Consider the following 558,550-nt stretch of genomic DNA (forward strand, 5'->3'; position numbering starts at 1 on the left):
GATATATTTGAGGTTCGATAACAACGGGTGCCATAACGATTGCTCAAATTACATTATAATCTAAATTACCGACACTGTATGGATTTGAATTCGTTGTTTTATTTGTACTTTATATAGTCTTCAAAGCGGTGTTCCAACAGCTTCACTCAATCACTCACTCGCCGATATGACATGTGAGTCATTGCTGATGCTTTCAGTCACTGGGCTCACCTTAATCCCCTGGATCACGTGGGCTAACACCAGGCGGAGTCGGTATTGTAACAAAACAAAACGATCGATATGAATCGTCTTTTTCTAAGAAAACTTGTTCGAATTATGTGGCCGATGTGCGTTTTTAGTAAAATCATGCAGTATCCCTACTTCATTGCTTCACGAGGTATTGTAGGTGACGGAATAAGCCGAATGGACCCGAATGTCAGCCTCAGTGCACGACAGCAGTCGTAACAAAATCGCAGTCTTGTGAAATCCCAGTGTCTTCGTCTATTTATTACTTAGCCACATTTATTTGACCCTGAGTTTACTTTGGATTGTTTTCTTATTTGGCATCTGCTGGGGTTTGCATTTTGCAAATGTCAAACTGTATTGAGGATAGTGTTATGCTATTTAGATTTCTGTAGCGTCATTTAGGAAAGTGTGGTGGCTCGTGTTTCAATATGGCGTTGCAATCCAAAGAGCAAACAAGCTAAAATGTTTCACAGTAATATTGACCAGAGACCGTATAGGTGTACAGAACCTGGGGAGTATCGGCCATTGAATACCCTGGTGTGGTGTGGTGTGGTGATGGGGTGTTATTTTTTTATCACTGCTTCAAGTAGACTTTTTTTCCCGAAAGGCGGGGCTAAGCAAATAACATGTACTTGGACCCACAACACCTTGACTTCAGGACATTTAGTGAGTGAGTTGGGTTTAACGCTGCTTTGGGCAATATCTCGTCTGTAACATGGCGAGTCAGCTTAATGTGGGAGGAAATCCCTTGGTGTTGCAGGTCTCAGACGTTTACCCCTTTGGTGAAACCCACGAGCACGGGTGCTGACAAACATAGAAACATAATCGGGGCCAAACGAAAATCGAACGCCCAATCATAGGGTTCTGGCGTGCCCAGGGGACGCAACTCTGCCAAGCGAATTGAGGCGGCTTGAACAACTTGACTACCCGTGCCCACGGGCGTTGGAGAGAGTTGATGTCGCGATAACGTACTGCCTAACCTGATTAACACAGACGTTCATCGTTCTTGCAAAGTTGATAAAAAATGTTGTTGTTTTCCAAAGCACAGTGAATGTCTCTCGGAATAAAGTCGATTCTAATGTTGAAGGTTGGTCTAATGAAAAACGAGCAGTGGCTACACTGGAACGTTTTGGTACGTCGATACCGTATCAACCAAGTGAGCGAGCCTGGCCACCCGATCCATTTAGTCGCCTCCTACGACCAACATAAATAGCTGGGGCCCAAATTCTAATGGGTACTAATTTAGTCGAATCTTGTCTCTTGGGACACATTCTACCCAGGGTCCCCATAGAATGAACGTTAGTATGAACATGGCAACACCAAACATCTCAAAGTCGATTCGATCCTGCCAAAGTCGCATCTCGGGCAAATTATCAAGAAGGCATTACAAATGGTTTAGAGTTACCGCCCTTTAAGCACGTGCTGTCCGTGCATGGTGCATTGTCAGTTGAGATGAGCAGAAGACGGCGATGTAACATATTCGTCAGTACCCTCAGTCGCTTTCAATTTTGGACACCTTCGAGGTATGCCAAACTCAATATGGTGAGATTGTATTTCAATGGAACGTGCACATTGTCGATTTCTAGCAATGAATTTCTTCCAAACAAACTGATAAAATGCTTCGTCATCATGACCGATCTGTGAATATCTTCTCAACGCATTAAATAGATTTCAAGCCAAATTAAGAATGTCTTAAAACATACAGCGTTTATCCGTACTTTATTCTGGAGCAAGTCAAGCAATAAATGATACCGGTGACACATACATTCAAGTGTTAACATTTTACGTCTTAGTTTTTTTTTTTAAAAATGCGTTCAAGGCTTCTTTAGGTATAAATATTCTGGAATCTTGATGGTGTCCTGGTTTATTTACGCTTAGGGGTCGTAGCTAACAAGTTCTCTGCATTTATTGTCAAACATAAGGTTTTCTAGCAGTAAACTAAGTGTATTTAGGCCCCAGGTGGTGTAGGGTCTCCAGCCAACTACACAAGGCAATGTTTCTAGTCATCTACACAAGGCAGTAGATCTAGTCATCTACACAAGGCAGTGTATCTAGTCAACTACACAGGGCAGTGTATCTAGTCAACTACACAGGGCAGTGTACCTAGTGAACTACACAAGGCAGTGTATCTAGTCAACTACACAGGGCAGTGTTTCTAGTCAACTACACAAGGCAGTGTTTCTAGTCAACTACACAAGATGGGGTCTCTAGTCAACTACACAAGTTGGGGTCTCTAACCATCCACACAAGGCAGTGTATCAAGTCAACTGCACAGGGCAGTGTTTCTGGTCATCTACACAAGGCAGTGTTTCTAGTCAACTACACAAGATGGGGTCTCTAGTCAACTATAGAGGGCAGTGTTTCTAGTCAACTACACAAGGCAGTGTTTCTAGTCAACTACACAGGGCAGTGTATCTAGTCAACTATAGAGGGCAGTGTTTCTAGTCAACTACACAAGGCAGTGTTTCTAGTCAACTATACAAGGCAGTGTTTCTAGTCAACTACACAAGGCAGTGATCAAGTCAACTACACAAGGTGGGGTGTCCAGTTGACAACACAAGGTGTGTGTGTGTGTGTCTGTCATTTAAACCCTTTTATGGTTGATCCATAATTTCTCTATGATTTTGCATAATGACCGACAGTTGCATCAATTTTACTTGTTTAAATGCATGTTCAGTGAATTCCTGACTTACAATCAACTGCACAAACAATAGCATGACATAAAAATAATAATAATAAAAAAATAAAAAAATATAGTCCTTTTTGGCACTAATGTGATTAACAAGATTGAGGAAAAACATGGCAAATATGCAGACCTCGCTTTCGAAAAGTCACGCTTGCATCCCAAGTACCAAGTTGTCCGACTCCCCATTGTTCTTGGTGCCTTAGGTTTGGTACCTCCCAATCTGTTGGCTGACATTGGGAGAGTACCCAGGTTTGCTACCAGGAATACAGCCCTTCTGACAATCTGGGTAATGCAGAAGGCTGCAATGTTGGGGAGTCTTCACATTCTCCGAAAAGTTCTAGGTGGGTTTGACTAGGTTTGACTGAGAGAAGTCCCATTCGCTGTCTGGGCTGCGTGTAGAGGGGGCAAGGGCCCTGAGCTGAAGATGAGCCTAACCAGCCTGACTGTACGTGCCAGGATCACCCAAACTCTCATTGCTGCATTTTTTATTTTTAATCTGTAAATAATAATTATAATAATAATAATAATAATAATAATAATAATTTTTGCTTCATCACTTTGCTGTGATAACTTTAGAACTGTCTTTTGAATGTTCATTTCTTGTGCATTTCATACAATGAACTTTGTCAATTTCAATCATTTCTGCAATTCTACACATACTATCAAACCAATTTGAAAAAAAAATAATTCAGAACTGTTAGTCAAGTCATAAATGTAGAAAAGTTTCTGAAAGCATTGAAGCCAACACACTTCCTAGTCTGCTTCCTGAACGGCTGCTGTGATGAGACATTGATGTGACATTTACATGCAAGGAGGCAGATCAATTGCAGTCGATCACTGTCATTAACTCACAATAAACTGCTGATATTCATTTCAAAGTGCAGAAGATGTGTTTAATGACAACGCGTCAATTGTCTATAAATTATACTCTTCAAAAAAAGAAACTTGACACTGACTTTCAAAAAGTAATATAATGCGATTGTTTCAAAATAGGACACAGAAACCATAATTGAATGTCACAGGGGTACAGAAAATGTCAGTATTGGTTGTGTCCACCACGTGCATCAATCACCGCTTGACACCGACCGACCCATAGATGCAATCAAGTTGTCAATAACACGCTGTTGGATGTGCTGCCATTCATGCTGAAGTGCATCAAGAAGCACCGGAAGTGTTTGGGGCGGTGAATTCCTTCTGCGAACGCGTCGATCCAACTCGTCCCACAGATGCTCAATCGGGGACAAATCTGGTGACCGGGCTGGCCAAGGTAATGTCTGGATGTTGTTGTGCTATAAGAAGTCCTGACAAACACGTGCAATATGCGGTCGAGTGTTGTCCTGCTGGAATTGTCCGCCATGAACGTTGACGTGAGGAAGAACGTAAGGCTGTAGGATCAAGTCTCTGTAACGCACACCTGTCAATGCACCTGCCACATGTGTGAGAGGCGTCCTACCCACCGTGATGAATTCCGGCCTATACCATGACACTCTCCGCCGCCAAATGGGACAACCTGCTGCACACAGATGGGGGCATAACGTTCACCCCGACGTCTGTAGACACGTGCGCGCCCATCAGCACGTGTGAGTAGGAAACGGGACTTGTCAGTAAACAGTACATTTCTCCACCTTGCACGTGCCCATCTAACCCTCTGTTGGCACCAAAGCAGACGGTCCGCCAGATGACGTGGGGTCAATACATGACGTCGAACAGGTCTTCGTGCAAAAAGTCTAGCCTCCCTCAGTTTGTGCGTACCGTTTAATCTGATATTCTGCGTACCCCAGGGATCTGTGTGGTTGTAGACGTGGCTGTGGTAGTGCGGTCTCGGAGGTGTCGCAGCCGGATGTATCGATCTTGTGCTTGGGTTGTCACCCTTGGTCTTCCTGACGTTGGTCTGTCGTCAACTCTGTTGGTGTTGTTGTATCGGGTCCACAGTGCAGAGATTGTCTGTCTGGATACTCCAAAGTGCCTGGCCACTTCTTGCTGAGTTGCTCCAGCTTGTAATCTCCCAATGGCATTGTTCCGTTGAGCTGCATTCAGTCTTGGCATTCTGTCACCGCCTCTACTGCCGTTATAAGGACTGTATGAACAGCCGTTGATGTGGATTTTTATACTCATTCAGCAGGGGGGCCTAAATGCAGGATCCTGTGCTGCACATTTTTTACAGGCTGTTGCGTTTCGATGAAGCTGTAAAATTGATCCCCAAACGCTACGTTTATGTGCTTTGCATGTGTTTTCGCGAATTATAGACACATCATCTTTCTGTTTGACTTATTTGGTTCTCATTTAATGTAATTATTTTAGATATTTGGCAAAAAGTGGTTTTACATCTATGTTAAGTTTCTTTTTTTGAAGAGTATATTAATGAATAAAAGGCATAAACATTTGTAATAAGAGGATATGCAGTTCTATTGGAATAGCAACTCTGCATAACATATGAAGACATTTTAATATCATTTTTCAACATTGAAATGACTCTTTGAAATGTGAGTTTTTAAAGACCTAGTACTAAGGCATTTTAAACTATGAATGACAATGAACTAATGTATTGTGTATAATGCTTAAATGTACTGGACATATAATCAGACTGAGACATGGCCAAAATTCCATTCTGAAAGTCTGAGGTTCCAAAATTTGCTATACCTGGAGTTGCACCCTTTAACTGCTTGATCTGATGGTTTGTATATTCCAATCCCAGTATGCCTAGACGATGATACTTGTTTTGCCAGGGTTTCACCGACGTGGTAAACGTCTACAACCTGAATCACTGGGCGTCCCCCAACATGACGCTGAACATACAGTAACTGAAGAAATCAAAAACTGTGTGTGTAAGTGATAGTATGATATAATATTGGTGCACAGTCCACAGACCCTGAAAGTGGAAACAAAGATAAAATCAGTAAAGCACAAATTATATCAATGTCTAAATAATGTACTTCTCAGAAAAAGTTAAGTACCACACGATTATTTCATATCACTATAGCTTATCTGTCATTGCATGAGAGATTAGCTATTTAAATATAGAAGAATTAGTTGGTCCTTAACTTGGTGTACATGAAACTGGAAGGCTGGTGAGGCCAGCATAAAGGAACACACACACAGCAATATATTCAGAAAATCATTTGCAGAACAAGGTCAGAATCTGCAATTTCTTTATCATATCAGAGTAATTGATCTGATTTACATGACACTGAATTCTGATATATTGTTGTACTCAGATGCATTATGTCATGTATATAGTCAAACAAACTATGCAGAGATGCCACCAAGCCCCAAATATGTTTCCAGCTTGTTCTTCATTGTCATGGGAGTGGTGAAAGTATCCCCTCATAATGCTGAGCATGTGGATCTAATTTGCCACATTGACAAGATGTTTTGTGGCCCATTGCTTGTTTCTCCTATGAAGATAGATTGTTGCTAGAATCACCCCCAAACCCTATAGACTCACTCCCTTCTTCACTCACTCTCTCTATATTTATGTATATATATATACTAGCCACATAAAGAAACTGTGCACGGAGAAAATATAGATATAAGGGCACACTGTCCATATATGAAAGATAGGTTTGAACACAGCAATTATTGGAGACATTCAAACGCTCATGCACGTGCCATGCGATATGATGGGGGCCTATGGACGTGCAATGTGTTACTGCACGTGCATCCCGTGCAGCTGTACACAGCATGTGCAACTCAAAATTCGCTGTCACTTTGGAAAGCATGATCTGTGGTCATTCAAAAATTCAAAACTTCTCAGGCGCAGACACAAGCATACACAAGCAAATCATGCCAAGATTAACAGCTGCACAGCGTCATGAAGCCATTGGAATGATCCGAGCGAGAATGAGGCAACAACAGGTGGCAACACATTTCCAATGCCATCGTAACACGATATCGGCATTGGTGAGGCGTTATCAGAACACAAATGACATTGCCGACCACCCACGTTCAGGACGTCCCAGAGTAACGACGCCAAGACAGGACAGATGGATTTGAGTTACACATCTCCGACACAGGTTCCAAACGGCAGTAACGACGTCCCCAACAATTCCTGTACTGCACCGTATCCAACCCAACACTGTCAGGAATCGTTTACGTCAGTACGGGATTCGACCACGACGCCCTGTCATACGTCCCATCCTGACACACCGTCATCAAGTCAACCATCTAAGATGGTATCGAAATCATGTTCGCCAACCTCGAATATGGTGGAGAAATGTTGTCTTTACAGATGAATCGAGGTTCAACATTTCCCACAGTGACGGGCACCAACGTGTCTACCGGCGTTTGGGAGAACATTATGCACGTAACTGTATTGTGGAGAGGAATCGTTTTGGAGGTGGCTCTGTGATGATTTGGGGTGGGATAACAGCACGGCACCGAACCCCTTTGGTGGTTGTTCAGGGCAATCTCACCGGTGTTGGCTACAGAGATCAGATTCTGAGGCCTGTGGTCATTCCTTTCCTGCAACGTCATGGCCCGGGATTGACATTTCAACAGGACAACGCTCGTCCTCACACGGCTAGGGTCGCAATGAATTTCCTTCACCATAACAATGTCATGTTACTGCCATGGCCTGCAATTTCTCCAGATCTCTCCCCAATAGAGCATGTGTGGGATGAAATGGAGCGCCGTCTGCGTCGTCTTCCACATCCTCCAGATAACGTCCGTGACTTGGCACATTTGAGGAGGATATGGCAGGCCATTCCCCAGGCCTTCCATGCCCATTTGGTGGACTCCATGCGTCGCCGATGCACTGCTGTGATTCACGCACAGGGTGGTCATACCCGTTATTGACTTTGTGACTTTGTCGTTTGACCCCCTACTCCATTTTGATCTTCTGACGTCATCGTAACAGATGTTGTTCAGGTCCCGTTGACATTTTCTTATGGTCCGATCATTCAGCTGCTACAGTGTCTGCATCATTTTGTTCTTGCTGTGTTGTATTTCAATCCAGAATATATTTTCTCCGTGCACAGTTTCTTTATGTGGCTAGTATATATATATACATTGTATATATATACATTATCTAGGTTTGCAATATCAATTATCTTTGTGATTTGGATTGAAATTAGCAATTTTGTAAACCATAAAACAGCAACATGATCTGTTTTTGAAACTTTAATCTGAAAAACTTAACTTGAATATAATCAAGTTAAACTAGACAAAAAGTACTAATATTTGTAAGATTTGACATTTTGAGAGTATTGACAAGAGCCGCAGGTTTGATATAAGAAGCTTTGCAATATGATTTTGAACATTATGTGCATCATAAATTTTAAGTGTTGTAATGTCAAAGAATTTAAACAAAATTCATTTTGAGTTTCAACTGATATAAACATGTAGTAATTGAGGAAAAGTTCAATTATATTCCAATATTAGGTCTGATGTATAAATTTCAAAGACTTTAATTATTTATTGGTCTACTCCCAAACACCTCAAGGCATGTCCATTATTATTATTGTTGATTTCATATAAAATATATAAGATTTCAACATAAATGGATTTAATTAGGCCCAGCCACATGAAAATAGAGGAATAGAATGAACTTCCTTCCCTATAATCCCTTATTTCCGAATGTGTTGGTTGCGAGGCATCGTTGTCACACTAATGCTCCCAATGTTCTGTCTCACTCAAGGCAGCCAATCACTCAAACATAATTGGCTTTGGTTGAAGGGTATTTCAGGCATTTATGTAATTCTGACATGAATGCATTTATGCCAAGTCTTTTGTGCAGTTTGTAATGTCCATTTCATCTCGTAGACATATATATTAGACCCATCATTTTGTGTGTCCCATGTCTGGGGGGATAGCTTCAGAGTGCATTATTAGTCTGTTTCAGTGGCAGGTACTTGTTGATACCCTAGGACAAAGGTGCCCCTCAGTGTGTACATCATTGTGTGAATTCTGTGTCAGTTTTGTAAGTTTTTGGTACTTGACCAATAAGTTTTAAACCTCACATTTCCAAACATTGTGTTATATATCTTGTGACAGGAATCCAATATGGCTGCCAAATAAATGAATAGTTTTATTGCCTCTTTTCTTTTTCCCTTTGAACTCTCTTGACTTTATTTTCATTCTCTGTGCTTCTCATGTGACAGAACAAATATCTAATACAAGATGACAGAGAGGTCACAGCTTCATTGTCTAACACTAACGTCAAATACATTTTGTTTGTATATTCTTAGCTAATATATGCAAGGGAAAAACTAAGAAAACTGTCAGCTGCTATACAGATAGTTCTGATTTAACATCGCTTGCTTGCTGTCAGCAGCTATACAGATAGTTCTGATTGAACAGTGCTTGCTGTCAGCAGCTATACAGATAGTTCTGATTGAACAGTGCTTGCTGTCAGCTGCTATACAGATAGTTCTGATTTAACAGTGCTTGCTGTCAGCTGCTATACAGATAGTTCTGATTTAACAATGCTTGCTTGCTGTCAGCTGCTATACAGATAGTTCTGATTTAACAGTGCTTGCTGTTAGCTGCTATACAGATAGTTCTGATTTAACAGTGCTTGCTGTCAGCTGCTATACAGATAGTTCTGATTTAACAGTGCTTGCTGTCAGCTGCTATACAGATAGTTCTGATTTAACAATGCTTGCTTGCTGTCAGCTGCTATACAGATAGTTCTGATTTAACAATGCTTGCTGTTAGCTGCTATACAGATAGTTCTGATTTAACAGTGCTTGCTGTCAGCTGCTATACAGATAGTTCTGATTTAACAATGCTTGCTTGCTGTCAGCTGCTATAGAGATAGTTCTGATTTAACAGTGCTTGCTGTTAGCTGCTATACAGATAGTTCTGATTTAACAATGCTTGCTTGCTGTCAGCTGCTATACAGATAGTTCTGATTTAACAGTGCTTGCTGTTAGCTGCTATACAGATAGTTCTGATTGAACAGTGCTTGCTGTCAGCTGCTATACAGATAGTTCTGATTTAACAGTGCTTGCTGTCAGCTGCTATACAGATAGTTCTGATTTAACAATGCTTGCTTGCTGTCAGCTGCTATACAGATAGTTCTGATTTAACAGTGCTTGCTGTTAGCTGCTATACAGATAGTTCTGATTTAACAGTGCTTGCTGTCAGCTGCTATACAGATAGTTCTGATTTAACAGTGCTTGCTTGCTGTCAGCTGCTATACAGATTGTTCTGATTTAACAGTGCTTGCTGTCAGCAGCTATACAGATAGTTCTGATTTAACAGTGCTTGCTGTTAGCTGCTATACAGATAGTTCTGATTTAACAGTGCTTGCTGTCAGCTGCTATACAGATAGTTCTGATTTAACAATGCATGCTTGCTGTCAGCTGCTATACAGATAGTTCTGATTTAACAGTGCTTGCTGTTAGCTGCTATACAGATAGTTCTGATTTAACAATGCTTGCTTGCTGTCAGCTGCTATACAGATAGTTCTGATTTAACAGTGCTTGCTGTTAGCTGCTATACAGATAGTTCTGATTTAACAGTGCTTGCTGTCAGCTGCTATACAGATAGTTCTGATTTAACAGTGCTTGCTGTCAGCTGCTATACAGATAGTTCTGATTTAACAATGCTTGCTTGCTGTCAGCTGCTATACAGATAGTTCTGATTTAACAGTGCTTGCTGTTAGCTGCTATACAGATAGTTCTGATTTAACAGTGCTTGCTGTCAGCTGCTATACAGATAGTTCTGATTTAACAGTGCTTGCTTGCTGTCAGCTGCTATACAGATAGTTCTGATTTAACATCGCTTGCTTGCTGTCAGCTGCTATACAGATTGTTCTGATTTAACAGTGCTTGCTGTCAGCAGCTATACAGATAGTTCTGATTGAACAGTGCTTGCTGTTAGCTGCTATACAGATAGTTCTGATTTAACAGTGCTTGCTGTCAGCTGCTATACAGATAGTTCTGATTTAACAGTGCTTGCTTGCTGTCAGCTGCTATACAGATAGTTCTGATTTAACATAGCTTGCTTGCTGTCAGCTGCTATACAGATTGTTCTGATTTAACAGTGCTTGCTGTCAGCAGCTATACAGATAGTTCTGATTGAACAGGGCTTGCTGTCAGCTGCTTTACAGATAGGTCTGATTTACCAGTGCTTGATGTCAGCTGCTATAGAGATAGTTCTGATTTAACAGTGCTTGCTGTCAGCTGCTATAGAGATAGTTCTGATTTAACAGTGCTTGCTGTCAGCTGCTATACAGATAGTTCTGATTGAACAGTGCTTGCTGTCAGCTGCTATACAGATAGTTCTGATTTAACATTGCTTGCTGTCAGCTGCTTTACAGATAGTTCTGATTTAACAGTGCTTGCTTGCTGTCAGCTGCTATACAGATAGTTCTGATTTAACATCGCTTGCTTGCTGTCAGCAGCTATACAGATAGTTCTGATTTAACAGTGCTTGCTGTCAGCTGCTATACAGATAGTTCTGATTTAACAGTGCTTGCTGTCAGCTGCTATACAGATAGTTCTGATTTAACATCGCTTGCTTGCTGTCAGCTGCTATGCAGATAGTTCTGATTTAACATCACTTGCTTGCTGTCAGCTGCTATACAGATCGTTCTGATTTAAAAGTACTTGCTGTCAGCTGCTATACAGATAGTTCTGATTTAAGAGGGCTTGCTGGCAGCTGCTATACAGATAGTTCTGATTTAACAGTGCTTGCTGTCAGCTGCTATGCAGATAGTTCTGATTTAACAGGGCTTGCTGTCAGCTGCTATAGAGATAGTTCTGATTTAACAGTGCTTGCTGTCAGCTGCTATACAGATAGTTCTGATTTAACAGTGCTTGCTGTCAGCTGCTATACAGATAGTTCTGATTTAACATTGCTTGCTGTCAGCTGCTATACAGATAGTTCTGATTTAACAGTGCTTGCTGTCAGCTGCTATAGAGATAGTTCTGATTTAACAGTGCTTGCTGTCAGCTGCTCTACAGATAGTTCTGATTTAACATTGCTTGCTGTCAGCTGCTATACAGATAGTTCTGATTTAACATCGCTTGCTTGCTGTCAGCTGCTATACAGATAGTTCTGATTTAACATCGCTTGCTTGCTGTCAGCAGCTATACAGATAGTTCTGATTTAACAGTGCTTGCTGTCAGCTGCTATACAGATAGTTCTGATTTAACAGTGCTTGCTTGCTGTCAGCTGCTATACAGATCGTTCTGATTTAAAAGTACTTGCTGTCAGCTGCTATACAGATCGTTCTGATTTAAGAGGGCTTGCTGGCAGCTGCTATACAGTTAGTTCTGATTTAACAGTGCTTGCTGTCAGCTGCTATGCAGATAGTTCTGATTTAACAGGGCTTGCTGTCAGCTGCTATAGAGATAGTTCTGATTTAACAGTGCTTGCTGTCAGCTGCTATACAGATAATTCTGATTGAACAGTGCTTGCTGTCAGCTGCTCTACAGATCGTTCTGATTTAACATTGCTTGCTGTCAGCTGCTATACAGATAGTTCTGATTTAACATCGCTTGCTTGCTGTCAGCAGCTATACAGATAGTTCTGATTTAACATCGCTTGCTTGCTGTCAGCTGCTATACAGATAGTTCTGATTTAACAATGCTTGCTTGCTCTCAGCTGCTATACAGATAGTTCTGATTTAACAATGCTCTCTTGCTGTCAGCTGCTATACAGATAATTCTGATTTAACATCGCTTGCTTGCTGTCAGCAGCTATACAGATAGTTCTGATTTAACAGTGCTTGCTGTCAGCTGCTATACAGATAGTTCTGATTTAACAATGCTTGCTGCACTGTTGTAACATTATCTTTATATTTTCAATTTAAATGAAAAATTACTTTTTTCTGCAAGTAGTAATATTTAGATTAAATAGACCTTGACAAGGTCTCATAAAGCTCCAACAGTCTGTACAATTCTTTTGTATTTGTAGATAGGATCAGTGCTAAATGGCATTATCTGTAGTTACTTTGAGGGACTCTTTGAAAGTGAATTTGTAATAATTAATTTCAGGACAGGTTGCACAGTCAGAAGCTGCTGTTCGAGTACTCCTGAAGATGTGTGATTGTATATTAAGCTCCAAACTGTATTAATGCCAGTGTCATACTCAATGAAATGTTGAACTGGTGTATATTTGGATAAAATCAACACAAAGTTATTATCTTACAAAGAGTGGTGAATAAGCAATATTCTTATTGTTATTCTCAATAAGTTGGGGGTACGGGTGGCCCAGTTGTCTGAGGCACTGCATTTCACTGTGCAGGGTTGAGTCCCTTGGGCATGTCAGAAACCTATGGTTGTGGGTTCGAATCCCGGTTTGCCCCGATTATGTTTCTAGGTTTGTCACTCACTCTCAATAATGTCATTGATGATTCTTACTTAGTTAATTCTGTGTCATTGATGATTCTGGTCTTGTCAGATTTATGAACTTTTGTTGTTGTTTTTTTCAGGTAAGTGAGCCATGTTTAGGTGTATGCAGATGTAGGTGACAAGAAAAGTAAGTTCACCTTCTCTTATTCACAAGTACATCTTCCTGAAGAACACATTCAAACATACTTTGACTGGATTCACTGGGTAACCTGGACATAAGGTCACGACATCAATCCAAACAGTTGTCCAACAAATGAGACAGCAAATGTATTATATTATACACTTAGAACAAAATTTGTGTGATCCAGTAAAACTTGCATTTTACCAGTGAAAGCTGGTAATTTAACCATGACTGAAATCTGTTGCAATGAAGATGCTGCCTGACTACAGATGCTGAATCCTACGGTGGCCAGGAAGGACCAGGACATAGACTTCCTTTACATATATTCATCCTCCCCTGTTCTGTCTTAAGAATATGAACTGAAAATCTAAATTTTACACAAGGTCTTTCAATATGTAAACTTATCAATACACAATATACATTTTTCTGTTAAAATATCCAATTTAATATGTCTATAAAAATCAAGCTAAGGAAAATATGTAGTATTATCATTCCGGGCTTGGGCATCTTTTATTTGTAAATCTTGAATTTGCTGCTTTTATGTCTTTGACGATATTGAAATGTTATGGATCGGTGGATGTTGGTAGACATTGAGGTTCATGTTCCAACATTTCAATGGTTTGCCAGTAGGTATTTTCCGATCTGTGACAAGTTCAACAAGTGTTTTTCTGATACTCAATGAATCGACGGGACTCATATTCAATAGGGCCATTACAATAAGAAATGTCTTTAGTGTTTAATAAAACAAGTTTGTATGCAACTCATGGCAACATAACTTGTGATTGATCAGTCTCCAGTGATACAAGATCAAATCCAAGAAGCAATCCCAAATAAAATACTTTGCAAAACATGGCATCACAGAAGCGTTTGTCTTTGAGTTTCAGCAAATATCACCTGTCAACATGAAGAAGTTGAGTTTTAGAAATATTCAGATCACATAGAGGAAATGGCACATTGTATTTGATCTTGGTGATCTTCAAAAGTGGATAGAAGCCACTAAACAACCATCTGCCCAAGGCAAGGGTGTTAACTGACTATAAAATATATTGCCAACTAGGCGTCGACAGATATTTTGCAGATATTTTGCAAATCTTTTCATGTTTTTAATCAAGCTACTCAAGTGATTTGATGCACTTTGTGAGATAAGTCCCATTTTACTACAATATAGATCTTGATTGCCGATCAGATCATCTTTACTGACTGCCGACATGTTGTTTCAAGAATTTGTAAGTGATATGAGAGACGGAATCTGATTGGTCAGTAAGAGGGACATAGTAGGGACATAACTTGTAATAGCCACTGGTGGCGCTACGATTGAGTCTGGAAATTTCAGCCTAATTTGGCAAGGGTGGAAACTGGACTTTTATATTAGGTTAACGCCCTGGCCTCGGGAAGATGCTCAACACCTGAGATATGGTGCTGTACCACCAGAGGTCAAAGAGCCATGTGGTTCCAGACCAATTTTAATTGAACTTATTCCTTAGATTTGTTGGAGAGATATGAGGCCAATTTTGAGATAAGGCAACAACCAGGGGAGATAATACAGTCCTCTGTGAGGTCATTGGTGCACAAGTTAGTGGTACCACAAGAAATCAGTACCACCGTCTTCAGCCTCAATATATTATATGTCCATATTCTGACTAAGAGGGGAGCACTGGTATTCCAGGCATTCAAAGTTGCCACATTTGGATCTGTAGAGTTGCCTCTTGAGGCATTCAAGCTGCTGCTGATGGTGGTTTGAATCCGGGTTATGACTTTGTTATGTGAAGCTCATGCATGTGTTTTAGCAACGTGGTAAACATTTTGGATTAACATCGCTCAGACTGTTCTTCAACATCAAGCTAACATGCTGGGTTAAAACTGAAATGTTTTAAAGTGATGTTTAATTCAATCACTTTAAGAAAAAGGTGTCTGCAATCATATAAATTTCATAAGTGCTTAACAAAACATTGTGAATCAGTGTATCCTAAGAAGATCAAGTGCAAAAAGGTTTCAATGTTATAATTATTCAATATTGTCAAGTCCCATGCAGACAAACACCTGTCTTTCACTTGTCAATCACTGGTCACGCACAAGTCATTCAGTGATAAACCATTCATCTGTCATTCATCTGACACACAGCAATATGCCAGCTTTATGCCAGTTGTGTGTAAATAATTGAGGCTGGACCAAACAATCTAGTGATTGACGTCTTGAGCATTGATCCACACATCTGGGATACGATGACTTGCATCAACCAATGTAGCGAGCCTGACCTCCCGGTCACGTTAGTTGCCTCTTTCAACAAGCATGAGTTGCTGAAGACCTTTTCTGACACGGATCTTCACAGGTCACCAAAGTGGTATACATCTGAGACCTGCATCCTGTCATGGTATGGTACAACTGGAATATTATTCAAAGCAGTGTTAAACCCAACTCACTCTCTCATCAACATTCTCTTAAAGAAGGTTAAAGAAGAAATGTCAATGTCTACAATGAAAACCATGCTGGTTTACACCAGATATTCTGGTCAGGACTCCATGATGTGCAATCATTACAGATTATTACAGAATAATATAATGTAATGTAATGTAATGTAATGTAATGTAATGTAATGTACAATACAATACAATACAATACAATACAATACAATACAATACAATACAATACAATACAATACAATACAAAAGGCGACTATGCTTGTCGTAAGAGGCAACTAATGGATGGGGTGGTCAGACTCGCTGACTTGGTTGATGCATGTCATTGTATCCCAATTGCGTGGATCGATGCTCATGATGTCAATAACTGGATTACCTGGTCCAGACTCGATTATTTTCAGACCGCTGTCATATAGCTGGAATATTGCTGAGTGTGGCGTTGAACAACAACAACAACAACAACAAACAAACAAAGAAACAAGTCCTATGGATATATAACCTGAGCTCCAGGTGTAGGGAGCCCTCTTCCTTACAACATTTAACCCTCTAATAATACTGACATTGTCAAAATCAGTCTCATTCAATTGGTCTCAGCTTGCTTTTCAAGATAACCATAAATACCTACCCATGGTCATTCTGCTACCTGGCAATATGTAGCACCATAGCATGCTTTTGGACAAGGATATGGCACATTATTATTGTTGTTGTTAAAATGGCTCACTGAGTGTCATTGTACCTTAAAGCCATGGGTTGTTGCTCATTCTTTCAACCTCTGGTCTACCTGACCCTGACATAACCATGCTATATCAGGAATATTTTTAACTTTTGTGCAATACAATGTTCACTCATGTTGAACTCTGTTTCAGTGTAAGAAATTTCATGATTGAGTTGAAAATTGACTTTCAACAATATTTTGAATTTAGTACATGATAATCCGAATGATGAATTCATCTTGTGTTTCATTGTTTATGCAATTAGTAATATAGAAAAAGGCAACATTTGAGTGAAACCATTAATTTGCTGTAAAGCTTGATGATGTGATGATTTAGGTAAATATTGTTCCACCAGACTGATAATATTATCCCCAAAAGATGAGGGGTATCAGCAATTAACGTTTTGATATAAAATTAATGACATATCATTGAATTGGAAAACTATATGTTTTTGATGCATAAAGAAATAATGGAAGTTGATGGGATATTGATGGTTAATATTCTAATTTCAGAAGATGAGACTTTATTTTAGAAGTCTCTACATGCAATCCTTGCTCTGAAACTCTAACACAAGCTTAGAGCATTTATTTTTTAAACCTTTATTGATATGTTGGCATTAAACATTTTCTGTCTATTTAACAGTAATTAAGTTGCTCAGAAAGGTACTCTTTAACGCATTATCTCATCAACTCTTCATAAAAAGATACAAACTTGGTGTCATTTGATATTAAGATGCCAAGAGATCAAAGTCCTAATGCTGATGTTTATAAACTCATCCACAATTTCATGCCATATAACACTGATTTAGGGGGATGTTTCTATTTCATTATCTGCTAATCAAACTGAAATGAACAAACATATCATCAATATAGTCCTAAGTTTATGTGCATTATATCCTTCTCTTAATGATTACACTTGACAGATTGGCCATATGGCAATTGAGAGTGCACTGAGCCACGTTTCCATAGAAATATGAAGTGGGTGTTTGAAGTCGTGTGCTATTTCAATCCAACTTTGGTCGACCTCCCACAAATAGACTCCCACAAAGAATAAGGCATTGTTTAGCTTTTATCTCTGTGAATAGGTTGTCTGGAAAACAACATGATGCATCAACTTTTATTAAGATTTTCAGGTCATGTCCTGAAGAAATCAATCATCAAGTACTACAGCGTTGACAGGATCAAAGATCACAGGCTTTCTGAGATAATTCCTCTTTCGATCAATGAAGATCTCCTATCTGACATGAGGAGGGTATTGTGTGGATAGCATGATGGGGCAGCATGTCGTTATGGCTTGTTAATGTCATCCAGGGTTTATAAACCTTATGCATGTTTATTCATGAATGATGGTCAATGACGAAACTGACGTGATATATGTATTCCTGTACATCATTTGAGATTAGTTTTCAGCTAATGGCCTCTTCGTCAGGGATGTTTTGTTGTTTTCTGTATTTGCAGAATGTGCCACTAATCAACATACTGTAACTGAAAACTTAAGTTTAGAATCATGTTCCATGTTTCATCATATCTTGAAAATCTGATGAAAATTTTGGTACTGATACAATTTTATTACACCAGTTAAAGCCTGGGGGCCTAGTAAGGTCTGTTGAGACATTGTGACCTTCTGAGCTTCAAGGTCTTCTGTCAAGGCCCAACATTCGGTCAGGGCCTTCAGTCAAGACCCAACATTCCATCCAAATCTTCTGTCAAGGCCCAACATTCAGTAAAGGTCTTCAGTCATGGGCCCAATGTTCCGTCAAGGCCCAACATTCCATCAAGGCCTTAAGTCAAGACCCAAAATTTGGTCAAGGTCTTCAGTCAAGGCCCAACATTCCATCAAGGCCTTCAGTCAAGACCCAACATTCCATCCAAGTCTTCTGTCAAGGCCTAACATTCGGTAAAGGTCTTCAGTCAAGGCCCAATGTTCCGTCAAAGTCTTCAGTCAAGGCCCAACATTCCATCAAGGCCTTTAGTCAAGGCCCAACATTTGGTAAAGGTCTTCAGTCAAGGCCCAATGTTCCGTCAAGGTCTTCAGTCAAGGCCCAACATTCGGTAAAGGTCTTCAGTCAAAGCCCAATGTTCCATCAAGGCCTTAAGTCAAGACCCAACATTCGGTAAAGGTCTTCAGTCAAGGCCCAATGTTCCGTTAAGGTCTTAAGTCAAGGCCCAACATTCCATCAAGGCCTTTAGTCAAGGCCCAACATTCCATCAAGGCCTTTAGTCAAGACCCAACATTTGGTCAAGGTCTTCCGTCAAGGCCCAACATTCGGTCCAGATCATTACTCAAGGCCCAACATTCTGTCAAGGTCTTCAGTGAAGACACAACATTCCGTCAAGGCCTTCAGTGAAGAACCAATATTCCAAGACATGCTATTGTCAGTGTCATTATTGATTTAAACTGAAAAGCCAGAACATTCAGAACCCACCATACCCTGACGTTTGTAGGGGATCTGACATTCAATTACAGGTATCACATGATACGTAGCCAGGGTTATCTGAGTTTCAATGTATGCCAGTTATACATTTTCAGTTTAGTTGGTAAATGAATTGCTTCTTTTATGCTTTTTTTTACAGCAGCATTCATTGCCTTTTTGTCATCAGTACTTACTGAGTTTAGATATTCCTATTACAACATTTTAGACAGTTCCACATTTTACTGCTATTGATTCTCAATTAACACCGTATTTTGCAACAGTCTTTGTTGCTCAGCAAACAATGAGCCAGGCATTAGAAATTTGAGGAGCAAATGGCTACATAAGTAATCTGACACGAGTCCTATTAAGGTATTATCTCAATAATCTAGAGTGGCAAGTAACTTGTTTCTGACTGCTTGCTGGATTCCCCTAGTCTCAGGTCAAAGCTATCTGGGTACATTGTGTCCATTGGAAGGAGTTTGTGTGGTTTTGTGCTGTGTTCGGTGATATTAAAAGCTTAGGGCCCTTTCAACAATATGTGTGCTTCCTATTTCAGCACATCTCAAAAACAGAGTAGATAGGTCTCATATGTTTTGTGTGTGCCAGGAACCTATGATAAAGGGTTCAGACCCCAGATTCATGCTCAAGTGTTTCATGTTTGTCAGCACCGTACCCATGGTGCTTGTGTTCATCAGAGTGGTAAACATCTAGCACCTGCTGCTGTATCACTTTCCTCCCTCGTCAAGCTGACATACAGTGATGTAACTGTAATACTGTTTCCTGCAGTGTTAAACAAAGCTCTCTCACTCAAAATGCTGGCAATATTGTCACCTGCAATCGAAATAAGAGCATCCATTAACTGCACATGATTCCCAGCCTGATTCCCATTACAAAAGACACATTGCTTAAATTATTTAGCCAACAATTCCACAGAGAATCCTTCCATGTTCTATCAGAAGACCTGTTGTGATTATGACATTGATCACTTCTCACTGCATCTGGACTGCAATTAGCATGAAATACCTGTCCATGTCATCAGTAATAAGCATGAAATACCTGTCTGTGTCACCTGCAATCAGCATGAAATAAATTTTTGCATTCAGCATGAAATATCTGTCCATGTCACCTGCAATCAGCATGAAATACCTGTCTGTATTGGCTGCAATCAGCATGAAATACCTGTCTATGTCACCTGCAATCAGCATGAAATACCTGTCCATGTCACCTGCAGTCAGCATGAAATACCTGTCCATGTCACCTGCAATCAGCATGAAAAACCTGTCCATGTCGCCTGCAGTCAGCATGAAACACCTGTCTGTGTCACCTGCAGTCAGCATGAAATACCTATACATGTCTGCAATGAACATGAAATACCTGTCCATGTCTGCAATCAGCATGAAATACCTGTCCATGTCACCTGCAGTCAGCATGAAATACCTGTCTGTATTGGCTGCAATCAGCATGAAATACCTGTCCATGTCACCTACAATCAGCATGAAATACCTGTCCATGTCACCTGCAATCAGCATGAAATACCTGTCCATGTCGGCTGCAGTCAGCATGAAATACCTGTCCATGTCACCTGCAATCAGCATGAAACACCTGTCCATGTCACCAGCAATCAGCATGAAACACCTGTCTGTGTCACCAGCAATCAGCATGAAATACCTGTCCATGTCACCAGCAATCAGCATGAAACACCTGTCCATGTCGCCTGCAGTCAGCATGAAATACCTGTATGTGTCGCCTGCAGTCAGCATGAAATACCTGTCCATGTCTGCAATCAGCATGAAATACCTGTCCATGTTGCCTGAAATCAGCATGAAATACCTGTCTGCGTCACCTGCAATCAGCATGAAATACCTGTCTGTGTTACCTGAAATCAGCATGCATTACCTGTCTGTGTCTCCTACCATCAGCATGAAATACCTCCCTGTGTCACCTGCAGTTAGCATGAAATACATTAATGCTGTGAACCTGTTAATAGCATTGTAATGATGCTTTAACACCTAGGTAACAGTTTTGTATTTCCTCTATTAGTGAGTGAGTGAGTATGGTTTTACGCCGCTTTTAGCAATATTCCAGCAATATCACGGCGGGGGACACCAGAAATGGGCTTCACACATTGTACCCATGTCGGGAATCGAACCCGGGTCTTCTGCGTGACAAGCGAACGCTTTAACCACTAGGCTACCCGACCGCCCCATTTCCTCTATTAAGTGCCGGGGGCACGAGTGGCCCAGTTGTCTGAGGCATTGCCATTAGGTGAGCCAGAAGCCTATTAACGTTGGTTTGAATCCAAGATTCCACCTGATCTGATGTTTTTTGGTTTGTCAACACCATACCATACATGAGGGTTTCAACAAAAGTGGTAATCTAATAACACTATCATAACTTTGGACTTTGCTCCCACATGAAGCTGACACACAACTTAAGCACTCAGCAATATTCCAGCCATATGATGGTTAACTAATTGAGCCTGAACCAGACAATCCAGTGATTGATATTATGAGCAACGATCCACAGCATCTGGGTACAATGAAACCAAGTCACCAAGTATGACCACTTTGAAGTCACCTCAGACAACAAACATAGGTTACTAAGTACATAGTTTTCAGCTCTAACTGGTCTCCCGATGGGGTGCTGCTGATTAGGCCCAATCCTATTTAAAACTCATTAAAACCTCTATGCATGCTGATCTGAAGACACCTCTATAGGAGGTCATGTCAGGTGAACTTTCAAATCGGCCAATCAGCATTAGAGATCCTAAGAATATGAGTAACAGAAGCATTCAGAGAAGCATATCTGATTTCTGTATCTCCAAAAGATCTGATTTTAAGGAGATCGGGCCAGGTGAGTGACAGTTAATGATATCTCCTTATTATGTATGAAAACCATACAGTTTACTAAGCTAAGCCGTCCCCTCTCATCCCAGAATGAGGGTGGGCATCTAATGAGAGCTCTTCTCTTATGTGGCCCTGGTTTACAAGTAATCTAAGTTTATAAGGACCGGCGTCTAACAGAGAAAATATGGTATTTTTCTGCTTTTGAGGAATCCTATTGAAAGTCAATCCAGCCTTTCACCACAGTAAGGATATTCAGATTAGGTGTTCTTAATTACATTAGATATGGTCCCCATAGACCCGACAGCCAAATTTGTCTGATTTTCAGCAGCTTTAAGGCTAAACGTGACTCCTGTAGCTTCCATTAATGAGATTGATGACGCAGAGGGCTTATAAGCTATTCTGAGATGAATTGGGAGAGTCGTTTTACATCCATGTCATTTAATTGTTAATATCTGAGAAGCATCATATATTTCACTGTACAATAATGAGGATAATCACCTTTCTGAAGTGTGCTATATTGAAAATGGGTGATTGACACATCAATGCTGTGAAAGAAATGATTGATTTTGAATTTGGTGAAAGTTTACATTTGTAGTTTGTCAGCAACTCTTGGAGCCGAATCTACCATAGGTGTTAATAGTGAATGTGATATGGACGATTAAAGATGAGTTTTGTTGATTGCATCTGACAGGTGACCTCTGCTTGCTTCTACTTGTTAAAGTTCCACTCAAATGACAGATTGTGTACATGTCCACTCTCGTCAGTTTGCAAGGCGATTTGTAGAGACCCTTGGTCTTCTTGTCATCACCCCCTTTAATCTCCCAGCCCACATGTGGAGTGCTGTGTCGACAGATTTAGGCTCAGATCAGTGTAAGGGAGCAACTCACCTTGCATCACAATCTCTTTTTGAGGGATAAATAATGAATTAGTTTCCACATCATACATTTACAAATGTGAACTCAAATAAAAGCGACCAAAACCCTTTCCATAATCAAGAAATTTGTCCATTGTCCATTGTACGATTCCAACTATATAAAGAGCATGTATTTAAGTGATGATACCAGGTGTTCAGAAAAAGGTAGGTGTATCCTGCCCAACTGGTGGCACCCATCACAAACACATGAAAAGGCAAGGCAATTCATCTGAAAAAGCATAGGAACAATTGCAGAAGTCAAAATAGTGAATTGGATGGGACATCATTTTTGTCACTGATGTGTCAAATTTGAAAATACCCTTGGCTTTTTATGATGCCTTGAATGTTGATCATATAACATTTATGCAGGAGCTGAAGCTGCAAGAATATTGCTCCACATAGAGGGAAAGTTTACAATTGAGAAGTTGAAGTTTCACCCTTGTCATACAAACTTGTGGATATTTCTTTAGTTACTCTTATTTCCTTTATGCATAGATCTAAATATTAAACAGATGAGGCAGTTTCACTGGTCACTTTTATTTTGCTCAGATGGGTAAATCAGTGGAAGGGAATTAGCGATTTGACCATTATTAAACAATATCAGTTCGATATGCCTGAAGCTTAAGTTAAACCTTTTGGCCATCACCTTTGTTTTGGTTTTGCTAATCAGAAAAGAAATTCTGAACTGTATGCAGAAAGAAACAGATCAGCAGGGGAGCACAAGTGGTGCCCATGACAAGACTGAGTTGACAATAACATACAGTTGAAAATGATGACATTTATCACAGATAATATGAATGTAAGATTGTGTATAAGGACAACTACCGGTATGTACAATCTACAGTACAGGACCAGTGACAGTACTTTATTGGGTGTTTGTCAAGGTGCAGTCAAGGACCAGTGACAGGACTTTATCGGGGTGGGGTTTCTTAAGGTACAGTTATAACAACAAAGCCAATTGCTCTCACAGATATTCCCACAAAGTACTATCAAGTGTAATCTACATAACTTTGCGCTCAGCCAAATTCTTGATTTCTTGAAATAGCAAAAATGTGTATCTGATGAATAACCTTCACTCAAATCCACAGTTAAGGTGTCTATCTTGATGTACATATGTAAGAGTGAATATTATCCTACCCTATTTTTATCCCGGGGATGAAATTCTCTAGTGTCAGGATGATTCTCCCCAGTGAATTTGAACCCATACCAGTGTGTTTAATCCTATGCTATACTATACTCTAGAGTAAAACTTCCCCCAGGATAATATTTAGCTAGGACATAATCCTTGCTTATGCATACAGCTAGAGCAGCACTGATGTGTGAAGTGTATTGGTTGGATTATTGGAATATAACTGCGAGGAACCCAAATGAATATATAAAGCTGATAAACCAAATCAATTTTAATTTTCATCAACAACCCACTCACTGATCTTCCTATCAGTCTACGTACTAAGTATAGTACTAAATGTTGATCATGTTGAGTATTTTAGACCACTCGGACCCAGTGTCTAATTGTTGAAATGGTTAATTAAACCACGAGGCACGCAGCACCAAGTTGATTAATCATCCATTTCAACTATTAGACACTGGGGTCCGAGTGGTCTAAAATACTTAAACCATGTTCAACATTTATAGCACCTAAAATGCTTAAATAACATTGTTTTGTTCAAGGTATTTTGAAAGATATTTAGGAACACTATGCTAAACTATGAGAACACGGTGTGAGTCCTTGCACCCCCCACTCTGTCAATTTGGGTTTAGAAATGCATATCCAGGGGCAAGTATACCATTAATTTTGGACCAACTCGAGCACTTTTATCAATCACCTAAATATTACTTGCAAATTTGATGGGTCTATTATGAGCAAACATAGCCCTGATCAAGATAAAAGTAATTTTGTTTCTATCTGTTAGTTTTGTTGAACGAAAAGCTACCAAATCACAAGTACTGTACAAATACTAGAATGCATAGAGTAACATACTGGATAAAAATTGTATAAAACATATTTCGCAGTTCATAAACAGATAAGCTATTGGTCCTGATGTAAGTAAATATTTAGTTGTTAATTTCACACAATTTTTCCCATGTTGGCGTTGCAGAAAACAACATTTGTTATCCTTCTATGCGGACTTCGAGGGTTTGAATCCCGCTGGCGACAAATGTTTTTCATGAATTTGTTTTTATCATCAAGATAAATGATAGGGGAAAAAACGAGAAGTTCTATCATTGCCAAGTGGTGTTTCACTAACAATTCAGTTAGTTAGACCACTGTCAAAGACAAAGGAGCCATGGTTTAAGGGTTGGCGTGATAGCTTTGTGATTAAAGTATTGGCTCCTGACATGCCAAAGAGCAAGAATTGATTTCCCACATTGGTACAGCTTATGATATTTCTTGAATACTGCTAAAAGTGTTGTAAAACCATACTATCTCACTCACTTTCTAGCAATTGTTCTTATTGATCCTGTCATGATGAAGTACTTTCACTCATTCATCGACACACACATCTGACACCAAAATACTGTGTTGTAAAACACAAGTCACTCATTCAGTATGTGTAGCATCAGCAGTTAACCAGAGGTGCATGTAGTCCTCCATTGAGGAGTAGGAAGGGAATATCACATTGATGTGTAGTGTAATAGCTGAAACCACACTGTGAGGCTGGCAATATTATGAAATAGACCATACCCCAGCTGGTCGGTCCGAGGCTTTCCTTTGTATTGTCTTATATGAAGATTACAGGAACTATTGCCATTAGTCCCAATCATTTGTCATCATTCATTGGTGATGAAAGTGATTACTTCCTGCTGACTACACATTCACAAATCGCTGGAGGTTATTTCTCGGAATTATTGGAAGTTGTAATTAGTAGCAGTATGAAATACAATTCACGTGCATGTGCACATAAACATGAAGGATTATCATACTAAGTTAGATTCAGTTGCACAATGATCATATTGCTTTGTTGAATATTGCCCAATATGCATGGGGGTCCATGTTGTCTTTATTGTTGCTGTATATTGACAGTATTGTGGGATATACACTAAGCTGTATGTTGACAATATTTCAGGATATATATGTGAGCTGTATGTTGACAATATTGCAGGATAGATGCACTGAGCTGTATGTTGACAATATTGCAGGTTAGATGCACTGAGCTGTATATTGTCTATGTTGTGAGATATATACACTAAGCTGTATGTTGACAATATTGCAGGATATATACACTGAGCTATATAAACATTTAGTCGCTAGTACTAAATGTAATTATTGCAGGATATTACAGCGATGGCCCACCTCCCTGAGGAAGGTGGGCTATGTTGAAAGAATGACAAAGACGCAACAGTGGATTTAATGGCCGAGGGTGTGGAGGTTCTAAAGGGCTACCCCAATTTAGAAATGGAATAAATAGTATTTATGTGGCGACTTGAGTCGCCAAACATATTTGTTAATATATAATTAATGGTAAGGCCCAAATGGCGGAAACGTCACAACCCGACCACAGCTGCGGGTCTAAATGGGAGCGAACGCCGCCAGGCCAAATTTAATTGTTAATATATACTTAATGCTACGGCCCAAATGACGGAAACGACGCAACCCGACCAACGCTGCGGGTCTAAATGGGAGCGAACGCCGCCAGGCCCAGCTATGTGGCAACTTGCGTTGCCAAATATAATTGTTACTAGATTCCCGAGTGAAAACCCGGGAAAGACTGGGTTCCAACTGGTAAGAAGGTAACCCAGTCTGGGTTCCCGCTGGAAAGCAGGTAACCGGAAACCCTAATTAGTATATATATCAATATAAATTATGATGATATAGGAGGTAGCCCAGAAGAACCACGCCACTCCACGACTTGTTTTATTCACATTGTCAAGATATGTACAATATTAGAGAGATATATAATTAGATATGTACAATTTGTTGTGCCTGGTACCTGTCATAGACAATAAAATTGATGTACAATGGAAATGAGATAGATGGAGGCAAACAGGGCGGGCGGGTGGGAAAGCGGAGAGTGACAATGCGATGTACCACGGATTGACAGCTGAGCGAAAGTGAAGAGTAGAGACGGTTACGTAATGAAAAACCCAGTGATTACGTCACCACGAGATGGTTACGTAACTTCCGAGGACACGCGCGTGCGATGACGTAGCAGGAAGTAAGTAAAATTGTAAACATAAGATGATATACCTGCAATAAGTTGACAATATTGCAGGATAAATGCACTGACCTGTATGTTGTCTATATTGTGAGATATATACATTAAGCTGTATGTTGACAATATTGCAGGATAGATGCACTGAGCTGTATATTGTCTATATTGTGAGATATATACACTGAGCTGTATGTTGACAATATTGCAGGATAAATGCACTGACCTGTATGTTGTCTATATTGTGAAATATATACACTAAGCTGTATGTTGACAATATTGCAGGATAAATACACTAAGCTGTATGTTGACAATATTGCAGGATATATACACTGAGCTGTATGTTGACAATATTGCAGGTTAGATGCACTGAGCTGTATGTTGTCTATATTGTTTGATATATACATTAAGCTGTATGTTGACAATATTGCAGGATAGATGCACTGAGCTGTATGTTGACTATATTGTGAGATATATACACTAAGCTGTATGTTGACAATATTGCAGGATATATACACTGAGCTGTATGTTGTCTATATTGTGAGGATATATACTGTGCTGTTTGTTATCATTATTGCAGGATACATACACTGTGCTGTATATTGATAATATTGAAGGATATATACACTATGCTGTATGTTGACAATATTACGGGATATATACAATGAGCTGTATGCTGTCAACATTGCAAGATATTTACACTGCTGTATGCTGTCAACATTGCAAGATATTTACACTGCTGTATGCTGTCAACATTGCAAGATATTTACACTGCTGTATGCTGTCAACATTGCAAGATATTTACACTGCTGTATGCTGTCAACATTGCAGGATATTTACACTGCTGTATGTTGTCAACATTGCGTGGTATACAAGGTGCTGTATGTTGTCAACTTTGCGTGATATACAAGGTGTCCTAACTCATCAAAGATGTTACTTATTAATAACATGGTGTGCAAATTGAACATGTATGCTTTTTTTACAATTTTTAGGTATTTTTGGATCTTCAATATTTCAGTTCTATCACATGATCACGATCACAGCTTTGAAGACATTAAGGCACCAGATATGGATATGGTTGATAATAGATGCCAGTCTATTTGCAACTTCAAAGACTTTGATTTTTGGCCATTTTTCCTGTTGGATTCCTGTCTAATGATTTTAAAATGGCCACAGTGATCAAATGGAAGTGCTGATCTTCCTGACAGGATCATGAATAATTAATTCTCACATCATATCAATCGATATGTATCAGATTTTTGTTTTAATAAATATGATTCTTGTTGCTGTAATTGATATTAAAGGATTAGGATTAGGATAGAGACAAGACTGACATCCGTTGTCATAGCATATATGAACCATGTACATATACATACATATATATTACACACACACACACATACTCAGTGTAGTTATTGAGGGGGAGGCCATGTAGCTTTGTGGTAAAGCGTTCGCTCATCACGCTGAAGGCCCGGGTTCGATTGCCAACATGGGTACAATGTGTGAAGCCCATTTCTGGTGTTCCCTGCCATGATATTGCTGGAATATTGCTAAAAGCGGTGTAAAACAGTACTCACTCTGATGTAATGAACTACACTGACATTGGTATGATATGAAACAAAATATGTAAGCGGATAATTTCACTGATGATAACATGTAGAGGATTGAAATCTCACTCACTCACTCACTCACTCACTCACTCACTCACTCGTTATTGGGGGTCACACAGATAATTAGAGATGAAATGTTGCATTTTCAACTTCCATGAGTATAATAGTTCATTTGCAATTGGAATTGGAATGAATCATTTTATACCCACATTGACTGTAACATAATATTCTTGTTATGTATTGCATGTGCTTGGGCAAAACCACTAGTTGCGTTGAGGCATGTTTTTACCTTCCATCTTGCACTTCAATGTTTTTCATTTTTAATCCAATCAGTGTGAGGCAGGCATATACAAGGTGTTCTTCAACTGTAAAGCATGTTGACAACACTCTCAGAGCTATTGACCGTTGTTGTACATTTAAGCTTGATGCCTTTACAGACCTAGGTGACCCTTCAATAATGACGTTGAGTATACTTAAAATTGTGACACACAATGAGGTGAGTTGTGTTTTATGGTGCTTCGAAGAGCTATATGAATTATATCACAGTGTGCCAGTATTTGGGGAAGCTTATATAAGCCTGAAGTGATGTTGATGATTTATCAGCCTAGTGAAGTTGTTCATGTTTTATCATGTGTACAACTTTGGAGAAACCCATGAGTATGGGTATAGCAGTATACAGACCAAGGGTAATTAGCAGAGCAAATCAAGAAGTTCCAGCAGACACAGCGAGAATTGTGTCACCTCTGGAGATTGGGCCAACCGTGACCCCAAGAAAAAATTAACATTAAAACGATGTGAATGTCGTGTCAAGTTTGGATCTGGATTTTACCATGAAAATCTCCCAGGATCCTGACTTGCTATGCTTGTCGATCCTGTCCACTGCATGAGGAGGGTCACACGGGGGGTCAGGACGACTCATTCATTGACTTCCATGACAGAGGTTAAGATTTTAGTGAAGCTGGTAAGTGGATGATTGTACAAGGAGGGGTGTAATTTACAGATGATAGGCTGGCTGGGATAATGTTGTGTGTTTGAGCTCTTGTACATGTTACAGTTGATGTGTTGCTAGGCTGGCTGGGATAATGTTGTGTGTTTGAGCTCTTGTACATGTTACAGTTGATGTGTTGCTAGGCTGGCTGGGATAATGTTGTGTGTTTGAGCTCTTGTACATGTTACAGTTGATGTGTTGCTAGGCTGGCTGGGATAATGTTGTGTGTTTGAGCTCTTGTACATGTTACAGTTGATGTGTTGCTAGGCTGGCTGGGATAATGTTGTGTGTTTGAGCTCTTGTACATGTTACAGTTGATGTGTTGCTAGGCTGGCTGGGGTAGTGTAGTTGTGTGTTTGAGCTCTTGTACATGTTACAGTTGATGTGTTGCTAGGCTGGCTGGGATAATGTTGTGTGTTTGAGCTCTTGTACATGTTACAGTTGATGTGTTGCTAGGCTGGCTGGGGTAGTGTAGTTGTGTGTTTGAGCTCTTGTACATGTTACAATTGATGTGTTGCTAGGCTGGCTGGGGTAGTGTAGTTGTGTGTTTGAGCTCTTGTACATGTTACAATTGATGTGTTGCTAGGCTGGCTGGGGTAGTGTAGTTGTGTGTTTGAGCTCTTGTACATGTTACAATTGATGTGTTGCTAGGCTGGCTGGGGTAGTGTAGTTGTGTGTTTGAGCTCTTGTACATGTTACAATTGATGTGTTGCTAGGCTGGCTGGGGTAGTGTAGTTGTGTGTTTGAGCTCTTGTACATGTTACAATTGATGTGTTGCTAGGCTGGCTGGGGTAGTGTAGTTGTGTGTTTGAGCTCTTGTACATGTTACAATTGATGTGTTGCTAGGCAGGCTGGGGTAGTGTAGTTGTGTGTTTGAGCTCTTGTACATGTTACAATTGATGTGTTGCTAGGCTGGCTGGGGTAGTGTAGTTGTGTGTTTGAGCTCTTGTACATGTTACAATTGATGCGTTGCTAGGCTGGCTGGGTTAGTGTAGTTGTGTGTTTGAGCTCTTGTACATGTTACAATTGATGCGTTGCTAGGCTGGCTGGGATAATGTTGTGTGTTTGAGCTCTTGTACATGTTACAATTGATGTGTTGCTAGGCTGGCTGGGGTAGTGTAGTTGTGTGTTTGAGCTCTTGAACATGTTCCAATTGATGTGTTGCTAGGCTGGCTGGGGTAGTGTAGTTGTGTGTTAGAGCTCTTGTACATGTTACAATTGATGTGTTGCTAGGCTGGCTGGGGTAGTGTAGTTGTGTGTTTGAGCTCTTGTACATGTTACAATTGATGTGTTGCTAGGCTGGCTGGGATAATGTTGTGTGTTTGAGCTCTTGTACATGTTACAATTGATGTGTTGCTAGGCTGGCTGGGGTAGTGTAGTTGTGTGTTTGAGCTCTTGTACATGTTACAGTTGATGTGTTGCTAGGCTGGCTGGGGTAGTGTAGTTGTGTGTTTGAGCTCTTGTACATGTTACAATTGATGTGTTGCTAGGCTGGCTGGGGTAGTGTTTCTCTAGCCTAGACTGTACTATTTACAGACTGCTTAAATATTGCTGACTGCAGCATAAATAGCATCTACTCTGTCATTCACTGACTAACAACAGACCGAGTTAAGGCTAGACCAACATTTGATCCAAGAAATAAAGCTATCTTATTTAAAACTATATATCCACAAAATCCAAATGGAGCCCAGAAATATGCTTAATGTCTGGAACTGAGGCAATCTATACTTGCCAAATCATTCTAGATTTGAGTTGGATTCAAGTTTAATTTCTTCTCTAGTGACTGGGAGATACTAGATACTAAGGAAATACTATCCTCCCTCATGGTGCATGTATTTGTGCCTTGACGAATTGATAGCCATTGAAAATAGACTATAAACCATCATGTATTTATACATGTGTGAATACCCTATGAAAAATGTATTAGTGTTTATCTGACTTATAAAGTAAACACAATGATTTCCTCCTTACATTGACAATCTTGTTTATACAAACAAGGATAAAGTTTGATGTTGATTTGGGACATTTGCTGTAATGGTCAAAATTTGTTCTTATGAAGTTTATCAGAAACATATTGACTTGACTTAGAGGTGTACAACTGAGATTTCTTGGGTCTATTTGTTACTGGAAAACAAACATCCATTTGTGACGATTCAGGGAGGTGAGCAGGTGGGGGTAAATCTTTTAACATTTGATTGCATTTTAAGCAATTTCGTGCAGTTTGGACAATATTCACAACAAGAAATGTAATAAGTCAATGGCAAAAGTCAATGGCAAATAAACAAAGATGGTGGATGCTGTAAAATTTTGAAGTTAAATCAGTAATTTTAAAAGATCGGCCATAGCTTCTGCGCACCTGCCTAACTGCCGGGTCTGGGAGCAATACTGCCATAAACTTCATCCCCCATCCCCCAGACACAGGGACAACTGTCACAAGCATGTCTGACCCTTTCCCCATGTTGAAGCATATTGAAAAAAACTTACCTTGTACTCACTTACCTTCTGTTGAAAAAAGCAAAACAAAGAAAAAAGTTAAACACACCCTAATATATTTCATTATTGTTTGGTCCAAATATTTGTAACAGTCATGAAAGATATAATTACGGGAAAAATTATGTTTTCTCGAGATGATGTAATCAATCAGTCATGCATGACGAAAGCCCACGTGCCTTTCAGTAAAAAGCAGTATATCAAAACATTAAAATTGCTTTCTTAAGCTCGGTTTTAAACAGTTATTCCGTGACATTGTGTGACCATGGCATGAAGGCGATTATCAAATGCCACAAGATGGCAAATAATCGGCATGCATATAACACAGGAATGTCTTGTAATGCCATTGGTCGGAATTTGGGTATCATTACACTGTCGTATGCCGTTTAGTCGAGAAACATGCTCAGACCAGTGATGTACAGGACTGTCCCAGATCCAGAAGACCTCCTGTGACGACACATCGTGAAGACAAGGACCTTCTTCGTCTCATACGCCGAGAACCCTTTTAACAAGTACTCATCTGAAACAGCTGTGGTTGCCCATGCAATTGTCGTTTAAGCACCAGAACCGTCAGGAACCGGATGAAAGCAGCAGGACTGAGGGCTAGAGAGTCATAAAGCGTCCCTTGTTGAGAGATCACCACAAGGCTGCTTGTTTAGCATGGTGTATTGCGCGACAGAACTGGAATCTGAGAACTTGGAGATGGATCCATTGGTCCGACGAAAGTCGCTTTCTGCTCCACGTCACTGATGGAAGAACGAGAGTTTGGAGGCACCGGAACACGGCCTACACCCCCAGGAACATTGCACCGACAGTTGCATACGGCAGGGGCTTGGTAATGGTTTGGGGGTGTATCTCTCATGAATGCAGGTTGGATTTGGTCACAATAAGGGGCAACTTAATAGGGGCTCAGTACATCTTGGATGTCTTGAGGCCAGTTGTTGTTCCTCATTTTGACAACCACCCTCTTGCTACTCGACCTCAGTACATGGATGACAATGCCAGGCCTCATCGTTCTCATGCAGTCGTGGATTACATGAGGGCCAATGCAATTAAACGACTCTACCCTGGCCAGCAATGAGTCCAGATTTGAACCCCCTTGAACATGTTTAGGATATTCTGGGGCCGCGCATACAGGCACGGGATCCTCCTGTACAAGAATTAAGACAGTTGGAAGCAGCACCAGGAGTGGTTGTTGTTGACCCATCAACAGATCCAATGTCTCACTGGAGGCATGAGACATAGTGTAGAATGCGTCATCCGGGCATGTTGAGGTTATACCCGCTATTTATCTGTTTCACGTGTCATGTCAAGTAGAGACTTTAAGGAATATTTTCACATGAAACATCAAACGTAACTCGTTTACTTAATCCTGCAGCTGCATACTTTTTTTAGGTTTTGTCTAAGGTCAAAACAGTACCTGTGTCACCATGATGTTTTTGTCAGTAAATTTCAGTCACAACTCAACAATATCTTCTTTATTTGTTGTCAAATGTGTGTTCTATCCGATGACATGGGTATCGCCCAGCTCCTGGGGTCAGTCACCCATGCCATGATTTTTGCCATTGACGATTAAAACAGTGTCATGCAGTGTGCACTCCCAACAAGTTAATACTAAGTTCCATCCCTTAGTGTGTAACACCTTAACTATGTTGTCAGTGAAGGCAGGAGCTTGGCACTACTGTGTGGAGCTTATAGAAATGTATGTGCACTATTAATGTTATATCACAATGATTTTTGATCAGTTGATATATATTAGTTTTTGAGGGCTTTTATATCTAACATCAAATATTGCCAAAGAATTTTGTACAATCTTTTAAAATCATAACTCTCATATTGAATAATGAACACAAAAGCAGCAGCATTAGTTATGATTTTTTCAGATATGTAATGTATGGGCGGCCATTTGGTAAAAAAATACAAAGTTGAAATAAAGGTCAAAAGTACGCAATAATAGTCAAATGTTACAAATAAAGTATTAAATGTTACTAATATAGGTCAAAATACAAAACAAACAGATGCCAGTTAAAAAATACAAAGGTAAAATAAAGGTAAAAAAGTATGCAATATGATAGTGAAATGTTACGAAAAGACGTCACATGAAAAGAAAGAACAATGTGTACTAGAGACTGTCAGTGCCCATGAAAGGACATTGACAATACAAAACAGCAGATGGCGCTACAATTTGTAAAATTTTCTGAGTTATCGGCTTGTTCCACTGTGTATATGATAACTGCACAAATATAACGTCATTTTCATCTGAAAAGTGAACGCTGTGCGAAAATTGCTGCCCATAGTTATGACCATGGTGTAAAAATATTAAGAAAGTCAATATTAACAATGAACTGTGAGAAAAAATAATTTGCTTCTCTTTCAATAATCTCTTGGGGAGCATTATCAGCAACATGTATTTATTGAGTCTTGAAATGTTCCGCTAGTCTTTTGACAACTGTCAGATCATGGCTTACGCATTGATTACAAAGACAAACATTGAGAACGGTTGATATCCATTGAAACCTCAGTTACTGTTCAAGGTGAACAGAAGAATCTGCTTTAGTTGTGCTATCAGCATTAATAATTCCTACTCACCTCTGATATATGGCACTTGACATTTACAACATAGGTGAAATAGATTTTCCAGAAACTGACTATATTGTGCATGTTGTCGTGCCCAAGTGTTGATAAGTGAGGTAAGGGGTTACCATAATACTAGTGGGTCCAGCACAATTAACAAGCACTGCCTGATAATATTCACAAACATTTTATAATGGTACTGATGGACTTGGCAGTATCAGCACTTAGTGGCTGTGATGTGTCAGTTGATCGTGGCTGGCTGGTGGAGGGGATTGATCGACAGTGCTAGGCAGTGATCAGGGGAACAGGTGGGTTACACAGCAGACAGGTGTAGCATACAGCGAAATACACAAGCATTCTGCCAGGCTGCAACACAGGCAGGAAAACCTCCAAGTGAAATTGACAAGGCTGGTGGTGATATTGACAACATTGCAAGTGAAATTGATCCTATTTTGAAAGTATTTATATGGGAAAGTATGTTGTGGATTGATTCTGATGGATGAAGGATTCAGGTAAACTAGTTGTTTATACATATATTAGTTTCATTTTCAATAAGAATTGCTATATTTGAAACTTTAATACAGATTGATTTTGTTTCACTTTTTAGTGGTTTAAAAAAAGTTCATTTGTTTTTAAAATATATCTAAATAAATATTATTTGTAAATTAAAGAACCCATCAATAGTTTTCTTAGGTGTAAAAGGTAATTAAATAGTGAGGCAGGATAGAATTTTAAAAAAGAATCCATACTTGTGAAATAGCCATTTTGAATAAAATGTCCTTTAATTAAGAAGGCAAATAGTCAAGAGTTGAGACAATTGCCTGCCACAAGGTATAAATACTGCTTGCTCTTCTAATCCCACCATAGTTAACTCAGGTAAGTAGTGCCTGATAAGAATAAAACAGGGCTGTCACTACAACCAATCACAAGCTCTGACACAACCCATGTTTCTTGTGTGGCGACATGGAAGAGTCTGGGGCTGATTATGATCGTACCTGTGTGTTAGGCTTTGTTCCTGGAGAACACTACCAGTGATGACTGTAATTTGGAGTTAGCTGTTCTACCACCAGAACGACAATCCCATTTGGTCCATTAACCAAAAGGGCTAAAACATCGGAACAGGTTTCAGTGTCAGATATTTCACGGTAATTGACATGATGAGGAAGTGACATATTGACTTTTTGACATAAGGAATAATGTTTCGGTAAGGTAATATAATGTATATAAGGTATTTAGTGAAAAGAAAAGCTTGATGCATGTTATGTTTGCATCTAGATTATCATTAATGCCAAATTTCAAGAATTGATATTTGATGATATGAATGGATTTTTCAGTAGTTTCTGTAAATGTAGCTGCTTACTGATGATTGTTTTTGAAAATGAGATAGAAATTTTATTCAAACTTGATTAAAATGAAAATCAATCAATAGACATTGTAAATGTTATCTGACTCATTATTACTGTCAACGACTAGCAGAAGATATCTGTTGTGTTTAGAATGTAAATTTTCCTGACAAATACATTGCTGTTGCGATAACAAGAGTTGAATAAGCTGACCTGACTTGTACATGCAGTGTTGAAAGACAAACTACTTGAGTGGTAACATTTGAATAGATGTGCATTTGATGACAGAGATGTCACAACACGCTGTCTATTTCACAAGGTAGTCTATATCATGTACTGAAACTTCACTCTTTCTATTTAATTGGTGGTAGTTAGTTTGAAGCAGCATACAACGTTATAAAAATCATCACTGTTGTACAGTGTTAATTTGACTGGAAGTAATATAGGTGATAAGTAAAAAAAATAAAACTCTAAAGGATTTTCAAATTCATTTAACAAAAATTTAGTTTAATTCTGTTCTACACCATTTTATTTTCTTCTATTTTTTTTTAACCATGTTTATATACCTGTGTCAAATAATCTATGGAACCACAAGGACAACTAGAAATCTTTGAATAAGATGAATGAGACAAACGTGAAGGTAATCAATGTTTATGATGAAAACTCTGACACTAATTATCAAAGAATTGGAAATGGATATTTTGAATTACATCTAAACATGTGTTCAGAACCTAAATAACAGAAGAGTTGATTTAGTCATGTTACAATGACAAAGTAACGAACATATTGATTGAACATACTACAAAGTTGACAGCAAGTTCATCTAAAATAGGACGTAAAAGTTGGCGCCTGTCGGACAATTCTAACATTTCGTTCTGTTGCACAGCTACTACCAAAGAGATATGCTAACAACAAATTGAAAAGAGCGAGATATTAGATGACAAAGGTACTTGTGTTATAGGCTGAGTTTATTGCTATTTTGTTCGCTGTAGAGGAAATCAGTGGTTATGCCCAGGAATAAAGCAAGAGAGGTGAATAGACCCATCAAGGTACACATAGAACCATAAGTGGATTTCTATTTGACTGTCAGCGCTGTTTGGCAGAAGGATACCGTTGGATTACATTCAAGGATACACCTCTGTACATTTGTGACTTTGGCAGTCTGGGATTACTAGTGTCCGAGATACAGATGGCTGAAGAAGAGCCACCCAAACTGAAGCAGACTCAGCCCCCGCGGGAGCACCCGAGACACATCAAGAAGTGCAAGAGTGCAACCTTCACCCTTGATGGCACTCTCTACACAATACGTAAGTCCCAAACAGTTGGATCATGTTATTATTCTGTTATGAAGTTCAGGAAATGTTTTTTTCACTCTTGACTCTTGAATATTGTTTAGAGAAATTGGTGGTGATGCATAGACATGTTATTGTTTATCTGAAATGGTTACTTGACTTAAAGACACTTGCTTTGTATTCTGCTCCAACAGGTTCATGTATATAGTCACATGATTTCCTCTTTAAGCTGTTCTCTCACAAAGGTCAGGGTCCATATTTGCTTAGAAGTATTCCACATTGGGTACTAGAAAGGCGTGCTTCATTATTCAATGCAATTAATGGCCTGTTACCTACCTGACTTGTTCATCGCAAGCTGACTTAAACAGGGCAGATTAAGTTGCCTACAGCAGGCAAGACAGTTAGATCAGAGTCAACTTTCTGCATGAATACACATGACTAGATTTCACTTACACAAGGAGACATTATCTGTCAGGGTTCCTTGAAGTATCTCTTTAAGATAGGGATTGTGCAGGATGGTGCCCTCAACCATTCATCCCTCCAGTTCCTGTTTGGCTATGTGGGTGGGTATTGTTCTTAGACTGTCTGAGTAGTCCTTAAATTCTATCTCAGATGATGCTGACTGTACATGTTAAATCTGTTTATCAGATAGTAAACGTGTCGATTTATTAACCAGTATGTACTGTCCAAAACAATGTCTAATGTTAATTATTAAACCTACCATCGTGAAGCTGTAGTATTTGAACCTCCTTGTATGGAAGTCTTTGAAAGGCATTTGAAAGTGATATACAGAGAATTAATGGATGTCGACTTCTTTATTATGAGAAACACAACATTTCAGAGTATATACTTACTCCTTTATTAGTTGAAAAATTTGTTTCTTGTATGGAAAAACAGATCATCTGTGTTTGTGTACTTGAGTAGCACTTAAACTGTAAAAAACTGGCAACTTGCAGACCTGAAACCAAGAAATCTGAGAATTGAATCCCAGCAGTTTACAGATTTGAACCCCAGCAGCTGGTAGATGTTCACCCGAGCAGCATGCAGACTTGAACTCTTGCAGTGTATAGCCCAGAACCCAAGAAGGCTACAGACTTGAACCCTAGCAACCGTGAAACTTACTCTCAGCAGCTGCAGGCTCACACTTTTGGCTTCTTGGACTTGACCCAAGAACTTGTAATATCTCAGAGAAATAGTCGCTATTGACAATGTCGGCAAGCTGTGAGGAGACCTGCCATATGGACTTAGGAAGGATTCTTGAAGGGTGCTTCCAGACAATGTCTGACCACTTGGATACATGAATCACAGTGATGGCTCTGAGACTGAGGCAAACATTTTCTATATATTCTTAAAAGGAAATCATCTGGTTGAATTACTTCCACACATTTAATATTGTGATGACACTCTGGGAGACACTCACCCAGACAGATTTTATTCAGAGAACTCCAAAGTATTACTTCTATGGTTCTTTCCTTTGAAATCCTGGAGTAGTCTTACACATGCAATGCCCAATCAGCTATGGTGTGAAGTATTGACCAGATCTGCAGCTGGAATCACTGGTACAGGCCACAATATTCTGTCAAAGCCATGTCAGTCCTCACATTCCTTGGAGGAAATATGATCTCAATTAGTTTCAAGATGTTGACAAGAATTAGTGAAGGTGAACTGCAGAGACGAGGGGGACAAAACCTAGTTCGTTTGTGGAAATCTTGCCTAAGGGAAAGCTACTGAAATACCATTCAGCATACTCAGACACTGTAAAATTGAAAATCCTGTTCTTTTTGTTACATCTTTGTAGAGTTTGTGATCTCGCAGATCCACCAACCAGGCTAAATGTCAGTAAATGTTATGACCTGTTTTATTTTATGTCATAGAATATATTGATCGTACAGGATTTCATTTACATTCTTAAATTATCTTAATAGGTGATACCCCAGTTCCAGGCGCTGTCCATAACCCGCCCTTTGGATTTTTCGCTCTTTTTAAAAAATAATAATTTTGGTTTACATATTTGAACAGTATAGGGAAGAGTATCCTCCATTGAGCCACTAGTGTTTTGTATGGTCCTCATAATTTAAGTGAGGCAATATGAATAAATTTGTTGGTGTAAATTTGGTGTACAACTCTTGGTTGCTGATGGCATTGGTGTCATACCAACATATTGAGTTTCATTGATACCAGATCTTGGCTAGACTGTTGAATAGTTGAACTGAAATATCAGTTTACATTTCAATCTGTAAGGTGAAGCAGCTCCTGGGCCCCGTTCCACAAAGCCATCTTAGCACAAAGGTGATTATTAGTCCCAGTCGTAGCGCTAAGATCGCTTTATGGAGCGGTGCCCTGATAGGAATGTGTCAGGGCGGTTCAGTGGTTAGTACACTTTCCTGTCATACAGGGGACCTAGGCTGCTTGCTTACAGTTGTACAATGTGTACAATTCATATTTGGCATTTATTTGAGATGTAAGTGGCCAAATGGTCTGAGGCAATGCAATGAGATGTTGCATTTCATTGTCGCCAGTGTATGTGCCAGACTAAGATCAGCACGATCAGCATATGCTCATTTGTTTCACTTCAACATGCATGATCTGAGTCACTTTGAGCTGCACTTCATGTTCTTCATAACCACCATTCATCATCTTCATCATCATTTTACCTTCTCACAATGTCTGTCGAATTATGGAAATAGTAAAATCAGTAATACATCTTCTTAATGCTTGTATAAAAATACAATCAACACTAGCCTATGTTTAATTTATAATAAAAACGTCATCAGGTCTAGATTTTTACACAATAGTAAAGCATAGATTTTATCCATTCAGATTTCTAAGTAAGGTGTTCACACACTACACAGATATGAAGCAAGAACTTCAAACCAAGCAATAGCCTTCAGATGTATGTTGCATGGAAAAACAAAATTAGTAAAGTGTTTGATGAGCATTAAGCTATCCAGGATGTTCTTTGGTAATAGAACTTTTGGAGGGAACTCAGTCCCCTTTCAGGCATTTCCTGTTTTTAATCTATTTACAGAGAATGGTGAGGGTTGAAATAGCATCTGAGTAGAATGAAGGGAAGTTCGGCTATTATTTGGAACAGCAGGGGGATAAAAATAGGAGGGATATTTCTTGACGGTTTCATTACTGGATTAAATTTATTTATTGAAAGTTAGGGGATTGGCTTTTAGCTAAGAAGGACCCTGGCTGAAAGCACTTAAACTATCAAGTCCAATGAGCATGCATTATAATAGGGGATATGGAAACTCCTATTTTTGAATGAATTGTTTATTGAACATCTTCTTTCAGACAAATTGATGTGAAATGGGAAATGGGGAATAGGATATGAATTTGTTGTGAGACCATCATTGTGGAATGATGGCAGGCGGTTGGTTGAGTGGTCCAATGAGCGTGGTGGAGTGAGTGTGTGAGTGAGCGACTGATTGGTGGAATGAGTATTGTCACATGAGCAATTTGTCACCTGAAATGAATTGGTGTGTGAGTGACTGGCTCTGTTTGCAATGTCCAAACTGTGCATCTGCTTCAGATATGTCCCTGCTGTACATCTATACATGAGAGAGAGAGAGAGAGAGAGAGAGAGAGGGAGAGAGGGAGAGGAAAAGAGAGAGAGAGAGAATGTCCCTGCTGTACATCTATACATGAGAGAGAGAGAGAGAGAGAGAGGGAGAGAGGGAGAGGAAAAGAGAGAGAGAGAGAATGTCCCTGCTGTACATCTATACATGAGAGAGAGAGAGAGAGAGAGGGAGAGGAAAAGAGAGAGGGAGAGAATGTCCCTGCTGTACATCTATACATGAGAGAGAGAGAGAGAGAGAGAGAGGGAGAGGAAAAGAGAGAGGGAGAGAATGTCCCTGCTGTACATCTATACATGAGAGAGAGAGAGAGAGAGAGGGAGAGGAAAAGAGAGAGAGAGTGAATGTCCCTGCTGTACATCTATACATGAGAGAGAGAGAGAGGGAGAGGGAGAGGAAAAGAGAGAGAGAGAGAATGTCCCTGCTGTACATCTATACATGAGAGAGAGAGAGAGAGAGAGAGAGGGAGAGGAAAAGAGAGAGAGGAAAAGAGAGAGAGAGAGAATGTCCCTGCTGTACATCTATACATCAGAGAGAGAATGAGAATGCCACTTCCCTTCAAACTGTTGTACATCAGGACTTGAAAATAACCACACATATAACCCACGTGTTTGTTCACACCACAACAGTTCCTAAACAGCAGGTTAATTTCAAATGTTAAAATTAGTTTGTATCTATGCATTTTCTATAATTACTTTGTTTCTTACACAGTCGACTTCAAGCCAACTTAACTCAAGTACAGTTTAAATCTTTGAAGAAAACAAATATTATTTTGAATCTTGTGTTTCTTAAAATCCCATTATGATGAATAAGCATGTATGTTCCACTAGTAGATCAGTTGATGTTGGTCAGCCTGAGGCCATCACCTGTGCAGTATACAGAAATAGTATCTTCCCATCAGTAACAACATATACTATTGTCATATTACTGGGTTGTGCTACTCACAATGTATCATCCAGCTTTTATTAACTTATTTAGTACAAGAAAAATGAAGTATACGGCAGTTGAAAGATCTTCATTACTTCTTATTAGAAATGTCAACCAAGATTAGAAAGATGAATGATCTCCGAGGGATGCATGTCTTTGAGGTCATGTTTTTCTATTTTCACTTCACATAAACTTAATGTTAGGCTACTGCTACTGAAAAAACATATTTTTTCTAATTAAGTACTCAACACACAGGACTTTGAGAAAAGGTTACACACCAAAATTGGATTATCCTTCCAATCTTTTGTTCAGCCTGCAAATTCTGCTGTGTTTGCTACCACAACTGATGCTGTTGAGCAGACTTGGAAATAGTGTTAATTTTTCCCGAGGTGTATTACATGCCAGGTGAAGTGTATACATTTTTCATTTTCTTTTCTATTTTATCAATCCTCAACTGCAAATCCAAGTATAATAAACACTTCTGTGGAAAAAAAAGAATGCCCTCTTTAAACACTGCCTACTCTCTGTCACACATACATCTGTTGTTTGTGGGGATGTTGACGATATACCATGGTAACTGATTTAGACACTAATAGTACATTCTTGCAGGATTTTTTAAATTACCATGACATTTGACAAAACATTGACCCTATCAACTGTTGTCCCCAAGTTACTGAAACTCTTGTAGTGTGAACCAGAGTTTCAAGGGAATACTGTCGCAACTGGTAGACATTTCCAGCTTGTCTGACCTGAATCCATAACTAATATGCTATGACGCAGGGAGAAAGCGTTTTCAAGGCACAATTAAATATGTTCCCAACAGTAAAGTGTAGTCGCAGTCATTTGTGCATTGTATTGTTGTATCTATGGTAACAAGCTAAGTGTTCTAGTGGGTAGAGTGTTCTTATTGGTAAATGTACTGTATTGCAGTTTGAGATGCAACATTTGTAAGGATGAAGGGTTTGTTTGGGTTGGGATATGCAAGGATGGGGCTGTTGTAAGGGCTTGGTTTAGTTTTTCAAATGCCTGTTGGCAGTTGTTGGACCATTCCAAAGGAGCCTCTTTTTCCCGAAAGTTGTATAGAGGGGAGGGATGCCAGAAAAGTTTGCTACAAATTTGTGATAATACAAGGCCAAACCTAAGAAATGATGCACGTCATGGAGATTTTAAGGGGTGGGATCTGTGTGACTGAATCTATTTTTGAAGGATTGGCATAGATGCCATCTTCGCTGAGGGTATGCCCTAAGTTGGTGACTTGTTTTGTCGCAGATTTACATTTGCTTGGTTTTGGAGTGAGTCCTGCTTCTTTTATCTTTTGGAATACTGACTTGAGGGGATTAAAATGTTCTAAAAACGTTTAAGAAAATATTATGATTTTATCTACATATATCAGTATTTAATGCCAATTCTTTTAGTGCCTCTGAAATGGTTTGCTGAAATGCCATAGGAGCATTTTTGAGGCCGAAAGGAAGGCGATTCCTTTATAAAACACAATTGGGTGTTATGAAGGCCGACATGTATGCAGTGGTATTTGCCAAAAGCCACTGGCAGGGACACTAAAAATTTTGGCATGGCTGTTGCCTGTAGCATCAACAGCATCTTTAGACATGGAAGAGGTAAAAATTGGTAACTGCATTGAGGTGTCTATAATCTACAGCAAGATGACAAGAGCTATCACATTTTTTAACCATGAAAATGGGAGAGTGCCATTCAGAAGAACTGGGCTGAATGATATTGGCTTGTAACATTTCTTGCACCTGTCTGAAACATTATTTCTTAATGGCTGCATTTTGCCTATAAAAAGGGAGTCTCATGGGTCTGGCATTGCCTGTTTCTATTTGGTGATGATGTGAGTGTGTCCTAATTATGACCAATCTGAGGCTAAAACATATTTTTAGAACAGTCTTGGGGACAAAAGCTCCACATCATTCAGAGGTATTGTTATGGTGCAAACCGCTTCAATAGGTTTCTTTAAAACTTCATTTATCCAAAATACCTAATTGTTTCAATATGTTTCCAGAGTGCACCAAACTTCTATCTCCTTTGTCTGTTTAATGTATACAGCAAACATTTGGTGTATCCCCTCTAATCATAAACCTCCTCCGGGCGGGACCTTAAATCCCCAGCACTATCAAAAATGTTAATAAACACCCCTTAATGTCAACAGAGCTTATGTATGTACATGTATGTGGGTCACTGGCCTTGCACCACACCATCCACAAGCTTTATAATTAAAAAGTACATTCCTCCAGGAGTTAGGAGTACAAACATGTCAAGTTGACAGTTTTATGTCAATTTGGAAAAAACTTCACACTTGATTTTGCTACACATCGTGATAAAAAAATGGTCTTATATTATATAAAAATGCTTTATTATATTGCTATTTTCATTTTTCCGATGTAAAATCACAGACATCTGTACAATTATGTTTTAGTGTATAGTGAGAAAATTTTAACATTCTCTTCATAAGTTATATTTGAAATGTGCCGTAAAAAAATTGAAAATCTCAGCTCTTTTTTAAAGAGAAAAAAAGATCTCAGCCCCTAAAAATGAATTACAAAAATACATGACTCCACCTCAAAACCCTGCCCCCTCTACATATCAAATTGTCCACCTCTAGAGTGTTCTCATGGATGGATTATCCAATGGGTAAAGTGTTAAAACATTTGCTCAGGGTCCTCCTGGCAACCACCCAAGGAGGAATTGTCTTCATGCTGAGATTTATCAGATCAACCCAGAAGATCTGGCTTTAATGACACTGGGCTGATGGTTTACCTGCTTCGGGTAAGGAGATGTATGTACATGCAGATCTGTTCGTTACTAGACAGTCTACGTCATTTCATGTTAGAAATATTTAGTTTTCTTGTTCAAATTAAGTACTGTTACATTTAAGTATTAACATCATGTTGCAGTTTCAAACCTAAGGACATTGCTATATTACTGATTATATATTATTTATTATTTTATTAAAGTTGGTGAATATTGGAATGGACTGCCAGGAAACATGATCCCAGAGTCTTTTGAAATGTTGGTCTCTGTCCAATTGACAACAATAATATAAGGCATGTGTTTCCTGCAAACATATTGTAAACTAGCATTATCATTATGATTTGTATGTATCAGCTGACTGCTATTTAATTATTACAGTTGCGTGAGGTCAAACTTGAAGTTCAAGGCCATATTTGCATTGACCTTGAGTAAACATGAAGTGATATGAACATTGAAATGGACATGACATGTACATCATCATCAGCTGTGCTGCATATGCTACACATAACAAAACCTGGTGCTATTGATTACCTAGAGGAATCCAATAGGACCTGAATAGTCTCTTGTCAGTTTGTATTGAAATATAGGGAGACATTTTGTAATTGTCCCTGCATTCAGTCCAGAGTATATATACGTTAAAAAAAAAAAGCATCACCATCTGTGACATAATTGTTTATCCAAAATATATTTTTAGATATCTATAAGGGTTCTTGGGAGAAAATAGACATCCCGGTACCTCTGTGGTCATAGATTGGTGTCATGTGTATCGCTTAGCTGAAAGAGTATGGGGTTAGTATTAGATGGATGAAAAACTGTGAAAACCATTGCCTGGCATGTGTGGTGAAGGATGTTACCCAATGGATGGATGCTCTTTCTATCAACAACTTTGTTCACCCTTAGTGAATAATTATTTAGGATGATATAGTCTAAAACCTAATTGGGTTCCATACCCATGTTTTTTTTAAATCTCTGTCCTTGCCTATTAGTCTCTGTGTTCGTTTGTTGTTTAACACTGCACTCAGCATGTGACAGTGGTCTGTAAATAATTAAGTGTGGATTAGAATCCAGTGAATGACATCATTAGCATCAATCCACACAAATGGGATACGAAGACATGTATGAACCAAGTCAGCGAACCTGATCACCCGTTAGTCGCCTCTTATGGCAAGCATTGGTTGCTGAAGATCAATTCTAACCCAGATCTTCATGGGTCACAGTCTCTGTGAAATGGATTAACATGACTGGCTTATGTTTGTTATATTTAATAACAGTTGGATTCTGTACATATTGTTGCACAGTGGAAGGCAACATTCACGTGTCTACCTTTCAACTTTTTTACTCCACTTGAAATTATTTGATTAATGGGGATCGATCTAAACGTGATTCTCTTCCTATGAATATGGGGAACTAAACGTGATTCTCTTCTTATGACATATGGGAAACTAAACATGATTCTCTTCTTATGACATATGGGAAACTAAACATGATTCTCTTCCTATGAATATGGGGAACTAAACGTGATTCTCTTCTTATGACATATGGGAAACTAAACATGATTCTCTTCTTATGACATATGGGAAACTAAACATGATTCTCTTCTTAATGAAACATAAAGAAACTATGGAAGGTCCATGACCATGAATGTAGGAATTTAGTTTTCTTGTTCCAATTAAGTACTGTTACATTTAAATATTAACATCATGTTGCAGTTTCAAACCTAAGAACATTGCTATATTACTGATTATTTTATTAAAGTCTATTAAAGAATGAATAATTAACTATAGGAGCAAGTACACACTTTACGTTTCTCAGGACCACGAATATTGGTCCATCTAGATTCTATACAGGCCACGAATATTGGTCTACGACGGTAAAATATATCTTGCCCCAACGAAAGAAAAGCCTACACTGTCGATTGCAATGCATCACGTGTTAGCATTCATTTTCTGCACGTGAAACAAATGCCATGATCTGATTTCCGCGAAGCATGTGGCGTTTATGCTAAATGTTCATGAAACATAAACCGAAACAATGTATATTTTGTTTTTATTAGTTTCTCTCCTCAACACATATAGTGTTTAGTGTGTTATGTGAGGCAGCAGAAACATATCAAAGCAGTCTTTGGTATGGTGTGTTGTGCAAAGATGGAATACCACTGTAATACATAAAGTCATGTGATACTACAGGTCTGAGAATCTTTTGGTAGAGCTTGATGATGACCTTTAGGGCAAGTTTTCACTTCTCTTACATTTTCTTGTCAATATCTCTAAACTGAAAGTGTTGTATTAGTGTGTTGTTAGAGTGTTTACAGGACACACCTTCTCCTTTCTAAGTCAACAAAAAGTGGTGATTATTATCTCGATACATCTGCAGCCATGCAGTGGTGTGAGTAGTGTCAGCATGTGGTTTGATTGTCTTAAGTTGTGTGGGTGTGAGACATCCACACCAGTACCGGTCACAGAATATGAGACAGCTGGTTAATGGTAACATGGTGTACATGCAAACGACACACCAGTGACATGTTTAATTTGTATAAGTGTTCTGTGTGACATGAGGACATTGATGATATTGGTTACCCCTCACTGTGTAAACTCATTCATTTTCCTTCAAAACAATCCATCAAAATGGTTTCATACAATGTTTTGGAAAAATAAGATACATTATAACATTTATTTTAAGATGAATGACAACAGATTTAAAAAATAAAGTTGTTGGACAGAAGATGTATTGTGACCTTGCCCTAAAACAGGCTTCCTGACCAAGTGAATTATATGCACATATATATAGTGCTTGGCAGTCACTAGATATTTGTCATTGTGATTCATAAGTTTAAAAAACCCAAGGCCATCATACATTTCTAGTTTCCATCATTGGTTTACTCAATTCTGAAACAAGAAAATCTCCTTTGTGTTTCTGAAACAGAGCAGGCCATTTGTCATGTAATATGTTTGTAACCTGGACGATCTATGACATGTCTCAAATGGCACTGGTAATTTGAGAACATATAATTTTGAAAATCCATTTTTAAATTAGAATAATATCTAATACATGTTTTCTGTAATAATGCATGGTTGCTAATGTTGACAATGTGCTGAAACAGTGTTTAACAATCTGCTCTCGTGTTTGGTACTGAGTTGCAGGAATAATAGCAAAATTAGACCAATTCTTCCTTTTCACTTTGCTCTCTTGTAGAGGTATTGCTCCACTGTGGACTAGACAAGGGTCACCTGGCTGTGTGACACCCACAAGTGCTTGACGAAGCGCCACCACCACCACAAAACTCTCTCGGCTTGTCATATACATTACACAAGCAATTTATTAAGTCACCCAGCTTAATTGGAACAGCATAACAAAATACATAAAACTGGGACGTTTCATATCTGATATGTCAGAAAGGTGCTTCATTGAAGATTTTCTGTTTTCCCAATGCAAAATGTGTCAATATGCCACCTTCTTTCAACATAGACCCCCATGCAACACTCTTTCAACATAGACCCCCATGCGACACTCTTTCAACATAGACCCCCATGCCACACTCTTTCAACATAGACCCCCATGCCACCCTCTTTCAACATAGACCCCCATGCCACCCTCTTTCAACATAGACGCCATGCCACCCTCTTTCAACATAGACCCCATGCCACCCTCTTTCAACATAGACCCCCATGCCACACTCTTTCAACATAGACCCCCGTGCCACCCTCTTTCAACATAGACCCCCATGCCACACTCTTTCAACATAGACCCCATGCCACCCTCTTTCAACATAGACCCCATGCCACCCTCTTTCAACATAGACCCCATGCCACCCTCTTTCAACATAGACCCCCATGCCACCCTCTTTCAACATAGACCCCCATGCCACCCTCTTTCAACATAGACCCCCATGCCACACTCTTTCAACATAGACCCCCATGCCACACTCTTTCAACATAGACCCCCATGCCACCCTCTTTCAACATAGACCCCATGCCACCCTCTTTCAACATAGACCTCCATGCCACACTCTTTCAACATAGACCCCCATGCCACCCTCTTTCAACATAGACCACCATGCCACACTCTTTCAACATAGACCCCCCATGCCACACTCTTTCAACATAGACCCCCATGCCACCCTCTTTCAACATAGACCACCATGCCACCCTCTTTCAACATAGACCACCATGCCACCCTCTTTCAACATAGACCCCATGCCAACCTCTTTCAACATAGACCTCCATGCCACACTCTTTCAACATAGACCCCCATGCCACACTCTTTCAACATAGACCCCCCATGCCACACTCTTTCAAAGAACACCATGCAAGGACCCCCAGTACATCACTTTTCTTCAATGTGTGTTTAGGTAAGGTGGCATGACCCCATGCCACCCTCTTTCAACATAGACCCCCATGCCACACTCTTTCAACATAGACCCCCATGCCACCCTCTTTCAACATAGACCACCATGCCACACTCTTTCAACATAGACCCCCCATGCCACACTCTTTCAACATAGACCCCCATGCCACCCTCTTTCAACATAGACCACCATGCCACACTCTTTCAACATAGACCCCCCATGCCACACTCTTTCAAAGAACACCATGCAAGGACCCCCAGTACATCACTTTTCTTCAATGTGTGTTTAGGTAAGGTCCTTCATGGTGCTAATGGTGTGAGTTTGTTGCAGTTGGAGGTGAGCCCGAAGTGCCTACAAACTCACAGCCGACAGAAGCAACCTAGATGGGCATTTTTCATGGTTATAATATCGAGTTCGGTTCAGACATTTTATACAATAGATCATCTGAAATCACAGTCATGAAATCATGTGACAACCCTGTTCTGACCACATAGCCATGAAACAACACAGCCATGAAACAACACTGCCATGAAACAACATAAACATGGTGAGAACCCTGTTCTGAGCACACAGCCATGAAACAACAAAGCCATGAAACACCACTACCATGAAACAACACCGCCATGAAACACCACCACCATGAAACAACACCGCCATGAAATAACATAAACATGGTGAGAACCCTGTTCTGAGCACACAGCCATGAAACAACAAAGCCATGAAACACCACTACCATGAAACAACAACGCCATGAAACACCACCACCATGAAACAACACCGCCATGAAATAACATAAACATGGTGAGAACCCAGTTCGGTCACCACACAGCCATGAAACAACACAAGCATTAAGGGAACCCAGTTCTGTCCATACAGTGATGAAATAACACAAACATGGTAACAACCCAGTTCTGACCACACAGTGATAAAACAACACAAACATGGTGGCAACCTAGTTCTGACCACACAGTGATAAAACAACACAGTGATAAAACAACACAAACATGGTGGCAACCTAGTTCTGACCACACAGTGATAAAACAACACAGTGATAAAACAACACAAACATGGTGGCAACCCAGTTCTGACCACACAGTGATAAAACAACACAAACATGGTGGCAGCTCAGTTCTGACCACACAGTGATGAAACAACACAAACATGGTGGCAACCCAGTTCTGACCACACAGTGATAAAACAACACAAACATGATGACAACCCAGTTCTGACCACACAGTGATAAAACAACACAAACATGGTGGCAACCCTGTTCTGACCACACAGTGATAAAACAACACAAACATGGTGGCAACCCAGTTCTGACCACACAGTGATAAAACAACACAAACATGGTGGCAACCCTGTTCTGACCACACAGTGATAAAACAACACAAACATGTTGGCAACCCAGTTCTGACCACACAGTAATAAAACAACACAAACATGGCGGCAACCCAGTTCTGACCACACAGTGATAAAACAACACAGTGATAAAACAACACAAACATGGTGGCAACCTAGTTCTGACCACACAGTGATAAAACAACACAAACATGGTGGCACCTCAGTTCTGACCACACAGTGATGAAACAACACAAACATGGTGGCAACCCATTTTTGACCCCATAGTGATGAAACAACACAGTGATAAAACAACACAAACATGGTGGCAACCCAGTTCTGACCACACAGTGATAAAACAACACAAACATGGTGACAACCCAGTTCTGACCACACAATGATAAAACAACAAAAACATGGTGGCAACCCAGTTCTGACCACACAGTGATAAAACAACACAAACATGGTGGCAGCTCAGTTCTGACCACACAGTGATAAAACAACAGAAAAATGGTAACAACCCAGTTCTGACCACACAGTGATAAAACAACACAAACATGGTGGCAACCCAGTTCTGACCACACAGTGATAAAACAACACAAACATGGTGACAACCCAGTTCTGACCACACAGTGATAAAACAACACAGTGATAAAACAACACAAACATAGTGACAACCCAGTTCTGACCACACAGTGATAAAACAACACAGTGATAAAACAACACAAACATAGTGACAACCCAGTTCTGACCACACAGTGATAAAACAACACAAACATGGTGGCAACCTAGTTCTGACCACACAGTGATAAAACAACACAGTGATAAAACAACACAAACATAGTGATAACCCAGTTCTGACCACACAGTGATAAAACAACACAAACATGGTGGCAGCTCAGTTCTGACCACACAGTGATGAAACAACACAAACATGGTGGCAACCCAGTTCTGACCACACAGTGATAAAACAACACAAACATGATGACAACCCAGTTCTGACCACACAGTGATAAAACAACACAAACATGGTGGCAACCCAGTTCTGACCACACAGTGATAAAACAACACAGTGATAAAACAACACAAACATGGTGGCAACCCAGTTCTGACCACACAGTGATAAAACAACACAAACATGGTGGCAACCCTGTTCTGACCACACAGTGATGAAACAACACAAACATGGTGGCAACCCAGTTCTGACCACACAATGATAAAACAACACAAACATGGTGACAACCCAGTTCTGACCACACAGTGATAAAACAACACAAACATGGTGGCAACCCAGTTCTGACCACACAGTGATAAAACAACACAGTGATAAAACAACACAAACATGGTGGCAACCCAGTTCTGACCACACAGTGATAAAACAACACAAACATGGTGGCAACCCATTTTTGACCCCATAGTGATAAAACAACACAAACATGGTGGCAACCCAGTTCTGACCACACCGTGATAAAACAACACAGTAATAAAACAACACAAACATGGTGGCAGCTCAGTTCTGACCACACAGTGATAAAACAACACAAACATGGTGGCAACCTAGTTCTGACCACACAGTGATAAAACAACACAAACATGGTGGCAACCCAGTTCTGACCACACAGTGATAAAACAACACAAACGGGCTGGCAACCCAGTTCTGACCACACAGTTATAAAACAACACAAACATGGTGGCAACCCATTTTTGACCCCATAGTGATGAAACAACACAGTGATAAAACAACACAAACATGGTGGCAACCCAGTTCTGACCACACAGTGATATAACAACACAAACGTGGTGGGAACCCAGTTATGACCACACAGTGATAAAACAACACAAACATGGTGGCAACCCATTTTTGACCCCATAGTGATGAAACAACACAGTGTTAAAACAACACAAACATGGTGGCAACCCAGTTCTGACCACACAGTGATAAAACAACACAAACATGGTGACAACCCAGTTCTGACCACACAGTGATAAAACAACAAAACATGGTGGCAACCCAGTTCTGACCACACAGTGATAAAACAACACAAACATGGTGGCAGCTCAGTTCTGACCACACAGTGATAAAACAACACAAACATGGTGGCAACCCAGTTCTGACCACACAGTGATAAAACAACACAAACATGGTGGCAACCTAGTTCTGACCACACAGTGATAAAACAACACAAACATGGTGGCAACCCAGTTCTGACCACACAGTGATAAAACAACACAGTGATAAAACAACACAAACATGGTGGCAACCCAGTTCTGACCACACAGTGATAAAACAACACAGTGATAAAACAACACAAACATGGTGGCAACCCAGTTCTGACCACACAGTGATAAAACAACACAAACATGGTGGCAACCCAGTTCTGACCACACAGTGATAAAACAACACAAACATGGTGGCAACCCAGTTCTGACCACACAGTGATAAAACAACACAAACATGGTGGCAACCCAGTTCTGACCACACAGTGATAAAACATCACAAACATGGTGGCAACCCAGTTCTGACCACACAGTGATAAAACAACACAATGATAAAACAACACAAACATAGTGACAACCCAGTTCTGACCACACCGTGATAAAACAACACAAACATGGTAACAACCCAGTTCTGACCACACAGTGATAAAACAACACAAACATGGTGGCAACCCAGTTCTGACCACACAGTGATAAAACATCACAAACATGGTGGCAACCCAGTTCTGAGCACACAGTGATAAAACAACACAATGATAAAACAACACAAACATAGTGACAACCCAGTTCTGACCACACCGTGATAAAACAACACAGTGATAAAACAACACAAACATGGTGGCAACCCAGTTCTGACCACACAGTGATAAAACAACACAAACATGGTGACAACCTAGTTCTGACCACACAGTGATAAAACAACACAGTGATAAAACAACACAAACATGGTGGCAACCCAGTTCTGACCACACAGTGATAAAACAACACAAACATGGTGGCAACCCAGTTCTGACCACACAGTGATAAAACAACACAAACATGGTGGCAACCCAGTTCTGACCACACAGTGATAAAACAACACAAACATGGTGGCAACCCAGTTCTGACCACACAGTGATAAAACAACACAAACATGGTGACAACCTAGTTCTGACCACACAGTGATAAAACAACACAAACATGGTGGCAACCCAGTTCTGACCACACAGTGATAAAATAACACAAACATGGTGGCAACCTAGTTCTGACCACACAGTGATAAAACAACACAGTAATAAAACAACACAAACATGGTGGCAACCCAGTTCTGACCACACAGTGATAAAACAACACAAACATCGTGGCAGCTCAGTTCTGACCACACAGTGATAAAACAACACAAACATGGTGGCAATCTAGTTCTGACCACACAGTGATAAAACAACACAAACATGGTGGCAACCCAGTTCTGACCACACAGTGATGAAACAACACAAACATGGTGGCAACCCAGTTCTGACCACACAATGATAAAACAACACAAACATGGTGACAACCCAGTTCTGACCACACAGTGATAAAACAACACAAACATGGTGGCAACCCAGTTCTGACCACACAGTGATAAAACAACACAGTGATAAAACAACACAAACATGGTGGCAACCCAGTTCTGACCACACAGTGATAAAACAACACAAACATGGTGGCAACCCATTTTTGACCCCATAGTGATAAAACAACACAAACATGGTGGCAACCCAGTTCTGACCACAGAGTGATAAAACAACACAGTAATAAAACAACACAAACATGGTGGCAGCTCAGTTCTGACCACACAGTGATAAAACAACACAAACATGGTGGCAACCTAGTTCTAACCACACAGTGATAAAACAACACAAACATGGTGGCAACCCTGTTCTGACCACACAGTGATAAAACAACACAAACGGGCTGGCAACCCAGTTCTGACCACACAGTTATAAAACAACACAAACATGGTGGCAACCCATTTTTGACCCCATAGTGATGAAACAACACAGTGATAAAACAACACAAACATGGTGGCAACCTAGTTCTGACCACACAGTGATATAACAACACAAACGTGGTGGGAACCCAGTTCTGACCACACAGTGATAAAACAACACAAACATGGTGGCAACCCATTTTTGACCCCATAGTGATGAAACAACACAGTGTTAAAACAACACAAACATGGTGGCAACCCAGTTCTGACCACACAGTGATAAAACAACACAAACATGGTGACAACCCAGTTCTGACCACACAGTGATAAAACAACAAAACATGGTGGCAACCCAGTTCTGACCACACAGTGATAAAACAACACAAACATGGTGGCAACCCAGTTCTGACCACACAGTGATAAAACAACACAAACATGGTGGCAACCCACTTCTGACCACACAGTGATAAAACAACACAAACATGGTGGCAACCCAGTTCTGACCACACAGTGATAAAACAACACAAACATGGTGACAACCTAGTTCTGACCACACAGTGATAAAACAACACAAACATGGTGGCAACCCAGTTCTGACCACACAGTGATAAAATAACACAAACATGGTGGCAACCTAGTTCTGACCACACAGTGATAAAACAACACAGTAATAAAACAACACAAACATGGTGGCAACCCAGTTCTGACCACACAGTGATAAAACAACACAAACATCGTGGCAGCTCAGTTCTGACCACACAGTGATAAAACAACACAAACATGGTGGCAATCTAGTTCTGACCACACAGTGATAAAACAACACAAACATGGTGGCAACCCAGTTCTGACCACACAGTGATGAAACAACACAAACATGGTGGCAACCCAGTTCTGACCACACAATGATAAAACAACACAAACATGGTGGCAACCCAGTTCTGACCACACAGTGATAAAACAACACAGTGATAAAACAACACAAACATGGTGGCAACCCAGTTCTGACCACACAGTGATAAAACAACACAAACATGGTGGCAACCCATTTTTGACCCCATAGTGATAAAACAACACAAACATGGTGGCAACCCAGTTCTGACCACACAGTGATAAAACAACACAGTAATAAAACAACACAAACATGGTGGCAGCTCAGTTCTGACCACACAGTGATAAAACAACACAAACATGGTGGCAACCTAGTTCTGACCACACAGTGATAAAACAACACAAACATGGTGGCAACCCAGTTCTGACCACACAGTGATAAAACAACACAAACGGGCTGGCAACCCAGTTCTGACCACACAGTTATAAAACAACACAAACATGGTGGCAACCCATTTTTGACCCCATAGTGATGAAACAACACAGTGATAAAACAACACAAACATGGTGGCAACCCAGTTCTGACCACACAGTGATATAACAACACAAACGTGGTGGGAACCCAGTTATGACCACACAGTGATAAAACAACACAAACATGGTGGCAACCCATTTTTGACCCCATAGTGATGAAACAACACAGTGTTAAAACAACACAAACATGGTGGCAACCCAGTTCTGACCACACAGTGATAAAACAACACAAACATGGTGACAACCCAGTTCTGACCACACAGTGATAAAACAACAAAACATGGTGGCAACCCAGTTCTGACCACACAGTGATAAAACAACACAAACATGGTGGCAGCTCAGTTCTGACCACACAGTGATAAAACAACACAAACATGGTGGCAACCCAGTTCTGACCACACAGTGATAAAACAACACAAACATGGTGGCAACCTAGTTCTGACCACACAGTGATAAAACAACACAAACATGGTGGCAACCCAGTTCTGACCACACAGTGATAAAACAACACAGTGATAAAACAACACAAACATGGTGGCAACCCAGTTCTGACCACACAGTGATAAAACAACACAGTGATAAAAGAACACAAACATGGTGGCAACCCAGTTCTGACCACACAGTGATAAAACAACACAAACATGGTGGCAACCCAGTTCTGACCACACAGTGATAAAACAACACAAACATGGTGGCAACCCAGTTCTGACCACACAGTGATAAAACAACACAAACATGGTGGCAACCCAGTTCTGACCACACAGTGATAAAACATCACAAACATGGTGGCAACCCAGTTCTGACCACACAGTGATAAAACAACACAATGATAAAACAACACAAACATAGTGACAACCCAGTTCTGACCACACAGTGATAAAACAACACAAACATGGTGGCAACCCAGTTCTGACCACACAGTGATAAAACAACACAAACATGGTGGCAACCCAGTTCTGACCACACAGTGATAAAACATCACAAACATGGTGGCAACCCAGTTCTGACCACACAGTGATAAAACAACACAATGATAAAACAACACAAACATAGTGACAACCCAGTTCTGACCACACCGTGATAAAACAACACAGTGATAAAACAACACAAACATGGTGGCAACCCAGTTCTGACCACACAGTGATAAAACAACACAAACATGGTGACAACCTAGTTCTGACCACACAGTGATAAAACAACACAGTGATAAAACAACACAAACATGGTGGCAACCCAGTTCTGACCACACAGTGATAAAACAACACAAACATGGTGGCAACCCAGTTCTGACCACACAGTGATAAAACAACACAAACATGGTGGCAACCCACTTCTGACCACACAGTGATAAAACAACACAAACATGGTGGCAACCCAGTTCTGACCACACAGTGATAAAACAACACAAACATGGTGACAACCTAGTTCTGACCACACAGTGATAAAACAACACAAACATGGTGGCAACCCAGTTCTGACCACACAGTGATAAAATAACACAAACATGGTGGCAACCTAGTTCTGACCACACAGTGATAAAACAACACAGTAATAAAACAACACAAACATGGTGGCAACCCAGTTCTGACCACACAGTGATAAAACAACACAAACATCGTGGCAGCTCAGTTCTGACCACACAGTGATAAAACAACACAAACATGGTGGCAATCTAGTTCTGACCACACAGTGATAAAACAACACAAACATGGTGGCAACCCAGTTCTGACCACACAGTGATGAAACAACACAAACATGGTGGCAACCCAGTTCTGACCACACAGTGATAAAACAACACAAACATGGTGGCAACCCAGTTCTGACCACACAATGATAAAACAACACAAACATGGTGACAACCCAGTTCTGACCACACAGTGATAAAACAACACAAACATGGTGGCAACCCAGTTCTGACCACACAGTGATAAAACAACACAGTGATAAAACAACACAAACATGGTGGCAACCCAGTTCTGACCACACAGTGATAAAACAACACAAACATGGTGGCAACCCAGTTCTGACCACAGAGTGATAAAACAACACAGTAATAAAACAACACAAACATGGTGGCAGCTCAGTTCTGACCACACAGTGATAAAACAACACAAACATGGTGGCAACCCAGTTCTGACCACACAGTGATAAAACAACACAGTGATAAAACAACACAAACATGGTGGCAACCCAGTTCTGACCACACAGTGATAAAACAACACAAACATGGTGGCAACCCAGTTCTGACCACAGAGTGATAAAACAACACAGTAATAAAACAACACAAACATGGTGGCAGCTCAGTTCTGACCACACAGTGATAAAACAACACAAACATGGTGGCAACCTAGTTCTAACCACACAGTGATAAAACAACACAAACATGGTGGCAACCCTGTTCTGACCACACAGTGATAAAACAACACAAACGGGCTGGCAACCCAGTTCTGACCACACAGTTATAAAACAACACAAACATGGTGGCAACCCATTTTTGACCCCATAGTGATGAAACAACACAGTGATAAAACAACACAAACATGGTGGCAACCCAGTTCTGACCACACAGTGATATAACAACACAAACGTGGTGGGAACCCAGTTCTGACCACACAGTGATAAAACAACACAAACATGGTGACAACCCAGTTCTGACCACACAGTGATAAAACAACAAAACATGGTGGCAACCCAGTTCTGACCACACAGTGATAAAACAACACAAACATGGTGGCAGCTCAGTTCTGACCACACAGTGATAAAACAACACAAACATGGTGGCAACCCAGTTCTGACCACACAGTGATAAAACAACACAAACATGGTGGCAACCTAGTTCTGACCACACAGTGATAAAACAACACAAACATGGTGGCAACCCAGTTCTGACCACACAGTGATAAAACAACACAGTGATAAAACAACACAAACATGGTGGCAACCCAGTTCTGACCACACAGTGATAAAACAACACAGTGATAAAACAACACAAACATGGTGGCAACCCAGTTCTGACCACACAGTGATAAAACAACACAAACATGGTGGCAACCCAGTTCTGACCACACAGTGATAAAACAACACAAACATGGTGGCAACCCAGTTCTGACCACACAGTGATAAAACAACACAAACATGGTGGCAACCCAGTTCTGACCACACAGTGATAAAACATCACAAACATGGTGGCAACCCAGTTCTGACCACACAGTGATAAAACAACACAGTGATAAAACAACACAAACATAGTGACAACCCAGTTCTGACCACACCGTGATAAAACAACACAAACATGGTGGCAACCCAGTTCTGACCACACAGTGATAAAACAACACAAACATGGTGGCAACCCAGTTCTGACCACACAGTGATAAAACATCACAAACATGGTGGCAACCCAGTTCTGACCACACAGTGATAAAACAACACAATGATAAAACAACACAAACATAGTGACAACCCAGTTCTGACCACACCGTGATAAAACAACACAGTGATAAAACAACACAAACATGGTGGCAACCCAGTTCTGACCACACAGTGATAAAACAACACAAACATGGTGACAACCTAGTTCTGACCACACAGTGATAAAACAACACAGTGATAAAACAACACAAACATGGTGGCAACCCAGTTCTGACCACACAGTGATAAAACAACACAATGATAAAACAACACAAACATAGTGACAACCCAGTTCTGACCACACAGTGATAAAACAACACAAACATGGTGGCAACCTAGTTCTGACCACACAGTGATAAAAGAACACAGTGATAAAACAACACAAACATAGTGACAACCCAGTTCTGACCACACAGTGATAAAACAACATAAACATGGTGGCAACCCTGTTCTGACCACACAGTGATAAAACAACACAAACATGGTGGCAGCTCAGTTCTGACCACACAGTGATGAAACAACACAAACATGGTGGCAACCCAGTTCTGACCACACAGTGATAAAACAACACAAACATGGTGGCAACCCAGTTCTGACCACACAGTGATAAAACAACACAAACATGATGACAACCCAGTTCTGACCACACAGTGATAAAACAACACAAACATGGTGGCAACCCAGTTCTGACCACACAGTGATAAAACAACACAAACATGGTGGCAACCCAGTTCTGACCACACAGTGATAAAACAACACAAACATGGTGGCAACCCAGTTCTGACCACACAGTGATAAAACAACACAAACATGGTGACAACCTAGTTCTGACCACACAGTGATAAAACAACACAAACATGGTGGCAACCCAGTTCTGACCACACAGTGATAAAATAACACAAACATGGTGGCAACCTAGTTCTGACCACACAGTGATAAAACAACACAGTAATAAAACAACACAAACATGGTGGCAACCCAGTTCTGACCACACAGTGATAAAACAACACAAACATCGTGGCAGCTCAGTTCTGACCACACAGTGATAAAACAACACAAACATGGTGGCAATCTAGTTCTGACCACACAGTGATAAAACAACACAAACATGGTGGCAACCCAGTTCTGACCACACAGTGATGAAACAACACAAACATGGTGGCAACCCAGTTCTGACCACACAATGATAAAACAACACAAACATGGTGACAACCCAGTTCTGACCACACAGTGATAAAACAACACAAACATGGTGGCAACCCAGTTCTGACCACACAGTGATAAAACAACACAGTGATAAAACAACACAAACATGGTGGCAACCCAGTTCTGACCACACAGTGATAAAACAACACAAACATGGTGGCAACCCATTTTTGACCCCATAGTGATGAAACAACACAAACATGGTGGCAACCCAGTTCTGACCACAGAGTGATAAAACAACACAGTAATAAAACAACACAAACATGGTGGCAGCTCAGTTCTGACCACACAGTGATAAAACAACACAAACATGGTGGCAACCTAGTTCTGACCACACAGTGATAAAACAACACAAACATGGTGGCAACCCAGTTCTGACCACACAGTGATAAAACAACACAAACGGGCTGGCAACCCAGTTCTGACCACACAGTTATAAAACAACACAAACATGGTGGCAACCCATTTTTGACCCCATAGTGATGAAACAACACAGTGATAAAACAACACAAACATGGTGGCAACCCAGTTCTGACCACACAGTGATATAACAACACAAACGTGGTGGGAACCCAGTTCTGACCACACAGTGATAAAACAACACAAACATGGTGGCAACCCATTTTTGACCCCATAGTGATGAAACAACACAGTGTTAAAACAACACAAACATGGTGGTAACCCAGTTCTGACCACACAGTGATAAAACAACACAAACATGGTGACAACCCAGTTCTGACCACACAGTGATAAAACAACAAAACATGGTGGCAACCCAGTTCTGACCACACAGTGATAAAACAACACAAACATGGTGGCAGCTCAGTTCTGACCACACAGTGATAAAACAACACAAACATGGTGGCAACCCAGTTCTGACCACACAGTGATAAAACAACACAAACATGGTGGCAACCTAGTTCTGACCACACAGTGATAAAACAACACAAACATGGTGGCAACCCAGTTCTGACCACACAGTGATAAAACAACACAGTGATAAAACAACACAAACATGGTGGCAACCCAGTTCTGACCACACAGTGATAAAACAACACAGTGATAAAACAACACAAACATGGTGGCAACCAAGTTCTGACCACACAGTGATAAAACAACACAAACATGGTGGCAACCCAGTTCTGACCACACAGTGATAAAACAACACAAACATGGTGGCAACCCAGTTCTGACCACACAGTGATAAAACAACACAAACATGGTGGCAACCCAGTTCTGACCACACAGTGATAAAACATCACAAACATGGTGGCAACCCAGTTCTGACCACACAGTGATGAAACAACACAGTGATAAAACAACACAAACATGGTGGCAACCCAGTTCTGACCACAGAGTGATAAAACAACACAGTGATAAAACAACATAAACATAGTGACAACACAGTTCTGACCACACAGTGATAAAACAACACAAACATGGTGGCAACCCAGTTCTGACCACACAGTGATAAAACAGCAAAGTGATAAAACAACACAAACATGGTGGCAACCCAGTTCTGACCACACCGTGATAAAACAACACAGTGATAAAACAACACAAACATGGTGGCAACCCAGTTCTGACCACACAGTGATAAAACAACACAAACATGGTGGCAACCTAGTTCTGACCACACAGTGATAAAACAACACAGTGATAAAACAACACAAACATGGTGGCAACCAAGTTCTGACCACAGAGTGATAAAACAACACAGTGATAAAACAACATAAACATAGTGACAACACAGTTCTGACCACACAGTGATAAAACAACACAAACATGGTGGCAGCTCAGTTCTGACCACACAGTGATGAAACAACACAAACATGGTGGCAACCCAGTTCTGACCACACAGTGATAAAACAACACAAACATGGTGGCAACCCAGTTCTGACCACACAGTGATAAAACAACACAAACATGATGACAACCCAGTTCTGACCACACAGTGATAAAACAACACAAACATGGTGGGAACCCAGTTCTGACCACACAGTGATAAAATAACACAAACATGGTGGCAACCTAGTTCTGACCACACAGTGATAAAACAACACAGTAATAAAACAACACAAACATGGTGGCAACCCAGTTCTGACCACACAGTGATAAAACAACACAAACATCGTGGCAGCTCAGTTCTGACCACACAGTGATAAAACAACACAAACATGGTGGCAATCTAGTTCTGACCACACAGTGATAAAACAACACAAACATGGTGGCAATCCAGTTCTGACCACACAGTGATGAAACAACACAAACATGGTGGCAACCCAGTTCTGACCACACAGTGATAAAACAACACAAACATGGTGACAACCCAGTTCTGACCACACAGTGATAAAACAACACAAACATGGTGGCAACCCAGTTCTGACCACACAGTGATAAAACAACACAAACATGGTGACAACCTAGTTCTGACCACACAGTGATAAAACAACACAAACATGGTGGCAACCCAGTTCTGACCACACAGTGATAAAATAACACAAACATGGTGGCAACCTAGTTCTGACCACACAGTGATAAAACAACACAGTAATAAAACAACACAAACATGGTGGCAAGCCAGTTCTGACCACACAGTGATAAAACAACACAAACATCGTGGCAGCTCAGTTCTGACCACACAGTGATAAAACAACACAAACATGGTGGCAATCTAGTTCTGACCACACAGTGATAAAACAACACAAACATGGTGGCAACCCAGTTCTGACCACACAGTGATGAAACAACACAAACATGGTGGCAACCCAGTTGTGACCACACAATGATAAAACAACACAAACATGGTGACAACCCAGTTCTGACCACACAGTGATAAAACAACACAAACATGGTGGCAACCCAGTTCTGACCACACAGTGATAAAACAACACAGTGATAAAACAACACAAACATGGTGGCAACCCAGTTCTGACCACACAGTGATAAAACAACACAAACATGGTGGCAACCCATTTTTGACCCCATAGTGATGAAACAACACAGTAATAAAACAACACAAACATGGTGGCAACCCAGTTCTGACCACAGAGTGATAAAACAACACAGTAATAAAACAACACAAACATGGTGGCAGCTCAGTTCTGACCACACAGTGATAAAACAACACAACCATGGTGGCAACCTAGTTCTGACCACACAGTGATAAAACAACACAAACATGGTGGCAACCCAGTTCTGACCACACAGTGATAAAACAACACAAACGTGGTGGCAACCCAGTTCTGACCACACAGTGATAAAACAACACAAACATGGTGGCAACCCATTTTTGACCCCATAGTGATGAAACAACACAGTGATAAAACAACACAAACATGGTGGCAACCCAGTTCTGACCACACAGTGATAAAACAACACAAACGTGGTGGGAACCCAGTTCTGACCACACAGTGATAAAACAACACAAACATGGTGGCAACCCATTTTTGACCCCATAGTGATGAAACAACACAGTGTTAAAACAACACAAACATGGTGGCAACCCAGTTCTGACCACACAGTGATAAAACAACACAAACATGGTGACAACCCAGTTCTGACCACACAGTGATAAAACAACAAAAACATGGTGGCAACCCAGTTCTGACCACACAGTGATAAAACAACACAAACATGGTGGCAACCCAGTTCTGACCACACAGTGATAAAACAACACAAACATGGTGGCAACCCATTTTTGACCCCATAGTGATGAAACAACACAGTAATAAAACAACACAAACATGGTGGCAACCCAGTTCTGACCACAGAGTGATAAAACAACACAGTAATAAAACAACACAAACATGGTGGCAGCTCAGTTCTGACCACACAGTGATAAAACAACACAACCATGGTGGCAACCTAGTTCTGACCACACAGTGATAAAACAACACAAACATGGTGGCAACCCAGTTCTGACCACACAGTGATAAAACAACACAAACGTGGTGGCAACCCAGTTCTGACCACACAGTGATAAAACAACACAAACATGGTGGCAACCCATTTTTGACCCCATAGTGATGAAACAACACAGTGATAAAACAACACAAACATGGTGGCAACCCAGATCTGACCACACAGTGATAAAACAACACAAACGTGGTGGGAACCCAGTTCTGACCACACAGTGATAAAACAACACAAACATGGTGGGAACCCATTTTTGACCCCATAGTGATGAAACAACACAGTGTTAAAACAACACAAAAATGGTGGCAACCCAGTTCTGACCACACAGTGATAAAACAACACAAACATGGTGACAACCCAGTTCTGACCACACAGTGATAAAACAACAAAAACATGGTGGCAACCCAGTTCTGACCACACAGTGATAAAACAACACAAACATGGTGGCAGCTCAGTTCTGACCACACAGTGATAAAACAACACAGTGATAAAACAACACAAACATGGTGGCAACCCAGTTCTGACCACACAGTGATAAAACAACACAAACATGGTGGCAACCCAGTTCTGACCACACAGTGATAAAACAACACAAACATGGTGACAACCCAGTTCTGACCACACAGTGATGAAATAACACAAACATGGTGGCAACCCAGTTCTGACCACACAGTAATGATAGGTTAATGATAGGAAATGATATAATAGGTGGTTGTAGTGATTCATTTTTTATTAAATATGAAGAATTGGTCCCTGCAGCCTAGGTGGGATCTATCGGAAACAAAACCAAAAACCATCAGAGTTAAAATTGAGCTGGAAGCATGAACTAAAAATCTCAGGAAATTGAACTACCAAACAGAAATCAACTTGTATTGTCAGTCTGAAAGACTGCTTAGTTGATGCACATTTTTCAAAATATTTATCACATAATCATTTATGTCAACCTTGATAAGATCTTCAAGTGATATCCGTTCCTCCTATTTGAAAGGCAGATCTGAAGGACTGTCGTCTTATTAATAGAACAGAGAAAAACTGTGATTGAGTTTGAGTTTTTTTACGGCATGTAAAGATAGCATTTTATTAGAGATTACAGTTTGTAAACTTGGATGCCTTGTGCCATCACAAATCACTCCCAAACATTCGATCGAATCTGACAGATGCTGATTGCCAATATCACATGGGTTTTACATCCAGTGCATACAGTCCCTAGTTATCCAGTTTGTCCCGGTATTCTTGCACAGATTATATTCATTGCAGCTGCATGAATTGATATAAAAAACTTAGAATAATTCCTATTTGGAAGATTCATGACTTGATTATCCCTTGTATCACATCTTCATTCCATTGTGATATACATCCTGGACTCATTCACCTGTATACTAAAAAAGTCTTCAGCAACCCATGCTTGCCGTAAAAAGCGACTGTATTTCGTAAGAGGTGACTAACAGGAATCGGGTGGTCAGACTCACTGACTTGGTTGATGCATGTCATTGTTTCCCAATTATGTGGATCGATGCCCATGATGTCAATCACTGGACTGTCTGGTCCAGCTTTGATTTTTTACAGACTGCCGTCATATAGCCGGAATATTGCTGAGTGCATGTTAAACAACAGACAAACAACTTACTGACAAGGGGATCACTGGGCATACTGTCCACTACTGGTCTGTCTGTATTAGGGATGGGTATCAAGGAAAGAATGAACCTCAATTTACCGATATACCGGTAATACTTCGCACCCTTAGTCTGTATCAGACTTGATTATATTCTGTGACAAAAAAGATTGCATATTGTTGACTTGGGTATTAACACCATTCACTGATATATTAGTAAAACAATCTATTCATTTTAAAAAAAAGTTCATCCAAAATATCATTATTACATTGTAATAGGATGTAATAAATTTCCTGCAGATTTCAGCGTCTTCAGTGACTCATATCACCCATAGGTTGAGTAATAAGGCTTGATTGTTGGTTAGAAACAAGAGAATAAGTGCAATGTGTTCAGTCCATTTCTAGTGTCCCCTGCCATAATATCATTTGATTATTTGCAAAATCCACAACACCCAACTCACTCACTCTCTCATGGAATTGCAGGACAGAGAAGCAGACAAACTATTTCAAAGGGACATGAATCCGAAAGTGTGTTTGTCTTTGTACCAATCTTCCAGTTGGTCTAAGGTCAGTTGGTACAATTTATATTTCTGGTTGGCATTTATAATACAGTATGTCAGGCATTGAGAAAAACATGTGCACATAAAAATAAATCAAGGTCTCTTGCAGAACAAAAAGGAACAAATAAACAATCCCATATAAAGGGTTTATGCCAAGTCAGCACCTATTGCCTCTGTTCTATGCTGAAGCCATATTGCCACAATAAGTCAATAACTATGTCAATTTTATTTCAACAGCTTTGCCCAAGGTCGTGGATTAGCTGTACAACTCATATAGTCGATGTTTAATGTGTCTGGTAAGGCCGATTAGACCAACCAAGGCGTGTAATTTACTGATTCCATTAAAACTTGCCTGTCTGTCAAGATCATAGACCTCAAGAAATCAGGTCCAGCTTCTAATAGTATGACTGTCAACATAGTTTAATATTGACTTCTGGTCAAGATTAGATAGATGGGTTCCATGACACTCACTGACATTTTCGAGCACAGAAGAAGACAATATATGGGTTTGCCTTGGTTATAATATCACCCCAGCACTCTTTTGCAGGTCGTAAAATCTGGATTGAACCTTGGTTCCCGAGAGTGCTTTGACCATTAGGCTGACATACTGCCCTTGGCAGAATTAAGCGGTATCATATTATTATATAATGGCAGTCTGTATGTAGCACATGTAGGTTTTCCCAGATTGGTATTCTATGTCATTTTTAATCTTCTAAGGGCTGCCTTCTCCCTGCAAGGTTTGATTGTACAATAAACAACTCCCTCTCACCGTTGATGTTTAATATGAGATAACAGGATTATGTACAGCCACTTAAGGATGTTAATGAAATTTGCAAGCTTTATTAATATTTACCTGTATTTAAATAATGTTGACTCCCTGAATGCAATCTGATCTTGGTGATGTCAGACACGTCGATTTTATGTTTCTTTCCTCCCATTATAGTTTGCCATATCTCACCCAATTTTGGATGCGATCACTCAGCTATTGCGTTTATTTGTATTGCCCAGCCACATCTAAGGGGAACAACTAACTACCCTCTCAGTTTACGACATCTTCAACTTGCAAGTGTATGTTCAAATCTCCAGAAATGGCGTCATGATAGAACAATGTGTTATCGAGAAATGGGCCACACCTCGTTCTTCATTGTTCTGTGCAATTTATTACATAGCTCTCTAATATTATAACAATAAGAAGTAAAAGAAGAAGAAGAGGAATATTTCAGGGTGATTCTTTTAGTCCTTTGCTTTTCTGTCTACATGGATAAAATTAAACTTCTTAAAGGAGAATCCACTCTAAAAAAAACATTCTCATTGTCGAGTCCTTTTCTAATGGTATTGGTATGTCCTTTGGACTTGACAAATGCAGCATTCTTCATCTGAAATGTGGCAAGGAAGAAGAGAGAGGAGTTGTTGACCATCTCAGGGATGGTCAGTCCTACACTACTAAGGGATGCAGGTATGTTGAAAACAAGGCATTCCACAGTTTTCTTAAATGAGCCAAGGATGTGGGACATAATCTCAATGTGGATTTTGTTGATGGTTCTTTACTGCTGGAAATGAGTGTCAGCCAAGCGAAGTGCCATAACAAATCAACCCAGATTCAGTTTTTCAAGGAGAGCTGTCTGAACGACCACTGCATCGAGTTTATGTGCAGTGTGTTGACAAGTTGAGCAACTCTGCAGCATCCTTCGTTTGGATTAAGTCAGTTGGGATTAAAAGTGAAACAGAAGGCTTTCTGTTTGCTGCTCGGGACCAGTCACTTTCCTCTCGAAACCGTCAATGTGAGATTTTGCATCAAAATGTAAATATAAAATGTAGATCATACAATAATATAATGAGACTGTCCAACACATTGTCAGTGGATGCCCTGCTTTGGCATTTAATGGTGGTCAGGCTAGGGGACTTGGTAGATTGCATGTTGTCATGGGGTATAATAGGTTTTCTACAACCCAAGCTTGCCATAAAAGGCGACGATGCTTATCTAACGGCGACTAACAGGATTGGGTGGTCAGGCTAGCTGTCATCGTAACCCAATTGCGTGGATCAATGCTCATGATGTCAATCACTGAATTGTCTGGTCAAGACTTGATTATTTACAGACAACCATCATATATCTGGAATATTGCTGAGTGCACGTTAAACAACAGACAAACAACCTACTGACAAGGGGATCACTGGGCATACTGTCCACTACTGGTCTGTCTGTATTACGGATGGGTATTGGAGGTTTTAAGTTTGTCACAATATTTTGGGATGCACAAGGCCATATTGCAATACGTATCACGATATAATGTATAATTCCAAATTTTGAATTCAGGAAAATCTGAAACATCAATGTGTGGGCAGCAAAGGTATTTGGTAAATGTATAACATGAAACACATGATAACAGTCGCTATTTCAAATCACCCGATATACTGAGCATGAAAAAAGTATATTGTGATACGTATCGAGGAAAGAATGTACCTTGATGCTCATGATTGTCTGGTCCAGATTTGATTCTTTTTCAGACTGCGACATATAGCAGGAATATTGATACGTATCAAGGAAAGAATGTACCTTGATGCTCATGATTGTCTGGTCCAGATTTGATTCTTTTTCAGATTGCGTCATATAGCAGGAATATTGATACATATCGAGGAAAGAATGTACCTTGATGCTCATGATTGTCTGGTCCAGATTTGATTCTTTTTCAGACTGCCGTCATATAGCAGGAATATTACTGATATTAAACAACAGGCACTTCAACAAACAAAGCATGTTATCATATCCCACCAGAGTGGATCATAATATCAATCACTGGATTGTCTTGCCCAGACTTGATTATTTAGAGGCCTCTGTCATTTAGCTGAAATATTTCTGAGTGCAGCATAAAACAAAAAAAACAGCAACAGAGATCTCTATATATGGGTGTGTAAATAAAATTTCAGGTTTCTCATGGCACAACAGCTTGGTTTTGGTGGAAAGCCTGAATTGATACAGATTAAGCCCACAAGCATATGTGCGCATGATGCTGACAAAGCATGGCTCACAGTCAGGATAAATGCAGGATGAAAGCTATGATCCCTGGACCCTTGTTTGGATTGGGGATGCTATATACCAGAAACACAATTAGGATCTTACAAAAATAATCTCACTTACAATATAGTATGTGTTTATTAAATTATTCAGGTGAATTTGGAGCAAAGTATGAATGCCTTCTGTACAGTAATGCATGTTATATGCAATTTGCATGGTATATGCAATTTACAAGATTTCATCAATCTGGACACACAGTCTAAACACAATGAAAAACTCATAAGCTCCAGGTATAAAAGGTTCAGTGCTAACCATAAATATGTAAATGACTGCCATGCAATTAAGTGAATCCAAGTGTAATCCTATACAATCCTATACATCCTATAGTGAAGGTACAGGCAGCTAGGCCTAATGACTTCACATTAGTTGTACTCTTCCACTCAGTTGCACACAACACTTACATAACACAAAAAGTGTGCCTAAATCAATGACAAACATCGATCTCTCCTGAAAAATCCATTATTCTGCCATTTTAGGCATAGTTACAATTTCTGTCTGAAGGACATTGATTGGATTAAAACTAGTATGTGTGAATTTCTAAGGCTGTGAACATGCATTTGTGGGTGGACATGGTGCAGTTGAAATGCCTATTATTGTTATTATTGCTGTTATCATTTGTAGAGGTTTGTCAGGCAGCTTCTGACACATACAGCACTTATTGCATATGCTGAGGGGGATGTATATAGATAAAGCCTAAAGAGGGTGTATGTGGGTAAATCCTGAAGGATATATTTTTGGTTTAAGCCTGAAAGGGATAGTTTGATAAAGGGTGATATGATTGAAATCAATCTTATGGTGATTCACAAAAGCCTAAGGGAGATATGATTGATACAAAACTGAGGGTTTTATATACAAGCTGAAAACTGTTCCTATGAATCACTACCATGGGAAATAAAGATAAAAGCAAACAGAACTATTTTGCAACAAAACAATATACTGATGTCCATAACACTTGAATTCATCATGACAGTGACAACAAATGTCCTCTGTACAGGTCTTCTCAATTGTCAGTTCACAGTCAGTATCAGGTTTGACCACCATTAGCTGTGACACAAGCTTGGGCGACGGATCTGACAAAACAGCATGGCAAGGGAGTGTAGGAATGTTCTGTTGTCCAAGAAGTCTGTGACCACACGTACAATGTGAGGACATACATTGTCCTGGACCCGGGAAGATCCGGGGTAGATTAGGTCTTCAGCAACCCATGCTTGTCGTAAAAGGCGACTGTGCTTGTTGTAAGAGGCGAATAATGGGATCGGATGGTCAGGCTCGCTGACTTGGTTGATGCATGTCATCATATCCCAATTGCGTGGATCGATGCTCATGATGTCAATCACTGGATTGTCTGGTCTAGACTCCATTATTTACAGACCGCCGTCATATAGCTGGGATATTGCTGAGTGTAACAAACAAACAAACATTGTCCTGCTGTAAAGTGATGTGACGTTCATGAGTCTGAAGGAACGGGAGGATGTGAAGAAAGATTACTTCGTCACAGTACCATACACCTGTCAAGTTGCCATCGATCACCACTAGAGTAGGCCCTGTGATGTGCAGTGATGCCTCCCAACACCATGCCGCTCCCACCACCAAATGCAGAAGGTTGAACAACACATGTGTCAGCATAACATTTCATCTGACGTTGATTAACATGCTGACGGCCGGCCATCACTGCTGTCAAGATGAAGCCTCCACTCATCTGTGAACAGCACCAACCTCCAGTCCTGTAACCGGAACCTCAGTTGTTGTCTTGACCATGCCAGGTGTGCAGTTCAATGACATGGCAGCATAATTGGACAACTGGACGTTATGCTCACATAATCGATTCTTTACAGTTCTTGCACTAATATGATGTAAGCCTGGGATGCTGTCAAAGCTGCAGTCTGAAACTGATTTCGTGGGTGAACAAGATGGATATGATTTTCTTACCGACATGACGTCACTTGTGGATGTCCAGAACATAGTCGGTTCCTGGTGTTGCAGGTGTCTTCGTGGCAACCCCAGAGTGACTGTGATATAACTATGAATACCAAAACACCATGCTACCACTTTTTCAGATAGTTGTTGCATAACGGTCTGTCAACAAAGTTACTTTTCATAGTTAATACATTTTAACTATTCAGTCTGTGATTGAATTGATTCAGTGCCATGTGTACTGTGAATGTGAGACAAAATTTCTTACTCATGCAATTTTATGCAAGCAACGACAGGGATACACATACAGTTTCAGGGTCATCATGGCTAATCATGACAAAGCGCTTGTACATCTGATTATCATGCATGATTCTGAAAATTCTGTGATTTGTTGTGGTGCACAGGATTCCCCCCTGCTAGTATAAATGGATTAGCCTGAGTCTGAGGGTGATATGTGTGGATTAAAGCATGAGGGAGATAGGTGTGGATAAAAATCTGTGCAGGTCATCCACAGCAAAAAACAACTGAACAAATAACAGTTATGTTGCTTTACTAAGAAATAGATGCAAAAAGGGGTTGTATCCTCATCACATGGTCGGTTTGGGTAATTATGATGGAAGGACTCCCACTTCTTCAGTGTGGGTGGGGGAGGCATTGCACTAGGGATTGGCTGGTTAAAATGGCTGCCAATATAGTTAGCACTCGATCTAACAGACATAATATGCTGGAGTAAGATCTTTTGTGGCAAAAAAAGAGAAAAATAAATATGAAGCCAGCCAGGACCTGCAGCTCACTTGACTTTGTCCAGATAAGACAAAGATAAACAAGGATTTGCAACCATAAGTAATAGAAGATTTTTTGCAACAAACTTCCACACTGCTTGCATAAAATTAAGCTTTTGTCCTGATAAATACTTCTGCTGAGATTTTTATTGTGTGGCAAGGGGGATGTAGTTTTATGTTTGATATATTCATTTGAGGGGTCATTAATCACTGATACGTCGCACATGATTCATGGTGATATAAACAATACTAAAATACTGTAAACAGCTTGCACATCTAATAAAAACATATGATGTATGTGAAAATGATATGTGTCTCATGTGTGATATATTCATGATACAGGGTTAGTTAAAAAGTCAACATTTTGCAGTGAGAACCCAATCATGATGAAAACTCAATGCATTAGGCCCATATGATTGGCCCACTTAATTGGCCCACTTGGAGTTCCAATGGAAAATCTTGTACAAGATTTTGACGCTTTTCTGCATCTCATAGGGATGCTGGAGTAGGCCCAGTGTGTCCTGAGTTCACCATGTGTGTGGCTGTCTGTAAGAGATGGCTACAAGGGGATAAGAAGGTAATAATAGTCACTTTGATCATCCTATCAAGAAATATGTTTTTTTTTATGAAGGCTGTTAATTTCTGCCATAATGTGTGCAAAAGTTGAGGCCCAATGCTGATAATGCTTTTGTGATGTTTTAGATTATGTCTGCCTGACATTAAAAGCAGCTGTTGCAGATGTATGGTGACTTGATCTCACAGTGTCATTGACAATACTAACAAAATCCTCTGTGGAATAAATGAAAGTGTGGCAAAGTTGGTCTTCCAAAATTGGCTGGTGAACAATCAAAGTCCAGTGAATGTATTATGATGAGGGAGTGAAGGAAGGCCAAAAATAGGCAATAAGAATGGAGAAATGAAGGGACACTATGCACCTCTTTTCTCCCTGATCACACACAGGTCACAAACAGTCACATGTTGATCAAACACAGGTCACACACATCCTGATTACGCCCTGCTCACACACAGATCACACATAGATTACTCTCTGATCACACGCAGGTCACATCTTGATCACAAACAGATTACACACATCTCACACCTTATTCATGCACATATCACACACAGATCACACCATGATCTCACTCAGGTCACACACAGATCACATTATGCTCTTACACAGGTCCTACAGAAATTACACCCTGATCTCACACAGGTCACACACAGATCAGACCTTGATCTCACACAGGCCACACACAGATCACACCTTGATCTCACACAGGTCACACACAGGTCACACACAGATCACACCATGATCTCACTCAGGTCACACACAGATCACATTATGCTCTTACACAGGTCCTACAGAAATTACACCCAGATCTCACACAGGTCACACACAGATCAGACCTTGATCTCACACAGGTCACACACAGATCACACCTTGTTTTCACACAGGTCACACAGAGATCACACCATGATCTCACTCAGGTCACACACAGATCACATTATGCTCTTACACAGGTCCTACAAAAATTACACCCTGATCTCACACAGGTCACACACAGATCACACCCTGATCTCTCACAGGTCACACACAGATCACACCATGATCTCACTCAGGTCACACACAGATCACATTATGCTCTTACACAGGTCCTACAGAACTTACACCCTGATCTCACACAGGCCACACACAGATCACACCCTGATCTCACTCAGGTTACACACAGATCACACCCTGATCTCACACAGGTCACACTCAGATCACACCTTGATCTCACACAGGTCACACAGAAATTACACTGATCTCACTCAGGTCACACACAGATCACATTATGCGCCTACACAGGTCCTACAGAAATTACACCCTGATCTCACACAGGTCACGCACAGATCACACCTTGATCTCACACAGGTCACACACAGGTCACACACAGATCACACACAGATCACACCCTGATCTCACACAGATCACACCATGATCTCACACAGGTCACACACAGATCACACCTTGATCTCACACAGGTCACACACAGATCACAACCTGATCTCACACAGATCACACACAGATCACACCTTGATCTCACACAGGTCACACACAGAACTCACACCCTGATCTCACACAGGTCACACTCAGATCACACCCTGATCTCATTCAGGTTACACACAGATCACACCCTGATCTCACACAGGCCACGCATAAATTACACCCTGATCTCACACAGGTCACACATAAATTACACCCTGATCTCACCCGCCGTGATGTTGCTGGAATATTGCTAAAAGCGGCGTAAAACCATACTCACTCACTCACTCACACAAGTCACATATAAATTACAGCCTGATCTCACTGAGGGCAAACATATGTTTCACCCTAATCACACACAGGTCACACATATATAACACCCTGATCTCACACAGGTCCCACATCAGTTACACCCTAATCACACACAAGTCACACATCAGTTACACCCTAACCACACATAAATCACACATCAGTTACACCCTAATCACATGTCACACACAGATCACACCATGAACTTGTTATTATCACCCGTCACGAAGTGGGTCGAGGGATATAGGAACAGTCTGTCTGTCCTGTCCATCCGTCTGCTTCTCAAAGGGGACGGGGTGGTCGGGTAGCCTAGTGGTTAAAGCGTTTGCTTGTCACGCCGAATACCCGGGTTCGATTCCCGACATGGGCATAATTTCTGGTGACCCCTGCCGTGCTATTGCTGGAATATTGCTAAAAGAGGCGTAAAACCATGCTCGCTCACTCACTCACTCACTCACTCACTCTCAAAGGGGACAAATGTTCTTAAATGTTTTCTTCACTGAAGTTAGCTTATCTAAGCGATACTTATCAAGACTGAGTTATTTTTCCAGAGAAGGGGCCTTTTGTGTGCATTAATGACATAAAGCAGCCCAAGTGGCTGTGTCTTCTTAGGGCTTTATGGGACTCTATTTTACAGTTTATATTCACTACTTTATGAAGAAACAAAATTCTAATGTGCTGCAAGGCGGGTGATAGTGATAACACTGATTTCTTGTTTAAATCTGAAGCCCTGAAAATATGGTTGAACTAATGTAACACATCTTTCGAGATAGACTGAAAGATATCATGCATGTGTGCTGCAGGAGGGAATTGAGATGATGGTTACATTAAACATTAACATTAATGAACATTAACACAGCACAAACCTGAAACAGCTTGCACACCAGTGGACACATGATTTATGTCTATTGCCTGAAGAACTTAAATATTATTACCTATACACAACATGACAACTAGACATGTTATCAAGCTAAGTCCAAGAGACTGATGATAATGGTAGTTGAAGAGTCTTTGGCCATACAAATTACTGGTAGGATGAACAAGTCAAAGGTTGAGCATTCCGATAAATATCATGAGGTAGAGAAATTATTTTTAACATACCACATACCACTTCCGAGGGTTTTTATGATATATAAAACCTGATCTGCGGGATAAAACTGAGGGACATCAGGCCCCAGGTTTTTTCCCAAGGATAAGGGTTTTAAATATCATAAAAACCTGAGTGGAAGTGTTTTACCTAACTTACAAACTGAAATAAGAAAATTGAAACAACATTTATCAACATTTTGTTTCAAACATACTTTCCATGAACCATAGGAAACGGGTGTATAATATATGTTGCTGGCGTATAGGACTTCAAAAAGACATTCTTAAAGGCATTGTGATTTATTAGCATCTCTGTTGCCTAGTCCAGGTACACTAGAAGGTTGCATGTTCGATCCTTGGGAATATATAGAAAACATTTGTCATTTGATTTTACATTTCATTACATTGTGTTAAAATGCACAACAAATATCTCGTGAGAAACATTTGTATGTTACAATCTAAACAGAAGTTGTATTAATAAAATCCCTGGGATATTACATAAAATCCTGAGGATATTATAAGATCCCAGTTTGAGATTTAACCCTACTGGAGAAAAATAGAATTATGTCACTGGAGGTTTATAGAAGCAACTATAAATAAATGGCCATACCCTTTGGTTTTTATGTGAATATATACCTCGAACTGAAAAGAGGAATACATTACACACGATTTGCTATCTTTTTCACATCTCAGATACTGGTAGTTACAATATTATATTACTTTCATATTCATTAAGCATTGATTATGAGTATAAAGTAATCAAACCTAATCCACAATGTAATATTAAATACAAGATCTTCTGTATATCCAATGAGGATGAGAAACATGATATGATTAATTTAGAACCTTAAAGAGGACAAAGTAAATGTTGACCTTCAATTTTAATTGGAATTCATCTCAGACACTGGAAGGCAGTTTTAGTTCTGGAATGACAATGTCGCACATAATAATAAATAACCGTGGCATAAGCAGCGGTTTGAAACAGTATTGACGTGTTCCAAAGCAAACATTTTTCTTTACTTACGACAAAGTGACATACATTGCTGAACAATACCCACTACAGAGTGTTTGTATTAATGATTAAACAATATCTCATCAGCTCAGAGGTAGGAGATTAAAGGGAGGTAATTCTGCAAGGATTCACAACCTGTCGGCCACAAGAAGAAATAAATCAAACACTGATGTAAAAACCATTATGTATCCAGACTCTGTCTGACCTGTTGGTGATGGAGAGGATTTAATGATGTCTTATGTGTTCTTCTTTCTTTTAAATCTTGCAGGTTTGGGAAAGTAGTGGATATTTTACATTAATAACTGATATTTGTCCTTTGTTTAAATGTTTGTTATTGATAGGATGGAAAATATTATGTATACATAAATAACTGATTTTTTCCATTTGTTTAAATTTGAAGAGATTATTATACAATCATGAGTGTCATATTGATTTTACAAAATGGGTGCCAGAATGTTTGTCTTTCTCGAGCGAGAGCAATTAGGGTACTTCATAAATTCTTACACAAATTTGAGCTCTCCTTTTGAAAAATACACTGCTCATGACCTTTGTCTTAGAAAACTACCACAATTGTTGAATGACGTCAACAATCTTCAGCTATGATGTCGTCTCAAACGTGACGTCATTTTGACCGTCGTCACAATAAGATTCGAATGACGTTAACAGTGCCGTGCAGATGACGTAAACAATACATTAGTGCGCATGAAGTGTTATTTGCACTTGTGCAATTACAATTTTTATTGACTTTGTTAATTCTAACTCTAAGGCAGATAGATGTTGTGACTTAGATGAATATCATATAAATAATATATATACATAAATAACTGAATTGTTTCACTTCTTTTAAATATGTTATTGATTAGATGATGTATACATATAAATAATTTATACACATGAAGAATATGCACATAGATAACTGATTTGTTTCACTTCTTAAAATATATGTTACTGATTAGATGATGAATACATATAAATAATGTATACACATAAAGAATATAAACATAAATAACTGAATTGTTTCACTTCTTAAAATATATGTTATTGATAAGATGATATTTTTAATTAGAAATAATATGTATGTAGCAGAATGTAAATATTGTGTATTTTAACTTATGTATCATAAACTTAGGTAAATAACTGAGTTAAGTATGGTAGTAGCTCCTTAAAATAACCTGAGCACTCTCTACTAATCCTTAGGTAAAGTAGGGGTTTAGTAATGTAAGGTCTTCAGCAGGGGTCCGGAAACTGTCATATGCGCCGGACATGTCCGATTGGGAATCTCAAATGTCCGGTTTAAAATATTGCTTACCGGACATTTTAAAAAGTATTGTCCGGACATTCTTAAATTTTGACCGGACATGATCAACAGTTAGGACTGAGGCTTTGCAGATTTTATTGTTTTCAGTAGCTAGTCGTATATTGAATCTTGATTTGACCCCCTTTTTGCTTTCTGTGACGATCGATATCAAATTTTTTTATGGTCAATAATTAAGTACAGATGAAAAAAATATTCAAATAACTATTGCTTTCAACGATATTTTAGTATTTGTGATTATATTATCTGTCTTGTTTTTAAATAATCTGTAGTTTAAAAAAACACTTTTCCCGTGAGGTCATGTGATAACCAATATGGGATAATAGTCTTGATCCAAATGTTACAACACGTACACTTGAGCAGACTCATGAATATAACTCATGAATATTAATTAGACCGTTCACTACGTTAACAGATCGTTATTATAACAGAAACAAACTTATGTTTTCCATGTATATCTAAAATGATATTATTTGTTATTAATTGTCCGGTGAATTAAACAATTTAAATTGAAACAATTCATAATTCATCATATTATGAATACGTAACAACTTGTAATGTGTGTGAAAAGTTGTACTAAAATACGCTATTTGAAGGGGGCGTGGCCTAAATGCAAATGTCCGATTGGGATTTTAAATTTTTCGGACCTGGTCTTCAGTGATATGGTCAAGCCACAGCATGGCCAGTGATTGCCTATTCCATTGTTTCTGTAGCATGTGACCAGGTTTTTAGCTTTAAACACTTCAATATTTCTCTTCTCTGGTCACTGCTGCGTTACAACTCTGCACAGCACTGCACTAATTCGGGTAAGTTAGTTTAGACTTCTTTAATATTTATATTTATCATAAGGAGGTTAGGATCTGATATTTTAGTGTTGTTGAGTACATTTTAATTGCATATTTGTTATATAGTATAATTTGCAGTATCATCCACATGATACGCAATGTTTTAAATATATTACTTATTCTTCAAAGTCATGATACATTTGTGTGTATTGTGATAGTAAGTCATTACTAGACTAACCAATTAGAATATAATGTAATTAGTGTTAAGCGACCATATTGTTATAAGGTGCTTTCAGTAATTTGTATAGTTTATAGCTTGTAGCTGTATCTGTTAGAATACATTTATCACTAGCAATAATTTATAGCTTACAGCTATAAATGTCAATAATATATTGTATAGTATTTTAGTACACTAAGTCTTGTATGAGTTAGTTGATGATTATGTGCATAGATAGAGCATGTATGTGTGCGTATTATATACATTTTACTTAATTGTGTCATTTTATTATCAGGCATAAGAGGCACATATAAAGCCATACTGTTGGCTTTGACGTGATGAGCCTGCGTCCCTGAGACGAGGTTGGTATTTACGTGCTAATAGTTGAATGTATATATTGTTATATTTTGATGTGTATTGTATCATATAAATGGGATTTGTAGCGGTAATACTATACTGATGGTTGTTCTGATAATATATGCTAAAATTCATGCTCATGGAATACAGTAAATGTAATAATGATTGTTTAATTATACATTCTTGTAACTGTATATTACTAATTCAACCTTATCATATTATGTTTTAGGGAATTATTATCTGTATCCATATCGTGGAAGGATCTCCATATCCCCAATCCCGGAACAGACGGAATAAATCCCATGAACCCAAAACAAATATCCGTCGTCATTCCACATTGACGTGATACCACTGTTACATATACTTTATACATCGGAATTGTTGATTGTGATAAAATTAAGAATCATTTCTTAAATCCAACCCTTGTCTTAAAAGTTTTCAACCTTAAGGATGTGTCTCAGAATAAAGTTCTTTCATTTTGTATAAACTGTCAAACAGCTATAATTCCTGCGAATCCTCTACCTCTATTACATCATAACCATAAATCCTGTATTTTGGCTGCATACACACTAAAACTAAATCTTCAGAAGTCCTCTTCACTGTCAACTACACACAACTAGTTGTTCCCCTAATAGCACATGTAGCTCTTCAGCTTTTCTGTGCAAAAAGGCAGGAAAAACATAATTTCTTTCCTGTGTGTTCTAGAGCCAACACCTGTTTTTTGTTTTCACTCTAGCACTTGGTATAGGTAGTCACACTGTTTAATTATTTTCTTCAGAAATATTATACTATTTGGTTACAATCTGGCTGGATATTTAAGTATACTGGGGTTGTTCTTTTGTGTATTATCACTTATTATGACATCCTCCACTTCCCTTCTGACCTGTGTCAGTTTATGGTTACTGGCGATCTACACTACTTCTGCTGGAAGTGCAGAGAGGCCTCATGTACGGTAGAGTCAAGGTGCGACCTGTGCTCTCCACTATCCAAGTCTTTCTTCATGAAGCTAGTCAAGGCTAAGAAGAAAGTCGACTCTATATCTTATCGGCCACAAAGGAGACCATCTCTACGCCATCGACCCCTTCGACACCACAACAAGATCCAGCCTAGGGGTTTCAGATCAGTGCTCTGGAGAAGCTATTCGCCCTACAGCAGATCTCCATGGAAGAGTTGATCAACACCCATCTAGCGGCCATCACTTCAGAAGTTGATAAACTGAAGAAGTTGCAGGCTCAGAAGTCTTCCCCTCCCAAGAGGCCAAACAGGGTTAAGCAGTCGTCAGAGCCTAAGTCATCAGCATTGAAGTCCAGCATGCTCTGATCACGACTTCTAGACGATCACCAGGGTAATGGCAAGCATGCCTTACCCCCTCAGAGCCGACCAGCCGAGCCGCCGAAGATACCGTACGGCTCCTGTACGGACTGCACGGGCCGATCCGAAACTTCTCCGGACCCAATGAATGAAACATTGCAGAAGCTCCCTCAGGATGACCGGCTTCCCCTGCCGACTATGAGGAAGAAATTATATCGCCGTTTCCGGAGACGAAGTCACTGGATGATGAGTTCAGCAAGTTGGTAAAGAATCCTAACAGCAAACTCACTCTCCTGGCTAGCCAAGTTAAGGATTTAGCTTTGGTCAAAAAGTATTCCATGGACATTGGCACATATCTAAATTGGTTCATCGCCAGAATCTGACATGCAATGCCACCTCTACCAACGTCTTTTGATGTTGTCCCGGCAGAAACACTGATGTCCATCCGAATGGACCAAGTGGGGCTCATATACAGATGCGATTTTCTGTATGCAGGAGGACATGTTATCTATGCAGGTCTGGACTGCCTCCCAGCTCCTGTGGCTTCAGCGACAACAACTACTGTCTCAAGTCAGATCAAGGGCTGTCTCCAAGCTTGCCAAACAGACAGTTATGTCACAGCCAGTCACATCATTGACGCTCTTTAATAACAAGCTGAGCACGATCCTGCATGAAGTCAGACAGGACATGACAGAGAGATTCCAAGTGTCTACGATCAACCTTGCAGTCAAGGCACATGGATTGCAGTTCCATCCTAAACGAGCACGGGAACTGGCCAGGGATTCCTCCTTCCACGAACCACCCCGGAAGAAGTACATCCCATCAGGAAAAGAATCCTACCAGGCATCCCGGAGTTACGACAAGCCATCTTCAGAATCTTTCCCTAACACCAAATGCGGTGGATCTGGCCATAGAGGTTTCAAGTCCGGAGGTCGCGGGGTAGAAGATGACTTGTTTCTCCCCCCTCCAAGCATCGCAGATCCTATTGAACTGGCTTTGTCTACAGATTATGATACACAACTTCCACCATTCAACATAGCACCGTCTCAGGGTCCAGTGGGAGGGCGTCTTTTGTCATACGCCGAAAATTGGATGTACATTACGAACAACCACTGGATTTTAGACGTTATCCATCACAGGTACAAGTTACATTTTCACAAGCGCCCTCAACTTGTATCCCGCCCAGTGGGACGCAAATTTCACCTGAAGGGTGCCAAACTGGATGCAGCCGACCTTGCCATCAAGACCCTTCTCACCAAACGGGCCATTCAGAGATTGCAGGATACCAACAAAACTCCGGGGTTCTACTCCCCGGTGTTTTTAGTAACAAAAAAGAACTCCACAGTGTTGAGAATGGTCATCAATCTCAAAACTCTCAACTAGAAGTACTTGGTCACGCCTCCAAGATTTCAGATGGAATCAGTCAGGAAACTACGTTCATCACTCGACCATCAGGATGCATATCTCCATTTGCCAATCCATCGCACGTCACAAAAGTACCTCCGTTTCACAGTAAACAACCAAGGCTTTGTTTATTTACTGTCATTGTACCCTGAAGTGTCGTGGCTCCTTATGTTAGTCACTGGTTTGTCTGGTCCAGACTTAATATGGCTTGAATGTTGCAAACTCCAATGTAAAACAACACTCACTCACTTATACAATGAATTGTTTTCTTATTGACATACCTTTTGTAGGTCCTATATTTCTGCTCTGCTATAAATACAAAGCATAGGGTGATAACAAGATGGCAAATTGTCATGTCACATTGAATTCAATTAGCAAGTGAGTTGATGCCAGGAGGGAGGTCCAGTGACACTATTATAAATTTGGTGGAGGAGTTTTGCAAGCTGGTCAGGGCTACTTGTTACTGGTGCTTGTATGTGCTTGATCCTCCCAGTAATCACAAGAGCATGTGTGTGTTTTTTCCTCAATCATTCATTTATTTATAGTCCAAATTACTTGAACACTAGTGTAAAATTGCATTTGTGTCTTCTAGGAGGTCTTTTGTTGGAAAGGATAAAAGAATTTGCGAACTTTTGCAATCTGCTAGAGAGAATTTGAGACAAAATCTGAAACCTGAAAATTCAATTGTGAGTTTTTTCTGATTTTCTCTTACATTGCCGTAATAAGATTTTGCTTTGATGCGTCTCCAAAATTTTTTCAGATTTCAGAGCACTTGTTGGCAACTGAAATTCAACTTTACCCTGAACCGAACTGAAGCCTTACTGATGTTATACTTTACTGCCATTTGACACACTGAGTATACAGGACAAATATAATATCAGGTGACACTACGCTGTGTACACAGTGACTTTGATAGCTTCACACTACCAGATACTTGTTCTCCAGTCAGGACACTTTGGCAGGTTAGGTCTCCAGTCTATATTCTTGTCACCCTGCAGAGATTCAGGTCAGACAAGGTCCCCAGTTTAAATGCTTGTCCCCCTGCAGAGATTCAGGTCAGACAAAGTCCCCAGTTTAAATGCTTGTCCCCCTGCAGAGATTCAGGTCAGACAAGGTCCCCAGTTTAAATGCTTGTCCCCCTGCAGAGATTCAGGTCAGACAAAGTCCCCAGTTTAAATGCTTGTCCCCCTGCAGAGATTCAGGTCAGACAAGGTCCCCAGTTTAAATGCTTGTCCCCCTGCAGAGATTCAGGTCAGACAAAGTCCCCAGTTTAAATGCTTGTCCCCCTGCAGAGATTCAGGTCAGACAAAGTCCCCAGTTTAAATGCTTGTCCCCCTGCAGAGATTCAGGTCAGACAAAGTCCCCAGTTTAAATGCTTGTCCCCCCTGCAGAGATTCAGGTCAGACAAGGTCCCCAGTTTAAATGCTTGTCCCCCTGCAGAGATTCAGGTCAGACAAAGTCCCCAGTTTAAATGCTTGTCACCCTGCAGAGATTCAGGTCAGACAAAGTCCCCAGTTTAAATGCTTGTCACCCTGCAGAGATTCAGGTCAGACAAGGTCCCGAGGCTAAATGCTTGTCCCCCTGCAGAGTCAGGTCAGACAAGGTCCCGAGGCTAAATGCTTGTCCCCCTGCAGAGTCAGGTCAGACAAGGTCCCGAGGCTAAATGCTTGTTCCCCTGCAGAGATTTAGGTCAGACAAGGTCCCGAGGCTAAATGCTTGTCCCCCTGCAGAGGCTTGGGGTAGACTGGGCCCCCAATCTGTATGCTTGTCCGCCTGCAGTGATTCAGGTATGATATTACTGAAGCGGTGTTAAACCCAGCTCACTCACAGACCCATTAAGTTAGATAGCATCGGATTTCATTACACAAACATCTCCCATATAACTATTTCATCTCCAAACCAAACCTTCCTTTGGATTTGTTTTATTCATGACCTGAAGGGCATAATGCTGTAGTTCAACAATTTAATATTTCTATTAAAAAATTATGAGAGTTTTCCTGAAGGCTGGGAGTAAATTCATTATCCTGTCATACCCAGACAGCTTATAAAAGAGGAAAACAATGGTATAATTTTGATTGACCTTGAGTGACTTTCTTGATGCATTTTTATCTCCAGTTTGTCCACCAGAAAATCAATAGTAATGTGTTATTGATATGATGGTTTCTGAGGATGTGACACGATTGCATGCACATACGTAATCCATTATTGTATGAGGGTAACCCTATCTTGTATTTTGTTGTCTTTCAGTGATTCTGTTTATTCAACTGTAGTTGTGTGGAGACATTGATGAGTGATGGTCTTTAGGAGATAGGGGCTTTATATGGGGAGGTTGATGAAAAGATTATTTTTTAATTTGATAGACAGAGGGTATACAATCAGGCTTTGTTCATCCATGCATTTGTCTGTCTGCATTTGTTTGTGTGTTCATCAGCTGGTTCTTTTGTCCATCTCTCTATGCTGTGGTCAGTGTGACCATTTGGTCATCATGTTTAGATTACAGAAGTTTTACAAAAGATGAGACTGCCAATCCAGCTTTGAGATTTCATGTTAGAATTGGTCCCCAGCTGATGCAACTTCATGAATCAGGGTAATTTGTTAATAGCTTGTCAGTGTACCATGACAGCTGGGACCATGGCTCATAATATCAATCACTGGTTTGTCAGATCCAAATTTGATTGTTTACAGGCTGGTGTCATATAGTTGTGTAAATAAACATCAGCCAATTGGTCAAGTGGTGCATTTCAATGTAATGAATTTGTCATATGCATGCTGCACTTGTGTTTCCATGGAAACCACATCAAGTTTTACTGTTACTATAGTGTTAGCAATATGTTAGTTAGGTTTATTTCTAAAGCCTGTCTAAAACAATGTTGAAGATATGGACACTCTTTGAAACTTTAATAATAGAGTATGGTTGTGCCTTTTGGCATTAACAGTTTTTGTATCTTTTTATGCATGTTTCCATGGAAACAACATCTCGCAATACTGGTTGCATGGTAATCTTTGTTTCACAAGATATCAAAAACATGTCTGGTCTTTTAGGTGCAAAATCAAATTCAACATTAATCATGTATATATTTAGCTAACCTGAACCACTGGAAACCATATTGAAAAGGTAGTGACATAATAATTTCCAAATATTGCATCCAAAGTGTTGCAGAATATCATTATTTAGGTTAGAGACTGGAAATTTGTTATTTTAAATATTTTGTCAACCACTGTTTTTTTGGTTACAACCACAAAGGATATTTGGTGTTCAAATAGGCAGATTAAACCACCAGTGCTAAATTAGTTTGTCACATGCTGCATATAGACTGGTTTTTGACTTTCCACTTGTTTTTTCTGTAAGGGTTACATTCCATAGAAGTGCCAGAATCCACTGATTAATTGTCAGTTTCTCCCTGATGATCTTCTCTATGCTTGTAGGTTTCGCCAAAGTGATAAATGTCTATGATCTGTCTCACTTTGGGCAAAATGGAAGGAGACCCAATGCACTCACTGATGCATTACTTATGAATCTGTCAAATTAATGTTTATTAAACCCTGTTTAATCTAATGTTCTAGATTCCAATACCAATAAATGGTGGCTATATTTTATTACATCATGACAAGATATGTATGCGAGACAACAACTGAATAACTTCTCAAGTCTTGAATCTATTACATTAGTAGATGCTAGAAATGACTAGTTTCTGGTTTACATATGAACTGTGATGAAACTATAGCTGTATGGATTGGATCAATAATGAACAACTCTATTCTCTACATTGGCGAAAGAACCAGTCAAACCATTCTTGAGTACAAAATGTAATGTTTTCAATTCAACTTCAAAAAATGATTTTACTAAATTTTGAAACAAACAAATCACTTGTGCACACTAGTCCACATTCTTTCTCTGTAGCCTTTCACTTGTGCACACCTTTCCACATTCTTTCTCTGCAGCCTTTTACTTGTGCACACCTTTCCACATTCTTTCTCTGCAGCCTTTTACATGTGCACACTTTTCCACATTCTTTCTCTGTAGCCTTTCACTTGTGCACACTATTCCACATTCTTTCTCTGCACTCTATAACATTTGTAGTACAATTATATCTAAATGTTAAAATATAACTGTTGCCCAAACCAATTCTCACCCTCCCACTTTATGTAAATTCATGGCTCTATGCTTTTCTTTAAAAGATTATACTAAAAAATTATTTAAAAATACCCCCAAAATCTAGTTTAAATTATACATCCCCAAAGTTGAGTTGAAATTAGAAATGACTATTATGGGTGAAATATTAATAATAAGGTAATTTAAAGTCAGCCATTTGCGACTGCTCTTGCAGACTACGTGAAAAGTGAGTGAAATTTCAGACAATTAATCCTGACATGTGGAGATTAGCATTGTAAATACTATCCAAGACGATCAGTGTATGCTCTTGGTCTATTGGTTCCTGGCAATGAGCATTGTCTATTTCGCAATGAACGAACATCAATCACTCATAATCTCTGGTGTGGATTTTTGTTCCTATAAATGACTCTCAACAAGTGCTGTCAACCCTAGTTTCACATAGCATTGCTGAGTCATGTTCTTTCATTAGTGAAAGCTATTAATTGAAGTCCTATGAAAAGGAGAACTTTCTATTATCTTTGGAACACTGCAAAACAGTGTTGGCTAATTTCACAGGGGACAGTTGGATCGAAATTATTCATTATAGAGTGCAACTCTCACTGTTGATAGCATCAATGTAGTATAGGAGGTCCATCATCTGCATACCAAATGGCCCGTCATGCTGAGATTGCTTCTACCAAAGATTTCAGGCCTGGCGCCATCCAAACATCAGGAACTTGGTTGTGGAGAATCCCGAAAGGTTATAGTTTGACCATATTTCAACCTCCATCTTCTGTCACTATGAATACACAACACCTTTGACACCAATGGGAATAAACATACCCAGTGCTATCGGGAGCCATCATGGCGCCTCTGTTCCTAATTCCTTGGTTCAGACCCTCAGGACACAATGCTGTCCTGCTCTTTAGAATAGGTGATTTCAAAAATTCAGACAAGGCATATGGTTCCAGAAATTCTGCTTGAAAATAGAATGGTGAAAAAAAGAAGGGTTTGTGCCAGTGCACTTATATAGGCTCTCAGGGATGTGGTGGCATAGATGTTAAAGTCAGTGCTGGTTTATTACCAGGTAGATGATTCACGGAACTGATATTACTTCATAAATCTGACAGAATGTATGTATGGGTATTTCAGTGGTTTAGCTGATCTACAGTGACATATTCCCCAAATATATTCTCAGTTTTGAAAGGGGTATAGAAAATTTGAGGAGCTTAGTCTTAGGTTGCAATGAGCACATATAGCAATGAACTATGATATTTCTCAACATCTTAACCTTTTCCACTTATGGCATTGATATCTATTTATAGATTGACCCACATTTTGCAATCAGTGGCACTGACATGAATCTACATGAAATCTATATGGAAATGGATGTCACTGACACTGTGGATGATTGTAGCACATCTTCACTGCTGATGGTGCATTGATGCTATGTGACAGCTTAACCTGTAGCCTTTGACCTTTAACCTTTACATTAATGACTATCAAGTTTTGAGACAGGTATGTTTAAATGTTCAGATTCTTAAATATGATTCAATAATCCTTTGAAAGTTTGACACTGACATGGATATGTTTGTCACAGAGGTGTTACAAATTAGCTCCTTAATGTACGAAATACAGTTTTGATACATCAACATAATAACCTTCAGAAGCATGATAAGTCAGCAAGGTCTGAAGTGCTGAATGAAATCCATGCCAGTTAATTTCTGTTATGTGTCACTTGCCAAGTTCAAGATCAAACAGAAAGTGGTGTTTATTTCATATCAACACCATAAACTTTCTGACAAGTATCAGGTATAGAAATTCATCCATTTAGAAAATAACAGTTATATCTTGTCATTACATTATAATGACATTATCATTATCTTGTCATTATATCTTACATCTGTAACTACTTCATTGCGTTATGTGACGACTTTTTTACACTGCATTGATCATTCACACCAGTCAAGATGTAATGTTTTTTGTAAAATATGGATATGTGAACCCCACTTGTTCATATGTTAACACAGCTAGGTCTGTGTCAAGACATTAATGGAATCTCATAGGTGGGCCGAAATAAGACGATATTTCTGAGATCATGACCTCAATATGGCAGACCTGATTAGTCTTTGGAAATACACACATATTGCCAGACCATATTTCACCTCAAAAGCAATTTGAGGAGAAGCACTATTGATCAAAAGTTTGCTGGTGTGACGAGGGGACTGTATTTGATAGCTAAGTAAGAAACTGGAAATGTTAGCCCTGTCAGTTGTCTTTGATGATGATTTGATTCTATTTGTAAATGACAAATCTGGGTTATTGATGGTGTTATTGGCATGAGAAAATAGGTGAAGTTTGTGGTATGTATTTTGGATGTAATAGATGATAATCAGTCAATTGAAGACAAAACAGGAGATTTTTTTGGAGGGGCTCTTACCCTTATACAACTTTCAGCATTAAGACACCTGTCATGTATTATAGTTGGGCAGATGGGTGGTGTTTTCTGGACAGGAATTTTTGTAATTGGATATGAAATTTATAGTGAGACTGATTAAAAAAATTGATTTTAATCTTATGGTTCAATTATAAAATGTGAATCTGAAAAAGCATGTGATAGGGGTTGGTCATAAAAAAATGCTATACAGTTTATGAGGGTCATATTTTTTTTTATTGTCATGAGTAAATAATGTGAATGCCACTATCATCAATCATCAAACATGCAACTTTTCTTTCATAAGGTGAATTAGTTTGTTTCATATCAAATTACTCAAAACTATGATACAAAGATGGATTTAGTTTGCAGTTTTTCTGTGGGAATGAGATAAAGTATAAGTCCTCCATTCCCTTGGTCTGAGATGATGGGGATTGGGTGTCCACAATGGTGCTAGTCATTAGATTGATGTCACTTTGGAAGGAAAGTATCAGCTGGCAGGTAATTATAGGTGTCATTGTACCCTAAATGCATGGCTTGGTGCTCCCACTATTGACAACTGGGTTCTCTACTCTAGATGGTATCTGACAGGACTGTCGTGCTTGCTGTGTTATAACACTCACTCAGCTTTACATGTTTAATGGGTGGACATTTGGAAAACAGAAATTGTATATTTCAATGTGTCGTTATATAAATATATTATGTCAATGCCAGAATATAACCAGTCTTGATTATCTGCCAAAACAGATTCCATTGGGTGTAAAAGGCAAAACACCATTAAAAATTATTTGAAAGTTTGTGAGTATGCAGGTTTTGTGCCGTCTTATGGTACAGTAAACTATGGTTATAACAAACTCAAAGGGACCACTAAGTTTAGTTCATGTAACCGATGTTCATTATGCGCATATATACAGCATATATACAGCAAATGCATGTGACAAAAGAAACACTTCATTTTATCTGTCAGTTCATTAGAAGTGTGTTTGTTATAAACATATGGTGTACTGTACTTGGAAACTACCAGCTGTGTTATACCTACACAACAGCCATTGTGACCACCTGATTCCCAGTTTATTCAGCAAGCATATGGCACCAGGAATCTACTTAGCCTAAAACTCAAGGAGTGGAGTTTAACCCTGGGTGATGGTACAATCAAGCTGCCATTAACAGAACAGGTGAGACTATGCCTGAAATTGACAACAGAAATGAACACGAGCATGAAATTGACATCAGTTGGCATAAGGCCTGTCCATCAACAGCAGCCACCTACAGATGCAATCAGTGTCACAAATAGCAGCAATAGATGTGGGCAATCGCCTCTGCGTGTCGACTAACTGCTGAAACTGATGACTCAGGGGTCATGACCTTGTGTATATATCAGTTTGATATGTACGAAATACGGATCAGTCGGAAAGCGCACGTTAAATCTCCAAAGTAAGTAAGTAAGTAAGTACTGATGGAGGACTGTGCCATAAGATGAAGATTGAAATAGTGTGTCAACAGATTTAACTGAGAAAAGGAATAAATATTACATGAAATTCAAATGACATTTATCTACATATATTTCAGTAATGTGTGTCACTTCGAGTTTCTGCTTCCATTATGCTGACAAGTTGTCAACCAACTGAAATACCATTGTTCAATGGGGTATTAAAACCCCGACTCATTCTTTGCATTATCAAAATAGAAAATTCAGTCACAGATGAAAATTTAAAATAAAAATTAGAAATTCAAATTCAAAAATGAATAAAAGATTAAGTTTGAAATTGTCAAATCAGTATAAATTCTTTACTACCCATTGACATTGTTCTCTACTTCCCTCATAGATGTATGACCATCAAATGCTCTGTAGAAAAACTGATTTGTAAATGAAACTAAAAACAATATAACAAGAATAAAATGTGAAGAAAAAACAATTTGAATGTATCAAATCAGTGAAGTGTGCATCCTTCACCACCTGCTGACATTTCTCTCTTGTGCTGATAGATGTATGGCCATCAAATGCTTTGTGCACATTGATGGTTGCCCGGTGCAAAAAGTGAAGTACATGGAAGTTTGAGGAAGTGGTGCAGTGCGCGTCACTTGACACAGATGAGCCAGCATAGTTCCACACTGATCCCATGCTTTTCTGGTATTGATCACTGTAGGAAAACATCAAATGCTTGACAGTCCTAGAAAGTCGCCCATCTAAAATGCCAAAACATGAGCAGCATCTGTAATTTTGATTGACAACATGGATTGCAGAGACCAAATTCAAACTGATTAGCTTTTTCAGAAACAGATAGTCTCCAGCTTGGTCTTCCCTCCTGCATGACCTCATTCCTTCTCTTTATTCAACAAGGTGGTAGATTTCATGGAAAATTGAATTTTGTCTGTCTGACCTTGTGTTTGTTTGTTTTGGACTCAAGCTTGAATGCATGCAAATTGAAATATATGTCAGCAATAGTGTTTGATAGCCATTCAAGTCTTGGAAGACATGCCACAGTGGCACATGATTGACACACTTCAGCATAGTGTAATTGAGTAGGTGAGGATCAGTGTTTTGGGGGAGGATCTGATGCTATTTTCCACTATTCATGTCACGGAGGATAATTTGGAGGAAATGTACAACTGTTTTGGCAGAAGAATAAGTGTTTGGATTCCAGATTTTTGATGTTATGCTGGTTGACATTTCAGTCAGTTTGATAGATGGTTGAAATTGATTGCAGGCTTTGATTGCATGTGAATGTACCGACCGAAAATTGCATGTTTTATGTGAGTAGGATGTGAACATGCAAAACATTAATATATACAAGTGGCACATCACTATATTTATATAGAAGTGGCACATTGATATACACAAGTGGCACATTAATAGACACAGCTGGCATATAAACCATATTTATATACATGTGGCACATTGATTAATACTAGTGGTACATCAAAGTGACTAATCAATATAGACAAGTGGTACATCCATTTATGCAGCTGGCACATCAATATGAACAGATGCTCATGATGTCAATCACTGGATTGTCTGGTCAAGACTTGATTATTTACAGACCGCCATCATATAGCTGGAATATTGCTGAGTGTGGTGTTAAACAACAAACAAACACCAATCCATACAGCTGGCACATCAATATGTACAAGTGGTACATCATTTAAAAGTTGCTGGCACATCAATAAAAACAGCTCACACATCAATATACAAGTAGCACCTACTTCCAATTGTCAAATCAGCTCAATATTCCTTTCATACTTTGAGATGACATTCATTTTGAACCAGTAAAAGTAATTTAAGTCACTTGTAGTCTCCATTGCTGTTTTATGGGTTAATAAAGACAATATGTATGTATGTCCCATACAACTGTTGTAATGTGTAGGTGACCCCTAGTGTGCATGGCAATGTATCACATAGAAACATGCAGGGTGAGATGCTCCAATGATGGAGTTACTAGCCTTGACTGATTCACATGTACCCCGTTTTTCGACAGTGCCATGTGTACTTACAGGTCTAAATAAAGTGATAATTGGGTGGTGAGTGGATGAATTGTTTTTAAGGTTACAATAACATTCATATTCCAGAACATGACTGTCAGTCTTGCCTTTGTGTCAGTTTACCTTTGCATGTGCAGTGAATAATATGTGGTTGGTAGAGGGGGAGGCATGGTGAATTGCATTCACAAGTGTTCTCAAGAAAAATCCTTCACATAAAGTATGGCCTTTTGGAGGTCACCCAGGTCAATTGTTTTATGGCCAGTTATTAAACCCTTGTACCAAATGAAGAAAACTCAAGGAAAAAGAAACATGTTTTCACCTTATTAACTTTCTTTCAGTAGTGCAACATCTCAGCATGACCTTTAGATTCTTCAAAGACAAAAGGAGGAGGCTTCAGTTCCATCAAACAAATCCCAGGTCCAAATTAAGAACAGAAGCATTTGGCTACATCTGGCTGACCCTCCCTTCTAAATCTAGATTACCACAAAGCACCAACCTACAGTGAAATAAAGCACTTACTAACAAATCCCTGTCATTGCTATCCCTCGTCCAGCAGTGCTATGTACATGCTCATGAAGCAACCAACATGATGTAGATGAGCTATCCACCAGCTTCTACTTCATCCAACATCGCTATGCCACAATCTGTTCCTTCGACTTGCATTTGTCTTTATTTGTGTCACTGTGGCCATCAGGCTTCAGAGACAGTTTTCTTGATATACATACGTCTTGTCATCAGCGGTGTCAAGTTTCACAAGTGCACCTAGAGTGTGCCTTCATGGCACCTCTTGCAGCTGGTGAAAGGTCAGGTTGTGTGCAATATGATTTTTTACAGTATCTTAACAACCTTTTCATCTGGCCGACATTTCATGTTTTACTTGCCTTTTAAAGATTGTTTTATTAACTTGACATGTACATTCACCTGCGAATATATTCAATTTGAAGTTCTGGGTGACATTTTCAAATTATTTTAAATTAGGAAGTAATGTATTAATGAATTCTTGTCTGGAGGGAGGTGTGGGGGAGGTGGAAGTAAACCAAGGTTGTTTCAGTCTTAAGATAGTTCTCTGGCAGGAAGTGTATTGACAAACAAATTGTTCTTGATATGATCATACATCAAAGAATGACGAAACTTTGATAACCCTGAGGCTTAGACACTTTTAATAATGTTGTAAGAATTAGTTTTTCATTTCTTTGATTAAATCTTTAAGTTCTACAGCTATCTGTGTTCAACAGAGCATCAGTTTATTTGTAGAATGTAAAAAATGGCAATTCCACTGTACAAATTACCAGCTACATGAAGTCAAAACATAAATTTAGTTCTGAAAGACATTGATATTTTTGTTTACCAGACTGCTCATTGCCAAGGATGTGAACACTTTGTTCGGCACACTCACCCATTCCTGGAAAAGCACTTGGAATTTCCTGGATCCAAAAACTACAGAAAACTTGTACATGAATTATTAGACTCTTAGGACATTGTGTATGTAGAGCAATGTCTGTGATGAAATGTAACAATCCACATGTGGGAAAGCATGCCACCACAATCTTTGTCAACATGAGATTCTGCAGCCTCTTACCACAGATCGGGTAAAGGCCTTGCAAGAACCCCTTCTCAGTAGTGTTCAAGACTATTAGGCCTATGTAATTAGTTAATCAGCAGAGAGAGACCCTCTTAGGTGCCTGTATGTGATGGACAAATTCAGCATGGTACAGAGTTCTTGATTAACAGTTAATCAACACAGTTTCAGTCAAAGTACTATGAAACATGATCGCAATGAAACCATTTAATAGTCATTTCAATGTTATGTACATTGAGACTGTGAAGCTGTGTGACAAGATATATTTAAACCATAAAGAATTATTTCTTTATTCGGTGTTGGGTCAAAAATGAGAAGTTTAAGAACACATTTTATAAGTATTTTACAGTTATGGAAACTGAAAAATTCTCTTTGATGTAACTTGTTAATTGTATCTTGAACTATTGTGTTATTGTTAATTGTAACCTAACATTAAGAATGACAAACATAAATAAATATATCTGATTAGCAAACTTTATTTTATTCAGCCTAAGACCAAAAACATTGTGCATACAAGGGGGTAAATTGCATGGTAAATACCATGGTAATAAGGAGACAAGCTCAACTAACACACATGGATACGTTTTCCGATAACTTTCAATACCAACTCTGAAATATCTCATTTATGTTAAATCAAAGTTCCACATACCAACCTGGATTTTCAGGAAATAAATCAAATCTTGCCTGAGGTAAATCGAGTTCTTTCCTTTTTCATAAAAAGATCAATATATTGAAATATAGAGATTCAGATACAGTATGAGCTTGTTTGGGGGAGAGGGAGGGAACAATTATACCCATTCATTAATACAATTCCAGGATACTGCAGCCATAGTAAATGCAGAGCTGGTATTTTTTAGGTACCTGTGGATCAGGCATCTCTTGTATGTATGAGGATGTATGTATTATTAGCAACATGTGGCTATGGGTGTGCCAATGTACAGCTTAAGTGTACACAAGACACATGTAGCTCCATGGTGATTGATTTGTCCATTAGTGTCATGTGAAATGTGACCTTTCAAGACAACCATGCTTCAGCATCTGTATGATTTCTATATTGTCAAATAGAACCACATTCTTTTGACCCACAATAAATTTAGCACGTATCAGAACTAAATGAATGAATCTTTGTCACTGAAAACCATGAATCTTTAAGAGGAAAAAACTGTATGCTCAATGAATATTACTTAAGATTCCTTTGTGTGAGCAGAATAATAAAAAGAAGACAAGATGGAGGGGATCAAAGCCAGATGAAGAGAGCTTGAGATCTCAGAATATGTGGCAAGTCACCGATGGGGCCACAAAAACACACAGAATGAAAATGTCGGGTTCCTTTATTGAAAAGAATTGTGTACAGATCTCTAATGACTGGCTCTCGATCCTACCAAGAAGTGGTAAAGTAACACAGTACAAAGGCTGCTTTGAAGCAATACTGAAGAAGTTTAAAGTTGACATTTGGAATATACTTGAAGTGGGATTATTAAGATAGATTGAAAGAAAGAAAATTGGTTCAAAGCGTTTATCTGCGGTTTTCTGTGTATTAATGGCATTGTAGAATTATAGTACCTAACATGATAGATTCTATTGCCTTGTCCACTAAGGAGAGGATATTTTCTGCATCATCTACCCTTGGGTTTAAAAGGTCAATCTGACAATCTGCATTTTACTTGTAGACTGCAATAGTGAATTGGAACTGAATGTACAGCAAGATGTTTCAAATGTTAAATTTAAATCAGTCAAATAGACAGGTTACATTAATCTAAGTTGAAAGCCCAACATGTTTATCTCCATTTTACCATGATATAATTAAAGCTCTTCGGTGCAACCAAAGATTTAAGGAAACGGTTATTATCCCCTGTAATATATGTCACTACATATATATACTCAGTCATTTTAACCTTAGTTTATCTTACTTATAATATATATACTATAGAGGCAAATGTGCCAAAGAGTAGTATCAGTTGAAAAATTTTCAGGTTAAGACTTGCATTTCTTGCAAAATAATTGAGGTCTTGAACCAGTCAGCTGTCTCTTGTCATGTCGAGTGTTTTTGACGATCTTGGCTATAAATAATTGCTTGAAATATGGAAAAATGTGGTGGAGCATCTGATTTAACCAACATCATGCGGCACTATCCTCATTAGATGTTAGAAAAACAATCCCTGTTTAAGAAAGCCAAGTTTGAAACTAGACTGTATGGATTGTAATTGAAACAGGTTGAGTTTAAGCCAAGAACCCTGTATTTTATCTGTCAGAGCTGTCTTTTGTAAATATTTACTTGCTACAGACTGTAAGTATAGGTTAGTTGAGTTTGAACTTAGACCAGATAGGAAATTGCTGGTTACAAGAGAAAGCTTTCTATTGACTTTATTGTCTGTGTTTTTGTTTGGCTCTTGAGGAAGATATGCAATTGAGGAAACATGGATTCCTCCAAACCAAACCAGATTGATCAAGTGTGATAAGTTTTGTTTGTTTAGTGGTCTACTGCCATGAACAAATGTATAAAGTGACTGATAAGAGAAGACTTCATTGTAGACATTGTTTGTGGATTCCACCGAATCTAAAAAAAAGGTTTGAGGTGGTCTGAAAAGCATTATTCATCCTGCATAAAGAACAACAAACAAATGAACTATATATAGGTAAAACTGCAAGACAATAGGGTACAGTAGGATTAATGATGAGGCAAATATAATTCAATGTGCACACATGGCAACATTTTCATAACATTGGCAGATATTGTGACTTGTTATCCCCCACCACAAAGTTCCGGGAGTTCGTCCTTCAGTCTTTATATCTGTCCTCCGTCTGCCCTCAAAGGAGACAGATTTTCTCAAAAACTATTTAAGTTAGAGAAATGACAATTTTATCTTATCCTTACTCATACTTATTACTCATTTGTATGAGTCAGGATAAGTATAAATGATATCTTTACTCTAAAAAATACATTTTTATATGCTGATCTAACTGGTCATGATTTTAAGTGTGTGATAAAATTGCTGTCCTAAATTCATTTTATACAGAGTTATGGCCCTTGCTCTGTGCTTTTCAACTTTGTGCATACTGCAGGAAATGGGGACAGGTTTTCTCAGAAACTACTAAGTTCCATGAATGAAAGTTTGCATGCGTATCAAAGAGATACTTGTCAAGACTGAGATAAAAAATTGGTACCGTAAAAGATTTTTTGACGGAGTTATGCCCCTTGCTGCATATTTTTAGATTTTGTGCATAGTTACAGACCTTGATCCATGTTATTTTTTTGTTTAGTGCATAGTGTCTGCAATAGAGAAAGTAAAATCAGATTTCCTCATGACATAAAGCCACCTCTCTTTTAAAAAAACAACCCATGAAATATACTTCATAATGCAATTGATAATGACTCTATGTATGTTATCTATTGCATTGATTTTATTTATTTATTTAAAGGTGATACTTAAAATCTAATAAGGTCATTTTAGTTAAATACAAATTTACAGGTTCACAACAAGTTTGTTTACAGACAGTATTTAAATGGCAAGAGTCATGCTTACCTTAGATTGCTTGCATTGCAAAATATGAAGATAACGTTTGGAAGAAGAACATAAAATCAGAAATGTCATTATCCTAGTACCAACAAGGATTTTTCACAAACAATTGATTAACCAAGAAATATATAAATATTAACGAAAAATATATATATACTGATTTATTGGAGTTCTTTTTGGTTTCGAAGCTGTCTGAAAACTTCAAATTAACTGAAATTGACTCCTGAGCCATTCAATGTTGAGGGATAGTAACCTTCGGTCATTGATGATTACAATGAATGCTAGCTGGTCACAACTAGAATTTACTCATCTTGGATAGGGATTAGAGTTCTTGGGGCTATCATCAAATGTCCGGCATTGGACATGAAGGCATGTAAAGTGTGAGACCGGACTTCATTAGGGGCTAATCAATGACAGTGGGAAGGAGTATGTTTCCTACAGACCGAAATGTGTTTGAGACATGGGTCCTAGAATAGTAGCATTCAGCTCTCGATCCACAGTGCAATATACATCACATCTGTCACGTGAATTTCACTATGCTTAACAGTACTTGACTCCTGACCTTTATATAATGGGATGTTTAGTCTTGTGATATTTCTATGAGACTCCATTGAACATGGCATTGTTTGCAAACTGTATATTACCTGCTGATGTCTTGTTAAACATGTCTCATAGATTTCGCTTTATGACTGTCTGGAGTGGATCACGTCGCTTTGTGCAGTTAATGTCAGGTGTTGCGATCAGTCAGTGTTAAACATTCATACAACTCTGAAATTGATGGTTGTTGTCTGTGTAGGAGAAGTCAGACAGTATGACAATGATGTAAATCCCACAGATACTTTTGGTTTGATGAGTATGCAGCTGTAAACCAGGAAGTGTCTGTCGTGTTATCTTCTAGGGCTGTTAATTGTAACTTAACATTATTTTTACATAAGGATTTAAAATGTTAAAAGTTACCCTTGTGACTATGATGGAACAGGTGGGACAATCTGTTATCTTGTTTTTCTCACTCTATTTGTTAATTGAGACTTTGGAGACAAGATAAACAAAAGGATTGTCAGGGTTAATATGGTTGGTTATTTCCTGTATAAAATTGGAAATAGAAATTAAACTGTATCAAGATATGTAAAACAGCATATCTTAAGAAAAACACAGCATTCTTACTTTGTAGCTCACCTGACTGAATGTCAAGTGACATTATGTCTTGGCCTGTTTGTCCGACATCCATTGTCAGTTGTGTGTCTTGCGTGGTCTGTCATGCTTTGTTAACATGGCAGAATTAATTGAAAAAACGTTTTGTAGCCATTACTCAGTCTTTTTTGTGCAACAATGTAATGAAATGTGGTATGTGTTTGCTAATTGTGGATTACCATGTTTGTTACATTGTTTGCAATATATTAAATGTTGACCTTTTTATGACCATAATCTTGCATTCTCTCAAAATGCACATTTGACGCTATAAACCTTTTCTCTGAAATTGCCAGACAGAAGAAGTTGGACTTTGACATGTATGAATCTGTATGGACATCATTCTTTATTCAAATCATCAGATTTTAGTGTTTGTTTTTCACCCTCAATATCTATGAAGAAAATACTTTTAAAGAAGTTAACTTTGTTGACTTTTTAAACTGTTGACTACATATAAAGGTGAGCTACGGTGCCTTGACATACCTTTTCACTTTTAAGATATTCATTGCTGGTACATCTATAAACTAAAAAAAGGGCTGGCCTTGGTGCAGAACCAGTCCTACCAGGCATCAAGTATATTTGAATGATACAATCTTTCTTTTGTATGAAGGCAGTGGACAAGGTGTTATTGAAAGGAAATTTTGTAATAGGGGTGGGTTGGTATAAGCATTAGAAAAGGTGGCAGTTTTTAGATTTTATTTCAGCTTGATGCATATGATGTGACTGATACAAGAATGACACATGCAAAATTAGAATGAAAATACTTTAAATCTATATATATTTGTACTTACTCTAGCTTTGATGGATTAAAAACAAATACAACAATAAGAAGTATTACATTTATACATGATTATGGATCAAAGGTATATATAGTGTTTGGCCATGGCAAACACCTGGAAACCTTCTCTAGCAGAAGTAAATCAATATCTATTTTAGCTGCTAAAATATTCAACATCTTGCTCTATACACAGGATTAACATTTACTGCCCCCTCAGAACTGATCTACCAAAAGAACTTAATTAAATTGTATTAAAAATATTAAGATGCATACATAAGCTCTTTTTTGTATTTTCATTTCGTTCTACCCAAATTAATTGGTCAGAATGACATTTGTAAGCCATGAAATAAGATATGTTGACCAGAGTATGTCACAGATAATGAGGACGGTCATGTTGAGATGTCTTCATGAGAGATAATTTATGGATTTAAAAAATGCTCAGTTTTCATACTTTCTAATCATGAAAAGAAAATTGAAATGAGAAATACCTTCAAAAATGGCAACAGCAAGAGCGTCCAATGATGGCTATCTTTAAATGGACAAAACCAAATGAAATAGATACATGAAAAAGGCAGCATGAACATATTCATTTCTATGACTAGTACAAGCAATACTTTGTGAAACCTAGGCACTTGCTGAAAAGGCAACTTCAATAAATGCAGCGCTCGAATGGCTTTATGGAACGAGGCAGTGCTCTCATTAGTGTATGTTTTTATCCCATAAACATTCATTTGTAACTTATGAGTGAGCGTGAGTGAATGTTGTTTTATGCATCAGGCAGCAATATCCACACTATATCACACCAGCCTGTAATTATTCAAATCTAGACCAGACAAACTAGTGGTTCATGATAGAAGCACCATTCCAAGCCACCAGGGTATGGTGAAACAGCCAGGTGACACATTGTCACCTACTGACCATCATAAAGCAGGGTGTACCGTTTAACAATACGCTGTTTCACAATACACAGGGATGCATGCAAGTTATCACCTGGATATATTAGTTTGTTTTTATCCTTTAGCAGCAACAAATGAGATGTAATAGCATACCAGTAACTGAAATCTTCAACTGTCTGTATCAGATAAATGCTATTCATGTCATTGTGTAAAGGTTGTTAATTGCAGAAATTCTGTGTGGACATCATTAAGCAAAGTTGTTCTTATCCCCACACTGTGGAGACATGTAATGATGTTAGAGAATACATTTTGTTTTTTTCTCACCTGACATGTCTTAAAAAAAGGAAGCAGTCATATGTTTCTACCCCTATTTGCATGTTGGAGGTTATATTTGTTGTGTCTTCCACGTTCCCATTTCACAGATAATTCTTCAGTTTTTGTTAATGCTGTTACAAAGACTGACGATCAAAGTCTGAAAACATAGAGCATACTCCTTCCATTGTTAAGAAGCCCAAGACCAAGCCGGCTTCCCTCCACCATTCCCTTTGTAAAATTATCTACGGCTTCTACTTTACCCAACAGTGCTTAAACGAACTCTCCACATGGGAACGCAACACCGAGCACATGGACTTGTACCCTTCTTTGCGCAGATACTCAGATTTTTTTATCTGGACTCTTGCTATATGGGCATGTACCGCTGAGGTTTATCTGACCATTGTCGCCAGGATAACCCTCACTGAGTTACAACTTGGTGTTAGTCACCCACTGGCATTTACTCATGAAACTTTAACCCCCTTGTCGATTTCTGCATATGTTGTTCTTCACGGATCTGCAGCTGCTGTTTCCCCTAACAACTGTTTGGTGGATCAGTGTGTCAATGCATCGTTCAAGAATTCTGTACTATCCAGCCCCGTCTCCCTCATAACCGTCCCTCTCTCATCTTTCTCCCAGACTACATCATCAACCATTACTTCCCTTTTCATTCTGCACAGCCACTATTTCCCGCCTTTACAATGACCATAACTTGTGTGCGCAAGGCCACACATTCGCCTTCTACAGTCGTACTGTATTCAGCCGACATCCACCCGTATTGTATAATGTTTGGTTATTTCTACTGCATGCACATATTTGCTGCAAGCAATGTATAACTATACTCGCTCGCTCACTCACTCATTCATTTACCTGATCATCGCTTGGATTTGATTAACTATGTTTGAAGGCGTTTTAAAATCTAAATAACCCTCCCTTACCTACCTCAAAGTTTCACCGGACTCAACGTTTTCCTTTCATCTGTTGCTCAAGAAGATTGCCTACTTATTAACGAACAAGATCAGCAGTTGTACCCCTTTCAAGATAGACATTATCAAGGGAATGCAGATCATTTGACTTTTGCATGAAATCATGTGTGAAGTGATCAGTAGATTGCACTGAGTATATCTTACAGCAACCACGGTCAGATTACCGCTATTGATGCCATGAAACGAACTTTAATAGACAGAGAATGGATACATATCTTGTAAATGCCATACTTTGACTCTTTAAAAGTCATATTTGTTGTAGTTTGACTATTATATGTCATCAAAGTTCTTGCAATCATGATCTCGATCGCGGGAGCCTCAACAGTGACTGGTCAAATTGTTCCCTACATACCCTTATGGTTATTATTATTTTAAATATACTTAGTAAAAGCTGCAACTAAAATAACACGATATTGGAATATGTTATTCCTGATAAAATAAGTGTTTCAGATACAATTATTCTGATCATTGCATCAAAATTCTTTAAAATAATATTATTAGGTAAGTTTTAACCGAATCACTGGTAGATTCCAAGAATATGTGTGTACAGCTGATTGCCATTTCTGGGTTAGTTTACGAGAAAGTACATATGGTAATCTTAATCTCTGCTTGTAAAACAATGCCTAGCAGAACAGGAAATACAATTTGAACTTTAAATCCACATGTCTAGTGATTTTTTAATGTGAAATTTCAACATCTGTGAGTTGGATGAGCATGGTTAACCAACTGTATTGAATGAAATTTTGAATAACATAATCATAATACATGTAGATTACAAACAAAAGTCCAGATATACAATGAATGCATTTCGTTTATATACCAGATGATAGAGAGGTTGTACGACTGAATCATTAGATTGGAGTCGCGAAGAACTGGCGCCCAATGAGAAACTGCGAAGAAGACTACTTTGAACTCTTGGTTGTTGATGTCTTTGTAGTTTAATGCCACAATCAGCAATATTCCATCTATATGATGGCAGTCTGTAAATATTCGAGTCTGGACAAGACAATCCAGTGATTGACATCATGAGTATCGATCCTCACAATTGGGATACGATGACATGCATCAACCAAGTCAGCAAGCCTGACCACCCGATTCCGTTAGATGCCTCTTACGACATGCATGAGCTACTGAAAACCTATTCTAACCCTGATCTTCACAGGTAGGTTGTTGATGTGAAACTTCGGGGGACCCCCGCCCTGCCACATGTACTGTATTGAGTATAGGGTATAGGGGATTCAGTATTTTGAAAAGAAGAAGATTTTTTGAATGTTATGCGCAAAAAAAAATTACACCTTACCCCTTCAGCAAATTCAGGTAAATGAATGGGTGATGACTTAACTTGCTCAATACAATGAAGGTTTTATCATTTACCTCTAAGGGTCGACCTTCTTCTTCAACTTCACTCTCAGTTGCTTCATCCGTCGCTCAACACCCTCAATCTGTTCATTTGGTGCATTTACAGAAATCATTTGTTGCATAGGGTAGCCAAATCCATCTCAGTCTGGGGCTCGCCTGTCGTAAACCAAGTCATTATACGACCAAGTCATGAGACCCACTGTCACACACATGGCATTTCTAAACCCACTACTGCTTCTCCACAACAGAATATACTGTCCACTTCTCCACTGCTGAATATCTTCACCATCTCTAGTTGTCCCATAAGCTTAAGGGTTCTACCTTAGCTACGTATTTGGCTGCAATTAATTCTGTCGTCTTGACTACAAGAGGCACAAAGGTCTCCTTGGTGGCCGAATTACAATTTTGTTTGGTCATACAGTTCGGCAGACCAGTCTTCTTGATTTTGTCCCCTGACATGGGACCTTAACGTCATACTTTGTCATCTCACTTCAGCTGATTACGAAGCACTTGCTGAGAGAGGTTGAGAGGTTGAGCGTATAACGTTGAAAACGGTCTTTCTTTTGGACTCGCGAAGGGTGCTTCAGTGAGCAAGATTCATGCATTAGACATCAGAGTTCGTTTTGAACGTATTCTAGATGGTATTCCGTACCACGATTTTGTTTGGGATTCATTCGGTCATTTCCTGAGCGTATACCTCTGCTGGTCATCCTGCTCAGGTCACCTCCAATCCTCGCAGATCATGGATACGTCATGTTTTTCTCTAGTTACACTAAACCTTGAACTTGTTTTCCTTGAGTTTTCAGGTTCCCAGACTGAGTATCCAGTTGGAGAATGTTGTTCACTCATCTGTAGAGACTTCGGTCTTCATCACAAAGTCGCCATGTGGCATGGACGGTTACCAGTGTCCCAATCTCTGCTTTGGGCATTTGTTGTTGGGTAATGGATCGTCTATCATTTTGTGGATGTAGTCGATTGATCCTCTTCCTGTTCGAACCTATCGATCCAACCCCTGCATGGATTTGAGGGTTCGTTGAAGCATTAAAAGAGATGCCAAGCGGGAGATAAGACCCCAGTCTTGTAGAATTGATTGGCTGGATCTCATTCCAAATCAGCTGTAAGTCATGCATTGTATTGTTTGGCTTTACGATTACGCTATCCTACAATGAACATGTTACATATATGGTACACGACTTTATGTTTTTCCTCTGTTCATGTCTCAGGGTCACAACACTCTTTGGGAGAGTTTCATCTCTAGCCACGAGCTTAGTGTTATGACACAAGTCAGTGTTACTTAACATGGTTTTGTATTAATGATTTGCTCTTGTATGTCCTACGGTTTTTGCCTTTATAGAATTGTGCCCCACCTTCCAACCGTGGGATATATGCATAGTGTGAGATAGGATAAGTTTCAAAATTTGTAAACTTTTTTATATTAATAATACTTATCCTATCTCACATGCTATATGCCCACCCATCCATCCCTGCATAGTAATTCCTCTTGCCGATTAAGCGCCAGAAAGAGAATGAGTAGGCTGGGGAAAACCATGTGTTCAGCCCGTGTAACGTCAACTGGCATGTTCATATTGAGAAATAATGAAATTATGCTGGTCCAGTCATCTAAGTTGCAAGAATTTGCTCTGCATAGTTGCCTCCCTTTGGCCAGGATCTCAAGATTCAAGATTCCCCCTCCTCATGACTCTTTGTGATATGTCATGATGTCATGATGTCTCCTCCCACCCCCGAACAGAACAATATAAAACACTTTGCATGATCTGTTCTGTATGTATGTTTTCATAGTAAAAATCAATCGGGTTTGGATTTTGCTGGTGTCAGCATCTCATTGAACTCACGAATTTGTGGCAATATGAAATTGGCCTTTTTTTCAGGAAATTGAGATTATGTAATTCTAAATCCAATTGCACTGACATTTACTGGAAATGTTTAAGAAAGGTTACCAAATGTCAGTACAAATGGTGCTCAGACTGAAATTCTTGGCAAGGAGAAACATCTTTTATATCTTCCCATCTTTTCAAACAAGTGTCTGTGAGATAGTTGGACATTTATTGGATTTGGTGTAAGCCAGTGATCTCCAAATTGTTCAGAACTATGTTCCAACTCTATCAATTCTTTAGCGGCAAAATCATGTATTTGGTAAATCTTTAGAAACAGTCTTTTATCCCTTTCTGGGAAAGAAAATGGTTCTTCAGTATCACTGAAGTGCTCTGAAAGCACTGCAGATTTGGTAAATGTTCTGTCGCTGATTATCAGATGGTGAAGGAAGTCTAGCGAGATTGTTGTTGGATTGATCCAACATTTCTCCCATCCATGCAGCTCCAGAGGGACATATGATAGTGGATGATGATGCCATCAGTGAATATCATAATTGAAAACTAAATTGAGAAGAGGGCGGTTTATGTTCCCTGCTTGTTCTTGAGGGCTTTTAAATGGTTTCCATTGTGCTGTGATCTCATCAGTAAAGAGAGGAGACAGACAGCGACATGGGCACTACATTGTGTAACAAAGCACTTCAAGCTTTTTATTCTAAATTCATGAATACACTTTGGTATGATACGATAATTATTTGGAGACACATTTATCCTATTCTTTGAGATTTGTAATACTCTTAAAGAACATGATAACTTAATGTTTTACATTATTGCAAATTTCATTTGGTTACCCTCTTGTGGATTACTGGGCAGAATAGGTCCCTGGTGCCTCATGCTTGTTGAATTTGAGGATGTAATGATTAGGATCCGATAGTCACAATGGGTGATCAGTAAAATTAATGTTTTGAAGTATCACCACAGGGAGGACGTAATCTCAGTTGGCCCTGGCTGCTTTTGTGTGCTCATACTATTGACCACTAGTTTTCCATGTCCAGACCTTGCCTCAATAAGCTTCAATACTGCTGATCACAACACAAGTAAATCAATCATAACTAATATTTTCAATGTTGGGGGGGGGGATACATTACCAGATTGAAAGTTTGCAATTGGTATTAGGATGGGCATTTAGTTTTCTAGGAAAACTAAGCCTTCAGACTAATTTGTTATCAACTTACATGTATCATTTTTATTTGTAAAGGAAAATATGGATAGGATTATTATAACCTTTAAGGTGGGGTGAGGTGAAATGGGGTTTAATGTCGCGTCCAAGATTATTGCACTTATATAGCGACGTGCATGTACGTGTGTGTGTTTGTGTGGCTGCTTGTACTAGTCCGTACTGATGCCGATTTATAGTGCTAGCTCACTGAGATACCATGTCACAGTTTAACATGAACACCCCACTCAGACACAGTATACTGACTCCAAGCCGACCAGTCCTTGTTCTGACAAGACAAGCAGTACAGTCTCATTAAAATCAGATCTTATTTTTGGCTACCGCTAAACAAAGATCTGAGGACAACCTATTATGGGTCACGCAGGGGTCCGGAAAATTTAAAATCCCAATCGGACATTTGCATTTAGGCCACGCCCCCTTCAAATAGCGTATTTTAGTACGACTTTTCACACACATTACAAGTTTACGTATTCATAATATGATGAATTATGAATTGTTTCAATTTAAATTGTTTAATTCACCGGACAATTAATTACAAATAATATCATTTTAGATATACATGGAAAACATACGTTTGTTTCTGTTATAATAACGGGGGCACGGGTGGCCCAGTCGTCTAAGGCGCAGCGATTCGCTGTGCAGAGTTGCGTCCCTTGGGCACGCCAGAAACCTATGATTGTGGGTTCGAATCACGGTTCGCCCCAATTATGTTTCTAGGTTTGTCAGCACCATACCCGTGCTCGTGGGTTTCACCGAAGTGGTAAACGTCTGAGGCCTGCATCACTTCAGGCTTTCCTCCCACATTAAGCTGACACGCCGTGATATAACTGGAATAATGTTAAAAGCTGCGTTAAACCCAACTCACTCACACACTGTTATAATAACGATCTGTTAACGTAGTGAACGGTCTAATTAATATTCATGAGTTATATTCATGAGTCTGCTCAAGTGTACGCATTGTAACATTTGGATCGAGACTATTATCCCATATTTGGTTATCACATGACCTCATGGGAAAAGTGTTTTTTTAAACTAAAGATTTTTTTAAAAACAAGACAGATAATTTAATCAACAATACTAAAATATCGTTGATAGCAATACTTATTTGAATACTTTTTTCATCTGTACTTAATTATTGACCATAAAAAAATTTGATATCGATCGTCCGAGAAAGCAAAATGGCGGTCAATCAAGATTCAATATACGACTAGCTACTGAAAACAATAAAATCTGCAAATCCTCATTGTATGTCAACCAAGTGAAAGTCGTTAGCCACGACTTACAAAATGATCGTCCAGACTTTGAGGGTTTGGCAGATCCGCTCGACTGATCTGCATCGGTCGACTGGCTGTCGTCACGCTTTCGCTTCTTGTCTGAGGTTACATATCGTAGCATTGTGAGGATAATGAGGTACATCGATGATGCAAGGTATTAATGTACAGTTGTAAACACCTTTCACTCAAATTAACAAGATGTTCTCAGTAATTAATCCTCGGTTAATCAGTGTCAACTCAGTTTATTGCCTATTACAGTGATTGACCGATTGGACTATCATGTAGGTATGATGTATTTACAGCAATCAAAACAAACAAAGCTTGTCAGTGTAGTTAATCTTCATTGTGTTGCAACTGCAGACAGAAACTGCTCAGTCTTAACTGTTGATCATGTCCGGTCAAAATTTAAGAATGTCCGGACAATACTTTTTAAAATGTCCGGTAAGCAATATTTTAAAACGGACATTTGAGATTCCCAATCGGACATGTCCGGCGCATATGACGGTTTCCGGACCCCTGGGGTCACGTCAGAATGACCTTTCATCCAACCAATCAGAGCATCGTTTACCAGATCATGAAAGTGACTGTCTGAATGTGTTTTCTAATCATGCAACCACGAAATATTTAACACTGGGTATTCCGAACGACAGCTACGGGTTTTATGATTATATCCATACAATCTAGGCCAACTATAAGCAATTCCAGAATGTTCTTATCAGTTTTAATTTTTTTTAATTGAGAATACGTCAAAATATGTTTCGAACTGTAGTCGCCAGTTTGAAACTAGTGTCTAAAAGCTCGAGAAAGCTGCCTTCTGATTAGCTAATGTCGATTTCTTGTCAGTCATTTCATTGGTCGGTCAAAATTCGCGAAAGGTCGTTCTGACATGACTCTTAAACTGGCGACTACGGTTCGAAACATTTTGACGTATTTTGATCTGATTTTTATGAGATTGGACAAGCAGTACAAATATATGTAGCTACATTCTACTGGAAAACTAAAAGTGTCCTTTAAAACCTTGCCATGGCCTTGAACATGGTCAATGTGTTTTGAAATGAACCTTGAAATTCTTGAACAGATTGTTGCATCTACAGAACTGCTTGATTTGCTTCGTGATGAAGTACTAGTCACCTGTCACTGATTCAGTCAACAGTGCTTTATCTAACTAACAACTCACTCCTGATTTGCAATAAAAGCACCATCCCCGACCTTGTTTTGTACCTGATTGCAAATAACACCAACCATACACAACAGTTATCTTGTACTTTTTCTGACTTTGATGTTTTGCCATTATTCAAAATAGCCCATTATCATTTGCAGTTCGTGATGAGGAATGCATGATTAAACCCAAGCAATCCATATTCACCACGAAGTGGAAGAACTCTTTCCAAGAAATTGGACACTGGCGCTTGTGCATGTAACTTCTGATGCAGCAAGAGTTTTAGCATATAATATTGTCACATGAATTTCCCCCACATTTGTGTGGATCGTTACCGTGAACGTTATTGGTTTAAATAAAACTGCACATGCTGTAGGCACCAGACTCCTTCGTGATGCAATGTGATTATTTCTGCCTCTTGACATGGTGAGTGCTTACTGCAATAGAGGTCCATCCTAGCAATTCTTCAATTTTATGATTCCCTGGGCAAAGCACCTCACATCAAATGTTTTGTGCTGCAGCGTTTGTGGTTTTGCCGTTTAACCTTTGTCTATGTCAATAATTCACTGCACTTGCAGATGAGATTACAGGGCCATGGTATTGTCAATTACGATATTGACAACGTATATGACTCGACAATGCATTAGTTACTGGTCTCTCCTGTATGCTCTTTCCCATTATCATGACATTTCGCAGTGACAGTTTCCCAGTCCTAGTAGCACATTGAACAATTACTCATCGAATTATTCAGCTCTGTCTCAAAATCTTAAAGTTCACGAATAACATATGCAAAACATACATTGCCTTGTAAATTGGAAATCATGCAGTTTGGATTTGTATTTATTCATAGACCATTCCAAACTGTCTTTCTTCCACAATGTATGCCATGGTGGTGATATGTAAGAAGCAAAGAAGCTTGTATTGTATGTTATTGTTCCTTTCACATAATTTGATATTCATTAACATTTCAAGGTCATCAATTTCATGTTGTGTATTTCTGATTTGTTTTCTGTCTGTTTGATATTAATTTTTTAAATACAGACATTGAGCATTTCCAGTTTATTGATCATGAAATGAACATTTCTAAAGAACAGCTGCTAGCAACAGGCGACATGAGCTACGTGTGTTCACATACATCATGTCAACACTATAATACATAGACTGTCTGAAATATTGTCAATAGCAACCCCCCTAGGGATGGATTTCACACTGGGATGGCACCATGGCAGTTCGTATTGAAATATTATAGCCTTTTTTTAATTTGATGATTCTGTTGTTGGCATGGGCATAATTATGGGATGTAGAAATGGACAGGGCATGCATTTTTTCAGAGAAGCAGATAGTTTATTATGAATTCTCCAACATTTTGTGTGAGTTATTAGCTGGTTTTAGTAGTGAAGCACTTGTGACTAAGAATTGGGTTTTTATTTTATGTAGGAATCAGATCTATAGTGGGTCTCTAATCGAATGGTATTACCGGGTACCATGGTTCTGGAGGGGAGGCAAAGTAGTAAAACACTTGAGTGAGGGAGTGAGGTTGTATGCAGCTTTTAGTGATATCCCTGCTGCCTTCATCAGTATCATGGTTTGGGACTCCAGAAATTGGCTTCACTCACTGTTACTATATGGGGAATTAAAAACAGGTCTTCAGCTCGACAAGAAAACTGTTTTACTACAACGACCTAAACAGAAAGCTGCTGAGAAAAGGACAATTGTAAAACTTTCGAGATTATGACAAAATGAATCTTTTGGACTACTTTTAGGTTTACTGTTTACAATATCTTAAATTGTGTGACAGGAATTTGTAGCTGTACTTTAAGTGTCAATTTTCACAACCCATGTATCATATGAGGCTTGATGTATGAGGCGATTATGTGATCAGATGGTCGAGCTTGGTGACTAGATTGATGCATGTCATCGTATCCCAATTGCGTAGATCGATGCTCATCATGTCAATCACTGGTTGGCTGTTCCAGACTCTACTATTTACAGAGCACCCATTATACAACTGGAATATCGCTGAGTGCAGCATTAAAAAACAAACAAAAAACATGTATGATGGGAATTGAACTTAGATGTTCAACATGACAAGCAACACCACACGAACTCGACCACTCAACCACCCCTGTGAACAATAACACCATTATCACCAGGGTATTGGTTATCACAATATCAGATGCTTTAATAGTTCTGAGGCCGCCTCCGTGGTCTAGTGGTAGAGTGTCCGCCCGGAGAGCGGAAGGTCCGGGGTTCGATCCCCAGCCGCGTCATACCAAAAGACGTTAAAAGATGGTACTTGTTGTTACCCTGTCTGGCACTCGGCATTAAGGGGCTAAAACAAGGACTGGTCGGCTTGGAGTCAGTATACTGTGTCTGAGTGGGGTATTCATGTTAAACTGCTGCATGGTATCTCAGTGAGCTAGTACTATAAATCGGCATTAGTCCGGACTAGTACAAGCAGCCACACGCACACTCATGTGCATGCACATCGCTGTATAAGTGCAATAATCTTGGACGCGACGTTAAACCCAATTTCACCTCACTAATAGTTTTGAAAATAGATATGTGAGTATTATATACTCACCGACAAAAGAAATGCAAATACCATACATGTTGGTTATTATATGAAGAATTTCTCATTCAAGAGATTTTAGATTGGTTTGATGCACCAACTAACATACTGTTATGGTATGAGAACCAACACTCATGAATGCATCACATGTGACGTCATAGATACATGACTCGAAATGCATCATTTGTCTCATGCAGGATTAGCATGTAAAGTTTGGAAGTTACATGCAGCATACTGTGATAAGAATAAAGACACTTAGTTTTGTCATTAAGTGGTACACATTTGCAACATCTCTTCTTAAAGTATATACTACTCTATATGTTTCTATGGTTTGCGTTTCTTTTGGTAGTGATTATATTTGCATCATTAAGTACCTGTAATTGATATGTATTTATGTGTTCATATACAACAGATGGAAACATATTTACAGGTTGGTGTATAATGCTTGTATTTTTCTCTTCTGCAGTCATTTCCAGATGCCATGAAATATACATGTTATTGACAAGCCAAGTTCATTTCAATACTATTCATCATGACAAATTGAATTCTGTCGACTGTCAGCACAACATAATTCAATAATTTCATTGATGAGTTCTTCGCATAGGTGATTGCTCTCACAGGGTATATATTTTTAAGCGACTAATTGCTCAATCAAGGAAAATGTATGTCCAGTAATGATGCTGAACTTTGTGAGTGGCTTTTATTTCATTGATGACAATGTTTAAAAGTCGAACATAGTTTTTGTGTATGCATATTGCCTACATAACCCAATATGGTGATTAGCATATATATGTCAATAGTGCTGTTGATATAGTGATGATATTAGAATGTTATGCTCTTGCCCTTGTAACACGATCAATGTCAAGAAGCCATTTAAAACCACCACAACAAAATTAAAGTCAAAAGTTTGGTTCAGAGTTGAAGATTTCATTATGTTTCATCATATGGGGTCTTTATATGATGTCGAATCAAACTTTAAATTTGAGTTCTTTTTGTAATTACAAATTTTGTTGAATCTTCATCCCAAGTACTACAACAAAATGTGGAAAGTCTCGACAGAATGAAGTTGGAGGTGTTCAAGTATGTTTTTGAAATTTACAGTTGTCCTATATAACTGGATTTGCAAAAACTCAGTTAACTGGGGTATTATCTTCATATAGGAAAATGGGATCTGGAAATAGGATGTGATGTTTGATTTATCCTGATTTACCTTGATTTACCCCGGTTTACCCTGATTTATCCTGGTTTACCTAATAAATGATATGTATGAAAAATCAGAATTCATTAATTTCATGACTCACAGAAACAATGAAGTAATTCAACTCAAATCCACCCAGTGGATCTATGACAAAGCATAACAGAGTTCGACCCAGTTTTGTTAAAAAACATGAAAACCATGTTGCTGAATTATTCCTACATTCTCTCATGTCCTGACTTGGCTTTGATGAGAGGCAAGGAAGAAAGCAAAGACACATTATTGGTAAACTGTTGCTGTTGAAAATTCATACTTTCAGACGTCTGTTTCCACAGTATTGTTTTTCATAGAAACCAAACACAAACCCAGGGCATGTTCCAGAGATGAATTGCAGGCATCAACTTTGCCCTTACAGGGATGACTGTGTTTCCATTAACCCAATATTTACAGGATGAAATGGCATTAATATCACTTGTTATGGGAAATGACCCTTCACTGATAAACCGCACATAAGTTTATGGCTTAATATAATGGAGGTATTTGTTACATATTCTGCACAGAAGTATATGACAATAAGGTTGATCAAGACATGCTGTGAAGAGCCCCTCCCCTGGTCGCCACTGGCGTTATTGACGAGATAGGGCACAATTCATTCACTCGTTCATTTCATACACGTACACGTTGGTAGCAGACTGGTGTGTATTTCGGGGATGGCGGCTACCTTTGCCTGGATTGGCTAACACTCTGCTTGCTGCTGCCCATTACTACAGTATTACACAAGATAGTAATCCATTTCACTGGCTCGAAATCCGATTGCAAATTTGGAATGGGGATTTACTTTAGCTGAGAGAGATAAATGATCTCGGAGGACGTCGATTTCATGGGAATGTCTGTAGTGGATGGTGTACAGCTGTGAAGGATGTGGTGAAGTGATATCTGTATCATCGAGGAGACAGAGTTCATAACTGTGGGGATGTGGTTTATATGATGAAATGGAAGTGTGAAAGTGATTTCATTGATCTGTGACTTGTTATGGAGTAATGATGTCATCGATTGCAATTGATGGAGATAAGTGATACTTTTCATCTAGTCACCAGGTTTTATCACACTGCTCCCTTTGTTCCAGTGAAGTTCTTTAAAGATTAATTAAACCCTTTAATTATTGATAAAGATTTTTAATATCCACTAATTGTTTTATCACTGATTTAACAATAAATACGAACAAATATCTAAACAGTTGTAAATTTCAAACTGTATAAGACCACATCTATGCAATTTTCTATAACTCATAGTAAAAACGAAATCCCACAGTCCTTGTCAAATATGACAATAATTTGATTGTTTCTTCATGTAATTGAATAAACCAGAAGTTGGGTTGTCAATAACGAACATGGATGTGTAATTACTATTGAAATTGACAACTACCTGTGAAACACTGACCTTTTTGGTTGTCTGGTGAGTGCGAGAGTGGAATTTCTCCATGTATTTGTCGTTTTCAATATTTTGGAAAACAACAGTTGGAGGTACTCTCATATGCCATTTTCTTATTAACGATACAGATGTATACAGAGCACTCTTTGGTAGGGAGAAATCAATTTTGCTGGTGTAACTCCTCTGTGTTAGGCTTCAGCATTGGAGGGTCTCCACTGAAGACACATTTGCATTAAATGATCTGTTCATTTGATCGCATATGTCATACTGTTCAATGGGGATTTACCTAGCTTGCCCCTCCACTCAGACTGACATGAGCCGTTGACGATTGGCGTGTTTACGGGTACCTATGGGGACACCATGTTGGAACGAGAAGGCTTGCACTGTGAAGGAAAGGATAGAGTTTTACAATAGACTACCTCAAATGCTCAATCGAGCCCAGCTTTGTTCAATGGATGAAAATCAGGAAGACGCTCCTACTGTGACAATTACTGCAGAGACTAATGCGTCAGCACTTCTACGACAAAATAGTCTTGGATGTGGATTTTCTCGACGGAAATGTGTGGTTCGTCTTGATGGCCACAGATACACAATAGGTAGGATTAAAAATTCAACACTTTTCAAACTTTATTTAAGTCTTCCAATTTTGTCATATTTTTGCACAAGACTTATGTTTTAAGACATTTTCATTATTTTAGTGTGTTGAAATTTAAGGTGCTTCTTTATTGCATGTAGAAATGAATGTGTCGATGTGTTTGTTAAATCTGTTGACTTGAGTCATGTGCATAGATGTATATACATATATGCACATAGAGATGGACAATATGCATTTGTTTTGAGATGTATATATATGATGGCGGAGGCTGTAACTGACAGAATGAACACTGAGTTCTACCATCTGCCCTCTGCATGATGCTGGGACTCCATATCAGTGATGTCAGTGATTTATGAGTAGCACAATCAATTTTATTCATGTTTGATAGTTGCAAGTACTTTCACAACTGAGTTACCTCTTTACACCTGTTGCTTTGATTAAGCCAAGACTCTTACAACACAACTTCACACTGCAGCAGTATGCGGTTACGACCTGTCGCAGTTTTGTCTCCCCTTGCTGAAATGTGCATGATCTCTATACATAAAACTTTATTATCCTTCCGTCCTTCCGTCCGGCCGTCCTTCCGTCCGTCCGTCACATTTCGTTTCCGGAGCAGATCCTGAAAACCGTACCATATTTCTTCATCAAACTTGGCACATAGATAGGTCTAGTGGTGAACTGGTGCCTTTTGATAGTTTGGGATTTAAAAAAAATTTTTTTTTCGAGTTTCCATGGCAACGACTTTGATTTAGACTGAAAATGGTGGTAGTCCTCGTTTCCGGAGCAGATCTTGAAAACCGTACTATATTTCTTCACCATACTTGGCACATAGATAGGTCTAGTTGTGAACTGGTGCCTTTTGATAGTTTGGGATTTTAAAAAAAATTATTTTTCGAGTTTCCATGGCAATGACTTTGATTTAAACTGAAAATGGTTGTAGTCCTTGTTTCCGGAGCAGATCTTGAAAACCGTACCATTTTTCTTCACCATATTTTGCACATTGATAGGTCTAGTGGTGAACTGGTGCCTTTTGATAGTTTGGGATTTAAATTGTTTTTATTTTTCAAGTTTCCATGGCAACGACTTTGATTTAGACTGAAAATGGTGGTAGTCCTCGTTTCCGGAGCAGATCATGAAAACCATACCATATTTCTTCACCAAACTTGGCACATTGATAGGTCTAGTGGTGAACTGGTGCCTTTTGATAGTTTGGGATTTTTTTTAAAAGTTATTTTTCGAGTTTCCATGGCAACGACTTTGACTTAGACTTAAAATGGCTGTAGTCCTTGTTTCTGGAGCAGATCTTGAAAAACGTACTATATTTCTTTACCAAACTTGGCACATAATGTCATCTCACAGTATTGAATACATTTCCTTTCTTGTTGGTAAGTTCTGCATTGCTTGAGTGTATGTTCCTCCAAAAGTGTCATGGACACAGTTGCTGCATTCACTGACTAACTTCATACAGAAACACAACTCATTACAAATACAACAGTGTAACTGATCTTAAACCTACTCAACTGTATAAATAATATATATTCTTGTCAACCATACTCTGTACTTCACTTGCTTGATAATGGTGTTAGAACCTACACCGAAACCATCGCTCCTAATTGTAATAAAGAAGTTGTTCGTCCATATGTCTCATCCTTACTCATTACAAATTCAGTAACATATTCTATCATAAACTGCAGATGGAAAAACAACACCAGTAATAACTTTTTTAAGTGCTGCAATTAGGCCATTTACAAAAAGGCCCAGTGAACATAGTTCACAGGAGCTAATGCATTGCACACATCCGACATGTCATATTGGCGGGGGATATGAGTATTTCATGCTTGTTTCTAGATGCAGTTAAAGAGAATGTCGCTTTACGCCACAGTCGTAAATTCCAGCAATGACATGACAGCCTGAAATTAATTGAGCCTGGCCAAGTCAAAGCAGTGATTGGCTGTATTGATGAATCAACCCATGCTATGTTATAATGTAAAAATGGTCCCCCTACATTTCGTCATGGGGTATTGAGGGCTTACATATATTTCTGCTCAAACCCACATGGGAAGACAAGCATGAGGTACTTGAGAATATTCAGTCCCCAAATACTCTGGGGAAGACAAGCATGTGGTACTATGGAAAATTCCCCCCCCCCCCCCAAATTCCCCGGGGGAAGACAAGGCTCAGGCGCTTGAGAATATTCAGCCCCAAAATAACCCTTGAAAGACAAGCATGAGGTATTAGGGAATATTCAGCCCCCAAATAACTCTTGAAAGACAAGCATGAGGTATTAGGGAATATTCAGCCCCAAAATAACCCTTGAAAGACAAGCATGAGATACTTGGGGAATATTCAGCTACCAAATAACTCTTGAAAGACAAGCTTGATGTATAAGGGAATATTCAGCCACCAAATAACTCTTGAAAGACAAGCATGAGGTATAAGGGAATATTCAGCCCCAAAATAACTCTTGAAAGACAAGCATGAGGTATTAGTGAATATTCAGCCCCCAAATCGGCCTTGTAAGACATGCATGAGGTATTAGGGAATATTCAGCCACCAAATACCCAGGGGGAAGACAAGCATGTGGTATTAGGAAATATTCAGCCCCGAAATATCCCGGGGGAAGACAAGCATGAGGTATTAGGAAATATTCAGCCCCGAAATATACCGGGGGGAAGACAAGCATGAGGTATTAGGAAATATTCAGCCCCGAAATATCCTGGGGGAAGACAAGCATGAGGTATTAGGAAATATTCCGCCACCAAATACCCAGGGGGAAGACAAGCATGTGGTATTAGGAAATATTCCACCACCAAATATCCCGGGGGGAAGACAAGCATGTGGTATTAGGAAATATTCAGCCACCAAATACCCAGGGGGAAGACAAGCATGTGGTATTAGGAAATATTCAGCCACCAAATACCCAGGGGGAAGACAAGCATGAGGTACTTTGGAATATTCAGCCTCCAAATATCTCGGGGTAAGACAAGCATAAGATACTTGAAAATATTCAGCCCCAAAATACCCTAGAGAAGACAAACATGAGGTATTAGAGAATATTCATCCCCCAAATACCCTGGGGGAAGACAAGTATTAGGTACTTGAGAATATTCAGGCTCCAAATACCCTTGGAAAGACAAGCATGAGGTGTTTGGGAATATTCAGCCCCCAAATATCCTGGGGAGACAAGCATGAGATACTTGAGAATATTCAGCCCCCAAATACCCCTGGGAAGACAAGTAGGAGGTGTTGGGGAATATTCAACCTCCAAATACTTTGGGGGAAGACAAGCATGAGGTACTTTGGAATATTCAGCCCCCAAATATCCCGGGGGAAGACAAGCATAAGATACTTGAAAATATTCAGCCCCAAAATACACTAGAGAAGACAAACATGAGGTACAGTGTCCCCTCGTTATTGCGCCCTTCAATATAGCGCTAACTCGGTTATAGTGCGTGGTAAAGCATGGCTCCCCATATTTACAAACATTTTCAATAAACTTTTCAATGACACAATGTTTTCCCCCATCTCAGAAAACATTATCAGCTGATCACCGCGATCACGTAACACCAGAAATACCAATCAACAAATCCTAACTGAAGTACGCAATTTAATCCTATTATTATAATATCTGGTAATAAAAAAAATTGTTCATTGTTTATCTGGACTAATGTTTGCAATATATATGTTTTAGTCTGTTTTCAGTCGTACAAATGGGTATCTCATACCTCTAGTCGCACGTTAAAAGGAAGCCAGAAGCTGGAATGTAAACAATAAACTTGTTTCCGTCCGGTTGCGCATGCACCTCCCTATGATATGCCACAAATCTCGCAGCGCGCCTCTGAGCTGGTCGCTCGAGAAGGACTTTCGCGATAGACTGCTAGTTTGTATTCTACTAGTACTTATCGCGTGTCTACAGTTGTTGTTCTAATACAGTAATAATAATATGTCTTACCTGTAGACTCCTGGAATGTAATCCTTGGTAATCCATTGTTTGTGTTCAACACGTGTTTCACTGTTTGACTTGATTATACACGTGGCAACATGTCGGGCTTTTCTGCCGCATGTCAAAGTATACTGTCTAAAGTAGATCCTCACAAGTATTGTCCTTCATGCATAATTAAGGATGGATTTTCAACGTGTTCGTGGGATAAACGTAAAGAATGTGATCACTTTAATTGGTATCTTCGTGCGTTGGCGAAGCAGGCTACTGACCAGCGCTACAAGCAGAGTAGGTCATCGGGTGGATCCCTGGACTCTGGCCCTGGGGGTGGAGCGTCGGCCACACCCTAGAAATCAGTTGATAACGACCCGCCCCAGTCAACTTATGTTTTGGACAAGACACGTGACCGTTCGCCTGCTGATGATACTACCCGCACGACAGATCTTTGTCAATTGGTTGATCGAGAGCATCACTCAGCCACCCCCGTTACGACGGAACCGGCTCGTGACGAGGACCTTGAGGGGACTACAGTCCCAAGTCGCTCCGTCTCTCGTCCTACCAACGACGATAGGGGGACAGTGAACATGGATCCCACTCTACAAGTCGTTCCCGCCCCGGGAGGACAGGTCGAGTGCCTTGTCGAGAGACAGTTAACGACACGAGGACGTTCGTCGCCATCGAGGTTGTCTGGCGTTCGATTTGGACGATAACTACGATGGGGATCGTAGTACTTCTACAGTTAGAGATCGTAGCCCTCGTCCCCACGGGGACGTGCGACGCTCTCGAAGGGAGTTTTTGGGAGATCATCGTCGTAGAGATAATGATCGATCGTCACCCTCGTCGCACTTTCATATCGACCCGGCTTTGATAGGCCAGATGACGGTGGCGGTACTCGCCTTGACGGCGTCGACCGAGAAGGGTTTGACTGCGTCGACTACGTCAGAGGTCCATCGTCCTGTACACCGGTTCCTTCATCTACGCCTACACAATCGACGTCGACGATGGATTGTGACAACAGCGTCGTAGATATAATGACCGATCGACACCCTCGTCTCACTTTCATATCGACCTGGCCCAGATCACGACGGCGGTACTCGCCTCGACGGCGTCGACCAAGAAGGATTAGACTACGTCGGAGGTCCATGGACCATCGACCAGTACACCAGTACCTTCATCTACATCTACACAATCGACGTCGACAATGGATTGTGACGACAGCCTGGCTATGGTATGGCTATGGTATCTCACTTTTCTGCCTGACTTATCAAAAGATGATGACAAACCAACGTGTGCTGGCTTTAAGGTTGGAGATACGCCGCAGTCTCTTCAGTCTTCTCCTCCCGATGTCTTCAGAGCCATGGCTCACGATATGGACCAGAACTTGCCTCTGCTCTGCCGGGGCAGAGTTTCAGCAAACCACCTGTTCGATCGCGTTACCCGATCTCTGGCATGCCGTTTTCGTCACCCAGGAGTAGGGACTTGGATTGGGGGCTACTCTTCAAGAAACCAGCTCCCTCCAAGATTCTTGTAGTAGACAGGCATTGGGGATCCATGGACACTGCTTTTCGTCACCAGCTACACCAGCTATGCTGTCCACAGCGAGCCAGCGGGGGAGGTAGTGAGGTCCCTTCCCCCACCGTCACCGTCGTCGGAGTCTACTACCTTTAGACGAGCTACCGGTAGGGGGAAGACTTCATCACACGGATCATGAAGACGGTCGTAGAATGGCTCCATCGGCAGGCGATCAGGGTCGCCTTCTACCTGGACGCTCATCAATTATTTGGACCCCGAAGGTAGCGTTGTAGCGAGGGATCACTGTATTAGTGAATATTCAGCCCCCCAAATACCCCTGGGAAGATAAGCATAAGGTGTTGGGGAATATTCAGCCCCCAAATACCTTGTGGGAAGACAAGCATGAGGTATTAGGGAATATTCAACCCCAAAATGCCCCAGGGAGGAGAAGCATGAGGTATTATGGAATATTCAGCCTCCAAATATCCTGGGGAAGACCTGCATGAGGTGTCGGGGAATATTCAGCCCACAAATACCTGAAGGAAGACAAACATGAGGCATTAGGGAATATTCAACCCCCAAATACCCTGGGGAAGACCTGCATGAGGTGTTGGGGAATATTCAGCCCTACCCTGGGGGACAACAAGCATGAGGTATTAGGGAATATTCAACCCTCAAATACCCTGGGGAAGACTAGCATGAGGTGTTGGGGAATATTCAGCCCCCAGATACCCTGGGGAAGACCTGCATGAGGTGTTGGGGAATATTCAGCCCCTAAATACCCGAAAGAAGACAAACATGAGGCATTAGGGAATATTCAACCCCAAATACCCAGGGGAAGACCTGCATGAGGTGTTGGGGAATATTCAGCCCTACCCTGGGGGACAACAAGCATGAGGTATTAGGGAATATTCAACCCCCAAATACCCTGGGGAAGACTAGCATGAGGTGTTGGGGAATATTCAGCTCCCAAATACCCTGGGGGACGATAAGCATATTTTGAATACCAAATGTCGCCATCGCAACAGTACTGTGTGACAGTACTCCTGGGTCTGAGTATCAGTAATACTGGATCTGGGTGGCAGTACTACTGGATCTTGATGGCAGTACTACTGGATCTGGATGGCAGTACTACTGGATCTGACGGTCAATCTCATTAAAATCAGATCTCAGTTCTTGCTGCTAAACAAAGATCTGAGGACATCCCATTACAGGTCACGTCAGACCGACCTTGTGTGAACTTTGACCGACCAATAGAATGACCAATCAGAAGGCAGCTTTCTCGTGCTTTACGGCACTAATTTCAAATTGGCGACCACGCTTCGAAACATATTTTGACAAATTCTCGATTACAAATTTGAAACCTAAACAAAAGAACATTCTGGAATGGCTAAAAGATAGTCTAGATTATATGGATTCAGTCATTAAACCCGTAACTATTGTTCGGAGTTAAAGTTTTCGAGGTTGCATGATTAGAAATCACATTCCGACTGTCACTTTCACAATCTGGTAAGCGATGCTCTGATTGGTCAGATGAAAGGTCGTTCTGACGTGACCCCTAATGGGATGTCCTCAGATCTTTGTTTAGTGGTAGTGAGAATTGAGGTCTGATTTTAATGAGATTGTCTGACGGTACACCTGGATCTGAAAGTACTACTTGATCTGGATGACAGTACTACTGGATCTGACGGTACAACTGGATCTGACAGTACTACTGCATCTGAGTGGCAGTACTACTGGATCTGACAGTACTACTGGATCTGGGAGGCAGTACTACTGGACCTTAGTGGCAGTACTACTGGATCTGAGTGACAGTACTACTGGATCTGGGAGGCAGTACTACTGGATCTGACGGTACAACTGGACCTGACAGTACTACTGGATCTGACAGTACTACTGCATCTGAGTGGCAGTACTACTGGATCTGAGTGGCAGTACTACTGGATCTGGGTGACAGTAATACTGGATCTGACAGTACTAATGGATCTGGGAGGCAGTACTACTGGATCTAGCAGGCAGTACTACTCGATCTGACAGTACTACTGGATCTGAGTGGCAGTACTACTGGATCTGGATGGCAGTACTTCTGGATTTGACAGTACTACTGGCTCTGACAGTACTACTGGATCTGAGTGGCAGTAGTACTGGATCTGGATGACAGTACTACTGGATCTGGATGGCAGTACTACTGGATCTGACAGTACTACTGGATCTGGATGGCAGTACTACTGGATCTGAGTGGCAGTACTTCTGGATTTGACAGTACTACTGGATCTGGGAGGCAGTACTACTGGATCTGACAGTACTACTAGATCTGAGTGATAGTACTACTGGATCTGGGAGGCAGTACTACTGGATCTGACAGTACTACTGGATCTGAGTGGCAGTACTTCTGGATTTGACAGTACTACTGGATCTGGGAGGCAGTACTACTGGATCTGACAGTACTACTAGATCTGAGTGACAGTACTACTGGATCTGGGAGGCAGTACTACTGGATCTGACAGTACTACTGGATCTGAGTGGCAGTACTTCTGGATTTGGCAGTACTACTGGATCTGACAGTAGTACTGGATCTGGATGACAGTACTACTGGATCTGGATGGCAGTACTACTGGATCTGAGTGGCAGTACTACTGGATCTGACAGTACTACTAGATCTGAGTGATAGTACTACTGGATCTGAGTGACAGTACTTCTGGATTTGACAGTACTACTCGATCTGGGAGGCAGTACTACTGGATCTAGGCAACAGTACCAGAGGAAATGGTGTTTTGATGCTTAGTGTGCAGTCCTATGTTTTAAACCCAGCTAACAGTACCCAGGTGACACAATGTGAGATGCCTGTGACTCCATGACCTACTTCATAACTGCCATTAGTCACAAAAAAATGTTGTTTTTGTATTTAATTATTTTCTCTCAGTTGTGAGATTAAATGTTATGAAACCAAATCCTAGGACAGTTTCTACTAAAAAAGTTAAAAGGACATGAGAAATAATTATTTCAGTAAACTTGAATCAATGGTCCCTAACTTGTACAAGTGCTTCCTTCAAGTGTCATGGCACATTCCGTTCCTCGTGGTCCCTGGTGTTTATGTTGAATGTGGCTGCTGGGAATGTTAACGTGTATAACAAGTTCCTTGTCTATCACTTTACTTGTAGTTATCACCCATTAGCTCAAGAGGTTTATGTTCTCTATTTATTTACATTTGATCTTCTGTCTTTTTTTTTGCCCTGAAAACTGTAGCTCCCTGAAGTATCTGCTCTGTACAGGTATGCACTACACTGTACATAACACACAGTATCAGTTTGACACAGGCACTACTTACACATCTTGACTAGAAATGGGCCTCCAGACATTAAGCATAGTCATTCTTTGGCTGTGGTGTATAAATAGAACTTGGACGAGTGACCACTAAAAATATCAAAAATCTCAGCTGTGGAAGTGTGATTGCATGTCTGGATGTTTGTTCATACTATCAGCCACTTAGTTTGTAGTGCCAGGCTTTGTTATAAGACAGGCCTCCATATACAACAGCTAAATTATTGCTGTAAGATATTTACATTGACAAAAACTCTCACCGTTTTGGTGTCAACAGTAATTGCAATTTAAGCCATCTGAGAGCTCCAACCATGTTGAGTCTGTGTTAAGCAGGGTTCTGATTGTCATAGTGATGAACTAGTTCATGGAACAAAGCTGCAATGTGCTGCTTTCCATCAACAGCTTCACAAAGTTTACTCAATGCAGGTGGCTCGGGCACAAAAGCTGGTGCTTAGGTTGCACAAGCATCCTTGAAAATTTAATGTTACTCTCACTTGCTTGCATGGGATTAATTAAAAATGTAAACAAAAAACTTCAGATGAACTTGGGAGGCTGATAGTAATGTTGCTGGGCTTCACATGATGAGATAATCATGTAGTAAGTACATCCTCTCATCACTACAAACTGCCTCTGTGCTGTTATGGCTAGAGCATCTGGGAGACCAGATGGTTGCTGGGTTGATCTGGATGCGTCGTAACAAATAAATATTAAAATATGGTACTTCTTGTTAACTTGCCTTAACTTCAAGAGATAAGGCAAGGACTGGCCAGCTCAGAGTCAGTTTTATGTGTCTGAATGGGGTATCCATGTTACCCTTTGGCATAATATCTTAGTGGGCTGGCACTATAAAATCGGCAGTAGTCCGACAAGTACAAGCAGGCACACATAATACATAAACATGCACCTCACTGTAATCAGGGAAATAATTAAGAATTGACTTACACTTTGTGCGAGTTCATTTGGAGGATGATCCTTCATAGAGTGAGGGCCAAACTGTATGAATGTCAGACCTTGCAATGACGTTCATACAATGTTCGGCCATGCATCACTATGAAAGTTCATACACCAATGAACTCACACAAAGTGAAAGTCAATTCTTATAATTTTTTATAACACTATTTATTACCTAAAGGGAGTAGTTCTATGCAAATTATTTTTAGTACGTGTGACTCCATGTTTACACTGACAGCCATTCAACAACCAGCTGTATTGCGGAAAAAAGATAGTTCCTCAAAATGAGAGATGAACAACTTTTGAAGTTTCTTTATATTAAAAGTATTCAAATAATATAGGTCTGTTAAGAACTATTTCAGTAAGTCAGTCTCAACAATAGGGCGTCATAATACATTTACATCAAGTGCAAGACATCAAAATGGACAATGGACACGACAAACATGACGGGAGAGATACTCGAAGTTGTTCATGAACCTGTGGCTATCACAAGTGTTAATCATCACTGATCTATTGGCCAATCACTGAAAGGTGATTGTAAAGATTTGTCCAATAGATAGGTAAATTCAGAGATTACCGTAGACTGCCCCTGTTGTCTAGACACGGATTGAGGCGTGACTGCGATAGTTTGGATGTGGTTTTCTAAGTTTTGTTCTCTAGCATGGGTTTTAGTGAGGATATCCTTGAGCGAACATGCAATCAAACTCCTATCCCAATGTATACTAGGCTAAAATGCTAAGTTCAAGATTAAAGGGTCTAAATGATGAGAAACAACTCTTCTGTATTCATTTATGCTTGGGAATTCCCAGGGGTATCCCCAGGAATGTGGAAATAGTCTGTCAGTGTTTACGTCATTTCGAGAACACAGTCTCGTGCAAAACGTATGAATGTCAAAATGTGTTGTTCAAACACTTATGAACTTCAGTTTTGCAGTCATGTGATTGACCTTTTGTTCAATGGAAAAGCAGTATATTGTGTAAAATCACATAAAAAATAAGATGTTTAACACCATTTCACATCACCACACCTCACATCACATCACCACACCTCATATCCCTCACACCACCACACCTCACATCACACCACTACACCTCAGTACGCCTCACATCACCACACATCACCACACCTCACATCACCACACATCATACAACATCACATCACACCACCACACCTCACCATGCCTCAAATCACCACACATCACCACACATCACCACACAACCACACATCACATCACCACACCTCACATCACATCACCACACCTCACATCACATGACCACACCTCATATCCCTCACACCACCACACATCACATCACACCACCACACCTCACCACGCCTCACATCACCACACCTCACTTCACATCACCACACATCACATCACATCACCACACATCACATCACCACACCACACCTCACATCACATCACCACACATCACATCACCACACCTCACATCACATCACCACACATCACATCACCACACATCACATCACCACACATCACATCACCACACATCACCTCACCACACCTCACATCACCACACATCACATCACATCACCACACATCACCACACATCACCTCACCACACCTCACATCACATCACATCACCACACATCACCACACCTCACATCACCACACATCACACCACCACACTTCACCTGACATTACCACACACATCACAACACCACACCTGACGTCATCACACCTCACCTCACATCACCACACCTCACATCACATCACCACACATCACATCACCACACATCACATCACCACACCTCACATCACCACACCTCACATCACCACACATCACACCACCACACTTCACCTGACATTACCACACACCTAACAACACCACACCTGACGTCATCACACCTCACCTCGTTATTGCTCAACAAAGATCGGAAGACATCCCATTACGGGTCACGTCAGAACGACCTTTCATCCGACCAATCAAAGCGTCGCTTACCAGATCATGAAAGTGACAGTCAAAATGTGTTTTCTAATTATGCAACCTCGAAAACGTTAAAACGGGGTATTCAGAACGACAGTTACGGCCCGTACGACTGATTCCTTCAAAATTATTGTCTATCTCTCGCTTCCATGGGATAAACATATGAACGGAGGAGGGGTTGCACAGTACGTGGGAAGCACTGCCATACAATTGCAACTATATATTAGACATTCATGAATGTTCATTTGTTCAGTTTTCAAAATTTTAATCGAGGACTGTGTCAACATATTTTTCAAGCGTAGTCTGAAATGGAAGTCGCCAGGTTGAAACGAGTGCCATAAAGCTCGGGAAAGCTGCTTTCTCATTGGCTGATATCGACTTCATGTTATTCGTTTCAGTGGTCGGTCAAAGATCGCGAAGGTCGTTCTGACGTGATCCGTAATGGGAGGTCATCAGATCTTTGTTTAGTGGAAGCAAGAACTTAGGATCTGATTTAAATGAGATTGCACATCACCACCTCTCACCTCACATCACCACACCTCACTTCACTTCACATCACTACACCACACCTCACCTCACCTCACCTCACCTCACCTCGCCTCGCATCGCCACACCTCACCACACCTCACCTGACCTCACCACACTTCACCACACCTCACATCACCACACCTCACCACACCTCACCACACCTCACCACACCTCACCTCACATCACCTCACCACACCTCATGATTTATGATTCCTGCTTTCCAAATTGTAGTTTTCAAAAAGCATGGGTTTTATGGTGAAATAAAAATGTTATAATTGCAGCCAAACAATTCTCAATGTTTGAGGAACACATTATTTTTAATAATGTTTTATTATGTTATGCAAATCTGATATTGACTTAACATTTCGGAGTTGTCAAAATTGCTTCCATGAAATACGCTCTTTTTAGGTTTCATTAAATGTTTCGCTAATCTGTGCACTCAAACTGTTATCTTTTTGGCAAATTGCCACTGAGAACTAAAAACCAGGTTATGTCAAAGATTCTGTCAAAGAATTTGGTGGAACAACCCCTATTCCTGATGTGGTATTCAGAAATGTCAAACTTTTGGACTTTAAGGGAACAAAAAGAGTTTCATCACAAAAGAGTTCTTGTACTGTAAAAAAAATGTCAGAATCTTTGTGGGAACCATGGAGAGTGTGAAAATGGCTCCAAATTAGAGCAACATGGAGCCATAAAGATCATTTCCAGGAACTCAAGCGGAAAGAGTTCTTGCAGTTCTGTTTGGCTAAAGTGGTGGTTCATGTAAATGCTAGCGGAAGCTTCAACACAACTGCAGTTTTTCTTGAAAGTCCATTTACTCTTCTTGTAGGCTGGCTCGGCATGATGGCTACTGAAATTGGGTAATTTTTAGAACATTTATCAGAATGGCTGTGTGCACATGATAAAGGTCAAACCACAAACTACATTGAGCAAAAACGCAAATATAAAGTTACTTTTCTGCAGAATATGGAGTACATAAGAAGTTGATTTCTCACACATAGTACATTCCCAGTCCCTCACAAGATGTAGACATTGGTTTTGATATTGGAATTTTGAAAGGGTTCCATATGAAAATACATTTTGTATATGTGACAGCTGCTGATGTTTGTTGATTTTCATCTTGTTATGTTTGTAACAAACCAAAGATTCTATTTAGGAAAAAAAAGTAGGAAAAGAATAGAAATAGGAACAATACCATTAATGGATCTTTGGAAAGCTCTGTAACATGCCACATGTAATGTGGATGCTTGATGACCATTTGATGACCATTTTGTAAAAGCTGTTTCAAAATACAGGTAGTCACATTTTTCTTCACAAACGGAAATGTGCAGTCATCATATTTGTATCAGTTACCAGGGAGTACTGGAGTTTTAGAAATTTATAGAGAATACTATTTCATTTCTCAGATGTGTATGAAAACCTAATGGTGAAAGATCAGTCTGGGTTGAAAATAAATGCCCTTACATACAGGATCTTCAACTTTGAAAATGTCTGTTTAGTTTTACACTAAGTTATTAACATATCCTATAAAAATAACATTTGGGCACACAAACAACTTATAGACACAGGTTTGATGTATGAATAGTCAACCAGTCAAACAGTCAACCAGAATCTTTTACTGCACCACACTGAGTTCCCAGAGACTGTGGTGATGAGATGAAGCCTACATTTATCAAGGAAATAATCAAACATCTTTGCTTCTTGCTACATGTCATACACCATTTGAAAGGTCTAATCCTACTGTTTATAAATATGAAAGTTGTGTTTATCACATTATTTAAATACATCATTTATAACTTAATTAAGTTTGTTAATTGAAGCTAACACATTCATAGCGTCCAGATTAAGCATCAAGGAATTATGGCGATTATTTTTGGCAATTTTAAGATTTCACAATAGAGCTATCCACTAACTTATTTCTTTTTTATATTCTTTGTTAAAGTAATTGGAAAATGGTGTTAAAAAGAATTTTAAAGTATGCTCTATCATCACATATTTTCTGATAATAGTGACTTTCTGCTTGGTGACATGAGAAAATACTGAGAAATACCTTTGTTTTCAAAGCTTTGTAAAAATAACAGTGCGAAGGTTCTTTTTGATGTTTGGTATCATTAGACAGCTTTGATCATCAATAATATTACAGTGACCTCGCCAAGAGTATTTTTCGTAGTTGCAACATTTTATCGAATAGAAATCGGTTTCTAATGACACTTTTGCTGTAATCTAATATGAAGATCATGATTGGTCAAAATCAAGCACATGACCTAAGGCAGCCAATCAATTACAGCAATGGATACCGTCTTCATGTATAGAACTCAGATGTAGATGAAAGGTTAAATGTTTTAAGCTGGAAATCGCAACCTAAAAGTATGGAACTTTGTGGACATATGGTGCTAGGTTACGTCCTGTTGACAAAGATTTCTCATGCATATATTTTGGCATTGAACATTGTGTCTGAGTCTAACAATTGACAAATGCTGAGATTTCATTTGACTTACATTACACGATTGCATGAAAGATGGAAATAGTAACTTAGATGTAAGTTCAACAATTTTTAGAAATATATGTTTGTTGATTTTATTTTATTTTATTTACGATTTGCTTGAAACATCTGTATATTACTCTTTGACATGTTTGATATGGACCCATTGTCAAAGCATGTATCCCAGAATAACATTGCGGGAAATAGTTCATAATTTTATGTCTATTGATAAAATATGATAAATTGAAATAAAATATGTATCTTAGACTGAGAAAAGTTATAGATATAATAAATAAATGATATGATTCGTAGGTTCATGAAACTTCATATCAGTTTCAGGGCCAATGTCTATTTCGAACACATCATACAGTATCACTTATATAGAGAAGTATTTCAACCAGTATATGTTTAGATAACCAGAGTATCAAGATGAAGTGGAGCTAATTGTATTTATTCTCGTAGAAAAAAACCTAATACAATTGATTAATGGAATAAATATAACTGCTTCTTTTTGAATGTTTATTTCATCTTTCTTTGACAACAATTACAATAATGCTGTTGATAATTAACTGATAATTAGGATGAAAGTAGTCTGAATTTTCATTCAATCATTGAATGAGGTCGCCATTTTAATATGCCTCACAAATTTGGAAAATGTAAAGATTGTAACTTAAACCATAAAGAAAATGAGTATAATCTTTTATTATTTGTCCAGCTTATAGTCTTCTCAGGCAAATCTACATAAAACCTGAATTTTAGATCTTTCCAAATATTCTGAAGTATTAATACACTACTGTCATCGCAAGAGCCGATCATCAATATCAATTCAGCAAAGTACTTGTTTCATGCCAATGCTGTTACAACACAAATACTCAAGCTTTGATAACATGCAATTATGTTAAAACTGCCATTGTCAAAACATATGTTGTTGGCACCTAAATTGCATTTTGTTTGTACAAAAAGTCCAATGGTCTACAAGTACTGAATAAAGTTTGATTGTCATAAATATTTACTGATCTTTCATAATGCACCAACTACACCCCAGGGATATAATGTAATTGAGGTGTGTGCCATTTTATTGCCAGGGTCAGTGTATCAGTGAGCACTCATATTACGTTCTCAGCTCCTTGAGGCAGTGTATGTCTCAAGGTGCATGTGAGGAGCTAGAAGGTTAGTAATCACATCACATCTCATCTTTCTGGGTACCCCTTACACAAGATGAATGTGCAAAAAGCGACCATGCAGCCTGATGCTTACCATGCTAAATCTTGTGAGGCTTGACAATGACTGACACATAATGATGGCAGGATGCTGATACAGATTAATATTGCAGGTGTGGATTAGTACTTAGCTGCAACAATTGAGTGAATCATACCAGATAGCTGCAGGGGTGTTTATCTCTTTGGAAATAAATATTTAAATGGATGATAGTTATTATGAAGATTATTGTGATATCCGTGTAAGACAAAGTGCAAACAGGAGGTCGCTGGTACAGACAAGTCAGAGCTGGCAGTGGCGACCCTTGTCACCAATGTGACATGTGGATTGATATGTTTGTCTTTACATAAGGATCATTGCAGGAGCTGAACTCAGAGATGCTTGATAATGTAATAGTTAACGACTTGTGGAAAAGAGTAATGATTTCGTAGTCATGTGTCTGTCATTGATTATGTGGAACCAGGACTTATGATTTATGTACTTTATTGATTAATTGAGGAGTTATTAACACTGTCATCAGTATTCCTTTGATGTAGGTCCTTCCTTGAAATAATTTGTAGATATAATGATGTGTCAGTAGGCAGGGATGAGGTATTGGGCTCTATCTGCCGGCACTTGGGAGATGTAGACATGTACTCTGACATTACTTTATGTCACTCCTGCCTTGACCAGGCTTTGTTCCCTATCCTGCCTTGACCAGGCTTTGTTCCCTATCCTGCCTTGACCAGGCTTTGTTCCCTATCCTGCCTTGACAAGGCTTTGTTCCCCATCCTGCCTTGACCAGGCTTTGTTCCCCATCCTGCCTTGACCAGGCTTTGTTCCCTATCCTGCCTTGACCAGGCTTTGTTCCCTATCCTGCCTTGACCAGGCTTTGTTCCCTATCCTGCCTTGACCAGGCTTTGTTCCCTATGCTGCCTTGACCAGGCTTTGTTTCCTATCCTGCCTTGACCAGGCTTTGTTTCCTATCCTGCCTTGACCAGGCTTTGTTCCCTATCCTGCCTTGACCAGGCTTTGTTCCCTATCCTGCCTTGACCAGGCTTTGTTCCCTATCCTGCCTTGACCAGGCTTTGTTCCTTACCCTGCCTTGGCCAGGCTTTGTTTCCTATCCTGCCTTGACAAGGCTTTGTTCCCTATCCTGCCTTGACCAGGCTTTGTTCCCTATCCTGCCTTGACCAGGCGTTGTTCCCTATCCTGCCTTGACCAGGCTTTGTTCCCTATCCTGCCTTGACCAGGCTTTGTTCCCTATCCTGCCTTGACCAGGCTTTGTTTCCTATCCTGCCTTGACCAGGCTTTGTTCCCTATCCTGCCTTGACCAGGCTTTGTTCCCTATCCTGCCTTGACCAGGCTTTGTTCCCTATCCTGCCTTGACCAGGCGTTGTTCCCTATCCTGCCTTGACCAGGCTTTGTTCCCTATCCTGCCTTGACCAGGCTTTGTTCCCTATCCTGCCTTGACCAGGCTTTGTTCCCTATCCTGCCTTGACCAGGCTTTGTTTCCTATCCTGCCTTGACCAGGCTTTGTTCCCTATCCTGCCTTGACCAGGCTTTGTTCCCTATCCTGCCTTGACCAGGCTTTGTTTCCTATCCTGCCTTGACCAGGCTTTGTTCCCTATCCTGCCTTGACCAGGCTTTGTTCCCTATCCTGCCTTGACCAGGCTTTGTTCCCCATCCTGCCTTGACCAGGCTTTGTTCCCCATCCTGCCTTGACCAGGCTTTGTTCCCTATCCTGCCTTGACCAGGCTTTGTTTCCTATCCTGCCTTGACCAGGCTTTGCTCCTGCTCCAGTCCTGCCTTATCTATATTTTTCTCCCACTCCTGCCTTCTTTGTGCTTTTCTCCCATCCCTTTAGAGATGCTGAAACTGGAATCTACCTCACAAGTGGAAGGAAATGCTATAAGTAGGAGGTCATTTGCACCAGCACTGATTGCTCAAGCAAGCTCGCTCAAACCTAGGGTGGCATGATATATGGTTATGGAATCATTCTTTGGTTGGGGATGCCAGTATCAAATCTATATTTGACCACACATTTTATTGGAGAAGTATCTCTTGTACTGTTAGAATAAGTAACAAGCAGCTCATTTAGTGTTTCAATTGCCATGCAAGAACAGAAGCAATCAGACATTTATTCCCAAGAGTCACTACAGTGCCATAGAGAAAGGTTACATTGATGAGTATATTTGCATTCATATAGAAGTACATGCATTCATGTATATTGTCCTGAATGTTAGATAGTGCTCTACGCAGACTAATCAGGCATGCAAAGTATGAAGTGGAATACACAGGAAATAAATATTAACTAATACACTTACACCAACTGTACACGTGTGACAGCTATACCAGTTACAATACCTAAAGACTGAAATTGGATTGCCTCATTGATATGCCATATTGATGAAATCACTATAGTATTAAAGTTTATGTACAACTTTTGAAATGATGGGCTATGAATTATTCCTGAATTATTACATGAAAGTTGATGTAACAAATTGTAACAAATTAAAAGAAAATCAGACTCATTATCAATTGCATTTGTACATTGCCAAAATTGGATTCTGTTGAAACACTTTGGCTGTCTAGCAGGCAATGCTACTTAAGCATTTCTTTATTCACAGTGTGCATAGTTTCCTTGGTTATTGGTTGAGTTGCCAGTGTTGGGTGCAGGGAGCAGGAACACAAACTGAGGGTCAACTCTCCTCATACGCATGGTCATGAAATATACATAACTTTCTTCCGTTGTGGCAAATCAATGATTGAGGAGAATTTTATGCTGTCCTTTGTAATATTGGCAGAAGTATCCAGTGGAACACCAAGTTCAGGCATCTATTGAGGCAGTCCAAAACACTGCTGCTGTTCTCGTACAATTGTAGGTCACAAGTGAAACTTCTTGGATGTAGATTTAGTATGATGATGGTCATGGTTTGAATAGATATACATATCTTATATAGGTTAAAACGTATATTACAGTACCTTCTGAAGTTGTTACTTTTCAACAATTAAAAAATCTGCCACAACTTCAGAAACTATTAACACTATTGATGTCTACTATTGAGGTTAAACTTGACAACAGTGAAGTGCTACCAGCCATGGGCGATTGCAATGCATCAATAGGTGGATCAGTGGCTGCATCCTCAAGGCAAGGCACAAGCATTGCATAATATTACCAAAACAGGACTTGAACATTGGTCTGATGCTTCCTGAGCAAACATACTTGGCATGTCAAGGAATGACTGGAACATTTATTGTTTTCAGAGATAAGAAGAAATGACCTGAGTATATATTGTAATGGATGACCCACGTGTCTGAGACACTGTATTTCACTGACCAGAGTTGCAACATTAGCTAGGATCCACTGGTTCAAATTCAAGACTTCTCCTCATTATGATCCTTGATCTGTCAGTGCCATTACTACCATGCTTTTCAATTTCTCACATGGGATAAATGCCTGCACTACAATAAGTCATTTTGAGCTTTCCCCCTGTGTTGGCACAATGATCTAAGCGAACCAATGCTCTCATTCAGCAGTGACAGTTACTGTCTGGAACATTTTTACTAAAAAAAGAAAACAATAATAAGAAATCAATTTTTTATCAATTTGTCAAATCCATCAACCAAGTGTTTGTCAGTCCAAAGGTCGAAAGTTCAACCTTCCTCGATAAGACACTTGTTGCCGGCCGGTAACATGACATATGGCGTCTGTCATCATCAGATTTCTTGAATAACAAAAAAGATAATCAATGTCAGGATTTCTGAATTAAAACCTTTGACTGATGAGGTTGTGCTGTAACAAATGATAGAGCATCATAGGAACAACAGGTCAGAGACAATGAGGTTTCCTTCCTATGGGAATTCCACACAGAATATGTCCCTACTGCCCCCATGCCTGTTGGAGGAGCCTGGTAACATGGGAATTCCACACAGAATATGTCCCTACTACTCCCATGCCTGTTAAAGGAGCCTGGTGACATGGGAATTCCACACAGAATATGTCCCTACTGCCCCCATGCCTGTTGAAGGAGCCTGGTAACATGGGAATTCCACACAGAATATGTCCCTACTGCCCCCATGCCTGTTGGAGGAGCCTGGTAACATGGGAATTCCACACAGAATATGTCCCTACTGCCCCCATGCCTGTTGAAGGAGCCTGGTAACATGGAAATTCCACACAGAATATGCCCCTACTACCCCCATGCCTGTTGAAGGAGCCTGGTAACATGGCAGTTCCACACAGAATATGTCCCTACTTCCCCCATGCCTGTTGAAGGAGCCTGGTAACATGGGAATTCCACACAGAATATGTCCCTATTACTCCCATGCCTGTTGAAGGAGCCTGGTAACATGGGAATTCCACACAGGATATGTCCCTACTGCCCCCATGCCTGTTGGAGGAGCCTGGTAACATGGGAATTCCACACAGAATATGTCCCTACTACCCCCATGCCTGTTGGAGGAGCCTGGTAACATGGTTGGATAGACTAGCTGTTGTGGCATGGCTGAGTGTATCCTAACACCATAACAGCATGGATCCCTGTTCAGGCTGTCAAACAGACCACTGCCACATAGCTTGACTATGATTGCTTTGTTTATGACTGATGTGGACAACATTCACTGCTGTTTTTCCAGTGTAAAGCTAATTATGAAGCTGGACTGTCTGATGAATTATTTCCAGTGGTGCAGTGATTTGATGCATACAGGTTGGTTGTCCACACTTCGGTGCACAGCTGAATTCCCTGAGATAATTCTTGCCACCAGTCCTCTTTACTTTCCCCATCTTCAGTGTGTTCCTTGGCATGAAATGACATACAGTGGCCCATGTGTTATTTGTAGGTGAGAGGTGATGGACAGACAGCGATATTGACATTGTTGACAGGCACATCCATGTGAAATCAACATCACTGAGATTATGCACATCAAGGCTAGCTTTTGTTTTCTACTGGTACAATTTGTGATAGGTTGGTAATGGTAATGTTGGAATCTGGTGACCATTGTTGATAACAATCATGCAAATGGATGTTGGTTATTTCCAAGGCTTAGATGTTGCTTGACAGTTGGATATTACTGAAATTTACAACCAACCCTGCTGAAGCAGGTCTGTGTCTCCAACACAAGAGATGGGTCATTTGTGGTTGTGTTGCCTGTTCAAGATAATGACTTGCTGCTGTGATTTATAGGAACTTAAACACATAGCATATCAATTTCTGCTTGAATGTTGAAACTCTATACTTTGTGTTGCCTTTGTTGGACGGTAAGAATAGCATTCACTGAATAAACATGAGTCTCTCAGAAGAAACATGGTATTGGAGGAGACATGAGAGGGCAAGGGGAGGAAGGGCAATAGTGGGGAGAGGCTTTGGAGTGACGTGGTAATATGGGAGTTTAATGGTAGGAGAGATGGACTTATGTGATGGTGTGGGACGATACTGGGGACAAGGTGGGCTGATGTCGTGATGGGGTGGGTTGATGTGGTGATGGGTTAGGCTAATGTGATGGGGTGGGCTAATGTTGTGATGGGTAGTTTCTTATGTGGTGATGGGGTGGGCTGCTTGGGTGGGATGATGTGGTGATGTGGATGGTTAATGTGGTGATTGGGTGGGCTGATGTGGTGATTGGGTGGGCTGATGTGGTGATGGGGCTGGCTGATGTGATGGGGTGGGCTGATATTGTGAAGGGTAGTGGCTTATGAGTTATGAGATGGGCTGATGTGGTGATGGAGTGGGCTGCTTGGGTGGGATGATGTTGTGATGTGGAAGGCTAATGTGGTGATTGGGTGGGCTGATGTGGTAATTGGGTGGGCTGATGTGGTGGGCTTATGTAGGGATGGGGTGGGCTGATGTGGTGGACTTATGTGGTGATGTGGTGGGCTGATGTGGTGGACTTATGTGGTGATGGGGTGGGCTTATGTGGTGATGGGGTGGGCTGATGTGGTGGGCTTATGTGGGGATGGGGTGGGCTAATGTGGTGATTGGGTGGGCTGATGTGGTGATTGGGTGGGCTGATGTGGTAATGGGGCTGGCTGATGTGGTGATGGAGCTGGCTGATGTTGTGGGCTTATGTGGTGTTGGGGTGGGCTAATGTGGTGATTGGGTGGGCTGATGTGGTGATTGGGTGGGCTGATGTGGTGATTGGGTGGGCAAATGTGGTGATGGGGCTGGCTGATGTGGTGATGGAGCTGGCTGATGTTGTGGGCTTATGTGGTGTTGGGGTGGGCTAATGTGGTGATTGGGTGGGCTGATGTGGTGATGGGGTGGGCTGATATGGTGGGCTTATGTGGGGATGGGGTGGGCTGATGTGGTGGGCTTATGTGGGGATGGGGTGGGCTGATGTGGTGGGCTTATGTGGGGATGGGGTGGGCTGATGTGGTGGGCTTATGTCGGAATGGGGTGGGCTGATGTGGTGGGCTTATGTGGGGATGGGGTGGGCTGATTGGGTGGGCTAATGTGGTGATTGGGTGGGCTGATGTGGTGATGGGGCTGGCTGATGTGGTGCTCGTGGGTTTCACCGAAGTGGTAAACGTCTGAGACCTGCATCACTTGGGGCTTTCCTCCCACATTAAGGTGACACGCCGTGATATAACTGGAATACTGTTAAAAGCGGCGTAAAACCCAACTCTCACACACACACACACACACTCTCACCTGTAGTCTGTCTGAGTGTGGTTTCTGGTAACCCTGTGAACCATTGCTTACACTTTTTGTTGTAGCACTATATGTAGGAAAAAACAGGTAATTATAATATTGGGAACAACTATGAATACTTAGAAATTATTCATTTATATTCACTTTTGAAAATATGTGATTCTGATTGGTGAATTAGAGGTTTTAAATCACAATAGCATCCTCTGATTGAAACTGGAGGTTTTTGTTGTCACATCTCAGTAGCTAATATTTATAGAAAAGTACTTCATTCTCAATCTTTGTTGTAGGCATTTTTGAAATAAGTATATGTACAATAATAGGTTATGAGTTGTTGTGACTGCATTGTTCAAAGTATGTGTTGCAATACTTTTGGGCAGAAAACATGACAGGAATCAATTTAGGGAGTGTATTTCATATTTAAGGACAACAGAAGGCCTTTCTGTATCCGACTCATGTGATGTCATGTCACTTGCATCACAAAGAGCTGTCAAATCTTGTGAATATCTGGAAAATATGTAACTCAATAGCATAAGGGTTTTTGTTATATTCAGCAAGAGTGCCGTACCTGTGGCTGACCTGCCATGATAAAACTGAACTACTTTTCAAAGTTACAACTCACGCACACACGCATCCACCCACTGGCTATGCTTTGCTATGCTATGCTATGCTATGCTATGAAAGACTTAGCTAATTAAGTCATGGTAAAATTGAGATAAGTTCAATTTTCAAACCCTACGCTGATGTGTCAAATGAAATTTGTCAATACCAAATAAACTCTAAATCTGGAAATTGAAATCATAAACTAATTTCGGTTTTCATGACAAAAGTGCTACTAACTGCATCTGTGTATTAGCACCCCTCCGTAGTCCATTTCAATTCTTGCAAGTGGAAATTTCATACTGAAAAGACCCTGCTTACCATTTACTGTTAACTGCACATTAATGATGTTGCTGGTTCTTGCAACACCTGTGATTAGATTGTCGACAGTGCTTGACGCTCATACAAACAGCTGGTGTTGCCTCCTGCACAAGTGACGAGCTATTGACAAGGCAGGTTATTGACGAGATATTGATGGCTATCAGTGGTCACACCTGTCATACATGTCAAGGTGAATTGGGTTTCAAATAAAACTTCCAAATGAATTTGATTTGCAAGTCTTTATTATTTTATATGAAATATTTTCTTATTCAGGATATTGAAAGTACACCAACCAATGGAATGTGGACCAAAAGATGTTGATGTAGTAGCATTAAAGAGATCATGATTACTGGTTTGAGGCACTGAGAAAGATTTAATGCGGCAAGTTGTCTCCATTGGTACATGGCTTTATCTTCAAGCTGACCTACATCTCATGTAACTCCATTATAGAGCACAGTATCAAAGGCATCTAAGAATATTCATAGTGCTAACTTTAGCAAGTTTACAAATTATATTAGTTTAAGTATTCTTGAAAGTCATTTTTATGACATCTGTTCAGAATGTGCTGAGATCCTGCAGTAATCTCAGTGTTGTAATCAAAATAAGTGTTAAGTTACCCTGGCTATTCCTGGCTATTCCTGGCTAATCCTGGCTATTCTCCACCAATCAGGAACTGACCAATCCCCATTTTAGTGTCTATGCTTGATCTATGTCCAGACACCCATAGTTTTTGAAGTGTCACATATTTACATTTATTGTTTTCAGCTACCTATTAATCAAAAGGGACTATTTTCTGTGTACAATTATTGTATATGAACCAGCTGACCATGAAAACTGTGTTTTGGCCAACCATGAATTTAATGGTTGTGACACTATTTTGTAAGAAATAGGAGATATTCATCGGAGAGACCTGTTCAGGCTGTATATATACACTGTTCCTATATATGTACTAATAGGATATGATAGCTTTCTAATTGAGAATCTGACAACAGGATGTGTTAGGTGAACTTCCTAATCAGCCAATCACAATCAAAGATAACTATATGCGATTTCAGTAACTCAAAATATGATCTCAAACAGACATTTCCAAATATAAATTAAGACTGAGTCATTATAATGATGTGAATATTTCATACACCCTGTCGTTTCTGTGTGCTGTTGCATCTAAAGACAACATGGAGTGTCATCAAAGGAATATTTGTGTTGTTTGGGGGGGGTTTCTTTTGTTAAAATAAAATATTCTGAATCAAAGTGTTGAAGAAATTGATGCTGAATAATATTAGAAAGCTGACTTCTGCTTGGCTAAAGAATCCACACACCTTAATTTGATTGGTGGTCTAAGTTTGCTCAGATGTTTCTGTTCTTTGAAAATATGGTAGTTTATTATTTGCTTGTTGAAGATTAGTTATTATTTGTATTATTATTGTTGATAACTATTTAGTAGTCATGTGACATTGCCATATCCAATAGTAAAGCCACCCTAAAATATTTCTGTACTTCAACATTCAGGCTTTGGCACCCTCCCAAGTGGCCATATCAACCAAACTAGTTAACTGCCTTACATTTGCTCACCGGTTTTCCATAAACATTTTATTCTGAAATGTCATTTTCAGGTGCATGTTGCTGAAATTTTCTGCTGTTTTATTTATGAGGTTAGATATTGATCACACCATCAACTCAGCCATGTTTCCTCTGAACCAGGATATTTGCAAAAGGTCATTTTATGACAGAAGAAAAAATCCAGTGTTGACATTTTCAATATCATGTACCAAGGTACCAAGATGTAGGGTGATAAATTTCTTCATAAACGTAAATCTTTGTTAATAAGAACTTTGCAGAGGCCCATGCTTGGTTGTAAATATCTTCAATTTTTCCACAAGGTTTAATCCCTCAGTCCAGAGGGTCTTCCCAACAGCTGTTGATGGTGTCGGAAACTAGGTGCTTATTACGTCAATATGTGATGAAGTTTCAGCACAATACGAGATGGATTTTGTGAAATGTGGCCTGCAAAAGCAATTTCCTTCATATGGAAGGCCTTGCTGAACCATCAAAATCTCTTGAAAGTGACTTGATTTGTTTGATTTGATCATTCAATAGTGAAGTGTAATTAAAGTGGTATTTGCATGACCTTTGAAAGGAATATGTTTTGTAACCAACTCCTGATGGGACTTGGTACAGGCCGACATAAAAGATCGGAATTATAGACCTATGTTACAGCTAGACCTGTGTTATGGATCAACATTACAGGCCTGAGTTATTGACCTATATTACAGACCTGAGTTATTAACCTACATTATAGATCTGAGTAGTTATCCCCCGCCATGAAGTGGAAGGGGGATATAGGAATGGGTGCCATCCTTCCGTCCATCCGTCTGTCTATCCGTCTGTCTGTCCGTCCATCACATTTCGTTCCCGGAACAGATCTTGATAACCGTACCATATTTCTTCACCAAACTTAGCATATAGATAGGTCTAGTGGTGAACTGGTGCCTTTTGATAGTTTGGGATTTAAAAAAAAATTATTTTTCCATTTCCATGGCAACAACTTTGACTTAGACTGAAAATGGCGGTAGTCCACGTTTCCGGAGCAGATCTTGAAAACCGTACCATATTTCTTCACCAAACTTGGCACATAATGTCATCTCGCTGTATTGAATACATTTCCTTACTTGTTGGTAAGTTCTGCATTGCTTGTGTGTATGCATGTTCCTCCAAAAGTGTCATGGACACGGTTGTTGCATTCACAGAAGCTAATGCATTGCACACAACCGGACATGTCAAATTGGTGGGGGATATGAGTATTTCATGCCTGTTGACCTATATTACAGACCTGAGTTATGGATCAACATTACAGACCTGTGCTATTGACCTAGGTTATTAACCTATGTTGAAGACCTGAATTACGGATCCAAAGACCTGATTTATGGATCTGCAGACCTGAGTTAAAGATCTATGTCATAGACGTGAGTTATTATCCCCCCCGGCATATAATGCGGGGGGATATAGCGATCAGCCAGTCTGTCTGTCCGTCCGTCTGTCCATCCGTCTGTCCGTCCATAATCATTTCCTTTTCCGGGGCAGAATTCAAAAAACCATTCAGTGTATTTGATCGAAACTTGGCAAAGCTATCAGGCACATACTGAAGTGGTGCCTTTTGATATTTTGGGATTTTTCTAATTTTTATTTTTTACAATTTTTATTGAATGAAGTTGGTCATAGACTCAATTGGGAAGAGGTTCGTTTCCGGGGCAGAATTCGAAAACCATTCAGTGTATTTGATCGAAACTTGCCAAAGTTATCAGGCACATACTGAAGTGGTGCCTTTTGATATTTATTTTTTTTATGAATTTTTATTTTTTTACAATTTTTATGGAAAGAAGTTGGACCTAGAATCCATTGGGGAACGGGTTCATTTCCGGTCCAGAATTCGAAAACCATTCAGTGGGTAAACAATGTATGCTTCTTAAAGAACATTCAACTGTTGACTCATTACATAGAGAATTGCACATTTACTAGTGGTAACTTTACAGACAGCTGCCGGGGGGATATGTCATCTTTCTGATGACTCTTGTTGACCTACATTACAGACTTGAGTAATTGACCTACATTACAGACCTGAGTAATTGACCTGCATTACAGACCTGAGTAATTGACCTGCATTACAGACCTGAGTTACTGACCTACATTATAGACCTGAGTTATGGATCAACATTACAGACCTGTGCTATTGACCTAGGTTATTAACCTATGTTGAAGACCTGAGTTACGGATCCAAAGACCTGATTTATGGATCTGCAGACCTGAGTTAAAGATCTATGTCCTAGACCTAAGTTATGAAGTTGTTCTTGTTATAACTACAGCCCAATAACATGACAATGTCTCACTGTATATGTGTACTGTCATCTAGACACAGCAAGATCACGTCAACCTACTCAGACCCAATGTCTTTTTTTCAGAGATAAATCATATGATTTTCAATGATAGATATATCACTTTCAACGTCATCCCCACTGAAATAAGAACTTAACCTCTTTGCCAATGCCTGTTGCAGCCATTCATGGAATATATTGCATGTTGAACAGGTAGCATCTCCAATACTCCACTGAATTTTGCTTCCTATCTGCACTGACCAACATGCCCCAACACTCAGCATGAAGCCAGCAACAAACACACATTGTAAAATTAATGGAAGTGTGTGCTGCAATCTAACTTTCTGCAACAGGTGAATGTTTTTAAACAAAAGATCTGTTATTTTCTCAAACCCCAATATATTTTTGTGCTCAAAATGAATTTAACATTAATTAAGTATTATGCTTTATCAATACTTATCAGAAGAACTTTGCTTTGTTTTTTCCCCACGTTCTGTACTTGAGGCAGGTTCAGTTATAAGGGCATAGCATTCTAGAGTGACATCTCCCAACTGTGTGGTCAAGGGTAGAGAGCCAGTGCGTACTGGTAACGTTTGTACTGTGCAAATTCAATAAACATGTGTTTTTCAGATTTGTGGAAACTCTGTTTGAATTCTAACATTTGAAATCTCCAGCTAATGCTGTTGGTACCAAATGAAATTCTTCTAAGTCTTAAAATGACTGGTTTATCAAAAGTGGCGCACACAAAAAATTATGCAAGTGGCATAAAATACAGAAAATACGTGGATGGCGATAAAAGCTGTGGTACAACTCAAGAAAAAACACAAAAATGTGATTGGGATTCTAACATTTCTTTTAGCCCAACCAACATGCATTACCGTATTCGGCGTAATAAGCGCCCACGGCGACATTTGCTAAGATATTGGCTGGTGAACATTCCCAATTAGCACCCCTTCCACTGATCAAAGTACACAAGACTTATTTATTCATGTATAATACTCTCTCGTGTGTTATATGCACCCTTAATCATGGGCATTTAATTTGGGAAAAATATATCTGTTGTACATAAACAGTTCAGGCTGTCAGCATAAACCACAAAATTTATCTTTCAACTTTGTTTTTTTTCACCAAAATAATATTCTAATAAGAGCCCCCTATTTCTAATTTTGAGAGCACCCTGGGCACTTATTACATCGAATACGGTAACTGTTTTTAAGCCATCCCAAAATATCACAGTCCCAACATGACTTGGACACTTTAGCCATACCATTTTGTATACTGGTACTTTTCTTTGGACGCATGGACAGTTTCTGAGACATGTATTTCATCTTTGTCTTTGGCTCTACCTTGTCTGACCAACCTCATAACATGAATGTGGAGCCAAGCATTATGACACAGTGGATATATGCACAGACAGTGTCTGTCACTTATTCAGGAGACCATTAGGAAAATTTCTATTGGCATTAAACATATTCACATAGTGGCCTGAAACATGCGTTCCCAGGCATAGGACAAACTGCATATACTACACAACTGCCTGATTGACAAATTATTCAATAGCACAATTTCTGGAAAGTTGATTACTCTGCACCACAAGATCTCTGCATGTTGGAATCCATGTATGATGTGGTTATTGATATGGGTGCAGTGCAGCACATTACTGTTGGAACGTTGCTATATAACCAATTATTCATAGGATGCGGAACATCAAGATAAACACTCCCAGGAGACTTTAAGGCTTTAAGGCAGTGTGTGTCTCTTCAAGAAACAATTGGGGGCCACGGGTGGCCGAGTCATCTCAGGCGCCGCAATTCGCTGTGCAGAGTTGCGCACCTTGGGCACGCCAGAAACCTGTGATTGTGGGTTCAAATCTTCGTTCACCCTGATTATGTTTCTAGGTTTGTCAGCACCATACCCATTCTCATGGGTTTCACCGAAGTGGTAAACGTCTGAGACCTGCATCACTTGGGGCTTTCCTCCCACATTAAGGTGACACGCCGTGATATAACTGGAATACTGTTAAAAGTGGCGTTAAACCAAACTCACTCATCAGCAGCTAAGGTTAAATGTTAAATGTGATTTCTGTACTACGATCAGAACCTGTAGCTATTGTGTGGACGATGAGACTAAATGTTGTTTTAGTTCTACGATCAGAACCTGTAGCTATTGTGTGGACACTGAGGCTAAATGTGGTTCCTGTGTGCATGAGTTAGAATATGTGACCTAAACAGTGCATGAGTCACTCAGTAGAACAGCTTGCAATGCTGGATTTGAACTTGTAGCATCTTATGGCTTTCTAACATGAATTATGACAAGATTGACCTTTTGTAGCAGAGTGGTGATTGAAATACCAAGGGAGTGTAAACCATCGTCCAAATATTTAATATCATGGCAGACTAAATGGTGGTTAGTCTGTAAACACTGACCAAGAATTTCCATATTTTTCTCTTAAACATCCTCAAGTAGAAAGGAGAGGCTTCTAACAGGCACCTGAGTCAACTGATGATCATACACATATATGGCTGAAGATATACAGGACCACAGGAAGGCAGCTAAGAGTTATAAAGCCTTCATCAATGTTTGATTTTAATCTCAAATGTAAATCATTGAAAAAAACTTGTTTGATTGAAAAATATTTTTCTTTAATATTTGATGGTATACTTTTTTCAATATGCCAAGATGCTGGAAAGACAAATACAAAATAATTGGAAAATAGCAGGATTTATTTGAGGTTCATTAATCAAAATACTTGAGGGTGAACAAGACACAAACCTATATATATATGTGTGTGTTCTTGTTTCTATTGAAAAAAATAGTGTAGAATCATAAAAACACATCGTGTCAGACCATCTTATCCATCCTGTCATTTTTTTACATTTATTGAGGTATAAACATAAAAAATGGCATGCACACTTTGTGTAAATCAGGATGTTGTTATGCACACTGTGTCAATCTGAATGCATTGCAGATTTTCACAAAATCACATTGAAGACAATTCTTATCAATAATATGCCAACAATAATAAATTCACAGACTACCAATTTAATCATTAAAAACACACAAATATGAAATCAATGAAATTGTTCAGTGCAATATAAGCCCCATTCCGTTATCAGCCAATCAGGAAACAGTACTCTGTTTGTGGGCTTGTCCAAATGAGTTTTTATGTGAACATAAATGCAAAGAATTTGCTTGGTTAGCAAATCAGATGCTACTGAATCACTTGCAATATATTTATATGGAATCAGATTCAATGTTGAGTATTTTCATGGACAAATGTCCACATGGGAGAATCTCTGGTGGAAATTGGTTGTCTGTGTTGTGTCTCTGCTGAAACCTGTGGCCTCTGTTTTCCTAGCTGTTTTAGGCCCAGTTACATTGTAGTGACTGCTTTGATAAAAATGATGCTGGTTAAAACACATGCCTTCCTAGATATGATGGTCCATGTTCTGCAGCAATGCTGCAGATCCGTCCCCACTAGAATAGCATGACAGGCTCCCCTAGCTTGTCTCCTTTGCAGTGATATTGCTGGATAATCACTCTTCAGAGTGACCCAGTAACCTGGTGTTGTCTTGTCACCCAAAGAGCTTGTGTTTGATCCGCAGATAGTCAGCTTTTTAATGTGGCTTCAAGGTGGAAAAAACATTAACTCACACACTCATGCAATTTGAATGTAATCCAAGTTTCTGGGTAAAAATGTAAATTTTCATTATCGAAATTCATTTGTACTGATTCTTATTTTGAAATCTGTGAGACATGAAAAGAAATAGTTTTCAAAGAGCCTGCCTGTATAATGACTGTATTCTCATACAAGGGAGTTGAAAATAAATTGAGTAAATTATTCCATAGCATGACAGTCAAATCTTATTTATGTCATGTATATAGGCAGCATGTTGCTGTGTTGTGTTCCCCTTTGGGAAGGTACAAAAAGAAAAGAAAGAAAATTATTTTCAAATGTCAAAAGTGGGTGGTGACATCAAACTAATGCACAAAGAGGTCAGTAACCTCCAAAGAATACTTGATTTTCTATTATGGAATTTTGTGTTGGACTTGTGTGCTGGATGATGCAATAATTGAACAATAATTCATGTAAATGTTGGAAAGACATTCTCTGGATTCATTGGAGATTCAATAAATTGATGGAGATAGAGATATAAAATTAGGTTGATGGAACTGCCTCTTTTGACCTGATATCTTCAATCGCTCAACACTGTTCTCCTAAAAAACATCTTCACATGCACCACACTGGAAGATCTCACGGATCACTGACAATCACTCGTAAATAGTTTGTCTCAGTTGAGGATATGTGCAGGTCTCAGGCAGTGATTGGATGCTGAAAATGGCTGGCTGCAATTAATGTGTTTGGGACATGCAGCCTGTGGGTGAGAAGCATCCAGCTTATGAGAAGCATCCTTCAGCCTACAGTGCACCATACTCTGGGTAGCAAGATGTATGGGCTTTGAACAGAAGGATTTTATGGTCATGTCAAATATTAAATGGTTGGTGTGCATGAATACGAATCTGGACACTGCTGTTAGAACAGATGGTGAGGAGTCTGTGTTTCTAAAGATATGGGTTTAGATTTGTGTTTTTTGTTTTCATATTTTCTGATGGGAATATCAATTTGGCAAGGAGGCGAGAAGATAATGTCTAAGGACAAGCTGAGATGAAATGGGGTTTAACGTTGCGTCCAAGATTATTGCACTTATATAGCATTGTGCGTGCATGCATGTGTGTGTGGCTGCTTGTACTTGTCCGGACTGATGCCGAATGATAGTGCTAGCCATAGAGATACCATGCCGCAATTTAACAATATACTGACTCTGAGCCAACCAGTCCTTGTTTTAGCCCCATAATGCCGAGCGCCAGACAGGGTAACAACAGGTACCATCTTTTCATGTCTTTTGGTATGACACGGCGGGAATCGAACCCTGGACCTTCTGCTCTATGGGAGGACGCCCTACAACTAGACCATGTCTGAGGACAAGAGGACATTAGGAGACATATGGGGACAAAGGAGACATTAAGGACTGGATTTTAAGAACAAAAATGCAAAGAATATGTATACAATTTTTCAGAGACTTTATTTTAAACATGATGTAATGAACTACACTGACATTGGTATGATATGAAACAAAATATGTAAGCGGATAATTTCACTGATGATAACATGTAGAGGATTGAAATCTCTCTCACTCACTCACTCATTCACTCCCCTCACTCACTACCTCGCTCGCTCGCTCGCCCGCCCGCCCGCCCACTGAACTCCTGCCCACCGAACGCCCGTCCACTCACTCACTCACTCACTCACTCACTCACTCACTCACTCTATGACCTATCTGGACATGCCATTGGACAAGTAGTACCATATTGAACTGTGTGATGATTTGCATATAGTGCATGGTGAACTGTGTGGTGATTGGTGTATAGTGCCTGGCGAAGTGTGTGATGATTGGTGTATAATGCATGGTGAACCATGTGATGATTGGTGTATAGTGCACAGTGAACTCTGTGATGATTGGTGTATAGTGCATGGTGAACCGTGTGATGATTAGTGTATAGTGCACAGTGAACTTATGATGATTGATGTAGGTTGCATGGTGAACTGTTTGATGGTCAATATGGGTCACAGCGAACTGTTTGATGGTCAGTGTGAGTCACAGCAAACTGTTTGATGGTCAGTGTGGGTCACAGCGAACTGTGCGATGGTCAGTGTCGGTCACAGCAAACTGTTTGATGGTCAATGTGAGTCACAGCAAACTGACGGTCAGTGTGGATCACAGCGAACTGTTTGATGGTCAGTGTGAGTCACAGCAAAATGTTTGATGGTCAGTGTGGGTCACAGCAAACTGTGATGGTCAGTGTGGATCACAGCGAACTGTTTGATGGTCAGTGTGAGTCACAGCAAAATGTTTCATGGTCAGTGTGGGTCACAGCAAACTGTGTGATGGTCAGTGTGGGTCACAGTGATCTGTTTGATGGTCAGTGTGAGTCACAGCGAACTGTGTGATGGTCAGTGTGGATCACAGCGAACTGTGTGATGGTTAGTGTGAGTCACAGCGAACTGTGTGATGGTCAGTGTGAGTCACAGTGAACTGTTTAAAGGTCAGTGTGAGTCACAGGGAACTGTGTGATGGTCAGTGTGAGTCACAGCGAACTGTGTGATGGTCAGTGTGAGTCACAGCGAAATGTGTGATGGTCAGTGTGAGTCACAGTGAACTGTTTAAAGGTCAGTGTGAGTCACAGCGAACTGTGTGATGGTCAGTGTGAGTCACAGCGAACTGTGTGATGGTCAGTGTGAGTCACAGTGATCTGTTTGATGGTCAGTGTGAGTCACAGCGAACTGTGTGATGGTCAGTGTGGATCACAGCGAACTGTTTGATGGTCAGTGTGAGTCACAGCAAAATGTTTCATGGTCAGTGTGGGTCACAGCAAACTGTGTGATGGTCAGTGTGGGTCACAGTGATCTGTTTGATGGTCAGTGTGAGTCACAGTGATCTGTTTGATGGTCAGTGTGAGTCACAGCGAACTGTGTGATGGTCAGTGTGGATCACAGCGAACTGTGTGATGGTCAGTGTGAGTCACAGTGAACTGTTTAAAGGTCAGCCTTAATTGGTTAGATGGGAAACTGATCATTTTCAAAGACATGGCATATTGAATTTGATGATTTGCTTTGAAGGAAATGATTGTGAATTGAAAGAGAAATTTGATCAGCTGGAAGATCAAATATGAATGTTTAGACAACTGATGGGTTGAAGAACAAATTAACATTTATGGACAGGAATATAAGTCAGCAAATCAGCTGAACTGTGAGAGGTATTTCTCATCTGGTTGATTGTGTAACACAGAGTACTATATATTGTATTTTACTGTTGATAATTACATCAAGCATAGGAAATGAAATGAAAAGTGAATTTAAGCATACAACTTAACTATAGAAACTTAACGTATGCCTCACATTCAATTCCCTATTCAGGGCCTTTTTTCATTCCTTTTGCATGAATACAGAACTAATCACTGATTGAACAATTCTATGCACCAATCTCTAGTGTCAGTTTCAATTTGTAAGTGAAGTGTGAGAAAATTTCGTTCTTAAATTTCCAGATTAACCTTTCTTGTTTTCTTATTTCCATTTTCAGTCAGAAGATTTGCTTAAAGGTTAACAAAGTTATCACACAATTTAAGTGCAGTTTTCATTGAGGTCAATTGGAGATATCACATCAGCCACCTCCCAACTGAAGTTTGATTCATGAAGGTTCAATCGTGATGGGAATGCCTGGAAGCGAGATGACCAATGACTGCTGTATCATAAACTCTTGTCATGATGGTGTTATGTGGCAAGAGACATTATAAGTTTATTTTTGATGATTGTTTGTGGCAGCAGATGAAACACTCATAAAATGTCATTTGCTGTTGTAGCTTGGTTTAGTTTTAGTGGCATCCCCATGGTAGCTTAAGTTGAGAGTTACCTTCCCTCGTAGTCCTGCATCATGACTGTGGAATTTATATTTTGAAGGTATTTGTTTTTGCTAAAAGCCTAGGCAAGTCTAGATCAAACTAACCAAGTTTGCTTGATTGAGACAGCAGAAGAGGAAAAGTTCTTTCAAAGAAAAAAATAAAATTTTAAAGACATGTTTTCATTGACTTGTTAGTCGACTTCCCTCAGTTCTTGTTGATAAACAAGACTACAGCATTTTGTGAGGCTGGCTGTACCTATAAGAGCGAGACAAGGGTGAATCAAAGCCTCCTGTGACCAGTGTCTTTTGGCTTGTCTACTTGCCTAGTGCAGACAGGATACATATCTGCAAACATTGACTTCCTGTCAGATTCCAACACTGAAAACAGTGGATATGCAAGAACAGAGCTTGTCTCTTTCAAGATTTTCAACTTTGACAAATTCTTGACATTTGTGAGTGCACTGACATTAATATAGGGCATATTATTTATTGCTGGTGCCACAAGATTGACCCAATGTATTGCCTTTTGTGTATCATGTATCTTTCAATATAATCTGTTAATTATTCATTGATCTTGTTTGGTTATTTACTGATGTCACAATTTCTGGGTTAACCTTTTTGTTTCAGCTAAGAAATCTCATAACCTCAGGCCAATGACTAAAATTGGTTTGAAACTTGAGGACTTGGTTTGTGAGCTTGATGGTTGTGTATCCCCACACCCAATGGTGTGACACATTCCTGCCATCAATGACGGATTAATTATGGGCTATTGCAACAAAGCTGCAATATTGCTGACTTCAGCATGGAACAACATTCACTGTCGCTTCCGCTTGTTGTCCAAGGCACTGCTGTTTGATGTGAAGATGTGTGTGTTCCCTAGCTGAGCCAGAATCATATGATGAGTTTGAATCCTTTATTCTGATTGTTTTTTCACAATCATAGCAACACTTGTAGGTTTTACCATAATCATAATTGTCTAAGACCTGCATCTCTTTGGCTTTTCCTGATATGTCAGGTTGACTTGGTGGGATGTAACTAAAATACCAATACTGTTCAAAGCAACAGAATACCAAACTCACAAGAGATCTCCTTGAAATTTAGATATGTGACTGCAGCTCAACATTCTCACCTACCTTAAATTCCATTTCTTTCATTTATTCACAATCTCTCTCTCCATTTCTTGGTAGAAGCAGCTAATATATTTTTCACTATTAAACCATATTTGTCCAGTGTGAATGGCGCCATTTCAGTTTAGTGCGACCCACTATTCTGTCTTCTCTGCACTACTTGTAAGTCTGCAAATAGCCAATTATGTATTGTGTGTCACCGATGTGTCAAGTTCTTGATTAGTTTAAGGGTGCCAATTACAGTCCTTATAATGGGATCCACGCTTTGAACAACTTTCATGTGTCCAAGTACTCAGGTCCTTGGTCTAGCGGATAGAACATCTGCCGGGAGAACGGAAGGTCAGTTGTTCGCTCCCTGGACGCATCATACCAAACGAGGTAAAATGATGGGCCTTGTTGGATAAAATAAGGAGTGGCCAGCTAGGGGTCAGTACAATGAGTCCTGTGGGGTGGGGTGTCCATGTAACTCATTGGGACAGGACCATAAAACGGGCAGATGTCTTTACGACTACGAGCAGCCACACACACATCTCTATGTTTGTGAAATAATCTTGATTGCTATGTTGAACCCCATTTCACATCACCTCATCTTTGGTAAACAGTGTTAACTCTTCCACCTTCAAAGTTGCTGGTTGTATTCTGTCACTCACTCACACATGCACTCACACATGCACTCGCTCACTCACTAACTCACTCACTCACTCACTCTGAATGCTGCAATTAAGCCATCAGAGTTCCAACTTTAGCCATCATTGGTGCAGTTCGATTATGCTGTTCAAACTCACATGTGCACAGTAAACACTAATTAGGTTTTCAATCAAACTTCCCTGGAAGTTTCCAAAAATAGGTACAAGTTTTCATTAGAACCAGGCGAGCAGTCTTCAACTCACTTCCATTTAGGGGTGCCGACTGTTAATAAGGTAATTGTTTATAAAGTAATTGACTAGTGAAATAATGTTCCGTTACATCCTTATTGTGATACTACGTCCATAATAGACTGTCTCTGTGGTCTGGTGGTGGAGTGTCTGCCTGAAGAGCTGCAGCTACGTCATACAAAAATATGTAAAAAGATGGTACTTGTTACCCTTCCTGGCACTCAGCATTAAGGGACTAAAGTAAGGACTGGTCGCACAGAGTAGGTGTACTGTGTCTGTGTGGGGTATTCATGCTAAACTGCAGCATGTTATCTCTGTGGGCTAGTAATATAACATCAACATTAGTCTGGACTAGTTCAAGAACAAGCACGCACGCACGCACGCACGCACGCACGCACGCACACACGATTTGAATCAAACCTGCAACCTCACATATCATGTTTAGTATTGTAACCCACTGTTTTCTCACCTTGGCCACTGGGACAGGTGATAAAAGGGTGTTTTATCTTACATGTCATGACTTCAGTTGTCTGCTTGCTGCACATGGTCTTTCCCAGTTGTCATCAAATTCGCTACTACTTTGTTTCACTGTAAGATACCCGGTATCCTGATGTTTTATTCTTTCTGGTATTTCTTGTTTTTAGATGGTTCAAAAGTTACTAAAATCACTCCTCCTCAGTTTTAGATGAAAATGTGAAAACTTTAGCTCAAGAAAAGCCTGACTACCTAACTTGCTCGTGGTTTTAAATTTTCAACAAACACCTTGGAGTCATGTTTTAACTATATTGTCATATCTTCATGCAGGGAGGTACTGTGTCAAATTATTGACCTATCACGGATAATTACCATTGTTTTGGACGTTACATGTTTCTTCGTAGTAACCACTGAAGGTGTTTGACTTTTTCTTCATAAGACCTATCCTGGTATGAGGTACAATTTAGATTATAATCTAATATATATATATATATATATATATATATATATATATATATATATATATATATATATATATATATTAATATATATATATTAATATATATATATTAATATATATATATACAATACTATTGTCATGGCAAAGTAATAAAATCAGCTTAAGTCTGAAAAATGCTTTATTAAGATGTCCAAAGAAATATTTACAAGATGAATAAATCACTCAACAATTTCATTAAGTTTTGAACAAGAAAAGGATCATAACTACATCTATATTTAAACACATGACATGATGGCACAGAGAGTGTGGATGTCACAACCCAATCAGTAACAAAGGCACAAGAAATCATCCTCCTGTTCAGTGAGGAGTAATTCTAGGTTTAAAAGGTTTAGTCTGCAGAAAAGATTGATAAAATACTCCCTCATCTGGGGAGAACATCTGTAAGTAACAAAAGTCCTTTCAACACACGACTGGACATCCTTTTAGACCACTCACAACATTAATGCTTCAAGCCTAAGAGTGGCTAATCATTCCCTTTGAATATCCTGCATGGAGTGGGGCTGTTTGAAGTGCATGTCTGCATCTGATGCAACCTGGAATCAATGCCGGGAGTAGATATCAAGCTACGCTGCCATTGTGGAACTTCTGAGGCAGAGCTTATAGAACCCTATTGCATGCAACAAATGACCGATTAAAAATAAATGTAATTGCTCTCAACATTCTTTGAGAACCATTACATATGTTATTCCAAAGATTTATGGATTAACATGTTCACAAGTTGCATTGGTATGTCTGTCTCTTATGATAATCTGACACACGGTCAAGGGCCAAATAGGAGTTTGAATAGATGCCATTTTTAGATCACTTTAATTCCTGTAGTTTCTTTGTATAAGAGCTTGCAAGTTGGGAATAAATGTTGGTTGTGTGAGACATGGTTTGCTTGGAGGTCTGGGACTTGTTTTTGCTCAAAGTAAGTATCTATTTGAAAACATGTTTCTTAAAGTCTTAATGTTTCCTTAAATGATGAAAATTACATTGCATGGTTATTTAGGCATTTCAGTATTTGAATGAACTTTCTTGCCAAAAAATGGACCATAAGAGAAAAGGAACCTGTTGAATGTATTTCAGACAGGGTTAGGTCAGTGCTTAATGTTGTCATTGGTCATGTTTGTAGAATGCACAAACTTAAAAAGAGGACACAGAATTGGAAAAGACCCATTCCGTCCCAGGCAGCTGTCATCCAAACTCTGGCTGCCCTACATGAAATGTCTGTACTTCTTCCCACTGACAAGGCCTGAAATAACATAACCATTATATTATGTAAGCATCACTGCATTAATGGTTTGATCAAGGAACTTGGTATAAGGTACATAACAAATAATGCCACATCTCAATCCTTCATACAATCAAGGTAGGACTGTCATAATATTCAGTGTATTTGATACAAGTGGAATTAATACCATGTAAATTCTTAAAAACTCAAAAGATTTGCTTGACTTTGTGTAGTCTCAGAAAAGAACAAAGTTCAATTCTGTCAAAACATTTGATTTTTCAACTTTGTACACCATTATCCCACATGACAAGTGTAGCGGCCATAAAATGTACACAAGCTACACAAGCTTAAAGAGAAACTTCTTTCCTTGATCCATGGGGCTTTCTTACAAATCATGGTGACCAAAGATACAGTTACATATCTATCTTCAGAGGTACAGGACAATTTGTCAAAAATGAAAGCAAATGTCATCTGAAGTTTACTGAGACAAAAATTGATGACACAAATGTAAAATTTGTGTATAAGACATTAGGCAAGAAGTAGGCATCCCCATGGGCACCAATTGTGCTCCTCTTCATGCAGATCTGTTTCTTTATGCACATGAATCGGAATTTCTGCTTGGGTTGTCAAAGTCAAAACTAGGTAATCTGGCTAAGAAGTTTAACTTAAGCTTTAGGTATACTGGTTATCTAATATCGTTCAATAATCATCAAATAGCCAATTCCCTTCCACTGATTTACCCACCTGAACTAGAAATATAGGAGATCAGTGAGACCACCTCATTCGCTTTGTATTTAGATCTCTGCGTAAAGATTCAGAGTGACAAAACACTCTCCACAAGACTGTATGATGAGAGAAATGTCTTCACCTTCAAATATGCAACTTTCCCTTCATGTAAAGCAAATATTCCTGCACCTCCAGCCTTTGGTATTTACATTTCACAATGCAATCAAGACGCAATCAAGCATTGCCTTTCTACCAAGATATAAAAGAGTACTATTCGACTCGTGCTCAGAAGTTGTTTGATCAAGGTTGCAAGATTCAAGGCCTCTTTCAAAACATTTTATGGTGATTCATCAGTGACAAAAATAATTCCTCATTTTGTTTTGAACCATATGTTCCCCTTGATTTTTTCATGTGAACAGTTGACTTGCCGTTGCATGTGTTTGTGATGGGTGCTACCAGTTGGGCAGGATACACTCACCTATTAGCGAATACGGGTATCATCACTATTGGATAGTGATTCATAAACACATGCTCATCCTATGGTCAGATCTGTAAATCTACTCTGGATTTTGAGACTTCTTATGAATATGAAAGGCTTTTGTCACTTTTGTTTACTACCTGTGTGAAATAAGCTGCTGATGGTGATGTACTAGGAATGTGACATCCCATGTCTGTCGGAACAAGCATGCCCAAATATAGACAGAGGTGTTTGTGGACCAAAGAAAAACCGCAAGCCCACTTGACCACTGAAACAATGTCGAGTAAACATGTAAACAATACTTCGTGAACCCTGTGACCATTGTCAACAATGAAAAGTGTAACTTGACCATTGTAAGCAATAACTAGTGTAACTTGTGACCATTGTAAGCAATAACTAGTGTAACTTGTGACCATTGTAAGCAATAACTAGTGTAACTTGCGACCATTGTAAGGAATGGCTAGAGTTACTTGTGACCATTGTAAGGAATGGCTAGAGTTACTTGTGATCATTGTAAGCAATAACTAGTGTAACTTGTGATCATTGTAAGCAAAAACTAGTGTAACTTGTGATCATTGTAAGGAATGGCTAGAGTTACTTGTGACCATTGTAAGGAATGGCTAGAGTTACTTGTGACCATTGTAAGGAATGGCTAGAGTTACTTGTGACCATTGTAAGCAAAAACTAGTGTAACTTGTGACCATTGTTAGGTATGACCAGTGTGAGGAATTGTATGCTCTATGACTGATGTAGGTATGAGCTTATGAATGACCTATGTCTACTATAAATAGACAGTGGCTATTGTGACCAAAGACTGCTGAGGATGTGACCATTGTGACAATGCAATGACCTCAAGAAACAATGTCACCATCCCTTTTACCACACCTCTACAAAATAAGACCATTTTAACAAGTGAGCAGTGCACACTGTCACTGCAATGGCAACACTGGACAGTAAAGCACATGTGTAACACTGAAGGAAAGAATCTCATGAAAGAAACTTGAAATAGGCTCCAAAGTGTGACATGAACTAAAAACCTATTCCTGCAGGCTAAAAGCCCATGTTCAGCAAAGGAATTGAAATTTCTGATTCAATCAATATTTTGGCATTTAAATTGAAGCCAATTGACCTTTCCAGGGAAAGTAACTGCGCCTGCTTGTTCAAGAAGAATGAAAAGGTTGCAATATTGACAAGAATCATAATTTAAACCTGAGGATGGTGGGTTTCAGTGGGTTGCTGTGTTCAGTGTGTTGGTTAACAGTTCTAACTATCCTACCTGTCCAAACTGACCTCACTGGCTATGTCATGTCATCTTGTGAACATCACAAATATGAAGCTTTGTTAATCAACCTTTCAAGCAGCACCTATACATTCTTTTGATTTAGACTATTTGTGTGGTGTCAGATACAGGCTTAACATAGTTTAATTCAAAAGATATTAACCACAAATATTGCTGGCATATATATCACATGATATCTAGCACAATCGATGAAGTTCAGTAAGCTGCAAGTGAGGTAAAAGCAATTACTACCAGTCATTCATGTCACTCAGAAAGTCGAGAGAAGTGCAAATATTTTGGTATCTCTCGCCTGTCTTGTGATATCTAATCCTGACAGCATAATCTCCACCACCCTATAACCAATCCATTAGTTAAATGAAATCGCAGGGCGGGTTTGGGTGTTGTGAATCAATACAATATGGTACGGTTATGAATCTCGTAGTTGACAGTGGTCTGGTGAGATTAGGGGCCATCTTGTTTTCTGGCTATGAATGGTATTTGCTGAAAATTATGAGAGAAATGGCAGATTAGCAATCTTATTTGATCCTCCCATCTGTTGGTTATATTGGTCAGATATTGTTCTGCCAAATGTGTTCAGAAGATATCAACACAATGTCACTGTATGAGACGAGTTTCATAAGAGGTTCTTGATTACTAAGCAAGGCTCCTTTGGTGTTTGTGGTTTCATAATGTAATGCAATGGAAGAGTAATTTATTGGTCATTGTTTGGTCATAATACAATTTATGGCTGTTGAACTACCTTTTTGGGTGATTGGAATGAAACTAAATTTACTAGAAATACATGTACTTCAAATTAATTTCTTTTGTAATCCATTGAGTATATGAAGAAAATCTCCTTCTGAATGTGAAATTGAAGGCTGTCAATGTTAAACAATATGGTGTAGCACAGCTGTATGTGTTTATTATTCCCAGCCCAACAAAGTTGTCGGGGGATATTGAAATGGGTCCCGTCCATCCATGAGTCAGTGTTTATGTGCATCCCGCACTCATAGAGTGTCTTTTGCTATTTAGGAATTTTATACATTTTTATTTTTTATGTTTCCATGGCAACAAGTTGTATTTAAGTTTTAATACAGGGTGGGTTCACTTATGGAGTATAACAAATAAACTGTTAAATATTTCCTTGCCAAACATTGCATGTCTATATAAAGCACATACTGAACTGGTGCCATTTGATATTAAGGAGTTTAAGAAATGTTATTTTAGAATTTCCATTGCAGCTATTTTGACGTGGGCTAAGAGAAATGTTGGGTCAGTTACCTGGTTTAGGACCATAAAATGGGCGGGGGATATAGATGACTTTGTAGACTATACGCTTGTTTCTCATGCACGTGATCTGTGTTCAGTTCCCTCAATTAGATACAAGGTTAAATCCTCATTTTATAATTTTGTTCTTTGAAGCCACTGTCAACCTGTAAATAATAGAGGCTTGGCCAGACAAACAGTGGTTGATTTTTATCAGCAATGTTCCATGTCGGGTTCAAGGACACATCCACTAACAACCAAGTCAATGAGCCTGACCATCTGACCCTGGCTAATCATCTGGAGACAGTTCTTGGTTGTGTCATAAACTGTACACCTATGATTTTCTTTTAAAATTTCTTGAACAAGATTATTTCATTCAGAAAAGTCCCCAACGCATTGCAATGCAATGCAATGCATCACACTAATCAGAATAGATAAGCTGCCCCCTCACAATAATAATTACTGGGGCTACAAGGGAGGATCCTCAAAACAGTTTATGCCCATTGGCAGAGGGCCTTTAAGAATGGATGGACAGCTTTCAGTGTTTCATTAATGTAGATATCATGCGTTGGATAGTGTAACTACAAGACCCTCTAACCTATTCAGTAATTCTCAATGTATTCTGACAGGTAAAAGGCTCACAGTTCTGTACTTCTGTTACTATTTTGCTGCTTGTTATTAAAGGAACATATGTATGCAGATTGCCCAAATCAAAGTCTCATCAATTCTGTAACTAACGATGTATATATCAATTGATTGATTGCTGTTAGCTGATGTTTGAGATGATTGATGGCATGTAATGGTTTCAAGTTCACTGGTCATGCTGGCTGGTGAGAAGCAGTTTGGCTGATCAGGTACAGGGGATTTGGTGTAGGGAGAGATGGATGGTTGTATGTACTGTGCATATACTCATCAACAAAAGTTAACATCATGCTGTTCTTATATTCATCATAATAGGATTAACTTTAATGTACTCTTTCTCATGGGTGTGTGGACCCCCTCTAAGCTAAGTGCCTGCTTTCTCTGTACAGAATTGCAACCCTTGTGTAGGACAATCAGTTTTGTACATCTTAAACTTATACTGAAGAGGGACTGTAATAAAAACAATGCATTTAGTCACCATCTTTATATATACACTGTGCATGTGTATACACTTGACAGCTAGCGCCGTGCACTGACTGACACAATTATGTTACAACGGCCAGTTTGTGTTAGTCGCATGAACAACATTGTTAATTACCAACGGTCAGGGTTCAGATATTGTTTCTCCTTATCAACACATTCTCAACATGTTTGAGATAACATATTGATGATAAGTGTGTGAAACACTTACAGGTACACTCCCAACTTCAACCATCCATGTGTCAACTGATCCAGTTACCGAAGCACTCACTCTCGCCTTCCCAACCATTCACTGAAACATTCATCTAATCACTATCAAACTTTCCACCAAATATTCACTTATTCAATCATTCACTCATATGTACACTTGTCCACTATTCCACTCACATAATTATTCACCCACCCATCCAACCATTCACTGATATGTCCACCCACTCACACAGCCAACTGTCCAATCACCAACTCATCACCTTATCTGCACACTATTTCATTAACTGGGATCATATCAACATCCTGATACTGCTTTGTTGAAAATGTTAATAATAATTATGATACAGACCATATGGTTTTACAGTTGATAAATGTTCTAACTGTGAATGCTTCAAATCAGTTGTCAAGACTGACCAGCTTAGAATCGTGCCATTTCAATGCACATCAGGATTAAACAGAATCCTTCTTTCCCTTTCACACTTCTGTTCACCTCTTACAGATGATATAAATAACCACACATTTCAACACAACTTGTATAAACTTGATGTATGCAGAACTTGAAACTGAATCTGTTTAATTCTATTATAGCAGACTTAAAAGAATTTTAAAACCTCACTTCAACCCATTTCAACACCAGTGTATTTTTAAAGAAAAAGAGTGAGTACAGTTTTACACCTCTTTTAGCACATGTCCAGCAATTTGAAGTGGGCTTCACATATTGCACCCATGTGGGGTGTGGAACCCTGGCCTTCGGTGTGATGACTGAATGCTTGCACCACTAGGCTACCCCATCGCAGCCTTGCGTAATGTGGTGCTATAAGTTTATAGCATGCTTTCTTGGGAGTACAATTTTCAGTACATCATTACTTGACTTGGAAACATACAAAAGGGCAACCTGGCTTCTGTTCAACACAACATTAAGCAGCCTCTATATGCAAAGTTCCTGAAACACACAACAGAACTGATCATCCATCTGAGAATCTATGCTGTCTCCTGCCGTCTCCCGGAGGCAGGATGGAGACACAGCCTCGACTATCTATCAATCTGTGCCCCGCTAACCTTTACATCCTCTGCGCCTTCCTCCCGCCCCTCTGACAAACCGCCAATTACCTCAGCTGTGTGTGCTCTGCATGCTACATTGAAATGTACGACTTCATCTCTGATCACCGATTTCTTTTGCTTGTGCCTTTCGTTTGTTTCCTTCTAAGATCAAGATTGCAGATGGGTAGATGTTTGAGATAATTTGTGTTAGCTGCTCTGGAATTGGATACTTAAACCGTTGTTGTCAGTGTCTGAAATTGACAATTCAGGAAATGTTCGTCAACCCAGATTTAGAGGTTTCCTTACAAACTTAATTGCTTCTTGCTTCTGGTGTTGGCAATGAAACACCTGAGCTTATAAATAATCATTCATGCATCCATTTCTGGTTCAAAGAGTTGTTTGATTCAAACAGTTATTAAAATTCTTTTAAGTGGGAAAACAGGAATTGCTCATAATGACCTTGTGGGTCCTTCTTTCAGTGGATATTGATTTACTGTTATCATCACTATTTGATAGTGATTCCTAAATACATGGTTATGATACAGTAGAAATTGTCCACCCGACTTCATTGTTGCAGAGATTTCTTGTAAATATGGAATGAGTTTTGTCATTTTTATTAATATGTTTTAGCCAATGCTACAGACTGATTTTGTACCTTGAGTAGTATATTGGAAATTAGGAGTGATACACAACAGTCCACACCACACCATCAGCTAGGTCACACATTGTGTCAACCCTGGTTCACACCACACCATAAGCTAGGTCACACATTGTGTCAACCCTGGTCCTCACCACACCATCAGCTAGGTCACACATTGGGTCAACCCCACCATCAGCTAGGTCACACATTGTGTCAACCCCACCATCAGCTAGGTCACACATTGTCAACCCTGGTCCACACCACACCATCAGCTAGGTCACACATTGTGTCAACCCTGGTCCTCACCACACCATAAACTAGGTCACACATTGTGTCAACCCTGGTCCACACCACACCATCAGCTAGGTCACACATTGTGTCAACCCTGGTCCACACCACACCATCAGCTAGGTCACACATTGTGTCAACCCTGATCCACACCACACCATCAGCTACATAACACATTGTGTCAACCCTGGTCCACACCACACCATCAGCTAGGTCACACATTGTGTCAACCCTGGTCCTCACCACACCATCAGCTAGGTCACACATTGTGTCAACTCTGATCCTCACCACACCATCAGCTAGGTCACACATTGTGTCAACCCTGGTCCACACCACACCATCAGCTAGGTCACACATTGTGTCAACCCTGATCCACACCACACCATCAGCTACATCACACATTGTGTCAACCCTGATCCACACAACACCATCAGCTAGGTCACACATTGTGTCAACCCTGGTCCACACCACACCATCAGCTACGTCACACATTGTGTCAACCCTGGTCCACACCACACCATCAGCTAGGTCAAACATTGTGTCAACCCTCGTCCACACCACACCATCAGCTAGGTCACACATTGTGTCAACCCTGGTCCACACCACACCATCAGCTAGGTCACAAATTGTGTCAACCCTGGTCCACACCACACCATAAACTAGGTCAAACATTGTGTCAACCCTGGTCCACACCACACCATAAACTAGGTCACAAATTGTGTCAACCCTGGTCCACACCACACCATAAACTAGGTCACACATTGTGTCAACCCTGGTCCACACCACGCCATCAGCTAGGTCAAACATTGTGTCAACCCTGATCCACACCACACCATCAGCTAGGTCACACATTGTGTCAACCCTGGTCCACACCACACCATCAGCTAGGTCACACATTGTGTCAACCCCACCATCAGCTAGGTCACACATTGTGTCAACCCTGGTCCACACCACACCATCAGCTAGGTCACACATTGTGTCAACCCCACCATCAGCTAGGTCACACATTGTGTCAACCCTGGTCCACACCACACCATCAGCTAGGTCACAAATTGTGTCAACCCTGATCCACACAACACCATCAGCTAGGTCACACATTGTGTCAACCCTGATCCACACAACACCATCAGCTAGGTCACACATTGTGTCAACCCTGGTCCACACCACACCATCAGCTACGTCACACATTGTGTCAACCCTGGTCCACACCACACCATCAGCTAGGTCACACATTGTGTCAACCCTGATCCACACCACACCATAAACTAGGTCACACATTGTGTCAACCCTGGTCCACACCACACCATAAACTAGGTCACACATTGTCAACCCTGGTCCACACCACACCATCAGCTAGGTCACACATTGGGTCAACCCTGGTCCACACCACACCATAAACTAGGTCACACATTGTCAACCCTGGTCCACACCACACCATCAGCTAGGTCACACATTGTCAACCCTGGTCCACACCACACCATCAGCTAGGTCACACATTGTGTCAACCCTGGTCCTCACCACACCATCAGCTACATCACACATTGTGTCAACCCTGATCCACACCACACCATCAGCTACATCACACATTGTGTCAACCCTGGTCCACACCACACCATCAGCTAGGTCACACATTGGGTCAACCCTGGTCCACACCACACCATCAGCTAGGTCACACATTGTGACCTTACTTTGGACTTCTAACCTAACAGCTCCACTAAGTTGAGTGATTGCAGGCTGGCCACACACACACTGAGTGCATTTCTATCCAGATAAATATGTTGCAGATATCCTACATTCTGGGCAGTGAGCATGGTGTTTTCAGTGGTTTATTGTATTTACGGGTGCTGTAAGTAAGATGTATGAGCTATTACAGTATACTTACAGAAATGACACATAAAATAAATGTTCAGCTAATCGTTACATGCTTTCCAGAAGCAGTGCCTCTGTACCCTTATAATATACTATCACTTGGGATCTATCTATTATCTGACATTGACAAGATTACTAAAAATAATGCAAGGTAAAAAATATTAGATTGAAATTGCTATCGTCTTGACAGTGTAAAGTTCATTTTCTATCAACACATGAAACCCTGTCTCTCAGGACAATTGTTATATAGTATAAGTGATATACTGTGTTATGTGCTGACATGGGAACATCGTGGTTAGCTTTCTCTGTTCATGGTTGAAATATTGGAAGATATATATCATTTATATTTTGACCAAACATTCTATGAAAAATGTTATTCAGGGTTAAAAATATTAGATTGAAATTGCTGTCTTCTTGACATAGACAGCTGAAAGTTTTTTTTTATCAACAAATGTAACCGTTTTTCAGGACAACTTTTTCAAGGGATATACCACATTATGTGCTCATGTAGGAATATTGTGGTTAACTTTTTCTGGTCATGGATTAATACCCAATTCTTAAATAATTAAATATAGTATAGATATCTTCAAAATGTATTTTTGTGAATGAATCCCTTTTTGAAACAGTGAAAATAATAATTCTTTAACAAATGAATATTCACATTGCAGAACACTAAAACCATGTCAAAAGACAGTAATGTGCTGGCAAAGCATGTCTTTAACTGACAAATTTGGCAGTAGTGGGGTAGCCTTATGGTTACAGTGCTCACTTGTTATGCTGAAGACATAGGTGTGAATTCCCATATGAGTACATGATGTATGAAACTCATTGCTGGTGTCCCCTATTGTCTCATTGCTGAAATATTGCCACAAAGGATATAAAATCATACTTACTTTGAACACAGAAAATAACATACAAACTAGTAGGTGTTTTTTGTTGGTAAAGTTGCTTTGAATTTTGTGCTGCTGGTCTAGCTGTTACAACAGGAATACACATTTGAACCTTGTTGCTAGTCTGTCTCACAGTCCCTGAACTATATTGTTTTCTCTTCCGCCGAGTCCTTATTGTAATGCCATAGCCCAAACTGAAGCAAGTATAGATTTCCCACTGGTAGTTGCTTGTTTCTTTCAATTCTATATTTCCAGGGACTAAGCATCATCTACCTTGTGCTTGCTGCTCATATGCTTACTTGTTTCTTTAAGTGACCAAGGTGATGCTTCTTGAAAGCTCAGTAACCTGAAACTTAAGTGTGTTATATCATAAAGATTCATACTTGTTTGTTTCCTTTTGGCAATAAGCTGGAACAAATTTAACTGTTTCATATTTGTGGCTGCTGTTTAACAATAAAAATATCCCTGTTTGTTCTCAAAGGTCAAGGAGGGTTAAGTCGCTTACCAAGATAAGCTAGTGAAATGTCATGGAAATATTCGCCAGTTATATCTGTGATCATTCCTTGATGCTATGAAGTTAATGGTTTTATGTCTTCTTCATCACTCCAGGAATAAATAGTTGAAAATAACACAACAATATTACACAAAATAATCCCCACTTCCTAACAATATTGCTGCTAGCCTCTCTCCGCTTCAACACTGAGTCCTTGAGAGAAAGGTTTTAAACAGTTTTTAGAAAGTTATCGCTAAGGTTATGGACATGCTCGCTCCTGCGATGACATGTTGTAAAGGTCAGGTACGAATCTTTTTCAGCATGGGGACTCAGTCCCTTGACACAAGGTGAGATAGGAAAGAAAAGCTGTTCCTGGAGATTAATAGACCTAAATAGCATAGTTAATTCCATCCTTCATTGGTCTGATTTGATTTGGTGCCTATTTAAGCCAGTACACTTCAGAGGCATGTAAATAGACCTCAATCAATGTCATTAGCGAGGCATCAAGGGGCACATAGTGGACTTCAACGGTGACGACAAGGTTGGTCTCATGTCTCTCTCAGGGTCCAGCAGGAGAGGACTGGCACTCTTTACTTGTTTTAAATTATTAAAGTCAAATATTGCATTTTGTCGATGTGTTGCCATTGATTCTGTGATGCCATTGTATTTGGTGGGAAGGTCTTGGTGGACCACCAGCAGATTTGATCAGTAAACACGAAGTCAATCTCGTGTCAATTTCTGTGGGGATCAGGCACAAATGCCACACTGTTCTTGACTTATCTCGACCTGTAGATCCCAGATATATGAGTGTCAATTTCAGGGAAGGCTGAAGACTTGACTTGTAGGCTACAAAAAATCACTTCTTTAAATATGTTGAGAAAACATGTCATGATTTTATCTTGACTGCTTTAATGGTATTAATTTTATTCAGAAGAAAATTCAGCATTTAATTATTTTTTTCAAAAATAGATTTTTTCAATGTTTAAAAGTTTCAATAGTAATCTGAAATTTACAAGAATCAGTTTCATGGAATACTTTTAGAATGAGTGAGTTGGGTTTTATGCTGCTTTCACAATGCGTACTTAAGGCTGAAGGTTGTTTCTTGGAGGTGTCAGGAAATCATTTTATCATTTTTATCATTTTTTTTTTTTTCTATATAATTCATCAAATGGAATGACACATTTTCTTGTAAATACAAAATTCACTTTTTTCCAACCATCTTGTGGGTTAAGTTCACTTTTCATTTCTAACTATGTTGCTTAACACAACATTTCTTTTTGACAATAATTATTTTTACCAACAGTGTCCCATCATCCAAACATATGTTAGACACATGTTGTCACATTAGTTTAACTCAACAGTTGAGCATGTGGTGTTCAAACGCTTTTGTTGCGGCAGAAACTCATGTTTCTCAGACCGAATAAAATGTGCTATGGTTCATTTGGGCGCTGCCATGATCTTTGGTTGTTTGGTGACACAATATTAAGTATGTCCATCTGTCCATCAGATGTTCTTTTTCCTCATGTCAGTTATACATTCAAATTAGGAATGTACAAGCACCTTTTTCTGATGTCGTTTCAGGCAATTTGGGTGCCATTCTGACTCCGTCATTTTTGTCTGATCCCAAGTGTGCACATGAAGGTAGAGATGCCAAGATGACCTTCTGAATTAGTTCACTTTTTTTCTGAATCAATCTCAGTACGCACACATTTAGAACCTTGTTTTATTTTTGGAACGAAGATCAGGAAGCAAACTTGATAGATTGATTTCCTCTTGACCAGTTGTTGATACAATCTGTCATTGCCATGTTGATGATGTTGTTGAACATCAACTATGCAAAAAACGAAATGGGGATATCTTTTAATCAGATTGCCGCCTAGCTCTCCCTCTGTGCCCAGAATTGATCATACATACATCCCTCTGACCAGTCTCAGACCATTGTGTTTGACCCTTGCTTGACCCTCAAGAATGATTCTAGCCTAGTTGACTATTTGACTAGGAAGATGGAATCAGAAAATGAATAAGTGTATGATGTAATATTAACATGCACTGAAAAAAATCACTGTACTTTGCGTGATTAGATTGGATTAGATATGCAAGAAATGAGTTCGTTATTGAGAGTTGACTTCTTGGCTCCAGGCTTAAGCTTAAAGCATATGGTCTGTAGTCTGGAGCACAGTCCCAGCCAACGTTGAGATGTTTGTGTCCAGTGCTAGGGATAAAGTTAATACATTAACTGGATGTATGTAATGAATGTAGTCATTAACTGCTTGATTGATCAAAATCTTTGATTTAGCAGATATCAACGAAGTAGTGTTTATGCTAGTGAGGATGGGGGTGGGAATCAGCAAGTTTCAAACGATCATTTCCACCTATAAATAATCAACCTGCCAAATCAGCGACTGAGAGCATGAGCAACTAGCTATGCCATATGATCATGAAGACACACCAGTCAAGTCACCAAGCTTTACCACGTTATATAGTGTGCATTGCATGTCCAAGCACAAGAGTGTATGGTCAAGTCTGGTGTGCCTTGCATGTTAATATACATTGATTTCATTGTGGTATGCGGGGATATGTTTGATTTTCTGCTGATGTGTAGATACCACCACTCATGCTGGTTTTTACCATGGTACTTTGTAGGGGTGTTTATTATAGCGTATCAAATGCACAGACATCGGTCGTTAACAGCCCAGCAAGAGAGATATGCTGATCAGTTTCTTTCAGCAATGAGGGTTGTACATTGCACCAACTTCCGAGACCAAATGGTAATGATTGATGAGATGTGTATAACAGTAATATTCATTACTGGCGTTTGATCAGGAACCAAGTCCACCAAACAGGATGGATTTGGCTTGGGAGGGATATCAATAATGTCTAATTGCTTATGATATCAGTGTCCGCAGTGACTCTCCTCAGTGGAGCTCATATGGTGACAGTTGATGACTTAAACAGATCAGGACATGAGTGAGTTAGGTTGAATGCTGCATTAGGGTATTACAGTTATGTCATATGGTAGGAGGGCAGTTTGATGACAAACTATTTGGTACTTTTGCTATTACTATTGTAATATAGGTAGAACTATCACCGGTGTGATATGTCCCTCCACCTTAATATCATGTATGTTTCCATGCACTCTTCGACTAGATGACAAGCCTAACAGGTCCAAAACGTCCAAGAATCTAACCCACACTGCCAGAGTGAGGCACCAAATCGCCAGCACACAAAGTCAGCGATCTAACCCACTCAGCCACCGAGGCTTCCACAAAAATGAAAGTCTGACAACTGGTAGTCAAGATCATGTACTTTGTGTACCCCTCTGACACGTGTAAATTGGCGCGGCTCCCATTGTCGAAAGCTATGAACTCACAATGCAATTTAGAAAGTGGTCAAATGTAACAAATGTTATATTTGGGATAACACTTTCTGAGTGTGATACGAGAATATATTCTTTACTCAGAAAGTGTTATCCCAAATACAACATTTGTTACATTTGACCACTTTCTAAATGGCATTGTGTCCATACTCAAAGTATGTTTTAAAGGCCCCAGCTTCAGCCAAAAACGATAAAATGAGGATTGACTGGTTACAACAGTCTGTTCAGGATGGATAATATTGTGAGGGAAGAGCAGACGTTTTTACTAATTTAATCATATCTATCATTGATTGTGTGACATTGTATCCTATGAGACGTAATCTGGGCATCAACATGATTCTCATTTGTCAGAAGTTTTACCAGGAGTTACCCGTAAGGTCACTGAGATGTGATACTTCGTTCAACTTAATGTCCTTATGTTCTCTTTCAGTAAAATATTTAAAAAGGACAGGGATGTTAATATATTCTATGATTTGAGACTTTTTTGTCAGATCTACCAGCAAAGGTTGCATAATAGAAAAAGCCAAGTGAGTGAGAGAATGGTTGTTTAGACCAGTCAGCAATATTCCAGCTTTTTCATGAGAACTAGTTAATGAAAGCACATGGGCAACAGTCCAATCACAGAGGTACAATGACCACTCAGTCCCCATGTTAATGGGCTGTTGTGATGATCAGGAGATGCTGGAATTCCATCAATGAACCAACATATATAGGTCACATATGTTTTAAGAATTGCAATTGATATACATCACAGGACATGCAATTTTCAAGATTGGTTGAATCCCAATTTCCATATTCAGGATTATAAGATGAAATGTGCAGTGGTAGAATATTTGCACCTGCCATGGTTTGAGTAGGATCTACAGCTCTGATGTTTGTAAGTGGTGAAATGGACTGGAGAGTCAGTGTGTGCTTGACATTTCCCTGACACAGAGGGAGAGTGCTTGACCTGTCTTGTCATAACTGAAAGGGACAAGATGCATTACCTCTAATTGGTACTCTAGATCTGCACTTTGTTTTTACAAGAAATACGACCTGACCTCGTTCAGAAGCTGGATCTTGTGTACTATAGTGTGTGTATTGTACAGTTGATCATAAATTTGGAACTATGTAGATGAAGAGGACGTGTTGATATTGAAGTACTGTAAATCTTGAAATTAATGTGTCTCCAAATTAATACGACTGCTGTCCCCAAGCCAAAAATGCGACTCAATATCAATGCTACTCCCCCCACCCCTTCCCCAGTGGAATGATAATATCCTTACCTTAATCCAACTTTAAATTTATCCAAATAGCCCCGCTTATTAGTGCTGAGTAGAGCATTTCTATAAAAACAGTTTACAGTGTTTTCCTAAAAACAATACACAGTTTATATTTTTATTCTGTTGACTGCCATTAAGGAAGCTTAAAGGCAATAAAATAATTGAAGCAACAACAGTTGGCTGATTGGTATGTGGAGAAGCTAGGTGTCAACAGACTTGAAGGCAGATGACAATTTTAAGACAAAGTCTGTAGATCTAAGGAGTGTGATGAAGGCTATCGGTACGTGTTGGGTCGTGTCGGCCTTTGAAGGAATGTTGTGTGGTAGGTGTCTGTCTGGACTGCTGGTGTGGTCAATGATGCCTAGTTTGAAATGAGTAGGTAGAATTCTTGACCCCAGAAACGATTAGTCACCTGATGCCTATGGAGTAATTCCTATTCTTTGAATGACATTGTCATTGTCATACTGCTGCTCAATAAACTGTGTTTGTGTTTATATTCAAGTTGGTATTTCTGCTATCCAAAGTGTGCAGTGAGGCTGTCATTTTGGAGACATAAATGTGAAGTTCCATAAATGCGAACAAAGACTACTAGCAGTTTTCGCATTTAATTCACGGTCACGTTAATTTCAAGATTTACAGTATTTGTTATGTACACAAAATAAAATGTGAATTTTTTTAAAGGGGTTTCATAGTAAATTTGATTATACTGTTACCTTTAATTCAAATATTTTAAATAGTCAAGATGTCTGTATCTGGGAAATTGTTTCTGTCACATACTGTTTAAGAACATACAATTTCATTTGGTGACCTTACCACCTTGTTTTCCAGTGAACAAGACCAAATTACTTTTTACCAGTAAAAGCTAAAACAAGCTTTCAATAGTTGTTAAATTCAGAATTAATTATTAGCAACACCATAACCTAATAGCCATGTTGCACCAGGAGGCATGGGTGCATGGCCTTGTCTTGGGAGCCACAAATTGTTGAGCAGAGTTGTGTCCCCTAGGTGTGCCTGAAACCTGTGATTGTGGGTTCGAATATGAGATTCACCCTGATTATGTTTCTAGGTTAGTCAGCACCATACTCAGGGCTTCCATAGACCTCTCTCCTCACACGAAGATGACATTCTAGGACATGACTGAAACATATCTCAAGTCCCTCACTCCTCATGCTGAACCAACTGACACTAATTCCATGACATTAAAAGGAAGCTGGAACATTTGTTTTGCATTAATTTAACTCTATTTAACTTTTATTATGAATGCAAATGAGAAATGTCATTGATCATTGTATGTTAATTTTTTTTACAGTTTTACTATTTGCATTTATATATGTATGTGAATATTTTGTTTTACAAAATAATAGCTTTTCTTCCTCTGTTTTTTCAGGTAAGTACATGCTTTGCACTGAATGAAGATGTCGCTGTAAGTAAAAATTCTTTTTAAACAAATATAAACTGTCAAACAACTAGCCTGCTACTATACGTACGATGAATTGAGTTGACCGAGGAACTCTTCTCAGGCCTCAAACCAAATATCTTCCATGGAACCATATTTCATCAGCTCTTTTGAATTTTGGGAGCCACTATGCCAAGGATAATACATACAGTTTAAGTTGTATAGTTACAAGTTAGTGTTTTGTATATTCATGTATGTCCATGTACTGGTCAAGAGTATGGATTTTCAATTATGTTCAAATATATATTCAGTATACATGTATAGTTTCGGTTGCCATATTTATATTATTGCAGTCACAGCTTAGATGTACCGGTAACTTCTTTGCACAGATGTGTGCTGGCAGTCTGTCATATTTTTTCTTAGCGGCACAGTTGGGTCAAAGATGGGTCAAAGATGCTGTGATTTACTGCAGAGTTGCAAACCTTAGCTGTGCCTGACTTGACTGATCATTTGTTGGAATCCTGATTGCAAGTGTCTTGTGACTGTCAGCACCATACCCATGGATTGCACCAAGGTGGTTTATGACCTACAGCACATTAGGCTTGTACGTTCCTGCAGTGAGCTGACACACTGATATAGACTGGTCCTCTCACCCATGGTGATGCTATTCACCATGTACATCAGGTGTGCCAGGCACCTACGAGTGTGCAATCAAATACTAGATTCACCATGATAATGTTTCAAGGGTCATCATCATCATACCCCAGCTTGTATGTTTTGACATAAGTAATAGACATCTGAGTCCTGCATCACTTTACGTTTTCCTCCCAAATAAAGCCAGTGCCGTAGCCAGCCGGGGGGCAGGGGGGCAGAGGGGCAGAGGGACAGGGGGGGCAGTTTTTTAAATCATGAAAATACAAGTTGGGGACAAGTGATACTTGTTGAAATATTTGCCCTCCCTGTCAAAAAAAGTTAACTACGGCCTTGAAAGCTGACATACTTTGATATAACTGAAATACCCATGGAGATCTGGGTTAGAATAAATCTTCATCAACCTTTGCTTCTTGTAAGAGGCAACAAACAAGATCATCATCAGTGGTCAGTCTTGCTTACTTGGTGGATGTCATTGTATTTCTTCTTCTAGAGGCAAGGGAATAAACTGACTTTAAAAGTCCAGTTTCCACCCTTGCCAGACTTGACTGGAATTTCCACCAGAGGCTCTATCGAGTTATGTCCCTTCTGTATCACTGTTATTGACCAATCAGATTCCACCTATCATATTATTTGTATCAGCTTCAAAGAAAATGGCAGAGCCCAGTCAAGATGATCTGATAGATAATGAATATCAATATTGTAATAAAATGGGACTTGCCTCGCGAAGTCAATCAAATTATCAGAGCACCTTGGTATAAAACATGAAAAGATTTGGAAAAGATCTATAGATGCCCAGTTGACTGTAAACATTCGTTGCAAATCCTGCAGTGGACCTAAATCTGCACAGCAGTTTACGAACTGGATGTTGATTTTGTTACGCTATTTTGATTGGATTATGCATAGACTCGTTAGTCCATCCAAAACATAGCTCCGAAATTCCAGCCTAGTTCAGCAAGGGTGGAAACTGGACTTTTATAGTCAGTTTACTCACTTGCCAACATGATGATGTATCCCAATTGCTTAGATCGATGCTCATGATGTCAATCACTGGATTGTCTGGCCCAGACTCAATTACTTACAGACCACTGTTATATAGCTGGAATATTGCTGAGTGCAGCATTAAACAAACACACAAACTTGTCAAAAAGGGATTACACCCAACTCGCTCACTCATATTTTTCTTCTCACCCCAATATGAAAACAATGATCTATTCCAGGCAGAACTGTGTGACTGTAGGGAGGGTTATATCGTGCAGGGAGTAACAGGGTAGCCTTGGGATTTAAGTGTTGGCTCTCTCACACATTCACAGTACCGGTAGTGTTAGTATGTGTTTTCCATGGCCAACCCTGTTGCCCCAGACCAACTGGGTCTCTTGCAGGTTCATGCATGGCTCATCATCTTATGAAGGCAAGATTAGCTGTAAGCCCTGTGAGTTTCCTGAAACTGACGACACTGCTGTCTCAGCTGGTCTGTCTCACGGAATTGAGGACTGCAAACACTTGTGAGGGTCACTTCTCCGGTGTGCTCTTAAATAACTTACTCAAGTTGCAAAAAAATAATTGAGATCTATGAAGTGTTTCGCTGTAGTTCTTTTACGGTGCTAGTGTGGAAACGTCCATGACAAACTTGTTTCAAACTATCATGGATAAGAGACTAAGGAAGAGTGTTGTTGAATTTCTTTCTTGGTTTTAGTCCTGAAGATTGTGAGACTGCTTGGTTCTGAACTCCCACACAATATCTACCACAGTTTGTCGTGTTCATGCTTAATTTGTTTTTAGATATGCAGCAGTTTAAATATCCTCAGCCTTTATTTGTTCAAACTTTCAAAAGACAAAACAAAAGATACATCAGAAGCCTGCACACGATTGCACAAGAATGTAAAATGTAAGTACTTGATAAGAATTAAGGTTATCAGTATTTTGTATAGATTTATTACCAATCTTTTTTTAGAAGTGGAATAAAGTACAGTGAATTAAGCCACATCATCCACTAACCATTAAAGGGGCACTAATCTCTGGCTTCTTCCCAGGCTGTCTAACACTGCCAGTATAAAGGCACTAGATGACAACAATACATTTAGATCTATAGTTCCTTACTTTTGGCTTATATATATGAACACATCCTTCCAGATAAAACAAATTACATTTTATATATAGTTAATCATGCACAATTATTAAAATATAAATAGCATACCTTGTCTCAGGGATGCAGGCTGGAACCTCCCTTATTGATGTACAGTGAATAGCCCTGCACAAATAAGTGTGCTACATGTCCACATGCAGGTACACTAGCATGTATGGAATACAAGCATTATAAACTCTACAAAAAACTATACATATAGACACGATACATATACAAATATCACTTCTAATCAGTTTATATCTATTTTATAAAATGTACACTTGGCTAATACCTCAGTCAAATACATTGTTAAGTTGAATTAAGAATGCATTACAATGTCATAATACAATGCTAGCTAAAATACTATATACAACAACAATGCTTAAAATACATAGTAACCTAAGCTTCCAGATAAATAAAGTAATAATTGAATGAACTAGCTTACCCTATATGATACAGTGAAGAGAGCGTGCTGAGAATTATGTGCTGACTGACCAGCAGAAGTTGTGATCAGGGTATCCACATGATGGCAGAGAACATGCAAAAAGCTAAAACAATAAGCACCTAATAACAGGTCAAGCCTGAGACCAACCCAGTGACAATAGCCATGAACCTAAGAAAGAAATGGTTGAACTACCCAAGCTATATACAGAAACTAGCTTACCTGTGAATTTGTAGGTTTGTGCAAGTGCTGAAGTAAACACAAGTATTTAGGAAAATAAATGTTAAATATGTAGGTTAGCTTATTAATATAATTCATGTTTGGTTACTATAATGATACTTCAAAATCTAACAATATTCTATTTACAAGCATACTGCTACATAGATAATACGATTACTACTCCCTTGTTGTCATCCATGTTTCCTGGTATAACCCGACACCTGTGTATTTGTCATCATTCACTTGATGCTCAGTTAATGAAATTATTACAGGTATAATTAGTGGCAGCACCACTCAGAATACCTGACAAAGGTTCCCATTTGGCATTTCTTGTGTGTGGGGTAATTCTTCAATCTAACCCCAGGTCTGAAGTTGGGTGAAATGTGTGTACATGCACTTGACAACAAAGCAAGAGATGAATGATCAGTTGAGTTACAAAGAAAAACATCCATCAAAGGATTAACAGAAAATATGTTGATTGATTAATCACTTTTATCTTGCATAGTGAATTTGTCAGAAATAGGTGTTTACATGTGTATGTTTACTAAAGCTGACGGAATACACCCATATCTGGGCGTGAAGTGCCCATGTAAAGACAACATACATGTTCAGATGATTAATCAATAATACGTTGATTGATTGCTCATTTTTATCTAAGTCAATGGATTGTTTCAAAGAACCATGAAGCTTTGTAAAGCTGCCGACGTATGGGATACTGTTCCTTTATATTGATATTTATGGATACCTTCCTCAAACAAGGTAACTGCCTAATATTATACATATAACTTTGGTCAGTTTTAATTATGAAATATGTGCATTTTTTTTCATTCATTTGCTGTAGCAAATCATTGTTGTTCCTCTACATTTTCGTTGGGTAGTTCTTCAATGCAAGGCCAACACTAATCGTTGTTTTCACAAGTCTTTTCGTTTGTAGGTGTGTATATGTTAGTCAGTGTGAAAAAAAGTGATTCACTCAGGCAATTTATATAATGTCTAAATATTTCAGTCATTTTACAATTGACTAAAAAATCTGTCCATATAATTAACGGGTTGACTAAATATTTTAAAGGGCTTACAAACATCACAATATACGAATTATGCTACGATTACATGCCAAAAAATTGAGAAATGTACTTGACTTTCTTTTTTCTTTTCATCCTGTCGTTTCAGGCACTGGGTGATGCAATTAAGCATAAAAATGTTTGGAATTTGTTATCATAATGAAATAAATGGACAGATTTTTCCATCAATTTGTAAAATAACTAAATATTAAGGTGCTTTATAAATTGCCGAAGTAAAATGTTTAGTCATTTTACACATTGACTAGAACATATACACACAATAAAATAAACAATGTTCAGGTGAAGTATTTGTGCTACAAGTCAAAATAATGTAAACAAAAATTGCACAATACCAAGCATGTGACTTATCAAATACATCAACAATACCAGTGCTTTCCCCAAAGATACCTACATTTCCTTATTTTTTCCGAAACAAAACTGTATTTCATTTTATATACAATGTGACGATACACCCCAATACTATCAATAAATGCAACAAATGCACTTAGGGTTGGCGCAGCACAGGTCGCAAACTAGTCAAGATTTCTGGGATATCATCTGGGTATCCATGGGAAAATCACAAAAGCAAAGGCAACAACCAGTCCCAGTAAACTGTGTCAGAGATCAGTGCCCCTAATAGTTCTTCTGACCATTTGGAAAATGTATTTAGTCACCTGTAGTTTAAGACAAGCAAATTGAGTGGCGACCTTATATCAACAATATAACTGAGATCATAGATTTATAGTGTCTGTACGGAGTGTACAGTGTGAGTTTGCACGTGTTAGATACATGGTAAAGAAATGAGAATTATAGAAGTTATAAGGCAATAGTTCTTATGAGGATCAGTTTGGAAAGCAGTAGGCCGATGGATTGTTGGAGAACCGCTGTGTTGAGACAATTGTTCATTTTATATGATATTGGAAGGCAATTGTTTATTTGATATATTGGAGAGCAATTGTTCCTTTCGTATCATATTGGGAGTAATTTGCTTTTTTGTATCATAATGGGTGGCAATTGTTCATTTGATGTCATATTAGCAAACATTTTTTCTTTTTTCATATCTTGATGGATAGTGATTGTTCATTTGATGTATAATTATTGTGGAGATAATAACAGATGAGAACAGATGAAACATCGCAAAACCCTTTTGAAGCCAAATAAAGATGAAATACCTACACAAGGATGCATGTATTGAAATGCTTAGAAATGCAATGCACAAACATTGCATGTTTTGTATCATAATCCCATTGTGTATTGGATTTATTTTATCGCAATCTGTTTTTGTGAATTGACCAATTTCAACTAAAAAGTACTGAAGAATGTTGTGATGTAAGAGCATTCCTTTTGGTATATGGTTGTAAAAACATAGTTTTCATCAGTAAAACACAAAGTGATAAGATTTTCAGTCTGAAATAAACCAGCAGACAATATTGGTTTGGATCATACCGGTAAATAAAATCATTTTGAATTGTGCTTCGAAATGTCTTGACACATAATGCATTGAAGTTTGTCCTTTGTTTACAGTGCTGTGGTGCTTGGTGGTATGGTTGTGTGGTGTTTACTGGTATGGTTGTGTGGTGTTTACTGGTGCAGTGTTTAATGTGGTGTTTAGTGATGTGTCAGGGTGATGGTAATGGTGTGTAGTGGTGCCATGTGGTGTGTAGTGGTGTGGTGTGTAGTGGTGTGGTGTGTAGTGGTGTGGTGTGGTGTGGTGTGTGGCGGTGTGTGGCGTGGTGCGGCGTGGTGCGGCGTGGTGCGGTGTGGTGCGGTGTAGTGTGTTGCAGTGCAGTTTACAGTGCTGTTACAGTGCTGTTGTGCTTGGTGGTTTGGTTGTGTGGTGTTTACTGGTGCAGTGTTTAATGTGGTGTTTGGTGATGTGTCAGGGTGATGGTAATGGTGTGTAGTGGTGCCATGTGGTGTGTAGTGGTGTGGTGTGTAGTGGTGTGGTGTGTAGTGTAGTGGTGTGTAGTGGTGTGGTGCAGTGCGGTGTGGTGTGTTGCAGTGCGGTGTGGTGTGTGTAGTGCAGTTTACAGTGCTGTTACAGTGCTGTTGTGCTTGGTGGTTTTGTTGTGTGGTGTGGTGTGGTGTGGTGTGGTGTGGTGCGGTGTGGTGTGTTGCAGTGCGGTGTGGTGTGTGTAGTGCAGTTTACAGTGCTGTTACAGTGCTGTTGTGCTTGGTGGTTTGGTGGTGTGGTGTTTACTGGTATGGTTGTGTGGTGTTTACTGGTATGGTTGTGTGGTGTTTACTGGTGCAGTGTTTAATGTGGTGTTTAGTGATGTGTCAGGGTGATGGTAATGGTGTGTAGTGGTGCCATGTGGGGTGGTGTTTAGTGGTGTGGTGTTTAGTGGTGTGGTGCCATGTGGTGTGGTGCCATGTGGTGTGGTGTGGTGCGGTGTGCGGTGCGGTGTGGTGTGTGTAGTGCAGTGTGATATGTGTGTTATGTACTGAAGGATATATATAGTTTTTTTTAAATCTTTGTAAAAAAATGATAAAAATTGTTGCCAAAGCAGACAAAGGTGATTCAATGATTCTTGATCAGAGGACTTTAGACAGGCAATGTAAAATCTGTGTGGAAGATTGTAGGGCCTCTTGCTTCACTTAAAGGACCAAACTGACTCAGTGTTCAACTGTGTTTGAGCACTGCAAACTTTATATGTATACATGGTATATAACCTGTCTGGAAAATTATAACTCATGGTTTGCTCTTTTTGGACTAAAACTTGTCAACTAGCCACCCCTTCTTCCGAACCTCCTTCCACCCATTCACTGACCCTTCAATCTGCTTAGCCACCCGTCAGATCAGCCACTCATCCACTCATCCACTCAGCCACCCAGCCACCCGTCAGATCAGCCACTCATCCACTCAGCCACCCAACAGATCGGCCACTCATCCACTCAGCCACCCAACAGATCAGCCACTCATCCACTCAGCCACCAAACAGATCAGCCACTCATCCACTCATCCACCCGTCAGATCAGCCACTCATCCACTCAGCCACCCAACAGATCAGCCACTCATCCACTCAGCCACCCAACAGATCAGCCACTCATCCACTCATCCACCCGTCAGATCAGCCACTCATCCACTCAGCCACCCAACAGATCAGCCACTCATCCACTCAGCCACCCAACAGATCATCCACTCATCCACTCATCCACTCAGCCACCCAACAGATCAGCCACTCATCCACTCATCCACCCGTCAGATCATCCACTCATCCACCCGTCAGATCATCCACTCATCCACCCGTCAGATCATCCACTCATCCACTCATCCACTCATCCATCCGTCAGATCAGCCACTCATCCACTCAGCCACCCAACAGATCATCCACTCATCCACTCAGCCACCCGTCAGATCATCCACTCATCCACTCATCCACCCGTCAGATCATCCACTCATCCACTCATCCATCCGTCAGATCATCCACTCATCCACTCAGCCACTCAGCCACCCCTCAGATCAGCCACTCATCCACTCAGCCACCCGTCAGATCAGCCACTCATCCACTCAGCCACTGAGCCACCCGTCAGATCAGCCACTCATCCACTCATCCACTCAGCCACCCATCAGATCAGCCACTCATCCACCCGTCAGATCATCCGCTCAGCCACCTGTCAGATCAGCCACTCAGCAACCCGTCAGATCAGCCACTCATCCACTCAGCCACCCGTCAGATCAGCCACTCAGCCACCCGTCAGATCAGCCACTCATCCACTCATCAAACCATCAGATCAGCCACTCATCCACTCATTGAACCATCAGATCAGCCACTCATCCACTCATCCACCCGTCAGATCAGCCGCTCATCCACTCAGCTACCCGTCAGATCAGCCACTCATCAACTCATCCACCTGTCAGATCAGCCACTCAGCCACTCAGCTACCCGCCAGATCAGCCACTCATCCACTCAACAGATCAGCCACTCATCCACTCAACCACCTGTCAGATCAGCCGCTCATCCACTCAGCTACCCGTCAGATCAGCCAATAATCCACTGAGCCACCTGTCAGATCAGCCAATGATCCACTCAGCCGCCCATCAGATCAGCCACTCAGCCACCCGTCAGATCAGCCACTCATCCACTCAACCACCTGTCAGATCAGCCACTCATCCACTCAGCCACCCGTCAGATCAGCCACTCAGCCACCCCTCAGATCAGCCACTCAGCCACCCGTCAGATCAGCCACTCATCCACTGAGCCACCTGTCAGATCAGCCTCTCATCCACTCAGCCTACCAACAGATCAGCCACCCGTCAGATCAGCCGCTCATCCACTCAGCCACCTGTCAGATCAGCCACTCAGCCACCCGTCAGATCAGCCACTCAGCCACCCGTCAGATCAGCCACTCAGCCACCTGTTAGATCAGCCACTCATCCACTCAGCCACCTGTCAGATCAGCCACTCATCCACTCAGCCACCCGTCAGATCAGCCACTCATCCACACAGCCACTCAGCCATCCGTCAGATCAGCCACTCATCCACTCATCCACTCAGCCACTCAGCAACCTGTCAGATCAGCCACTCATCCACTCAGCAACCCGTCAGATCAGCCACTCATCCACTAATCCACTCAGCCACCTGTCAGATCAGCCACTCATCCACTCAGCCACCCGTCAGATCAGCCACTTATCCACTCAGCCACTCAGCCACCCGTCAGATCATCCACTCATCCACTCAGCCACCCGTCAGATCATCCACTCAGCCACCTGTCAAATCATCCACTCAGCCACCTGTCAAATCATCCACTCAGCCACCTGTCAGATCAGCCACTCATCCACTAATCCACTCAGCCACCCGTCAGATCAGCCACTCATCCACTCAGCCACCCGTCAGATCAGCCACTTATCCACTCAGCCACCCGTCAGATCATCCACTCAGCCACCTGTCAAATCATCCACTCAGCCACCTGTCAGATCAGCCACTCAGCCACTCAGCCACTCAGCCACCCGTCAGATCAGCCACTCATCCACTCAGCCACCCGTCAGATCAGCCACTCATCCACACAGCCACTCAGCCATCCGTCAGATCAGCCACTCAACCACTCATCCACTCAGCCACTCAGCAACCTGTCAGATCAGCCACTCATCCACTCAGCAACCAGTCAGATCAGCCACTCATCCACTAATCCACTCAGCCACCTGTCAGATCAGCCACTCATCCACTCAGCCACCCGTCAGATCAGCCACTTATCCACTCAGCCACTCAGCCACCCGTCAGATCATCCACTCATCCACTCAGCCACCCGTCAGATCATCCACTCAGCCACCTGTCAAATCATCCACTCAGCCACCTGTCAAATCATCCACTCAGCCACCTGTCAGATCAGCCACTCATCCACTAATCCACTCAGCCACCCGTCAGATCAGCCACTCATCCACTCAGCCACCCGTCAGATCAGCCACTTATCCACTCAGCCACTCAGCCACCCGTCAGATCATCCACTCATCCACTCAGCCACCCGTCAGATCATCCACTCAGCCACCTGTCAAATCATCCACTCAGCCACCTGTCAGATCAGCCACTCATCCACTCAGCCACCCGTCAGATCAGCCACTCATCCACTCAGCCACTCAGCCACCCATCAGATCAGCCACTCATCCACTCATCCACTGAGCCACCCGTCAGATCAGCCACTCATCCACTCAGCCACCCGTCAGATCAGCCACTCATCCACTCAGCCACTCAGCCACCCGTCAGATCAGCCACTCATCCACTCAGCCACCCGTCAGATCAGCCACTCATCCACTCAGCCACTCAGCCACCCAACAGATCAGCCACTCATCCACTCAGCCACCCGTCAGATCAGCCACTCATCCACTCAGCCAATCGTCAGATCAGCCACTCATCCACTCATCCACTCAGCCACCCGTCAGATTAGCCACTCATCCACTCAGCCACCCATCAGATCAGCCACTCATCCACTCATCCACTCAGCCACCCGTCAGATCAGCCACTCATCCACTCAGCCACTCAGCCACCCAACATATCAGCCACTCATCCACTCAGCCACCCGTCAGATCAGCCACTCATCCACCCGTCAGATCATCCGCTCAGCCACCTGTCAGATCAGCCACTCAGCCACCTGTCAGATCAGCCACTCATCCACTCAGCCACCCGTCAGATCAGCCACTCAGCCACCCGTCAGATCAGCCACTCATCCACTCATCAAACCATCAGATCAGCCACTCATCCACTCATTGAACCATCAGATCAGCCACTCATTCACTCATCCACCCGTCAGATCAGCCGCTCATCCACTCACCTACCCGTCAGATCAGCCACTCATCAACTCATCCACCTGTCAGATCAGCCACTCAGCCACTCAGCAACCCGCCAGATCAGCCACTCATCCACTCAACAGATCAGCCACTCATCCACTCAACCACCTGTCAGATCAGCCGCTCATCCACTCAGCTACCCGTCAGATCAGCCACTAATCCACTGAGCCACCTGTCAGATCAGCCAATGATCCACTCAGCCACCCATCAGATCAGCCACTCAGCCACCCGTCAGATCAGCCACTCATCCACTCAGCCACCCGTCAGATCAGCCACTCATCCACTCATCCACTCAGCCACCCGTCAGATCAGCCACTCATCCACTCATCCACTCAGCCACCCAACATATAAGCCACTCATCCACTGAGCCACCTGTCAGATCAGCCTCTCATCCACTCAGCCTACCAACAGATCAGCCACCCGTCAGATCAGCCGCTCATCCACTCATCCACTCAGCCACCCGTCAGATCAGCCACTCATCCACTCATCCACTCAGCCACCCGTCAGATCAGCCACTCATCCACTCATCCACTCAGCCACCCAACATATAAGCCACTCATCCACTGAGCCACCTGTCAGATCAGCCAATGATCCACTCAGCCACCCATCAGATCAGCCACTCAGCCACCCGTCAGATCAGCCACTCATCCACTCAACCACCTGTCAGATCAGCCACTCAGCCACCCGTCAGATCAGCCACTCAGCCACCCGTCAGATCAGCCACTCAGCCACCCGTCAGATCAGCCACTCATCCACTCAGCCACCTGTCAGATCAGCCTCTCATCCACTCAGCCTACCAACAGATCAGCCATCCGTCAGATCAGCCGCTCATCCACTCAGCCACCTGTCAGATCAGCCACTCAGCCACCCGTCAGATCAGCCACCCGTCAGATCAGCCACTCAGCCACCTGTTAGATCAGCCACTCATCCACTCAGCCACCTGTCAGATCAGCCACTCATCCACTCAGCCACCCGTCAGATCAGCCACTCATCCACACAGCCACTCAGCCATCCGTCAGATCATCCACTCATCCACTCAGCCACCCAACATATCAGCCACTCATCCACTCAGCCACCCGTCAGATCAGCCACTCATCCACCCGTCAGATCATCCGCTCAGCCACCTGTCAGATCAGCCACTCAGCCACCCGTCAGATCAGCCACTCATCCACTCAGCCACCCGTCAGATCAGCCACTCATCCACACAGTCACTCAGCCATCCGTCAGATCAGCCACTCATCCACTCATCCACTCAGCCACCCGTCAGATCAGCCACTCATCCACTCAGCCACCTGTCAGATCAGCCTCTCATCCACTCAGCCTACCAACAGATCAGCCACCCGTCAGATCAGCCGCTCATCCACTCAGCCACCTGTCAGATCAGCCACTCAGCCACCCGTCAGATCAGCCACTCAGCTACCCGTCAGATCAGCCACTCAGCCACCTGTTAGATCAGCCACTCATCCACTCAGCCACCCGTCAGATCAGCCACTTATCCACTCAGCCACTCAGCCACCCGTCAGATCAGCCACTCATCCACTCAGCCACCCGTCAGATCAGCCACTCATCCACACAGCCACTCAGCCATCCGTCAGATCAGCCACTCATCCACTCAGACACCCATCAGATCAGCCACTTATCCACTCAGCCACTCAGCCACCCGTCAGATCAGCCACTCATCCACTCAGCCACCCGTCAGATCAGCCACTCAGCCACTCAGCCACCCGTCAGATCATCCACTCATCCACTCATCCACTCAGCCACCCGTCAGATCAGCCACTCATCCACTCAGCCACCCGTCAGATCAGCCACTCATCCACTCAGCCACTCAGCCACCCGTCAGATCAGCCACTCATCCACTCAGCCACCCGTCAGATCAGCCACTCATCCACTCAGCCACCCAACAGATCAGCCACTCATCCACTCAGCCACCCGTCAGATCAGCCACTCATCCACTCAGCCACTCGTCAGATCAGCCACTCATCCACTCAGCCACCTGTCAGATCAGCCACTCAGCCACATAATTAACTGAACTCAATGTTGACTGCTGCCAACTTCAAACTACGTTTGTTGTTAAGCAACCAGAAAGTTCCTCCAGGATGACACATGCATGCAGACACATTGAATGAGAAATTTTTACCAGAAAATGAACTCATTTAAAATCTTGTCATAACAGGGCAAATAAAGCTAAAAAATGGTTTTAATTCTATAAGAAACTGCTTCTTTGATTCTTTCAGTTGCCCCGTTTTTGTTTGTATTCAAACCCCAAACTCAGAAATATACACTGACATTAAGAGAAATCATGGAAAGGTAAAAAATATCCTTATAAAAAAGGAGTAGTATATTTCTTCAATGTGTCATATACAAGAAGATTATTCTTGTGTTTGTTTTCTTAATTCAGTAATTTGTTAATTGCAGTTGTTTTTAGATTGCCTCATGTAAGGCTGTTTTGTTTCAAAGCCCTTTTTATCCCCCTGGTTTGAAAAACGGGAATATAGCAATCATCATGTCCGTCCATCCATCTGTTTTCTGTTTCTGGAGCAGAACTCTAAAACCATATAATATTTCTTGCTTAAACATTATATAATTATCAGTCTAGTGGGAACTGGTGCCTTTTGATGACTTGGGATTTTTGTTCTTTTTATTTTGTTTTGTTTTCATGATTTGTCATGATGAAAACAAGTTGTTTTCTGTTTCCAGAGAACTCCAAAACGATTGAATATTTCTGGTTGAAACTAACTGTAATTACAGATCAGTCTAGTAGTGAACTGGAGCCTTTTGATGATTTCAGATTTGTATTTTTAATTTTTTTTTTAATTTTCATGACGACAAGTTGGACTTTACTGAAAATGGGAGTAGTGTTTGTTTCCAGAGCAGAATTCCAAAACCGTTGAATATTCCTGGATGAAACTTTCTATACAGATCAGTCTAGTGGTGAACTGGAGCCTTTTGATAAGTTGGGATTTTGAAAAATACTGAACAGCGTTTTTTGTTTTCTTCACGAACTGAAGGTATCCAATGGAAATGAACCAAAAGTGGGCTATAACAAATAAGTAGCCAAACTCTGTTTCCGAATTGCATCAAGGTGGGGGATATGTCATCTCCTGATGACTCTTGTTTCTCATACAACAGCAAATGTTGATGTTTAGTTGTCAAGCCAACACATTGGGTTTGATTCACGCATGGGCATGTCGTACACAGCAATCTCACATACATGTCTCAAAAGACACTTGGAGCACAGGACCAACTATTCTACCTTTTGGGTATTCCATGGTCTAGGTGTGCAGTTCCCAGTGCTTGTGGTGTGACTGGTGAGATTGTCTGTCACAGTGTGTGACCTGGCTGATTGTGTGTCACTGTGCCCCAATAAGGTGGATGCTAACAACCCAGTGTTTGTCTGACCCAGACTTCATTATGTACAGGCAGCCATTATATAGCTGGAATATTGCGGACCAGAATAACATTCACTCAGTAATGACAATTCTGCTACCCGTTGGACCTCTCAAAATGTAACCAAAATTTGAAGTCTGTTGTTTGTAAACAAAACCCAAAGGATCCTACACAATGTGGACTAAACTTGAAATCAGTGGTTTGTAGTTAACTGTAGCATATTCTCTGTGATGAGAAAACACTGAAGGATATCTCCATATCTGCTGCTCTTTGAATCTGATTTGTGGGACTTTTTTTATTTGATTATACAGTGATCCCTCGCTACAACACTACCTTCGGGGTCCAAATAATTGATGAGCGTTATAGATGATAAGCAGTTTAAGGTGGTAGATGACCAACAAAACAGTATACATGCTCTGCCTACCTAACACGATCTACCTTGCACGTTTCAGGTTTTCAAAAAAGATTAGAATAGAAGTTATTTATGATTCATAGTGTAGAAAAAGATTTATCGAGTATTAATATGCGCTTTCAAATAAACAACACATCGTATCCCTTCAGGTGAATAAACAGGTAGATCTATAACAAACTTGGTCAATAAAAGTATGAAATTTGATATAAAACATCACTAGTTATGATGATTTACCATTTAAAATGCATGTATTTCCTGCTCTCTAAGGTATTCTTTTATATGCAGAGATTAAGATTACCGTGTGTATTTTCTCGTAAACTAAGCCGGAAATAGCAATCAGCACGCGTTTCCTCCCAATCTACCGGTGATTCAGTTAAAACGTACCCAGTGATACCACTTTAAAGAAATTTGATGCAATGGTCGGAAGAAATTGTATCTGATATTATTATTTTATCAGGAATAATATATTCCAATATCGTGTTATTTTAGTTGCAGCTTCCACCATATATACTTAAAATTATAAGAACGACAAGCGTAGCACTTTGGTACAGATTGTATGCAGGATATTTTTTGATGTATGAAACAATTTTGACCAGTCACCGTAGGGACTTCCCGCGCTATATGTATTTCGATTGCGAAAACGTTATGTTAACATTTAATAGTCAAACTGCCTCAAATATGACTATTAGCGAGGCATTTATGATATGTGTATCCATTCTCTTGCAACTAAAGTTCATTTCAAGGCGTCAGTAGTGATAATCTGACCGTGGTTGCTGTTAATAACGGTGAGTTGTGCGATCTACCGATCACTTCGCATATGATTTCGCCGAAATTATTGTAAACATTATTATAGAATCTAATAATTGAATGAAATATAATTAATATATATATATATTGCAACATTAGTCCAGATAAACAATGAACATTTTTTTTTTATTACCAGACATTATAATAATAGGATTAAATTGCGTACTTCGGTTCGGATTTGTTGACTGGTATTTCCGGTGTTACGTGATCGCGGTGATCAGCTTATAAAATGTTTTCTGAGATGGGGGGAAAACATTGTGTCATTGGAAAACTGGAGTTTATTGAAAATGTTAGTAAATTTTGGGAGCCATGCTTTACCACGCGCTATAACCGAGTTAGCGCTATATTGAAGGGCGCAATAACGAGGGAACACTGTAGTGCTGTTTTCATCCCAAATATTGACATATATGGAACATTTATATGATTTATCACAAATCATAATAATAATGTGTTAAAGAGTTCAAAGAATCCCTGTCCTGAAAGAGCAATATTTGGTCAATATTTAGAACTGATATATCTCCTTTCAACAAATCGTCCAAATAATTCCCTCCATAACATTAATTTGCCCTGATCATATACCTCAAGTGACTCTTTTATCTTGCCAAATGGTTTTCTACTTTAAATATGCCTTTAAGTCTAATGTCGAAACTTAACCTTTGAAAGTCTTTCGGAAGGACATTAACCATGTCAATTTCTGAACTTAATGATCCTTATTAAGGAGGTTGTCACTGTAACACCTCGCTCATTTCACTCTAGTCAGTAGATAATGGTAGCCTTCTTTATTTCACATTGCTTACCACAGACCTGAATGCACCTAATTTCATCTTCTAGTATTTAGCTCTCCACAACTTTGAAAAGTCTTTCTCTTTTTCACTTGAATAGGCTTAATTTGTGTCCCTCCAGGGGTGGCTAAATATAGATTGTAAATTGTCATCTGGGACGAAGAATGGGGGAATGGAAATGGCAGGTGATCGGCTTGGCAGAGTTGGTAATCGTTTTGTACGATTAATTGCGCTTCAAGCCGATTTCCTATTGTAAGGATGTGATTGTGGGGTCTGGTTGCGCAGAAGTTTTTACATACCTCATTTAGTCTTTCTCTAATGGGGCCGTTATATGCCTTACATATTAAAACTACATTAAATCTCTTTATCATGGTAAGTGGCTTTTTTAAAAGCATAAATTAAAGTCAATTTATTTAGGCCATACCATTTTGTTTTATGGGTTTTATATGGATTTTCTTGGTCAAGTTGCTGGAAGCAAAATTTAGGGAAGTTTTAAAGATTTTACAGTTGATTTGAAATAAACTTTGTAATGAAACTTTTAATGGAATGTTCTGTGTGAAGATATAACATGTGAATACAAAATATCCATGCACTGTGTGAAGAAATGTGCAAATACAAAATACCCATGCTCTGTGTAAAAATATGACACGTGAATACAAAATACCCATGCTCTGTGTGAAGATAAAACATGTGAATACAAAATACCCATGCTCTGTTTGAAGATATGTGCAAATACAAAATACCCATGCTCAGTGTGAAGATATGACACATGAATACAATATACCCATGCTCTGTTTGAAGATATGACACATGAATACAATATACCCATGCTCTGTGTGAAGATATGTGCAAATACAAAATACCCATGCTCAGTGTGAAGATATGACACGTGAATACAAAATACCGATGCTCTGTGTAAAGTTATAACATGTGAATACAATGTACCCATGCTTTGTGTGAAGATATGTGTGAATACAGTATACCCATGCTCTGTGTGAAAATGTGTAATGTGTATAAAAGGGTACTCTTTATCTGACTCTGAATAAATGGGGAAAAGTATCTAACAAATGGATGTGTAGACAAAAAAATTACAATAAAGTCAAGAGGCTACAGAAAAGAAAAAGGATGTCTGATCTTGCATCTTTAGCAGTACAATTCAGCATGATTTTAGCTTTCTTCTCAGGAGTAATCATCCAATGCTTTTTGTCTAAATTCAGTTAAACCTCATTGAACAACAAAATCAGTTGTAGACACAGCTTGGTGACATGATGCAAGCAAATTGGACAGTAATCCATAGAGGATGTTCAGAAAAAGGCACAAGATATTGATTGTTGAGCCATGAGACAGAAACAGACAAAGGGAGGCAACTCTATAAAACTTTACGTATGATTTAATGAAGTCAGGAAAACAGACTATTCATAGGTATTTAACAACAGTGGGAATGATGGGGGTAGGGGTGGGAGGGTGTAAAGTGGATTAAAGATTGAACATTTGTAAAAATTGTTTTGGAATTTATGAAATTTTGAATGGGTGGGCAGGTTGAGTTTTCAGTAAAAATGATTTGCTGTCACAATAATTTCAGATGATAATTTAGGGTCAGTTGGGTTGCTTTTCTTGTAGTTCTTGTTTAACAATTTAATCAGTTTGATCTGTTGAAAGATATTTATTGTGATTATGGAATATTTTAAACCTTCGCAAGACATACAATTCATCGATGGAGAACTTTTTGACTGTTATTGTATCTTAATGCCTTTGTTGAATTTTGTTACTATTTTCCTGAATTAATTATCAAGTATTTGAACATCACTGAGGTGTTTCAATTGCTTCCCTCTATCCACATGACTTGGGTTGTAAAGAGCAAGTGAACAGAAGTACATATGTCATTGCTTATGCCAATATCATCTTGCAGTAAAAGAAATAAAAAACATGTCTAAATTTAAGCATGTTATATTGTCATCCCAGAAGACCATCCTATTACAATATATTTTCTTCCTTGTTTTAAAGATTTTCAATGTCAACATGCAGAGATTCAGATAGCACAATACAATAGGATTTAGGTTGTTTTGAAGCAGACCAAGCTGATTTTGTTGAGCAATTTGTAGTCATGGATGTCTTGGGTTCACCAGTATCAGCCAGAGACTAAACAACAGTGAAAGCAGTGAAAACATTTAATGTTTCCTCCTACAAAGAAAAAGGCAAAGTGTGTTCCATCCTACTGGTGGAATACCTCCTGATTGGTCAGACCATTAATGGCCAACATTATGCTAATCTTCTGATGAAGCTGCATGAGAATATCAAGGCTAAACATCATGGTAAACGCACCAAAGGTGTGTTGTTCCACCAGGGCAAAGCACCTGTGCACAGGTCTGTTATCACCATGTCTGCATTACCTGACTGAGGCTTTGAACTAATTGAACATCATCCGTATTCACCAGAATGTGAAGAGATGGAAATCTGACTGTGCCCAAACTTGAAGATTGAACTGTCTGGAAATGTTTAAGCAAATGATGATGACCTCATTTTTGCAGTGAAGGACTGCACCACCAGTAGCAACCCTTCAACACCAGTGGGATCCAGGCACTCCGGCATAGATGGCTGAAGCATCTGGACCATGGAGGGGATTATGATGGAAAATCCATCAATGCAGTCCATCATAGATAGGCTCAGAACCTTTCAGCCACCTCTCGTCAGACCTTAGAAGGAAAACAAATCTACCTCATTCCTTTAAAGATTGACCATTGTTCTTATAAGAACTTCTCCTGTTTGAAGTTCATGGCAACCTTGAACAGACTTTTTGCTAGGTCATCACACAAGTAAAGAAAAAAGGATATTTTTACAATTAAAAAAATAAATGATCAGTTGACCTTGTTTATCCTGACTCTGTAATTTGACATATCCATCCATAGATTTCATTATTCCTTCACATCCAATTCATTTTTGGTGCATCCATGTCAACTTTTGGCATTTGTCAGCCATGATACCCAATGACAAATGCGATTTAGTTGTTGGTCGAAAGAATCACAAGCAATGCAATTTCTCTTGGATTATAGCTCAAAGGAAAGGGGTTATTTGATTACATATTTCATCAGCTGTTCAGGCGCCGATTGCCTGAAGCAGCTTCCTTTTCTCATTTTGTTATGTATTGGGAGCGGGACTTGTCGCTGTGCTTGCCTCAAGCTTATACACCCACAGACAAAATGTATGCAGATCAAGGAAGGATCGATACGAATTAATTACATCAGTTGCTTTTCTGTATTCTAAGGTTAATGGGTATGTGGACCTCATTCAGGGGATTGCTTGTTGGATATGTGAAATCAGAGGAAGAGTGAGAAGATGTGAATATGTGTCAGGTCATTATGATTATGGTACCAGTCCTGTTGCTTCAGATGACATGTGAAAACAAAATATTCCAGTGGGACCTTCTTGTTTTAAACTTCAATATTATGTATATGTATAATGTTTATTTGAATGTTAGCTTTTATGGTGGAGCATAAGTGGTTCAGTGGTCTAAGGGCTCACCATTCACTCAGTGGAGTCCTTTTAGTTGAACAGGGATATGTTGATCATAATATAACCCCAGATTTGACTGGTTGTGATCCTTTGTTACACAGCACCATGTATGTCATTATCTGTGCTTGTGGGTTTGAAGTGTTGTCATACCTCAGTTGGTTTTGTCTAATGAGCTAGGGGCAGTCGGGTAGCCTAGTGGTTAAAGCTTTCGCTCGTCACGCTGAAGACCTGGGTTCGATTCCCGACATGGGTACAATGTGTGAAGCCCATTTCTGGTGTCCCCCGCCATGATGTTGCTGGAATATTGCTAAAAGCGGCGTAAAACCATAATCACTCACTCTAATGAGCTAGTTGTTTGATTTCTTCATTAAATCTCTTGATCATGAGTGACTTTTTTTAAACGTCTTAATGCTAAAAAGAGATAGTGAGCATACATAGGTCCTACATTGTTGTGGACATAAAAGGAATCATTGAGTTAAACTGGGGCAGTTTCTGTTGTCATCTTTTAATACGTGTTGATCTGTTATGAGTTACTAGAGATCATCACATAAAACTTTCATATGTAATACTGTTGCCATGGTTACTGAAAGAAATACTGTTGAACATTTTTATCAGAATGTTCATTTCACTGTCTATTGTTAATGTTAAGAGGTACTCAAGGTGTCCTGTGATTGTTGACCATTTTCTAAAGGGAAAAAAATTGATAAGATATAAATGGGTGTAAAATTTAATTTAATATTTCTAATAAAAGAAAAAGATTCTGTTTTGTTTCATTAATTACAGGAAGAAAAGTATGAACTACTTCAAAAGGCAAATGATATTTTGGCATTATAACCAAGAACTATAGCTTACAATTTCTACACAGGTTATATATAATTAGAGTGGTCAAATGCTACCAAAAATATTTTTTGAAGAAAGATTGGATCACTGACTGTTATCCCCAATAAATTAATTCAAACACACATTGTATGAGGAAATAGTTTTTTACTTCAGAATATTTTCACGTACCATGGTTTGTCCAGTAAATCTTAAAAAATTGGAGACAGACTTTTTAAACCTCTTTCACTAACATTTAGGGCACCAAATATACAACTGTTTCTATGAAATCATTTGTTTCATGAAGCAGTGAAATAAGATTGTGCCATAACGAAGTGAACAGTCTAGTAAGCACCATTTTATAGGCCCTGTGTTTCATTCATCCCTTCAAAACATTTGCTGGTTAACATTATAAGGAAATGAAATACTTGAATTTGAAAAAGGAAATAAAGAAGCATGGTTTAGATATTTGTTTCCTACATTACATTGTCTAACCCAGACAACCATGCCAAATTGGCATTTAATAGAAAATGTCTGCACCTTATCAATACATCATAAGTAATTCAACTGTTTAATTATGTATGTGGTACAAATATAATGGCAAATATTTGAATAAATGTGAGTACATGTGTACTCTGTATGGCATATTGATGTACTGTTTTAAAAAAAATATAGTGTCTCACAGGCATATTTGACCATGGAAAACAGTGCAAGGCCTAAAAAATCTGTTCTCCCCTACCCTGCATGAAATATCATGACAGATCGGATTCAATATTAGTGATAAATGTTATAGCAGTTCAGGAAGCAAGAAATTATTAGCCCTCGCTGATTTATAATCAGCCTTACTTTAGTCAAAAACTATGTAATAATAAATGGAAAATCATTAAACATGGTTGACAAATAGTAGATAATCATATTTTCTAGAATTGAGGCTGTGCATGTGAGTTATAGACTTTCCTGAGAATCGTGCACTTTGGTAGATATTCAGAGAGACGCCATAGCTGCACTCGCCCTCTATTAACGAGTTTACGTCTCGGGGGGCATTTGATGATTGATTGACAGATAAGAGGGTCAATAACAACACACGAGGAAATACTGGGTTGGGACACCGCTTGAAGGGTTGACTTGCTGGAAGCTTGCATACCCAGTTGAGGGAGAGAGGACGCGAACGATATAACATAATTGGGCATAAAACATAGGTGGCCTTTTGGGATTAGGAAATTCTTGTTTAGATGGAATCAAATATTTCCAAAGCTCATTCTGCCATAATGATGACCTGATTTGCATTTAATATTTGTTGGTTAAGAGGTAAAAGGAAAATTGATGGAACAATCTCCTATTGATTAACGATACAAAGTACAATATTTACTGGGGTCATATTTTTAGGAATTACATTTGTGAGTGCTTTGTTTGAGGCAAAAGGTTGAATTATTTTAGATGAAATGAACTGCTTTGAAATATGTTTAACAATTAGACAGTTATATTGAACTGAGCCAAATTGTTTTGCCCAAATTGTATTTGTTCAGTTTGAGTTCAACAAAGGTTTGCTAGATGGATATATGACCAACACTTATTCATTCACCACTTGTGTTTGGAGGTCAAGGTCATGTGGAGCTGTGTCCAGATTCTGATGTTTTTGCAATATTTTTCTTGTGTTAAGAAGCAGTACTGATATTATCCTGTTGGCAGGAGGAATGGAAGGTGGGGTGATCAGTTGAACATCACTGTACAATCAACAGGTAGCTGAAAATGAAATTTGAGTGTCCACTGATTCAATTCAGCAACACAATCTAATACCTGAACACAACTAGCCTGGTTTGTTTGTTGGTTAAAGCCACATTCAGCAAAATTCCAGGTATATGACAGCTGCCAGTTAGGATATTGCGATCATCTATCCATGCTCTCAGGGTACAATGACACAATCAACCGATCCATCTGGTAAAATCTTATGACCTACATAGGTTTCTGGGGGCCAATTCTAAACCAGAATCCCAACAACTAGCATGAGTCTTTGATATATAACAGTCATACTTCTGTGAGATCACATCTTGATGTGACCTTTCTCAACATTTTCTTAATGTTTGAAGGTGAACTTCCCTTACTTCTTGAGATTGTGTGCAAACTCAGCATTTCTTTCAATATTTCATTACAATCATAAGAAAGGACTACAATCCTGGTTTGAAAAAGTATTTTAAGTTTCAAATAGCTATGTAACTTATTTATTCATTGGTCTTGTACAGTTTGGACAAATGTGATGTTTACATCTTTTATTAAAGTCTTGGTGGACTTTCAAGCAGATTGTTTAACCTTTCCACAAGGTGAAAACAAAAGAAATAGATGAAAATGGTCACATGTAAGAGACATATTTATCCTTGATGTGGAATCCCCATCTGCTTCTGAACGTAATAAAACTTGATTGAAACTGAAGGAATTTCTGACATCTTGGCTAGAACACAGCTCTGAGAATACTATCAAATCTAGATCGGCTCCATGAATCTCTGCTTGATGCTCTAAGGATTCACAGGACAGTGCTATCCATCTTTCGTCTCCGTTTTCTGCCTCTCTGCACGGCCCTGCAGCTTCCGACAAACACGCTGGCCTAAAATCACACCACATTTTTAGCTGATTACATGTCAATGCCGACTCTTTGGCTCGTTCATCATTGTCTTTCCGAATTTTGATGTCAATAATATAGAAGATCACTTACACCAAAGAGCATGTTATTCTCAAGTTTTCCTCTCAGCTGGGGAACTGTGTATAAAGTCCTCATGTAACATGCGTGGGTAGTGCTTGCTGCTATCAAGGATTCTGGCTAATAGCATGTCAATTTCTCTTTGGTAGGGCCTCATTTTGAAAATTGGTTTACAAATAACAATATTTGTCACACACGTCATGTTGATTGTGTGATTAATGACTATGTACCTCGCTGTTCAGAGTATTTTTAGTGGATCCTATAAGTTGATAAAATGGTGTCTTTTTGTGAAATTCTCCAGAGTTTGATAAGTCACACTGGGATAACTAAAAAATTGAAAAGAAAACCATTTTAATCTTTTGATTGAATTTTTCAGTGCTGAAGGATTTTCACCATTTGAATGACACCAGTGTCTTATGATGCCTCAATGAGGGGGGAAGAGGGAGAGGCGGCTTTCTGAGATGCCAATGTGCAGAGATGCATCCCTTAGGCATGTCAGAAACCATGCAAGGACTATGGGTTTGAATTCACCAAAGTGGTAAACATCATTGTAAGGTGTAGTGGCCGAATCTTTACCACCTCAGGTAAATTTAACCTTTGATTGGGGGAGGGGGGGATCTGGCCAGAGGTGGGTAAGAACTGGCCTTATAATAATGCCAAACCTACCTGGGGAAGAACTGGCTTGGGGAAGGTTAGCCTTATACACCAGGTTTAGATTCCCCACATGGGTACAATGTGTGAAGCCTATTTCCGGTGTTCCCTGCCTTGATATTGCTTGAATATGGCTAAAAGCAGTGTAAAACCCTACTCACTAACTCATGGTAAGATGTGCCAGAAACTTATAATAATAGGTTTGAATACCCCCTTGATATTGTTTCTAAGTTTGTCAGCAATATACCCATGCTTGTGGGTTTCTCCAAAGCAGCATGAGACGGTTGGGTAGCCTAGTGGTTAAAGCGTTCGCTTGTCACACCAAAGACCAAGGTTCGATTTTAATGTTTTGAGTCAAAGGTCAGTTATCATGGTTACCAGAAATATGTTGTAAGTTTAACATCCCTGTTGTCTGGCCATTACACTTTCTCATGTTTTCAACCAGTAGTTAGTTAAGGTGGTTTTATGCTTAGGTTTCATCTATCTGATCTGATATGTATGTCAGCCTCTTGACCAAATGATTCCAGGTTATAGTAAACCCCCAGCAACCTAGGCTTATCATACAAGGGGACTAATTGGATAGAGTGCTCAGTCATCATATACTGATGTTGTGGGGTGTTGTTCATAATATCATCACTGGTTTGTCTGGTCCAGCCTCGACAATTTGAGGATGCCATTATATATTGAATGTTTCAGTGTGTAGTGTTAACCAACAAAAAAAGAAAGAAACAAACAAAATCCTTCAACAGGCATATTGTAAATGCAGCGTAAATCATCCTTGACTTACTTTCTATTATAAGAATCAAATCGGTCACAGCATCATTTCTGGTGGCACCCTGTCATAATTCATACTCAGCAGGAAATGTGTCTGTCCAGCCCCCAGTCCAGCTTGCTCATAAAACAGCATTGGCTACACAAGTTCCAACAGGATCAGCACAGTTTTGAATGGTGGCAAATTTTTGTCTTCTTGCATTTAATTGCCTTACATTGACAGTAAACTGATTTGCTACAATGCCCCAGTGAGACAAAATCTTGACACAGATGTGTGTACAATCTATTTGTGTCACATGTCATGAGCTTTTATCTTTGTGCAGCTCATCTGAACATGACCAATCTTTTGTCCATTGTGAATTTTGGTATTTTCAGTATTTTCAAATTTGGATGCCATCCCAAGTTTCATTCCCAGACTGGCCGCTGTGTGCACTGTGAGGAGGAGGACTACTCGGTCATTTCTTACTGATACATGTGGGAAGAAGTAATTCCAGGGACTCCACTTTTACACTCATTAAAATGCCCATCTGAAGGTGTTTTAGTCCAACTCTATAGGAATTAAGCTACAAAGAGCACTCAAAACAATCCTTGTGCAACAACTTTTTTATGAATGCAGTAACACCTCATTTTTCTGAGTGGTACCAACTCTCCCAATGAAATTTGTCTTGATTAACACATATTGGATTAACAAGTAATGGGTACTGAGTAAGTTTCCTCTGTGATGAAAACTGGGGTTATTTTTGGTGATGGGGGATTCTGTATGCATGAAGATTAAAGCACTTCCTCTTGAGAAAAAGTGCCTCTTTTTAAGATGTGTAAGATAAATGAATTGTTAAATAGATACAGTTTTTCTTTTCAGAATGGTACAAATGCTTCCATCAGATAGGTGAAACCTTTGCTGTGTTGTGGGTAGAACATGAAGCTAGATTACATCCGACAAGTTGGCAGCAGTTGTTCCTACAACATCTAAGCATTTCCTTCAAGTTGACTAGAGCATTTCTTTGAAGGCCGTAAGAGCATTTCCTTCAAGGTAGTAGGAGCATTTCCTTCAAGGTAGTAGGAGCATTTCCTTCAAGGTAGTAGGAGCATTTCCTTCAAGGTAGTAGGAGCATTTCCTTCAAGGTTGTAGGAGCATTTCCTTCAAGGTAGTAGGAGCATTTCCTTCAAGGTAGTAGGAGCATTTCCTTCAAGGTTGTAGGAGCATTTCCTTCAAGGTTGTAGGAGCATTTTCTTCAAAGCAGTAAGAGTATTTCCAGCATTGTGGTGAGAGCATTGTAAGCTTCATCTTCAAAGAGGTTAGAGCATTTCTCCTGCAAGTAGCCTGGTATCATTGCTATAAGTATTTCCCACAGTTAGACAAAAACATGTCCTCCAACATGACCAGAAGAGATTATAATCCATCTTCATAAAGTAATTGTACTGTGTGCTGCAGATGCTCTACTTCAAAAGAAGATTGCCAATGAAACAGTTAGTATTTCCAACAACTACATCAGTAGTATGCATTTGTTGATCCTCTGAGATGGTTCAATGTAACTAAGGCTGACATCTATGTATGGCAAACTATATTTATGGCAGACACTGATGTAACAAAGAAAGCTAATGATAGCCTAGACCCCACCTGCCCTGCCTACAAAACCACCATGTCACTGTTGCCATGCCTCTACTTTAGAGTTGGGCCTGATCATTAACGCTGTATGTTATCATACAACATTTGAGGCATATAAAGAAACTGGGATGTCCAACCATTTAATCTAGTCACAACTGACATATATTAATAAATTTGTCAATTTTCATATAGGAATGATTGTTTTGGTATTCAGATGCAAAATAGGAATGAAGAAACAAGGGTTTGATAAGCATGTCTTCATTTGAATCTGAATGATGTCAATCAGGCGAAGATAATCCCAAATGTCTGACAGAATGAACTATTGATATAGCAGTCTACAGCAACTGTATGCACCTGCGTATGTTTGAGTCAGGCAAATAGACTTAGAAATAGAGGCATTCTATTGTCTGTATGTGTGAAAGTACAGTAAACTACGAGTTATAACGAACATGCTTATAACGAACTGACGGATATAACGAACTTACTTTTTGGTCCCGACTATTTGCTTTAGTTATGCTGTATATATGCTTATAATGAACTACGGTTATAACGAACTAAATTTAGTAGTCCCTTTGAGTTCGTTATAACCGTACTTTACTGTATAGCCATTTCAAGACCTGTGTCATAGACACCCTATTATAAACTTTTTACCAACCCCACTCATAGAGGTACACTAAAAACCTCAAGTACTTTACAAAAGAATCATGTGGCCAGGTGTCTTTGTAAAGAAACATATATTTACAAATTTATTGTTTACCCTGTGAACCAACTATTGTTGTGGATTTGTCTATTTGCCAACCTTCAATTTATTATTCATTCCTTTTCATTGAATATCTGGGCATTTCATAAGTAAAAGCTTAGTCAAATGTAGTGAGGGGATACATTTTTTTAATTGGATTACAAATTTGTCAACAGTTAAAAAATGAAACATTTGAAACAATGCAAATATGAAAAGATAAAACAATTTATACATTCAAATGCTTTGCCATGGTCCCATGAACTGTGGTTATATATGAAGACAAGATCAGACACATGATAAAATTGTGGATTGTTGCCATGGCAATGCACTGGCCCATTGTACCGATGGGAGAGCAGACCTTTTCTCAGCTTACGAAATCTCATAGTCTTAACATCATCCAGTAATTGCTCCAAAAATGTAGCATAAAATGCTCCATTTATTATGTGGCCTTTCAGAAGATAGTCAACCAAGGTGACAACCCTGGCATCCCAGAACATGGAGGCCATAACATAACCAGCTGAGTGGTGGTGAATTTAAAGGCTTTCACAAGTTTGATCGTTGTTTGGACTCAGGTGGTGAACCCAGGTTACATCCATAGTCACAATCATTGCAAGAATCTTTCTGGATCAGCTTAGGACAGTTAGGTTAGCGTGAGACATGTTGTCCTTGGTGCATTTTTTTTATCAAATGTCAGAAATTTTTGCAACCAAAGAGCTGATACGGCTTTCATTGCCAAAGTTTCTGTGAAAATGCCTACTGATCTAGCAGTATGACACTCAATCATTTGCTGATCAGTCATGTTCATAAAGTGGATTCTTTGGATCATTTATGGTGTTGCTGATGCCACCGGCCTTGCAGGAGGTAGCTTCCCAATGTGCCTACAGTCCAGGACAACATGACATGGTCTAATGGTGAGGACATAGTATAAAACTTTGGACCCATTTTACCCATAATTAATGAACTTGTCGTCCATCAACCAAAGTGGAGGCAATCTGGGAAATGGATAAAAATAGAGAACAATGTCAAAGTCCTTTTTTATGTTTTATTCATCGATCTTTTTAGTTTTTGGTACAAAATGATCAGTGAATGATCAATATGAACTTGTGAATGGCAATTTGAAATATTTAAATTAATGTAATTGATGAAACTTACAGCGATCAGGAATGTTCCGTTATTCTGAAATATAATGTCTTCCACTTCATGTAATTAATGATACTTACAGCGATCAGGTAGGTTCCTTTATTCTGAGATATATTGTCTTCCACTTCATGTAATTGATGATACTTTCAGCGATCAGGGAGGTTCCGTTTTTATGAGAAATAATGTCTTCCACTTCATGTAATTGATGATACTTTCAGCGATCAGGGAGGTTCCGTTTTTATGAGAAATAATGTCTTCTGCTTCATGTAATTAATGATACTTACAGTGATCAGGTAGGTTCCGTTATTCTGAGATATAATGTCTTCCACTTTCTGTAATTAATGATACTTACAGCGATCAGGGATGTTCCGTTATTCTGAAATATAATGTCTTCCACTTCATGTAATTGATAATACTTACAGCGATCAGGAATTTTCCGTTATTCTGAAATATAATGTCTTCCACTTCATGTAATTGATGATACTTTCAGCGATCAGGGAGGTTCCATTTTTCTGAGAAATTATGTCTTCCGCTTCATGTAATTGATGTTCCGTTATCCTAAGAGGGGAGAAAATCATATCCCATGTGCCTACACCTACTTTCTGTAGGCACATTGGGACCGCTTTTGTGGATATACCTCTATGACATAATGTAATGCCCACAAAAAAAGAGGGGGCACAGGTGGCCCAGTTGTCTAAGGCGCCGCTATTTGCTGTGCAGAGTTGCGTCCCTTGGGCATGCCAGAAACCTATGATCGTGGGTTCGAATCCCGGTTCGCCCCGATTATGTTTCTAGATTTGTCAGCACCATGGGTTTCACTGAAGTGGTAAATGTCCGAGATCTGCATCACTTCGGGCTTTCCTCCCACATTAAGCTGACAAGCCATGATATTACTGGAATACTGTTAGGAGCAGCGTTAAACCCAACTCACTCACTCACTCACTCACTCACTCACTCACAAAAAATGATCATACTGTTACACGCCTCCTTCTATGTGAGTTCTAGAACTTATCAATCAACCCTTGTATTGTGAAAACTGTGAACAATACTAAATGTAATTGCCTTTCTTATTGTTTTATCTATACACTACTAAGCCCTAAACACTGGAGATGTTGGTGTATGAGAAGGACGTGATTTGGGCGTACAAATAGGATGTGATTTGGATGTATGAATGGGATGCGATTTGGATGTATGAATGGGATGCGATTTGGGTGTATGAATAGGATGCGATTTGGGTGTACGAATAGGATGTGATTTTTGGGTGTACGAATAGGATGACATTTGGGCAAGTAACTGATGCATGTTAATCTTAACTTCAAGTAATAATAAACAAAAATGAACTGGGGAGCATGCATGCAAAGTTTTAGAAGATTTCCGCAATATTGCAATAGGTATTGCATGCTTAAACAATGAATGGGAAATGAAGTTAATCTTTGTTGCATTCATGCCAAACTCACTTGAATGCATGAATCTGAACAATGTCACTCAACTCTTGATAGGGAAACTGTCCAATCGCACGCTATGATGAAAGTCAGGAGACAAAAGCATATATGAATGGTTACCTCTGTTTTTTTTATCTAATGAAACTTAACATCCATCAGATCCACCCACCATTCTATATGTACGACACCTCTAAACATCCTGTCAGAATTGTCTCCTACCTGGACACTCAGAATGTCCCTATCAAATGTTGAGTTGTATATCATCTATTTACAATAGCTGTGATGACAACATTATGGAAAGATTACAAATATAAATAGCATGAGCATATTTGTTTCACTTAATAATACATTTCATATAACTAACATCAATAAAAGACAGTGTACACAAAAATCAATACTATCCACAGATACATTCAGAACAAAAACATCAGTTACACACACACACTGACACTTTGCGAATATCATGTATGATGATGACAACGTATTCATGGATCTCAGTGGCCCTTTATGCATCCATTTGAAATTAAACCATCCCTTAATGTAAATAATCTATTTATCCAATTCCCAGCTTATGACATTAAGGCAATTCTATGGTAACAACACTAAGTGATGTAAGATAGTAGGGTCATAAAGATTTCTACCGATACAGTCGCCATTTACATGCATAATAATACCAGCTTACCGTATACGAGCACTGAAGTTCATTCCCCATAATGAAGTGTTATAAGCAATTCCTGTGACACTTAGCTGAGTTCACACGACTGAATTCTCGTAAGTGAGTCGCAAGCCTTGAGCAATTCAGTTAACGATTATCAAGTGTACTGGCTAGCAATATATAAACAAAAGGCCTGTGCTGTAATTATTTAGTATGCAGTGCATGGTTCGCTGGTAGTGTATGTTAAATCAGTTTGTTTGGTGATATTGACGACTTAAAGCTGTGGAGAGGGTAAAATATACGAGGAATATGTCTACTGGGAGCTATATCTGCAGTAGTTGAGTGGAAAGGGAGATCTCAGTGTGAGGATTGCATTGCTTGGGACGGAGTGGCAGTTGGGATGTGCAGCAATCCCTTGTTTGTGTTCATTGTTTGTATATATCAAACGGGTGTCAATTGCATGTTTGCACAGATTAAGTGATGCATATTTCATGTGCATTTCAATTTGGTTGGATTGGATTTCAGAAATGTTGTGCTTTTTCTGAGAGAGGACCAAGTTATGGCTTGTGAGTGTCGATCGCTTGTGCACCTAAAGTGCCCATTCTGTTTGGTGGCGGTTATAGCAGTGCTTGAAATTTATCTTTATACTCAAGTGATTTTTCAGTTGATCTGTGTGGGTTCTTGAAGTCAAGATCGCCTTGGTCACTGTGGATGTCCTTCTCTGCCATGTGTATATTTCACTTATTGAATGTTATGTTTCACTGTTATTCAACATGGATAGTGTACATTTCACATCAATTTCTATTTGGAGTCTGGATTTTGGAATGTGAAGTGGTGTTGTCAGGATATACATAACAAGTGTTGACAGATTCTGTTGGTTTCGTATGGATTGTAGATTCTGTGGTATTGATTCAGGAATCTTCAGGTGATGTCTATTTGTTGCAGATGTTTTGTTCATATCAGTAAGTTCCAGTTTCTGACAATTTCTGCTGTACATTTTGTATGTGTTGGAACTATTTGAAGTATAATATCGTGCAGGAGTCGTCCTTTTGTCCTGCTCTTGCAGGACATCATGGTTTAGTGATTTTGCTGAAGATGAAGGTTTTTGTTTTGTCACATGCATTAATTGAAAGCTTGAGTTGACTGCTCAACTCTAAGGTGTACCCCACACTTAGTTATAAACTGTTGTTACTATTGAACTCAAGATAGCATTAGCAATGAAATTATGTGTTTATGAAACGACAAACATTTTTGTTTTTAGAGATGTATATTGTGAAGATAAATATTATTTTAAAAATCAAATCAGTATTTGCATGGGATGAGACCAACGTTGTTATCTATTCATTTACAATTTTAAAAATAGATTTGAAAGTTCAATGTGATTTTCCCTAAAAATTTCCATGAAGCTGCAACATTGATCAAATCAATGGTATATTAATAAAAATGGGTATAATGATTACTTTAGATCTGTATTAGTCAATAAATCTGAAAATCTGAATAGTGTTGGCCCAGTGGTTCATGGGAGCCTGTCCTGCTTTCATGTTCAACTCCCATTGGTTTCAGCATATTTTATTTCATAAATGACATCCAGATTGGTAAAGAAGCAAAACATTGCAGATATAAATACTGCTCTGAGAGAAATAGATATCAGTTAGGGAATTTATATAAACATGTTCATATCAAATATACATGTTCAATTGAGGTAGCTAAGTGGTTAAAGCCTCAGCTTATTTGACCAAATATCAAATTTCTGTATCCAATTAGGTACAATCTTCTCTTCTTAAAAGATTCTTAAATGGGATGTAAACTATAATATGTGAGTATAAACAAGATCCTGGACAATATTATTATTTAGTATTACTGACAATAGTGTTGGACAGCACCTATACTCGTTCACCCCCTATATGCTTGTTGTAAGAGGCGACTAACTGGATTGGGTGGTCAGACTCGCTGACTTGGTTGATGCATGTCATCAATCCCAGTTGCGTGGATCGATGCTCATGATATCAATCACTGGATTGTCTGGTCCAGACTCGATTATTTACAGACCGCCGTCATATAGCTGGAATATTGCTGAGTGCGGTGTTAAACAAACAAACAAACAAACAAACAAATGTTCACCCACTGAACAACTGAACATAAAGTCGGGCCTTCTCATACTTCAAGTAGTAAACTATTCATGTTATGGGAAGAGAGCACTTAAGGTCACCGGCCTGAGCTGTATGTTTGATAATGTGGCAATTACAGCAGCAAGCTGATGATGAAATACCACTGTCTGTAGATGCAATGTTAGGTTCATGCTCTTTAATGATTGACATTTGAGTAAAGAGCAAAATCTTTCTTTTGTGGTTGAAACAGTATAAGATTCTCAATCATGTTTATATCCAGCTTTTTTCATGTTCAATGGAAAGATCACAGTATCTAGACTTATTGTCTGAAAATGACACATAATCATCAACACCGATACCGGCCACCCAATGGGAATGTCAGGAAAAATAGGTCCCCAGTATCCCATACTTGTTGAAAGGGTTGACTAGAGTGACAGACTGGTCAGGCTGTGAGGTTTGGCTGATAGCGTGTCCTTATGTGGACTGTAGCTCATGCTTTCAGTCAGTGGGTGGTAAAGCTTCATATTGATGACTGCGCCTTTAAATACATTGATCTTTCTGTTTACAAATTTTCCAAACTTAACACAGCAATATCTCATTTCTTCACAGACCTTGGACATCAAAATTATATAATGTACACCATTTTAAAAAGTTATGCACAACACTGGGTAGAAGGTAGGCGACTATAATGACTGCTTGATGAACTTGACACATGGAATCTCGCCCTTACTTTGCAACGTGTGAGCTTTATGTATGTCAGTGTTTCGGCCCATGTGTAGTGAACCTGACATGACTATAAACTCCAATATGCTGTGATAAAATTATGTCACTTTAGTAATGTGAGCAAGACATTCACATTTTTCATATTAATTTCATTAATTTCATGATTTACAGTATATTACTGTATAATTATCTTGGCTGAGTCAAAATAAAAATTAAATAGTAATTCTAAAAAAGGTTTATATTTACATCTGTCCGAGGAAGCTTCTGTTGATAGTTTGCTGTGACCAGAAACTTTATAAAATTCATTTGACTCAATATTATTTATGAAACTAACAGATAACAAATTTTCCGATTTCATGAGTTGTTTATTTCATTAATCAGTCAAAGGTCAGACAAATAAAAAATATTCTATTATTATATCGTTTGGTCCTGGACAGTTGAATCCATAAACTGAAAAGGAAAAAGAGAATGTGTTACCTAATGGTGAGCAGCAGCTCCTTCTGCATTTCATGTTGAAGAAGAATTTGATAGGGTTAAAGAAGTATTTGGAGTCATGTTACAATGTTCTTGCATTTAATTATTTTTATGCTTGTCAGTTGGTTAATATCATACAGTAGATAGAACATGGCAGAAACCTAAGACTGCAAGATCTCAATGCATGTTTTCTCCACATACTATTCCTAGATTTCATCTTGGGTAATTACCCTGCCACAGCTGTGGATTACAAATTATCTTCCTTCGGGAACTAATGGGACAATTCCTTGACAACATTTATTCCAAATTGCAGAGGGGATATACGTATGAAGTAATACCTCATAGCTTGGTGATAGTTATCAGAGACTGTCAGTTGTTAGTTGGTGTAGGACACGAGCTTGCACATGGTGCAACATTTCTTGCACAATAGAATATTGGCAGCTCCAGCAGCCTTACCAAATGTTTCAGCCTCAGTACAAGTGAGTCATAAGCAGCTGTATGATGTTGATTGTATCCTGAACATAGCTAACCCAAATCTATTCCAACCAATGCAGGATGTAAAAAGATTGAAGTAATCCCGTCTAAACACAATTTAAATGATTGAAGTCATTATGTACGTTTTAAATTCTTCCATTTCTACATTCTTGTTATTGGCAAAAGTTTTTCACACCACTTGCAATTATCAAAATTATACTGTTGGTATATTCTCATAGAAAATGTGTCTGAATGTATTGATCTAAGGCCTGACTGTCTGTAGAGCTATACTTACACTCCTGGCTACGACTCAGACAGTTTTCAATTTGTCTGGCACTGGAATTGTCGATGAAGTCTTGTAACTTGTAGAAAGTTGGTATGAATGTGCTGTAGAAGTTCTGGGTCAATAAGAGTAAAAGTCTTTTCTCATTCTTCACCTGTGGGGGTGGCTATTGCAATAGTTTTTTCTATGATGAGTATAGAATGGTAACATCCCTTGCATCGTTCCACACGATGACGAAGCTTGTCTCCCACGTACCACAGCTGCAGCTCCACCGTATCCATCAAGTGCTCATTTCACAAATGGCTTCTCTAGGCTGTGTAACAAAAACACAGGGCACTATACAATGTTTACCCAATTAATTACTTGTTTTGTGAGAAACATTTAATCAGGATTAATCTTCTGATGTGTGCAGAAAAGTAATTTGATTATGATGTATTCAGGCCACAGGTTCAGGTTAATGCAGCCCTTGGTGTGACGCCGTGACTATCTGTAATTGAAGCTTCTCTGATTATTATTATCAAATCTAAATTTATGAACATATTGCGAAGAAATACCACTTACATATTTTCGCAAAACTTTTTGTATTCACAATGAATGAAACGTTAAGAATTTATCATATATGTGTATTTTTACATTTCTCAATACTATTGATGGTGTAGAGCTATATTGATGTATTTGTATCAGGACATGGACCTAGTGAATGCGTTGAGAGTTCGTTCAGTTGTTACACCCTTATGCACCTGCCCCTAAAATGTGCCCCTAAGTCTCAGTTTATGTTCATGCAATAGATTAGCCAGTATGTTATTCGTCCTCATAAGACAAGCACAATTAAAGGCTGAACACTATTTCACACATAGCCATGTCAAGAATAATAAATATAATCAAATTTCTGGCATTTTATCTGTTATGAAAGGGATACATTTTTCCTAAGATGATACAATGTGAAAGAAATATCAGAAGTAATATCAATTAAGAGCAAATATTACCACGCAACAAATATAAATTGAGAGCTCGTAAGCACATCACTCCATATATGTGCCTTAAAGTAGAGTTCGATATATAGCATTGCTAATGCTGGTTCCCTCAGTAGGTAGACAGTTCAAATAAAAATATCCTGCTCCCCTCAGGGTTGGATATGATGCATGTTTCTGTTATTCAGGATTAGTTCATCATCAGCAAACAGATTCTAAAAATATATATGTCACAAACGAAGGTTAAGCACTAGCTCATTAAGTGCTGAATATAAAATTTAACTACTGTGAATAGTTTGTGGTCAGAGACAAAATAGGTCAAATTATACTAAATATTCGTTTTCACGGATAAACTTGATTCTAATATCAGTATAATGTAAAATTAGTTTCCTAAAAGATTGAGAACAAAGACACACACACACTCACACTCACACTCACACTCACACTCACACTCACATTTATTCATTATTTGACTTCTTTATTGACTGACTTGATTTTTATTTTGTGTTTATGAAAGTATGAACATAAAAACCAAAGTGCACACTGTGTCAATCCTGCGTCCAACTGTGCAGTTCCTGCATGTGAGGCCATACTTTCGCCATAAGTCCAGCCTCACTCCCTTACTCACTGGTGAGATAATGAATGTATTTACTTGATTATCTGATTAACAACAATTGCCAACTGACAACCCAGTGGTAGATTTGGCCAGGCCAGTGTCTATAGCTTACAGATAAGAATAATCAATGATTTATATCAAAGAAGACTATCCTGGCCTGTGAAACTGTATATGACCTTTCTGGGAAATTGAGATTGGCTACTGTGAATGTAGTTCAGGAACTGGTGATGAATGGTTTTCTTGAAATTTCCAGTTTCCTTATGTTAATCTATGACAACAGAAAATGAAATCAATGATCACTTGATTTTGTTACCAGTGAGGTTTCTGATGCATTCTTCCTTCTGTTCAATTCCATCTTTCTGATATATACTGCTCAAAAGAAGTTAAAGGAAACACTTGTCTGGCTACATCTGGGAGGCCAAGAGTACGTTCTCAGGATTATATTATTATATTACACCTATCGTTATGCAATGAAGGTCTATCTAATAAAATATAAATCAATAGTAGTATGTCAAATCAATAATGTGAATAACTAAATAATACTAATTGGGGGCATGGGTGGCTCGAAGGCATGTGATACTTCTTCCAACATCCTCACACAGACAACCTTTACTGGATGCTTGTATGACTGAAATCAGGAAACACTTTTCTACCCTATTGAATGAGTTATGTAGTGAAACTTGGTTTCAAATATTTTCTTAAAACTTTTTAATGTTGATTTAAAGATGTAATTGGTGTAAGTCATTTCTTGGGGTGAAAATTCTATATGCCTAGTTTGATAGAAATGTTATATTACAAATTGATGATTTCATGTTTTGAATTTGAATTTGAATTTTAGTCTCTGTGGTACCCTTAAATGGTAGCTTACTTTATCAACTTCAGTATTCTTGTTGTCAACTTCAGTATTCTTATAGACCTCAGTATTCTTGTTATCAACTTCAGTATTCTTTTTATCAACTTTAGTATTCTTTTTATCAACTTCAGTATTCTTTTTATCAACTTTAGTATTCTTGTTATCAACTTCAGTATTCTTATCAAATTTAGTATTCTTGTTATCAACTTTAGTATTATTGTTATCAACCTCAGTATTCTTGTTATCAACTTCAGTATTCTTGTTATCAACTGTAGTATTCTTGTTATCAACTTCAGTATTCTTGTTATCAACTTCAGTATTCTTTTTATCAACTTCAGTATTCTTTTTATCAACCTCAGTATTCTTGTTATCAACTTCAGTATTCTTATCAACTTCAGTATTCTTTTTATCAACTTCTGTATTCTTTTTATCAACCTCAGTATATTCTTGTTATCAACTTCAGTATTCTTGTTATCAACTTCAGTATTCTTGTTATCAACTTTAGTATTCTTGTTCCAACTTCAGTACTCTTGTTATCAAATTTAGTATTGATAATGTCAACTTTAGTATTGACAATAATGTCAGTACTGGAATTATCTATTGACGATAACGTCTTCTGTATTGGTGATAACTTCTTTATGGGTGAGCAACTTATGAGGGATGTCTGGAAGAGATTTTATTCAATATGTTTTTGTTTTTTGCCAAATGTTACATTATCTTAATAGATTCATAATATTCAAGATTAAGTCTATATTGGTATTTATATCTATGGTAAATATTATTCTGTGCACCCTCTATCTTGGAGATATCAGGCTGCCATTGTTGATGATGCCTCATGCAATGAACGTATTTGATGCCAGGCCTTTATACTGCCATCACCGAATCTGATGTTCAGTTTACTACGTAATAAACAGCATGTGTTCCGCTCTCCAAATTACTCTGGAAAATGTTGCACAAAAAATCCATCATGACTCCGAGCTATTTGCAATAATTGTAAGGTTTAAACTATGAACATTCTAAAATCTGTCATCATATCAGAAACACACGCCTAATGAAAATAACTAAAATAACAGGAAAATGATATGAAGTGCATGGTACGGTTATCTGCTGGAAACCTGTCTGTGTAGAGAGTGTTTGGGAATTCAAACTTTGTTTACAGTTTGAAGATTTCCAATTTTCTTTTCACAAGGGTTCTTTTTCTTCTATCTGGAGATGTAGCACATGGTGTCTATTTGTTGCCTCGCTGTTTGGCGTTTTATTGTTCCTGATATCATGACATGGTGCCAGATTCCAGTTTGTCTACCTGATAACATGCATGGACATGTTTATGAAACTAGTTTGCTTATCTCTTCAGAATGATGATTTGTATGCTGCTGGAGACGTATTATTTTATCCATCACTTAAAGTAACTTAAAAAATGAATTTGTCCTCATAGTTATAAGAGTTCAGAGATTAAGGTCATTTTGTCAAAATTGGTAGGAGGTAATCTTTTTACAGGCAATGCATGGTGTACAATTGTTCCCATTTTGCATACGACCCATGAAGTTCTAGGGTAGAATAGGTCTTCAGCAACCCATGCTTGATGTAAAAGGCGACTATGCTTGTCTTAAAAGGCGACTCAAGGGATCGAATGGTCAGGCTCGCTGACATGGTTGATGCATGTCATCGGTCCCAATTGCGTAGATCGATGCTCATGATGTCAATCACTGGATTGTCTGGTCCAGACTCTTAAAAAACCAAACAAACAAACCCATTTTGCATACATCTGTAATTAACTTTATGTCCAAGGTCACAATGTCATGGGAACTTCAACTTTAAGGTGAAATGATTTTGAAGTAATTATTTCCCAGTGTCCAATGCCACATGTCCTAATTAACTACAACCTTCACCTGAATGTCATCTTGGATAATATAAATCTTAAGCTACTCATGTAAACCTTTAATTAACCATCATGAGTTTATGATATACTGCCATATTATCAAGGCTTAATTGGGACTTACAACATTAATTAAGTTGAGAAAGCCTCATGGCTTGTGTGTTATCTGTGTCTTAACTGTAGGCCTTTTGAACAGGGGCTATGTTAATGAAATACTTGGACTGTGAAGTGCTTTTATTTAATTAAAAACTTGTAAATTCTTAAATAATGATGACATTACCATAAGTAAATAAACTACTATTCAATGATAGCATTTGATTGAAAATATTCTCCTGTAAGAATTATCTTAAATGACAATAATGCTCCCTTATAATGATGTCCTTTGATTGAAGAATCATTCTTTTTCAGCAATAGATCGATGAAGTGACATTTTACTATTTGACCTGTCTCAAACACACTTGTTATTTTCAGTATCTATGGATTATTATTATTATTATTATTATTATTATTATTATTATTATTAAAATTAAAATTAAAAAATGCAGCAAAGAGGGTTTGGGTGATCCTGGCACAGTCAGGCTGGTTAGGCTAATCGTCAACTCAGGGCCCTCGCCCCCTCTACACGCAGCCCAGACAGCGAATGGGACTTCTCCCAGGAAGCGCTGCCTAGTCAAACCCACCCAGAACTTTTCGGAGTCTCCCCAACACTGCAGCCTTCTGCATTACCCAGATTGTATTCCTGGTAGCAAACCTGGGTATTCTCCCAATGTCAGTCAACAGATTGGGAGGTACCAAACCTAAGGCACCGAGAACAAAGGGGAGTCGGACAACTTGGTACTTGGGATGCAAGCGTGACATTTCGAAAGCGAGGTCTGCATATTTGCCATGTTTTCCCCTAATCTTGTCAATCACATTAGTGTCAAAAGGGACAGAAAATGCAATGATATAAATGAGTTCATTGGATTTATCAAAAAGGACAAGATCAGGAATTTTATATTTATCATTTTCCATGACGCCCTCTACATATTCCAGGTCGTACCATGGGTGGACCTCTGTGTCAAAACCACAAGCATGTCGAAGAAGAACAGTAATAAAATGATCGCGCTACACCATCATGTCGTTTAAAATACTGCGTTTGTGCCAAAGCTGGGCATCCACTAACAATGTGTTGGACAGTCTCATTAAATTCATTAGATAATCTTGTTTGTTTTTTTTGTTTGTTTTTATTATTATTATTATTATTATTATTATTAAACATGTGTAATGGAGCTGCAACTGTTTCCTTATATCAAACCTTTAGGGTAAGACTGATGTTAAGTTCCAGAAATATAGTTTTCTTATTTAAAAATTAGTATCTGCAAAAAAAGAAAAATATCCAAATGGAGCCCAGATCAATGCTTAATTTCAGAGGTGAGACAAATTAAACAAGACTTGCCAAATAATTCTGGACTTTGTTTGACTTATTTTTCAATTTATTCTCCAGGTCTTGAAGACAGATTACTTTGGGATGTGTCCAGTTACTTAGTTTCAGGTTGCTTTGCATGGCACAGTTATGTAATGTAGAAGCACAAGTGATGTAATTGTTAATGACATGTACTTGTTGGCGTACATTTCACACTGACAGCAGGAGATTTAAACACTAACAGTGTTGTAATGACTTCATAACTGCATGTCCAACTAAATTAACATGTTTTTGTATAGTGTTGTTTAATTATTTTGTCATTTCCAGTGCTTCTGTTGTCAGTGTGAGGAGTTCATTGTTTCTGTTTTGATGGTGTTTACAGAGTTGTCCAAGTTGTGCTGTGTTGATCACATTTGCTGGTTTTGGATAGTTTGAAGGTCTCTTCATTAATAACATACTTGTATTGGTTGAGTGACGGTTGTGAGGAGGTTGTGTTGTTCATCAGTCTGTAAATGGATCAGATGGTAGATATGTGGAATCTGAAGACGTTTCATGGACATAATGTTCCATGTAATGTGTTCTCCATGCTGGAATGTACACCTTACAAGATTGAAGTAGCTAGCTTGTCAGTGTCATGAAAATTACATTAGAAGCCCTGGTGTAGAGTTTGTTCTTGTTGCAGGAAGTGTGCAATTATAATTGGAAGGCTTGAGACATATACATTGTTTTGAAGCTGCAGAACAGATGGAAACTGGATCAGATGATTTGTGAAATACGTCTGTCAGTCATCATATATTTTGTACATATATCTATGCAAGAAATGACCTGCTAAACTCAAAGGACTGTGATTGAGAAACAGAGAACTATTTTGAGGATGAACAACAGTCAGTCTTTGACAGACTTACCCACCGTGACGGTGACGGATGTGGATGACCTCCCACACCACTCGATGTCGGACATTGGGGCTGATGGTCAGTTTCACTCCCGGTCACATCCGGGGTCACCGGAATCAAAGAGGAAAGCCTTCTCAACATGGATTGGAGGCACCCAGTATATCATTGGTAAGCATTAATGGATATCATTGGAATGTGAGAATGTATATCACTTAAAGAATTGTCAGACATTTTCATAAATCTACAATGATGTATTAAAAAACAAAACATTGCAAAAGTATGTGTTCATATAGAATCTTCCTTTCACTTATCTAACTGTGATAAAAAACACTCAATATATTTGTTCACCTAAAGGTAAAAAAACAAACCAATAAATTTCCAACACAGTCCTTGCCACCTGTAATGGAACTGTGGAAGTAAAGGAAAGCAACTTGCACTGGAGGCTGTATGTTATGCAGCGCTATCAAGGTTGTTTAATTGGGGGACTACTGGTTACCTAACCTGAGTCAAGGTCAAAGCCAATAAATGGGGGTCTTCCTATTGAATACCTAATTCTGTCACAGCTTCAAGCCACTTAGCCATAAAAGCTTACAGACCTTGACTGCAACCACTCATGTTTATTCATTTAATCCTTCCTGGACACAACAGGCCTGCTATTTTGTAGAGGGGCTCTACTGAGCTTGGCACCTCATGCATATGCATTACGTCTATAACTGTGTGGTCAATGCATATTTCATTGATCCTTCTGATTGCCAAGTATGACATTTTCTTCCAAACCTTATATACTCCTCATACTTGGCTGTTTATTCTTTACAATTTCTTTTAAGAAGAAAATAATGTGTTTTATGTGGGAAACATTTCTGAGTAAAAGGGGTCAGTGGTAATCCAGGGTTATTATGACTTGACCTGAAATGGGGAATTGATTGGTCGCAATGGCTGCTGATGTATGTGTCTCACATGTGGAAATTGTAAACATCTATGCTCTGCCTCTTGTTTGCCTTTCTCCATGACATCATATTACTGAAATACTGTTATTGTTATCCAATGTGGCTCAGTAGTAAACATTGCTGCAATTTGCTGAGCAGAGTTACACCCCTTAGCTGTGCAAGGATCCACTGGTTGTTGGTTTGAATCCAAGATTCTCTCCTCTAAACATCCTTGGTTTTAGCACCATGCTCAGAAGTCAAACCAAAGTGTCCCATTGGGCAATCTTCCAGATAGTATGATTGAAAGGCATTTCAAATCACATTTATTCAATCCATCACTGTCGGGGTACATGTGGCCTAGGCATCTCGGATGCATGATATTTACTGTGGAGAGTTGCGACTCTGAGCCGTGCCTTCTTTTAGCTTTTGAAACAAAATTCATCCTAATTATTATTTTTGGTTTGTCACAACCGTGCCTATACTTGTGGGTTTTACCAAAGTTGTAAATGTTTTAAGACCTGCATCACTTCAAGCTTTCCTCCCACATATAGCTGCCACATCATGATATAACTGAAATACTGTCCAAAGCAGTGTTAAACCAAACTCAATCACTCACTGAATGACATATTTTCAATAATTCTCTAATGTTGTGTTTCAGATGCAACACATTTAAAATCAATTTGAAAGTATTCACATGTAAGTGAGGCAGGTCAAGACTTAAAACCAATGTCATAGTTAGTTTTAGGAAGGTGCCAGTACAAAGTGATATAGTAATGTAATATTCCAGTTAATGGCTGGCAGCAGAGCCCTGTGAATTTCCATCACTTTGACTCCAGATTGCACACTCACTAATCAAACATGGTGATAGGTCTGTCCTATTCTAATGTTTTGAGTCAAAGGTCAGTTACCATGGTTACCAGAAATATAGACTGGCCACTACACTTTCATGTTGTTTCAACCAGTAGTTAGTTAAGGTGGTTTTATGCTCAGATTAGGTCTATCTAAGTTGTATTTCAGTGGCCTGATATGTATGTAAGCCTTGACCAAATGATTCCAGGTTACACCTTCACCAGCCTAGTCTTATTTTAGAAGGTGACTAATTGGATAGTGCGATGATTTGGTTGATTGCCTGTCATCATTTCCTTATCACTCAATCATACATTTTTATCACTCTTTCTATCTCTCTATTATCAAATCATATGTCATTATGAAATACTTTCTGAAACATTCTTGATTGCATATTCCAGTCAACATTTCTTGAAATTTATTTTTGAAACCAAATTCAGAACTAAATTATTACCTCAGAACAAAGCAAACAGTGTGCCAACAGTACCAACATCCCATTCTATTCTCTTAGTAGAGGCAGACATCAGATGGTGTAGCTGGTTGGGCGACATGTTAATTCTGTATGCCATTGGATCTGTCAGCAGCAACCAAGAACATTTATACAACATATATCTGTTCTTTAAGCCACAATAAACATTTAACACTAAACCTGACTTCCATAAATTGTGTATCTTTCTTTGTCAGAGATGTAACAGTGCAATGATGTGGGCATGGTGTATGTTAAATCTTCCTGACTTTGCCTGCGCTTAATGGCTGAATATTTCCATAGATAATTCTAGACTTTGTCTTTGACCTCATAGCTTCATCGATCATACCAAATCTGTAATTTGTATATTTCATGTTTATGATGCCCAGACTATTCCTTCCACTGGTTCCTGCTTGTATAGGATTGCCAGAGATTAAGAGATATGATATTGACATTAATCAGCTGGTAGATACAGGCCACATGTTGGGGAATGCACACTCCTCAATCCCTGGTTGATTGATCTTTGGGGAAAATCTTCCAAGAGGTTAATTACCGATTTATTCCCAGTCGGCATCTATTGTATGTGAACGACAGTGTCTATGTGAAATGTACACAACTGGGTGATTGGCATGGGATGTTTACAAAAAATAGATTTGGCCCAAGTTGGATTCTTAGGTATTTGTTTACGATAACACAAGAAAAAACTATCAGACATATTTATGTTACAATATCAAGGATAAAAAAAGGATGGGTAAAACTTAACCTATATGTCTAGTGCAACAAACATGATGAAAAAAACTGCCTTTATGCTTTTAGGTTTCAAATCAACACTTTCACATGAGTCAGCTTGAACCTTTCATATTTGTATTTTAAAACAAAAATTGGTAATGTCAACACCATTATACAGAGGAAGAACACAATTATTTTTTTGCTATTTGATTTGAATAACTGATGAATATGTATCATCCGTACACAAATAACTGATATAATAATTGTTAAACGAGCATCCTTGGTGGCAATTAACTAGCTTCTGGTAACAACCATTGGTTTATCTGGATTGAGTGAAACACTGAATGTAATACCATATTCGACGTAATAAGCACCAAGGGCGCTCTCAAAATTATAAATAGGGGGCTCTTATTAGAATATTGTTTTGATGAAAAAAACAGAGTTGAGAGATAAATTTCGTGGTTTATGTTGACAGCCTGAAATGTTTATGTACGACAGATATATTTTTCCAGAATTTAATTGCCCATGAGTGTGTGTTATACGCGAATAAATAAGTCTTCTGTACATTGATCAATCAGAAGGGGTGCTAACTGGGATTGTTCACTAGCCAATATATCAGCAAATATCACCGTGGGCGCTTATTAGAGAGGGGCACTTATTACGTCGAATACGGTAATACTATGTGAGTTGTGAGGTGCAGTTTATTTACTTTCAGCATTAACCAGATTCATCTCTGACTACGTTGAATTCTAAAACCTATATATTTGTTTTCTGTCTACATTACAATATTTGTCTTGTTTGTATGATTGAATATGACAAGGGCATGTAACTCTAAATGTTATGTGATAATAAACAAAAAGTAATACTGAAGAAATTCAGTCTTGCTATATTGACCTGTTGTGAGGAGAAATCCAATTTGAGCAGTTTGATGTCTAAATATTGTTTCATAAGTCAATCTGTATCTCTTTGAAGTTTCAGATGAGTGTTTTATCGAAGCATTTAAGTCTTGCTTTGAGCATTTGCAGAAAAAGCTGGGTCATTAGATTCAAACATTGCTTTTGAAAATATTGGTAATTGATTGGGTACTGCCCAACCAAGTTTGCCCTTTGATCTGCCTGTGTGACTGACACGTTTAGAAATATATTTCATTATTCGTGTTTTATGGCAAATAAGTCTGACAAAAATCTTGTGACTGTAATTTTCTTGTAATTCCTTTTGTTTTTAATAGATATTGATCCTCACTTTATCAGCAAAGATAATATAAAGAGATGCTTGTACCATGTCAATTATACAAAATGGATATTTGATTTTAAATATTTACGACCAAGAGAGTAAAATTAAATGTGATCCAGTGAAAACCTGGCTAATCTGGGAGGGACCATTCCAAGAGACAAATTTCCAGAGAAAGCCATAAAAAAAGTAATTATTAACCCTGCATGCCTCACTATGCAACAATCTTATTTATTGTGGTCTTAACATAGTATGTGTAATGTCCTTTGTGTATATACCAGTAAAGAAAAGTTAAAGACCATGCCATTTCAGATTAACTATAATAATAAGAAGAAAGAATCAGGTGGTCCTCAACATCTTTTGGTAGTATAGGTAGCCATTCCTGACGGTAGCTGTCTGGGAAGGAGCGTATCTGGTCCAGCAGGGTCCAGATTAATGAGGTTTCACTGTACAAACATGTGAAGTAGGGCCTGTAAGCTTGTAGAGATTCATCAACCATCATCTGTCTTGGGATGCTATTCAACATCAGCAGCTTTTCCTTACATATTGAACTCCTTCTGTGTGTGTCCACTGTAACTGCGAAATGTGGACCCTAATACAGACATGTTCAGTTCATCTCTTGTGATGTTGGTGCCAATCCATCATCCAGTATTGAATTCTATATAATGAAATTCTTCTCTGGAACCATCGGGCAATCAAGCTGAAACTTGGCATGGATGATTCCACTAACACTCCCTTTACGCTTGACTTCATGTTTATCCATAGTTTAGTCTTGTTTCTATGGCAACCAATTTAAACAAAAACTATTTTGGCCTTTATTGACATAATGTGGCTAGTATGTAAGTTTCAACACTGTGGCATGTTTTCCCCACATCTTTTTTAACCAATTGCATTGATTGTTGTTCCTCTTGATGAAGAGAGGTGAGCTACAGAGCCCTTGGCTGTTTATCTGTGTTTTTTAGACCAACATGTGGTTCTTTAGTGCTACTAATTATGAAGAACATCAATTTGTTAACATGCATTTGGGAAAATGAAGTGGATATCACAGTGTAGGAGTCTTGCTGACATAATTCAAACATCTTGTTTTGTTTGAACCGACTGCATGGTCTAGTGGATAGAACGTCTACCAGGAGAGCGGAAGGTTAGTGGTTCAATTCCCAGCCACGTCATACCAAAAGACATAAAAAGATGGTACTTGCTGTTACGCTGCCTGGCTCCCAGTTTAACTTTAAAGTGAAGGGAATAGACTGAAGTTGAATTTCATCAAAAATGTTAGCTCTTATCTTCCATTCTCCATTGGCATGGATGATGCAGTCATCTATTGTTGAACAATTCATTTTCAGATTGATGTCCAAATATAAGCTAATCACTGATTATCATCCTTGGTTTGTCAGCAACATACTCGTTGGTTTCACAAAAGGGATCAATGTCAATCTAAAACCTGAATCACTTTGGGCTTTCCTCCACCATTAAACTGACATGCAGTGATATAAATGAGATACTGTTCAAATCTGTGTAACAGCTAGCTTGCTGACTCATTCACTCTCCAGTATGAAGATAACAGAGGGATTAGCAGAAAAGGTCACTGTTTGCTTTCACTCAAAATTAAATAAACTGGAAATTTGGCGCCCACAATGGCTGCGAAGTTATGCATGGAATCAATCTAAGAAATCAATCACTGAATGACAACAGGTTTATGAATCGCAAACCATCATAATGAAATGTATCCCAGTTGTAAACAGTAGAGCTGGTCTAATCATGGACATTTTCCAATATCCTCCACTGATATTAGTGTAATCTACAAGGGTTTGGATATCAGCCTTGCTGACACTGATGTTAATAGGCTGTATATATACACCGATGAATGTGGTAATAAGGCTAGTACCGTTTATGCAAGTTTTCAGCATACTGTTATCATTATGGACATCAGGGTTACAGGATTGGCAGGATTTGGCTTCAGATAGGTTACAAACATTGTCTGTTACACGCTTGCATGCAGTTTCCAACATTGTTGTCAGGTCTTCAATATCTACAATATTCCTGTGTAAGGCGTAGTGTGCTGCAGGCACTTGCTGGATCAAACAATAATATGTCAATTTCATGCACACAAGACACTAGCATGCTCCTGTGTTGTATATTGCATACATGGTGGAAGGTGTCTGTAACATGTGTCAGTGTCCTGCACTATAGACATCGACATGCTCCTGTGTTGTATATTGCATACAGGGTGTTTGTAACACTTGTCAGTGTCATGCACACAAGACACTGACATGCTCCTGTGTTGTATATTGCATACAGGGTGTTTGTAACACTTGTCAGTGTCATGTACACAAGACACTGACATGCTCCTGTGTTGTATATTGCATACATGGTGGAAGGTGTCTGTAACATGTGTCAGTGTCCTGCACTATAGACATCGACATGCTCCTGTGTTGTATATTGCATACAGGGTGTTTGTAACACTTGTCAGTGTCATGTACACAAGACACTGACATGCTCCTGTGTTGTATATTGCATACATGGTGGAAGGTGTTTGTAACACGTGTCAGAGTCCTGCACACAAGACACTGACATGCTCCTGTGTTGTATATTGCATACATGGTGGAAGGTGTTTGTAACACGTGTCAGTGTCCTGCACACAAGACATGCATCAAAAGATATACTAGGTTCTTGAGACCGCCTCCGTGGTCTGGTGGTAGAGCACCTGCCCGGAGAGCTAAAGGCCCTCGGCTCTATCCCCTGGCTGCATCATACCAAAAGGTATACTTGGTACTTGAGACCGCCTCCGTGGTCTGGTGGTAGAGCACCTGCCCGGAGAGCTAAAGGCCCTCAGCTCTATCCCCTGGCTGCATCATACCAAAAGGTATACTTGGTACTTGAGACCGCCTCCGTGGTCTGGTGGTAGAGCACCTGCCCGGAGAGCTAAAGGCCATCGGCTCTATCCCCTGGCTGCATCATACCAAAAGGTATACTTGGTACTTGAACTTCTTTTTACCCTTCCTGGCCCTCACCATTAAGGGCATACATCAAGTACTGGTCGGATTAGAATCGGTAGAATATGTGTGAGTGGGGTATCCATGTTAAACTGTGGCACGGCAGCTCAGTGGGCTAGCACTATAAAGTCTGGATTACACACCAAATTCCAGATGAAGATTGGACTATTGTTCTCCATGTTCATCATACACAACCTAATAAACAAACTCCCTCCTTGACCTTTTAACAAAATCTTCCAACTTAACACCTCAGACAGTGGCTATTCGTGACAAAAACATTCAGAAAAGTTTTATGAATCTATGAAAACTGTAACTACAGTGGCATCAACAAATCCTAATCTACATGACAGGAACTATGTGTTTTATGAAGGAGATAACTGTACAATTATTAGCACATAACATATACAATCTATATATGGTAATTCCCTCCCATAGATTCCATGCTAGTTCTCCACCAGTGCCAAGAAGCAGTCAAGACTTTTATCTTTGTAGGTAGCGCTGGTTAAGTTCCCTTCTCATTATTCATACAGACCTCCAAGGTTCAAATACTGGGCCTGAATTGCCCAACAAAGACTCCTGAAAGACCCTCTATCACGACTTGGTTGTCTGGTGTGGAATTTGCAAGTTTGATGGCCTGTATGTGATAATTAAATGAGTAATTGGTTGCCTGTTTCTGACTGCGGCATGGTAATGGTGTTCTTCTTTGACTGTTGTTTACTCTGGTTTTAACTTGGCTGACGTTATAGTAAGCCTCATCAAGGGCAATCCTTGCATGTCCAGCTACAGATTTTCTCAGCTGATTGAGTGTTTTTTGTGGCATGGAAGTTTGAAGTGAATTTGCACAATTTGCTATTTTTGTTTTATAGAAACATTTTGATACAAAAAACGGATGTTTAGATAATGTGTAATGTTCTATTGGGAATCAGTGTGTTAAACTTTTGTTGTTTTGGTCCTTGATTAATGAAGCTATTGACATTTAAGATTACCTGCCTTGTTTACACTTCTGTAGGATTTCACGTTTAAAACCACCGGCTCTGTTTACCCCACTGTATACTGAAATGTTTAAAATCCCCCCACCCTGTTTAAAATCACCCGCGCTGCTGAAATTTAACAAGCAGGTTGGCTAAGTAGTATGCAAGAACTGCATCAGATTATAGGTTGATGAAAGTTGAATGAAATACATCTGTGTGAAGTGTTTCTTGCAGCTAAATAGAAAGGCCAAGGTCAGATAAGGAACCTATTTGATCCACTGAAAATGTTGATGTTAAGTTTAGGAAAAGTTTGAAATCTGGACATGAAATAATCAGACATGGTTGGTCATATGGCTGACAACTTGCCTTTTTTCTGTGGTCAGGACAGTGTTAGTGTGTTCAAGGAATGAAATATGTTTTAAGTGATAGCTTAAAAAAACACACATTTTGTTCATGTCAACTTGAGCTCGCATACAGCTGATTGTACCTTTAATCTGATTTGGAGATGTGGAGAGGTGTAATTGTTAGATGTCGAGAGGTGTAATTGTTGGATGTGGAGAGGTGTAATTGTTAGGTGTGGAGAGGTGTAATTGTTAGATGTGGAGAGGTGTAATTGTTAGATGTGGAGAGGTGTAATTGTTGGATGTGGAGAGGTGTAATTGTTGGATGTGGAGAGGTGTAATTGTTAGATGTGGAGAGGTGTAATTGTTAGATGTGGAGAGGTGTAATTGTTAGATGTCGAGAGGTGTAATTGTTGGATGTGGAGAGGTGTAATTGTTGGATGTGGAGAGGTGTAATTGTTAGATGTGGAGAGGTGTAATTGTTAGATGTGGAGAGGTGTAATTGTTGGATGTGGAGAGGTGTAATTGTTAGATGTCGAGAGGTGTAATTGTTAGATGTGGAGAGGTGTAATTGTTGGATGTGGAGAGGTGTAATTGTTAGATGTCGAGAGGTGTAATTGTTGGATGTGGAGAGGTGTAATTGTTAGGTGTGGAGAGGTGTAATTGTTAGATGTGGAGAGGTGTAATTGTTGGATGTGGAGAGGTGTAATTGTTGGATGTGGAGAGGTGTAATTGATAGATGTGGAGAGGTGTAATTGTTAGATGTGGAGAGGTGTAATTGTTAGATGTGGAGAGGTGTAATTGTTAGATGTCGAGAGGTGTAATTGTTGGATGTGGAGAGGTGTAATTGTTGGATGTGGAGAGGTGTAATTGTTAGATGTGGAGAGGTGTAATTGTTAGATGTGGAGAGGTGTAATTGTTAGATGTGGAGAGGTGTAATTGTTAGATGTGGAAAGTGTGTAATTGTTAGATGTGGAGAGTGTGTAATTGTTAGATGTGGAGAGGTGTAATTGTTAGATGTGGAAAGTGTGTAATTGTTAGATGTGGAGAGTGTGTAATTGTTAGATGTGGAGAGGTGTAATTGTTGGACGTGGAGAGTGTGTACTTGTTAGATGTGGAGAGGTGTAATTGTTAGATGTGGAGAGGTGTAATTGTTAGATGTGGAGAGTGTGTAATTGATAGATGTGGAGAGGTGTAATTGTTAGATGTGGAGAGTGTTTAATTCACCATGACATTCAAGGTGATGTCGCTACTCTCCATCATTAGACCCTGGGATGACGGCAGACAGAGATCTTAAGGAGGAATATGCATTCAGAATCGTTGTTGGGGTTGTGATGTTTTGGTATTCAGGTAAAAAAATTGTCCAATGTAAGTATGTGTGGATATGAATGGAGACACTAGTTAGTATGTTTCATGAATAAGGCCACAATAAATTATTAGATTTTCATCCTAATTTAATATTTAGAAAAAAGAAGAAGTTTTTATTACAAACTGGTCACTGATGATTGTCATTTCTACCCTTTTGTGTACATAGCAGGCTTCTCCACTCCTGTATAACACCATCTGATATCTACTCTACTGCATAAACATTGCCTCCTACCTGTAGATATACTTGTCAACCATACTCTGTATATCACTTGCTTGATAACGGTGTTAGAACCTACACCAAAACGTCTCTTTAATTGTAATAAGAAGTAGTTCATCCATATATCCTATCCTTACTTTGTTCTCCAACTTCTAAATGCCTATCAAAGAAGTTAAAGTGATTAAGGCCTAAACTGTCCATGGAAGTGATTCACTGTGAGGATGGATGTAGGTAGGATGGTAGGACTGTGTGTTGGTTGTGTACAGTGAAGTAGGGAAGGAAGGAAACATGTTGAGCCCTTCTTTATCTACATATCTGTTTGGTCCTGTGAAGATTATGGGTTAGTAAGGTCTTCAGCAACCCATGCTTGGCGTCGGAGGCGACTAATGGGATCGGGTGATCAGACTCACTGACTTGGTTGATGCATATCATCGTATCCCAAGTGCGAAGATTGATGCTCATGATGTAAATCACTGGATTGTCTCGTCCAGATACAATTATTTACAGACCGCCGTCATATGATTGGAATATAGCTGAGTACGACGTTAAACAACAAACAGAACATAGTACAATTCATTTCAGTCAACCTGAAACTCCAGTCTCATTTTTCAGTCAATATATACAGTGCCTGAGTGAATCAGTTAATATACATATTGCCTGATTATAAACATTCACTGTAACATATATATCTACATATACTGCGTCTCTGCTTTCCCACATATTTAAGACCGCCACCGCGGTTGACAGGTAGAGCGTCCGCCCGGAGAGCAGAAGGTCCGGGGTTCCATCCCCGACCGCGTCATACCAATAGACGTTAAAAGATGGTACTTGTTGTTATCCTGTCTGGCGCTCGGCATTAAGGGGCTAAAACAAGGCCTGGTCACCTCTGAGTCAGTATACTGTGTCTGAGTGGGGTATTCATGTTAAACTGCGGCATGGTATCTCAGTGAGCTAGCACTATAAATCGGCATCAGTCCGATCTAGTAAAAGCAACCACACAAACACGCACACATACATGCACGTCGCTATATAAGTGCAATAATCTTGGACGCGACGTAAAACCCAATTTCACCTCACCTCACCTAAATTTTGAATTAATTCTGAAGCTTCAACTGCTTTAAGGCCTTGTATGTGTTGTTAGTTCGGTTTATAAATATTTTGGCCCAATATTCAATGTAGGTGGTTGAATCTCTGCATGTATACACCCACAAATAATTACAGTGAAAAGACTATTTTCTAAATTCAGTGGGTTTTGGGTTTGTTTTATAAACCAACCATAATAATAAGTAAGAGGATTATAATGTGCTCTACCACTGAACATTTTCATCTCCCTCTTGCATGTCTCTAGATGCAGTTGCAGCAGAGAAAATAGATTTTACTGGTGCATCTATCAGTTCAGAGCAGTCTATTTTCTGAGTGAAGTTTTGCATCTACCACAGTGAGAAAAATAGTTTTGTTGCTCTCAGTGAGCTGTGTCGGGTTAAATGTGAGATGCTTATAGAGAGTTGAGTGCAGTAGGAGCTATTTACTGGATGTAAATATCAGTCACATGTTGAAATATAGTTGCCAAACAGTTGAATGATATCAGGTTAAATTCATGAGATTGAAGAATCTGGGAAAAAATGAGGGAAGCTTAAGTTGTAGGAGGTTTGCACGCATATTGACACCCAACTTGCTGATATAATCGCCTAAATCCACAACGCCCATTGGAGGAGAAGTTAACATTATATTTTATGTGAATGCTAAACTTCAGATAGGTTCTATAAAACTACCAAGCTGATTTTGGTAGTCACTTTGTGTCAACATTGAACTTCTGAGAATAAATCCCTTTTACCTTGCCATGAAGAAAACAGACTGCTCACAGATTTATGAGCTGGAGACTTAATCACTTGCTCCCCACTACAAAGGTAAAAGCTGCAAGTTGTTTACAAGTCAATGAAAATTAATCTCAGCTCAATAGCACAGCTGCTTTCTATTAATTTTCAATTTGTCTTAATTCTTTTACAATGGCAGATTGAAACATGTCGGCAAGATGAATGTGTTGTAGCAGTATCACAAGGGGTGTACGCGGTATGTGATTTTATGCGTAGCTTGTTAGGTTTTATTCCACGACTTATAATATCATATATACAAGTATAGCTGAGCATGATAAAGCAATACTAAGAAATGCTTCATTCATTCATGCTAACCTTCATTCTTTCTTCACATGCATGTTTGCTGAACCTAACCGCTTGTAGCATGTGTGAGCTATGGTAAATTTCTTATATCACATTTAGTTTAATGTTTATAATTATGAATTTATGATTATTAATTGATTGTTTGAAGAAATTAAATAGGAATCACAAATCCACAGTCGTGTGTATTCACGTTTAAACACTCATTTTAGTACTTGTTGTTACCCTGCCTGACTCTTGGCATTAAGGGGCTAAAACAAGGACTGGTCAGTACACTGTGTCTGAGTGGCGTATTCATGTTAAACTGCGGCATGGTATCTCAGTGAGCTAGCACTATAAATCGGCATCAGAATGACAAGCAAGCACGCACGCACACCAATAAGTGTAATATAAGTGTAATCCCCATTTCACCTCACCCAAGACATTCTGAAGTGTCCATTGTACAGCTCGGCTAAATACCCAAAATAGCCATTTAAAGACAAAAGGGTTTGAGTTGGGAAAGTGATTAGGCTATTGTGTTAGACAGGGCCTAGAGTGTGAATTTTACAAACTAATCATGCAGTAAACATGCTTATAGTGAAGGGACTGTGACTATTTGTAATTGTTTGAAGTAGGCTGAGCAATAAGATAAAATAAGATGAGTAAAACTGATTGAAAGAGCATTCTTTTATTATTTATTTACATCATACTAGCTCAAATCCTTAAAAGTAATAAAACTAAAATACTTAATATGTCAAATACAAGATATATGTAAAATCTGTTACTGTCAGGGACAATTGCACATCATCAGATCAATCCTCATGATATCAGTCACAGACTGCCGTCATTTAGATGGAATATTGCTGAGTGTGGCATTAAACAAACAAACACAAACAAACAAACAAGAAAGTTTGAGATTGCATTGGCACAAAATTACATGGATTTATCTTGAGTTCAAGAAGTCTGAGTAGATGGATGCATTGAATAACAAAAGATGAATTTCATGACAATGAATTAATGAAGCATTCAACATATTGGCTACATGTTTAATTTTATTAAAAAAAGTAATTTTGAGCTTTCATTATGAGTTATGTCTGCAAGAGTCAATATGAAATGCTATTGAAAGAAGCACCCATAAGATATTTTGTAGAGGGCAGGGGAGACAACTGTTACAGGACTACTTACACATTTGACACATGTTTGGCTGCATAAGAGGCATTTGAGAACAATAATCAGATACTTTCTGTATATTTTGTTTTTTCTTATATTTTGTTGTTTCTGGAAGTTTCTGGAAGTTTGTTTTGTCATTTGGTCCATTTGATTTTCAAAAGGAGTGGAGGGTGGGGGTAGGGGTAGGTATCTCAACACATTTTGTTTACCAGTTGATTTGCTATTAATTTCATAAATTTGTAGTTTTTTTATGCATCTAAAGATGGGAAACATTAATAATTATTATTTTTATGCAATTTTGAATTACCTATAGTTTTCCAACCAACAGCATATTTTATTTAAGAGGATTTGACTGTATTCCATCATTCTGATGAAATTGAAAGCTGTCAGTTTTCTCCCTCTATAGTCCTATTGTGAAGTGTATTGACCTCCACTCACCTGCTTCATGCCCACTCCCATTAATCCAGCCATTAATCCACGGCTGTATCAGCTGTTGCTGCTAATCAACTTACCTGGTCAGGGGCCATTACAGCCTGTACAATAGTTTCGTCCTTCATCCAGTCGCCATTTATGGTTTCTGGATAATAACTGCAATAAATATGAATTGATTTTTTAGCAAATTTGATTTATTGTCTCTCTTAAGAGACAGGTTCAGTTACCAGCAAAATTGGTCATTTTGAAGTTCAAAGGTCATATCACAAGATATACTGAAATATGGTTTAGATCAGACAGAGTTGTCACAACAAAGGTGAAAGTTCACAGGTGATGGGCACCACCTATACCCACAGTGGAGCACAAACCAAAAGAATTCTTCTTTTTATAGTTTGTACTGTTACCTGCAGAGAAGTTGTATTTCCAGCTATTGGAGGGGCACAGGTGGCCCAGTCATCCATTGTCCTCACCACTTGAAATAGAAACCCAAAATATCACGATGATTAGTTAATGAAGATAATTGGATGTGTGCTCCTAAAATAAAGGAAAAACAAGCCATTCTGGTGATAAGGAATATTACAAACAGTAACGACAAAAATTGTAAAGTGTGCTTTTCAAGAACTGTCCATCGTGCTAGCGATGAACATCATCATTGAGTTTTGATCACATGGTCACGATTGGGTAAGATTTGGCAGTCAGGTGACTGTGAGCAGTTATATGTAGCAGTAAACTTGGTCAATAGTGCTTTAAATACTATGTACACCTGATAATGATAGTTAAGGTTTGGTAACATCTCACAACAGAAAACAAATATACCTTTACAGTTTGTATTTGAATGGGCTATCCAAATGAGAATAAAACCACACATTTAAGATCTATTTTATGTGTTTCAATGTGGTGACTAGGTAGAGTTTAATTACACCATAGATTTAGCACAAATCAGGTGAATCATTCAAATGACCAGTAGACTGTAGCAGAACATATAAAACAATCTATCCTCACCAGTTATTCTTCCCTAATCTCTGTGGGGGAGTTAGCCACCTTTGTGGCAAATGTTTGTTATTTTATTTTATTGTCTGATCTGCTCATGCGTTCCTTAAGAAATCCCACAAAGACAGAGTTACATCCCTTGATGGAACTGTGTCTGATTGTTATGTCCCTTGATGGGTCTGTGTCTGATTGTTATGTCCCTTGATGGGGCTGTGTCTGATTGTTATGTCCCTTGATGGGACTGTGTCTGATTGTTATGTCCCTTGATGGGACTGTGTCTGATTGTTATGTCCCTTGATGGGGCTGTGTCTGATTGTTATGTCCCTTGATGGGGCTGTGTCTCATTGTTACATCCCTTGATGGGTCTGTGTCTGATTGTTACATCCCTTGATGGGACTGTGTCTGATTGTTATGTCCCTTGATGGGACTATGTCTCATTGTTACATCCCTTGATGGGACTGTGTCTGATTGTTATGTCCCTTGATGGGACTGTGTCTGATTGTTATGTCCCTTGATGGGACTGTGTCTGATTGTTATGTCCCTTGATGGGGCTGTGTCTGATTGTTATGTCCCTTGCTGGGGCTGTGTCTCATTGTTACATCCCTTGATGGGTCTGTGTCTGATTGTTACATCCCTTGATGGGACTGTGTCTGATTGTTATGTCCCTTGATGGGACTGTGTCTGATTGTTATGTCCCTTGATGGGACTGTGTCTGATTGTTATGTCCCTTGATGGGGCTGTGTCTCATTGTTACATCCCTTGATGGGTCTGTGTCTGATTGTTATGTCCCTTGATGGGAATATGTCTGATTGTTATGTTCCTTTATGGGACTGTGTCTGATTGTTATGTCCCTTGATGGGACTGTCTGATTGTTATATCCCTTGATGGGTCTGTGTCTAATTGTTATGTCCCTTGATGGGAATATGTCTGATTGTTATGTTCCTTTATGGGACTGTGTCTGATTGTTACATCCCTTGATGGGACTGTCTGATTGTTATGTCCCTTGATGGGTCTGTGTCTGATTGTTATGTCCCTTGATGGGACTGTGTCTGATTGTTATGTCCCTTGATGGGACTGTGTCTGATAGTTATGTCCCTTGATGGGTCTGTGTCTGATTGTTATGTCCCTTGATGGGAATATGTCTCATTGTTGTGTCCCTTGATGGGACTGTGTCTGATTGTTATGTCCCTTGATGGGACTGTGTCTGATTGTTATGTCCCTTGATGGGAATATGTCTCATTGTTGTGTCCCTTGATGGGGCTGTGTCTGATTGTTATGTCCCTTGATGGGACTGTGTCTGATTGTTATGTCCCTTGATGGGGCTGTGTCTGATTGTTATGTCCCTTGATGGGAATATGTCTCATTGTTGTGTCCCTTGATGGGACTGTGTCTGATTGTTGTGTCCCTTGATGGGACTGTGTCTGATTGTTGTGTCCCTTGATGGGACTGTGTCTGATTGTTATGTCCCTTGATGGGGCTGTGTCTGATTGTTGTGTCCCTTGATGGGACTGTGTCTGATTGTTGTGTCCCTTGATGGGACTGTGTCTGATTGTTGTGTCCCTTGATGGGACTGTGTCTGATTGTTATGTCCCTTGATGGGACTGTGTCTGATTGTTATGTCCCTTGATGGGGCTGTGTCTGATTGTTGTGTCCCTTGATGGGACTGTGTCTGATTGTTGTGTCCCTTGATGGGACTGTGTCTGATTGTTATGTCCCTTGATGGAACTGTGTCTGATTGTTATGTCCCTTGATGGGGCTGTCTCATTGTTACATCCCTTGATGGGTCTGTGTCTGATTGTTGTGTCCCTTGATGGGACTGTGTCTGATTGTTGTGTCCCTTGATGGGAATATGTCTCATTGTTATGTCCCTTGATGGGAATATGTCTGATTGTTATGTCCCTTGATGGGGCTGTGTCTGATTGTTATGTCCCTTGATGGGGCTGTATCTGATTGTTATGTCCCTTGATGGGGCTGTGTCTCATTGTTATTTCCTTTGATGGGGCTGTGTCTGATTGTTGTGTCCCTTGATGGGGCTGTGTCTGATTTTATGTCCTACTTTGTGTCACAAATGTGGAAAAAGATCAAGGGTAAACTATTATTTTATAATATATATTTTTCCCCTACCACCAGGATTTTGAACTTGTCTGTATGTAAAACCCAAACACAAATATTGTTGCCCACAAGCTACTAACCTTTTTTAGTGTGTGATCAATCGTTTGTGGGTGAGGATGGCATGGTGAGGGGGTGGTAAAGAATGAGCTCAATTAGATTCTGTCCCAAGACGAAAGCAAAAGATCATAGGAAGGTATATATAAGAAATACTTATTATGGACAGACATAAATAGTTATGCTCAGACAAAGAAAGAGAATATGCTAAATAATATATTCCTATTTTTGTGGAATTATTGAATTATTAAGCTTTTTTATTTACTGTAAGTATGTTTGAAGAAATTTGAAAACAATTTTGTAATGTATGTTTTGCAATCATGTCAGGTTGTTTTGTTCGAACAGTTTCTTTACAGATGCAATTGGCAAACATATGGTCATATTAAATAAATTCGTAGATTTTCATTTACAATTGTTTTTTTTTTTAGATATTTCTATCTCAAACAAACTGAGTGTACATTAACTGGATACTTGTGATTCACGTGAAGCATTAACTTTTGGTAGGACAACATACCTATGTATTTAAGCAAGTCAAGAAAGTAATACACACCACCATTTTCATTGTAGGTATCCAGGGACAACAAAATTATGTGTGTTTGCTAGTGAGGCAGGATGAAAATCTGAATAAAAACATATGTTCATTGGAGAATAATTAATTACATGTTTCTTATGTATTAATTACAATTCTGGACAATTGAAAAAAGAATAAATGTATCCAACAAGGAAATTACTAAGACAGTACATTCACATGACCAGATTTATCCAGAATTCTACCACGAATTTGGAATTTACTCGATTCTGATTGGTCATCAGAGGCTTTTAAATCACAATAAACCCCCCTCTGATTGAAACAGCTGGTTTGACGGCCGCATCACCGCGGAAGCTAATATTCATAGAATAGTACTTTTTTCAGTCATTTTCGGTAGGCATATTTAAATAATTATATCTACAATTACAGGTTACAAAATGCACAGATGCGGTTACTACAATATTCAAAGGACGTGTGGCAATACATCTCGCGCAGAAAACACGACATAAATCTACAAAGGGAATGTATTTACGTTTTGGAGACAACACAGAGGTTGGAATTTTGCCGCTTTTCTATATACCACTGTGACGTCATATCTTTTGCGTCACAATGAGTGATATGACATCATAATGGTGACGCGCGATGTAGAGCGAAAGCCTTGCAAAGCTGGCTTTGTTTTCTTTAGGGATGCCCACCTCATGTTAGCTTACCAAGTTGCCGAGCTTATATGCTTTCAATGCCTGTCATATGTTCGAGTGAAGTATTACAGTGTAAACAAACTGCTTGAGTATATAAAGCAACATATTTTGTTCGGTGATTCCGTAATTCAGATCGATAACCCACTCAAAACACTGGACTCAACCCATGCCACTTCACTCAGTATATTTGTTAACACCAAAGAGTTCGCGTTTTATTTAGTCATGGTAGAATGGAGATAAACATAATACTGTGTTTTCAATCTAGAGCTAGGTTACCTGTACATGTACACCTGTAGGAATGCTGCGCGTTCAGTTCCAAATTCAATTTAGCGCAGTTAAATCTACAGGTAACCTAGCTCTACATTGTAAACATAGTATGCTTATCTTCTAAATATATTCCATCATACCTGTTAGACAATCCAGTGTTCTGTATATTTCACACAGATAGCAATAAGATAGGCAAACATAATCAGGTGTATATCTTTTGTTTGGTGTGTATTTCAAAAGTGACATGTTAAAAAATCCCTGGTCTATGCATTTCAATCAAGATTGTAATTTGTACTTTTACCAAAATTGACATTCTGTTAAGTATCAAAATAAGCGCAGTTGTTGTACATTGCGGTGCAGTGGTGACATGTACACGATAATGATGTGATGGTCATCGGGTGATCCACCATTTGGTAATGTACTACAGGAGTGAGTCAGAGAACAGGGTAATTAAGCTCGCCAAATTTGTATCAATGTCGATGCCGATGCCGATTTCACATAAGTGTTGCTGATAGACACGGACATTCTGACACAATACCAAATGAGATAGGACATCAAAATGGAATTTCTCTGACTTTGCCCTCAAAATCATATTCGGCGAAGAGTCAATTTATAAATATGGATCTGCAGCGTATTATAGACAAAGCTGATTGGTCGTTTGCGGGAGATTCCAGCCGTCGCCCAGGTTAGATTGCAACTGGTTGAGGTGTCACCATCGAAATGAGATAATTAGTCCTAAGATAATTTTTGTCTTCAGAGAAATCTGTCATTTGTTAAAAGCAGAAACTAATAGATACAATTTGTACTGGTATGAAAGTGGGCCCACTGCATGTGTGAAGTCTGGAACAAGTTCTTCTTGACATGCCAGGCGCACATGCAGAGAGTAATTCTATCCGGCATTACCATTATTCGGGGATTTTGTGTTTTCCAAACTCAGGAAATTTATGCAAACGTCGACAAAGAAAAGCGTCAATCAGGCGGCAGATTGCTAAAATAGCGATCAAGTGATTGTCCACACTTTAAGCCAACGAACGGCGGGCTTGTTTGCCAAATAAAGGTTGCGCTATCTCTATGGTAATTCTCCAATTGAACAATCATATCATGCAATCAATTACAACGGATGATTTCAGTTCCCAATTTTTTGTCCGATTTTGTCTGAGAATAGGGCTTTGGATCTAATGAATACTGCCCTTGCTTGTTTCACGACCCTGCACTCTCATCATTGGACCTGACATATCATAGCATGAGCAAGTAATGGGTCATTTTGTTATAGTTTTGAGGGGTGTCAGGTGTGGTCAAGCTTGCCCAATATTCTCTAGCCCATTCACAGGTTAAGATATAAAGTGGCAAAGACCAAGGAAGCTTTGGTCAATAATGATATTTTATGTGAAAACATACCTGTTGAGAAATATTTTTAATTATCTTTATATTTTATTTTGCTGGGTCCATGTGATATTTTAGAAAATGGAACAACTTATAATCTTTGATTATTTATGTTTGGGGATTGAGGGTAATATTTTTCAGTAATATTTTATCATTTAGAAAATATTACCCAATTTACAAACTGATTGGATGTAATCTATTCTGTTTCAAATGTAATTGGGAAATACCATCATGCTGAGAAGGATGGGAATTATGAGAGGAATTTTAGATAAATTTACCGCCTACTTTTCAAGTAACATTTTGCTGGAATTAATGGATTTGTTTGCATGTCAATCAAGTCTGTATAATCATATTGATTGGTTAAGTCACATTACCATATAATATTTTTTTATTATATATATCCAAACTAAAAATAATTGTCACTTTTTCTTGACGTTTTGATTATCACAGAAAATTGTTGAATATAATGAAGCACTGACATGATGCAAAACTATGTATAATGCAGTTTGCCATTTCAGTGATGGTGCTGCTTAACAAATCTGATTCAAATCATGGAATTTGATTCATATCCTTGAAAAATAAATTTGAACAATTCAGAATATATTCCTGCTGTATTTTCATTAGATGGAATTTCAGTGTACTTGGAAGACCATATGAAGGGTGATTTGTTTGTGAGATAGTTTTGACATGACACTGCACTATATCTTGTTTCATCCCTGCTGTATTTAGAAGGTTTACTGTATTATATTGATTTTTTGATACTGAATCAGCGTTGACCTTTAGCTAGGTCTTCTCTCGCTATGTATGGTGTACATTAATTGAAACAAGGAACCAAGTCGGCCATATTGATTGTGGAGGTATCGGCTAAAAATATGTGCACAATAATGAAAATGTCGGAAATATTCAAAATAAACTATAGGCTTGATGACCAATGAGAAGGGGTTGTTATTTCAGGCCTCATTATCTTTGGACCAAAATTTGCGATCTTTGCCTCATTAACCACCTGCCTTTGTCATATTTTCCAATTTATGAAGAACATCTTGTATGATTGGTTTGGGTTGATCGTTATGGTATGACAGATACAGCTGCGAAGTGGAGATGATGGTGTTCACTTTTTAGTATGATATCCTTTGATATACCTTTCAAAATTGGGAAATAGTTTTATTGTTTAAAGTCGAACAACTTTGCTTTAAGACTTCAGCAGTGAAGATGACTTTGCAAGGGCAAACTTCAAGGTGAATGATGCTGATGCTGAGTTTTGGAATAAAGCTATCATAGAATATCATGACAGCATTGTTTTATATATTTAGGGATTGACCATTTGATATTTGCAGGGCCTGGGATTTTAGTGAAAAAATTGAATTGTCCATGAAAATTCTTGAAAAATAAGATTGTTTCAGACCTCTTACAAAAATAAATAAATTGCCTGCCACAAAATTACATTGTTGCAAAGTGTTTTTCTTCAAGAAAATTCAGGCTCATAGTTTTAAATAAAAACATATCTGGTTTTGTGGCTGAAGCTGAAAAAATATCTTATCTCGATACAAAATATCAAATTGTCAGTCCTTTATACTGTGTAAGTCAGAAATGATTAAATATGATATACTGCAACTAAAACTATAAATACTACTGACGCTGACCATGAACACTAGAATATTAGAGTCCATGAGCTGACCAAACAAGAGATATGAGCATGTTATGAGCAAATCTTTTTTAGCTTCTTCATTTCAAACATCCTTTGCAATATTCAGTCTGAAACTGATAATAGTGTTATTTAGAAATGCTTCTCAGGACTTTAATCAAAGCATCCAAATAAAGACTGAAATCACCTGTCTGACATTGATCATCCAAGCAAATTGGTGTCATCCAGTAATTGCTCTCAGAAGTTTGAGGACATTTTTAACATAACGTCTATGCCATCATATATTGAAAACTGTATTTTGACCCAAGCATATTTAGACTTCCATGCTGTGGCACTGATTCTTGGTTCAATGCCAGCATCAGCCCAGGTTGGACCATGATTGTGGTTTCACCAAAGTGTTAAACATCGATGACCTGCATCAGTTTGAGATTTCCTCTTGGGATCATTATCGTTTTTTTGAAGCAACAAGAAATCTGTTATTGCAACTAATATCATTATTACTACTAATCTCATTGTGACAATTTGTCATTGTCTCTAATGCTAGTATTAGCTTATTGAATGATTTAAGAAGATAACAAATATTGCTTTAAGCATTGCTATATACACACAGATGTGTGAGTTAAGTGGTATTAATATGCTAGAAACAGCCAACTCAGATGGCATTAGCAGTGCTAATAGATATATCACCATAGGCTAAGTGTTGTTTTCTTTCCCTTTCAATACGAATGAGTTGTCATGACTGGTTTGTATATACATAAGGATGGGATATATGTGGAAAATAAAGACAGTATTGTTGTAAGAATAGCTAGCCCAAGAGGCATATAACATTGTCATGCACATACATGACTTGTCACCATAGAAACTTCCCTCTGGAACCATATATCTAAAGATTGCCTCAGTATGTATAGAGACAAAGTGGAAAAAGAATTCTGCTCATATGCCAAAGACCATGTACAATTCCTTTTTGATTGGCACTTGTCTTGTTTTCCCATGTTGGGATATTAATTGTTGGAGTAAATGTGAAATAATTTTAAACATACCGTCTCAAAAGTCAAATCTTTCTACTTCTGATATGATTAATGGGCATGATACATACTTCAGGGTTCTTTCTTAACAAGTGAACTTTGCCTTAGTGGTTTTAGCCAGTCTCAGCACAAAACGATGTCCACACAAAGTCATCTTAGCACAATGCACCTCATAGTCTTGGTTTTCAAAGCACGGAGTGACCCCAGCCTTAGTAATCTTATACTTGATAATCTTATACTTAGCAATTATACCACAAAGCAACCTCCGCTTTGGAATCTTTGCCTTAGTGTTCTTAGCACCAAGCAGTCTTTGCGTTAGCAATCTTAGTACAGGAATTATAAGAACAGTGATAGAATCACAGAATATTGTGGTGATTAATTAACAAAGATTGCAGCATGTGTGCTTATAGTTCAAAGTGAAAACAACCTATTCCGCTATTAAGGAATATTACTTAATGCAATGGCCTTTTCCTAGCAATATATACCATCATTGAGTTTTGATCATGTGGTTACAATCTCCTTAAGAAATGAGAACAGATGACTGCGTGCAGTTATATTTTAGCAGTGACCTTGGTCAATAGCGCTATAAATACACATCTGCACATATATTTCTTTCAGTTTGTGCTTGTAATGTACACACACTGCTAAATATAGTCACTCACAGTCACCTGACTGCTGATCCTCAGTCAGATTGTAAGCACATGATCAAAATTCAGTGATGTTTAGCAAAATGGACATTTCTTGAAAAGCTCACTTTGCAAATTTTGTCATTACTGTAAGTAATATTCTTTTTCGGCAGAATGGCTTGTTTTCCTTTTATAATTATTAGCACCAATGCAGTTATCTTCGTTACTTAATCATCGCACTGTTTCATTATTCTATTTCAAATGGCAAGGTCTAAAATATCTTTCTGTGGAATAGGACTTAGAACCTATGTCAAAACACTTTCCACCATAACTTATCAATTATTCCTGTTGTGTTTCCAGAAATAGGCATACTTTGGTATGCATACTAAAACCATCCATGGTGTTAGTTTCTCGCCAGGCTGACAGTTCATGGGTATGGTCAAATACATTAACTGTGCAAGGTGATAATGGTCAGTTAAAGATCTTGGTGAATGCCCACGTCATTCTCTGTGACAGCCAGACCCACGTATATAGCCAGTGTTTGGGAATGAATGGGAAGTTTCCAAATTATTGGCGTATATAGCAGCCCTCCTTTCAGGTGCAGGTCATACCCTGTGCTTTGTAATAGATCCATGTTTTCATAAGTATACCAATAATGATAAGCCTGTTTGTGTATCAACCCCATGCTTCTGTGGTTGTTGTCACAAGCAAGTTCAGTAACAATATTGCTGTGGAATTGATAGCAGGGTCATAAACACAGTTGGTCGTCAATTTCGGAAGACATGTACATGGCGATGAAACTGTCAGGTATATTTCATTTTTGTTTGTTAAATCTGTCAGCTGGTTCTGTCATGAAACTTTTTTTGTTTTGATGAAAGAACAAGTGATAGATTCATGTTTATTTACACTTAAAGGTAAATGTGACAGGCTGTACAGGTTTTCATGGAACCTTTTGTAACTGACTTGTTTTGAAGATCGATATTTCAGATGACATCAAGCCTTTATTTAATCACACTGAAAATTTACTTTCTGAGGTAATATTAAGCTTTCATAGCAGATTGGAGCCGTTGAAAGAAATTTTATCATGATCATATGTTACCTGTACCAAGTATTATCATAATCATGTTGATGTTTACATTGTTTTCTTATCTTTTTCAGGTAAGTAACATCAATTAATGGTCTTTCCTCCTGTCAACAAGAATCATGTATGTATTTGTTTTTATTATCTATAGATAGGAATATAAGAGAGATCACGTTTCTTAGATTCAGGGTCCTTCCTGCCCCCTCAAACACCATGGAACTGAGGGTGCCTCAAAGAATTCCCTTGGGGTTCTAAAACTATGTTCAGAAATGACATAACCAAACAGTTCTTTACAGTCTTTACTCTTCTTCACACACGTACACCCAGACTTACTCATTGTCTCTTGTATTCCTATTGACCTTGTATACAGACTGCAACATTGCACCAAATTAAGTTTATTTTGTTCAGCCAGGCCAATATTATTTATTGTTAGACATATTTTCTAGGTAATAGCATTAGAGTCAATTACAAAATAATTTAAATACTGTTCAAAGGGGCATTAAACCCATCTTATTTGTTCCAACATGGCATGTAGACAAAACATGTATTCATTTGAATCTACATCATTGAAATGAAAAACTATGGTGAGACCTTCGAACATTGTATGATGAGAAACTATGATACATGACAAAGATGGAAGTAAGCAGTCTGAAGAAAGCAGTCAGTAAGAAGTCTGTTGAAATGCATTTATATCTGTGTGCATGATGTGATTGTCTCAGTTTCCTGAGCCTACATTTATAGTAGAAACTACTTGGTAGTAAGTTTGCATGATGTGACTACCAGATATAGGGATTATTAAAGTGCAAAGTGCAAGTATAATCTAATCTCGACGTCCTTATCAACTTTTATTACCACGTGAGGCCGAGAGGTGATACAGCAGCAGTGGTAGAGTTGCCACTAGGAAATGGGTCATGCTGCCGGTGCAGCAGCCATGTTTTACCTGCACATCCATGTGGCAGAGTTCCACAGTGGCGGCCATCAAGGAAGTTGTAAAACATATTTGGAAGAGTGGGTACTGCTTCAGTGGATTTTGAAGGCTTCAGAGAGCTTGTGATTCCAAATTTTTTATCTTTGGAATAAACTTTACAGATGTTTGGGAAATAATTATGACAGAATTTGATTTTTCTGCTTTGAAATGTTTTCGTGCCAAAACAATATTTAAACATTTTTTTATTGTTTAATTGCATATTTCAGTTAATGGTTTTCTCAAAAGGGTGTTAATTCAAATGATTTTCTTGTTAAAGGAGCCTCCTGATTTTGATGTTTTCAGAACAGAAATTCCTGCAATTAGTCATACTACATGCTGTAGTATTGCAGATTACTGAACCAGTTAGTGTGCTTACAGCTAATGCAGTTAAAGCAGATAACTATCTAAGAAATATGAAGCTTACCAGTTAGTATTATGAGTCCATTAACCAGTTCATGATAATTCATTTAACCACAAAGATAATTAGATAACTGCAGTAAAACGTACCTACCTGAGACAAAATGTCCTTAACTAGTTTGTAATGAATCAGGTAACATTGTATGTGGAATATGTAACAGTTTGTACTTGAAGTGTCAACAGATTTGTTTATTATGAACCTTATAGAATGTTTGTTAGTCCTGCACATAGGTTTTTTACACTAGAAGCCCAGGCAAGTCTAGATCAAACAAACCAAGTCTAATTTGCTTGATTCCACAAACAGTGAAAACAGCAGAAGAGGAAAGGTTCTTTCGAAGAAATAGTTTTATTTTTTTAAAGACATGTTTTCATTGACTAAGTGTTAGTCTAAATGTCAGTCTATATCTTCAGGATCATACATCATTAAAAATATATTTTCTTTCAGAAACTTTGATAATATTAATGAATCACTATTCATGTTTTTTCTGTATATCAAATTTCTGCTTTAAATGTCATGATGTATCTTCCATTTATTGATTTATGATATTTCTTAAACTCATATTCTGTAAGACAAATGAAGAAATTGATGATGCAATCTTTGCCCTCTTGGCAATTTGTGGGAGCACTGAAGCCCTTTTGTAAGACTTCATCTATTGAGAGGCAGACAGAATGATCGACAGAGAAAAACGTTTCCTGAGTAACATGTTTACGATGATCATGTTGCCCTCTATATTTTCATCATTTTGCAGCTATGTGAAGGACTGATAATTATCCTGCAAAAAGTGCCTTGGTGCTATGGCTGTGTTAATTGCAAATCAATAAGGGCTGTTTGGATATCAAGATCGGGCTGTTCGGAGCCATAGAGGAAATATAGCCCCCATCGTCAACCTCTAAACAATGATATCTAGTAAAATGGCGTCGTGTTGAGTACGAATCGGCAGTGATCATGTGTTTGTTGAACACAAGATGCTTTTGTCAATACAAAGACACCGAAGAAGTTGACAAGTGTCTTAGAAGTTGCAAATTTCAACAGCGACAATTGTTGGACACGGACATTTGAATCAGATACTGTTTGCCTGAAGCTTCTCAACATTTGTGAATTATCGCCCTCTGAATTGACAGATATAGTTAGCGGAATGTTATACCATTTGAGTGATAATTAACTGAAGGCTGTGTTTATCGATTTAGAAAGTGTTGAGTAAAGAATACTTGTAACAGGTACCATGCTTTATCATTTGTTTCATAGTATGTTTGTATGGTTTCCATATATGTTTATAAATAATCCTGAAACAAACTTCACCTGTGAAGATCTTGGTTAGAATAGGTCTTCAGCAAACCGTAAAAAGTGACTATGCTTGTCGTAAGAGGTGACTTACGGTATCAGGTGGTCAGGATGTTGTTGATGCATGTCACCATATCCCAAATCAGTAGATCGATGCTCATGATGTCAATTACTGGATTGTCTGGTACAGACTCAATTATTATAGAATGCTGTCACATAGCTTGAACATTGCTGAGTGCGGCGTTAAACAACAAACAAACAAACAAAAAGAAACAAAATTCACATAATACACATTTGTCATTATTAAATGTTATTCTTAGTTTGAACAAATATTTTTAATGAATTTAAATGTCAATTTTAGATTTCAATGATAAATAATACACTTACAGGAATTTTTTTTAAATTAAGAAAAATGAACACTTGAGCACCATCAATGGTTCATCCTAGTTCCCCTCATCAGTATCATTCTCATCATGCTTTGAGCCTCGTCCTTCAGAAACCCTACTTGACCATGTACTGGTAATGCCAACACAAATAGTCTTTTTCCAAGCAAGGCCCTATTATACAATGGTTAGTATCAACATGAAGCTGAATACGCCTCGCAATCACCTTCGTAGTTCTCTTCAGTCCTACTTAATCTGTAGAAAATGGATGTACAATCTTGTTGAGGCTTGCATCATTGATTTTGAATTCATCGAGCACCAAACAGTTATTTTATGGCCGCCTCTGGCTCCATTTGGGAAATCAGATGATCACCCTTGACGTTACGAATATTAACCTCGTCTAAATATAGTCCTCCGTCCATAAGATTTACTGCTTTCGTAAATCTGGATACCATTTGGTAATGATCTTGTTGTGTTTAATCCATCTTTAAGAAGTATTTCGGTGCTAAAGTTGTATAACAGTATTGAGATGTATTGTGATAGTGAAGAAATACTTATTTAGCATCAGGACAGATCTTGATTTACATTACTTGATTTAGATAGCTTTGAACTCCCAGCGTGCTTTGATGTTGGTCCACATTGTTATATGATTCTATTATTGAGTAATGCCTCGAGAACCATTTACTTGGATCTGTTTTGTTGGTGTTCTTGACTGCTGGTCCTTAGTGTGTATTGTGAGACAGAATATCTGCATCATTCCCTTGTGGGTGCCAGGACAAGCAACTGAAATGTGGAACAGTAGGTGGCCACAATAACTCTGTGACCTGACTGTGTGTCATTGATTGTTGCCTGACACATGGAGCAGTGCTTGCTTGCATTGTTGACCTCAAGTTTCAGATTCGCTTGCTGCTGTAATACTCACTGTTACAAGGTGTTATCTGGCTGAATGTGTGGCATCACACACTGACCGTGTGGATAAATGCTCATTCTATTTTGTCTGGTCCTCGTTATTCGTTTGCTGTTGTAATATCTCTGTCTATGGTGTCCACTTACAGACACCTTGCATGCAGGAAAGATTATTGTAAGCAGCAATAATATAACAACCATGTAACTGTAGTTTGTAAATAAGCTAAATCAATAATCAGACAAACATCATGACCAACAACACATGCCATTGATATACGATGGCACACATTAAGCCCCAAAACATATTTTAACACTTCATCTCTATTTTATCTGATTTCAGCCAAGCATGGGATATTTAGGACCTGAAAAGTTCAGCTGAAAAGTTCTGAGCCAAACTACAAAGGATATATAGTATACCCTTAACAGTTTGCATGTATCAAAAACTATTTTTTCCATGCTTACAAGCTGCATTGAAACCAAATACACAAACAGGCAGCATATGTCTGATGGCATCAAATAAGTTATTCTCTGTTGATGGAAATGGACAAATTGGCTTCTGCACTGTCATCAAGAATCTCTTGATTGAAAGGACTAACTCTAACAACCATTCATGATGAAATGGTGTCAAATTTAGGGGATGATGCTCTTCTTTGCTACTGCAAAGAAGTGGGCAGCAGAGTTCAAAGGGGAAAAAAGAACCTCAAAGATGATCCAAGATCAGAAAGACCTTCCACTACCTCCACAAAGTAAAATTTTGATGAAATACACGATATGATTGTGAATGATCGCCGACTCAACATATGTCACATGGCAAACACAATAGGCATCTCTCATGAGAGAGAGTAGAGAACACTGGTTTCAGCATGCTGAGTTCCAAGACTTCTGACACCTGATCAGAAACACTTCAGGTTTATCATCTCTCATCAGAATTTACATAATTTAGAAACAGATCAAGATGATTTTGTTGAGCGATGTGTAACCATGGCAATGTGACAGCTTCGGTTTTCAGGGATTCCAAAAGAATCCTACTGGTAGACTACCTCTCACAAGGTCACACCTTAATGGACAATATTAGGCTGATGAGTTTAGGCAACTCAATATCAAGATTAAACATCCACCAGAACCTGTGCACAGGTCTGTTGGCACCATGGCTACAAATTGTATGTCATTGTCGCTTTGTACTCATTTGAACTCAACCTTCCTATTGACCAGAATTGGCACCATTAGATTTCCACCTCTTTCTAAACTTGAAAAAAGAAAGGTCTGGCAAGCAACATGCAAATCTGTAGAGGACTTTTTACACCACCAGGAGGAAACCTTCTACACCAGTAGGATCCAGGCATTATTGGAAGAAGCAGTGGACCTCAGAGGGGATTATGTTGAAAAATAATCAGCAACCAACTCCATCAATGTAGGCCATCATAGTTAGGTTCAGAATTTTAAGCCACACCTCGTATGTTGCCCAATTCTGCTTTGAATGGAACCTCCAGATGATACAATCTACTATATTCCTCTGATGACATAATGATAATAATACTTAATTGAAAGTGACAAAACCCTTTCCATAATCATAAGAAATCTCTACTAAAAGCAGAGTTCATTGTGCAATTCCGACTATATCATAAACATGTGTGTATGAATCACTATCAGGTATTTTTACAAAAAGGTGAGAGTGCCCTGCTCCACTGGTGGCACCACACAAAACTAAAGAGGATTGGGTGATCAGACGTGGTGACTTGGATGAATGTCATACTCTGATGGTACGGAAGCTGCACCCTAATAGTGTGGAAAATGCACATGCTTTCGGTCACTGGTTCTCCTAGTCCAGATTTGATTATTCACAGACCACTGTGATGTAGCTGAAATTTTGCTGACTGCACACTTAACCATACCCTTGCAACTATATTTCTTAGTTGATGTGACAAAGGTGCCTATAGTTGTCATTTGTGAAGAACAATTCTGCAGGTGCACTGTTCTGTCAGGATATTTAACTCTTGAGATCCTTCTGAAAACAGTAGCATGGCCAAGCAATCAGCCACTGTCCTGAAAAAAAAACCCATCTTAATGAAGGCACATTGACCAAAATGACCTTCTCTCCACTTCAACCAAAGCAAGCAAACCTTGTTTCCAGAAGCATGGACAATGGCGCTTTAAATATTGCATCGTGTAGCAATTAAGTGTCCAGTGTCGCTTTGCAAGATGGGCTGATTTAGAAGCTAACACATCTGCTAGCCAGCGAGACTATGCAGTCAACAGCTGCCCCAATAGTCCTCAGCTTTTAACAAGCTTGCCATTGATCAGCAGAAGTCTATGGCGGCCATTTTGTCGCGAACAGACGACACTGGTTGTGAAGCAGATGACACATTGAGCAGACAGATTGAGTTTCCTCTGAGCCAATAGAGGCACCTGAAAGGTGGAAGCAGTGGGAATGGTGACAATATCTATCATTGTCCTCAACAAATAGATGTTCCCATTTGATTTCATCTCCTTTCAGGTACCTGCTATTGAAGGCTATACAGAAGTGGAAACAATGATAACATTCAAGATGTAAGTGTATGAAATACACCACATTTGTAACAATCTGCGAGATGGGAACATTTGTCTGAACAACAACTTCAACACTAACTAAATTGAAGGTTATATGAACAGGAACACCATTAGTCAAAACAAAACATGAAGGTTTTGGCAATAAGATAATATAAGATAAGATTTTCTTTCCATGATCGCTCCACGTAAAAAAAACCTGACATCACATCACTCCTTCTTGACCTGTAAAATGGTCAAATTTATAGAAAAATGAGATCTAGAAAATGTTATGTTAACTGCCTCAAATTTTATACATATGCAAAAATTCTTATGTAAATCTAATAAACCAAAGGCTTATGTCTATATAATGTCTTTAATTTGACCTGTTTTAAGGTTTATTTTACCATTATAGAGGGGTATTTGTAAAGACATCTGTTATGTAGTTTTGTTTGTACTATTAATTTCAGCCTTAAAACAGAAAAATTGTAGTGAACATAAACATGGCTTTTACATGTATTAAATATTTTTTTAGATGAATAATGTAGAGATGGAAAAGTCTTAAAAACTTATGAATAGTTCCATGAATAAATATAAATTGATTGATGAATTTACAGAAATGAATCTGATTTTTTACTGATGAAAGTTTTTACATAGAAAAGACAAATGAAAGAGTGACTTTGACAAATCTATATTCTGTTATTTATGTTCTTTTAAAGAAGACAAACAGGAATAATTGAATATGAAGCTTTGTCTAGTGATTAAGGCAAGCAACTTGAAACCAGTAACTGGACAAAACATTCACTGTCAAACGTTGATGAATTGTGTCAGGTTCTGGGAACAAAATCATTTCTCAGCTGTTAAAAGAACACTTATTGAATTTGTAAAAACTCAACTTTCCTTCCAAAAACTTTTTTCTGTTTTCTGCTTTTCTATCAACTTTATAAGAATGGCCAACTCCTTTATCAAATTTTCAGTATGTCCAAGACGGTTTTTGTTTATGGTATGATGCAAAGATGATAAATATATAACATTGTGTTTTTGTACCGTTGAGGAAGAATGCATGGAAAATGTTACTAAATTTGAACAGGTTCTCTTTTCAATAGCGTGCTTAAGATTGATGTTTACTTTGATATGTTTTGTTTAATCTTCCATTGTCTTTGTGGGGTCGTACTGTATTTGTTAAGTTAACAACACATCTCAATGTGTTTAAAGTATCACAAGTGGTGTACATAAGCTTACTAACTTCTTATTTAGATTTTTGTTACTTTGCAGGCTGATGCAGATGTAAGAGGTCACAGTTTCAGTGCTAAGGGAATAATAATGATCACAAAGATAACACCAACAATAATCAATTTTTGTAATATTTTCTGCTTTTCAGTGCAACAAAGAAAAAACCATGAGACTGTTGTACTTGTCAGTTGACGAAAAATGTGTACATAGGTACATGTACTTTGTTAATTGTATATTAATCTTTCTTGATGTGCTTCAGAAGGAGGTAAAGTAAGATGAAATATAGTTCAAACTGCAATTCAGGAAAATATACAGAAGAGTTGAATATTTATTAGTATTGGATTTATAGTACCAGCCAAATGAGATATACAAGTCCACAGTTTAACATGTACACCCCATGTATACTGACTCCGATTCGACCAGCAACTGGGGATCGAACCGCTGCCCTTTTGCTGTCCAGGCAGACACTCTATCCTCTAGGTCACGGAGACAGTCAAATCACTGTGGGAAGCACATTAGATGTCTTTGGTGCTGCCAATCGCTGTTACATTCCAAGGTTGCCCGAAACCTTGATCTGACTTAAATCTCAGATTTGCCCTGATAATGTTTCTCAGGTTTGTCACAATGCTCCTGGATTTCAGTAAAGTGGTAGATGTCTCTGTAATACCACAATAACTTGCACAAGCTACTCACTCATAATGTCATCTTATGCATATTCCGTAAAGAAATCCTGCTTTTGAAGCCCACTCTTCTGATCTTCAGACATGAATCAATAAAACTTAAGAATGAGTTTATTTCAGCTGTCAACCACAAATAATTCACAACTAATTTCATTGTAAAAGTTGTTGAAAACACTTATTGAAACATTATTTACCAATATGTTATCAAAATTAAAATGTCATTTACTTTGATTATTTAGGTAAAACGAAATAAGAAATATCACTTCCTTATATTTTATAACAATCCATATCTTGCAGCGTAAAGACATTTCAGAGAATGACCTTGACATTGTTATCGAAAGGCTGTTTCTATAGCATCCTATGGCTTCAGCTATTTGATGGCATTTTTTTGGTCAACGAGATCAGTTAATTCCGTGACTGGCTGTTGAGCTTTTCCCTGTTGAATGTTATCATTACTCCAAGAATGGGAGCAATTTTCTATAAGTGAACCTAAGAATGAGAAAATCAATATATGATATTCAACATTGTCCGATGAAAAAAAAGGTGATAGTGTGTTTCTGAAAGTTAGAAGTTTCCTGTAGTGTTTCAACAGGCAAATTTTATGTTTCATATATGAAATATATATACTTGTATATTAGATTTACCAAGGTTTTACTTAACTGAATATGTCTAAATAGGGAGGAGCAACACTCTGTGTTTTTTAGATTATGGATCAAGTAAAAATAACTTAAATTTGTGTTTATTTCCCCAATCACACTATATTTGATAGATTAGGAAAATAAAAAGATATACCCACCAAGATCTAACAAAAAGGAGCTTTTATGTGATAAGCTGTCAAATACAATGTATATATCTTTCTGGTCTCAACAAACCTCATATTCAGATTTAAGCCATAGTCATGATGTGTTTTGTATTATCTTGTCTGAATGTTAAGCACAGGTTTAATTCCAGCTGTAGATTTGCTCACCTCCTTTCTGGGTCAGTCCACCCTCAAGGTGGCTTATATAATAGTTTTTAATGTCCAATGCAACTTTGAGTCATTTTGGATTACTGCTCTTAAGAAAACATCATAGAATATTTCACATTGAAACAAAATTGCATAAATGCCAGTTACATTTGTGGTATTTGTAGTGGCTAGCTTCTTTTATTGGCTTCTCATAATAGCACAAAACTGACTTTATTGACCAAGTTTGAATATTGCAGAAATAACCCAATACTCATCAATACTTCATGTCATTGCAAACCTGGCATGCATTGTACATTGTGAAGTTATGCATGCTCAATCAGACAGATTTATGAGGCTGTTTTTGTGTTAACTCTGGACAGTTTCAAATTGTGTCAGACAGTCTGTCTGGTAATAAAACTACTTCTCTGCAAAATAACTATTGACAGACTTTAATTCAGTACAATTTTCTAACCCTAGTCTTTTGTACAGACCGTGGAGCCAACATTTTCCCTGTAAGTCTAGATGTCTTCAGTGCTAACAATGAATTGAATACTTGGCTCCTTCCTCACTATAAGACAATTTAACAAAAAGTGTTTCAAATATTTTTATTTCAGAGAATGGGAAAATTTAGTTCATCAATACTCTACAACAAACAGAATAAGATAGTATGAGGGAATGAAGGCTGTCAATTTAATATTTTAGGGTTGACTTAACACAATATTTTCATGCTTATGTATTTGCTTTACCAGAAATTATTTGTGCCAATTATGTTCTGATTGGGCAGGCAATATAAGAGACAAAATAAACATTAATTTCTAATGGCCAAGCCAGGCTTGAACCAGTTGAGCGGTGCCCCACCTCACAGCTTGTATCATCAGGGACATACTCCTCAATCACATCAGCAGGACTTATCCTACATGTCTTGCTACTTGTCTTGAAAAATTATTATATTGTTTTTTATCATAAAAAATTGGAAATGATAGATTTGCACTCCAATTCCTGATGTCTTTGCATAATCATATACCAGCGATGGCGCACAGGCAGATATTCATATATTGGTTCACAATTTATTTCACTGTTGAAATTTTGACTGAAAAAAAAACAATTCAAATTTTGAAGGCCATGATTCCATTTTGTCTTTGTGTGTGCATCACAATGTTGGACCAGGCCATACTTATTGTAACAGCAAGTGCAAGTGGCCTTACTTATTGCACACTGGGAACTAAGTCCAGAGCAGGCATAAAGTCTCTTGCATAACATGAATTTATTTAGGACATTATTTGTTTGAATAAATATTTATAATAATGTTTGTTTATTTCCGTAATTGCCTTGAATTAAAAATGACGAATAAGAAACAGTAGTACTAACAAGAACAAAATAGGTCAGGTTTAACTGTAACAAATATAAATGATATAAATCTTACTTGAGTACACCTTTAAAATGATCTTAGATATACAACGGTAAATTATATAAGATATGATAATGTATGCATATATATCATTTAAGAAATATATTTATACGTATATGTGGGTTGGGAAAGTACAGCGTGACTACAAGCTGTTGGGTGGCATGTCTCCTGAAGCTCAGAGTCTGTGAGTTCCTGCAGCGACAAAGCAAGATCAAATTAGCCGATGCTTTTTCTAGAAGGAAAGAGACGTCAAACTTCACCTCATCTGTGTTGCTATGTCCAATTTTCGTTACCACGCCAACCTAGGGAAGACAAGATAGCTAACGGATTGCTGTCCAGTGCTCTAATTACCCCATCTTCCACAATACATACCTCCAATAAATTGACTCGTGCTGACCAGTTGCATAGAAAATGTGAGACGAAAATAGTTCATTCCATCAGCTGAAGTAAGCGCCAGCATGCATGTCATGACAGCTACGATTCCAGCATGTGATATTAATATGAATTTGATTAAGAAAATGTGTTTTTTATTTCATAGTTGGCGACTTTGAAAGATGTGTTGCAGTGTTTATTTTGCAAACTGAGACATTTTGGTCGAAGATATTCTAGGAAGATATTGTCTTCAACTATAAACTAACAGAGTTGGTTGTCATGGGCACTGCAATTTACATAAAAGCATGCAGGCAGCAGTATTGAATGATTCCAAACTGTAAATGTGTGGAAGGTTGTGGAATGGTTTGGGTTAAAGGCTCAGGTAATGTTAATATTTACATCAGTGGTGTATATGTTAGTGAAGAAACTAAGGACTTCAATTGACACACAGTCCAAACAGCAAAAAGTCAGTCATGATGGGGGTTCAAATTTATTAAAAACATCAAGATTTTTCTTTGAGTCATGTCCATTGTTTTTAATGGTGAGCCTGACTGCACGGTCCTTCAGTTTACAATAGTAAACACAAAATAAGAAACATGGTTTGTTTGGTTAGAAGAATGCTTATTTCAGTATTGTAATAAAGGACAAGTGACTGTTGATCATCGGAAGATAAAGGTACAGCCACTGAAAAAATGCCAAATGCAAAGTAGAGCACTATTTTCAGATCCATTGTACAATTCCAACTCTATCATGGGCATGAATCACTTTCAAAATAGACCCGTGAAGATTAGAATAGGTCTTCAGAAAACCATGCTTTCTGTAACAGGCGACTATGCTTGTTGTGAGAGGCAACTAATGGGATTGGGTGGTCAGGCTTGTTGACTTGGTTGATGCATGTCATCTTATCCCAATTGCGTAGATCGATGTTCATGATGTAAATCACTCTGATCCAGACTTGATTACTTACAGACCACCGTCATATAGCTGGAATATTGCTGAGTGCGTTGTTAAACAACAAACAAACCATGAAAGTAGTGATGACACCAGGAGTTCACAACAAAGTGAGTGTATCCTGCCTGTGTATCCAAACCCGTGGAACCATCACAAACACATGCAAAGGCACGTCTATTGTTCACCTGAAGAAACACGGGAACATATGGTACAAGTTCAACTGGGGAAATGCATCTGACATTCTTTTTGTCAATGATACATCAAGCACCACTATGACTATAATGGGTTTCTTGAAATGCATGTACAGTACACATGCAGTTCATATATGCTATATGAATCATGCAGTGACTGCAGCACATGCATCAGAATACAAATGTACTTATCAGTATCAAATGGCAAGGACAGGATCCCACCAGCTGGTCTTTAAGTATTTCATTTCAAGAAACCCTATACTCTAATGCACCTTGACAACATCTTTTCTTTCACCTCCTGCATTACATGTTGACCAAGAAAACACATCAACAAGAAAATACATTGGTCTGGCTTGTATTGAAAGACTTTTTTCAAATTTAACAAAATATTTACAGATCCAATCTCCCCCAAGCCAAGACTCAGATAACTGAAACTTTGTATGAAGGAATACCACCATAAGAAGTTCCATTTTTTTAATATGTTGTCTTAAGCATCAATCACACACTAGTCAATTGAGGATGTTTCGCAAAAACAAAATTTCAACTAACATAAGAAAACCATGTCTCCTTGAAAATCATTAAGTTGAAATATTGTTGAAGACAATGTAACCCTGTGTCTCTAGCAGAATCCTCATCTCTCTGTAGCCTTGGCAATCCCATTTGGGATAACTTGAGAATACATACTTTATGGACAGCAACTTCTGGTTTATTGGAATCAGCAATGTTTCGATATAGATTATTACACCATTATCAAGCTGGAGAGGGGCACACCTACCTCATGACGCAATATTTATCATGATACTTAGTCATGTTATTCATAGCATAATACAGTGGAACCCCATTTATCCAGACAGTAGCGTTCCTTGTTTAATTGCTCAAATTACCTTTTGTCCAAACTAATGAATCATAGGTACGGAGTCATCTCTATGTACATGTTTACTACAAGTGTTCCTAGCAGTAATCGTCTGGAAGGCGAGGTTTCCTGGATAAAATGGTGTCTGGTCACTGTACTTTTGTTTTCGGCATGAATATCTGTGCTTAGTGTTCTATGTTCTGATTTTGGCTAAGGTACATTTCTGAATACCCGGGTACCCAAAAGTGCCTAGAGGTGCATGTGTCAAGGATAAAAAACAACACCAAGGTTTTGGTTGACATAGGTGTACCTGAGGGAAGCAATGATTGAGCTCATCAAACTGATGGCATACTTAAACCCAAAATACTACCAGTGAGGTCACTGCTGCCTGAAGGTTTTACTTTGTCAACTAAAACAGAAAAAGTGGTTTTTTTTCGACTTATGAACCATCAAAACAACATTTAGCAAAATTTGTTTAATGTTATGTAGAAATGTGTTCAACATGGTACCTTCTGATGACCCACATATCCTCAACCAGTTCTGAGGTCTAATGGTAAGTGTGCCTGACTACAGATCAGAAGGTTGTGGGTTTGATTCCTGTCTTCCATAATGAAAATGTTTAAATTCTTGTCTTTGATTTTTTTACATTGGACGTTTTTAAATCCTAAGTCCAAACTTCATCTGCTTCTCTAATCATAACTTTTTACCTGAAAAAAAATCATTTGGTCTTACCAGTAAACAGTAAAACCTCACACCCAGATTGGGGCATACTAAGAAACAGTAAAACTTTCAAACAGGTTATTTCGAAAAAACAAGTACCGGGTAACATCCAAATCAATGGTCAATATCCGTGATAGGTTTATAACTGTTGTACCCACACAGACGACCCCTTCAGCTATAGTTTCAGTGTCAAGCATTTGTCCATGAGTCTTACACACCCTATCTGTTTGATAGGGCAGTTAACTTTGACCAGATGTGGATTAGGATTATCTGCACCTAGCAGGTTATCTCCATATTTGAGGAGATAAGACCATGCTGACATTAACCTCCTGTACTCCAAGGTTAATCAGCTTTCCTTAGTGGAGCGGTGTGGTGTGTAATCTGATTCTCTGTTTGCACATATGGAATGTTTGGGGCTTATACACAGAAGGGATTGACCATTGGCACTTTTGACCATTACAGAACATTAGTTTTGTTGTAAATACCAGTGGTCTTAGGCACTCCAAGTTGTGTCCCTAATCGCTGTCAGGATCCAATGATTTGAATGACAGATTTGATCTGTGTGTAATCCTTGTTAGTGCCATACCCATGGTTTTCACCAAAGTCATCAACACTGATCTGCCATATTTGGAACTTTCCCCCCACATCTTGCTGACACACCATTACATGTGACTTAAATACCAACAAGGGATATCCATGCTAGCATGCGTGACAGTAGTCATCAGAGTGACTATGGTATTCTTGTATGCACTATATAACAGCTGTGTTGTTGCCATGTTCTAATAGAGTGACTACGGTATTCTTGTATGCACTATATAACAGCTGTGTTGTTGCCTTGTTCTAATAGAGTGACTACGGTATTCTTGTATGCACTATATAACAGCTGTGTTGTTGCCATGTTCTAATAGAGTGACTACGGTATTCTTGTATGCACTATATAACAGCTGTGTTGTTGCCATGTTCTAATAGAGTGACTACGGTATTCTTGTATGCACTATATAACAGCTGTGTTGTTACCTTGTTCTAATAGAGTGACTACGGTATTCTTGTATGCACTATATAACAGCTGTGTTGTTGCCTTGTTCTAATAGAGTAACTACGGTATTCTTGTATGCACTATATAACAGCTGTGTTGAGGGGGTGCGCATAATACATGCCTTGTTGAGTTTTGATGGGGTTTTCCTGATGCAAATACGTTAGGCCTACCATGAGCATGTATAAAAGGAAATACCTTGTCAAAAAAACCATATTGAATTTTGCAATTTTATCCTGTTATTACTCTATCTGGTTATATATTAGTGTTTGTTGTACAACTGGACTTACATTTATAATCTATGTAATTTAAAAAAAAAATTAATTCACTATTGTTTACATAAATTTCTGTGAAATCATGTGTTAACCAATGAGGTCACACCAACTCATTGTTACTGCTATTGATGCCTTGAATTGAACCTATGTGGACAGAGAATGGATACATATGTCATAAAATGTCATAGTTTTGACTTGTTAAAAGTCATGTTTGTTGTAGTTTGACTAGTAAATGTCAACATAATGTTTTTTTATGATTGGAATAGCAAGACAGTGGAAAGCCTCTGCGGTGATTGGTCAAAATATTCCATCCATAAAAAATAACCGGCAACAGCAATCAGCTATACCAAAGTATTACGCTTATTATTTTAAATATCTACAGTAAAAGCTGCATCTAAGATAAAACGATATTAGAATATGATAATGGTAAATAATAATAATTTCAGTTTCCTTTAATGTATAGTAAATACATTTAAAATTGTAAATCGTCATGTTTAGCGATGTCATATCACAAATTTCACATTTTTGTTAACTAAGTTTGTTTTCTGATGTTCGTTCACCTGAAGCAACTCGATGTAGTTTTTTACTATGCTTATTACTTAAAAAAAAAGGGGCGGTGGGGTAGCCTAGTGGTTAAAGCGTTAGCTCGTCACGCCGAAGACCCGGGTTCGATTCCCGACATGGGTACAATGTGTGAAGCCCATTTCTGGTGTCCCCCGCCGTGATATTGCTGGAATATTGATAAAAGCAGCGTAAAACCTCACTCACTCACTCACTCACTTCAAAAAAAAAAATCAGTTGCAGGAGTTTGTGAAACATTCATTGAAAGCAGTATATGTTGAGCTGAGAGAGGACTATGATGGGTTGATAATCATCTGTGGCGGGCAGATGTTGCTTGAAGATGACAGATGGTCAGTGAACTAGCTACAATTCCCTCCCTTGCATGTTTATCATTCAGTCATTATTGTACTATTTATAGAACACCACATCTTTGCAGTACAACAGTAATTCATCAAAATATGTTTTGTCATCCCAAATACAATCGCTCCCAATCTAGCCATGCATATATCCAGTGTTCAACATCCATCAGTAACTACCATCTACGGACTTAATCCCAGCATCCTTCCCTTACTCCAAGGCATGCCATTCCACAATTTTACAGTGTTCCAAATTTCAGCAGCAGTATATAATAAAAGCAGCTTATGATTCTTTATCTGGGCAGTACAGCAGATTATGATCCCTACATCTGTCCAGTACAGCAGTTTATGATCCCAGTATCTGGGCAGTACAACAGTTTATGATCCCTCCATCTGTGCTGTACAACAGTTTATGATCCCCCTATCAGTGCAGTACAACAGTTTATGATCCCTCCATCTGTGCAGTACAACAGTTTATGATCCCTCCATCTGTGTAGTACAACAGTTTATGATCCCTCCATCTGTGCATTACAACAGTTTATGATCCCTCCATCTGTGTAGTACAACAGTTTATGATCCCTCCATCTGTGCAGTACAACAGTTTATGATCCCTCCATCTGTGCAGTACAACAGTTTATGATCCCTCCATCTGTGCAGTACAACAGTTTATGATCCCTCCATCTGTGCAGTACAACAGTTTATGATCCCTCCATCTGTGTAGTACAACAGTTTATGATCCCTCCATCTGTGCAGTACAACAGTTTATGATCCCCCCCTTTCTATCCAGTACAACAGTTCATGATCCCTCTATCTGTGCAGTACAACAGTTTATGATCCCCCTATCAGTGCAGTACAACAGTTTATGATCCCTCCATCTGTGCATTACAACAGTTTATGATCCCTCCATCTGTCAAGTACAACAGTTTATGATCCCTCCATCTGTGCAGTACAACAGTTTATGATCCCTCCATCCGTGCAGTACAACAGTTTATGATCCCTCCATCTGTGCAGTACAACAGTTTATGATCCCTCCATCTGTGTGAACAACAGTAATTCATCTATATATGTTTTGTGTCCATAAAAATATTGTCGCTCCCAATCTAGCCATGCATATATTCAGTGTTCAACATCCATCCGTAACTACCATCTATGGACTTAATCCCAGCATCCTTCCCTTACTCCCAGGCATTGCCATTCCACAGTTTTACAGTTTGTTCCAAATTTCAGCAGCAGTATATAAAATGGCTTGAGAAACATTCCTATCCATGTGGATGATATGGAACAATTAGGGAGGGCCGGTGGCGCCCTTGATCTGCCTGGGAACATTGTATCCGTAATCTACATCATGTATATGAATGTTTACAATAGCCAGGTTCATTGTATAACATCTTGGAGTAAACATGTTGAGATGGCCAATAGCTTCCATCTGCTCTCTGCCCTACAAACCTGCCACCAGCTCAAATCTATTAAGTCCACAGCCATCATGTTTGCACGGACGATAAGGGTTCAGAAGTTGGCGGGAAGAAGAGAAAATAAAGGGGGAAACTACATGTTGCCATATTAGGGATAATACCTGGGAAATTCTATTGATTGGGAAATCCTATTTTTGTTGCATCATGATTGACACAGTTAGTTATGATTCCATTGGAATTTGAGTAAATGTTTAAATTGCCATGACAGGTGAGCTGATTGGCTCAACTGGCTGTAGATCAGTAGAGCTTTTCAAATTAAGCATGATTTGTCCAACCCATGGTCAAGTCATGTTCCCTTTTATCTCTTGGCTGCTTGATGATCAGTAGAGCGTTGCATGGTGCATGGCTATTAACACAGTTGTCGATTTTTTACACTGTCACACAGCCTGGTAATATATTTGGTTTCCAGGTGATAACTTGAATAAATATTGATATGATTAGACCAAATTTGTTCATGTAAATGAACCTTACATATAACAGAGCCTGTGTTGAACCTAGCTTTTAGGTTAAAAGAGAACCGTGTTATAACTTGTGAAAAATATGAAAGGCAAATTTATTATTTCCTGATTTCCTTTCAAGAAATCTATTAAAGTAGATCTCTAAAACTGTAACCTTTTTATTTCCATGGTCCTTCCATGAACTCATTCAATGTAACTTAGTGTAAAGTTAATATTAATGTGTGTTTGAGGCTAGGTCATATTGTAGTCAACGAAAATAATTCCTGTATGCTACCCACTCTACCTCAACATTGTCTCCCACACCCACTTTCTCTCCCTCTCCACACCCTCTCCCCTTTCCTCTCCCTCACCACCCCCCCTTCCTTTCCCTCTCCCTCACCACACCCCCTTCCTCTCCCTCTCCCTCACCACACACCCTTCCTTTCCCTCTCTTCACCCTCACCCACCTTTCGTCATCTCCAACTACCTCTCAAATATCCACCCGACCCTACATCATCTCCTACACCCTCTCCCTCACCCACCCCCTCAACCACCCCACGCCCACTGCTGTGCCCTCACCTTGACACCACTCCAATCCCTCTCCCTCACCACACCCCCTTCTTTTCCCTCTCTTCACCCTCGTCCACCCTTCGTCAGTCTCTCCCTCACCCAGCCCACGCCAACTGCTGTGTCCTCACCTTGACACCACTCCAATCCCTCTCCCTCACCACCCCCCCTTCTTTTCCCTCTCTTCACCCTCGTCCACCCTTCGTCAGTCTCTCCCTCACCCAGCCCACGCCCACTGCCATGCCCTCTCCTTCACACCACTGCAATATCCACCCACCCTGACCCTACATCATGTCCTACACCCTCTCCCTCACCCACCCCATGCCCACTGCCATGCCCACTGCCATGCCCTCTCCTTCACACCACTCCAATATCCACCCACCCTGACCCTACATCATGTCCTACACCCTCCCCCTCACCCACCCCATGCCCACTGCCATGCCCTCTCCTTCACACCACTCCAATATCCACCCACCCCGACCCTACATCATGTCCTACACCCTCTCCCTTACCCACCCCCTCACCCACCCCGAGCCGACTGCCACGCCCACTGCCATGCCCTCTGCCATGCCCTCTCCTTCACACCACTCCAATATCCACCCACCCCGACCCTACATCATCTCCTACACCCTCTCCCTCACCCACCCACGCCCACTGCTATGCCCTCACCTTGACACCAATACCTCTCCCTCACCACACCCCGTTCCTTTCCCTCTCTTCACCCTCGTCCACCCTTCGTCACCCTCTCCCTGACTCCAACCCCATGCCCACTGCCATGCCCTCTCCTTCACACCACTCCAATATCCACCCACCCCGACCCTACATCATGTCCTACACCCTCTCCCTCACCCACCCCCTCACCCACCCCGAGCCGACTGCCACGCCCACTGCCATGCCCTCGCCTTGACACCACTCCAATACCTCTCCCTCACCACACCCCCTTCCTTTCCCTCGCTTCACCCTCACCCACCCTTCGTCACCCTCTCCCTGACTCCCACCCCATGCCCACTGCCGTGCCCTCACCTTTACACCACTCCAATATCCACCCACCCCAACCTGACCTGACCCTACATCATGTCCTACACCCTCTCCCTCACCCACCCCATGCCGACAGCCATGCCCTCTCCCTCACACCACTCCATTAGCTACCCACCCCGACCCTACATCATGTCCTACACCCTCTCCCTCACCCACCCCATGCCCACTGCCATGCCCTCTCCCTCACACCACTCCATTAGCTACCCACCCCGACCCTACATCATCTCCTACACCCTCTCCTTGACTCCGACCCCATGCCCACTGCCATGCCCTCTCCTTCACACCACTCCAATATCCACCCACCCCGACCCTACATCATCTCCTACACCCTCTCCCTCACCCACCCCATGCCCACTGCCATGCCCACTGCCATGCCCTCTCCTTCACACCACTCCATTAGCTACCCACCCCGACCCTACACCCTCTCCCTCACCCACCCCATGCCCACTGCCATGCCCACTGCCATGCCCTCTCCTTCACACCACTCCATTAGCTACCCACCCCGACCCTACATCATCTCCTACACCCTCTCCCTCACCCACCCCATGCCCACTGCCATGCCCACTGCCATGCCCTCTCCTTTACACCACTCCATTAGCTACCCACCCCGACCCTACATCATCTCCTACACCCTCTCCCTCACCCACCCCATGCCCACTGCCATGCCCACTGCCATGCCCTCTCCTTCACACCACTCCATTAGCTACCCACCCCGACCCTACACCCTCTCCCTCACCCACCCCATGCCCACTGCCATGCCCACTGCCATGCCCTCTCCTTCACACCACTCCATTAGCTACCCACCCCGACCCTACATCATGTCCTACACCCTCTCCCTCACCCACCCCATGCCCACTGCCATGCCCTCTCCCTCACACCACTCCATTAGCTACCCACCCCGACCCTACATCATCTCCTACACCCTCTCCTTGACTCCGACCCCATGCCCACTGCCATGCCCTCTCCTTCACACCACTCCATTAGCTACCCACCCCGACCCTACACCCTCTCCCTCACCCACCCCATGCCCACTGCCATGCCCACTGCCATGCCCTCTCCTTCACACCACTCCATTAGCTACCCACCCCGACCCTACATCATCTCCTACACCCTCTCCCTCACCCACCCCATGCCCACTGCCATGCCCACTGCCATGCCCTCTCCTTCACACCACTCCATTAGCTACCCACCCCGACCCTACATCATCTCCTACACCCTCTCCTTGACTCCGACCCCATGCCCACTGCCATGCCCACTGCCATGCCCTCTCCTTCACACCACTCCATTAGCTACCCACCCCGACCCTACATCATCTCCTACACCCTCTCCCTCCCCCATCCCATGCCCACTGCCGTGCCCTCGCCTTCACACCACTCCAATATCCACCCACCCCAACCTGACCCGACCCTACATCATCTCCTACACCCTCTCCCTCACCCACCCCATGCCGACAGCCATGCCCTCTCCCTCACACCACTCCATTATCCACCCACCCCAACCCAACATCATCTCCTACACCCTCTCCCTCACCCACCCCCTCACCCACCCCCTCACCCACCCCATGCCCACTGCCATGCCCTCTCCTTCACACCACTCCATTAGCTACCCACCCCGACCCTACATCATCTCCTACACCCTCTCCCTCACCCATGCCATGCCCACTGCTGGGCCCTCACCTTGACACCACTCCATTAGCCACCCACCCCGACCCAACATCATCTCCTACACCCTCTCCCTCACCCATGCCATGCCCACTGCTGGGCCCTCACCTTGACACCACTCCATTAGCTACCCACCCCGACCCAACATCATCTCCTACACCCTCTCCCTCACCCACCCCCTCACCCACCCCATGCCCACTGCCATGCCCTCTCCCTCACACCACTCCATTAGCTACCCACCCCGACCCTACATCATCTCCTACACCCTCTCCCTCACCCACCCCCTCACCCACCCCCTCACCCACCCCATGCCCACTGCCATGCCCTCTCCTTCACACCACTCCATTAGCTACCCACCCCGACCCTACATCATGTCCTACACCCTCTCCCTCACCCACCCCATGCCCACTGCCATGCCCTCTCCTTCACACCACTCCATTAGCTACCCACCCCGACCCTACATCATCTCCTACACCCACCCACTCACCCACCCCATGCCCACTGCTGTGCCCTCTCCTTCACACCACTCCATTATCCACCCACCCCGACCCTACATCATCTCCTACACCCTCTCCTTGACTCCGACCCCATGCCCACTGCCATGCCCTCTCCTTCACACCACTCCATTAGCTACCCACCCCGACCCTACATCATGTTCTACACCCTCAACCTCACCCACCCCATGCCCACTGCCATGCCCTCTCCTTCACACCACTCCAATATCCACCCACCCCGACCCAACATCATCTCCTACCGATATCCACCCCAAGCGATGTTTATGATGTAGACATTGTCTGTTAAGTAGCTGTGAACATAGGCAGTATTCTTTCACTCTGTCAGTGTGATTGACAGGCCATCAGCTGAACCTGGTGTTTATAGAATTACACTAATTATTCATAAGTTTTCACACCAAGGGGCCAGCATCATATACATATCTGTTTCAGGCTTTATCATGGAATACAATCCTTTCTACTCGGCACTATAACAGATGAACAATCTTCTATATTCCGAGTTTTGGGGTTGATATTGAGTTTTGTATTTGTTACATGATCTGTTCAGTCTCAGATGTGTTTTCTTGCTTTCTATTTAATAAATTGTTGAAATCTTTCTTTCTCTGACAGACCTTGTCTTAGTTTTGGATAGATAAAACTTTAGTTTGATATTTTGATAATTGTTTATTGTACTTATTTAGTTGTGATAAAAAGTATATTGTGAAGCTGCAGAATAAGACACTATTGTATAGATCCCCACAGAGAAGTCATTTATTTGCCATACCTGTAAGGGAAAAACAAACACAATGGTTTTTAACAAAATAATAAATATGAAAATCACTCTGCAAATAAAATAAAACATCCTTCTGAGTAAATAACTTACTAATTTTAAATTCCTATTTCTCAAATACTATCAAATGTTTTGCAATATGATAGTAATAACTTTGATAAACATGCTTGAGATCCATATCAATATCGCACTTCAGTTATATCAACTTGAAGTAACAAAACCGGTCAAGGTAACTGAAGTAAATATTTACAATAACTTGATTGACAACAAACCAGATCAAAGTCTAGATCACCTGCCATTTCAAAAACTCCTATGAACTTCGTAAACCGCAACTGTGTTAAATATGCCACTGTACACTCTGGGCCACTTGTGTGAATCCATTACCCCAGCTGTGTTAGAAAAGACTATGAGGATAAGCAGTGTGCCATTTGTGATAACATGGAGCTGTTCCTGCTAAACTGGGAGCTAGTAAACGCTACACTAAGCACAAGGCACTAGGCCATTGGTGACCAGCCCTACAGTCAGTCGGCTATACAGCTTGGGTTGGTATTGATGATCGGCAATACATCTCGGTGTGTATATACACAAACATGGGATAAAGGAATTCTCTATGTGTGTCTCACGACAGAGTCAGTGACTATAGAAATCGGGCCGTCATATCGTCTCAGAACTCCCATGCTGCTTTTCTTAATTGGCCAACATTGGATAATGCCCACGGAACCGTCGAAATAGCAACTAGCTTGGTTTCAACTGAATACATACACAGAGGCGGCTAGGCCGCAACAAGCGTACTCACTAACTCACCAGCCTTGCGGTCCCTCCACTGTGAGCTCTACTGTAATGCAAGCTTAGAAAATTAACAGACGGATTTCACGTCTGCTGTTGTTATAGGGAGAGACCGTCAGCCATGATTCCTTGGACATTGGGGAAATATTTGAAGAGGAAACACGGATAGTGTGATGGAGACAGCAATTCCATTACCAAAATGAGAAAAATCATCGAGAGTTTTAAGGATGTGCTGCTTTTGGGTGCTCATTAAATTCGTCGGCCACATGTTTCATAGAGGGTAGGATTATCCTTGTGGATATTTTATATTTGGATATTGTTTCTCCCCCACGAACTCTGAAGTGTTCCCAGCACACCTGAGAGTATGCTGCTTCCTTGGTAATTAACATGTGTGCTCCCCTCAGGGATAGATTAGTGAATTCGAGGGCTCATTTTCATTTGGGCTGGCTTTAGCCATATCTGACTTGTTTACTACCTGGAGACTATTGGGAGATATATTCTCTATATTTCTCGGTAATTAATGTGAGTTTGGTGTCAGTGAGGGGTTGGTGTGCTTGCGGACCTCAGAGGGTGATTTGAGGCCAGGAAGAACAAGACATATGGCTGAGATTGGTGTAGAGGTGTAGTGCTTGCCATACGGAACATGTCTCCTTTAGTCGAGGGAGGATGTTGCTAGGATTATACTGCCTCAAAGATGGTCGCACCTAGCAGTAGATATAGCCAATGTATCTGTCCTTTAAGCCAAGCTAGGAGAGCTGAAACCTCCCCCACTGACTGTTTATCTGGATTTTTTTGTCCATTCTATTCGATAAGGAGAGACACCACTGGCAATATGACAACTATGGATATAGATATTGTTGGGGAATCCTGAATCACTGAGTACTACGCTGGTGTTTCAGGGGAAAGTATTGTATTGTGTACGGAGGATAACGGTTGTGGAGAATTAATGCCACTCAGCCTGTGGTGTTGTTTTTTCATGAAGGATCAAGGAATATACTAAGAAACAATCATGTCTGACATGGATCTGAAACCACGGCCTGACCGTCCCAGGATTTACATGTCCAGTAAAACACACAAGGTGGTTGTCGTATTTCCTAATGGAGAGGTGGTTGAAGGTAGGAGTTATTGGAACTGACATGCTTGTTGACGAAATTAACATGTTGTTGATGAAATTAACATGTGACATATGTCCCTCTTTCTATGTTTCTGAGAGTGTTGAAGCTGTCAAATTGACAGTGTTTATATCTATGTGCTTGTTGTGTGTTGAAATCAACACTATTGGTGTAGATGTCTGTTATAGATTATTCAAGGAAAAAACATCCTTACCTAAGAGAATATTGTGTTTCAGAGTTCGAGCTGAAAAATACAAGTAAACTGATATGTGGGACTGAATTAATATATATGACTAAATTGATGTGTAGGTGTGTTGTCAATAGTGCATGGTATAAGTATATTAAATTTGATGTTAATATGAACCAGAAATTTGTATAAATATAAAATTACATCATATTGAATTCAGATCATATTGACATGTGTATGATCTAATTTTAGAAATAATTGCTTACAACTGTCCACTGCTGTCATTTTACAATTGAGTTTTTCAGCATGTTATTCATCCTACTGAAAAACCTGATGCATATGTAATGGTATTGTTGATTGCATAGTGAAACAGACATGTGATGTCATGGTCTATATTATAATGGAGGTACCCAACAAACAATAGGGCATGCTAAGATTGTTGCTGAATGATGACAGAAGTAGGGCAGATGATGAAATAAACCTCATCTTCCTTTATATATCACATCTCAGATAGATGCTTCCCTAATTATATATCATGAACACAATATTTATTTTATTAAAAAAAGACACTGTTTTTCGAGACTGAATTATCCTCTTTTTATGAATTGGTTGTACGTTTCAGTTTGGACAGTGTTGATATTGTATGCATTATGTATATTAGTTGTAAATAAGTATTACATAAAGCTGAAAATATGAGGGTTTAAAGTATTGTATATATGATGAATATAATCATAAGTGGTTTCTATTGCATATAGCTAAATAAGACAGTCTTGATACTTACTTTATTATGCGTATCATTACATCTTTGTATGGCTGCTGTAGGGGGTTTTAGTTTTAGCATGGAATGTAGGTCATTAACAGGGTGGGATGTGTGTAACATCATACTGGATTATGTCTGTAGGATTGAGAGGGTGGGATGCATGTTTTATCAAACTGGATATACCTGTATGGCAGATAGGATAGGTTATATTTTGTATCATACTTGATTGACAATATGTGATACAGTTCAGCGGGCACAGGTGGCCCAGTCGTATAAGGCGCCACAATTCGCTGTGCAGAGTTGCGTCCCTTGGGCACGCCAGAAACCTAGATTGTGGGTTTGAATCCCGGTTCGCCCCGATTATGTTTCTAGGTTTGTCAGCACCATACCCGTGCTCGTGGGTTTCACCGAAGTGGTAAACGTCTGAGATCTGCATCACTTTGGGCTTTCCTCCCACATTAAGCTGACACGCCGCGATATAACTGGAATATTGTTAAACCCAACTCAGTCAGTGATACAGTTCATACCATACTTGTTTGACAATATGTGATACAGTTCATACCATACTTGTTTGACAATATGTGATACAGTTCATACCATACTTGTTTGACAATATGTGATACAGTTCATACCATACTTGTTTGACAATATGTGATACAGTTCATACCATACTTGATTGACAATATGTGATACAGTTCATCCCATACTTGATTGACAATATGTGATACAGTTCATACCATACTTGTTTGACAATATGTGATACAGTTCATTACTTAATTGACAATATGTATATAAGATTGACAAGATGGTATACATTTCATAACACACTTGAGTTGTACTTTATATGAATGAAAATTAGACATGGTATGGTTGACATGGCTGAGTACATTTAACACTGTGGAAGATTAATATGACTATAGATTATTTTTGACAGAGAAGGTATATAGACCATGATTGACAAGATTGGATATAGACTATTATTGACCAGATGGGATATGGACTATGATTGACAATATAGGGAATAGAATATGATTGATAAAATGGGATATAGATGAAGCAAAATTGAAGCAAAATAGTAACTTATCACATCTGGACCATGAATATGTATCAATTATAACACAGTAGGATCTTATATTGTTAAAGCACTTCCAGTGTTGTAATGTACCTTATAGCTTTGGAATATAGTACTATTATCCCTGTTTGTCCTATTTAAAAAAATTTAATGTTGTGTCATGCATTCCCTTACCATACTTGAAACAAAGGTTTTCAATGTTGTGTCACATTCCCTTACCATACTTGAAACAAAGGTTTTCAATGTTGTGTCATATTCCCTTACCATCCTGGAAACAAATGTTTTCAATGTTGTGTCACACACCCCCTTACCATCCTGGAAACAAAGGTTTTCAATGTTGTGTCACATTCCCTTACCATCCTGGAAACAAAGGTTTTCAATGTTGTGTCACATTCCCTTACCATCCTGGAAACAAAGGTTTTCAATGTTGTGTCACACACTCCCTTACCATCCTGGAAACAAATGTTTTCAATGTTGTGTCACACACCCCCTTACCATCCTGGAAACAAAGGTTTTCAATGTTGTGTCACATTCCCTTACCATCCTGGAAACAAAGGTTTTCAATGTTGTGTCACATTCCCTTACCATCCTGGAAACAAAGGTTTTCAATGTTGTGTCACACACTCCCTTACCATCCTGGAAACAAAGGTTTTCAATGTTGTGTCACACACCCCCTTACCATCCTGGAAACAAAGGTTTTCAATGTTGTGTCACACACACCCTTACTTTCCTGGAAACATAGGTTTTCAATGCTGTGTCACACACTCCCTTACTATCCTGGAAACAAAGGTTTTCAATGTTGTGTCACATTCCCTTACTATCCTGGAAACAAAGGTTTTCAATGTTGTGTCACATTCCCTTACCATCCTGGAAACAAAGGTTTTCAATGTTGTGTCACATTCCCTTACCATCCTGGAAACAAAGGTTTTCAATGCTGTATCACACACTCCCTTACCATCCTGGAAACAAAGGTTTTCAATGTTGTGTCACACACCCCCTTACTTTCCTGGAAACATAGGTTTTCAATGCTGTGTCACACACTCCCTTACTATCCTGGAAACAAAGGTTTCAATGTTGTGTCACATTCCCTTACTATCCTGGAAACAAAGGATTTCAATGTTGTGTCACACACCCTCTTACCATCCTGAAAACAAAGGTTTTCAATGCTGTGTCACACACACCCTTACCATCCTGGAAACAAAGGTTTTCAATGTTGTGTCACATTCCCTTACCATACTTGAAACAAAGGTTTTCAATGTTGTGTCATATTCCCTTACCATCCTGGAAACAAATGTTTTCAATGTTGTGTCACACACCCCCTTACCATCCTGGAAACATAGGTTTTCAATGTTGTGTCACATTCCCTTACCATCCTGGAAACAAAGGTTTTCAATGTTGTGTCACATTCCCTTACCATCCTGGAAACAAAGGTTTTTAATGTTGTGTCACACACTCCCTTACCATCCTGGAAACAAAGGTTTTCAATGTTGTGTCACACACCCCCTTACCATCCTGGAAACAAAGGTTTTCAATGTTGTGTCACACACACCCTTACTTTCCTGGAAACATAGGTTTTCAATGCTGTGTCACACACTCCCTTACTATCCTGGAAACAAAGGTTTTCAATGTTGTGTCACACACCCCCTTACTTTCCTGGAAACATAGGTGTTCAATGCTGTGTCACACACTCCCTTACTATCCTGGAAACAAAGGTTTCAATGTTGTGTCACATTCCCTTACTATCCTGGAAACAAAGGTTTTCTAAGTTGTGTCACACACCCTCTTACCATCCTGGAAACAAAGGTTTTCAATGCTGTGTCACACACACCCTTACCATCCTGGAAACAAAGGTTTTCAATGTTGTGTCACATTCCCTTTCTATCCTGGAAACAAAGGTTTTCAATGTTGTGTCACATTCCCTTACTATCCTGGAAACAAATGTTTTCAATGTTGTGTCACATTCCCTTACCATCCTGGAAACAAAGGTTTTCAATGTTGTGTCACACACCCCCTTACTTTCCTGGAAACATAGGTTTTCAATGTTGTGTCACATTCCCTTACCATCCTGGAAACAAAGGTTTTTAATGTTGTGTCACACACTCCCTTACCATCCTGGAAACAAAGGTTTTCAATGTTGTGTCACATTCCCTTACCATCCTGGAAACAAAGGTTTTTAATGTTGTGTCACACACTCCCTTACCATCCTGGAAACATAGGTTTTCAATGTTGTGTCACATTCCCTTACCATCCTGGAAACAAAGGTTTTTAATGCTGTATCACACACTCCCTTACCATCCTGGAAACAAAGGTTTTCAATGTTGTGTCACATTCCCTTACCATCCTGGAAACAAAGGTTTTTAATGTTGTGTCACACACTCCCTTACCATCCTGGAAACAAAGGTTTTCAATGTTGTGTCACACACCCCCTTACCATCCTGGAAACAAAGGTTTTCAATGTTGTGTCACACACACCCTTACTTTCCTGGAAACATAGGTTTTCAATGCTGTGTCACACACTCCCTTACTATCCTGGAAACAAAGGTTTTCAATGTTGTGTCACACACCCCCTTACTTTCCTGGAAACATAGGTGTTCAATGCTGTGTCACACACTCCCTTACTATCCTGGAAACAAAGGTTTCAATGTTGTGTCACATTCCCTTACTATCCTGGAAACAAAGGTTTTCAATGTTGTGTCACACACCCTCTTACCATCCTGGAAACAAAGGTTTTCAATGCTGTGTCACACACACCCTTACCATCCTGGAAACAAAGGTTTTCAATGTTGTGTCACATTCCCTTTCTATCCTGGAAACAAAGGTTTTCAATGTTGTGTCACATTCCCTTACTATCCTGGAAACAAATGTTTTCAATGTTGTGTCACACACTCCCTTACCATCCTGGAAACAAAGGTTTTTTCAATGTTGTGTCACACACCCCCTTACCATCCTCGAAACAAAGGTTTTCAATGCTGTGTCACACACACCCTTACCATCCTGGAAACAAAGGTTTTCAATGTTGTGTCACATTCCCTTACTATCCTGGAAACAAAGGTTTTCAATGTTGTGTTACACACCCCCTTACCATCCTGGAAACAAAGGTTTTTAATGTTGTGTCACACACACCCTTACCATCCTGGAAACAAAGGTTTTCAATGTTGTGTCACACACCCCTTACCATCCTGGAAACAAAGGTTTTCATTGTTGTGTCACACACTCCCTTACCATCCTGGAAACAAAGGTTTTCAATGTTGTGTCACACACCCCCTTACCATCCTGGAAACAAAGGTTTTCAATGTTGTGTCACAAACCCCCTTACCATCCTGGAAACATAGGTTTTCAATGCTGTGTCACACACTCCCTTACCATCCTGGAAACAAAGGTTTTCAAAGTTGTGTCACACCCCCCCTTACCATCATGGAAACAAAGGTTTTCTAAGTTGTGTCACACACCCCCTTACCATCTTGGAAACAAAGGTTTTCAATGTTGTGTCACACACCCCCTTACCATCCTTGAAACAAAGGTTTTCAATGTTGTGTCACACATACATTGTGGGAACCTCATTAACAAATATCAGATTTGCTAGAACAGCTTGTTATATTTATCAATCCGATAACCAGTTATGGATAGATTGTAGAACCAATCATCTCACTCCTATCATAATGCTTATTAAAGAGTGACTGCAACATACAATCACAATTCAGGTGACAAATATATAAGTGAATGACCTGAACATGCAATTTATATGACATAAGGAGTGACAAAGTGAGTCTATAATTATTGGGTGTTAGTGTTAGTGCTGAGTGCTGATTAGAGTGAGCAGTGTTGAATGAACAATGAATGCCTGCTCTACTAATGTAATGTTCTCAATGAGGCCATTCTAGCAGTAGTCTTCTGCAGGTATAATACCCACTATTATGTAAACACAATCAACTCCAATGTTGACCGTAAGAAATAAATAGCTGTAACAAAGTCACCTGATGCAGTCAGCAGTGTTAATCGTCTTTACTGTTTATTTGAATAGTCACTTTTCAGATATTATCAATTGATTTTGAATGTCCTTTGGTGATTGTTCTGTGTTGAATGGACAACAGTGTATTTACATCACATCAAATCATAAATCAATATGTGAACAAAGATTCGTGTGTGGATTCTGGGTTAGAATTTGTCCCCAGCAACTTATGCTGGATGCAAGAGGTGACTATATAAATTGTGGGGGCAGGCTTAGTGACAAGGATGATTGAATGTTATTGTAGCCCAAGGGTTCGACGTTGTTCATAATGTCAGTCACTGGTATATCTGGTCCAGACGCGATTATTTACAGACCGTTGTCATGTACCTGGAATATTGCTGAGTGCAGCGTTAAACAGCAACGAGTAGACTGACTTTTAGTCTCAGAAATAAGTTATCTTATTTAAAAATATAAATCTATAAAATCAAATAAACAAATATCCAAATATCCAAATGAATCCCAGAACAATCCTTAATTTCAGAGCTGAGGTGATCTAGACTTGCCAAATCATTCCAGACTTGAGTTGGACTTCTGTTTTAACTGTTTTGACTTCTCTAAGGTCTGGGACAGACTAAGCAAAGAGGAGTGAGAAGTTCTTTTTTACTGCAGTATGCAGGCTTCATTACCATGGCCTGCTATTCCAGTCTGGGACAAAGCAATGGTCAATGGCATGAGTACACATACTTCTGCTGCTACACGTAAACAGGGAAGCTGGGGACCTGTCCCGAAATCTCTGTAGCATGTCACGGATTCCATTTTTTACATATTTAGCTGTCTGTGATATATTTCATATTCAAAAAATGGGGAATAATGGCAACATGTGAAATATTTCAAATATCAGGTAAATGTGTATTAGTCAAGAAACTCGCATTTCAGTAACTTGTAGGGATGGGTATTGAAGGATTAAAGCATATCACAACATTGTATGATGCACAAGCCCGTATTGCGATACGTATCAAGATATATTGTGTCATTCTAAATTTGAAATTCAGAAGCATATTGAATGTATGAATTGAAGTTCATAAATGGAACAAAACAAGATCAGCGCTGGTAACACATAATGTTTATTCATTCGATAAATACACACGTATGTACGTTCCGGATGCACGCTCCGGGTATGTAGCAGAGTGTAACATTACACATGATAAAAATAGCTATTTGAAATCCGTCAAAATACTGAGCATTAAAAAATGATATTGTGATACATATCATGGAAAGAATGAACTTCAATTTACAGATATACCGGTAATAGCTCGCACCCTAAGTAACTTGATATATTTCCAAGGAGAATGTTTAACTTTATGCTTCCAGTAGTAACCTGCTTTATATATGATGTTTGATTTCGTGCAAATAGCATGGCATCCGATGAAGGTCTCCAGAATGAAACCATACATAGTCAGTGTGTGTCATTGTCAAGTATCCATTATTCATTGATTGAAGAGGGCGGTTTTGGTAGCCTTGTGGTTTAAGCCTCCGCTCGTCACGCCGAAGACTCGGGTTCGATTCCCGACATGGGTACAATGTGTGAAGCCCATTTCTGGTGTCCCCCGCCATGATATTGCTGGAATATTGCTAAAAGCGGCGTAAAACCATACTCACTCACTCAGTCATTTATTGATTGAGGTTGTTATTACAGTTGTTATTTTGACCATGTTTTCACTGCCAGTATTGTTCCAGGTAAAATACACATGCATATAACATCGATTGTTAAATTGTTTGTTGTGTTTATTATGAATATACAATGTGAGCACCAAGTCATGATAGTAATATAGATGACTGGCATGTTGTTCAGGTACTTCAAAATGTTTGATAACCGACCAAAATAGAAACATGATTGACAAGGAGGTGTATATTTCACATCTTTCAAGATTAAAATCGTTTGAAATGCTCTGACTGACAAGAGACAGTGTGTGATATTGTGTCATGTTGAAATGTACACTTGAGGTTGCAACGGTCTGCACATCACAATTATCGTAATGACTCGGCATCATAATGACTTTTTCTGCTTCACTGGCCCCATGGCTAATAGCTTGATGCGTTGCTTGATAATCATGTCGGTGCTGTAATTAACACATAACTAACTTAGGTTGGCTCACCGACCAATTCTTATCGATACAGAAGCTCACATAGCCAGGCTAATCTCACCTTATATTTACCTCCATTACACTGTTGTCATCGAACATTGAGTACTGATGAGTACTGATGGACAGTTTTGTGTAGGAGAGAGAATGGCCTTGAATTGTGTTTATAAAGATATTAATGTTGCATGAATTTCAACCTGAATAGTTACTGACGTTGAAACACACCAGTTTCATGTATATTGAAAACAGGAAAACAGTATATGTGTCACACTAGCTGTTTTCAGCTTGGTGCCCTGAATACTTAAGGGATGGTGTCCGTTTCAGATGAGATGTATATTGCGGCAACATGTTATATATATTCAGGGCAAGATGCAATCCATGAGAAGCGAAGTGCATTTCAGGGACAAGAAAAATTGACCACATAGCTTTAGTCGCATAAAGCCCACTGAAAGAAAAAGGACTTCAATCAATACCTCCAGATGGTGTACATGGACACATGTGTATTTCTGTCAATAATACAGAATGTTCAAACTAATGTTGACAGCTTTATACCCCAGGATGAGATATGAAGTAGATCCATTTTTTTTCTGAATTACTTATGGTTTTTAGCGATGTAAATGAACAATACTTGATTGATAGCATCATTTATATGCTTCATTCACAATCTGTATTCTTCTCGGTCTGTTCATGTAAATATATGATAGGTTCATGTTTATTGATAGATTCATGGTAAAAGGGGGAATAAATAGGGGCTATGCTGAAGCATTTTATTTGAATGAAATACATATTTTGTCATATTTCATCTTCAGTTGACACATGCATGCTAACTGCATATTACTTTATTTATATGCTATCCAAGACAAGTTCACTTAAGCCTATCCTTCCACATTGAGCTGACATGCCATGATATAACTGAAACACTCACTCCCTCACTCACTCAGGTAGAAATTATATTTTTACTGTTTATAGGAACATCATAAACAGTTGTACTTTACTGTTCTGCTACAGTCAATATTTAAAAAAACTATTTCCCTCGGCAGCTGATAGTGTTCACTGTGAGACTTGTACCACCATAAGTAAGACAAACTTGCCAGTTTCCCTGTCTGTGTTTGGTTCATGGAATGACTTATGAGGTGTTATTTTGTCAAAATGCAACACGTTTGACGTCACCGGAATCCACTTCACGTCACAAGACCTGGAGCCTCTTCTGGAACAGAGACAAAATATGCTTGAGAAATGTATATCCTATCACCAATATCCTCCAAAGAAAGACATACACATGAAAAACACAATGTCGTTGCACAAAGGGAAATCAGTCAGCGCAAAGCTCACACCAACTGCTTGGATAAATTTGTGAAATCAATTTTCATGCATAGGTGGGCGCAACTTCTCTTTGAGGGTCAAACTCATGTATATATCACACAGCTGTGAAATAAACACATTAACCTGTTTCTCTATACTATGGCTAGCTCAATGTGACAAGCGTATTAAATCTTGTCACAAAACCAGGAGTATTAATACATTCTAGCGGTGCTGGAAGTAGGTCTAACAGTGCCGTCATTGTGCATGTGCTGAATTTGTTTGATACACCTCAATAATGAGACAATTAAGTCGTCAACCTCAGTTAGGCTCAAGTCAATGACAGATTTTCGTGGATGTTGCAATATAAAGCTCATGTGTTTGCTATGCAGAACGGTGCCAGCAACTGATAAATTCTTATAGAACTCGTATGGATTTCTTATGCTGCAGCAAAACCACATCAATAGCCATTCTCATAATTCATAGCTGTTGAAAATAACAAAATATGTTTTGGCAATGTTTAAGAATTCATTTTTTGTAACATTTCTAAATTTGAATATATGTCGTTTGTTATTGATATAAATTGTGGATCTGTTGTCATGAAATATAATATGGCTCTGTGATTATCTTGCTGCCATGATTCAAATATTTATTATTTGTAGTCAGCATTTGAAATAGCTGTATGTTTTGGCAAGCAGTATTCTAGTTTGATTTTCGTCTCGATCCTTTTCCTGTAAACACGGCTGTAGCATTTAAGACTTTACAGCTTATAACTTATTATTATAACTTCCTTATAAAGGCATTATAAGGCAGCACTTACTCTTTATAGTTTAAATAAACTGAAGCCTGGAGAGTAGTCAGAAAATAAAAATGGTTATTTTTATTAACCTGACTGCTCTATCTTTGATAGATTAGGAAATTATAAGATACAACTACAAAATTATTTGATTCTAACTGCAAACAAAGTGTAACTCTTAGGTCTTTAATAACATTAAACAATACATTATATATAGTCTCTGGTAACTGCAAACATTTTTCTCAAAGAAATAAATACACATAAATGTTACTGTATAACTGGTAAACATCCTGCACAGTTTCACACATTCAGCATTTATTTTCCTCTGCTAAACTTACCAACAACATCATGTTCAAATAGAATAATAGATAGTACCTTATATAAAATAAATTATTTTGACCTACCTACGAGGTACACAAGGCAATTTGTCAGGACAAAAATAAACCCTAAAATCAGAAAAGTCTCCTCTCATTATTTACTTTAATATACCAAAGGATGCAGTCGATATATATGAATATATGTGGGTTTGCATGGAGAGTTGCAGATGTGCGTTGTTTTCTATGTGTCTTATCATGGCTTAAAATGGAAGCCTAATTGGATTTAGGCAATCACTTATTCAAGAACAGACAAACAAACACAGAAAGTATTCAAGAACTAAATACACCTAATGGAATTTATGAGGTTCATGATTAACTTTGTGAAAGCTTTAAAAACTGTTTGGTATCATACACCTCTTTGAGTACATGTTGTAGATAGCCACTGCTTCTGTATACCATATATCATACTTGGCCAACATTGATATCTAGGTCTGATATGTATTGCTTGGCTTATCACCTGTACATGAAGATAAATCACTGTATTTGTATACTATTGGGTATGAATGTTCTGCAATGTGTCCTCGTATTTTGTAAAAGTTGTCAGGATTGAAGTTAAGTCAATATTAAGGCCATATTTACGAAGAAAATGTGTCCGTGTTTCCTGATAACAAGGGTTATATGGTACTTATGCAGACCTATTTTATGGGAATGAAATAAGCATGGCATATTCAATTGAAACGAACAGCTGTTGGTAACACTATATTGTGATACTGACATCAGTCATAGGAATCTAAATGAAATTGACATTACCCATGGGAATCTAAATGATCGTGAATGTAGAATACAGGTAAAATGTGTTCATTGTATTCTCCAATACAGTGGGGTTTATCCATGGCTTTGTCACATATTTGTTTGATTGCAACTTATTGCAGGTGTTTGTTTGGAACTAAAAAAAAAAATATGAAAACACAATGTCTATTTCAAATGTTACTTATGAAATAATTTTATTATGTTCTTATATTTATTTGTGACAAATTTGTATTTTGATGTGACTCATTTTGGGCATCAAACCAAATTTTGACGGTCTAGTTTGAAACAGATGTTATTAAGAATTGAACGTCAGTTTGGATGGGTTCATTGAAGTGTGAACGATTTAAAGGCGCTGGTTAAACTGTGTGAACCACAGTTTAACCAGCGCCTTTAAATTGTTCACACTTCAATGAACCCATCCAAACTGACGTTCAATTCTTATAATTTCATACTTTGTAGTTTACTAGTCTCGCAGAATAATATCGTAACAACGTTTCCTTAAATTTGAAGTCCTCTGGTTTCGCTAAAGAACATTGCAACAATGTTATTTTGTCGGAATTTGCAGGCTCTCAGTCACATACGTTTCCCCACTCATACTCAGTTACGCAAAGAAAAATAGTTCTTTGAATATATACAACATAATCTAGAAATATGTCAACATAATTTCATTCTCTGAACAAATTTACAAACAATATTTGGGATAAATCAAATCTTAAAGATAGGTTACAGGAAGTTGAACAAACATATGCACCGAGGCGAGGTCAACCTTCAAGTGCAGATTTATATATGACGTCACATAAGTTTGTAAAGAGGTGCATTTCGAGTCGAACGGGAGCATGAGGATGAAATTTATAATTACTGCTGTTGAAAATGACGTTTATGGAGCAGTTATGGAAAACACCCCGACGCATGAACCCTCTCATGACACAAGCAAATTGGGAATATCACCGATTTGTGAATGTGTTGCATGTGTTTGGATAATCGCAAACCAATGTGGAATGGACTGGTGGGGATTGAACCGAGTGCTCTGAAACTTGTGTGTTTTGTTATAATTTTCAATGTCAGGATATGTTATAATTGGAGTTTGGGATTTGTCGAGTGTGCTGAAATACTTTGCTTAGCTGGTGTTTCTTGTCACCTGGGATGGACCTACTGTATGACCTGATACCAGTTTCATTTCTGTGCTTCGGCCTAGAATGCACAGAGAAGGTCGGCCAACTCAGAAACCGGAATAGTAGATTTCTAATTCCGTCTAGGGGTATTTTCTCGTCCCTAAAACAGGTAGGCAAGTTTTTTTGTTTTGATTTTAAAAAATTATGTTTGTGTATTATGGTTTCTCAAAATCTGAGATTTTTTCCCGATATGATACTGAATCGAGTTTTAGTTTGGGATTTATCAGGAGCAGTCGCCTTTGCTCTGTGTCAGTGGCCACATCTGAGCAGGGTATTAGGCTACATTGTTTTCATTGTTGATAGATTCCTGTCATTTCCGAAAACAAGGCATCAAAGTCAATATCGCATAATAAATCAATTTCGTTCACCTCAGTAATTTTACAGAATTAATTTTCTTTACTTGCGTTATTAGTATTGAAAGATAGCCATTCCACATCCAAATCACCGTAAGGACAATCCATTTTGTTTCATGTAGTAGCTAGACAACATTAAACACCAGAACGGCATTTATTTATTTATAAGTCAGATGAAATGTTCCAAGACCAGGCAAAAATACTAAATTAATTATATTGCTGATAAATGCAGGGATTTAAAAGAAAATGGAAAAAACGAGTTGATTGTAAACACCGATCGAGATTTCGGGGAAACCCCGGAAAGAAGTTCCGGCAAAAGTTCACACGATGAATTTCACAAAAAATTGTTCACATTGTGTGAACTTTTTTTGTCCATTCACAGGTTTGTGAACTCCAAATATCAGATCACGTGACTACCATTCAGCCAATCAGCACGAAAGAAACAGTGTAAACTTCAAAGTATGAAATTATTTCAGAATAAACAAGGCTTCAGCAATTCATCATTTCTAGATTAGATGAACAGAATTATTGTGCATCAGAAACGGGAACAAGTATTTTTCCATTCTGTTTTATGAAATATAAAGCTTAAAATTCTCAAAACATGCATCATTTCAGTTACTTTCTATAGTTTTGTCTTCCTGACTCAGTTCTTAAATAGTCTTTACAGAATGTAGATCTTTTGGAATGTTTTATAATTTCAAACATGGCATAGGCTTGATCTGGTATAGTTTGACTGAAGTATTTTCTATAATGCGCAACCCCTCTAGCAGATTCTGTAGTTTGGAATTATTTTTTTAATATTATGAGCAGAAAAAAATTACACTGTACCCCTTCAGCGAATTCCGGTAAAGGAACGGGTGATAAGAAACTTGGTCAGTACAAAATTGAAATGTGAGATAAAAAATCACCAGACATGTTGATTTACCGGTTAAATTGTATTTTTTGTTTAGCTATAGGCATTGTTTTACATCCAGGCATTAAGATTACCTTGTATATTTTCTCGTAAACCAGGCCGGAAACAGTAATCAGCTGTACACACGTTTTCTTAGAATCTACTGGTGATTCGGTTAAAACTTACCCAATGATATAACTTTAAAGGATTTTGATGAAAGGATCGGGAAAAATTGTATCTGAAACTATTTTTTTATCAGGAATAATATATTCCAATATCTTGTTATTTTAGTTGCAGCTTTTACTAAATATATTTAAATCAATTATAACCCTAAGCGTAGCACTTCGGTGCAGCTGATCGCTATTGCCGGGTTGTTTTTTTTTCACATGGAACAATTTGACCAGTCACCGTCGAGGCTCCTGCGCACATGATCGCAAGAAGTACGTGTTAACATAGGATCATCAAACTACAACAACTCTGACTTTTAACAAGTCAAAGTATGGCATTTATGCTATATGAATCCATTCTCTGCCAACTAAAAGTTTGTTTCAAGACGTCAATTGTGGTAATCTGATTGTGGTTGCTGTTCATAATGGTGTGTTAAACACACACGATTTCACCAAAATTAATTAAAACAATAATAAAAGGAATATTGAATAAAATTAATATAATAAGTTACAAACATAATATAAGTCCAGATATACAAGGAACACATTTTATAACCAGACAGTGGAATTACATGATTAATTTGCGTACTTCACTACGGTATTTCCAGTGTTACGTGCTTGCGGTAATGTCTTTGCTTTGATTTGACAAAAACCATCAAAATTTATTATGGCGAGTATAATGCGCACCCCCTTCTACACAGTTGTGTTTTTTAAAAAAAAAGGTGTGCACTATACTCAAGAAAATATGGTAAGCACATCCTCTTCACCTGTCAGCACATCCTCTTCACCTGAATGTAAGCACATCTTCTTCACCCGACTGTCAGCATATCCTCTTCACCTGAATGTAAGCATATCCTCTTCACCTGAATGTAAGCATATCCTCTTCACCTGAATGTAAGCACATCCTCTTCACCTGAATGTAAGCACATCCTCTTCACCTGAATGTAAGCACATCCTCTTCACCTGAATGTAAGCACAACTTCTTCACCTGAATGTAAGCACATCCTCTTCACCTGAATGTAAGCACATCCTTTTCACCTGAATGTAAGCACATCATCTTCACCTGAATGTAAGCACATCCTCTTCACCTGAATGTAAGCACATCTTCTTCACCTGAATGTAAGCACATCTTTTTTACCTGACTGTCAGCATATCCTCTTCACCTGAATGTAAGCACATCCTCTTCTACTGAATGTTAGCACATCTTCTTCACCTGAATGTAAGCATTACTTCTTCACCTGACTGTCAGCACATCCTCTTCACCTGACTGTCAGCACATCCTCTTCACCTGACTGTAAGCACAGCTTCTTTACCTGAATGTAAGCACATCCTCTTCACCTGAATGTAAGCATATCCTCTTCACCTGAATGTAAGCACATCTTCTTCACCTGAATGTAAGCACAACTTCTTTACCTGACTGTCAGCACATCCTCTTCACCTGACTGTAAGCACAGCTTCTTTACCTGAATGTAAGCACATCCTCTTCACCTGAATGTAAGCATATCCTCTTCACCTGAATGTAAGCACATCTTCTTCACCTGAATGTAAGCACAACTTCTTTACCTGACTGTCAGCACATCCTCTTCACCTGAATGTAAGCACAGCTTCTTTACCTGAATGTAAGTACATCTTCTTTACCTCACTGTAAGCACAATGGCTCATGTTAGAGACAGCTGGCTTGATTCATACTGTAGAGGTGAGTAACCTGGGTAGCATCAAATATAGGATATTAAATGTATCATCATTAATAAATAATTTGATATCAAACCCCAAATTTGACTATTCTGAAATGTACCAAATGACACCTACTTGATAAATAATGCATTGGTCTGACCGCCATAAATAGTCTGGTGGTGCCAGCCTGACCAGCGGTCACAGCCATAAATGATGGCATCAGATAGCTTCCTGGCTTAGTGTCGAAATGTTCCATATCTCACAGAAAGGAGAAAACTATTCAGGTAGTGAAATGTGTGGGGTAGAAGCAACTAGCAATGTAGTGCAGTTAGGTTCTCAGAGGGAGAGTAGTGCCTGTAAGAGGCATGCTTGAATATGCTTGACACAAAAAATGTATTGTAATAATTAGTTCTTCTTCTCTTTTAGTTTATTGGATACATTGACAACACAATGTATATTTATTAAAAACCTCTAATACGATGTTATTTTTGAAAAGACATATGATTTTGGACAATGTTTGAAAAAGGTCTTGGTAAAAAAATAACATGCCATAAAAAAGCAAATCCTTTCTGTGGGAAGACAGAATACTATTTTTTCTTGAAAAAAAAGTTAGCAAAATTGTCACAAATTAAAAATACCATTAACACAAGTGTCCTTTAGTGTATTGCCATCCAGTTAAAAATAAGGATGTGCACTAACCAATGCTTGACAGTGGGTGAATTACATGCACCATGGAAGTACATGGTATTTCACTCATGCACGCATCATTTGAAAACAATTTCATAGACATTTTATATTTTTTCAACTTGTCATGTCAACAAACTCATGAATATTTCAAGAAACATTGCTGAGGGTGAGACAGTGGTCTAGACTCTTGTAATAAATTATTTACTCACAACCTCCGAGGAATGTGCAAGCATTTGCTCCAAGTCACATTTCTCCAACTGGGTCCAGGGTCTGGGTTCACTCACAGTTATGGGCAAGTTTTTAATCAACATATTGATCATTTGTTTTGCTCTCATAATGAAATGGAATACACTGATACCATTATTTACATACCAAATTGTATGACTCTTCTATGGTGCCCTCTTAGAGATCCATGGCATGTAATCTGACCCTGCAGATTAATGTATATTTCAGGCTGGTGATCATTATTTATGTATTTCATTACTCCATGAAGCACAGATTGTTATGAGGTATTGAGTTTAGTAGGGTGGTGTTTCATGTGGTAATTGATACAAGAAGCCATTGCGTATATATGCTCTTCATAAACAATATCATAGAAAAGTAATATATGAAAGTTTGACTAAATGTAAGACAATTTACTTGGAACTTCTCCCAGGAAACGCTGCCTTATTTAAGTCAAACTCACTGAGAACTATTATAATACGTAAATGCAACAAAGAGGGTTTGGTTGATATATGAACTCATACTAAAAAAATCAGAATTGGATTCTTTAAATTCTACAGCCATTATTCATTTTGGTGTGAAGAATGTTCAAATTTCAAACCAAAATGTTTCCATGGAAACAAAGGTCAAATACAACTGTAATACCTTGGCATGTTTCTAGACCAGAATTCAAAAACCATTTAGGATGTTTGTTTTTTCAAAAAGGTGTACATATTGCTGAAAGGATCTTGAGGAGCCTTTAAACGATATACTGATTACAGGATTGTCTTTGTGAAGCCGTTAAACTACTGATAACAGGATTGTCTCTGTGGAGCCTTAAAACTGCTAATAACAGGATTGTCTTTGTGAAGCCTTTAAACTACTAATAACAGGATTGTCTTTGTGAAGCCTTTAAACTACTAATAACAGGACTGTCTTTGTGAAGCCGTTAAACTACTCATAACAGGATTGTCTTTGTGAAGCCTTTAAACTACTAATAACAGGATTGTCTTTGTGAAGCCTTTAAACTACTCATAACAGGATTGTCTTTGTGAAGCCTTTAAACTACTAATAACAGGATTGTCTTTGTGGAGCCTTAAAACTACTGATTACAGGATTGTATTTGTGGAGCCTTAAAACTACTGATTACAGGATTGTCTTTGTGAAGCCTTTAAACTTCTTATTACAGGATTGTCTTTGTGGAGCCTTAAAACTACTGGCTACAGGATTGTCTTTGTGGAGCCTTTAAACTACTGATTACGGGATTGTCTTTGTGAAGCCTTTAAACTACTGATTACAGGATTGTCTTTGTGAAGCCTTTAAACTACTGATTACAGGATTGTCTTTGTGGAGCCTTAAAACTACTGATTACAGGATTGTCTTTGTGGAGCTTTAAAACTACTGATTACAGGATTGTCTTTGTGGAGCCTTTAAACTACTAATAACAGGATTGTCTTTGTGAAGCCTTTAAACTACTCATAACAGGATTGTCTTTGTGAAGCCTTTAAACTACTTATAACAGGATTGTCTTTGTGGAGCCTTAAAACTACTGATTACAGGATTGTATTTGTGGAGCCTTAAAACTACTGATTACAGGATTGTCTTTGTGAAGTCTTTAAACTTCTTATTACAGGATTGTCTTTGTGAAGCCTTTAAACTACTCATAACAGAATTGTCTTTGTGAAGCCTTTAAACTACTGATTACAGGATTGTCTTTGTGGAGCCTTTAAACTGCTGATTACAGGATTGTCTTTGTGGAGCTTTAAAACTACTGATTACAGGATTGTCTTTGTGAAGCCTTTAAACTACTGATTACAGGATTGTCTTTGTGGAGCCTTTAAACTACTGATCACAGGATTGGCTTTGTGGAGCCTTAAAACTACTAACAACAGGATTGTCTTTGTGGAGCCTTTAAACTACTGATTACAGGATTGTCTTTGTGGAGCCTTTAAACTACTGATAACAGGATTGTCTTTGTGGAGCCTTTAAACTACTAATAACAGGATTGTCTTTGTGGAGCCTTAAAACTACTAATAACAGGATTGTCTTTGTGGAGGCTTTAAACTACTGATAATAGGTTTGTCTTTGTGGAGCCTTTAAACTACTGACAACAGGATTGTCTTTGTGGAGCCTTAAAACTACTGGTAACAGTATTGGAGCTTTGGTGGATATTTTCATTATTTCAGGGGAAACAGTAACTTATAATTCCTGATTGGGCACAGGTACTACACAAATGTATCCAGTGGAATGTTTTGATGTAAATACCGAACTCTCGAGACTTGTACTTTGTCACATGATTCCGCACCTGTTCTCAATTTGAGACAAATCTTAACAAAAACATGGATTTACTTTGGATTACATTGGATTTCTTGGCGAAATAATCTCAAAGAGGTAACTATAACCCAAGTCACCACTAAATCTAAAGATTGCAACAGGTTCTTATATGAGACCCTACCATACTTTATTCTTAAGGTATGTCGTTTGTTTAAAAACTTGCTGGGTACATATTTATTGTACAATTTGTTATTTAAATCACATGGAAATCTTTTATTACACACAACATTTTTCTCTTCTACCAGTAATTGTTTTTCGTTTGCTTCTTTGGCTATCAAGTCTTGCCTTTTTTCATTATCTGGCTTGATTACCGGTAAGTTAAAAGCAGATATTCCCCATTTATTGTACACAGCATGTCCAACCTTATCCTTTTAATACACCTACAGACATACAAGGCTGAGGGGACATTGAAGGAAGTGTCTTTTAGATTGTGTTCATGATCGTGACAACAGCAAACCTCATTGTTCCATGTATTCAAACTTGTAGCAGCCATAAATTGGTCCTATAGAAATGCCTATCTGTACACAGTACAATCTGCCAACATGGTCTGCCGGGATCCCACCAGTATCAATAACCCATCACAAAAGATGTATACATGTTGAAGGGGAGCTCCAGTGACCAACGGTCAGCAGATCAAGACCACTATATCCCCACACCATTGTGTGCTGAAATGCTAGACAGGAGGCCAATTATTGGAAGATTCTACACTATTGCTCTGGTATCCATCATCAGCAGTTACAACAGTCACTGCCTCCCTCCCCCACCCCACCCCCTGACTCTTCTGGCTAGGGGGTTGTGGTTTCTGGATGTTGTGAGATCAGCTTCACTGTTGTGGCTAGTAAGATCTTTATGTGATGAGTCATGCCAGCGTACTATGCCTGCCAGGTGAAAAATAAATCGGTTTGATAAGTAATTTATTGTGCAGAAAGTTAACCATGTATAAGCTAGTTTTTGTTTGTATTTTGATATTTAAAGCTGTACTCAAGCTATATGGTGTTGTCTGTAAATAGCTGAATCTGGACCAGACAAACCAGTGATTTGATATTGAGAGTAGGATAACACACAAATAACCAAGTCAATGAATGGGATTGGGTGCTTAGCCTTACTGACTTCGTTGAAGCATGTCATCGTATCCCATATGCATGGATTGATGCCTGTGATGTCAATCACTGGATTATCTGGTCCAGACTCAATTATCTACAGACAGCCATCTGGAATATTGCTGAGCGTTGCATTAAACAACAAACAAACAAATTTAACTGCCTCTTATGAATAGCACAGGTTGAGTACCATGTATGAGAGTATATAGACACACCATGAAGTGCTTCAAATGTTTGGAGAACTGACAGTACCAGAAAATGAGTTGTGACTTAGAAATGCTTCCAATCATTGCCTTTAAAGCTCTTGATGTGTATAAACAGTATAGTTTATATGTGTTAATCAGCAACATTTTGCATTAAGTTACTCGTGTAGTAGGTCAGCATTCAATTGGAACATCGGGCAGTCAATATTTAGTGCTTCTTCATGGGATGTGCCAACTGCAGATAGGCTGATCATTGACACCACAATGTGTGTCGGCTTTTACTGTGGGATTAGTGTTAGAATCAGTTGTCTTTCTAGATGCTTGGTTTTAGTTGTGGTCATTGCCATTGTATTGGTGGTGATGGTGGTATTGACCCTGATATTGTCTGGGATTGTGGTTGTGTTGATATCATTGGTGTCGTTGTGAAAGAAATGTCTCATTGTGATGTTGTAAGACTGATGCATATTTCAAGGAAGTGTAGTGGATTGAGCCATGTTTTGCCAGCATCCCTCCCTTGACATCAAGTGCACAAGTGCCAAAGGCTGGTATTACTGAGATGATTACTGCTAATCACATGATGAATGATGGGGTTGTTAGGGTGTGTGGGAGGCAGATAGGATTCCTCAATAATTTCTAAATGATTTTTACATCTGTCATTTTTTTCTAACAATGATCGAGTAACAGATTTCTGTGGTTATCCCAAGCTACTTGTAATGAGGGAATAGTTGGTGTTGCATCATCTGTTATGAACAACTGTGGTCATCAGCACAGCATCTGTGCAATAAACAAGTGTGGTCATTGGTTACAGCACAGCATCTGTGTAATAAACAACTGATATTAACATTATTAAGGAAAGACTGTGGTCATCAGCACACCATCTGTGTAATAAACAACTGTGGTCACTGGTTACAGCACACCATCTGTGTAATAAACAACTGTGGTCATTGGTTACAGCACACTATCTGTGTAATAAACAACTGTGGTCATTTGTTACAGCACACCATGTGTAATAAACAACTGGTCATTGGTGACAGCACAGCATCTGTGTAATAAACAACTGTGGTCACTGGTTACAGCACAGCATCTGTGTAATAAACAACTGGTCATTGGTGACAGCACAGCATCTGTGTAATAAACAACTGTGGTCACTGGTTACAGCACACCATCTGTGTAATAAACAACTGTGGTCATTGGTTACAGCACACCATCTGTATAATAAACAACTGATGGAAACATTATTAAGGAAAGACTGGTCATCAGCCAATCAAAGCTTTGTCCAGCAGCATCCACTATGTCCCTTCATTAATAATGATTCCATGGCAACACAGTTATTCATATAAAGACAGCTTCAACAGATGTTTGGTCTGTATTACACTGTGTTCTGGTGGAAATGATAGCTATGAAAGCAACTCAGGTATTGGTAGATTTGAAACTAGATGTGGGACCTGTTTATACAATCCATGATTGCCCCAAACTCCTGTAAAAATAGTAGTGGACTGACCCAGTTCTTCATCCAGTAGAGTCATTGATCAGGTGTGTGGGGTTGACATTTATCAGCATATGTTCATTTCAGCATGTAAAATCCTATAATTATCAGCTGTTATTGTCAAAATATACCATGCAGGTTCATATAAGATGTCATAATTTTAATGTCAGAAACATTTGTCAGGGCCCTGTAATGTCAATCTTGATATTTACTTTAATTTATCAAGCATCCCTTTTACTATATATATAGTACTCAAATGTCATGCAGTGTAGAATTTGAAATAAACCCAAATATATTTGCATGGTAATAACTGTGAGGAATAGAGAATCTGTGACTGTTATATTCTGTGGTGAAGCTAGTTGCTCGGAAATTACATTGTTGTTAAGTTTGCACTTCCTGGTTTCTTCCTTCCTTCTACCATTCTTCCTTTTCTCCTTTTCTAACTCTTCTCATTTCTCATGCTCAGCCTGGCTTTGCCTTGCCCATTCCTTCCCTTCTTCCCTCTATATACTATCACTGTCACCAGTCAAAGCTCCCCAACTGTGATGGGTCACCAAAAGTTTAAACATTACTACACTGTACATTTGAGGGCAAATTTCCAGATTCTTGTAATGGCCACACCCACACTGACGTCAGCATCGTTACCAAGAGTGTAATGAAGATGTCATTTGCTGGGAAGGAGCTTGGCCCATTCCCTCCCTTCTTCCCTTCTTCTTCTGTTTCCCTTATTCATTTCCTTCTCCTTCCCTTTCTCGCCCTTCCTGCTGTCCTTCATCCTTGACTTGACTCCTTAAATTCCCTCATTCCCTTTCTCACCCCTTCCCGCTCTCCTTCACTTCCTCACACCTTCTCTTCACTCTTTCTCTTGCACACTCCTTCCCTCACATCTTTCACAAACGTGTAAGTTCAGGGGTCTGTTATACAAAGCTATCATAGCGCTGAAGTTGTCGTAACTCCATACTTTAACATAGACTTACAATTGTCATTGGCTACAATCGCTTTGTGAAATGTGGCTCAGGATTGTATATCTGGAAGGACATACAATTAGGGCTCCATCATGAGGGAGGGGGTGGGGGGGTACTCCCAAGTGTGTGTACAACCAGGAGGAAAACAGTCTAACTCCCACTGACGTGGTCTTGCCATTTGCCTCTCATTATGTACATTAAATCAGTATGGGAAGTATTATATGCAGCATACTGGAAGAAATGGGTAGCACATGTATAGGGGCTGGGTGCTGCGAAGCCGTTTGTCCTGGAGAGGGAGCCTGAAGCATGTTCCACAACTTGTACATTTCATATCCACAGCTGGTAATACTTTCAAACGACACGCAGGGCGTCAAATGGTTGGGTGTTTGTTATGTGATGTTGGTTAAGGTTAAACAAATACTTACATTAGTTGTTTAATAAATAAACACACTGTTGTACTTGTATGAGGATAATATCTATTTATTATGGCAGATAGTGGGATGCAGCAATAGAAAGGGTTAGTTACAGAATTGTCAGTTTTCTTAGGCATGAAGGATTAGGTGAGTGAATTGAGTGAGTTCCTGATGAGTTATTCTGTGTTAGTTGATGAGTTGATGGCTGATGGGTTATTGAGTATTGAGAAGTTGAGTTGTTGAGTTGTTGGTTGGGTTGATTGATGCTTGGTAAGGTGACTTGTTGAGTTGTTACGTTTATGGTTGAGTGTTTGGGTTGAACTGTTGAGTTGTTGAATGAATGTCTGAGTGAACATAATGATGAGTGAGCAACTGTTTTATGTTTTTTTGTGGTATTCTACACACTAAGGAACTACATGTCCAGAAGTCTGTTAGCTTCTATGTTTCATCACAGCAGAATGGATGTATATCCAGTTTAAGTTACAGTTGTCATGAAGCAAACGTCTAGTTCTAACCAAGTACTTCTTTCCTATTACTATTAACAACAAGTTAATTTCTTTGTTTTCTCTAAGAGAAAATTGCCTTCACAGTAATTTGACTACACAGAGAAAATAGGAAAACAAATTCTCCAAAAATTCTCAATTCTCATAAAAGTTTGGTAAAACAACCTCAATGACTGTTTTCTCAACACTGCTATTTCTTAGGTATCAATATATTTGAGACTTAAATGTTCAAGAGTATATATGTCTAATCTGTTATGATGTTCAGAGAGACCCATGTCTAAAGGCTTAAGATAATCCCAATGAAGGTAAGCAGAGACATGACAAGATGTGTCAGGATTAGTACAGCAGGTCTGGTCCATGATACATGAAAAACTGATTACTCCACAACTGGTTCACTCTGGCAGACATTAATGTGAAATCCACTATTTCTTCACCGTAATTGCTTTTCCTTAATTTATAGATCATGTTAGTAGTTAATTTTAATGCGAGTTGCTTTCTGTAATTTTGTTGGTACAGAGTGTACTAAATACTCAGACAGACCTGTATTTGGCACTTCAATTAAGCTGCCAGGTCTACTGGTTCAAATCATGATTCACCATTTATGAATTTTTTCTTTCCACAACCATACCTATTGGTTTCACCTGAACATTGATTTCACCTGAACATGGGTTTCACCTGAACAAGGGTTTCACCCAAATATTGGTTTTACCTAAATGATAAATGTCTATGACCTGACTTGTCTTTCGTCCCCCAAAATGTGGACATACCTTTATATAGTGAGTGAGTTGGTTTAACGCCTCTTTGAATACTATTTCAGTTATATCACTGTGTCAGCTTGACATGGGAGGGACACTCAAAGTATTGCAGGCATTAGATGTTTCCCATGTTGAAACTATGGTATGGTACAGACAAACCTACAAAAATATGATCAGGGCAATTCAGTCAGGGATTTGAAAACAGGCTTCTGACATCCCTGAGAAATGCAACTATGCACAGTAAATTGAGGCATCTATGATGACAGGACCACCTGTGTTGCCCACAGCATAGAACTGAAACAGTAGTATTAGGATCTGGATGAAACGGCATGCCACAAAATTAAAGTTTGTTTATTGATACCATAAATCATAGTCTTCAGATGCTCTAAGAAATGTTGCTGGAGTTATCCAGTGGATAATTATCCAAATTTTCCAACAATGCCTCAAGTAAACTACAGTTATTCCATTAACAGAACATTTTCAATGATAACTTCTTACAAGCTGATGCCAAAATTATTCAAATCTAGAAATATCAGAAACTGTCAAAAATCCATACCACTGAATGACATATACATTTAAACAGAGATCTGGAAATATTTTTTTGCCAATCGAACATTTGCATTTTGGTTACACCCACCTCATATCTGAGGTGCTGGATGTATGAACAAAAAGAATAAACTCAAGTGTAACTTTAATAACATATATAGTGTTTCCTCGCTATTCCGCCAGCAGTTACAGCATGTGGTAACAATTGGCTCCCAAAATTTACTTACATTTTTAATAAACTCAAGGTTTACACTGACACGATCAGCTGATAATAACACCGGAAATACCAGTCAACAAATCCAAACTGAAATATGCAATACCATTATAATACTATCTGGTTATAAAATCATGTTCATTGTATATCTGGACTTATGTTTGTAATATATTTTATCAATTTTATTCAAAAGTTCATTCCATATTGTTTACATTAATTTTGGTGAAATCGTGTGTGAAGTGATCGGTAGATCGCACAACTCATCGTTATTGCAAGCAACCACTGTCAGATTACCACTTTTGACGCCTTGAAACGAACTTTAGTTGCCATACTTTGACTCGTTAAAAGTCATATTTGTGGCAATGTGACTATATACGTCAACATTACGTTTTCGCGATCGAAATACATGTAGCGCAGGAAGTCCCTACGGTGATTGGTCAAAAAAATCCATACGTAAAAATATCCTGCAATAGCAATCGACTGTACCAAAGTGTTCCGCTTATGGGTCTTATAATTATAAATGTATATAGTAAAAGCCACAACTAAAATAACATGATTTTGGAATAGATTCTTCCTGATAAACTAATAATTTCAGATACAGTTTGTTCTGACCATTGCATCAAAATTCTTTGAAGTTGTATCATTGGGTACTTTTTGACTAAATCACTGGTAGATGGGTTGCGAGAATGTCTGCACAGCTGATTGCTATTTCTGGCTTAGTTTACGAGAAAATACACACGGTAACCTCTGCAAATAAAACAATGCCTTGGAGAGCAGGAAATACAATTTAAATGGTAAATCATCATAGTCTAGCGAAGTTTTATATCAAATTTCATATTTTTATCGACCAAGTTTCGTTCACCTGAATTCGCTGAATGGATAGTTCAACGATGTGTTTTATAGCCTACATCATTGGATCAATACATGGGTTGAAATTGTAAGTATTAGATCTATCAGGATGTTGGTCAGTGAGCCTGTGGTGATTGATGTTGACTGAATTTTAAATGTCCGGTTTGAACTATTTTGCAGTCACATTTGGACAAGTCCGGTGCACAGACCGATTCCTGGATCCCTGCTTTTAATGTATTATTTTAAAAGTTAATTATTTTGCCTGGGCAGATTTTTCCCGAACTATCAAAATAATTTCATTTTAGAACTGGATATGCCATTGACATTATATATGTATGTGTGTGCTGGACATTCTTGATTAATCTTTGAGTTAAAGCAGTTTTGAAGTTCATTACATGTATTGAAAAGCAGAGAGTAACTTTGATGTTTATATACATGTATCCTAAATTTTAATTGTTAATTACACATCCGAAACACAGCTTGTTCTCAATATTGTATTTTACACCAGGTAAAATAAATGTGAGAATGTTTCTGAATTCAAAATTTTCTGCATGTGGAATCTTATGTGTACATATCTGAAATTGATCTGAAAAGTTCAACAAAAAGAAGTGTTATGAAAGTGTATCAGCCTTGTCATTGGCTGCACATCACAGGAGATAACTGGGGCTAAAATAAGCTTGAAAATAGAAAAGATAAAGTACCATCAAATTTTAAGTTCCTCTGAGACACCTTATCATGGCAGTTTGAAGAAATCTGGTAAAAAAACATGGCTTCTGCCAAGTCACATGTCAAAATCCCACTACCCTCCGAGATGTGGTCAGTTGGAATGGATACAGTATCTTACCAGCGAGCGTTCACTGAGATTTAGCCAAAAGCTGTTCACCTAAATTTAAGCAGAATGTGTTCATGTAGATTTAGACAAAACATTTTCAGCTGGACTTAACCAGAATGTGTTGATGTAGATTTAACCAAAATGTGTTCACGTAGATTTAACCAGAATATGTTCACATAGATTTAACCAGAATGTGTTGATGTAGATTTAACCAGAATGTGTTCACGTAGATGTAACCAGAAAGTGTTCATGTAGATTAAACCAGAATATGTTCACATAGATTTAACCAGAATGTGTTGATGTAGATTAAACCAGAATATGTTCACGTAGATTTAACCAGTATGTGTTCACGTAGATTTAACCTAAATATGTTCATGTATATTCAACCAGAATCTGTTCTCCTAGATTTAACCAAGATGTGTTAACCTAGATTTAACTGGAATATATTCACATGATTGTTTCAGATTTTGCTAAAATGGGGAGAGTGTTTAGTTTTCAGCAGTCAAGATTACCAGTTGCACCAATGCATGCAGACTAAAGGGAATATATGATTGAAAATATGTCAATCAAAATCTGTAACCATTAAAACTGTGGATACAAAACTAATTCACCAGGGCCAGAAATATATTAAATGTGTGTCATTTTCTCCAATGACAGCTATCTCACAATTGACAGTGATTTCTTTGTAAGAGCAGCAGTATTTCTTTTGGTGTGTCATATAGTCCTTGGGTTAACATTTAGTGAGGAAGTGGGTAAGATTTGTAAAAAAGATCATATGTTGACTAGCTCTTTTAAACATAATTAACATGGATAATGCACGGATTAGAACCTGAGGCCTTCATTTCAAACAGACATTGTTCAAACACTTCAAAAGGGTCAAAGGTTATTTTGAGTTACTGGAATAAAAGAACTGTCCAGCGTTTTCACAATGCAAAGAAAATGCACCTTTAGTAGATTAGATGCCATGGGGATAGCCCACTTATCTGAGGCAAATATTAGTCTATGAAAAGAGATAATCTGAATCCATGTTAATCGTTAGTTGATAGTGAGTCTAAGTAAGTCAATACCTATGTTGGTAGTTAAATCATGACGTGACCCTTCAGCAGCAATGCACTGGGGGTAATCCTAGCAAGCCAATTGTTGGATCTTCATGGTTGAGTAGAGCTGCCAACATAAATCAGCATTTGTGAACACTTGACTTGTACATTTCTTGCATCAGTGAATTAGTATACAAGAATCTCAGTTGGGTTTTTGACATGTTACATATTCTGTAATCAACTCCAGTGGAGGTCCAGTCATCAGTCTGACTGACTCATGGCATTACTAATCTCTGACTTGTTAGACTGATATCTTCAACAAGCAGATTCAGGTTTGTTGGAAACAACAATTGCCAATATATACTATTCAAAAGAAGTTGAAGATCACCCAATTCTTTCAGATTACTGTAGTAAATCTGTGTTCTATATCTCATGGGCCCAGACATGTTAGAATGTTGTATAATACTGACATATTCATTGTCTGGCTATCTTCTTGAACCATCTGATAGCTGGCTTTCATTCTAAGTCAGCATGATTACTGTTATAAAGTGCATGCATGCATATATTCAATGTCCAATTTTCTGTTTGAGCTATCAGAAAGCTAGGTTTTATGGAATGCCAGTGCATTTGTGCTTTGATCTTGTATATACATGTATGCAGAGATTGTGTAGGCCTTGTATTGTCAGGCCTCCTTTCAAGGTCAGCAGTGTTTGATGCTCTAATAAAACATTAAGACATCATGGACAAAACACTGGGGCACTATAGACAAACTCCTGGGACACCATTAACAAAACATTGGCATCATGAACAACACTGTGATACCATACCCTAAACATTAAAGAAGACAAAACAATATTGTGACAAATGCTCTTTGAAAGGTCTTATTAAAAACATAATTTTGGACAGCTTCTCTTTAGAGGCTAGCTTTAAATATTGAAGAGAAATTCACCATGACTACCAAACTTCATCAAATCAACAGATAATGCTCCTGTTTTGAAGTTAGACCTATCTTTCATGAGATCTTGCCAGAAAACTTGTATTGTACATGTAAACAATATCTGATTGATATCCTTCTTGCTAACAATTACTAACTGAAATGTGTATTTCACTCAAGCAGGAAGTGCACTTTACAGCTGAAATCATTCCAAGATATCCACAAATCTCACATGGAGAACTTGTTTGACAAATATTCCAGTTCATCGCTTAAATGTGAGAGAGATTCAATTTGTCATGCAGGGGCGAAAAGTTAGACGTTACCAATATCAACAAACCATACAAATAAGCAAATGTGTGGTGACAGTTTATCAAGTTTTAGAAAGAAAGAAGATTTGTGAGTATTTTAGTGATAGCATATCATCCGTTTCCTAATCTCCTCATCCCTATCAAACGGATTTCCATCTTTTTTTGGTGTGTGCCGGAATCTACATTTGTGAATGGAACATCTATATAATTAAAATAATAACTGTTTTCTACTTTCACAATTGGGTAAAAAGTTATTGTCATATAACATATAAATTAACTTGAGAAGAATTCTTCATCTACATTGTTATGTGATTTTAATTTTTAATTTCTGGTTCCGGTACAATCCCATTGTTCAATCTCTGTCAAGAACTGCTTGATAGTAAATAAAATAACTAAGTAAGAGGAATAAAAACTGGAATTTTAATTATTTTTGGACTTTGGACATTATAACTTCAGCTCTTCAGTCCAAACATTTTGAGTGTTACGCAGAAAAAGAGCTAGTTGGTAGTCAGTGGGCTAAGAGGGGGCATATATTGGGAAATGACTTACCATTTTAAATAAAAGTTTTGCATTGATTAATAATATTCAATGTTTATAAATTATTTGTACCACTGATCTATAAAAGGTTCATCTAAAAGCAAAACATACTTTCTATTTGTGCTATTTTCTGTGCATTTCTAACATACATTGACATTCACACACTCACACACTCACAGTGCTATGATGACATGCAAAAGGTTACAATGCAGTGATGTCATAGCTTAAAGATTATTCTCCTCTCACTCACTTTGCTGTAAGCAATACACAACCTGGTTGTAAGATGGGAATATGTTTCCATCGGTTTTGACATATGACACTGTATCTCTGACAATTTGACACTCAGTCAATGATTCTTAGCTATGGTGATTCACTACAATATTGTTTAAGGACTCCTGATAAAAACAGTTGCACATGCAGTGATAGCAAAATCATACCAGCAGATATTCTTAAGATTCTACTTATGTACCTATTTAATATGAACAGTGTTCCAGCAGCACACATTGTTTCTGTTGGAGAAAATATGAAATACTGGCACCAAAGCAACAGTTACAGTAGAGCTGTGCTGCTGCAGAATCCATATCAGATTGTCAGATTGTGCATGACAAAACTTGCAACTTCCTGTTTTTGTAATTGTGTTCATATGTGAAACTTGAAGTCTGATGCTAATTAGCCAAATTTGGTGCCAAGGTTACAGGTTATCTTGATTCTTATGAACTGATCACCCAATAGGATGCAATCAGTGCTGGTTCCAGTTCAATATTTGACCTTTTGTCCTTGATTTTGTTCAGAGCCAAAGGCACTAGCAAGATTGTGATCATGGTGCTATATTTGTAAGGCAATTTTCCTTTGGGGTTTAGGAGTAAAATCACTTGGTGGTCGCACGAAGAAGGTGTGTTTAGTTTTTTTATAGCCTTTTCCTGACATTATCAATATTCTGACATTTAAGTTGAAAGGCAGCTCACTAATGTTGATGAACAGTTATGCAAGAAAATTGGCAGGAGCTTGTTGCTTCCAGATTATGATGAGCTTGGATATGCCACGGAAGTTGCATAGATACAGTAAACAGGTGGAGTTCTGTCTTGACTGATTGATGAAAAAAGAATTGAAACATTTATGTCTTGGAAGATTTTTAAGTAGTAACAGTTGTTGATGGATAATATAATTGAATAGTTTAACTGTTTGAGCTAATCGGGGTATGGGGCCATTTGTAATCTATTACCTAGACTAATGGCATACAGTTAAGCAAATGTTACATTTCAGAAGGCCGTTGCACATAACTATATTTGATTTACATACAAAGTAATAGGAGATCATGTAAACGCCTTCTCAAACCACCAGCAGGGGTTCCAGGACAGTTATGCAAGGTTTGTGGGCTGTGGTTTGTGATTGGATACTTATTATGCCAGGTTTGTATGGGTGGTGACTGGATGGTTATTATAATGTGTGGGGGTGGTGATTGGTTGGTTATTAACCCAGGTTTGTATGTGGTGATTGGATGGTTATTATGCCAGGTTTGTGATGGTGATTGGTTGGTTATTATAATGTGTGGGGGTGGTGATTGGTTGGTTATTATGCCAGGTTTGTTTGTGGTGATTGGATGGTAATTATGCCAGGTTTGTGGATGGTGATTGTATGGTTATTATGACAGGTTTGTGGGTAGGGATATGATGAATATTATGTCAGGTTTGTGGGTGGTGATTGGATGGTTATTATAATGTGTGTGTGGGGGGGGGGGGGGGGGGGATTGGTTGGTCATTATGCCAGGTTTGTTTGTGGTGATTGGATGGTTGTTATGCCAGATTTGTGGGTGGTGATTGGTTGGTATTATGCCATGTTTGTGGGTGGTGATTGGATGGTTATTATGCCAGGTTTGTGGGTGGTGATTGGATGGTTATTATGCCAGGTTTGTGGGGGGTGATTAGATGGTTATTATGCCAGGTTTGTGGGTGGTGATTGGATGGTTATTATAATGTGTTGGGGTGGTGATTGGTTGGTTATTATGCCAGGTTTGTTTGTGGTGATTGGATGGTTCTTATGCCAGGTTTGTGGGTGGTGATTGGTTGGTTATTATGCCAGGTTTGTGGGTGGTGATTGGATGGTTATTATGCCAGGTTTGTGGGTGGTGATTAGATGGTTATTATGCCAGGTTTGTGGATGGTGATTGGATGGTTATTATGCCAGGTTTGTGGGGGGTGATTAGATGGTTATTATGCCAGGTTTGTGGGTGGTGATTGGATGGTTATTATAATGTGTGGGGGTGGTGATTGGTTGGTTATTATGCCAGGTTTGTTTGTGGTGATTGGATGGTTCTTATGCCAGGTTTGTGGGTGGTGATTGGTTGGTTATTATGCCAGGTTTGTGGGTGGTGATTGGATGGTTATTATGCCAGGTTTGTGGGTGGTGATTAGATGGTTATTATGCCATGTTTGTGGATGGTGATTGGATGGTTATTATGCCAGGTTTGCGGGTTTTGATTGGATGGCTTCTGTTAATTGTGAACTGGCCGTTCTCGTACCAAGACAGCATTTACCATTGCTCACAACATTGACTCCTAGTGAGTTTGGTCCAAACTTGATCAGTGTATATGTTGCTGACCTCTTAATAATAGCATTAAGGCACCTTTGCCAAATAACAATTGATTTTTAGTGTGAATGTAGATAGAAGTTCAGAGATTTCAAAAATACAATAACGCAGAAAAGACATGTACAATATTTGATTTGTAAATATCTTCATTAGGTTCAAAAATCTGTATCGATGGAAGCTTAAATTGAACATGTGTGTGTAACTGGAATGAGTTGAATGGAAAGCAGCATTTTCAAGATAAAAATTGCGTCAGATATTCAATTAATTTGATTTTCACATCACAGTGTATGACATGCAACTTTATAAAGAGTATTCTGTGTCAATAACTGTCAGCAATTATACCCAGTCGCAGATTGCATCATAGCCATGTAAATAGTAGTGTCTGTTGAAATATCTTTCATTTCGCACAGCTGATCAATCTTGTAAATAATCACATTAGATACACAAGACATTTGGTTTGATCTTCCTCATCAATTTCAGTCGTATTTGTTGACAGTAGAAACTTGAAACAGGTTTCTTTACTCAATTTTCTTCCAAGTGCAATTTCCCATGCTAAGTACATTTGTTCGGAAGACCACCTTAGAGGCATACTTTGCAAGGCCCCTGTTACGATGCGTGTATCGAGGAAAAACCTTTCTCTGTAACATATTGCATGTGAATTACATAAAGAGACAACGGACCTGTCAGTGATAGTATCTGTTCCTGCATGTTGATGTAACAGCCATTAGTATTCCAGTGCTTATCACCGTAATCCCATTTTGGTGCTTCATCTTGTGAGCAAACTTAAGTCTGCCTGAGTACAACAAAATGCATTTGAGGAGGCTACGACAAATTTGGTTTGCTTTCCACAATATAAATTGATTGAACACAGCTGTAGTCAAGCAAACTAGTAAACATTGACATTTATGAACATTAATGATCAAAGCTGCTTTTACATATTGACTATTGATATTCTTTTTTGCCATGACTCTAAATTAAAATTAATTAAAGTTTGCATCAATTTAAAGATACTGTAGCAATCAATGGAATACAATCTCCATAAGTCAGTGTTGGTGTTTCAGAAATGATGTCTGTTTTGGAGGTTTAATCAATAATGGAACAAAAAGAAAACGCCCATGCTACATTATCAAAAATACTATAAATACATTTGTGTTCATTTTGCTGAACTACGTTTAAGTGACTGCAAACTAATCATAGAATTAGGACGACGCTCCAGACCTCCTGAACTTTTGAAGATGAAAAACACTATATATTGCACTGTACAAAACATAATCAACAAAGAATTCTTCCATATAAAGTGCAAGAGAAAAATTGTAAAACATTTAGACAAAATGATGAAAATGATTATTCTTATACATTTTAGCAAATAATGACTTGAACATCATACATAATATCTGTCACCATGTGTATGATTTTGGGCAAAAATTAAGTAATGTGTATATATGTACATATCTTCTTTTTTGTTTCTTTAACCTCTGTAAATATTCTCTACCTGTTACATGTCTGCTTATGTCAATTGATTATATGTATGTCTACAAAATTGCCTCTGTTCTGCAATGGAATGTTTCTTGCAATCAGTATATGTTCTAGGTTATATCTTATACATTAACAAAATGAATTGTACAAAAATTGAGGAAAACATCAACTCTAAGAGGAGAATATGACTGTGATCTTTTTGGACTACTTTCTTCCAAATGATGATCAAGGTTCTTCAAACATTACATTTCAAAGCTCTTCCACTAGCATCTTGAGAGTGTTAGACTATATATTGGCCAAGCTTCATCACTGGCATGCATGGTAGTCCACTCATCACCAATAGCCATTATACCAATGGCCACAAGTGACCCTGTTTGTTGCCAGGAATAAGGATGGGACTGGTCATTTGGCCTCATGATCCTATGCTTTGGATATAGATAGCAGCGGTCATCTTTCAAATGACCCGAGAGATGAGCTGACCAGTGCGTCCTAGTTGTCAACATTTATTACAGCCAGTAGTAGACATAGCTGGGCATTTGCATGTGGAATACTTCTCTCTTGAGCCACAGTATGGGCTAGAGCAGCCAGAATGGTCAGCGCTAATGGTCAAGCTCAATTGACAAGACCGAATAGCTCATGAATAATAATTCCCGGGAAATTGAAGTAGGCTATAAATACAAGCTATTAGTTTTCTACAGTTTTTGACAATTTTTTATCTTCCTTGGAAGAATGTGGAAAGGATAATCCAGACCTGAAATGATGAAAAGTGTTCAGTTTTATTATCCTCATAAGTCTGAAATGTTCTGTTTAATCAACACTGTACACATTTTCCTGCTGATCAGTATGATAAACAAAACAAAACAGTGAATGTACAAGCTTATTAACAAACTAAGACATGCAATGGTAAGCTTGGCTGGGGTAGTGCTGGTCTATGCTGAAATAAGTCATAAAAACAGCTAATATGATATGTAGTTTAATGATGCATGACTTCTGGAATATTAGATTAGGATTTCGTGTGATAGCTGTTTCTATATTTCCTATTAAATGGTGTTTCCATCATTGTACTGAACATTTACATGTCAAACATTATGAACATGTGTCATAATGATGGTATGAAATATGGGTGACACAATTACGACACATATTTTTGTTCATACCAGAACAAGAATGTGTGTGATAAAATATTATGTTTATTCATATATATACAGGAATATGTGTGGTACTATCAATTCTTGCAGAAATATGTGCATAATTGAATGTTTTATTGCTATGAACAGGAATATGTGCATAATTGAATGTTTTATTGCTATGAACAGGAATATGTGCCATAAATATTCTGTTGATGTGAACAGGAATATGTGCCATAAATATTCTGTTGATGTGAACAGGAATATGTGCCATAAATATTCTGTTGATTTGAACAGGAATATGTGCCATAAGTATTCTGTTGATTTGAACAGGAATATGTGCCATAAATATTCTGTTGATTTGAACAGGAATATGTGCCATAAATATTCTGTTGATTTGAACAGGAATATGTGCCATAAATATTCTGTTGATTTGAACAGGAATTATTGTGATAACTGGAACAGGAGTATGTGTCATGTGTAGTTGTTTTTATATGATATGAAAAAAATATATCTTGACAACTTTTATAGAATACTGAGATTGGAAGATATGTGTAAGATAAAGATATTAGTTAAAACATACCTATTCAAGCAGTTCTGTTTATCTTTTTTGTTTATGTTTAACCTGTCCTGCTGTAGAATCGTCCTTTCTTGCAGGTATTTTTTTATGTATCACCCTCCGTGTCAAACCTAAAATGAAATGCCAGCCCCTTAAAACAAAGACCTATTCTTTGCTGTATCAAAGCAAGTGATTCTTGTATATATTTAACTCCACCAACTGACATAAATGAAAGGTTGAAGAGCATGGACCTGAACCAAACTAGTTGTTAAGTGAAGATTGTGAGGAGATGATTTCTGCTGTCAGTGAGACAATGGCAGCTGTGACAGATGCTCAGTATGTACAAGGAGGTCTTGAGCTGTACTCCAACTTGGCTTCAAGGTGAATGTAGCTACTAAATGTTGTCAGGCAGACAGGACTTGGGTAGGGACTTGCCACTTATTATGTGTAGATAGCACCCAAAAAACATGTCTCTGAGTGGGGTCTTAAAATAAATAAATGGGGAGGGTCCTGTAAAACACTGAATTTTCAGTTTATTATTGAAATTTTTAAATATGCTTAGTAAAAAGAATAAGATAATTCACAAAAGTTTGATGGGTCCCACATGAGATATCATATTGGTATGTTGTACACTATTGGGAGCATAGGCAAATATCTTGAGTGGTGTAGTCAATGGTCTTGGGGAGGAATAGTGATCACCATAAACGGTGTCTTAAAATTTGAGTTTTTAAAAACTATTTGTATCTGGTTTTGTTTATCAGGTCATTGTGTTTGGATGGTTAAAGGTCTATGGTCATAGTGTTGGTCATCAAAGTGGGATCAATAATTTGAAGAATACAAAATATAACAGCACAGTCCATGCTTGGATGCCAGATCAATGTCTGTCATACAAAAATCTTTTCAAAATACAAGACATCCAGAAGAAATTCACCCACAGTATAACAGGATAATGTATTTCAACAAATACACACAAAAAACAGTGAAGATCAAAGACATCCCATGGCATTGGTAAAATATGGATCTTTTCTATCTCTTTCAAATGATCATCCTAACTGAGTATTAGACCTTCATGCTAATAACATTGCATGTAGTGTTTGGAGCCAACAGTTTGACCCAGACTTAAGGGGCAGAGTCTAAGTCTCCTCTGGTGATCTGCTTGTGCAAGGTTATGCTACTCTGGTGCCACGGCAGCTGGAGGAGGGAGCCGGCCTGGTAGTCTTGTGTTAGGTTTGATGGAAGCACCGTGCACCAAGGGCTGTTGCTCTGTCAGATGTTCTTGACAACATGGAAGGACACTAGCCAACAAATTGGGCCATTGTAAGACTGGAGACGTTTTGTCATATCCATTATTTGTCCAACTAGATTGATCCCTAGAACCATACTTATTGATTTAGTATTTGGATTTCTTGTAAAGTAGAATAGATGGGAGGTCTTGGACATGAATGTTGTAATCACAGACACTATATTACACAGCTATTTGACCCAAATACATCTATTTGCAAGTCAACTCTGAATGCACAAAAAAATTTATGTGATATTCACAACCAGTTAGTCCCTCTAACAGCACCCAGAGCATACTTGTATGAAAACATTCACTCCTATTCTCATCCTATTCTCAGCTCTTGCACCTATACTCATCCACTTTTCAACCTTGTCCTGAGACTTGAGGATTCCTTAAATCTTGATTTCCTTTATGCTTTCATAACTATATATTGGGGACTATATGTTGGTCTACTGGATCAGAACTAACCCTCATATAGCTGGTGTTATGTCCAGTTTTATTGACATGATGCATTTCAAATGATTTAGTGAAGGCTATGGATCTAGTCAAGAAATATGTTACACAAAAAATGTATTCCACACACAATGAACTATTCACTGTTGTGAAATGTTGACTTTAATGGATCAAATTTCTATTCACATATTGTTCATGTGGCCTTGCAGTCTTATAGTGCATTATGGTAATAGATTATGGGGTATAATGATGCATTTTGTCAGTTTTTATTTCATTATTTTGGCCATTCAACAAGATCAAACTTTGCTGGTTTACAAAAAGAGCTACAGTGCTGCCGTTAGTAATAAGTGGAAAATTTTGTCTTGGTATTGCTGTTTCTTATATCATTATTTTTGGCCTTTCCAAACAAGATCAAACTTGACTGGTTGCAAACTATTTATAAGTGCCAGGAGGTTAAAATGATAATGACACAAGTTTATCATAAACAAACATCAATGAAGTGATCAATATTCTGGTGCTCTTTGACATTACCTATATTCCAGGAGATCATACTGATACTCAATATGGAACTAAACTAATAGTTAACATGTAACACAAATAACTTGAAATCAAATTTTATATATTTCCTCAACTCAGTGTCATTATAGTAAATTGAGAAGCACCATCTCATTAATGTTAGCTAATATACAGGAAAGGCTAAGGTCAATGTCATTTAAGATCAGAAACTTTGATAACCCCTTGACATTTACCTGGTCATCTTTGTTCTCATGATAACTGGGAAATTTTCTTTTCGTTCTGATGAATTATGTAGATCTTAATCACCATCTTCTGTTTCGTCAAAGGTCACTGTCAAGGTCATTCTAATTAAGGCTTCACAGTTATTAGGACTTACAAAGTATTACAAGTAAAGATTCATTGTTATAGAGAATTCATGTACATTTAACTACATCCTAGTATGAGATCTCTGCATGGAATTATTATTGTCTTATTGAAGTGTGACATGGTTGGTAGTATGACAGTCACAGGTCTTGCTTTGAGGTTCAAGCCACATAAGATATAAAATAAATCTATGGTAAGAACGTATGACAGTTATATAGGGTTTATTTTGTGGATTAAAGACTATATCTTACCTGGATATAGTTTACAGACCTTGGCACCATTATCATCCTTATCATTACAGCTAACAACAACATGCAATAACCATCACCATCACCATCTCAGCGTTGTTGGTGTCCTTGATTGGTTGTGGTTTATGACCAGTTTATGGTCAGTCTTGACCTTCATCCAGTGTTCCTTCCCTGGCTGCAGCACATGTTTATGGTCAGTTTATGCTTGACCACTAAATCACCTGTCTTGTCCAGTGCCAGATGCATCTGACATGTAGAGTCTTCCCCCATCTTCACCATCACTTGAGATAGACTTCGTCCTGCCCTTCATCACATTATTGCTTCAGCACATGGTTGTGATCTGAAAACTCAACTAGATGGAAAATATGGCCTTTCAGTAATGAAAATCTTCATTTGAAGTTTTTTTCTATTCCAAATTATTGAAAGATTCATAAACAGAAATTGGATTTCATGAAAATACAAATTGTATTTGAACTTTAATTTGCCATTTCTCTTGTGTTTTGCATTTGTACACTGGAGGTTTTATACCATCACTCTGGAAATTATTTTTCATTTTGTCAAAGCAAATTGATGTTTAATGTGTGAAACAGTTAATTTGAATATCATCTTAACCTTTGATTTCTTACTCTCTTTTTCATCTTTATGTCAATATGTATTTGTTGCCAAATGATTTATTGATCTCTGAAACAGCTATGACCATTTAAGACCATCTAAGATCCTTTAGGAATGAAACCATATTTTGGCCTATAGATATTTTTCTTTAAAGAAATGGCATTTTTGTTTATACATATGACCTTAATTGTTTGCTGTGAACACTCCCATCAAAAAGTATGTTTCCTTCTTTGAGAAGATACTTTTCCTATTGGTAAAACATGTGAAGAAAGTAAACTTTGGTGATGTGAATGATCTGTCGGTGGGCTCCGTGAAGCTAGCTAATGAGAGCTCTCTTCACACATCCACTGTTTCACAGAACTCTTAAACAGTTAATGTACTTGAAGCATGTTTATTTCTCTTGTGGAATATATCAATGATTCATGTAGAAAACATCCCAACACATGTGCTTTTTGATTGAGCATCCATAGAAAAAACATGTAGGTCTGCAGGTGGTGGGAGGTTATAACGAACAGGACCACTCTTTTGAATGTTGAGGTGAAATTCATTGAGTGAAGATGATTTTCTTTCAGACAAGATGACTCCATTCAAATTTTTTGCCAGGAAAATATATTTAAACCATATCTTTTTACTGATTTGTCTTGAAAGGCTTGTAGGTTATGTTACCATGATTTCTTTCATGCATCTTGGTGTTTTAAATTGTTTCACAGATTCAGGAAGGAAGTAAAAAAAGCAAGTAGATTTTCAAGTTTAAGGGAAAATGTTAGAGTAGATATGTAACAATTTCGAACTTAAGTTTGTTAAACTCAGATATGAAGATAATCACGTATCATGTATCACGTAATATGCATTAGTCATCAAAATGTATATTTCTTTAAGTCAGAATACAGAGACCTGTGGTTGTTAGTCCCAACCTACGTACATTGCATGTATATTTCAGCTATCAACACTAAGTAATATGATCACTTAATTACACCTGCACTGAAGAAGGGGAGCAGTCCCGTTGATAACACATCAATGGATGTAGTGGTGATGGTTATTTCTGAAGTTAGCAGCCAGCTTTGATGTCTGGGGCTCCAGAAGGACGTGACTGACTGACAGGAATGAAATGTACAACAGTTTATGTACACCTCTTTAAACTGAACTTGTGAGCCAGCCAGACCATAGCATGCACAGAATCACTTGTCCATGTTTATTTCTGGTGTTCGTGCAATCTGTGCTTTTGTAGTTTACTATGTATAAGCAATGGACATGATCTATCACAATTCCGTAGTCTGTGATGATGAAGGATCAGAGACTATGAAGGTAGAATGTTTGCTAATTACTTCGGTAACGACAACAACGTTTGGACAAATTATTTTGCACCTCTAGTGGTCTGGATGTCAACAAAAAGAAAGGTTTATTTTTGATAATGTAAAAATGAATTTTGGACCCTTTCATAAGTTCTATGTATATATTATGATAGGCCTTGCCTTGTCTCATTATGAAAGACATTACTTGAAGTGGTTGAGCTTGAGTGATTGAAACAAACCATTCTGAGTCAGCACCATTAATTGTTGCTGTCAGTTCCCCACCTGAGTGCAGGCGGGGGAAAAGCAAGAATGTGTTAACATAGAAATAGCAATCCTCCCACACCTTTGCTGTCACACCGACACAACACACCTGTCTGGGACAGTGTTACTATCTCCTTCTCCAGAGAGCCTCTACCATCAGTATCATTATGGCTGCTAGATTGTTTATCTCATTACTCGAAACAGCATATCTTGTTCCGTAAATGCCTGAACTGAAATTTTGAAGATTTTTATCCTTCCTATTTATGCTTATCTCTCCCCAGCTCTAAACAACTTCAATCCCACCTATCTCTATCCAAGCTGACCAAGTTCCGTTTCTCCACCCGCCTTATCTATTCCCAATGTCCTCCCTGCTCCCATCACTCCCACAGCCTCTCAATCACTGCCATATATTCCCTGCCCCACCACAGGTTTCTTGGACCCATCCCCAAACCAATATCTCCACTTACCCAAATCTCCCCTACCATCCCACCCCTACTATGACTCTCCCACCCATCCCTATGCACCCCCTATTCTCCCCCCATATCCCATCCCCCAACTCCCGAACCCTCTCAACCCCTGCCCAAATCTCCCTATACCTCTTCCTTCCCCCTCCCATCTCACCCCATTCCCTCCCTAATCCCTGCTACCCACCTCTCTGCCATCTCACCTCATTCCCTCTCCCATCCCTGCTACCCACCTCTCTGCCATCTCACAGACCCATTCCCTCCCCCATCCCTGCTACCCACCTCTCTGCCATCTCACCTCATTCCCTCCCTAATCCCTGCTACCCACCTCTCTGCCATCTCACCCCATTCCTCCCTAATCCCTGCTACCCACCTCTCTGCCATCTCACCTCATTCCCTCTCCCATCCCTGCTACCCACCTCTCTGCCATCTCACAGACCCATTCCCTCCCCCATCCCTGCTACCCACCTCTCTGCCATCTCACCTCATTCCCTCTCCCATCCCTGCTACCCACCTCTCTGCCATCTCACAGACCCATTCCCTCCCCCATCCCTGCTACCCACCTCTCTGCCATCTCACCTCATTCCCTCCCCCATCCCTGCTACCCACCTCTCTGCCATCTCACCCCATTCCTCCCTAATCCCTGCTACCCACCTCTCTGCCATCTCACCTCATTCCCTCCCTAATCCCTGCTACCCACCTCTCTGCCATCTCACCTCATTCCCTCCCTAATCCCTGCTACCCTTCTCTCTGCCATCTCACCTCATTCCCTCCCTAATCCCTGCTACCCACCTCTCTGCCATCTCACCTCATTCCCTCCCTAATCCCTGCTACCCACCTCTCTGCCATCTCACCCCATTCCTCCCTAATCCCTGCTACCCACCTCTCTGCCATCTCACCCCATTCCTCCCAATCCCTGCTACCCACCTCTCTGCCATCTCACCTCATTCCCTCCCTAATCCCTGCTACCCACCTCTCTGCCATCTCACCTCATTCCCTCCCTAATCCCTGCTACCAATCTCTCTGCCATCTCACAGACCCATTCCCTCCCTAATCCCTGCTACCCACCTCTCTGCCATCTCACCTCATTCCCTCCCTAAACCCTGCTACCCACCTCTCTGCCATTTCACCCCATTCCTCCCTAATCCCTGCTACCCACCTCTCTGCCATCTCACCTCATTCCCTCCCTAATCCCTGCTACCCACCTCTCTGCCATCTCACCTCATTCCCTCCCTAATCCCTGCTACCCACCTCTCTGCCATCTCACCTCATTCCCTCCCTAATCCCTGCTACCCACCTCTCTGCCATTTCACCCCATTCCTCCCTAATCCCTGCTACCCACCTCTCTGCCATCTCACCTCATTCCCTCCTTATCCCTGCTACCCACCTCTCTGCCATCTCACCTCATTCCCTCCCTAATCCCTGCTACCAACCTCTCTGTCATCTCACCTCATTCCCTCCCTAATCCCTGCTACCCATCTCTCTGCCATCTCGCTCCCACTTCCCTGTTTCTCCCATATCCCTCCCAGGGCAGACGGGTAGCCTAAGGGTTCAAGCGTTCGCACGTCACACAGAAGACCCGGGTTCTATTCCAGACATGGGTACAATGTGTGAAACCCATTTCTGATGTCCCCCGCCGTGATATTGCTGGAATATTGCTAAAAGCGTTGTAAAACCATACTCACTCACTCACTCACTCACTCACTCACTCACATATCCCTCCCAATTTCTCCCACACCTTTCTCCATCTACTCACACCCATCCATTTTCAACTCTTTCCGCACCCAGCCCCCTGATCTCCCCACACCCTTGCCATCTCTCCCTAGTGCCTTCCTTCCCAGACTCTGCCCACATCCTTCCAATCCCGCTCCACCCCTTCCCTTCTGCCCCACCCTTCTCTCCTCACCCTGTATGTTCAGTGTCTGCAGTCAGTCAGGCTCCCTGTCAGATACCTGGGCTCACCAGGCAGCAGCAGGAGGCAACAGAAGACTAACCTGAGTACCTTCTCTTATCTGGGAAGGCCTTCCCTGGGATGTGAAGTCAGTGATGGATATGTTATAAGATTACTTACTGGGGTACTGGAACACTGCAGTAACCATGTGTAGGCTAGCACACTGCTGTATGGCATGCCTTCTTGCTGCTGCAGCAATCCAACTCACTCACTGAAAGCAGTGTTCAACCCAGCTCACTGAAAGCAGTGTTCAACCCAACTCACTCACTGAAAGCTGTGTTCAACCCAACTCACTCACTGAAAGCTGTGTTCAACCCAACTCACTCACTGAAAGCTGTGTTCAACCAAGCTCACTCACTGAAAGCTGTGTTCAACCCAACTCACTCACTGAAAGCAGTGTTCAACCCAACTCACTCACTGAAAGCAGTGTTCAACCCAACTCACTCACTGAAAGCTGTGTTCAACCCAACTCACTCACTGAAAGCAGAGTTCAACCCAACTCACTCACTGAAAGCAGTGTTCAACCCAACTCACTCACTGAAAGCAGTGTTCAACCCAACTCACTCACTGACAGCAGTGTTCAACCCAACTCACTCACTGAAAGCTGTGTTCAACCCAACTCACTCACTGAAAGCAGTGTTCAACCCAGCTCACTGAAAGCTGTGTTCAACCCAACTCACTCACTGAAAGCAGTGTCCAACCCGACTCACTGAAAGCTGTGTTCAACCCAACTCACTCACTGAAAGCAGTGTTCAACCCAACTCACTCACTGAAAGCAGTGTTCAACCCAACTCACTCACTGAAAGCAGTGTTCAACCCAGCTCACTGAAAGCTGTGTTCAACCCAGCTCACTGAAAGCAGTGTTCAACCCAACTCACTCACTGAAAGCAGTGTTCAACCCAACTCACTCACTGAAAGCAGTGTTCAACCCAGCTCACTGAAAGCAGTGTTCAACCCAACTCACTCACTGAAAGCTGTGTTCAACCCAACTCACTCACTGAAAGCAGTGTTCAACCCGGCTCACTCGCTCAAAACAGTGTTCAACCCAACTCACTCACTGAAAGCTGTGTTCAACCCAACTCACTCACTGAAAGCAGTGTTCAACCCAACTCACTCACTGAAAGCAGTGTTCAACCCAACTCACTCACTGAAAGCAGTGTTCAACCCAACTCACTCACTGAAAGCAGTGTTCAACCCAGCTCACTGAAAGCTGTGTTCAACCCAACTCACTCACTGAAAGCAGTGTTCAACCCAGCTCACTGAAAGCAGTGTTCAACCATACTCACTCACTGAAAGCAGTGTTCAACCCAACTCACTCACTGAAAGCAGTGTTCAACCCAACTCACTCACTCAAAGCAGTGTTCAACCCAACCCACTCACTGAAAGCAGTGTTCAACCCAGCTCACTGAAAGCAGTGTTCAACCCAACTCACTCACTGAAAGCAGTGTTCAACCCAACTCACTCACTCAAAGCAGTGTTCAACCCAACTCACTCACTGAAAGCTGTGTTCAACCCAACTCACTCACTGAAAGCAGTGTTCAACCCAACTCACTCACTGAAAGCAGTGTTCAACCCAACTCACTCACTGAAAGCAGTGTTCAACCCAGCTCACTGAAAGCTGTGTTCAACCCAGCTCACTGAAAGCTGTGTTCAACCCAACTCACTCACTGAAAGCTGTGTTCAACCCAACTCACTCACTGAAAGCAGTGTTCAACCCGGCTCACTGAAAGCAGTGTTCAACCTAACTCACTCGCTCAAAACAGTGTTCAACCCAACTCACTCACTGAAAGCTGTGTTCAACCCAACTCACTAACTATTGATGTAGTCCAGGGACGACCTGAGACCAATAGAGACTACAAGCATTCGGCCATGTTGCAGCACTCTGCTACTAACACTTACAAAATGAACCTGTTCTTGGCTACATCCCAGGAGACTCGTGTATATTTAATGAACAACAGGACTCTACATTTTATTTCATCAATTACTAATGTATAAACATTACAAGGTGTTATGTGCATCAGATTCAAACCTCAGTTATATTCAGCTACACACTGGTACATTTATTCACAAATGTACAATCTTTCACATTACAATCAGCAAATATTTACAAGAATTACTTTAGCGTGGGTGAATCTTACCCTGGAAGAAGCATGTCCTTTAACCCCTGCCATCTGAGCCTTTGACCTTGTAGACCCCTAATCTGTTGTGTTTGTCAAGGCAGAGAGATTGCCTTGACCCTGGATTGAAGGCGGCATGACCAGTGGTCAAGTCTCGGACACATGAACAGGATGCCAAAACCAACACCAGTGTGCCTATTGATTAGAAAACTGCCCCATATTTCAGTCTACTTAATTAATGAGGAGTTCAGGTGATACCTGACAGGAACACCTGATTCATGCACATGGCATTCATTGTTGCGATGACATTGTAAGTTTCAGGTTGTCATTGTCTGTCCCCTATCGATCACACATGATTTGATGTACATTGCTTGTCTGCAATGCTCAGCCTAGCATTGAGCTGAAGTTTATTTTGGACCGGAATCATTAGAATGGTGTGGGGCTTATCACCAGGTGTAATTAAACCTAATAGCAGGAGCTGATTGTTTCAAAATCAAGGGTGTTACATTACTTGAGTCACAATTCATTTCATCACCATTATGTTGTGATGCTGTTGCTGAAATATGAGTGGTGGGTTTCTCTGCTTTCAAAGATGTTCCTTTGTGAAATGTTTGTAAAATGTGGGATTTAAATGTATTATTTTCACGTCATCACTGGGCTTTGGTTCGCATTTCTCTTTCCTTTGTAATTAATGTTCATGTTGTTGAACATTAACAGAAAGTAAGATAATAGTAGGCATAAGAAATGCATTGATACAGATTGTCTCCTGATGCTGTATCGATACAATGTATCTCCCAATGTATTGAGGCAATGTGTCTCCTGATACTATATTGACAGTGTCTTTCCGGATACCATATCAATGCAGTGTCTTTTCTGATACTATATTGATACAATATCTCTTGATACTGTATCAATACTATGTGTCTCCAAATAATAAATTGATACAATGTGTCTCTTTATATTGTATTAATACAATGTGTCTCCTGAGTCACAATACTGAATTGTTCCATTGTGTCTCCAGATACATTATTCAGCCATTGTGTCTTGTATAAACTTGTATCATTAATATATAATAATGCTTTTTGTCAAATACGATGTATATCTCAAGTGTCAAACAAGAACACAGCAGACAGCATGGTGTTAGGTTAGATATGACATCAAGAAGGCAATATGACAAGGTGAAAGGTTCTTACTCCTCTTGTTTTGTTCCGGTTTTATGCTAGCAGACGAACTAAGGGAGACAACTTTCAAGGACTGTAACTCTGGATGAAACTAGTTCCGTCATCCCAGGGCCATGAAAATTATTTTTATGACAGTTTAATATGACTTTTGATGAAAATAAGACTTTTATTCTTTTCATATAACTGCATATGTCACACTTATGTATATAATAAATTGATGTATTGTAATCTTTTGCTCAATATACAATTCTGGAGCTTCCAATCAGTTACAACTCTCTCCAGTTACCAGTGATTGACACTGAAACATGTTAAAAACTGTAAAGTATCATATGGTTTCAGTCAGGTACTGAAATTTCCAATCAATGACAGCTAGCTCCATCTTGAGACACAATATTAGTATTGATAGTAAACATAGTGAGCAAGCTGTGTTTATCCTGTTGCTGTGATTGCTGTTTCTCATGATATTTCCACTACAAGTGCTACACAGGCACTTGTTGGCCCTATCAGAGCTGTTTGTAGCAGTCATTGTAAGGAACCAGGGTCATATGTCGAGTCCTATCGGTGGCGGCGGGACTCATGAGTACGAACCTCTCCAATAATGTAACAGTCTATAGTCTGAAATGTTTTTCTGATAAGGTTATTTGTGGTTTCAACTAAAGAGGTTTGGTAACATAGATCTTTGACCAGGTGCTTTGAAAAGTGACAATGCTAAGGGATTATTGTTGAAATGCTAACCCTTGGTTACTGCCCTGGGACCACAGGGTCAGGCAGTGAGTGAGTTGGGCTGAGCCAGGATTAGGGCTGTGTATATGAGCGTCACATTCCATCTGTGAAAGGTGGAATATGCGCCACTTGGAGGTGTTATTGACGTATGTTCCTATTCATAAGTCTCTTTCACAGGGGGATATTGACAAAGATGAATATCAGTTTGTTTGAAATTACCTTTGTAAGGCATTATTTATAACCTCTATAATACATGCTAAAGGAGTATCAAAGCCCTTGGTGACTCCTTAAGCTCAGTGTAAAATGTCCTGTGTGCATACATGAATTTCATTTGTGAGGCTGACATGAAAGGGACGACTGTCCATTGACGCAAGGTTTGCAATTGATTTCAGCACTTGCGTAAATTAGACAGTTGGGATCTGTGGGCTCCATGTGACAGTCCCAGGGAAGGTCACAGGTACTTGGGGACCAAAATCACGAGATTCACCTTGAAATATAGTTGACGGATGTGTTTTGAATAGTTTCTTGGAAACTAATTCTTTGATTTAATTAGTTTTACTACACACCACCATCATGACATGATGAGACTCAATTGTTACAGGCTCATTCACTAAGACACTCACCACAGAATGATAGGGTGACCTGGTGGTTCAAATGTGAACACTTAAAGCCCAAGATCTCGAACATGAATACAATGTTTTTGAAGCCTATTTCTGGTGACCCAACCCACCACCATCACACAGCCACACAGCCACACCCACTTGTTATGTTGCTTGAATATTGCCCACTCACTCATCCACTCTTTTTCTTTCTTGTTTTCACATCTCTCTTTTAATACAATATGTCATTGCTATACATACTCATGGGCCACCTCATTGGTCTAGTGAACAGAGTTTGTGACCAGAAAGCGGAAGGTTGGTGGTGCGTGTCATATCAAAACATGTTAAAAGATGGTACATGTTGTTACCCTGCTTCACACTCACCATTGAGAAGATAATAGAGGGACTGGTCAGCTGCGTGCCAGAATACTGTGTGTTATTTTTACTGTGACATGGTATATAATTGGGCTAGAAATTAGAAAACCTGCATAAGTCCAGGCTAGTACAAGCAGCCACACACACACGAATGTCGCTATTTAAGTGCAATAATCTTGAACTTGATGTTTGATCCCATTTTACCTCACACCACATACTCCTACATCACATATTGGTGGCACATATTACAAATGTAAGTGCTATACTCATAAATTACATATTGAAGTCTCATATCACAAATGGAAGCACTATTGTCAATTGGAAATGTACAATTCTTTACGACTGTCAGAAATTGAAGTTGTGATGATACAGATGTGTTCATGCTCACATTATTTGTCTTAAGGAATTAAAAATATCCTACAGCAGAGTGAAGCATTTTGATTCAGGAAAGGTTTTTATTTGACTAATCGCCTTTCAGCATTCAGACACTTGTATGTTTTTTTCAGAATGTATGTATGTTGCCTTCCAGGGATCTGTTTGATGAGTGCAGACTGAGATATGGCCATGAATTGATTTTCAAGTTGCATGGAGGAGACAGATTTAGTGCTCTAACTTTACAGAAATTATTGATTAGCAAGTTCACATGTGTTGGCAATACCTCATTAATATCCACAGATCTCAAATACCTGTTACTGAAATGTGGATGAATTTGTGAGGATGTGTCGGCTATTTAAATGTCACGAAGTTGTGTATCTGGTGGGCCTTGCAGGATCAATAGGCAGGCGCTTGTAGCTCTCGGCTCATCGTCTATAGCACATCATTGGCCTTGACTCTGCTTGCTTGTTGATGTACATTGCCAACAATAAGTTGCTTATTTCAAAGATGAAAGAGTTTCTTCAAATTGTTGTATATCTCCTGATGCAGATTGCACATTTCTTTCAATTGGATGCTAAGAGATTGGTTAAGAGCTGAAATTAACACAGGTTGTAGGTTGTTCATTTCAGATATCGCTGTACATCAAATTAAATATCTGGTCAGTGTAGAACACATTGTGCCATGAAATTTTAATAGGGGTAGAAATATAAATTTAATTTGTATATCAGATTTTGAGTTATGACTGAGCATACTCATATCCCTCGATACAGAGATACTATTGTGGATACTCCAATACAGTGATAAAGAAGTATGACTGTGGATATTCCTATCTTTTGATAAAGAGTTATGACTGTGGATACTCCAATCCTTTGATAAAGAAGTATGATTGTGGATACTCCTTTCCTGTGATAAAGAAGTATGACTGTGGATACTCCAATCCTTTGATAAAGAAGTATGATTGTGGATACTACTTTCCTGTGATAAAGAAGTATGACTGTGGATACTCCAATCCTTTGATAAAGAAGTATGATTGTGGATACTACTTTCCTGTGATAAAGAAGTATGACTGTGGATACTCCTATCCTTTGATAAGGACATGGCTGTGGATACTCCAATACTGTGATAAACACTTAGCCCCACCACCATCATCGATATCATAATTACAATCTTGTACCTTTGGCAAATTAAATGTTGCAGTGTAATGAGTTCACCAGTGTCTGCCAGACTCTTTAATAACTTGATATGAAGCTCATATGTTCTGTCCCAGGCCCTGTGTATTTGGTCATTAAGGACTGACCACCCTGCACTGGTGTCTGCCATGGTGTTATTTACTGCATCAATTACATGGGATGGACACAATATATATTTACTGCCATGCCAGCAGTGAGTCCTGGGTGTCCCCTACAATCCATCAGAATGCTGCTGAAAATAGCCATCATCCCAAGGAACAAGGCCAGGGAATGAGGAATAAAAATACCTGATTACAGCCAAGAGAGTCATAAAAAGCACATTTGTCTAAGCACATTGCTGGTAGGAAGAAGCCCTTCTGGGTTGTTCAGAGATTGATGTGTGAGGCTTTCAGGTAATTCTTCTTAGCTCAACTGGTCACCTCCACAAGGACAGCAAGGACACATCTGGTTTATAAAATGCTGTTTGGCATTTGTTTAAGCAAACTGGCTATTTTCTGCAGACTGAACTTCAGAACCACCTGGGTCAAACATCAGTTCAGCTGGTCATCAAATTAATGTCCTTAATTATAGGCCCATTTTACCCATTCTTTTTTCAGTTTCTAAAGTTTTCTTTCTTTCTAGAATGCATTTTGTCTTAGTTTCTTTTGCTATTGTCATTTTAGGACAAAACTAAGAGATATCTGTAATTAAGACATTGTTTTGTCTTCCAGTTGTGATTTACTAAGGGTGCTAAGCTGTCAGCCACCATGAAAGCCATGTCAGATTTCATAATTTAAAAGTTAACACAGAAACTACAACTCTTGTCAATATTTTGAGCATCAGTTTCCATTTGATGTATTTTCATCACATGTATGAAATATTGTTGTCTGATATATCTGTTGGAACCAACATCCAGTACATCTTGTGTGCCACATACCTGTTATTTTCTTGTACAGAGTTACTCTGTAAGGCTCAGTTCAATGACAATGCAGTCAATAGTATGTGTGCTCATGATGACATTCATTCATCAATTCCATGATCTGAATTACAACATAAGATATTGACAGTACCCTCTTTACACCTTGACCTGGAATTCAGTATCACATCACCGAAGGTTGCATGTGATATTGATTTCACTTCGTGATGTTGGGTGTATTGATGCAGATGTTTATCTACAAGTGTCAGTCAATGTCAATTTCAATTTCAATTGTAATTGATGACAAAATGTCTGCCGTCAATGGGTGTCAATTTCATACAAATAGAAATCTATTGGAATAATTCAAAAGTGTCCAGAATAATTCAAAAGTGTCCAAAATAATATGAACAAAGCTGCTGTTTAATAGATAAGAATCTTGCAATGCTTTCACACAATAAGCCTTGTTTTCCTGAAAGTACAAAAACAGCGCAACATGCGGTGCCACATTAAAAGCCGTGATGACGTTGGAAGTTTTGCCATTCCTTGAGGATGTCGCCATTAGCAAAGCAACACACAACATCGCTGGACGACTGAGATGAGGCTGTAATTATCACGGTTTACCAATGCACAAACCCTTTGTTTTATCATTTCTACTAATACCTCAGCAAACATCAGAGGAGCCAGAAAGGTCAGCCTGTCAATTATAAAGTTGGACCAGGGTTACTGGCAATGTAGAACTGCTTTGGGGGGAGGTATGCAATCATTCCTGGAGGGAGGGAATCAGGGAGGGGACTTCCCATCATATGTGTTGTGATACTTCTGCAATTAGAGAAACTGGTTGGTATATGAAAATTGTTTAGAAGACTATTTAGGTAAAATATTGAATATTTTAGTTAGTTATTTCTTTGAACAATAATTTAGGAAGATGGAGGGGAGATGAAGATCAGAGCAGTACACTGATTGGGAATGAATGATGTTTATTCTCGTAAATCACGGCAGTGATACAGAGATGTAATTGGACACAGGAATAAGATACAATGAAGAAAACATGTCAGTGGAACATTTCCATACATGATCTTATATAACTTGCCAGTTTTAATAGAGTTGGCTTATAAGTAATGGACATCAAATGAGAGAATTTTACGGCAGAAGGATACATACAGTAGTATTGAGGCAAAAACTTGTTTCTAATTTCTGAGAGTTTTGGACATTCTAATAAAAAGTGCATGAGAAGTGCCATGATACACTGAAACTATTTTAAAGAGTTTTAAGGGGGAAAAGAAGATTTTAGGGATGAATTGTTTAAATGGTGAATTATAGGAGTGTAGGAAGGAAGGAAGACATGAAGGCTTCACAGAAGAATAATCTAATCATATGTGTTATAAAGCATTTGATAAATGTTGGAAGAGGTTTTCTGATGAAAATTTAGGAAGCATGTTGAATATTCATGTGATTTGTTTCCTACGTGGTGAAAGAGATGATGGGTTATGGTAGAAAACATTGATGTGAAACACTGTGATTTGCATTACTGACATAGATAGATTGAAGACAGTGGTCACTCGGGGCACCAGTACGTTGATAATATCTTTTGAGAATTTGATATATGGGCCTGATATGTAAATTGTCACATGAAAGAGACATTTACATGATGAATTATATTTACCCTGATGAATAGCATTTACTTGATGACTATTTATTTATTTACATAATGAGTGGTTTTACATGATTTTTCACTGAATACTAATATGAACACCAAAAATGCCCAGTCAATGTAAATCATTGGAAAGCGCTGCAGTAGAACTTGCTTTAGACATTCAACGTGTACAAGGTTTGGACTTGGAGACTTGTGTCTGTGTATGTTGAGGTATTGAATGTTACATCCAAGTCAGATTTTAGAACTGAATACCACCTAGTTTTATAGTATTCGTTTTATTTCATGGAAAGGCAAAATTGAGGATAAAGATGATAGATGTCATTCTGCTGAATGTATAAAAGTCATGCAGTGCCAAACAGCCAGTGTCATAAGTGTCCTCATCTGAAAAATTAAAAAACTGGCTGTAATGATCAGGTCCGTCTTCTCCTCAATTCCTGCTCCATCAAAGAATGCCAAAGGCAAAGGGTCCATACTGCTTTCTGATGCCATAACGATTGTAAATGGATTTGTAAAACTGATTTAGATATTTTGGTTCTAACATTTGAATGCTGGTTTATGATGCAATACTACAAATGTTTTATTGTGACTCTTGTATATGTATTTACAGATTTCAATACAGAATTTTCGGATTGATGCTCATGATGTCAATCACTGGATTGTTTGGTCCAAACTCGATATTTTACAGACCGCAATCATATAGCTGGAATATTGCTGAGCGCGGCATTAAACAACAAACAAACAAACCAAACAAACTTTCTGACACTAATTTCATAGCATCAGTATAGCACACATTGTGTAATAATCTCTGTATAATGTATTCATTCTATAATTTGTATGGAAATGTTTGCCTTACGTGACAAAATAATAAGGGATTAAGTGATTTGGATGTATCAACCATTTCCAGAAAACCAAAACGATTCATAATTCTATGCCATCTGAGTTTATATATGTCTTTATGCCTTGAAGGAAAAAAGTGCATTGATATATGTATGTATATATATTTCGTTGACCTTCAAATTTCTCGCAACCAGACAGACACTGTAGACTGTGCTGCACATCATTGTGAAAATGAATGAAGCAGTATGTTGAACAATGGCAAGTCAATGAGAAGGGAGAATCAACCCTGAAGCAACACCCTAGGCTACCATTGATGCCTCAGATCTTCCCAGCATCCCCAATTAGGGTTCGGTGTAAACAAGTATTCCTCATGTTTGTTGTGGTAATTAGACTGCATGTGACCTTGAGTCTGAGGTTCTGTTCCATCCACATGAATCAGTGATGACCATCTGAAACTGATGGATTAGAGAAAATTTTCAGACATCTGTAGGGCATGTGTAACAGATGATTCAGTATAGACCATCAGTAACAGATGATTCAGTATTCACCATCAGTAACAGATGATTCAGTGTTGACCATCAGTAACAGATGATTCAGTATTGACCATCAGTAACAGATGATTCAGTGTTGACCATCAGTAACAGATGATTCAGTATTCACCATCAGTAACAGATGATTCAGTGTTGACCTTAAGTAACAGATGATTCAGTGTTTACCATTGTTAACAGATGATTCAGTGCTGACCATCAGTAACAGTTGATTCAGTGTTCACCATCAGTAATAGATGATTCAGTGCTGACCATCAGTAACAGATGATTCAGTATTCACCATCAGTAACAGATGATTCAGTGTTGACCGTTGGTAAAAGATGATTCAGTATAGACCATCAGTAACAGATGATTCAGTGTTGACCATCAGTAACAGATGATTCAGTGTTGACCATTGGTAACCTGATTCAGTGTTGACCATCAGTAACAGATGATTCAGTGTTGACCATCAGTAACAGATGATTCAGTGTTGACCATTGGTAACAGATGATTCAGTGCTGACCATCAGTAACAGATGATTCAGTGTTCACCATCAGTAATAGATGATTCAGTGCTGACCATCAGTAACAGATGATTCAGTATTCACCATCAGTAACAGATGATTCAGTGTTGACCGTTGGTAAAAGATGATTCAGTATAGACCATCAGTAACAGATGATTCAGTGTTGACCATCAGTAACAGATGATTCAGTGTTGACCATCAGTAATAGATGATTCAGTATAGACCATCAGTAACAGATGATTCAGTGTTGACCATCAGTAACAGATGATTCAGTATTGACCATCACTAACAGATGATTCAGTGTTGACCATCAGTAACAGATGATTCAGTGTTGACCATCAGTAACAGATGATTCAGTATTGACCATCAGTAACAGATGATTCAGTATTGACCATCAGTAACAGATGATTCAGTGTTGACCATCAGTAACAGATGGTTCAGTGTTGACCATTGGTAACCTGATTCAGTGTTGACCATTGGTAACCTCATTCAGTGTTGACCATTGGTAACATGATACAGATATGACAACCAAGGGCCAATGAAATCTCTGGGACAAATTTGAATATTACCATCTGAAATGGATGGTATGATGGAGAATTATCTGTGAGACAGATTCTTGGATGTTGACCCAATGGTCTCAGTTCACTGGCGCAGTTGTTTCCATTTGCTGCAAAGATCAGTTGCTGATTGAGGGTTGGAATCCCACTTTAACCCTGATCATGATCTGTAAGCAGCCTAATCTTTTAGAAGCTTTCTTTCAGTATGTGAACACTAAATGTGTGTTCACACAATTGGTTTGCTTACACCAAATCTTCAACCATCGTTTGACTGTATAGTTTAAGAGCACTGGTTATCACACACTAGTGTTTCTTACAAAAGGGATTGCATATTGTAAACCTATAGAAAGTGTGTTCTGTGTTGTGATTGGCTAATTTGGGTCACATGACCAAATGTCAGAGGGTGAAAATATAATTTGAATTCCCTGAAGCAAGCGACCGAATCACTGTGTAGGAATACATAATTACTCAGCATTTTTTGCATACTAATTAACAATGGACGCAAATTGAAATACAAAGTTCATAACAAATATTTTGATTTTCTCTTTTCATGGGAATTATTGGGATTTTAAATTTTTAATTAAAAAAATTTACAATGAAATAATTACCAAAATCACAATCACCATAGCGACTAATGCGCTCCTGGCGAATCCTCAGATATCACTGTTCTGCATATCAAACGGCATAAAAAAAATCCAAGACCAAGCCAATTCTTCAAGAAATGTGTGCATATAATTTAACGAAAAATAATATCGATTTTGGTTAAGTTATATCGTCAGTTTTAGTTATAAAATAAAATGAAACAGCTATTCATGGACACTATTTATATGAACTTATAATATTGACTATTACACTCCCTAGAAATACATACAAGATGAAATGTAATTAATGTACCTGTCACATGTGCACTTGTTCAAATTAAAGAAATATCGTATACGACACTATAAACTTATCAACTTCATGTGTGAACATTGTTCAAACAAACAGGAGATTATCAAACGTTCATATATGTTGTGGCCTATATCTACGTATGATATCATACTGAACATTGATTAATATCCAAAGTGAAATTAATTGTGTGAAAAAATGTACAAAAGATATGCAAGATCTACATCATGAAAAAGTAAAAAGCAGTTAACAATGATCGTGTGTACTTTCATTCAAGGACCTTCACCTCAGAGAAAGTACCAAATATGTACAACAAATATGTTGAAGTTTGACATCACTACCGGTGACCGAATTTTACAAAATGGCGTGTTGACTGTCAACAGTGCACGGGATTTTACGAGGGGACTTTCGTTGATTCAGGGTTCGTATATACATAAATGTGACATGTAAGTAATCAGAAACATTCTGACAATCTGTGTACTGTTTTTTGTTGTATTTCTCATTGAAACCAACGAAAATAGTCAGAAATTCTTATAAATACCGTTGTCGTTGTGCGTGATTTTGCGTCAGTCATGGCGTCACACAGGACGGGAACTTCGACAAGTTCTGTTGAAAATATCAAATTATTGCAATGTATATATGTTTAATTCCCTAATTCTTCCTACGATTCTCTTCCCGTGTATGTTCTGAAAATGCAGATCTCGAGCCAATGTACTCAACGAATAGACGAATGGCTTTGTTTACATTTCCAACAAGTGCAGTTTTTTCAGCGTTTGTTTTCACACCTCATTTATTTTGCTTCATTACATCTAGACAATTTGTATTGGTGACAAAGGCCATTTGGCATTTGATTCTAAAATGTATGAGGAATTCAAGGATGTAGGTATCGCAGCTGAAATATACGTGATGGTATTTGCGTCTCATTACCGGTGTCCGTTATTACCAAAATCACAATCACCATAGCAGCGACAGAACGTTCGATGTTGACGCCTCACAACCGAGTAAGTACGAGGTGTTAAAGAGTGCGCATGTTTTTTTCTAAATAAAACAATAGGTTTACAATATCGATAAATACTATGTGTGTGTCTATTTCCGGGATTTTATCGAGTATTTGCATCTTGGAAATTTTCATTCGAGCCCCTCAAGCTAACGCTTTCGGGTCTCGAGATGAATTTCCAAGATGCAAATACTCGATAAAATCCCGGAAATAGACACACACATAGTATTTATCTTCTAATTGTTGCTGAAAACTGTGATTCATTGATACAGAATACCTTCCTCTAGTGGCTGTGAGGTAGGACTGCAAGAATATATCACAATGAAAGCACCTTGGATACATCTGGCACCCAAGTGTGCTAACTACTTTGACCATTGTTTTTGTATTTGTAACACAGAGAAATAAGCTATTCTCTTCAAACATCAAAGATGTTTCTTTGTTTTGTAACCTTGCCTATCGTGGAGTAAGTACAATCCACACTAAAACATATCATTTCGATTGCATTCTTCCATTTTACCAAAACAGACTCCCCATGATTTGGCTGAGGAACAGATTAACTACACAGGCTGAATTCTATTACTGTTACAAACCTAAATATTTACCTAAGTAATAGCCTGGCGCACTGAAATAATAACAATAATGAATTAAACTGTTTTGTGTAAGTTGATTGTGTAATGTTTGATGGAAAGAATATGGGATGATGACGATGGCGACCTACATACCACACACAACAATACCTGTACATCTAGGTGGTCTGGCTCTGTCACTTGTGAAATGGCTTGTTATTGTACCCCAATGGCGTGGATAGTTGTTGATGCTTTTGGTCAGTGGTTTTCCCGACTTGATGACTTACAGGCTGATGTAGCTGGAATATTGCTTACTGTAGCATTAAATATTCACTCACACGTTACCAACCAAGTACTGGCCGCAGACATACTTCTTGAGAAATTCTGAAAATGACATTCCTGTTCACAACAGACATGGGACAAAGATCCATATATGCAACAGTTTGACAGTGAAATCAACACTGGGATCACACTGATTTCATTGATTGTCATACAGGGAAATAAACATCTAAATTTGTAGACATTCACCTCATCCCTGAGATGACAAGCAGTCAAATGATTCCTGGAGATTTGGGGAAGATCTGGGCATGGATCCTCAATAAGTCTCTGTTAAGACTATTTCCGCTATGGATGTTGATAGTAATTCTGTGTTCATATTGATCAAAAAAAGGGAAAGAAAATAGGAGTCAATGAATTTCATTGAGTGTCTGTTTCAAGTCAATGAGCATATTTGATGATCTACGCTTTTGTGTTTCACTGTGTGCATGACTGGGAAAAGGCGTTTGTTGCAAAGACATCTCTGTTTGCGCAATCAACTGGAATTGATTCAAGGAGGATCTGATATCTGAGCGAAGCCTACGAAAATATTAGTCTTAACAGAAGCATTAAGTAGCTCCATGAATAATTGATATTGAGCAGTTGATGGAAGAAAGATTGTCAGGAGTTTGGAGTCCATTTTGACACTTGCTCACTGTTGGTACCTGTCAGCTGAAATGTGCAACATGCTGATCTAATCATGCATCATAGGTAACAACTCCTGCTGAACCATCAGCAAAAGGTTCATGTTTCTGACTTAGGGTATTACACATTCAGCTATGTTTCATGACAACATGGGCAATGCATGTGTCATGCAGGATTTCCAGGCTCTCTGACGGAATTGATTTCCTGGCAGTCTGGTGATGATTTCATGGCAACCTAAAGATGATTTCCTGGTTGTCTGGTGATGATTTCATGGTAGTCTAGTGATGATATCATGGTAGTCTGGTGATGATTTCATGGCAACCTAAAGATGATTTCCTGGTTGTCTGGTGATGATTTCCTGGTAGTCTAGTGATGATATCATGGTAGTCTGGTGATGATATCATGGCAACCTAAAGATGATTTCCTGGTTGTCTGGTGATGATTTCCTGGTAGTCTAGTGATGATATCATGGTAGTCGGGTGATGATATCATGGCAACCTAAAGATGATTTCCTGGTAGTCTGGTGATGATTTCCTGGTTGTCTGGTGATGATTTCCTGGTAGTTGGGTGATGATTTCTGATTATAGAGACGGTTATGCTTGAGATAAAATCTATTTGAGATATAGGAACAGCTTTTTCTTAGACTTACAAGAATAGGAATGATTGTATTTGGTAAGTGTGGCAATGATTTCATTGGAGATTATAGAAATGGTTTCATGTGAGTATATAGCATATTTCCTCATAAATTATGTTAATAATTTCACAAGAACATAGTTTCAAGAAGTCAAATTAAGTTATTGCTCTATGTTACAGACTGTTTGTTATAGGTTCAGCTATATGGTTATATGTCTCACATTTACGAGGGCTCCGTTTTTTTATTTTCATGTTTCTCATCACTCAACTAAACATTTTTTCTCTTCCAACTGAAAAAGGAGATGTTTTTTTCTAATTCCACCAACTCATACCCACCAGACCTGAGAAAGGTTGCTGATGAAGAAGAATGAAAGTATTAACAGTTATCACCTTTTGAAACGATGTCTGCATCTGCATCCTGAGTATAGATAAGATTTGCAGATCACTTTGTAACAAAATCTACTTTCCGAAAACATTCTGGCTGACAATATGACCCTATTTGGGCACCTAATGGCTACTTGAAACACACAGAGACACTGATGTTAGGTGAAAGTATGCACCTCAGTTAAATAAGATATATTCATCACATATTCATTTACCAGATCAATTTAATTACTTTTACCAAAACACCTGTAGTTTTTAGTATTTTTCACACTAAAAATAATTTTATAATGGGATATAAAGCAAAAGAAAAGCATCTTTCACCCTAAAATACGCATCTCAAAATGTAATATGCAGTAATAAATTTAGTCTTAGATTATTTTCACTTAAATAAGATATTATTATTTTTCTTCCTCCTGCCTTCAGGTAATTTGGTTATAGTATATATATATAATGTTCTTAACATAGAAATTAAATAAAAAACAGAATTTCCTTGTGTATTTTGTTTGTACTGTAGGGTAGGAGCTTTTCCCTGTTCATGGACTTGGAAACTGATATACACCAAGATGGACAGTGTATCTGTGACAGATCATTTCACCCCAACTCATGACAGAAACTCACTAAAGATTTTGTCAGAGCTTTTTAGCTGCTCAGACATGTTATGAATTACTACATGAGTCATCAGATGTCACTTAGGTTGATTATCATGTATATTTCATGTCTATATCATATCATTAGAACACTTATCAACATATCACCTAGATGGAGACAGGAAGCTATCAACACACCAACCTACAAGTAAGCCAACATGTGGGATAGTTGTAGAAAAAACATTAATGTGGCATAAGCTTTTATGACTAGTGAATGTCATTTTACATGGAAAAAATCCTGCTCATCTTTTTCCAGTACAGTTTTTATTGGTATATATGTACATTAAGAATATAATTAAATGTTTACAATACTAGTATTTAAAGCTCTTTAAACCTTGCATCTATTTTGTGAAACATATATTAATATTATGATAGGCATTTATAGAATTAACATGATCTGTTAAGTTGCACTAGTTGCATAGAAGTGTCCTTTGAAGTGCAGTGCCCATGGAAGATATGTCTTTAACAGGACCCATAGTGGTTGTGATCAAGAGCTGAGGAATTGGGCCACTTATCGCAGGTTTGAGGGGGGTAGCACTGTTAAGTGCCTCATGCTGGGAGTCTGGAATATGTTTGGTGTGTCAAGCCATCGGAATTGAGTTCCACTGTATCTCCAGCATTAAGGGCTGTTGACAAGAAGCTTTGAAATGCCTTCTTTTATCTGTAAACTTAAACCATCTTGAGGTATCTTACTGATGAGTTTAACAGAAAACTATACTGTATTTCCCTGCTTTCATGGCAATTGGTAGTTTATGCTGGTACACTGAAAGTAGAAGACCTCCTGCAAAGTGAAATTTCCCTTTTTCTTTTGTTTTAGCAGGTTGCTCTATATAACATGTTGATTTTCAAGGAAATATATATTTTTTTAAATGTTTTTTTAAAAATGTTTTGGCAGAAATGGGTAAATGTTGTCCCTTTTCAATTTCCTCATCAAACATTTTGCATTTTGAACTTGGCACCAAACAGCCATGCAGGCTATATTTGTTATTTTCCATTAAAACCAAGATTTATTATAGCTTTTGGAAAAAAATTACAAGTAAACCAATTTCTCCTCGTGCTCTGGTATTCTTTGAAAACTGGGATTTGATTCCAATCTGAATGCTGATATCTTAGTAAACAGCTTCTTCCTGTCTTCTTGGTGGTCGTGAATACAAACTAGTTTCTTTCAGTCTCCTCTGCAGTATCAGAATGTTGTTCAACCTATTCACACCAGCTCAGTCCTGACAAGGACTTTCAGTCTCCTCTGCAGTATCAGAATGTTGTTCAACCTATTCACACCAGCTCAGTCCTGACAAGGACTTTCAGTCTCCTCTGCAGTATCAGAATGTTGTTCAACCTATTCACACCAGCTCAGTCCTGACAAGGACTTTCAGTTTGGTTCTAATGGAATTTTCACAACCTTTGTTGTATTCAGATATTGTTGAAACAATTTACAGCTGTGTTTCATGACAACAGAAAGTACTTTTTTGCTTTTCAATTACAATTTATTTGAATACTGACAATTCCTTGCAGTTTTAGCAGAACCTAATAATGTCATTCCATTGCCACTATGATGGTACCAGTTTCATGTGTGGTCTCGGTAGAATCAGTGCCAACAGTAATTATATTATCTGTCATAATCTTTGGCTAATCTCTTTGGTTGCTATTTCAGTCCTTGGGTTTTATGTCTATTTGAAGTATTTTCCCTAAATGCCATTTTCAGAGCGTTTATTGGCAACCAAGTTTTCTGATGAAGCATATGTTTATAGAAGCATGATTAGCAGTGGGTAAATAGTTTTTGTTTCAAATACCTTCCATAAATAAGAATGATTTCATAAATGTTCTAAATAAATCTGTTTTTTTGCCACTATATAATGATTGTTCTAATGAGGCTGGTGTTATATTGATGGTTTGAATATATTTGAATATATATATGTTGATTTCCAAATTTGAAATTGTCATTAGATCAGATATTTGATCACATATATGGAAAGGGTCTTGTTGCTTTTACTTGTCTTGCCTATATATGTAGGTGACCAAATTTGCTGTGCAGAGTTTTATCCCTTTTGTATGCCAGAATCCTGTGATGTGAGATCATTCCATTGTGATGCCTGGGTTTCACTTAAGTGGTAAAGAAACATCTATGACGTATGGCCTTCCTCCATCATTACACTGATATGTAACTGAAATACTGGTCAAAGTGGCTTAAGACCCATTTCACTCACTCACCATATATATTGACCCTTGAAGATCCAGGTTAAAATAGGTCTTAAGCAACCCATGCCAGCTGTAACAGGTGACAATGCTTGTCGTAAAATGTGACTAAAGGCATTTGGTGGTCAGGCTCACTGACTTGGTTAATTCATGTCATCATATCCCAATTGTATAGATCGATGCTCATGTCAATCACTGGATTGTCTAGTCCAAACTTCATTATTTACAGACTGCAGTCATATAGCTGGAATATTGCTTTGTGTGGCGTTAAACAAACAAACAAACAAACAAAACATATCTATTATGTAGACAATGTCAACATAGAAACTGTGGGCATGTGCATTGTGGTTGTATCAACTGAAGAATGGTTGTATCAAGTGAGAGACTGTTGTAGCAAATGAGAAACTGTTGTATCAAGTGAGAAACGGTTGTATCAAGTGAGAAACGGTTGTATCAAGTGAGAAACGGTTGTATCAAGTGAAAAACTTGTATCAAGTGAGAAACGTGTGTATCAAGTGAGAAACGGTTGTAGCAAGTGAGAAACGGTTGTATCAAGTGAGAAACGGTTGTAGCAAGTGAGAAACGGTTGTAGCATGTGAGAAACTGTTGTAGCAAGTAAGGAATTGTTTTTAGAGCATGTTTCCTACCCTGTTGCCAGGTATCTCTTCCGAAAAGTTTTTTATGTTTATGACGCAAGCATTATTAGGTTCAGCTGCAGAGAGAGTTCTGATTTATGTTGACTAACACGTGTATTTCATGTATGATTCAAGGTTCTACACAAGCTTGGCATCAATTCCTGCTTATCTCACTGGCACAACACATAAATCTTCCTCTCCATTTTCCACTTTTAAAAAAATTGTTGATGCTCTTCATTTTTGTGGTAATACACACAAACCATTGGCAGGAGGTTTCAAAGTGAGCGATTACCAACTACTTTCAAAATGGGTTTAAATATATATTTTCGCAACAAAAAATAGGCAAGAAAGAATGAGAGAAATCCGAGCTGATCTCTTTCATCAAAAAATAGTTTAGGTGTAATTACTGTTTGTCTTTCAGAGATAAAATCTTAATGTTGTTTAAGCACAGAAACATGAACAACAGAGGTGAAAAGGAGACTGATACCATCTAGAAGAAACATTTTAAACTTGTAGTTGACATTTTCAATCACAATGTGATGATTGAAATACAGTTGATAAAACAACAGATAAATTCAATAGATGGAGAATGGATCAAAGGGTGGATTGAGAATGGATCAATTGGAGGTGGAGAATGGATCAATGGGAGATGGAAAATGAATCAATGGGTGGATGGAGAATGGATCAATTGGAGATGGAGAATGGATCAATGGGTGGATGGAGAATGAATCAATGGGAGATGGAGAATGGATCAATGGGAGATTGAGAATGGATCAATGGGAGTTGGAAAATGGATCAATGGATGGATGGAGAATGGATCAATGGGAGATGGAGAATGGGAGATGGAGAATGGATCAATGGGTGGGTGGAGAATGAATAACAGTGATAGATGATGTATTATGGACGAATAGATACTGGACTGGAAGGATGGATGGTTAGAGGATGGATTGATGAAGGGTGGAAAGATTGGAAATGCATGGATGATGGATTTGTGACGGTGATGGAAGTATAGTTAGAGAATGGGAGGATTCCCGATGCAGTGATAGAAGATGGAGTAATGGGTAGAGAATGAATGGATGGAAGGTTGAGTTTACAGAAGGAATGACTAAATGATAAAGTAAGAACATAAGTAGACAAAAAATGTCAAAAAGTAGAAATGAAAAATCATCACAATCTTGTAATGAAAAATTCCATAGTGTATAGTTGTTTGTTGGATAAGAATCTGCACAAAGGAAAAAAAGATGGTGGTTGCAACACACATGCTTCTGGTGCAGATTGCTTGCTCAGATAGCACTCTCAGATGCATATCAATGCCCTCTGCACCACAGTGACACAATGTAGAGACATGACCTGGCACCACAGTGACACAATGTAGAGACATGACCTGGCACCACAGTGACACAATGTAGAGACATGACCTGGCAGCACTATGACACAATGTAGAGACATGACCTGGCACCACAGTGACACAATGTAGAGACATGACCTGGCAGCACTGTGACACAATGTAGAGACATGACCTGGCACCACAGTGACACAATGTAGAGACATGACCTGGCACCACAGTGACACAATGTAGAGACATGACCTGGCAGCACTATGACACAATGTAGAGACATGACCTGGCAGCACTGTGACACAATGTAGAGACATGACCTGGCACCACAGTGACACAATGTAGAGACATGACCTGGCAGCACTGTGACACAATGTAGAGACATGACCTGGCACCACAGTGACACAATGTAGAGACATGACCTGGCAGCACAGTGACACAATGTAGAGACATGACCTGGCAGCACTGTGACACAATGTAGAGACATGACCTGGCAGCACTGTGACACAATGTAGAGACATGGCCTGGCAGCACTGTGACACAATGTAGAGACATGACCTGGCACCACAGTGACACAATGTAGAGACATGACCAGGCAGCACTGTGACACAATGTAGAGACATGACCTGGCAGCACTGTGACACAATGTAGAGACATGACCTGGCAGCACTGTGACACAATGTAGAGACATGACCTGGCAGCACTGTGACACAATGTAGAGACATGACCTGGCAGCACTGTGACACAATGTAGAGACATGACCTGGCACCACTGTGACACAATGTAGAGACATGACCTGGCACCACTGTGACGTGTTTGGCTTCAGATGACATTGTTTGTGTGGCACTATATATGTGTGATGCTGTAACAATTGAGATAAGCACTTTTAGCAATCTCGCGCTCATCAAGAAGCCGAGTCCTGAAATATGACTTTCTCTTTATATATTATAGCCCTGTGTGAGAGAAGCAAGTTGTTGTTTAAGTGTTTAGAAGACGGGAATTATGTATGCATTGTTTATTTGCATGTCAGTCAGCTGTGAGGGTGAAATACAATATGACCATGTTTCAATGTTGAGTGATGTGGAGTTTGTTGAGGCGACATCAAAGGAAGTAATAAATTGTATTTTCGTATCCATCATCATCTAACGCATGAGCAAAGTATGGAGTTGATGGCTTCATCTCCACTGGAAATCAAACAACACTACATGCGTTCTTCAATGTGGGATGTATTTCATATGTGGACACCCAGACTCACATTCACAAACAAGAACATTTATTGCAGATTGCTGTTGTGGGGATTCAGGGGCAGAAGAGGATGTTGCTTGCTGTGGAATTCAACTAATGATGATTGGGTGGTTACGGTGTGTGACCTGGTTGATAGTGTGTGTGCCATCATGCCCCATGGCTGGATTGGTGCACATGCTGTCAACCTCTTTTCTCTTTCTCAGACTCGATGTGCATGTTGCAAAGATATAACTGGAATACATAAAACATCATTTTCTCACCAAGGAGCATAATCGGCCCCAGTATCCCATTCTCACATTATATGTGCAAATGTATAAAAAGGATCAATAGGTGTTTGGGGTGACTTAAAATGCAGTTGTAAAACTACCTCTCTGGCAACAGAGATACATTTAGAAGTATTCTTGTCGTCCTGAAATAGACTTTATCAGGCCTTTGTCATGATGTTCCTCACATTGGAATCTACATCCACTGCCAACAGTGGTATTGTCATTAAAAGCGGATGTCTCATATTTCCATTTCTGGCATTTGCTCCTGTTTCACCTTCAGGGTATATACAATAGCAGGACCAGTACCAGCATAACCTGCTCTTGCAAAGGAATGAATCTGCTTCTTTGAAATATACAGCAGTTTAAGCCAGGCAGCATTAAGTATATGTGTACTTTAACGTGTATATATCTGGGAGTATCACCCTGATCAAAATGTGCATTTCAAATTGTGTCTATTTCAATTTGCATCACCTCTTTCAAAATCCATGAGAAAGATTTATTTTTATTTTCTTTATTCAGGGAATGGTCTTATGTGGCGCCATGGCTGCGAGTAGATGATCTTAGTTCTCTGTTGTTATAGCTGATCTCATCTGTGCTGATCTTGTGAGACTTGATATCAAGTACCTGGAGATAAAGCATGGGATGTTTATGTACAATGTCAGATTCTGGTCAAAAATAATATGAAAACGATACCAGTTTCCTCTTAATTATTTCCGTGGCAGCGGAACACATTTTTAAGAAAGGAAAGAAATTAATTGCTGTAGATATTTTGTGCCTCCTATGTTGAATAAATGGGATTTCTTGATGGTGTTTTGTTAATTGGATGAATCCTGAAGAGCGTCTGTTTTGAATCACTTGACCCAAGTTTGTTAATTCTTGTTTTAACAAACTGTGGCATGATGTATGGCTTAAAATACAGAACCAGGATTGTTTTAATATTTTTAAAATAACTACTATATATTATAGGCCAATTAAAAGATATTCTTGACAAGTTGTGACCTTGTATAGGAGAGAAGTATATTGGTGCTCAAACTAATAGTGATCTGGAATGGCCCCTCTAATAAGTGTTTTGCTTCTGGGGAAACTTACAGGGATCTGGAACGGCCACTTTAAGAAGTATTCCGCCATTAGGAGAGCAAATAGTGTAGGAATAATTACAAAGACACACAGGTCTTTGTCCCCCCTATAAATAATTCATTATTTCACTAGTGCTTCATTTAACAGGAAACCCCAAATTGCCTCGCCTCACGTTATCTCATCAGTCTTGTGGTAAAATATCATACTTTTTGCACCAGGAATTTAGTGCAAGTTTTGTAGCTTTTCGCACTCATAGAGGATATTAGCTTTTCGTTCGCAGTTATTTCCTGCAAGTTTTAATGTTTGTTAATTAGCGTAGCTGAAGTTGAGGTAATCAAGGTCGTTTTGAAACTCATTTACTTCGATGTCAATAGTTGTTTATGTACAAATGTATATTTTTACGGGCACGATGTCTGATTCCATTGACTTACATCTGCTGATTTCACATAAATGTAAATTGATTCACGGTAGAGGTATGTACTGCTACGTAAAATGAATTGATTCAACATTTCATAGTAGGCTGCAGCTAATATCCAATCCATGATGGTCTGGTAAATGTAAGACTTCTTTGAAGCTCTCCAATATGATGGAAATAAGTAGGTATTTGCTAACTTAGCAATCTTAATGACTTATTGAGGTCTTCATTATATATAAATGATCTGTTTGAGAGGAACATCAGATAATACATCTTAACCTGGTCATACCGCAAACTGATACATAATGTAGGGAAAGACAGGTTTCTAATTATCAGTAATCAGAAATAGTCTATGTTGGGTGAATGTGCCATTATCTCAAAAAGTATTTTCTGTAGATTGTAATGTTTTTGTTTTTCTGACTCTATGCTAATGGTAGGAACTAAGTGATGGTTTGCTTGCTTGTGGCAGACATGAGCCATGTTAAGTGGGATGTGATTGCAAGAAATATTTCATTCTGAAAAATCATACTGCCTCACTAATGTTTTGCTTTGAAAATGTCGCAGTGACCTCTTCACCTTGTCTGTGATGGTATAGAAATCTGAACTGTTCCAGGTAACACAGTTGGTTGTGCAGAGTTGTCCCTCATCTGTCATCAGTTAAGATTTTCTGTAAATGTTTTTGACATGACATCTTCTGCTTTCCTCCACATTAAGCTCACCTAATCCCGAAGTGTCCTGTTATCTTATAGGTTACTGTTTCTTAAGATTCCTGATTCCTACGACTACTATTTTCTTGAAAGACAACAGTTTCTCCAGACTACAGTTTCCTATGCTTATAGACTCCAGTTTCCAAATGCCCCTGTTGCCTAAGAACCCTGTGTATAGACTCCTGTGAACCATGTATCAACATCCCCTTAACATCACTACCAGTCTTGTGCCAGTCGGAGGAGTTCAGCCATTAGAACTGTGGTTGCTGCAATTGCCCACACAGCTGATACAATGGCTGGGGAAACATACAGGAGGCCAGGGTATTTTTAGATGGCAGCCCTTAAGCAATTAATGTAATTTTGTTAACCACATGTGCAGTAGATAGTTGAAAAGATGCAGGAAGCCTACTGAGTGAGTTGCTTCATACAGTTTCTCTAACTAGATTTCTTAAGTGGTGTCTGGGCTGAAATGTATCACGTTGTTTGAACATAATAGGCCGAATGTATTTCACTATTTGCAAGGTGTTAGTGAAATGTACATCATGTGTTGCCACTTAAATCACCAGGAGGAATAGGTTAGCAATCTTGGTGAATTGAGGAGGTTGCAGTGTCCTTATCCTATGGAGAAGTAACAGTATGAAGGGCTCCTAATTAACCTACCGTATATGACCGCGTATAAGCCGAATTTTGAGGACCAGAAAAAAGATTCTGTAGAAAGGGGTCGGCTTATCCACGGGATACACTTTCATGATAGTATTTTTCAGATCGTGATCTGTCAGAAACATCGCCTGAATGACGGTCCGATAGATTACAACTTCCCGAAAGTTTGGAAGTTGCCACGACTAGAGCCATTATTGTTATAAATGATCAATAAAGTTATTATTATACACCAATGTTGTCATTATTAAAAAAATGTTATGCATGTTACTACTTCCGATAATAAGTTTTCAATTGAATGTTCAAAGTTTATCGTTCTTCGTAAACTCCACAATCTTTACATGTAACAATATATGTAATTCACAGCTATAATATATAATCCCCAGATAAAATCGCCAATAGCTATTACGTACGTTTTGCAAAGTTCATAAATTGATAGTGAACAAGTGTCTACCTTTATTGAAAGAGGCAAATAAACAACTGTATCGGCGAGTTATTCCGTTCACCATTTGCAAAAACATGTGATCAGCTGTTTTACTGTGACGTCACAAACGGTGACCACTGTGATTGCTTCCTGTTGTTTAAAGCAACACGGTACACAAGGAAATGAGCATTGATAATAACGGGCCGATTGGTATTGTCAGGTTGTTTACACAAACATTTTCAAGTTGTGGGTGCTTAGCGATCGTGTTTGGAGTAGGGGCTTCATTCCTTTGTTTTCGAGAGATTAGTTTAATAAACTGGAGAAGCCTGTGAGTAAGTGATGGTCATTCAATGTGTTCATAGTATGATAGTTTATTTAATTCAATTGGATTAACATACAATAGTGGTGTAAAGGGGGTTATAAAAGTTGGTATATTTTTACTGACTGACATTTTCATCATGAGTTTTAAACGAAAACGCCATTATTACGATGCTGAATTCAAACTGCGAGTCTTCGCTCCAGCTGATATATTTTCTCACGGGTTCATAATTCTATATACACCGACTCAAAAAATGGCGTTTGGTTGTTGATGGCAACATATAACGATCATTATGAGATTAAAGAAAACCACGAGAAACAGCTTCCCACATTATGAAAGTGGATGACTGGTTTGTTAAATCTTTATTAGAAATAATAATGACTTTTTCAGTATAATTACAACGTTTTTCATCTTATATTTTTGAATATCTGCGAGTACCGGCACATGTCTTTCAGTCCGACTTCGCAGTGTTTTTTGTCTTTCAATTCCTGATTCGGCTTATCTGCGGGTCATATCATTTTCTTCCGTATTTCAATGTTCAAATTAACACCTCGGCTTATCTACGGGGTCGGCTTATCCGCGGTCATATACAGTATCTGTAAATCCAGCCAGCCACTCATTAATATCCCAGCCATAATATTCCATAATCCTTGGGTCTAATCCATTCATTAGTTATCAATCTACCTGCCTCTCTGCACATGACATATATTTATGTATATGTGTCAGTCATCATGTGTTGATAAGCCTATCCATCCATACTCTACACTCATCTGTCCTTTCCGTCAATAGCTTCACCTGCTTTCAATTAATCTAAGCATCCACCTGCCGCCCCATCTAATCACCCATCTGTCTCTCCATCTAACCATCCATCTGCTTCCCCATCTAACCATCCATCTGCCTCCCCATCTAACCATCTATCTGCCTCCCCATCTAACCATCTATCTGCCTCCCCATCTAACATCTATCTTTCTCTCCATCTAACCATCCATCTGCCTCCCCATCTAACAATCCATCTGCCTCCCCATCTAACCATCAATCTGCCTCTTCATCTCACCACCCATCTGCCACCCCATCTAACCATCCATCTGCCTCCCCATCTAACCACCCATCTGCCTTCCTACCTAACCATACATCTGCCTCCCCATCTAACCATCCACCGGCCGCCCCATCTAACCACCCATCTGCCTCCCCATCTAACCATCCATCTGCCTCCCCATCTAACACCCATCTGCCTCCCCATCTAACCACCCATCTGCCACCCCATCTAACCACCAATCTGCCTCCCCATCTAACCACCAATCTGCCTCCCCATCTAACCATCCACCTAACCATCCATCTGCCTCCCTACTTAACCATCTATCTGCCTCCCCATCTAACCACTCATCTGCCTCCCAATCTAACCACCCATCTGCTTCCCCATCTAACCACCCAACTGCCTGTTCATCTAACCATCCACCTGCCTGTTCATCTAAGCATCCACCTGCTGCCCCATCTAACCATCCATCTGCCTCCCCACCTAACCATCCACCTGCCTCCCCACCTAACCATCCACCTGCCACCCCATCTAACCATACATCTGCCTCCCCATCTAACCATACATCTGCCTCCCCACCTAACCATCTATCTGCCTCCCCATCTAACCACCCATCTGCCACCCCATCTAACCATCCATCTGCCTCCCCATCTAACCATCCACCTGCCTCCCCATCTAACCATACATCTGCCTCCCCACCTAACCACCCATCTGCCTCCCCATCTAACCAATCATCTGCCTCCCCACCTAACCACCCATCTGCCTCCCCATCTAACCATACATCTGCCTCCCAACCTAACCATCCATCTGCCTCCCAATCTAACCACCCATCTGCCACCCCATCTAACCATCTATCTGCCTCCCTTCCCTAACCACCCATCTGCCACCCCATCAAACCATCCATCTGCCACCCCATCAAACCATCCATCTGCCTCCCCATCTAACCACCCATCTGCCACCCCACCTAACCATCCACCTGCCTCCCCATCTAACCATACATCTGCCTCCCCACCTAACCATCCACCTGCCTCCCCATCTAACCACCCATCTGCCACCCCATCTAACCATCCATCTGTCCATCTTACCATTCCAGGGTGTGCATAGGGCTTGAAAAGGTCTTTAATCTTCATGTGCCTTGACAATAAACAACACAACTTGAAAAGACCTTGAATAACACCCAAACTACACATCAATTCTTGTGCCTTGAAAAAGCCTTGAATTTATTGAGGACCAATCTGTACCAACCCTGCATTCATCCACCTGGAGTCCCAGTGTTCTACAGCACTGCTAGTCTCTGTGAAGTGTTCCCTTACGTATATCAGAGACCAATAATCCTAGCTTTCTCAAAAGTTTAAAGATTCTCCTGATTGTTTCTGGTCTTGTCAGCACCATGCCTGTGTTTGTGGGTTTTAACAAAGGGGTAAACGTTAAAAACTGCTTCACATCAAGCTGACAGACCATGACGTGAAATACTTTTCAAAGAGTTGTTAAACCAAACTCACTCACTCACTCACTCTCCATCTAATCATCAATTTCCCACCCTTACATAATTGACATACTGGTTCAAACCAGCATTAAATTCAACACGATCACGACATTAATTTTGTACCGACTCTTCTGTCTTTCCATCCACCCATCTGTCTATTCATCTGTGGTCATCTATCCATCTATCTCATTTATTGTCTACACCTCCATCCATCAGTGGATCTTCCTCCATCCCTATATATCTCTATCTCTGTCCTCCTGCCCAGCATCCTTACAGTACAGTGTGGGAGCGCAATCTGTATCATTGCACAGTCAGTATCAAACTGTCGCAGCACCTACTAATGAGTCCCTAATTGACTGCACAGGCAAAAACCAGCATTTCTTGAAATGAAACACAAGTCTTGTACATTTCCCCATGTATCATGTACATTTCTTTGTTTAAAAAATCCGGGAATTGATTTAGCTTCATTGCCAGCTTTTCACAATCAATACTCTCATAAATGTTAGTTAGAAACAAGTCTTGATTGACAGTGTGAAAAACATTAAATTTTATTAGAGAATGTGATGGGATTTCTCTCTTCTCTGGGATTTCTACAGTGTAAGCTGGTGTAACTATTGCAATAAGATTTGTTCTAAATGTCATGAGATTTCACTAAAGATGCCTGGGATTCTACTACACGCGAAACCTTCAAAATTGATTTTACCCTATACTTCTTCCATAGTGTATTTTGTTGAAATTCTCATTTCCCAGAATTAATTTTTTCCAAGCCTTGAGGTATCAGCTGACGTTTTTTGGATGTCACCTTTTATTTCCTCATCCACTGATTCCTCATAAGCAGGGGTCTTGGAATCTTGGAGCCTTATCAGAACTAATAAGATTGGAGGAGCATTACCACTGTAGCCAATATAATGTTTGCATAGAGATTTGCACTACTAACAACATTGGTCATACATCACGTTAAGGATTAAAATTGGGAAATCCTCCATGTTAATTTGATGATCATGCCTGCAAAGGATATTAATGACATTTATGATGCATCAGCTGAAACTGACATGATTCAGTTATTGACATGTCAGGAAAGAAGATTAACTTTGGCTCTTTTAACGAATTCAGCAGCTTGTATACAATTGTAAACAGTTTGTACCCTATTCCTTTAATAGCAATAAGCTTGATAACATGCTATTAACTGAACATTATCCTGTGCATGAAGAAACTTGTATATCACTTAGTGAAGGTGTTCATTTATGAACTTTATATTTACTCATATAGACTACTGACGTAAAATAAGGAAACTGTGGCATCAAACTGGTTTGGTCTTGGATTTATATTATGGTATTTACAGTCTACAGTCAGATCTTTTATTCTAACACAATACCTCTCTCCATAGACTAAGGCTTAGTCTCCGAAACTATGTGGTTTTGAGAGAAACAAGCAGCTACATTTAAACTGAGAAGGAGCCCCAGTGAGGTGGGAGATCCTGAAGCTGTGGTAAGTCTAGACTTACTTCATTTAGGGCTGGGTGGAAGGGAAATTAATATAGTTCAGGGACTGTGTAACAGACTTCTCTCTGCACGAAGATAGGCACATAACAATGCTGTGGTAGCAAATAGGTCCAGGGTATTTATCCCAATAGAATGTTGATATAATGCCTTGGATAATCGAGGATGAGTCGAGAGAGGAAAATGCCTTTCATGTGTCACTAAGATTATTAAGATATTAAAAACAGTTATTTCTTGACTACAGCATCCCCTGGTCTTTCACTCACTCAAGTGTCAGGAGTGGTATGAAGGAGAGACACGTTGCATGTTCTGTTTGCTGCTCAAAACATTGTAAATAGTGCCTTGTCAGTTGGCATGGTGGTAATGGGGTAATCAGTAACTACTTTAAGAATATATATCATACGTTTCTAATTAAGCAGTGAAACAATGTGATGTTGTAGGCTGTAGAAACAAACTTACAACTGCCCATGATTTGTCTCCCTGTAAGTCAAATCGATCATACATTATTTATGTAAATGAAGATGAGACATTTAATTGTTTTGTTTTCCAAACAAATGTTGCATGATGTCTTGAAACAGCATTCTGCTTTCTTGATTTTGTCAAGGTAGGCTAATGATTGAATGACAAATGAACAAGTGACTATACACTTACTACAATTCTGAATCACTGATCTGTTATTGAGTGAAACTGGACAACAGACTGTTATGGAGTTACATATTTCTGACAGTGTTGCAAATCTCCCCTTCAGCTTAATCTGGCTGACTATAATGGTCACCTCCAGCATTGAGAGTGCAGCTTGCCTGTTTCTGCAGAACTGCTGTCATCTTCATCTCCAAATCTTTGTATTTTGATCATTTCCCACATTATTCAAATTCATGCTAGCCTGGACATCACATACAATACACCTAATTATCCAAGATTGAGAAATTCCAATATTAATGAGTTCACATAATAATTAAACAAATAGATACATATTCATAAGAAGACTTAATCCCAACTGCCAACTCGGGCAAATACTCAAAATCATATACGGTTATGAATATGCCTCAGATACGGATATGACTCTGATGTGAACGTGACTTTGATATGATTATGCCTCTGATATGGATGTGCCTCAGATATGAATATGCCTCAGATATGGATATGCCTCAGATATGAATATCCCTCAGATAAGAAATGCCTCGAGGTCTGAGAATCTTTCAGCTGTAATTGCTCCGATTCTCTTGATCAGTTGATAAAATTGCGATGGACGTATGCGAGCATTGTCTTTTGCCAAGGCAACCGCACAAAATGCCCCTTGTCTGCTCAACAGAGTCAGGACTTAGCGTATTGATCTGGTTACAAAAATGTGATGACCTGTTGAATTTACGAGAACAGTGGAATAAAGCTAGGACTGCACATTATTGCTGTAATAAACCTCCCGGGGCCAGCATTGATCATTGAAAGCACAATCTGATTTTTGTTATCAATTACTGATACTTTACTCCTGGTCATAGTCCCAGTTCAAAGGAGGATTATGCGTGACATTTTCTGACCTTTGATAAAACCACCTGATTAGGTAAGATTTAGCTATCGGAATATTTGTAGATGTTATGCATGAAAAAAAATATCTGCAGGCCTTGCATAAGTGAAGCTGATATTAGTTTTGACATTTGAGTTGTCAAATATTATACATATCATGCATGCATTACTGCACAGACGTCCTGATTAAACAGTGTTAATTGCTTGTTTAGAAGGATTGTTTGTTGTTGCTTTTATATGCTGTGGCAAGCAATTCCACTATATCACAACAGTCTGGACAGAATTAAGTACATGCCATACGAACCAGGTGTTGATGTTATGAGCAATGATCCATGCTGTCTAGGTACAATGACGTGCAATCCACCATGTCACTCAGCAAGACCACACAACCCAATAGTAACTCTTACAACATGCAATCAGTATGCTGGGGGCATATTGTAACCAGGTCTCTCGGAGGCATAGAGAAGACAGTGATAACATACGCCATATTGTTCACATGTTGTTATTCCTGAGGTAATACTCATTTTGTTTCTTGTCTTCAAGGGTTCTTATGCTAAAAGATGTAGAAGGAAATCAATATTGACTTGATATACAGAATGAGGACCGGCTTAATGTTGATGTCATAACTTAAAATTTCACATCATAATTTATATTAAAATGAATATATGAATGAATGCAATTATTTTTTAAGAAACACCAAATAGGAGCTAGAATTTGTTTTGTAGTGTGAGTTTTTCCATGAAACAGTTTGGCCTGAATTGGTTAAATCTGTTAATGATATTGATAATATTTTCATTGCCAGATGCATGTTAATAACAGAGCAGCAGGAACATATGTCTTACTCATTCAGGTGTCTCTAATGTCAGTTTTATTCAAAACAGATCTATGTTTCACTGTGTACATGTGGTTGTCAAGGCTTTTTAAATTACATTTCATCTACGGTAACTGTTAAGCAGTGCATGTATGTGTAATTACAGAATGTATCATGTATTTATTGTACTATTCTTTACTAAAAAGGCCTTGGGTGGAGACACTGATTTCATAGTTGAGCTGTTGACATCCAACAGCTGATTGCCTGCTTCCTGGTTGTTGATTTCATCTGTGTAGATTACCCCAGGTCCTGTCTTCACCCATCCAAACTGCCCCAGCTCTCCTCCTCCTCCTCATCCAGGGAATTGCAGTGGCACATGCTGCTCTCCTCATGGCTCCTGATTTGCTGTTAGGTGGTTGGATATGATGACAAGCTAATCTTATTAATCAAACAATGGCCATTTGGAAAAATCATGACCACGAGAGGTTGTTATGTTTATGTGCGAGCTCAGCGCCAATAGCTACAATCAGGCAATAGTGCCATAGTCCTGTTCTTAATGCGGACTTGACTTGCCCAGGATGAAATGTACAACTACTCCCTGAAATCACTGTCTATTGACAGCTTCATGTCATTGATTGATATTGTGTGTAGTTTCATTTATTTCACTACATTTGTCACTTTCATTAATCTACCTTTTTTGTAACAAACAATATCTTCATATTATATTTATAGTATATTAAATATATAGTCTTATACCAGCTACTGTTATGACAGATTTACATGATATGGGATAATTTGTCAATAATATTAACTGTATTCAGCAAAATAAGGGCATCTGAGCTACAATGCAAGTGATGCATATTAGCAAGTTGTATGATTTGATCATTTTGTGATATTTCCCAGTCTGCAACAGTCCCTGTGCTGTTATTATCAATAAATCAGTTTGAAATCCCATAAATAAGAGGAAAGGAGATCCCCATCTAGGTAACTGGCTAAAAATAGATCACAGAATAGATTTCTACACATTACCATAGTGTCTCGGGTATAGGTCCATAGGGGTATATCTCAATTATTGTTCCACTGACCTTAAAGGGCAGGGGTATACAGTTATAACAAGGAATTCTGTCCTGTCTTTCCGAGGACATTTTTGTATGAGACCTATAACTTGAAAACTACCACGTGGATTCTTTTCAAACTTGGTAAAGACTTTTTTACCTATAGGAGAGGTGCAGTGCGAAGTTTGATTTCAATATTTGGATTTTCTGAAAACATACCACTGTTTTTCATGTTTTTACTTAGAAGTTTTTTACTGAAACATTTGTGTGACCTATAACTAGAAAACTACTTCTTGGATTCTTTTCAAATGTAGGGTACAGTTTCCATACTAATAGAAGATATGCATTGTACAATTTAATTTTGATATGTGTATTTTCTGAAAAAAAATATGATTTTTTTCATGTTTTCAACTCAGAATATTCTTTTACTTCAACATTTGTGCACATATAATTTGAAAACAACTTCATGGATTCTTTTCTAATTGGGGGAACGCTTTATATACCAATAGGAGAGATGCAGTGCAAAGTTTGATTTTGATAAACGGATTGTCCAAGAAAATATTGCTTTTTTCATGTTTTGAACTAAAAAATATGTTGGAGTCGAAGTCAGGGCCATCAGTTAGCCCTGCTCACTCTTTGTCTTGTTTATCAACAGTAGGAGCTATTTTTCCATGAGTGGCCGTATTTCTGTCTTAAAATAATTTGGTAGCCAAGATGTCCACCATGTCAACCTGTTAGCAACAGTAACAATCACACTACACATTTTCTCTCTAGTACCTTTCATCATGGAATAATTACTAGTGATTAATAATTCGTTGATTGTTTGTTATTTAGGTAAATTTTGTACCTGATTACAATCTAAAGATATAAATACCATCAACAGATGTGTGTTTGCTTGTTTCTTTACTCTATGAAGCAACACTCGATATACCGGTATATGTATTCAAATCATTCATTTTTCATTCTGTAAAATGGAACATGTGTCATTATCAATCATAATACCCATAATTAGTGACATGCATTATTGAATGCCATACAGGACCTGTAACCACAACATTGATTTCTTGAAATTTAGCTTCATGCAAATTCTTTCCCGGGAATAAATTTCATTGGTTGAAATTGACCAATGTAGGCTACTTAGATGAATGTTTTAGTTACCTTCCAGAAGATACAAATGGCTCACATGACAAATGATGAATTATAGTTTCTGGAAGATTGATTATTAAATGATGAGCACATGCCTACAAAAGGTATAAGGTTTTATCAGCATGAAAATGCATTCTTATTCCTAGGTAAATATTTCCATATAGGTACCATGTCTTTTGTTAGAAACCTTTTCATCAACAAAATAGTGATGGCACTGCTGCTTACCAGTGTTGGACAATCACGACCACACATGGAACAATGTGGTCAACTATTGAAAATATACTTCTAAAATTGGTGTTGATGCTGATTAGTTAATTGATGATGCTTCTAACCTGAGTTTTCAAGGTCATATAAATAATGATTTTGTTGAAGTGTATCAGTATGTAACAGGGTATTATGATGTATTACTTCTGTCTTCCTTTGCATCTAGAATAATGATGACAAGAATTACAAACTAAGAAGCTAATTGTTTAAATGGTGACTACAGTTCCTGGATGAAGGTGGTCAGTTGTGACTCAACTGACTGTGTCCTTGTGCCCAAATAGTGTTGATCACAGCTCATGCTTTCAACCACTAGGTTGACTGGTCCAGACTAGGTTTTTCACAGATCGCCTGGTCAGACTTGGTTATTTATAGGTCTTCTGGTCAAGACTAGGTTTTTTTACAGGTCTCCTGGTCCAGACTAGGTTATTAACAGGTCTCCTGGTCAGACTTGGTTATTTACAGGTCTCCTGGTCCAGACTAGGTTATTTACAGGTTGCCTGGTCAGACTTGGTTATTTACAGGTCACCTGGTCAGACTTGGTTATTTACAGGTCTCCTGGTCAGACTTGGTTATTTTCAGGTTGCCTGATCAGAGTTGGTTATTTACAGATCACCTGGTCAGATTTGGTTATTGACAGGTCACCTGTCCAGACTTGGTTATTTACAGGTCACCTGGTCAGAGTTGGTTATTTACAGGTTGCCTGGTCAGACTTGGTTATTTACAGCTGCACTTATGTTAGTAACTTATTTCATGAATTTTATTCAAAATTCCTTTTAACATTGTTTCAATTTATTTCGGCGAAATCGTGTGTGAAGCGATCGGACCACGGTCAGATAACCGCTACTGATGCCTTGAAACAAACTTTAGTTGACAGAGAATGGATACATATGTCATAAATGCCATACTTTGACTCGTTAAATGTCATATTTGTCGAGTTTGACGAATCTATGTCAACATGTAGTTCTCGTGATCACGTGCGCAGGAGCCTCAATGGCGACTGGTTAAAATTGTTCCATGTGAAAAAAATAACCGGCAGCTGTACCAAAGTGCTACGCTTATTATTTTTAATATATTTAATTAAAGCTGCAACTAAAATAACATTATATTGGAATATATTATTCCTGATAAGAAAATAGTTTCAGATATAATTTTTCCCGATCCTTGCATAAAAATCCTTTAATGTTATATCATTGGGGAAGTTATAACCGTATCACCAGTAGATTCCAAGAAAACGTGTGTACAGCTGATTGCTGTTTCCAGCTTAGTTTACAAGAAAATACACAAGGTAATCTTAATGCCTGGATGTGAAACAATACCTAGCAGAACAAAACATACAATTTAAAAGCTACAAATACATGTGTGGTGATATTGTATCTCGAATTTCAAATTTATACTGACCAAGTTTCTTATCACCCGTTCGTTTACCGGAGTTCAATGAAGGGGTGCTGTGTAACTTTTTTCTGCACATAATAATCGAAAAACCTTTTACCAAAATACTGAATTTGAAAGAGGGGGATGCGCATTATACTCAAGAAACTATGGTAGTGGCATACATCAATGAATGAGGTTGGAGCAGAAAATTAAGCAAACTTTGCAGTTGTAATAGTATTTATAAAACCTGAACATTTAGCATTTCTTTCTACACACTAGCCCTAGTGTTTGTCATTGGTGTTCATATCCATGAATTACAATAGAAGTTGCACATGCCCAGGTATTAATTTGCATGTGCACAGGTGTTCAAACAGATGAAAAGTCAAAGTTTATTCTTCTTTGCCAATACAATACTCAAGGGTTTATCTAACTGGAACCTTGGCCTAAGAAACAAATATGCTTTCCATTGCAAGCTTGATTGTTCGCCTTTTAAATTCTCTGCATCTAACTAGGCCCATAGAATGTGAACCCGTGAAGATCCGGGTTGGAATAGGTCTTCAGCAACTCATGCTTGCTGTAAAAGATGACTATGCTTGTAGTGAGAGGCAACTAATGGGATGGGAAGGTCAGGCTGGCTGATTTGGTTGATGCATGTCATCATATCCAAATTGCATGGATCAATGTTTATGATATCAATCACTGGATTGTCTGGTCCAGACTTGATTATTTACAGACTGCTGTCATATAGCTGAAATATTGCTGAGTGTGGCATTAAACAGCAAACAGACAAACCATCCATAGAATGTGTGAAGGAGTGAAGTGTGATTGTATATATCCTGATATATACAAAGGGTAAAAATGTTTAAGAGTATTTTCTTCATGACCTGTCTGTTTGCCTTTTTGTAGTCAGCACAATGTTCAATGTCTGAAATAAATAAATACATCCTATAAGTGTTCAATAATACACACTATACATCCTCTAAATATGTCTGACTTCTCTATATATATAAGCTATTGACATAAACAAGGACTGCCGACACATCTGGAAATAAATTTGGCACTGCTTACAGTATCTTTCGCAGTACAGTTTTTGGTCTGGTCTCTACTGGGGAATTTACAGTGTTTCCTGTGTGACATGAGTGTTCCAGTTTACAGTGTGCGCCTGTCTCATCTGTATACGCACAGTCAGTCTGACATTTTGATGCTTAGGGAAACTTTATTGATTTGTTTTGTATGCACATTCCAATTTCATTTCAATTCTGGTGGTGCTCTCCATGTGATATTGATTCACTTTATTGTTAAAAGTTAGAAAAACTGTTTATATGTGTATTTTATGCAATATATGGATGTTTTTGTTCATATCTTGAAATGTTTCATGTTGGAGGTATATGAAAGACTGATTTGACAAAATTATTAGTTAATGTTGTTTGACATTTTTTCATTGGGTTTCAAATTTTATCTTTGAAAAACAAAATAAGAATTAGAGAAAAATAATCAAATGATCTGATTAGTTCCCCCAAATGCAGAGTTTTCTTAGAGTTAGCTTATTTTCCTGGTGAAGCAGTAGCAATATTTCTTGTTAACCTTTACAACCTATCGATGGGGATTTAAAGGCAGGATGCTTGTTGAAAAGAGGATTAGAATAGATTGGGGATTGGATGGTTACAATGACTGCACATTGTGGTAGTGCTCCCAACTGTGGCCCCGCTTTTTTTACCCATGAAGATCAAGGTAGAGCATAGGTATTCAGCAACCCATCCTTGCTATAAGAGGCAACTATGCTTGTCATAAGAGGCGATTAATGAGATCAGGTGGTCATCATATACCAATTGCATAGATTGATGCTCTCCCATCGACACACCAACCCACCAATCCATCGACTTTCCCACCCACGGAGCTATCAACTAGGCCACCCACTCACTCATTCATTTGTTGCCTACCATTTGTGTGTCACCATATCCAGAATCAGAATTCCATGGATTGTTAAAAACTATTGACCAACATGTGTAGCATGTTGACCACTCCTGACCTCTTTTTGTAGCAGTCATGTTCAAACCTCTACTGAACAAACCAACTGTTGTAGCCCAGAAACACCCATATATTTGTATAAATTCTTATTATGTTGGTAATGTGTATATTTTCTTTCATTCATTTTCCTAACAGTTAAATTGATGCTAATTCTTTTTCTTGATATTGTTTGCTATGATTCAACAACTTTTTAAACTTTTGTTTTGTTGTCATGTTGTGAAATAGAAACTTCGAAATCTCTCCCAAGCCTTGATTCTGTTGGCAGATCTTTGTCTGTTTCCTGTTCAGAAAAGTCGAGCCTTGTCTTTTTCTTAAATGGAAATCTACCATTCTCCAAAACCAGCTGTCTGTGTTTGTGACATTTCCACGGAAAGACCGCCTTTCCTGAAAATTACTTTCAAACTCCTTATTGCCAGTTACCATAGAAAAAGATCCTTCAGACTTTCATATGTTCTCTCTCGATGAACAACCTCCAAACTTTCTCTAAACCAGTCAAAGAATATAAATCTGTTAACCTTAGTTTTCCATTTAGCGAAAAACATTGAAATCCTATTCCTTTATCGGGGAAAAAAGTTTGAAACCCTTGATCGATCATCAGTGGAAGATCCTTTCAATGGAAAACTTTCCAACTGTAAATTTTCAAATTAGTCTCCCTCCTTGCTCACTAGTCCCCAAATTAACCTAATTGTTTATCATTCCTCAGTCACTGATGAACCACAGCCCGGTCGGTCCCCGGCAGCACTATTGATTGAGCTTGATTTGCAAGTGATATTCACCACCCCCATATTTACCCATACCAAAAGAGCTAGGCACACTGTGAAGATTGAAAATGGGGTGGGCTGGATGGGTACAGGCAGTGGTGGGCTGGATGGATACAGGCAGTGGTGGGGTGGATGGATACAGGCAGTGGTGGGCTGGATGGATACAGGCAGTAGTTGGCTGGATGGACACAGGCAGTGGTGGGCTGGATGGATACAGGCAGTGGTGGGCTGGATGGATGGATACAGGCAGTAGTGGGGTGGATGGGTACAGGCAGTGGTGGGCTGGATGGATACAGGCAGTGGTGGGCTGGATGGATACAGGCAGTGGTGGGCTGGATGGATACAGGCAGTAGTGGGATGGCTGGATGGATACAGGCAGTGGTAGGCTGGATGGATACAGGCAGTAGTGGGATGGATGGATGGATACAGGCAGTGGTGGGCTGGATGGGTACAGGCAGTGGTGGGCTGGATGGATACAGGCAGTGGTGGGCTGGATGGATACAGGCTGTTGTGGGGTGGATGGATACAGGCAGTGGTGGGCTGGATGGATACAGGCTGTTGTGGGGTGGATGGATACAGGCTGTTGTGGGGTGGATGGGTACAGGCAGTGGTGGGCTGGATGGATACAGGCAGTGGTGGGCTGGATGGATACAGGCTGTTGTGGGGTGGATGGACACAGGCAGTGGTGGGCTGGATGGATACAGGCTGTTGTGGGCTGGATGGATACAGGCAGTGGTGGGCTGGATGGGTACAGGCAGTAGTGGGCTGGATGGATACAGGCTGTTGTGGGCTGGATGGATACAGGCAGTAGTGGGCTGGATGGATACAGGCTGTTGTGGGTTGGATGGATACAGGCTGTTGTGGGCTGGATGGATACAGGCAGTGGTGGGCTGGATGGATACAGGCTGTTGTGGTGTGGATGGATACAGGCAGTGGTGGGCTGGATGGATACAGGCTGTTGTGGGGTGGATGGATACAGGCTGTTGTGGGGTGGATGGGTACAGGCAGTGGTGGGCTGGATGGATACAGGCAGTGGTGGGCTGGATGGATACAGGCTGTTGTGGGGTGGATGGACACAGGCAGTAGTGGGCTGGATGGATACAGGCAGTGGTTGGCTGGATGGATACAGGTAGTGGTGGGCTGGATGGATACAGGCAGTAGTGGGCTGGATGGATACAGGCTGTTGTGGGGTGGATGGATACAGGCAGTAGTGGGCTGGATGGATACAGGCTGTTCTGGGTTGGATGGATACAGGCAGTAGTGGGCTGGATGGATACAGGCTGTTGTGGGTTGGATGGATACAGGCTGTTGTGGGCTGGATGGATACAGGCAGTAGTGGGCTGGATGGGTACAGGCAGTAGTGGGCTGGATGGATACAGGCTGTTGTGGGGTGGATGGATACTGGCTGTTGTGGGTTGGATGGATACAGGCTGTTGTGGGGTGGATGGATACAGGCAGTAGTGGGCTGGATGGGTACAGGCTGTTGTGGGGTGGATGGATACTGGCTGTTGTGGGCTGGATGGATACAGGCTGTTGTGGGGTGGATGGATACTGGCTGTTGTGGGTTGGATGGATACAGGCTGTTGTGGGGTGGATGGATACAGGCAGTGGTGGGCTGGATGGGTACAGGCAGTGGTGGGGTGGATGGGTACAGACAGTGGTGGGGTGGATGGGTACAGGCAGTAGTGGGCTGGATGGGTACAGGCAGTTGTGAGGTGGATTGATACAGGCTGTTGTGGGGTGGATGGGTACAGGCAGTTGTGAGGTGGATTGATACAGGCTGTTGTGGGGTGGATGGGTACAGGCAGTTGTGAGGTGGATTGATACAGGCTGTTGTGGGGTGGATGGGTACAGGCAGTGGTGGGGTGGAACATGTAATCTCCTGATGACTCTTGCTTGACAAGCAGTTGTGATTGGGAATGCATTTTGTCCTGAAATTCTCTCTTGGTTTGACTGAATAAATAGGAGATGGAGATATGTGTGATGTTTTGGAGAAAAGGGATGGTTATTTTAGGAGATCATAGAAGGATAGAGAGCCTAAAGAGAGGTTGATCTGAGGGAGGAGGAAGTTAGAATGAGGGATGGATGGCAATTGATGATTTAGACAATGAGCTAGGTTTAATGCTACTTATTATGGCAATATATTGCTGGATAATAAATAGTATTGCAGTCACATGACACATTTACCACTTCCCGGAAGAAGCAAAAACCAAGCTGAGGTTTGAACCTGCGGTCAAAAGATCCTCTCAACGAATTGAGGAACTCTTCTCAGTGCATTATGCTACCTTAAACTGTAGTGCCACAATGTCACCATTATTTGGTCACTGGCAGGAGACCAGAGCTAATTTCCAGTCAAGGTCAAGGTTGCATGATGAATAATGATGGGAAAGCAGCAGGGTTGAGAACTATTTATAGTATGGCAGGGTGAAGGTCAGGCGAGATCGCCATGTGTTGGTGAGTTATCTTCACCATGCAATATATTCCATGCAGTATTGATTAGCCTGAGGCATTAACTCCCCCTCCTTGTAACCTTTAACTATGAATTCATCAAAGGCACTCTCCTCTTGTCACACCTCATGATCGCCTTTTGTTTGTCCAATTTTACTCAACCTTTTCTCATCAAACTCTCCTCCAATCTCCTCATCAGCTCTCCTCCAATCTCCTAAATCAAACTCTCCTCAACAAAGTGGTCCTCCCTCATTTTAGTTTCTGTTCAATTGATTCTTTTAGAATGCAATTCTTCCCTCATGTTTACAAAGTTTGATTGTGTAAGCCTTTATCACGATTCAAATCTACAATGACCAATATCCCCTGGCACATGGCCTCTGGGATGTTAGTAGACAAACCAATGGGCCCACCTCTTTCTCCCATTAGATGATTTGCACAAGGGTTATCGGTCACAAGAGTTAACCGCTGTCGTCTATTGACCGGTACTGACCACTCACTGATTGGATAATTGTAGGGTCATTTAGGGTCAAGACAACTAGACAGTGACATTTGGCTGGCGCCATCATCACAGATCTTATTTGGGACTTGTGTCTTTGACAACCGTTAAGAAGATACTTGGCATTTTGGTTTCTGATGGCCTTAATACTGTCTGTGTGTGCTTTGTTTGGAAGATTGTGTTCAATATGAGCAGTTCCCAGGCTAATACTTTTCATTTCATGATTGATATCTGGTGTAAAGTGTCTAAAAATGTTTTCAGCTCATAATGCCAGATTTGTTGTTCATTTCATTCAACTCTGTGCAAACTAAAGTTGCTCATTTCATAAAAAACATTGTTAATTCCTTTATTGTGAATCAGTTGTTATAGAACTCTTGGAAAGTGATTGTCAGTGCCTTTGGTAAACAGGCAGAAAACAGTGGAGGAATTGGGCTTAGTCGATGATGTGCTATGTTCAAGTAACGAAACTGACGTGCCATCGTCCCTCCATTGTATGTACATTGCAGTCAGCAAGACTGCCATATCACTGTTCTTGCGGGACGGCGGTGGCCAATCACATTATTGACAAATCTGGCTAGCGGTGTTTGATCATGATTACATATTAGAGAATATTGACGCTGAAAACCCATTTAGAAATAGTGGCAATAGACAAGAGGTATCGTAGTCGCGATTGTAGATTACTGTCGAGACGATTGTACATTTCAGGCGATATTGAACAATGCTGATATATTTGATGATGCTTAGGTACATATTGAGTTTGGGGCTTCCTGGACCCATTTAATTGGACAGAAAACATTTTTCAGGATGAGAAAAACAATGTGTTCAAACACTGCAAGTCTACCATTTCACAATTTGATAGATCTGGTAGAAGAGTGCATCAGTGACAGATTTAATGAGGTGCTTGATAATTAATTTCAGTAATAGATTATTTCCTAGTAAGAACTGAAGATTATTTGTGACATTGCAATCATATCAAGTCAATCCAGGCTGAAATTCTGTACAAACATTTGAACAACCATGTGGATTTAAAGTGAGTTTCAGTTGGAAAATATTGTTGTGACGTTCAAGCTTCAGAATTACAAAGATTTCTTGTATGGTAGCTATGTTTACTTAAACACCAACAAAATATGTAAGATTATTCGATGTTGAAGTAATATTATGGAAAGATGCATTTGGTGTTTTTTCTTCAAATAATCATACCCACTCAATTGTTAATTATGACTGAAATATAGCAATTGATATGGATTCAGAATCGTAGTGGCGATTGTAGATTACTGTCGAGATGATTGTACATTTCAGGCGATATGGAACAATCCTGATATATTTGATGATGCTTAGGTACATATTGAGTTTGGGGCTTCCTGGACCCATTATGAGTAAATTAAGGCCATTGATATGGATTCAGAATCTAGATTTGTTTAAAAGGATCTCTCCAGCATATGACGGGGGTCTGTCACTGATAGAGGTGGGACCAGACAATCCAGTGATTGATATCATGAGCATCAATCTATGAAATTGGGTATACGATGGCATATGTATCAACCAAGCCTGATCAGCCGATCCTGTTAGTCGCCTCTTATGACAAGCATAGGTGCCTGTTATGGCAAGCATGAGTTGATGACGACTTACTCAAACCTGGATCTGCACGTGTCATGTTTGTTGTAAGAGGTGACTAAATGGATTGGTGGGGAGGCTAGGTTACTTGGTTCTTTGCATATCATCCTATCCAAATTGTGTGGATTAATGCTCATGATGTCAATCACTGGATTGTCTGGTCTGGAGTTAATTGATGACAAATGGTCATAATATCTGAGTGAAACGTAAAACAACATACAAACAAATATTAAATCATAAAGTCTCTTGATAAAACTAATCCCTTGACCCATTATGAGCCTCATTTTTGGAATAATGTTTCCTTCATTTTTGAAAACGGAAACTTTGAATCATTTTGAAAAGTGTTGAAGCCTGTATGTATGAATTAGGCAGCCTTATAGACTATACTATGAGAGTAATATAATACAATCAGGGTAATATTTACTTTCACCATGAATAAAGGAAACTGTCTGTATTTAGTTGTACGTCTTAAGAATGATACATTCTATTGTGAAAGCACATATTAAGCAAGCCTATACAACCCGGTGATGTATTTGTGTTCTGTAGATGGTTAAGCTATACCTGTTAGCATGTAATGATGGTGATAATGATGACAAGAAATAAACAAAGTGGCAATGATCTGCCACCTTTCAGCTTGCTGATGACCTTAGCAGTGCCAGCTTGTAACATAGTGACATACTTGGCAGAGTTGGGTGAATCTGGCATCTCGGCTATGTGTTAAGGACTTTGCTTATTTGCTTCCTAACATTCACTTACTACCTTGTCATAATAGCCCTTTCATAACTATAATGTCTCTCCAACTCACACAGATGTTAATCACTTGTTTATTGTATGCACATTTCAGATGGTAATAACAGATGTCTAATGCCTATGTTTTGCTATTGGAAAGAACTTAAGGATATGGTATGGTTTACAGGGGTATTCAATGTCTCAGTTTGTTTAAGCGATGATAGGATTTGTGTTGACAATATTATGTGTTGAGTAAAGTATTGTTTGAGTAGATGGGATTTTCAGATGGATACTGATGTAAGTTAGTGAGTTGGATTTATTGCTGCTTTGGACAGTATTCAAAGCCCTGGGAGGGAATCCCTCGGCAAGGCAGGTCTGAGAAGTTGGTGAAACTGGTAAGGATAAACATGGTGCTGACAAACCAAGAATCATAACCACTGCAAATCCCAAGTCCTCCTTGTGACAGTTGGATCTTGGTATGTCTGAGGGATGCACCTCTGTAACTCAGCCACCCATGCACTTGATTATCATCTCCCCATTTTGGAAAATGGGTTGATTCAGCAATCAGCATGTCCATCTCGGCCTGTTGAATATTCTAGTTAAAACTTGTGATACATATCAGTCAAGTGGTTAACTGATGCCTTTTGATGATTTGGGATTTTGAAAAATACTGAACAGCATTATCTTTTCCATCAGTGTATCCAGTAGCAATGAACCAAATGTGGAGTATAAGTGTCCAAACTCCATTTCTGAACTGCACAAGATGGGGGTGGGGGTATATTATTGACATATTAGTGGATAGATATAACCTTGTGTGTGGCAGAATATTTCATGATTGAATAAATGATACCCTTCTTATTGAGTGTCATCATACCCTTTTAATTGAGTGTCATTGGACCTTGATGATTGAGTGCCATCATACCTTGATGATTGAGTGCCATCATATCTTGATGCTTGAATATCATCATACCTTGATGATTGAATGTCATCATACCTTGATGGTTGAGTGCCATCGTTCCTTGATTATTGAGTGCCATCATATCTTGATGCTGGAATGTCATCAGACCTTGGTGCTTGAATGTCATCATACCTTGATGATTGAATGTCATCAGACCTTGATGATTGAGTGTCATCATACCTTGATGATTGAATGTCATCATCCATTGATGATTGAATGTCATCATACCTTCATGATTGAATGTCATCATACCTTGATGATTGAATGTCATCATACCTTGATGATTGAGGGTCATCAGACCTTGATGATTGAGTGCCATCATATCTTGATGCTTGAATATCATCATACCTTGATGATTGAATGTCATCATACCTTGATTGAATGTCATCATACCTTGATGATTGTGTGGGGTGCAGTAGGCCCTGTCATCTAAGGTCCACCAACTCACTGTTCAAAGCAGAGTTAAACCAAACCCATTCACTATTGTATGCCATCATGATTAAACATTATGGATCATTGTTCCCACTGTCAACCAACTGTATGCCTGGTTCAAACTCAATTTTGACGGCTCTTGGGGATATTGCTACCTGCCACTTCAGTTAAACCTCATACACTTGCTGCAACCAGCCCCCCCCCCCCCCCCCCTTCATTCACTCCTCCATCACCATATGATGTAACAACAGGTGATGTAAACTATGACATCATCAATCTGCACAGACTCTGTGTCTCTGCTGCAAGTGTTCGTCAATTACAAGCATCATTCATTTTCATTACGCTCCCTCCCTTTGCACCCCAACACCTCCTTTAAAGATTGTCAAAACCCAGATTGTAATTATTACTTATGACCAAAGCTACTGTCTGGTCACATAACTCTCTAGGGGCCTGTCAAAGCCAATCACCAGTGATTGAACCGCCAGACGCAGCAATTTCCACGTGAAACACATTTTGGGGGCTGATTAGTGTTTTTGCGTGCAAAGTTCAAAGGTGGCGGTTGCAATATTAGGAAGCATGTCCTACCTGTATGCTCCTCTCATTGCCAGATAAGCACATCATTTCTGCCGATTACTTCCATGCTAACTTCCTGTGTAAGTAGCCTAAATTGTGTGAGCATTGATGTGGGTGGGAGGTCCATAGGCCATTTTTGACAGGAGAGCATGTTACACAGCAACTTACTACTGAAGATATAAACCTTCTTTCCTTTTCGTTTCTAATGGCATTGTTGAAGATACTATTATAAATATTTCTGCATATATATTTCCAGTACTGATGGCTCTGTCCCTGTTTTCATAAGAGGCTGCCAAAATGAGAATCATGTGGCTACAATGGCCTCAATTGGATTCATCAATACGAAACCATTTGGACATTGGAAGACATGTTTCAAATATTATTTTCCCCACCACGAAGTGTCTGCTTCTCAAAGGGGAATAATTTTCTTCAAAACTATTTTAATAAGGCAGAGAAATGAGATTTTACACACTGATATTGCTGGTCATGATCCTCGAAAAGTGGTGTCTTAAGACCATTTTTACAGAGTTATGACCTTTGCTCCTTGCTTTTCAACTTGGTGTATACTGCGTGTGTAGCGGCCATAAAATTTCCAATCCCATGATGGGATTTGAACCACGGACTTTCTGATCAGAGGTCGGACGCCTTGTCCATATCACCAAAAAGGTTAACCCCTGTCAGCAAGCTGACAAGGTAAGGATATCATCTGTGGGATGACTCCACGCCCTGCTACATACTCCCCTGTCCACAGAAGGCGCATCCCAGGCCTCATAGTAGGGTACTCTCAGGCTTATTTTGCTCAAATTTAATATGAACATGCTCAACCCCACATTGGGCGCCAATGTAGCAACCATTAAATGAGTCCCATGATGGGATTCGAACCACGGACCTTTTGATCAGAGGTCGGACGCCTTGTCCACATGACCAATGAGGTTAACCCTGTCAGCAAGCTGACAATTAAGGTATGGATGTCATCTGTGGGATGACTCCACTCCCTGCTACACGTGAAACGGGGACAAGTTTTCTCAGAAACTACTGAAGTTACATGAATGAAAATTTGCATGCTTAGATAAGAGATGCTTGTCAAGACTGAGTGCAAAAATTGGAACCGTAAATTATTTTTTACAGAGTTACTTCCCTTTCACCATGCTTAATTGTGCATGGTGTCTGCAATGGGGACAACTTTTCTCAGAAACTACAGATGTTACCTTAATCTAACTTTTTATGCTTAGCTATGAGATAATTGTCAAAACTGTGTTTAAAAGTTGGTCCCGTAAATGAGTGACTTTCCTTGCTACACTTTTTTAGATTTTGAGCATACACAGTTATGGCCCTTGATCCATGTTACTTTACAAAGTGCATAGTGTCTGCAATGGGACAAGTTTTCTCAGAAACTACCAAAGTTAGCTTATCTAAGAGATACTTATCAAGACTGAGTTCGAGAATTGATGCCATTAATTATTTTAAATAATTTCAAAATTAATCATTTTTTCTGATGCCATTAAGCGAACAAACAAATTCTAATGTGCCCCATGGTGGAGGATGGTGATAACACTGTTTTCCTTTCTTACTGTATTTCAAAAACATTTGTTTAATCATATTTTCACCAATATATGTGTTCTCAACTCTTAGGCACAACAGGGGGGCACGGGGGGCCCAGTAGTCTAAGGAGCCGCGATTCGCTGTGCAGAGTTGCATCCCTTGGGCACACCAGAAACCTATGATTGTGGGTTCGAATCCCGGTTTGTCCTGATTATGTTTCTAGGTTTGTCAGCACCATACCTGTGCTCGTGGGTTTCACCGAAGTGGTAAACGTCTGAGACCTGCATCACTTTGGACTTTCCTCCCACATTAAGCTGACACGCCATGATATAACTGTAATACTATTAAAAGCGAATTTAAATCCAGCTCAGTCACTCACTCAGGCACAACAACTAGCTGTGCAGAGTTATGTCCCATATTCACTAACTTCACTCTTCAATCTATAAAAAAAGAGCAGGCTATCTTCACCATATGTGAATCATCGCCTGAAAACAATAAATTATCATCTATGAATGTTTTTATTAGTACTGTTCCAACTTATCATGTTCATCAATGATTGGTTTGTTTCCAGTGATACGACTTCATTTTAATTCAGTTTTCAGTGTTTGTAAAGTGAAAAACAAAAATCAGTTCAGAGGTTTGCTTTATTATTGCTATTTACGTGAAGGATGGTCAGAAAGTATGCACCAGCAGTACAGTTTGTCTAATTGCCTACATGGTCAATCATCAAATCAAATCAATCATTAATCAGTCATCAGTTGCTCTTTCAAACCAGTGATCAATTTCAACTTGTTTACCATTGATCTTCTTTGAATCAAGTTTGTTGTTGCAGATGTTAAGCTAATTAAACCATTGTCAATGTATTAATATACACCCTCAGAGATACAGCTTAACCTGAAACGTTTACTAGCTTGAATACCAGTACATAAGAATGCCACCTTGAAAGCCTGAAATTCTACTTACCTTTGATGTTATACAAACTGACTCAGGTGAGAGGGGCTGGGGCCAATTGCATCCCTGATCCTGTAAAAGATTATATATTTGCTGTACAAGAATATGATAAAAAAAAATTTGAAAAGTTTTGCTAACTTTTTATGCGATAATATCCCAGGATTCTTTTTTTGCATATTTCTGGGTGTTGAATGGGAGTTTGTGTAATGGAACTGATCTCTCCTCATGGTGCCTGCTGTTGATGGTAAATGTGCTGAATCATCAATAGTTAATGACGAGGTGTTTTTTGTACATGAGCAATGGGGGCAAACATGGTTAATTTCACAGAAAAAATTGCCAAGTTACAATGGACTGAGCATGAGAACAATTTCCTTTTACACTCTGAATGGCAGTGGGCCAATACAGGCAGAAAATTTGTGTTTTATGGCAGAATCTGCCGATATGAAATTGAGTATTTTCTTTTTATTACAAAAAGAACCTGAACATGCTGTGTTCAAATTTGATTTTGTCAATTTCGACAGCAGTGAAATTGACATGTGTTCGGCCACCATGAGCATGTGATATGGCTGAATCTTTCAGGAATGGCTACATTTGCCTGGTTGTAAATATTGCATGTGAATCATTGCCTTGACGATGTTGATTGCAGGATCTAACTTGAAGGAGGAACATTTAATTCTATTGTACATACATTCTATACAAAGTCTGTTTGACCCCTTACTTTGATGTGCAATATACACATGTATATTGCAGATCCCTTGGAGTATTTTCATGTTGTTTCGAACATTTCTATCCTCATTTTACAGTGTCCTAGGACCTGTGTATCAATCCCAGTTATCTTCGAATGTCAATAATCTTTTTTTTGAAAAACTTCAGTCTCTTCATATTCATATATTTCTTTGCAACATTATTCTTCACAAGTAATTAAATTCTCTAATCAATCACAATGATGGCTATCATGAAAAGAATTCTATGAAAATTAAGAAAATTGTCTTCATAACTATATCAGCACTGGTCAGTTAAATTGGTAACCTCAGAGCTTTACTGAGTTTTCATACTTTTATTAATGAGTGTTGACACAAGTAATTTATAAAATATGGTTTAAAATATCCTTTTTAATTCCAAAAATCAAGTTGATGTTTGAGTCTGTTTTCAAATGTATGTTGTCACTATAAAAGAGGCCAGATACCTTGTCCACATAACCTAAGAGGTTATCTGTTGGATGGCTCCATACTCGGCTCCATGTTTTGGGCACAACACATCAAAAGTGCAAGAAATTGATGGCTGGCAATGTTATATTCACCTGAAACATTTGCAGTCTTTCCATTTCATTTATCTGAATGAAACGTCTAGGAGCTGCATCATTTTGGTCTCTCCTTACACATTAAGTTGATAAGCCGTAATTTACTAAAATACTGTTCAAAGCAATGTTAAATCTAATTCTACCATGAATTTGAAAATTTCTTGATTCTTAGGTTGTCAAACCAACTGCTTGAGCGCCATATTTTGTTTAAAGGCTGTTGGTGATGACGTAAATTCTGATCGACAACCCACTCGAAACACTGGACTCAATCCATGCCGTTTCACTCAATATATTTTCTGACACCAAAGAGTTCAAGTTGTAATGGTAGAATAGAGATAAACATACCATGATTTCAATGTAGAGCTAGGTTACCTGTAGATTTAACCCTGCTAAATTTAACATTTGAAACATCACACTGCGCATTTGGTTCCAAATTCAATTTAGCACTGTTAAATCTACAGGTAACCTAGCTCTACATTGAAAACACAGTATGTTTATCTCCTAACTCACTCTATTATTACAAGTCAGTGTAAGTCGTATGATGATGTAGGTCACTAGAACGCATTTGCTTTGTACTTGACAAGAATATATTCCTGACTGCAATGAAGCAAGAAAACAGACCCCATTGAACCTGAGGGCACTAGTTGATGCTACAATTATATTAAACTCATTTCCTGGGACAGTATCATTTTCTACAGCCAAATTGCCTTTTGTTCCTCATAGCTTATTCCTGGCAATCTGATTAGCTAAACACCCTGACCACAAGTGCTGTCACGGAATTTGTCCATTTCTGACTCACGATGAGAAAGTGTTTTATGTTGGTGGTTGACAATACAAGACCAGTCCATATGGTGGAGTGCATGGATTTCTGGAGGTAGAGGAGGCGGCCACAGACAATGACATCATCGGCACAATCTGTCCTTCTTGCAACATCGACTTCAGCTGAAATTGACGATATGTCAGACGTTAAGCTGAAGTGTAAAGTTGATGAGGAAAGTAAATGCATTAATATTTCATCTTTGATTTTGTGCTTTGAAACAGATATTCTTCATTTAATGTAAAATGGGGTATATTGGCAAAACAGTACACTTGTTCACAGTTCATGTAGCATGTAACAGTTTTGTTTAATTTTCTTGAATTGATTTCTAATTCAAATTGTTTTATTACTTTTGATTGGAGATGTATTTAGGAATATTAATTGTTTGTACAAGAGGCGGTTCTTTTCACGCAATGCCTGTTGAAAGCACAAAATAAGTAATCTTAGTGCTTATGAATATAGGGAGAATGGAAGTGCTCATATATATTCAAGCACCACCTCGACCAAAATTGAAATATCTTTTTCAAGAGAAGTTGGCATTGATTGATATTTCTTTGAATCGTGATGCTCATTGCATTCCGGAAACAAGAAACCTGTTTCCTTGCAAGGAACGTGATTCTGTTGTAGATTGCAGGCAATGACGTCAGAGATGGGACTTGCAGGTTGCTCATGACAATACGGGGAAAGAATCTTGGAACCGATTCGGCATCGCTAGCTCAAAATGATCGAAATAAATCTTTTTGTTTCATATCGATTTATCAAAGAATTTTTATTAGTCCATGAATATCAGATATCAGTTAATCAAAGATTTGTAAATCATCTTCACAATCCTGTTAAGATTCTGAAATGAACAAGTGCTCATTAAAAATAAACACCAGTCGGATAATGTTGATTATGAGATGGGATATAGTCTCGGAGAAGGGCTTACACAATGTTATATTTGCAGGGATTCAAGGAACGGTTTTATTTATTGATTTCCATTGATCTTAAGCAATATAATAAAGGAGAGGAATCGTAGACCTACCTGCAGAAAGATTATTTAATGGCTGGCATATGTTTGCGTTTGTTTCCACAATACTGCTTGTAAGAACATTGGCGACATGTTTACCAGCTTTCCCTCCTGATCTGTCTGATATCGAAGGCAGCAGACCTAGCCTGGCTTTGGTTTGACAGTAATCCATATATGTTCTTGTGGAGAGCTAGAAATAACTGCAATGGCATTCTAAATGTGTTTTGCAGCTATCTGATAAATAAGACATGAGCTGCAAGCAACTTGTTGCATTTTGAAGTTACATTTATTGCTGCTGGTATATATAAGGTGTTTACATCCTCCATGTTGATACATGTAGTTGAAATGTTGGTCCCGATTTAAAAATAGTGGACCCATGTTTTAAGACCATTCATGTTTCCTGAATTTTTAAATGGAGTATGCTGAATAATTTGGAAAAAGTGATCCAATATGGGTTGATATTTGCTTTCCATGTATTCCCTTTTACACCAGATTTTTTATGGTAAATATCAAATATGAATATTGTAATGCAGGGAGGTGTAGATAGAGGGCTGTTCAATGTGTATTTTTTGGCTGGCTTGAGAAAACACTCACTTAAAAAAAACAAGTTTTTGCAGACCATTATTTTCAACAATATACATGTATGTTTTCCATTCCAGCAGACACCAAGAACAATTCAAAAACTACAACCTAGTTCATAGCTCCAAGTCAAACCCTGACCCTGACCCTGACCCTGACCCTGACCCTGACCCTACCTCTGACCCTGACCATGACCCTAAACCTACCTCTGACTGACCATGGCCCTAAACCTACCTCTGACCCTGACCATGACCCTAAACCTACCTCTGACCCTGATCCAGACCTTAAACCTACCTCTGACCCTGACCTTGACCCCAAACCCTGACCCTGACTCTGACCTCATGTTGTAACTGAAACCGAGACCACCCATTATTATATAACAATTGTCAAAGATGTACAACTAACTGTTAAGATTTAAGATGCTATTGATTGTTATGTATGTCCTTTTCACCATTATAAATCTTCTTTTGATTTCTTTCAGGTAAGTACAGATCACATGTGTTTCATCATGGTGTCTCCATAGCAGTCTGATCTAAAACGATTTCCACTTGCATTATGGATTTTACTGTATACAATGGAGAAAGAGTGGTAAGATTTTTCTCCTTACATACAGGAATAGAGGACTTGCATAACACTGATTGTCAACTGATGGTCATGCAGACAAGGTGCCTGCTTCTGGATACAATGCCTGGGGTTCAAATCCCAGCAGGGGGCACTGAAAGTGGAGTTGGATATGTTTTCTTATAGTTTTCACACTAGCAGTTTTTGGTGAACTAAGTACAAAAGTAGGTTTTGTGGATTGCTGCCAAGGCTATGAGGTATGGTGTAAGAAGGAGGTCATGGAGTGTGTCTATACCAAGTATTCAGCCTCAGTGGGTTTGATTTGTGTACATATAACTGTCACTGACATGGGAACCATTGCATTACATTCACACACATTACAGCACATTCTCCCCATATTAGGAACATCTGGTGTTGTCATTAACAAGGCTGATTTGTGTGTTGGTATTTGTAGGACTTTTGTAAGTTTTATTTTTTGCTCACCAGGACTGAAGGTTCAAGTGAGGTTGTGGCATGGAATGTCATCCCTCGTTAACATTCCGCTCCTTTCAAAAGATGTCTGATAGTGTGAAGCTGAAACTTTAAGAGGATAAATTAGATAAGTGTTAAAATCAGAAGTTTCATTTTTTTTTAAACAATGATAAACTAATGAAATGTTGATGCTTTTTATTGGTAAAAATGGATAGAATTATCATAAATATGCCTGCTTGTTATCAGAAATCTGTGGGCTACTGTAACTTGACAGCAGCCCACATTTCCCAAATGACAGGCTGCTGTCTATTCTATTGTTATGTGACATCACTGGCATCACGTTTCTTGTCTGTGACATCATCCTATAGTATGGTCTATGCAGTTGCTATTTGTAAATCAGTGACTACCATTGTGAGGTTTTTATACAGCCACTAACATTATGCTTCTGTTTCTTGTTTTGCTCAGTTTGGGATTAGCTACAAATTCTATCATTTGCACAAGCCTTCGTTCTGTTCAGCTGCAGAATAGTCTTCTCAGACACCACAAGACCCAGGATACTGAAATATACACTGAACAAGTGTGCAGCATCACCTTGTCTGTATTCTCATACATCCTAAACTTCCACCGCCATCTCTTGGAAATCCCCACTCTTGACATTGATATTGATAAATGTAAGGTACAACCAATATCTGCTAAAGATGTAGTACATGAACACAGTATGTTTCTCCAGATGGTCGCAAGTACTCAGTTGTATCCTATGATGAATAAAAGCAGAGGAATTGTGAGGCAATTAAAATGGTCAAGTTACAGTTGCCATGGAACAGTTACAAAACATGATTAGATAATAGATTTTGGTTTCTGTATTTCAGTATGAGTGTGACAATTTGGAAACAAAAACAAATTTGGTTCAACAATTATGAATACAGGACAACATTTAAAGAAAGGGTTATTGTATGTGGATATGTATATATATGTAGTATGGTTAGGAGAGTGGAAGGTCTATGGTTCGATTCCCAGCTGTGTGATACCAATAGATGGTTAAAAGATGGTACTTGTTGCTACCCTGCCTGGTGCCCAGACTGGTCAGCTTGGAGTCAGTATACTTTGTTTAAGTTGAGTATCCATGTTAAACTGCGGCATGGTATCTCAGTGGGCTAGCACTATAAAACCGGCATTAGTCCGGACTAGTACAAGCAGCCACACGCACGCATGCCACATACTATATAAGTGCAATAATCTTGAACGCAATGTTACACCCCATCTCATCTCACCTCACCTCACCTCACCTCACCTCACCTCACCTCACCTCACCTCACCTCACCTCACCTCACCTCAGGGGCAGTCAGGTAGCCTAGCCTAGTCACGCCGAAGACCCGGGTTCTATTCCCGACATGTTTACAATGTGTAAAGCCCATTTCTGGTGTCCCCCGCCATGATATTACTGGAATATTGCTAAAAGCGGCGTAAAACATCACTCACTCACTCACCTCACCTCCTCTGGTTTGGTTAAGGAACAGGGATATATTCATAGCATGAAGCCACAAGGTACTGAATATATGAAATGATTAAACTCACAACTGAACTCAAATTTATTTGTGGCATTAAACTTAAGAATTTCATTTAAATCAAACTGAAGCCATGTTATCAGACTCAGAGAGCAGGCAGTGATGAGGAGAGGTTTCAATGTTTATAAGGTATCACATTGGCTGTCGGTCATTGTTGCATGATTTTGTGTATAAATATGCTCTAAATGTGAAGTTTTGCATGGATGTTTAACATCATGCTCTAGTTCCTTGAATATCAATCTGATGCCATATACTGTTCCCCCACATCAAGCAGTTGATGTTACACAGCTAATTACCATTAAAGGCCTTCAACCTCTTATACAGGTGGAATATTGCCAAGTGTAGGGTTAATCAACAAACAAACAATCATAAAATCTACACTTTATTTTCTTGGCTGAAATTATCAATGTATATATCATCAAACATGTGTTAATCACATTTAATATGGTGAGCAACAGAGCCTTAGCACTATTCTTCCTGGACTGTTGCGTTGACAGATTATCTCAAACCTCTTATCTCTATCAACATTAGATCTTTGATATTATCATATAATGGGTGGGTTTCTCGGCAGGATAAAGCCAACAGATAAAAACGATATCCGTTGGGGTCATATGCAGATAGAGATGCAAATATCAAAGGTCAAGTAGGGACTACTTTCACTGTTTACAAACAAACATGGTTTAGATCAAGGATCCATACGAAACAATTTTGCGAGGGCACTAGCAAAGCGGGATTAGTAGTCATATCTGTGCTTGTAGACCTCTGCAGCTTGGAACCTTTTCCATAAATATAAATAGTTGAATTTGGCCGAAAATCATTTTGTTGCTGTGTGTACATCTGACTGCACTTCTAAACGTTGTGACAGGACAGATTGTCAACAACATCTGACCGTGGCCATGACTAGGGTTGGAGTAGCTTCCCTTTGACAAAGGACATTTACTCTAGCGTACAGACTGATGGATTGCAGCGAAAGGGAAGTAAAAACAATTTGAGCAGGCAATTGTTGTTTTGCGTATATGTTGTTTCACCACTGTATAAGAAACAGATTTCAGTTGGAACTATATTGGCTACTGTCACTGTCCGACTGACACATCACTTACTGTGTGACGTAACATATATTAATGCGCACATTCCAGGAAAACTTGCAATGTTTCAGTAATGTTTGTGAAAGATGGAAAGCGATTTTCAAGCACAGAATTGAAGAATGACATTATATGATAAGGAGATTATCACGCTTGTGTGTTTGGGGATGGTAAATATCCTGTATTAGGAATAAAAATCGGTCTATGGCATGAAGTTAAGATGAATGATGTATATGGTTTACTTCAAATATTTTCTGTCTCCACTGTCAGCTTCAGATCAATGGTTGTTTGTTATTTTACACCACAATCAATAATATTTCAGCTGTGTCATGGTGGTCTGTAAATAATTCTGTCTAGACCAGACAATACAGCGATTGATATCATGAGCATTGATCTACACAATTGGGATATAATGACATGCATCAACCAAGTCAGTGAGTCTAACATCCCGATCCCTTTTGTAGTTGCCTCTTACGACAAGCATGGGTTGCTGAGACCAATTATAACCCAGATCATCAAGGGTACATTCGATCAATGATATTATAGGGTTTACTGGAAATCTTGAATCAGTCTCCAGTATCCACACTGGATCAATAATATATATGGTTTACTTCTACTTAAATATAATCAATCTGTCTCACATGTATGATGTTTTCCATAAAGGAATATCAATTTTTGTAGATGCAAAATCAATTTATTGTCATTAAATCAAACATCATTGAGAATGTGTTTGCGACTACAAGATGAGATGTGTCTTGTACCAAAAAAAATAAAAAAGTAGCTTTATATTGATTTGGACACCTGAAGTTAGTTTCATACCAAAAGCGTTAGATGCTGTACTTGTTTAACATTAAAGGGCTAAAACAAGGACTGGTCAGCTTGCAGTCTGTATATTGTGTCTGAGTGGGGTATCCATGTTAAACTGTGGCATGGTATCTCATTGGGCTAGAACTATAAAACCAAGACAAGTCCAGACTAGTACAAGCAGCCACACACACAGACGTGCTAGCCTGTCGCTATGTATGTGAAACAATCCTGAATGGGACATTAAACCCCATTTCACCTCACCAATAGTGACTGGTAGAAGATAATTTGATATGACTGTCCTAAGCTATCATGTCTTGTACATTTTGGAGGCGCAAAATGTATTCCCACAAAGAAATTGATGCAATGTCTTCGAGCAGTGTTTCTGATCAGAGACGAAGTGCAAATCCCCAGCATAATGCCCGGTTGCATCATTCCCCCTGACGTAATGAAATGGGGTTATGTGATATGGACATGCAACAGCAACCCAGCCTACTGTGCGCCATCATCTGTCCCCTGTGTTATTGGCTAGTGGTGTAATACTTCCAAGTGAAATTGACGTGACATTGATGAAAGTTATTTCATTAGGAGCATGCAGCACACTTTATCTGACATCTGAAAGCCTTTATATACACTATGCATTAATCCCACTAATGGCAGAGTGCATTAAGGGCTTATAACTGGATTTATGACCTCCAAATAAGTGCAAGTTTACATGCAAATACCTTTTTAGTATCACAGATGCATTATGTCGCAATTAATTTTTGTAAACGCTAAAAATAAGAGGAAAAAACAAGTCTTCTGGTCACACTAGAAACATGATCTTTTTTAACAATCTTTGTATGTATGTTGATTTCTAGACTGATACTTGAACGTTTTCCACTGTTGGTACAAGCAGCACTTTTAGCCAACAGACGAAGTCTAAGAAAAGTGGACTAAATCTGTACCATTTCTGGTTATATGGTGGTGCAAGTGCATAGGCTTCCTTACTTATATATTTTAATAAAGATGGAGACATCTACAGCTGGAAAGGTACAGCCTATGACAAATCAGTGACCGCCTGTCTACTCTGTAGACTGATGCCCAGTCAACCCCACACACGTGCGAACAAGAAAGGAATAAATATATATAATAGCAAAATACAACTACTGGGAATGAAGAAATAATAAGAGACCATTGTCCAAATCACCAGAATGATATATGTATCTAAGTCCCAGCTTTGTCGTGTGATTCACAATTTCACATACATTTGTCATTCTTTCATCAGTTTCTACTGTACTGGCTGCTAAGAATTAACTGAGCTGATCAGTACGCGCGGTCTCGCGCAGTGTCACAATTTATTGATTTTTCTCCCGCAAAGGACTGTCGTCTTCCTAGCTTATAAATATTCCCTGATACAGCAGCTGAGATTGCAAAAAGTGGGTTATTTACGTTGTCAGTTCTCATGTCCAGCCTGTCAGTGTGGCTGATATTTCTTTGGTCCACAAAATACCATGTCAATTTCATGTAGATTTCCTAAAGTAGCTATTGACAAGATCACTTAGCAGGCAGACTGGAAGAGCAGGGACACAGGGCAGAGAAATAGTTGCTTTCATTTTCTTCTTGTTTTAAATAAATACATGCATTTGTGAGTAAAATGCACAATATATTTAGGGAAGTTTGTTACACGGTTTCCAGAAACATTGTCTGTAGTGTTTATTTTGAAATATGTGTTATTGTCATTTTGTTATTCAGGTTCGCGTCGCTTAAACTTTGAGTTGATCAAATTGCTGCTGTTTGGCTGTGGTTTTCATTTGGATTGCTTTACTTTATAACAGTGTTTGTCAGTATGCATTTCTGATTTGAGGTTCAACCAGATGAGTATTGATCATTTGAGCCCGTAAGCTTCTTGTTTCTGCATTGTCATACAAGATAAGAAAAACTGGACATAAATATCGTTTGATGTCCCCAATGAAGCTACTCAATACTGGATGACAGGATTCCTGACAAAACATTTCTCAACTCACATGGATTAGTCCTTAGGCTAAAGTAGAATTTTCATTCTCAGGCATAGAACACTGAAGAAAAACACATTTTATTGACTTTACACACTCTGAAAATGTCATACTTGACAGAAAAGTAAATCGTGGACAAATTGACCTTGACCATCTAGTGTCATATCTTTGTAAATTTATGATTAATACTGAATGTAGGTCTCCATGAACTTGGAAGAGGAACTTTAGCCTCAGTCAGTCATTCTAATGTGCTGCAATTGACTGTGAAGAGTTACATCCCTTAGTCATGCAAGATTCCAGTGATCATGGATTTGAATCCTTGGAGGGCACAGGTGGCTCTGTCATCTAAGGTGCATAATTCACTATACAGAGTTGCCTCCCTTACGCATACCAGACACGTGTGTCTTGGTGGGTTTGAATCCTGTTTTGATCTAATTATGTTTCTAGGTTTGTCATCACCATACCTGTGCTCAAAATTTACACCAGAGCTTGAAGATGCAAGTCTTGCATGTTTGCCACTTTGGTGAAGCCCACAAGCGTGGAAAGGTTCGGACAAAGCTAGAATCATAATCAGGGTGAAACTGGTACTCGTGACTTGGGTCATGAGTTCGAGCATGTCTTTGGGATATCAAGATAACCTGTGTTCACAATCCAAATATTGCTTAGTTTAGTGGAGTTATTAGTTGATAACTATTGGTTTGATATATTTGAGATATTATAACTCTCTATATAAAGAGATCACTGTCAACATTGCATCATAGTCTGGCCTCGTCCCTTGCATTATCCCTTGCATGCCAGCACACGCCACCTCCACTTCAGGAATTCTAATACTGGATCAAATTCCTTCATTTCTTGCCTTGTGATTAAAATTCATTAGGGACTTTTGTAGCTCTCAGCATGGTAATATACCTGGCTGATATATTTCCAGTATATAGATTTCATCATCTCTGACTCCTGATTGACGGCTGGATGTCTATTATCATATGCAGGATATTTTATTCAGTGTGTTCCTTTAACTGTGGTGTATACTTGAGTCTTGGTGATGTTGATGAGGATCATGGTTGATCTGGGTTGTCAATCAACAAAGGTCATTTATTGATTTCTTCTTTTTTTCCAAAAATTTCAAAAGTCTAGATGAGGCAAACTAAGTTTTTTTCATTTTTTCAAATGATTCCGTCCAAAAGTTTTTGAAATAAAGATAACAAATGTTAGGTTGGATTGAAAATTTGCTATTGAAAAGCATTTCGTCCTGTTTGATGGTAAATAAAAATGAAAACAATCTTTCAGACTCTCTTTCTTTCTTTCTTTTGTCTTCTGTGTGTTGTCATTTTGAAAATCTGTGGCCTTTGCTGACTGAATAAACTACTGTTGGTAGGGATAACTTTGAGAATAACCAACTTCACAGAATTATGGATTATTGATCCTGATAGAATCGATTATGTAATTGTAACTCCCAACATTAATTCCTTGGGGCTTGTATGTCCTCCTAGCTTGTGACGTTACTCTATGTATTAACTATTGTCATTTTTGTTAGAAAAATGGACCCTGCAGCTGCATAGCATCTGGGTTAAGAAATGTTCCCAGCAGCCTATGCTGGTTGTAACTGGCACCAAATGGATCAGATGGCCAGGCTTGGTGGATTTGTTTATTGTGTGGCTTCTTTCCCTGATGATGTGGATTATTGCTCACAATATTGATCACTGAATCCAATTATTTACCTGCTGTTCTCATATAGCTGGAATAGTTCTGAGTGTGGTGTTAAACAACACACACACACACACACACACACACACACACACACACACACACATATGCATGCTCACACACCCTTTTGTTTAGGATTAAAAAGATGTAGTCACTGTGAACATATTGTTATAACTGATTCTTATTAAATCCCCTGGCACCAGGTAATCACAATGACCGCTGAGTGTTTTACTTACTTTGTCTAGTCGGATCCGCCAACGTTCAAAATCAGGAATGTTTTTAAAAAAATGTTCAGTTTGAAGCTTTTTTCATTACCGTCTGGTCTGATAATCATTCTTGGGAATAAAAAAGTCCCAAATTGTTTCCTTGCCTGCCCTAGACAAGTGATAAAAGAGAGGTAGCCATGATGAACTGTAATCATCCCTTCACTGCTACTCCAGGCAGTGTGCAGGCCTTGTTCCCTGGTAACTGTTATGAAATTCTTATCATTCCTCTCACATTTCACAGAAATGCCAATTAAAAAGAGATAATTTGAAACTTTTTTTTCTTCTTCAGGCCAACCATTTGGGGCATAAAACAATCAAAGGATATAATTGTATTTTTATGTTGACCGACAAAAGGAATTGACTTTGCAAGCCAACTAATATAAAAAGAAAAGGCCTTGCAAAACACTTGTTTGTCTGATCCACCCTTGACCACCAGACGGACCATTATGAAATATCTGAACCATTGCTCTATATTTCATATGCTATATTCCCTCACTCTCAAACCTCCCCATAGTGTAGTGGATGGTGAATCTGTCTGGAGAGTTGAAGGTCAGTGGTTTGCCTCAGTCAGTATACTGTGTCTGTGTCGGGTATCCATGTTAAACTATGGCATGGTATCTCAGTGGGCTCAGTGTTTTCTGGCATGACAATGATGTTTAGCCCCATACCACCTCACCCCTCTCATTCACCTTATCATATTCAATATTTAGTCTCTGTTCTTATAGACAAACCTTGTGACGATCCAGGGGTAGAAATATCCTCAGTAAACCAATACTTGACCTAAAACCTGACTAGAATGGCTTGGTTGGTCAGCCTTTGTGACATTGATTGCTTTTCATGAATCCCTTATTGTGTGGATTGTTGCTCCCAATATCAACCACTGGTTTGTCTAACTTGACTATTTGCAAGCCAATGTGTTATAGCTAGATTATACTGATTGGCATTGAAGAACATTCACTCATCCACTTTTTTCTGCTTCCCTTGTGCATGTTAGAAACTAAGATTGTGGGTTTGAATTCCAGTTCACCCTGATAATGCTACTAGGTTTGTCAGCACCATACCTGTGCTCTGGGTTTTACCAAAGTGGTAAACGTCTGAGACCTGCATCACTTTAGGCTTTCCACCCATATTAATCTGACAAACTGTGATTTAACTGAAATACTGTTAAAAGTTGCATTAAACCCAACTCACTCACTCATGACTGAAGTCAATAAAACTTGTAGTACCTAATACTAAGTGCTTCACTTATCATAATCATGACAATAGTTGTATAACTTCGAGGAAGGTCAAGATAGGATCAGGTACCTTAGTCACCTTGTAGAGCTCCATAATTTAGGAAATTAAACTTTTCATGATTTCACATGATGTCCTCGGCAATGAGGAGACCTCAGTTTTTTTCGAAATCCAATCTGACTCACAGCCATATTGAAAAATCTATTTGTGGCCATTTCTTAGTCTTTTTGTTCAGAATCTAATGAAATTTGGAAATTGGTTATAACATATGTTCCAGTTTTTTGTGTGCAACTGTTTACATTTTGACTTTGTTTTGACCATACCCTATATCCTCTCAAAAGGCATGTTTGGCTGATATGGGGGAGCTGAGCGCCATACTAACCCATACATAACCTATAGAAGCACCCTAGTAAGAGTGAACATATACATGACAGTCCATATTTTCTTGTGGATATATTTTGAACTTGTGTATGACTTTTATAAGTGTCCCCACTTTGTCAATTTTCTTAACACCCAGGGTGCTTCCTTCAGAGAATATGGTATATGTTTCTCCTGATGATGACATCATATTTTGTTCAAATCATTAGAATTTTAGTCTTCAGCATGCACTTATACAGAAAATGTTTGACTATTTTATTGCTCAGACAGCAACTGTGTTTGTCTGAAAGTGTGTATGTTAACATTTGAAGCTGTTGACTGTATATCCAGCGTCATAGCCATCCACTATTGTGTGGACCTATCAACAACATAAATTGTGCAGGCAGATATAAATAGTTGAATGTAAGGTCACTATCAACATACTCATTGATAAGAAGTGAAAGGGCTATTTTTCATAACTTAATTGTCATGATATTCTTACCAATTTATTTGTGTTACTTTTAAAGTTGCTGTTTCCAGTTGGCCCCCAAAGGACTCATTATTGTTCTTTTTCTGTCAGCGATACAAGCCTTATCATTTTTCCATGTTTAATTCTCTGTGGGGTAGGTCTTTAGAGTTGTGTTGTGTTATCTACAAAACCACACATCAGCCAGGCGAAGACAACTTTTGTCAGAAATTGTTTTAACGAAAATTACATTGGAAGTGTGCAGTCAATGCAACCATCTCTTGCGTCACTCTAAAGGTAGATTCACTTTGGGTAAGGGTGACATAATATTGGTGAGGGCTTTGTGACAAGAGAGTGAAGAAAAGCTCTCATGACATGAATTATTGATGCATCCATTTCACCAAAAACACTCTCCTCTGTTGTGTTTGGCACCACTGAGGAACGTTTGAGTGGCTCGTCAAAAGATACATTTCATGAAAACGAGCTAAGTGGCGTTAATTGCTCCTTGCTTTTACACAATGTGAACATCAACACGCTTTGCAGTGAGGGGAACGCTCTGACATTTGTCTTGAAGCATTTGATTGGATAGAGGAGTTACAGGGAGGAAAAAAATAGGTGAGAAAAATGCAAAACCTGAAAATGGTGTCGATAAGAGAGACAGTGATACAAGTATACTTCACAGAAGAAAACAGATTTAGTTTCGGGACTTTGTTTCTTTTGTAAATTTCCTTTTAAAGTACATATACCATAATGTAGTGTAAAGCTATACTCCCATGGTGATCCTGTTGCCGAATCAGTCAGATGTTACACAGCATATTTATCATATAACCAAATGACAAGCCAGTGCCAAATGGCCTCTGGTTTTGATAGGCACTTTGTTTGGTAACTGATGCTGACTTTGCAGATTTCTAACTTTAAATGCCAATTTTGAAGATTTGAGACCACTATGATGATTACATATTATAGGTTGTTGATGTTGTTGTTATTTTTATTATTATTGCCGCAAAGGTTTGAATGGTATCTGGATAGATGACTACTGATGATTTTAATAAATATGGTAAAATAAAAAAGTAAACCTTGAAGAGCTACATTATTGCATATTTCATGTCACCTTTTGCTTACTGTTACCTTATTGGCTACTTTAATGTAGTAGACAGCTGGTGCTTCGATGAGAATACGTCGTTCAGTATCCCACAGTTTCATAGTAGATGAAGTAGTTGAAATAAAGCACAATTATTGTATTGCAGTACAGATGCATTATTCATATAAGCGGTGATCACCCAAATACAATAGGACTGACATATGTACATTGCTAATAACCTTGTCATTTGTGAAATTGACAAATACTTGATCCAGACAGCTGAAGACCTCTATACTACACACAGGTGCTCCCAAACAGGAATTATTTTAAGAGGCATGAAAATGAACGAGTGAGTGAGTGGTTTATGTTGGTTTTAGGAGATATTCCAGCAATATCACAGTAGAAATGGGCTTTCCACATTGTACCCATGCTGGTCATGAAAGAAATAGACAAATATTTGTTGTTAAAAAGCATCTTGTTAGTGCAGTTTTCTTAGTGATAAAAGTCTCAGCCTGTACTGAGTAACTGTCTGTTTCCAAACCATACAAAAAGTTTGATAATTATTTCCCTTCCATAAGAAGCAGAATCAGAAAAAATGATTAAAATTTATTACTTGTGACCTAGTTGTGAGATTCAGAAGTAGTAGTTTTTGTATGATTGTAGGCAAAATCTTGGTTAGGAAGGAGAAGCTGACAGGTTAAGCACCTGGAGAAAACATACAGATGTTTCAAAGATATATGACCAGCGCAGAGAGGGCAATGGGAGACTACTCTTGACAATGTGGTTTGTTCGGAATAGTTTTGATTTTTTAACTAACTTCATCATCATATATTTATGATTTGTCAGTCATGTCTAATTGAATGGGAAGTAAAGATAGATGACAAATAATTACAGGTAAAAAAGTACCTGCACTAGAGGATTAAATAGTATCAAATTTTATCGGGCCAGTATTGTTGGTATTTGTGAGCTGTTCGCTGACTCTTTCACATGCCGCAACTCGGGGGTGATCTAACAGCTCATCAGACAAGGTGACGTCGCACTGGTTATCTGTTATTTAAGAAATAAACGACAAGTTTGAGTTGTTTATCATACATAAAACACTGCAGGGAGAGTAAACCACGAGGGACGCAGCTCCAAGTAGTTTATTTTCCCTGTAGTGTTCCATTGTACAATAAACAACAATCACAAGTTGTTTATTTCATATATGAGATATTAACATTCTACACACTTTAAAATATTTACCTGTTTTAAGTAATGATTAGAATCTGAAAAGAATCTGACTGCGGCAATGTCAGACAAGTTCAATTTATGCACATGTGGGTTAAATTTGGTCTTTGTATGAATTTACACACTGCAATAAGCTGGCACTGTAGCTATCTCATTAATTACATTAAATCTCAGTCATTCTAGTAAGTTACCTATGCAGGGGTGGATCAAGGTTTTTTTTGTTGGGTACAAGGGGATTAAACACCCATACCCATTTGAAATTAACATATGGGTGAGGTGAGGTGAAATGTGGTATAATGTCACATGCAAGATTGTTGCACTTATATATTGACATGCATGTATGTATGTGTATATTTAACGTCTATTGATATGACGCAGTCGGGGATCGAACCCTGGACTTTCCGCTTTCCAGGCCCATGCTCGACCACTGGACCACGAGACCACGAGACCACGGAGGCGGTCCTAAATTCTCATATGGAGGGGTCCCATTGACAAGAAATGATTAACTGTATTATTGAATACAACCATTCTTGGCTGATTGCCAAGCGAACCCTGCAGAAATATGTGAAATGTGAATCTTCCTTTAAAAGGTACTGGAGCTTGCTCTGTCCATGTGTTTTGTGGTTTCCTCTTTGACAGTATGTCTTGTGTACACACAAACACCACTGTTGCTATTTTGAAGTCTGAGTGATTTTACAACACTTCATGTACACCATGTCACAGAGAGTAACTTCACAAGTCAGTACTCTTGTGGTAAGATACTCAATCAGGATTTGGTTGATGAACAGGATAGGGGAAGCAGCTTCAGCTTAAATCAAGGACAATCTGTATATCATTTCTCATTCTTGTTGTTGAAGGACCTGTAGTGAACACACGTCAATTTGTGGGGTCCAAGGGAGACAACCCTGTAGAATTCTCAGTGAATGCGCTGAGGTAGATGGTTTGTGAAGTTGTATAAAATCTCAGCATATCATGTCTGTTTGTTGTTTAACTCCACACTCAGCAATATTCCAGCCTTACAGTGGCAGTCTGTAAATAATCAAATCAAGACCAGACAATCCAGTGATGGCGATCATGAGCATTGATCCAAGTAATGGCAAATGACAATTTAATGACAATCAACCAAATGACCTGATCCATTTTGTCGCCTCTGATGACAAGCACAGGTTGCTAGGGAGCTAAAGGTCTTACCTAGATTCCCAGAGGTTCTCAGCATAACTTCAGACGGACTTTGACTACAGTATTGCTGACTATCCTGTTAATGTGTCTTTCTTCTGTCTTAAATCAGTGTAGATTAATTGAGGACTGATAGTATTCACTGTGGGAATCTTGACAGATATAGTCATTGACTTGCATGTGATAACTGCTTGAAGAAATTATCATGTTTTGTAAGCCTACTGCCTCAGATGCCACAGTGAATATTATTATGGTTATCTGGTGATAATGACTTGTACAGATAAAGGAAGTGACTTGATGATAAAAGATCTGTTTTACCAACATATGTATCATGTTACCTTCTGTCAAAATGAGTATCATGCTGTGGGATTATGTATCGATACAAAACCACACATAAAAAAGATGTACTGAAACGTGTGGTCAGAAGTGTTTCCTTACAATTTACTTGATTTGTTTTGCTTGAATCTCTGTAGTATCACATAAGGGTAAACAGATTGAATGTAATAACTGTCTGATATTTTGTATTTGGAACAAAGACATAAGTGAAGTTTTCTGTGTCAACATTCCTGCATAGATGTTCTTGTCTTTCTTTAAATTCCAGGTGGGTTCGAATCAAGGTTTGCCCTGATTATGTTTCAAGGTTTGTCAGCACCATACACATGCTCATGGTTTTAACCGAAGTGCTAAACGTCTGAGACCCGCATCACTTTGGACTTTCCTCCCACATTAAGCTGACACACCACAATATAACTGTAATACTGTTAAAAGCGGCGTTAAACCCAATTTTAAATTCCAGTGAGTGATATTTAGAATGCCCTACTGAATTATTACGGGGAGTATCTGTCCCTCGTGAATATTGGGTTGGACTAACGATCCTTCACTCGGGCAGATAATCTGTACATTCTTCTATCTTCTTGGCTATCTTCGAATAATGCAACCTCATGGTGATACATATTATATCAAGGCTACATGTGTCTTAATGACCATAACATATATATGTAGAAATATAAGGGTAAGTTCTGGTATGGTTTTGTCATATGAGCTATGAGTATCCTTTTCCTTAGAAGTATACGGGCAACAGCTGTGTATTGGGGAAATAGGTAGCCTTTTCCTTATAGAAGTATACAGGCCAACAGCGGTGTATTGGGGAAATAGGTAGCCTTTTCCTTATAGAAGTATACAGGCCAACAGCGGTGTATTGGGGAAATAGGTAACCTTTCCCTTATAGAAGTATACAGGCCAACAGCGGTGTATTGGGGAAATAGGGAACCTTTTCCTCAAAAGTATACAGGGCAGCAGCCATGTATTGGGGAAATAGGTAGCCTTTTCCTTATAGAAGTATACGGGCAACAGCCTGTATTGGGGAAATAGGTAGCCTTTTCCTTATAGAAGTATACGGGCAACAGCCGTGTATTGGGGAAATAGGTAGCCTTTTCCTTATAGAAGTATACAGGGCAACGGCTGTGTATTGGGGAAATAGGTAGCCTTTTCCTTATAGAAGTATACAGGGCAACAGCCGTGTATTGGGGAAATAGGTAGTCTTTTCCTTATAGAAGTATACAGGCCAACAACGGTGTATTGGGGAAATAGGGAACCTTTCCCTTATAGAAGTATACAGGCCAACGGCGGTGTATTGGGGAAATAGGGAACCTTTTCCTCAAAAGTATACAGGGCAACAGCCATGTATTGGGGAAATAGGTAGCCTTTCCCTTATAGAAGTATACAGGGCAACGGCTGTGTATTGGGGAAATAGGTAGCCTTTTCCTTATAGAAGTATACAGGGCAACAGCCGTGTATTGGGGAAATAGGTAGCCTTTTCCTTATAGAAGTATACAGGCCAACAGCTGTGTATTGGGGAAATAGGTAACCTTTCCCTTATAGAAGTATACAGGCCAACAGCGGTGTATTGGGGAAATAGGTAACCTTTCCCTTATAGAAGTATACAGGCCAACGGCGGTGTATTGGGGAAATAGGGAACCTTTTCCTCAAAAGTATACAGGGCAACAGCCATGTATTGTGGAAATAGGTAGCCTTTTCCTTATAGAAGTATACGGGCAACAGCCGTGTATTGGGGAAATAGGTAGCCTTTTCCTTATAGAAGTATACAGGGCAACAGCTGTGTATTGGGGAAATAGGTAGCCTTTTCCTTATAGAAGTATACAGGGCAACAGCCGTGTATTGGGGAAATAGGTTGCCTTTTCCTCAAAAGTATACAGGGCAACAGCCATGTATTGGGGAAATAGGTAGCCTTTTCCTTATAGAAGTATACGGGCAACAGCCGTGTATTGGGGAAATAGGTAGCCTTTTTCTCAAAAGTATACAGGGCAACAGCTGTGTATTGGGGAAATAGGTAGCCTTTTCCTTATAGAAGTATATGGGCCAACAGCGGTGTATTGGGGAAATAGGTAGCCTTTTCCTTATAGAAGTATACAGGGCAACGGCTGTGTATTGGGGAAATAGGTAGCCTTTTCCTTATAGAAGTATACAGGGCAACAGCCGTGTATTGGGGAAATAGGTAGCCTTTTCCTTATAGAAGTATACAGGGCAACAGCCGTGTATTGAACCAATTTCCACACCACCATCTCTGGATATTCTACAAAGTGTGGGTGTAGTTTGAGGCCTGCATGAATTGGTAGTCCATGTAATGTACATGTAGGTCAATATTGCTTGTCGCTAATCAATGCACATTATACTAGAGCCCTTCTTGTTACATGACTTTATGTGTGTTCATTTCCATAGCATGTCATTAACCCTTCCTCTGATGCTTATTTTCTCTTGATAACAGGGGGCACTTAGCCCGTGTCCAGAGTTACATCACATGTGACAATTGGCCCTCGTTTAGGGCTGGTGTGATCAATTCCGGGCGTGATAATGTCATATACCTGGTAAATCGGCCTTTGATGCTGCTTGTAAATTTAGAAATACATGCTGAAACCCTGCTACTTACTAGCTCTGTCATCGCCACTGGCAGCCTCAGTGTTTTGAGAATTAATAGCCAATTTCTAATGATGGATGATATTTCAAGAAGTTTTGCGGATATCGTTTGTCAATAGCAGCAAGACTCAAAGACTGGAAGCATGTCAGACAGGGAGATGAAAAGTAAGTTTCAAAAACTGATTTTCTTGTCATCAGGAGACTGATATGAATTAGCAATCTTTGCTGGGGGTCGCTATCACTCAGGATCTTGTTTCACTAACAGGCTTTCGTCTCGTTTTACCTACAGGGAGCATGGTTCCAGAATTACGTAATATGAGCCTTAAGTTAACTGGTATGTTTTCCTTCTGTATGGTTCAGAAGACATACTTTCAGAACTCTAATAGTGAATGTCAGTAAGGTAGGTTTTCATGGTAATTTGAATTTTTTTTAGTTATATAAAATATACTACTCCAAAGACTTTTTCATATGACTATAGTTATCTGTCATGGCAGGGTTTTTTGGCAACACACAGCCTTCTGATCATGGGTGTTCTTTAACTTCGTTTGAGTAGTATCTGTATGTATATGTTGCTGTGAGGTAGCCTTATAGTTGAAGCTTCTGTTCATCATACAGAAGGCCCATGCAGGTCTGATCACATCACAATACAAACTTGCCAAATGAAAAAATCATAGAAAAATTAGCTGCTAATAAAACTATAATCAGCCTTGTGTTGACACAATGTAACGGTGCCATAAAATGCTGCTCATGTTGGTCTTGTTGAGATGAGAGTGACTTGTTGGCATGGCAACACTGGTAGGTATCAGTCAGTGTCCAATCTGTACCTTCTTTGCCTCCGGCCTGTCAGATGCATCCTGTGGACAAGAATTGTGATGTATGTAAGCCAGGAGAAATTGTAATGAGCTGGTGATTATCAAACGGCTGCAACTCTGATGAAAACAGCTGGCACAGGAACGTCAGGGTACTTTGTAAGTATACTACTCAAAACATGTTAAGAATCACCCGATATTTTCATGTGATTGTAGTTAATCTGTCATATAGTTGCTGTTCAAAGCAGCGTTAAACCCATCTCACTCACTCACTGTCCTATAGTTATATGAAAGAATTGGGTGGCCCTTACCTTTTTTCAGGAGTATATTAACAATACAGGGCAGTTGAAACTTTATCACTCACAATATAGGAATAGGGTATGCCTTTTCAGTGTTTGTTGACATCGTGATTGGTAGTTTGTATTCATGATGATATTTTTGGAATTAATAAAGGTTTTGGGGCATGCCAAGTTACAGGTGTGGTTGGTTGGTGTACTCCCGGTTTCCCAACATTGGAAAACTAAGAACAACACAGGGATTAATGGATTAACACCTGTGGGTATGTCCTACTGTCTTTTTAGGGGTGACCGACGCTCTATGGACACACTATGATTTCAATGAACAGGAGTATGAACAAACATGCAGTCATGGATTTTTTTATTTATATCGTATTTGATTTCACATGATTTCCATATCACAGCACATGAACGTTAACAGGATTGAATTTCACAATTAATATTCTAATATCACAACAGTTTATAATGTCTCAACATCAAATTTAAAATACAACTCGACAATTTATAATAAACCAACATGACATTTCATGATCATCACGTACAAAATGGGCCACAGCATCTGAAAATTCAATTGCTGACCAAAATACCATCTTTGGTGTTGATACCAGCTCTACACCCTGCGCTTCAACACTCCCAATAGACCTGCCCATCTATTCTTGACTTCACCCTAAACTTATGACCACCACACACTAAGTTATCACCACCATGCTTGTTCTTAATGTAACTAATATCAACTTGTGCGTTTGCCATGATTGCAATGAACAGCCACGAATATGTCCTGCATTTATACTGTTTATTAATTGGTGATCACTACACTCACGCATAAGTGTAAATTAGTGAACACGGTCACTCATATTATAAGAGCCTGGCATAAGTGCTAAATGGTGAACACGGTTCAATCTGGCAGGTGGGTGAACTTAACTCACCCACCAGCACCCCTACCAATAGTGTACCCAAACTTATCCCTCTATTGTTCTACGCCTGACTGGGTTTGTTGGTTTAAGAAATGTTGGGAAACCGGGGGCACCCCGGTTAGTTAATCCTGATTATGAGAAGACAGTGTTTTGATTATGATCAATAGTGATGGATATTTATTTTGACTAATTCCTTTGTTCTAGTCACGCTTGTGAGGGGTATGTTTGTTGTAAGCCTGAACTGTTAATACAATATACAGCCAAGTCTGGTTAATCCGACAGTTGGCTTTAGCCAACACTAATGATGGGAACCGATTAAGTCAGTGCTATTTGGACCAGTTATTCCGACAGTGTCACACTCTGACTCTGACACACTTCATTAGCAACGAATTACCGAAATCACTCATTAATCAGTCTCATTAATCTAACACAGTGATCAGCGTACTCCGTGGTCATGACTGCCCTCGAGTACACAGCCTGTGTTTTGATGAGAGGAGTTGGCTAGTAGCTGCATATTACAATGGCTGCAGAGAATAACTCACTTAACAATAAACATTTAATGCTTTAAATCACTACCGCTAAAGACATCATATTACAAGTCACATCAGAACAACCTTTTGTGAACTTGGACCGACCAATAAAATAACTGGTAGGAAGTCGACATTAGCTGCTGAGAAAGCAGCTTTCTTGAGCTTTGCAGCACTAGTTTCAAACTGGTGACTTCCATTCCAGACTACACTTCCAAATATATTTTAAATCAATCATGCAGCACGTAACAGTAGTTCGGAATGCCCGGTTGCATGATTAGAAGACATATTCTGCTGATAATATAACATCACATCATGAATATTTCCTTTCTTCATTGTTTTATTTCAATGTATATGCATTGTTATCTATCATGTAGTTGTCCGATTTTCTATTACAAATGTTGATATAACTTAATTTTGTTTATCCGATATACTCATTAATCTGACATTATCGTATGCAACCAACCATGTTGGATTAACATGACTTGACTTTGGCTACCATCAAGTTCCTGTTCTATGCTTTTCCCCAAAAGTTTAGTCTCAAGAGGACATTTTACTGTGTTGATTAAACAAAGCCTACAAATAAAAAATATACCCAAAACTGCGACAGTAAATTAATAGTTAGTTGTTTGGATAGAACAAGGCACAGTAAAAGCCCAAATTCAAATGCAGATCTTGATTCAAACTTTGTTGAACACAAATTGAAAATACTGATACTTTTGTGGACATTTCACATGGTTATCTGCTATTGCATAACCAAACCAAATGAGAATTGCAAAACATGTCAGCTGTGTACAATAAACATGCAATGCAAAAACAACTTGTCAGTTGGTTTCTTACATGCAATATGCTTGTCTGAATACTTTTCTCACTCATACCAGGATGTTTGGAATGTTGACACTGATTTGCTGTTAGAACGTTGACCTCAACTCTCCACACAGACAAGTATCATGCTCGAGTAACAGATCTGATTTAAAAGAGCTTGTCATGGTAGAATCATTGAGTCTGTTAGTCACAATAGCTGTCTTTGTATGGTGCATAAATTATATGGTCTAAATATATATATATATATATATATATATATATATATATATATATATAAGTGATCCTTTTCATATTTTTATACTTTCGTAAGACTCGAGCTGGTTTAACACTGCTGATGCTGAAAGTGGCCCTCTGTCTAACATAAGCAATTGTATACCAGGAGATGTTTTCCGTCCTTAATCCTGTTTTCCATGGAGCCAATCAATCCTGATAGTAGCGTTCCTAGTCATTGATCTTCATCTTTGATGCTGACCCCAGCAAAATGTCAGCACTGAGAAAGTTGTCTAATCATTGTCAAGAATGGAGTCACTATTCTGTGGAAATGGTTCCTGGCGCTGGTGAATATTCCTGATATATATAGGCACAATTAAGAGCTTACAATGTACATCTGAGTAGAGAAGTGAACAAGAATCTCCCTGTCTGAGTGTTGTGTAGATACTTAATCATGTATGAATGAAATTGGAGTCTTGCTCATCGCAGGTCATCGTTTTTTAAATGTTCATAACTGTGGAACACTTATGGTTTGTTTTCTCAGGTCTCATGACAGATATTGTCAAACAACAGAAATCAATAGATGAAAAATTTTCACTGAAGCTTTGAGTCTTGATTTTGGTTGAGTAACAGTTTGATGTTAATAGCTTGTTCATCATTTTATGCAGAGACAATTTGGTTATAACTTGTGGATCCATACATAGAACTTAACATTAGACTTTATTTTTGTATGCATATACATGAAATGGGGTGTTTCTAGGTTGTATTTTCACTCTTTTCTTTTTTGCTATTTGAAGCATGTGCAGGATTGTCTCCCTTAGATGACAGGATCTGCTGGAGATGTATTTGAAACCTTGATTATTGCGATTATTAGGATCTTTGATTTGTGAGCACCATAACTATGCTCCATTGGTTTCAGAGAAGTGGTAAACATCTAAGACAAGAAGTCTCCAGTGCTATAATTAACCAGACTTGATCAAATCCCCCAAAATGTGTTGAGTAAATGTATTGATCCAACTACTGAAGCCACTGTATTAGAGAACCAATATAATATATAACGTCATTTGGAAGTTCACCTGAAAAATGTAATCCCATTATCCTTTTAGAATATTTGAATTCTGTAAGTTTGTTTCAAGAAATGTGTTTTTACATAACTTAAATTGGAAATAACATCTTAATTGAATAGAAATCTAAATGTAATAGTGTGATGAAAACTGGTTGACGTTATATGATGCAAACAAGCCTATCTTTGAAGACTCTTTTCAGGTTCTAGGGATTATTTAAGTTACAAGGAACAGTTCGGCATAACTTATAGCAGGACATTTCCAATGACCTTCATCCAAATCACTCTGATTATAGTATTCAGCCAGAAATTGCTTTGATCAATATATATAATGAGAATTATTGAGATAAACAAACAGAAATAAACTGGGGTTACGTCCCATGAGATATAATTAATTGTCATTACTATTGGCTGTTTTTTGGAGCCACTGTTGACACAGTCGGTGTGAAGGTAGAAGTTATTTCGGGTATTCATTAAAGTAAATAATCAAATTGTAAATTCCTGAATAGTGTACCCCAATTAAGGGTCAAGTCAAACACCCAGTTTGAGTACTTGGAGGACCTATGGGTAAACACAGGCAACCCAACCATTACATGAAATCATTGAAATGAACAAGAAATGTGTGTGATGACGTTAGAAATATGTGCTGGTCATTTCTCCTCTGATGAGCAAGGAGTCACCCCGGCTGCAATGTCGACCTAATGGCATTTCAAGGCAGCTCTTGTCTTTTGGTGATTAGTGAGCATAATTAGTGAAGGGAATCAAGTGGTAAAGTGAGACTAAGTGCAGAATGAGGAGAGATGAAATATAGAGACATATTCAACCTGGAAGGCTGTAGTTACACAATCCACCAGGCTGAAATCAATAAGAACATGATTAGGACTGTCGGGCACAGAAGGGCCGATTACGACGCTAATATCGAAATCTACATTTGATCCTTTCCCCAGGCATCTGTCATTGTGATTCTTGGTAAATATTTGCAAGTTATTCTGCAGTTTTGATGTTTGCTCAGAAGTTAATAATGTGCAAGAGCTTTTCAGCAGTGAAGCGTGTGCAAAGCGTAATTTGACCGAGATCAAATATGAAATTGACAATTGTTGATATTTGACTCCATCTAGTCAGGGAGTCTTATGTTTGGCTACTGAAAGAAAATAATGAATTCGGTTTTTTTAAATGATGGATTGGTCTTTGTTAAATAAACACAACATTGAAGACTCAGATTAAAACTGAAATTACCAATATGATTTCTTTTGTTATCATTTTTCTATTTTGTGCCAGGAAATACTTTCCCAGACAGAACTATTTGATATTGTAAATAATAATGTTTAAACTGGGACCTAATATTGTTATCTGGAGCATGTGCATCACAGCAGGAGATGTGGAGATTTGGTGGTCACGCAGGTTGTACAGAGATCCAGACCAGCATCCTCAATTTCTACATCCCACTCTTCTCTTCATCGCCTCTCTTCTCTTCATCTCCTCTCCACTTTCCTCTTTTTCCTTTCTTCCTCTCAACTCCATGCCTTTTCTCTTCCATTTCTTCTCCTTTCTTACATTCCCCTTAATGCCTCTCTTCTCTCCTCTACTCTTCCTCTCCACTTTCCTCTTCTCTCCTTTCTTGCCCATTTCTGGTGTCCCCCGTCGTGATATTGCTGGAATATTGCTAAAATCGGCGTAAAACCATACTCACTCACTCACTCTCTCCTTTCTTCCTCTCCTTCCCATTCCTCTCGTCCTTCCTCTCTGTTTAATGATGGCACAAACCATTTGCTATTTTCATACTGTGCGAACAGAAGATTATATACAATGATATGATATGATCAACTGTATAATTAATTTTAAGCCTTATTTGAACTTGCATGTAATATTTTACCAGTCTTACACATGCAAGTGTTTATGAAATGGACTGGAGCTGAATGAATTTGAAAGAATTATAAATGTATCAGTTAACTGTGTCTCCATCTATAGCTTAAATAGACATGAAATAAGCATAAAACTGTTATTTATATCTTGTGAAAATATTGATGAAAGCTATCATCGATATTGGGTACACATCTTAATATGATAAAGCACCATTTATTGGTTGTTGAAAGGTAGAATAGATTGTGTTAGTTTAGTGCGATTAAAGGAATATTGCACTTGGCTGTCAAAGAATAATTATTTATTGCACAGTGATAATTGTAGTAGATTGCAGCACCTGTGGAAAGAAACAAATGGGATGTATGGTTTATTTCACAAAAGTTTGGCAGCCAGAGACATGTGATGGATGGGAGGGAAGTGATGTGATGAAAATATTCAGAAAGGAGTAAAGAAAATACCTTCAGTTTCCTGAAACTGAAAAAACTAGGCTTGCCAAAGAATTGTAGAATTGCTTCAGATGATGTTAAACGCAAGTAAGACAATATAATACTCCTCACGATAACTTACACAATACCATATGTGCAAATAGGACCACATGTTATATGTATATATAGTGACACATGTTATATGTATCTGTATAGTGCTACATGTTATATGTGTATATATAATGCCAAATGTTATATGTGTATATATAGTGCCAAATGTTATATGTGTATATATGCCACATGTTATATGTGTATACATAATGCCAAATGTTATATGTGTATATATAATGCCAAATGTTATATGTGTAAATATAGTGCTACATGTTATATGTGTATATATAATGCCAAATGTTATATGTGTATATATAGTGCCAAATGTTATATGTGTATATATGCCACATGTTATATGTGTTTACATAATGCCAAATATTATATGTGTATATATAATGCCAAATGTTATATGTGTAAATATAGTGCCATGTTATATGTGTATATATAATGCCAAATGTTATATGTGTTTATGTGTCTCACACACACACACACACACACACACACACACACACACACACACACACACACAGACACACACACACACACACACACACACACATCTGTCTAGACTCTCTCATAACATCTCCATCTATGGTTTTATGACTAGCGGCTTGAAGGCTTCAGACTGTGGCAACAGGCATCAACTGACAGGAGGCCCCCAGCTGGGGGATTGGATGGGACGAACCTGTAGGGAGGACTGTAACAGTTGGTTACATAAAGCCTCAGCTCATATGGGACCAACCATTTTGTTATCTCCGTAGTCTGGAATTTTATCGACAATAATAATCTGGCATAGAAAAATGAAATTTAGATAAAATGAACTGAGAGTTTTATGATTGTGGATATCAGATGAGCCTCTGCCATTTCCCTTCAGTGAACAATATGAAATAATTTCTTGCAAAATTTCTTAAGCCCTAGGCCATTTTGAATTACAGTAATGAACCTGTTCCTTGGTCTCCAGTACATGGTGTGGGAAGCTCACTTCTAGTGTCACACTCATCATAAACTGGAATATTGCAAGGAGCAGTGGAAAACCTTTCTCACCAACTTATATTACTATAAAACATGGACCCTCTGTAGTTTAAACATGGTGGCAAACAATAACAGTAAATGTCACCTGTTGGTGGACATGCAGGTTTGAGCACATTGCTATGTGTAATGTCATACAATTGCGAAATAATATTTAATTATTACATTTATTGAATTTAAGGTTGAGTTTGGTTTTAGCTTTGCTACCTACATTCAACCATTATTACATGCAACTTGTTTCAAATAAAAAAAAATCATTAATATTTATTGCTTTGTACTGGGCCTCAATAGATATGCTCTTGTCATGGATATAAGGGAATAGTAGGACCCTACGAAAAACCAGCTGTGTTGATATCATCCATTGTGTGATAGACAATGGTATGGAGCTTTATTGTTGTAGTATGTAAAAAGGCAAGCAATAAACATGTTTGTAGGACATGGGTTATCCTTGCTATACCAGTGCCTATCATATACATATTAAAGCCTTCTTGTGATGATTTATAGCATTAGACAAGAGGAGCCTCGGAGATGGTCACAATGCATTTGTTAGTTTGCTATGACTGCTTGTTACAAGAGATTTTATTTAATGTAGGCATGGACTGCTAATGGAAGGACTTCTATTCCAATTGTCTAGTTGAGAAATTGATAGTCGAAGACATTTTACTCAACACAATGTGGTCACCTTATTTGGTAGACTCAAGCACTCAGTATCATATTTCTACTGAAATAGTTTATTTGGCCAGCATTGATCAGAGTTCCTGCCAACATGGCATGGGCAAGTGTCAGTTTCAGCAATAGACAAGGTTATGTACATGTGTTTATTTGAAATGAGTTATAATGGGAATTCCTGGTGACATCCAATAGCCAGTGTTGTCAGTTGGTCTGGGAAAGCCAGTTGATAGAAATGCATAATTGATGCCATTATCTCAAAATGAGAGAAAATATTGCACATGTAATATGCACCTTCCCTCCAAATAACGAGGGCCATATTCCCTCATTCAGTTGACATTTTGACCCAGTGGTAATAAAATTCTGCATTTGCCATTTTGGAGAGTGTGGGTTCATTTCACACACTTCTAGCTGATTGTGGGACAACCCTTACAGCCATAATTACATTGACGCGGAGCAGTTGTACGCGGCAACCATGCGGAATACGCGCTGATCGGATGGTCCAGATTGTTGCGAGTGAGACACTTTACATCTGCATGCAGGGAACTGTGCTTGGGATTTGTAGTGAACAATCTTGATTGGTGTTTGTTGTGGTGTATTTTGTTGGATTATTCAAGAAGTTTGGGAAAGTCAAAATGTTGAAAGGTAGGTGAAATCTAGGGTGTTTGCTGTTTTAAGTCATATAATTATATTGCATCGCTGTTATCTGGTCACTTTTTAAGGGACTTTTTGGATTATTAGGAATTATGATTTTGAAATATGAAATTATATATGAATAACTATATGAATAATAATCATATTTTTTGTAGAGGTTAATGTATCAACCTTCACTGTGGACTCTGTGTGAGATATAAAATCAATGTATTTATACACATGGTGCTTAAGTAATTGTATTGCATATTAAAACCATTGGACGGTATAAAAATGGCCGTGTTCATGCTGTAATGGCCTTCATTTGAGAGTGTTTTGCTTAATAGGAAAGTCGTGGATGAATGGATAATTTTTTTTCTCAATTTCTTTCATCTTTTCTACTGATGAAACATCACACGATAAATGTAAAAATTCAGTTACTAAAATTGAATTTTATTTTTAAGCCAACACACAGGTTTCCGGAAATTATTTTCATGTTTGAAAACTAAACATTCCTCATCTGGAAAAATGGGTTTTTTTCTGAAATATTTATGTAATCTATTGTCTATTGATATGGTTTGCTCTCAAATTTGATGATTTGGCTGAGTCAACTGTAAATTGTGCCTTTTATTTACGTTTTTGAGAACAAATAAATATATAGTGATGTTTATATGGCAATAAAAAGTCTACACTCAAAATAAATCTAAGTGAAAAAATGAAACTCATACTGATAACTTATTCTTCAAAGCTAAGTTGTTGCTTACAGATATCTGAAATTGAAAACGTTTCAGACGAAATATATTACCCATAAAATAAACAATAACCATCTACTGTCTGTTGGTAAGGTTATATTGGAGTAGGGAAGAAATGGACCAGTTAGCTAAGTTTTGCCACAGACATAGACACAGTGTATTTCATCACTGTGCAATGGAACATCTCTCGTCTTTGACCAATTGATTGAAAGTGTCGTCTATTGCATCCTGGGAAGGAAAAAATCCCCGCCTTTCCCACGTCATTATGGAATTGGTATGAAGTCCCACCGGACAGAGCTAGGGTAAAACTGGAACATTTGAGTTTTTAACAGTCATCTCTTATTCCAGCCAGTCAAGACTGTGGGGAATGGATATACAGTTTGAGCTGACAAGCTGAGCATGACCAAACTGGCATTTGTTAATTAGAAAGAAATTTACGTGATTAAAGGCATGGATCTCTTGGAAGTATCTCGCAATAGACGACGTAAGATGAATAGTAAGTAGTAACATCTTCAACTTTCTTGGATTGTTAATGAATCTGATTTCCTAAATTATAAATTTGAGATTGATAAAAAAAATGACTTTTTCTGAATTATAAGGATGGTTGGTTTTCAACCCATGGGGTGAGAAATTAAGTTCCCTTATGAGGATATTAAAGAAATAAGTTCATGGAAAATGAAATAAAGGGAGGTTAGTATCTGTGCTCAGTGTGATATTAAGTTGCAATATTACTTTAAAATAAATGAAAAGAGATTTAAGTCTTGCAATCTCACACTACATTACCTGTATTCTTTAAACAGATTAACATTTAACAGAACTCACCTTGTGTAACTCCATATACCAAGAGAGTTTCCGAAAGATTTCCTTTAGTTACACTACAAAGGGAGCAAGAAGAAGGTCGCTATTGGTTGGAGAAAAACAATTCTTCAAGATATAGGAAAAGCCTGGACTTTGTTGACTTTCTGAACCCATTGTGCAAAGGGATTAAAGAACTGAAGAAATACGTAGCATAGCAATGACAGAACAGTGAAAAATCATTTAGAATAAGTAAATACATTGAAAAAAATTTTGTATGATTTGAAATTGTAAAAAGAACTAGTGTCTTCTCTGAAGAAAATAATTGCTGGCTCATACTTTGTGATGCTGCTTGCGTAAATGCCTGGCACACTCAGGCTCAGCTAGGTTAGTCTTCATTAGGCTGTCCAATAATATTGAGTTTTCAACAGGATCTTGTTAAGTCTATTTCAAAATAGTAGTTAATTGTTTTGTATAAATGGGGATGTCAGCAGAGTATTCTCCTGGAAAACTTTAACAAAATACTACAACGGATGCTAACATGTTCTATACTAAGTATTATGGTATGTCAGGGGGCTTGCTTGGTGATGTTTTACACTGTATGTAAGAAATTTCAATATTTACTGACAGATATGATTACAGTGTACTCTGATATGTCAAGGCCCCGATCATGTGTACTTGTCAGTATAATGACTGTTAAGTAAAACATATAAGTAAATGAGTGCTATTGACAAGTGTTAATATCACATTTGAATGATGTTGGCTGCATGTAATGAATCCTGATGGGACAAATTGATTTTACATAATGCTTAAATGGCCTTTTGTGAATATATGATGAAAGATAGAGAAATTGTTGAATTTTTAGTTTTGTGATGTGTGTTTACCTGTAGGTCCTGTTAAACCTCATCTGTGATATGAGGGAAAGTGTGTGATGTCCAAGGAATATATAGTTTTTCAGCTAATCTTTAGCTACAGATTAAAATATTTACTTTCGCTTTCACTCTTTGTTTCATAATTTTCAGTTAGATTAGATGTTAATGGTGACTATATATTCCCCTGGTGTTTTCAGATCAGATGTGTAGAAGCCACTATCAGTAACAAGATGTGTGAATCTCCATGCAGTGTTGTCAACCACCATGTACAATACAGGGGCACCATGGTGTCTCCTTAACACAATAGGAACTCACAGAAACGCTGTTTGGTATAGTACCAGTAATATTTACATCATGGGTTTGCTATAGTACCAGTAATATTTACATCATGGGTTTGCTATAGTACCAGTAATATTTACATCATGGGTTTGCTATAGTACCAGTAATATTTACATCATGGGTTTGCTATAGTACCAGTTATATTTACATCATGGGTTTGCTATAGTACCAGTAATATTTACATCATGGGTTTGGTATAGTACCAGTAATATTTACATCATGGGTTTGCTATAGTACCAGTAATATTTACATCATGGGTTTGCTATAGTACCAGTAATATTTACATCATGGGTTTGCTATAGTACCAGTAATATTTACATCATGGGTTTGCTATAGTACCAGTAATATTTACATCATGGGTTTGCTATAGTACCAGTAATATTTACATCATGGGTTTGCTATAGTACCAGTAATATTTACATCATGGGTTTGCTATAGTACCAGTAATATTTACATCATGGGTTTGCTATAGTACCAGTTATATTTACATCATGGGTTTGGTATAGTACCAGTAATATTTACATCATGGGTTTGCTATAGTACCAGTAATATTTACATCATGGGTTTGCTATAGTACCAGTAATATTTACATCATGGGTTTGCTATAGTACCAGTAATATTTACATCATGGGTTTGGTATTATTTATGGTCTCATCTCCTGCCTGATCAAATTTCTTTGCTTGCCTATACTGACAAATATGTTCAACTCTTGTTTAAAACCCACCAGCCTTAAAAAACAAAACCAGGGCAAAAAGCCAAAGGGTGTATGTCCCTTGACATGAAGAAGTCTCCTCTAGTTCTTGGAAATCTATGTTAACAGTGATGTAAGGATGCCCATACAGTTGGATGAATAGTAAGAAATCTAGTCACATCACACACATACATACAAGACACATCACAAACATGTATACATGTGTATACATCTTAATGTTTAAAATATACTTAACATATTCGTAGGGCTCACTTTGTGAGGGCTAAGCTCACTTTGTGAATATCGCCCATGTGGAATCCTTCACTGACACAACATCCTGTTTACCCTTTCATTTCGATAGTTGGATTCTTCCAGTAATTTGCACATTCTGTGTGGTGGGATCTTAGTGTACAGCATGTTACGATACAGAGTCCTGTCACTGGGTAGTCCTTTACATCTGTAATGTCGACCAATTAATCAGCTGACCACTCAAGCCAAAAATGCCCTTCACAACTGATCATTCAGTGAAAACCTTCCCAACTTTGTCAGCTGGAAAATTAAACATGACATTTCTACTGAGAATAAACATTTGGGGTATTTTCGGCAATTTCGTTATCGGATTTGTTGAGACAACATTCAGATGAATCTTTATACCCTCTCCAAGTTTACTTCTGGAGGACATTTTTTTTGTAAGATTGGCAGATTTCTGTCTCGGTCAGATGCCGGTCAATGACTCACACTGTTTGGTTGCTAGTCATCTTTGGTACATCAGTTTAATTCCAGGAACTGATGCAATTAAGCGTCAGTGGCTATGATCTTCAGAAAGTCCAAACCACATGATCTTAAAGTTGGTACCAAAATATTCTGTCATTTGCCTGTTTTTTAGTAGTTGCTAGTGCAGGTTGCATTTGAGCAAAACTTTTCAGATATTGATGTGAATATATTCATTAACCCAAGAAATCCTAAACTACAAACTGGTCCAATGGTGAAGAGCGTTCGCCCAGAGAATGGAAGGTTAGGGGTTCGATCCCCTGCTGCATCATACCAAAAGACATTTTAAGATGATACATGTTGTTACCCTGCCTGGCCCTCAGCATAAAGGGACTAAAACGAGATTGGCTCGGAGTCGGTATACTGCGTTTACGGTAAGTATTGTAGTCATGTTAAAGTGCGGCCTGGTATCGCAGTGGGATAGCACTATTAAATCGGCGTTACTCCTGACTGGTACAAGCAGCAACACATGCACTTACGTCGCGATATGAGTGCAATAATCTTGAATGCGATGTTTAACCCCATTTCACCTCATCTTACCAATCTACATGAACTATGTATTTGTGCTTTTTGCATAATCTGATATTGGATGGCTGTAAGTAATTGATGAGTTGATTAATTGTTAATTCAGTAGAATTAATTCAAGAAATAACAACAATGGGAATCACCAACATGAACTGTAAGATTCAGTTCCTCCGTGCCTTAATGTTCTAATATTCCAATATGATTGGTTTTATTGATCACTTTGGACATGATACATGAGATGACAACTAAGTGTAATGGCCATTTTGAGTCTTTCATCAGGACACTAACAGCACAGTAATCACATTGGTTACTGAAGTGCATTCTTATAGAATCTTAATACTGAAGAGAAACAAGCAGGAATTGCATTACCCACACACAAATATTCCCCTTTGATACTAATCCCCCAATTTAACCAATCTGCTAAATGAGGTAGGGAGGGATGGAGGAGTGCTTCTAAGGATCTGTCGGCCTGGAACTTGTTAAGTATTGCTGAAGTGAGGCTCATTGTCAATGTATACTTGGAATAAGTGGATCGTGGCAACTTTGTGAACTGAGCTTCATGTACAACAATTCCAATTCATGTTCAACCAAATCTTGAGCTTCTAGCATCTCTCTGTTCAGCCTTTGCTATGACAGGTTTGTAGTCATGGAAGGATTGGTGAAAGAATGGCCAAAATACCAGATGTCTCTGTTGGGAGCAATATGCCAAATCATTTTTTGCTTTTATTGAATCTATGACTGATTTATTGAAGGATGTGAATGGTGTTTGAATTGATGACTGGTACAGCCAGAAAAATAATGAGAGAAAAGGCATGTATTTCTGCTGCTCTACTGTGTTCTTTGTAAATTCTCCAGTTAGTCCTCAACCAAATAATGACTGTCAGTGTTGAATACTGGTGCACATAGTGCCAAGTACTCCTTTCATCATGTGCAGTTTGTCTTCCTATCATGCACAGTTTGTCTTCCTATCATGTGCAGTTCGTCTTTCTATCATGTGCAGTTCGTCTTCCTATCATGTGCAGTTTGTCTTCCTATCATGTGTAGTTCGTCTTTCTATCATGTGCAGTTTGTCTTCCTATCATGTTTGGTTCGTCTTCCTATCATGTTTGGTTAGTCTTCCTATTATGCACAGTTCGTCTTCCTATCATGTGCAGTTCGTCTTCCCATATGCTTATTTCGTCTTTCTATCATGCACAATTCGTCTCCCTATCATGCACAGTTCGTCTTCCTATTATGCACAGTTCGTCTCCTTATCATGCACAGTTCGTCTCCCTATCATGCACAGTTTGTCTTCCTATCATGTGCAGTTTGTCTCACTGTGCCTTGTTTGTCAACATGTATCTTCAGTCAGTATATAGTCTTATTGCGCAAATATTGTTGACAGTGTAGAAATTCACACCAATCTTTTCATCCTGAAATACTAAGTACCTTAACCACAACTTTATCACTTTACTTTCGGTGTGGTTTTTATGGTCCATTTGTGAAAACATTTACTCATTTACAAAGTTTGTCACATGTTGAGGTTTATAGGAGCCTATTAATCAAATCTCAGCTCAGAATCTGCTCACCTTTACCAAATTGATTTTTGACATAATGTATATTCTAGTTTCGGACACAAACTTGATATTACACTCACTTATTTTACAAAATCTATTTGTTTGAAGACTAAATGTCTGGCTGATGTCAGTTTTGCTCCAAATGAACAGCTTTGCATACTGATTCAATATTATAAGGGTCTTGAAGCTCCTCATTAGATGAAGGGTCCACTTAAAACTTTGTAAATTTAATTTCCCATTGTCATGAAATGTTCGACTTACATATGGGTGACAAGAAGGCACATGGAGGATTCCAATGATGTTATTGTAATGCAATTCCATATCCATATTTTGGCCAAAAGGAAATTTGATTTTCATATTATGGAATTCATATTACGATTAATGTCAAATATTTGTCGTAATGACACCATTGGGTATGGCGACCTTCATATTTGCGTCTCAAGTTTTGACAAGTTAATCACAGATGCAAGTGTTAATCATGTGCAGATATCCATAACTGTCAGAAGTATCTTCAGTGATAGGGCTGTAGAAGGAGGGCAGTTTCACAATTAGATCACATCGTTTAAGGACGATTGGACAAAATGTAGCAAGCAGTATTTAAAGAAGCTGGTTAATTTAGCAATTAATTTCTATCTGTGAGGGTTACTGTAACTCCGTGGTCTGGAAATGATCCTCATTAAGAAATAGATGAGCTGTCAAGAGTAGATCCATCATTGATTTAGTATGGGACATGCGAAATTAAAGAGGCGAGAGTAGGTCAACCATGAATGTATTACTGTGGATAACATTTACATGAAATTGACGTGATATTAATGATGAGAAACAAATGAAGACAATGTGCTCTCAAGACTGTAATTTGGTAAATGGTGCATGAAATATCCCCATCAAAATAGATGCATTTTATAACTGATTGGGATTCTGTGGGACCTTATGTCCATTATGTTAATGGTTAGATCAAGTTTAACATTTTTTATATGCATTTGCTACCCAAAACAAATTAGAGAACACCCAACAATTGGAAGGCAGTGTGTTAAAATACCCACCAGTCATGACACATTAACTATAATCTTATGAATAAATCAGGTGTTCCTTAACTTCTTTTGAGCAGTATGATGCAGTCAAACTGAACATACCCTTGTCAGACAAACCAGAGCCTGATAGCCTGATCAAATGATCCAAGAACACTCCGTGACACAGAAAGCTGGACTTCAGATGGGGACAGTGATGTGACTCAGTCAACATTGCATTCACACAGGTGTTTGTGGGCGATAGACTGCAAACTTGAAAGGAAACAAGAACTTATTAAGTTAGTGAGCAAAAGCACATAGCCAGAATGGGCTGCTGTATTGAGATACCACGAGGTGAACGTGCATATGAACTGCACGTTTTGTGGTAACTTCGCCTCTCAAACAGAGTATTGAAGGCTCTGCCCTTGATCAGGTATCAAGGGGAGTTGTACTGTTGAATTCAAAGAAAAAATGGTTCCAAGAAAATCTAGCTCAATACAATGTACAGCACTGTCGTTTTGAGTGTGGTTGTTTTTTATAAATCTAAATGATTTGTATCACCAGTTCAAAAGAAAAACATTTAATGAGCCAGATGCATGTGTTCCCCACAATGATGAATTTCTATTTAATGTTTTCTGAGATAGCATTTTTTAATTTTTTAAAACTTCTTAAAGTTCAGTAAGAATGGACTTCAATAGATTTTGCATTTGTGGGCATATAAATGTACAAACTTGTGGGAATACTATTTTAATCCGCTATGCAGTTTATGCAAAGTGTGCAGTTTTTTTTTTACATTTATGACTCCATTGATGCAAAAATAGATAAATACTTAAACAATAATAATTTTACAGACTGCTTATTTAATCCTCAACACATAGAACACTGTTGGTGACAATACAAATTCATTCAACACAATAATGTGATGGCCAATTTGATTGGCCAATTTTTTGTTTGTTATTTTTTTATATTTTATTTTTTAGGGGGGTATTCACTTGCAATTTATTATCCCCCGCCCAACGAAGTTGGCAGGGGATATAGAAACGTCCGTCCGTCCGTTTCGTTTCCAGAGCATAACTCATAAACCGTTCAATATTTTTTCATCAAACTTTGCAGATCTGTCAGGTACATGCTGAACTGGTGCCTTTTGCTATTGAGAAATTTTAGAAATTTTTATTTTTTACGTTTCCATGGCAACAAGATGGACTTAGGTTCCAAACTCATCTTTTTTTTACAATTTCCATGACAAGTGAGGCCAAGTGTTGTCCCCATTTTGCATACAACTGTGATAAGGCCTGAGGGAGCCTAGGGGAGGACGTGCTGGCATCTATCTGATGCTTCCACCCTGCCCTGTCCCCCCCCCCGTCAGAAGACAATTATCACCTGACCAGTAATTACAAAGGGCTCAGTTTGTGCTGATGGTGACAGTGATGGTAATGAAAGACTGATAAAAATAATTACATTTCCCTGTCCACTGATAATAGGGAAAGTATGGCTTTAGGACTTCCAGCTGAATGCCTTACTTTTGGATGTTTTGTCTGCTTTGTACTTTGTTTGGATGTGTACTGTTGGAGATTACATGAGGGAGGTCCATGGTTTGATAATAAAACATATTTTAATGATGTACTCTTAGTTGTGTCTATCTATATAAGTGGTCTGAATGTTTAGTTGACCAAATGTTTGTCAGTGTTTAGACATATGGATAACTGTCTAATCATTAAGTGGAATTTAGTGTTATGAGACCTTAAATTGATATAACTAATATAAGACTTTTTTACGAAAACAGTGATTTTGACATTGGGTTTGGATCAAATATTGCATCCTATTTAACTAAATATTAAGAATAGTTCCATGGGATAAGAAAAAGTGTGTCATCATGATAGTTCAGTTGTATCTATGGTATCATGCACATACAGTTTACTGTCCATGTCAGAGTCTCTGTTCTCAATGACTGATTATGTATAGACAAGTAAAACCCCATCTATAATAATCATAAGATCCTCAAACACTGTACAGTATATTTTACAGTATAATGGTCACCCATGGACCCTGATTTTCATGCCTAAGAACCTCCGATAATATATTCTTATATCTTTTTATTTTAGTTGCTGCTCTTGCTGTTATTTAAAAGAAAACTTATAAGGGTAAAGTCTCTGGGGTGTTTTTACATATGGACGACAGCATAAACAAAATATAATGACAGTCAGCTAACAACAACTAAGACTTATTGTCAAATTATGGTGTTTATGATATATGAATCCATTCCCTGACAACTAATGTTTGTTTCAAGGCATCAATAATGGTAATCTGATCATGGTTGCTGTAAATAACAGTGAGTTTGTGCGATCTGGCGATCACTTAACAGAATTGACTGAAATTTTGAATAAAATGAATATAAAATATTTAAACCATAAAGCCAGATATGCAATGAACACTTTTTGTAAGCAGATAGTATACTGAAAGGACTAAGTTACATACTTCAGCACAGATGTGTTGACATGATATTTTCAGTGTTATGTGCCAGCGGTAATGTCTTTGGTTTTGGGAAAAGAATGAAATCTCATTATCTTCATGTATAATGCACACCTCACTCTACACAGCTGTATTTCTTTGAATAAGTGTGTGCTTTGAATACAAGAAAAGGTGGTAAATCTATGTGAGGGTATGTAATGCAGAGACCTGATGTGGTTGCTTTTGCCTCATCTCTGACAAAGGATCCTGGACATGGAATTGGGAACAATACATGGATAATTTATCCAAGGAACCCACGTGGACTCCAAAGATGTAGATGGTGGTCTGCTTTTTTTATTGATAGTGTTGAATTGTAAGTTGCCTGTACAAGGGTCACACACTCCTTTCTATTGGCAGACATGTGTATTATTATTGCCTGAGTAGTCCGTCAAAGCTGAACATTTGCTTGGGTTTATGATAAGGGGTAAGGTTTACTAGGCCCTGGTTAATCATTTGTCCCTGACTGAAGAATCTTTGGTGAAATGTGGATGAATATAAAAGCATTTGTCTTTGACTAGAGATGCTCTCTATGTTGTTGTATCATATTAAGCACATGGAAGTAGTGCATCTGTCTATTATTCACCACATGGAAGTAGTGCATCTGTCTTATTCACCACATGGAAGTAGTACATCTGTCTTATTCACCACTAGGAAGTAGTGCATCTGTCTATTATTCACCACATGGAAGTAGTGCATCTGTCTATAATTCACCACATGGAAGTAGTGCATCTGTCTTATTCACCACTAGGAAGTAGTGCATCTGTCTATTATTCACCACATGGAAGTAGTGCATCTGTCTATTATTCACCACATGGACGTAGTGCATCTGTCAATTATTCACAAAAAGGAAGTAGTGCATCTGTCTATTATTCACCACATGAAAGTAGCGCATCTTAATTCACCACTAGGAAGTAGTGCATCTGTCTATTACTCACCACATGGAAATAGCTAGTGCATCTGTCTTTTATTCACCACATGGAAGAAGTGCATCTGTCTATTATTTAGCACATGGAAGTAGTGCATCTGTCTATTATTCAGCACATGGAAGTAGTGCATCTGTCTATTATTCAGCACATGGAAGTAGTACATCTGTCTATTATTCACCACATGGAAGTAGTACATCTGTCTGTTATTCACCACATGGAAGTAGTGCATCTGTCTATTATTCACCACATTGAAGTAGTGCATCTGTCTGTTATTAGCGAAGTATAATTGATGGCCATCAACTTTTCAAGATCAGCCACATCTTTGAGACCATCTCATTTATGCTTTATTATAGACAACTAACAGTGATTAAGTTTTTAGAACAAAGGACAAAACTAATACACTTAAAACAGTACAAGTCATCTCCCATACAATGTCTTATTAATCTTCATGGAAGGGTTCATTATATTAACATGAAAAAAGTAGTCATTGTATTCTAAGAAATGGTTTGATTAGAAATCTTGTGAATTTAGAAATTCAATTTCAGTTCTGAAGAACATGAAGACATGCTGAAGTCTACCATGGTAGACATATTTGATACCATCTGAACACGGAAAAACATCATTGTTACAGAAGCAGGTTTTGCAATTATATCTGCAGCTTTAGATATTTAATTGGAATAAATCAGCCATGATTAGGCCTAGAATGTGCTCAGTTATTTTGATCAAACATGGGCTACTTTGTCTGATTAATGGCAACAGACGTTGCCGTGGTAACCAAATGCAACTGTTTATGATTAGAGCCTATGCTTTTGATAACAACCATTGCAGAAAAACACAACAGTTGATTCTTTACCTGGACTTATTGATCCTTTGGGTTGGATCAGTCATTTTCATCTTCTTGTGATAACAGATTATTCTGTCTGTTATCAATCAGACTTGAGCCCCAGCCAGACGCAGAAACAATATTTGTGTAAAGTTATCTGATCACGACAACAGTATGGCTTTTTCGTTTGTCTGCGAGGCTGACACCACTCAAGGTATGACTAACTAATATCATTAATTACACCCAGTTTATGTGAAATTTCAGATCTAATATATTTGGTGTAACAACTTGAAGTAGTAGTATTTCTTCTTGTGGAACATTATATTCTCTTACGCTAAAATACTGCTTGTTAGATTTCTCAATCCCTTCATTTATCAAAATGTATGTTTTCTAGTGGATAGGTGCATGTTGGACCAAGATGGCCATGATCATGATATGTTGAAAGGATAAATTGTATTTATTACCTGCTTTGTTAAAATTACTCTTTGGAAATAGTTTCTGTAATGTTGGCCTTTTAAATATTCTCCAGACAGAAAAGTAAATTCTTGTATGATAATATCTTGCTTCCACCTCTTCTTTGTTCACATGTTTACTTTTGTACATATAATCAAACCTCTCTTGTTGATAAAACAATGTATCTTACACATGGTGAAAACATGTTTATTGTTATTGTGCTTTTAAGAGCAAATAGGTAATTTGTAGCAAATCAGTACAAAGAGATCGCTCTGTCAGCCTCTACTGTTTGACAATTTCAAAGGAGATTAAGTTAGTGAGGACTTAGTTTTCCAGGGATGAAGCCAAGATTCTGCTAGCGCCCAAGATGGACTTGGATGATTTGTTTAGATGTCCCGTTCTTATTTAGGGTAACTAACGAGGAGGATGAGGAATTTAATCAGACACTCTGCAATATTATCTTCCCTGGACTGATCTATGTTCTTGAGGGAAACCTTGCAGCTAGCCAAGGAAAATAGACAATCAGTGAATGAGCTTAGTGGCGTGCTTAAAAATTAGAGTGGACACGTTGGAGCTTTGTACTGCAGTCTCCAAGATAGCAGCTGCAGTTAGCCCAGAGCAGGATGAGATTGCGTCTTCACATGTTAGCTTGATTAATTCTTGGAATGAAGTCCCCGATGACTTAAAGCAAAACATTTGCGTGTCCTGATCAAATCCAAGCAAGTGTTATTGTCTCGTTTGTATATGTGTGTCCATGCATTTCTGTTTCTTTGTGGTCTTGTCACATAATGTGTTAATAAATGTGTGTGACAGTGAATAGGCATGAAGGATATTAGTGTGTGTACTGTCTGTATCTTTTGGGTTTATGCTGCTAAATTTGAAAGCAAGAGTGAGATTGTGTTTCAGTGTGTCAAATAAACATCCACCCATAGCACATTTGTGGGTGGATGTTGATGCTATGGATGCTACAGTGTGTTCGTGCGTGCATGCGTCTGTGTGGATGCTACAGATGGTGTGTGTGTATACACATCTGTGTGGATGCTATAGATGGTGGTTGTGTGTGTGTACATCTGTGTGGATGCTACAGATGATGATGTGTGCATACATCTGTGTGGATGCTACAGAATGTGTGTGTACATCTTTGTGGATGCTACAAATGGTGTGTGTGTGTGGTTGTGTGCGTACATCTGTGTGGATGCTACAAATGGTGTGTGTGTGTGGTTGTGTGTGTGTGTACATCTGTGTGGATGCTACAGATGGTGGTTGTGTGTGTGTGTACATCTGTGTGGATGCTACAGATGGTGGTTGTGTGTGTGTGTACATCTGTGTGGATGCTACAGATGGTGTGTGTGTATACACATCTGTGTGGATGCTATAGATGGTGGTTGTGTGTGTGTACATCTGTGTGGATGCTACAGATGATGATGTGTGCGTACATCTGTGTGGATGCTACAGAATGTGTGTGTACATCTTTGTGGATGCTACAGATGGTGGTTGTGTGTGTGTGTACATCTGTGTGGATGCTACAGATGATGATGTGTGCATACATCTGTGTGGATGCTACAGAATGTGTGTGTACATCTGTGTGGATGCTACAAATGGTGTGTGTGTGTGGTTGTGTGCGTACATCTGTGTGGATGCTACAAATGGTGTGTGTGTGTGGTTGTGTGTGTGTGTACATCTGTGTGGATGCTACAGATGGTGGTTGTGTGTGTGTGTACATCTGTGTGGATGCTACAGATGGTGGTTGTGTGTGTGTGTACATCTGTGTGGATGCTACAGAATGTGTGTGTACATCTGTGTGGATGCTACAAATGGTGTGTGGTTGTGTGCGTACATCTGTGTGGATGCTACAAATGGTGTGTGTGTGTGTGGTTGTGTGCGTACATCTGTGTGGATGCTACAGATGGTGGTTGTGTGTGTGTGTACATCAGTGTGGATGCTACAGATTGTGTGTGTACATCTGTGTGGATGTTACAGATTGTGGTTGTGTGTGTGTACATCTGTGTGGATGCTACAGATGGGTGTGTGTGTACATCTGTGTGGATGCTACAGATGGTGGTTGTGTGTGTGTGTACGTATGTGTGGATGCTACAGATGGGTGTGTATACATCTGTGTGGATGCTACAGATTGTGTGTGTACATCTGTCTGGATGCTACAGATTGTGGTTGTGTGTGTACATCTGTGTGGATGCTACAGATGGTGGTTGTATGTGTGTGTATGTATGTGTGGATGCTACAGATGGGTGTGTGTACATCTGTATGGATGCTATAGATGGTGTGTGTGTACATCTGTGTGGGTGTGGATGCTACAGATGGGTGTGTATACATCTGTGTGGATGCTACAGATGGTGTGTGTGTGTGGTTGTGTGTGTATATCTTTGTGGATGCTACAGATGGTGGTTGTGTGTGTGTGTACATCAGTGTGGATGCTACAGATTGTGTGTGTACATCTGTGTGGATGCTACAGATTGTGGTTGTGTGTGTGTACATCTGTGTGGATGCTACAGATGGGTGTGTGTGTGTACATCTGTGTGGATGCTACAGATTGTGTGTGTACATCTGTCTGGATGCTACAGATTGTGGTTGTGTGTGTACATCTGTGTGGATGCTACAGATGGTGGTTGTGTGTGTGTGTACATCAGTGTGGATGCTACAGATTGTGTGTGTACATCTGTGTGGATGCTACAGATTGTGGTTGTGTGTGTGTACATCTGTGTGGATGCTACAGATGGGTGTGTGTGTGTACATCTGTGTGGATGCTACAGATTGTGTGTGTACATCTGTCTGGATGCTACAGATTGTGGTTGTGTGTGTACATCTGTGTGGATGCTACAGATGGTGGTTGTGTGTGTGTGTACATCAGTGTGGATGCTACAGATTGTGTGTGTACATCTGTGTGGATGCTACAGATTGTGGTTGTGTGTGTGTACATCTGTGTGGATGCTGCAGATGGGTGTGTGTGTACATCTGTGTGGATGCTACAGATGTTCATTGTGTGTGTGTACATCTGTGTGGTTGCTACAGATGGTGTGTGTGTGTACATCTGTGGGTGTGGATGCTACAGATGGGTGTGTGTGTACATCTGTGTGGATGCTACAGAGCGTGTGTACATATGTGTGAGTGCTACAGATGGTGTGTGTGTGCATCTGTGTGGATGCTACAGATGGTGTGTGTGCTAGTGCATGCGTACATCTGCAGAGATGCTACATATTGTGTGTGTGTGTATGTGATTATGTGAAAGAATATCTGCAAGCACATGAGTACAGATGTTGTAGCCATAGTAACTGAGCTCGGTCATGGTATCTAGGGTTTCTGTATTTCGTTGGCAAAAAAAACAGATATCAGATGGTTTTGAAACTCTTCACCACAGGAAACAAGATATTTTTTTGTTTACACGTGGCCTTCTATCAGCTTGTAAAAAAAATAATTAAAGTCAAAAACCCAATTATCAAGCTATAGAGGAAACAAAAATGTGTCAGAAGCACTCCAGATTGTAACAGTTAGAGAAATTATGATACAGTGCCCTTTCCTATAGAAAAACATTGACAGGTTCAATCTGTTTTTAGAAATGGAATTGTGAAATGTAAAAATGCACTGCTTTGATGTGTCGAATCTGATGTCTCTACTCAGTGAGAACATTTCCCCGTCATTCTAGAAACTGGTTTCAGCATGCCAGTCTGTGTGGGTGGAAGTTTGAAGTGTCCCTTGCTTGATTTGACTTGTGGTGATGCACCTGATAGGAGCAATCACTACATTTAGGCACAATGCATTATGAATTGGTCGGGACTGCTTGCTGAGTCTAATTTCTGTGAACAGATCCTGAAATCCATATACAATCGGTCTGTCGTCTGATCATTATGCAATAACGAAATTGTCAGCTTAGGGTTGAATTGAAGGCATAAAGAGGTGTCGGTCGTAATTTGTTTTGTAATTGGAATAAAAGTCCATTGTCATCTTGCAATTAAGACAAGTGATTGATTTGTCATAAGTCAGTCAAGGAATGCTCGTCAAACCTTCTGAGGCAAATGATTGTCCTCTTGCATAGTCTCATATTAAACTTGATGTTAAGCTGCTGTTAAATGATGGTTTTTGCTTTCTGCTGACCTACTGACTCAGGCTGATAAATGAAACTGGTGATTGGATGGTCAAAATAGCTACCTTATATGGATAATATACATATGTAAGAGGCCATATATAACAGAAAACATAAAAAAATTGAATCTTTATGACCATAAAGAAATCACTATGAGATCACTGTTATTATTGTCCATTTTGTCGCACTCATTTAGTCCAAGTGAGTCAGCATACCCTGTTGTCGTGGATCTGTGCTCACACTATCAGCCACTGGTCTGCACAGTTGACCTGGCTCACTGAGTGTTTTGTCATAGCCTCACATCATGTATCAGTGCTCACACTATCACCCTTAGATACATCTTGTCAAAAACAGCATAAAATCCAACTGACTCTACCATTCATATGGAGATCCAGGGTAAGAATAACTCTTTCATTCACTCTTTCACTGTCCTACCTACCCATCAATTTTCTGTCGCCCCTCCCTCAACCATCTTTACAATACCGTATTGCGCTCGCTCACTCACTCATTGTACTGATGTCTGGACCCACATCATCTATTCCAGCGCAAGGAAATACCATGCTCGTTATAACAGAATTCTACACCAGGAAAACGGGGGCACGGGTGGCCCAGTCGTCTAAGGTGCCGCGATTCTCTGTGCAGAGTTGCATCCCTTGGGCACGCCAGAAACCTATGATTGTGGGATCGAATCCCGGTTGGCCCCTATTATGTTTCTAGGTTTGTCAGCACCATACCTGTGCTCGTGGGTTTCACCGAAGCGGTAAACGTCTGAGACCTGCATCACTTTGGACTTTCCTCCCACATTAAGCTGACATGCCGCGATATAACTGGAATACTGGCGTTAAACCCAACTCACTCACTCACTCACACCAGGAAAACACAAATAAAAAAACAATTCTGACCTTGATAGCCAAAGTTATTGGGAAAACTTATTGGGAGAGACATCATGTATGTGATAGGGGTATCTCTGATTGTCAACTGCCTGCACTAGCTCCTTCTGGCTACTGATGGACAAATTTAGATGCAGGAAGGATTTGCCGCTTTGTTCACACTGCAGTTTTAAGTCTCTGTCTGAACATCCTCTTTGAACTTTTCAGACAAAATTGATAGAAAATTACAACTATGACCATCTCTCCTAGATCTTTGTTTAAAGAGAGGCCTTAGTACCCTGGCTCCATGAAGGCCAGCCTCCAAACCATCATTCTATCAAGCTCCACAATGGCACGCAAATTGCCAAAGCTAACTCCAAAGCAGGTCGGAATGCAACAGAGCGATTGTAATATGTGTAGACGAGCAATCTGTGGAAGGTTCCTGGCTAGTGGAGAGGGGCAAATCACTGCTGTTTTAAAATGCATTGGAGGAAGAGTTTCAGTGGTGTTTCAGGAGCCCCTTATGACCATACTGTCGACAGGTTATCATTGGGGAAATACTCACTGCAGAAAGTGGTCGCCATGCTGTTTTGGGCTTAAGTGTCTTAAATAGAGATCTGAAGTTTTAGAAATATTAAAGGTGCATGAGGTTTTTGTTGTCTTTGGTTGTTAATGGAGCTTAATTGGACCTGCGTCACATGTGTATCATCGTATAATTGAATATAGTTGGAGAAAGTCATTAAGAAGGATATATGGACATTATGGTCTCTTTGTGAGTTGCCTTGATGTCGTGGGGTTTGCAAATTGGTTTAGGCATGGTCATTAGATTTAGTAGTAGAAAGAAGTAAATCTTTGTGAGTTCATTTTTTCTTAACTTAAAACTTCACGTTTGCTTAAAAATTAAGATGTGCACATGCTGCATGTTGCAATGACATCAGATGAAATTGACATGTTATCTTTTTCAGTGGCAAACCCACCTGACAAGTCAAAAGATGACAGCAGTGTGGGGTCATCAACAGCTGCTGCCACAGCAGCAGCAACAGCAACAGCCAGGAATGGGCAGCTTTCACGTAAGTCACTGTTGCTATCTCCTTTCTCACAGGGGACACAAGTGGCACATTGGCCTAAGGCGCCATGGGTTGCATAGTGTGGTGCGCTATCTGCAACCATGAATTCAGATCCTAGGTTTGGCTAGATTATAACCTTCGGTTTGTCCGTACCATATGTGTGTGGTAAAAGTGTTCTGTTTTTGTCTCATTAAGCTGTCATGCAATGTGGTATTGAAATATACTGTTCACCTCACACATGTTTTCCATCATCTAAATATCAACCAGCAAAGATCCAACACTTGAAGACATCTGACTGAGTCAATACATGCATGGTGTCCATAATTAGGACGTATTCTGCAGAAATGCCATCCAATTGATTTAAACTTGAGTGTTACCAAATTACCTCAGCTTGTAATTGCAAGCTCCTCGCTACGATTATAAATCAAGTTTATTGCAAACGCCATCTGGTTAAGTCTCTTGACGTCACACTTGAGTTTGCGTAAATCAACCCAGAGTAGGAGATATTGTGATGTAGGGCACCAGGAGGTAAGAATATGATCCATATGCGTAGATTGTACGTCATTTTGGGCTCATTCATTGCGGGCATATCGGTCATATTCATAAATTTATGTATCTTTACAACAGACGGTTCCAAAGGGTTAATTAAGTGACACCATGTCCCCATCAACGGCCAAGTCAATTTCTGCTTGTCATTTTGGTATATTTATACATGAATCTGTCGTGATCGTGATGTCATTTTTAGTTGTTTCTTCATGAATAACATAAAGAAAATTCTTACAGTGTGAATTTCAATTGCCCTCCAAGTCTTAAATAATGTCATTCATTTTTGGTAATTTTGTTTAAATCAAAAGATGGTCTTTGAGCTACGTAGAAAATCAGCATTTGTGTTGTGGCCAAGTGGTTAAAGTGTCTTGTCTCAAATACCATGTTTTAATCCCCTCAATGGTACCATTAGCATGACTTTGATGCATTTTGGACTATGTAACCTCAACTGAAGATTTTTATGGATTTCTCGTCAAATATGCAGAAGGTGTGGTCAGAGGCCATACAGTTAGAGAACAAAATATTAAATATACAGTTCAAATCTCACTGAACAGGACAGTAGTTTGTAAATGCTTATTGATGTTGGTTGATTTAAATGTATTTTATTTACAGACTTTTAGATGTTGTACTAGTCCTGTAGACTTCACTGGTTTCCTTCATGATAATATGACTGACCTCATTGTATTTTCTCAAATGATGATTTTAGTTTAACATTAAAAGAAATATTATGATTTTTGGTTTGCCCCCAGGTTTGCCCTTATAACATGCTGGGATGGGATTTCACCAAAGTGGTAAATGTCCACAATCTGCATCACTGCATGCTTTCCTCCCACATCAAGCTGACATATCGTGATATAGCCTAAGTGAAATACTGTTCAAAGTGGCCAGACTCACTCACTCACTTACTAAAGGGATTGTTGGTGGACTGTTTGTATTGTGTGTTTCAGGAACGGGATCTCTCACAGTGTTACGGAGAACCAACTCCCGGAAGACGGGGAGTAGCAGCAGCAGGGCTTCCAGTATCAGCATCGACAGTGTGGAGTCCTATGCCTCCATCGATGTTGGTGTGGATAAACTCCCAGGAGTTGATGCTCCCGAAGCCTCCCATGCGTGTTCAGTTAGGTAGGAGACAGAACTCTGCTACATTCCCTTCAACAGCTCTCTACAGTTATGTAAAGTTCGGTCCCTTGTCAAGGTTACCCTGGATATGAATTACTGTCATGGATCTCCAAATCTGCTAAAAAATATACATTGGGATGATATAATTGAAATAATTAGATAATTATTTTAAATATTTTCTTAATTTTCATATTTTAGATGGAGAGTTACTGATTACTCAGATACTATATCATTCTATACATTTTGGACATAGCAAAGACCAAGATGATAATTTTGTTTTCTTCATGATGTTTAAGGGCTTACAATAATGGCCATTGGTTTGTTACACATGGTACCTGATTGTGCAAAGTTACCCATGGCTGTTGCGCCTACTGGCCCCATCTGGGTTGTCATGTGGCTACGATATTGCTGTTGCTCCTACAGGCCCCGTCTGGGTTGTCATGTGGCTACGATATTGCTGTTGCTCCTACTGGCCCCCATCTGGGTTGTCATGTGGCTACCATATTGTTGTTGCTCCTACTGGCCCCATCTGGGTTGTCATGTGGCTATGATATTGCTGTTGCTCCTACTGGCCCCGTCTGGGTTGTCATGTGGCTACGATATTGCTGTTGCTCCTACTGGCCCCATCTGGGTTGTCATGTGGCTACGATATTGCTGTTGCTCCTACTGGCCCCATCTGGGTTGTCATGTGGCTACGATATTGCTGACTGGCACACAGTATGAGTTGTGTCCAGGTGACACTTGCGCAAAGCAATCGCTGAGCTACTTAAGTCAATTTCTTTGTGTCGACGCAAGCCCTTGGTAGCTTGTTGTAAAATTACCCTTCTTAGAAGTAGTTTCTCATGCCCTACTCGCTCTTAATAATGGTTTAGTTTTTTTTGCCCAGTTATGAAACAACCTTTCAAAGTCAAAAATTTCTTTTTGTGCACCAGATTCCAACTTCTCTTTATACGTCTCTTCATACATCGCTTCATCTTTTGAGCCGAGGGGTACATAAGGATCAATATCATGTTATTGATTTGAATCTTAATGAAAATGAAATAATTCAAAAATAAAATGCTCACTCCCTTCCAAGTCAGTTTATAAAGTCATGCTAAAAAAACATTCTTTATCTCATACAGTGATGGAGTGGATCAATGCTCAGAATATCAACCACTGGATTGTTTGTTTGTTGTGCAAATATCTCTTTGAGAAGTTAATTGACAATTTCAGTGTGAGTGAATATTTTGATGCATCAACATTTTTTTCAAATTTTTATTCCTTGCCATTGTTGGGTGATTGTTTGCTGATATTTGAATGTTATTTGAAGTATAATTGTTATGATAATTATCATTATTCTTGTTTACATCAGATTACGGCAACTTGTGCGGAGGTTAGAAAAAGATGATTTATCCAAAGAAGATTTAAAGAATAACTTGGAATATGCAGCATCAGTGTTAGAATCCGTGTACATAGATGAGACAAGGTGAGAAATGTTTACATTATTGCAATACATTACGCAATTTGTGTATATTTCATTCCTATTGCATGGGAAATGTAAGTAAACATTTCCAGTTAGCATAGATTGTTGTGTAACTTTTCATTTCAGAGTTTCAATTTTAGAATGTTGCAATAAGAAAATATAACATTTGGAAAATGACCCCAAAAAAATTATATTAGAAAGGAATGAAAATCAAACACAGTATTTTTAAAAGACTGATATCAATGCAACTAATTTCCAGCTTCAATCCATGTTCAATTGATGTAATATTATTTATCTTTATTATTATCTTTTTGTCTTGAAATCTTCAATAGTCTTGGTTTGATTTAACATTGCTTTCCCTTTTTCTGCCACCTTACATATGAATCAAACCAGCTGTTGTTAGAAAAACAAAAGGAATTATATAGTCACTTTGAAGAAAATATTAAGATAAATACTTATGAAGACCTTTGATCATAACAACCCATTATATTGAGATTAGGCTGTTGTTATGGCAACAACACAATGTCATCATGAATTATTGTGTGCTGTCATCACACCTTTTGATGATGTCATCAATGTGCACAAGTATAAGAGAGACTTCCTGTTTTGATCATGAGTCAAATGGTTATCAGGGGGCACGGGTGGCCCAGTCGTCTAAGGCGCAGCGATTCGCTGTGCAGAGTTGCGTCCCCTGGACACGCCAGAAACCTATGATTGTGGGTTCGAATCCCGGTTTGCCCAGATTATGTTTCTAGGTTTGTCAGCACCATACCCGTGCTTGTGGGTTTCACCGAAGTAGTAAATGTCTGAGACCTGCATCACTTCGGGCTTTCCTCCCACATTAAGCTGACACGCCGTGATATAACTGTAATAGTGTTAAAAGCGGCGTTAAACCCAACTCACTCACTCACTCAAATGGGTATCTCTGAATAAGTTGAAATGTAGGCAAAATAACATCATTCAGAATAATTATAGTTGAACAAGACCTGTTACTACATATGCACCTGATCATGGGAACCCCAATATCTTGCACCCCAGTGCTGAAAAAAGAAAAAAGAGATAAAGGAGAAGAATAAGGGAAATAGGTTGTTCCAGGGTATGGTCCACTGGTACCATGGAGACATGTATAAACATGCTCTTTTTAGTAACAATCTTATATTCGTCATTTGGCAATTGTGTGTTCAGGCGATGCAGCCTCTATTCAACTCAGTAACTACCCTCCTTTTCCCAGTGTTCCAACATAATCATGAAAGCCAAAGAGTCCTTGTCATGGGATCAAAACCCATGGACTCCAGACACACCCTCCCTCAGTCACTGGTAAATATTATTGAATTAATGGATACATAACAGAAATCCTCATGGAACCCTGGACTCCCCTCTGTATGTAGATCTGCATTCCTAAATGTCCTTTCAAGAACAAATAAAACCCAACGTTTGATCAGTTGTCTACCAATAGCTCTTTTGGAATCCTGTTATTATGGTCGTATGTAATTTTACCTAGTTAGACTCGATGTCTGTGCCAAAAGCTTTTGAGTGTTCTGGTCGAAACTTCAATCTTGTCATCATTTTCAATAACTCTTTCTCATTGTATTTGGACTAGTGGCAACTGATCTTGCTAGACTGAATAAATATTTACTAGTCTCAGTCTTCAGACTAGTGGCTAAAGTGGAAGACCAGGCTTCACAGTCTGCTGTCAACATTGTGTGTAGGGCTTGATGTTTGAATCTGTGCCATGTATGATATTGAGGCCTTGTTTCTATACACTTAGGGTAAACGTGATACGATCTGAGTTTGAATCAGGTTCTTCAGACAACTCTTTAACTGTGTCCTGGGACTTGATATGACTTCCATTTGAAACAAGTCTATATTCGCACGACTGATATGCTATTTGCAAAGTCCATTCTTATGATCCAGCTGATATGGTTTATTTAACCCTCACTCAAACACTGATCACCCCCTCTAATGCTAGAGCAACATTTAGTTTCTTTTGTCATTGTGAAACAGTTTGCTTAAAAAATGTGTCTTTTGGCTCAGAGAGGTCAAACAAAAAATGTTGTTTCAAAACAGTAAAATACACTAAAATATGTCTAATTTCAAACTGACCTTTAGCTACAAATGTTAAATTATTGATTTATAGCAATGTCTTGTACCATCACTGTACCGTACAGTATCACAGTATCATTTCGGCACCGGCACCGGTGCTCCAGTTCACTTAGTCTGGTGCTGCTTCTCCCCTATCATTAGGATTTTTTTCTTTTCATGATTTCAGCTTTTACATTTTATTACTGACATATTAATTTCTTTGAAAAGCAAATCAAGAATTCAAGATCTAGAAAATTGAGGTAACTGCTCCATGTGATAGTTTCTCCATCCCAAAATGAGAAGATTAGCTAAAGCTAAATGAGTCCCCACAAATAGTTCACATTATCGTACCAAGAGGATCATTTGGTTAGAGATATGGCCAAAAGTTCAACGTCTTTCAGCAATCTTTTGAAAAAAGCTTTTAGAAATCAAAGTAACGTTCTGAAAGACACATGCTTTTAAAGGTCACAGACTCTATTTTTGGAGATATTTAGTGACTGTTTATGAGTCTGAACAAATGAAATTAGAAATATCTTGAAGAATATTCACCCACCTAGAAGGTATAATCAAGGATGTTGAACAGAGTGCCAAACAAGCTATGTGCTCTTTTGAGTATGACTAAAGCTCTTGCGGTATTTTAGATTTTGTCGATCGCATGAGATTGAGCCAATCTAATTAATTTGCGTCCTTTATCGAATGTTCGAGGCTCAACTACTGACCAGTGGTATCTGCTTTCGGCTCCAAACCTAATAACGGCCGTGCGATAGGAACAGCAAAGGGGTCGTGTCCCCTTCTCCGAATATTCTCATTAATGTGTGCAAGAATTTCCATGGCATGAGAGCATTCATAGATTCAGTGTATGTTGCATTCAAATGGACATCATGTAATTAATGGTGGCAGAAATCTCGCTCAACTTGGACTCCCAAGAGCCTCTGCACATGTTTGTCATAATTGAATGGCTTTATCGAACTGTTGGACAGGTTTTCCATCATTCACCCAACAACATTAGTGGAATAGGGATGGGGGTTGATGTATCAGATGCACCACAAGATCAAGTGGGACAATCATCTAGCTAAGCATAGTGTATGTGCAATATGTGGTTACTGCACACAACATTCGGATCTCAGCAGGATTTTTGTTTGAAAAATAGTTTACATTTCAAATATCAAGGAAATTTATTTGATGTTAAGAAAATTACATATATTTGATGTTAATGTATGAATAATATTTTTTGTATTAAAAAATGCAAAATTATAATTAAATTTGTCATACTTATGCATAAAATGATTTCTATTGAACAACCTGTCACCTAAATTGTTTTACCAATGATTCATGATCAAAAGTCTGGAATTACAATACAACTGATAGTAAGAATTTTTAAGGTTATGGCATATCAAATAAATCATGAATTATTTTCAATTTTATCTGCCTTTGCTAAAACGTTTGAGTTTTCTTGCCTGAACTTCATTGTTGTGTTATTATATTGCAGACTTTTTTTTATATTAATTCCTTAGACCTCATTTCATTCAGATATAACAGTTTGAAATAATTTAATTAAAGAAATAATACTTTCTGGTTTCCTTTGTCCACAAAATATGATCTGAGTTTCTGGTAAATATGTTCTTGCCTACTGATAAAAAAGAAGGCTTTCTAATATTGTGTTCTCTCTAGAAGATTGTATTAGTTACCTAAACATAACGGTGCCCAACAGAAATACAACTGAAGTCATGTAAGGCATGACCATTATAAGATTCTGGCCATCGAGCCAGATTATATCAGACATCCCACTTATAGCCATGAAGATAACAAATACGCATTAGTTTCCACCCTTGACAAACTCATCGATCTCGATTCTGTTGATTTTCCATTCCTCACGGTCGTGTGTCCAAACATATCCATAGTTTAGTTAGGGAAAAGGTGAGGTCTTAATATCCTGTGATTTGCTGAAATGATCTGGAAGTGTGTATTCTAATTTCCTGAATCATGTGGACTCACGATTTGTCCATCCAAACAAATGACCATGCTGTGCTTATATCCAGAAGTCATGCTACAAACGGACCATTGTGAGCATTGCACAGTAGAATCAGATACTGGTATGTTGGGGTGAGAATTAGGTGCAGGAATATTTGGACTGGGATGTTCTGGTCGATGTTGAAAATGAACAAGGAGCAAACACAATATTAATGTTATTCTAATTTTCAAATTTTGTTTTACCTTAGGGCAGCATGCAACTTAAATTTGTATTTTACATGTATCTTGATCCTTTTAGAAATTTTAGTTGTAGAAAACAAAATTGGTTGCTACTGAGCAGTGTTTGAAACTAAGCAAGGTGTCTATGTCATAACCCCAGTGTTAAACACTGAAGATTTAGGGGGTCCCTAGATTCATATACCATAGAAGAATTCAAACACTGATGGGCAAATGGTTGAAGTTTAGCTAAGACTAGTAAAAATGACAATAAATTTCTAAACCTGCATAGTTTACTCATGTCAAGAATCAATCACAGATCTTTGGCAGTAGATTGAGCACAGGTGGCCCATATGTCTAAGGCACGGAGTATAGAATCCTTTTTGTGGTTTTGAATCTCAAACGCCCCTGATAATGTTTCTTGGTTTGTCAGCACCATAGCCATGCTCATGGGTTTCACCAAAGTGTAAAACGTCTAAGACCTGCATCACTTCTTCACTGTTTGCTGACATGCGATAGTAAAACTCAGTGTTGATCATATGGCATGATGGTCAAAGGGTCCCTAATGATTAAAGTTAAAGATATAGGGGCTCCTGTGATTCCAATACCATAGGACAAGGCCTCCAGGACACCAGGAGCCCCCTTCATTTGAACACTAACTGAAATATTGTTCAAAGGTTTGGCTGAACTTACTGTCTCACTCTTTGGTGGTCTCTGGGAACATAACATCAACCCACTTTACTGATGAATATTGATTCTGAACTGTGACATTGCCTTTGATGTGTAGGCAAGATAATCACCTTTGTGTGACTGTTGTATGTTTTATTGCTGATCATGCTTATGATTCAAAAGCTGTTGATAGGCAAATCTGGAGATGGACATTTCTGATATTGACTAGATAAATATGATCATAACTACCCTCAGATTATACAAAAGATGACATGAAAGACAACATATCGGTGACTGGGTTGCGTGATAAGCAAATGTTTTACATAGAACCAGCTGATTCAGAATAACATGATTATTGATATTCACCATAATCTAACATCTGGCATTGTGAGGATGGCTTCGTCTAGTTCAAAAGTGACATCCTCAGATTAAAATAGACAGTGCTTGACTTCAGGAATACCAATATCTTGTCAAGTGCCGACAGATCACTATTTCAAATCTTCCTTTGAGAAATAGGTGACATCTTACTTCCTGGATGTGTCTGGAGCAGGGTTGCATTATATACTAATGTCATTGGGATATTTTTGTTCACTTATCAAGTCCGTAGTATTAGTCTTGATTGCAACATACATGTATCTATTTCAAATTATGGGACCAGTTAAGAACAATGGTTTTAATTATCTTTTATGTAAATTCTGCTAATTTTTGGGGGGATATTCCTTAATTGTAAACTTGATTAAAAAGGAGTATTTTCAGTGTTGCAAAGTATTAACCACGTAGTGGATCAAGAGCTTTCTCTGCTGTGTTAATTCTAGTTCTTTCACTCTACAAGTTTGGAATGTCCTGATTGCAGTAATTGTTGTCATTTGGGGATTGTTATTGAATGAACTATTGGATTGTTATATCCCTGTATTGTGGCATATAATAGGAAATTAATTAATTCAGGACATCAGTTTCATGTCATTTCCACATGACCGACCATCCACAAACTCACATTAGTTGGCTGTGAAGAGTTTCATATAGTTTTTAAATGGTTTATTGCATGCTATTGATGAGGAAGCTTATAGCAGTCAGTCATTAGATTGACCCTTTTATAATGCAAAGAATAGCCTTTGTATTTTCTGATCAATTGTAGAACCTGCAAGCATTGTGTTGTGATAAGCAATAAGGAGTGCTAAGAACAGCGGACTAATGAGGATTGAATTGGGTGTGGTCACAATGTTTGCTCTTGCTGAATTTTCGTCAATGAGCCATGACAGCATCGATAGTTGTCATGTTGTCAACCATCGGTTTGCCTGGCGTAGAAATGATTAAGTTGCCATGATATAGCTCGAATATTGCTGACTGTGGTGTAAGGGACTGATGTTCTGGTTCAAGGGCTCTGTGCGTGCGTGCGTGCATGTTTTGCGTGCGTGCTTTGTTTAAATAATTTGTTGAAGAAAATACTGGGAAAAAAAATAGTTTGACATGAAATAAAAATTGCTGGAATAAAACATTGTTATGAAAATAAACAAAAATGTTTTGGCTCCTCTTCCTACCACCCTATTTGTGTCCAGTTTGATAGTTAATGGCTGTTGTGTTTCAATTATTTCAAGGATAAGAATTCCTCTTATTGGTGTGTTTTGACATGTGTCACCACTGTAATGAAATATGAATATATATGAGGTGAATAATTACTTGATTTGATTTATCGCAGACCCGAGACCTTGGAGAGGTATGTTATGACCGCACGTAGAACTGCACTTAGCCTGCGCTGTTAGAATCTACTGTTCACCAACCTTGAAACATCAGAGATTTTTTGACATACCAAGTTGTGAAATTGAATTTGGTAGCTCCTATTTTAATGATTATCCACAAAAATATTGTGATACAACTTTAGATGTGTGTCATAAATCAGTTATTGATGTTAGAATATTTGTTGATAATTGAACTTCAGGAAAAAGTAACCTGATGCTCCTTCATTGAGACAATGATAAAGCAGTTATGGTTAAAGTTGTTGAATTTTATAAGGTTATCCTTTTTAGGAAATTGAAAATAAATCATGCCCCTGCATTAACTAATGTTGTTGCTTTGATCAAACTCAGAAAATGTTATTTTGTTTGATTTAGCAAAAAGGTGTTTTATTACGATTCTTTTTTTAAAACATAATACATTTGCACATATCAAGTGCTAAAATACATATAGAAAGTAGATTTCATTGCAAAGATGTGTCATATTTTGTATTATACAAGGTTTTTCTTTTAATAAAACAGTATACTGATTCTTCTCTGATGTTTCACTGTTACTAGGGTTTGTTATTAGCATGGTTTTGATATTTTGGTTGTAGATTTGTATATTTTTCATCATGCAAGTGTGACATCATTGTTGTCATATGAGAAACAAAGTCACCTTTACACCCACAACAAACATATGTGTGTCTGAAGCCTGGCAAGGATCTGTTTGATTTTTGTCCAATCTAAAAAAAAAGAAACAAAGTCTGTTCTTTTTATTCATCCCATGTTTTCATCCCTGTTTGAAGAACCAATCTTTGATGTATGTTTTTCACCCTTGTGTATGTGTCAGTCCATGTCACCATGATTGATATGCAATTAACATCGTCAATTTCATGCCAATTTCACCATTAACAGCATTAACATAATTCCATTGTCCATGTCACCACATTCTAGTGTGATTAGATATCATATTTTGAGATTTGTGATGGTTCTAGACCAGTGTTTGCTGCATGTGTAGAGAGATGTTGTGAGGGAGAGTTGTTGAATAAAATTTAGTGTTTGAATATATATATATATATATATATAGCTGATATCTCCATGCTGCACTTTGGTGATTCTGCACCTATTGAAAGATTTGATTGATGAGATTTTAGTTTTCAATATTATACTGTTCATGAAGGGGAGTAAAATTGACACAATTACTTGAAACACACACCCTTGTGTTAAATCATATTGTACACTGGGTTAAACGTATATATCAGTCTGTGCTGTCAACTACTACCAATCTGTCACTTGACATCTTTTTTGTAGACCTTAGTGTTAATATATGGACTTTATTAGCAAATCTTTCTAGATTGGAAGATATTTTACTGGTCTGTCTTGGGACAAGTGGCTTAAGTCACAGACTCCTCAGTCTTTCAGTATGAACAAATTACAAGCAAAAAAGAAATTGAATTGGGAAGGATGTTTCATTTACTTGAAGACTTTTTGCTTTCCTATGACCACTTTTTATGGCACATGAAAAACTTGCCACACTGTCAAATTTCATAACCATTCTATTCCAAAAAGTAAAGTCCCTGGATCTGAAGTCTTAAACCACATAGTCTGAAAATAAATAGGATAAAAACAAACACTTAGCTGCAAGTTGACAGGTTCAATGAGTGTAAGTTGTTAACATGGCAAAGGTCAGTTTTGAGAGTTTTAAAGAGAATCCTGGATGTAACTTCTCACATTTAAAGTTCTGTGGTATTTAGCTATCAGTGCTATCATCCCATTCTGCCAACTAATCACACAAACCAGACCTTGTTAGACTTAATTAATGAATCACTGATTATATATTTAGAAGACATAATGTCTAATTTAGCTGGGTTTTTTTTTGTTGAAATGGAATTTTTAAGTGGGTGTATATTGCCTCCTATGTGTTAGCAATATACACTTCCTATGTGTTAGTCATTCTCTAACTGCTGTGAGGATTTAACCCATAACCCACACAACAGTGTGGCTACAATAACAATTTGTTATTCAGTCATGAAGTAGAATGACTGGCCTGAAGTCTGTGTCAAGTAAAGTTTCATGAGGACTAGTTGAATCTCCTGGTGGTAGACTTCTTCTCAGAAAGAGTTACTTCAGTTTAAAACTACCATTTGGAACAGGACTTTCCATGGCATTGGTAAGGACGGTCATAGTCCTGAATCTGTATTTCCTGATGGCATCACAGATGTGTTGTTAAATATGCCCAATAATCTTGTTTTAGTTATGTTTTGACTTTCTAAAAAAGTTCTGATATCTTTTTGTAATGGAATTATCTCCAAGAAAAAACCTAGTGTATATTTGTAAGATTGTTGAATTTAAAAATAAATATTTATTCACAACATTTATTGTACATAATACAGAGATTAACTGATATGTTAAATGGCTTTGATAGATGTTTTTCAGTAGATTCATAACTGATAAGGTCATGATTTGAAAGCAACAACAGTGTGAGAAACACTTGATTGGATAGTTTATATTGTGGTCAAGTGAGTATTTGTTGTTGGCTCTTTTGGTTTGATATAAGATACGGTACCCTATCCCACTGGCCCAGGCCCTGTTTCCACAAGCCCTTTAGTCACAGCAATGTTCCATCACACTACAGTCACCCCCAGCCACCTTGAAGCTATTTAGGATTTTAACTGTAAGATATTTTAAGTTTAGTTAACCTTTCATTTACAGATACAAGCAGTTTCTTATTATTTTCATGTTTTTCTTACTAATCCTATTTTTACAGCTGCTTAATAACAACATACATACCAATTCAACCAGTGAAACTGCAAATTGAGGGAAAAGAAACAAAAACATTAAGAGTTATGTCCCTTCAAAATGGTGTCTGTTTCTGTGCCATTGATATGAATGGAAGTGCAAATCATGTGTTTCTCATTTTTGTCTTTGACCTAGTGTCTGGTATACAGGCAATAATCCCTGTGTGTTTGTGATGGGTTAGTAGGGGCAAAGTGAAAACAGGGAGTTAGTTGGCCATCTGGTTACCATGGTGATAATTGTCTCCACCATATGTTCACAACCTTCATGGTACTATAAACAATGCTATGCATCAAACTACATGAAAGTTTCTGCTTGCACTTGATGCAGGAAATCAACATGGAAATATCATATTTGATGCATGTTTTTAACAAGAAATCCTATGTATCTTGTTAAAAACATATGCATAGCTGTATTTTAAGTTCTTCATTCTGTGGTGATTTTTCTATTCACAGCGAAAAACAACCAGCCACAGTTCGGTAATTTGAAAATATATTTAACACATTTTGCAAAAGAACTAATACCACTTTTGTTTGTTACAACCACAGTTCTATTGCAGGGATACATCTATCTCCAACACTTCTCTCCAAATTGTTGAACTGATGCTGTCAAACTGTACTTCAAATGTTCAAATCTTAGTTCTCTCATATTATTCCGTGACAAATTTAATTCAAATTCTGTCATGTTAAGTTATTATATTTTAAGAAAATATAAAAATATTCATGTATTGTAATGAAAATACATTTTAAAACAAAAAATTTAATTGCATCTTTCTGAAATTGGAACGGATCATCTTGGGAGGCCCACTACAGGGCCAGTTCACCATAAAATGACATCTGTTGAAATGTTGAACAGTTTGTGTGTCAGTTAAAAGAAAAATTGGGGAGCAGAGCAAGGTCTTGTTGCTTTTGAAAAGTGATCTTTGACAGTACACCTGTTTAGTCGGATTTAAGTGGTCTGTGGAATTGATAGCATCAGTAATTATAATCTATGGCAAAGAGTATTTTTTTAAGACCTCATTTCCATTTTTGCGAGGACAGAGAAATGATTAGCGGGGATTTGCAAATAAGATGGACAGAGGCAGCTTGCAACCCTCAAAATATATAGTACACTAAATATCCAACATTGCCTGTGTTGTCACAGTTGGGATGTCCTGTGAGATAGCTGTATCCCCTCCATAGCTCAACTGCAACACTATAGCTTGTATGCAATGTACTACTGACTTATATATACATCAGCTATTGTGACTGACACTCATACATTTCTGTTTTGACAGCTAGTATATGCTTTTTTCATAACCAGAGCTTGAATTTGAAACTCATATAACTTTAACTTTTAACAACACTTTGATTGGCTTTATTTGTATATGTGGTAACTCACTGGTACAATTAGATGATGCCAGTTATCATTGAACACAAGGGGAATGGTGTAATTGTTAAAGTGGGGGGAATCTAGGGCTGATCAGTACCAATTGTTTGAATGAGGTAACTGAGTGGGTATTGAGTGATTGCAATGGCTTGCAAGTGTGGTGAGTACAGGTTGGCTTCCCATCCTGGAAGACCAGATATTATGACCTGGTTAATTTAGTAGATTGGTGGTCAAACAACTAGGCCTCTCTTCTTTTAATTTCTTGGTCACAGTTTAAAAAAGAAGGGTAGGATCATTTGTCAACACAAATCAAACTTGATACCTCAAAAACTAATTTCTTTCAGTTGATCTTTAAACAAATTGGTTGGATGCTGTAAAGAACACATGAAGTGCCTTTTAGGAATGACATAGTTACTTCCCTTCCTACACTGATCTGCTTTGCAGGTTGTTTTCATTACTGAAATTAATTAACAGACTGGAAGGAGGAGGCTGGAAGACAAAAGACTTTTCTTAAAATTTTGATTTTGGGTTGTAGATTTGTGAACCAAGTAATTAAAAAGAAGTCTCTGGTTTGTTTGTTCCTGATCCACTGAGTAGGGGGTCATGGGTGGCCCAGTCATATAAGGCGCCGCAATTTGCTGTGCAGAGTCGCGTCCCTTGTGCACGCCAGAAACCCTTGGTTGTGGGTTCGAATCCCAGTTCGCTCTGATTATGTTTCTAGGTTTGTCAGCACCATACCCGTGCTCGTGGGTGGTAAACATCTGAGACCTGCATCACTTCGGGCGTTCCTCCCACATTAAGCTGACACGCCATCATATAACTGGAATACTGCTAAAAGCGGTATTAAACCCAACTCACTCTTTCACTCACTCCACTGATTAAAATGATTATATAAGCTAATTGTGACTCATTTGACCAGCCTAAATTAGATGGTCTGTATTTTCATGTTGCAGAAATTGACTTTAATACTAAATCTTACATTGCTTTTTCTTCAAGATTGACTGTTTTGAATTTTCCAATGGTTTGTTACAAGTCAACAACACTTTGTACAAAGGTGAAAATTGGTTATCACTGAATTCTTACCTGCACCCCACTTACAGCATTCATCTCAACAGCCCCACGCCGTGTTCAAGTTCAAACTATCATGGTAGAATAGATATATACACAATGTATGTTTAGGTGTTAGGTATATCAGCATTTGATACCTCTAATTCATTCCTGAAACCTCATGCTAATGATATGATGCTGATGATATCATACTTCAAACTTACATCACAGATGAAGAAGAGCTTGGATAAGCATTGTAAAGGATCAACAGATCACATACTACACAAAAGAAGTTTGAGAACACCCAATTCTTTCATATTACCATAGTTTATTTGTCATGACAGGTTAACTATGTTGATATGAAAGAATCAGGTTTTCTTTAACTTTCGTGTTGTATGTGTTGAATTGATTGATCATATGTTAAACAATTTGCACCAGGAATGTGAAAGGATATGCCAGTAAAACTAAATGTTTCGGGAATAAAGGAAATATAATGACTACAAATTGAAATATTATGAAGTTTTCTGAAATCACATGTTATTGTTGTGATATCATGCACGTTCAAATCAGTTTATATCTATAATTGTTTTCTTTGTCATCTGCAATGTTCATGCGTTTTAGTGGTGATATTGAAAACAAACATTTGAAAAAAAAAGATGTCAAATCATTGATGATTTATCATAGTTGTCATGAAACATTGCAAATCACTGGGAAGGTAAATTAGATATGTAATACTAAATTTACCCACTGCCAGACTGTAGGAAATGCCATGTATTGAGCTGACCGATTCTGATGAACTATGTATGAACCAACTCAAGCATGTACATTGCATGACAGATCCTCAAAGGTCATCTTATATTGCAATTAAAGAATTAACATAAGATTAATATGAATTATCATTAGGTTAGATTTAGATTGAAATAGAATGCATCTTGATTCATATTTGATTTTACATATTGTTTTGCATCAGTGTTCCAACTTCTTTGTATAAAAAAGGCTATAGTGATGGATGTGTGTGAACATTAACTCTACATGTCGCGGAATCTATAATCCAGCTAACCAGATACAACATGTACACATGTAGACTTAGGTGCACTTATAACTTACTAAACCACAACATTAGAGCACTTAAACAGCGTGTGTTGTACCCTTGGGTTTGATAATTTAGATTTAGAAATCTAAATTTATAACTTAGGAATGCTAAAGAATGTATAACACATTAACCAATTTTAGGTTTTTATAACAACATTGTTGTTTGTAATGACATGATGGAGCTATTAGTAACAGATCTTTTTGATGACAGCATTTTGAAATTATGAATCCCCAGAAAATTAAAGTTTTGAGTGAACTCAATTGAACATAACAAATGGGACATTTAAAATAAATATGTGAGCATGCCAGATTGTGAAACATTTATTGTAATAATGCTGTTTTTTTGCTAACTTGAAGTAAATATTAAAGAATTTTGTCCCATGAGATATACATGTTTTGCTTTGCTATTGACGAGTGTTAATTGCTGGTAGGCTTGTGTAGATTTCACGTTGACATGTTTAGCGTCATAAATGTTTTACGCCTTCAGCAAAGAGACAGATCCTATTTCATCCAAGGAGAAAGGTCGGGGTTCGGCCGCAAATACAAGGGAAGTAACTCTCCATACAAAAGCTCATTTACCAGACTTTCGACTTTGGTTTGTGGAGAGTTTTCAAGCAGGACGTGTCATGTCATGTGATTTATGATTTTGCAAAAGACATCATATACATGTACCCATTTTTAGAAGTGTTTTTGTGTTTAGTTGGCTATTTTGGATGTGAATGTTTTAGTGGTTTCCACAATATAAATGTATATGTTTGGGTGTTGCCTACTCCATTTGGTATGTTTGTGTTTTTCCTCAGATACATGGTGTTATTATTTAGCTATATTTTTCATCAGACATGCTATTTTGATATTTTTGTCATGGGTTTCATATATATATATTTTCTTAGTCCATTTCAGGAATTCATTTGAAGAATTTATTTTTTATTATTTCATTATATTGCATTAAGAAGGTTGGTTGGTCATGGATATCTTGCACATTTTCATGATAAACACTATATTGAATGATTACTGCACAAGAATTGTATGGTATTTTATCATCAGTGATTCAGTATTGTTCAGCATTGCACATTTTTCATGCACAAGTTATTGCATACCTCATATCATTTCGATATATCAGTCTCAATGTTTTTGGTCCAGTTATTTTTGTTTCTTGATATACATATTTTCAGTCACATGCCTTTTTGTGATATTTGAATCAACATCAGCTTTGGCAGATTTTCTGCATGAAATCAATTCTATTATAAGAGAAATTCTCAATGTTGTTAATTAGAAAATGTCTAGGATAAAATGACATGTATTAAACAATGAGAACTACACAGCATATTGCTTTCAGCTTGTTGTGTATCCTGCCAGTTTTACGGAACAACTTGAGCATTTGTGTTGTAGGCGTCTCTGTGAGGAAGATGATGAACTGAGTGAGGTGGAGCCTGATGCCGTCCCGAGCGAGGTGCGAGACTGGCTGGCCTTGACCTTCACACGCTCTATGAGCAATATGAAGCGGAAAGGAGAGGAGAAACCCAAGTTCCGTAGTGTTGCACATGCAATAAGAGCAGGGATTATGGTGGACAGGTAATCTCATTCAAAATAAGAGGAAAATAATTATTATACCCCCGTTTACGAAGAAAATCGGGGGTATATAGCATTCCGTCTGTCCGTCCTTCCGTCCGAGCTTTTGTACGGCCCATAACTTTTTAACCATGTCCGTCCTTCCGTCCGTCCACCTTTCCGTCCGAGCTTTTGTACGGCCCATAACTTTTTAACCATGCACCCTAGCTTCACCAAACTTGCTACACACATTAACCACAATGAGTACTTGTGCCTTTTGCTATTCTGAACATTTTAATTTTTGCCATTTCCATGGAAACATTAAGAAACATCAAGAATGAATGTTGTGCTCATGATGGATTATCCCCCACTAGATTGAAATATATTTGCAAAAACATGTGTTCATTTCAAACATAATGCATCCTCATGGGGTTACAAAGGAAAGGGCAGTTCCTCTGACTTAAAGCAACAGGTATATTTAATTAATTAACAAACTATTTACTATTTGTTGTTGACCAGCGGGGATAACGGGGGTATGTGAGCTTTGCTCACTTCTTTTTTGTTTCTGTTTGTGATCACTACATGTATCTTAAATGTAAGTGAATAGTAAGTACTTAAGAATCTAAATCTTAGAAATCATTGGTAAAGAAGTTTCAGTTTCAACTGTGTTTAAAATGTTGCAAGCTATCAATACAGGTGAGGTGAAATGGGATTTAAGGTTGTGTCAAAGATTATAGCACTTTTAGATTATTTCAAGTTGAGATTACCGGACCAAACAGAATATTTCAAGACTCAGACTTCGTACTGGTGGCTAAAGTTGCACACTCCGACATCTCACACCTGTTTCAAGAAAGTTGTGTGCAGATGGAGATTAGCTTTTTACAATTTCTGGTTCTTTGGTAAAATAATTATTTTTCCATTGGGAATAGTTATAACAAAGTTCTTAGTTACAGCAACAGTTTTCATAAATGGTGATTTGTTTCAGGATATACCGGCGGTTATCTAGCTCTGTGGGAATACATGTGCCGCCCCATGTCTTAATACAATTAAAGGTAAGCTCTGAAGAATGAAGGTCAGTTTCATGGCGCTCATCATGTATTCAATGTACCTGGTAACTTCTGAAGTAACCGTGAAACGTCCCTTCGTGGTCAGTGGGAAAGAGAAAACAGATTTGATTAATTTCTGCAATAAGAATATGGTTGGCAAGTGATTAACTGACCCATGCTGGACCCATTTGTCAATCTGTTTCAGCATCTTGATGACTGGTCTTTCAATGTCTTTGCTGTGAATGATGCATCGGATGGCCATGCATTGAAGTTCGTAGGTTTCACACTGCTGCAAAAGTATGATCTTATCACAAAGTTCAAAATCAACACCCAAGTCTTGGAGAGTTTCCTGTTTGCCCTGGAGTCCGGCTACAGCAAGTACCGCAACCCCTACCACAACCTCCTCCACGGTGCCGACGTTGCGCAGACAGTACACTATGTTCTGTCTCAGAGCAAGCTTGCAGTATGTGTACTATTTGTAGGACAACTAGTCGTGGAAATAGAGACATGGTTCCAGATTTGCTTCGAAAACTAGTCAATCATATTCAAGTCCTGCCTTAGGTTTTCTTTGTTTTGACAGCATCCTATTTGAGTGTTCATATTGTACGATAGCATGTTTAAAAATTGGGGATCAAAGTAAATTTTGATGTTATTTGGTATGTTGTTATGAAAATAGAACCATGGTCATAAACTTGATATGAAATTTGGAGGATCCTTTGAAAACTCTTCTTTTTGGCATGTTCGGGATTATGTTGTGTCCATACCATACCATACCATACCATTCTTTCCTATATGTAGATGATATTGATTATAGTAATAATTTGGTTAATGGCCAAATATATTTTTTGATAAATACTCTGAATAGCTAATCCTATTTCTATTTCTCAAGTCATAAGATAATACATAAGATTTAATTATTTTTTGACTGTTTGTTTCAGCACTGGTTGACTGACTTAGAAATTTTTGCAACCATTGTGGCAGCATTGATACATGACTTTGAGCACACTGGAACGACTAACAACTTCCATATCAATACAGGGTGAGTGGATTATAAACACAGAGAAAGTGTTCTTGGTAGGAATTTTGTCCTTGTATATAGTATTTGATAATGTATTCCTGTTTATGTTAATTTGTATGGCGTGGGATAGTGTGGATGGAACCTTTTCTGCAGCAGTGAAGGGATTCATTTGATAATGAAACATTGGATGTATTCAGGATGAAATACAGTATGAAAATATAAATTAAATATTACACTTGTGACAATGCTTGTCGAAAGAGGCGACTAACAGGCTTGGGTGGTCAGACTCGCTGACTTGATTAATGCATGTCATTGTATCCCAATTGCGTTGATTGATGCTCATGACGTGAATCACTGGATTGTCTTGTACATACTCCATTATTTACAGACCGCTGTCATATAGCTGGAATATTGCTGAGTGTGGCATTTAACAACAAACAAACAAACAAGCAGGTTAATTCCTAGATTGTTTTTATCTTATGAAATATGTAATGTCATATATAATTTTTACTCATTTCTTTGCACTTGAAAAAGTACTCAAACTTCACCCACCAAATAACAGTTGCAAATATTGTTGTTTTGCCATGCTGTGAAACATACACTTCACCCCAATCAATATGGAGACAGTGCTCTGCCACAAGTAATATAAAATTGCACAAGCACAGTGGAAATAAATGTTACAGGAGTTAGCAAACTGTGAATGACCAGCATTTCCTTTGCACTCATTTTCAATTGTTACATGTATGGGATGCTGGAGTTGGCATCTGGTACGTCCCTGGTAGGGTCACACATTACCATGGAAAACGAGAGATAACTGATCTCTCTTCACAGCTTTTCGAGGGTTTTATAGTTTGTTTGTTTGTTTGTTTAACTAGAAGATTAGCTAGAATATGTGAAAATAAGTGTATGTTTTATTTCACTTGAGATTGTGTGGGTTTTAAGAAAAATAAATGCTAAAGTATGTTTTATGTTAACACTCGATAAAGCAACGCATATTGGTATTCACTTTTTTAGATTTTGATGAGGCCAGAGACATAATTAAATATATTAGACAGTGCTAAGAGGATCTCAGTTTGTGTCAGCTCGAAATAAGTTGCTTGTTATGTTTCAGGTCTGAAGTGGCATTACTGTACAATGACCGGGCTGTGCTAGAGAACCACCATATAAGTGCTGCCTTCCGCATTATGAAGGAAGAGGAATGTGGCATTGCCAGCAATCTTAGCAAGGAAGAATATCGGTAAACTAGTCCTCTTTGTATTGCCAGCAATCTTAGCAAGGAAGAATATCAGTAAAATAGTCCTCCTTGTATTACCAGCTATCTTAGCAAGGAAGAATATCAGTAAAATAGTCCTCCTTGTATTACCTGGAATCTTAGCAAGGAAGAATATCAGTAAAAAGTCCTCCTTGTATTACCAGCTATCTTAGCAAGGAAGAACATCGGCAAACTAGTATGCCAGCAATCTCGTGGTACACTTGATGACTTTACTTATAGCTCCAGGGATTTGATACACTTGATGACTTTACTTATAGCTCCAGGGATTTGATACACTTGATGACTTTACTTATAGCTCCAGGGATTTGATACACTTGATGACATTACTTATAGCTCTAGAGATTTGATACACTTGATGACTTTACTTATAGCTCCAGGGATTTGATACACTTGATGACTTTACTTATAGCTCCAGGGATTTGATACACTTGATGACTTTACTTATAGCTCCAGAGATTTGATACACTTGATGACTTTACTTATAGCTCACAAGATTTGATACACTTGATGACTTTACTTATAGCTCCAGTAATTTGATACACTTGATGACTTTACTTATAGCTCCAGAGATTTGATACACTTGATGACTTTACTTATGGCTCACGAGATTTAATACACTTGATGACTTTACTTATAGCTCCAGGGATTTGATACACTTGATGACTTAACTTATACAAGTTATAGCTCTAGAGATTCGATACACTTGATTACTTTATTTATAGCTCCAGAGATTGATACACTTGCTGACTTTACTGCCCAGTCGTCAAATGTGCTTGCGATTTGCTGTGCAGAGTTGCATCCCTTGGGCACACCAGAAACCTTTAATTGTGGGTTCGAATCCTGGTTCGCCCAGATTATGTTTTTAGGTTTGTCAGCACCATACCCGTGCTCGTGGGTTTCACCGAAATGGTAAACGTTTGAGACCTGCATAACTTCACGCTTTCCATCCACAATAAGCTGACACACCGCGATATAACTGGAATATTGTTAAAATCGGTGTTAAAACCAACTCACTCACTTACTCACTTGATGACTATTGATAGCTCTAGAGATTGTTACATGTGTTGACTTGATTGTTTCAGGGAGTTCCGGACACTTGTGATAGACATGGTGTTGGCAACAGATATGTCCTTCCACTTTCAGCAGATAAAAAATATGAAAAATCTTCTTTCTGTGCCAGAAAAGTAAGACGAGCTGAGAATAGTATTATTTTCATTGTAAAGTGAAAAAAAGCTTTTGGTATGTGTTTATGTATGTAATTTTCAGAATAGAAATAGTCTTAATGTCCTCACTAGTTTTATCAATGATGAAATAATACATCTATTACGTAACTGATATCAGAATTATTTCTGTTTCAGTTTTGAAGTAGGATAGGTTTCAGAATATTTTGGTATTACCTAGAGAGGTGGGGGGAAATATTTTGAACTTCAGAAGACAGGAAGTGTTTTTTTAAAAACTTCAGTATTGATAACTCAGTAGCAGGTTGTTTTCAGACTATTTCAGAGTAGTTTTCCCATTCTTTTGGTTTCAATACTGACATAGTCAAGCAGGTTTCATAATTTCACAATATTGTACATTTCAGTATTGACAAGTCAAAAGCAGTGTCATTAGTGTTACACTGTGCAGACATCAGCCACCCTTCCAAAGACTGGGATCTCCACAAGAGGTGGACTGATCTCCTCCTAGAAGAGTTCTTTAGACAGGTCAGTGGAGAGCACCATATCATATGGGCAAGCTACTGGTCACTCCAGATTCACATCTGTATTCAGTACTTCCAAAATTCATGATACATTGGCTATTATCTTACGCTACACATGCGTGTCAGATTCTATTTGGTGGAGACCCATTTTGTTATTTTAATGTACCCCGCTAACTCACCATTATTAACAGCAACCACGGCCAGATTACCGCTATTGACACCTTGATATGATCTTTATTTGAACGAGAATGGATGCATATATAATAATGCCATACTTTGACTCATTAAGTCATATTTGTTGTAGTTTGACGATTCTATGTCAACATGTAGATCTTGTGATCATGTGCTTGGGAGCCTCGAATTGTTCCATGTGAAAAAAAAATAACAGGCCATAGCGATCAGCTGCACCAAAGTGCTACGCTTAGGGTTATTATTATTTTAAATATATTTAGTAAGGGTTATTATTATTTTAAATATATTTAGTAAAAGCTGCAACTAAAATAACATGATATTGGAATATATTATTCCTGATAAAAAATAGTTTCAGATACAATTTTTCCCAATCCTTGCATCAAAATCCTATAAAGTTATATCATTGAGTAAGTTTTAACCGAATCACCAGTAGATTCTAAGAAAACGTGTGTACAGCTGATTACTGTTTCCGGCCTGGTTTACGAGAAAATACACAAGGTAATGCCTGGATGTAAAACAATGCCCAGCAGAACAAAAAATACAAGTTAAATCAACATTTCTGGGGAATTTTTTATCTCAAATTTCAAATTTGTACTGACAAAGTTTCTTATCACCCGTTCGTTTACAGGAATTCGCTGAAGGGGTGTTCTACGAATAATATCACAATTGTTTTTCCCAAAATACTGAATCTGCTAGAGAGGGGTGTGCATTATACTTGGATGCATACTATATGCAATAAAGTATGGTACATGACTTATGTTCCCCTCTCTAGTTGCTGAACTGTTGGCATTACATTTGTACCATTCTAACCACAATTTTGTTTCATGAATGATGTGAGACATCTGTATATTTACGATATTTTCCAAATGTAATAGATCTAAGGGGAATAACTCTTATGTTTGTTTTCTGTCGGCTGCTTTTTTACGATGAATGTGAAAAATGAACGGAGTGCCTATTCGGGGTATTCGTGCTGATTCAGACCAAAGTATGCATGCATAAGACATACCTACAATGTAATTAGGTGTGTGGTAAGATAAATTTGATGTCCCCTAGACCCCCATGAGAACAGTGGACAACTTCTAGTGACAGAAGCTTAGTTCCTGCATGTTTATGTCCTGTCCATATTATCATGAACCACTTTCATTCATTTTTTGCATATATTGAAATCCTTGTCCTTATAAGGCACAGTATGTTGGTCAATGAAATGCACATCACGTCCATGTTGTATATTTCAGGGTGACCGTGAACAAGAGCTGGGTTTGCCCTTCTCACCTCTCTGTGATAGGAAGAACACCCTAGTGGCTGAGTCACAAATTGGTAATGTGGATGTTCAGGGAGAGGTTGCGATGTGCACAATCTTCACTAGAGGAGTCTGGGATACAACTGGTCCCCAGCTACCTTATAGGCTATGCTTGTCATACAAGGCGACATAATGGATGCGCTGGTCAGATTCAGTGACTTACTTTACTAGGTGATATCAATCACAGGTTGTCTGGCCCAGACTTGATTATTTTCAGGCCACCATCTGAGTACTGCTGAGTGTGTCATTAAACAACCAACAAACAAATGTTGACTTGAGCTATGTTATAAACTCAACGTTATCTCAGGGGTCATAATACCTGGGTTTGCACAGGCATGAAATATATCCCTTGAAAAGGCCTAACTTTTCCTTTCCTGACCCCTCCCATCTGCAGTAAATTACCGAAAAATGAATATATCTTTTTATTGTTCGAAAAAATGTTTTGAAAACTGTTCATTGTAGGAAAAGCGTTTGGATACAAACTATTTATATATCAATAACCTTTGGGTTATCTACTGTTTAATATTGGGCAGTTTCTGTTGAGTATGCCCGAATCCAAAACAAACTATAAATGGAAAAATATATAAAATTGAATTTGCATGGCCTTTGATTTTGAAATACATTTTAAATGAACTTCAATCTGACAAGGTTGTAACTCGATCATTCATGAGCTCCTCAGCTTTTACCCAAACATTCACCCTATGAGAAGAGCCTTTAAACAAGCTGATTCAAAGAAGAAAGGCCTAAAATATCTCGATTCTGTGATTTTTTATGAAGCCATGTTTTTTGGCACAGGCTTCATTGACTTCATAGTCGACCCCAGCTTCCAGGTGATGGGGGATATGTTGGATAAAATACTCAGCCCACTTCACAAGCAAGAGCAATCCGCACGCAACATTGATGAGGCCATCTCAGAGGAAGTGTTTGAAGACAAAGTCAACCGATCATCGGGCGGATCCAGCTTGAGTAGTCGTCCGAGTACGCCCAAAACACCTCTCTCACCGGGTACCCTAGCCTAGACATAGCTGGACCAGATATTTCATTGTTCCATGTGCAGACTTTTGTAAAAATTAAGCGACAAAAAGCTTTCCATAACCAATAGAAATCTCTGCATAAAGTAGAGTCAATTGTACTATTCCGACTATATCATGAGCATGTTTTTATAAATCACTATCAAAAAGTAATGATACCAGGTGTTCACGAAAAGGTGAGAATATCCTGCCCCATCACAAACTCATGTAAAGGCAAGTCAATTGTCATGAAAAAAACCACAAGAAATTATGGTACATTCATCATTATTAATCACAGGAAATAAGAGTCTTTTTGTTTTCCATAATGTAATTAAATGTTGATATATTATTGATGTCAGTTGAATTTATATATAATTCAGTGAAAGTGTGAGCATCAAATTATGAATTTATCCTAGCTTTAATATCAGTATAATGTATTTCTTATATTTTGGCAAGACTTTCTCACAGATAAGAGGCATTGGATAGTTATTTATGCCTTTTGGAAAGACAATTATTTAAAATTTGATTTTAGTCATATAAATATATTTTTTTGACTCACAAAAAACACCTTGAGTGAAAACAAATTGTTTCTGACTTTTTCTGAAATTATAAAAGTGTTAGAGTAAAATTTATGTTCTTTCATAAGAAAAAGGTAGCCACCTGCAGAAGTTTTCTAACATTAGTTCCAGAGAATTAGTTATGTATTTTGTATTTCAAGTATATGTGTGACATAGGTATCTCCTACAGGATTTATATAATGGATCAAAAATACATGATCCATGAAAATACATGAGGGATCCTGGTTGAATATATATTTGGCACAAGACTGGAATTAGTACCTTTGAACAATTGCAGGGAACATATTTATTGGCATCTTTTTGCAGTCTGTGACTCTAGTTACTATGGAAACTACTTAAATTTATTTTGGTCTAAGATCAGCGATGTAAAGTCTTTTGTCATATGAAAATCTACTGAAAATAATTTTTCAAATGATATATTCCGACCTGGCTCAGTAGATTTTAGCACAGACTGAACTTTCTTTCTTTGAGAACAGACTCAAGAAGAATTAGTTCACAGCAACCTGCGATGTTGGGAGAGGCAATTAGATACATTGAGTGGTGACACTCAGTGACTTGGTTGATTGCGTGTCATCGTACCCTGATGGTGTATATCATAGCTCATAATATCAATCACTTGACTGTCTGATCCAAACTTGATTATGTACAGTCCATTACTGGAATATCACTGAGTGCAGCATTAAACAATAAACAAAACAAACCTTTGACCACACTAATTTATATAACAGAGGAGATACCTATGTGCTCATGTATGTCTGTATTTTTGTATATTTAGTTCATATTTCAGACAGAACATCTTAAATGCATCTGGTGTAGGGTAAGGATTCTTGTTAGGACATGTTACTTGCAGATATCTGGTCCTGCTAGTGTACTAACAACAAACTTATAATGAACTGTATCTAGAACGAAACTCAGATATTGAAATTTAAACCAATGTCAACACCTTACCAATATTTAATACATGCAATACCTTTCCTATTTTGTTTTACCCAACACAAATTGTGTTTGTCTTTCTCCTATTTACAACAATCACGACATATTCCTGTTTCTCAACACAATGTCATCCAAATGTCTTCATCCCCCCAAACTGCTATCTATTCCCCCATTTCTGGCTCACTATCAAGTAGAAATCTCGAAGATTCTTATCTTTTTCTGAAATCCTTTCCCTGGTCTATCTTCTCAACTTGCTGGCCTGTCTACCCAGACTAAAAAGCTTGGCTTGAGTGATTACCAACTCTTGGTTCTATGCTCTCTGTTCATTGTAAGTTGTGTGTAGGTAGAGAGTAGCTACTAACCAGATTTGAAGTGTGTGCATGCAGAGATGGCTTTTAGCTCACCTGGCATAGTCTCGTGATCTCCTACCACTGTTTGTTGTCTGGTATTGTCATCAAATTCCATCCTATACAATTCAAATACTGAATACTATTTTTGCTAGTTGTAAGAGACAGGTAAATTGGGGATTCTAGGTTAGAATAGGTCACTAGGAATCTCTGGTGGCTGTATTGAGGTGACTTAATGGATTGAGTGGTCAGGCTCTGCGGACTTTGTTTATGTCAATGTACCCCAGAGACGTGCATCATGAATCATTATATCAATCACTGGACTGTCTGGTACAGACTCTCTTGTCTACAGGTCACCATCATAGAGCTTGAATATTGCTAATTAAATGACATTAAATAACAAACACATGGAATATCATTTGTGTATCAATGAATGAAGAAATAGTTTTATATTATATATATGTTGTGCATGCAATTATTAAACTTCCCGATTTACATTTACACAATATTCAGACTACTTTTTGATAAGCAAAGAACATAATCAAATATATATTGTTTCTATCCAATTATCAAAAGAGGTCTGATGTATTTATATAAAGAAACCTAATTAATTTACTTGAAACCCTGGTTTTTGAAAATACTTAAATTTCACTTAGAGGTTTCAAATATCAAAAAATGATTAAAACAGGTGATGTAACAGACACTTTACTTCAAATAGATTTCCACATAGCTTTCCATGTTAACCCATTGTTAATCTATACATGAAAAAGAGTTAGTGTGCCAGTGTGAAACAGTACTGCCCATGAACATGTGAAAGTATTGTGTTTTATATTTGAATTATGTAGGTGAGCTCCAGTTCACAAAGCACAGTTATGTTGTGTTGCTTCTGGTTCATGTCCATTTATCAGTATGATTTATCCACCAAGATGCATGTTTTATAATGGTATTTTGATAATAATGGTCAACCTTTGATTCCTTTGTCAGTGTCAGCTCTGCAAACATATCAATTTTAGTTGAATTTAAAATTCAGTTCATTTCTATTTTGCATGTACTTTTATGGCTACCCTTTCTATTATATACACTCAAGACTGACTTATAGCCTCACCCGCTCTACACTTCTTCCTTACAGATGACACCATCAAAGTCATATGGCATGGTTTCTGTGTAGTTCAAGGACTCGCATCAATTGCATTGTCCTTAAGTTAGATTTTGTAATTTTGTACTTAATCTTCAAACAGAAAGAAGATGTCTTGTATCGAATGACTAAAAAGTTTAACTGACATATCACAAGGCATTTTCAGTGAATGGTAAGATACAACATGTGAGATTTGTTCAGATGGCATGCTTCAACATTTTGATGTCAGGTTTCTAACCTGTTCCACAGAGCGACCACAGCACCACACCAGTCCTAAGTCTATGTTCAATATGGGAGTTTCGATCACCTCAGCGCTGATATCACTTTGTGGATCAGGGCCCTGAACTGTAGAGGATATTTGGGGATAAAGCATTTACCCAGGAATCAAGTTTTCAAAGGATTTGATTTAGTCCACTAAATTACACATTAGATATAGTCTCAGTTAAGTGCTTTGACTATGGTGCAGTGGTCTGAACTTGTTTAGACTCACACTTGACGATGAGTGTAATCATTTCAATATCTGTTGTCAGGAGGACGATACGAGTTAAAGCGGCCATGGGTTGAGTGTCTGTCTCACAACAAAGTCAACTGGAAGGAGAAGGCGTTAAAAGGTTGTGATAGGATGTTGCTGGGTTAATGTTGTATAACTGGTGAAATATTTTAGTTTTTAGCATAATATGATAGAAAATTTACTTATCTTAATGATAAGTGATGTCATTTGAAATTAAACCCACATAGTGAAAACAATTATCTCAATATTTCATAGGTTCTGTGTTTCTGCTGCTAAACAGTTAAATATTGAATACTTTCTTTCAAATTATCAGCAAAAAGATCTTCTGTATAATAAAACAGCATTCATTGTTATGAAGTATTTCAATTTTGAATACCCTTTGCAATTGTTTTCAAGATGCTGAGGAGCGTCATCTAGCAGCAGCACGAGCAATTGCAAATGACTCAGTCAACAGATCCAATACCGAAGATTCAGAGTTGGAGAAAAAACAGGCCAAAGAAACTGAGCCTGAAAATGAGACAAAAGACTCGACAACAGAGTCTGATAAGCAATCGAGTGCCATGAACTCAGACAGTATCAGTATTAGGCCACTTGTGAAAGGTAAGAACTAATGGACACAATGTTGTGCGCGTGCGTGGAGTGGCATTAGTCAGTGACTCTGTGTGACTCTTGGCCACGTGAACTCCTCAACTGTACATGCGTACCTACTTGTAGGGCAGTGTGCATACAAACTGTGCCGTGAATCACCCTCCTCCCTTGGCTCCTAGTGCATCTTTGTTTCTCTCTCGCTCTCCTCGAGGTCAGTCCGTACGTGATGGAATGTTTCATCTGTGATCAGTGTAAAACTTCATTTTGTAATGAACAAAATCATATCCATATTTCTGTGCCGTCTTGTGAACTCTGACCTTGACCTCTTGACCTAACCCTGCAACCTCTGACCTTGAGCTCATCTCAGGACTTCTGGAAATATTTTAGAGCTTGCTTGCTTTGTTTGTTGAACAAAACATTTCGCCCTGTCATCTCTCTTCCCTCTTCTGTGGAGTAATCTCGGTGCGTACGTCATCTGTTTGCGAATTACCTGCCTGCGTGCGTGCTTGCGTACGTACATGTGTGACATGAACTCGTCTGAGGACTGCACCACAGATCACTTCTACATAACAACTGTTTGTACGAACATGATGTGTACATAGATCTTACTTTCTGCCCACTGTTGGCCAAGGAAGGCTTCATCTTGAGGTATCAGAAAGGATGCATGTGATCTAGAGATAGGGAAAGCAAGGGTTTTACTATGCACTCCAAAAGCCCTAACTGTTTTTTTTTGCTCTTTTATCAGTGCTTGTCCACATACTAAACTTGCCAAATTGTCAACCAGTGTGACCATCAAGGTTACAACGTTATTTATGCATTATCATTTATTAATCAGATATTTTAAATATGTAAAAATGTGATGTTTGCCATTATTATTTATTGTTTCATTATGATAATAGGATTGTTAAGTAGTAGTGCTGATATCCACCGTAGGTAGTTGTTAGGTGAATAGTCTATGACTAGGTGGAATTAATATTTACCCCTGATACCAAACATAATGTTTGATCTGATTTATCATATGTATATAATATATAATCTGTTGAAATCTTAAATGTTTACAAAGAATTTAATTTAATTAAAAGTATTGTGAAAACAACATTCCTACCAAAGCTCAAAGAGATTAAATGATAGAATGTTTAGACAAATAATATATTCTGCTCAATATTATGAAAACAATAATTTCTTTGTACAGCTGAAAAATGTTTTTTTTTATATAATTGTTTTTACTATTTTCAGTTAAATCTCCTTTGTACTAGTATAAAGTTCCTAAATAGGTTGTGTTATATACTCACTGCCAACAGAAATTAAAAGGGGAAAATATAGGCACATAAAGTTATGTTATTTAATAGTTAATAATCCAAGTTCACCTGTTCTCTAACATGTTGTTATGTTTTTTACTAGTTAGTCTTCTACTTTATTAACCAGTTAGTTATTTACAGATTGTTATGATAATGTGGTTGATTATTGTGATATCATAAGTTTATCATCATGCATTTTAGGTGTAAAGGTATATAAATTTAGGTATTCTCAGACATGATATGATATAAACATTCTCACCAGCAACATCTCTTAATGCACAATTTGAATTTTCGATGCTGAAGCAAATCATTATGTTTCAATTTCATTATTTTGATGTTGACATGCACTTTTGATGAGAAAAAAGGCATTTATTTAAACTGCTATTGAAACATATTCATGTAAAATAACTTCCAGTCAGAATGTTCTTAAAATGCCACAATTAATGGGAGAGAGAAATATACATCAAGTGCCAAACAGCATCCTGCTAGAACTTGTTTGATTGATGGCAAACGACAACCAGAGCAATGAACACGTCAATTTCGACATCTGATTTCGGTAGTCAGAAAAATTAAGAAAGAAAAGCAAAATAATTTCTTAATAAAAATATAATTTGTATATAAGTCTGATTTAGTTCAACCAATGTTTATCACTTACATATAATCAGAAAGAAATATGCAGCATGTTTTTAAAGTTATTAAAGGGCAAATGAACAAGAATGGAGCTCACAAATGATATTAACTAGTTTATGATGTTATTACACTATTATTGATCCAATTACATGTAACAAGTCTTGATGAAAGATGCAAGACTTTTCGTCAAGGTTGCATGTTTCTACAACTGACGATGTTGAAATACACATGTTCCCATTTCTATTTATTTAAGGGAAAGAGTGTATTTGACTGTACATACATTTTTAACTATTTTTTTCTTTAATCATATGTGATATATCTCCATGTGTCTCTGACTTCACAGACCTGTAGTTGTAACATAGTTTTCTCTATCATCAAATTTTATAGAATGTCACTATCATAGACGAGTGAACTGATCAGTCCACTGATCTGTTCTCTTATAGTGTAAGGGAATAAGGGAATAACTCTTGAGTGTGTGACAGGAAATATATGTGTCAGGATCATTAGGCCTCAATATATGCCAGAAATTGATTCAAAATTTACTGCAAAGAATATTATTTTCTTACCAATTAATTGTAATTGTTATGTTGAAAAATGTTTTCACTTTGTGTCCTACGTTCATTATTATTTGTCAAGGGACAGTTTCATGATACCATACTGTAAAGTTTGGGGGATTTTTTTCTTAGATATAGCCATCAAATATATATTTGCTTACAGTATGCAAAACATTGCTATACGTGAATGTGCAATTTATTTTCCGGTTGACATTCTTAAAATATGTATATGAATTAACCTAGCACACCTTTTTTCCAATGCACACTTTCTGAACTAACACAATTGTTTTCACACAACTAATAGTTCTACAAATTTCTTAGTCATTATTTTATTTTAGATTTATAAATTCTATTATTTTCAAATGTATATATATATACCAGCATGTAAACTTAAATTTATTTATTTCCAGAAAAGAAAACAATTGTTTTAAAATTTGAGTCATTATTTCCTTTTTTCAGTCCACAAGTCGGTTATTCGAAAATCTCAGAACATCCGAAAATGAGGAGTTTTGGTATTTCACCAACAGAAAACAGCATTGAGAAAATACTCACAAAATATATACCTCATGGGGGGGATAATCATACTTGATATAAAGACTTAATAGGGGAGAGAACTTTGACATTGACGTTTGATACAGCTGCCCTCAGTATTGCAGATATATTTGCACACACATCAGATTTTATTTATTTCATCTTTTGTTACTTTGTAGTCATGGACTTAGATTAGATTGAATTGAATTTAAAGTTGGATTTTCATTTAGAAATAGACTTGACAGTTTTTGACGTACTGAAAATTCATCATAGAGTATAATAAGCAATCATATTATTTAAGTTGTGTGTTAATAATAAAGTAAACAAAATTGTTTTGATTGAATAATATTTTAGAAAATTTCTGTCACAAACTCAAGAGAGTAGGGAATTTAACAGTGATTGTCTACCAGATATGTTATTGTGCCCTTTCTGTAGAATATGGCATTATCTTGTATAAATCTTCACAAGACAATTATTTGTGTAAAGCTTCAAGAATCTGGAGGTGTTAATGCATAGAGCATTGACCCTGTTCATTTCCAGTGTCACATATCAATAGTTACTGTTGAGAAAATTCATACTTTTGTATAATTAATTTCAGACATTGTTTTCAAAGTGTAAAAAGTTCCTAATTGTTACAGTGTTGATTGTTAAAGTGTTATTGATTGTTGTGTACAGTTGTTCATAGCGAAATGTACGTCTACAGAAGGGGCACTGAAGGTAGTGATAAGGCTGTGTGAATGCATTTGATTTCTTCCAGGCCTGTTATAGGCAAGACGTACATGTATACAGTAGTATACAGTGGTAAAGAAACATTATGCAAGTTTTGATCCATATGACTAGAGGAATCCTGTTGGAAATATACATGATTTATTTCATATGTACCTGTCAAGGATTAATGGACATCTGTGATGAATGTAAATGAAACCTGTAACCATTTTGTTGAATCTCTTGTTAAATAATATTATTGATCCATTATCATTTGATTAAAGAGTATGCACAATGTGTTGTTTGTGTTTGTTGATGGCAGAGAAATTGACAACACCCAGGACAAGAAGTTTCTTTTAGAGGCATTGAATAGACACACAGTAAGAAATACAAATATGCTTATATTATTTTCCATATTACTTAAGAACATCCTTTAATTTTATATAACATGTCAGTACCTGTTATGGATTCTGTCAAACTACCTCTGTGATCAATTTTATGCATTATAGAAGTACATATGAGAAATTGAATTCCCTTTCTCTCCTCAAATACAAGTACGTGTACTAGGGTAGCAATAAATAAATTGTAAGCACCATTTCTATAAATTTCATATTTCTTAAAGCTATAATATTTATGATTACTTATATTTATAACGTGTGAAAATAACCTTTAAAAAGTAACCAAAGAATCTGTAATAATCCTTAATATTTGCTATGTGAAGGTGAAGTTATGTTACAAATTACATGTCAAACTTCATCTTCTATTGCCTGCAAGAAATTAAATGACTGACAATAAAACATCTGATCATTAACTAATGAACTATTGTGAAACTGTATGATTTGAAAAAAATACAGTAACACATACCTGATGTAAAATACTCTTTTTGTACCTGATAATCTCCAGATTACGAAGTATGTAGAACGGTGGCATTACGTGTATTTAATGAAAATCCATCATTTTTAACATATTCAAACCCAACCAAAGATTATTGGTAAAATTCTACACGAGGGTTAATGTTATAACACATTGACAGACAGATTGATGTGACCGGGCTTTAAAAAGAAACAATATTAATGTGGATCCTAACTTCTGCTAACACTTTACACCAATATATACTCTTTAAAAAAGTAGGAGATACACGGATATAACTAGAAATGTCCAAAATTGTAAGACATGTTAGTTTCAAGTAATCATTGTATGATAATAATGAGCGAACTGGGAACATATTGCAACCAGTAGTAAAGTATAACAGTAGATGTTATGACCGCCAACGATCTTGAAGGACCATAGTGGGGAGATGGGACGTTTCAAAGTTGACGGTGTTCGATCAGTAGTGCGTAGTACCGCCACGATGTGTGAAACATTCATTCACTCGAGGAGGCTTGCTGTATGAGCCTCCAAATGGCGATTTGAGGGAGTCTGTCCCACTCCTCTTGCAGCGCCAACGTGGTGGCGGTCTATGACGTTGACGCAAACGCCTCCCTGTCATGTCCCAGACGTGTTCAATGGGGGAACATCTGTGCTCATCGCTGGCCATGGCATTCTATGGATATTGTGCTGTTGGAGTTGAGCATTGACGATTCGTGCGCGGTGAGCCCGGGCGTTGTCGTCCTGAAAGACCGACCCACGCGCCTTGCGAATGGCACAAGAAAGGATGTCAGTATGTTGTCAATATAGTACCCTTCCTTGATCCTTCCTTGCACAATATGGAGTGGGGTTCGGTCAGGTCATGGTGACGTCACCCCCACAACATAACCGATCCACTGCCAAATCTGTCATGAGGTCTCAGGTTTACATTTCGACGTCGCCAGACAGGACCACGCCTATCAAGGAAGTGCAAAGTGAATTGGAACTCATCTGAAAACATGCGCGTGACCATGCATCGACGAATACCCCAGTTTCGACGTTTGTACAACATTGACGTCTGTTGGCAGTGTGACGATTTGTAAGGGGCCGCACAACACGCGGCCGTCGAGCATGGAGATGATCTGCATGTAGGCGATTTCTAAGTGTCTGACCCAAACTCGTACACCTGAAGCCCGATGAAAGTTTGTAGCAATTTGATTCGTCTTTCGATTTCCATCAGCCGATCCTGTACTCTTGTCGTTGACCTTGGCCGCCCTGGACGGGGTCGAACTTCAACATTTGGGTTTGATGGTCTGCTGATCAGTCTATGAAACATTGAACGTATTTGCCAAAGTACTATGACTTCTGCCAATATCCAGCATGCCAAGAGTCCGTCGACGCACCGCGTGTTGCAAACGCCGCATCGCTAGTTTATCCAAAAACAATGAATTAAATCAAGTAAATCACAACTTCTGACGAGCAGAATCAGTAAGATTGACAGAATTAATGGTTTAATCGACCGTCTTTTGAAAGTGTCACAATAAGAAATGACACCCTAGGCACGTGTGTGGCGTTACTGCGTGAGGCGCGTGCAAACTATTGGATGTGTTTTGGTGTTAAGGTTTACAGACAAACGTTCTTGCATGTTATGTTTGTCGTGAACACTTATCTTTGTTCTTATACTTGGTATTAACATTTATATTACCTGATCCCCTATTTTTTTTAAGAGTATATATTACACAAATTCTGAAAAACAATTGCAGGTATGGTTGACAGTTGTTTATTTAACTTTCTGTCATTGATGTGACGACTATAGACATACACTACACATGGAAGATACCCTCAAGTGTATATCAAGGACTCATGACTAAGACCCCAGGGCCATGTTCTACACTGTGATATTAGCGCTAGATGATCAGATACCTAAACATAGACCTTCAAATATATATAAGATGACTTTGCATAACAGGAACCAACTTTTCTTTCTCAATAAGTTTTACGTGTCTTTCTAATTTTTCCAATAATGATAATAATGTGGGTTATACGGTTTTACGCATGGATCAGTCTTTTATCTGTGTAGACAAGCCTGAAAGCTTGAGGTGGTTATGATATCTATTGGTGTCAGAAGGGAAGGTCTGATAAGGATTTGCGCCATTACTTATGAAAATAACACGGACAATGCTAGTCACAACCACAGAAAAGGGATAACACTTAATAGAACTGTAAAAGTACTGTTTAAGTGGTGTTAAGTCAACTTATTCTGGTTGCTTTACCAGAACCACGACCTTCTGGAATCTAGTACCCATTAAAATGTGAAATGAACCTCTCAGGAGTCACATTCACAAAGCGATCTTAGCCATACGCCTTTCGTAAGTCTCTGTTAAAGTATGGGTGTTACGATCGTTGTAGCGCTAAGTCACTTTGTGCAAGTGGACCCTAGGTAACTCCATGTAGTTTTCCAGCTACCTGGCCCTTGTCTCCTGTAACGAAACATCATCAAACATTACTTTCATCAACGTCAGCAGTATGCCGATACTTTTAATATCACTTCAACAAGCCTTAGATTTAAACTGAATTATTTACAATATTAAGGTAGACCCCTTCACTTGAAGGATGCACATATGGAAGAGGTGGTTGAATGAACCCAAAGTTATAAACCATCACCAGATAGGGCTTTATAAGCAATTTATAATAAACTGCTTTCTTAATTAAGCGGGAATCATTTGTCATTAATATTACAACACACACACACACACACACACACACACACACACGATGATGATGAACCGTCAAGGTACCACCATAAACAAGATATTGCTATAGCAACTCTACGAAAATAATGTCATGAAAGGTTGATGTAAAGGTAAGTAAATATATCTCTCACTCTCTTCAAGCATGTCCTCTCTGACTATTGCCCTAAGATTGTCGCATGTTCTGTCCTACTCATATATGTCAGTTTATTCTTCCCCGCAACAGTATATGAAAATGTTTGTCTGTGTGTGATATATGCATTGAATCAAAGTGTAATTGCAAAACCACGTTTCCATGTATTTGTTGGAACCTTTGACTATCAATCATTTGTTGTGTTTCCACGAGATAAATTGTGTATGTTATTTTCACGTCTTCCAAAGGCATCTGAAAGATAACCTTCACAGATGTAATCACACAATATCTTAGCATGGTATGCATCTTCCTAACGAATAATCCGTAATATGAATGCGGGACCCCGTGAGGATTCCAAGTTGGGATAGATCCCCCGAGTAAGAACAAGTATACCCAACAGGTGAATCGTTACTCACTTTATCAATCACTGGTTTGTCAACCAATGCTGGTCTCAAGAGTCGACTAAATACATCGGGTGGTCAGTCACGGTCATTTGGTTGTGTGGCATCGTGCCCGACAGCTTGGATCGTTGCTCACAATATCAATCACTTGCTGGTCGTAAGAGGCGACTTAGTGGATCGGGTGGTCAGGTCCGGTGACTTGGTTGATAGCGTGCCAACGTACCCCGACAGCGTGGATGGATGCTCATGATATGATCACTAGAGTATCTGGTCCAGACTTGTGTTTTATAGGTCGCCGTCATGTAACTGGAATATTGCTGAGTGTAATGTCATGTGTATTGGAACTTCGATTCCTTGAGGCACTGGAATCACGAAATATCACGATGATTAACTGACAAAGATAAGTCCGTGTGTGCTGATACATTTAAAGTGAAAACAAGCCATTCCGTCGATTAGGAATATTACCTATTGTAATGAAAGAAATGGCAAAGTGCACTTTTCAAGAAATGTCCATTTTCTTCGCGATAAACATCACCATTGAGTTTTATTCACGTGGTCACAATCCGTTTAAGGGTCGGCAGTCAGGTGACTGTGAGCGACTATATTCAGATCAGATCACGTGATCAAAACTCAATGATGTTTATCGCTGAGAAAATGGCGCACATCGCATTTTTTTTCATTACAGTATGTAATATTCCTTATCGGCGGAATGGCTTGTTTTCCACTTTGTAAGTATTAGTAAACATTCAGCTATGTTTGTAAATTAATCATCGCGATATTTTATGGTTCTGTTTCATGTGTCGAGGTCTATTAAGCACACCATGTGCTAAGTCGCATATATTTGCGATGAACTTAACATACAAACGGATAGCAAAGTGCAACATTTCTATTTGTAAAATGAATATATGTATACGGTAGAAACAATAACGTAGCAATAAAAAAATTAATGCACGAAGAATTTTGTTATAAATGTATAGAAGCCATGACGGTGAATAGCTTACCAAAGATATAATGCAGACACGCAGATGACACCAAGAAACCTACACACGTCACCTAGGGGGAAACACCTTACGTTACGTGCAAAATATGAAGTCATAATTGGATTTCCCAGTAAGTTTACATCCGCGTACCATATCTAGGTTAGAGCATTTATTCTCACCGCATCGGATGGCACATCTTGATTTTTCGTCTGTGTAGTATTCTCTGCGTAACGCACGAAGCAACGCTTTCAAAATTGGTCGTGGTGTGAATCCAGCCTTGAGTGTCATCATACTCAGATTCGATTTTACACTTGTCTCTTCTGATCAACGTTGAATTACCGATGGGTTATTACTAATCAAAGTGTTAATACTATTCACTCACACATTCTTCTATATATATATATATATATATATATATATATATATATATATATATATATATATATATATATATATATATATATAATTGTGTATATATATAGCTTTTAAAGCACTGTCACTAAAATACGCGTTTCAAAGGGAGACCGAAAATGTTATAAACAAGGTGGTTCATTTTCATCAAACTACCTTTTTATAATCTATTTTCTTCTAATCTTACGTGTTTTTCATGCAACACCTATTTGATCAGTATAATCTTTTGTACCATTCTCAGGCATAAGCCGCAAAACCTCAACCACCGACCTACTGACGACCTCGGTGTCAAGGTCAACGTTCAGGTCACACGAAGGCAGGTCAGAGACTATCCAATCCGAAGATAGCTCAGAACCGGAAATGATTGACTCCGGATGTGGAACCGATGAGCTTTCACCTTCTCAGAAGTCCCCGCGGGAGTCCCTCACCGGACGCAGCAAGCATCTACCCCAAGTGTACGAGTCCAGCAATTATGAACACTCCACAACAGAATCTGAAGGCGAGACTTACCCCAGCAGTTAGCGGGATGAAGCGGCGAAGGAAGACCTCTTCAAATAATATACTTACAGTCGATTAATGTTATCCCGCCAGTCCCTCGCAGGAGAGCATTTAACACTAATGTTATCTCTATGCCAATATTTTCACCGACGTCAAGTAACTTGTACATAGTTTAACATTCCCCAAACGCTCTTCGTGGAGCATAATGTAATCTTATAGGATGTTATCTGAATCATATTTGGTATGTCTACTGTTGTAATGTCCATTCATACTTAGGGACGAAGTTTCATTAGAAATTACAACAAAATTTGTTCGCACGACCACTGGCGGATCCAGAGAGGGGTGCGAGGGAGAGCACCCCCTTTTTCAGATACTTTAGATGTTAACCGTACACTCGGCCAAATCACACTCACACACACACACACACACACACACACACACAAACACACACAAACACACTTTTCAAAATCTTGGATCCGCCTGTGAGGACGTATTAAAAATAATATGTTAAGGAAAATATATTTATTGAGCTCAATTCTGAGGTATAAAAGTGTATTCCTTGAAACAGTAACCGAAATATTTGCTATCCCTAACAACAGTTTTTAAGACTGTACCGACTGACAGATCCATTTCATTGTTCACCGACCCGCTGTCCATCTCATGTTCAATGTGTGGATTTGAATGTTGTTATTTGTGTGTTGAACTGTACAACCCAATGAGAGTATGCACACTATGTTAGGGCGTCCTGCGTCTGTTCAACATGGTGACGGAGAATAATTAATGTCATGTACGTCAGCAATAGGTTTTCGAGAACCACGTGGCGCCCGGTCTTATAATCAAACATACTCTTTATATACATCAGCAGTTGATGAACCAGGGTCCTTAAAGAATTACTTTTTCTTTGCATTTCATGTATTTATCGTTAATAGCTATCTAATGGACCCAAGTACTACTTTCACACTGTTGAAAAGCTTCGTGTGACAATCGTTTATATTAGATCTCTTGAAAGTGGTATACGTTCGTTATACAATAAGACAGTATCGACCGGCGTCGGTATTGATATTTTTCACGCTGTCTTCAAGTGTTGTGAATGCTAAAGGGTAAATGCTTTAGGCTGCTTAGAAGGAAGGGCATTTGTTTAGTCCATATGGCAATAAGAATGATCTGGAATACAGACAAGTACACCATCATATCAGCGAGGGACGAGGTAGGGCGATGACTTGTTTTAGCCCACTGAAAATGTCAACTTTTAAAGTTATTGGAGCCATTTCTATTTCTATATTTTGGGCGTTTTAGAATAATGGGAACATAGCATACAGATTCTTGTCCAAAAGAGAGATAAGGGCATATTTACCTGAAAATGTAACTATTTTAGCCTCTACGATTGGGAATACTATTAGATGCATGGTTTCTTAAATTTCATTGGTTACTTCTCAATGCAGATTCAGTGGTCCAAACATTATTCTTATCATACCTTGTCCCGTCTTGTTGATTCCAAATGTCACTGATAGATATAGTGAATTGGGTACTCTGGTTTGTCATACTCCCCTGAACGGATCGTATTCGTTACAGTATTTCTATTACACCAGACACAGAAAATTGATTCAACCTAACCACTCAGATCTACAAGTCTCACATTTTTATAATATATTTCTTTTCTTACTGGAGTTGTTCCTTTCATGGTTAAATGGCAAAGGCTTTCTGTAGCAGTTCTTTATTTTGTTATTCATTCGGAGTTCACATGCTGTATTGTGTTTTACTTTGGATAATCTCAGACGTGGGACTCTTGAATAACAGAACATGCATTAATGTAATTTGGAACACATCAAAGAAGCATCTTGAAGAAATGACTGGTAAACTTGCAGCTATTTGGGAGTAGTAAATCCTTTTGTGATACAACAAGTGTTACCAGGATGCATCCGGACATTTGGCTTTGGGTAAACTGCCCCCGGCTCATTTCACCGTCGCTGTGTACGCGAAGGCGATGTTTCCGAACTGTCGTGACAATGAGAACATATATAGATCCCACCATAAACCTTTCAAATGGCATGAGTCGGCTATTTCTTTAACATGTATGTTAGCCCTGCGTTGCCAGTTGACGCCACGGGGATGTCACCTGACACATGCATTATGTATATAATGTTACACAATGACAAAGGAATAGTTACCTTGTGTAAATTGATTGATTCAAAGAATTAATCAGAAAGCAGCTAGTGGGCCGGTACGAGGTCATTTAGTAACGACTGATAAAACTATAGTTGTGTAGTTGATGGCGATACATCAACATGTTAAATTTAGCAATATTCGATCCCGTAGTTTCGATAGAATATCTAGACAGGAGTTCAAGACGCCGTTCTAAGACTCCTTCCTGACATTCCTGAAACCTATTGTATTGAGTTTGAACCCAAGATTCGTCATCGCTGATACTTAGTTTGTCAACCACGGGGGATGATATCAGGTGTTATTATTAGATATCGGCTGAGATTACTCAAATTCCTCTATAAACATTCCCGACATGGGTACAATGTGTGAAGCCCATTTCTGGTGTCCCCCGCCGTGATATTGCTTGAATATTGCTAAAAGCGGCGTAAAACTAAATTCACTCACTCACTCACTCACTCACTCACCTCTATAAACAATTCTTTGGAGTATTTGTATGCACGCAGTAACAGTGAACCGTCTATTATGGCGCGCCTATTTGAATGAGAAAGGACACGCAGCTTTAAATTAATCATGTATGCTTCGCCGCTGTAAACATAGGGATGACTTTTAAACTTTCACTTTATGTCGAGCAATATTCCGTCAACGTTTCACAACGTTTGAGATGCAATCGAGCATGCTCTTTCTACCAAGATTTCAGCGTCATACAACTCTTTCTTAGAAGTTGTTTGATCAATGTTACAGCATTCGAGGCCTCAGTAAAGCTTTCAAAAAGCTTTATGCAAAACATGTGGAGGACATTCCTAAATTTGACGCATCAGCGCCCAAAATGATGACCGATGCCATGCCCAATTTTGACGTGCCGTATGTACAGACATTTCATATCAATACGGAAAGGGGTTTGTCGCTTTTATTGATAAAATCTACATTGAGGTGAAATGTGTTTATATCATAATATCAAACTTAATCTTTCACTTTTAAAAACGAAAGTCCCTCATAGATTTGATTTCGGAGAGTGGGATATTTGAGTCCGAGGACAGTGGTATTGTAGCATTAATAACAGGCTGTTAACAACATTCCTGGTGAGAAGAGGACCCTTACTACCTAAGCTTGTAGTATATGGCGACTTCGTGGATCGGGTGGTCAGGCTCCGTGACCTATGTCGTGCCCCGACAGCGTTGGTCGTTGCTCATTATAACAATCACTGGTTTGTCTGGTCGATTATTAACTGGGGGCTGTCATATTGGAATATTGCTGCATGTGGCATTTAACAATACGGAAGCAAACCAACTAACGGAAGCAAACCAACTAACGTAAGGAATATAAACACGTATCTAGTGTTGTGCGGCAGAGTCATATCAGAGTGTTGTCTTATCCGGTTTGTTAGTTGATTTATAAACTGCTACTGGGTTGAGAACAGAAAGGCCGATTAGTCGTTTCATTGGACTGTGTAAATAACTTCAATTTACGTTCTTTTCACAAAATGCAAGTAACAATAACATGTGCTAGTCCTTTTTACTTCACTGGGTCGTCCAGTAGATTAAGACGTCGCAATGAGCTATGCAGAGTTGCGTCCCTTAGCTTTGCCAGGATCCTATGATCGTGGGTTCCAATTCCCATATTTGCCCAGGGTATGATACTTGGATTGTCAGCACCATACCCCTGTTCGTGGGTTTTGACAAAGTGTAAACATCAGACCTGCATCACTTCGGGCTTTCCTCCCACATCAAGCTGACATGCTAAGTTCAAATGGAACACTGTTCAGATTGGTTTGAAACTCAATCCATCCAGTCACCCTGAAGGAGATTGAAAGACAAGAATCAAGAGGAAACACACCATACTGACCCTATTTTTCTATATTCTAGTTTCACATCTTCGTTTAATGGTTAATAACCAATGACATCTACAAGATTATTACACGATATATCCGTCTTGTCTACAATCTTATATCAGACTTCAAACTGGTCGTTTTTAACATTCAGCTCGTAAGCAGTCGACATGCTTGTATATTTCTAAATGTATCGACTTCGATTATACCGTTTTAACAGTGATATTCATCCAACCTTGTGATTAACCAAATGGATATTATGAATTATGCATTTCCTAGTTTTCAGAATTGAAAGATATCGGTTTTATTAAAATTATGATTTGACTGTATATACCCCTTCCCATAATAAATGTTACATTATTGTATATACATTTACTGTAAACTGTTAATATTATGGTTTATTTCATTCATATGTAAATTAATCTAAAACAAAATCAATAAATATTTCAGATCTTTGTTGATGTCTGTTTTCCCATGTATGCCTGGTGTGTTATACCCCGGGTTAGAATAGGTCCTCAGGACTTGATTGCTTGAGGCCAGAAGGTGTGACCAGGCTCGGTCACTTAGCTAATATATGCTTGTTTGTCGTTTAACGCTGCACTAAACAATAACCCAGCTTTTGTTACGGCGTTTTGTAATTAATCGAGTCTGGATCAGACAATCCACTGATAGACATCATGAGCATCAATCTACGAGACTGGGATGCGATGACATACCTCAATCAAGTCACCGAGCCAAACCACCCGATCCCGTTAGTGGTCTATTACGACAAGCATTGTCAGCTGAGGATCAGTTCTTACCCCGATCTTCATGGGTCCACTTGGATAATAGTGTACCCCGACGTCGTGAGACGTTGCCTATACTATCAGCCCCTGGTTATTTCCAGGCCACCGTTATACAGCTGGAATTGTACCGACTGTGGCGCAAAACAACATTTATATCGTCACGTCATTACATCCCTGTGCATACATATCAAACAAGTGGTGAAGCAGTATCTATACACAAAGAAAGAAGTTAAGCACACCCTAATATATTTCATTATTGTTTGGTCCCAATATTTGTAACAGTCATGAAAGATATAATTACGATAAGAATTGTTTTCTCGAGATTGTTGTAATCAGTCATGCGTGACGAAAGCTCACGTGCCGTGCATGCTACCCTCGAGTATCTCTAAAAGCAGTATATTCAAACGTTAAAATTGCTTTCTTAAGCTCGGTTTTAAACAGTTATTCCATGACATTGTGTGACCATGGCACGAAGGCGATTATCAAACGCCACAAGATGACAAATAATCGGCATGCATAACGCAGGAATGTCTTGTAATGCCATTGGTCGGAATTTGGGGCATCATCACACTGTCGTAAGCCGTTTAGTCGAGAAACGTGCTCAGACCGATGATGTACAAGACCGTCCCAGATCCGGAAGACCTCCTGTAACGACACATCGCGAAGACAGGGACCTTCTTCGTCTCATACGCCAAGAAACCTTTTTAACAAGTACTCGTCTGAAACAGCTGTTCCAAATCGTCGTTTCAGCACCAGAACTGTCAGGAACCGACTGAAAGCAGCAGGACTGAGGGCTAGACGAGTCATAAAGCGTCCTTTGTTGAGAGATCACCACAAAGCTGCTCGTTTAGCATGGTGTATTACGCGACAGAACTGGAATCTGAGAACTGGTCCATTGGTCCGACGAAAGTCGCTTTCTGCTCCACGTCACTGATTGAAGAACGAGAGTTTGGAGGCACCGAACACGGCCTGCACCCGAAGAAACATTAAACCGACTGTTGCATACGACGGGGGCTTGGTAATGGTTTGGGAGTGTTTCTCTCATGATTGCAGGTTATAGTTTTGGTCACCATAAGGGGCAACTTAACAGGGGCTCAGGACATCCGGGACTTTTTGAGGCCAGTTGCGTTCCTCATTTTGACAACCACCCTCTTGCTACTCGACCTCAGTACATGGATGACAATGCCAGGCCTCATCGTTCGCATGCAGTCGTGGATTACATGAGGGCAAATGCAATAACGACTCTACCCTGGCCAGCAATGAGCCGAGATTTGAACCCCCTTGAACATGTTTGGGATATTCTGGGGCGGCGCATACAGGCACGAGATCCTCCTGTACAAGATTTACGCCAATTGGAAGCAGCATTGCTTCAGGAATGGTTGTTGTTGACCTATCGACAGACCCAACGTCTGACTGGAGGCATGAGAAGTAGGGTGGAATGCGTCATCCGGGCTACTGATCTGTTTCACATGTCATGTCAAGTAGAGACTTTAAGGCACATTGACACATGAAACATCAAACGTAACTTGTTTACTTAATTCTACAGCTCCATACTTTTTCAGGTATTGTCTAACGTCAAAAACAGTACCTGTGTTACCATGGTGTTTTTGTCAGTAAATTTCAATCACAACTCACCAATATCTTCTTTATTTGTTGGCAAATGTTTTTTTCTATCCAATGACATTGGGATCGCCCAGCTCCTGTGGTCAGTCATCTGATGCCATGATTTTTGCCATTTGTCAGGGTTCAGAAATAGGGGTGTGCTTAACTTTTTTTTCTTTGTCTATATATAAGGATTTGTGATAAAAAAAATAAAATGTTTTCATGAATCAGGTTATAAAGGGTGATTGATCGTCAATATATCAGCAATATGGAGACGAAAACAATTGTGTTCATGATGAGTACATTAATATAACAGTGCATAATAAAAACACATGCGGACCGGAATAAAAGACCACTTGATATCTTGTCACACTATCTTCCACATACGTCAGCCTACTTCCTGAACTTGAGACCGCCTCCGTGGTCTAGTAGTAGAACGTCCGCTCAGAGAGCCAAAGGTCCGGGGTTCGATCCTTGGCCGCATCATACCAAGAGACGTTAAAAGATTGTACTTGTTGTTACACTGCCTGGCGCTCGGCATTAAGGGCCTTAGTTAAAGACTGGTCGGCTCGAAGTCAGTATACTGTGTCTGAGGGGCGTATTCATGTTAAACTGCGGCATGGTATATCAGTGGGCTAGCACTATAATTCGGCATTAGTCCTGACTAGTACAAGCAGACACACACACACACACACACACACACACACACGTGCATGCACGTCGCTATTTAAGTACAATGATCTTAAACGCGACGTTAAACTCCATTTCACCTCACCTCACCAGAACTGGAAGTTGACCTGGAAGATGTCTCAAGCGATATTTCAGCCTGTCGGCCCCTGGCTTGCCTGGCATAGACACGACCCTTTGAGGAGGATGTCATATAGCTGCAATATTGCTGACTGCGAGGTACAGTAGCAATTACTCTCTCATCTACACTGTGAACCTCACTTCATGAGAGACAAATTCACGATCGTGTTTACTGTAACGGTACATGACAAGCATTGGGAAACAACCATTGTAAACGCCACGGAAACATGAACAGAGAGAAAGTATTTATGATCTGAAGAAGTAGACGTCGAAAACCGTACACTTACTGCACAACAAGGTCCTGATTAGGAGGGAGACGCCATTTCTAGTTTAATAAACAGACTTTTAAATATTGGAAAGAAAATTGTCATACATGTTCAGCTGGCTGACAACCAATCTTTTCTGGCATGACCAAGGCCTTTAGAACGAGTGAAAAAGGTAGAATTTCAAAATTGAAGTCCGTGACCCAAGATGAATTATTTACAATATGGTCTAAGTGTCTTTACATCATCTGAAACAATCCGCTTGGTCATATTCAAATATCAGAAAAAAACGTTTCTTGAAAACCTCTAAGATTAGCCTTTTCGGCAAATTTCAGCATTACCTATACATTTAGAGCTAGTTGTTCGGTTATAAGACATAATAAATAGTCTTTCGTCTATCAATTAAGACACTGAATATCTAAAAGACGCAATTTAATATCTTTTGCGGTTGTGTAAATATATTCCCGATTGGGAACATAATGTACTAAGAACCATGCCATAATGTACACCAATCGTAATCCCACGAAAACTGCAACAAGATTCGCTTCCTAAACCACTGGCCTTTAGATTTATGTGTACTTATATTGTCGATCATGCAACTTTCTATGTACTTATGTGGTTGGAATCATCACCGATAGGGTACAGATTTATGGCCTCCGTCGCTGAGCGCAATGGTGGATACAAATCTCTACTGGGCCGGTTTCCAACTCGATAATTAAATATATTGGTGCACGATCTCAAATATAAGTACTCGTATTTGAAGTCAAGTGTCTTAGGAAATGAATTATGCTTGATCACGACGCAAGCACTCTGCTGAAGCAAATAAAGTGTGATGCAGATTTGGATCGGGGATCTATTAGGAAAAACAGTTAGGGACAGCCCGTAACTCTGTGTAGCGTCAAGTCAACATCACAATCGTTTAGGAAGGAAGCAGCACAGGGGTACGCTTACCACAGCTGTTATACTCGTATCCTCGTCCACAATATTGCAGATGGTGAAGCCTGTCACGAATTTGAAGTTGTTTTGGTCATTTTCATCCTCTGTGACCGTTGAGTAGTAACCATTCTTATTTTGTGGTTTTCAATTTCAAAACTCCATGCTAAAAACAAATCACGCATTGGTGTGCTTTGTTTGTAGTTTCAGAGAAGGAGATCCTTAAAACATTTACAATGTTGATATATTTTTTATCTTTTAGAAAGAACAGGTATATGAAAAAAGTGTCAGGTTGCGGTATCAAACATACAGTCACTGATCCTGACATAGCTACAACGATTCCGACTGCCTCCGTGGTCTAGTGGACAGAGCGTCCACCTTGAGGACGGAAGGTCAGTGGCTCGGTGGTACCAAAATACGTTAAAAGATGGTACTGGTTGTTACCCTGCCTTGTGCTCGGAATTAAGGGGCTAAAACCAGGACTGGTCGGCTCGGAGTCAGTATACTGCGTCTGAGTGGGGTATCCGTGTTACAACTACAGCATGGTATCTCAGTGGGTTAGTGCTATCAACCCGGTGTATAAGTCCGGACTAGTACAAGCAACCACAAACACGTTTATACAGTGCAATCTTGAACGCGACATTACACCCCATTTCAGGTCACCTCGCCAATATCCAATTGGACCAAGTCTCCGTACAATACAGATCAACTAACATCTCCCACATCTTATCGTTATTGATGCTTAGTTATGAATATTTAATTGGATAGCAGCTTTCGTGCTCAAAGAGATTCGCGGACTGCGATTATAGTCTACAGAGTCTGATTATGCTAGCTAACAACCTCCGGTATTTGTCATATCTCAATAAGAAAACTGATGGCTACGGGTTTTCTAAATGTTTCATTGAATCCCATCTTCATAAATATGGTATAATGTATTTACATGTATAACGGAAGACTGTCGTTTTTAATAAGAATGTAATTTTTTTCTGTAATTATATTTTTTTTATCTTATTAGATTGTCCCTTAATATGAGCTTAACGAAAATTCATGACACATATAACTGAGTGAGTGAGTGAGTGAGTTGGGTTTAACGCCGCTTCTAACAGTATTCCAGTTACATCGCGGCGTGTCAGCTTACTGTGGGAGGAAAGCCCAAAGCGATGCAGGTCTCAGACGTTTACCACTTTGCTGAAACCCACGAGCACGGGTATTGTGCTGACAAACCGAGAAACATAATAGGTCGGACCAGGATTTAAACCCACAATCATAGGTTACTGGCGTGTGCAAGGGGAGCAAGCCTGCAGAGCCAATTGCGACTCCAACCGTACCCCCGCATATTATTCAGGGTACAACATGGTGTGCTAGAAATCAGTGAATAATTTCAAGAAATACTACTTTTCCCCAAAATATCTAGTTATACATTGGTAGTTCGAAATACTTGAAACGCGTGCGCCATGGCTTTTGACAAACAGATTCTCGGGGATCATGTCATCTGATAGAGGCGAGCTTCAAAGTCAGAGTTTCTTTGCTTCAGTGACTATGTTTTATACATGGCTGTTAATTTCGTCAGTTCATAGAAAAGACAGGATCGATGTCCGTTTCACAAAGCAGCCTTGCTAAAGGTTGTTTAAGGTATGTGTTAGTCGATGCTGAAGTGTGGAATTGTCATGCGGGATTTGTTGAGGGGAGATAACTATAACGACGTCTTATGGTATATGAACCAGAACCAAAAGTGCCCTAGACAGCACCTATACTGTGTAGGTGATATCCCATGTGCATTACTGGTCTGTTCATAAACAACACGACACGCGTCATAGATCTTAACAGTACACACATACACAAGGGTATTGGTATAGGTGTAATGTATTATTAATGTGTTGTTATGTAGACGTGAAATTAACCTATTTCATAAAGACACCCTCTCTTATTTATTCCAGTACACTTTCACACCCGATCCATCTAGAGTCCAGCTCCTATTTCTTTCGATTCGCTTCGGAAAGGGGCGGCATACTTTTATTCTCTAGCGTTTGGTATTCGTAACAAACAGAACTAGGAACAGTAGTGAGTTAGTAATTTAGGGACTTACCATTTGTATATTCTGGCATGGCATGAGGGGTGTGTGTAAGGGTGTGTGTGTGTGTGTGTGTGTGTGGGGGGGGGGGGGGGGGGGGGTTGTAATGTTTGTGGCAGGCAGTTTCCTTTTTGTTCAACAGTCTGAAGCATTTTTTTTTCAAGAATTTTCGGGAACAATATTCTTTTCCCCGATAAAACCACAGGCCGTCCGAAAGACCGTTTTAACAATATTTCAGTTATATGACGGCGCGCCAGCTTGATGTGAAATGAAGGCCTGAAGTGATGCAGACATTAACCGCTTTGGTGAAACCAACAAGTACGGGTATGGTGCTGACAAACCTTGACACTTAACTGGGGCGAAACTTGGATTCGAACCAATCAACGGCACTTGATTTAAAGCCTTACCAAGATCAGGGGTACAATAGGTCTTCAGCAACCCATGCTTGTAAAGGGCAACTAACGGGATCGGGTGGTCAGGCTCACTGACTTGGTTGATGCATGTCATCATATCCCAATAGCGTGGATCGATGCTCATGATGTCAATCACTGGATTGTCTGGTCCAGACTCGATTATTCACAGACTGCCGTCATATCGCTAGAATATTGCTGAGTTGGCGTTAAACAACAAATATACAAGAAAAAAAATAAAACCTTACCACTCGATCGAGCCCTTAATAGAACCCAGCTCCTTATACAGGAATAACGGTTATTTCGTTTTTCTGGTTTCTGAAGAGTTTGTTTCAGTTCTTGACCCAAAGAAAATAGGCAACGTAGTCATATTCGAGCAATGTAAGAGTTTGCGAAGTGATTTAGTAACTGCACATAATGATATTGGTCGATCGAACCCTCACTAATTAAACCCAGTTCACCATTATGTTATACAACAATGTACCGGTATAATCAATGGTGTTCGCATTGTACAAATTATACGCTCTCTTTTTTAAGAATCTAAATGGGTTTTAATGAATTGTTGTCTGTAATTACCCTGCGTCCAACATCTTTAGTCGTACATATTACTCATACATATTAGGTATGGTAATAGATTTTTGATAAATAGTTTTATGTTGTAGGACTGATGAAATGTTAAGACCTTTCAGTTTAATCATGTACCAATCAGCCGTTATTGTTAACATTTCAGCTGATGTCACTGCCTTTTAAATAGTCCCCGAACAGTTACTTTGTAGGTAGATTGAATGCGGACAACAACGTCATTCTGGTATCGAAACCTGACAATTGGTAGTCCGTACATTAAGGAAGAATTCATAGGTACCAGTATGTGCTTAAACAATATAACAAGACTTTGCCAGGCAGCGATGCCACTAACTACATACAATATCGGTCGTCATTACTTCAAGAATTAGACCCGTGAAGATCAGGGGTAGAATAGGTCTTCAGCAACCCATACTTGCCGTAAAAGGCGACTAACGGGATCGGGTGGTCAGGCTCGCTGACTTGGTTGATGCATGTCATCGATCTCAATTGCGTGGATCGATGCTCATGATGTCAATCACTGGATTGTCTGGTCCAGACCCGATTATTTACAGACCTCCGTCATATCGCTGGAATATTGCTGAGTGTGGCGTTAAACAACAAACAACAACAAAAACAACTTCAAGAAATGAGTCAAAGTAAAACGTCAAGTAAATGGTATGATTCAGGATCTTTCCTTATTTATGTCACTCTGAATCTTTGCTGAAAACATACAACGTAAAGGTAGAATACGTACTTATATATGTTGAAGGTAAAAAATATTTTGACTGTAAAACGCATCACACAGTGACTAAAAGGCAAGATTGAGCCATATTCTGGAGATATGGTGAGTTATATGTAGTCTCCGTTTCCACCAACCACATTGAGTGAGTTTGGTTTTACGCTGCTTTTAGCACTATTCCAGCAATATCATTGCGGGAGACACCAGAAATGGGCTTCACACATTGTACCCGTATCGGGATCCGAACCCGGGTCTTCGGCGTGACGAGCAAACGCTTTAACCACTAGGCTACCCGACCGTCCCTCCACCGACCATACCATACATAAAAGAATCGTCGCTTCTATAGGGATAACGGTAAACAAGAAGTATCGATTGATGTGTGGTTATGCTTAGGTAGCTGCTCTTCCGTCCACGGCGCGCTAGCTATTTTCACAGCATGCAGCAGAGGAAAGGTTCTCCGAAGACCAGTCGCTAACTTAAGATGGAGAAACAGGCTTTATTTCTACTGGTTATATTATATACAACGTTTGATTATACAGGTAAGAACTGTTGTAGTTATTATGTGTTGGTACACTTACTGTGGCATGTAACGCGGACTTGGATTGAATATTTGATAAGTTTGTGCTTTAGTCTTCTTTTATGTCATTTCTAGCTTTTGTTTTGCTCTGTGAGCGTGTGCCATGTGTTATCAGAATGCCATGATGTAATATTTAAAAATTTATATAATACTGTATCTCGTGGTATGTATTATTTCAGGATATATCGCAGTTTATGTATATATTTCTTGCCTTCAAAGGTCTGGGATGAAATAACGCAGTACATAACATTCCGACGTCTGTGATCTTATATAATCATGTCTGGAAGTTCTTGTTAACAATTCACGTCGAATATAATGTCTTTCAATGAATTTTCCAAGTTTATATTTTTCAAATTTTCGGTAAATATTCTGTTGTGTGGTATTCCATACTTTCCTTCTCTCTAATTCTATCATCAGTTGTGTGTTCTGTGAACGTGTACCGAACAAGGAACACACACAGGTTTGTTCTGAACTGTGTTAATGTGCGCGAATTAGTATGATTAATTTGTTTTGTTTCAATATATACTTAATATATGATCAGTTACATTTATTCATGACCGATATTTCATAAACATTATGGTCTTATGGCCCATTTGTCTAAGAGGTTAAAGACCGCCTCCGTGGTCTAGTGGTAGAGCGTCCGTCCGGAGAGCGGAAGGTCCGGGGTTCGATCCCCGGCCGCGTCATACCAAAAGACGTTAAAAGACGTTAAACGATGGTACTTGTTGTTACCCTGCCTGGCGCTCGGCATTAAGGGGCTCGGAGTCATCATCATCATCATTTATTGTATTCTGGCCATAGGCCCATATACATACAATAACATTATATATATACAATTTTGTACATATACAAGTATAAACATGCAGACTTATATGCACAGAGATGTGCACGTGTACAATTTTGTGAAAAATAAGTCGCATCACAACACAACAAGAAGAGATTAAAGCATTTGATTAATGAAGGCAAATAACCTCAAGAATAATTAAACATCATTTGTACAAAGACGGTTGCGAAGTCGTAAACCATAATTAATGTTTAGGATAGTATTCTTTTGTTGCTCGTTAGATATTTCATCAAAACGGAGGAGCTTGATTAGTGTATTGACGTTTTGGGGTAAACCTTGGAAATATTTTGTTCTGAGCGATTCATAACATGGACAGATAAGCATAAAATGGTATTCGTTTTCAATAAATGTGGGGCAAAAAGGACAAAAACGCATATTTTTTTAAACTGAAGAAACACGACCCGTATTACATACTAAATTGTTCAAACCTAATCTAAAACGTGTAAAACACACTCTCAGTTTTCTGTCTGTTATTTCTGTTAAGTACTGTTCTGGAGATAAGCAGGATTTAAATGTTTTATAAAGGTCGTATCTTGAACTATTTTCCAATGTAGCTCTCCATTCTTGGATAAACATATCAGATGCAACTTGTTTAAATACACTAAGAAATGCTGTCTTATCTCCAACACCTTGGTAAATCCAAACATATCCAAATCCAAGAAGAAATAAAAGTTGTCTGATTTTAGTGACCCATGTTATATAACCAACATTGTCGCGGTATTTCAGCATTTCATAACATTTACGTGGAATACGATCAGGTGACATTTCTGTAATCTTTAACCAATATTTTAGACCGCGTACATAAGAACAGATATATAAGGGATGTCTTCCACATTCACCATACACCATACAATTTGGGGTAGATTTGCCAACATTTAAGAATCGTTTACATGCAGTTAAGTGATTTTTTTCCAAGATGTGATATTTTTCGAGACCCCAAATCTCTGAACCATATAACAGAATTGGTTTAACTTGAGAATCAAAAAGTTTGAAGAAAACAGACGGGGAAGACACACCGAGTTTATCAAGAACAACAAATAAAGTAATGAGGTCTCTCTTAGCTCGTAGCGCAAGATCGTTGACGATGTGATTTAGTTTCAGATTAAAAGGAAAAACGAAACCAAGGTATTTATAAGTTTTTTCAACATTAATTTGTTGCCCATTTATATACCATTTTTCCCTGGATGCAAGAGGACCCCCCCTTTCTAAAAACAACAATTTTCGTTTTATCTGTTTTAACAGTCAGTTTCCAGGAGATGGTATACTGAAACAATATGTCTATTTGTGTTTGAAGCCCATTAACAGTATCAGAAATTAGTATAACATCGTCTGCGAAAAGTAATATTAGCAATTCATACATATCTGGATAAAGTTGGACACCGTGTTTTCCGTTTTGTTGAATTTCAAGGGACAATTCGTAGATGAAGAAAGAGAAAAGGAGAGGGATTAAAATGCAGCCTTGTTTCACACCGATAGGGCAATCAAAGTAATCAGTGACACCATTTTTGTGACGAACACATGATTTGACATTTGCATATATAGATTTTAACATTTTATACATTTTACCCCCAACGCCCGTTTTTCTCAAACAATCCCAAAGTTTACAACGATTAACACTATCAAAAGCCTTTTTGAAGTCCACAAATGCAACATACAGTTTTCGTTTCCGGCATCCAAGATATTTTTGTACAATAGAATTAAGTGTAAAAATATGGTCGATAGGTGAATATGATCGTCTGAAGCCTGCCTGATTTTCTGGAATTTTATCATAAACATTAGACCAGAGCGTTAAACGCTTGTTTAAAACTATAGCAAAAACTTTACCTAAAATACTTGTCAATGAAATTGCTCTATAATTATCAGGATCGCTTGTATCACCCTTCTTAAATAGAGGAACAATGATAGATTTTGACCAAATTGACGGAAATATACCTTTGTTGAATATGTCGTTAAAGAGAGAATGCAAAAATGGAACAGTTATGTGTTTGTTCAGCATATCCGCTAAGATATTGTCAGGGCCTGGAGATTTTCCAGGTTTAAGTGAGTCAATAGCATCGAGAATTTCCTTTCTTGTTATTTCGGACTCTAGAATGTCAAACTCAACATCTGATGGGTTATAAACAGCAATATCGTCATGCTCATTTTCAATAACATCATGGAATATAAGATCATTGCCAAACACATGCTTAAAATGAGTCAGCCACTCTGTGCCTGTCAGTATACTGTGTCTGAGTGGGGTATTCATGTTTAACTGCGGCATGGTATCTCAGTGTGCTAGCACTATAAATCGGCATCAGTCCGGATTAGTACAAGCAGCCACACACACACACGTGCATGCACGTCGCTATATAAGTGCAATAATCTTGGACGCGACGTTAAACCCAATTTCACCTCACCTCTAAGAGGTTAAAAATTATTCAAACTCGGTACACGACAAACCGGGGTAGGCTGGTGCCTTTATAATGCGTGTTGGGGGGAACAGGAAGCTTAAGCTTTCTCTCTTGGCTTCCCCTTCATTCCTCTGAACATATATACTAACGTAAGAAAGCAACCGTGCTGTATATAAAGTTCAATAAAAATACATTTATTCTGAAATTAAATAAGGTGTCTTTCAATACAAATTCATTATTCATGAAACAGCTCTTCGACTTTAGTGTCCTGAATCACATTGTATGTTGCACGTGTATGTTCATGTGGTGTTTGTGTGTTTGTTGGGAGTATGATACTCACACACGTGTTACAGCTCAGTGTTTAGCTAAGACGTGATCATAAATCACTGTTGCTTTCATAAAACCGCAAATAACGCTTACGCCACACCACAGCTCGCTAACAATCCACGTCTACGCGTGTGGGTATGCTGCAAAACCGGAATGGCGCAAAACGAAGTTGTCTGACATTATAGTGCTCATCGAAACACGAAATGATCTCTTTGGAGACGTTATCTACAGCAGGGTAAAAGTTTCAGTTTAATAGTAATGATACCAGGTGTTCGCGAAATGGTGAGTGTATCCCGCCCCACCAGTCACAAACACACGCAAAGGCAAAACAATTGTTTACCTTAAAAACCTCTGGAACATATGGTACAAGTCAAAAGAAGGAATTGCATCGGACACCATTTTTATAATCGATGCATTTAATTTAGAAATGTCTTCCACAAAGCCTTCGAAAGCTTTTCTGATGACATGAAAGATCAAACAACTTTTGAGCAAGACGCGAATGGTTCTTTTAAAAGTTCGTGGAAAGAGCATGCTCCATGGTACTTCAAAAGAAGTGAAAAATAGACATCAAAGGCTGGAGCTGCTGGAATTGGCTCGACACAAAGAGAAATTTGACTATTGTAAAGTTGAAGTCGTAGTGGTGAACCTTTGCAGATAGATGTTACTATATTACATGGCCATCATGTTCAGTGCCAAACGCCGCACGGAGCAAGGACTCCTCACTATAGACTTCTACGTCAGATATCTTTGTCAATAATCATTTTAATTTTAAATAAAACGTGCGTGTGTGCGTGTATGCGTGTGTCATCTTGTACCACACAATGTCAGTTTTACAGGTTTAGCCCACTTAACCCATGCCGCAGTTTGGATTCCCTACTCTGACATATTTAATTCACTCACCGACCAGTTCTTGTTCTAGCCAAGAGTACCAAGCAAGATAACAAGATAACATCAAGTACCATATTCGAATCTTCGACGGTCCTCAGAACGAAGATCGATACTAAAACTTTCAAAAGTTACTTTCTTCCTTCATAGTTCAGCTAGATAGCCTTCTGGTGTAAAGAAATCTGCAATAAATAAAATAACATAAAATTTGTGAAACCTTTGCTTATGCAGTGTATTATTATCGTCATTCTGTTATGTTTAAAACCCTCGACCCATTCGCTGACGTAGCATCGATTGAGCCCTGTTCGAATTGCACAACGCTAATAATATTCGTCCAATAAAATTACTCTCACGAGCGGGCGTTATTCTGTGGTTAGTAATAGACAGGAGCGATGGAAGTGGTGACGAGATACCGAAACTATGGTGGCGCCTAGGCCCAGGGTATTTAGCATAATAGAATGGCGATATAATGCACTGGTTAAACGAGGATACCCACGAGCAAGGTATGATTATTAACCATGAATCATTATCGCGATGAATTTGTTACTGACATGAAACAAATTCTTTATTTGTATATTTAAACTCATAATTGGCATAAGCCCAAGATATATCGGGATGTGAACTCCTTTTACCAAAGAAAACGCGTTCGTGACCAATGTGCATTCTATGTTACGTTTTTGCGCATTGGTCTATGTAAACGTATCTTCATCGGTTTCTGGTTGATATATGTAATTATTTTAATACCCTATTTTCCTTTCCCTACTGTGTATTTGTGTTCCACAACAGGTATGTTGACATTACTTAGAAACTACATAACATGGCAGTAATTATGACACCCAACACAGTCGATGTTCAATACATTCATTGAATGAAATAGATAGTTTTCCTTTAGAGGAACTAACTGCGTCAATGTTTTCTATTTGTCAATAGTGTTTTCATTACAACACATTGATCGTCATCCATATCCTTTATCGCTTAGGTAGAAGGCAATACAAGAACGACACTTGTGGACATACACCAATAAAACACACACACGAGAATACACACTTGCTCCAGGCAGAGACCATATACACTCTTCAAAAAAAGAAACGCACAGGTAGATTTTTAGTAAATGTGTTGATATCGATATACTTAATGTAATATCATGGATACAAATATGAAATTTTGGAGTTCGATAGTCACCATGTTGTCGTTGTACAAAGGCATTGAAAACTGTTCATTGTGAAAACAATGCCGTTTAAGACATTGCCAATCGACAATGACTACGTTTTGACGTACCGTTTGTCGAATATCAGGCCACCAACATTTTTCAATAGCATATATCCTATTTATATCCCGGACTTTTTGTGTAGTCCGGTTTAATGAACTCCATACTACCTGTGCGTTTCTTTTTTTGAAGAGTTTATAATGATGGCAAAAAGATGCACTCAAAGTGAGGATAACGTAAAAGTTTCAGTTTAAGATTATTAACTACATTCTTACAACTAACAAATATTCATATAGAATTCGATATGTTGATTCTCATATGTGTAATTTCTGTACAAATCAACCTGAAACTATAATCAATATGTTATATGTAAGACATGTAAGAAAGATTTGGGAGAAACTGTACATTTTGATAAAATCCGTTACGGAAGGAACCATTGATTTAAACAGAGAAAACGTTTTGTTTTGATTTCAAGGCAAACACAACAACCCAATGAATATTGTACTTTTAATAACAAAACAAGTAATTTACAGACAATGTAGGAAAGGATTAAGGCCACATTTTGAACACATACAGCATGAGATAAAAAGTTATTGCAATGCTACAAAGGTAATATCATTTACAAATTGTAACTATGCAAACTTTTTTAGTTTGTGGCCTTCCTTTCACACTTTGTTTAAAACCAACCTGTAATACACACTGATACAGTACGTTGACTTTATAGGCAAGAATTTATATGTATGAAAAGATATACACTTCTTGAAAACCATATACCACAATTACGCCCCGGACCTGATGGATACATTTCAATTGTAATACCTAGGTTTTACAATTTCTCGTTTCTTTAATTTGACTCTTGGTTTAAAGTCACAAAAAATTTGCACATGAAAATTTCATGGTGTGGATCGAGCCTGCAACCTCATATTGTGCTAATTTATGTAACCCAGTTTTTCCCACTGAGCGGCCGGGACTGGTGATGTCAAGCTGTTACGTTTATCATGTCATGACTCCAATTGTCCACACTTGCACGTGGTTCCTCTCTCTTCCTTTTATACCGCGATACACTGTATTGTTTCACTATGAGGTATGTCGTTTTTTCTGGGTTTTTTTTGTGTGTGCATTTAGTCGGTTCATAAGTTGGATAAAGCACGTATGCCTCCGAGGTTTTGGTTGTAAATGTAAAACCTTGACCTTGGGAAAAGCACTCGGGCCCCCGGCCCCTGTTTTCCCTCGCTCGCGGGTTTACATTTTGAAACAGAACCTCGGAGGCGTACGTGCTTTATCCTATACTGAAAATATATTTGCTGACTGATTGGGTCCCCGGACATCTTCTGAATTATTAACTGCGTATGAATACTTTTGCTGAAAGTATCATATCCTAAATTTGAAGGAAAGGGCATTTGGCATGGCAACAAGAATACCGCATCCATTATATATTTGGTTTGATTCAAGCTTATCAGAAAAAGAATATTTCTGTTTGGTTGATTTCCCGCTTGTATTGTGCATTATGCGGCTATAATAGAAGTAACAGTTGTCCTCAACAGGGAGCACCCGCGCGCCTTGACTCCACATTTTCCCGATTGGTGTCAATAAACCTGCATCAACGTCCAAGTAAGCCTCTAGCATGGCGGGAGTTCCTTGTCTTTGCTTTTACGTTATATTATTAATAATAATAATAACAATAACAATAATAATAATTACTCTCCGTACCAAGTTGTCCGACTCCCCATTGTTCTCAGTGCCTCAGGTTTGGTACCTCCCAATCTGTTGACCGACATTAGGAGAGTACCCGGGTTTGCTGCCAGGAATACAGCACTTCTGACAATCTGGGTAATGCAGAAGGCTGCAGTGTTGGGGAGTCTTCACATACTCCGAGAAGTTCTAGGTGGGTTCGATTAGGCAGCGCTTCCTGTCAGAAGGATCAATCATACCCTCTTTGCTGCATTTTGTATTATAATCTCTAAATAATAATAATAATCATAATAATAATAATAATAAAATTGTATTGTTCACTTTTCGACACATTTATTTGTTTGATCCTCGCTGTCTGGTCTGCGTGTAGAGGGGGCAAGGGTCCTGAGCTGCTGCTGATGATGAGGCTAACAAGCATGACTGTGCCAGGATCACCCAAGCCCTCTTTGCTGCATTTCTTACTTTAATCTGTAAATAATAATAATAGGACATTCATATTGTGCTATGTTCAACACCACACAAGGTCCACAGTGTGCACTCGATTATACTCTCAGCTCCGAAGGAATTATACAACCCAAGCTGTCTGTGAGGCGCTAGAAGGTTAACAGTCACAGTATAATTACCATCTCATTCAAAAGGTACCCAATCACTGCTGGGTTGACAGAGGCACTTGCCAAAGGAGACAACACATGTGCTAAATGTGTTTCAGTTTGGGGCAGGACCGAAGCCCTAGAACTCTCAGAAGTCAAGAGGTCATCCATCCAATTACTCTCCGTGACCAACGTTCCTTTTTGACCTATGCGCTGTACACAGGACCACGTGCCACCGTAATGAAAGGGCTCAGGTGACTTAGTGGCGTTAAAATAACTATTTTCCCCCTATGAAAATCAAATCAAATCAAACTGTGACAAATATTCTGTCAAGGCAAATATTTTTACAAAGAAATCTGAAAAAGCATCTGCATCTGAGTAGCAAGGTCCAGAGAGTTGAAACTTCATAAAGAAATCTGTAAAAAAATTGATGTTACTTGGACATATTCATTATATGTGATCAACAAACAAATAGATAGTTGGACTCGGTTAAAACAACCACAACAGTAATTTATGAGTATGGTAAAAGATTGACCAACTATTTTGACAGCTCCTGTGGTGTTAGACAGGGTTGCACCCTCAGTCCTACTTTGTTTTCTTTATTTGTAAACGAACTTGTCATATCTTTAGAAGAAAAGTTTGATAACGGTATTTTCATCACTGAGGAAATGTTAAATATTATAGCGGTGTTGTTTGCCGATGACTTGATACTGGTGGTGGACAGTGTAATTAAGCTACAACCGAGGCTGGATGAATTGTATTAATATTCTCATCAGTGGGGCATGGACATTAATACTGATCAAAGTAAAATTATTGTTTTCAAAATGGGAGGTCCATTGTCAAAATATGAAAAATGGTGTTATAATGGTTAAATTATGGAAACTGTTAACGCATATACATAATTTGTAAGAGCTTGCAAAACTTTATCTGAGCAAGCTAGTAAAACTCTCTTTCCAGTTAAGTCTTTAATAAGACGTTATGAGTTATCAATTAAAGAAGCTTTTAATATTTTTGATAAGAAGATTGTACCAATATTAACATATGGAGCAGAAATCTGCGGTTTGGAGAAAAGAGAAGGTACCGAAATTGTACACCGGAAGTTTTGCAAATGTTTGTTACATACAGGGTACTAGGGCAGCCAATGCAGTAGCATATGGAGAATGTGGTAGAGTTCCACTGCATACTATTTATCATATTAAATGTATTAAGTACTGGCTCAAAATTTTACCAATGCACCCAAGTTGGTATCCATTACAATATTATAAAATGTTATTGTTAACGGCCGACAGAAAACGTCCTAATTGGGCAACTTCTGTGAACCATTTAACTATTTCGTTATGGTTTTGGCTTCGTCTGGTTTGCACATGATGTGGGTGATACCAATCTATTTGTTTATAAATTTAGTGAAAGAGTTTATGACTGCACAATTTAAGATTGGCTTGCATCGCTAGATACCACATCACCTGAATTTTATAAGTCTCATAAGTTTGATTTAACTTGTGAACATTATCTTTTAAATACTAATATTTGGGAGTATAAACGACTACTAACTAAATTTAGAAGTGGTTATAACACCCTTGATATTCATTTGGTTCGTAGAGTTTTAGTAAGCTGTGATGACCAAAATACTTTGTGCAAGCATTGTAATGTAATTGAAGACGTAATACATGTCATATACTAAGGTGTGCTCTACGATAGAAAACGGAAATATTTAATTCCCCAAACTGCAAGTGATAACTATTATTCATTACAAAGAATATATCAGTCAACAGATGATAATGCCAGGTTAAACTTTGCCAGGTTCCTGAATTGTATCTCCACAGGAAGATAAAGCACCTGTTTATCTTCCCTTAAGAAATAACTCTCTGTAACATGGTACTTGTAAACCTTTTTGAACTATGGGTCTGATGGCCTTCATGCAAATAAAACTGTCTGTCTAAAACAACCTCACATAAGCAAAATGTTTTCAGGGAGCTGCGATGGGGTCCAGCAGTAATCATGACCTTCATTTCCCCAAAAATAAAAAGGTAAATCACAGTGATCTAGCTGGAACTGCAAATTTGCACTTTGGCCATTGTTGACGATGTTGCGCAAATTAAAATACATGTATCTTGGCCACTGCTTAACCAGATGCTTGGGATCTTCTTATAACTGTGTGTTCCATAACGATACTCTTTGAATTCATTGATAACATTGTGATGATGATGTTATCTCATATAACACATTACTTAATGGCTGAAGATTTCGCTACTTAAACAATTCACTTGGAAGGTACCTGGTTCGCCAGGTTGCTTTAGTGATATGATGTATATACTTGTGAACATGTAAGTTGAATATTGTCCTTCAATATCTATCAAATAATGCCTTTAAACTAAAGACGTCCTTCAGATTCAATGAACCCCCTCTCCTTCAACCCCTTTTGAACTTATACATGCTGACAATTTAATATTTTAACAAAAATAAACATAATGGCGATTGTGAACTAAAGTTCACTGATCTTTGTCAACTATAGAGCATCCTTGAATAGAGATGTGAGTCAGATAATATCCATTGTTTTAGTTTGGTCAATACCTTCAAGTAAAGCTTTATTGATGCACTGCCTTTTGTATAAGCAGTTAATGTTGTCCCTCCCAAGACATGCATATCGTGTAGTTGAGGGGCGGTTAGCCAATCGTCTAAGGCGCCGCAGTAATATTTTGATACTCGGAAAATCTGGAAAACAAAGCCTCGGGCTTTACCCACCAAAACACTGCTGGCCGTCGTTAAAAAAAATATGACGTGGATGCAGTAAAAGTGTTGGCTTCTCCTATCAGTGAAAACATATTGTACGGGGGCTGGTCAATAAGTTCTAAGTCTGACTAACGTTCAATTATGGGCCATAACAAAGTCAATGTAGTACATTGTTAGTGTAGTTCATTGCAAGTATATTTGGTCTTTTGAGGCCGTTTGTATATTAGTGACAGCCAGTTGAACGTGATAGGGGTCCAAATGGACAAGTTTTTTACTTCAGAGAAAAATACTCCCCAAGAAATTCATGACCAGATGTCACAAGTGTATGGGGATAAGTGTTAAACTGTTCACTGTTAAACTTTCGGCGAGTGCTCTAGATATTTCACTTAAACATTTGGGCAGCTATGTTTAATGTAGAGAGAACAAGCCTACATCTGGACGTCCCTCAATTTCCATCAATGAAGATTCAGTCAAGAAGATGGAAAAACATTTACTGTCAGATAGAAGTATTGCCATTGCTGAACTTGAGGAAGACACAGGTCTAAGCCATAGATCGACTCGTTGGGTGCCAAAGTTTCTAACCACTGATCTTAAGAGCTAATTCAGGAAGATTTCGTCAAATTCAAAAAGAGATTAGTAACGGTGATGAAACAAGGATCTACCACCATGATCCCGAGTCAATACGTCAATCCATGGAATAGCTACATTCCATTTCTCCAGCACCAAAAAAATAAGTCTTCAATATCAGTGAAGCAAGTTATGACCAGTGTATTCTGGGATGCAAAGGGTGTGTGATCCGTGTTGATTACTTAGAAAGTCATAAGACGATTAACGGCGATTACTGTACTGATTTGCTTATTGCCTGACAGATTTAAGCAAAGATCTTTATTTAAAAAAAGCGTCGAGGTCACGGCTGGTGTTCTACTTACTTCATGGCAATGCCTCTTCTCACACCTCTCGACTTGCAAAGACTGTTGTACGACAATGTGGGTTCGAAGAGCTTCCTCACCGCCCATACTCGCCAAATGACTTCCACCTGTTTCCTGAACTGACAGAACACCTTCGTGGAAAGCGCTAAGACGACAACGATGACCTCAAGGCTGCAGTAAATGGGTATTTCAGGGTGGCGTCAGCGTCCTGAATGGAATTGAAAAGCTTCACTATCGATATGTGAAATGTATTGAAAAACAGGGAGATTATGTTGAAAATATGATTAAAAACACTTTCACAATTGTTGGCTTTGTTTGTTAGGCTTAGAACTTTTTGACCAGCCCTCGTATGTCTTGAAATAATACCAGTCATCTATTTCTCCAGAATATTAAGTGGCCGGTCCCTAAGGTAAAGACGTTTCCTTTATCGGAGTGAACATGCATAAAATATAAACTAGTCATAAAGAGCTCCATTATAAGTGTTTGGGAGTATGTGATCCTGAAACAACACCATCGCTATTATGCACCTGGGAGTTAATGAACTGATCGTCCTTCAACCAAACCGTTCTTAATTCAGCTGAGCATTAAATCTCTCTTCCTCTTTTGTTAGTACATCTAGTATGATGGGTGCGACATGCCTTGCAGAGAATCACAGTTGGATGTTTACGTGCTGGACACAACTCTCCTTTAATTCAAACTCATAAACATAAAAGCATCCAACAATGCACTTGTTCTGCCAATATATTATTGAGAAATCGATGCCATGATATCATTTTCAATAAACGCATTGGAAATATTTGATGAATTATCAAGCGTACCGCAATTCGTTGGGCTCTTGCATTACAGGTGGGAATTCCGTGGGAATCCCTCATCTGGCGTTCGAACGTGCATTTCAATAAGTCCATGCATTATCCAATAGACTGCCGTTTTCCAAGCATGTGTGTGGTACGGCTCCGCTGTGTGTGAAGCATTATGTTCAACGTGAGTAAAACGTTAAATCATTGCCCCGATGACTTGTGCTCTACATATGCTATCAAAGAAAAGTATTGGATCATGAAACATAAATGTTATGAACGGTCGTCCTAACGCTCCGACACACCCGAAACATTACTCGTGGACCATGCAGTTCTTAGGTGCACGTTGATACGGGGTCATTCTTCATTTTGACACTTCAGCGAAAGGTCATTAACGTCATTAATATTATTAATGGTTCATTTTCATTATCCATAGCAACATGAATAGAAATCGTCTGTATGCAGCAAACATGCATGCTCGGTGCCCTCTTGTTGTATCACCGTCCATAATCGCTACATAATCTAAATTCAGTTAAAAGAAAAAGAAACATTTAAGAAAAACGTTTGTTTTTTAACACAGTAGGGGACAGTTTTAATGTATCAGCCCAAACATTTCTTTTATGTCTGACTCTGCATAATGTCAAATGCATTGTTTTTGTTCTTAATTATTGACAATAATATTGTAATAAAACATAACACCCCATCATTGTGTCTCGTTGACATAGCCTCTGAGTTTTGCTTATTTAATCGATTTGTATTGATGTATTTTGCTATCCAAAGACAGGGGAGTCCTGTATTAATTCCAATATTGCAAGAATATCATGTTTGAAGTTTACAGTGTTTTACCTTACAGGTGCACAAAATTCTTCTGGTTACGAATTCATCATCACTTTCCTGGATGCAAGGCCGATTGGGACCCCTTTAGACAAGGAGATATTATTGGTATCGACGTTACTGCATGACGTTTCCGTCAACGTAACATTCAAAGAAGACATAGGCGAGAATGTCACCGATAAAACCATCACAATCCCTAGTGACGGCCAATATAGAATCACCCTACCAAATAACATCATAACAGAGGGAACGGGAAAATCAAAAAAAGTTGTTCACATTCTTGGAGATGCTCCCTTTTCCGTATTTGCCATCAACATTGAACACCTTTCAACTGACGGTTACCTTGCCCTTCCCGTCAACTCCCTTGGGATGGACTACTATGCTGTCACATACGGTCGGTGCAAAAATGGGTGTCAGTTTGCTGTGACATCAGGCTCTGAACCAACCAATGTCCGTAATAGAACTCCCATCTCTCGAAAGTGAATTCCCCGTATATTTTGACGGTGTTCTTGTGGACATAAAAGGCTCCGTGGCCATCACCCTTGATAGTTATGAAACCTTTCAACTACAAACAAGTCAGGACCTCACGGGCTCCTACATACATGCAGACAAGCCTGTTGCCTTTTACAGTGGTAATAAGAAGACGGGCTATACTGGGACCTGTTGTAGGGAACATCTGGTGGAACAGATTCCGCCTGTGCAAACATGGGGGAAGACGTTTCTAACGCCTATAACGCCAGGCCGTAAAGAATTTCTCATCGACTTCTATAGAATCATCACCAGCACACCCAACACCACGGTAACCCTGCCCAATGAGACTGTATTACTGGAGCATGAGGGCAACTTTGCGGAATTTAATCTCAGTTCTGAATCTATGTTCTCGGTGATCTCAGATCAACCGGTATTGCTGGTGAAATTTGTAGTTGGGGACAACGGGAAGAGTACTACAGACCCCTGCATGATGCTGGTAATTCCAGTAGAACAGTGGATAACAGAGACAGTCGCGACTCTCCATGAGAGATATGACGTCAATTATGTCGTCATCACAGGTACTGCTGATCTCAGAGAAACCTTGACTCTGAATGGGGAAGCCTTGCCAGAAGAGACGGTTTGGATGTATCACAATGAATCCAGTCTTGTAGGAGTGTATCTCTTACTCACTAATGAAACAAACGTTATCAGGGTGAGCGGTTCGACGACCTTTGCTGCATATTTGATGAGTGGACGACATATAGAAAGTTACTGCATGCCAGTTGGAATGAGGCTGCTTCCCATCAATACGGTAAAGCATTCTCTATGCTGTATAACGCTAAACTTTAGATTGTAACCATAAGCCACAATTTACGGTTTGGTAATAATTTGCATTTTGAAAATGTTTTGATGAAAGACATCATCGGGACAAAATATAAAATTGTCATAACTATAAAGAAAACATGATCTAACTTGTATCTAATATATATTTGTTGATTTGCATCGTATTCGTCAATGATACTCTTGTCAAGACCGCCTCCGACGCCCTAGTGGTAGAGCGTCCGCCCGGAGAGCGGAAGGTTCGGGGTTCGATCCCCGGCCGCGTCATACCAAAAGACGTTAAAAGATGGTACTTGTTGTTACCCTGTCTGGCGCTCGGCAGTAAGGGGCTGAAACAAGGACTGGTCGGCTCGGAATCAGTATACTGTGTCTGGGTGGGGTATTCATGTTAAACTTTGGCATGGTATCTCAGTGAGCTAGCACTATAAATCGGCATCAGTCCGGACTAGTACAAACAGCCACACACACACACACACACACACACACACACACACACACACACACACACACACACACACACACACACACGTGCATGCACGTCGCTATATAAGTGCAATAATCTTTGACGCGACGTCAAACCCAATTTGACCTCACCTCACCTCACCTTGTCAAACCATTGTAAAATCTCATTATCCTGGACGGTACTGTACCCAGTTAAATACCCAGATGAACAGATTGATCAACAGCTGATGGCTACAACATCATGTCACTCTGTCCATACAGACGTTCTCAGTGTCTGGGTTTCCATAAAACCAGTGTCAACGCTAGTAAGGTTTCAAGGTGAATCTACATATTTCTTTTTTTTCAACAGAACTGGACCAGGACCATTCCCCCTGCTTTCAATCCGTGTCTTGGACTCTACAACCAATCGCACTGGGAGGATCAGTATTTAAAGTTCACCACTGAATCGCCAACCACAACCAAACAGGAATGTCCAACATCTACTGTTACAACCGCTACATCTACATTCACAACAACAGAAACGGCAATAGCAACTTCGGCCGTGGCGACCGCAAACTCAACAGAGATGTCAACGCAAATGACCACAGAGAAGTTGCAGGTTGTTCTTGCAAGGATTGAGAAGCAACTTCGGCTATACCCTCCTGGCACTTCCGCTTTTCGCCGGAACATGCACAGTTACCAAGTGAATGACTACATCAGTGCTATCATGGGTTGGGTCGCAGTGGGGATAATGTGTTTCATATTTGTCTTGTTTTTGTGTATTGACAGAGAAAGGCTTGTAAAAGATTTTTTCGGGGGAGTCCAGCCTGAAGACTCTAGGGTGTAAGGTGAACAGCAAATGACCATGCACCGTAGAAGACAAGGGGTGATAAGTACAATTTTCGTCCTCCAAGATCTGCTTGACTCACCTCATAACATTTTGGACATTTTGAGGTGTGTTCATGTGAATTAGAATAATACGATGTTCACTACAACAATTCAAAACCTAAGACTTAAAACAATACCAAAAGTATGGACAAAAGTATTGAACATCAGATAGCCTATTTGTTGGCAGATGTATATGCAGAGAGAACGGAATAACTGCAAGTATTCCTCTTGTAATTGGATCACTCACTCGTTTAGATCTTCTCTTGAAAATTGCCCTTTTCCACTCATTATAGCTCTACCTCTTCTATTGTTCCTGTCACAAGTCTTAAACCTACAAGTGTACTTAAAAAAACAAAAAAACTTAGTTGTCAAATATAATAAACATGTGCGTGAATTTACAAAACATTACTTCGATGTAAAACAAATATAGCATATCTGGATCCCATTTGCATCTAAGTGTATTTTGATATATTCATAACATGATCATCAAATGTGGTATCATAAACCAGCTGAGGTTTAATTTTCTTATTTGCTTGTTAACATGCCACCCGAGTTAACATGGCACCCGAGTTAACATGGCACCTCAGTTAACATAGCACCTCAGTTAACATGGCACCCGAGTTAACATGGCATCTGAGTTAACATGGCACCCGAGTTAACATGGCACCCAAATTAACATGGCACCTGAGTTAACAAGGCACCCGAGTTAACATGGCACCTGAGTTAACATGGCTCCTGAGTTAACATGGCACCCGAGTTAACATGGCACCTGAGTTAACATGGCACCCGAGTTAACATGGCACCCGAGTTAACATGACACCCGAGTTAACATGGCACCTGAGTTATAGTGGCACCCGAGTTAACACGGCACCTCAGTTAACATGGCACCCGAGTTAACATGGCACCCGAGTTAACATGGCACCTGAGTTAACATGGCACCCGAGTTAACATGACACCCGAGTTAACATGACACCCGAGTTAACATGGCACCTGAGTTATAGTGGCACCCGAGTTAACATGGCACCTGAGTTAACATGGCACCCGAGTTAACATGGCACCTCAGTTAACATGGCACCTGAGTTAACATGGCACCTGAGTTAATATGGCACCTTGAGTGAACATGGCACCCGAGTTAACATGGCACCCGAGTTAACATGGCACCCGAGTTAACATGACACCTGAGTTAACATGGCACCTGAGTTAACATGGCACCCGAGTTAACATGGCACCCTAAACATGGCACCTGAGTTAATATGGCACCTAAATTAACATGGCACCCGAGTTAACATGGCACCCGAGTTAACATGACATCCGAGTTAACATGGCACCTGAATTAACATGGCACCCGAGTGGCACATGTTTATAATGTTGATTGTCCTTTCCGAATTTACTTACTACCGAAAACCATCAGGACTGTTGACTTTGTTACAATTTGGCTAATATTGATATTTCACCATTGCCTCCTATGAAAGAAAAACTGGATCAGCAACATGATATTCGAATGTAGATGCATGTCCTGCAAATATGTTTGAAGAACACAAAAAAATGGTAAAATAATGCATATTGTGCCTTCACTCTCTGTTACAAGAGCCTCACACCAAAAAATCAATCTTCGGTTGTCGGAAGATATCAGTGCTAACCTTTTACGCCACAAACAGTCGTTCACCATCGAAATGCAAGCAAGAAGACAAATTCATCTTTATGTTCTGCGCTTTTGAATTCTGTAGATGTACATCACACAGGCGATTAATATTGACCACCATCATCTGTCTTTAACAAGGCTGTGAAAGTAACCATCGAGAACCTACATTTATCAGTCAAATCAAACAGCTAAAATCAGACGCCATTGTACGATTCCAACTGTATCAAGAGTATGTGTTGGACGGACGGAAACAAAACATCGAACGCAACACGGGGGGAATGGTTTATGAGGAGTAAACTGGGCATAAACGTGTTTGAGCTGTAGTATTTATCACGTCAGTTCTGATTGCAACTTTACAGTCACGTGCTTCGTTTCGCTCACAGAAAAACATGAACAACAAAAAAACATTAATCGCGACAAGGAAACAATATGCACATATTTCTGCAAACTGATGTTTATGTAACCAGGAAGAACCACTTGTTTTAACTCAGGTCTACTACATGTTTTATTTGTCAATACGGATTACCATTTCAACTAAATTTAAAGATAAGTACATAATTTGTTGAACAATTGGTGTAAATTACACTGTACTTTTACAGCGATTTTAGATGTGGGCCGGGGGGAATGTATGAATGAACCTGTTTACCTTGCATAGATTAGCTACATGCATTTGCAATAAGCTAAAACTAAACAAAATTCTATAAATAAATTACTGCGTCTCTTTGTATGCCTTCTGTCAATGGCTCTCAGTGGTCTGGTACAACCGACATGGGACGTCATCTGTTCAATGTGACTTGTGTCGCTACAGACCAGATCCATATTTTAGATGTTTACAGGAGATACTGGGTCCTATAGGTCTTGAAACAACCACAACAATATCAAGTCCAAACAACATCAACAACGCGTGAAGCTCTGTCGTAGCAATTGTTGGGATCATTGATCATGGCTGGGTCACTGGACCGATGAGTTGGGATTTTCATAAACATTGACGTGAGTGAGTGAATGAATATTGTGTTTCGGTGCAGTCAGCAACATATACAGTCCGTTTCGCTCCAAATGAGAACGATGAATTGCAAAATAACTCAAAATAGTGAAAAACAAATGTTTCACATCAACTGGGTAGCGCATCTTGTCAGTCAACAGCGATGCATACTATCTAGTACGTGCATTACGTGTTTGCTCTGTTTCTCCTACCGTTGTGCCCCCCTCCTTCAAGATGTCAACTTGTAAACATAACAACAATGTAGTTTCTTAAACAACATGTTCCACTGATGGGAATACAAATAACAAACAGCAGATCTTGATGGGTACAGGGTATTCATTGCCGTGTACCGTATTGACATGTAATAAACTATTCCCTATTTTGTTTTTGGTTTTTGTTTGTTGTTTAAGGCCGCACTCAGCAATATAACGACGGTCTGTAAATAATCGAGTCTGGACCAGACAATACAGTGATTGACACCATGAGTATCGATCCACGCAATTGGGATATGATGACATGTATCAACCACCCGATCCCGTTAGTCGCCTCTTACGACAAGCATAGTCGCTTTTGAAGGCAGTTCCCTATTTTGAGTTTTTATGCAATTCATCATTCTCATTTTTAGCCAAACGGACTGTACAAGATACTAGGCTAATCATGTTCATCTCATGTGTCCTCTAGATTTCTGAGGGGCGGTCGGGTAGCCTGGTGGTTAAAGCGTTCGCTAGTCACGCCGAAGACCCGGGTTCGATTCCCGACATGGGTACAATGTGTGAAGCCCATTTCTGGTGTCCCCCGCCGTGATATTGCTGGAATATTGCTAAAAGCGGCGTAAAACCATACTCACTCACTCTAGATTTCTGAAATGTTCCTCTTCACTTAATCCTGTCACCAAAATGTCATCTTGATGACACAATACTTTGTCCAAGTTATTTTGGCTGAAGCAGAGGCAATGCCAAAAGCAAGATGTGTTTACCCGTAAAATCGCTTCAGTGTGTTTATTGTCAAATACGGTTGACAATCTGCCTCAACAAGTCTATTTTGGAAAACATTAGTCCACCCGCCAAAGTATCAAAGAAATATTCTATTTTGTACTAATAGGTACCTGTTGACATTCACCACCGGGTTCATTGTAGACCACTTACATTCTCACTGTTATATCCCCTTTGATTTCAGTACAATCACAGCTGCCCAAACACTGTGATCCACTTTAATCAACACCCAGTTCTCCATTCCCACAATCTCCTTATATTGTAATAGTACCAATGTCTTCAGGGAAAACATCACAGTACATATCAGTACTTCACGACAATTAAAACGATCTTTGTACACTTTGTATCAAGTTATATTCTCAATGGCTTACTGTCATTGTCAGAGGTGCCACTTGGTTGGCCTTGAACTTGACCACGACCTCAATTCTTAATTCGACCAACTGCAGATGGCCTGGTTTGTTACAGAACGAACGCAGTGTATCCTTAAATATGCAGTTGTTGGCAAGATGAAATGAAATATCACATCGATAACACGTTTTTCCAGTATAGATTTGCTGTCGCCCGAATACACTCAGGTAGATGTATGTCTCTTGTCCACGCCTCAGCTACGTTTATCACATCATTGGCCAGTAATTCAAAATAATATTTAATTGTAAGGAAAACATTTCGGTGATTTGAAATGTTACATCACATGCAGATACAGAACCTGCCCAATGACTACCTTTCCTCTAAAGTCATACACCAAGTTTAGTGATATTAATACTTTAAGGGAAAATGTAACCTGAGGCTTTAGTGAGCAGTTTTATTATCAAGTGACCTTGACCTCTGACATGTTCTTATTCATATAATGTTTCCATTCTCTTTGCTAGGTTTACTGTAAACACGTTGTTTAATGGAACTGAATTCTAAATATTTCTCCTTATTTTTAAAAAACAACAACAGTACAATATATACTCTGCAAAAAAGGAAAGGCAAAGTGATTTCAGATGTTTATTTTATATTTCATATAAATAATTAACACATATTAATCGATTGTTCAAAATTGGTAAATATCATTATTGTCTTTGGCCCAGGTTCCACGTGGCACACGTGGAGCAGTAGATATTCAATGTGAAGATCATCTGTTCTCAGTATGATTTATGGCCACCATTAGAGTCCAAAACTGACCGGCTTTGTCGTCCCATGGAAGCAATCAATTGTGGTTGTGATTCCTGAAAAAGGCTGTTGTCAGTCTTGCCGTGTGAGGTTGGACGTTGTCTTGTTGGAAAATGATGTTCGCTTGATGCACAGTAGGAAGCACCTGTGGCCGAAGAATTTCATCCGTGCAACGGTGTCCCGTGAAACCGAGTCTGTTCTACCAGTGTAGGCCGCCCACATCATCACACTACCACCACCGAATCTGTCCACTTCATGTATGCAGTTACGGGCATGTTCCCCGCGATGCCTGTAAACACGACGTCTACCATCTGCACGTCGAAGCCGATGATGCAGATCTGTCAAAATGACAACTCGAACTGGCCACGAATACCTTCAGAGCGGATATTGTTCCTCACTGTCAAGGCTGATATCCTATCCTGGTATTGTCGTATTTGTAGAGGTGACCGTGGTGGTTCTTCAACTTAAGTGACGTGGTCACGTGGATCCGTGCTCTAGTAGTGATATGTTGTCGACCGGATCTGGTTGTCCCGTGTTGTCCCATATGTCTGATAACGATTCCTCAGTCGTGTAAGGGTGATTGGTGCTATGTTGAAAAACCTGGCTTCAGCTGAAGATGATTCTTCTGTTTGATGTCAGCCAATGTCGTTGTTGCGTTGGGCTTCCGTCAGTCGTGGCATGTTTTCGCTTTTCACTTATGGTAAGATTGTGATGGCATGCAAATAAAAACAAAACGTTTTAATAGCCCAACAAGTGATGTTGCACGTGCAATCATGTTGATGTGTTTCGGCGCTCGGCCCTCGCGTGGTTGTGTTTTTGCCATCTTTCCATCTTTTCACCATAATTCATTTTTGGTATTTATTTGGTATGGATAGCCACAACACTCTGTAAGATGTTACTACTTTTGCTTTTCTTTTCTTTTTTGCAGTGTATAATTTTGTTGTATTGGTGAAGACTCAACCTTGTTATGGCAACAACAATCAATGCTCAGCAAAACTGGCTCTATAGACTGAGTTGCCTTACAGTTGAAGCAATAGATATTTTGGCTTTGACCAGCCAAGGGTTAATGGTTGGTTGGATGGTTGGTTTGTTGTTTAAGGCCGCAATATTACAGCTTTATGACGGCGGTCTGTAAATACTCGAGTCTGGACCAGACAATCAAGTGATTGACATCATGAGCATCGATGCACGTAATTGGGATCGATGACCTGCATCAACCAAGTCAGCGAGCCTGACCATCCGATCCCGTTAGTCGCCTTTTATGGCAAGCATGGGCTGCTGAAGACCTATTCTACCCCGGAATCTTCACGGGTCCCAAGGGTTAATGGACATACTAAACAAAATGCTGGCCTCCTGTCCACGGACAGTTTAACCCTGCTTAAACTTGTTTCACCATAAGCTTTCGATACAATAAAGGCCAAGCCTTCTTACAACATCACCTTATGTTGCTCGAACCGTTGCTGTTTGGGTTTCCATGGTAACCATATAAGGAAAGCCTACATTTTACCATTGCTCCTCAATGTATGCAGATCATTCAATGAAATGTGGTGGCAGGCTAGTTTGCAGTGGGGTCTAAGGTAGACTCTTCCACCTTTGCACTTTAATGGCTGCATGGATTCTGAAAAGTAGTTGTTTAACATCTTTGATTTTTTAATTTAGGCTAAATTAGTAAATTATACATTTCTGATCCACTTCAACCTTGTGGAAACAAAAATCTCTACGACACAGGAGTTGATTGATGATGAACAAACTTGAATAAAATTATATCATTCACACAAAATTCCAGCTTTCTGTGTCTGTTGGTTTTTGAGAATATGATTTTTCACGTTTTTGTTAAATTCAATTTTAAAACAGCTTACGACAAAAATATGACATTGAAAAAATCAACTATTTGAAGTAAATATTATGTCATCATAAGAAGGAGCATGCATGTCAAATGTCAGTTTCAATGCTCCAGAAGTTTCACAGGAGCTGTCTACAGAGCTGAGAATGCCTTTTGTGACAATTTAAGGTGAGGTGACGTAAAATGAGGATTATTGCACTTAGATATCGATAGTTAATTTAAGGACGTGGTAAAGGTGATATCAAGGTCAATGTATCAAATATCGGAATCAAGAAACACTTCTAGCTCCAAATACACCATATTTTATTACATTTGGTCAAAAGACGGCCACATTATGGTCTTTAATTGGGGTTGATATGGCTGCCATGGCATAGTTGGTTTCAGCTTCAATTGTCCATTGGTTTCTGATGAGATGACCCCATGCTGCTGCTGCTGTCGACGGACACTGGACAAGCAAGTCAGGACATCAGCTCACTTGACTTTTAGCGAAGCATGACAAGTATTATGGCAGAAATCAACAGTCTTGATACTCTCAATTGATGTTTATTGTCCGTTGTTCCTTGACAATAATAAGTGAAAAGCTCATTTGTTTGGATCTGTTAACATGCTTTTCCTTTGAACGTTAGCGTTTAATGAACAGTGTTGAGTTTCAAGAAACTAGAAAATAACGAGAAAATGTGCTAAGTTACAGTGTAAACAGTGAATTGGCTAAGTTGTTACAAATACAAAATTCTACAAATATTATATCATTTGAAGATAGATGATAGCTTCAACATTACTTTAGATGTAAACACATTGTATAAATATGAAGAAGCAGGTTATAAACTTACATCTGTGTTCTGCAATAGTTCATGACATGTTTCTCCAACATGGAGACCTTTCAAACTGAAGGTGACAGTGGATGAGGTCACATGACTAATCCCATGATGCAACACAACTGATTATAAGTCAGAAAAACTGGGACCGAACCCTGGACCTTTATGCTGCTAGTCCAGTGACATAACCAACAGACCATTGTTAAGGCTGATATAGGTACATGAAATTAATAACATTTTTGCATAACAGATTTGCAACATAAATTATACATTCTGCACTAACAACAAGCTTCAGTGTCATTAGTGCAGTAGTATTTTAAGAGTAGGCGATGTTTGGAGGGAAAATTCCATTTCACACAATTGTGGTCAAATCATGGTCAAAACTTAAAATATTGCAAAAAAAAAGTTATTTGTTGACTAATTCTCACTACACACATACCACACTCAATTCCACGTTGAAGTAAAATGGCTGCATAATCGCCATAAAAGAGTTTGAAAAATGACTGCCATTGATTAAAACCTCTTGAACAAATTGGGGTGTCATCATTTCTGGAGACATGCATGCAGTACAATGTTTTAGTATTAGAAGACCATTTTGACAGACAAAGGACAAGCAGGCCACGACATAGGCTCCTTTGACTTTTAGTCAGGTGAGCTCAACATCATGCCTTAAAAAAGGAACATGTATTTTGAATTAAACTCAACAAATACCAATTTTACAATTTACCAATTGGTACAGCAATGTCCATAAATATGGTGGCTGTGGTGGTGATACTGAAAATCAGATTCGAAAGTCTCGGGCACTTTTGAAAGAATTTAAAAGCATGGTCAAAAAGCAAAGATCAAATAAGGATCAACATTTAAAATATCGCCCAAGGAATAAAAAAACATATGAGGTGAGTCTAACTTTTAACTACACATGTACCACATTACAATTTATTTTTAACAAATGTGGTTGCTCAAATGGTCAAGTTTCAGCTTCATAGGTTCAGTGGTTTCCCAAGAGAAGATGTTTGTGATGGACAAAGCATAACGGACAGGAGACAAACAGGATACGACATGACTCAACTTTCAGTCAAGGGGAGCTAAAAACGGGTATATGATGGTAAAAGGTCGTAGCTAAAACAAAAATCAAATTATCCGGATGACATAGCTCACTTTTGTGAATTTCAGTCAGGTGAGTTAAATATCTACAGAATTTTTTGTATTGTGACAGTTACATTATAATTCTCTCATTCATCCCTTTGCTGTGTTATTATTAAGAAATGGTTAATCATGTTCATGTCATTAGTATAACATATAACGTTGTCTGTTACCTGCAAGTCATGCCACCTCTCACTGAAGCACAATGGAAGCGAGAGAATTGCAAGAAGTTGGAGTAAGGGTATTCAGTTTGTATCAGAGCACATCTCCAGACTTGACTGACCCAGGTCAGGCGGGCACAGGACTTCATACAGCTGTACGTCATTTGTCTCAGAGATAGATTGCCTATCAGAGGTGCATAATCATGCATAATCATCATCAACTGAGACATCAGAGCTGTTGTTTTCATGAAACATCATCATCATTTGAGACATCAGAGGTGTTGTTTTGATACAATATCATCATCAACTGAGAAATCAGAGGTGTTGTTTTCATACAACATCATCATCAACTGAGAAATCAGAGGTGTCAAGCACACACAGTATTCTCTAATCAACGATGGCAAGATGCTAGGATCTTTCTTCATGAACGATTTGCAAACAAATGCGTAGAGGAGGTTTTGTGGTGGCAATGTGTTCATGTAGTCAAAAATCTCCCATTGAACTTACATAATCACAATGAACAGGCCCTCTAATTTGAAAGATGTGAACCCAACACAACACATTGTTGGGTTGGATTGCTGTCTATGTCTATCCTAAACCACAGACACTGCAACAGCTTGTTAAACTTCCTCAATGTGTAATCCTCATTTCATTCACATACCAAATTAATCTAAATATCAATATCTATCTTCCCTTGCACTGTGAAGCAAAATGAGTTTACAATTCTCATATATTTTAACTTTTGCAAGAATGTCTAATCCTGCTGGTTTATCACTGGGTGTATCACTGCCGGGGGCACCTCTACTGGGTGCTACTGTACTGGGTGTACCTCTACTGGGTGCACCTCTACTGGGTACAAGTCTACTGGGTGTACCTCTACTGGGGGCATCTCTACTGGGGGTATCTCTACTGGGTGCACCTCTACTTGGGGCAACTCTACTAGGAGCACTTCTACTGGGTGTACCTCTACTGGGTTTACCTCTACTGCTGTACCTTTACCGGGTGCACTCCTACTGGGTGTGCCTCTACTGGGTGCACCTCTACTGGGGGCAACTCTACTAGGAGCACCTCTACTGGGTGTACCTCTACTGGGTTTACCTCTACTGCTGTACCTTTACCGGGTGCACTCCTACTGGGTGTACCTCTACTGGGTACAAGTCTACTGGGTGTACCTCTACTGGGGGCATCTCTACTGGGTGCACCTTTACTTGGGGCAACTCTACTAGGAGCACCTCTACTGAGTGTACCTCTACTGGGTTTACCTCTACTGCTGTACCTTTACCGGGTGCACTCCTACTGGGTGTGCCTCTACTGGGTGCACCTCTACTGGGGGCAACTCTACTAGGAGCACCTCTACTGGGTGTACCTCTACTGGGTGCACCTCTACTGGGGGCAACTCTACTAGGAGCACCTCTACTGGGTGTACCTCTACTGGGTTTACCTCTACTGCTGTACCTTTACCGGGTGCACTCCTACTGGGTGTGCCTCTACTGGGTGCACCTCTACTTGGTGTACCTCTGCTGGGTGCACCTCTGCTGGGTGTACTGTATGCACCTCTACTGGATGTAATGGGTGCAACTCTACTGGATGTACTGGGTGCAACTCTACTGGGTGCACCTCTACTTGGTGCAACTCTACTGGGTGCAACTCTACTGGGAGCACCTCTACTGGGTGAACCTCTACTGGGTGTACCTCTGCTTGGTGCACCTCTACTGGGTGTACTGTATGCACCTCTATTTGGTGTACTGGGTGCAACTCTACTGTGTGCACCCCTATTGGGAGCACCTCTACTCGGTGCACCTCTGCTTGGTGCACCTCTACTGGGTGTACTGTATGCACATCTACTGGGTGTACTGGGTGCAACTCCATTGGGTGCACCTCTTCTGGGAGCACCTCTACTGGGTGCATCTCTACCGGGTGCACCTCTCTGGGTGGACTGGGTGCACCTCTACTAGATGTACTGAGTGCACCTCTATTGTATGAACTGGGTGTATCTCTACTGGATGTACAGGATTACTGGGTGCTCTTCTACTGGGCGTAATTGGTGCACATTTACTTGGTGCACCTCTACTGGATGTACTTGGTGCACCTCTACTAGGTGTACTGATTGCACCTCTACTGGATGTACTGGGTGAACCTCGATTAAGTGTACTGGGTGAACCTCTACTAGGCGTACTGGGTGTACTGGTCGCACCTCTACTTCTAATGGTTGCACCGGGTGCATCTCTGCTGGGTGTACTGAGTGTATCTCTACTAGATGCACAGGATGTACTGCATGCACCCCTACTGTGTGTACTGGGTGTACCTCTACTGGGTGTACTGAGTGCATCTCTACTGTCTGTACAGGATTACTGAGTGCTCCTCTTCTTGGTGTAATGGGTGCACATCTACTGGCTGTACTGGGTGCACCTATACTGGGTGTATATCTGCTGTGTGTACTGGGTGCTCCTCTACTGGGTGTACAGGGTGCACATCTACTGAGTGTACTGGATGCACTTCTACTGGGTGTATCGCTACTGGGTTTACTGGGTGTTTCTCTACCTCTACTAGGTGTATATCCTCTGGGTGTACTGGGTGCACCTCTACTGGATGCACCGGGTGCACCTCTACTGGGTGTATCTCTGCTGGGTGTACCTCAACCTCTACTGGATGTACTGGGTGTACCTCTACTGGGTGTACTGGGTGTTTCTCTACTGGGTGTAATAAATAAACAGCATAATGGCACAATGGCTAGTTAATCTTTTCAATTTCAATTTTAACGCATTATCAGCATTAAACTTAGTCACAGTCAGTAAAAACATGAATGAAGACATCAGAGACCAAAAGAACTTTTATTGTACACAGAGCTAAATTATTAACAAAAACTAAGGATTTCACAGTGCATAGGCAAAGAAACAACACGTGCAGTGCAGAACAGTTATGTTTATTACCTAATTAACCTAAATATCAATTTCTATCTTCCCTTGGACTGTTAAGCAAGATGAGTTTATAATTCTTATATATATCAACTTGAGCAATGATGTCTCATCCTGCTGGTTTATCACTGGATGTATCACAGCCGGGTGTACCTCTACTGTGTGCAACTCCACTGGGTGCAATTCTACTGGGTGGACCTCTACTTGGTGGACCTCTACTGGGTGCACTTCTACTGGATGTACTGGGTGTAAAAGGGTGTACTTGTTACTCCTCTACTGGCTGACTGTGTGTACCTCTATTTGGTGTACCTCTGTGGGGTGTACAGGGTGTACTGGGTGCACATCTACTGGGTGTCCGAGTCGGACATCTACCTCTACTGGGTGCACTAGATGTATCTCTACTGAGTGTACCTCTATTGGGTGTACTGGTCGCATATCTACCTCTAATGGGTGTACTGGATGCACCTCTACTGGGTGTACTATGTGCATCTCTACTGAGTGTACTGGGTGTACCTCTGTGGGGTGTACTGGGTGTACAGGATGCATCTCTCTCCTGGATGTAACTCTACTACTGGGTGTACTGGGAACACTTCTATCTCTACTGGGTGCACCTCTACCTCTAGTAGGTGTATCTCTTCTGGGTGTACCTCTACTGGATCTACTGGGTGTACCACTACTGGGTGCACCTCTACTGGGTGTACCCCTACTGGGTGTAACACTACTGGGTAGATCTTTACCTCTACTGTGTTTACCTCTGCTTTGTGTACCTCTATTGGGTGTACGTCTACTGGGTATACTGGGTGTATCTCATCCCCATGTACTGGGTGTACCACTACTGGGTATATCTCTACCTCTACTGTGTTTACCTCTGCTGGGTGTATCACTGCTGGGTTTACCTCTACTTGGTGTACCTCTACTGGGTGTACCCATACTAGGTGCACCTCCACGTGTGTAATACATGTGATGTATATGTGTAAGCATACCATGCAATATTAATTATTAGCATTTACTAGTTCAGTCTGGGGTACTTTGCAGGACACGTCTGGTTGCTTAGGTGACATAACAATACATGTGAGGATCAATTGTCATGGTTTGAACATCATGTGTGCAGTCTACAGATAGGATCAGCATAATCCTCTCATCATGTCATGTCACCGTATGCATCAAAATTACCGACAATGTGTAACATGACTTTAACCCTTCCACCTCTCCTTAGATCACAGTCATATACTGGCATATGCTCTCTGCTGGATGTACTTTCACCAGTACCCCTTCCACCTCTCCTCGGATCACAGACATATACTGGCATATGGTCTCTGTCTTGATGTACTTTCACCGGCAACCCTCCCACCTCTCCTTAGATCACAGTCATATACTGACATATAGTCTCTGCTGGATGTACTTCACCTGCACCCCTTCCACCTCTCCCACACCCGGCAGAATGGCCTAGGTAACATAAACACATTTAACCAGGATCACCAGCACAAGGAAAAACATTCTCCATATGAAATGTAAATCAACACACCATGCACTTACAAAGCCATTGTCCTAAATCTGCCAGATGACAGGATTAGAATCAAAAGAAGTTTGCTTGTAGTTTTATGCAACAACAAGATTCTAGCTATATCACAAGGACCTTTAAACAATCACGTGCTGCACATAAAATAGTCTAACCTGAGGTAAAAATTGTCAGCATTATGTTTAGAAACAATTAGATTAGAGAATTACACATGTCAAGCTCAGAGTATTCTTCCTCTGTTTGGCTTTGCAGAAATAACAATCTTTTGCAAAACTCTCACTATTATATATTATGTCACGAGAACACCAATGATAAGATTCTTTGTCTCTTATCAGTGTTAGTCCTTTCTTCTTCTTGTACTCAATTATACCTCACAAATTCATTTAAAAGTACAAATAGTATTGGCAAATAATATAATTTCAATGATGACTCCATGGGTGTTGATGAATACCCACCAATCATTGATTTTATAGGCTAAATGGAACTAAACTAGAAGACATTGTGGTTTACCCAAGCGAGTCACAAAACTGACAATGACACAGCAGTAGACATTACAGAGAGCATGTGGAGGCTTTGAAAATATTGATTGTTAAATCCAATACACATGTATTCCTTGTATGCACAAGTATATCCATGTTGGGACGATTAAATATAGATATCCATTTCAAGGTTGGTAATAAAAACTTATACATGCTCTGGGTGTAAATGCTTTGTTAGGGAAAATGTAGAAAAACAAACCTGATCTACATTGGACATATTCAATGTAACGAGAAATCCTTCAGTCAACTTGGATTGAGTTGTTTAACCCCATATATATTATTACTTATCACCAGCTTTCAATTTGTCAACATTCATCTACTACTCATTAATGTGTACATGCCAGTCAAAATGGACCAGCTCCAAAACAGGTTTGTACATGAACTTCCATTGTTGAATGAGATGTATGCGGCCCCTTATTAAATGACCTCACCAATAGCCATCTATATTCTTCTTTGAACCCTAAAGTTGTCCAACGCAGTACAATTCAGTCCTACGCCTCTAGCTTCCCTACTAAGAAGTTCTAAGCACATAAAGTTTTATGATGTCATTTTGGGATTTAGGAAAAATATACCCAATGCAATGCAACTTTTTGAAAAAGAAGGTTCTTTTCTTCTAGCGACCTTAATAACTAGTAAAGCCTTATGGTGCCACTTTGCTATCATTAATTTATAATTTGTAATCGAAATTTCGAGTTCTTTCTTGTTACTTTAAATTAGTTCTCGTTATTTTGATTATTTACTCATTATTTCAATTATTTTCTCGAAATAAAGATTTTTTTCGCGTAAATTCAAATTAATTCTAGTTATTTCAAGTTTATTTAAAAAACTCAAAATTTCAGGTTTTTTCTGGAAAATAAACAAATAATTGAATTTACAAGAAATTTTGATTTAAAAAAAATATATGCAACCAAAGTGGCACAATCAAGCTTTTCGGAAATAGCAAAGTGGTTTATGATATCATTACTTCAAATCTGGGGAGATCTTGTGATGATGATGTTGTGAGGTTAGAATAGCAGCCTATGCTGGTCATAAACATAATATATACCTCACAAGAGTGACAGGACACACAGCAGACAACCAATCCATGATTGTCAGTTAGGTGGGCTACAAACTTTTGTTTCACTTTTAGCTTCACTGCAAACATGTGGTGGAATTCTACTAACCACTGGGTCATTTTCATTAGAAAAGTATGGCATTTTGGTTGGATTTTCAGTCCATTGAAAATTTTGCCACAAACCTAGAATTGCCATTCGGCAGTAGAATTGATGCCACTCCGAAACATAACAAAATTCACACTGAATGGCCATGAGTCTTTGGCTACTAAGATCCGCTGCTCTCCAACTTTTGTTCCACTTCCCACCCTCAGGGTCTTGTCAGCCCATTGCAGCCAGACATGTTTTAAAGTAGTACAGTCAAGTATACTGATCTCCCTGTGAGCCAGGGTGACAGGAGGTCTGTTTGGCCAGATTTTCTTGATGGACATCTCTGTGACGTTTCCCCTTTTGAGTCCAATGTCAATGCGATACAAGCGTCTGTTTGTCTCAGCCAGTGCCAGGAGTGCAGAATGACATGACTTCACCTTCAGCCGCAAGGTCATGCTTGGCGGCACAGAGAAGTCTGATGGTGATGGCTTCATCCAAGATTTGGCGTCAGATGTTTCAAGTCTCGTAGAAAAGTCTGAAAAGTGAAAGCATGTACTGACCAAATCTCTGAACAGTAAGATGAAGTAGTGAACATCCAAAGTAACTTCAGGCAATGGTTAAATGAGTAAATATATTGTCAAAACACTCTTAAATATCTGGAATATCTTAAGTTGGTTTACAACTTTTGGGTCTCAACCGTAAGTTTGTTAAAAATATTAAAAACAGCTATCAAATATATATTTTGTCCATTGTGAAAAGATACGGTCGATAGGTATAAAAAAAACTTAAAAATAAATACGAATTGTAGCCTAGTGGTTGAAGTGTTTGCTCGTCATGAGGAATGCCTGGGTTTGATTCCACATATGGGTTCCAGCATGCAAGGTTGATAGGGTTGTTATTTCATGAACGTGAATGGTTCAAATTCGGGAGTGTCAGCTCTACATGCTGACAACTGTCTGATCTTAAAAAGTGAAGCCATCCAGCTACTCTGGTTTTTGAATGTCTTCATCTGAGAGTGTCATGCTTGAAATGATAACACGTTGTCTGAGCCAGATATGCGGTTGTGTCGATTTACCCAAAAATCGAACAGCATTAACACCACTAAGATGAAGACCTGATGGTTTGTTGAGGACTGTATGATCTATAGAAAATCCATCACATTGAAGAACTGAGATAAGGGCAGACCTGTATCCTTTGATGGGGATGTGATGGAACTTGGCATCCAGGGTGCCATGGTACAAATCGATCTCAGTGCAAAGGTGATTGTAAATCCAATACATTAGCATAGGCTTATGACCGTTACAGCGCTAAGGCTGTTTTGTACAACAGCATCCTGGTGAAATGCACCACCATAGGGATATTTATAGGTACCCTCACTCCTTTGCTATTGCCACAATCTTTGCCATTTACAGAACTTCAATCTGTTGTAGATGGTGGACAAATGGTCTCCATGTGCCACTAATGCTAAGATGGTTTTGGAGTAACTAGAAGCTTGCATCTTATGATTGATAACTTCCAGGCATTATGATGAAGGCTGTGTTTACTGCCTTACATGATGTATGATCAGGGTCTGCGGAGAAGATCTCGCATTCCAGTAGTTTGTCCAGGTGCCGCGGAAACAGTCTGGGAAACCATGGCCGAGCTTGCCACACCAGTGCCACGAGGATGATCAAGCAGACTGTGTCCTCTATCTTCATTGCATCTAAGAGAGACCATGGCGGGAAGGCATTTGTAAACATCCCCATCCAGTCCATGGATAATGGATAATGTGCCTACTTGGAGAACAAGTCCAGGTGAGTTGTGTCCCACACCGATGTTGTCCAATGTAATATTTCCAGGCGAAGAAACCATCCCGTAGCTACTATCTTCCCTTTACATGATAAGCTGCCAGCAAAGATGTTGAGCTTCTCCAAGTATAATGACAAGATGTCGGCTGCAGTTTTTCCAAACGTTTGTTTGGTTTTGATAATTGTATTGCTTAAATGGGCGTACGTTATCGTGCAAGCAGCAGTTTTCAAACTGGCTGGTTTATGAGGACGTATATTAACTTACCTTGTCTGCAGGTCCTGTTGTCCTTTTGAAGTGTGGAGTCTGATACACAAAAGCAAATTCGTTTGGTTTGATTGAGGGGGTAACACCCTTGACTACAGTCGTTTCTTTTTCCACTGCATATATTAACAACTGAAAAGAAAAAGTGTTTAAGCATAAAGATGAAGTAAATTGTTAAGGTGAAAAAACATCTGATGTGCTGAGGTTAACTTTCATATTGGTTTGGACCAGAGCAGCCTGAGGTGTTGGTTTAGCTATGGTAAGTTCTCAAGGTGACATCTTCAAACTAGACAGTTAAAGGGTTTTTGCAAGTCCTTGTCCTGGAGGCCAGGGGGGTTAACATTGCATCAAACTATCTGAAAGCTTGGCCACCATAATCAATTGTCAATAAAAATATTCTTGGCTGTTATGATGCTGTACATCTTGTGTGTGTGTGTGTGCGTGCGTGCGTGCGTGCGTGCGTGCGTGCGTGCGTGCGTGCGTGCGTGCGTGCGTGTGTGTGTGTCTGTGGCAGCTTGTACTAGTCTGGACTGATACCGATTTATAGTGCTAGCTCACTGAGATACCATGCCGGAGTTTAACAGGAATACCCCACTCAGACACAGTATACTGACTCCGAGCTGAACAGTCCTTGTTTTAACCCCCTAATACCAAGCGTCAGATAGGGTAACAACAAGTACCATCTTTTCACGTCTTCCGCTCTCCGGGTGGACGCTCTAATTCTGACCACTACCACTAGACCACGGAGGCGGTCTGAATCACACAAAGTAGTACATACCTGACCTTATATATTTGCATATTTATAAATAATGACCCCAATGGAAACAGTATTTATCTGCTGGCTTTATCCTGCTGAGAAACCTACCCTTTTCATGAGTAACCAAATCTCCGCTGGTGTCCTCATGTCGATGACACTGAGTGTGTGCAACACCGAAGTGACAAAACTATCTTGGGACGAAGAATAATACAAACAGTATTTTATATCTGAATAGTACATGCAAAAACCAAGCTCCTTTGTTCAAGAAAGTCATCATGCGTATGTTGATGCAATCTATCAAAGTTTATGGTGTCAATACAAACAACACTCACGGCTTGGATCATCCGTTGTGTTGACCAGTCGCACCCTTGTGACAGAGAATGGCAGCACATATACAGCTGCCCTTGCACTCAGGTCAGAATTTACTCGCATCAGCCTGAAAACAATGGTAGTCAGTGTCATATAAGTAAGTATCCTTATAATGCATGGTGAATGAGGTATTTTACAATTGTATAACTACCCGACCCCACAAATACAAATATTAGGTAGATAAAAACATATACCAGTAGTTCTGACATGTGTAGTAAGCCCTAACTGGCTTGCCAGTCATTTTGCAACAACAATAGTGGCCAGACACAGTCATAATGTAACAACAATACTGGCCAGACAGAGTCATATTGTAACAACAATACTGGCCAGACACAGTCATAATGTAACAACAATACTGGCCAGACACAGTCATAATGTAACAACAATACTGGCCAGACAGAGTCATATTGTAACAACAATAGCATCCCGGCTACTGGAGAATTACAGGTCAGATGATTAGAACTCATCTACGTGCAACACCTCTCCACCTGCTTAGCCGCCCGTTACAAATCGTCACATTGCCAACAGATGTCGATGGTACACATATCATTAAAACTGGGGTAATCGTCGCTGGTCATGTGTCATGTTTCCAGATGAGTCCTGAATCACTTTGCCCCTCCATGATACCTGTGGTCGTTTTCTGGTAAAGTCGAAACGAAGGTCAAGCCAATGTCAACCTGAGACCTCATGACACTTTTGGTGTTGGATCGGTTATGATGTAGGGTGGCATCAATATGACATATTGAGTAAGCAAGGGCCACTGGACAGTACTATTATGACAACATACTGACACCCTTTGTTGCAAGGCACGTTGGTCAACGTTTTATCTTTCAGGACAACAATGCCCAAATTCACCGTGCACCAATATTCAATGCTCACTTCCAGCAGCACAACATCTATTGAATGCCAGGGTCAACGATGAGCCCAGACATCTCCCCCATTGAACACACCAGGGACATGATTGGGAGACCTATGCATCAGCGTCAAAGGCCGCCGACCACATTGGCGGAACTTGGCCAGGCGCTGCACAAGGAGTGGGACAGACTCCCTCAAATTGCCATTGTGCGACTCATAAGCAGCATGCCTCGTCGAATGAATGAATGTTTTTTTGTGGCAGTATTACGCACAACTGATCCAAAAACGTCAACTTTGAAATTTCCTATCTTGCCCCTACCGTATTTCAAAATTGTTGGAGGTCATAATATCTATGTGTAATGTGTTCCGAATTCGTTCATTATTATCATACAACTATAACTAGAAAATATTATCTCTTACAATTCTGGAAATTATAAGTTAATTCTAAGTTTTCCCTCCTCGTAACAATAATACTGGCCTGACACAGTCATATATTAACAACAATACTGGCCTGACACGGTCATATATTAACAACAATACTGGCCTGACACAGTCATATATTAACAACAATACTGGCCTGACACGGTCATATATTAACACCAATACGGGCCTGACACAGTCATATACTATAAACAATACTGGCCTGACACAGTCATATATATTAACAACAATACTGGCCTGACACGGTCATATTGTAACAAAGATAGCATCCTGACAGAGGACTGATGAATATGTATCGTCATTTAACAGTACTTACACACTCAGTTACTCACTATGCTGCATTATGTCACACACAAATATACATACACTGCACTGCTGTCAACATAGAAGTAATATTTTTCTGTGTAGCCAAATCTGGATGTGAAGTTAGTAGCCAAAGTCTGGGAAGTCGAACCATTGATGTATGCTGTCCTCAGTCTGTTATAGCTTTGCCACATTATTCTGTTGTCTGAAGAACAAATAAGATCAATGGGAGATACAAAATACTCACAATGAAACGAAATCAATAGGAATTGACATAGCATTTGTTACTACATGTAAAAATGAAAATCCTTAAAAATACATTCACAATGTACAACAGATATCGCCTCAATCTTATCTTACTTATATCACCTCCTGCACTTATTTTATACCTCAATTGTTAATTCCAATGAGATATTAGATGTACATTTCATTGAGACATTATTAAGCAACAGCCTGTGTTGCTTCACAGGAGGTTTTAAAATTAGTTTAATTCTGAGGTTTCGCTCAAGTAATTGTGTTCCATGCAGTCTGTCATTAATTGGCTAGTTTTGTTAATACGCATGCCTCTCAAATTCTTCGCAGGTGAAAAGTTAGCGTCCTCAGGTATTTCATCATTGATATTGGACACGTCCTTGGGGACATTGTAGACAAACAACTCACATACCCATGTGTTATAAGTCTACATTTCCTGATATAATGCAAAATGACATTCAACAAAGGAAGATATATAATATTATGTTTTCTTTAACTGATATTCCATATATATGGTGTCATGAAAGTCATGGACATATCAATTGAGGTCAAACGTATGATGAAATAAACATGTTATTGGTGTGGATCACACCCCCTCCACCGATTGATAATATGGGCATAGGATTAGTCCCCCGCTTTGAAATTCCTGCCTACGCGCCTGTCATGCATGATCAAAGTGGGACTCCTCTCTTCATGATAGAGTTCCTAATAATGTCTTCCGGAGTAACTAATAAATACATACTCACAGATATTTCCCAAGCATTTGTTGCATAATATAAGATAACTACACTTTATAAATTGCAAAGAAGAATGAAGTATGGTTTATTTCACGATAAAACATTGTTCTATCATGACGTCCTTTCTGGAGTTTCAAACATGCGCTCACAACTTGATGATGTCATTTATTAGATGGCATTATTATTTTTGAGAGGGAGCTGTTTTGTGAGTTGTTCCCAATAGTAATAGCAGGGCAATGCAGATTAACGCAGTGGCCGAACGATCGCATCTAAAATGACAATCAGGAAAAAATGTAGAGATAATTGACGTGAAAAGTGTGAGAATTGTGAACCAAACTTAACCCCTGTTCATAACATGGACTTGTCCAACTTTATGTAACAATTAGTGTGGGATAACACTTTCTCAGGAAAGTACAGATTCTCGTACTATTGGGGTTGAGTCCCGTCCGGGATTCGAACCTAAATTGGCATTGTTTGTTCATTGTTCAACATTGCCGAGGTCAGTCTGTATTCAGGGAGTCATCATTATTTAAATACTGGTGAACATTTTTTAATCTTGTACATTTTATTTACATCCATAAAGAGGCTGTAGATAATATTGAAGAAAAAAAACATGCAGGGAGAATAATCCAATCAGGGCTGCATGTGCCTCTCATGGTTTATTCTCCCTGCATGGTTTTATTGTACGATAAACAATGACCACAAGTCGTATATTTCTTAGAAACATACCTTGTTTGTGAAGGGTAGGGTTCCATACAGCATGAGTGTCGCTCACAACAGTGGAGGCTATTTCACTTCCATACTGCAGGGACATTATCCTGTCATTCTCCACCCAGTACAGACCACTAGAAAATAACAATTGCCAGTTAGTTCTTTAGAAAATTGAACACCAACACCTTTAGCAGGGTCCAGCTCCTTCTCCCTGTACAATAGCCAAGTGGATGAAGATTATACAGATGCGCACAGATGATCTAGATCACTTCTCACAGGCATTTTCGAAGGTTAGAATTTGCGGGTCAGCCAGTTTTGTGCACTGAGGTTGTGGGTAAGCCATGGTCTTGAATGCTGGCAAGATAGACATCTAATGCTGTGGCATTTACTCCAGCGTCTGAGTGAGTGAGTGAGTGAGTGAGTGAGTGAGTGAGTGAGCTGAGTTTAAACGCTGCTTTTAACAGTAGTCCAGTTATGTCAGCTTAATGTGGGAGGAAAGCCCGAAGTGATGCATGTCTCAGACGTTTACCACTTCAGTGAAACCCACGAGCACGGGTAGGCTGCTGACAAACCTAGAAACATAATCGGGCGAACCGGGATTCGAACCCACAATCAGGTTTCTGGCGTGCCCAAGGGACGCGACTCTGCACAGCAAATCACAGCGCCTTAGATGCCTGGGCCACCCGTGCCCCTTCTACGGTCTGACATAGTAACAGAGAAGAATCCAGGAACAAGGACCACATCACAAGACAAGTACAAGTTAGCAAGGAAACGTGTATGACAAGGTTGGTCAAATTCTTGTGCAAACTGCCATGTGGCAGTGCTACACAACAAAATATTATCTGGTCTTTGATCAAGACATACTTACCGGAATTTTCAACAGGAAATTATGCAACATAAGTTATGAGGTTGTATGTCCACAATAATTCTCAACAGAGAGATTTGAAGTTGATAAAGAAATGAAACTCACAAGTCTTGGTTCACTTGAAGTCCTCGTGGTTTGGTCAGGTTAGATAGCAGGACCAGTTCAGCACCAGATGTGATGTGAAGGGTAGATAGTATACCCGACGAAGTTGTGAAGAACAAGAGGTCAGATGCAATGTCTATGTCTAGGCCTGTCAGCACGATCCCTGGTGGACATACATGTAGAACAGGGTTATTGACATTGATGCTATACTTGGACACAACATAGTACACAGCTTTCAGGACGGGCTCCAAATAACAACACCTCTCAACTACGACAAGTACTATTTTCAAAGATGCGACCAATTAGGCATAACATGAATAAATGTACCAATATGTTCCTGTTCCTGTTCATGTTATAGATAGAGCCAGTGCCAGTACCTTATTGAGAGAACTTTGTCTCACGACAGTATGTTTTTCTCCCCAAAACGTATTAGTTCAAGTTCTCCGTCATAGAGCAAAGGCAAATACCCGAGTTCATTAACTTGCAATGCAGATCGCACAAACTCCACCATTCATAATCAAAGCAGATTGCACAAATTCCTATAAACTGTACTGTTTGTGCACTCAAGTGTTTGTTGTTTAAGGTCTGTCATACTGAAATGTACAAGTTCCACGCCTCTATGAACTGTATACTTTACAGTTCTTTGTCAGCATATAAAGGGACTCCACCTGACCAAAAGAACCCATTGAACACAAGTGTTCACCTGTGAATAGTGAATAGTTCTGGTATCTGACCACTTTTGCTCGTCGGATACGTAAACTATTTACTTGTTTCATAAAATTGGTAGTACACAGGAGCTTGTTTAGTATTTCATTCCTTCATGCAAATTCAGAACTCGCCATCAACTTATTCTCTTTTATGAAGTTTTAAATGATATGACACCTAAATACTTGTTCCAAGACACTTGGCCCTTTACAACCATTTATTTTAAGAAACAATGACATTGCCTGTTGACTTAATCTTAACATTTCTTCCCATAATTAAACAAATAAACGTGCTCCTCTTTGAAAAATCAACTATTACATGATGATGTAAGACCCACACCACTGTTATAGAACTTCCAAAATAATCCACACTTGCCTATGACTTAACAGACCTCAACTCAGAGACATCTCACGTCCATTTTGCTGTTGTGGTCAAACTTATAAAGATGAATATTGCATTATTTTTAATGTCCACATATCCATATATCTTGACACAGATTTAACAGTATTTTCTAAAATATCAACCCTGTTACACACAAAACATTATTGAATAACTTCTTTTCTTTAAGAGAACAAAACCTTTAAATATATATGATATTACTGTCAAATTGGGTAACTTCTTACGATGAGACACATGCCTATAAGCATTAATTTTGTTCATTCATTATCCATTATGTCATATATTAGGCTGTACTTAATACCATATTATGCATAAAAGCACATGCCATAAAGAATTTTAAGGAGAGAGGTTCAGATAGTCATCTAGTTGCCTCCAACTGAAAAGGGAATAAGTATTGTTTAAAACACATGGGACTGCTATATACGGAAGGTCATTGGGAAGAATCTCAGAGGGATTTCTTTAGCTATTGAAACACATCAGTGATATTTCAAGGTATCATATGCTGGCCTGGGGCATACATTTCACTGATCATTACGTCCTCAGAAACCACAAAAACAACATTTAGGCACAATTATTTTGATTTACCTCACTTAACATCGCTCCTTGAAATCCTTCCATGTCATGTTTGTGCATGATTTAATGTGATAGTGTGATCTAATCTGAACATGGTTTATTCTTTCATTGTCATTGATTAGGATGTTTCAAGGATAACAAACCCCTTTCTCCATGCAAGTTTTTTTCATGTTGTTTAAAAATGCAACATGGCTCTCTTGAAATTGTTATTAGTAAACATATAAGTAGGATATTTTGACAGTGTGTATACAATTTCACAATTAATGTGTTAGAGTGGGTGTGGTTATGTCTCTAAACTTGTGGAATTAAGTTATTCATCCTACATTGAGCTTTTGAGGCGTTCCCTATTGTTACATTCCAGAATTTCCTTTTGGGACCATATGAGACAATTAGAACAAAAAGTTACTGGCAACAAGAAAACAAGGATGTTACTCTTGTTTTACAGTTGTCTTCTTGTGAAAAGAAGACAGCTTGAAAACTATACGGGTAATTAATAACTAGACAACAGTAATTCGCTACCAGAGAACCAGTGACCGCTCATTAAACAACCATTTAGAAAGACAACTAGAAACAAGGTATATAACAAGTTTTGAAATGACAACAAGAAGCCAACTAGAAACTGCTTTTTCTCAGAAACCATTGTTGATATACCTTCGGGGAATTTGAAGAGCAATTCCTGTCCAACGCCATCCATCGTGACTCTCCCGATTGTGGTTGGGGTCCGTGTGGCGAAGTAAACGAACTGATCCCTCTGATTGTACACGAGAAGATCCACAGTTCCAAAGTACCTCTCCACACTCACTGTACCTATTGTCATGCTGTGAAGGTTAAGGATTCCAAACTCGGAGTCACCCATACCAAACAGCAGTTTTAACTCTGACGTGTTTGTGTCTGAAATGGAGATAAATATAAATATGACATGTTTGATTTAGGTAGGTCTTTCAGCAGCAATAACAGCTTATTGAAAGTTGGAATTGAAATAAAATTATCAAGTGTCAAAAAAGATGTTCTATGAAGTTGCAGGGAGATTTGTGTAAGTATTACTAAAACATCTTCTTTACTTATGTTGCCGATCCGTGAAGATCCAGGTTAGAATAGGTTTTCAGCAACCCATGCTTGCCCTAACAGGGTACTATGCTTGTGGTAAGAGGCAACTAACGGGATCGGGTGGTCAGGCTCGCTGACTTGGTTCATGCATGTCATCGTATCCCAATAGCGTGGGTCGATGATCATGATATTACTCACTACATTGTCCGGTCCCGATTTGATTACTTACAGACCGCTGTCATATAGCTGGAATATTGATGAGTGCAGCATGAACAAACAAACAAACAAACTTATGCTGCCTTACTGCCCTGTTGGAAATTCCAGTAAGATAGATTAAACCAGCCAGATTACACCTTTTCCATTATCATAAGGAAACGCTGTCAAAAGCCGAGTCCACTGTATGATTCCGACCATAGGATACGCATGTGCTTATGAATCACTATCAAATTATGATGAAATCAGGTGTCCATGAAAAGGTGAGCGTATCCTGCCCCTCCGGTGACATCCATCAAAAACACATGCAAAGGAGAGTCAATTATGTTAGTACATTGCATCGGACATATTTGGCACTGAGGTGTCAAAATTGGAAATGTCCTCCACATGTTTCCATAAAACTGTTTGAAAGTTCTACTGAGGCCTTGAATGTAACCCTGATCAAGCAAGTTTTTGAGCAAGAGTCGTATGATACTCTTTTTACATCTTCGAAGAAAGAACCTGAAAAGTTAATAGTGAGCGATTGAGTACAGTTTACGCTGCTTTAACAGATATTTTAGCAATATCACGGCGGGGGACACCATAGGCTTCACACATTGTACCCATGTTTGGAATCAAACCCGGGGCTTCGGTATGACGAGCGAAGGCTTTAACTAATAGGCTACCACACCTCCCGTACAAAGTTAGTGAAGAAAGGGGGTTAATCATAGATCTTTCAAAAACATTCAATTCTGTCAATAGAGAATAGCTCTGGTATTTATTTTCAAATAGCGATATCAACACTAAAATGGATGAAGGATTGAAATCTGTGTAGCACAATTTCAACGCTTATTGTGCATATCCAAAATGGTAAAGACTGATGTCTTTGAATGTCCCCTGCTTTTTTTTGTGTTCATCTTTGTTTCCAGTTTTCATTATTTAATTAGTCAATATCGACTATATGTCAGGTTGATCTGGGCAAAGTCAACAAAGCAATCTAAGCACAATGACTCCGATACCCTTACATAAACTTATGATGGTCATGGCGCTAAGACGCTTTGTGGAACGAGGCCCTGTACCATAATGCTATGTTTCACCTGTGCACTGCTTGACATCAGGACTTCCCTTGAGCTCCGTAGTCTTGAGTCCAGGACATGAGTGGCAAAATGACATTCCTGGTTTGTCCTGGTAGAACCCATGTTCACACGCCTTGCATTGTTGAGTGTCAAACATCTTTCCAGGAGGGCACTTGACTAAATACACATATGGGTGTGAATTAGCTTGTAGTACATTTAAATTGATATATTTGAACCATTATTAAAACAACGATGATAACATGAGCTACAAAGCAAAATTCTACCATGAATTTGGAAAATACTCAAAGTTAATTGACCAAACAGATGTTTCAAATCAAAATATCCCACCATACTCAGATTGAAACAGCTGAATTGATGGTTGCAGAAGCTAATGTTTATAAATACAGTCAAGTCATGTTAATCTGACATGGTTGGTTGCATATGATTATGTTGGATTATCAAGTATAAGAAATTAAGTAGTATCAACCTTTGTGATCGAAAATCGAACAACTACACGTTCCTGTTAGTTATTTCATTGGTCGGTCAAACTTTGAGAAAGGTCGTTTTGAAGTAATCTGTAATGGGATGTTCATAGCAGTAGCGAGAACTTGTATCTGATTTCAATTGTAATATGCAGCTACCAGCTGACTCATATCGTATCAAAACACGGGCTGTGTACTCGCAGGCAGATGACCACGGAGTATGCTGATCACCGTTGAATTAACGAGACTGATTAATGAGTGATTTTGGCAATTCCTTGCAAATTAGGTGTGTTGAATTGGGAGTGCAAGACTGAGTAGTTAACAGGTCCAAATAGCACTGAAATAATCAGTTCCCAATTTTAGTGTCGGATAAAACCGATTGTCGGATTAACGTGTGTCTAATTAACAAGACTTGACTGATGTACTTCTTTCTCAGACAGTGTTGGTAGGCTCAATAATGATATGTACTCTAACAGCAAAGTCACAAAAAACAGATGTAGTTACTAAAATATTCAAAGTGTGTGTGGCAATACATTAGGGGCAGAAACCATGATAGGAATTGACTGAGAGAGAGCATTTTCATTTCTTTGGATGGGGGAAGCTTGAAAACTGGTGCGTTTCTATCTTGATCTGACTATAATGGATGTAGTGATGACATAACAGCTTTGTTCAACTTAAAACTAAACCTTGTAAGTACCTCGCCTTTTCTTCAGGTGAGTCCACCTGCTTACCAAGTAGCTGTGCTTAATCCTTTTAATGGATGTCATTTATGCGAATAAAAATCACTCAAGCAAAACACAATGTTTGAGTACAAACAGTAACACACCAGGTTTTTTATAAAAGGCAAGATCATTATTTCCTTAATTTGCAACCTACATGAAACATTGGACGCAAACCATGCCACTTCAGTCCTGGGACTACTTACTACAGAACACGCCACCTTGGATGGCACCAATGGGGCATGTCATGATCTGTACAGCTGACATGAAGGTGGGTTGTAAGGGGTTTTGCTGGTCCAGTTTCATGTTGAAGTCTGTGTAGTTCTCACGCCTCACCTCCCAGTTCGTGTCATCCAGGAAGTGCCAAGTTCTCAGGATGTTGCCAAACTGACCTGGAACTGCAATATTTATTAAATAGAATTAAATTTTGCAGTTATCCTCTTGATTTTATAAACTACATGCGAAACACCTGTATGATAACAAATGCCCCGGCAATGGGACTCCATCAACTTACCATCAACACCTAACTACATAACAGTGCATCTCTTGTTGCGATGAAATTTATCTCCTTCGATCCTATGATATATATAGCTCCAAATCTGTATAAATGAACCACATGTGACAGTTTGTGAAACGGAGCATCAAATATTTCGGAATTCATGACCTCTTCATGCTCTCATGTTGAGAAGAAAATACCATATAAAAACTTTTGGTCTGATGATATCTCTCCAAATTGCAAACAGTTCATAATAATCTTTATCTAAACGTAAATAGATGACAAATTTTAATCACTGAACAGATCAGACCGAAGTTTTTCCCGATGCGTGACTCACTGTCAGCAGCATTCCTGAGTGAACCTGGAAACCTGATGCTACTCGAGTGCATCCAAACACAGGTCTTCGAACAGTTGGAATTGAAAGCTTTGCAGAGATGAATAGATGGTCTACAGATTGGATGCTAACAGATTGATGGATTGATGGATGATAGACAGGCATATTAGATGGATGGATGATAGTCAGATTGGATGATTACAGATTGATGGATGGATGGATGGATGAAAGTCAGATTGGATAATTACAGATAGATGGATGGATGATAGTCAGATTGGATAATTACACATTGATGGGTGGATGGATGGATGATAGTCAGATTGAATAATTACAGATTGATGGATGGATGCATGATAGTCAGATTGGATGATTACAGATTGATGGATGGATGATAGTCAGATTGGATGATTACAGATTGATGGATGGATGATAGTCAGATTGGATGATTACAGATTGATGGATTGATGGATGATAGTCAGATTGGATAATGACAGATTGATGGATAGTCAGATTGATGGAGGATAGATGGATGGATGATAGACAGGCTGGATGCCAAGAGATGGACGGATGATATCTACAAAGAAGATTTCATGAAACACGCAGCATCATAGGTTTAATAGTTCCTGAAAGTTGTTCCCAGATGACCATTTAGCATGAGAACAGACTACAAGGCAACGCCATAAGCTCACTTGATTGTTAGTCAGGTGAGCTAAGATAATGATGAAGACCTACCATTATTTGCCCAAAAATGATACATATCAATATAATATGATGTATCTTGTCTGTAAAATGAAAACAAGATCCATTTGTAAATTTAGTTCTCTCGCTTGCACAATTCATACTATTTACTGGTGTGATTTTTCTAGTGTTTAATTTAGGAGGTTTTTTGTGTGATATTACTGAGCATGTCTAGTATACAGCACCTTCAACTGCCAATGATGGATGATCATATGGATTCACTATTAGTGAGTCGTTGACAACAGACAATTCCAGTGCTCTATGTTCAATCATTGTTGGTTCATCACTTGTGTGGGTGAAAACGTTCCATGTTGCAAACAGCGGTTCTAAGTAAGTCATCACTGCAAAGGAAAGCAAAATATACAAGATGGTACCAGGGGTACATAGTACAGGTTCTGGTTATTCCTAATTGAGATCCATATTTTCTTTGAAGAGACAATAGGGACAAACTGATAATAATACTGACACACTTCAAAAAATGCAAACATTTTTTCAGAATTTTATTTTACACATGAAATAAATATTAATAAACAAGTAAACATTGTAAATGCAACAAAAGGACATGTGTTGGGCTGTTTCTAAAAGTGGACACATCTTGCACGTGCAATCCCTGGAGTCGGAAGAATAAAAGGCATGGGCATCAAGATGACAGCAGCGATTTGGACCTATGCCACGACTGAGTTTACAAAAAACAGAGTGTGCTCTTGGGCGGCTCAAGGCAGGAACTTCACAGGCAGCTGATACTGATGATGAAGTAAATAAAATAACCAGAATGTGAAACGTGGCCTCGATTCATTGTTACCGAGTCAAGGGAGGAAAAGCAATTGAAGGCATTGATACTGTTAAATAGTCCCCCAAATTAGATCTTTTGCAATTCTGATAGAATGTTTAAAGATAAAGCAGGAAGCTAATATCATGGAAGGGAATTGTCATGCAAATAAACTACACAATATACTGATGAATCCGTCGAATTCGGTGTCACTGCCTTCGCCGGCCTGAATGGCATCGACATGGATACAAACTCCTCGTACAGCACTTCATCCTCGGAACCGTCCATTGCGTTTGAGATTCCACATTTTAAGAATGACCCACTTTCGTTCACCCTCTTTGCAACTTCTGTGAGTGGAGCTCTTCACATGGTATCTGACTTTGTGAACGTATGTTCTCTGTAAAGTTTCCACTCTGACCACTGCTCTCGGACGTTGGTCTTGAAAGGCTTTTTTAAACACACATCAAGTGGCTAAATCAATTAGGTACAGTCGCCCGGGATCACTGCCTGATGGATCTTCTTCCCTGTTAGTGAATTCTTGACAGTCAGGCATAAGTGCGCCCTGAACATGTACCACCTGAGAAGCGACATGCATCATCTCAAGCCACCGGCCACTTCATCTTCTTGGCCTTTTATAGATGGTCAGCGCTCGATGTCGAATCCTTCAGTTAAACGTATGGCGATACAGTTTAAAGTCAGCATCGTAAGTGTGGTGTTTTCTTTTCAAGCACATGAAGAGACTGTCAGTCCCTAAAACATATCAACTTTAACACCCCTATGCAGTAACTATGCAGTTTCTCAATAGTACATCTCATCAAACATTGCCGCCATTATTGTATGTTCGTCCATCATAATTACATAAACTATGTGAACATTGAATGACCATCACTTACCCACAGGCTTTCCCAGTTTATGAAAATAATCTCTCGAAAACAAAGATATTAAGCCCCTACTCCCAACACAACCGCTACGCACAACTTGAAAAGTGTTTGTGTAAACAACATAACAATACCAATCAGCCAAATAATTATCAGTGCTCATTTCCTTGTGTACCGCATGTGTTGCTTTCTTAACAACAGGAAGCAATCACAGTCTTCACCGTTTGTGACGTCATAGGAAACAGCTGCTCCCAATAACTAATGTCTTTTTTGCAAATGGCGAACGGAATAACTCGCCATTTCAGTTGTATATTTGCCACGGTAATAAGGTAGATAGATACCTGTTCACATTCAATTAATAAACTTCGCAAAAAGTTTGTAATAGCTATTTGCGATTTCATCTGTGGATGTTGTTACAAAGAACATTTGAAACATTTCGGGTAATAGTAACATAAATGAAATTATTGGTGTATAATATGCATTTTCCCTTACATAAGCCAAATCCTTTGTATAGAATCATTTTTCCGGTCCTCAATATTCAGCTTATCTATGGTCATATACAGAAAATCTTTTTGTAAGTTGGCAATTGTTCCCAATCCTTGAATGTGCTTTAACTTGGCCCTGGGCACCCTTGGGCACATATGATTTTTATGACCCCGATATGTTTGCCCGCGTAGGTATTATATATATTATCCTTGTTTCAAACTCATTTTAGCCAAATGCACAAAATCCTTAAAGAAATGCATGCAATGATGATAATGTTGACAAAATAATGTCCTACCTTTCTTGTTCTTCTGAATCTTTGATACATTTATTTGTCCTTGTGGTACATCTCTTCTGACAATGAGAGAACCGTAGTGCTGACCATCAACTTTATTGCAGTTTGTAATACTCTCATGGCATACAGAAGACCCAATTTGAATGGAACAATTATGACTTCTGACACAATTGAAACTGCTTCCCACAGAGTGCAACTTGGAGCTGATGAGGCCAGGTGTTATGACAGAGTTGCCAAATACCACTGTGTAGTTGATGCCAGCTGAGAGTGGAGTCACCGGGTCTGTGAAGTAAATCATAAAATTAGTGCACAGTACTGTAGCTCACCTGGTTATATATGAGAGCTTTAAACAGCCACTTAAATGTTCAATATTTTCGATATAAATTGAAAACAATACACACGTTACTAAATTTAAACAATGTCTGAAAAGGGATGAATGAGTACAATGTGTGAATATACTGCTGGAATAATATGGCTTGAATTTTGCTTTATAATTACTCACTCAATGTACCTTCCAGTAAAGCACTACCTTGTCCACAATTACCAGAAGTGCCAGATATCATCGTGTAACACTAAATATATCAACTGGAATGGTGTTTGCATTACATGCAAAAACAGAAGCAACCTCATTCTCCAATCACCTCCTGAATGCCCCCCAAACTATCCAACCAGAAACATGTATCATGTAACATCAATCAAGTTTTACAAAGAAATGGTGCTGTTACAGATTATTAACATTAATCTCCAGCATAACATTCATCATGAGAAGACTTTTGCAAAATATGAATAAAATTCTGAAAATATTTTTCAAAGTATTAAACCTTGAAATTGTCACATTTATTGGCTTATTACAGTATATCTAATGACTTATTCAAAAGTAATGCAAGAGATTTTAGGGTAACTTTTTAGGGTTAGACTGGGTGCATCTGGAATCCATTATCTACTATTTGGTATCGATAATCCTGAAATCACCTCACTAGTGCCAAGGATGTATGCAAATATGAGTTAAAGTTCCATTAAATCTGCGTCCAATTACCTATTTTTGTACAAGTTTGAACAGAATCCACACTTCCAAAAGGTAACAAGTGGTCCTTGAAATGCCGTACATGTTGGTGTAGGAGACGCCACCTTGGAACATGAAACCCTAATCCTCGAAAAGAAGAAAACTAATCCTCTTTATTATCTACTCAGGTGAGAAGCACGTTCTCGCTTCTTTTAAAGTACACACTGCTTTAAAACAGCAAACTTTCATGCTATTAGTACTCAGAATATTTTTTTATCTATTATTTTTTGTGTTGACAGTAGCTCACACAGGGAAGAAGTGAAGATTTAGGAAGGGAGGCACTATCAGAAGACAGAAAAGAAGACTGAATCTGAAGATTGTATTGTGTGATGACCACCGAAATACAGGATTTCTGGCACTTTACAAAGAGAAGTTTTGCATTCATAAGAATTATCATGACTTGCTAAACTTTGTTTATGTTTGTATCATCAGCAGTGACCTTGCCTGACTGCATTGTTCCGGGAAAATATAGTACAATGGTTATAACTACCAGTAAATGCAAAAAAACTCCCACTATATCTTTGTTACTTTGAGTATTATGTATGTCCCTGGGATGTCCCTAACATGTGTATGTTTGCTGGTAGCGAGGTGTCATATTCAAACAAGCATATTATAGGAATATACCTTAATGCCATAGTATACAAAGTAAACAACACTCGAACAAACGAAACAAACCCACCTGTGCATGAGACAGTTTGCCTTGTTGGTGTCCATATACCGTGGCCACACGTGTAGACAAAAGGCTTCTCGGGAAACACCAAGCCGTGCTTGCATTTGACTTGACATGTTATCGACGTCTTCTGTATGTCACAAGTTTTAATTATACCTTTCCCAACTACTAGATCATCCGTGTTGCATTCTGGAAAACGAATTCAAGTTATATCCATATACCACACATAATTATCTCAGTTTAAAAAGTATGAAACATATCACAATTAGTTGTATTAGATATTGTATCTTGTGTATCACACCTATGATTGTGGGTTCGAATCCCGGTTCGCCCCCATTATGTTTCTAGGTTTGTCAGCACCATACCCGTGCTCGTAGGTTTCACCGAAGTGGTAAACGTCTGAGACTTTCATCACTTCGGGCTTTCCTCCCACATTAAGCTGACACGCCGTGATATATATGGAAAACTGTTAAAAGCGGCGTTAAACCAAACTCACATAAAACTCTTGTGTATCACAACGAGTATCCATTCCCAAATAAATTCTTCAATATATCTGGTATTTCTGGCACACAGGTTGTTTACACAGATATTTGTTTCGTTCAGGTCAGCAGTGAAAAAATAAACATTCTCAGTTACTTTTTCAACTTATTATATAAGGTTGGCAGATCAGTAAATAAGGAAATAAAAGTCTGGCCTTATGTGTATAGTCAGAAGAATAACCACTCTACCTGGGCATGTCTGTCTCTGACAAAATATTGTCTGTTGTTTGTCACCAGGACACGTCTTGCCATTTCTATCTGGTGGTGGATTAGTACAGAAACGATGTCTTCTCCTTGTTCCATTTCCACAGCTTACCGAGCAAGCACTCCATTCCATCCACTTACTCCACCCTCCATCAGCTATAACATTGTACAAAACATCATGTATACATAATATATACATGTATTGTATAAAAGAAATGAATGACATCAGTCATGGTCTTGGTATATCATCACTCCTAGTGCATGTAAATGCAACACCAAATACTGAAAATCTGGAACGTTTTGCAAGCAGGAAAGTATAGTATTTCACGACACAGCTTTGATCTTTGGTAATCTCAACAGGGTGTCGCAAAACTTTCCACGCGCAGTTAAAGGGAATCAACACTCCAACTTTGAAAGTACTCAAAATATGGATCAGCATTTTCTTTGCGGATTCAAATTTTACTTAATATGGACTATAATCTCGACTCGTTCAGCTTGTGTTCAGCATTGTTCTCGCTGCTCTCCGTGAATTGACATCTAGCAGAGGATCAAAGTATGAGAAGCTGTATATATAGTAACAAAGGATATAAAGATACAGCCAAACTGGCATGTGTTTTTGATGCTGATGAACGTATAGGACTTGAAGGAGTGAAGCTATTGGTCAACGTCATAGTATGCACAGTAAAAAACTACATAGTATCCCTTTAGAGAATTCAGGTAAAACACAGTTGATAACAAACTTGGTCAATAAAAATGTGTAATTTGAGATATATTATCACTACACATCATGATGAATTCCCAGCTATTTCCCAGGAATAAAGATTACAATGTGTATTTTCTCGCAAACTAAGTCGGAAATAACAATCAGCTGTTTCCAAAAAATGTTTACCAACTTAACGGTGATAAGGTTAAACAAAATACCTGATGATATAAATTCAAAGAATTTTGATGCAATGATTAAATGAATTGTATCTTAACTATTATTTTATCAGAAATTATATATTCCAATAATGATTATTTTTGTTGCACCTTTTACTTTATACAATTAAAATAATAATAACCATAAGCGTAGCATTTACGAGTCACCGTTGAGGCCTCCCATTATTCTTGCCACAGAAAACGAATGACAACAAAATGCAAATATCATAATTATAACTGACAAAAGTTACATCTATAATTTCAAATAAATACCTTGTTCAAGTAATATATCTGGCAATATCCACATAAAGAAGCAATATCCTATAGATCTAACAAAAAACGGTACAAAAAGACTTGTTCGATGTCACGTGTCCTTTTAACAATCTAATATTTTAAATATATATCGCGTTTCAGGATATTATTACCCGTGTCCGTCTCACAACTGATGATATTAGTTTGTTTCAGGTGATTCACAGAGATGTCACGTCACATTGGTCAGCTGAGAGCACAGGTAACAATGAGCAATCAACGTTTTATTGGCTAATCCTAGACACTTCAAGCCCAGGTATGGGTGTATTCCATCTGCTTTAGTAAACCTACATATATAAAGACTTACTTTTGACAAATCCACTATGCAAGATTACAGTAATTAATCAATCGACGTGTCATCGGTTAATCCTTTAATCAATGTTTTTTGCAACTCAACTGACAACTCTCTTGTTGCGCTGTCATTGCATATTACATAACATGTAATACATTCACCACATCAGACATGGGTTAATAACCCAATCTAAGATTAAATAATAACCCCAGATAGGAGAAATGCCATATGCGAACCACTGATTGATATATGTCCTTGATACCCTCAGAAGCAGGGGTTAACGTTATTGAGTTACTTTGCAGAGTCTTTGTCAGGTAATCCGAGAAGTTCGAGCACTAATTATATTTGTGATAAAGTCATCAACTGAGTATCAAGTGAATGATGACAAATACAGAGGTGTAGGGTTTATGCCATGAAACATAACAAGAAGGGGGTAGTAATTGTTGTATTATATGCAATTTCCATGAAAAAATAAGGCTCGTTGCTGTTTTGTGTAGATAAACTGAACTTCATTGTAGCAAAACAAATATGTACATGTATTTGCCGTATACCAAACTACATAGTTGTGCATACGCATGTACTAACGCAGACGAATTTGCATGGTCAAAGGTTTTATAGCATTCCCCTCACTGTCAGGGGGGTCCTCCCTCGCTGGTCCAAAGCCCATTTGGTTGGAATACTGGTGCTAGTTGGCATCTGGTGATTACACAGGGTAATTAAAACTGTGCAGGCTAGTAAACTATCAGTTTGAATGATGTTACCTTTTCAGGTCACTGTCAGCCACTCATAATTTCATGGTGCAAAACTTTCCAGATTTACAGTATATTCTCATCACGGATCACGTACCTATTTCCACCTCACAGAGTTCTCCCCTATAGCCTGGAGCACAGTCACAATGGTATCCCTGTCCTGATAACAGGCATGTGGCATTATTTCTACAAATATTGTCTTTACACAAATCTGGGGGCACGTCACATTTTTCCCCAGTGTAACCTCCTCTGCAAACACATTTGAAACCTTTGCGGGTTGGAATGCAGATATTGTCTCCACATGGATCAGAAGCACAAACATCAGGCTCTGTTGAAAAAGAATATTTGTTCAGTTAATACAACACAGAGTTCCAGAGGTACAGAAGCTCACCTTTATTTGGAAAGATATAACTGAGAGGTTAGAATATGATAAACTGATGTTTTGCTTCTTTTTCATTTAGTGTAATAAACTGTTAATTTACTTTTCAATAATAGTGATGGGAAATGTTGTAGGACCTATGATAAAATATATATAATGGACATTCATTGATAGCACAATGGGGAAGTGTTAGCTGTATGAATAGAACAGAAACATACACCTTGTTGTGTTGAAAATACCCAATTTTGTCTGGGGTTATTTTTCATATTTTTACATTATCTGAAATTATGGGGGTATAAACATAATGTAGAAGCATATGAAAACAATTATTATTCACAACAATGAATTGAGGCATAACTTGTATCCCATGTATACACAGAATATTACTAAAAAAACTGTCTCCAAATTGTATTTCTAAATTCTATTCTTAAAGTATTTTGCTCTTGTAGAGTCACTTGATTAAAGAAACAACTGACATGGATACTGCCTTAATAAAGGCACAACTTGTATAATCTAACATGGACATCTATAATATTATTTAATCAACGCCATCGGCTGTCGATGTGACCCAGTGTCTCTTACTGTGTATTTTAGTTGTTGGAATGTTCGGAATTAATTATGATACAAAATAATACTGAACCAAACTTGCTGTCATCAATGATATTCAAATATTTCTGACAAATACTTCTCATATATTGATAACATTTCAATATGCAAATAAAGGAATCCTTATCGTTGATTGAGACAGGTAACTCCAATGGAAAATATTTTTCAAAATTTAAAAAAACAAACAAAGTTGTGTATAAAAATGTCTGCTCAAAATGCAATGATTTAGTCAAAACTGTGATTTGGTTCCAATGTTTCTACACTTAGATAAAAAGTGCAAAAATAGTACAATTGGACTGTATCCTATCTGGATACTGGTATATATACTGATGGAAACAAATAAGGGAACAGTGAAAAATATAGGGAAATAGACTTTACTGTCAATATCAAATGTGGAGATGTCTTCGTGTGCATTGCTTCCAACTCATATTTGGTAGACAAGGGTGGGAACCCATGATAGCGCATCATTTTACTGTGTCTAAAACTAAGTGTTCCCTTAATCATTACCATCAGTATATATATTAAACTGTGTGAAATGTCAACAAAGACTGCCACTTCATTTTGATCAACTGTTTCCAAAGGATAAACTTTCACTTTTACCTAATAATGATGGCAAACATCCACCTGTTGTTTCCAAATAATAACCTTTTAAGAAAAAATAACCATACACATGGCATATTTATTTATTCTGCGGAAATGAGCAACTTATTTTTGCAATTCGGCCTGCGGTAACAAGTTGCATGCAAATCATGATTCAACAAATTTGAATCTTCTTATACATAACATTCATACAAAAAAGGGTTTCTCAGCCATGTATTTCTTGAAGAGGAAATGTTATGACTTTTGATAAAAAACTGTTTTTCACAAACAATAGAATTCGTCGTATCCTGCAAAAGGCTTGCAACCAACTCTCTGACTTATCCCAATGTTTGCTAAAACTCTAAATTCAAGATTAAAGGGTCTTAATGAGAAACAAAACTTCTGTATTTATTTGTGCTAGGGAATTCACAAGGTTTTTCCCATGAATGTGGAAGTAGTCTGTCAGTGTTTTCATTATGTAAAGAATACAGTCTCATGAAAAATGTATGAACGTCAAAAAGTGTCATTCACACACTTATGAACTTCAGTTTCACGGTCATGTGACCGACCTCTCGTCTAATGGAAATGCTGTATATCGCACAAAATTTACATTTATAAAACTTATAACAGTTTGTACAAACTTTTTTTATCATAAGGAGAAAAATACATTTCAAATTTCAGTTTCATCCGTTTTATCAGTTTATCAGTTTCAGAGAAGATGTTTACACAGCGCAAAATGCACTCTGAAATAATTTAAAGGTTATGCAAATCAGTTTTCACACTATCCAAAATCCCTAAACATCTTAAAACATACTACAAAACTATAAATGAATTGGTTTTGAACCTCTTCAACAAATTTGTGGGAGAAACATGGCAAGTTTGAGCTTTATTGTGACGTTGAGGCCAGATGACAGACAACAAGCAGGTCATGACATAGGACTTTCTGTCATCTGTGCTTAAAAGTTATCAAAAAGGCTCATCAAGTAGTACAATTGGACAATTCTAGCAGTTGAACGAAAGACAACTGTATATGTGGATACTCACTGAGACAGGTACTTGGAACAACTTTATACACTCTGTCAAGCGCATGCATGTTGATCTGTTCAGAAGAAAAGATGGTGTCATTGCGACGAGAGTCGCAGGAAGTAGTGAGACTCCTGATGACATCAGCCTTATCCAGAGACCAGAAATTGAGATCTCGCATGTACATGTCTAAAAAGAAAGCATCGATAATTAATAAACTGTTCATTGTTGGTCATATTTGATAGTTAATCCCACTTTTTCTATGAGGATAACAAAAATCAACAACATAAGGCAATGTCTATTTTAAAAATTGATCCACTCACCCTCATAATGAATAGTACCCCACCCCCTAAAGAAATACATTACAGTCAAATGCAAATTAAAGTATTCACCTATTGTTTTCTAGTCAATACTGATCATGTGATAAGTCAGTATTCGAGGTCAGTGTCAGTAACATGATTTCGTGGTCTACATTGAAATGTATTGTTATACCTATATGAAGAATCTTGCAATTCCATTGGTTAATCCATACCATATGACGAAATAATACATTTCAATGAAGCCCCCAAAATGTAACTGACACTGACCTCGAATATTGATTCGGCCGTCTGATTTCCTCGGGTCCTTGTTTTCGCATATTGACCTCATCAAGAGTAATTATTTCTATATTATTTCGTCATGTGGTATGGATTAACCAATGGAATTGCAAGATTCTTAATAGAGGTATAACAATCTTACATGTTTACCTGGCTATTTAGAGGGCAAGAATTTCATTCTTATCATGACTGCAATGACTCACTAAAGAGGTACATGTGCATGAATATCACAGGTTGAATAAAAACAACAAAACCATTTTAAATTCACAAGAAATCTCTGCTAAAAGCAGATTCCATTATGTTTATAAATCACTATCAAATTGTGATGGTACCAGTTGTTCCTGAAAAGATGCCAAAACCCGTGCTTCCCAACACAAACACATGCAAAGGCAAGTCAATTGATCATCTTAAAAAAGCGGGAACATATGCTTTGCATCTCACATCATTTTTTGTCACTGATGTATCAAATTTGGAAATGTGATCCGCAAGTTTTTGAAAGCTGTTGTAACCTTTATCAAAAAACTTCTGAGCAAGAGTTGAATGATACTTTTTGAAATCTTGGTAGAAAGGGCATGCTTGATTATTCCTCAAAAGCTGTGAAATGCAAACAACTAATTGCCCTATATAAAGGGAAAACAATCGGAATCTTTACGCATAGATCCATCAGTGGAAGGGAATTGCGTATTTGACCGTTTTTTAATTATATCAGATCATTGATATACCTGAAGCTTAGCTTCTCGGGAAAATGGCCTTGGTCTTTGCCAATCCAAGCAGAAATTCAGATTCAAATGCATAAAGAAACAGATCAGCAAGATCCCTGAGGATGCCTACTTCATGCCTAAATGTCTTACCCACAATTTTACATAGATATAATCGTTGAGGAAGTCCGGCATTTCACATATTGTTTTCTCAGTAAACTGCAGATGACATTTTCTATTATTATTGACAAATTGCCCTGAACCCCTGAATATAGATATGTCACTATATCTGTGGTCACCAGGCTCAGTAACAAATGCACCATGGATCAAAGAATGAAGCTTGTCATGTGGCGTTGTGGTACATAAAGTTAAAAAAATCAAATGTTTTGACAGAATTGAACTTGGTTCTTGTCTGAGACTGCAAAAAATCAAGCAAATCTTTTGCGTTTGGATAATTGACATAGTATTAATTCAACTTGTCTCAAATACTTTCCGTGAACATAAAGAAAGCCCCTCCTTGGTTGTATTAAAGGTTATGGTTAGTCATGCCAAATATCACAAGACACAGCAAATATTGACATCTGTTGTAGGACGCACCACATACTTTATGCACATGACATTTTTCATAATGATAGGAATTTAATAACATCACAGACGTAAACACAATGCATTTCCAATATAGCTGCTAATATTACTGAATGTGATATCATTCCCTGATTTATAATAATTAATTTAATAATAATCTTAACATTGTAATATTACAAAATAGCAACGAAAGTCTATTTGTCTACTTTGTTTCCTGCTCTGTCATTTTAACTTTTTCAATTCCGACTGATATTCAAAAGTCTACTGACTATTCTCAGACAAAACAATTTTAAAGTCAATAGTAACAGCCTCGTGTTTTCAGAGGCAACTTGGAAAAAGTAACACTTACGAAGGACAGACAATGCTCACCATGACATAAGCTAACTTGAACTTTAAGGTACTACAGATACAAAAGCTTACTTTTATTCATTGATATCACACAATAGTAATATTTGTTGATAATTCAAAGAATACTACCTCTGTTACATCAACGTCATAAATCCTGTATTTTTGCTTTCATCCCACAATATAAATCTTATAAATATAAATTTTCAAGAGAAGTCCTCAACTATCCATAATTAGTTGTGCTACTAATACTCTGTCCCTTTTGTAGAAATGACGTATTCAAATACCTTATTTTAACAAAACTAAATCATCTCATTTTTTCAACACCTGATATCATAAACAATTGAACCCTTTGTACAAGTCAAATGGAAAGCGACTCACATGCATGATCCCTGATAGCTATTGACATAACTGATGTTGTTGGCGAAGGACACCTGGGTGCACTTTTATGATGGCTTTCTGCCACAGCCTTCCCTCTGACATACACAGTGATTCGCTGTCTGGACCATACCACAGCAACATGAGTCCAGGTGTCGTCCATGATGTCCTCCACAATTAGTTCATATCTGGATGATGACAATAACATAGAACATAAGAAAAGTACTAGTCATATAAGGAGAGTGAAGTCAAGTCTTTGGGGGTTTTGAATTTCATTTACTGATCAACTAGTACCTTGGGCTCTGAAAGACCATCTTTCAGGCCATGTAATAATGGCTCATGATGTCACAAAAGTACCAAGAATGGTACTGTAAATGTTTGTGCTTTCCACTTTTGAATTTAAGGAAGGCGAATATAATTCATATCTTTCTTTCCGTTTTCAACATTTATTTAGTGAAGACAAGTCTTTGGGGGTTTTGAATTTCATTTACTGATCAACTAGTACCTTGGGCTCTGAAAGACCATCTTTCAGGCCATGTAATAATGGCTCACGATATCACAAAAGTACCAAGAATGGTACTGTAAATGTTGGTGCTTTCCACTTTTGAATTTAAGGAAGGCAATTTATATCTTTCTTTCCGTTTTCAACATTTATTTATGAAAATTGATTAATGATGAAAATCATACTAGTTGAATCTATGAACAATGGCAAAATCATCAGCATGCTCTGTTCCATCTGAAATTCAAACCACAAAACAATACATGTACTGGGATAAAGTGCAGAAGTCCCAAGATGTATGGATTAAACTAGCAGTACAGCCGAAGGGCCTGAAAGATTTCAGAAGAAAAGTCTGACTATCTATCTATTTTGCTGATAATGAAGATCGTGATGACTGTAAAAGAACCAAGGAACATTGTTCAGTGAGCTTTGTGAGCCACAAATTCAGAGTTATCACTAAAACTGGAAGAAAAAATATTTAGTTGTCTTTGTTGAAGCTATGCTATGATTCGACAGAATGTATCTAAATGGCTAAAACATTATCTTAATAACAAGTTATGGATAACTCTGATATTATCATAAAAGAAGGGACAAACAGGGCTTCAAAAGGACAAAATGCTTTTCATGCTAGAGATCACGAATATCACGCCCCATCTTGTGAAAATAAAGACAAACGGGTAAAACGTAAAATGAAGGTGCTGTTGGAGAAAGATGATCTTGAAATCAGTGAAGCTGAAAGTGACTATCTAAGACTCTAAAACTGAATACAGTTCTTTTATGGCCTCCCCAAGATACATAAGAGCAGAACAATTCATGCAGACATTAAAGGATGATGTCGTTGTTTCTATTAACAACCTTCTTGACCTTAAGGTCTGACCCATAGTTGCCGGATCGAGTCAAACTCCTCCCCGAGAGCAGAAGGTAGGTGGTTCGATCCCCGGACATTTTATAAAGACTGTACTTGTACTTACCCTGCCTGGTGCCTGGCATTAAGGGGATAAAAAAAAGGACTAGTCTACTCAGAGTAAGTATACTGTATACTGTGGGGTATTTATGTTAAACTGCGGTATGGTATATCTGTGGGCTAGCACTATAAAATCGGCATCAGCCCGGCTTGTACAAGCAGCCAGACACACAAAATCACGTCGCTGTATAAGTGCAACAATCTTGGACGCAATGTTAAACACATTTTCACCTCACCTCACCTCACCTCACCTATATTGCATTGGAAAAGTATCAGCCGATGGATTAGTACTCCACTCAACCATGACCTATGGGATTATAAGCTGTATGACAAGTGGTGAGTCTGACAAATGGGGAGACACCATTAATGTCACATCTCCCATCTTTCTTCAGTTTTGTCAGTAAACTGTAATAGTATTTTGCTTTATTATAACTTCTTCTTTTGCAATGCATAGAAAAGCTTTATGAGGAATTAAACAGTGTCAATCCAATCTCATTAAAATCAGATCTTCGTTCTCGCTACCGCTAAACAAAGTCCGAGGACATTCCATTACGGGTCACATCAAACCGATCTTTCCAAACTTTGACCGACCAATGGAATGACTGACAACAAGTCAACATTAGCCAACCAGAAAGCAGCTTTCTCGTGCTTTACGGCACTAGTTTCAAACTGCTGACTACGCTTTGAAACATATTTCGACAAATTCTCATTTAAACATTTGAAACTGAACAAAAGAACATTCTGGAATGGCGAAATGATGTCCTAGATAATGTGGATATAGTCATAAAGCCCGTAACTGTTGTTCGGAAACCCTGTGTTAAAGTTTTCAAAGTTACATGATTAAAAAACAAAGTCCAACTGTCACTATTATAATCTAGTAAGCGACGCTCTGATAAGTCGGATGAAAGGTAATTTTGACATGACCCGTAATGCAATGTTCCCAGATCTTTGTTCAGTGGTAGCAAGAACTAAGATATGATTTTAATTAGTTTGGTGTCTTACACACTGGTATTTTCATGCTGAGTAGGTGAATGAGAAAAAGACCCAAAACAACTAAATTAGCTTTGGTTGAGGACACAAGTTGTATGATGAAATTGGATACAAACCATAGACACTAAAAGAATGTACCTGTTTCTCAGGATCACTTTGATGCCTGAAGAGATGGACACTTCAATCCCAGTTTTTGTTATAGGACTGTAGATCTGGAATTTTATACCACCATAGTCTGGGTCTTCAACTTTAATCCACAGAGCAATTGTAAAGTCACAAATGGAGGATGGAACGCTGCCTTCTACTGGAATTGTAACAGGTCCTTGAAACAGGATATCATAGGCTGAAAAGATATATTTTATACATAAGCGGAGTAACAATTAAGACAATATTTAAATTAGAAGATTCAGATCTAACAATGGTGTCAATATATAGGTGATATCTTCACTTCATTGACTTACCAATTTAAAAAACCTAAAACCACAAGGTCATGTAGCTACCTTGAAGTTTTATCAACAGTAAAGTCATGCAAGGTCGAAGATGGAAAAGCAAAAGAAATAGCAGATGTCTCTTTTAAAGAGCCATCCTCACAGCATGTTCATTAAATTATACATAACTATGCTGAAGGCCGAATTACATGTATGAAGCATTTATGAGGAATTCTGTGAACAGATTTTACAGAAATAATTGCTAGGATCAGAAACGTTATATTTCAGCATCATCAGAGGTTTCAGAGGAAATTAAAAAAAACATCAGTTATTTGGTGATATTCCGCATGCCACATACTTACTGCATAAGGAATTTCATAATGATACTAACATTTTCCATAAAGCTGAAATTATGTGAGCACTTATTCCAGACACCAAAGCTGGTACCAACATTCACATTGTTAGGTAAAAGTATCTTGCCTCCAGCTAACATGATGAAGAGCCTTAAATTATTTCTGCTCTAATCACTTTTCATTCCATTCTAATGATATCATTTCTGGTTGGGAAAAGACATACCCTATGCAGCACAATTCTATAACAGAAAGTCAACCTCAAGAAAAACATTATACACGCTTGGTTTGAATGATATCTCTTCCCGTTAGGCTAAATGTCATTTTCTTACATGCTGATTCCCAATTGAAACACAGGATAACCCAGAAATTGGTACCTACAGATTTTTTCCTATTTCATAGTAGGCGGTGTTACACTTTATCGCTTAATAATGTTTGTAACGTCCACTCAATGCTCCCACTCCCTAGACCTTAAACCAACTATAATCTTTGTTCTTATATGTGACTCCCTGAGGGAAATGACCCTGCAGCAATACTGAAGTGACAATCTACATGAAAAACATTTCTTCAGACAGTGTTTTATGAAAACTAATTCAGAAACCAACCTAAAAGACAAAAACATTGCAATGACAGAGAATTGTACAAAGCAGTGTGTCCCAAATAATAATACAATGATTGCATATGTTGATCCTGTTAAGTATATCTCACCAATGCAGAGTGATGATGAAGAAGCACCTTCATCCAATGTTGTTTTGCCAGGGGGACATATGAAACACTCCACCATATTATGGCGATCTTGATAGGTACCACGTGGGCACTGGGTACAAGGAACTACACCATCCTTAGAGTATGTGCCAGCCACGCACATATCTGAAACGATAGTACAAGTAAGGTAAAACATTCATACACATAGTAGGTGGACCAAATTTTGCAATCATTAATCCTGTTTCATCTCCTCGAGGCTAAGGAAGTTAGCTGACTCTAAATTTCCAGTTCGTGTACACATTTCTTTTGGACACACGTGTAGTTGTTGACTTTGATGCTCTGTTTGACCCCACTTTCTAGGAGATTATGATGTTTTGTCAAATCCGTCATTGTTTTGATCCACTGATCACCAACATGTAAAACATAAGACCTACATATTCATCAGATTTATTCAACCGTGGATACTCCCTTCCTTTTATATAAATTGCAAAGAACAATGAAGAATAAAGCATGGTATATTTCACAATAAAACATTGTCCTGTCATGATGTCATTTCTGGAGATTTGAACATGTGCTCGCAACTTGATGCCCATTGTAAACTGGATGACGCTAATTTTGATAGGGAAGGGTCCAGTGAATTGTTTCCCATAGATGAAGTTCTGCAGATAATTGACGTGAAAATTGTCTTTACCAAAATAACCTCTCTCTCTCTCTCTCTCCCCCCCCCCCCCCCCCCCCCCCCCCCCCACCTCCACCTCCCCCTCCCCCATCACGTAAATTAAATTGACTTGTCCCACATTGCCGAGGTTGGATTGAATTCAGAAGTCATCATGACGGGTAAATGTCTTTGAAGCTTACACATTTTATTGACATCCTTAGGTTTAATTTACAAAATGTTGATATCTCATGCAAGAAATTAACGACAAGTGGGAGTTGTTATTTTCTTAAATAAAACATATTTTGGGAATCCGAACATCTGTGTGTGTCTTATCACACCTACCTTTGCAAGATGATTTGTCTTGATTAGCGAGAGTTAAGGTGGTCTGTCCTTCTGGACACATTGAACATGTGACTTGACCCTGAAGTTCCTGATATTGTCCATAGGTGCATGCCATGCACTCGTCTCTGGTAGAATTGTAGTAGGACCCCTTTGGGCAAGGTACTGAATGAGAGAGTGGTTGTATTAATCTAAATGATAATGACCTACCACTGGTTAGACTCAGTCATCAGAAAAGAAAGCCATATAATGTCAATCTTGAAATTAACGCAAGCATGAATTAAATGTGAAAAATGTGGTCTTTGTTCGCATTGATTAAAACTTCGCAATTATGTCTCCAATATGACTATTGATATTGAGTCGCATTTTTGGCTAGGGATCAGCAGTTGTATTAATTTGGAGACGCATTAGGTCCAAGATTTACAGTATATATTACAAACAGGAGACCACATTTTTTCCAGTTGTGTCCCGGTTCGCTCACCAACTGAAACTGCACGGTCGTCAATCACTCAGGCCCCTGGGACTGACAAATATGAACTTGGAAATGGAGATGGCGAACTTATATCCACAAATTACAATTGCTGAGTGTCCGCCCAACTCTCAAGAGAACCAGCCCAGTTCTCAAAAGGGTCAGCCCAACCCAAATGAAGGGAATCCCTTCACTCTGGTCACCAGAAAAACTGCCAACTGACTTATAGTCAAGCCGCACTAAATGTCCCTGGACGTTTTCAGGACAGATTCACGTTCTCAGGGAATAAAAAAGGTTGTCCAGGACAAACACAGTCAACAATATTCTATACGAATATACAAAACTGTCGGACCACGGGCAACAGGTGGAACTGTGTTGGATCCCCTCTCACATAGATATTCATGGAAATGAAAAAGCAGACTCACTGGCGAAGCTAGCTCTAGACAAAGCGGATATACAGCCTATTCCCTTTAGTAAACTAGAGATAAAAAGCAAAATCAAAGCCACTATAGGAGAAAGATGGCAAGTCCAATGGGACTCAAGTAAGATCGGCAGATGGCTATACAAAATTCAACCCAAGATCCGACAAAAGCCAAAAGGAAAATTGAAATTGCCATCTCATGCCTCAGACTCGATCACAAAAAGCACTAAGACAAGGTTTGTTCATCTTGTAATCAGGCTGAAATAATGGCTCACGTGTTACTAGAATGCCAAGATCATACCCCAGCCCGGCTCGGTTAAAACAAGAATTGCAGTTAGATCTCCTAAAGCCAAGAGATTCAATAGCGAAGGCCAAACTAACTCTATTTCTGAGGGATGGACAGCTACTCGAACGTATCTAAACAGAGCACCAAGGATAAAAATGAAATTATATCAATATAAGAAAATATAAATCATATCAATACAAAAACCGAAATCATGCGAATACCAAACTCAGCCAACAAACACACAGGAGTCCCGAAGAGGGACAGGTCAGCCGTAATTGCTTCGGCATAAGGCGACCTCTTAAACACTTGCAACAACAATAACATATATTTTTACTATCTCCAGCGATGACCCATCATGACAGATTGAACAAATCTGAAACTGTGCCATTTGGAACATTGATGGACTCTAACTTGAAAAGCAGCAACAACTTGATTTTTGTTTTCAAAACTTTATGTCATTGCATAAGACCTTTAAGGTATGAAAATCTAAACATAATCTGGAAAAATACTGAGTAAAAATGTTGGGCATTGTTTCCGACAATCAAATTCACTCTGCTATGGCAATGTAGCTCACCTTGATACGAAAATAACCTTTAAAATGTCAACAAGTAGAGCCAAAATGCAAAACAAGGTCCAAATTTAAAATATTGCAAAAATAGAATGTGTTGAGCCTCACTCACAAGAAGGATGACTGACAATGTGCCATGACATGAGCTCACTTGAACTTGACTTAATTGTCCTTATGGCCCCAATAGATGCCTGTCAAGGTACAGTAATGCAAATCTGATTGAATCAAAACTTTTCTCAGTCATGACTAGAAACTAGTTGGGAAAAGCAAGATCAAACTCTCATCATGTGGGTGGTCAGTTAGGCTCAGTTAGTTCAAATTCATGTAGTTTTGGCCAGAGCTGTCAACACCCATTGACTAGTGATAGGACAATTGCGATAGTGTGATGTTACCAGAAACGTTTAGTGGTAACAGAGTGGAGGAAAGGTGAAAAGTGAAAAGAAGGAGTTGAGGTTCAAGTTAAGGCATCAGAAATTTGAAAGCCTGGAAGATGCTTCCTGTAGGGAGTGGAGGGCCATTGAACTAGTCAATGGAAAAGAAAGGAAGTTGATATATGGGTCTGTTGGTCACCAAGTCATAGTGCTCAGGGGCCAGATGGATAGGCAGACAAGGAGAAGAAAGCATCTTTACATTCCGAGATCAACGACCTTAAAACCAAGTTGTCAGAACTCAGGACTTTGCAGGTTACGCCTGCACAATCAGAAAGAACTACTCAGTAGAGGTGCGAATATTGTAAACAAAGTGGACAGGGAGCAAACAAAAGAAGGAGGGTTGCTGGGTTTGTGGATGAATGGGACATATTTCTCTGGTATGTAAACAGAAAAGTCGGTCTCAATCACAGTGAACAGGATATTCCCAGATGTTTAGGGACTTAAAATAGGCTAAGTTTTCAGCTCAGGATCATGGATCATACAACAACAGGCTGTGTCTCCGACCAGTCGACTTACCGATCTGTCTGACCATGATCCATACTATCGCTCAAAATGCTGTGGATTCCAGGGGTCAGGGACATTTATAAATACAGAGTCAGTTATCCCAGACACGTCAGAAACATGAGGATTGTCTGTTGAGGAACAGCATGATCCATGTCTATCCATCTGCACCCAAATCTTCGGCTAACTGTTGAGCCAACCTCGACTACCCTCCACCCAAGCCTATGCCGTGGCTGCTTTGTATTTGTCATGCAAATAACAATCTCCAATGCACTAAACGGATGATTAAGTGATCTATTAAGCAGTCAACTTATATGACACATGGCTCTCTGCTTTTGCAACTACCCTCCATTGACGACAACTTTTATAGTCTAGTCAGGTTGTCTATGAATAGAATCAGTGTCTCTATGACAAAGTTCCAGGACTTTGAATCAGTAAATCATCTGACCATAAAAGATCTTACTTTTCTGTTTGATCCTGGAGAGCCCACTGAACATGAATGAAATCCTGCTCTTGAAATCTAACAAGGTAAGTTGACCTTTTGATCAAATGTTATTACTGGTTTTCGTACTGATATCTGGAGGTGATCTAGTATATTGGCTTTACGAAAGTAACGACAGATTAGACCACGTTAACACAGTATGTAACGTCAAAGCAACCTGAAGTGATGTCAATCGAACTGGAGGGAAATCACTTATAGAAATGGAAGTGACATCACAACCGGAAGTGATGTCATGGACCGGAAGTGACATCATGAAGATGCCAATCATCCCGGTATTTACAGTGAAAGTATCAAGGGATATATATACATAAATATAGACATGGGTTGCCAAAAGGAAAGCTGCCTAAACTAAGTAAAATACTCATATATCCCATCTTATGTGTTTTTTGAACCGCTAAGAAGTATTTCTGATTACTTGACCTAAAATAATCCCCAAACTCCCAATAAATTAAGTCTTACCTTTGAGAATATTTATTTCTGTTAAAATTTGGACCGTCAAATGACCATGTCTTGTCAATTTTAAAGTGATAATGCCTTGCTGAGCATTAATAAAATGATTGTCAATGTGATTGACAACTATAGTGAGCTCCTATTGAAATGTGTAAATATTGGTTCATTATTGTATATGTATGACAGGGGCAGTAATGAAGCCACAATATTGTAACAACCCCCAGCTGTTAATGAGAAAAGGTGGTATATGGAAGGGTGCCCATATTACCCAGGAATAAAAACTACGTTCTGTGACCTGATTGGTGTGGAGGGAGCATGGACTGCACAGCGGCAGTATATTGTATATCTCACTACAAATAAACAATGTGAGAACTTGACCATGGTGTTTTCCTTTGCTTTGAACAGATATAGACACAGATTCAGACGGCTCTTATGTTTAAATATATGACCAGCGTTACACAATCATATGTCAGACATATTCCCCAGGGATATGTAGGAAGTAGAGCAGGTATGATGTCTCTAATATCTGTAAAAAGCGCATTGTTTTTCAACTGTGGTAGCAGCAATGGCAGTCAAATATTAACTTACTCATTTTGAAGACTTCTGTGAGTGTGTATGAGGATTGATTAACAATTGCTACATGTACCATGATCTAACACATTTTGTAAGTACCGGTACTCACCACATGAATCTTTGTAGAAGAATCCAATTTTATGTCCTGGTTTACAAACAGGAATTACATCTCTCACTCGAACTTTTGAGGCCTTGATAAGCCGCCCACCAGCATGAAAACTTGATTTTGCTATTCTTACTGCAATGGACTTCAATCTTGAAGAATAGAGTCTCTTGTTTTCAGAAAAAGATTTTGACATCACTTGAGATCGGAGGACAATTTTAAAAGAAATGTAATTAGATGTTGTGGACACTGTTTTTCCTCGTCGTGATTTTATTCTCTGACTACGACGTCTACCGCCGCGTGTTGCACGTTTTCGGCGAAAGTCCAACAAGTCATCATCAACTTCATCCCCACATTTGATCTTGACATTGTCAATATGACAATATTTCTCCAAGCAAGCATTTATTGTTTTCATAGCATTCAGGAAGTTTATCCGGATTTCCTCCTTCATAACATCACATCTTCCAGTGAAGTAGTATATTTCATCCATACGATACCCTTCACTTTCTTCACGGTCTGAAATGTAACAATTTTGGATATGATTAAGTACTTAGCAAATAAATGACATTTAAATTATATTCAGCTTATAATTTTAAACACACTAGGCTGCTGTTTTGTGGACTTTAGGGCCAAGGTAAATCCTGCCATTTCTATGCATGAACCTGATGAGTGAAATCCATGCAGGAAAACTGAAACAAATCAGATATAGAGGCATGTGCTAGAGTGTAACAGAGTGGGTGTTTGTGGTATTCAAGAAATAAACGAGTGGGAGTTGTTTATCTCCCTGCAGTGTCTTATTGCACGATAAACAACGACAACAAGTCATTTATTTCTTATATGAGATATGATCATTTTGTACAGTCTCTTTAAGGATGTCAATAAATTGTAAAAGCTTTAAAACATTTTTCCGTTTTTTAATGATGACTCCCTTGATACATTTCAATTTCGGCAATGTTGGACAACTCCATTTAATTTACAAAGGAGGTAGGTTCGGTATTCTCACAATTTTCACATCGATTATCTACACCTTTTATGAGTTTTGGGTGCGATCGTTTGGTCATTGCGTTCATCTACACTGCCCAGCTACATCTACAGAGAACAACTCACCAGACACTCCCCTTTAAAAAATAATGTCGTCCAATTTACAACGTCATCAAGTTGCGAGCACATGTTCAATCCTCCAGCAATGATGTCATGATCGAGAAATGTTTTATCGTGAAATATAAGCTTCGTTCTTTAACTGTCTTTGCGATTTATTGCGTAGCTATCATATATACAACAGCAATGTGGCAAATTCAATGTTCACAGTAAAACAATATATAAGCCTATTGTATCTAAGTAGATCAATTATTTTATCCACTAACATCAAATTTCTTCATTTATGTGATCTTAATTATACAGAAGATTAAGTCTATAAGGACTGGTCCATTGCCACAATAGATAAATCTTGTATGTGTTGACTAGCCATCTCCACTCAACATGCGATATCATTCAAAGGACTGCCTAGTTTTGCAACCTAACAAATAATAGTTCAAACAAGATATATGTTAGCATGTTATCTAAATTTTTGCATACTAACTTAAAAAAAGTTACTTAATTAAGTAGAAAAAAGCAAGACAAAATTCGGAATTTTGGGATGTTTACGATAACATAATTGGATACAAATATGTTTCTGTTCTTTAAAAAAAAGGGCTTGTAATGAAACTCATCACCGATGTTTCTTGTATCCCAAAATGGACGTAGTCTATTTGTTAATGGTATTTTGTTCCATCTGCCTTTTTCAATTGAAAGTTGATGATTTGAAGTTAAATAATGAGATATTGGTACTCTATATTTATAATCCAAAAAATTAGGATATGGTTTAAAATATGAATTTAAATAGCTTATATAGAGTACATTTTGAAGAAGTTTCTAATTTGTTTCTCCATACTTGTAGACAATGATCATGTAATCTTGTGGAAATAACATTATTTGGCGAGACGGTAGTAAAACCATCAACAGCTGGGGTATGTGACAAATGGGATATGACAACATATAATTATGTTGAGTTCCACTTCTGACAAGAGACAAACACACGAACAACCCCTCTAAACGAAAACAAAACTCTTCCCACCCAAAATATCCTCTCTTCAGTCCGTTTCAGTAATCTTCACAGCAATTATCAATATATATTTGATTGAAAATGCACAGTCAAATTTTAGACCATCCTAAACAAATTCTGCCCTCAGCCAATGCTTAATATCAACAATCTTACATTCAGGTTCGGGATTGAAATTCTCAGACCATCAAATGATCTTTTGAATGAAGATTTTACTGACGCTTTAGGCAATATTCGATTTTCATCATGATGGATTTGTGCAAAAAAAGAGTTTATATTGTATTTACTCGCACGAAGCAAGGTATAAGACAGTTATACCCACATGTCCTCACTGCATCGATGTTTTACTGAGAAAACTGTAGGAATATTGACTGATACACCTCAGAACACGTGGGTATAACTTTACGAGGACCTTCTGTCCCGATGAGCTATAATGAAGCATGAATGCTTGGATGAATACAGACATTATGTATATGGTGTTATGTCATCGAGTTGAGAAACAAGGCTACCTATGTATTTTGTTGATTTTTATAGTGATCAAATAATACATTTTAGTGAACTGACAAACTATCAATATGATATCAAATAAGATCCACTATTCCATGACATATGTGGCATAAACAAGAGTATATGTGTGTGATATATGTTGCTGTTGCTTATTGGATTTCACACGGTGGATATCTCGCCTCTGGAATTGCTTGACAACCGAGATGGAGATGCTGGTAATTGGCCACACTTTTGACAAACGAACGAGACGGAGCCCATGAAACTATACACCTGATACTATAGTATTTGAATGGTGTTAGAAAACGGTTTCAGAAATGTTAGACCTTGTGTCACTTGACTACATGGCGCCTAACACAATAATAGAAACTAAGGAAGAGTAACTAACACTTACATGCACAGTTGGGTACAATACTATTACTCCATATGCCTGTATCAAGTGTACACAGATACAGCTTCTGTAGGGAGACAGAGTCCGGAATGTCATATTCGTCATTACACTGTAGCTGACATTGGCTACCCCGTGTCCAAGTGTCACAGGCCATGGCCCCATTGTTTGGAGCAGGTAGTTCTGGGCAGCTGTGAACTGAAAAAATAAACAGGTTGTAATGTAGGACCAATACTAGAAAATGTTTTTCAGCCCATGCAGTCCAAGGAAATAAATGCATCTACTTGTGTCAAAATGGATTTGATATAAAACAATACTCTTACTATTTCACACAAAATAAGGATGAATGCAGTTAATTTTATTTGGAACATGTTGTTAAAATATAGTACGGTAAACCAAGTTTATAATGAACACGCTTATAACAAACTTGCGGATATAACTAAATGTTTTTTGTCACAGACATTTGCTGTGTATATGTTGTATATATGCTTATAACGAACAACGGTTTTAAGGAATTTAATTAGTGGTCCCTTTGAGTTTGTTATAACCATGGTTAACTGCATATAATTTGATTTTTACATCAATCATGCAAGATATTACGTAACCCAATTGATTTTCTTTCCTGTAGATATTTCTTCTTCTTTTTTATCTAAGTATTTGAATCCTATCCCAGTTGGCCGAAAGACCAGCTCAGTAATTGTAAATATATCTTCTGTGTCTGTGTTCTTCCTCCTTCTATCAATGGACTTGTCAAGATAAGGACATCGCTAAGACTGATTTGTGGAACGGGGCCCATATGCTGTATTAGACCATTACTCTCCATCAAAGTCTGACAGAGCTCAATCCAACTAATGGCTGTTAGTGCTAAGCTATATCAAGTTTCGACAGGGTATGACCTGTCCTAGGAGGCTGCAACAGGTCAGGTGGTGTTGAAGAAATCAATTCTTGTCTAGTCTACCGAATAACATGTTCCCGAGGCAAGGGAATTAATTGACTATATAGGCCAGGTTCCATCCTTGCCGAACTAGGCTGGAATTTCTTGGCTCGATCGAAGCGCCACCAGTGGCTATTACAAACGATGTCCCTTCTATGTGCCTCCTACTGACCAATCAGATTTCACTTCTCACTTGCACATCCTTCAAACAAAATGGCAGCTCCCAGTCAAAATTATCTTATCGATAATCAAAATCTATATTGTGATAAAATTGGTCTTATTCCCGAAGTGCATCAAATCAAGTGAGCACCTTGATTAAAAACATGAAAAGATTTGTAAAATATCTGTTGACACAGAGTTGGCAGTACACATCCTTTGCACATCCTGCAATCGACAATCTACATGATAGTTTACAAACCAGATATTGATTTCTCGATTGGACGATGCATAGACTCGTTAGTCCAGCCAAATATAACCCTTTATAATCTGTTAACTCCCTTGCCTCAGGAAGATGACTGAATCATTTCTGACTAGAAAACCAAGAGTTTCCTACTTTCAAAATACTAACAATAAAACCAAGAAAACACGTAACAAACAGCAATTGCTCATTATGACCTCTGACATTGAGTCGATAGCAGATTATAGCATTAGAATCATTCTATACAAAATGGTCTGCAAAACGACATACCATTGTCACATAGTTCCGTTGGAACACTGGCAGTGTGTCTGCATGGTATCACTTTTACTGGGGAGGGTATTTAATCAAAACTAAACTGAGGGTCAAAAGAAAGTATACTGAGTTTTTGTATGCTATTGAAACCTGAAAGAACTGTTGTTAAATATTATCATGTCTATATAATCATCACTCATTCCTGTAACAGATTGTAAAAATAAATCTGTGGCTGTGTAAATTTGTGTAAAAATACATTGGTTCAATGAAGACTGGGATAAGAGATGAATTTGCCACTATACGACCCCTAAAATGTTTGAAACATTATAAATATGCGACGAGAAAAGCAAGTTTATTGAGTTCAACTATAAGATGTCCAAGATACCCATCAGCAATTGCGTAATAACAATTACGTTTTAAAAGTTTAAAATATATATATATTTTAACCACGGGGTTTCTTATATATATTTTCATAATATCTGAAAAGTGAACGTTGTGCAAGAATTGCTCTTGCGCGGCACTGGATCTACCTTCGATTAATAAATTATGCAGAGATGTAGAATATTACATTTCCTATCTGATGGTATAAATGTAACTGCATTATTAAACCAGTTTGAGAAAAGACACTAAGTGTTGTCTAAGATTTGTCTGTTGTCTATGAGTTAAAAACATCAAAATGTCTCCACTTTTTATCGTACGCTGATAAAAGTACTGTAGGTTTTGTATTTTTATTTTTATTTTACAGCTTTATGGAAACTGTGCGGAAACAAAATACTGCCCAACATCTGAATGACATAAACACATATCAAATCATCATGGCACTGTTCAAAGTACCTCCATCGTGATCTAATGTATCCTTGCTTTAAACTTGTCAAATATTTGAATACTATTACTTGGGAACCATCCACTGTTTCCGAGCCACGGCGGGCGTTGGTGCCCTAGAAATTATGTAAGTCTCTCTGGACAAAGGAATGAGCAATCCTTGAAAAGTCTCATAACCACACGCACGCCTGCTACTCAGCGTATGGCATTTACCTATATTAAACAGTTAAAACAAAACGTCCGCTGTTGCTCTTCTAACGCCAGGTTCGTTCCATGGCAACACAATATCTCCCCCAGGCCGTTGATTCACGTCACTGACGGTATCATGCAGCGCAACCAGCTCAGTAAGCCCACTATTTCATGGCTTGCAGTTGCTACAGTCTGCTAACATTAGTGAGGGAAGCCAAGCTGCAACTTGTACAACATAAATACCTCAACTCACAATAACCAGCCCCATCAAACTAAGTTGACATGAGTTAGCCCAGGCCCAAAATGCACTTGTGGAAAGTTTCGAGTTTGAAGCAAATTAATATAAAAAAATAAAACTCCTATATATTGCTGCATGGGTTTATGGAAAATCACACACTGAACAGATAATGAAATTAGATGTATTTAAATAATAAACAACACGTTTTAGTGTATCTGTATTATGTTTAAAATGTAAATATGTCTTTTAACATACGGGTACAGGCAATCAAGTGGAACAGCCCTTCAATTACCCCTGTTTGGATTTTTAATTAATACGTCATAGGTCATCATATATTTGATTTTAAACCCAGCTCCAATAAAACATAAGGTTAATCTTAAATTCAGCATATTAGAAAGGTAATTGAATGGAATATGAAGGTTTTTTAAAATTTACATTTCAAATGTGCATTTTTCTGAGCACAGCGTTTATTGTAACATCTAATTTATTTCATTTGATGTCATCTTGACACTTTCTTTTGTCATTAGATTCTAACATGTATCAGGAATTCAAGGATGTATGAATTGCAGCTGACATTGAAATATACATGATGTAAAAGGTAAATTGTATTCTATTCAATTTTAAATATCATCATGCCTCACGCAAACCAAAGAGTCCAAAGAGTGAATACACTTTTATGGCAAATGCATCTTACCTTTGCAATAAGACTTTTCGCTACTTGGGTTATCGTATGTGCCATACACCCATTGACCTCTGATTCCGTTTGTCTCCTTCTTGCAAGTGATGTATTTCTCTCCTACCAATTTTATAGCCATGTCACATTCCAGTTTGCATGAGGCCCCCTCACGAAAGTTAAGGCAGCCTGGCGTATCCATGTACTCATCATCAAACCTTGGAGGATCACACGTGACAGCTATAAATGAAAGATTAATCAAACAGTATACACATCAATGAACCTGCAAAATTCCTAATGGTCCTATATAGAACAAGAAGACAATTAGAAGATAATTCTAACTGGAAGGGTGTTTGAACTGTAGCACCTTCCCCCGAATGCTTGGAAACTTTCCCATTAGAAACATCGTGAACCATTTTGACTTTACAACATCACAGTCCATTTGGCTCCAGATGAAAGCGATGAATTGCAAAATAACTCAAAATCGGGACTAGTGTATTAAATGTCAATACGGTAATTAACAGTCCCACCTATAGTTATGACCATCAGCAGTGACACAAGCAGTTCCGACGACGGGGTCTGTGATTGTGTCAGATTGAGATGAAAAGTATCACACCTCTTATGCTGTCATGCCCTGTACTGTTGTGTAGGACATGCAGTGCGTGTTTGCGCTGTTCCTCCTACTGTTGTACACCTTCTATTCAAGATGTCAACTTGTACACATACAAACATGATAGTTTCTTAAACAACAATTTCATGTGATGGGAATAAAAATATAAATTAGCAGATATTGTTGGGTACAGTGCATTAATTACTGTTTGGGGACACGGGTGGCCCAGTCGTCTAAGGCGCCGCAATTCGCTGTGCAGAGTTGAGTCCCTTGGGCACGCCAGAAACCTATGATTGTGGGTTCGAATCCCGGTTCGCCCCAATTATGTTTCTAGGTTTGTCAGCACCATACCCGTGCTCATGGGTTTCACCGAAGAGGTAAACGTCTAAGGCCTGCATCACTTCGGGCTTTTCTCCCACATTAAGCTGACACGCTGTGATATAACTGGAATACTGTTAAAAGCGGCGTTAAACCAAATTCACTCACTCACTCACTCAGTACTGTGTACCGTATTGACATTTAATAGACTATTCCCGATTTTGAGTTATTTGGCAATTCATCATTCTCATTTGGAGCCAAACGGACTGTAACCTTTCTATGACTTATGTTTTTCTTAATGTATAGACTCGTCAAAAATGAAACAGATGAAAACTATATGCCATATCTTGAATGGACTATGTAAGATGTGACGAATCGTCACATGGCACTGGCTTGTGGCAGATGTACTATTCTGGCTGCATGGAACTCTGGGTAGAGAGTATCTTTCCAACATGCCGCCCTTTTGTGCAGGTGTGATGTCGACTATTTGTGTCCAGACGGTTTCAGGGAAGAGATTTGTTTGTTTGTTGTTTAACGCCACACTCAGACATATTCCAGCTATATATCTGAAGATAATCAAGTCTTGACCAGACAATCCAGTGATTGATATTACATAAGCATCGAACCACGCAATTGGGATACGATGTCATGATCAATGAAGTCATAAAGCCTGACCACCCAATCCAATTAGTTGCCTCTTACGACAAGCAAGGGTTCATGAAAACCCATTCTAACTCAGATCTTAACAGGTCTCCATGAAAGAGAAATGGTTCAGTGTCTTGATGCATTTTGACTGAGATGATGCTGAGAAGAAAAGGAAAAAATATTGAATTTGCTGCATATTACTGTAAAAATCCTGTGTTCAAGTCGGGTCAGATTTGATAAACAGGTGTTTGAGTCAATTCTATTCTACAAATCAGAGCCCAATGATGGATCATCGAACATGATCTTAATTTAAACAGACATCAGGTCATACTTTAAACAGCACACCCGGAGTTGTTGTTGCATGCAAATCTTGTTCTTGTGGTTAATGAGTGAGTGAGTAATGTTTTACAACGCTTTTAGCAATATTCCAGCAATATCACGGTGGGAGACACCAGAAATGGTACCCATTGTACCCATGTGAAGAATCAAACATGGGTCTTCTGCGTGAAGAGCGAACGCTTTAACCACTAGGCTACCTCACCGCCCCTCTTGTGGTAAATGACAAGTATTGTTTGCTGACAGTTACTTACACTGTACTTTGACGAGGAAGAAACATGGATCGGCTTTGTTGTTAGATGAGTCTGTTGCTGTGAAACTAACAATGTGTGTTCCCACAGAAAATGATCCACCATTTTTGATTGCAGATGAACTTTTTAAAGGGATGGTTTCCTTCGAGTTGTCAGACACAGTGATGTCTGGCCAAATAACATGAGTAGTTGGAGCATTTGGGTCAGCTGTCTTCAGGATTGTTGTCGCAGGACAATTGTTGATTTGTGGTGGTTGAGTATCTGCATGAAAACAATTGTATCAGTTTGCAAGAAAACACATTAATCTAAGTTGGTACATGTTATCTTTAAGGCAGAATATCTTGAAGTTATCATGTTATCCATGATCACAAGGGATATTATTTATGAAAGCATCATGGAAACTGAAGTAACACTTTTCAACTGGCAAATGTGACATTATGATGAAAGATTATATACATTTAGTCATTCACAAACACTTTCTAAACTGGAACATGAAGTCATTCACTCTGACAGTCTGCATACACAACTATATAGTTCTCAATAGGCGCAAAATGGATGACACACAAGTGGTCCGAGTCTTCCATATTAGAGGGTAACTAACTAACCAAGGTAGAACAAAATGCACATGACCATGATGGAAATAGCACTGAAGAAATATATTCAGCAGTGATCGTTTTGTCATTAGTGTCAATCATGATGGCGCGTCCATATCAATTATCGATAGTTTCTTAGCAGAAAACTTGAATATCCCAATGAATTATATCGGTCTCTAGCTGCAGGAATGATAAATCCTTGAAAAGTTTCATACCCAATGTGTACCTGTTGCTCAGCATACACGCCACAGTCAAACAAAATGAACCCTGTTGCTCTTCTTCACCTTCTTCCTCCCTAGGTGATACCATTTAACATGTCTACAGTTTCTACATGGCTCAAGCATATTATAAACTGATTACAAACAATCAGTGTAGTTGCCTGATACATTTAATGTGAATTTGAAGGTGACTGATGTCCTACAGGCCCGTGTTATTCCCAAATCATAACTGTACTATAGCTCTCGTTCTTTTTAAACCATCAATATGATAATACAAAGGGATATCAGAAATATTTGAGCCTGGTATATTTTAGTGGCTTGTTGGCATCTCTACATGGGACATATATTAGTATTGATCTGTGTTAGTTGAGTCAGCTGTCATGATTTGGTGTGCTTCAGTCCAGACTTCGACTCTGAGATACCATACTCTACGTGGGCCACCACCTCTTATGGCCTGTTAACTAAATATATCACAAACAGAAGATTTTCTCGACCCAGGTGATCAGACCAGGATCCATAACTTTTATCAAGAGAGCCAACAAGAATTCAAGTAAACCAAGAAGTCTGAAAGCAACACCTTCTTTTTGGACAGCAAAGGCAAAACACATATCAAACTACTTATCATGGGGAACAACTATAAATGGTGGAGTTGAAACTAACTGGAAAGATGGTGTTTGTCTATCAAAGAGAAGCGATGCAGCAAACTTTGACAAGATGACCTGATCCATCATGTTGCCATTGCTGCTATACTGGGGATGTAGATATGAGCTTCTGCCCTATAAAACTCATTCATCAGATCTGGCCCACAGTCACTACCACCTGTTTTCATATTGGACAAATCACTTGCGTGGTCAGAGATTTCACGTATAGAAGTGTTGTGTGTTCTATGGTTATCTACGAGTGTATCACGGCATATGATGTCAAACTTCTGTGTGGTCCTGATTGATGTCTCAACATACTCAAATAGTGGAAATGCCATCTTCCCAAGGCAAGACTGTTCACTAGCCTGTATCAAAGACAAGTTTCCACTAGACTTTGAAATGTAGGCTGGTAGACGCTCTTGCCTCTGGAAGATGGGAAAGTCAAACCTCTGCTCACACGTAAACACTGTCACAGATGCCAGACATATGGTAGACCTGATTGGCGTGTGGGTACAATAGTCGAAGTCGAAACTAGTTATGGGAATCAAAAATCTGCATTTTAATGTAATGAATGTCTCACCTTCACACATCATGTCATATGTTGTCCATGTTTTGTCTTTGGTACACATTGTCCATTGTCCCCTGACCGGTGCATAGCCAATCTCCTCATCACAAGTCAACCAACAAATGCTCTTAAAAGTCTTCCCATTGGTACAGCGGAAGCTCTTGCCATTCTTTGGGAGTGTTAGTTCTGGACATTCAGTTGCTAAAAATACAACAGAGTGGGTCAGTCATCAAACAGTTTTTTTAATAACATATTAAACACCATTTGACAATGACAGAGCTTTTCTTTTTGATCTCTTGATAATAGAACAATTTCATGAAACACATGTTGTCAGCGGGATTCGAACCCACAAAGTCTGCACCGAAATAGTCTTCTGCCACGGCGACATGGAAAAAACATTATGAAATTAACAACTGAATATGTACTTCCTACAAACAGTTTCTCCGTCTGTGAAATATGCGTTTTATGTTATTCTGCGCGTTGTACGTATGTGTGAGTTGGTAGCTCTTTGTTCAAGAAACGAACAGATAGAAAAGACATAACTCTTATCTTGATAAGGTCTCTGTCTGTTCATAATAGTGGCATCAACATGGGCTTTTAATATCTAGGTGATTGATGGATGTGATCGAGTTGGTCCTATTTGAATTATATACTTAGCCCGGATATGAACGTCTCTACCTGAGTCTCGAAAGACCAAGGTGCTTGTTCGAAAGGCTCAGGGAATACATTTCAGGACTCACACAGTGTTCTCATAGTTGAGCATAAATTATATTAAAATATGGTTATCAAAACAATGTTAAAACAGTTTAGAAGCTAGTGTTCTCTGAATGTTGGCCATGTTTTCAGTAGGTTAGTCCATTCAGACCATGGAGTCTAATTGACAACCTCTACACTTAACAGCCTAGAAGTCTGGACTTGAGAAGAAGTCGGTGAAACTCACATATTAATTAACAGTCACATGTCATCAAACAGGTTTTGTATCTATTATCTTTTGAAACAAAACATGATTTAAAAATATTTAGAGATAAAGAAAAATAAGAACAATAAGAAATTACATACATTGTGTAGAAGCAATGGATTAGGTATGCACTGGACCCTTTTGTTGTTTTAAGGTGTAGAAGTTTTGGCAGATAGTCAGAAAGAAAAATAGTTTGTGGTCTAACCTTAGGTACAGCGCTGTCATCACACTATAAAATCATTTATATTTTCAACAGATGTCCTCTTCAGTGTCAGCTATTCCCATTAGCCTTTAGGAAAATATGGCTTCTGATAGTCCTGAACAGCTGACAGCAATGAAATATACATTCAGAAACGATAAAAAAAGGTACAATACTTGATTCTTCCTCTGAAAGTACCGTTATATTGACATATCTATGACGTCACTTCTGGTGTTATGACGTCATATCTAGGTCACGTGACATTACTTCCTCTCTGACGTCTATTTATCTCTTCCAGTTCCAATGATGCCACTTCCGGTTATACTGAGGTGACTTCCTTTGATGACGTCTGGTATTGTGACGTCACATCTAGGAGATGTGACATCACTTCCTCTCTATTTATGTGTGTGATCTCTTCCAGTTCCAATGATGCCACTTCCGGTTATACTGAGGTCACTTCCTTTCATGACGTCACTTCCAGTTATCTGACATCATATGGTGACTGCATTATGGTGTCATTCCGTTGAACCATACAACCCTTCAAGATGTTACAATATGAGTCCAGCCATTAACCTTAGATCTTTCACATCATTGCCACAAATGATCAAAAGGCTAACTTACCTTATAAGGTTGTAGTTGTTGAAATCGTTATACACACATGACCTGAGAAACAAAATCCTCTGCTTCTACTGACGGTCCCAGCGAATATAGCCCTCAAGATCAGGCTGGATATCACGCAAGTAGAGGTGTTGTGGGATTTCCACTGACATCTTGTCTGACAGAGACTGAGTTTCATGATGCTCAGCTGGACGAAGGTGGAAATGCATATGCAAACAGTTCCTCCAAACTCATGCATTGTACATCTACCTGTAGAGCTAGTGGGTCCGGTACTGGAATGACGTATTCTGGGAGCTTGTTGTTGAGATGGCAGAGAGACTGAGATGTGGAGTGTCCACCTTGGCTGTTATCCACTGAAACACTTCAGGATGTTGGGACGATTCTGTCGTTAATATCTTGTACTTCCATGTCAGACAGTATGTGGAACTTCCCTGGTGTGTGACAAGCTTCCAGTCTGCAGCGGATCGAGTCTGTGAAGCCAGATAAACGTTTAGTCTCCCTCAACAAATTCCTGTTCCCCTTTGTCTCTGAATATAGGCTACCACTTAGGTGTTGTCTGCTGCAACCAGAACTATTGAGTGGTCCAAATGGCGACTCCAAGCCTTGATTGCTGTGTATATCGCTTTCATTTCCAGACAACTGATCTATAATTCCATGTCTGATTCTGAACATCCCTCTTGGACTGTAACTGTGTCCATATAAACACCCCAACCTACGCCCAAAGTTCTGGAGAGGGGAGTATTAACATGATCAAGGAAATCCCTGTCATGACGATGCGAAGATTTAGATGATCAAATCAAACAACCAAGTAGTGGGAGGTTGTATCTATGTCACTAGATAGCGAGATCTAGTCCAGTTCATCCATGTTTGTATGGGATGTAGCTGAAGCCTTCCTCTCTATGTAACGTCTTTTGGAGAGATGTGGGTGTCCCTAGACATGACATCCACCAACGGCAAATCGTGTGCGCCTTGTGTCATGTCCTCTGCCTTCAAGTACCTGTCCTCTGGAGGGCCTAGGATACCTATGTGAAGTTGACATCTGGCCCCGATGTAGACGTTGTCTTGTAATGGTTTTAATTCGGTGGGGTGAACCAGGAATCCCAGGTAAGATAGCAACTGTATCAGAAATCTGCTTTTTTGTTGGATTTGAGCTTGATTCTGAACTACAGAGAGAAAGTCGTCGATGTTCGATGAAAGCCTGACAAGATGTTCAAAGCCTATAGTCGATGAGGTTATCAAAGGGAATAGACGGAGATACTGGGACAACTTAGATGGATGGGGACATGAAGAAATGCATCCTGTAGATTGGAGCTGATTAACTCATCTGTTCTGCGATTCTTGATCGATTCCAACTGAAACTTTGGCGGACCTACAAGATAATCTTTGATGTGGAACTTCAAATTGATTATCATGCATATGTCTGACATACTTTTTTTCAGCACTAGGGAGACTGGTAAATAAAACCCCATGGGGGTGTCTGAACGTCCAAGTGCATGAATCAACCCTTTGACTTGTAGATTCCGTATGGCACATTGAATTAACTGACTATTGTTTTTTGCAAGTGCTGAATGGAAGTTGAAATATCCTGTCCTCATAACTTTGAGTAATCAGCGGTTGGTCGTAATGAGCTTCCAATTGTCGGCGTAATGTCAAGTAGGGTAGAGACGTGCTTCTCCTTCCAAACCGGGGCAACAAAAGGCTTTAAGGTGGGAGACTCGATGGGTCACTTTTGAGTCTTCACACTATGTTGACAGTGGAAACCTGAAGGGTTTCTTTGGTTTCCCAACGGACCTCGTCCAATACCATGTGAAGTTCCTTGTTAAAGAATTCCGGTTATGTGATTGGCTGGGAGGTAATGGCTTTCTTGACGGGCTCAGATATTCGAGAGTAAACCAATTTCATCTCGAATGGTGTATCTCCCGGCAAGTCCCCAAAAACCTAATGAGGTGAGGTGAGGTGAAATTGGGTTTAACGTCGCGTCCAAAATTATTGCACTTATATAGCGACGTGCATGTACGTGTGTGTGTTTGTGTGGCTGCTTGTACTAGTCCGGACTGATGCCGATTTATAGTGCTAGCCCACTGAGATACCATGCCGCAGTTTAACATGAATACCATACTCAGACACAGTATACTGACTCCAAGCCAACCAGTCCTTGTTTTATCCCCTTAATGCCGAGCGCCAGACAGGGTAACAACAAGTACCATCTTTTAACGTCTTTTGGTATGACGCGGCCGGGGATCGAAACCCGGACCTTCCGCTCTCCGGGCGGACGCACTAACACTCATGATGGGGAGGCAACATATGATGTACTCCTGCCACAAACCAAACGATGTAAGCACCAAAATTCACCATTTGACTGTTGACAGTATCTGTATCCTTCAACTTAGACATCTAAACGTTCATCTTAGTTGACAGAGGCTTGACAGAGTCAGAAGAAGTCATCATCAATGGAGGGCTGTTGAGAGAATGGCGACCCATGAGTCTTATACAATCTTTTAACAATTTGTGGCAGATCTATCCTGTCGTCCAACTTAATTTATTCATTACACCAGAGCATGACATCTTCACCTTCAAGTCTGGGTTAGACACGGTGGCGGTGCGCTTTCACACACTGGAGCATGAACCTGCTCCTTTACATTTGGGTTAGACAGGTTTTCCCACGTAAGCATGTTTAATCTTTTCTTTCCCATCCAGGGGAGAACTGGAGCCGAATTCCTTCCTGGTCCCAATTCCATGCATCACCTTATCCTTTGAATGGGTGGAATATGGTTAGGGCTCTGTCACTAACCCTCTGAATTAGGCGTCTCCTCGTCCTTGTCTCTAGCCAGTTTCCCCTTCTTCAGGCTCGCAGGTGTAAGAGAAAAATTTCTCCGATGAACGAATCTTCATTGTCGATGTTGATGAGGTGGCAGAATTCGAGGCATCCATTAATCTTGAAATGATGTAGGGGTGCAGAGGGCACAGCTTGAACTTAGTGTGCATAATAAATCCCTGCACCTGTAACACGTTGGCCGAGTGTCCCCGATGGCACGGACAAGGCTTGCATCAAAGGGACGAAGAAGGAAAGTCCATCTCCACAATATGCTCAACAAACAATCTACTTATGTGATTATCCTCTCTGAAGAAAAAACACATAAGTACTACATGTGTACCATAAAGTGTCTGTTTAAATGGAAAACCTTACAAATTACAGTGTGAAAACAAACCAAACGTGTGCTAAACTCTCTGAAAATATAATCAGTGTCACAGGAACGAAATGACATTTTCCCGCCTCACGTATGTGCAGTAGCGATGTGAGTGGGATAGGGTTATCCTTAACCCTTAATTGGGAAAGCTGACATCGAGCAGGACGTCTGATGAAAATCTAAAGGATTACATGTGATGACAGCCAAAATATGTGAAATTTATGGCTATGATCTAATAGAGGTATGGTGTTCAAATCAATTATGTGGTGCGCAGCTGTAGCTATTTTAGCCCTATAAATTGTTCTTTCGGTGTACCTACCTTGACACTTAGGTATGTCAGAGCTCCATTTCTCGCTTACCAAGCAGTCGATTTGAGATGCCCCAACCAATTTGTAACCCTCTTCACATCTGAATGAACATCTCCCACCATAGATGTAAAGATTACACGTAACATCCCCATTCCGTATATAATGAGGTGGACGGCATTCCTTCACTGAAAATATTCAAATCAATGAGTATTTTAATTACACTGATTTAAATTCAAGGTATTCAACAACAAAAAGTACAATAAATTCGGAGATTATTATTTCCTATATCTCAAATTTGCTTAGAAATTCAACAACACTAGAAAGGTCAAATCATTCTATCACTTGTAGGTATTCTTTGGCATAAAAGTTGCAGGAAAGAAAGAATCCTGACAATAACATGGCATGGACCGTTGCTCATGCCATACACTGTTTCTGTTGTTTTCCAAATGAAGTTTTTTCTTCTGAAGCATTCAACTAGATATGTATTAAATACAGTCTATGATGGCCACCTTTGAGTTTTACAGTCAAACACTATTGTGTTGAAGTTGAACGGAACTATGTAAATTCTTTGACTTATGCAAGGTTAGAAAATAATTACTAAAAGAAAAAATAGATTTTACCCATCTCTGAGATACTTCACCTGGGCTAGCAAATGTTCTTTGTCAATTTTGTTTATATGTTGGAAATTGTAGAGAGTGTGTTGAGTTGTTTGGTATTTCAGTCATAAAATGGTGGGTCATCTTAAGCAAATTGTAGTGCATCAGACAACTGCGACACCTGTATGGCTCAAAAGTGTAAATACAGAGATATATGGCTGGCTTTGATAATAACCTATGCCTTTTTGGCAAGTCAGCTCTCTGAGTCGGTTGGTTTCCAAGAAGGTGATGCTTAAACATGTTCACCAAAGGAAGACAAAACAAATTCAATTAAAAAATGTTCCCAAACCTTTTCAGGTCTATAACATGAACAAAATCCAAGTTATATTATGGCCCAATACATCTTCATAAAGATTCAGGCCGTGTAATGTCTGGTGACCTCATAATTAGCAGTGTTCAATAAGCTCCAATATATACAGATGTCTGGAGTCATCTAAATTTAGTTCTCATCCCTATCCTAACTAACTAGCCTATTCTTCCTTGACTACACTATAATTGAAGACTATCCGTACCCTCCACATAAAACTTCATCATACAGTTAGGAGATGGGCCTCCACTGTCCTCACTTGATTACACTACAAGTGAAGACTCTCCGTACCCTCAACATAACAATTCATCATACAGTTAGCAGATAGGCCTCCACTGTCCTCTCTTGATTACACTATAAGTGAAGACTCTTCGTACCCTCCACATAAAAATTCATCATACAGTAAGCAGATAGGCCTCCACTGTCCGTCACTGTGTATGCTACAGCATGGCTTCCACGTCCAAACTTGGATCCTGACCCCTTGCCACTCTTCAGCACAGCTCTGCAAGGTCAAGTGAACAATCAGAAATATTCAAGTAATATCTCATCAGCCTGTATATATTAAAATTGAGTCTGGCCCTGACATACCTAATGCTGATCGCATGAGCACAAATCCACTCTTTCTTGTCTACAACATTGGTCAGTTACTGAAATTTAAAGCTGCTTTAATTAACCATGTGCATTTCCTTAAGTAAGCTGAATTGTTTTCTGAAACTATTTCATGTTACTACATTACCCAATTGTAACCCCTAGTTCCCCTACTGTCACAAATATTTGAATACACAATGTCATTTAGAAAGTTGTCATATGTAACAAATGTTATATCTGAGATAATATTTCCTTAGTAAAGTACAAATTCTAGTTTGGGGTTGCGTCTCACCCGGGGCCACACTCTCAGAGTGAGACACCAAATCGCCAGCACACACAGTCCGCGATCTAAACCAATCAGTCACCGAGGCTTCCACAAAATGAAAGTCCGACAACTGGTAGTCTAGATCACGTACTTTGTGTACCCTTCTGATAAGTCTAGGTTGTCATATAGAAAGCGGTTAAATGTAACAAATGTTACAAATGTAACAAAGTCAAAAGTGCTTACACAGATTTTATTGGGTATTTTTAAGCGAATCATCGGTAGATTGGGAGAAAACGTGTGTACAGCTGGTTGCTGTTTTTGGCTTAGTTTATGAGAAAAAACACATGGCAATCTTAATCTCTGCATATAAAACAATGCCCAGCAGAACAGGAAATAGAATTTAAATGGTAAATCATCATGTCTAGTGATGATTTGCTTCAAATTTGTATTGACCAAGTTCGTATTACCGGTTCGTTTACATGAATTCGCTTAAGGGAAATGATGTAATTTTTTAGAAGCATTGTAAAATAAAACAACGGAAGAAAACACATTTTTATTGCAAATGTAGGTATTTTTATGCGCTGGTGATGTGCTTCATTCCGGATGGCATAATAGACAGGGTATGTAAATTAGCATCAATTTTGAAGGCTTTTCACAGGCCGGTCGCCTTATAGGTGGATCGCTTTATAAACATCGATATACGGTACTTACGTCAAGCTTGAATCTTCGGGGTCACTGACTGTAGGTGTAGACCAGTGTACTGAAGTTGTCGTCTTTCTTTTGTCAGCAACCCAATTGCCTTTAATAGTTGGGCATGTTATGGAAGGTGGTTCATTTGCTGAAAAAGATTTTATTGTTGGTGTAAATGTGTAGACAGAGGCCATTTTCACCAACATATTTTACATCTTCTCTCAAAATGCTGTTATATACCAATGAACTAAGAAAGAGATTGATCTAACTAAACAACAGGGTCCCAAATATTATAGGACTAGATTATCCATCTACACATCAAAAATGCGCATTTCAATTAAGATAATGGTAATGATCTGGGTTTAACAAGTGCATTAATATATTTATATTACATTTACCACTGCAGCCATTTATGAAATATATATTTTGCCCATTGCTCAGGTATTTCGTCATGTATCTTTATGAAATTGTGCTAATAACAAGTTTCTGTTGCATATTCCCGAACAGTATTTTCACATATTTTCACAAGTTTACAAACCTACATTCCATGATCAGTGCATAGTTTAATGTATATGCTGTATGTATCTATTATGCAGGAGCTTGTTACTAATTTCAACATTGTTTTTTACCAATTGAAATCTAAAACAATTCAGGAATGCTACAGAGCCATGTGGCTCGATTATTTTGTTTGCACAATCGTGCAGCATTCTAAAGATGTTATCATAAGGTCAAGATCACAATACAGTCAAACAGCATTGTGTTGAACTTGGATGTGTTGTCTCAAAATAAACCTTGGTCCCTGTGTACTCCTTCTTTAATTATTATTTTCGGATAACTTGAAGTATTTTAAGTAGGTCCCTACAACTTTGACACAACAGTGTTTGACTTTACGTCAATAAGTGTTTTGCAAGGCAGTAGTAACATCATTTAAATATATTTTCTTGGTGGGAACTAATAACCATTCTCATGACACCAGTATTGGGCTACTCAAGGGGGCACACATGGAATTGCAAATGTACTCCCAAACTGGGTTTGACATCATCAGACTTCATCCATTATGCACTATTTGCACATGAGGTTAAATACCCATTTTAATAATTTGATACATAGGGAAATATAACTTAAAATGTCTCTATTATTTATTTATTTAATAAAATAAGTATTCACTGACATCTATAGCTCTGAACGTCCAAAAGTTAAGGCGACAATCATGAAAGGTAGAATTAAAGCTGTTATTTACACTCCCATAATTTGTGCTGATAACATTTTTGTAGTAGTTGTATACAGGGGATGAGTATTATTCAGAAGCTGACAGAGGATTAATGATTGCATAAAGAGCAGTATAAAGAGCAAATGTGATTGAAAATGTGATTGGTCTATGCCTAGTCGTTTTTACAAAATTTTGTGTATTTTTTTCTTTGCAAATAAATATTGTCTTTTAAATGCAGAATGATGCATCTGAAGGTGTGGTTGCTGCTGCTGACAATAATCTGTAGTGCAGAAAGGCATGTAGAAAGGCATAATCTGTAGTGCAGAAGGGTGCTGACCTTAATCTGTAGTGCAGAAGGGTGTTGACCATAATCAGAAGTGCAGAAGGACATGGACCATAATATGTAGTGCAGAAGGACATGGACCATAATCTGTAGTGCAGAAGGACATGGACCATAATCTGTAGTGCAGAAGGACATGGACCATAATCTGTAGTGCAGAAGGGTGTGACCATAATCTGTAGTGCAGAAGGACATGGACCATAATATGTAGTGCAGAAGGACATGGACCATAATCTGTAGTGCAGAAGGGTGTGACCATAATCTTTAGTGCAGAAGGGTGTTGACCATAATCAGTAGTGCAGAAGGACATGGACCATAATCTGTGGTGCAGAAGGACATGGACCATAATCTGTAGTGCAGAAGACATGGACAATAATCTGTAGTGCAGAAGGGTGTGACCATAATCTGTAGTGCAGAAGGACATGGACCATTATCGGTAGTGCAGAAGGGTATGGACCATAATCTGTAGTGCAGAAGGGTGTTGACCATTATCTGTAGTGCAGAAGGACATGGACCATAATCTGTAGTGCAGAAGGGTGTTGACCATAATCTGTAGTGCAGAAGGACATGGACCATTATCGGTAGTGCAGAAGGGTATGGACCATAATATGTAGTGCAGAAGGGTGGTGACCATAATCTGTAGTGCAGAAGGACATAGACCATAATATGTAGTGCAGAAGGACATAGACCATAATCTGTAGTGCAGAAGGACATGGACCATAATCTGTAGTGCAGAAGGGTGTGACCATAATCTGTAGTGCAGAAGGACATGGACCATTATCGGTAGTGCAGAAGGGTATGGACCATAATCTGTAGTGCAGAAGGGTGTTGACCATAATCTGTAGTGCAGAAGGACATGGACAATAATCTGTAGTGCAGAAGGGTGTTGACCATAATCTGTAGTGCAGAAGGACATGGACCATTATCGGTAGTGCAGAAGGGTATGGACCATAATCTGTAGTGCAGAAGGGTGGTGACCATAATCTGTAGTGCAGAAGGACATAGACCATAATATGTAGTGCAGAAGGACATAGACCATAATCTGTAGTGCAGAAGGACATAGACCATAATATGTAGTGCAGAAGGACATAAACCATAATCTGTAGTGCAGAAGGACATGGACCATAATCTGTAGTGCAGAAGGACATAGACCATAATCTGTAGTGCAGAAGGACATGGATATGGACCATCACCTTCTGCACTATGGGACCCTATTCTCCGAATGAGGGAAACACATGATGAATCCTGGACCAACATGTTCTCTTTAGAATTACTTGAACCTTATCTTCTAAATAAACGTATGAAATACCATCATGGTCTAACCAGGAAAACACAACATTCAAAATCACACACTTCCATGTGAGCTGCCATCCTAAATTGTGTTCATACTTTTCATTCACAAGCAAATAAAGACATAAAATATACATATTCCTGACACACCTAAAATTAAAACTTAAATCCATTAAACATTCAAAAATATGTTTTCACAAAGCTGCAATTAACTTTATTTAGTGCTTCAAGTGATACTTGTATATATTGGATTATCCAGTTTGACATACAAGGAGGTCCATTTAGATGGGCTTTCATTTGGCTACACCAAAAATGAAATATATAACCAAAAGCACTGAACCAAAATTCTTCATGGCTTTTGCTTACTTATAGCATTCAGACATTTATTAAATGGGAGTATTAAATAAGTTCCTGTTTCTAAAAACATGCTTACTTATTTGAGGTTAAATCAGAAAATCTACTGGTTGAAGCGGCCTTTTTAGAAAAAATATTAGTATTTCCAGTTTATGCTGGATTAAAATTTTAAACCAGAGGTCCCCAGGATTCTAGCTCAGATTATAACAAAGTTGTCAGCACTGCTAGTTTGTAAAATGTCACCTCTGGTTTTTTCTTTCTGCATATGAAACTTTCCATGAAAATTCCATGGTTCTGTTTACTCTTGTGCAAACTTATTAGTTTCAGAAAACACATTCTTCGTGCCTGAAACGGGAATGTTCCATGGTACTAACTTGGAAGTGATGAAACTAGTATTATATGTCTAGTTTGTCACTAAAATAGGCAGCAGCTTCTGTGTTAAAACTAATTCGCAAAAAAAATTATTTTCCAGTTACTTAATTTACAATAAAGTTTGTCGTCTTGGGAAATTCCTTAACAGCACTAGAAAAAAATAACTTTTAAAAATTCCTAAGGAGAAAAAGGTACTGGTTCATTGCTAGATGTGGGAAAATATATCAGTTTATGGTCTCTGTCTAGCCTGATAGCTGTGCAAAGTTTGGACCAGAAATATTGAACCATATTTGGATTATGCTCTAGAAACAAACCCTAACCTGATTGATTTAAATTGTTGTCATGGAAACTAAACAAATATGTTCCTATTATTCCTTAATAGAAGGACCGCCTCCGTGGTCTAGTGGTAGAGCGTCCGCCCGGAGAGCGGAAGGTCCGGAGTTCGATCCCCGACCGCGTCATACCAAAAGACGTTAAAAGATGGTACTTGTTGTTACCCTGTCTGGCGCTCGGCATTAAGGGGATAAAACAAGGACTGGTCGGCTTGGAGTCAGTATACTGTGTCTGAGTGGGGTATTCATGTTAAACTGCGGCGTGGTATCTCAGTGAGCTAGCACTATAAATCGGCATCAGTCCGGACTAGTACAAGCAGCCACACATACACGTACATGCACGTCGCTATATAAGTGCAATAATCTTGGACGCGACGTTAAACCTCATTTCACCTCACCTCACCTAAATACAAAGGGCACCATTTCATGCCAAGAATGATGCAATGTTTGGTCCAGATATATTGAACGATCTTTGAGGAATACTCCCGAAGCAAAACATGACGGCAGGACAGCACCAATTCCACCCTCATTTTAAAAAAACAAAAAACATTTACCCACTTCACAAGAATTGCTTGAAAGATTGCATATGGGACGAGCATCGATGTTGAGACGACGAATGGAGGTTATTCTCATATTATACTAACGTTTCTTTCAATATCTTTATGATTCATCTTCCATGCGAAATTTGACCTAACTTTAAATACAGTGCCACAGACTTTTTCAAACACTTCACAATATCCTTTGACGTAATATGTGATATCTTGTTGCCAGACGCACCGGCAAAACAATGCCCTATGACGTCAGCGGTCATCGAGTGTGCATGAGCTCCTAGTTTTCGGCGACCTGTCATCTCCACGCCAAGCGATGTTGCGAGTTTTCAATATCTTGTTTACTGAATATAGTCAAGCGGCAGCGCATTTTATAACAGGCGACAGTTTATGAAAGTAGTTTATTTTCAATATTCTATTTCGGTTTCAACTTAATTCATGTGGGTAAATGGATCATAAATGGGAACGATTGGGTTGGTTTCGTTATTATGCACAAGACTGTATCCTCTTTATCTCCCGGGGTAGCATTTCCCCCGTCTAATGCATTTTCAAGCATTCGAGTCGAAGACACGAAGCGTGCGAATAAATTCACTTGTCAGGGTATTCTTCTTTATTATTGTTTTCACATTTTCAGTTGCATTTACTCTTCCCACAAAAAACGTTGAGTAGTACGAAGTAGTTTCATGTCAAATGTTTTGGCTACAGGAAATGTCATGGAATTTCAACCCAAACCACTTTCACACATTTCACTTCGTCAGTAATGATTCAAAAGTCAGCACAGAAAAATTGCACAGTGATCTATTATCTCATATATTTTACTTACATATGAATTAACGAGTGCGTATGAATGGCGATGTTTTAGTAATTCGTTGGGTGCTTTTGTCTATTCGGCTCATACTTTGGCTCACAATTGTTTAAATATGCATAGGAAGACTATCGTAGCAATAATTAGGGAAATATATATATAGATGCATTACAATGAGTTGGAAAATTCAAGTGAAATGGTCAAATTTTCCGTTCCGTGTGACACCATGACTGACGCAAAAGCACGCACAACAACGGCGGTACTTATCTGAAATTCTGACCAGTTCTCTTAGTCACACTGGAAGACATGGAAACTAATAACAATATGCAGAATGTCGGATTGTTTCTGATAACTTACATGACACATTTATATATTTTCTCTCCCAAAAAAATAATAGCGGGAAAGGACTATAGCTGTAACCTGACAATGAACAGAACACGTTGGCGGTGTATTGTAAGCATTATGGAAGACGATATTTTGGGGTATCTGTGATGGACTATGCCTTGTTGGTCAAACATTCGTATGTATACGGCGTGACATGGTCCGAATCAATCTCCCAATGACCAGAGACCATGATTATATTTTATGGTCACTACAATGACAATTTGATGGAGTCTTGTTTACTCTCTTGCAACGACTGGCCTGGTCGCGTCTAACGTAGCGGGTGGCCTTTGGCGTGCTCTATGGGGGAAAGGTCAGGACTCATGGCTGACCATTGCATTCCGGTGATCTTTTGCTTCTGGAGTAACGATACGTACACGGGGGGCACTTGCGTTATTGTCTTTTAATTCCGGGGTTACGTTTTGGCTGGACTAACGAGTCTATGCATAGTCCAATCAAAATCGAGGAAAGAAATAGACACCCGGTTCGAAAACAACATGGAATCTATGTGCAGATTTCAATTGATTGCAAAACATGTGTACCGTCAACAGGAGTTGATAGATATTTTCCAAATCCGAATATTTTTAATCAAGGTGCTCAAATGATTTGATGCACTTCGCGACGTAAGACTCGTTTTGTTACAATATAGATCTTGATTATCGATCAGATCGTCTTGGCTGGGTGCTGCCATTTTGTTTGAACCAAATGCAAGTAATATGAGAGGTGGAATCTGATTGGTCAAACGGAGGGACATAAAGGAACGTAACTCGTAATAGCCACGAAATTTCAGCGTAGTTTGGCTAGGGTGAAAAATTGACTTTTCTTGTCAGTTAACAACCTTGCCTCGGGATTACCGTCGGCGATGACCCAGTTTCTACGATCTAAACCCCAGTCGCGTCTGTCAAGAATGTGTCGATTAGAGACGTGGACGCTGAGCATGCAGACGAGTTCTAATCGTCTGGTCTCTAACTTGAAATCTGATGGTCGATTTCTTAACTACTGTTTCTGATTAATCGTTCCTGCACTTGTTGACCTCGGGAGTCCTGTGCGGGGCCGATCGTTAACATGTTGTGTCTGCAGAAACATGTTCCAAAATCTGCAAATCACAGTCACATTGAACATATTGGGTACCTCTCGCTAAGATCTACCAGTTTGAACTGTGTCAATAGCCCTGTAGACAAAGCATTCCCAATCTGATCACAATACACTGCATGAAAGAACGAGTAGAGAGCTTACGTGTTATTGTGGATACTGAAAATCAACAATACAAATGGCTAAGAGTGATTTTACGACGTTCCAAAATCAAGGCTGATCCCCTCGTATGTCTAGTATTAATAATGCTACGATTAAAGTACCGATACATCATTATTTATTATTATGGGCTTTGATGTGGTAATATAATGTCGAATAATATCGGAACTTGTGAACTTTATATACATTACAGCTGTCACACATACAACAGTTGCTTGTCAAAATTGTGTTATGGGTCAGTGACCGCCATGAACTGAAAATATAGATTGATGTTAGCTGGTGGATACATAGTGCATACAGTTTTGTGCCAAGATGAGAAAGTAATTTTACCTGCTCCTCCGCCTCCACCGCCGCAGCTGATGCATATATCTATTCCTGAAATAAGACGTCATTCACGTGTTATTCACTGTATTCAATGACTACGTCAACATTACACAATAATGTGACTGATAAGAAATGTGATCCCTATGTTAAAGGTAGTTCTACTGTTCGTATAACATGTATAACATACATCACCATGTTTCGACATAGCAATAATCAAGCATGCTGAAATTGAAGGTCATGGACATTACGTCAGAAGTGCATATTCCACTAACCTCTTTGAGTTCATCTTGGTGTGATGAACAAGTTCTTATGGATAAACAACATCTTTAGCTTTCCAGCGCTTTGTAAACGTTGAGTTACATTATTATTTTTAATTTTATTAAAGGACATTTATGACTAATAAATATATGTATACATGAACATTGGCGATCTGCGAGAAATTCACAATTTGTCTATTTTCCGCTACAAATTACTCCATTAAAATATGAAACCAAGTCCTCAGTTAATGGAGCCAATCGGAAGATTTACTGTATTTTTTTGGTCATGGCATAATTTATTTCATTATTCAGTTGGGTGTAGCATTTACCAAAAGAATGTCGAATGAACAAAATATAAACTGTTTGGGACGAGACATTGACAGTCTTTCTAACCATCGAACTGCCAACATCAGTGTATTGAGTCTGTTTCCGGCATCCCAAAGACGTCGATGTTCACAAAAAAAGGACGAAGACAAAATTATGCCATTCAGTTAGACGATTTGTTGCCTCTCCTTCACGAACCACTGCTACTGCACAATGTAAAGTACATGACTATACTCTGTTTCAGACACCAGCAACTGATGGGTGGGTTTACAAACAGCAAGAGCCCACAGAGAGCTTAGTTCTTGATCTCGCTTTGAAACGTTTGGCCAAACCAGAAAAGGAAACCACTGAATCAGACAAAGACCGCATGTTCTTTATTTTGAAATTTGCAAACAAGGGAAAGGATGCCTTAAATTTAAGTTAATTTCTCAGACAACAATTAATTTCCCAAAACGTCCCACAATATTTCAAATTTCAGTAACCACCAACAATTTTACTTTCCTATACGAACACCATTTCATCCAGGTTTTTCAATTATAGGAGCTGTTGTTTTACGCCGCATTCAGCAATATTTCAGCTATATGACGGTGGTCTGTAAATAATCGAGTCTGGACCAGACAATCCTGTGAATGATCGCATGAGCATCGATCCATGCACTTAGGATACGATGACCAACCAAGTCAGCGAGCCTGTCCATCCGATCCCGTTATAGGAACGTGTTGCAGAACGTGGACTTGGCAGCTCATGATGTAAATTCCACTACTTGTAGCTGCCGAGACTCATCATACTGCTATCAACCTGCAGATCATATAATCACAGGTGACTTATCTAGTTTTGACAATAACAACCATCATCAGTTATTTAAATATGGACCAAAATATCGTGAGCAACCTCCCACCAATTTGAATCACAAGTTTAAAATCACAAGTTTATGAATGCTGTCGAAGCATATGCCAAAAATGGCCAAACGAGAAGAGGAACCTGTTGTATATGTTTCAGAGTGGGTAAAGTCAGTGCGTGATGTCGTCATTGGTAGAAAGAACAAACATAAAAAGTGGAGACGGATTTGGAATTAACCCATTCTGCCCCAGCATGCTGTCATCCAAAGCATGGCTGCCCTACCTAAAAAGGAAGTTGTTGTTCCCATTGACAAGGCCTCAAATAACACAACTATAATATGTAAGTATCACTACAATAATTGTTTGACTAAAGAACTTGGTATAAGTGACATAAACAATGATGCCACATATAAAGCCAGTACGTTAACCGAGGTAGATGTCTGCCAAATCCAGGCATCAGTACTATCAACTTTTGACATGTTCATTCCTCTTTTGTACTGGATTCCAAAGCTATGTTCCTATAATTATTTCCAATTACTTTAAGCCATTCTAAGATTTCTAACATTCGCCATCTGAACATTGTTTTGCAAAACAAAATGCATCGTCGGCATAACGTAATTCAAGTTTAAGCAAACTTATATTCATTATTGCAGCTTTATATATAACCAAGTATTAAGTATATTATGTCTATTATTCACCAAGGCGTCTAATACACCTACGCCGCCTGTTCATTAACCTCTTTTAGAAACTAAACCATAAACATAGACTTAATGCAGTCACAAAGTCTTGAGGTTTATAATTTGAACATTGAACATTTCGGGTTTGTTTGGTAGCTAAAGCAATATAAACGTGTGGGTAGGTGTTGATAGCCGCTGTCAACACTCAGCATTTCCGACATTTACGGAACATGTGGTACAAACACTCAGGTCCTCAGTTTGCATGAATCAGATGAACCGAGGACCAAAATTGGGGTGAGTCTAGAACTCATACACAATCAGTGTATTCACCACTGCGAACTGCGTTCTCATACACTACTCCCGATTCGAAGACAATTGATAACTGATACGGCACGATTTCTGAAATAATGATGTAAATATTCTGATCTCATGTTGACTGGTGATGTTTCTGCAGTAGCTGATACCACATTACACTTAAAAAACCCAGATTGTTGGTTTGGAAAGTTTTTGTGAATTAACTGGTATGAAGGTAAATGTTAAAAAGACAAAGTTTCTAGTGTTTCTAACAGTGGACCACTGCAACACAATGAGAATTGGTATCTCCATTGTCAGAAGCTTTAGGTGGTGTCATTTTGTAGATATTAAGGTTTGGTATTTACACCCAGACTATTTGGACTAAATCACGATCCTGCCTTGCATCACAAGCACATAGAGCCCTTATGGCAGTATACGGATATCAAAAGAGAGCAGGTGATATTAATTGTACTGATCTTTCATAGTTTTTGATGCAGTGGTTACACCAATATTGTGCTATGGTCAGACATTTGGGGAACAATATATTCTATAACAGCTAAAAATATTCAGATAAAAATGTGCAAATATTTTCTGAACGTTAGTAAAACTACATACAGTATTGTGGTACTGGTAGAGCTCCAGTTGTCAGAGGGGTCCACAAAGTACGTGGTCTAGACTACCAGTTGTCGGACTTTCATTTTGCGGAAGCCTAGGTGACTGAGTGGGTTAGAACGCTGATTTTGTGTGCTGGCGATTAGGTGCCTCACTCTGGCAGTGTAGGATGGATATTATTATCATCATCATCATCATCATCATCATCATCATCATCATGATTTCGGAGCCTGTGAACACTCCCAAACACTGCAGCCTTCTGCATTACCCAGATTGTCAGAAGGGCTGTATTCCTGGTAGCAAACCCGGATACTCTCCCAGTGTCAGTCAACAGACTAAGGCACCGAGAACAACAAACCTAAGGCACCGAGAACATTATTATTATTATTATTATTATTATTATTATTATTATTATTATTGTGATGATGATGTACAGACTAAAGTAAAAAATGCAGCAAAGAGGGTTTGGGTGATCCTGGCACAGTCAGACTGGTTAGGCTCATCATCAGTTCAGGGCCCTTGCCCCTTCTACACGCGGCCCAGACAATGAATGGGACTTGGGAGGTACCAAACCTAATGCACCGAGAACAACAAACTTAAGGCACCGAGAACATTATTATTATTATTATTATTATTATTATTATTATTATTATTATTATTATTATTATTATTATCATGATCATTATATAGCGAAAGCTGCAACTAAAGTATGGGGTATTTTTTAACCAAGTCACCGGTAGAAATGGGAGGAAATGTGTGTGCAGCTGATTGCCATCTCCGGCTTAGTTTACAAGACAAATACACACGATAATATTAATATCTGCACAGAAACCTATGACCAGAAGAACAGGAAATAGAACTGAAATGGTAAATCATCATATCCAGTGATATTTTTCGCAAATTTCACACCTTCATTGGCCAAGTTTGTTATCGTCTGTTCGTTGCCCTTAAGCTGAAAGATGTACTTTTTGTACCGTGCTTAATACTCACACTATCTGTTTAATCTCAGCATGTGGGGATTAACGAAGGGAATTAACTCTCGACATTCAAGCATTGCGTAAGGTTGTTTACAAGACTAAGCAAGGTTTTAGGTCAGAGCAACTGCGCATGTGTTGTGCATCCTGACCGCTGTCAGGAGAAAAAAAGAAGTATCAATTACACCTATAGGCACGGTAGTGATAATGACAATCGACTGTTGATGCATGTACCTCGGTATGAGGTCTCTGATTGAACATATTATTAGAGGAGGTTTATTGTTATTTGATAAGCTCTGATTGACCAATCAGAATCGCGTAATCTCCATATTTCTATATCCATAATTCTAAAACACATTATAAACAGTAACTGTTGCTGGGGCTATCTGGACATGGAGTGAAAGGTCTGCTTCTGTTTAAGCAAGTGCATGCAAACACCTTTTTAGTTCTCACAGAGAAGTTCAGCATAAGATGTCATTAACATTTTACCATGACAATTATCGACTGCACTCTTAAATCATTTGATAATACAATATCATGCATCCATTCTACAATATCATGCATCCATTCTACTCACCACATACTAGTACAAGGAGACATTGTAAGTACATCCTGGGGATGTTCTTTTCTGAAACATAAAGGAGGTTTGTAAAGGTAACAGAACATTGACCTGTATCTAAAAACAGTACTACTGGCTAGAGGCTAGATATATCGTCCACACGTGGTCGCAATTGCCTTTTCGTTTGCCCGTCTTCATTCCACTAGTTTGGAAAGAGAAGAAATACACCTATTACCTTGCTAGAAAATACTCTCAGAAAAGACACACAGTCACTCACATTTAAACATTTAGCTCAGCCCAAGTATGCCTAGTTTTCTACAACATGTCACAATCATTATTAACAACATGGGTTCCTGACAACACTTGCAAATACTGAAACTATAAACTGTTTAAATGCCACCGATGTAATACACCCAAACCAGAAAAAATCTACACAAGGAACGTTCACCTGTCCCAGTGGTTGCTGTTATTATCTGGAATGTGGAGTTGTGTATCTGGAATGGTAGAGGTTCATTATATCATTTGGCAACCAGTATCAAATTTCGTTTCCAAGAATTGCATGCCGGACAAACAACATCTGGCTGTGGTTAGACTGATTAGATGATATGTCCATTTAACACTGATGATAACATGAAGCATCATATTTCACATGCTACAAGAACTTGTTTGAAGTTATGGGTATTAATATCATGTTGTTTGTATTTGATTCTTTTCCTCGGAAATAGTGTAAATGATTATTTTAAAAAACTTTCTACAATCGTAAGAAACCCCTGCTAACCGCTATTCATAAACCCACACTTGAAACGTGATAAATAGATAATCTGAGGCCATTTAGGGGGAAATGATAATTTGTGTGTCATGCATGTACATATCAGCGAATATAAACATTTGTTAATGAATCCCTTATTTATTGATTATTATACCCCCGACCTTTAACGGCAGGGTATATAGTTATACCAAGGAATTCCGTCCGTCCTTCCGAGGACATTTTGTGTGTGACCTATAACTTGAAAACTACTTCATAGATTATTTTCACTTTGATGAAAACTTTATACCTATAGGAAAGGTGAGGTGCGACGTTTGATTCAATATTTGGATTTTCTTAAATAAATACAGATTTTTTCATTTTCTTTTACAATATGACGTTTTTGAAGTTTTGAATATTTTTTTACTTCAATATTTGTTCGACGTATAACTTCATGGTTTCTTTTCAATTGTCACCCGAGAAGATCCGGGTTAGAATAGATCTTCAGCAACCCATGCTTGCAGTGAAAGGCGACAATGCTTGTCGTAAGACGCGACTAACGGGATCGGGCGGTCAGGCTCAGTGACTTGATTAATGCATGTCATCGTATCCCAAATGTGTGGAGCGATGCTCACTCACTGGATTGTCTGGTCCAGACTCGATTATTTACAGACCGCAGTCAGATAGCTAAAATATTGCTGAGTGCGGCGTTAAACAACAGGTATACATACACGCATACATGCATACATGCTTTTCAATTGGGGGTACAGTTTCTACAGCGATAGGAGAGAAGCTGTACATGTGCAAAGGTTGATTGCGATAATTGGATTTTCTGAGAGAATATTGCTTTTTCCATGATTTGAACTTAGAAATATGTTGGGAGTCGAAGTTGGGGGTATGAGTGAACCCTACTCACTTTTTTTTCTTGTTTAGGATTAGTTGTTGTATCAACGCAGAAAAAACACACTGGCTACGTAAAGTTTGATACTGTTAAAAGATACAACCGGCTAAATCCTTCCTTTTTAGAATATGAGAATCACAAACAAAAAAGTTTTGAACATGCTTAATATAGCTCTATGTTAGACTTAGTATGTATACAAAAGAAGTAAGTAGGGCATAGTTTGTTTTGAGATGAAAATTAAGGAAAATAAACCAATGGCTTGCAATGAAAGTGAGTGATTTATGTGGCAAGAACATTTCCGAAGAAATCACCCTCCCAAACAAGTAAGTGTGATGCAAGGCAGGATCGTGATTTAGTCCAAATAGTCTGGGTGTAAATACTGAACCTTAATATCTATAAAATGACACCACCTAAAGCTTCTGACAATGGAGATACCAATTCTCATTGTGTTGCAGTGGTCCACTGTTAGAAACACTAGAAACTTTGTCTTTTTAACATTTACCTTCATACCAGTTAATTCACAAAAACTTTCCAAACCAACAATCTGTTTTTTTAAGTGTAATGTGGTATCAGCTACTGCAGAAACATCACCAGTCAACATGAGATCAGGTTATTTACATCATTATTTCAGAAATCGTGCCGTGTGTTACTTAACCATTTGTAGGATATCGGTATAATCAGTCTAACTTGGAGCTAACTTAAGCCTGTGCAATAGAGTTTGTTTATGCTCCTCGTGTTATATTTAGAAAGGTGCAGTCGGTTACATCCAGTAACAGTGCAAGGCTTTACATGGATATGTTCTAAAAAGGTTTTTTTCTGCATGGTTAACATACCCAGGTATGTCTCAAAGGTCAACTGAGAAAGCCCACGTGACAACTATTTTTATAATGTCCACAGTTCTTTAAAAAACATAGAGTTAGATAACAATGAACAATCAATCACCGTATTATCGGCTAATCCTTTGAACAAAGTATGTTGTTTTTACAGTGGCACTTCACGCCCAGATATTGGTGTATTCCGTCGGCTTTAGTAAACATACACATGCAAACACTTACTTTTGACAAATCCATTGTGCAAGATAACATTGATATATCAATCAACGTATTTTCTGTTGATCCTTTGATGGCGAGGAATGATTAGTTGATTTACAAAAAAGTATATCAAATGATCAGTCCTCTTGCTTGGCTGCCAGTGCACGTTACATAACATACAGTTCACACCACTTCAAACCTGGATTCAGATTAAATAATTACCCCAGACACAAACAATGCCAAATGGGAACCTTTATCAGGTAATCTAAGTGGTGCTACCACGAATTATACCTGTAATAACTTCGTTGTCTGAGCTTCAAGTGGATGACAGCAAAAACACAGGTGTAGGTTATGCCAGGAACCATAGATGCCAACAAGAGATAGCAATCGTATTATCGGCGCAATCCGAAATCCGAAAACGTTTTCACTGCCGGGATACTTTATATTATTTTTATTTTACTATAACCATCCGGGGTATTTCCTAATAACGACATCCGAAGAGCTTTATCAAGCTCCCAAACACAACAACGTGAGTGAGTAAGTGTGAGTGAGTTAATATTTAACGTCACATCGGCAGTATTTCAGATTCAAATTACGAAAATACTACGTTTAAAAGTCTGTCATGCATAGAAATACTTTGAATGACGTGGAACTTACATACCCTATTAGGGGGACAATAATTATACGCTTCTGCAACCCCCCTCGAGGGTACAGCCACTAACAATCTAAGTTATTAATTAGCACTACCAATATATAAAATAACACATCATGTACATCAAAATTTATGAATTAATTCTATTTCCTTTAGAAAGCACAATATTAAATAGAATGTACATGACTAAAAAGGTCCTTGACTGTTTTTACACTATAATATTTATCCCTTGTGATTGAAAAATCAATACAGTCAAGCAGAACATGAAATGTAGAGTATATGTTTCTAACTATTACGACAGACATGGGTTGCTGAAGATCTATTCTAACCCAGATCGTCATGTGTCCCACCCTCTAATTATCATGTGACGAAGGTATTTGACTCGGGAGTCCCCGTTCCTATTTTCACACGACATTCACCTAAAAAGTTCATAGAACAGGGGAGACAACAAGCGCGTCAATTATTCCGTGCCTGAACCAAAGAACTGGTTGGAGATTAAGAATAGATTGTTTCCTGGATACATCGTTGGATCGCACGCAATAAAAAAATCATTTAGACCGAATGCCCACATAAGTCTTTAATAATGGGGAATTACAAGCCAACGAAGGAAGAACTTGAAAAAGCTATCGAAGCATTTATGCTCCGGGACAAAATTATCAAATGGCGAGATTTGCGACAATTTATATATTATATCATTGATGTTAAACCATCCAAATACGGTTATCAATTGTTTCTTTCCAATTTCAAAGAAGAGTATACATTCTCCTAGTAAAATGAACGAAAAAATTAGTAAAAATGTTGAATATCACTTTGTTCAAAATAATGGTATGCGTATGAGTAAAAATAATAGAGAATATTTTCATTACAATTTAGTTCAGAGTTATGACGATCGTTGAATCGCAAGGTGGTTTTTGCATAAAAATTACCCCTGTATTATAGGTATTGGGGTATAAATCTGGCTCCAGTGGAGCTGCGGTAGAACCTCCATTACCTATACTACTCTACACCAAGGAGGCCACATGCCGATCACATCCATGAGTCCAGGCCAGGAACTGACACAAGTAATTGACGGGACAAATTATGTTATGTAAGGCCAGGAACAGATACACACGTAATTGAAAGGGCAAGTGATGTGACGTAAGACCAGGAAAAGATACACAGGTACTTGACGGGGCGAGTGATGTAACGTTAAATCTGGAACCGACCTCTCGGTTTTTGACAGGATTATCTACAGTCCAAGTGCTTCGGTACTATGACACACGCACGCACGCACGCACGCACGCACGCACGCACGCAACCATCCCGATCCTATTGCGTCACCCGACCCCAGCTCCCACCAGTTGGCAATGCGAGCATGTTTAAAGAAATTTAAAAGATTCATTAAGTCTTATAATCCAAATTTTATGAAACACGACATGCTTGCTTTTACTGAATACGCTATACACACAGTCCAAGTGCTTCGGTACGATGACACACGCACGCACGCAACCATAATCCAGATCCTATTGCGACTACCCGACCCCAGCTCCCACCAGTTAGCAATGCGAGCATGGTTAAAGAAATTTAAAAGATTCATTAAGTCTTATAATCCAAATTTTATGATACGCGACACGCTTGCTTTTACTGAATACGCTAAACACACAAATATAATACCCAAGCTGCACACACAGCGTCATGACAACGTTTGGCCCTTGGCACACGATAGACAGATACTTTTATAGACCATGACGTGCATCCCAAAAATACTTTTTTACAATGTGGAGTGAACGGGGTTCCGGGTTTACGCTAATTGTTTGCATCATATCTATATCATGTAACATCATATCTATGTGATGTAGCAAGTATTTAAAGATAACTCCATACATTGGTATTGTTCCTGACGTCAATGCATGGAGGTTTAAGATGACGTCGTTCCAATAACAAACCCACAAACCAAGTGTCTCTACTTGTGATAGGAAACAGATATAGTTGTACATGTACTATTCCCGGGAAATCTATTTTGGAACAATTGTTCAAATTATTATTTTTGTTGCATTTCACTTGTTAACGGTAGCGTAACACGTTATTTGTTTTTCGTGTGGTGCTCCCCTAGTCCGGCACTGGGCACTGATCTACAGCAATTCCGTGGGACTGGTTGTTGCCTTTGTTATTGTTTTTCCCCCGTGAGTACCCGGATGATATAGCAGAAACCTAGACTAGTCTTGAAAGGAAAGGAAAAGTAGGTATCTTTGTAGGTATCGGTAATGGTGACGAAGTTTTGATAAGTCACTTGCTTGGTATTGTGCGATTTTCGTTTACACTATTTTGACTTGCAACATAAAGTAAATATTTCCACTGAGCATTGCTTTTTTAGTGTGTGTATATTTTATAGTCAAAATGTTTCACTTCACAGTTTCACTAAGGCAATTTATTAAACGCCTAAGTATTCAGTTTTACAAATTGACTGAATTTTTTTGTCCATTTATGTTATTATGATAACGATTTCCAAACATTTTTATACTTAATTTCATTACCCAGTGACTGAAAATGATAGGATTAAAAGAAAACGAAATTCAAAGTACATTTTTATAGTTTTGGATTCTAATCCTAGCATAATTAGTCTGTTGTGATGTTTTAAGCCCTTTTGAACCTCTTTATAATTGTTAGTCAATCTGTTAAATAAATGGACAGATGTTTCAGTCAAATTGTAAATTACTGAAATATTTAGACATTTTATAAATTCCCTGAGTGAATCACATTTTACACATTGACTGTAACATATACACGCCTACAAACGAAAAGGCTTGTGAAAACAAAATCTGAAAACAAAATGTAAATATCAAAATTACAACTACCAAAGTAATATGTATAAATTAAGGGAGCTACCTTGTTCGAGGAATGTATCCGTGAATATCCACATAAATGAACAATATCCCATACGTCTGCAGCTGTACACTTAAACTTATTCGATGTCACGTGTCTCTGTAACAATTAAATATTTTAAAATATATACAGCGTTTCTGGATATTGTAACCCGTGTTCGTTTCTCAACTGATCACTTACCTAGGTGTCAAGTCTCAAAAGTCAACTGAGAAAGCCCACGTGACAACTATTTTTATAATGTCCACAGTTCTTATAAAAACATAGAGTTAGATAACAATGAACAATCAATCACCGTATTATCGGCTAATCCTTTGAACAAAGTATGTTGTTTTTACAGTGGCACTTCACGCCCAGATATTGGTGTATTCCGTCGGCTTTAGTAAACATACACATGCAAACACTTACTTTTGACAAATCCATTGTGCAAGATAACATTGATATATCAATCAACGTATTTTCTGTTGATCCTTTGATGGCGAGGAATGATCGGTTGATTCACAAAAAAAGTATATCAACTGATCAGTCCTCTTGCTTGGCTGCCAGTGCACGTTACATAACATACAGTTCACACCACTTCAAACCTGGATTCAGATTAAATAATTACCCCAGATACAAACAATGCCAAATGGGAACCTTTATCAGGTAATCTAAGTGGTGCTACCACGAATTATACCTGTAAAAACTTCGTTGTCTGAGCTTCAAGTGGATGACAGCAAAAACACAGGTGTAGGTTATGCCAGGAACCATAGATGACAATAAGAGATAGCAATCGTATTATCGGCGCAATCCGAAATCCGAATATGTTTTCACTGCCGGGATACTTAATATTATTTTTATTTTACTATAACCATCCGGGGTATTTCCTAATAACGACATCTGAAGAGCTTCCGCCGTTCTTTTTGTCTCTTTCTTTAGGCTGAAGAAATGAATTAACATACGTCCATATCTTCATAGATCACGAGTTACCAATCAGTGTTCAAAAATGCGTAAAATAGATATTGCCTCAAAGTTTATTTAGCTGTCCTTACAGACGGTAGCCCAGTCTCTTGTCACGCTCAGTCGAAAGAACGACCTAGATCCAGTTGACTCCAAATCTGACTATTCTCACGCCAGCCTCTATATTCTTTAACCTGTTATTTCTGGTGTCCCCCGCCGTGGCATTGCTGGAATATTGCTAAAAGCGGCGTAAAAATCAAACTCACTCACTCTTTGTTCTGTTATATTTCGTTAGCGGCAGTATTTTTTCCGAGGTCGGCTGGATTCAAGCTGAAGTCATCGATGAGTGAAATATACAGACTCGATTACTAAATTTTGTATAGATTTTGTATATATTTTGAAAAATATGTTGGGTGAGATTATTAGAAAGAATGATAAATTTCGAGTGGCGTCCTTTGAGGAAGTAGCGAAGAGCATACACACTCGGGTCTGAAATGTGTTATTCATGTGATATAACATTAATTTTGGTATAACCCGATTTGGATGATAAATATAGCCGGATACGATGAAATTTATCAACCAAGTCAGTGAGCCTGACACCCGATCCCGTTAGTCACCTCTTGACAAGCACTTACGACAAGCATGGGTTGAAACATTACAAAACAACAACGCTTCTCGACACAGAACGTCAATGGATCTATCAGTTAATTCAATGGTTACAAACTTTTAAACATGTGTAGAAATAATAATGTCTTTATTGTAAATGGACGATTCGGTGATGATAAAGATGTTGGTAAATTCACATGCAAGGAGTCAAGCGTTGTTGACTATTGTATGGTATCACCTGAAACATTCTCCATAAAGTCTGACTTCGAAGTATTAGATTTTGATGGTATTATGTCAGATATGCATTGTGGAATTATGTCCTGTTATAATTGTAATAACGTTGTCACACCTAGTGACTCCACAAAACCTACTGAGACCACTAATCAAATAAAAGTAAAGAAATGGCTGGACGAAAAGAAACATAACTTTTCTAAATGAAAACCCACACAATGAATTTGAGCTCAACATTGATTTCAACTTTGTACACGAGCGACTTGATAACCCAATAACCGAAGCTGAAGTTACAAAAGCAATTAATAATTTTAGAAATAATAAATCGAGCGGAACTGATTGTATCTTCAATGAGTATATAAAAGCATCTGCGTGCAAAATGCTGGCTTGTTGGTTTTATAAAACCCCTGTGAAAAAACAAAGGCGACCCAAGCGAACCTTCAAACTATAGGGGTATTAGTCTTGTAAGCTGTCTTGGCAAGCTTTCACCTCAATTATTTCGTGTCGCTTACAAACGTTCGCTGATTCAATCAATCTGTTTAATGACAACCAGTCAGGCTTCAGAAACAATCATTCAACAATTGATAACATATTTATTTTAAAATCGCTAATAGACATATATCTTGCCGAAAACAAAAAAATGTTCAGTGCATTTGTAGACTTCAGTTAGGCGTTTGATACTATAGACAGATGCAGCTTGTGGCTTAAAATGTTAAAATCTAATCTTGGAGGAAAACGTTTTCGTGTAATTCATAATATGTATAAAGGAATTAGGTCGTGTGTTTCTCTTGATGGAAAAATTTCATGGTTTTTCCCAAGCATGATAGGAGTCAGACAGGGTGAAAATTTATCTCCATTCTTATTCTCTATTTATCTAAATGACTTAGAAGCATTTCTGGCAAAAAATGAATTCCAATGACTGCAGCTAGTCAGTAACGAGTTCAGCAATCAGTTTAATACTTACGTTAAACTACTAATCTTACTATATGCTGATGACACAGTATTATTAGCTGAATCACCAGATGTCTTACATAAGGCTCTGAATATTTTTGAAAAATACTGCCATCAATGGAAATTGGAGGTTAACATCAGCAAAACTAAAATTCTCATATTTGAGAAACGCTCCCGCTCTAAAAATCTAAACTTTATATTTCGTAACACACCCTTGGAAATTGTTAAAGAGTTTTCATATTTAGGGATCTTATTTACAAGCACTGGTCGTTTCCACAAAGCTATCAAAAGGTTAAGTGAGCAAGCATCAAAAGCAATGTCCAGCATATTTAGAAGAATAAGAACACTAGACATTCCTTTAGATTGCCAACTTAAAATGTTCGACAATTTGGTTCAACCGATACTTCTTTATTCTTCAGAAGTATGGGGGTATGAAAATGTAAAGACACTTGAAAGAATTCACCTAAAGTTCTGTAAATCTATCCTCAGATTAAAACAGTCAACACCCGATTTTCTAGTATATGGTGAATTAGGTAGACATCCATTAACGATTCAGATAAAAATAAGAATGATATCTTTTTGGAGCAAATTAATTTTATCGCCTAATAAACCACCTAGCCGCATCTATCTGCTAATTCATAATATTACAATGACTAGCAATACTGTATTTCCATGGTTCACCTCAATTAAAAATATTTTATATGAAACTGGTTTGAATTTTGTCTTTGATACTAACTCTTTTCCAAATCTCCCTTGGCTTAAAACAAACGTTAAACAAACCTTAATAGACAACTTCGATCAAAGCTGGAATGTCAAGGCTTGTTCTTCATCTAAAGGCAAATATTATACAATGCTAAAAGACAAACCACAGTTTGATGAGTATCTATTATCTCTCCCATTGAAACAAGCAATCTGGATTCTTAAACTGAGAACATCAAATCATAGACTACCAATTGAGAAAGGCAGATCGTCTAAGATACAGAGTACAGAGATAACTTGCACTTTATGTAACGACCAAATAGGAGATGAATTTCACTTTCTATTAGTATGTCCAAGACTAAATGACCTTCGAAAACAATACCTTCCGGCATACTATACTAAATATCCCTCCACTCTAAAATACAATCAATTAATGAAATGTTCATACAAACCCATTCTAGTAAAACTGGCTCAGTTCTGTAAAAAAGGTTTAACATTATTTACATAATTAAATATAATAGGATCGTCGAGCTATAGCTGGAAAATTGTCCTTGCGACGTTAAAGTTTGTGAATTTCACCCTACAGTATAATATATGTGTATATTTTGTGTGTTCATGTGTGTAGTTATGCAGATCATACATGTATTATAGAAATGCATTATGCGTGATTGGGTGCATGTATGTATTCATGTATGTATATATCATTAGATATTATTGTTGGTGTGGTTGTGTATACATTCAACCTCATGTATGCTCTGTAATCACTCTGTGTGATTTTCTTTCGAGCAATACACTTCTGTTCTGTTCTGTTCTGAAGACATATTATAACACGGACCTTCACGGAGCGTCTTCAAAGGTCACCTGTAGGACACCTATCCATACTTAACATCTAGTGTGGCCAGTCGATCCCCTTCTTTAAGAATTTTTAACAAGTATATTGAATCAGTGTACTATTTCACTGTAGAATCACTTGGGACACATGCAAAACAATCATGGTATAAAGTGTTATACAGCTACTCGCCTTACGATGTATATTTACCTATTTACCCTTATTTGCCAAAATATTAGAGGACGATAAAGTCGAGGGAAATGCTTGCATGGAAATTATAAATACACCTTTGTGTGAACGATATATTGGTTTGCTATACTTTGTGGCAGTTGTGCACAGAAACTAATCATTCGAAGATGGGTAATTATCGATACACATTGCATGTGTACAGGAAATCATGGAAGTTCAAAGATTACCCATACTGTAAGGATTCACGTGATCTTACACATGTATATACGTATATATTAGACGTCTTATTTCTTTCTACAGGCTTAATTCCCATATGAAAATGGTCGGTATAATCGCATGGCTGTTATTCCTCCAGGGTAAGAAACAGTTTGATAATATTTCCCCTTATATTTTTTAAGCATTGTTACTGGGAAATATCAGTTTTGCTTTACGCTATTTGGCTTTTTTCAATGTACCATTGCCTTGGCTGTCATATCATAATTCTCGCGTTTAGTTAAATCTGATATTGGCCTCACTGACATCAGTGGTATATTATGGGAAAAGGCTGAACAAGGCAAAAGGTGTCTATGTTTTTAAAGCAAGCTCTCTCTCTCTCTCTCTCTCTCTCTCTCTCTCTCTCTCTCTCTCTCTCTCCCTCTCCCTCTCTCTCTCTCTCTCTCTCTCTCTCTCTCCCTCTCTCTCTCTCTCTCTCTCTCTCTCTCTCCCTGATTTTCATCTCTGAAAGGCTTATATAGCCAAGGTCACCTAACATTTAGTAAGTCAAAAATATAAACAACAGTAATTCATCAGTGACAAACTTGCACATCTCGTTCAGGGTGGCAGAGGGTCGCTGTACAATATCATGGGGATTGGCTTATTATGAATAACGGCAATTAAGTGTTTCAAGGCATATAGAAGCCATGGCTCCAGGGTAATTAGCCTTATGAACTAAATGTTCATTCAGACAATGGTTGGCGTAAATCAGTAGCTAGGACACAAGTCCTGTTCGGCTCGGAGTCAGTATACTGTGTCTCAGTTGGGTATTCATGTTAAACTGTGGCATGGTATCTCAGTGGGATAACACTATAAAATCGGCACTAGTCCGGACTAGTGCAAGCAGTCAAACACACGTGCATACACGCCGCTATATGAGTACAATAATCTTGGACGCGACGTTAAACCCCATTTCATCTCATCTAACCTGGTCACTGGTTTGCTTGATCCAGATTTAGCAGGTTATTCGCAGGCTGATGTGATATATAGTGCTGAGTGCAGCATTAAACTATATTCACTCACTCATTCGCTGAAATGTCCCAGGAAGGGTAGAAGAAAGGACAACTGCAGGTAAATGTGAGAGGATAATAAATATGATAAATATATGCAAAACATGCAAAATCTGAAGCAGCTCGATCACCATGTTTTCCTGCTCCAAAACTTTCAAACCAGAAATGTATATTATGAATCATTCTGACTTTACCAAATCTGACGACAGTTGACATCACCAATGTCTGTAGTTCTTTCTTCACTAAAACATTCACTAAGTTCTGATTGGTTAAGGAGCGGGCAATTATGCTCACAGTCGGGATACAAATTTCATGTAGCCCGTTGACATATTAATTAGAACACATCTTAGGTAACCTGCTTATCTCGCATATGTATCGATGTAATGAACCGATGTTTATCTGATGCATTGGGTAAGGGGAAGTAACTCGGCTCGTTGGA

The 558,550-nt window shown here is 38.8% G+C and overlaps 3 protein-coding genes, 1 long non-coding RNA gene and 1 pseudogene across 16 annotated transcripts; 2 read left to right on the forward strand and 3 right to left on the reverse strand.

Annotated features, from left to right (window-relative positions):
- Nucleotides 1-34,801: 34,801 nt before the first annotated feature.
- LOC124152156 (calcium/calmodulin-dependent 3',5'-cyclic nucleotide phosphodiesterase 1A-like) lies at nucleotides 34,802-441,188 on the forward strand. Of its 13 annotated transcripts, none has more exons than XM_048382479.1 (20): nucleotides 34,802-34,960; nucleotides 36,678-37,098; nucleotides 397,662-397,766; nucleotides 399,257-399,431; nucleotides 400,780-400,893; nucleotides 407,525-407,542; nucleotides 410,792-410,815; nucleotides 414,331-414,390; nucleotides 415,233-415,415; nucleotides 416,377-416,443; nucleotides 416,643-416,900; nucleotides 417,376-417,476; nucleotides 418,567-418,692; nucleotides 419,811-419,912; nucleotides 420,311-420,431; nucleotides 421,855-421,936; nucleotides 422,715-422,924; nucleotides 426,453-426,533; nucleotides 426,830-427,033; nucleotides 436,502-441,188. In XM_048382479.1, exons 2-20 carry the CDS (start codon nucleotides 36,981-36,983, stop codon nucleotides 436,780-436,782), a joined length of 2,430 nt encoding a protein of 809 aa, XP_048238436.1. In that variant the 5' UTR covers nucleotides 34,802-34,960; nucleotides 36,678-36,980; the 3' UTR covers nucleotides 436,783-441,188. The 13 variants fall into 13 exon arrangements, with proteins under 13 accessions (XP_048238436.1, XP_048238431.1, XP_048238430.1 ...); XM_046524949.2 differs by lacking the exons at nucleotides 34,802-34,960; nucleotides 36,678-37,098 and adding exons at nucleotides 379,488-379,728; nucleotides 380,814-380,961; XM_048382473.1 differs by lacking the exons at nucleotides 34,802-34,960; nucleotides 36,678-37,098 and adding an exon at nucleotides 208,822-209,924.
- On the reverse strand, nucleotides 201,785-223,758 carry LOC124152147. Its single transcript, XR_006863470.2, has 3 exons — nucleotides 223,679-223,758; nucleotides 203,158-203,458; nucleotides 201,785-202,364 (listed from the first exon to the last, which is right to left on the reverse strand). It is a non-coding gene; the product is annotated as an uncharacterized LOC124152147 (long non-coding RNA).
- An 8,164-nt stretch (nucleotides 441,189-449,352) lies between the features above and the next one.
- On the forward strand, nucleotides 449,353-468,292 carry LOC124152155 (annotated as a pseudogene).
- A 6,611-nt stretch (nucleotides 468,293-474,903) lies between these two features.
- Nucleotides 474,904-477,937, reverse strand: LOC124152149 (SH3 domain-containing protein C23A1.17-like). Its single transcript, XM_048381552.1, has 4 exons — nucleotides 477,874-477,937; nucleotides 476,532-476,785; nucleotides 475,361-476,028; nucleotides 474,904-475,204 (listed from the first exon to the last, which is right to left on the reverse strand). The coding sequence occupies exons 1-4, from the start codon at nucleotides 477,935-477,937 to the stop codon at nucleotides 474,904-474,906; spliced, it is 1,287 nt and encodes a 428-aa protein (XP_048237509.1).
- Nucleotides 476,905-546,724, reverse strand: LOC124149831. The gene is made up of 30 exons (XM_048381958.1): nucleotides 546,666-546,724; nucleotides 546,236-546,286; nucleotides 541,688-541,732; nucleotides 534,496-534,622; nucleotides 533,309-533,433; nucleotides 531,980-532,153; nucleotides 526,713-526,898; nucleotides 524,684-524,941; nucleotides 522,542-522,760; nucleotides 519,001-519,192; nucleotides 516,011-516,520; nucleotides 511,704-511,865; nucleotides 510,707-510,868; nucleotides 509,359-509,563; nucleotides 506,771-506,955; nucleotides 504,187-504,354; nucleotides 501,676-501,906; nucleotides 499,296-499,466; nucleotides 498,577-498,756; nucleotides 496,838-497,116; nucleotides 494,595-494,750; nucleotides 493,048-493,239; nucleotides 491,662-491,817; nucleotides 489,977-490,216; nucleotides 487,652-487,811; nucleotides 486,700-486,815; nucleotides 485,045-485,186; nucleotides 483,346-483,449; nucleotides 482,260-482,388; nucleotides 476,905-480,742 (listed from the first exon to the last, which is right to left on the reverse strand). Exons 2-30 carry the CDS (start codon nucleotides 546,267-546,269, stop codon nucleotides 480,303-480,305), a joined length of 5,448 nt encoding a protein of 1,815 aa, XP_048237915.1. The 5' UTR covers nucleotides 546,270-546,286; nucleotides 546,666-546,724; the 3' UTR covers nucleotides 476,905-480,302.
- Nucleotides 546,725-558,550: the final 11,826 nt, after the last annotated feature.

This window comes from Haliotis rufescens, unplaced genomic scaffold (genome assembly GCF_023055435.1).
Source record: "Haliotis rufescens isolate VD_foot unplaced genomic scaffold, xgHalRufe1.0.p SCAF_4, whole genome shotgun sequence".
Taxonomy (NCBI): Eukaryota; Metazoa; Mollusca; class Gastropoda; order Lepetellida; family Haliotidae; genus Haliotis; species Haliotis rufescens.

Excerpts from the sequence above, each read along its gene's own strand:
- LOC124152156 (XM_048382473.1), top strand. The coding sequence starts at position 209,738 with ATGAACAACAGTCAGTCTTTGACAGACTTACCCACCGTGACGGTGACG. Across the intron at positions 414,391-415,232 it reads GGTTCGGCCGCAAATACAAG|GCGTCTCTGTGAGGAAGATG; the intron begins GGAAGTAACTCT and ends TTTGTGTTGTAG. Across the intron at positions 419,913-420,310 it reads CTTCTTTCTGTGCCAGAAAA|TATTGACAAGTCAAAAGCAG; the intron begins GTAAGACGAGCT and ends TGTACATTTCAG.
- LOC124149831 (XM_048381958.1), bottom strand. The coding sequence starts at position 546,269 with ATGTACTTACAATGTCTCCTTGTACTAGTATGTG. Across the intron at positions 501,907-504,186 it reads TGTTCCAAGTACCTGTCTCA|AGCCTGATGTTTGTGCTTCT; the intron begins GTGAGTATCCAC and ends CTTTTTCAACAG. Across the intron at positions 497,117-498,576 it reads GCAAACTGTCTCATGCACAG|ACCCGGTGACTCCACTCTCA; the intron begins GTGGGTTTGTTT and ends TTTACTTCACAG.
- LOC124152149 (XM_048381552.1), bottom strand. The coding sequence starts at position 477,937 with ATGGGTACACCCAGTAGAGGTACACCAAGTAGAGGTAAACCCAGCAGT. Across the intron at positions 476,786-477,873 it reads CAGTGATACACCCAGCAGAG|TAGAGAAACACCCAGTACAC; the intron begins GTAAACACAGTA and ends TATTACACCCAG. Across the intron at positions 476,029-476,531 it reads ACCCAGTAGAGGAGCACCCA|TCCACCCAGAGAGGTGCACC; the intron begins GTACACACAGCA and ends AGGTGCACCCAG.